The sequence below is a fragment of the Salmo salar genome, chromosome ssa17, assembly GCF_905237065.1.
Source record: "Salmo salar chromosome ssa17, Ssal_v3.1, whole genome shotgun sequence".
NCBI lineage: Eukaryota > Metazoa > Chordata > Actinopteri > Salmoniformes > Salmonidae > Salmo > Salmo salar.
In genome coordinates, this window is record NC_059458.1 from 29,401,914 (window position 1) to 29,978,629 (window position 576,716).

The window sequence follows — 576,716 nt, forward strand, 5'->3', positions numbered from 1 at the left end:
TAAGATAGCTGACGTAGTATCAGGAAACAGAGTTCCATTAAGCCAGCTGACGTAGTATCAGGAGACAGAGTTCCATTAAGCCAGCTGACGTAGTATCAGGAAACAGACAGAGTTCCATTAAGCCAGCTGACGTAGTATCAGGAAACAGACAGTGTTCCATTAAGCCAGCTGACGTAGTATCAGGAGACAGAGTTCCATTAAGCCAGCTGACGTAGTATCAGGAGACAGAGTTCCATTAAGCCAGCTGACTTAGTATCAGGAGACAGAGTTCCATTAAGCCAGCTGACGTAGTATCAGGAAACAGAGTTCCATTAAGTCAGCTGACGTAGTATCAGGAAACAGAGTTCCATTAAGTCAGCTGACGTAGTATCAGGAGACAGAGTTCCATTAAGCCAGCTGACTTAGTATCAGGAGACAGCGTTCCATTAAGCCAGCTGACGTAGTATCAGGAGACAGAGTTCCATTAAGCCAGCTGACGTAGTATCAGGAGACAGAGTTCCATTAAGCCAGCTGACGTAGAATCAGGAGACAGAGTTCCATTAAGCCAGCTGACGTAGTATCAGGAGACAGAGTTCCATTAAGCCAGCTGACGTAGTATCAGGAAACAGACAGAGTTCCATTAAGCCAGCTGACGTAGTATCAGGAAACAGACAGTGTTCCATTAAGCCAGCTGACGTAGTATCAGGAGACAGAGTTCCATTAAGCCAGCTGACGTAGTATCAGGAGACAGAGTTCCGTTAAGCCAGCTGACGTAGTATCAGGAAACAGAGTTCCATTAAGCCAGCTGACATAGTATCAGGAGACAGAGTTCCATTAAGCCAGCTGACATAGTATCAGAGAAACAGAGTTCCATTAAGACAGCTGACGTAGTATCAGGAAACAGACAGAGTTCCATTAAGCCAGCTGACGTAGTATCAGGAGACAGAGTTCCATTAAGCCAGCTGACGTAGTATCAGGAGACAGAGTTCCATTAAGCCAGCTGACGTAGTATCAGGAGACAGACAGAGTTCCATTAAGATAGCTGACGTAGTATCAGGAGACAGAGTTCCATTAAGCCAGCTGACGTAGTATCAGGAGACAGAGTTCCATTAAGCCAGCTGACGTAGTATCAGGAGACAGAGTTCCATTAAGCCAGCTGACGTAGTATCAGGAAACAGACAGAGTTCCATTAAGCCAGCTGACGTAGTATCAGGAAACAGACAGTGTTCCATTAAGCCAGCTGACGTAGTATCAGGAGACAGAGTTCCATTAAGCCAGCTGACGTAGTATCAGGAGACAGAGTTCCATTAAGCCAGCTGACGTAGTATCAGGAGACAGAGTTCCATTAAGCCAGCTGACGTAGTATCAGGAAACAGTGTTCCATTAGGCCAGATGACGTAGTATCAGGAGACAGAGTTCCATTAAACCAGCTGACATAGTATCAGAAGACAGACAGAGTTCCATTAAGATAGCTGACGTAGTATCAGGAAACAGACAGACTTCCATTAAGCCAACTGACGTAGTATCAGGAGACAGAGTTCCATTAAGTCAGCTGACATAGTATCAGTAGACAGACAGAGTTCCATTAAGAAAGCTGACGTAGTATCACGAAACAGTGTTCCATTTAGCCAGCTGACGTAGTATCAGGAGACAGGGTTCCATTAAGCCAGCTGACGTAGTATCAGATCAGAAGACAGAGTTCCATTAAGCCAGCTGACGTAGTATCAGGAAACAGACAGAGTTCCATTAAGCCAGCTGACGTAGTATCAGGAAACAGACAGTGTTCCATTAAGCCAGCTGACGTAGTATCAGGAGACAGACAGAGTTCCATTAAGTCAGCTGACGTAGTATCAGGAGACAGAGTTCCATTAAGCCAGCTGACGTAGTATCAGGAAACAGAGGTTCCATTAAGCCAGCTGACGTAGTATCAGGAAACAGACAGTGTTCCATTAAGCCAGCTGACATAGTATCAGGAGAAGACAGAGTTCCATTAAGCCAGCTGACGTAGTATCAGGAGACAGAGTTCCATTAAGCCAGCTGACGTAGTATCAGGAGACAGAGTTCCATTAAGCCAGCTGACGTAGTATCAGGAAACAGACAGAGTTCCATTAAGCCAGCTGACGTAGTATCAGGAGACAGAGTTCCATTAAGCCAGCTGACGTAGTATCAGGAGACAGAGTTCCATTAAGCCAGCTGACGTAGTATCAGGAGACAGACAGAGTTCCATTAAGCCAGCTGACGTAGTATCAGGAAAAGACAGAGTTCCATTAAGCCAGCTGACGTAGTATCAGGAGACAGAGATTCCATTAAGCCAGCTGACGTAGTATCAGGAGACAGAGTTCCATTAAGCCAGCTGACGTAGTATCAGGAGACAGACAGAGTTCCATTAAGCCAGCTGACGTAGTATCAGGAGACAGTGTTCCATTAAGCCAGCTGACGTAGTATCAGGAGACAGGGTTCCATTAAGCCAGCTGACGTAGTATCAGACAGAAGACAGAGTTCCATTAAGCCAGCTGACGTAGTATCAGGACAGACAGAGTTCCATTAAGTCAGCTGACGTGGTATCAGGAAACAGAGTTCCATTAAGCCAGCTGACGTAGTATCAGGAGACAGAGTTCCATTAAGCCAGCTGACGTAGTATCAGGAAACAGAGTTCCATTAAGCCAGCTGACGTAGTATCAGGAGACAGAGTTCCATTAAGCCAGCTGACGTAGTATCAGGAAACAGACAGAGTTCCATTAAGCCAGCTGACGTAGTATCAGGAAACAGACAGAGTTCCATTAAGCCAGCTGACGTAGTATCAGGAGACAGAGTTCCATTAAGCCAGCTGACGTAGTATCAGGAGACAGAGTTCCATTAAGCCAGCTGACGTAGTATCAGGAGACAGAGTTCCATTAAGCCAGCTGACGTAGTATCAGGAAACAGAGTTCCATTAAGCCAGCTGACGTAGTATCAGGAAACAGATGTTCCATTAAGCCAGCTGACGTAGTATCAGGAGACAGAGTTCCATTAAGCCAGCTGACGTAGTATCAGGAGACAGAGTTCCATTAAGCCAGCTGACGTAGTATCAGGAGACAGAGTTCCATTAAGCCAGCTGACGTAGTATCAGGAAACAGACAGAGTTCCATTAAGCCAGCTGACGTAGTATCAGGAGACAGAGTTCCATTAAGCCAGCTGACGTAGTATCAGGAAGACAGAGTTCCATTAAGCCAGCTGACGTAGTATCAGGAAACAGACAGAGTTCCATTAAGCCAGCTGACGTAGTATCAGGAGACAGAGTTCCATTAAGCCAGCTGACGTAGTATCAGGAGACAGAGTTCCATTAAGCCAGCTGACGTAGTATCAGGAAACAGAGTTCCATTAAGCCAGCTGACGTAGTATCAGGAGACAGAGTTCCATTAAGCCAGCTGACGTAGTATCAGGAGACAGACAGAGTTCCATTAAGTCAGCTGACGTAGTATCAGGAAACAGACAGAGTTCCATTAAGCCAGCTGACGTAGTATCAGGAGACAGAGTTCCATTAAGCCAGCTGACGTAGTATCAGGAAAAGACAGAGTTCCATTAAGCCAGCTGACGAAGTATCAGGAGACAGAGTTCCATTAAGCCAGCTGACGTAGTATCAGGAGACAGAGTTCCATTAAGCCAGCTGACATAGTATCAGGAGACAGACAGTTCCATTAAGACAGCTGACGTAGTATCAGGAGACAGAGTTCCATTAAGCCAGCTGACGTAGTATCAGGAGACAGAGTTCCTTTAAGCCAGCTGACGTGGTATCAGGAAACAGTGTTCCATTAAGCCAGCTGACGTAGTATCAGGAGACAGAGTTCCATTAAGCCAGCTGACATAGTATCAGTAGACAGACAGAGTTCCATTAAGATAGCTGACGTAGTATCAGGAAACAGACAGACTTCCATTAAGCCAGCTGATGTAGTATCAGGAGACAGAGTTCCATTAAGTCAGCTGACGTAGTATCAGTAGACAGACAGAGTTCCATTAAGAAAGCTGACGTAGTATCAGGAGACAGGGTTCCATTAAGCCAGCTGACGTAGTATCAGATCAGAAGACAGAGTTCCATTAAGCCAGCTGACGTAGTATCAGGAAACAGACAGAGTTCCATTAAGCCAGCTGACGTAGTATCAGGAAACAGACAGTGTTCCATTAAGTCAGCTGACGTAGTATCAGGAGACAGACAGAGTTCCATTAAGTCAGCTGACGTAGTATCAGGAGACAGAGTTCCATTAAGCCAGCTGACGTAGTATCAGGAAACAGAAGTTCCATTAAGCCAGCTGACGTAGTATCAGGAGACAGACAGAGTTCCATTAAGCCAGCTGACGTAGTATCAGGAGACAGAGTTCCATTAAGCCAGCTGACGTAGTATCAGGAAACAGAGGTTCCATTAAGCCAGCTGACGTAGTATCAGGAAACAGACAGTGTTCCATTAAGCCAGCTGACGTAGTATCAGGAAACAGAGTTCCATTAAGTCAGCTGACGTAGTATCAGGAAACAGAGTTCCATTAAGCCAGCTGACGTAGTATCAGGAAACAGACAGAGTTCCATTAAGCCAGCTGACGTAGTATCAGGAGACAGAGTTCCATTAAGCCAGCTGACGTAGTATCAGGAGACAGAGTTCCATTAAGCCAGCTGACGTAGTATCAGGAAACAGACAGAGTTCCATTAAGCCAGCTGACGTAGTATCAGGAAACAGACAGAGTTCCATTAAGCCAGCTGACGTAGTATCAGGAGACAGAGTTCCATTAAGCCAGCTGACGTAGTATCAGGAGACAGAGTTCCATTAAGCCAGCTGACGTAGTATCAGGAAACAGAGTTCCATTAAGCCAGCTGACGTAGTATCAGGAGACAGAGTTCCATTAAGCCAGCTGACGTAGTATCAGAGACAGACAGAGTTCCATTAAGCCAGCTGACGTAGTATCAGGAAAAGACAGAGTTCCATTAAGCCAGCTGACGTAGTATCAGGAGACAGAGTTCCATTAAGCCAGCTGACGTAGTATCAGGAGACAGAGTTCCATTAAGCCAGCTGACGTAGTATCAGGAGACAGACAGAGTTCCATTAAGACAGCTGACGTAGTATCAGGAGACAGAGTTCCATTAAGCCAGCTGACGTAGTATCAGGAGACAGAGTTCCATTAAGCCAGCTGACGTAGTATCAGGAGACAGAGTTCCATTAAGACAGCTGACGTAGTATCAGGAACAGACAGAGTTCCATTAAGCCAGCTGACGTAGTATCAGGAGACAGAGTTCCATTAAGCCAGCTGACGTAGTATCAGGAGACAGAGTTCCATTAAGCCAGCTGACGTAGTATCAGGAGACAGAGTTCCATTAAGCCAGCTGACGTAGTATCAGGAGACAGAGTTCCATTAAGCCAGCTGACGTAGTATCAGGAAAAAGAGTTCCATTAAGACAGCTGACGTAGTATCAGGAGACAGAGTTCCATTAAGCCAGCTGACATAGTATCAGGAGACAGAGTTCCATTAAGCCAGCTGACGTAGTATCAGGAAACAGACAGACCCTCATTAAGCCAACTGACGTAGTATCAGGAGACAGAGTTCCATTAAGTCAGCTGACATAGTATCAGTAGACAGACAGAGTTCCATTAAGAAAGCTGACGTAGTATCACGAAACAGTGTTCCATTTAGCCAGCTGACGTAGTATCAGGAGACAGGGTTCCATTAAGCCAGCTGACGTAGTATCAGATCAGAAGACAGAGTTCCATTAAGCCAGCTGACGTAGTATCAGGAAACAGACAGAGTTCCATTAAGCCAGCTGACGTAGTATCAGGAAACAGACAGTGTTCCATTAAGCCAGCTGACATAGTATCAGGAGACAGACAGAGTTCCATTAAGTCAGCTGACGTAGTATCAGGAGACAGAGTTCCATTAAGCCAGCTGACGTAGTATCAGCAAACAGAGTTCCATTAAGATAGCTGACGTAGTATCAGGAAACAGACAGTGTTCCATTAAGCCAGCTGACGTAGTATCAGGAGACAGTGTTCCATTAAGCCAGCTGACATAGTATCAGGAGACAGAGTGCCAATAAGCCAGCTGACGTAGTATCAGGAAACGAGTGTCCATAAGCCAGCTGACGTAGTATCAGGAAACAGTGTTCCATTAAGCCAGCTGACGTAGTATCAGGAGACAGAGATCCATTATGTCAGCTGACGTAGTATCAGGAGACAGTCTTCCATTAAGCCAGCTGACGTAGTATCAGGAGACAGGGTTCCATTAAGCCAGCTGACGTAGTATCAGATCAGAAGACAGAGTTCCATTAAGCCAGCTGACGTAGTATCAGGAAACAGACAGAGTTCCATTAAGCCAGCTGACGTAGTATCAGGAAACAGACAGTGTTCCATTAAGCCAGCTGACATAGTATCAGGAGCCAGACAGAGTTCCATTAAGCCAGCTGACGTAGTATCAGGAAACAGAGTTCCATTAAGCCAGCTGATGTAGTATCAGGAGACAGAGTTCCATTAAGCCAGCTGACGTAGTATCAGGAAACAGAGTTCCATTAAGTCAGCTGACGTAGTATCAGGAAACAGAGTTCCATTAAGCCAGCTGACGTAGTATCAGGAAACAGAGTTCCATTAAGCCAGCTGATGTAGTATCAGGAGACAGAGTTCCATTAAGCCAGCTGACGTAGTATCAGGAAACAGTGGTCCATTAAGCCAGCTGACGTAGTATCAGGAGACAGAGATCCATTAAGTCAGCTGACGTAGTATCAGGAGACAGTCTTCCATTAAGCCAGCTGACGTAGTATCAGGAGACAGAGTTCCATTAAGATAGCTGACGTAGTATCAGGAGGCAGTGTTCCATTTAGCCAGCTGACGTAGTATCAGGAGACAGAGTTCCATTAAGCCAGCTGACGTAGTATCAGGAGACAGAGTTCCATTAAGCCAGCTGACGTAGTATCAGGAGACAGAGACCCATTAAGTCAGCTGACGTAGTATCAGGAGACAGTCTTCCATTAAGCCAGCTGACGTAGTATCAGGAAAAAGAGGTCCATTAAGCCAGCTGACTTAGTATCAGGAGACAGAGTTCCGTTAAGCCAGCTGACGTAGTATCAGGAAACAGAGTTCCATTAAGATAGCTGACGTAGTATCAGGAGGCAGGGTTCCATTAAGCCAGCTGACGTAGTATCAGGAAAAAGAGGTCCATTAAGCCAGCTGACTTAGTATCAGGAGACAGAGTTCCATTAAGATAGCTAACGTAGTATCAGGAAACAGACAGCGTTCCATTAAGCCAGCTGACATAGTATCAGGAGACAGAGTTCCATTAAGCCAGCTGACGTAGTATCAGGAGACAGAGACCCATTAAGTCAGCTGACGTAGTATCAGGAGACAGTCTTCCATTAAGCCAGCTGACGTAGTATCAGGAAAAAGAGGTCCATTAAGCCAGCTGACATAGTATCAGGAGACAGAGTTCCATTAAGCCAGCTGACGTAGTATCAGGAGACAGAGTTCCATTAAGCCAGCTGACGTAGTATCAGGAGACAGAGTTCCATTAAGCCAGCTGACGTAGTATCAGGAGACAGAGTTCCATTAAGCCAGCTGACGTAGTATCAGGAAAAAGAGGTCCATTAAGACAGCTAACGTAGTATCAGGAAACAGACAGCGTTCCATTAAGCCAGCTGACATAGTATCAGGAGACAGAGTTCCATTAAGCCAGCTGACGTAGTATCAGGAGACAGAGTTCCATTAAGCCAGCTGACGTAGTATCAGGAAACAGAGTTCCATTAAGCCAGCTGACGTAGTATCAGGAGACAGAGTTCCATTAAGCCAGCTGACGTAGTATCAGGAGACAGAGTTCCATTAAGCCAGCTGACGTAGTATCAGGAGACAGAGTTCCATTAAGCCAGCTGACGTAGTATCAGGAGACAGAGATCCATTAAGTCAGCTGACGTAGTATCAGGAGACAGTCTTCCATTAAGCCAGCTGACGTAGTATCAGGAAACAGAGTTCCATTAAGCCAGCTGATGAAGTATCAGGAGACAGAGTTCCATTAAGCCAGCTGACGTAGTATCAGGAGACAGAGTTCCATTAAGCCAGCTGACGTAGTATCAGGAGACAGAGTTCCATTAAGCCAGCTGATGTAGTATCAGGAGGCAGAGTTCCATTAAGGTAGCTGATGTAGTATCAGGAAACAGTGTTCCACTCTCTTGTGTATTACAGCGTGTCTTTACCCTCACATCACACAAATCCTGAAGACCAACCAAAGCCAAGCCAAGCGGATCAGCACTGTAAGTCACTCTGCTTCTGGTAGGACAACATGAAGCTAATAGAGGATCAGCTAAATTTACAATATCTTCCCCTCATCCCCCTAAAGCCCATCCACAAGACCTTGACAGGACGTGATAGGTCAGAGGCCATTGGAGCTCAGCCCCCCAGGGCTCCTGGTCTGGAAGTGATGTGAGTTGTGTACCCAGGGGGAACAGTCACTATGACAACCTCTTGACTCCTCCTCGGCCCCTTGGGAAGAGCAGGCTGAGCGATGAGTGTAGGAGTCTGAACTAATGGTGTTCCGCCTGTCTAACTGTCAGCCCCGGAGGGTCTCTGTCACAAACACACACTTATAGACACACACATGCAGAGACACACACACACACATACACATACACAGTCATTCTGTACATACACACTCAGGGGCGTGTGTCTGACAGATGACCTGCTCTGTCTGTGTCACTAAGCCCCAATGCCTGCTGGGAGTCAGCGGCGCCCAAAGTTTTTACATGTGGTGACGGGAGGAGCACTGGAGCAACTTAATACCCTCTATATAGATAACACACAGCTTTTTATTTATATGAATCTCTTTCCTTTCTTCATCCCCCTCTTCATCTCCTCCTCCCCCTCTTCATCTCCCCCTCCCCCTCTTCATCTCCTCATCCACCTCTTCATCTCCTCATCCACCTCTTCATCTCCTCATCCACCTCTTCATCTCCTCCCCCCCTCTTCATCTCCCCCTCTTCATCTCCTCCTCATCTCCTCATCCACCTCTTCATCTCCTTGTCTCTGTCTCTATTCCTGGTAGAATCTGTCTCTGTCTCTATGGCTGGTAGAATCTGTCTCTGTCTCTATGGCTGGTAGAATCTGTCTCCGTCTCTATGGCTGGTAGAATCTGTCTCTGTCTCTATGGCTGGTAGAATCTGTCTCTGTCTCTATGGCTGGTAGAATCTGTCTCTGTCTCTATGGCTGGTAGAATCTGTCTCCGTCTCTATGGCTGGTAGAATCTGTCTCTGTCTCTATGGCTGGGGGAATCTGTCTCTGTCTCTACAGCTGGTAGAATCTGTCTCTGTCTCTATGGCTGGTAGAATCTGTCTCTGTCTCTATGGCTGGTAGAATCTGTCTCTGTCTCTATGGCTGGTAGAATCTGTCTCTGTCTCTATGGCTGGTAGAATCTGTCTCTGTCTCTATGGCTGGTAGAATCTGTCTCTGTCTCTACGGCTGGTAGAATCTGTCTCTGTCTCTATGGCTGGGGGAATCTGTCTCTGTCTCTATGGCTGGTAGAATCTGTCTCTGTCTCTATGGCTGGTAGAATCTGTCTCTGTCTCTATGGCTGGTAGAATCTGTCTCTGTCTCTATGGCTGGTAGAATCTGTCTCTGTCTCTATGGCTGGTAGAATCTGTCTCTGTCTCTATGGCTGGTAGAATCTGTCTCTGTCTCTACGGCTGGTAGAATCTGTCTCTGTCTCTATGGCTGGTAGAATCTGTCTCTGTCTCTATGGCTGGTAGAATCTGTCTCTGTCTCTATGGCTGGTAGAATCTGTCTCTGTCTCTAAGGCTGAGGGAACCTGTCTGTCACGACTTCCGCCGAGGTCAGGTCCTCTCCTTGTTCGGGCGGCGCTCGGCGGTCGGCATCGCCGGTCTTCTAGCCATCATCGATCCATTTTTCATTTTCCATGTGTTATGTCTTGTTTTTCCTCACACCTGGTTTCAATTCCCTCATTCACCGGTTGTGTATTTAACCCTCTGTTCCCCACATGTCTTTGTGTGGGATTGTTCATTGTTTCATGTATGCGCACGTTAGACTGGTTGCGCTGGGTTATGTCAACCCGTATTGTATTTCGTGTTCGTTGTGCCGTGTGTTTTTGGTTCACCTAAATAAAAGGCTCAGTTTGCTACCCAGTATCTGCTCTCCTGCGCCTGACTCCCTTACAGCCATTTACGCATACCTAACACTGTCTCTGTCTCTATGGCTGGTAGAATCTGTCTCTGTCTCTATGGCTGGTAGAATCTGTCTCTGTCTCTATGGCTGGTAGAATCTGTCTCTGTCTCTATGGCTGGTAGAATCTGTCTCTGTCTCTATGGCTGGGGGAATCTGTCTCTGTCTCTATGGCTGGGGGAATCTGTCTCTGTCTCTATGGCTGGGGGAATCTGTCTCTGTCTCTATGGCTGGGGGAATCTGTCTCTGTCTCTATGGCTGGGGGAATCTGTCTCTGTCTCTACAGCTGGTAGAATCTGTCTCTGTCTCTACGGCTGGTAGAATCTGTCTCTGTCTCTATGGCTGGTAGAATCTGTCTCTGTCTCTACGGCTGGTAGAATCTGTCTCTGTCTCTATGGCTGGTAGAATCTGTCTCCGTCTCTATGGCTGGTAGAATCTGTCTCTGTCTCTATGGCTGGTAGAATCTGTCTCCGTCTCTATGGCTGGGAGAATCTGTCTCTGTCTCTATGGCTGGTAGAATCTGTCTCCGTCTCTATGGCTGGTAGAATCTGTCTCTGTCTCTATGGCTGGTAGAATCTGTCTCTGTCTCTATGGCTGGTAGAATCTGTCTCTGTCTCTATGGCTGGTAGAATCTGTCTCTGTCTCTATGGCTGGTAGAATCTGTCTCTGTCTCTATGGCTGGTAGAATCTGTCTCTGTCTCTATGGCTGGTAGAATCTGTCTCCGTCTCTATGGCTGGTAGAATCTGTCTCCGTCTCTATGGCTGGTAGAATCTGTCTCTGTCTCTATGGCTGGTAGAATCTGTCTCTGTCTTTAAGGCTGAGGGAACCTGTCCCTGTTTCTATGGTTGGGAGAAACTGAAGTTCTCCTTCTACGGTTAGAGAGATGGAAAGAGGGTGAGACTACAGTAGAGAGACATGAAAACATGGATGTACATTTTTGTAAATGTGTTATAATTGTCTGTTTCTCCTCCATCCATTGGATCTCACTGTCTCCGAGCCTGTCTGTCTGCCTGTCTCTCTGTCTCCCTGTCTGCTTGTCTGTCTGTTCTCCTGTCTCTCTGTCTGCATGTCTGTCTGTCTGCTTGTCTGTCTGTCCTCCTGTCTCTCTGTCTGCCTGTGTTCCTGTCTCTCTGTCTGTCTGTCTAGCCGTCTGACCATCTGTCTGTCGGTCTGTCCGTGTATACAGTTTGTGTGACCCCAACACTAACCCCTTGATACAGACGGTTGTTCATGCCAGGAAAGGTTGCGGAAAACAAATGAGTCTAAAGGAGTAAAAAAGAGGCCGGGGTATTGATTCTACTCTTTTCATGGTAGAGAGGAGAAGAGAAAATATTAGGCCATAAAACGTAAACTAGGATATAAAGCCATTACCGGCTTGGCTTAATTGATCCCACTTCCCATAACAAATTAATTGAGCGGAAAATGGCAGATGGCTTTGATAAATGACATAAAAAAAAGTGTTGTCAGCAAGCCCTCTGCTCGACCCGGAGCGCTCACCCATTTCAACACACAGACTGTGTCCCAAATCACACCGTATTCCCTAAATAGTGCACTACTTTTGACAAAAGTACAGTACTATATATGTATTAGGGTGCGATTTGGGCCTCAAACACAGATAGCTTCTTTAATCGCGTGTTCACGTTACATCTATTTACTGTAATGATCATTTTGTTAATTACAATGACATGCTAAGCTAATTGCTAATTAACTGTAGCCAATCTCGCTGAATGGGCAGAAATTACATACGATTGATAGCCAACATCCCTGTTGAAATAAAGGATGAATGTAACACTGTGAGTGTGTGTGTGTGTGTGTGTGTGTGTGTGTGTGTGTGTGTGTGTGTGTGTGTGTGTGTGTGTGTGTGTGTGTGTGTGTGTGTGTGTGTGTGTGTGTGTGTGTGTTGTTTATAGAGACTGCTATTCTGGTTTCAGAGCAAATGAATGAATCTGCTATAAATCCAACTGGTCTCTGACTCGTGTGTCTGGTGCACTGGGGACTCACACAATAACCCTGCAGTTGTCTTGAACACATTCAAACACACACGCACGCACGCACACACACACACACACACACACATAAACATACATACACACATAAGTATACACACACACACACAAACATACACACAAACCCTCACACACAAACGGACATATGCACTCATTCACTCAAATGCCTCTACACCAGAGGAGGCTGGTGGGAGGAGCTATAGGAGGACAGTCTCATTGTAATGGCTGGAATGGAATCAATGGAACTGTATCAAACACACCAAACTTATGGAAACCACGTGTAACTCAGTCACATTTATTCCATTCCAGCCATGAGCCTGTCCTCCTATAGCTCCTCCCACCAGCCTCCTCTGGTGTACACACAACCTATTCTCTCTCTCTTACACACACAATACTGACAGACCTGTGGTTTCACGTTGGGGGGGATAAAATTGGTGAGACTGGTATGGACAGAGCGGGTGTGTGTATATGTGTGTGTGTGTGTGTGTGTGTGTATGAATGTGTATGTATGTGTGTGTGTGTATGTGTACCGAGTCATCGTGGCAGCTGTTGAAAAATCATGCGCTCCTCTGCAGCCCCTGTGTTTCCCATCAATCTCCCCTTTGTCTGGCCGTGGTGACTGCAGCTGCATCTTAATCCACAGGGGGTGGACGTGAGGACGGACAGGAAGACTGGCCCCGTCATTAAATAACCCCAACAATCCTCCCTCCCCAAAGTGACATTCCTACAGAGCTGACAGGGTATTGGTTGCATTCCAAATGACACCCTGTTCCCTATATACAGCAGTGCACTGTTTTTGACCAGAACCCATAGTGTTCTATGAAGGGAATAGAATGCCATTTGGATTGCAAAAATAGACATTGGTCTGAGATGTCACAGGACAGGGGCCACTGGAGCTGGAGGTGCTTGGGCGAGCTTGGCGCTGGGGAGTTGGGGGACCTGGGGAGTTGGGGGACCTGGGGGGTTGGGGACAGGGGGGTTGGGGAGCCTGGGGCGTTGGGGAACAGGGAGCCTGGTGTGTTGGGGGGTTGGGAAGCCTGGGGGCTTGGCGGGTTGAGGGACAGGGGAGTTGTGAGGCCTAGGGGGTTGGGGGACAGGGGAGTTGCAGGGCCTAGGGGGTTGGGGGACAGGGGAGTTGCAGGGCCTAGGGGGTTGGGGTACAGGGGAGTTGGGAGACCTGGGGAGTTGGGAGACACGGGGGTTGGGGTGTAGGGGGGTTGGGAGACCTGGGGAGTTGGGAGACAGGGGGGTTGCAGGGCCTAGGGGGTTGGGGGACAGGGGAGTTGGGTGACAGGGGGGTTGGGGTACCGAGGTGGGTGTCAGAGGGTAATCCAGAAGGATAACTTTAGATAGATCTGTGATCAGTGTTGGAACAGTGGGGAAATCATTCAACATTGTCAGTGTTCAAATGAAATGAAAACTTAACGGAGAAGTTTTCTTTCTCCTTGCAGCATTTTACTGTTAGTGATCTAAATTCCTCTCTCAGTATACTTGTGTAGGACTATATGACATTTGACAGTATGTTGGTGTCTTCCTTCAATGTGCATATGTGTGTTCGGCTGGCCAATAGGATGGGGGGGTGGAAGTAGAAAGCAGGCAACTCATCTATCATCAGTCTTCTGGCTGCTGAAAATGGGAGGGAGATACTCTTGGCTAGATGTCAAGAGGCACGGCAGATTAAATCCACATCGATCCCACCGTAATTTATTTATCAATTCAACACAAAAATTAAAGGTTGCTTCCACCCCCTGTAGGTGCACCTTTAAATGAATCTCGGAGGATACATCACCTTGAATACCAAACAAGTAATCATTAGTGTGAACCAGGTTTTCCTCTGTAAAAAACAGTGCACCTCCGTAACATTGTGGCAGGAAGGAGATAAAAGGTAGCAGAGACAGAATTCATCTTCAGCACCATAACAAAACCAATCTCTTTGAAACCTAACAAGTTCAATTAACTCAAACGATTTACTTCTCAGTTAAACCTAACAAGTTCAATTTGACTTAGCTGAACTTGTTAGGTTTAACTGATAAGTAAATCGTTTGATTAAACCTAACAAGTTCAATTAACTCAAACAATTTACTTATCAGTTAAACCTAACAAGTTCAATTAACTCAAACGATTTACTTATCAGTTAAACCTAACAAGTTCAGCTAAGTCAAACCGAGTTCAGTTAATACAAACCAGTTTTTGCCAATCAGACCGTTTATGATGCTACACTTTCCTTAGAATGCTTCCTTTGTTGCCTTATAGCCTGAGTTCCATAGATATTTGTAATGTCCTTTGTCAGGTTAACATGCATGTTATACTTTTTATTTCTCCTTACTTATGACACTTTGTCTAGTATGCTAATGTATTGTAGCTATCTCCTCTTTGTATTCCCTCCAGACCACAACATCCTATCACAACTCACACAACCTATCACGACACATGGCGAGACCCAGATGCAGATACAGGAGGCAGATAGCTTGAGCTCGGGTATATTTATTATAATCCAAGGGATAGACAAAAGGCAGGTCGGGGACAGGCAAGCGTTCATAGCCAGGGCAGAGTCCAAAACGGTACAGGGCAGCAGGCAGGCTCGAGGTCAGGGGCAGGCAGAGTGGTCAGGCAGGTGGGCTCAGAGTCAGGACAGGCAAGGGTCAAAACCAGGAGGATGTGAAAAAGAGAGACTGGGAAAAACAGGAGCTGAGAGAAAACCGCTGGTTGACTTGGCAAACAAGACGAACTGGCACAGACAGACAGAAAACACAGGTATAAATAAGTGGGGAAGATGGGCGACACCTGGGAGGGGGGTGGAGACAAGCACAAGGTCAGGTGAAACAGGTCAGGGTGTGACACAACCTTACCGGTCCTTCGAGACGGATTTGACTGCTGCGATGGTTCCGGAAGACAGTCTAGTTTCCTGTGGCACACACAAGGCACAGGGGCAGGAAGATAATGACTGTTACAGCTCCTCCTAGGCATGATAAGAGACATATAGAGTAACATACAAACAACCCACAAGACACTGCATTGAAATGGTGCCCAACTGCAGAAAAGGGGTGCCATCCTTCAGGAAAATGGTACCCTCCTGGAACAACTAGCGCAGCAGACCCGTTCCAGGACCAGTCCTTGTGCTGTGCTTTATAGCCTCCTTATACAGTCCACCCTGGTCCTTCTCTTTGTGGACTCTCCTTACACACTGGTAGAGACCTCCCCCCACCTCCTGCTCTCCTTACACCCTGGTAGAGACCTCCCCCCACCTCCTGCTCTCCTTACACCCTGGTAGAGACCTCCCCCCACCACCTGCTGCTCTCCTTACACCCTGGTAGAGACCTCCCCCCACCACCTCCTGCTCTCCTTACACCCTGGTAGAGACCTCCCCCCACCTCCTGCTCTCCTTACACCCTGGTAGAGACCTCCCACCACCTCCTGCTCTCCTTACACCCTGGTAGAGACCTCCCACCACCTCCTGCTCTCCTTACACCCTGGTAGAGACCTCCCCCCACCTCCTGCTCTCCTTACACACTGGTAGAGACCTCCCCCCACCTCCTGCTCTCCTTACACCCTGGTAGAGACCTCCCCCCACCACCTCCTGCTCTGCTTACACACTGGTAGAGACCTCCCCCACTTCCTGCTCTCCTTACACCCCTGGTAGAGACCTCCCCCCACCACCTCCTGCTCTCCTTACACCCTGGTAGAGACCTCCCCCCACCACCTCCTGCTCTCCTTACACCCTGGTAGAGACCTCCCCCCACCACCTCCTGCTCTCCTTACACCCTGGTAGAGACCTCCCACTACCTCCTGCTCTCCTTACACCCTGGTAGAGACCTCCCACCACCTCCTGCTCTCCTTATACCCTGGTAAAGATCTCCCCCCACCACCTCCTGCACTCCTTACACCCTGGTAGAGACCTCCCCCCACCACCTCCTGCTCTCCTTACACCCTGGTAGAGACCTCCCCCCAACCAGCTGCTCTCCTTACACCCTGGTAGATGATGTAATAAGGTTATCATACCCCCAGTACTGTATTTGTCCTCTCTCTCTCTCTCTCTCTCTCCTCTGCTTCCTGGAACCTTTTCCTGACCCAGCCTCTAATGAAATTAAAACCACATTACGTCAAATGAATAGCGGGAGATTTAATTAGCTACTGATAAAAGCCACTGAGGATCTGAGACGTGACTCTCTGTCTTTTAACTCCTTCACAATCAGAAAAAGAGCTGTTTAACAAGCAGAAGTGACGATTATTGCATGCAGCTGATACTGTACCGTCAGGCTGGTGTTATAGCCATGGAGAGATCCAGGATACGGTACCGTCAGACTGGTGTTAAAGCCATGGAGAGGTCCAGGATACTGTACCTCCAAGCTGGTGTTATAGCCACGGAGAGGTCCAGGATACTGAACAGTCAGGCTGGTGTTATAGCCATGGAGAGGTCCAGGATAGTGTACTGTCAGGCTGGTGTTATAGCCATGGAGAGGTCCAGAATACTGTACTGTCAGGCTGGTGTTATAGCCATGGAGAGATCCAGGATACTGTACCGTCAGGCTGGTGTTAAAGCCACGGAGAGGTCCAGGATACTGTACTGTCAGGCTGGTGTTATAGCCATGGAGAGGTCCAGAATACTGTACTGTCAGGCTGGTGTTATAGCCATGGAGAGATCCAGGATACGGTACCGTCAGACTGGTGTTAAAGCCATGGAGAGGTCCAGGATACTGTACCTCCAAGCTGGTGTTATAGCCACGGAGAGGTCCAGGATACTGAACAGTCAGGCTGGTGTTATAGCCATGGAGAGGTCCAGGATACTGTACTGTCAGGCTGGTGTTATAGCCATGGAGAGGTCCAGAATACTGTACTGTCAGGCTGGTGTTATAGCCATGGAGAGATCCAGGATACGGTACCGTCAGACTGGTGTTAAAGCCATGGAGAGGTCCAGGATACTGTACCTCCAAGCTGGTGTTATAGCCACGGAGAGGTCCAGGATACTGAACAGTCAGGCTGGTGTTATAGCCATGGAGAGGTCCAGGATACTGTACTGTCAGGCTGGTGTTATAGCCATGGAGAGGTCCAGGATACTGTACTGTCAGGCTGGTGTTATAGCCATGGAGAGATCCAGGATACTGTACCGTCAGGCTGGTGTTAAAGCCACGGAGAGGTCCAGGATACTGTACTGTCAGGCTGGTGTTATAGCCATGGAGAGGTCCAGAATACTGTACTGTCAGGCTGGTGTTATAGCCATGGAGAGGTCCAGGATACTGTACTGTCAGGCTGGTATTATAGCTATGGAGAGGTCCAGGATACTGTACCGTCAGGCTGGTATTATAGCTATAGAGAGGTCCAGGATACGGTACCGTCAGACTGGTGTTAAAGCCACGGAGAGGTCCAGGATACTGAACCGTCAGGCTGGTGTTATAGCCACGGAGAGGTCCAGGATACTGAACCGTCAGGCTGGTGTTATAGCTGTGGAGAGGTCCAGGATACTGTACTGTCAGGCTGGTATTATAGCTATAGAGAGGTCCAGGATACTGTACCGTCAGGCTAGTATTATAGCTATAGAGAGGTCCAGGATACGGTACCGTCAGACTGGTGTTATAGCCACGGAGAGGTCCAGGATACTGAACCGTCAGGCTGGTGTTATAGCTATGGAGAGGTCCAGGATACTGTACCGTCAGGCTGGTATTATAGCTATAGAGAGGTCCAGGATACTGTACCGTCAGGCTGGTATTATAGCTATAGAGAGGTCCAGGATACTGTACCGTCAGGCTGGTGTTATAGCCACGGAGAGGTCCAGGATACTGAACCGTCAGGCTGGTGTTATAGCTATGGAGAGGTCCAGGATACTGTACCTTCAGGCTGGTATTATAGCTATAGAGAGGTCCAGGATACTGTACCGTCAGGCTGGTGTTATAGCCAAGGAGAGGTCCAGGATACTGAACCGTCAGGCTGGTGTTATAGCTATGGAGAGGTCCAGGATACTGTACCGTCAGGCTGGTATTATAGCTATAGAGAGGTCCAGGATACTGAGCCGTCAGGCTGGTGTTATAGCCATGGAGAGGTCCAGGATACTGTACCGTCAGACTGGTTTTATAGCCATGGAGAGGACCAGGATACTGAACTGTCAGGCTGGTGTTATAGCCACGGAGAGTTCCAGGATACTGAACCGTCAGGCTGGTGTTATAGCTATGGAGAGGTCCAGGATACTGTACCGTCAGGCTGGTGTTATAGCTATGGAGAGGTCCAGGATACTGTACTGTCAGGCTGGTGTTATAGCCATGGAGAGGACCAGGATACTGAACCGTCAGGCTAGCCATGGAGAGGTCCAGGATACTGTACCGTCAGGCTGGTGTTATAGCCACGGAGAGGTCCAGGATACTGAGCCGTCAGGCTGGTGTTATAGCTAAGGAGAGGTCCAGGATACTGTACCGTCGGGATGGTGTTATAGCCATGAAGGGATCCAGGATACTTTACCGTCAGGCTGGTGTTATAGCCATGGAGGTGTCCAGGTTACTGTACTGTCAGGCTGGTGTTATAGCCATGGATAGGTCCAGGATACTGTACCGTCAGGCTGTTGTTATAGCTATAGAGGGATCCAGGAAACCGTACCTTCAGGCTGGTGCTATAGCTATGGAGAGGTCCAGGATACTGTACCGTCAGGCTGGTGATATAGCTATGGAGAGGTCCAGGATACTGTACCGTCAGGCTGGTGCTATAGCAATGGAGGGATCCAGGATACTGTGCCATCAGGCTGGTGTTTAAGGTCCAGGACTGTTGTATTGTAGGTATACAGAACCAGTTACATGAATCAACTAATTTACAGTAAGACTACTGGAAGACATGGAGGGAATGGAGCATTTCTCACTCTCCCTACCTCCTTACATACAACACAAACTACTGTCTTCACTCTCCATACCTCCTTACATACAACACAAACTACTGTCTTCACTCTCCATACCTCCTTACATACAACACAAACTACTGTCTTCACTCTCCATACCTCCTTACATACAACACAAACTACTGTCTTCACTCTCCATACCTCCTTACATACAACACAAACTACTGTCTTCACTCTCCATACCTCCTTACATACAACACAAACTACTGTCTTCACTCTCCATACCTCCTTACATAAAACACAAACTACTGTCTTCACTCTCCATACCTCCTTACATACAACACAAACTACTGTCTTCACTCTCCATTCCTCCCTACATACAACACAAACTACTGTCTTCACTCTGCATACCTCCTTACATACAACACAAACTACTGTCTTCACTCTCCATACCTCCTTACATACAACACAAACTACTGTCTTCACTCTCCATTCCTCCCAACATACAACACAAACTACTGTCTTCACTCTCCATACCTCCTTACATACAACACAAACTACTGTCTTCACTCTCCATACCTCCTTACATACAACACAAACTACTGTCTTCACTCTCCATACCTCCTTACATACAACACAAACTACTGTCTTCACTCTCCATACCTCCTTACATACAACACAAACTACTGTCTTCACTCTCCATACCTCCAACACAAACTACTGTCTTCACTCTCCCTACCTCCTTTCATACAACACAAACTACTGTCTTCACTGTCTTCACTCTCCCTACCTCCAATACAAACTACTGTCTTCACTCTCCATACCTCCTTACATACAACACAAACTACTGTCTTCACTCTCCATACCTCCTTACATACAACACAAACTACTGTCTTCACTCTCCATACCTCCTTACATACAACCCAAACTACTGTCTTCACTCTCCATACCTCCAATACAAACTACTGTCTTCACTCTCCATACCTCCTTACATACAACACAAACTACTGTCTTCACTCTCCATACCTCCTTACATACAACACAAACTACTGTCTTCACTCTCCATACCTCCTTACATACAACACAAACTACTGTCTTCACTCTCCATACCTCCAACACAAACTACTGTCTTCACTCTCCATACCTCCTTACATACAACACAAACTACTGTCTTCAATCTCCATACCTCCTTACATACAACACAAACTACTGTCTTCACTCTCCATACCTCCTTACATACAACACAAACTACTGTCTTCACTCTCCATACCTCCTTACATACAACATAAACTACTGTCTTCACTCTCCATACCTCCTTACATACAACACAAACTACTGTCTTCACTCTCCATACCTCCTTACATACAACACAAACTACTGTCTTCACTCTCCATACCTCCAACAAACTACTGTCTTCACTCTGCATACCTCCTTACATACAACACAAACTACTGTCTTCACTCTCCATACCTCCTTACATACAACACAAACTACTGTCTTCACTCTCCATACCTCCTTACATACAACACAAACTACTGTCTTCAATCTCCATACCTCCTTACATACAACACAAACTACTGTCTTCAATCTCCATACCTCCTTACATACAACACAAACTACTGTCTTCACTCTCCATACCTCCAATACAAACTACTGTCTTCCCTCTACATACCTCCTTACATACAACACAAAGTACTGTCTTCACTCTCCGTACTTTCTACACATACTCACGCAAACACACACATACATAACCCAACCCCCCCCTCCCCATAGCCACAAATACAACACTGCCAGTACCCCAGCCCCACTCTGCCCACTCAGCAGAATCTCCAGGTAGCCCGGGGCGGCATTAGAATCCCAGAGTGTGTCTGTCTGCTTTAGTGTTAATGAAGAGAGACAGCCTACTACCAGGGCATGGCCATCCCATAAAGCTCCTATGAGAGCCCCCTTCTCTGGGGAAGAGCACCGGCCCTTACAGGCCTCCTGGAGAGTTGAGACCAGGTCCCGGCCAGCAGTCTGTCTTCCCAGGTAATAAACTAAAATACAGTGTGCCCTTCAGATCCCTTCATGGAGCGGGCCGCTGTCACAATCTAGGAGATGCCCCATTGATTTGGAGACTACAGCATTATTAGCCAATATGGCAAAGGTGATATGAGAAGAGTTTTTAAATCAAACAGCCACTCCACCGCAGGGGATGGAGAGAGAGAAAGCAGAGACAGGAGAGGAGAGAGCGAAAAGGATTTGTTTTTTTTCTCCTGTCATTTCCCCAACAGATCCCAGCACTCTCTTCAAGGTGTGTATTAAGCTGTGGTATGGAGCTAGAGGGGTTTTGAGGTATTAGGTCTCAGTCCTTCTCTGCATCCCAAATGGCTCCCTTCTCCCTATATAGTGCACTACTACCCCATAAGGCTCTGCACATTAGAGGCTGCAGCCCTATATACGTAGACGTGATATCACTGGCCACTTTAATAATTGAACACTAGTCACTTTAATAGTGTTTACATATTTCTCATTACTCATCTCATATGTATATTCTGTATTCTGTCCTATTCTACTGTACCTTAGTCTATGTCGCTCCAACATTGCTCGTCCAAATATTTCTATACTCTTAATTCCATTCCTTAATTTAGATTTGCGTGTATTGTGTGTATTATTGTGAAATTGTTAGATATTACTTGTTAGATATTACTGCACTGTCGGAGATAGAAACACAAGCATTTTGCTATACCCGCAATAACATCTGCTAAACACGTGTATGTGACCAATAAAATATGATCTGATTTGATTTGAAAAGTAGTGCACTATATAGGGAATAAGGTACCATATGGAACACAAACAAGGACTGAGCCCTAATACCTTGCTCCGTACCACAGTCCTTCTCCTGGTTGTGAGTCTCAGCAGGGCCGTGTTCACGGCAGTGCATCTCCCTGGCTGGTTAAATAAGATAAGGGAACTGACCGGTCATTGTATCCATCAACGGACCCGGTCTTATAAAATATTCATAGGCCAAAGCACAACGAAGCATGACTCTTAAGTAAACGGGCCAATTTGTTGCGGAAGACATGAATTAAGATCGGTCGGGCCGATTTGCTGCCACTGGCTCCCCCGAGGCAAGACCCAGGCCAGACAGGCGTGGACTGCAGACAGGGGACGGCTGCCATGGGTTCCCCCTTCCCTCTCTCCTTCCTCCTCTCTCCACCAGTCCTTTATTGTTATCATCAGTCATGGGGGAGACGGGAGGGGGGAGACGGGAGGGGGGAGGGGGGAGCAGCATGTGCATGTCTGATGTTAATGTGAGGGGCTGTGAATGGAGAGTTGCGGGGTAGGAGGTGGGGTGTAGATGGGGGCAGTGGGGAGGGTTAAGATGGGGTGGGGTAGGAGGAGGGGTGTAGATGGGGGGCAGTGGGGAGGGTTAAGATGGGGTGGGGTAGGAGGAGGGGTGTAGATGGGGGCAGTGGGGAGGGTTAAGAGGGGGTGGGGTAGGAGGAGGGGTGTAGATGGGGGCAGTGGGGAGGGTTAAGAGGGAGTGGGGTAGGAGGAGGGGTGTAGATGGGGGGCAGTAGGGAGGGTTAAGAGGGAGTGGGGTAGGAGGAGGGGTGTAGATGGGGGGGCTGTGGGGAGGGTTAAGAGGGAGTGGGGTAGGAGGAGGGGTGTAGATGGGGGGCCGTGGGGAGGGTTAAGAGGGAGTGGGGGACGTCTGGAGAAGCATTTTGATCTGTTCATCAGGTATTCTTGTCATGTGTTGTAAGAGAGAGAGGAGAGAAAGGGATAGAGAGACAAAAGAAAGGGAGTCCATTTACAAGTCAAGTGCAAATGACAAAGAGGGAGAGTGTATACATGAGTGTAGGCAGTGGGACTGTGTTATGACAAAGAGGGAGAGTGTATACGTGAGTGTGTTATGACTGTGTTATGCTGATGGCTGTGGAAGGAATTAGTGCCCTGGACTGTGGGTTAGTGGGCGGAAGGGGAGGTATGATGATGGATAAACACAGGTAGGTTGAAGAGTTATTTGTTATTGATGAATTAAAGGGATTTAACTTCATATAAATAGCTACCCTGCTTGCTTCATTGAAACATATTCTGTTCCCAGCAGGGACATACTGGGACCAGAATGAGACCAAGGCTAACACACTGGCCCATTTATTTTCCTAGATGCCCCCATTATTAGACAAATCATGGTCATTCTGTGCTAAAAGCACACATTTAGACCGGCCCACTGGGCTAAAGATGTACCAGCCCATCTGGCATTTGCCCGACCTGTCCTATGGCCAGTCCATGTGAAGAGCTTCAGCCAATGCATTCCACACAGATATAAAATAGTTCTGCTTCAACCAGCATATCCCATTTGTGCCTAGGGAGAATTGTAGAAAAATGATCTGAGCTCCTTTTTATGTTGCTTTATTGATGCGGTATGTTGGAAAGACATGGCTTTCCACTCTCCAAAACCCCGGAGGTTGGATGACGGCAACGGAGCTGAGAAAGCTGTCGGAGGAAGCCGAGGAAAACGCTAGTAAAATCCCAACGCTCGTAAAAACAGCCAATCGGATCCAAGCTGCAGATCCCTGTGGGGCAGATATCGCTGGCTCACTGGTGGCAGCAGTGGGATCTGCTCTGTGACCACAGTCAGAATGACAGTCAGTTTCCCCTAGATACATACAGATCTAGGATCAGCTTATCCTCCTCCAATCCTAATCTCAACCATTAGTGGAGAAAATGCTAAACTGACCACAGATCAGTGTCTAGGGGGTCACTTCACCCTACACAGACAGGGCTCAAAGACGTTGCGTGGGAGAGCAGTAGGGTAGTTTCAAGTTTGAATGTCACATGCACAAGTACAGTGAAATGCCTTGTGTATGTGACGTTAAAACATTCAACTTGAAACTATCCCTACCACTCTACCATGTCTTTGAGCCCTGTCGGGGATAATAGGTCACTTCCAGAGAGGACTGATGGGTGTTCAGAGAGAAGCCCCTGCTTTTGGTGACCCCTGGCAGCCTGCTTTACAGCTGGCACTGAGGAACTCTGGAGACACGCTCGGAATGTTGAGCGTGACATTCAGCCTTTTCCCTCAGAGGAAACGAGAGAGAGAGAAAAATAACATGTTGAAGGTAAAAAGAGAGAGGGTTGTGTGAAAGCCTTAACAATTAATTAGTTCTACATTCATTTAAGCCGTTTGTCTACATTTGGCACTTATGAAACATTTGAAGGTTTAAATCATAGAAATATAATCCATTCTATTTGTGTTGTATAAATAACATGAAGTTCCTTGTTTTGCTGTGTCTTAAAATATGCCTGGTGGAACACATCAGAACATTCTAATTGTGTTGTAAAAATAAACACATCTGAACATTCTAATCGTGTTGTATAAATAAACACATCTGAACATTCTAATTGTGTTGTATAAATAAACACATCAGAACATTCTAATTGTGTTGTTTAAATAAACACATCAGAACATTCTAATCGTGTTGTATAAATAAACACATCAGAACATTCTAATCGTATTGTATAAATAAACACATCTGAACATTCTAATCGTGTTGTATAAATAAACACATCTGTAATTGTGTTGTATAAATAACATGAAGTGCCTTGTTTTGCTGTGTCTTTAAACATGCCTAGAGGAACACATCTCAAGACACCTTTTCTCTCAGAGCAACAAAAACAGAGTATATTTGTAAATATAAAAACAGAGTATATTTGTAAATATATTACAAATGCACACTGCTCAGTATTTTTAAGGACGCTCCTAAAATTCGGTGCTGTCGGCACCATTTTTGCGGTCACCCTGCACAGATGATCAGATCTCATTGAAACTGAGCCACGTTAGGACTCTGATGGATGAGGAACACCAGAGGTGATGGATGGATGTGTCTGTAATGTGTTCATCATGGGTATGTATGAGGGCATAGTTACTATGGGAGATGAAGTCTAAACATTACAGATGAAGTCTAAACAGTAGAGATGTAGTCTATACAGTAGAGGTGTAGTCTAAACATTAGAGGTGTAGTCTAAACAGTAGAGGTGTAGTCTAAACAGTAGAGGTGTAGTCTAAACAGTAGAGGTGTAGTCTAAACAGTAGAGGTGTAGTCTAGACAGTAGAGGTGTAGTCTAGACATTAGAGATGTAGTCTAGACATTAGAGATGTAGTCTACACAGTAGAGGTGTAGTCTAAACAGTAGAGGTGTAGTCTAAACAGTAGAGATGTAGTCTATGTAGTAGAGGTGTAGTCTATGTAGTAGAGGTGTAGTCTATGTAGTAGAGGTGTAGTCTAAACAGTAGAGGTGTAGTCTAAACAGTAGAGGTGTAGTCTAAACAGTAGAGGTGTAGTCTAAACAGTAGAGATGTAGTCTAAACAGTAGAGATGAAGTCTAAAAAGTAGAGATGTAGTCTAAACAGTAGAGATGTAGTCTATACAGTAGAGATGTAGTCTAAACAGTAGAGATGTAGTCTAAACAGTAGAGATGTAGTCTATACAGTTGTCACGGTTGTCGTTGGAAATTGAGGACCAAAACGCAGCAGGTATGTGAATGCTCATCTTGATTTTTAATTATCTTCAAAAATGAACATACAAAATAACAAAACCGAAAAACGAACAACTAACAAACAGTCTGGCAAAGCAAAGCTCAACACAGAACAATTCCCCAACAACCCCAAAGACAAACACACACACCTATATAGGACTTCCAATCAAAGGCAACTATACACACCTGCCTTCAATTGGAAGTCCCAATCATCAACCCAACATTTAACAAACACAAACCCCCTGCCACATCCTGACCTAGAATAAGCCCTCTGCTGGTCAGGACGTGACAGTACCCCCCCCCTCAAGGTGCAGACTCCAGGATGCACCTAAAAAAGAAAAACAAGAAAATCCCCAATACCCCAACAAAAACCCAACAAACAATAACCCCTAAACCATAAGGGAGGGTGGCTGCCGTCAACGACGGCACTGTGCTACACCCTCCCTCCCCAACCCACCTATCCTGGAGGTGGCTCAGGTGCAGGCCGTTCCAGGCAGTCGGGCCACTCTGGCAGCTCGGGACAGTCTGGGCAGTCTGGCAGCTCGGGACAGTCGGGGCAGTCTGGCAGCTCGGGACAGTCGGGGCAGTCTGGCAGCTGGGGACAGTCGGGGCAGTCTGGCAACTGGGGACAGTCGGGGCAGTCTGGCAACTGGGGACAGTCGGGGCAGTCTGGCAACTGGGGACAGTCGGGGCAGTCTGGTAACTGGGGGCAGTCTGGCCACTCCGGCAGGTCAGGGCAGTCTGGCCACTCCGGCAGGTCAGGGCAGTCTGGCCACTCCGGCAGGTCAGGGCAGTCTGGCCACTCCGGCAGTTCAGGGCAGTCTGGCCACGCCGGCAGGTCAGGGCAGCCTGGCCACGCCGGCAGGTCAGGGCAGCCTGGCCACGCCGGCAGGTCAGGGCAGCCTGGCCACGCCCGGCAGGTCAGGGCAGCCTGGCCACGCGCCCGGCAGGTCAGGGCAGCCTGGCCACGCCGGCAGGTCAGGGCAGCCTGGCCACTCCGGCAGGTCAGGGCAGCCTGGCCACTCCGGCAGGTCAGGGCAGCCTGGCCACTCCGGCAGGTCAGGGCAGCCTGGCCACTCCGGCAGTTCAGCGCAGTCTGGCCACTCCGGCAGTTCAGCACAGTCTGACCTCTCTGGCGACTGTTGACTGGCGGGCAGCTCTGACGACTGTTGACTGGCGGGCAGCTCCGACGACTGTTGACTGGCGGGCAGCTCCGACGACTGTTGACTGGCGGGCAGCTCCGACGACTGTTGACTGGCGGGCAGCTCCGACGACTGTTGACTGGCGGGCAGCTCCGACGACTGTTGACTGGCGGGCAGCTCTGATGACGACTGTTGACTGGCGGGCAGCTCTGATGACGACTGTTGAATGGCGGGCAGCTCTGATGACGACTGTTGACTGGCGGGCAGCTCTGATGACGACTGTTGACTGGCGGGCAGCTCTGATGACGACTGTTGACTGGCGGGCAGCTCTGTCAAACAGCCCTTGTGCCCCCCCTAAAAAATTCTTGGGGGTGCCTCTCGGTCTCCCTTACCTCGCCAGCCTTCTTCCGCTGCTTGGTCCTTTGTTGGTGGGGGAATTCTGTCACGCTTGTCGTTGGAAATTGAGGACCAAAACGCAGCAGGTATGTGAATGCTCATCTTGATTTTTAATTATCTTCAAAAATGAACATACAAAATAACAAAACCGAAAAACGAACAACTAACAAACAGTCTGGCAAAGCAAAGCTCAACACAGAACAATTCCCCAACAACCCCAAAGACAAACACACACACCTATATAGGACTTCCAATCAAAGGCAACTATACACACCTGCCTTCAATTGGAAGTCCCAATCATCAACCCAACATTTAACAAACACAAACCCCCTGCCACATCCTGACCTAGAATAAGCCCTCTGCTGGTCAGGACGTGACAGTACCCCCCCCCCCTCAAGGTGCAGACTCCAGGATGCACCTAAAAAAGAAAAACAAGAAAATCCCCAATACCCCAACAAAAACCCAACAAACAATAACCCCTAAACCATAAGGGGAGGGTGGCTGCCGTCAACGACGGCACTGTGCTACACCCTCCCTCCCCAACCCACCTATCCTGGAGGTGGCTCAGGTGCAGGCCGTTCCAGGCAGTCGGGCCACTCTGGCAGCTCGGGACAGTCTGGGCAGTCTGGCAGCTCGGGACAGTCGGGGCAGTCTGGCAGCTCGGGACAGTCGGGGCAGTCGGGGCAGTCTGGCAGCTGGGGACAGTCGGGGCAGTCTGGCAACTGGGGACAGTCGGGGCAGTCTGGCAACTGGGGACAGTCGGGGCAGTCTGGCAACTGGGGACAGTCGGGGCAGTCGGGGCAGTCTGGTAACTGGGGGCAGTCTGGCCACTCCGGCAGGTCAGGGCAGTCTGGCCACTCCGGCAGGTCAGGGCAGTCTGGCCACTCCGGCAGGTCAGGGCAGTCTGGCCACTCCGGCAGTTCAGGGCAGTCTGGCCACGCCGGCAGGTCAGGGCAGCCTGGCCACGCCGGCAGGTCAGGGCAGCCTGGCCACGCCGGCAGGTCAGGGCAGCCTGGCCACGCCGGCAGGTCAGGGCAGCCTGGCCACGCCGGCAGGTCAGGGCAGCCTGGCCACTCCGGCAGGTCAGGGCAGCCTGGCCACTCCGGCAGGTCAGGGCAGCCTGGCCACTCCGGCAGGTCAGGGCAGCCTGGCCACTCCGGCAGGTCAGGGCAGTCTGGCCACTCCGGCAGTTCAGCGCAGTCTGGCCACTCCGGCAGTTCAGCACAGTCTGACCTCTCTGGCGACTGTTGACTGGCGGGCAGCTCTGACGACTGTTGACTGGCGGGCAGCTCCGACGACTGTTGACTGGCGGGCAGCTCCGACGACTGTTGACTGGCGGGCAGCTCCGACGACTGTTGACTGGCGGGCAGCTCCGACGACTGTTGACTGGCGGGCAGCTCCGACGACTGTTGACTGGCGGGCAGCTCTGATGACGACTGTTGACTGGCGGGCAGCTCTGATGACGACTGTTGAATGGCGGGCAGCTCTGATGACGACTGTTGACTGGCGGGCAGCTCTGATGACGACTGTTGACTGGCGGGCAGCTCTGATGACGACTGTTGACTGGCGGGCAGCTCTGATGACGACTGTTGAATGGCGGGCAGCTCTGATGACGACTGTTGACTGGCGGGCAGCTCTGATGACGACTGTTGACTGGCGGGCAGCTCTGATGACGACTGTTGACTGGCGGGCAGCTCTGTCAAACAGCCCTTGTGCCCCCCCCTAAAAAATTCTTGGGGGTGCCTCTCGGTCTCCCTTACCTCGCCAGCCTTCTTCCGCTGCTTGGTCCTTTGTTGGTGGGGAATTCTGTCACGCTTGTCGTTGGAAATTGAGGACCAAAACGCAGCAGGTATGTGAATGCTCATCTTGATTTTTAATTATCTTCAAAAATGAACATACAAAATAACAAAACCGAAAAACGAACAACTAACAAACAGTCTGGCAAAGCAAAGCTCAACACAGAACAATTCCCCAACAACCCCAAAGACAAACACACACACCTATATAGGACTTCCAATCAAAGGCAACTATACACACCTGCCTTCAATTGGAAGTCCCAATCATCAACCCAACATTTAACAAACACAAACCCCCTGCCACATCCTGACCTAGAATAAGCCCTCTGCTGGTCAGGACGTGACAACAGTAGACATGTAGTCTAAACATTAGAGATGTAGTCTATGTAGTAGAGATGTAGTCTAAACAGTAGAGATGTAGTCTAAACAGTAGAGATGCAGTCTAAACAGTAGAGATGTAGTCTAAACAGTAGAGATGTAGTCTAAACAGTAGAGATGTAGTCTAAACAGTAGAGATGTAGTCTATGTAGTAGAGATGTAGTCTAAACAGTAGAGATGTAGTCTAGACAGTAGAGGTGTAGTCTATGTAGTAGAGATGTAGTCTAAACAGTAGAGATGTAGTCTAAACAGTAGAGATGTAGTCTAAACAGTAGAGATGTAGTCTATGTAGTAGAGATGTAGTCTAAACAGTAGAGATGTAGTCTATGTAGTAGAGATGTAGTCTAAACAGTAGAGATGTAGTCTAAACAGTAGAGATGTAGTCTAAACAGTAGAGATGTAGTCTATGTAGTAGAGATGTAGTCTAAACAGTAGAGATGTAGTCTAAACAGTAGAGATGCAGTCTAAACAGTAGAGATGTAGTCTAGACAGTAGAGGTGTAGTCTAGACAGTAGAGGTGTAGTCTAGACAGTAGAGGTGTAGTCTATACAGTAGATATGTTGTCTATATGTTACAGTGAAGTTGCTATTATTAAAGTGGAATGTTTCAGGTGTCGTCCCAGTGCTGTGTGTTGTTATATCTCAACATCCCTCTCTCTAACTACCCTTCTCCCAGATATGTCTCCATCCCCCTCTCCATGTCTCTCTCTCCAACTACCCTTATCCCTGTTATCTTTCCATCCCCCTCTCCATGTCTCTCTCTGTAACTACCCGTATCCCTGTTATCTTTCCATCCCCCTCTCCATGTCTCTCTCTGTAACTGCCCTTATCCCTGTTATCTTTCCATCCCCCTCTCCATGTCTCTCTCTGTAACTACCCGTATCCCTGTTATCTTTCCATCCCCCTCTCCATGTCTCTCTCTGTAACTGCCCTTATCCCTGTTATCTCTACATCCCTCTCCATGTCTCTCTCTGTAACTACCCTTATCCCTGTTATCTCTACATCCCTCTCCATGTCTCTCTCTCCAACTACCCGTATCCCTGTTATCTTTCCATCCCCCTCTCCATGTCTCTCTCTGTAACTACCCGTATCCCTGTTATCTTTCCATCCCCCTCTCCATGTCTCTCTCTGTAACTGCCCGTATCCCTGTTATCTTTCCATCCCCCTCTCCATGTCTCTCTCTGTAACTGCCCTTATCCCTGTTATCTCTACATCCCTCTCCATGTCTCTCTCTGTAACTGCCCTTATCCCTGTTATCTTTCCATCCCCCTCTCCATGTCTCTCTCTGTAACTGCCCGTATCCCTGTTATCTTTCCATCCCCCTTAAACTACCCTTCTCTCTGTTATCTCTACATCCCTCTCCATGTCTCTCTCTGTAACTGCCCTTATCCCTGTTATCTCTACATCCCTCTCCATGTCTCTCTCTGTAACTACCCGTATCCCTGTTATCTTTCCATCCCCCTTAAACTACCCTTCTCTCTGTTATCTCTACATCCCTCTCTCCATGTCTCTCTCTAACTTCTCTTCTGTCATTCTTTCCCTCTCACCTTATCTCCTCACCTCCCTTTCACTCCTACACAGGACCTTTGTTTATATTAGCATGTACTATATATCGCTACCTTTATCCATGTGCTTCTACTGAGTATGTCAGCTGCTTTACATTAGAGACATATAGATGTGTGGTGGTTGGAGAGATGCTAAAATATGCTAAGCTGAGAAAAGGAATAGACAGCCATACCAACTCTGTCTTAATGAGATACATTCATAAGATGCAACAGAAACTGCAAGATGGAGGAATAGAATATTACAGTTGGGATACATGGATATGTTTTCACCAGGAAGGCTAATTAGTTATAAAGGGTTAGAAAACACACGTCAGGTATATTTGCACATGTCAGCAGTTATGTGAGACGAGCAAATAGAGTGGAATAATTCAGTGGAACACAGCTGTAGCTAACTGTGTAACATAGCTGACTATACACTGATTGACAAAACATTAGGAACACAGGTGCACAGGTGAATCCAAGTGAAAGCTGTGATTCCTTATTGATGTTAAATCTACTTCAATCCGTGTAGATGAAGGGGAGGAGGCAGGTTAAAGAAGGATTTTTAAGCTTTGAGACAACTGAGACATGGATTGTGTGCCATTCAGAGGGGTGAATAGGCAAGACAAAAGATTTAAGTGCCTTTGAATAGGGTATGGTAGTAGGTGCCTGGCGCCCTGGTTTGAGTGTGTCAAGAACTGCAACGCTGCTGGGTTTTTCAAGCTCAACAGTTTACGGTGTGTATCAAGAATGGTCCACCACCCAAAAGACATCCAGCTAACTTGACACAACTGGGGGAAGCATTGGAGTCAACATGGGCCAGCATCCCTGTGGAACCTTCCGGTCCATGCCCTGACGAATTGAGGCTGTTCTGAGGGCAAAAGGGGGTGCAGCTCAATATTAGGAAGGGGTTCCTAATGTTTTGTTCACTCAGTATATATGTTTGTGTTGACTGCAAATATTTGCTGTTGTCCAACAATCCAGTAAGCAAACATGTTCACTTAGACATGGGCATGATAAGAACATGTTGTTCAAAAGGTATTAGGATGTTAATGTTTCAACCTATTCAGGTCGTGCATATGAGGGAGTCTCGTATTTAGTTATGTTAATTCAATGAAGGTTCCACCAGCCACCTGCGAATTCAACATATTGTAAACTATCTCAATAGGACTGGATAAGTCATGATGAATAACATAATGTAAACTATCTCAATGGGACTGGATAAGTCATGATGAATAACATAATGTAAACTATCTCAATGGGACTGGATAAGTCATGATGAATAACATAATGTAAACTATCTCAATGGGACTGGATAAGTCATGATGAATAACATAATGTAAACTATCTCAATGGGACTGGATAAGTCATGGATGAATAACATAATGTAAACTATTTCAATGGGACTGGATAAGTCATGGATGAATAACATAATGTAAACTATTTCAATGGGACTGGATAAGTCATGGATGAATAACATAATGTAAACTATCTCAATGGGACTGAATAAGTCATGATGACATGTTTAACACTTATGGGGAAACAATGACTTGGGACCTCACTGTCCCCATCCCTCCCCACTATCCCCATCCATCCCTCCCCACTGTCCCCATCCATCCCTCCCCACTGTCCCCATCCATCCCTCCCCACTGTCCCCAGCCCTCCCCACTGTCCCCAGCCCTCCCCACTGTCCCCAGCCCTCCCCACTGTCCCCATCCCTTCCCACTGTCCCCATTCATCCCTACTGTCCCCATCCCTCCCCACTGTCCCCAGCCCTCCCCACTATCCCCATCCATCCCTCCCTACTGTCCCCATCCATCCCCACTGTCCCCATCCATCTATCCCTACTGTCCTCATCCCTCCACACTGTCCCCATCCATCCCTCCCCACTGTCCCCATCCATCCATCCCTACTGTCCCCATCCATCCCTCCCCACTGTCCCCATCCCTCCTCACTGTCCCCGGCCCTCCCCACTGTCCCCATCCATCCCTCCCCCACTGTCCCCATCCATCCCTCCCCACTGTCCCCATCCATCCCTCCCCACTGTCCCCAGCCCTCCCCACTGTCCCCAGCCCTCCCCACTGTCCCCAGCCCTCCCCACTGTCCCCATCCCTTCCCACTGTCCCCATTCATCCCTACTGTCCCCATCCCTCCCCACTGTCCCCAGCCCTCCCCACTGTCCCCATCCATCCATCCCTACTGTCCCCATCCATCCCTCCCCACTGTCCCCATCCCTCCCCACTGTCCCCAGCCCTCCCCACTGTCCCCATCCATCCCTCCCCACTGTCCCCATCTCTCCCCACTGTCCCCATCCCTCCCCACTGTCCCCATCCCTCCCTACTGTCCCCATCCCTCCCCACTGTCTCCATCCCTCCCTACTGTCCCCATCCATCCCTACTGTCCCCATCCCTCCCCACTTCCCCATCCCTCCCTACTGTCCCCATCACTCCCTACTGTCCCCATCCCTCCCTACTGTCCCCATCCATCCCTACTGTCCCCATCCCTCCCCACTGTCCCCATCACTCCCTACTGTCCTCATCCCTCCCTACTGTCCCCATCCCTCCCTACTGTCCCCATCCCTCCCTGCTGTCCCCATCCCTCCCCACTGTCCCCATCCCTCCCTACTGTCCCCATTTCTCCCCACTTTCCCCATCTGTCCCCATTTCTCCCCACTTTCCCCATCTGTCCCCATTCCTCCCCACTTTCCCCATCTGTCCCCACTGTCCCCATCCATCCCTACTGTCCCCATCGCTCCCTACTGTCCCCATCCATCCCTACTGTCCCCATCCCTCCCTACTGTCCCCATTCCTCCCCACTGTCCGCATCCCTCCCCACTGTCCCCATTCATCCCTACTGTCCCCATCCCTCCCTACTGTCCCCATCCCTCCCTACTGTCCCCATTCCTCCCCACTGTCCGCATCCCTCCCCACTGTCCCCATCCATCCCTACTGTCCCCATCCCTCCCTACTGTCCCCATTCCTCCCCACTGTCCCCATCCCTCCCCACTGTCCCCAGCCCTCCCCACTGTCCCCATCCCTCCCCACTGTCCCCATCCCTCCCCACTGTCCCCATCCAGCCCTACTGTCCCCATCCCTCCCCACTGTCCCCATCCAGCCCTACTGTCCCCATCCCTCCACACTGTCCCCACCCCTCCCTACTGTCCCCATCCCTCCCTACTGTCCCCATCCCTCCCTACTGTCCCCATCCCTCCCTACTGTCCCCATCCATCCCTACTGTCCCCATCCCTCCCCACTGTCCCCATACCTCCCTACTGTCCCCATCCCTCCCCACTGTCCCCATCCCTCCCTACTGTCCCCATCCCTCCCCACTTTCCCCATCTGTCCCCATTTCTCCCCACTTTCCCCATCTGTCCCCATTCCTCCCCACTTTCCCCATCTGTCCCCACTGTCCCCATCCATCCCTACTGTCCCCATCCCTCCCTACTGTCCCCATCCCTCCCTACTGTCCCCATTCCTCCCCACTGTCCCCATCCCTCCCCACTGTCCCCATTCATCCCTACTGTCCCCATCCCTCCCCACTGTCCCCAGCCCTCCCCACTGTCCCCATCCATCCTTCCCCACTGTCCCCATCCATCCTTCCCCACTGTCCCCATCCCTCCCCACTGTCCCCATCCCTCCCCACTGTCCCCATCCCTCCCCACTGTCCCCATCCAGCCCTACTGTCCCCATCCCTCCACACTGTCCCCACCCCTCCCTACTGTCCCCATCCCTCCCCACTGTCCCCATCCATCCCCACTGTCCCCATCCAGCCCTACTGCCCCCATCCCTCCCCACTGTCCCCATCCAGCCCTACTGTCCCCATCCCTCCACACTGTCCCCACCCTCCCTACTGTCCCCATCCCTCCCCGCTGTCCCCATCCATCCCCCCTGTCCCCATTCATCCCTACTGTCCCCATCCCTCCCCACTGTCCCCATCCATCCCCACTGTTCCCATTCATCCCTACTGTCCCCATCCCTCCCCACTGTCCCCATTCATCCCTACTGTCCCCATCCCTCCGACTGTCCCCATCCGTACCCACTGTCCCCATCCGTCTCCACTGTCCCAATCCGTCCCCTCTGTCCCCATCCCTCCCCACTTTCTCCAGCCCTCCACACTGTCCCCAGCCATCTCCACTGCCCCCCCAACTGTCCCAGCTCTCCCCACTGTTCCCAGCTCTTCCCACTGTCCCCATCCATCTCTACTGTCCCATCCATCCCCACTGTCCCAATCCCTCCCCACTGTTCCTCTCCCTCCCCACTGTCCCCAACCCTCCCCACTGTTCCCCATCCCTCCCTACTGTCCCCATCCATTCCCACTGTCCCAATCCCTCCCCACTGTTCCTCTCCCTCCCCACTGTCCCCATCCCTCCCTACTGTCCCCATCCCTCCCCACTTTCCCCATTTGTCCCCATTCCTCCCCACTTTCCCCATCCGTACCCACTGTCCCCATCCGTCTCCACTGTCCCAATCCGTCCCCTCTGTCCCCATTCCTCCCCACTTTCCCCATCCTACTGTCCTCATCCCTCCCCACTGTCCCCATCCCTCCCTACTGTCCCCATCCCTCCCTGCTGTCCCCATCCCTCCCCACTGTCCCCATCCCTCCCTACTGTCCCCATCCCTCCCCACTTTCCCCATCTGTCCCCATTTCTCCCCACTTTCCCCATCTGTCCCCATTCCTCCCCACTTTCCCCATCTGTCCCCACTGTCCCCATCCATCCCTACTGTCCCCATCCCTCACCACTGTCCCCATCCCTCCCTACTGTCCCCATCCCTCCCTACTGTCCCCATTCCTCCCCACTGTCCCCAGCCCTCCCCACTGTCCCCATCCATCCTTCCCCACTGTCCCCATCCCTCCCACTGTCCCCATCCCTCCCCACTGTCCCCATCCCTCCCCACTGTCCCCATCCCTCCCCACTGTCCCCATCCCTCCCCACTGTCCCCATCCAGCCCTACTGTCCCCATCCAGCCCTACTGTCCCCATCCCTCCACACTGTCCCCACCCCTCCCTACTGTCCCCATCCCTCCCTACTGTCCCCATCCCTCCCTACTGTCCCCATCCCTCCCTACTGTCCCCATCCATCCCTACTGTCCCCATCCCTCCCTACTGTCCCCATCCCTCCCCACTGTCCCCATCCCTCCCTACTGTCCCCATCCCTCCCCACTTTCCCCATCTGTCCCCATTTCTCCCCACTTTCCCCATCTGTCCCCATTCCTCCCCACTTTCCCCATCTGTCCTCACTTTCCCCATCCATCCCTACTGTCCCCATCCCTCCCTACTGTCCCCATCCCTCCCTACTGTCCCCATCCCTCCCTACTGTCCCCAACCCTCCCCACTGTCCCCATTCATCCCTACTGTCCCCAGCCCTCCCCACTGTCCCCAGCCCTCCCCACTGTCCCCATCCATCCTTCCCCACTGTCCCCATCCCTCCCTACTGTCCCCATCCCTCCCTACTGTCCCCATTCCTCCCCACTGTCCCAATCCCTCCCCACTGTCCCCATTCATCCCTACTGTCCCCAGCCCTCCCCACTGTCCCCAGCCCTCCCCACTGTCCCCATCCATCCTTCCCCACTGTCCCCATCCCTCCCACTGTCCCCATCCCTCCCTACTGTCCCCATCCCTCCCCACTGTCCCCATCCCTCTCCACTGTCCCCAGCCCTCCCCACTGTCCCCATCCCTCCCCACTTTCCCCATCTGTCCCCATTCCTCCCTACTTTCCCCATATGTCCCCATTCCTCCCCACTTTCCCCATCTGTCCCCATTCCTCCCCACTTTCCCCATCTGTCCCCACTGTCCCCATCCCTCCCTACTGTCCCCATCCCTCCCCACTTTCCCCATCCGTCACCTCTGTCCCCATCCCTCCCCACTGTCCCCATCCAGCCCTACTGTCCCCATCCCTCCACACTGTCCCCACCCCTCCCTACTGTCCCCATCCCTCCCCACTGTCCCCATCCATCCCCCTGTCCCCATTCATCCCTACTGTCCCCATCCCTCCCCACTGTCCCCATCCATCCCCACTGTTCCCATTCATCCCTACTGTCCCCATCCCTCCCCACTGTCCCCCTTCATCCCTACTGTCCCCATCCCTCCGACTGTCCCCATCCGTACCCACTGTCCCCATCCGTCTCCACTGTCCCAATCCGTCCCCACTTTCTCCAGCCCTCCACACTGTCCCCAGCCATCTCCACTGCCCCCCAACTGTCCCAGCTCTCCCCACTGTTCCCAGCTCTTCCCACTGTCCCCATCCATCCCTACTGTCCCATCCATCCCCACTGTCCCAATCCCTCCCCACTGTTCCTCTCCCTCCCCACTGTCCCCATCCCTCCCTACTGTCCCCATCCCTCCCCACTTTCCCCATTTGTCCCCATTCCTCCCCACTTTTCCCATCCGTACCCACTGTCCCCATCCGTCTCCACTATCCCAATCCGTCCCCTCTGTCCCCATCCCTCCCCACTTTCTCCAGCCCTCCACACTGTCCCCAGCCATCTCCACTGCCCCCCCAACTGTCCCAGCTCTCCCCACTGTTCCCAGCTCTTCCCACTGTCCCCATCCATCTCTACTGTCCCATCCATCCCCACTGTCCCAATCCCTCCCCACTGTCCCCAACCCTCCCCACTGTCCCCATCCCCCCTACTATCCCCATCCCTCCCCACTTTCCCCATTTGTCCCCATTCCTCCCCACTTTCCCCATCTGTCCCCATCCATCCCTACTGTCCCCATCCATCCCTCCTGTCCCCATCCCTCCCCACTGTCCCCATCCCTCCCCACTGTCCCCATCCCTCCCTACTGTCCCCATCCCTCCCATACTTTCCCCATCTGTCCCCATTCCTCCCCACTTTCCCCATCTGTCCCCATTCCTCCCCACTTTCCCCATCTGTCCCCACTGTCCCCATCCCTCCCTACTGTCCCCATCCCTCCCTACTGTCCCCATCCCTCCCTACTGTCCCCATCCCTCCCCACTTTCCCCATCCCTCCCCACTGTCCCCAGCCATCTCCACTGCCCCCCCCACTGTCCCCAGCCATCCCCACTGTCCCCATCCCTCCCCACTGTCCCTGAGCCCTCCCCACTGTCCCCATCCCTCTCCACTGTCCCCAGCCCTCCCCACTGTCCCCATCCATCCCTACTGTCCCCATCCCTCCCTACTGTCCCCATCCCTCCCTACTGTCCCCATCTCTCCCTACTGTCCCCATTCCTCCCCACTGTCCCCAGCCCTCCCCACTGTCCCCATCCATCCTTCCCCACTGTCCCCATCCCTCCCACTGTCCCCATCCCTCCCCACTGTCCCCATCCCTCCCCACTGTCCCCATCCCTCCCCACTGTCCCCATCCCTCCCCACTGTCCCCATCCAGCCCTACTGTCCCCATCCAGCCCTACTGTCCCCATCCCTCCACACTGTCCCCACCCCTCCCTACTGTCCCCATCCCTCCCTACTGTCCCCATCCCTCCCTACTGTCCCCATCCCTCCCTACTGTCCCCATCCATCCCTACTGTCCCCATCCCTCCCCACTGTCCCCATACCTCCCTACTGTCCCCATCCCTCCCCACTGTCCCCATCCCTCCCTACTGTCCCCATCCCTCCCCACTTTCCCCATCTGTCCCCATTTCTCCCCACTTTCCCCATCTGTCCCCATTCCTCCCCACTTTCCCCATCTGTCCTCACTTTCCCCATCCATCCCTACTGTCCCCATCCCTCCCTACTGTCCCCATCCCTCCCTACTGTCCCCATCCCTCCCTACTGTCCCCAACCCTCCCCACTGTCCCCATTCATCCCTACTGTCCCCAGCCCTCCCCACTGTCCCCAGCCCTCCCCACTGTCCCCATCCATCCTTCCCCACTGTCCCCATCCCTCCCTACTGTCCCCATCCCTCCCTACTGTCCCCATTCCTCCCCACTGTCCCAATCCCTCCCCACTGTCCCCATTCATCCCTACTGTCCCCAGCCCTCCCCACTGTCCCCAGCCCTCCCCACTGTCCCCATCCATCCTTCCCCACTGTCCCCATCCCTCCCACTGTCCCCATCCCTCCCTACTGTCCCCATCCCTCCCCACTGTCCCCATCCCTCTCCACTGTCCCCAGCCCTCCCCACTGTCCCCATCCCTCCCCACTTTCCCCATCTGTCCCCATTCCTCCCTACTTTCCCCATATGTCCCCATTCCTCCCCACTTTCCCCATCTGTCCCCATTCCTCCCCACTTTCCCCATCTGTCCCCACTGTCCCCATCCCTCCCTACTGTCCCCATCCCTCCCCACTTTCCCCATCCGTCACCTCTGTCCCCATCCCTCCCCACTGTCCCCATCCAGCCCTACTGTCCCCATCCCTCCACACTGTCCCCACCCTCCCCTACTGTCCCCATCCCTCCCCACTGTCCCCATCCATCCCCCTGTCCCCATTCATCCCTACTGTCCCCATCCCTCCCCACTGTCCCCATCCATCCCCACTGTTCCCATTCATCCCTACTGTCCCCATCCCTCCCCACTGTCCCCCTTCATCCCTACTGTCCCCATCCCTCCGACTGTCCCCATCCGTACCCACTGTCCCCATCCGTCTCCACTGTCCCAATCCGTCCCCACTTTCTCCAGCCCTCCACACTGTCCCCAGCCATCTCCACTGCCCCCCCAACTGTCCCAGCTCTCCCCACTGTTCCCAGCTCTTCCCACTGTCCCCATCCATCCCTACTGTCCCATCCATCCCCACTGTCCCAATCCCTCCCCACTGTTCCTCTCCCTCCCCACTGTCCCCATCCCTCCCTACTGTCCCCATCCCTCCCCACTTTCCCCATTTGTCCCCATTCCTCCCCACTTTTCCCATCCGTACCCACTGTCCCCATCCGTCTCCACTATCCCAATCCGTCCCCTCTGTCCCCATCCCTCCCCACTTTCTCCAGCCCTCCACACTGTCCCCAGCCATCTCCACTGCCCCCCCAACTGTCCCAGCTCTCCCCACTGTTCCCAGCTCTTCCCACTGTCCCCATCCATCTCTACTGTCCCATCCATCCCCACTGTCCCAATCCCTCCCCACTGTCCCCAACCCTCCCCACTGTCCCCATCCCCCCCTACTATCCCCATCCCTCCCCACTTTCCCCATTTGTCCCCATTCCTCCCCACTTTCCCCATCTGTCCCCATCCATCCCTACTGTCCCCATCCATCCCTCCTGTCCCCATCCCTCCCCACTGTCCCCATCCCTCCCCACTGTCCCCATCCCTCCCTACTGTCCCCATCCCTCCCATACTTTCCCCATCTGTCCCCATTCCTCCCCACTTTCCCCATCTGTCCCCATTCCTCCCCACTTTCCCCATCTGTCCCCATTCCTCCCCACTTTCCCCATCTGTCCCCACTGTCCCCATCCCTCCCTACTGTCCCCATCCCTCCCTACTGTCCCCATCCCTCCCTACTGTCCCCATCCCTCCCCACTTTCCCCATCCGTCACCTCTGTCTCCAGCCCTCCCCACTGTCCCCATCCCTCCCCACTGTCCCCAGCCATCTCCACTGCCCCCCCCCCACTGTCCCCAGCCATCCCCACTGTCCCCATCCCTCCCCACTGTCCCCAGCCCTCCCCACTGTCCCCATCCCTCTCCACTGTCCCCAGCCCTCCCCACTGTCCCCATCCCTCTCCACTGTCCCCAGCCCTCCCCACTGTCCCCATCCCTCCCCACTTTCCCCATCTCTCCCCATTCCTCCCTACTTTCCCCATATGTCCCCATTCCTCCCCACTTTCCCCATCTGTCCCCATTCCTCCCCACTTTCCCCATCTGTCCCCACTGTCCCCATCCCTCCCTACTGTCCCCATCCCTCCCCACTTTCCCCATCCGTCACCTCTGTCCCCATCCCTCCCCACTGTCCCCATCCCTCCCCACTGTCCCCAGCCATCTCCACTGCCCCTCCCCCCACTGTCCCCAGCCATCCCCACTGTCCCCATCCCTCCCCACTGTCCCCAGCCCTCCCCACTGTCCCCATCCCTCTCCACTGTCCCCAGCTCTCCCCACTGTCCCCATCCCTCTCCACTGTCCCCAGCCCTCCCTACTGTCCCCATCCCTCTCCACTGTCCCCAGCCCTCCCGACTGTCCCCATCCCTCTCCATTGTCCCCAGCCCTCCCCACTGTCCCCATCCCTCTCCATTGTCCCCAGCCTGCATTAAAACCCTGTCTCTATGACTCATAAGGTGTGTTTACGCATTGCAGACCGATTCTGATCTTTTACCCAATTATTGACAAAAGATCTGATATGACTGGTCAAAGACCAATTAGCGTAAGAATATCCATAATTGGTCTGCCTGTGTAAAGGCAGCCATAGAGGCTCAGGGGGGAAAAGGAGTGATACCCAGCTCGTAGGAGCAACTCCATGCCCGTTTTGCCACTTCATCAATCCAATATATTGGACCCTGGTGGCACACATTGTGACGATCACGAGGGACCAACCTGCACCGACGCCACTCGTCTGGGCTCTAATGAGCTCCCATAGGTTATAGAGTACAGTGAGCCTATCGGGGGGGGGGTGGTGTCTTATAATTAAGTATGGAGAAAGAGAATAGGAGTATCAAACACCTTCCTCAGTTTTGAAAAGTTATTTTATTTCTCACTCACTCCCTCCCTCCTCTCTCTCTCTTATTCTCTTCTTCCTGTCATCTAATTTTATTTTTCTTTCTCTCTGTGTGTGTATCGGATAATCTTTCGATACATCAAGTTTTTCCTCAAAGTTCTGGCACCAACTCCAAACTGTAGCAAAGTTCTGCCACCAACTCCAAACTGTAGCATGAAAACTCCAGTACTATATATAATCTATACTGTAAACAATACTATATATAAACTATACTATATATAAACTATACTGTAAATAATACTATATATAAACTATTCTATATATAAACTATACTGTAAATAATACTATATATAAACTATACTATATATAAACTATACTGTAAATAATACTATATATAAACTATTCTATATATAAACTATACTATATATAAACTATACTATATATAAACTATACTATGTATAAGCTATACTAGATATAAACTATACTGTAAACAATACACTTAAACAACACAATGTAACTCCAAGTCAATCACACTTCTGTGAAATCAAACTGTCCACTTAGGAAGCAACACTGATTGACAATAAATTTCACATGCTGTTGTGCAAATGGAATAGACAACAGGTGGAAATTATAGGCAATTAGCAAGACCACTTCTCAGTTCCTATGCTTCCTGGCTTATGTTTTGGTCACTTTTGAATGCTGGCGGTGCTTTCACTCTAGTGGTCGCATGAGACGGAGTCTACAACCCACACAAGTGGCTCAGGTAGTGCAGCTCAATTCGAGCTGTGGCAAGAAGGTTTGCTGTGTCTGTCAGCGTAGTGTCCAGAGCATGGAGGCGCTACCAGGAGACAGGCCAGTACATCAGGAGACGTGGAGGAGGCCGTAGGAGGGCAACAACCCAGCAGCAGGACCGCTACCTCCGCCTTTGTGCAAGGAGGAGCAGGAGGAGCACTGCCAGAGCCCTGCAAAATGACCTCCAGCAGGCCACAAATGTGCATGTGTCTGCTCAAACGGTCAGAAACAGACTCCATGAGGGTGGTATGAGGGCCCGACGTCCACAGGTGGGGGTTGTGCTTACAGCCCAACACCGTGCAGGACGTTTGGCATTTGCCAGAGAACACCAAGATTGGCAAATTCGCCACTGGCGCCCTGTGCTCTTCACAGATGAAAGCAGGTTCACACTGAGCACGTGACAGATGTGACAGTCGAGTCTCGAGACGCCGTGGAGAACGTTCTGCTGCCTGCAACATCCTCCAGCATGACCGGTTTGGCAGTGGGTCAGTCATGGTGTGGGGTGGCATTTCTTTTTCTCTGATGTTAACTTCTCTAGGGCCAGTGGGACGATTTCGTCCCCCTACGTAACAGCCAGTGGAATCCCGTGGCGCGTTATTCAAATACCTTAGAAATGCTATTACTTCAATTTCTCAAACATATGACTATTTTACAGCATTTTAAAGACAAGACTCTCGTTAATCTAACCACACTGTCCGATTTCAAAAAGGCTTTACAACGAAAACAAAACATTAGATTATGTGAGCAGAGTACCCAGCCAGAAATAATCAGACACCCATTTTTCAAGCTAGCATATAATGTCACATAAACCCAAACCACAGCTAAATGCAGCACTAACCTTTGATGATCTTCATCAGATGACAATCTTAGGACATTATGTTATACAATACATGCATGTCTGTTCAATCAAGTTCATATTTATATCAAAAACCAGCTTTTTACATTAGCAGGTGACTAGCATGTGACTAGCATTCCCACCGAACACTTCCGGTGAATTTACTAAATTACTCACGATAAATGTTCACAAAAAACATAACAATTATTTTAAGAATTATAGATACAGAACTCCTCTATGCACTCGATATGTCCGATTTTAAAATAGCTTTTCGGTGAAAGCACATTTTGCAATATTCTAAGTAGATAGCCCGGCATCACAGGGCTAGCTATTTAGACACCCAGCAAGTTTATCACTCATCAAAGTCAGATTTACTATAAGAAAAATGTTATTACCTTTGTTGTCTTCGTCAGAATGCATTCCCAGGACTTCTACTTCAATAACAAATGTTGGTTTGGTCCCAAATAATCCATAGTTATGTTCAAACAGCAGCGTTTTGTTCGTGCGTTCAAGACACTATCCGAAGGGTAAATAAGGGTTACGAGCATTGCGCATTTCGTGACAAAAAAAATCGAAATATTTCATTACCGTACTTCGAAGCATGTCAACCGCTGTTTAAAATCAATTTTTATGCCACTTTTCTCGTAAAAAAGCGATAATATTCCGACCGGCAAAGCCTGTTTACATTCAACGAGAGAAAAAGTAAAAGCATGCTATTCCCTCATGCACGAGCCTCGTCTAATGGCCGTCTGATAGAGCACTTGCCAAACGAGCAAATGTGTTTCAGCCTGGGCATTGAATTACGTCATTCAGCTTTTTCCCGGGTTCTGAGAGCCTATGGGAGCCGTAGGAAGTGTCACGTTACAGCAAAGATCCTAAATGTTCAATAAACAGAGGCAAGAAGAACAACCACTTGTCAGACAGGCCACTTCCTGGTGAGAATCTTCTCAGGTTTTTGCCTGCCATATGAGTTCTGTTATACTCACAGACACCATTCAAACAGTTTAAGAAACTTCAGGGTATTTTCTATCCAAAGCCAATAATTATATGCATATTCTAGTTACTGGGCAGGAGTAGTAACCAGATTAAATCGGGTACATTTTTTATCCGGCCGTGTAAATACTGCCCCCTATCCCCAACAGGTTTTAAGGACATTACATCAAAGTTGGATCAGCCTGTAGTGTGGTTTTCCACTTTAATTTTGAGTGTGACTCCAAATCCAGACCTCCATGGGTTGATGAATTGGATTTCCATTGATTATTTTTGTGTGATTTTGTTGTCAGCACATTCAACTATGTAAAGAAAAAAGTATTTAATAAGATTATTTCATTCATTCAGATCTAGGATGTGTTATTTTAGTGTTCCCTTTATTTTTTGGAGTAGTGTATAAACTATGATGATTCCCTCTAATTCCCTCTGACCATACCTGTTGATCTTTGGGATGTGGGTCATGATTCCCTCAAACCTGACCTGTTGATCTTTGGGATGTGGGTCATGATTCCCTCTGACCATACCTGTTGATCTTTGGGATGTAGGTCATGATTCCCTCTGACCTGACCTGTTGATCTTTGGGATGTGGGTCATGATTCCCTCTGAGCCTACCTGTTGATCTTTAGGATGTGAGAGGGAGGGATGTGCCAGAGAAAGAACAGAGTGAGAAAAATGAGAAATCAAACTGGGAAGGAGTAAGGGAGTGAATGAGGAGAAAAGAGAGGGAGAAAGAGGGAAGGATGGAGGGGTAGAGAGACAGAATGAGGTAAAGAGATTGAGAGAGGGAGGCAGCATAAACCTGTTGGTCTGGAGGACTCTGTAAGGAATACCATAGAGCAGTGGTTCTCAATCCTGGTCCCGGGGACCCAAAGGAGTGCACATTTTTGTTTTTGCCCTAGCACTACACAGCTGATTCAAATCATCAAAGCCTTTTGATGTGTTGATAATTTTAATCAGCTGTGTAGTGCTAGGGCAAAAATGTGCACCCCTTTGGGTCCCTGGGACCAGGATTGAGAAGCAGTGTCATAGAGGGAGACAGATGGTCTGGAGCCAGGCTGACTGGGTATGTACTGAGTCAAGGACAACACCATAAGATTTATAGGACATGGTGTGAAGGGCCTAGTGTCCTGGATATCCTGACTGTCCCATTGGTCACACACGCACAAACACACACACACACACTTGGCTGTCCCATTGGTCACACACACTGGCCGGAGACTCTCTCTATTACTCTGCTAGAGAAACCCAGCACACCGTCCTCCATCTTCCAGTCCAATAGAACACAAGCAACAACTAACACCAGGACAACGAGAGAGAGAGAGGAGGAAATGCAACTCAAAAGCATTTTGAGGTCTTTTCATTTGCTTTAAAAATTGTTATGTAACCAAATGTAAAACGATTCCACTTCGTCATTGAAACACATTTTGGACAAGTGGATACAAGAGAAGTTTCCATTTTGTAAATGAGTGTCATTATTTTCCCTGTTGTCATTCTATGTGTCACGGTTGTCGTAAGAACGGGACCAAGGTGCAGCGGATGTTGAGTTCCACATATTTATTACAAAGTGAAACTTTAAGCAAAAACAAATAAATCAATAAACGAACAACGAAACGTGATTTCGTGGTGCACATGCACAAACACAAAACAATATCCCACAAACACAGGTGGGAAAAATAACTACTTAAATATGATCCCCAATTAGAGGCAACGATTACCAGCTGCCTCTAATTGGGAACCAAACCAAAACACCAACATAGAAATTTTAAACTAGAACACCCCCTCGTCACGCCCTGACCTACTACACCGTAGAGAAACAAGGGCTCTCTATGGTCAGGGCGTGACACTATGATCCCACTGATTCAGATCAGCCCTCCTTCCTGGCACACTGACTGTATAGCGTGGCTGTGAAAAGGCCTCCACAGCAGGAGAAAAAAAGAGGGCACTATAACAGCAGAATGGAGACAATTAAAGCAAAACCTGGAACGAGAGAGTGAAACAGAGAGCGAGAGGGAGATAGAGCGCGAGAGAGACAGAGAGCAAGAGAGAGACAGAGAGTGAGAAAGAGACAGAGAGAGAGAGAGAGTGAGAGAGAGCGAGAGAGAGCGAGAGAGAGAGAGCGAGCGAGAGAGAGAGAGACAGAGAGTGAACGAGCGAACAAGTGAAAGAGGCAGCCTGGGGCCTTGTGTTAGCTCATGATCCTCTGAGATCAAAGCCTCACCACGACCCAGAGAAAAGTAGTCCCTTAGAACCTATGGGGCCAAGGACATCTCCATGGTTCCCTCTCTTCTTTGTATTAGTGTGTAGTGGTTCTGGGGGGGAACATGGCTATAGTATAACCTACTGTGTCAGAAGGCTCTGGAACGAATGTTGGTGCTGGTTCCTTAATTGGCACCCCCTACCTTTCACACATGCATGAGCATGCACACACGCACACACACACACACACGCACACACACACACACACACGCACACACGTATACACGCTTCCCTTCAGGATAGGGGCTCCATGGGATGAAAGGTGCAGCTCCGAATCCCCCCGCCTCACCCTCCCTCCCATTCCCCCTCCCTCCCATTCCCATCCCTCCCTCCCATTCCCCCTCCCTCCCATTCCCCCTCCCTCCCTCCCATTCCCCTCCCTCCCATTCCCATCCCTCCCTCCCATTCCCCCTCCCTCCCTCCCTCCCTCCCATTCCCCCTCCCTCCCTCCCTCCCTCCCATTCCCCCTCCCTCCCTCCCATTCCCCTCCCTCCCATTCCCATCCCTCCCTCCCATTCCCCCTCCCTCCCATTCCCATCCCTCCCTCCCATTCCCCCTCCCTCCCATTCCCCCTCCCTCCCATTCCCATCCCTCCCTCCCATTCCCCCTCTCCCATTCCCCCTCCCTCCCTCCCATTCCCCTCCCTCCCATTCCCATCCCTCCCTCCCATTCCCCCTCCCTCCCTCCCATTCCCCCTCCCTCCCTCCCTCCCTCCCATTCCCCCTCCTTCCCTCCCTCCCTCCCTCCCTCCCATTCCCCCTCCCTCCCTCCCATTCCCCCTCCCTCCCATACCCCCTCCCTCCCTCCCATTCCCCCTCCCTCCCATACCCCCTCCCTCCCATTCCCCCTCCCTCCCTCCCTCCCTCCCATTCCCCCTCCCTCCCTATTCCCCTCCTACCCTCCGCTGAGATGTCAGACATCAAAAAGAGGAGCGCTAGCTATCTTCACAGACGTGGCTCGACGCAGGCAACCCGGCGCTTGGGGAGAGAGGGGAAGAGAGCGAGAATGGAGCATGGCCGACACGGATGTGAGGGTGGTGTGTTTTTTCATGTTCTCCCCACTGTGGCGCGCCCCTCGCCAGGCTGAGAGAAGGTTAGGCTGATTAGCTGCTATTTTAGAAAGGAGGAGAGGATGTGTGGGGAGGGGAGAGAGAGACAGAGATAGAGTGTGTGTGTGAGAGAGAGAGAGAGAGAGAGAGAGAGAGAGACAGACAGAGAGAACGACAGAGAGCGCGAGACAGAGAGAGAGCGAGACAGAAAAAGAGAGAAAGAGAGCGAGACAGAGAGATACAGAGAGAGAGTGAGAGAGAGACAGAGAGAGACCGAGGGAGAGGAAGTGAGTGAGAAAGCGAAAGAGAGGAAGAGACTGTTGTCCGCCACATCTGTGATTAAGACATTTCCTCTTCTCCTCTCCCCCGCTCATCTTCTCCTCTCTCCTCCTCTCTCCTCTCATCCTCTCCCCTCTCCTCCTCTCCTCCGCTCCTCCTCTCCTCTCTCCTCCCTCCTCCGCTCTCCTCTCGTCTTCTCCCCTCTCCTCCTCTCGTCCTCTCCCCACTCCTCCTCTCCCCCGCTCCTCCTCCCCTCTCCTCCTCTCCTCCTCCCCCGCTCCTCCTCTCCCCGCTCCTTCTCTCTCCTCTCCTCCTCCTCTCTCCTTTCCCCCGCCCCTCCTCTCCTCTCTCCTCCGCTCTCCTCTCGTCCTCTCCCCTCTCCTCCTCTCCTCCTCTCCCTGCTCCTCCTCTCCTCCTCTCTCCTCTCATCCTCCTCTCTCCTTTCCCCCGCTCCTCCTCTCCTCTCTCCTCCGCTCTCCTCTCGTCCTCTCCCCTCTCCCCTCCCCCCGCTCCTCTCCCCTCTCCTCCTCTAATGATCCTAAACCCCTCCTACTCAAAGCCCTCATTAAGGCTGAGGAACTCGTTTCCCTGAACTTTGGATATGAGAGAGAACAAACAAATGGAGACACACACATCAAGGGAGATCTGTATCACATGTCACTTTTATGTTGCTTTTAATCATTGTTTTCTGTCACTGTGAAGTGTATTGACTGGAGCGATATACTGTATTGTTAGTCCATGGTGGGAAGCAGAGATATACACTGAGAGGACAAAACAGCATTGCCATGACATAGCTTTCACCTGGATTCACCTGGTCAGTCTATCATCCCTTATTGATGTCACTTGTTAAATCCACTTCAATCAGTGTAGATGAAAGGGATTTTTAAGCCTTGAGACAATTGACATATGGATTGTGTATGTGTACCATTCAGAGGGTGAATGGTCAAGACTTAGTGCCTTTAAGTGCCTTTGAATTGGTTATGGTAGTAGGTGCCAGGTGCACCGGGTTTAAATGTGTCAAGAACTGCAACGCTGCTGGGTTTCTCATGCTCAACAGTTTCCTGTGTGTATCAAGAATGGTCCACCACCCAAAGACATCCAGCCAACTTGACACAACTGTGGAAAGCATTGGAGTCAACATGGGCCAGCATCCCCATGGAACACTTTGACACCTAATAGAGTCCACGCCACGATGTTCTGAGGGGAAAAGGGGGGGAAACACAATATTTGGAAGGTGTTCCTAATGTTTTGTGCACTCGGTGTAGCTATAGATATCATATAGATATAGTACAGACATAGCATAGATACAGGTATAGTATATATATACTACCGTTCAAAGGATTGGGGTCACTTAGAAATATCCTTGTTTTTGAAGTAAAAGCACATTTTTTGTCCATTAAAATAACATCAAATTGATCAGAAATACAGTGCAGACATTGTTAATGTTGTAAATGACTATTGTAGCTGGAATATCGTATTCGTAATGGAATATCTACATAGGCGTACAGAGGCCCATTATCAGCAACCATCACTCCTGTGTTCCAATGGCACGTTGTGTTAGCTAATCAAAGTTTATCATTTTAAAAGGCTAATTGATCGTTAGAAAACCCTTTTGCAATTATGTTAGCAAAGCTGAAAACTGTTGTCCTGATTAGTACAAACTGGCCCTAACCAGAATAGAAAGAGGAGTGGTAGGCCCCGGTGCACAACTGAGCAAGAGGACAAGTACAAAACACCAGTCTCAACGTCAACAGTGAAGAGGCGACTCCGAGATGCAGGCCTTCTAGGTCAGCATTGCAAAGAAAAAGCCAGATCTCAGACTGGCCAATAAAATGAAAAGATTTTAGATGGGCAAAAAAAACACAGACACTGGACAGAGGAACTCTGCCTAGAAGGCCAGTATACCGGAGTCGCCTCTTCACTGTTGACGTTGAGACTGGAGTTTTGCGTGTACTATTTAATTAAACTGCCAGTTGAGGACTTGTGAGGTGTCTGTTTCTATAGATATAGTTATAGTATAGATATAGAATAGATATAGATATAGAATATATATATATATAGAACAGATATAGATAAGGAATAGATATAGTATAAATATAGATAAAGAATAGATATAGATATAGTATAGATATAGACATAGTATAACTATAGATATAAAATAAAAATAGATATAGAACAGATATAGATAAGGTACAGATATAGATATAGAATAGATATAGATAAAGAATATATATAGATATAGTATTGATATAGTTATAGTATAGATATAGATATAGAATAGATATGGAATAGATATAGTATAGCTATAGTTATGGTATAGACATAGTTATGGTATAGATATAGTTATAGTACAGATATAGTTATAGTATAGATATAGTTATAGTATTGATACGGATATGTAATAGATATAGTAATGATATAGTTATAGTGTAGATATAGATATAGAATAGATACAGATATATAATATATATAGAATCTATATAGATATAGTATAGATATAGCTTTAGTATAGATATAGAATAGATTTAGTATAGATATAGATCTAATATAAATATAGATATAGAATAGATAGTTATTGTATAGTTATAGTATAGATATAGCTTTAGTATAGATATAGATAAAGAATAGCTATAGCTACGGTATAGATATACAGTAGTTATAGTATAGATATAGATATAGAATAGATATAGATCTAATATAAATAGAGATATAGAATAGATATAGTTATAGTATAACTATAGATATAGAATATATATATATAGATATCAAACAGATATAGTTATAGAATAGATATATAGTATAGATATAGCTTTAGTATAGATGTAGATAAAGAATAGATATAGATACAGTATAGATATACAGTCGTTATAGTGTAGATATAGATATAGAATAGATTTAGTATAGATATAGATCTAATATAAATAGAGATATAGAATAGCTATAGCTATAGTATAGACATAGTTATAGTATAACTGTAGATATAGAATATATATTGATATCGAACAGATATAGATATAGAATGGATATAGATATAGTATAGATATAGCTTTAGTATAGATATATAGATATATATTGATATCGAACAGATATAGATATAGAATGGATATAGATATAGTATAGATATAGCTTTAGTATAGATATAGATAAAGAATACATATAGATACAGTATAGATATAGTTGTAGTATAGATATAGAATAGATATAGATCTAATATAGATATAGAATAGATATAGTTATAGTATAGATATAGTTATAGTATATATATAGAATAGATATAGATCTAATATAAATATACATAGAATATACATAGTTATAGTATAGATATAGTATAACTATAGATATAGAATATATATACAGTGAGAGAAAAAAGTATTTGATCCCCTGCTGATTTTGTACGTTTGCCCACTGACAAAGAAATGATCAGTCTATAATTTTAATGGTAGGTTTATTTGAACAGTGAGAGACAGAATAACAACAACAAAAATCCAGAAAAACGCATGTCAAAAATGTTATAAATTGATTTGCATTTTAATGAGGGAAATAAGTATTTGATCACTCTGCAAAACATGACTTAGTACTTGGTGGCAAAACCCTTGTTGGCAATCACAGAGGTCAGACGTTTCTTGTAGTTGGCCACCAGGTTTGCACACATCTCAGCAGGGACTCTTTATCCTCTTTGCAGATCTTCTCCAAGTCATTAAGGTTTTGAGGCTGACGTTTGGCAACTCGAACCTTCAGCTCCCTCCACAGATTTTCTATGGGATTAAGGTCTGGAGACTGGCTAGGCCACTCCAGGACCTTAATGTGCTTCTTCTTGAGCCACTCCTTTGTTGCCTTGGCCGTGTGTTTTGGGTCATTGTCATGCTGGAATACCCATCCACGACCCATTTTCAATGTCCTGGCTGAGGGAAGGAGGTTCTCACCCAAGATTTGATGGTACATGGCCCCGTCCATCGTCCCTTTGATGCAGTGAAGTTGTCCTGTCCCTTTAGCAGAAAAACACCCCCAAAGCATAATGTTTCCACCTCCATGTTTGACGGTGGGGATGGTGTTCTTGGGGTCATAGGCAGCATTCCTCCTCCTCCAAACACGGCGAGTTGAGTTGATACCAAAGAGCTCCATTTTGGTCTCATCTGACCACAACACTTTCACCCAGTTGTCCTCTGAATTATTCAGATGTTCATTGGCAAACTTCAGACGGGCATGTGTATGTGCTTCCTTGAGCAGGAGGACCTTGCGGGAGCTACAGGATTTCAGTCCTTCACGGCGTAGTGTGTTACCAATTGCTTTCTTGGTGACTATGGTCCCAGCTGCCTTGAGATCATTGACAGGATCCTCCCGTGTAGTTCTGGGCTGATTCCTCACCGTTCTCACGATCATTGCAACTCCACGAGGTGAGATCTTGCATGGAGCCCCAGGCCGAGGGAGATTGACAGTTCTTTTGTGTTTCTTCCATATGCGAATAATCGCACCAACTGTTGCCACCTTCTCACCAAGCTGCTTGGCGATGGTTTTGTAGCCCATTCCAGCCTTGTGTAGGTCTACAATCTTGTCCCTGACATCCTTGGAGAGCTCTTTGGTCTTGGCCATGGTGGAGAGTTTGGAATCTGATTGATTGATTGCTTCTGTGGACAGGTGTCTTTTATACAGGTAACAAGCTGCAGTTAGGAGCACTCCCTTTAAGAGTGTGCTCCTAATCTCAGCTCATTACCTGTATAAAAGACACCTGGGAGCCAGAAATCTTTCTGATTGAGAGGGTGTCAAATATTTATTTCCCTCATTAAAATGCAAATCAATTTATAACATTTTTGACATGCGTTTTTCTGGATTTTTGTTGTTGTTATTCTGTCTCTCACTGTTCAAATAAACCTACCATTAAAATATAGACAGTGGGCAAACGTCAGTGGGCAAACGTACAAAATCAGCAGGGGATCAAATACTTTTTTCCCTCACTGTATATAGATATCTGTAACGGCTGTCTTCGTCGTCCTCAGATGAAGGGGAAGAGAAATCAGACCAAAATGCAGCGTGGTAAGTGTCCGTCGTTTTAATGAGAAAACTGAACACTAAAATACGACAAGCAACATAAAAGAACAACCGAACAGTTCCATAAGGCACAGAAGCTATACGGAAAACATCTACCCACAAAACCCAAAGGAAAAACAGGCTGCCTAAGTATGACTCCCAATCAGCGACAACGATGTACAGCTGTCCCTGATTGAGAGTCATACCAGGCCAAAACACAGAAATACAAAAACATAGGAAAACGGACACAGAATGCCCACCCAAATCACACCCTGACCAAACCTAAATAGAGACATAAAAAGGCTCTCTCAGGTCAGGGCGTGACAATATCGAACAGATATAGATATAGAATGTATATGGATATAGACAAAGATTAGATATAGATGTATTATATATATAGATATAGACTATATATAGTTATTGTTAAGATATAGATAAAGAATAGGTATGGATATAGTATAGATATTATATATATAGATATGGTATAGATATAGTATTGTATAGTATAGAAGCATCATCAGCCACAGATGATTGTGAAATCATTTTGATTAGAAACTATGAGATATTTGTCTTTTGTGGTGAATATTTCATTGAATTGCATAGTTGATTCTGCCCACAAACCCTGCCCAGAGGCAAAGCGGCATTGAGTGGGTGTTTTGTGTGTAAGAGTTTCAGAGATCTACAGGACATCATATCAATATACTGAGGTACAGCAATGCTTTCCTCATACATCTACAATGTACTTGGTCCAAACATGAGGCCAAAAGCTTGAAAACATTATGTGTCCCAGAGCATGGTAATAGCATGACCAGAGTTGTCGGTTCGATCCCACTGTCGTAAGTCGCATTGGATAAAAGTGTCTGCTAAATGGCATATATTATTATATTATATATCATTCTCGATAGATCCAAACACACTACACTACTAGGAGATATCCTGCCCTATAAACTCCACTACTACACTCCACCACTACTCCACTCCACTAGACACTCCACTACTCCACTACTACACTCCACTACTCCACTACTACACTCCCCTAGACACTCCACTACTCCACTCCACCACTACTACACTCCCCTAGACACTCCACTACTACACTCCACTACTACACTCCACCACTACTCCACTCCACTAGACACTCCACTACTCCACTACTACACTCCACTACTCCACTCCCCTAGACACTCTACTACTCCACTCCACCACTACTACACTCCCCTAGACACTCCACTACTCCACACCACTACTACACTCCACTACTACACTCCAGACACTCCACTACTCCACTACTCCACACCACTACTCCACTCCACTACTCCACTCCACTACACTACTACACTCCACTCCACTCCTACACTCCACCACTACACTATACTAGACACACCACTACTCCACACCACTACTCCACTCCACCACTACACTATACTAGACACACCACTACTACACTATACTAGACACACCACTACTCCACACCACTACTCCACACCACTACTACACTCCACTACTACACTCCACTACTACACTCCACTCCACTACTCCACTCCACCACTACACTATACTAGACACACCACGCCTACACTATACTAGACACACCACTACTCCACACCACTACTCCACACCACTACTCCACTCCACTACTCCACACCACTACTCCACTCCACTACTACACTCCACCACTACACTATACTAGACACACCACTACTACACTATACTAGACACACCACTACTCCACACCACTACTCCACTCCACTACTCCACTCCACTACTACACTCCACCACTACACTATACTAGACACACCACTACTACACTATACTAGACACACCACTACTCCACACCACTACTCCACTCCACTACTACACTCCACTCCACTACTCCACTCCACTACTACACTCCACCACTACACTATACTAGACACACCACTACTACACTATACTAGACGCACCACTACTCCACACCACTACTACACACCACTACTACACTCCACCACTACACTATACTAGACACACCACTACTACACTATACTAGACACACCACTACTACACTCCACTACTACACACCACCAGACACTCCACTACTACACTCCCCTAGACACTCCACTACTCCACACCACTACTCCACACCACTACTCCACTACTACACTCCCCTAATACACTCCACTACTCCACTCCACTTCCACACTCCACTACTACACTTCCCCACTACTACACTCCACCACTACACTCCACTAGACACTCCACTACTCCACACCACTAATACACTAATACACTCCACTACTCCACCACTAATACATTCCACTACTCCACTCCACTTCCACACTCCACTACTCCACTCCACTACTACACTCCACCACTACACTCCCCTAGACACTCCACTACTCCACTACTCCACTACACTACTCCACTTCCACACTCCACTACTCCACTCCACTACTCCACTTCCACACTCCACTAACACACTCCACTAATACACTCCACTACTACACTCGCCTAATACACTCCACTCCACCACTCCACCACTCCACTAATACACTCCACTAATACACTCCACTACTCCAGTACTCCACTCCGCTCCTACACTCCACTACTCCACTCCACTCCTACACTCCACTCCTACACTCCACTACTACACTCAACTCCACTACTACACTCCACTACTCCACTCCACCACTACTACACTCCCCTAGACACTCCACTACTACACTCCACTACTACACTCCACCACTACTCCACTCCACTAGACACTCCACTACTCCACTACTCCACTCCCCTAGACACTCTACTACTCCACTCCACCACTACTACACTCCCCTAGACACTCCACTACTCCACACCACTACTACACTCCACTACTACACTCCAGACACTCCACTACTCCACTACTCCACACCACTACTCCACTCCACTACACTACTACACTCCACTACTACACTCCACTCCACTACTACACTCCACCACTACACTATATTAGACACACCACTACTCCACACCACTACTCCACACCACTACTCCACTCCACTACTCCACTCCACCACTACACTATACTAGACACACCACTACTACACTATACTAGACACACCACTACTCCACACCACTACTCCACACCACTACTCCACTCCACTACTACACTCCACTACTCCACTCCACTACTACACTCCACCACTACACTATACTAGACACACCACTACTACACTATACTAGACACACCACTACTCCACACCACTACTCCACTCCACTACTACACTCCACTACTACACTCCACCACTACACTATACTAGACACACCACTACTACACTATACTAGACACACCACTACTCCACACCACTACTCCACTCCACTACTCCACTCCACTACTACACTCCACCACTACACTATACTAGACACACCACTACTACACTATACTAGACACACCACTACTCCACACCACTACTACACACCACTACTACACTACACTATACTAGACACACCACTACTACACTATACTAGATACACCACTACTCCACACCACTACTACACACCACTACTACACTCCACTACTACACACCACCAGACACTCCACTACTACACTCCCCTAGACACTCCACTACTCCACACCACTACTCCACACCACTACTCCACTACTACACTCCCCTAATACACTCCACTACTCCACTCCACTTCCACACTCCACTACTCCACTCCACTACTCCACTCCACCACTACACTCCACTAGACACTCCACTACTCCACACCACTAATACACTAATACACTCCACTACTCCACTCCACTACTCCACTAATACACTCCACTACTCCACTCCACTTCCACACTCCACTACTCCACTCCACTACTACACTCCACCACTACACTCCCCTAGACACTCCACTACTCCACTACTCCACTCCACTCCACTAATACACTCCACTAATACACTCCACTACTCCACTACTCCACTCCGCTCCTACACTCCACTACTACACTCAACTCCACTACTACACTCCACTACTACACTCCACCACAACACTATACTAGACACACAACTACTACACTCCACTACTACACACCACTACTACACACCACTACTACACTCCACTACTACACTCCACCACTATACTAGACACACCACTACTACACTCCACTACTACACTCCACCACTATACTAGACACACCACTACTCCACTCCACTACTACACTCCACTACTACACTCCACTACACTTAGATACTCCACTACTACACTCTAATACTACATTCCACTAACAAAACAAAGAAAACCAAACAGGGAAAATCTCTGGTTTGTCATTGTCCCTTCATCTCTGGAGGATGAAAAGAGAAGCACCATTATGTTTGTTGCTGTCCGGGGCTTTTCAAGTAAGAAAATGAAAGAGCGGTAGATTGACATCTCACAAAAGTGCTTTTTGAGACTTGTTTCAAGAGCAGGAAGACGGCTTTCCTTACAAATGTGGCACTTGACAGTGATGGAGGGTCTGTTTGATTTACTAACAGACAGCACATACACCCGAATGCACAGGAGCACACACACACACACACACACAAACAAACAAACACACACACACACACACACACACACACACACACACACACACACACACACACATACAAAACAACAAACACACATTCAGCTGGGAGTGTCTTCAAAGAGTAGCAGCCTGTCTGACAGCATCATTAGTGATTGTTCTCTCTCACACTGTCTATCTCGCTCCCCATCCCCTCCCCTCCCCTCCTCTCTCTCTCTCGTTCTGTCTCTCTTTCAGCATGAGTTAGCAGTAGCCAGGTGGAGGGGAGTGTAGAGACATCAAAACACAGACAGACACTACAGACACTACAGACCAGTGGTTTCGTCTATCAAACACTTCATGCATGTAACATGTAAAAGTACAAAGGTAGTCGGTTTTCCAAATAGCACCCTGTTTTGATCAAAAGAAGTGCACTATATAGGAAATAGGGTGCCATTTGGGATTGAGCCGTACAGTACATATGATACATAGATCCATGCTCAAATTGAGGGGGAATGTGACCCCTTAAGTTGTATTGTAGGATAAAATACAATGTTGAGTTTTTTTTACACCAAATGAATGCAAAGATATCAAAGTGTCCCATCAAAAAATGTATTTAGGATAGATTTCCTTCTTAAATTAATCTATGTTTTGGGGGCTATATGGTGTTCCTCTGAAGGTGTGAATGTGGCAACACTAGACGCAACACCTCCAACGCCTTGCTCTGACGCTGTGTTGAGATCTGTGTTAGATCCTGACAGGCTGCTGCTGGAGAGCTATCTACAACTCCCTATTTCAGCTTGAATTACTTCAGCGTGTGTGTGTACGTGCGTGTGTGTGTGTGTGTGTGTGTGTGTGTGTGTGTGTGTGTGTGTGTGTATGTGGGGGGGGGTGCTTGCGTGCGTGCGTGTGTGCGTGCGTGCGTGTGGTGTACATTGTGTGTGTGTGCAAGGGTGTATGTTGTGTGTTTGAGACAGAAAAAAAACGAGATAGAGGATGAGAGAAATGGAGAGAAGAGAGAGAGAAACATAGACAGAGAGATAGAGCCAGACAGACAGAAACATAGACGTAGACAGAGAGAGAGCCAGACAGACAGACAGAGAGAAACATAGACGTAGACAGAGAGAGAGAGAGAGAAATAGACACAGAAACAGTGACAGACAAAGAGAGAGAGACAGACACAGAAAGAGTGACAGACCCAGGTAGACAGGCAGACAGACAGACACAGAAACAGGGACAGACAGAGACAGAAACAGACAGACAGAGAGAGAGAGAGAGAGAGAGAGAGAGAGAGAGACAGAAACAGGGACAGACAGAGAGACAGATACAGAAACAGAGACAGACAGAGAGAGAGAGGGAGAGAGAGAAAGACACTGTGCAGAAGATCTAGGTGCTGCTGTAGGCCCTCCTTGGTTGGTGACAGAAGCACCAGATCATCAGCAAACAGTAGACATTTGACTTCAGATTCTAGTAGGGTGAGGCCGGGTGTTGCAGACGATTCTAGTGCCCTGACCTATTTGTTGATATATATGTGGGGCTTAAGCTACATCCCTGTCTCACCCCCTTGCCCTGTGGAAAGAAATGTGTGTTTTTTGCCAATTTTTGGTTTGTTTACATGTATTATATAATGTCATATGGTTTTCCCCCAACACAACTTTCCATCAATTTGTATATCAGGCCCTCATGCCAAATTGAGTCGAAAGCTTTTTTGAAATCATAAAAGCATGAGAAAACTTTGCCTTTGTTTTGTTTTGTTTGTTTGTCAATTAGGGTGTGCAGGGTGAATACGTGGTCTGTGTAACGAGTGTGCTGAGAGTCGGGAAGCAAGTTCAGGGAGTGAGTGTTTTAATAAATAAATGCAACTAAATACAAAACAAGAAACACAAGCAACACACAGACATGAAACTGGAACAGAAACCATAATGCCTGGGGAAGGAACCAAAGGGAGTGACAGATATATGGAAGGTAATCTGGGAGGTGATGGAGTCCAGGTGAGTCTGATGATGCGCAGGTGTGCGTAACGATGGTGACAGGTGTGCGCCATAACGAGCAGCCTGGTGACCTAGAGGCCGGAGAGGGAATATACGTGACAGTACCCCCTCTCCGATGCGCGGCTCCATCCACAGGACGGCGACCAAAATTACGATCACGGGGATCAGGAGTGGACTGGTCACCTCTGCTGAGGCGCGGGAAACCTGTCAATCCGGCTGAGATCCAGGAGCATGGCGACCAAGAGCGCCAGAGAGAGAGACGATGGTGACAGGTGTGCGCCATAATGAGCAGCCTGGTGACCTCGAGGCCGGAGAGGGAGCACACCTGACAGTCTGTCTTATGGTCATTTGTTAAAAAGCCAATTTCACATTTGCTCAGTACATTGTTTTCGCTGAAGAAATGTACAAGTCTGCTGTTAATTATAATGCAGAGGATTTTTCCAAGGTTTCTGTTGATGCATATCCCACGGTAGTTATTGGGGTCAAATGTGTCTCCAATTTTGTGGAATGGGGGTGGGATCAGTCCTTGGTTCCAAATATTGGGGAAGATGCCAGAGCTGAGGATGATGTTAAAGAGTTTAAGTTTAGCCAATTGGAATTTGTGGTCTTTATATTTTATCATTTCATTTAGGAAACATCAACCCTACAGGCCTTTTTGGGTTGAAGGGTTTGTATTTTGTCCTGTATTTCATTCAATGTAATTGGAGAATCCAGCGGTTTCTGGTAGTCTTTAATTAATAGTTGATTCTAAGATTTGTATTTGTGTCATGTCCTCTCCTTGTTCGGGCGGCGCTCGGCGGTCGGCGTCGCCGGTCTTCTAGCCATCATTGATCCATTTTTCATTTTCCATGTGTTTTGTCTTGTTTTTCCTCACACCTGGTTTCAATTCCCTCAATTACTTGTTGTGTTTTTAACCCTCTGTTCCCCCCATGTCTTTGTGTGGGATTGTTTATTGTAGTGCTTGTGCACGTTCCCCATGAGCGCACGACGGGTTATTTTTGTGCCCATTTATCTTGTTGTTCTGGATGTCGTTGGTTTTGCTTAATAAATCTCTGGTTATTACCCAGTTCTGCTCTCCTGTGCCTGACTTCTCTGCCGCCAATTACGCACCCCGCTACAATTTGATCATGTATATGTTTTTGTTCTTTGTTATAGAGCCCAAAAGATTGGAGAAGTGGTTTATCCATACATCTCCGTTTTGGATAGAAAACTCTTCATGTTGTTGTTTGTTCAGAGTTTTACAGTTTTTCCAGAAGTGGTTAGATTCTATGGATTCTTCAATTACATTCAGCTGATTTCTGACGTGTTGTTCCTGTCACGCCCTGACCTTAGAGATCCTCATTATTCTCTATGTTTGGTTAGATCAGGGTGTGACTCGGGTGGGAAAGTCTATGTTTTCTATTTCTTTGTGTTTGGCCGAGTGTGGTTTCCAATCAGAGGCAGCTGTCTATCGTTGTCTCTGATTGGGGATCATATATAAGTTGTCATTTTCCTTTGGGTTTTTGTGGGATCTTGTTTTCTGTTTAGTGTCCTTGTCTGACAGAACTGTGCACTTTCGTTTTTTGCCTTTCGGTATTTTGTTTGAGTGTTTTGTAAATTAAAGAATCATGAACACTTTCCACGCTGCGCTTTGGTCTACTCTTCCTACCACCAACGAGAGCCGTTACAGTTCCTTATTTTTCCGTAGTGTATTTCTGTATTGTTTTAGTGATTCACCTTAGTGAAGTCGTAGGCTCAGGTTCTCTCAGTCTCTATGTTTTTGGTTGATAGGTTTCTCAATTTCTTTCTTACGTTTTTGCATTCTTCATCAAACCATTTGTCATTGTTAATCATTTTCTTAGATTGTCTGCTTGATTTGATAGGAAAGCTGAGAGGTCAAATATACTGTTTAGGTTTTTCACTGCCAAGTTTACACCTTCACTATTCCAGTGAAATGTTTTGTCCAGGAAATTGTCTAGAAGGGATTTCATTTGTTGTTGCCTAAATGTTTTTTGGTGGATTTCCACACTACATTCCTTCCATCTATAGCATTTCTTAATATTATTCCGTTCCTTTGGCTTTAATGCTTCATGATTGAGCACAGCTCTGTTCAAGTAGAGTGTGATTTTGCTGTGATCTGATAGGGGTGTCAGGGGACTGACTGTGAACGCTCTAAGAGACTCTGGGTTGAGGTCAGTGATAAAGCAGTCTACAGTACTACTGCCAAGAGATGAGCTATAGGTGCACCTACCCTAGGAGTCCCCTCGAAGCCTGACTATGTACATACCCAAGGTCTGACAGAGCTGCAGGAGTTGTAACCCATTTTTGTTGCTTATGTTGTCATAGTTGTGTCTAGGGGGGCATACGGTAGAGAATGCTGTCACCTCCAGGTAGGTGTTTGTGCCCCTGTGTGCTAAAGGTGTCGGGTTCATGTCCAGTTCTGGCATTTAGGTCGCCACAGACTAGTACATGTCCCTGGTCCTGGAAATGGTTGATCTCCCCCTCTAGGATGGAGAAGCTGTCATCGTTAATAAAGTATGGGGATTCTAGTGGGGGGATATAGGTAGCACACGAGGACATTTTTCTCTGTTGAGATCATTTCCTTATTAATTTCTAGCCAGGTGTAAAATGTTCCTGTTTTTTGACAAATTGAATAGAGTGAGTTAGGTCTGCTCTATACCAAATGATCATACCCCCTGAGTCTCTTCCCTGTTTCACACCTGGTAGTTTGGTGGATGGGACTGGGTTGGGTTCCTGCTCTTTAGGCCAATGGCATATGACCTCAGACCTTGTATATTCCAGGATGAGATAGTACAAGCTTTGTGTTCCATAATGTCTAGTGTTGTTTTTGTGTGGTTTAGGCCCAGACCATCACAGTAGGTGTGAGCAGAGCATGTCGAGCCTCTGATACATACCTCATAGGTCGCTGGATGGGGCTTGGTAGGGTGTAATAGTGGGGGTTGGGCCTGTTGCTCTGCTCGCTGCCTGGGCATACACACCACCAGCCCATCTGTGGCACACATGTCAACTCACAGGAGCACATTCATGAATATTTAACAGGCTTCAGCCTGCATGTGCTCTATTTATGTCACCCCAGCATCTCGAGAGTTGGGAGGAGGGCAGGGGGCTGATGGAAAGGGAAGACATGGTGGGGGTTGTGTGTGTGTGTGTGTGTGTGTGTGTGTGTGTGTGTGTGTGTGTATCATACTGTGACATTTTCTGCATTTTGAAATATCTGTATCTTAAACTTTATTGCTGACATGCAAAAATGTGTGGGTCTGTAACCACAGTGGACTAATGAAACAATGACCAAAAGCTTGTTTTTGAGTGGTATTTTTGTTTAGTAACCTGACACACTCAATCACACAGCAGAGAGAGGGAGGTGTTGGTTTCGCACTTTCCACAAACATAACCCCCCACACACACACACACACACACACACACACACACACACACACACACACACACACACACACACCTCAACCAGAAATCATGGTTTGATGGCAGCATTCGTGCAAAACTGAAAGCACGAACCACTGCTTTTAATCAGGGCAAGGCGCCCGAAACATGACCGAATACAAACAGTGTAGCTATTCCCTCTGCAAGGCAATCAAACAAGCTAAGCGTCAGTATAGAGACAAAGTAGAGTCGCAATTCAACGGCTCAGACACGAGAGGTATGTGGCAGGGTCTACAGTCAATAATGGACTACAAAAAGAAAACCAGCCCCGTTGCAGACACCGATGTCTTGCTCACAGACAAACTAAACAACTTATTTTCTCGCTTTGAGGACAATACAGTGCCACTGACACGGCCCACTACCAAAACCTGCGGGCAATCCTTCACCGCAGCCAATGTGAATAAAACATTTAAACGTGTTAACCCTCGCAAGGCTGCCGGCCCAGACGGCATCCCTAGCCGTGTCCTCAGAGAATGTGCAGACCAGCTGGCTGGTGTGTCTACGGACATATTCAATCAATCCTTATCCCAGTCTGATGTTCCCACATGCTTCAAGAGAGCCACCATTGTTCCTGTTTCCAGGAAAGCTAAGGTAACTGAGCGAAATGACCATCACCCCGTAGCACTCACTTCCATCATCATGAAGTGCTTTGAGAGACTAGTCAAGGATCATATCACCTCCACCCTACCTGACACCCTAGACCCACTCCAATTTGCTTACCGACCCAATAGGTCCACAGACGACACAATCGCCATCACACTGCACACTGCCCTAACCCATCTGGACAAGAGGAATACCTATGTAAGAATGCTGTTCATCGATTACAGCTCAGCATTTAACACCATAGTAACCTCCAAACTCGTCATTAAGCTCGGGTCTCCCTGGGTCTCGACCGCGCCCTGTGCAACTGGGTCCTGGACTTTCTGACGGGCCGCCCCCAGGTGGTGAGGACAGGAAACAACATCTCCAACCCGCTGATCCTCAACACTGGGGCCCCACAAGGGTGTGTTCTCTGCCCTCTCCTGTACTCCCTGTTCACCCATGACTGCGTGGCCATGCACATCTCCAACTTAATCGTCAAGTTTGCAGACAACACTACAGTGGTAGGCTTGATTACCAACAATGACGAGACGGCCTACAGGGAGGAGGTGAGGGCCCTCGGAGTGTGGTATCAGGAAAATAACCTCACACTCAACGTCAACAAAACAAAGGAGATGATCGTGGACTTCGTTGCCTTGACCGTGTGTTTTGGGTCATTGTCATGTTGGAATACCCATTCACGACCCATTTTCAATGCCCTGGCTGAGGGAAGGAGGTTCTCACCTAAGATTTGACGGTACATGGCCCCGTCCATCGTCCCTTTGATGCGGTGAAGTTGTCCTGTCCCCTTAGCAGAAAAACACCCCCAAAGCATAATGTTTCCACCTCCATGTTTGACGGTGGGGATGGTGTTCTTGGGGTCATAGGCAGCATTCCTCCTGCTCCAAACACGGCGAGTTGAGTTGATGTCAAAGAGCTCCATTTTGGTCTCATCTGACCACAACACTTTCACCACTTGTCCTCTGAGTCATTCAGATGTTCATTGGCAAACTTCAGACGTACATGTATATATATTCTTGAGCAGGGGGACCTTGCGGGCGCTGCAGGATTTCAGTCCTTCACGGCGTAGGGTGTTACCAATTGTTTTCTTGGTGACGATGGTCCCAGCTGCCTTGAGATCATTGACATGATCCTCCCGTGTAGTTCTGGGCTGATTCCTCACCGTTCTCATGATCATTGCAACTCCACGTGGTGAGATCTTGCATGGAGCCCCAGGCCGAGGGATATTGACAGTTCTTTTGTGTTTCTTCCATTTGCGAATAATCGCACCAAATGTTGTCACCTTCTCACCAAGCTGCTTGGCGATGGTCTTGTAGCCCATTCCAGCCTTGTGTAGGTCTACAATCTTGTCCCTGACATCCTTGGAGAGCTCTTTGGTCTTGGCCATGGTGGAGAGTTTGGAATCTGATTGATTGATTGCTTCTGTGGACAGGTGTCTTTTTTACAGGTAACAAGCTGCAGTTAGGAGCACTGTGCTCCTAATCTCAGCTCATTACCTGTATAAAAGACACCTGGGAGCCAGAAATCTTTCTGATTGAGAGGGTGTCAAATACTTATTTCCCTAATTAAAATGCAAATGAATTTATAACATTTTTGACATGCGTTTTTCTGGATACTGTTGTTGTTATTCTGTCTCTCACTGTTCAAATAAACCTACCATTAAAATTATAGACTGAACATTTCTTTGTAAGTGGGCAAACGTACAAAATCAGCAGGGGATCAAATACTTTTCCCGCCCACTGTATGTATACTGCTCAAAAAAATAAAGGGAACACTTAAACAACACAATGTAACTCCAAGTCAATCACACTTCTGTGAAATCAAACTGTCCACTTAGGAAGCAACACTGATTGACAATAAATGTCACATGCTGTTGTGCAAATGGAATAGACAACAGGTGGAAATTATAGGCAATTAGCAAGACACCCCCAATAAAGGAGTGGTTCTGCAGGTGGTAACATCCTCCAACATGACCGATTTGGCGGTGGGTCAGTCTTGGTGTGGGGTGGTATTTCTTTGGGGGGCCGCACAGCCCTCCATGTGCTCGCCAGAGGTAGCCTGACTGCCATTAGGTACCGAGATGAGATCCTCAGACCCCTTGTGAGGCCATATGCTGGTGCGGTTGGCCCTGGGTTCCTCCTAATGCAAGACAATGCTAGACCTCATGTGGCTGGAGTGTGTCACCAGTTCCTGAAAGAGGAAGGCATTGATGCTATGGACTGGCCCGCCCGTTCCCCAGACCTGAATCCAATTGATCACATCTGGGACATCATGTCTCGCTCCATCCACCAACGCTACGCTGCACCACAGACTGTCCAGGAGTTGGCGGATGCTTTAGTCCAGGTCTGGGAGGAGATCCCTCAGGAGACCATCCGTCACCTCATCAGGAGAATGCCCAGGCGTTGTAGGGAGGTCATACAGGCACGTGGAGGCCACACACACTACTGAGCCTCATTTTGACTTGTTTTAAGGACATTACATCAAAGTTGGATCAGCCTGTAGTGTGGTTTTCCACTTTAATTTTGAGTGTGACTCCAAATCAAGACCTCCATGGGTTGATAAATTGGATTTCCATTGATTATTTTTGTGTGATTTTGTTGTCAGCACATTCAACTATGTAAAGAAAAAAGTATTTAATAAGATTATTTCATTCATTCAGATCTAGGATGTGTTATTTTAGTGTTCCCTTTATTTTTTTGAGCAGTGTATATACCTTGCCTATGCCGTTCGGCCATCGCTCATCCATATATTTATATGTACATATTCTTAAATCATTCCTTTACACTTGTGTGTATAAGGTAGTTGTTGTGAAATTGTTAGTTTACTTGTTAGATATTACTGCACGGTCGGAACTAGAAGCACAAGCATTTCGCTGCACTCGCATTAACATCTGCTAACCATGTGTATGTGACCAATACAATTTGATTTGATATGATACCGGCAGCTTTTGCCGATGCAGAAAGCCATGTTAGTTCTTCTTTGGATCTACAAGCTTTTGTTCCTATGATGTGTGTGTGTGTGTGTGTGTGTGTGTGTGTGTGTGTGTGTGTGTGTGTGTGTGTGTGTGTGTGTGTGTGTGTGTATGTGTGTATGTGTGTGTCTGTGCATTTCTTCTCCTGTGGGTTTTGGTCTTCTGTGCCAGAGATGTCTGGAAACCAGAGCCCTCAACACAATGCTGTTCAAGACGTGTGCGTTGAAGCGTTCAACATTGTCCCCCTTTGAAAATGCGCCACTTCCTGACACGAAGCGAAATGAGCACGTGACACGTTGTGGAGAAAACCGTGAGGATACACCGTGACTCTCGCAAGCTTATGTTACAGAGCATTCTAGAACTACTTAGCCGCTGAAGAAATTAACTGCTCTGGTGAATGCAGAATGGACAAATCATTCTGGGGCCTGTATGCTTCCATGCACCTATGTAATTGCAATTTTTTTAATGTGCCCCAGCAATAGAGGTGGTGATACACAAACACAGTACAAAGCAACACACACACAGTACAAAGCAACACACACACACACACACACACTTCCCCTATCCCATTCATACCCACAGCCCCTTAGCACTTCAGCGCTAGCTGTGCAGTGAGGCCGCATGGCACACCCCAGCTACACTCATTACTCCATGATTATGCAGAGGAGTGGGGGAAATCAAAGATGTTATTGTAGATGAGTGAGTCCTAAGTGTCCCAGCCTCCCTGTATCTGCCAGGGATGATTAGAAAACGTGTTCCACTATCTCGCAATGATCACATTCTCTCTTTGTTAGCCCGGGTTGGATGTCTCAGAATGAATTTCTTTGATGGACAGCTGTCGAGTCTTATCTCAGGGTTAACAGATCCCTCCCTTCATTATATATGCATTCCGGGGGTGGCGGCCATGTTGGGAAGGGATGAGTAAGAGAGGTAACAGAGTAACATGGTTATAAAGAGATCTGGAGAGGTGAGAAAGAGGAGTGGGTTGATATCCAGTCAGTATATTCAAGGCCAGTCAGAGAAGGAATGGGGGAAAGGTGGATGTCAAATAGAACGGGAAGAATGATCTTCTTTTCTCTTTCACATCCTCTCTGTTTCGGTCTTTCAATCGCAGTGCAACTACCTTGCATCCACCACAAACTTAGAGATAAGTTATAGATGAGTCGGATATGACTCGGATATGAGTCGGAGATACATTTTTTTTTACATTTACATTTTAGTCATTTAGCAGACGCTCTTATCCAGAGCGACTTACAGTAGTGAATGCATACATTTCATACATTTTGTATTTTTTTTCCGTACTGATAAGTCAGAAATAAGTCGGATATGAGTAGGAGATAACTTTTTCAGTGTAATAATAGTGACAGGAACAGGGGCGAAAATCTGATATCAACTTTGGAGGGGACAATTACATGAAATTTTCTCAAGGGCAATTCCTGAGGGGGACACCAAAAGTAGTGCTGTAACACATAGCCTACATTGTAATATGGTAAATGTATATTGAGGAACCAAAGAAATAAGGTGTTTGCCGTACTCGTAACTACCGGTACCCAAAACTACACAACAGCAATACCATTGCGTTTAACAAATCTTAGTTCAGTCACCAGTTTAAGTTGAGAGTGGGGGTATCCATGGCATTTTCCAATTATGTTCCTATTTTACAAGTCAAAAAAATGGAGAACCTTTCATAATGTTGCCAAACAAAGACTCAACAAACTTACTTGAGACTCCCTGTCTCTGCCAGTCTGTCCCTGCATATCTGTCCCCAACTCTGCTGTCTGTGTGCCATCTGTTGCCTGCTCTGCCTAATGACATCATTGTGAAACATTTCCATTAGAATTTCATTTCTTTCTTATGAACATTTTATCAACTAGTCTTTGAGATATTAGGCTACTAGGGTTCTTACTTTGCGTTTTGGTGTACTGAAAAATACTCTGCTGTCCGTCTTTTTAATTTTTCTGCCATTTTTCTACTTGGCTGGCTGGCTACACACACACACACAGTGTGTAGGTTATTTACAGTAGGAGATAGAAGATAAGATGATAGAAGCCTATCATTCTATTTGGGCTTCAATCTAAAAGGTAGCTAGCAAATGTGAAACGGATTGCAGTGACAAGAGTAGACAGCTGTATGAGTTCACCAGTTACACAACATATGCTGCAACCTTTTATAATTTTAATAGTTTGTTTCATATTGGCTGGCTTCCAACAATAGCTGAATTTGCAAAGCTAGCGAGCACCAATTCCGTTTCAATGGTGTTTTCTATCATCTTTGCTACCCAGGTTAAATAAAGGTGAAATAAAATAAATAAATAAAAGTTCCCTTGCGACAATTTAGCTTTTGCAACGAGACCATTAAATATATTTAAGACAATGGTAGAAGAGAGTGTAGTTCTGTTCAGTTTGGACTTCAGTTTATCGCTAACCTTATCACAGGGACTTTGAAGCACTAACTTACATCATCTGCATGCTGATCTTGGAATAAATTGACGATAGCAAAGATTCCATCTTTGACGACGCAACATAAATGGAATAGGTACTAGCTAGCTTAATAGTTAATATTTGCGCACTAGCTCTGCAAATTCAGCTAGTGTGTGTGTGAACCCTGCCAACATAAAACAAAATATTGCATCGGCGCGATTGACTGGATGAACCTCCCGTCAGTTACGTGCATTGAGTGCCTTTCAGACAGTAGACACGACCCCTCTGTTACCTTGCCAACTAAGGAACTGGCAGTGGATCAAACCATTGTGAGGCAAAGGGTGGGGGGGTCGCAATCTTTTGAAACTTAAAAACGCGCTATTAAGTGTCTATAATCAGCATAATTGCTTTCATTGTGTATTATTAATATTATTTAAATTACATAGTTATGTTTACAGTGATATATTGGGGGGGACAAATCATATTTTTCCCAGGATGGGGGGGGGGGGGTCGTGTCCCCCCCTCGTGTCCCCCGGGATTTCCGCCCCTGGACAGGAATAACATTGGGGGTTCAATAAGCAATGCAATTAAAGAGTACTAAGCAACAGAGCCAACAGTCAGAGAGCAAATCCAAAATAACTGAAAACTTTACCAGAACCTCTGGATGAGACTTTGAATGGAAGTCCAAGTGAAGGGAAATATACAATCCAACAGAAAAAAATGTACATTAAAAAATCACAGGTATTAATGCTGTGTTCACAACATCTGGTATTTTCGTAAATAGCAGAATATGTCTGTTGGGAAACTCATCTATCATCCCCGTGCTCCGAGTTTCCCACTTGCTCCACTCTTTGAAAGACCGAAACATAATTTGTCCACAAAAAAAGATAGCATGCATGGCAGCATCTTCAGCAGTTGTTGTTTATGGTAAGAACACAATACAAATTGTTGAAAAAATTGATTCTGTCATCTTCCTTTTGATTTAGAAAGCAGATCTGGATGTACTTTAATGGGCAAAAATTTGCTAAATGATCCCAAGCCTTCTAATGAGCTCCATTTTTGATGGTTAAAAGTTTGAATGCACCAACCTCGTATTTAAGACTTCACAACTGGTAATTACCACCTTCCCACTTGGTTAGGAATGCAGCATATGTCAATGATCCAATAGAAAATCCAAAAGTTTTTATGGAAAGTGACTCAACTATTCAATGTTTGTTTCCACTAAAGCAGTGTGGGATGGTCAAATTCTAGGAGAAAACAGGTCTGAAACTCTAAAGCACTGCTGATAAAAAAAGGGATTTTTAAAATACATTTGATTGATTGATTTCTTGAATACCTTTCAGTAAACAATAGTAGGTTCTCTCCAAAAAAAAAATGGGCCTACAGTCTTAATACTGCATTCATAACCAAGTGGGAATGTGGTATTTACCACATACGACTGGGAAAATCTACTTGAACGCCCCCTCCAACTGGTAATTATTAGTGGGAAACTCATATATTATCCCTGAGCTCCGACTTCTCCCACGTGCTGAACTCTGACATCACCTACTAAGGAAATTACCTAGATAACTTCCTTTTCGGCAGTTAAATGCAACAACAACATATTATTTCTGAAAGCAATCTATTAATATTGTTTTTGAAAACTATAATTTGATTACAAGCATGATAGCTATACTTTTAGTTTATTGTTGACACAGCTTGTTGGCAATTAGCGTTTCTCACCGAGTTCAAAGCGCATGAATGCATGCAACTGGTAATTACCACCTTCCCACTTGGTTATGAACGCAGCATAATTCAAGATGGCGTCTGTGGTTTGGGCACGCCTCTAACCACACCCATACCTGCAACCTTAAAGGGCTACTGCTTCATAGGCAATGATCAACACAATACTGTTTGTTAACATATTTTTGGCCAAGTATACACATTGTTTTCACATTGAGTTCCAAATTTCATAAATGTTTCAGTTTTCCTTTAGGGGAAATGTTATGTTTTATTCCACTTTATCCTTTCATGGTAACACATGTTACAGCTGATTGTGTACACACACACACACACACACACACACACACACACACACACACACACACACACACACACACACACACACACACACACACACACACACACACACACACACAGTAGCTGTCTTCCCTCTAGTTATGGCCTATAGGGCCCTTGTAATATCAGTAGGAAATCCATCTGGAGAGAGGGTGGAGGAGAGGACCAGAAGAAGGAAGAAAAGAGAAGAAAGGAGAAGAAGAAATGAGGAGAGGAGAAGAAGAAGTCACGGAAGAAAGTCTTCCCTCTCTCTGTAACACTATCTCTCTGTAACACTGACCGTCTATATGATTGGAGTTAAGCCTCTACTCTTATCAATGTGCTGCTACCTCCCAGCCTTTCTGCATTGGCAGAACATGAAACACTGTTGTGTGGAAGAGAACCATACATACATTGACGCAGCGACCATCACTATCTAATCCAAACACGATGCCTGGTCCATATATATTTATAAAGAAGTACAAGGTGAGATTTAAAGGTGGGGAAGCTTGTTCCCAGGGGCACACACACACACACAGATCTGCATCAGTAATCCCTCTTAAGTGGCGGCTGCAGGTTAAGTGTCAATTTGTATGCATTTCCCTCCGCCTTATGCTTCCTCTTCCCGCCACACTCGTCCACGGCAACCATACTTTATTGCAGCTGACAGGGGCCTCATCCCTTTAGCCTTTAATCCAGATTTACATTCAGCACATCCACTTTGTATCCCAACAAAGGTATTAACGTCCCCCCAATGCAAATAACATCCACTTTAATGTGCCCTGGGAGGCATAGGGAGACTAGTCCTTTCAGTTGTTGTGGCATTAGCTACATGGGTAAAACCCATAGACAGTCTGAAGGCATTAGCTACATGGGTAAAACCCATAGACAGTCTGAAGGCATTAGCTACATGGGTAAGACCCATAGACAGTCTGAAGGCATTAGCTACATGGGTAAAACCCATAGACAGTCTGAAGGCATTAGCTACATGGGTAAAACCCATAGACAGTCTGAAGGCATTAGCTACATGGGTAAAACCCATAGACAGTCTGAAGGCATTAGCTACATGGGTAAAACCCATAGACAGTCTGAAGGCATTAGCTACATGGGTAAAACCCATAGACAGTCTGAAGGCATTAGCTACATGGGTAAGACCCATAGACAGTCTGAAGGCATTAGCTGCATGGGTAAAACCATAGACAGTCTGAAGGCATTAGCTACATGGGTAAAACCCTTAGACAGTCTGAAGGCATTAGCTACATGGATAAAACCCATAGACAGTCCGAAGGCATTAGCTACATGGGTAAAACCCATAGACAGTCTGAAGGCATTAGCTACATGGGTAAAACCCATAGACAGTCTGAAGGCATTAGCTACATGGGTAAAACCCATAGACAGTCTGAAGGCATTAGCTACATGGGTAAAACCCATAGACAGTCTGAAGGCATTAGCTACATGGGTAAGACCCATAGACAGTCTGAAGGCATTAGCTACATGGGTAAAACCCATAGACAGTCTGAAGGCATTAGCTACATGGGTAAACCCAGTGACAGTCTGGAGGCATTAGCTACATGGGTAAAACCCATAGACAGTCTGAAGGCATTAGCTACATGGGTAAAACCCATAGACAGTCTGAAGGCATTAGCTACATGGGTAAGACCCATAGACAGTCTGAAGGCATTAGCTACATGGGTAAAACCATTAGACAGTCTGTCTGAAGGCATTAGCTACATGGGTAAGACCCATAGACAGTCTGAAGGCATTAGCTACATGGGTAAAACCCATAGACAGTCTGAAGGCATTAGCTACATGGGTAAAACCCATAGACAGTCTGAAGGCATTAGCTACATGGGTAAAATCCAGTGACAGTCTGAAGGCATTAGCTACATGGGTAAAACCCAGTGACAGTCTGAAGGCATTAGCTACATGGGTAAAACCCAGTGATAGTCTGAAGGCATTAGCTACATGGGTAAAACCCAGTGACAGTCTGAAGGCATTAGCTACATGGGTAAAACCCAGTGATAGTCTGAAGGCATTAGCTACATGGGTAAAACCCAGTGACAGTCTGAAGGCATTAGCTACATGGGTAAGGCCCATAAACAGTCTGAAGATGCCGATCAGTGTGTGGAGTCTGTAGACTATAGAGGCTTTAACAAATGCACGGATGGTGCATGAATAATTCTGAGTCCCCTTCCGTATAACAGCATGCCCAGGATATGCAGGGGGTTTGCTGAATCAATATCCACAAGGAGTTTGTCCCCACGCTTTCAAGAAACACCGCCGTCGGCCCACCATCCGCCGTCGCCACCATAAGTTAATGAGCTATTTAGCCCATGCTGTTAGAGCTGGCGCTGAATAAAGCCTGCTGGTCTGTGGATGACTGTTAAAACATACAGCGTATTAAAACACTAATGTGGTGGGTGAGCCTCGGTCATGGGTACATAAAGATAGAGGGACAGAGGGAGAGGGACAGAGAGAGGGTTAGAGGGTTAGAGGGAGAAAGCCTGAGTAGAACAAAGCTATGCATTTATAATGCTAATTATTTATGAATGTCTGAAATGTTAATGACAGGATTAAAACTCTTGAGATTCGCTATCTCTTTGTCCCATCCTTAGTGCAAACTCTAAGCCCATACTATCATACCCAGCCCCATCCACAGCCCCATCTACAATCACATCCCCAGTCCCATCCCCAGCCTCATACACAGCCCCATCCACAGCCCCATCCCCAGTCCCATCCACAGCCCCATCCCCAGTCCCATCCCCAGCCTCATACACAGTCCCATCCCCAGCCCCATCCCCAGTCCTATCCCCAGCCCCATCCACAGTCCCATCCCCAGCCCACATCCCCAGCCTCATACACAACCCCATCCACAGCCCCATCCCCAGTCCCATCCACAGCCCCATCCCCAGCCCCATCCCCAGTCCCATCCCCAGCCCTCATCCCCAGTCCCATCCACAGCCCCATCCACAGCCCCATCCACAGCCCCATCCACAGCCCCATCCACAGCCCAGCCCCATCCACAGCCCCCAGTCCCATCCCCAGCCCCATCCACAGCCCCATCCCCAGCCTCATCCCCAGCCTCATCCCCAGCCTCATCCCCAGCCTCATCCCCAGCCTCATACCCAGTCCCATCCCCAGTCCCACCCCCAGCCCCATCCACAGCCCCATCCACAGCCCCATCCCCAGCCCCATCCCCAGCCTCATACCCAGTCCCATCCACAGCCCCATCCCCAGTCCCATCCACAGCCCCATCCCCAGCCCCATCCACAGCCCCATCCCCATCCACACCCCCAGTCCCTTCCACAGCCCCATACCCAGCCCCATCCACAGCCCCATCCCCAGTCCCATCCCCAGCCCCTTCCCTAGTAACATTCCCAGCCCCATCCCAATCCCCAGCCTCATACCCATCCCCAGCCTCAGCCCCAATGCCTTTAATGTATTCAGAGTTATGGTTCCCCCCTGGACAGTACTCTTCCTCTCCAGAACCAGGCTGGGGCCCCTAATGGTGTCAGGCCTAGGCCAGATCAATACAGGTCTGCTCCCAGCTGCTCCCTGACCAGAGGACCTGGTGTTAACCATCTGTAGTGAAGCAAAGAGAGGGAGAGAACATAAGGGTCAGTGTATTGTTAAGATAGAGAGAACATGAGGGTCAGTGTATTGTTAAGGTAGAGAGAACATGATGGTCAGTGTATTGTTAAGGTAGAGAGAACATGATGGTCAGTGTATTGTTACGGTAGAGAGAACATGAGGGTCAGTGTATTGTTACGGTAGAGAGAACATGAGGGTCAGTGTATTGTTACGGTAGAGAGAACATGAGGGTCAGTGTATTGTTACGGTAGAGAGAACATGAGGGTCAGTGTATTGTCAAGGTAGAGAGAACATGAGGGTCAGTGTATTGTTAAGGTAGAGAGAACATGATGGTCAGTGTATTGTTACGGTAGAGAGAACATGAGGGTCAGTGTATTGTTAAGGTAGAGAGAACATGGGGGTCAGTGTATGGTTAAGGTAGAGAGAACATGAGGGTCAGTGTATTGTTAAGGTAGAGAGAACATGATGGTCAGTGTATTGTTACGGTAGAGAGAACATGAGGGTCAGTGTATTGTTAAGGTAGAGAGAACATGGGGGTCAGTGTATGGTTAAGGTAGAGAGAACATGAGGGTCAGTGTATTGTTAAGGTAGAGAGAACATGAGGGTCAGTGTATTTTTAAGGTAGAGAGAACATGAGGGTCCGTGTATTTTTAAGGTAGAGGGAAGGGACTAGCAAAGAGGACACACTGAGTGAGTTGTATCTTTTAGTGAGAGGAGGAGCATGGGTTGTGTTCAGGATGTCCTACTTGACTTCCCTACAGAGATGTTATCTGCTCTGTTTTACACCTCATCTCTTTATCCCCTGTTCCCCTGTTGGACCTCGCTGGAGTCTCTCTCTCCCAAACCTCTGTGTGATGGATAAATACATGTAATGTGTTTATACTGCCTCAGCATGCACTGTTTGGGCTATCCTTACTTACATTGTTTGTCTGCCTGTCTGTCTGCCGCCACAACACTGGCTGAACTTGAAGCTAAAGCACAAACACTCCTAGAGACCAGGCTATTGCTTGTACCATTGCAAGACTGGAAACCAGTGATTTATATCTGACAGTAGTACATGTACATCCCACCACCAGGGATGATCAGACAGTCATTGATGAAGAGTCTCTGAACCAGGGATCAGCAGGGATGATCAGACAGTCATTGATGAAGAGTCTCTGAACCAGGGATCAGCAGGGATGATCAGACAGTCATTGATGAAGAGTCTCTGAACCAGGGATCAGCAGGGATGATCAGACAGTCATTGATGAAGAGTCTCTGAACCAGGGATCAGCAGGGATGATCAGACAGTCATTGATGAAGAGTCTCTGAACCAGGGATCAGCAGGGATGATCAGACAGTCATTGATGAAGAGTCTCTGAACCAGGGATCACCAGGGATGATCAGACAGTCATTGATGAAGAGTCTCTGAACCAGGGATCACCAGGGATGATCAGACAGTCATTGATGAAGAGTCTCTGCACGACTACGGCAACAGCAGTTGAATTATTGATACCTGTCTGCTGTGTTCGCAAGGCTTTGTCTGTGTTCCAAATGACACCCTACTCTCTTTCTAGGGCCTATAGGACTCTGGTCAAAGTAGTGCACTATGAAGGGAATAGGATGCCATTTGGGACATTACCCTAGTGATCCTCAATCTTCCCATCCTAGCAGAGAAACAGGAAGAAACATGGAGGAGTGCTCACAGCCGTTTGTCATGATACCCCATTGGTCACAGGGCTCTACGATTATCTTCCTGCCCAGCAGTGGGAATGGTACTGTTCCCACTACCTTTTAATCAGGTGATTGTTACGTATTGAAGGAATATCCATTCCAATTTAGAATGAAACATTGTCATGTTTTGGGGGATAATGAGATTGGGATTTTCACATAAAAAGTGGAATTGCACTACATTTCCTCCTTTCATATGACTGTGTGTGTGTGTGTGTGTGTGTGTGTGTGTGTGTGTGTGTGTGTGTGTGTGTGTGTGCCAAAGGCTCATGTATGACCCACAGCAGCAGCAGTAATACTATCAGTGAGCTGTCTCCCACTGAGGGCTGTCTTTATGACTTCACAGACTGACCACTGATGTCTAACACTGACCCACAGACTGCTGTTAACACTGACCCACAGACTGCTGTCAACACTGACCCACAGACTGCAGTTAACACTGACCCACAGACTGCTGTTAACACTGACCCACAGACTGCTGTTAACACTGACCCACAGACTGCTGTTAACACTGACCCACAGACTGCTGTTAACACTGACCCACAGACTGCTGTTAACACTGACCCACAGACTGCTGTTAACACTGACCCACAGACTGCTGTTAACACTGACCCACAGACTGCTGTTAACACTGACCCACAGACTGCTGTTAACACTGACCCATAGACTGCTGTTAACACTGACACACAGACTGCTGTTAACAGAGATCATGATATCTAACACTGACACATAGGCTGGGGCTTACATGCTTGGTGGGTAATGCTGCTTGCTTATTAGCCTTGATGCATAGCTTCAACACACACACAGAGAGGGATGCACACATACACACACACACAAGTGCACACACACACACAAAATCTCTCACATACACACATGCACACACACCCTCCTCCCCAACACACACACAACCCTCCTGTATCCCATGTGGACTGTTGCATGACCAGCGAGAGTCCCTGTTGTTTTGGTGTGAAACAGACCCCTAGGGTCGTGTGTGTGCGTGTATTGAACAGACTGGCTCTGGTTCGTATGGACGACAGACTGCTGTCTATCCAGCCTGCGTCTCCACAGGTGATCTAGTGTTGTTTACATGAGACCAGTGGGACATAGAGACAACACACATGCGTGCACACTCACACACACAGATGCAAGCAGACACACACACACACACACACACACATGGATACACGCCGAAACATACACACACACACAGATAGATGCAAGCAGACACACAAACACACGATGGGTTTTCTCTGACTGGGCAGATCATAGAATCGATGTTGTTGCTTCCTTGTTTATCTGTAACTGCCTGTAGAGGGTATAATAGAATATATATCTCCAGCTTTGAGTTGCCAATAGGAATCAGGTCAGATGTCAGATCAACAGGGGAACTCTGTGGGTTGCTATGGTGACACTGTAGCCTGTGTTGTAAAAAATGTCAGCATTTTATCTGAACGTTGAGACGAAACAACACCTGTTATCTCATCCCTTCCATTCCTCGTTGCCTTATCGTAGCAGCTGGATGCTTATTGTAATTCCATCCCTATAAAACCATTATGAAATTGCTTGTTGAATATCCCCACCACTCATACTGTGGTGAAACCGTTACTACACAGACAGTGTAGGGTGAAGTTGCCCCTAGACGCTGATCTTGGGTCAGTTTTGCATTTCCCCCACTAATGATTGAGGTTAGAATTGGAGGAGGGCAAGCTGATCCTAGATCTGTACCTGGGGGAAACTTCCCCCCGGAACAACATAGACAGAGGGTTGATCATATTACAAAAGCATCTGATCCTTATCAGGAAAGTCATCACAGCACTGCACCATATGGCCAACAACCAAGCACCTATATGAAGGTGTGAGGCTGATGTCTGACTCTGAAGGAGCGATGGCTATCGGGTCGTTGTGAATGATATGTGTGTGTGTGTGTGTGTGTGTGTTTCACCTAGGCCTCAGACACAGATAAACAGGTAAACACAGACAGTTGTCTCTCATCTCCTCTCGGCCGTGCTGCACGACGGTGGGGTGATAACATCTCTCATGTCTGTTAGACGTTTACTTCCAGCCAGGACTAAGCCCCCAGATTGCATTCTGACAAGCTCCCGTCATCTCACTCCATCCCCAGAACACTGCTGAGAGGAGGGATGAGACCACCGGCTGGCTTCTTATTAAACAGAGGGAGAGATGAAGAAGGGGGAAAGAGGGGGGGTAGGGGGAGTGTGTGTGCTCAACTTTGTGTGTGTGTGTGTGTGTGTGTGTGTGTGCTGGCGGCAGTTGGATTGGAAATGGGACAGGACCAGACTTCCAGCATCATCAGACGGAGATGGAAGAAGCTGGGATCGTCGTGGTAACCATGTGTAAAACATGAGCAGATCAGACGAATGACACCCAGCTTGTAAAAAGATGCCGGTGATTAAATTGAGAGCGCTCACAAGAGTGCTTAACAAAACAATGTGTGTATAAACCACCCTGGAAATGGAAGAGGATCAAGGCAGTGTAATGGAGGGAATGGAAGAGGATCAAGGCAATGTAAAGGTGGGAATGGAAGAGAATCAAAGCAATGTGAAAGTGGGAATGGAAGAGGATCAAGGCAATGTGAAAGTGGGAATGGAAGAGAATCAAAGCAATGTAAAGGTGGGAATGGAAGAGAATCAAAGCAATGTGAAAGTGGGAATGGAAGAGGATCAAGGCAGTGTACAGGTAGGAATGGAAGAGGATCAAAGCAATGTGAAAGTGGAAATGGAAGAGGATCAAGGCAGTGTACAGGTAGGAATGGAAGAGGATCAAGGCAGTGGAAATGTAGGAATGGAAGAGGATCAAGACATTGTAATGGTGGGAATGGAAGGGGATCAAGGCAATGTAAAGGTGGGAATGGAAGAGGATCAAGACATTGTAATGGTGGGAATGGAAGAGGATCAAGGCAATGTAAAGGTGGGAATGGAAGAGAATCAAAGCAATGTAAAGGTGGGAATGGAAGAGGATCAAAGCAATGTGAAAGTGGGAATGGAAGAGAATCAAAGCAATGTGAAAGTGGGAATGGAAGAGGATCAAGGCAATGTGAAAGTGGGAATGGAAGAGAATCAAAGCAATGTAAAGGTGGGAATGGAAGAGGATCAAAGCAATGTGAAAGTGGGAATGGAAGAGGATCAAGGCAGTGTACAGGTAGGAATGGAAGAGGATCAAAGCAATGTGAAAGTGGAAATGGAAGAGGATCAAGGCAGTGTACAGGTAGGAATGGAAGAGGATCAAGGCAGTGGAAATGTAGGAATGGAAGAGGATCAAGACATTGTAATGGTGGGAATGGAAGGGGATCAAGGCAATGTAAAGGTGGGAATGGAAGAGGATCAAGACATTGTAATGGTGGGAATGGAAGAGGATCAAGACATTGTCATGGTGGGAATGGAAGCGGATCAAAGCAATGTGAAAGTGGGAATGGAAGAGGATCAAGGCAGTGTACAGGTAGGAATGGAAGACGATCAAGACATTGTAATGGTGGGAATGGAAGGGGATCGAGACATTGTAATGGTGGGAATGGAAGAGGATCAAGACATTGTCATGGTGGGAATGGAAGAGGATCAAGGCAGTGTACAGGTAGGAATGGAAGAGGATCAAAGCAATGTGAGTGGAAATGGAAGAGGATCAAGGCAGTGTACAGGTAGGAATGGAAGAGGATCAAGGCAGTGGAAATGTAGGAATGGAAGAGGATCAAGACATTGTAATGGTGGGAATGGAAGGGGATCAAGGCAATGTAAAGGTGGGAATGGAAGAGGATCAAGACATTGTAATGGTGGGAATGGAAGAGGATCAAGACATTGTCATGGTGGGAATGGAAGCGGATCAAAGCAATGTGAAAGTGGGAATGGAAGAGGATCAAGGCAGTGTACAGGTAGCAATGGAAGACGATCAAGACATTGTAATGGTGGGAATGGAAGGGGATCGAGACATTGTAATGGTGGGAATGGAAGAGGATCAAGACATTGTCATGGTGGGAATGGAAGAGGATCAAAGCAATGTGAAAGTGGGAATGGAAGAGGATCAAGGCAGTGTACAGGTAGGAATGGAAGAGGATCAAGACATTGTAATGGTGGGAATGGAAGAGGATCAAGGCAATGTAAAGGTGGGAATGGAAGAGGATCAAGGCAGTGTAAAGGTGGCAATGGAAGAGGATCAAGGCAGTGTAAAGGTGGGAATGGAAGAGGATCAAGGCAGTGTACAGGTAGGAATGGAAGAGGATCAAGGCTGTGTACAGGTAGGAATGGAAGAGGATCAAGGCAATGTAAAAGTGGGAATGGAAGAGGATCAAGGCTGTGTACCGGTAGGAATGGAAGAGGATCAAGGCAGTGTACAGGTAGGAATGGAAGAGGATCAAGGCAGTGTACAGGTAGGAATGGAAGAGGATCAAGGCAGTGTACAGGTAGGAATGGAAGAGGATCAACAAAGAAAGTGATTATTTTACTGTAATACTGTATTCTCTATTTGCTCGGCAGTGATGCTCCACTCCACTCTCTCAAAGCAATAATCATACTCATGTGTTATGGAGTTGACAGAACTCAAATTATATCATGCACGTTATATACACCCATGGGCAACTATGCCAACTGGGCCAGAGAGTGTCTGAAAGACACCAAATCATCAATTAGAGTTGCTAGGTCAGTGAGAGACACACACACAGACATACACAGAGAGACAGACACAGACACACAGAGAGAGAGTGACACACACACACACACACACACACACACACACACACACAGACTCACAAACACACACACATAGACACACACAGAGAGACACAGACACACACAGACACACAGAGAGAGAGTGACACACACACACAGACTCACAAACACACACAGAGAGACACAGACACACACAGAGAGACACAGACACAGAGAGACACAGACACACACAGACACAGAGAGACACAGACACACACAGATACATTTGTGTAAAGTAACTAAGTAAAAACACCTGGAAGCAGTGAAGTCGTTTTTTGGGGTATCTGCACTTCACTATTTATATTTTTGACAACTTTTACTTTTACTTCACTAGATTCCCAAATAAATGATGTTATTTTTACTCCATACATTTTCTTTGACACCAAAAAGTACCTACATTTCGAATGCTTAGCAGGACAGGGAAATTGTCCAATTCAAGCACTTGTCAAGAGAACATCCCTAGTCATCCTTTCTGCCTCTGATCTGGCAGACTCACTAAACACAAATGCTTTGGTTGTAAATTATGTCTGAGTGTTGGAGTGTGCCTCAGGGTACCGTAAATGAATAAAATATAAGAAATAAAATGGTGCCGTCTGGTTTGCTTAATTTAAGGAATTTGAAATGATTCATACTTTTACTTTTGATACTTAAGTATATTTTAGAAATTAAATTTACTTTTGATACTTACAGTGAGGGAAAAAAGTATTTGATCCCCTGCTGATTTGATCAGTCTATAATTTTAATGGTAGGTTTATTTGAACAGTGGGAGACAGAATAACAACAAAACAATCCAGAAAAACGCATGCCAAAAATGTTATAAATTGATTTGCATTTTAATGAGGGAAATAAGTATTTGACCCCCTCTCAATCAGAAAGATTTCTGTCTCCCAGGTGTCTTTAATACAGGTAACGAGCTGAGATTAGGAGCACACTCTTAAAGGGAGTGCTCCTAATCTCAGCTTGTTACCTGTATAAAAAGACACCTGTCCACAGAAGCAATCAATCAATCAGATTCCAAACTCTCCACCATGGCCAAGACCAAAGAGCTCTCCAAGGATGTCAGTGACAAGATTGTAGACCTACACAAGGCTGGAATGGGCTACAAGACCATCGCCAAGCAGCTTGGTGAGAAGGTGACTACAGTTGGTGCGATTATTCGCAAATGGAAGAAACACAAAATAACTGTCAATCTCCCTCGGGCCTGGGGCTCCATGCAAGATCTCACCTCGTGGAGTTGCAATGATCATGAGAACGGTGAGGAATCAGCCCAGAACTACACGGGAGGATCTTGTCAATGATCTCAAGGCAGCTGGGACCATAGTCACCAAGAAATCAATTGGTAACACTCTACGGCGTGAAGGACTGAAGTCCTGCAGCGCCCGCAAGGTCCCCCTGCTCAAGAAAGCACATATACATGCCCGTCTGAAGTTTGCCAATGAACATCTGAATGATTCAGAGGACAACTGGGTGGAAGTGTTGTGGTCAGATGAGACCAAAATGGAGCTCTTTGGCATCAACTCAACTCGCCGTGTTTGGAGGAGGAGGAATGCTGCCTATGACCCCAAGAACACCATCCCCACCGTCAAACATGGAGGTGGAAACATTATGCTTTGGGGGTGTTTTTCTGCTAAGGGGACAGGACAACTTCACTGCATCAAAGGGATGATGGACGGTCCATGTACCGTCAAATCTTGGGTGAGAACCTCCTTCCCTCAACCAGGGCATTGAAAATGGGTCGTGGATGGGTATTCCAGCATGACAATGACCCAAATCACACGGCCAAGGCAACAAAGGAGTGGCTCAAGAAGAAGCACATTAAGGTCCTGGAGTGGGCTATCCAGTCTCCAGACCTTAATCCCATAGAAAATCTGTGGAGGGAGCTGAAGGTTCGAGTTGCCAAACGTCAGCCTCGAAACCTTAATGACTTGGAGAAGATCTGCAAGGAGGAGTGGGACAAAATCCCTACTGAGATGTGTGCAAACCTGGTGGCCAACTACAAGAAACGTCTGACCTCTGTGATTGCCAACAAGGGTTTTGCCACCAAGTACTAAGTCATGTTTTGCAGAGGGGTCAAATACTTATTTCCTTCATTAAAATGCAAATCAATTTATAAGATTTTTGACATGTGTTTTTCTGGATTTCTTTGTTGTTATTCTGTCTCTCACTGTTCAAATAAACCTACCATTAAAATGATAGACTGATCATTTCTTTGTCAGTGGGCAAACATACAAAATCAGCAAGGGATCAAATACTTTTTTCCCTCACTGTAAGTATATTTAAAACTAAACACTTTTAGACTTTTACTCAAGTAGTATTTTACTGGGTGACTTTCACAAAAGTAATTTTCTAATAAGGTATCTTTACTTTTACTCAAGTATGACAATTGGGTACTTTTTCCACGACTGCACAGAGACACACAAACACACACAAAGACACAGACCCACAAACAAACACACCCTCACACATAAACACACACACAAACACACACACAATTCCCACAGGCAATCTGGAGTCCAGCTGGGCTATCCCCCTCTACCTCTCCCATTGCTTTTCTCTATTCACCTTCTCTTGTATTTATCTTCCATCTCACCCTCCTCATCTAAGACAATAAACCATTGTCTTAATATCATCCGTATAAACCAACTGTAAAGTTGATCACAAACTGTAGACTGACAGTATCGGTGCTGTTTCTATATCTCTGTATCAGTGCTGTTTCTATATCTCTGTATCAGTATCGGTGCTGTTTCTATGTATCTGTATCTGTATCAGTATCGGTGCTGTTTCTATATCTCTGTATCAGTATCGGCGCTGTTTCTATATCTCTGTATCAGTATCAGTGCTGTTTCTATATCTCTGTATCAGTATCAGTGCTGTTTCTATATCTCTGTATCAGTATCAGTGCTGTTTCAATATCTCTGTATCAGTATCGGTGCCGTTTCTATGTATCAGTATCAGTGCTGTTTCTATATCTCTGTATCAGTATCAGTGCTGTTTATATATCTTTGTATCAGTATCGGTGCTGTTTCTATATCTCTGTATCAGTATCAGTGCTGTTTATATATCTTTGTATCAGTATCGGTGCTGTTTCTATATCAGTATCGGTGCTGTTTCTATGTATCTGTATCAGTATTGGTGCTGTTTCTATGTATCTGTATCATTATCAGTGCTGTTTCTATGTCTCTGTATCAGTATCGGTGCTGTTTCTATATCTCTTTATCAGTATCGGTGCTGTTTCTATATCAGTATCAGTGCTGTTTCTATATCTCGGTGTCATTATCAGTCCTGTTTCTATATCTCTGTATCAGTATTTGTGCTGTTTCTATATCTTTGTATCAGTATCGGTGCTGTTTCTATATCAGTATCAGTGCTGTTTCTATAGCTCTGTATCAGTATCGGTGCTGTTTCTATATCAGTATCGGTGCTGTTTCTATGTATCTGTATCAGTATCGGTGCTGTTTCTATGTCTCTGTATCAGTATCGGTGCTGTTTCTATATCAGTATCAGTGCTGTTTCTATATCTCTGTATCAGTATTTGTGGTGTTTCTATATCTTTGTATCAGTATCGGTGCTGTTTCTATATCAGTATCAGTGCTGTTTCTATAGCTCTGTATCAGTATCGGTGCTGTTTCTATATCTCTGTATCAGTATTTGTGCTGTTTCTATATCTTTGTATCAGTATCGGTGCTGTTTCTATATCAGTATCAGTGCTGTTTCTATATCTCTGTGTCATTATCAGTCCTGTTTCTATATCTCTGTATCAGTATTTGTGCTGTTTCTATATCTTTGTATCAGTATCGGTGCTGTTTCTATATCAGTATCAGTGCTGTTTCTATATCTCTGTATCAGTATCGGTGCTGTTTCTATATCTCTGTATCATTATCAGTGCTGTTTCTATGTCTCTGTATCATTATCAGTGCTGTTTCTATGTCTCTGTATCAGTGCTGTTTCTATATCAGTATCAGTGCTGTTTCTTTATCTCTGTATCATTATCAGTGCTGTTTCTATGTCTCTGTATCATTATCAGTGCTGTTTCTATGTCTCTGTATCAGTGCTGTTTCTATATCAGTATCAGTGCTGTTTCTATATCTCTGTATCAGTATCAGTGCTGTTTCTATGTCTCTGTATCAGTGCTGTTTCTATATCTCTGCATCAGTATCAGTGCTGTTTCTACATCTCTGTATCAGTATCAGTGCTGTTTCTATGTCTCTGTATCAGTGCTGTTTCTATATCTCTGCATCAGTATCAGTGCTGTTTCTATATCTCTGTATCAGTATCGGTGCTGTTTCTATATCTCTGTAGCAGTATCGGTGCTGTTTCTATATCTCTGTAGCAGTATCAGTGCTGTTTCTATATCTCTGTATCAGTATCAGTGCTGTTTCTATGTCTCTGTATCAGTGCTGTTTCTATATCTCTGTATCAAACCTAGTGGAATGGCTCACTGCAGTGTGAGCTATAGTCCCTTAGATCAGAATAGTGTCCTATAGACAGCAGAAGACAGTTTCTTCATGACTCCAGCTCTTCCTCTGTTCTCCGACTGTGAGAAGTAATTACCACTGTCTCTTACACACACGCACATGGAAGCACGCACCCACACACAAATGGAAGCACACATTCACACATGTGTGCATACACACACACCACACACACACTATCAGAAATGTCAGGAAGATAACCAGAACCCCAATTACCTCATTGATGGGACATTTCACTGGGGTGGGAGCCATACTAAAAGAATGGGTAGAATTGGCCAAGATTTACCATGGTGGCTGGGCTGGGACATTTCCAACATTTCTCCCCCCAATTTCCACTTTACCAAATGGAAGATGGTGGAGAGATATCCCAAGTAAATTAGATGGGTTTTTCTTTGTATAAAGAGACTGCAATCATATGGAGGTTCTCATTCCAATCAAGAGTTGGTCTGTGTCCCAAATGACACCCCTACTATTAACATAGTGCACTACCTTTGACCAGGGCCCTATGGACCCTTATCAAAAGTAGTGCACTATGTAGAGAATAGGCTGCCGTTTGGGACTGAGGTTGGTTCGGTGTGATAGAGCGGTGATGGAGGAGAAACATTAGCATTGAGAGACAACACAGCTAGAGGAGATTCAAGGTCTTTCTACAAAGTCTCTCTTCTTCACATTCACATGGGAGCCTTGAACAGCATCACTCCACAGCATGTGTCTGGCTCAGCCTTGAACAGCATCACCCCACAGCCTGTGTCTGGCTCAGCCTTGAACAGCATCACCCCACAGCCTGTGCCTGGCTCAGCATCACCCCACAGCCTGTGTCTGGCTCAGCCTTGAACAGCATCACCCCACAGCCTGTGTCTGTCTCAGCCTTGAACAGCATCACCCCACAGCATGTGTCTGGCTCAGCCTTGAACAGCATCACTCCACAGCATGTGTCTGGCTCAGCCTTGAACAGCATCACTCCACAGCATGTGTCTGGCTCAGCCTTGAACAGCATCACTCCACAGCATGTGTCTGGCTCAGCCCTAAACAGCATCACTCCACAGCATCATGTTTGATTAGTATTAATCCACTAACTGTCAATCACTCAATGTGACCATTGTGAAGGTCCATAGTTAAGGCTGGATATCATGTGACCATTGAGACGGTCTATAGTTGAGACTAAATATCATGTAACTATTATGAGGGTTCCTAGTCAACTCAAATTTGATTTGTCACATGCTTCGTAGACAACAGGTGTTGACTAACAGTGAAATGTTTACTTACGGTCTTTTTTCAACAATGCAGAGTTACAAGATAAAAAATAGAAATAGTGACACAAGGAATATATACACAGTGAATAATGAATTTAAAAAACAATAAAAATGAATATGGCTATATACAGAGAGTACCAGTAGAGTCGATGTGCAGGGGTACGAGGTAATTGAGGTAGCTATATACTCTACATATAGGTAAGGTGAATAGGCAACAGGATAGATAATAAACAGTAGCATCAGCATATGTGGTGTATGCGTGTGTGTGTGTTGGGGTGTCAGTGTAAGTATGTGTGAGTGTGTGGGTAGAGTCCTGTGTGTGTGTGTAGTGTGTGTTGGGGTGTCAGTGTAAGTATGTGTGAGTGTGTGGGTAGAGTCCTGTGTGTGTGTGTAGTGTGTGTTGGGGTGTCAGTGTAAGTATGTGTGAGTGTGTGGGTAGAGTCCTGTGTGTGTGTGTTGTGTGTGTTGGGGTGTCAGTGTAAGTATGTGTGAGTGTGTGGGTAGAGTCCTGTGTGTGTGTGTGTGTGTGTGTGTGGTGGTGTCAGTGTAAGTATGTGTGAGTGTGTGGGTAGAGTCCTGTGTGTGTGTGTAGTGTGTGTTGGGGTGTCAGTGTAAATATGTGTGACTGTGTGGGTAGAGTCCAGTGTGTGGGTAGCGTCCAGTATGTGTGTGTGTGTGTGTGTGTGTGTGTGTGTGTGTTGGGGTGTCAGTGTAAGTATGTGTGAGTGTGTGGGTAGAGTCCTGTGTGTGTGTGTGTGTGTGTGTGTGTGTGTGTGTGTGTGTGTGTGTTGGGGTGTCAGTGTAAGTATGTGTGAGTGTGTGGGTAGAGTCCTGTGTGTGTGTGTAGTGTGTGTTGGGGTGTCAGTGTAAATATGTGTGAGTGTGTGGGTAAAGTCCAGTGTGTGGGTAGCGTCCAGTATGTGTGTGTGTGTGTGTGTGTGTGTGTGTGTGTGTGTGTGTGTGTGTGTGTGTGTGTGTGTGTGTGTGTGTGTGTGTGTGTGTGTGTGTGTAGAGTGCAGTGAGTGTGCATTGAGTCAGTGCAAGAGAAAGTTGAGACTAAATCATGTGACCAATGGGAGGGTCCTTCTGTTAGTGTTCCAGCAACTTTATGGATTGATTGAGGTGGTTTAGATGTCTCACTGGAGAAATGTTGGTGTGATGAGTGTGTTTGAAGAGTGTGTGTGTGTAATGTGTGTTGGGGTGTCAGTGTAAGTATGTGTGACTGTGTGGGTAGAGTCCTGTGTGTAGGTAGAGTCCTGTGTGTAGGTAGAGTCCAGTGTGTGTGTGTGTGTGTGTGTGAGAGAGAGAGGAGTTGAGTATGTGGTGGGAGTCTCCAGCTCATGGAAGCCAGCTAATCCATCTCTCTCCCGCCATCTCTCTCTCTCTCCCCATCTCCCCATCTCTCATTCTCTTCTCTCTCTCCCCCCTCTCTCTTTCGATCTCCCTCTCTTTCCCTCTCTCTTTCCCTTTCTCTCTCTCCCAGCTAACTATGTGCAGAATTACCTCCCTAATAGCCTTTCTGCAGCTTCCTGCTAACAGTACCATGGAGAACCATAGACAGACAGACAATCACATTCAGAGGCATTCAAACAGCAGTCCCATAAGATATGAGAGGACATTTTTGTAGTGTCTCACTGTGGAAGAAATCCCCATCTGGATCAATGACTGAAGGTGGATCTAGTAGAGCAGTAAAGAGTAGCTATGCATCGTTTGCAAATGCCGTTTCCTTGATGGTTGGTCGCAGTAAATGAATAGTTGAAAGCAAACAGCTGTTAGTTGGTCTGTGGACAATCAGACTGCTCTAAGAGATCTATTGAAGAAACCACATAGCCCATACCATTCCACTTGTAATGGAACATCCAAAAACCAAACCTGCAGGTTACATGGCACACACACACACTCACCATTAGCATCCTGAGCAGACCCATTACTCTCTATGTGTTGTGTGGGCCGCAGCCATAATGAGTCTAGTCCCAGAGGCCTTTACTCAGGTACAGTACAGTGAAGGGTTCCTCCTGAATGGACAGCACTGGCCTCTTTAAAGGAAAAGAGAAGAATGAGGGTAGGTTATACTACCCAATATAGAGACCAGTGTTTTCTTTTAGCAAGAGCTAGCCTCACTGCCCAATATGGAAACCAGTTTTGTCTTTCAGCCGGAGCTAGCCTCATTACCCAATATGGAGACCAGTGTTGTCTTTCAGCAGGAGCAACCCTCACTGCCCAATATGGAGACCAATGCTATCTTTCAGAAGGTGCTAGCCTTACTGCCCAATATGGAGACCAGTGTTGTCTTTCAGCAGGAGCTAGCCTCACTACCCAATATGGAGACCAGTGTTGTCTTTCAGCAGGAGCTAGACTCAATGCTTCATCCTCACAACCAACAGGACAGTGCAGAAAACATCAAATCATTTGATCAGGTCAGTCAGTAGGAGGATTTAGCTTTGCAATGACATGTTTTTGTCACGTCTTCTCCCGTCCCCCTAACCGGCACACAACGTTGCCAGTTTATTCATTATTACGCACAGCTGCCACCATCGTTACACGCACCTGTGCCTCATGAGACTCCCCTGGACTCCATCACCTTCCTGATGACCTCCCCTATATCTGTCACTCCCTTTGGTACTTTCCCCAGGCTTTATTGACTCTGTTTCTGTTTCATGTCTGTACGCTACTCGTGTTTCTTGTTTTGTTCCCTGTACTTGCGTCCCGATTCTTAGCGTACACGTTACAGAACAACGTCTCACCAAAGGAAAGCAACAGGGATTTACTGGTGACCTTGGGTCCAAGTGCCGCTGCCGAAGCAACCCGGGGATGCCTCAGCTGGCTCATCAGGCTTCCATGCCTCGGCTGGCTCGACAGGTTCCCAAGCCTCGGTTGGCTCGTCAAGCTCCCGCGCCTCATCTGGCTCGTCAGGCTCCCGCGCCCCAGCCGGCTCCACAGGTTCCCGCGCCCCAGCCGGCTCTACAAGTCCCTGCACCTCAGCAGAAGCGACCGGCCCGCTCCTGGTCCTCGGGACCGCCCCTCTGGTCAACGTCCTGCAGCTGGAGTCACGCATCAGGGAGGGGGTACTGTCACTTCTACTCCCGCTCCCACTTTCTGGCGCTCCACGTCGCCAGTTTATTCATTATTACACACACCTGCCACCATCGTTACACACACCTGCACCTCATGAGACTCACCTGGACTCCATCACCTTCCTGATGGCCTCCCCTATATCTGTCACTCCCTTTGGTACTTTCCCCAGGTGTTATTGACTCTGTTTCTGTTTCATGTCTGTACGCTACTCGTGTTTCGTTCCATGTTAAGTTATTTATTAAATTCACTCCATGTACTTGCTTCCCGATTCTTAGCGTACACGTTACAGTTTTGCCTTTATAATCACTTAGCGCCAATTAATGCTAGGAAATGTATGTGTCCTAACCGCGGTTGAGATTGAACTCCAAGAGGTTAAAAATAACTTTATTTCTATATTATTAAATGTAATAACTACACTGCTCAAAAAAATAAAGGGAACACTTAAACAACACATCCTAGATATGAATGAAAGAAATAATCTTATTAAATACTTTTTTCTTTACATAGTTGAATGTGCTGACAACAAAATCACACAAAAAAAATCAATGGAAATCCAATTTATCAACCCATGGAGGTCTGGATTTGGAGTCACACTCAAAATTAAAGTGGAAAACCACACTACAGGCTGATCCAACTTTGATGTAATGTCATTAAAACAAGTCAAAATGAGGCTCAGTAGTGTGTGTGGCCTCTACGTGCCTGTATGACCTCCCTACAACGCCTGGCATGCTCCTGATGAGGTGGCGGATGGTCTCCTGAGGGATCTCCTCCCAGACCTGGACTAAAGCATCCGCCAACTCCTGGACAGTCTGTGGTGCAACGTGGCGTTGGTGGATGGAGCGAGACGATGTCCCAGATGTGCTCAATTGGACTCAGGTCTGGGGAACGGGCGGGCCAGTCCATAGCATCAATGCCTTCCTCTTGCAGGAACTGCTGACACACTCCAGCCACATGAGGTCTAGCATTGTCTTTCATTAGGAGGAACCCAGGGCCAACCGCACCAGCATATGGTCTCACAAGGGGTCTGAGGATCTCATCTCGGTACCTAATGGCAGTCAGGCTACCTCTGGCGAGCACATGGAGGGCTGTGCGGCCCCCCAAAGAAATGCCACCCCACACCATGACTGACCCACCGCCAAACCGGTCATGCTGGAGGATGTTGCAGGCAGCAGAACGTTCTCCACGGCGTCTCCAGAATCTGTCACATCTGTCACGTGCTCAGTGTGAACCTGCTTTCATCTGTGAAGAGCACAGGGCGCCAGTGGCGAATTTGCCAATCTTGGTGTTCTCTGGCAAATGCCAAACGTCCTGCACGGTGTTGGACTGTAAGCACAACCCCCACCTGTGGACGTAGGGCCCTCATACCACCCTCATGGAGTCTGTTTCTGACCGTTTGAGCAGACACATGCACATTTGTGGCCTGCTAGAGGTCATTTTGCAGGGCTCTGGCAGTGCTTCTCCTGCTCCTCCTTGCACAAAGGCGGAGGTAGCAGTCCTGCTGCTGGGTTGTTGCCCTCCTATGGCCTCTTCCACGTCTCCTGATGTACTGGCCTGTCTCCTGGTAGCACCTCCATGCTCTGGACACTACACTGACAGACACAGCAAACCTTCTTGCCACAGCTCGCATTGATGTGCCATCCTGGATGAGCTGCACTACCTGAGCCACTTGTGTGGGTTGTGGACTCCGTCTCATGCTACCACTAGAGTGAAAGCACCGCCAGCATTCAAAAGTGAGCAAAACATCAGCCAGGAAGCATAGGAACTGAGAAGTGGTCTGTGGTCCCCACCTGCAGAACCACTCCTTTATTGGGGGTGTCTTGCTAATTGCCTATAATTTCCACCTGTTGTCTATTCCATTTGCACAACAGCATGTGAAATGTATTGTCAATCAGTGTTGCTTCCTAAGTGGACAGTTTGATTTCACAGAAGTGTGATTGACTTGGAGTTACATTGTGTTGTTTAAGTGTTCCCTTTATTTTTTTGAGCAGTGTATATTGTCGTGCCTCTCCCGACAGTGAATCCCTTCTCCTGAGGGCACAGGATGGAAGGATACGTCTGCCAGCGCCGGCAGTGTCAGTGTCAAGGCTCCGGGCTGCCAGCTGCATCTGATTCATCCTCTCTGGTTGTAATGGGCGTAAGTCATCCTTGATTAACCCCTGCAGAATGAGTCTAATTACTTGAAATTAGCCCAGCTCTCCACCCAGCTCTCCGTGCAGATGCAAAGTGGAGGGGTGGAGGGCACTAGCCTGCCCTGCAGCCTTATACAATACCTACCTCCTCGACAATCCTCTCTCCAAGCCCCCCTCCTCTCCTCTCTCCAAGCCCCCCCTCCTCTCCTCTCTCCAAGCCCCCCCTCCTCTCCAAGCCCCCCCTCCTCTCCTCTCTCCAAGCCCCCCTCCTCTTTCCTCTCTGAGAGGTCAGTCTGAACAGGTCCATTTACACCATAGAGGATGCCATAATTGTTCTAGTTTATCAGCGACCGCGTTTCTATTATTCCAGCCTGATGATGGGTTTGTCCGTCTGCCAGCCCTGGACAACAAGGGCTACGTCCCAAATGGAATCCTATGCCCTACATACTCCACTTATTTTGACCAAAGCCTATAGGGCACTATGTAGGGCATAGGGAGCCATTTGGAATGTAGCCCTTGTTTGCCAGGGATGCAGAAAAGTCATTTTAGGCCCATGCCGGGGGAGCGAGACAGCGTATACAAGCTCGGGGACGACAAATTGAAAAGGGGATTTTGTAATGTGCCGAAAGCGCGACCGAAAATCAAAAATCCCAATAACCGTCTACCTCGCAGCTAGTTACCTCATTATGCAGACAGCGGAAGATGAGGCTGTTATGTAGAATGTACACTGACTACATCCCAAAGTGCACCCTATTCCCTATATAGTGCACTACTTGACCTCTATCTGTTTAGCTACCAGGAATTGTACACACCAGACCAGAATCACTGAGGAAGTAAAGTACATTGTTCCTGAACGTGTCTAAGGAGTGGCGGATTGTTTAAGTTTCAGGCAATTTCATTTCTTGGGTTAATTGATAGAATGATTTTCATGTGACTATACGTACTAGTCTAAAAGTGAGTATAAATGAAGTGATCCAGTTCAGAAGGAGCATGCCAGTGTGATGCCATCAGCTGATCGCGTCAGCGGATATCACACCAACTGGATTCATACTACTCACATGCGGTCTATTTAAGTTGACCAGTTCTACACATGCTTCCTCAATGCTTGCTGCCATTGCGCTACTGCTCTAAATAGCTGTTAGTCGCTATGCTTGCTGTTTTCTGCTATCCCACCACCACCCCAGCCTCCACCCCAGTGTTCTGGGTTTCTTCCTTCAGGGGATTTGGTATAGAATATTGTGCTCATTGCCTGTAGATATTTTATCATCTTTATATGATGCTTGGCTCTGGCAGTGTGCTACCCTGAAGGAGCAGAGCCTAACGCCAAGCCTATGCATTGTAATCTTTCTAATAAATGGTTGAATGTACACGTGGCGTTTCCTTTCTGAACTTGTTTTGAGGGATAACAAGATAAACGTGTCTGTCCACCGTCACTGTGCAATGACTGTTTAAAGAAAGGTGGTAACTTCCACTGTTTAGTTCACTAACAACTATTGTGTCTAAGTCTTTGTCTTGACTGGACATCAGAGATGTTAGTGGAGAAGTTCACTGGTGTGGAGTTGTTAGGAGAGGTTTAATGGTGTGGAGGTGTTAGTGGAGAGTTTTACTGGTGTGGTGGTGTTAGGGGAGAGGTTTACTGGTGTGGTGGTGTTAGGGGAGAGGTTTACTGGTGTGGTGGTGTTAGGGGAGAGGTTTACTGGTGTGGAGATGTTAGTGGAGAGGTTTACTGGTGTGGAGGTGTTAGTGGAGAGGTTTACTGGCGTGGAGGTGTTAGTGGAGAGGTTTACTGGCGTGGAGGTGTTATGGGAGAGGTTTACTGGCGTGGAGGTGTTAGTGGAGAGGTTTACTGGTGTGGAGAGGTTTACTGGTGTGGAGATGTTAGTGGAGAGGTTTACTGTGTGGAGTGGTTAGTGGAGAGGTTTACTGGCATAGAGGTGTTAGTGGAGAGGTTTACTGTGTGGAGTGGTTAGTGGAGAGGTTTACTGGCGTGGAGGTGTTAGTGGAGAGGTTTACTGGCGTGGAGTGGTTAGTGGAGAGGTTTACTGGCGTGGAGTGGTGAGTGGAGAGGTTTACTGGCGTGGAGGTGTTAGTGGAGAGGATTCATGGTGTGGAGGTGTTAGTGGAGAGGTTTACTGGTGTGGAGGGGTTAGTGGAGGGGATTCATGGTGTGGAGGTGTTAGTGGAGAGGTTTCATGGAGTGGAGGTGTTAGTGGAGAGGTTTACTGGTGTGGAGGTGTTAGTGGAGAGGTTTCATGGAGTGGAGGGGTTAGTGGAGAGGTTTCATGGAGTGGAGGGGTTAGTGGAGAGGTTTCATGGTGTGGAGTGGTTAGTGGAGAGGTTTCATGGTGTGGAGTGGTTAGTGGAGAGGTTTCATGGTGTGGAGGTGTTAGTGGAGAGGTTTCATGGTGTGGAGGTGTTAGTGGAGAGGTTTCATGGTGTGGAGGTGTTAGTGGAGAGGTTTCATGGTGTGGAGGTGTTAGTGGAGAGGTTTCATGGTGTGGAGGTGTTAGTGGAGAGGTTTCATGGTGTGGAGGGGTTAGTGGAGAGGTTTCATGGTGTGGAGGGGTTAGTGGAGAGGTTTCATGGTGTGGAGGGGTTAGTGGAGAGGTTTACTGGTGTGGAGGTGTTAGTGGAGAGGTTTACTGGTGTGGAAAAATGTTAGTGGAGAGGTTTACTGGTGTGGAGTGGTTAGTGGAGAGGTTTCATGGTGTGGAGGTGTTAGTGGAGAGGTTTCATGGTGTGGAGCTGTTAGTGGAGAGGTTTCATGGTGTGGAGTGGTTAGTGGAGAGGTTTCATGGTGTGGAGTGGTTAGTGGAGAGGTTTCATGGTGTGGAGGTGTTAGTGGAGAGGTTTCATGGTGTGGAGTGGTTAGTGGAGAGGTTTCATGGTGTGGAGTGGTTAGTGGAGAGGTTTCATGGTGTGGAGGTGTTAGTGGAGAGGTTTCAAGGTGTGGAGGTGTTAGTGGAGAGGTTTCATGGTGTGGAGCTGTTAGTGGAGAGGTTTCATGGTGTGGAGTGGTTAGTGGAGAGGTTTCATGGTGTGGAGTGGTTAGTGGAGAGGTTTCATGGTGTGGAGATGTTAGTGGAGAGGTTTCATGGTGTGGAGTGGTTAGTGGAGAGGTTTCATGGTGTGGAGTGGTTAGTGGAGAGGTTTCATGGTGTGGAGGTGTTAGTGGAGAGGTTTCATGGTGTGGAGTGGTTAGTGGAGAGGTTTCATGGTGTGGAGTGGTTAGTGGAGAGGTTTCATGGTGTGGAGGTGTTAGTGGAGAGGTTTCATGGTGTGGAGGTGTTAGTGGAGAGGTTTCATGGTGTGGAGGTGTTAGTGGAGAGGTTTACTGGTGTGGAGGTGTTAGTGGAGAGGTTTCATGGTGTGGAGAGGTTAGTGGAGAGGTTACTGGTGTGGAGTGGTTAGTGGAGAGGTTTCATGGTGTGGAGGTGTTAGTGGAGAGGTTTACTGGTGTGGAACCTTAATCGAAGGTCACCAGTGGTTTAATCTGAATGGCTGACTTCTGCACGGTAGATTGGAGACATAAGTAAGAAGGGAGTATATGATCGTCACGCGTGGAGAGACTTGATTTACCATCAACCATTTCTTTATCTCACACTGTTAGCAGGTGTCTCTTATGCGTGCACGCGAACACACACATGCACTCTCTATCCTTCTCCCTCTCCCTCTGTTCTGTTTATCCAGATAAGGCTCTTTGAACCTCACAGTGTTAGTGTGTTCTGAGACTCTGCGGTGGCATCTGTTAATGTCAGTGGTAATGACGTACGGCCTGCTGGCTGACTGTTGATGCACCTTGAAAGAGCAGCGGGGAACTGAGGCTCAATCATTCTCACACTCTTCACAGAAATATATAAATGTATTCATGAAAGGGTGAAAAGCAAAGAGCGAGAGAGTAAGAGGGAGAGAGAGACTTTCAGAATCTGAGAATCTGAGAACTGCGAATGCAGACACTTCTTTTCTCGTAAATCATTTTCACACATGCCTTTGAAATGGAAAAGATGAGGGAAGCTCCAATATTATGAACAACAACCTAGAGATGAAAGAAGTTCATCCTTCCCTGTCACCTTTTCACCTAGGTCTATCTACTGATCAGGGATCAGGTGACAGGGTTGATGCCTCCTGCTTCCCCCCCTTTGACTGGGGTCAAAGCAGGTTACCCAGGCAGAATGTGATCGTCAGCCTCGTGGAGAGAGGACCTATGGTGAGCGTCACATCATTACGCCTCTCGCTGATGAAGACGGGGGTTGGAAATGTTTCCTTTCCCATCTCTTCAGCAAAGAAACATTTAGCAGTTCAGATGATGCACGACTAATTACACTATAGAGTTACAAGATCAAAATTCTCACCAGCTACCCTCAGGGCCCAGGTATAGAAAAAATGCAACTATCGGATAGGATTAAATACACCGAAATAGAATGAACAGAACGGACAAATCATTGACTTGAATGGGGACTCCCGTTCTCTTCATTCTATTTCTACGCTTTTAATCCCATCCGATAGGCGAAATCCAGATAGCTAACTTTTGAAAAACTGGGCCCAGATCTCACAAGCTACCCTCCCTCCCTCTCTATGTTATAAAAAAAGTATTTATCCTACTTCTCATTAGGTTTCTGTTAATGTTATGTCCATACTGAACAGATAGGAACTAGTCTAAAGAATACCTTTTGGATTATCTTGAACATGACATACATTAACATTAATTACCATAGGATAAAACACACTTTTCCCCAGAATGATTCCAGCTGCATCTCAGCGGGAGGGCTTTCTCTGTTCTCTGCACAGCAACACTGCTCATTGATGCAGGAGGTGTCCTGTCAATATTGGACCATTCACTACGAGCAGACACATCTCTCCTGACAGAGACAGACGGCCACCTGGGTACCAAATAGGATTAAGAGAGGAAGGTACACACATTAATATACAGATGCAATACGGTCACCTCTCACATGTCTACGCATGCCTCCCAAATGGTATCCTATTCACTATATAGTGCACTACATTTGACCAGGGCCCTATTCACATTATAGTGCACTACATTTGACCAGGGCCCTATTCACATTATAGTGCACTACATTTGACCAGGGCCCATGAAGATTAGGGTGCCATTTGGGACACAAGCTAGGACAATCAGGGGAAATCAAAGAGGATCAAGTTGTTGAAGACACATAGCAACCAGCTAGACTAGACTATCAGACCATACTCCAATGGATCGTTCACAGACACCGACTACGAATGCATTGCAATCACACATGCCCTAACTATCAACGTCGATATATCAATGAAAGTATATCGGCAACAGCACATTTACTTTCAGATCGTAATCAATCCATTCAGATTCAATCAAATTTACAGCCCATAGAAAACGTAATGTATTAATATTGAATCAATGCAGATCTTACTGCAACCATATTGAAAATCACAACAACAAAAAATATGAAACACACAATAATCACAATCCTATTCAAAACTGGGATTGCTATGCTGGTGTACAGTGTACTGCATATGTAGGCCTATGTGCAGATTAGTATATCTGTCCCAGGCAGTTCTCCTGTGTTTTGTGGAGAGGTGTTAGATAGTAATAAATTATAAATGTTTTTTTGCTTTGGGTTGCTCCAGGTCTTCTTTTCTCCCTCTGAGGTCAATACCTGACAGCTGCTGATTGGCTGTGTGCTGTGGAGGTCAATACCTGACAGCTGCTTGGCTGTGTGCTGTTGCCATGGCTCCCCAGTGGATGGCCTAGTTTCTTTGACCTCTTGTCTTCTCTTTTATGCCCACTCACCTCACGGAGAAGCTGCAATCAAATCAAACACACAGCTAGAGAGAGAGAAAGAGTGTGTGAGAGAAAGAGAGAGAAAACTCACACGCAAGCACACATGAACACACACACAAACGCACAGACAGACACACATCAAAATCACCGCTTCATTTTTGACAAGATAATACATGGCGTTCAGCATCTGTGGATGAATACCTTCCAGTCTCTATTCATGCTCCAAAACCAAGCGGCTATTAGAGTTTCCTGTGTCTCATCACACCTTGTCATGTTTGTCACTGAGCAGAAGACAAGTCATGAATGCCATTAGGAAGTCACCCATTGAGAATTCAAAGCTACAGATGTAGGATCTTTTTTTGATCACTCTTTTGTTGCTGAGAATTTTCACTGCACCACAGGAAATGCAGATGAGCTTCGTGATTTACCTAAATTCACTGAAAACCCCCATTAACACACGGTTATATTAATTCTAACCAGCGATCAAGTAACATTATGGACTAAACATTCAAATCCTGTTGCTGCAAGATTATTTTGCTTTGACAATCAAATCAAATTCCAAATCAAATCAAATTTTATTGGTCACATACACATATTTAGCATATGTTATTGGTCACATACACATATTTAGCAGATGTTATTGGTCACATACACACATTTAGCAGATGTTATTGCGGGTGCAGCAAAACACTTGTGTTCCGAGCTCCAACAGTGCAGTAATATCTAACAATTCACAACAATTCACAAATCTAAAAGTAAAAGAATGGAATTAAGAAATCTATGAATATTAGGATGAGCAATGTCGGTGTGGCGTTGACTAAAATATAGTAGAATAGAATACGGTATATACATACAGTATGAGAGGAGTAAAGCAGTATGTAAACATTACTAAAGTGACTAAAGTTCCATTATTAAGGTGGCCAGTGATTCCATGTCTATGTATAAATGGCAGCAGCCTCTAAGGTGCAGGGTTGAGTAACCGGGTGGTAGCCGGCTAGTGATGGCTATTTAACAGTCAATACAGGTCAAATTAAGATCCTACACCTGTATGACAAGCCTGTACCACCAATGGCACAAACGGGCCCTTTCCTACTCCTTTTCATTGCCATTCAGGTTGAGGCTAGATGGACAAACCTGAATGGTACCGTATTCACACTATCATGCCCACACAAAGCATAGTAAGCTGGCTTGTGTATTTTCATGGAGTATCATGGACATAACCTTCAACAGACTGGCAGGCCCAGACAGTGCTATAAAATGTCTGTTTCACACTGTCACTTTCTCATTATACTGTCACAAATCATATTTAATCAATTTAGATAAAACCAATTCACACCCTACTGAAAACTGCTCCTTTTACTGTCACAAATCATATTTAATCAATTTAGATAAAACCAATTCACACCCTACTGAAAACTGCTCCGTTTACTGTCACAATATTTAATCAATGCAGATCTCACTGCAACCAATATCAAAAACCACACATTTACTTTCACAATCATCACAATCCTTTATTCATACCTGGATCGCCATGATGTTGAATTGTTGGTGTACTCCATTGCTTGGATAGGCCTCGGATCGGCTCTGCTAGTGTGAAAAGGACATGGGTGTCTCCAATCATGGCCACACTCAGCACAGAAGGGCCACAGTATCATGGAGATAACCTTCAACAGACTGGCAGGCCCAGACAATGCTAGAAACAGTCCGTTTCACACACTGTCACTCTCTCTTTCTCTCACACTCAATGGGCTTTAATTGGTTCTAAACAGCTGGCCACGGTGGCCTTGTCTATGTTCTATTTCCGCTGCGTGTTCTGGCTTAGGAAGGACCAGCGCAGCACTAAATATCACCCAGCAAAAAGGGCACTTTCTCTGGCTCTGTCTCCCTCCCCCATCCCTGGTTCTCTCTTTCAGCGACTGCGGGGGAGACTGAACCTCCGAAACCCCTAGCATTCATTATCGTTTTTCTGTTTTTCCTCAGTCTGTCACTCCAAATCCCTGCAGTCCCTCCCTCCTCTTTTCCTCCCTCCTGTCTACTTGCTCAGATGAGTAATGGAGGATGGTAGTGAGGAGGTCTGCAGCATCCAGGGCCCAAGCATAGAGTCTTAGAAAATAGTCTGAAGAGGAAAACTGTCCATTAGGGTGCTACAAAAGGCCCTAGACTTCAGCTGTGGTCTTGACTTCCCACTGCAAACTGGTAGTGCATATGTATAGTTATCTATGTACATACACATCTAAACATCCATGGTGTAGGCACTGCATCATGCTGAACCAAAGCCAGTTTCCCGTGCTGATGAACAATCTCTTCCAGTGGTGTAGTGAAGGGTATAGAGCCCCACAGTGGAGGTGTCATAATACCCATAAAACTTAGCGGTCAAACAGGGAAATGGTTCCAATCGTTTTTCCACTATTCATTTTTCCCCATAGGGGATTTAGCTAATTAGCATTTTCGATTCTGAGAGTAAATAGAGACAAATATATTGATAAAAGTCACCTTGTCCGAGAGAGATTTACATGGTTATCAAAACATCACGCCAGGGTAAGCCTACATGAAACACAGCCCTTATTTGAAGTGTTTCTGAAATCCCCTATGGGAAAAATGAATGGTGGAAAAATGAATGGAACCATTTCCCTGTTTGACCGATAGATTTCATGGATATTATGACTCATACTGTGGTACTCTATATGCAGGTATACGCCCATATACACACATTTTTTCAGTGGGCATTGCATATACTCACTTCATAATTCCCTCTGATGTGTATCAAAGTAGTGTAGTGGAGGTATATGCTGTATCAATTAAGGCTGATGGAACAGATCAGAATGTTTATCTTAAAATGTTGATAAAGTATTATTTCTTCACATTTAAGCGCTGCGACGTGCACACGGCGGTTAAGCCTATATGCCAATGTTCCCAAAGGTAATTAGCTGGAAAACACTGTTCTAAAACGTACACCACACATGCAACTGTTTTCTGATGGAACGGCTTCCCCAAAACCTTCTCAGTTAAATGTTAACTAAAGTAGCCTATGTCTACCTGGTCAAATGATATCATGATCCAGAGGCTATTTGTTTTGCCAGCTCCATCTCATGCGGGCTACAGAAACACTGGTAACCAAACAACAGTCATCAAAAGTGGTCTCCTGATGTGATTTAAGCGTCGTTGTGGACTTAGAACATCCAATTTTGTTGTTTTTCTATTAAAAAAGTGTGACTTTGAGAGCGAAAACCTGAAAGAAATGGGAAAACAGGTTTCTGATTTAATTTCTGACTCAAATGACAGACTCATCTATTATAATTGTAGTCCTACTATTAGCCTACTCCACAGCACAGCTTGGGTTGGCCTTACTGTGAAAGACCAATATGGCATTGATCATTTTAGGTCATTCAGAGTACAATTCTCATATGATTTTTCACACAGGGCGCCATTCCTTCGCCGGGCGGTCCGTTTGGGAAATGTTTTAGCAAAATTAGAGTATACCCACTTCTCCAGGCACCACTACACCACTGATCTCTTCAATGAAGCATCTCCATTAAAAACGCTTATTAGTCCAAGAATAGGTAGAACCTGAGTCCCGGAAACTGTCCCAGGAAGTGCAACCACGGTAACACACACAGACATCTAGAACACTAGCTTTCACCATTGAAATGTGCGTTCATATGGATGTTCCACTCCACTGCAGGCTTACCATAATAGACTAGAACCAATGAACACCGAGCATAGAGGTCCCCATTAATCTCATCCTGTTTAAATACCTGAATGACTGAACTCCTGTCAGTGACACACCCAGCCACTGCCTTCTGGGTAAAGGGCATCTGTCATTGTGCTCTCTGCTCCACTAAAGTCCATTGAAATTGTCCTGATCCATCTTCCTCAATAAAAGCCCTGCATTCAGCTGACGGGATTAGCAGCCCTGCTGCCTCATATTCCAATGATGGATCGCAGTCGTTCAATTATTTATACTGTAAAAGCACCATCTCCCAGGTAAAAGCGATGTCAGCATCCCTATGCAACAGTGTGAGCAGACTGGTGGACGGTTTGTTTTTTATCTATGATATGCATGCACACAGGGACTCTCAAAGGTACTGACGGAAGCTTTTATGTTGCAATAGCAGCTTGTGTATGCATGCATTTTACTACAATGCAACATGGGCTGGGATGATACGGTGGTACGCCGTGTGTGTGTGTGTGTGTGTGTGTGTGTGTGTGTGTGTGTGTGTGTGTGTGTGTGTGTGTGTGTGCTACATGTCTTGGTCTGTGTTTTTGCATGAGCTCTATCGTTAGTTTTTCTTTCACCTTATCTGAGCTCTCTCTCTCTGGCTCAACACATAGGGAGAACATCTCATCTGAGCTCTCTCTCTCTGGCTCAACACGTAGGGAGAACATCTTATCTGAGGTCTCTCTCTCTGGCTCACCACGTAGGGAGAACATCTTATCTGAGCTCTCTCTGGCTCAACACGTAGGGAGAACATCTTATCTGAGTTCTCTCTCTGGCTCAACACGTAGGGAGAACATCTTATCTGAGTTCTCTCTCTGGCTCAACACGTAGGGAGAACATCTCATCTGAGCTCTCTGGCTCAACACGTAGGGAGAACATCTTATCTGAGCTCTCTGGCTCAACACGTAGGGAGAACATCTTATCTGAGCTCTCTGGCTCAACACGTAGGGAGAACATCTTATCTGAGCTCTCTGGCTCAACACGTAGGGAGAACATCTTATCTGAGCTCTCTGGCTCAACACGTAGGGAGAACATCTTATCTGAGCTCTCTGGCTCAACACGTAGGGAGAACATCTTATCTGAGCTCTCTGGCTCAACACGTAGGGAGAACATCTTATCTGAGCTCTCTGGCTCAACACGTAGGGAGAACATCTCATCTGAACTCTCTCTGGCTCAACATGTAGGGAAAACATCTCATCTGAGCTCTCTCTCTCCGGCTCAACACGTAGGGAGAACATCTTATCTGAGCTCTCTCTCTGGCTCAACACGTAGGGAGAACATCTCATCTGAGCTCTCTCTCTCAACACGTAGGGAGAACATCTTATCTGAGCTCTCTCTCTCTCTCTCTCTGGCTCAACATGTAGGGAGAACATCTTATCTGAGCTCTCTCTCTCTCTCTCTCTCTGGCTCAACACGTAGGGAGAAATATGGAGAGGGAGCGATGTAGAGAGGAGGTAGAGAGAAAGAGACTGTGTTTACGTGTGTGCATGCGTGTATTTGGCTGTGTCTCTGTGTCTGTGAGAGAGAAAAAGAGAGACAGAGCGAGAGTGAGAGAGTGAGCTGAACAAGTCAAATGGATAAATGTCAGTCAGTGCTTCATCAGCTCGCAGCGTGCTCTCCCTCCCCAAATGCCATGTGTAAGTCACACATCCAGGGCCGTCAGCCAGTCTCCCAGAACACTGTAATAAGATTACGGCTCTGCTGCATGCCACCGTGTTTGTAAGGTAACTCAGTTTAAACTTGACTGACACAAATCCAGGCAAATAAGCTCTGTTACTCACATAAAAACAGATAGGCATCAGAATACTTCTGGTCTACCTGTTTTTAGTCTCCTGAGTCAATATACACTGCTCAAAAAAATAAAGGGAACACTTAAACAAGACAATGTAACTCCAAATCAATCACACTTCTGTGAAATCAAACTGTCCACTTAGGAAGCAACACTGATGGACAATAAATTTCACATGCTGTTGTGCAAATGGAATAGACAACAGGTGGAAATTATAGGCAATTAGCAAGACACCCCCAATAAAGGAGTGGTTCTGCAGGTGGGGACCACAGACCACTTCTCAGTTCCTATGCTTCCTGGCTGATGTTTTGGTCTCTTTTGAATGCTAGCGGTGCTTTCACTCTAGTGGTAGCATGAGATGGAGTCTACAACCCACACAAGTAGCTCAGGTAGTGCAGCTCATCCAGGATGGCACATCAATGCGAGCTGTGGCAAGAAGGTTTCCTGTGTCAGCGAAGTGTCCAGGGCATGGAGGCGCTACCAGGAGACAGGCCAGTACATCAGGAGACGTGGAGGAGGCCGTAGGAGGGCAACAACCCAGCAGCAGGACCGCTACCTCCGCCTTTGTGCAAGGAGGAGCAGGAGAAGCACTGCCAGAGCCCTGCAAAATGACCTCCAGCAGGCCACAAATGTGCATGTGTCTGCTCAAACGGTCAGAAATAGACTCCATGAGGGTGGTATGAGGGCCCGACGTCCACAGGTGGGGGTTGTGCTTACAGCCCAACACCGTGCAGGACGTTTGGCATTTGCCAGAGAACACCAGGATTGGCAAATTCGCCACTGGCGCCCTGTGCTCTTCACAGATGAAAGCAGGTTCACACTGAGCACGTGACAGATGTGACAGAGTCTGGAGACGCCGTGGAGAACGTTCTGCTGCCTGCAACATCCTCCAGCATGACCGGTTTGGCGGTGGGTCAGTCATGGTGTGGGGTGGCATTTCTTTGGGGGGCCGCACAGCCCTCCATGTGCTCGCCAGAGGTAGCCTGACTGCCATTAGGTACCGAGATGAGATCCTCAGACCCCTTGTGAGACCATATGCTGGTGCGGTTGGCCCTGGGTTCCTCCTAATGCAAGACAATGCTAGACCTCATGTGGCTGGAGTGTGTCAGCAGTTCCTGCAAGAGGAAGGCATTGATGCTATGGACTGGCCCGCCCGTTCCCCAGACCTGAATCCAATTGAGCACATCTGGGACATCATGTCTCGCTCCATCCACCAACGCCACGTTGCACCACAGACTGTCCAGGAGTTGGCGGATGCTTTAATCCAGGTCTGGGAGGAGATCCCTCAGGAGACCATCCGCCACCTCACCAGGAGCATGCCCAGGCATTGTAGGGAGGTCATACAGGCACGTGGAGGCCACACACACTACTGAGCCTCATTTTGACTTGTTTTAAGGACATTACATCAAAGTTGGATCAGCCTGTAGTGTGGTTTTCCACTTTAATTTTGAGTGTGACTCCAAATCCAGACCTCCATGGGTTGATAAATTGGATTTCCATTGATTATTTTTGTGTGATTTTGTTGTCAGCACATTCAACTATGTAAAGAAAAAAGTATTTAATAAGATTATTTCATTCATTCAGATCTAGGATGTGTTATTTTAGTGTTCCCTTTATTTTTTTGAGCAGTGTATATTAGGACAGCCTCATATACACTACCGGTCAAAAGTTTTAGAACACCTACTCATTCAAGGGTTTTTCTTCATTTTCACTATTTTCTACATTGTAGAATAGTAGTGAAGACATCAACTATGAAATAACACATATGGAATCACATAGTAACCAAAAAAGGGTTAAACAAATCAAAATATATTTTATATTTGAGATTATTCAAATAGCCACCCTTTGCCTTGATGGCAGCTTTGCACTCTTGGCATTCTCTCAACCAGCTTCATGAGGTAGTCACCCGGAATGCATTTCAATTAACATTTCAATTGTGCCTTCTTAAAAGTTAATTTGTGGAATGTCTTTCCTTCTTAATGTGTTTGAGCCAATCAGTTGTGTTGTGACATGGTAGGGGGGCATACAGAAGATAGCCCTATTTGGTAAAAGACCAAGTCCATATTATGGCAAGAACAGCTCAAATAAGCAAAGAGAAACGGCTGTCCATCATTACTTTCAGAAATGAAGGTCAGTCAATGCAGAACATTTCAAGAACTTTTAAAGTTTCGCAAAAACCATCAAGCGCTATGATGAAACTGGCTCTCATGAGGACCGCCACAGGAAAGGAAGACCCAGAGTTACCTCTGCTGCAGAGGATAAGTTCATTAGAGTTATCAGCCTCAGAAATTACAGCCCAAATCGATGCTTCACAGAGTTCAAGTAAGAGACACATCTCAACATGAACTGTTCAGAGGAGACTGTGTGAATCAGGCCTTCATGGAATTGCTGCAAAGAAACCACTACTAAAGGACACCATTAAGAAGAAACAACTTGATTGGGCCAAGAAACATGAGCAATGGACATTAGACCGGTGGAAATCTGTCCTTTGGTCTGGAGTCCAAATTGTACATTTTTTGGTTCCAACCGCCGTGTCTTTGTGAGACGCAGTGTGGGTGAACGGATGATGTCTGCATGTGTATTTCCCACCGTAAAGCATGGAGGAGGAGGTATGGTGTGGGAGTGTATTGCTGGTGACACTGTCTGTGATTTATTTAGAATTCAAGGCACACTTATCCAGCATGGCTACCACAGCATTCTGCAGCAATACGCCATCCCATCTAGTTTGGGCTTAGTGGGACTATCATTTGTTTTTCAACAGGACAATGACCCAACACACCTCTTGGCTGTGTAAGGGCTATTTTACCAAGAAGGAGAGTGATGGAGTGCTGCATCAGATAGCCTGGCCTCCACAATCACCCGACCTCAACCAAATTGAGATGGTTTGGGATGAGTTGGACCGCAGAGTGAAGGAAAAGCAGCCAACAAGTGTTCAGCACATGTGGGAACTCCTTCAAGACTGTTGGAAAAGCATTCCAGGTGAAACTGGTTGAGAGAATGTCAAGAGTGCAAAGCTGTCATCAAGGCAAAGGGTGGCTAAAATATATCTTGATTTGTTTCACACTTTTTTGGTTACTACATGATTCCATGTGTTATTTCATAGTTTTGATGTCTTCACTATTATTCTACAATGTAGAAAATAGTCAAAATAAAGAACACCCCCTGGATGAGTAGGTGTGTCCAAACTTTTGACTGGTACTGTATGTTTGTATTACGGTGTCCATATTAGGACAGCCTCAGTCTCAGCAGGACTTTTAAATAAGATGCCAACAATCTTGTCTACATAGACTTTAAGAAAATGTAGGTTCTGGGGGTGTAAGGTTGAGTTAATTCTCACATAGGGAGTCTTCCTTCACTTCCTCTTTCAGAAGAGGTCGTAGTGAATGGCACCCCTAACACGCAATGGTAGTCTACTGTCAAACAAGAGTTAAGTTCCATTCACAAACTTTAAGGTGTATTCCAACAACATCATTGCACTGAAGGATACTGTTATATACACTTCCTGTTTACCTCACATAATAAATGGGCCTTGTGTAAATTGGTGACCCCAAATGGGAAAGACACAGGGTATATCCTACATGTACTGCACAATGTTGGTTCCTTCAACAAACTCTCACGTCACAATTAGACTTTCATCATTTTGAAGTTGTTCCAAACGCACAATTTTGAAGTGGTTAAGGTTAGACATTAACTATGAATGATTAAGGTGAGGGTAAAGGTTTGAGATAGGCTTAAAACAAAAATCTCAAAAACAACTTTCTATCATTGGATTCGAACATGCAACCTTTTGCACTAGAGGGAGGTTAGTCATTAACTCCAAATGGTTAACGTAAGGGTTAAGGTTTGGGACAGGCTTAAAACAAAAGTCTAAAAAATTACTTTTATCACTGGATTCAAGGATTCAACTTTCTGCAACAGTAGCAGTTGCTTACACCCCCACTCACCATCCCCAACACCCAAACAAAACGAAACCTACTTGAAAGGTAACAGCGCTCACAATTGCCCCTAGTGGCCTTTTCCCACGTCATTTCCGGACTTCCTCAGAGATGGATGGATGTGGAATACTGACTTGTATCACGGGTGACCTGGTGCCTTCAAAGCAAACTCCGAGGTCTGTGTTTGTCTTTCGTAGGCCTATAACCGAATATAGCCTGGTTTCCCTGTCTATTCGAGGAGCACACGAAAACGACTAGATGTTTGTGCTCTAACTTATTTTAGTAGACAGTCCGCGATGAGCCGCTTACCATGTCTATTTAGCCTCGGATAAATGGCTCACCTTTCAAACTTATATATGGCTTGAGTGACAGGGAGGGAGAGCCTATTGAGGTCCAATGATTTGCATATATCTTCCTCTTTACACACCTTAACCTGTCAAATCGCCCCGTTGGCAGGATCGTCAAAGCAATTTACCTTATATGGCCACGCACGAAGTTGATTGACAGTATGCACACGCCCCTCCACTCGCTACTCTCCTCCCCGTTTGTCTTGCGATGCCTGTAGCCTACTACCATCCTGCCCGAACATTTTCCTACGGAAGCGGAGCGCTGGGGAAAAGCCTAGTGGGGATGAGCAAGGTTACTACCTAGCAATAGCCTACGGATACACATGGAGCCTCCATCATCTCTGCAAGTGTGCGTCTCTCACCAAGTCTAAACTCGTTCATTAGAGTCTCCAGCAAATAGTGAAACTATATATTTCCTTCTTTCGGATCTGTTTGTTTCTTTCTATGCATTATATTTCCTGATAGGACTGGCATGAACGTGGATTTGGACATTTGATTAGGCACAGCCGGATTCCTTTTTTTCGTGGAACAGTCTCCTTTCTGCGCTCCGCACACAGAGCATCATCATGGACGTTTTGGCGAATCACGGTATTTTTCAGGAACTCCAACTCGTGCATGACACCGGCTACTTCTCTGCGATGCCTTCGCTGGAGGAGAATTGGCAGCAGGTGACTATAGAGTTTCAATCGTTAGCTATATCAATCGTTAACTGTAGCTATATTGCTGATGGTGGTTTGGCAAAGTCACCGAAGTGCGCTCGAATCACTGACATAGGTGTCAACTTTCCTCCAATACCTTGCATCACAAGTTCAGAGAGAGAGGTACTATAGCCTAAATGTAAGAGTAACTTGTCAAATAGATGAGTCTATGAAAGGAAACTGCTGCGCTATTGCAATTAAATCTTCATACTAGGCAATTAAATCTGCACCGATGTATTGTTACGCTGTTGTTAAGACTATGACCCTGTGTGATTAACTTGAAGCATGTGGTCTAATATGAACAGTGTCGCAATGTAAACTCGTACCAAGTATGATTGTGTTATGATATTAGATCATACCAGCGGAGTGCTGTTCTGTGTTGAGCCGAGCGCAGGTTGTTATTCGCTGCCGTTAATGTATCCTTCACGGGTGCGCATGGTCTCAGCTGTCAAAAGCAATTAGGGAAAAGCGGTCATAATTTCGACAGGGAAGATGTAGATCTCTGAATAATAAAAACAGTGCTTTGTACATAAATAATGCATCTGCTTCCGTCGGATTACTTGTTTTGAAACCCTCGGCGGCATTAGGCGAGGAGGTTCCCCATTCAAATGCATAATGTATTAACGCAGATGTATAGGGTTGCCGTTCGAGATAAGCAAGTGGTCTTTTTACAAGATGCTGTGGAAATGGAGAATAGGAAGAGGGGGATTATAATGAGAGAATGATATGGTCCAGGAGTCAAGTCTCGGGGTTTCCGAGTCACATTGTGTCATAGTTTTTATTAGCACAGGCTCTCGTGAAATGTCACGCCGGGGGACACATAGTGAAACCAACGTACTGCTCTACTCTCCGTAGACTGGTAACCTTTCAGTTACCTTTCAGTTACTAGTCCAACGCTTTAACCACTAGGCTACCTGCCGCCCCATTTAAAGAACCACGCGGTTGCCATGCGGCATGCCATCCACCTGCACTGATGGAAGCGGTTTGGGATGATCATTTTCGCCACCAGCATCGCTGGGCAGCAGGCAACAGCTTTGCATGGTAATTTGATGCCGGCTACTTGTGCCAGTAGAGTTCTTGTGTGTAAATGAAGGCTAGTGGTCAGTCAGTGGTCCATGACCATGGCTCTACCCTCTCTAGTCACCTTCTTAATTGGCTTCCCGCTGTCTGCCACTCAAACATCCAGACTAACTCAAGATCACTGTCCAGTCACACACCAGATATTACTGCAGTCAGTTGAAAGACTATGTAACCATTGATAAATGTCATATTACTGTATTACTGACATGGCTCTGCCCTGGCCTGGAGAATAAAACCTCATCAATCTGGTAGAATACTAGCCTGGAGAATAAAACCTCATCAATCTGGTAGAATACTAGCCTGGGGGAATAAAACCTCTCATCAATCTGGTAGAATACTAGCCTGGAGAATAAAACCTCTCATCAATCTGGTAGAATACTAGCCTGGGGGAATAAAACCTCTCATCAATCTGGTAGAATACTAGCCTGGGGGGATAAAACCTCTCATCAATCTGGTAGAATACTAGCCTGGGGGAATAAAACCTCTCATCAATCTGGTAGAATACTAGCCTGGGGGAATGAAACCTCTCATCAATCTGGTAGAATACTAGCCTGGAGAATAAAACCTCTCATCAATCTGGTCGAATGCATGGCAAATCCAGGCTGACATAGGCCTAGTGTAGTTTCAAAATGTTGTACTCTAGAGACACAGCCTATTGTACTGACAATGTATATGCTTGCAATATTTCCTAGATGTTTGTGTGAGTGAATGAAAAATGTCTCAAGGTCTCGAGTTGACATCCCCAGACCAGATAAGTCATTATAACAGACCTGTCTACCTGACGGCAGCCACTCAGGGACATGCGACTGGCATTGTCCACCTCCATGGAGAAATATTCCCTGTATAAAACACATAAAACTCTGCCTGACACATGGAACAATGTTGTCTTAATGCTGTGGCCCACAGTAGAGATGTGATGCTTTAAGTGATGCTGTGATAGAACGTTGGTTTTAAAGGGCACTGCATGTTAGTCACCATTGGCATTGTCGTGGTGTTCCCTCCTCCCTGTCTACAGGGCATCAATCAGATGGTTATGGCATCAGCTGCTAGGCCTACACGAGGTGAGACTGCCGACCATAGAACATGAATAGGATGCACAATACAAAACACAGATTCAGCACCCAACCATAACCCGAGTAGGAGCACATTGCCTATTTTGTCACATGACTGACAGACCAGCTGCCTTGATAGAATTTGCAGAGTGTTTTGTTATTCCCTGTATACCCAGTTGGTAGATGTAGAGTTATCACTGGCCACATCGCATGGACCTCATGGCTACACTGTAATACTACAGCCACAACACAAGGGCTGGCTGACATTGACCTACAGACACAGTCTGTCTGTCCTCCAACACACTCACTTTGTCCTTCAGGGTTCACTCACAGTAAGGGATGTCTAGTCAGTACTCAGGCAACATGGCTGAATATCACTCTACCATATCAGAGATGTGGTTGGTTTCTAAATGGAGGGAAAGGGATATAGCATGTCTGTATAGAGGAGCTGCGTGTGTGTGTGCGTGCATGCGTGCGGGCGTGGAGATCTCCAGCAACCTGGCAGGCAGCAGGGTGGTTGATGAGGGAGGGAGGGGAAGAGAGAGAGAGAGAGAGAGAGAGCGCAAGGAGATGAGAAGAAAGCAGAGAGGAGAGGGCAGGAGAGAGGAGAAATGAGAGGACAGGATCGAAGAAGAGGGGAGAGAATAGGAGGAGAGAGTAGAAGAAAGAGGAGCGAGGATAGGAGGAGAGGTCAGGAGAAGAAAGCAGAGAGAGGAGAGGAGAGGAGACAAGAAGAGAGGGAAGGAGAGGAGAGGGGAGAAACGAGAGGAGAAACGAGAACAGAACAGGAGAGGAGGAGAGAGAGTTGAGACAAGAAGAGGATGGGAGAGGAGAGAAGGAAAGGAGAGAAGGAGAGGAGGACAGTGAGATAGAGGAGTGAAGTGCCAAGCATGCACATTTGCTACTGCAGGGTTTCACAGTCCACTGGGCCAAGCCTGCAGGAGCAGATAGATAGAAAGATGTAGAGATAGAGAGAGTCAAAGAAAAGCATGAAGAGACACACATGGAGCTGGACTAACTGACCGGCTTTCCCTTTGACTGACCAGGGAATCTGCCCCGGAGTATCTCGTGTGTGTGTGTGTGTGTGTGTGTGTGTGTGTGTGTGTGTGTGTGTGTGTGTGTGTGTGTGTGTGTGTGTGTGTGTGTGTGTGTGTGTGTGTGTGTGTGTGTGTGTGTGTGTGTAATCCTCAGTAGGGCCCCAGCTGCTTTCTTACACAGCTTGCAGACTGGAGGTGGAGAGCACTTACTCCCTCCCTCGCTCTCTCCTTCCATCTCTACCTCTCTCCTTCCCTTCCTCCTTTTCTCCCTCCTTCCCACCTCCTTAGTTCGTTCATATGAAATGAGGAATGAATTCCAATGGGATTGTCAGACGCAACACTCTGGTTAGTGTGTAAGAGGACGTGTGTATACACACAAACACACACACACAAACACACAAAAACACACACAAACAAACACTAAAACACACACTAAAACACACAAACACACACTAAAACACACAAACACACACTAAAACACACACTAAAACACACACTAAAACACACACTAAAACACACTAAAACACACACTAAAACACACACTAAAACACACACTAAAACACACACTAAAGCACACACTAAAGCACACACTAAAACACACACTAAAACACACAAACACACACAAAAACACACACTAAAACACACACTAAAGCACACACTAAAACACACACTAAAGCACACAAAAACACACGCACACATGAACACACAAACACACACACACACACACACACAAAAAACACACACACACAAAAACACACACAAAAACACACACACACACACTAAAACAACACACACACACTAAAACACAAACACACACACACTAAAACAACACACACACACTAAAACACAAACACACACACTAAAACACAAACACACACACACAAAAACACACACAAACACACAGTAAAGCAAACACACACACACTAAAACAAACACACACACACTAAAACACCACACACACTAAAACACATACACACACACACAAACACACAAAAACACACACACACACACACACACACAAAAACACACAAAAAGTGCTGTGTTTCTGATAAAATGTAAATGTAAAATAAGCTCCAGTGGGTTGTGAGTGCATGTTCTGTATGGGAAGATACAGGATATATCTAGCTTATTCTATTTCTGTCTTCACCACCAAGCCTGCAGTCCTCTCTAGCTTATTCTACGTCTGCCTTCACCACCAAGCCAGCAGTCCTCTCTAGCTTATTCTATATCTGCCTTCACCACCAAGCCTGCAGTCTTCTCTAGCTTATTCTATGTCTGTCTTCACCACCAAGCCTGCAGTCCTCTCTAGCTTATTCTATGTCTGCCTTCACCACCAAGCCAGCAGTCCTCTCTAACTTATTCTATGTCTGTCTTCACCACCAAGCCTGCAGTCCTCTCTAACTTATTCTATGTCTGTCTTCACCACCAAGCCAGCAGTCCTCTCTAACTTATTCTATGTCTGTCTTCACCACCAAGCCAGCAGTCTTCTCTAGCTTATTCTATATCTGCCTTCACCACCAAGCCAGCAGTCCTCTCTAACTTATTCTATGTCTGTCTTCACCACCAAGCCTGCAGTCCTCTCTAACTTATTCTGTCTGTCTTCACCACCAAGCCAGCAGTCCTCTCTAGCTTATTCTATATCTGTCTTCACCACCAAGCCTGCAGTCCTCTCTAGCTTATTCTATTTCTGTCTTCACCACCAAGCCTGCAGTCCTCTCTAGCTTATTCTATATCTGTCTTCACCACCAAGCCTGCAGTCCTCTCTAGCTTATTCTATATCTGTCTTCACCACCAAGCCAGCAGTCCTCTCTAGCTTATTCTATATCTGTCTTCACCACCAAGCCTGCAGTCCTCTCTAGCTTATTCTATATCTGTCTTCACCACCAAGCCTGCAGTCCTCTCTAGATTATTCTATATCTGTCTTCACCACCAAGCCTGCAGTCCTCTCTAGCTTATTCTATATCTGTCTTCACCACCAAGCCTGCAGTCCTCTCTAGCTTATTCTATATCTGTCTTCACCACCAAGCCTGCAGTCCTCTTTAGAAGGGCCATGTTTCCTCGCGGATTCTGTTCTGATGCTGATAGGTTACTGGTATAGGAGCAGTCTTCAATTCAGCCATTCACTTATGGAAGGATTCATTCAATTATAGTATTTTTCCATACATTTTTCGTTCATTTCCCCATTCGTAGTGAGAAAACCCTGAAATATTGTCAGACGTGCAGTAACTTGTATGATAAATCACTATCGTCATCTGATATGATCCAGATCTCTACATTTCAAAGTAATGAAGCAACGTAATACCAATTCTATCAAACCATCTCAAAGGAATCGACAAGAAGAAAAAGTTTGGTGAGCAAAGCTTTGTTCCAATCACAGGAATCCAATAGATAGTCATCATGTGGATGGAGAGAGGATGGAGAGGACAGAGATTGTCCTGAGCTAACTTCACTCATGACACACGGTTTATGAAAGGGAGCTTCATGTGGTTGAGCGCCATTTCTCAGGAGGGCGTTACGCAGTACTCAGGAGCCACTGAGCGGCCATTTCTTAGAAAACAGGAGGACAGAATTCAGATGGACTAATGAAGTTATATTCTATTTTCTGTAGCTAAGTCTAATAAAGTTATATTCTATTCTATTTGCATTATCTAAGTCTAATGAAGTTATATTCTATTTTCTGTAGCTAAGTCTAATACAGTTATATTCTATTATATTTGCTGTAGCTAAGTCTAATGAAGTTATATTCTATTTTCTGTAGCTAAGTCTAATATAGTTATATTCTATTTGCAGTATCTAAGTCTAATGAAGTTATATTCTATTTCCAGTATCTAAGTCTAATAAAGTTATATTCTATTCGCAGTATCTAAGTCTAATACAGTTATATTCTATTCTGTTTGCTGTAGCTAAGTCTAATAAAGTTATATTCTGTTCTATTTGCTGTTTCTAACTCTTGTATCGTCGTCAGACCATACACTGGCATGACAATGAATTGACAGAGAGGAGCTGGCTAAACCTAACACAGACTGGACCACCAGGCTAATCTAATGTATCTAAACCTAACACAGACTGGACCACCAGGCTAATCTAATGTATCTAAACCTAACACAGACTGGACCACCAGGCTAATCTAATGTATCTAAACCTAACACAGACTGGACCACCAGGCTAATCTAATGTATCTAAACCTAACACAGACTGGACCACCAGGCTAATCTAATGTATCTAAACCTAACACAGACTGGACCACCAGGCTAATCTAATGTATCTAAACCTAACACAGACTGGACCACCAGGCTAATCTAATGTATCTAAATCTAACATAGACTGGATCACCAGGCTAATCTAATGTATCTAAATCTAACATAGACTGGATCACCAGTATAATCTAATGTATCTAAATCTAACATACATTAGATTAGCCTGGTGATCCAGTCTAACATAGACTGGAACACCAGGCTAATATAATGTATAGAAACTAACACAGACTGGAACACCAGGCTAATATAATGTATAGAAACTAACACAGACTGGACCACCAGGCTAATATAATGTATAGAAACTAACACAGACTGGACCACCAGGCTAATATAATGTATAGAAACTAACACAGACTGGACCACCAGGCTAATATAATGTATAGAAACTAACACAGACTGGACCACCAGGCTAATATAATGTATAGAAACTCACACAGACTGGACCACCAGGCTAATATAATGTATAGAAACTCACACAGACTGGACCACCAGGCTAATATAATGTATAGAAACTAACACAGACTGGACCACCAGGCCAATATAATGTATAGAAACTAACACAGACTGGACCACCAGGCTAATCTAACGTATCTAACATTGAACAATAGAGTTCAGAGTGCAATTCAGACCAGATACAATGACTGACAGCAAGGAGATTCTTAATGAGATTCCTATTGCACTGTCAGGGAGAAAAATGACATGCATACAAACATTTTAGAAGACTGTTGCTAAAAGCAAGCCCTCATTATTCAACGGGCATTCAAGCACTCCACTGTGAATAATTTCATAATCATCATTTTGTGTGTGTGTGTGTGTGTGTGTGTGTGTGTGTGTGTGTGTGTGTGTGTGTGTGTGTGTGTGTGTGTGTGTGTGTGTGTGTGTGTGTGTGTGTGTGTGTGTGTCACCCTCTGACCTCAGAACACATCTTTTAAGTGATCGGACCACAATGCACTCTGCCTGCTCCTCCAAGAGGTGAGCTCGTCATTCAACAAGCGAGAAGATGATTGCGAGTGATGGGTGGGTGATGCATTGAAAAGGAGGCGATGGAGAGCTGGAGTGTTGATGAAGTAAAGAAGAGGATGGAGGGAGGAGACGATGGATTTATTTGTCTGGCTCGTCTTGTTCGGAGGAGTGACTGTCACGTCAGTAGCACCCGCTTGGAGAGACGATGAGAGGAAAGGGGGGAAGAGGGGATGAGGAAGAGGAGAAAAGGGGAGGGAAAGCACATCTTTATGTATGGGTTCTGTCATCTCCGCGCTGGACGAGCACGTCGAGCATATCTGGCAACCCTGCCCTGGGGGGATTTGATTAACAGTGAGGAGAGGGAGCCAGTCATTTATTCTCACACCAGACTCACACATGGCCAGGCAATGACTTTCACATCATTTGAGTGGAGATGGGAAGCTGTTACAGTGCTTTAGAGTGATCCGACATGCCTCGTCGCAATTCATCCTGGCATTGCAACCAGAGAGAGAGAGAGAGGGCTCAGACATTTCCGACATGTCCTTAAAATTTGGCATTTTGGCAATTCTTCTATCCTCTCTCGGTCTCGGTCTGTCTTCCTGCCTGCCTGTCTTCCTGTCTTCCTGCCTGTTTGTCTGCCTGTCTGACTGCCTGTCTCTGATTCGTTCTCTCTCCATGTCTCTCTCTCACACACTCAGCATCGGTGAGGAACTGGAAGACTGAGAAGGTTCACCGTTGTTGTTATCTAAGACCATGGAGTTTTGTTCCAACTGAACACAGTGTACCAAGGATACATGGTACTTGACTTGTCTGCCCTATTCCTCTATAACCTTTTACCCCAGACAAACGTCAATGGAAGGTGTCCAAGCATGCCAAATCAATGATCAACCGCTGTTGACAACCAAACACAAAATCAACCTCAGATCTCTCCAGTCTAGCAACACCTGTTGCTAAGCAGCCAGCACCGAGCACCAGGCAGGCTTAGGATCATTTGTTTGTTTAGTCTGCAACGATAATCCCACCTACCCATGGAACATCGAGGTCTAGAGAAGGGAGATGTCAAATCTGTTTTCTCCATCCTCGTTTATTCCGTTCCTCACCTTTCTGGTAAAGTGGATTGGAGGAGAGGATCCCAGGACCCTGCCCTCTGACGACCTCCTCCTATGCTCTTTGAGAGAGAGAAGAGGAATGGAGGAAACAAGGACGGAGGAAGCAAGGATTGACATCTAGTAACAGCCAAAGAGTCCTTTACTGGGACATGGAATGAGAGAGTTAAACAGTAGTGCACTTTAGATCAGAAGTAGTGCACAATATATGAAAAAGGATGCCCTTTCAGATGCACCCAGAAACAGAATGGGGAAGCCTTACAGACAGGAACGTAGTGCAGGATAAACGTCTGTGGCTTAGGCATGGTTCAGCCTCTGTCATATTGGTAGTTACCCGTGGATGACGGTGAAGGAGATTGGGATATAGAGTTACCCATGGATGACGGTGAGGGAGATTGGGATATAGAGTTACCCATGGATGACGGTGAGGGAGATTGGGATATAGAGTTACCCATGGATGATGGTGAGGGAGATTGGGATATAGAGTTACCCATGGATGACGGTGAGGGAGATTGGGATATAGAGTTACCCATGGATGACGGTGAGGGAGATTGGGATATAGAGTTACCCATGGATGATGGTGAGGGAGATTGGGATATAGAGTTACCCATGGATGATGGTGAGGGAGATTGGGATATAGTTACCCATGGATGATGGTGAGGGAGATTGGGATATAGAGTTACCCATGGATGATGGTGAGGGAGATTGGGATATAGAGTTACCCATGGATGATGGTGAGGGAGATTGGGATATAGAGTTACCCATGGATGATGGTGAGGGAGATTGGGATATAGAGTTACCCATGGATGATGGTGAGGGAGATTGGGATATAGAGTTACCCATGGATGATGGTGAGGGAGATTGGGATATACAGTGAGGGAAAAAAGTATTTGATCCCCTGATGATTTTGAACGTTTGCCCACTGACAAAGAAATGATCAGTCTATAATTTTAATGGTAGGTTTATTTGAACAGTGAGAGACAGAATAACAACAAAAAAATCCAGAAAAACGCATGTCAAAAATGTTATAAATTGATTTGCATTTTAATGAGGGAAATAAGTATTTGACCCCTCTGCAAAACATGACTTAGTACTTGGTGGCAAAACCCTTGTTGGCAATCAGAGGTCAGACGTTTCTTGTAGTTGGCCACCAGGTTTGCACACATCTCAGTAGGGATTTTGTCCCACTCCTCTTTGCAGATCTTCTCCAAGTCATTAAGGTTTCGAGGCTGACGTTTGGCAACTCGAACCTTCAACTCCCTCCACAGATTTTCTATGGGATTAAGGTCTAGAGACTGGCTAGGCCACTCCAGGACCTTAATGTGCTTCTTCTTGAGCCAATCCTTTGTTGCCTTGGCCGTGTGTTTTGGGTCATTGTCATGCTGGAATACCCATCCACGACCCATTTTCAATGCCCTGGCTGAGGGAAGGAGGTTCTCACCCAAGATTTGACGGTACATGGCCCTGTCCATCGTCCCTTTGATGCGGTGAAGTTGTCCTGTCCCCTTAGCAGAAAAACACCCCCAAAGCATAATGTTTCCACCTCCATGTTTAACGGTGGGGATGGTATTCTTGGGGTCATAGGCAGCATTCCTCCTCCAAACACAGCGAGTTGAGTTGATGCCAAAGAGCTCCATTTTGGTCTCATCTGACCACAACACTTTCACCCAGTTGTCCTCTGAATCATTCAGATGTTCATTGGCAAACTTCAGACGGGCATGTATATGTGCTTTCTTGAGCAGGGGGACCTTGCGGGCGCTGCAGGATTTCAGTCCTTCACGGCATAGTGTGTTACCAATTGTTTTCTTGGTGACTATGGTCCCAGCTGCCTTGAGATCATTGACAAGATCCTCCCGTGTAGTTCTGGGCTGATTCTTCACCGTTCTCATGATCATTGCAACTCCACGAGGTGAGATCTTGCATGGAGCCCCAGGCCGAGGGAGAGTGACAGTTCTTTTGTGTTTCTTCCATTTGCGAATAATCGCACCAACTGTTGTCACCTTCTCACCAAGCTGCTTGGCGATGGTCTTGTAGCCCATTCCAGCCTTGTGTAGGTCTACAATCTTGTCCCTGACATCCTTGGAGAGCTCTTTGGTCTTGGCCATGGTGGAGAGTTTGTAATCTGATTTATTGATTGCTTCTGTGGACAGGTGTCTTTTATACAGGTAACAAGCTGAGATTAGGAGCACTCCCTTTAAGAGTGTGCTCCTAATCTCAGCTCGTTACCTGTATAAAAGACACCTGGGAGCCAGAAATCTTTCTGATTGAGAGGGGGTCAAATACTTATTTCCCTCATTAAAATGCAAATCAATTTATACAATTTTTGACATGCGTTTTTCTGGATTTTTTTGTTGTTATTCTGTCTCTCACTGTTCAAATAAACCTACCATTAAAATTATAGACTGATCATTTCTTTGTCAGTGGGCAAACGTACAAAATCATCAGGGGATCAAATACTTTTTTCCCTCACTGTAGAGTTACCCATGGATGAGGGAGATTGGGATATAGAGTTACCCATGGATGACGGTGAGGGAGATTGGGATATAGAGTTACCCATGGATGACGGTGAGGTAGATTGGGATATAGAGTTACCCATGGATGACGGTGAGGTAGATTGGGATATAGAGTTACCCATGGATGACGGTGAGGTAGATTGGGATATAGAGTTACCCATGGATGACGGTGAGGTAGATTGGGATATAGAGTTACCCATGGATGACGGTGAGGGAGATTGGGATATAGTTACCCATGGATGAGGGAGATTGGGATATAGAGTTACCCGTGGATGATGGTGAGGGAGATTGGGATATAGTTACCCATGGATGATGGTGAGGGAGATTGGGATATAGAGTTACGCATGGATGAGGGAGATTGGGATATAGAGTTACCCATGGATGATGGTGAGGGAGATTGGGATATAGAGTTACCCATGGATGAGGGAGATTGGGATATAGAGTTACCCATGGATGAGGGAGATTGGGATATAGAGTTACCCATGGATGAGGGAGATTGGGATATAGAGTTACCCATGGATGATGGTGAGGGAGATTGAGATGAATGAGAGAGTGAGGGACTGACCACATGAGAGTGCAGTGATGGGAACATGGAGGCATGTGGTTAGATTCAGAATGTAAAGTGACCTTGGCTTCCTTTACTGTGTCTTCATAGATGGAAGGAGACACAGGGAGAGACAAGGACCATTGACCAAGTGTAAACACTGATGGTTGTGTTTGTTAATGTCACTCTCATCAATCACAGGCCTGAAGAGCCCCACGGTGACGACAGCAAGGACACACAGACATACGGCTCCCTAATAGGGACTGTCAGGGATGAAGAACCAACGCATATGGTTGTTTAGAGTAGAATATAACTTTATTGTCTATATGTTACAGTGAACAACAGAAATGTCTTCTGCTCCATTCTCAACCCCCCAACCTAGCATGGGGTGAAGTGGAGAGTTCCATTATGTTCATTAGAGAAGTGTGCCATTACGTTTTAGGGATGTTGTAACCCATCATGTGGTGTTCAGGGTAGTCTTGGCACGGAGAAGAGGTTTGTTGTAGGATGCTGAAGATGTGGTGGTTTTGAGTTGCCCAATAAGAGCTGTGTGTGTGTGTGTGTGTGTGTGTGTGTGTGTGTGTGTGTGTGTGTGTGTGTGTGTGTGTGTGTGTGTGTGTGTGTGTGTGTGTGTGTGTAGGCCTGTGTCTTCAGCTCTGTGGCCCAATATGCAAACCCAGCGGTATTTCCATATGCTCTGAGTAATCATTTCCTCAGTTCCAACACGACCTGGCTGCTCTCCAGTCAGCCAGTGTGTGTCAGGACCTCGATGTAATGTCCCCCCTCCCTCCCTCTGCTGTCTCTCACTCAGAGCAATGCAGGCTGCTGGCTGGACCCGGCTACTGGACCCAGCTATCAGCTGTAGTGCATCAGCGGTGGTTAGGCTACGGTTATACTATAGACAGTAATGCCCAGGCTTTAGCTCAGAGGGCTAAGTTCAGACCTAGATTTGAACCCTGGTCAGTTACATTGTGGTTCACCAAACCACCTATGTTACAATAGCAGCTACAGGCTAACTCTGCTGGGATTGGAGGAGAGGAGGGTGGCTGGTTTTACAGAAACTAATGCTAGGCTGGTCTCTATTTAGTCTCCAGACTATCTTATCCCCCAGTGATTTGATGAATCCTGGGGCAAGTCATTGCTTCTTCTGACATCAGTGGCATGGTTTTGATCAGTACTGTTGGTCTGTCTCAATGCACTACCAGTATAGACCTATAGAAGGCCTATATTTGGCCAAAGAGGAAATCCTTCAAGCAGTTGATCCTATTTACTGTGATCTTGTGATACCAGTTCCTGTCCTGCAGCCATTTTAGAGCATATGTATGTCTATGATGTTCTGTCTCCCAGGCAATATACAATAGACTGTCTCCCCCACCTCTCCCTGGCCCACTACTGTACACTCTTGGCCTAGATAGGCCATAAACATTTTGGTTATAAAAAGGAGGGAATTAATTACCCAGTCAAACAAATGGCTTTGGTGTAACGTTGGACACCTCAGACAGTTCCAACAGGGGAGTTATTTGGGTCGCTAGCTATTTTAGTCCCGGTGATGTTGCCGGGAATACCTTAGGGAACGGACTGTGTTTTATAAGAGAGCCCATCAATCATTTTTGTGTGTGTGTGTGTGTGTGTGTGTGTGTGTGTGTGTGTGTGTGTGTGTGTGTGTGTGTGTGTGTGTGTGTGTGTGTGTGTGTGTGTGTGAGCTATAGCAAGGCAGTGATCTGTGTACATTATTACCTGTATGCTTCTACATGCCCTGCTGTATAATGATGTGTTCTTGTCGTAGCCTGCTGGGACCACTCTCTCTATGAGGTTTAGTGAAGCAGGTCCCAGGTGTCTGCTGGGACCACTCTCTCTATGAGGTTTAGTGAAGCAGGTCCCAGGTGTCTGCTGGGACCACTCTCTCTATGAGGTTCAGTGGTGCAGGTCCCAGGTGTCTGCTGGGACCACTCTCTCTATGAGGTTCAGTGGAGCAGATCCCAGGTGTCTGCTGGAACCACTCTCTCTACGAGGTTCAGTGGAGCAGGTCCCAGGTGTCTGCTGGGACCACTCTCTCTATGAGGTTTAGTGAAGCAGGTCCCAGGTGTCTGCTGGGACCACTCTCTCTATGAGGTTCAGTGGTGCAGGTCCCAGGTGTCTGCTGGAACCACTCTCTCTATGAGGTTCAGTGGTGCAGGTCCCAGGTGTCTGCTGGGACCACTCTCTCTATGAGGTTCAGTGGAGCAGGTCCCAGGTGTCTGCTGGGACCACTCTCTCTATGATGTTCAGTGGTGCAGGTCCCAGGTATCTGCTAGGACCACTCTCTCTATGAGGTTCAGTGGTGCAGGTCCCAGGTGTCTGCTGGGACCACTCTCTCTATGAGGTTCAGTGGAGCAGATCCCAGGTGTCTGCTGGAACCACTCTCTCTACGAGGTTCAGTGGAGCAGGTCCCAGGTGTCTGCTGGGACCACTCTCTCTATGAGGTTTAGTGAAGCAGGTCCCAGGTGTCTGCTGGGACCACTCTCTCTATGAGGTTCAGAGGAGCAGGTCCCAGGTGTCTGCTGGGACCACTCTCTCTATGAGGTTCAGTGGAGCAGGTCCCAGGTGTCTGCTGGGACCACTCTCTCTATGAGGTTCAGTGGAGTAGGTCCCAAGTGCCTGCTGGGACCACTCTCTCTACGAGGTTCAGTGAAGCGGGTCCCAGGTGCCTGCTGGGACCACTCTCTCTATGAGGTTCAGTGGAGCAGGTCCCAGATGTCTGCTGGGACCACTCTCTCTACGAGGTTCAGTGAAGCGGGTCCCAGGTGCCTGCTGGGACCACTCTCTATGAGGTTCAGTGGAGCAGGTCCCAGGTGTCTGCTGGGACCACTCTCTCTAAGAGGTTCAGTGAAGCGGGTCCCATGTGTTCACTTAAATCACAACTAGTCTGAATGATTTAAGCCTGAACTGGTGCAAAACAGCCAAGGGACTGTGGGCTGGTGTTTTCCTTCTAAACAGTCCCCCATAGCTCCAACCAACCAGGCAACATCAAGCACACCTCTGCACACAGTCCATTGTGGGAAGCGTTCGTTCAAACATTCCCTCAAGCACATGTGACTGATCTCTGTGTGCAAAGTGAATGGCGCTCTCTCGGTTAAGAATATATTTGCTAAATAAACTAAAGTAAAAAGTAACACAATAAAATAACAATAACGAGGCTATTTACAGGGGGTTCCAGTACCGAGTCAATGTGCGGAGATACAGGTTAGTCGAGGTCATTTGTACATGTAGGTAAGGGTAAAGTGACTATGCAACCGGTCAGGACGGTGCAGCTGTAGAAAATGATCTTTATAATCTGGGGACCCATGACAAATATATTTTGTCTCCTGACAGGGAAAAGGTTTTGTTGTGCCCTCTTCACGACTGTCTTGGTGTGTTTGGACCATGATAGTTTGTCGGTGATGTGGACACCAAGGAGCTTGAAACTCTCGAACGGCTCCACTACAGCCCTGTCGATGTGAATGGGGGCCTGTTCGGCCCTTCTTTTCCTGTAGTCCACAATCAGCTCCTTTGTCTTGCTCATGTTGAGGGAGAGGTTGTTATCCTGGAACCACACTGCCAGGTCTCTGACCTTTTCCCTATAGGCTGTCTTATCGTTGTCGGCGATCAGGCCTACCACTGTTGGGTCGTCAGCAAACTTAATGATGGTGTTGGAGTCGTGCTTGGCCATGCAGTCATGGTTGAACAGGGAGTACAGGAGGGGACTAAGCACGCACCCCTGAGGGGCCCCTGTGTTGATGATCAGTGTTGCAGATGTGTTGTTGCCCTTATCAGATAAACTCTTCAGTCTCACCTTTCATACTACTATACTGCACTAATTTCCTTTTAAATGGAACCTGCCTGCCAAGCCTGAACCAATCAAATACGAGCTTACAAAACAGGCTTCCAGGCCTGAACCAATCAAATACAGGCTTACAAACAGGTTTCCAGGCCGGAGCCAATCAAACATAGGCTTATAAAATAGGCTTCCAAGCCTGAACCAATCAAATACAGGCTTACAAAACCGAGATCCAGTCTCTTGTTTATTATTATAGTGTCTGACTCGTACTATGCCCTGCGTCCATGTGACAGCTCACATGTGCACACACTAACTCACACACACAACACACACACAGAAGCAAAAATCTGGTTGTAGTGCTTCTATCTTCACTAAGAAGAGGCTCAGTTATTAAGAAGAGGCTCAGTTATTAAGAAGAGGCTCAGTTATTAAGTAGGGGCTCAGTTATTAAGTAGGGGCTCAGTTATCAAGAAGAGGCTCAGTTATCAAGAAGAGGCTCAGTTATCAAGAGGAGGCTCAGTTATCAAGAAGAGGCTCAGTTATCAAGAAGGGGCTGAGTTATTAAGAAGGGGCTGAGTTATTAAGAAGGGGCTGAGTTATTATGAAGGGGCTCAGTTATTAGTAGGGGCTCAGTTATTAAGAAGAGGCTCAGTTAATAAGAAGAGGCTCAGTTATTAAGAAGAGGCTCAGTTATTAAGAAGAGGCTCAGTTATTAAGAAGGGGCTCAGTTATTAAGAAGAGGCTCAGTTATTAAGAAGAGGCTCAGTTAATAAGAAGAGGCTCAGTTAATAAGAAGAGGCTCAGTTATTAAGAAGAGGCTCAGTTATTAAGAAGAGGCTCAGTTATAAAAACAGGTTTAGTTATAGGGAGGATATTGGGATTAAAGTGCTTGCACTCTGTTTCAGCGTTTCACTGAGGAGGCAAACTCTGGGCAGAGAGGGGTGAGCAGGTTCAAGCAGAGTTGCGTGCTTCCTTCCATGGCACAGTCCTCAATCAGCACAGAACACTAAACAGCCTTTTCTTCCATTCTATCTCTTGGAGGAGAGCCCACTGCAGTGGCAACAGAGGTATTTTGTTCAATATTTAAGCAGTTTGGCAAATCTGTGTTCCTGAGGTTTGTTTTAAAAGCGTTCCTGTGTGAATGAAGACAGGGGAGAACGACCCATTGTCTCCTTCTTCTGGCTTATACACCCACCCAGTTAAACCCGCGGGAGGTAAGTTGCGCTCACACACACACGTGTAAACAATTTTGACCTCATGAACTTTAACCTCGTCACCTGAGGTCCTAGCAGGGTGTGGTAACCTGCTTTTGAAAGATCCTGCCTTTTTCACTCTTGAACCTTAATTAACCTCATTGGAGGCATATCTCAATGCTGTAATCAGTGGTTGGTGGAGTTGACCCTCTTGACCCCTAGTTAACCTCAGTGGGGGCATATCTCAATGCTGTAATCAGTGGAGATGACCCTCTTGACCCCCAGTTAACCTCAGTGGGGGCATATCTCAATGCTGTAATCAGTGGTTGGTGGAGTTGACCTTCTTGACCCCTAGTTAACCTCAGTGGGGGCGTATCTCAATGCTGTAATCAGTGGAGTTGACCCTCTTGACCCCCAGTTAACCTCAGTGGGGGCGTATCTCAATGCTGTAATCAGTGGAGTTGACCTTCTTGACCCCTAGTTAACCTCAGTGGGGGCATATCTCAATGCTGTGGTTGGTGGAGTTGACCCTCTTGACCCCCAGTTAACCTCAGTGGGGGCATATCTCAATGCTGTAATCAGTGGAGATGACCCTCTTGACCCCTAGTTAACCTCAGTGGGGGCATATCTCAATGCTGTAATCAGTGGAGATGACCTTCTTGACCCCTAGTTAACCTCAGTGGGGGCATATCTCAATGCTGTAATCAGTGGAGTTGACCCTCTTGACCCCTAGTTGACCTCAGTGGGGGCATATCTCAGTTATAATCAGTGGTTGGTGGAGTTGACCTTCTTGACCCCTAGTTAACCTCAGTGGGGGCATATCTCAATGCTGTAATCAGTGGAGATGACCCTCTTGACCCCTAGTTAACAGTGGGGGCATATCTCAGTTATAATCAGTGGTTGGTGGACTTGTTCCTCTTGACCTCCAGTTAACCTCAGTGGAGGCATATCTCAATGCTGTAATCAGTGGTTGGTGGAGTTGACCTTCTTAACCCCTAGTTAACCTCAGTGGGGGCATATCTCAATGCTGTAATCAGTGGAGATGACCCTCTTGACCCCCAGTTAACCTCAGTGGGGGCATATCTCAATGCTGTAATCAGTGGAGATGACCCTCTTGACCCCTAGTTAACCTCAGTGGTTAGCAATAATCAGTCCCATGACTGGCTGTGAAATAGCCTTTCACAACCCCTTTCTTCAAACACTGCATATCTGTAGACATCACACCTCAGCCCTCACTACCAGACTGTGTTTCAACCATGGCAAATCGTTTACATGTTAGTCCTTTAGCAGACACTCTTATCCAGAGCCACTTACTCCAGGAGCAATCAGGGTTAAGTGCCTTGCTCAAGGGCACATCTACAGATTTTTGACCTAGTCTGCTCGGGATTTGAACCAGTGACCTTTCTGTTACTGTCCCAATGCTCTTAACCGCTAAGTGCCCTGCCGCCCGTAGCACCGTGCAGCAGACAGGACCTGTTAGGTTTTTTTCTATCTGTACAGACCCAGTTTAGCCTGTTCTCCATTCTGGACGACGTGACTTGGGTGCCCATTCTGTATCTGCACCAAGCCTGTATGAAGAGGAAGCTGACTTTTTCCGGTTCGCTGTTCCCTTTATCTCTTCCCTCTCTCTCCTCTGCCTCTGTTATTCCCCCCCCCACTCTTTCTTTCTCTCACAGCTCTTTTGTTTCGCCAAACTCATTTCCAGCCGAGTGCCATTCTCTCTGCTCTGTCATTGTGTGTGGTAATGAAGATTAGCTAGCTTGTGGCTCACAATGGGGTACCCAAATCCACCATACAGACGACTCCAAATCCCCCTGCTAACTGTTAACCCTGGTGTAAAATGCTGGTCTCCCACCCAACCCCTATCCTAACCCACTCCAACCCTTTCTGTGAGCGTGTGCAGTGGGGGCGGGGGGTAATACTCTTCGGCCAGTTGACTGGTTGAATGGGAATGGCTGTTTCCTGATTAGATTAGCGTGGATTTGGCCGCTGAGACGGGACCTCTTGGCGAGTCGCTACACCGATAAACAGCAGCTCAACCAAAGCCAGTTAAAGAGACAAGGATCCTCTCCCCAGTGAGCTCCACTACCGTCACTCTAGTCTCTCCAGTCACTGGGATAATCCACTGGGCTTGGCTCCTCTCCCCACAACTATCTCCTCTACCTCTCCTCTTTTCTCCTCTCCCCCTTTCTCTCTCTCTCTTGTCTCCCTCCTCCTCTCCTCTTTCTCCTATTTCCCTCTTCCTCTCCTGTCTTCTAATCTCTCCTCTTCTCTCATGTCTTCCCCTTCTCATCTCCTCTCATTCACCTTTTCCTCTCGTCTCCTCTCCCCTCAACTCCTGACACTCTTCCCCCTTTCCTCTCTCCTCCTCTCATTTCCACCCTCTGTTCTCACTCCTCTCATCTCCCTGTCCTCTCCATCCTCTCTTCATTGCCAGGACACACAGGCGTTTTCACAGCACGTCACAACCAAATTAGACTGCTGATCAGAAGAATACATTTGGTTTGCTTTCCTGAGGCACTGCATGATTTTGCCACAGCAATTCTCCTAATCTTTAATTACTTTTCTTCTAGAAGGATTTGCATCTCGAAGCAGTCTGTCCATTTACTGTAGAATGTGTTAGAATGTATACCGACAGTTATATACTGACAGTTGTATACCGACAGTTATATACTGACAGTTGTATACTGACACACGGTTGTATACTGACAGTTGTATACTGACAAACGGTTGTATACTGACAGTTATATACTGACAAACCGTTGTATACTGACAGTTATATACTGACACACGGTTGTATACTGACAGTTATATACTGACACACGGTTGTATACTGACAATCGGTTGTATACTGACAGTTATATACTGACAAACGGTTGTATACTGACAGTTATATACTGACAGTTATATACTGACAAACGGTTGTATACTGACAGCTATATACTGACAAACGGTTGTATACTGACAGTTATATACTGACAAACGGTTGTATACTGACAGTTATATACTGACAATCGGTTGTATACTGACAGTTATATACTGACAAACGGTTGTATACTGACAGTTATATACTGACAAACGGTTGTATACTGACAGCTATATTGTAACGGGTGTCGTGTGTGGAGGACCAAGACGCAACAGGGAAGCGTATACTCATCTTTTTAAATATTGAAGAAGGTGAAACAAAATGAAACACATATACAATTACGAAAACGACACTAACAGTTCTGTCAGGTGAAGAACACAAAACAGAATACAACTACCCACAAACCACAATACAAACACACCCCTAATATAGGACCTTCAATCAGAGGCAACGATAGACAGCTGCCTCCAACTGAAGGCCCCAACACCAATTAACTAAACATAGAAATACGAATGACTAGACAGAACATAGAAATAAACTAACATAGAACAATAACCAAAAACCCTGGACTAATAAATTAAATACCCCTCTCTACATGGACACAACACACAACCACCCTGAACCACATAAAACAAATACCCCCCGCCACGTCCTGACCAAACTATAATAACAAATAACACCTTTACTGGTCAGCACGTGACATATATACTGACAATCGGTTGTATACTGACAGTTATATACTGACAATCGGTTGAAGACTGACAGTTATAAACTGACAATCGGTTGTATACTGACAGTTATATACTGACAAATGGTTGTATACTGACAGCTATATACTGACAAGCGGTTGTACACTGACAGTTATAAACTGACAATCGGTTGTATACTGACAGTTATATACTGACAAACGGTTGTATACTGACAGTTGTATACTGACAGTTATATACTGACAATCGGTTGTATACTGACAGTTATATACTGACAATCGGTTGTATACTGACAATCGGTTGTATACTGACAGTTATATACTGACAAACGGTTGTATACTGACAGTTATATACTGACAAACGGTTGTATACTGACAGTTATATACTGACAAACGGTTGTATACTGACAGCTATATACTGACAATCGGTTGTATACTGACAGTTATGTACTGACACACGGTTGTATACTGACAGTTATATACTGACACACGGTTGTATACTGACAGATTTGTATGCTGACAATCGGTTGTATGCTGACAATCGGTTGTATGCTGACAATCGGTTGTATGCTGACAATCGGTTGTATGCTGACAATCGGTTGTATGCTGACAATCGGTTGTATGCTGACAATCGGTTGTATGCTGACAGCATGTATCAAGTGGAAGTGTACAACTCCCTGCTGTTTTTATTGGCATTGAATTATGATCTAAGCCTAACTGTGAGGTGGGGTTGTTGCAGTCAGAGCACACTATCATCCTGTCCCAAATGACACCCTATTTCCTATGTAGTGCTACTACTTTTGACTAGGGCCCTATTCCCTATGCAGTGCACTACTTTTGACCAGGACCCTATTCCCTATGTAGTGCACTACTTTTGACCAGGACTCTCTCTATTCCCTATGTAGTGCACTACTTTTGACCAGGACCCTATTCCCTATGTAGTGCACTACTTTTGACCAGGACTCTCTCTATTCCCTATGTAGTGCACTACTTTTGACCAGGACCCTATTCCCTATGTAGTGCACTACTTTTGACCAGGGCCCTATTCCCTATGTAGTGCGCTACTTTTGACTAGGAACCTATTCCCTATATAGTACACTACTTTTGACCTAGGCCCAAAGAGAATAGGGTGCCATTTGGGACATAACTCAGGTTTGCAGCCAGCTGAAATGAGCTGCCATGCTGGATCATTGGCTGAAGAAAGATGTGTGGGGGTAGTGTCGGTGAGCAGCTAACAGTGTTGCGGCAGAAAAGCAATGGGAAATGTCTTTCCAGTCCGTTTAGAGGTCACCAGGTCTGCAATCTCTCTGCACCCTGTGAGCGGTGGTCTTTCCCTGGAGGAAAGAGGGCTTCCTGAATGGCTTTCTACTTCCCTGTTCCTTCCCTCCATGACTGATTGTCATAGTTTAGAGATGTTTGGCTGGAGTTAGTCTCTGACATCCAAAGTGGCCAGAAAATGTGGGGTCCATCTAGTATAGCAGGAAGCTTGACCTCAGCTCTTTCCTTGATTGAAGCTCCCCTTTCTTTACTCTCAGTGCTGACTGCACTTCACTGTCAACGTTTTGGATTGGCTGCACCAGGAAGAGAAGGCCAGGTCACTCCTGTTAGCTCCACACGTTGGTCCCTGTCTGACTGGTGGTATAACTCCTGTTAGCTCCACACGTTGGTCCCTGTCTGACTGGTGGTGTAACTCCTGTTAGCTCCACACGTTGGTCCCTGTCTGACTGGTGGTATAACTCCTGTTAGCTCCACACGTTGGTCCCTGTCTGACTGGTGGTGTAACTCCTGTTAGCTCCACACGTTGGTCCCTGTCTGACTGGTGGTATAACTCCTGTTAGCTCCACACATTGGTCCTTGTCTGACTGGTGGTATAACTCCTGTCTGTCTGAAATAGATCAGCATGGTTGAGGAGTAGGGAGCATACGTGTGGGATATTATTGGTTCTTGTCTCGTGTGGCTCTCTCTGTGAGCTTCTCTGTGCAGATGTATGATTTCTTGATTAGCACTGAGGTATCTATGGACATTATTCAGACCAACCTGGTAAGCAGGTTTCAGGGAGAGGCCCCAAATCGACTTTTTAATTGCACCAAATGAATGTTCAATGTTGTTTACCGATCCGGGTACACGGGGGGAGCGCTTTGGCTTGAACAGCCAGCTGAAGTGTCTTATCATCAGGAACCATGCTTGCCAAGCCCTTTAAACCTGCCCTGAAGGATCTGGGAGCAAAGCCCTTTAAACTTGCCCTGAAGGATCTTGGAGCAAAGCCATTTATACCTGCCCTGAAGGATCTGGGAGCAAAGGCCTTTATACCTGCCCTGAAGGATCTGGGAGCAAAGGCCTTTATACCTGCCCTGAAGGATCTGGGAGCAAAGGCCTTTATACCTGCCCTGAAGGATCTGGGAGCAAAGGCCTTTATACCTGCCCTGAAGGATCTGGGAGCAAAGGCCTTTAAACCTGCCCTGAAGGATCTGGGAGCAAAGGCCTTTATACCTGCCCTGAAGGATCTGGGAGCAAAGCTCTTTAAACCTGCTCTGAAGGATCTGGTAGCAAAACCCTTTAAAACTGCCCTGAAGTATCTGGGAGCAAAGCCCTTTAATCCTGCCGTGAAGGATATGGGAGCAAAGCCTTTTAAACCTGCCCTGATCTGGGAGATTATGTTGTGAGGGTAATGTCGTCTGATAAGGGCTGTGTGTGTGTAATTATCTCACATCTCTGCTCTGCTTGGCTGCACCGGTCTCTAACGCCTCTTAAGTGGTGGCAGAAGGTGTTAGATCTCGCTGAACCTAACCTCGACCACTCCATGGATCCCGAGTGGCGCAGTGTTCTAAGGCACTGCATCTCAGTGCTAGAGGCATCACTACAGACACCCTTGTTCGAATCCAGGCTGTACCACAACTAGGATTTGCACATTTTGGGGAATATTCAGAGGTGGAAACTTTCCGTGGGAATTAACGGGAATATATGGGAATTAATGGAAATATATGCTAATTAATATTAATACCATTTAAATGTAGATGTTTTTTGGATTGGATATATTTACCATATCATATGGAGACAGAAACATAAACCTTTTACCTTATCATAAGTAGACATAATTGCAAATGATTAAATCCTTCCAATAGAAATATAAAAAACTGTTTAGTTAAGAATTGATCTTTAATTAAATGAGTTGACTCTTCACATGGGATGATTTCACTTAACAAAAGAAAGGGAATATTGAATGATCCCCAATGATCAATCGCATCTCCCAAAAGCATTTTCAACATACATCTGTAAAATGATAGTCTAGAAACTAAAGCTTTGGTTGTCTTCCTCTCAGGCTTCCATGTCTTTTCCCTGGACCTCCTCAATGTCCACCTCTTGAACATCAGACTCTGAGGCCTCATCTTCACTGTCACTTTCCAACCTTGTTGAGGATTGCTCGTTGTCAGGCTCAAAAAGCTTCAAATTTGCCTGGATGTCCACCAATTTTTCAAACCTTGTATTGGTCAGCCTGTTGCGTGCTTTGGTTTGTGTGTTCCTAAACAAGGACCAATTGCACTCTGAGGTGGCTGATGTTGGTGGGATTTGGAGGATGATGGAGGCAACAGGGGAAAGAGTCTCAGATCCACAAAGTCCCTTCCACCAGGTAGCTGATGAGATATGTTGACACGACTGCCATATCGCATATGGCATATCTCCATCCCAAAGCCCTTGCTTGAAAGTGTACTTCGCCAGAATGCCAATAACCTTTCCCTCATCCAGGCCAAGGTGGTGAGATATGGTAGTGATGACACCATAGGCGTTGTTGAGCTCTGCACCAGACAGGATGCTCTTGCCAGCATACTTGGGGTCCAACATGTACGCTGCGGCATTTATGGGCTTCAGGCAGAAGTCTTCACGCTTTTTGATGTATTTCAGAACTGCAGTTTCCTCTGCTTGGAGCAACAGTGAAGTGGGCTGGGCAGTACGGATTTCTTCTCTTACATCTGCAAGCAGAGTCTGAACATCAGACAGGATGGCATTGTCTCCCTCAATCCATGCAATGGCTACTGCTATATGTTTCAGGCTGCTTACCACTCCCTCCCAAAATACATCATCCAGGAGGATCCTCTTGATGGGGCTGTCCATATAGGCAGACTGTGATATGGCCATTTCTTGGAGAGACTCCTTCCCCTCCAGGAGACTGTCAAACATGATGACAATACCACCCCAACGGGTGTTGCTGGGCAGCTTCAATGTGGTGCTCTTATTCTTCTCACTTTTCTTGGTGAGGTAGATTGCTGCTATAACTTGATGACCCTTCACATACCTAACCATTTCCTTGGCTCTCTTGTAGAGTGTATCCATTGTTTTCAGTGCCATGATGTCCTTGAGGAGCAGATTCAATGCATGAGCAGCACAGCCAATGGGTGTGATATGAGGGTAGGACTCCTCCACTTTAGACCAAGCAGCCTTCATTTTCGCAGCATTGTCTGTCACCAGTGCAAATACCTTCTGTGGTCCAAGGTCATTGATGACTGCCTTCAGCTCATCTGCAATGTAGAGACCGGTGTGTCTATTGTCCCTTGTGTCTGTGCTCTTGTAGAATACTGGTTGAGGGGTGGAGAACAGGCACCTGACTTGACAGATGACCCATATCGATGCAGATTTCATGGAGCTAATAGTGATTCCACTATATACTCGGTGGCCAGTTTATTAGGTACACCACCCCATTCACGATAATGGTTCTCTCCCACGGACTCTCTAGAGTTTACCGAAAATGGTGTGAGAAACACAAAACATCCAGTCAGCGGCAGTCCTGTGGGTGAAAACAGCTCGTTGATGAGAGGTCGAAGGAGAATGGCAAGAATCATGCAAGCTAACAGGCTGGCCACTAACTAGCAAATAACGGCACTGAAGCAACAGGATTAAATCTTCACAACATTAATGACCCATATCCACCTTATCTCACTTAAGTGTCTTGTGTTCTGGCCTCAAGTCAGGGGTCTATGAAATCTGTTTGTTTTTATAGGCTAACCTCTGTTTTTACCAGCCTCTCCAGCAGTCAGCCAGGCAGACAACCGTGGGTGGTAGCTTAGCTAGCACTTTGATACTAATGGCGTGCTGTGTGCTGGGCTGAGGGGAGGGATGCTAAAGGGGGCGAGAGGAGGGATAGCGTGTGTTGGCAGGCTTGGTATCTGCAGGGAAGGCACTAGTGGTGGCCATGTGGGTGGGAATGAATATTGGGGGAAGGCTGTGTTGAGATAGATGGGGTAACAGTTGTACTGCAGTGGTAGAGGCTAAGACAGAGGCAGGATACTCTACTATATGTAGAAGTTAGATAGGATATATATATAGGGGAACAACATTGTTATCTGTATAGTTCACCCCAGCCTGACGATTGGCTCTGTGGTGTTTTGTTCTCTATTCTGAGCTGCTCTCACTTCAGCGTGTGACACATGACTCACTCTGTCTGGGTAAGCCACTGACTAGCTTGGTGTGAGAAGGAAAACAAAAACTAGTATTGGAGAGAGCCTCTGTCAAGCGTAAGAATACTAGATAGCTGTTGAGGGGTTTGTTCAACACATTTTGCCATGGGGCAGAGAGAAACATTTGTAGTTTTATCATGCTGTTCTTCACATTTTGTCATGTGACTGAGAGAACATTTAGCCATTTATAAGCATGGCTTATAACATGGTTGTATGCTATCTGGGGGGCCCCGACTGAAAAACAAAATCTTGACGCTTGGAAGTAGAGGGCCCCGGGAAAGTGATGCCTTGTGTGCCCGGTTCATAAATCCCGCCCTGGGAAAGTGTGTACATACGTCCAGGTAAAATTATAGTATGTGTGTATGTGGGAAGTGTGTGTGTGTGCTAGGACTGATAATCTGCTTTGTCTGCATCTGTGGGTCCCCTCCTATCTTTGTTTTGTGAGGTGTGTGTGTGTGTGTGTGTGTGGTGGGTGGGGGGGAGGGGGGGGGGGGGCAGGTCAGTTCTCCAGCCATAAATAATATCCCTGGTGGCTTGGTGACTAACTCACTAACACACAGCTCAGGTCCACCCAAAGGCTTTGTTATCATAGCAGCAAAATGTCATATCACGGACTGTTTGTTTGCCCAACATGCTGACTCAGACAGGGTTAGGGCTGAATGCAACTGTTGGCTGTGGGCATGTCTTCACTGTTAGCACTAAATGGACCGCCAAGTTGGAGTGGAAAGATCCGTATTTGGACGACTTTGCTTGTGCAGCAGGTCATTGGATAACTTCACCTCAGTTCCGCTCCAACTTGGCAGCCCAAAGAGGGTTTCTCTTTTCTTATAAGTCATGCATAGAAAAGGAGTCTGCTTTAAACCTGAAAGACTTAAAGATATCTTTGTGTGGAGATGATCCATGTTGACTTTTTAGATCAGTGTCAGTCAATTACTCTGTCAGGGGTGGCCTGTTAAGTCCTCTTTATCTTTTATTTTACTTAACTTGGCAAGTCAGTTAAGAACAAATTCTTATTTTCAATGACGATCTAGGAACAGTGGGTTAACTGCCTTGTTCAGGGGCAGAACGATAGATTTTTACCTTGTCAGCTCAGGGATTTGATTTTGCAACCTTTCGGTTACTAGTCCAACGCTCTAACCACTAGGCTACCTGCCTCCCCATCTTGCCCTTTTGGAGACATCAGCCTCCGAGGGATGCCAGAGCACTGCTTTTAAACCTGAAAACGAGAGGAAAACCACACACATTGCAGAGAAAGATACACAGACAAGTGAAGAAAATGCTGAATAATTCCTTCTCTTGAACAATATTCCTTTAATGAGAGAGATAGTCTCTCCCAGCCCTCCATCTTCTCTTCATCTTCTACCTTCCAATAAACCCCTCAGACACCCTGTCTGTATCCCAATTCTCTAGCCCTTTGACTAAAGCACTGTTCACTTCCCTTCCTGGGTTTAAAAGGGAAGTTGTAAGAAATATGGTGGAAAGTCCTCCTAGCCCACGCTTATCTTACACCAATCCAATGTTTTTAAACCTCTCCACTGGCATACACTCTCCTCCTCAACACAGGTCACCTGACATCACTGACCTATACTCATATTCAATACATCGAATGTGTTTCATAAAGCCCCTTTTACATCAGCATACCGGGTGGAGAGGAACCAGTCTCAGAGGGGTGGCCAGTCCTCTTCTGGGTAGAGAGGAACCAGTCTCAGAGGGGGTGACCAGTCCTCTTCTGGGTAGAGAGGAACCAGTCTCAGAGGGGAGGGCCAGTCCTCTTCTGGCTGTACTGGGTAGAGAGGAACCAGTCTCAGAGGGGAGGGCCAGTCCTCTTCTGGGTAGAGAGGAACCAGTCTCAGAGGGGGTGGCCAGTCCTCTTCTGGGTAGAGAGGAACCAGTCTGAGGGGAGGGCCAGTCCTCTTCTGGGTAGAGATTAACCAGTCTCAGAGGGGTGTCCAGTCCTCTTCTGGGTAGAGAGGAACCAGTCTCAGATGGGAGGGCCAGTCCTCTTCTGGCTGTACCGGGTAGAGAGGAACCAGTCTCAGAGGGGTGGCCAGTCCTCTTCTGGCTGTACTGGGTAGAGAGGAACCAGGCTCTGAGGGGTGGCCAGTCCTCTTCTGGCTGTACTGGGTAGAGAGGAACCAGTCTCAGAGGGGTGGCCAGCCCTCTTCTGGCTGTACTGGGTAGAGAGGAACCAGGCTCTGAGGGGTGGCCAGCCCTCTTCTGGGTAGAGAGGAACCAGTCTGAGGGGAGGGCCAGTCCTCTTCTGGGTAGAGAGGAACCAGTCTCAGAGGGGAGGGCCAGTCCTCTTCTGGGTAGAGAGGAACCAGTCTCAGAGGGGAGGGCCAGTCCTCTTCTGGCTGTACCAGGTAGAGACCTACATTTACTGCTACGGAACTGCTACAGTGCAGCCTTATCCCACCTTTCCCTGAGGTGTGTATTCAGAGTGCAGTCTCATCTCACCTTTCCCTGGGGTGTGTATTCAGAGTGCAGTCTCATCTCTCCTTTCCCTGAGGTGTGTATTTAGAGTGCAGTCTCATCTCGCCTTTCCCTGAGGTGTGTATTTAGAGTGCAGTCTCATCTCACCTTTCACCGAGGTTTGTATTCAGAGTGCAGTCTCATCTCACCTTTCCCTGAGGTGTGTATTCAGAGTGCAGTCTCATCTCACCTTTCCCTGAGGTGTGTATTCAGAGTGCAGTCTCATCTCTCCTTTCCCTGAGGTGTGTATTCAGAGTGCAGTCTCATCTCACCTTTCCCTGAGGTGTGTATTCAGAGTGCAGTCTCATCTCTCCTTTCCATGAGGTGTGTATTCAGAGTGCAAGGCTCCTGGCCGTGTGTTAGTTAGCCTGCTGTGAGGATACCGTTACGGTGAATGTCACAGGCCCAGGATTGGTTTTACTTCCCACTGTGAGAGCCAAGGCAAGCCCTCGCTCCCTCTCTCGCTCTCGGCCTCCCCTTTTTTCACACCCTCCCTCTTTCGTTCACCCGGTTATTCTCGGTCTTCCTCAGCCCCTCCTTCACTCTCCCTCCATCTGTTTCTCTTCCATACCTCATTTCTGTCCCTCATGTCTCTCTCTCCATCTCTTTTCCCCTTCTCCCTCTCCAGCCATCTCTCTTCCTCGTCCATTTTTACTTCCCCCTCTTTCTTTCTTTACTCGTAACCCCATGGGGAGGGAGGGAGGGAGGGAGGGCAATAGCTTGAAATGAATCATGAAAGCTGAACGTGTCCACATCATGAACTATACACTGCATGAGCATATTGAGCTCACTAGTGTTAGCAGACTCAGACAGTGAGCTCACTAGTGTTAGCAGACTCAGACAGTGAGCTCACTAGTGTTAGCAGACTCAGACAGTGACCTAACTAGTGTTAGCAGACTCAGACAGTGAACAATGGCTGTATCGATGATTGTTCTCCCTTTTGAATTCAGTGAAGATTGTAGCATACCATTTTCTTATCACTTCTTAATGTCGCCAACACTTAAATTGCCTCCCTCGTAAATTCAGTTCATTCCAATTACATTTTACAACGACCACAGCAATCACAGGAACAGTAAAACCCGGAAAAGGTTATTTTTTAAAAGCATCTTAAAATATGTCCCCATTATAACAGGTAAGAAAGATATTTCCGCAGCATTTCTCTATTGACACACTCTTGGGGGTGCTTACAATTTTACGTTAATATGCAAATTAGTTTAACAGTCCCCCCCCAAAACAGTATTACCTAGCAACAGATACAAATAATTAAAAACTGTTGTATTTTTAGAGTGCAGAACACAGAAACAACAGGGGGAGGTAGTTATATTGGTTTCTCATATGATTGCCTCGCCTGGTTCACCAACTACTTCTCTGATAGAGTTCAGTGTGTCAAATCAGAGGGCCTGTTGTCTGGGCCTCTGGCAGTCTCTATGGGGTGCCACAGGGTTCAATTATTGGGCCGACTCTTTTCTCTGTATACATCAATGATGTCGCTCTTGCTGCTGGTGATTCTCTGATCCACCTCTATGGAGACAACACCATTCTGTATACTTCTGGCCCTTCATTGGACACTGTGTTAACTAACCTCCAGACGAGCTTCAATGCCATACAACTCTCCTTCCGTGGCCACCAACTGCTCTTAAACGCAGGTAAAACTAAATGCATGCTCTTCAACCGATCGCTGCCTGCACCTTCCCACCCGTCCAGCATCACTACTCTGGACGGTTCTGACTTAGAATATGTGGACAACTACAAATACCTAGGTGTCTGGTTAGACTGTAAACTCTCCTTCCAGACTCACATCAAACATCTCCAAACCAAAGTTAAATCTAGAATGGGCTCCCTATTTCGCAACAAAGCATCTTTCACTCATGCTGCCAAACATACCCTCGTAAAACTGACCATCCTACCAATCCTCGACTTCGGCGATGTCATTTACCAAATAGCCTCCAATACCCTACTCAATAAATTGGATGCAGTCTATCAAGGTGCCATCCGTTTTGTCACCAAAGCCCCTTTAACTACCCACCACTGCGACCTGTATGCTCTCGTTGGCTGGCCCTCACTTCATACTCGTCGCCAAACCCTCTGGCTCCAGTTCATCTACAAGACCCTGCTTGGTAAAGTTACCCCTTATCTCAGCTCGCTGGTCACCATAGCAGCACCCACATGTAGCACGCGCTCCAGCAGGTATATCGCTCTGGTCACCCCCAAAGCCAATTCCTCCTTCGGCCGCCTCTCCTTCCAGTTCTCTGCTGCCAATGACTGGAACGAACCTCAAAAATCTCTAAAACTGGAAACACTTACCTCCCTCACTAGCTTTAAGCACCAGCTGTCAGAGCAGCTCACAGATTACTGCACCTGTACATAGCCCATCTATAATCTAGCCCAAACAACTACCTCTTCCTCTACTGTATTTATTTATTTATTTATTTTGCTCCTTTGCACCCCATTATTTATATTTCTACTTTGCACTTTCCTCCGCTGCAAATCTACTATTCCAGTGTTTTACTTGCTATATTGTATTTACTTCGCCACCATGGCCTTTTTTTTGCCTTTACCTCCCTTATCTCACCTCATTTGCTCACTTTATATATAGACTTATTTTTCTACTATATTATTGACTGTATGTTTGTTTTACTCCATGTGTAACTCTGTGTTGTTGTATGTGTCAAACTGCTTTGCTTTATCTTGGCCAGGTCGCAATTGTAAATGAGAACTTGTTCTCAACTTGCCTACCTGGTTAAGTAAAGGTGAAATAAATAAATATATGAACTTCATCTGTCAGATGGATGTCGTCTGTACCTCCTCCACCTCCATAATGGAGCTGTCTGTCATTCTCCTCTGGCTCAGTTGAAATGGTTAGTATAAGGGCCCGGCAGCAGTGCTGTTTTCTCCCATTGCCACTGTCAGAGTACTTTAGCCTCTACATGCCAAACACAACTCACAGCTATCAGAGAGTAAGAGAGAGAGAGAGAGAGAGAGAGAGAGAGAGAGAGAGAGAGAGAGAGAGAGAGAGGGGCCCTGCCGTCAAACAAAACGCCTTTATGGTTTTGTGCGGAGAGCGCTGCTGTGCTGAACACCGTCCCTGCAACTCCAACCCAACACGTCCCTCTTGACCAGAGCCAGGCTTTGTCTGATGGAGTTGGTCTACTAGGTATATGCTGGGCGTTTATGATGGAGTATTCCGTTATTTTAGCATACGGCCAAACCAGAAGGAAATCCCTAGACTGATGACTTAATAAATCTGTCCTCTCCCCTATCTGAGGGTTGTAAAACTGCACGCATGGCTTATCTGTGCTCAATAAAGAGAGACCTGTGCTTGTGTGTAAGAGAGAGAGAGAGAAAGGTTAGTCGGTTCAGGGCTCCTCTCCCCACTCCAGCCATTGTAATCAATCTGTGTGTAATGAGCCATCTCTGCTGAGCTGCCAGGCCTGGTAATGTGGGGCTGGTTCTACCATCTACTATCCTCCCTGGGGTTCTAAAAATACTGCAGCAGTCTTTCTCCGCGTATATAAAAAGGTATGATAGGTCCGCACTCAAAAAGATGTTGCATAAAATATATCTATTTTTTCTTATTTTCACTGCATCAGGGACGTTTGGGCTCTGCAGCCTTCTTCAGTGTGTAGGTACAAATCATTTTCATTCAGAACAGCATTTGGAGGGAACACAGGTGAACAACTGACGAGCAGCAGGTGCTTCTAATCAGGGTGGTCACTCATCTGCCAATCAGGGATGTGTCTTCTCTGATCTACCTGTATACATGTTACAGTCAGAAAGACATACAGAATGATAGGGTATGGGAGTGGGCTCCACAGGAGGCTGCTGAGGGGAGGACGGCATCAAATGGAATGGCATCCATGTGTTTGATGTATTTGATACCATTCCCGTCTATTCCGCTCCAGTCATTACCACGAGCCCATCCTCCCCAATTAAGGTGCCACCAACCTCCTGTGGTGGGCACGAAGGGCAATTGAGGGCATCAGGGGTGAAATATTAATCAATCAATTGCCTTAGTTGCCTGCTCACTTGGATCCATTATATCAGTTGATGAGAGAGCTCCACATATCACCCAGCCCTGACTGGCGTAGTAATTATGTGAGTTGTCAGGGTTTTTTAATTGAATGAGGTGATCTAGTGAACAAATCCGAACAGGAAATATCCACCCAGCTTTACAGGGATGTTCACCACCAGCAGCACCGTTTTCCAGTATTCCACTGAAATCTGCACTATAGTCATTCTATGTAGCATGTGCTTCAGCCAAGGTTATGAGTCCAGTCTGGGAATACCAGTACCACTATACAAGTACCTGTATATCAGTGTTAAGACATAGGGTTTATGTGTGAGTGTGTATGTTGACCCCGTCTCCTCTCCCTTCTCCCTTCAGACATGTCTGGAGTTGGAGCGTTATCTACAGACGGAGCCCAAGAGGCTGTCGGACCTCTTTGACGAGGAGCTTGACTGCCTGCTCACCCCGGCCTACCTGAAGGAGGACAGTGAAGAGGACCTACTAGACCCCCTCCTCCCCAGCCTCCCGGACCCCCCCAGCCCTCCTCTACCGCCCCTGCTCTGCCCCTCTCGGAAGCACCTCTCTGGGGCCTTGAAGTCTGCCAAACTTAGAGACGGGGTGGGGTTAGGGTCTGGAGGGGGAGGGGTACACCCAGCCCAGTTGAGCGCCGTCACCTCCCTGACGCCGCCCTCGTCCCCGGAGCTGGGACGCCACCTGGTCAAGCCCGACCCCCACCAGACTCTGACGGCGTCCGCGGACGGCACGCTCACTCTCAAACTGGTGGCGAGGAAGGTGGGGCTGAGCGCCGCCAGGCTGGCGGCGACAAACGCGCCACCCCTGCCCACAAGGCATGACACCACAGGCGGGCACAGCGACGGCGAGCAGGGGGGCACGTGTGTGATGGGCGTGGGGGGTATCTCTGAGAACAAGAAGAGGGTCCACCGCTGCCAGTTTAACGGCTGCAGGAAGGTCTACACCAAGAGCTCCCATCTCAAGGCACACCAGAGGACACACACAGGTGACACTCATCAGCACTACGCTGCAGTCTACAGCACAGTTGAAATAGCATTGGTTTTTATTTCAGATACATTGAGCATCAGATTGAGCCTGCCTTGAATACCAAATGTACGGCACTTTTGGGACTATTCTGTTCCATCCCATTGCACTAGGCAAGCTTAATTATGTTCACTTCTGCCCAGGGAAAGTCACTTAATCTGAAAACATAAGTATCATTTATCAAAGAGGTAGATCATCTGAGTCGTTAACAGGCAGGGCGAGCTCTCAGACAGACTCTACAGACCAACACCATCACAACTACTACGCATCATGCATTACCTTCTTAGACATCCCTCGTCCATCCATGTTTCACGTTCCTTACTTTTAGCTCAGGTTCTCTTCAATCATACCTGGTACTCATCATGGTCTTTTCTGTGAACGGAGCCTCATTTATGAATTACAGAACAGATCCACAGATCTTCTTTATCATCCTCTACCTCCTACTCAGCCTCTTCATCCTCTTCCTCGTCTAACCCTAACCCTGGGTCAGTGCTCACTGGCTCCTCCAATTATAGAATATTGGCCCTAAAATAGAATTACCACCTAAACTTAGAGTCCTGGCACCAGCACCCAAAATGAGTACTTCAGTACTCTTCAGCGCTGCCTGTACCCTCAGTATACTCTGCTATCAGTATTCCTCCTCAAGGTTACCACACTACTTCCTCAGCAGATTTCCGGAGGGGGAAATGGCCATAATTCTCACTCTCCTCAATCTCAATCCCAAACCACTCAGACCTCCGTCAGGAAACTGTCCGCAGAGTGACTAACTGCCCCGTGATTGATGGATTGACCTGGATAAGCCGTGGTTTCCCAGTTTATTTTAGTCTGCCGCCCCGTATCCCTCTACGTACTCTTTCTATAGGATAAGTCTGGCACTTCTCAAACACCTGTATGCTAACCAGGTTTGGGGTCAATTCCATTTAAATTCCAGTCAATTCAAAAAGTAAACCAAACCAATTCAGATTTTTTTGGTTTTTTTGTTCTCTTATTGAAAGGCATTGAGGAGAATTTGAATTAGAATTTTAGTTCACTTCCTGAATTGAAATGGAATAGACCCCGACTCTAACGCTCCATGTCAGTTCTACAGCCTCAACAGGTCTGTTCCAATATCCACACTAGCTTCCCATTTAGAGTCGGGGTCCATTCCAGAGTGAGGGATATAGCTGGAACACATGGAAGAGAGTGAGGGATATAGCTGGAACACATGGAAGAGAGTGAGATATAGCTGGAACACATGGAAGAGAGTGAGGGATAGCTGGAACACATGGAAGAGAGTGTGGGATATAGCTGGAACACATGGAAGAGAGTATAGCTGGAACACATGGAAGAGAGTGAGGGATATAGCTGGAACACATGGAAGAGAGTATAGCTGGAACACATGGAAGAGAGTATAGCTGGAACACATGGAAGAGAGTATAGCTGGAACATATGGAAGAGAGTATAGCTGGAACACATGGAAGAGAGTATAGCTGGAACACATGGAAGAGAGTATAGCTGGAACACATGGAAGAGAGTATAGCTGGAACACATGGAAGAGAGTATAGCTGGAACACATGGAAGAGAGTATAGCTGGAACACATGGAAGAGAGTATAGCTGGAACACATGGAAGAGAGTATAGCTGGAACACATGGAAGAGAGTATAGCTGGAACAGTTGTTTTAGTCACTCAGAGACATAAAGAACCAAGACAGTGACCGAGCACTGAGGAGGAGAGGTAGAAACATCTCAGTCCACCTGTACTGTTCAGTGACATGCTGGCTCTAAAAGAGCAGGGTCAGTGTTATAGCTAGCTGAAATAGTTACTTTAGCCACTGACAGAACCGAGACAGTGACCGAGCACTGAGGAGGAGAGGTAGAAACATCTGTCGGAGACATAGTGCCATGGGCCTCTCGTTCAATCATCAGGGCATGACTCAAACCCCTCCTTTCTTCACGTGTTATTCCCATAAATGACTGACAGAGAAGATATGAACAATAGAGCTGGAATCGAGCAGACTTTGTGGAAATGACACGTCCCTGCAGTGAGTTTTATGAATGGAGGTTTGAACACAGATAAGGAAGTGTGCAATTCGATTTTGAAGAGAGGAAGAGTAAAAACACGTCTCTCTCTGTCCTGCCTCCTCCTCCTCCCCTCCTCTCTCTGTCTCCTCCATCTCTCCCTTTCTCTCACACCAATGCACGCACACCCACACACTCTCCCTCTCTGCTCATATAAAGGAAGCCAGCATTGACGAGTGTAACAGTAAAAGTGTAGGAGTGAGTAGTACTGGTCTGTAAAGTGCTTTCCCAGTGCCCCCATAATGACCTCAGAGATCACGATACCCCGGTCCATCTCCAGCTAATGGAGGAAATGCAGTTAACCACAACTCAGGCACCTGAGAGGCTGGGTCGTGTGTGTATGTGTGTGTGTGTGTGTGTGTGTGTGTGTGTGTGTGTGTGTGTGTGTGTGTGTGTGTGTGTGTGTGTTAGTTGCTAGGCAACCATAGCCTATCAATGCAGGAGTGTGTAGCTGGAGTGGTTATATGCTGTGCTCTAGGCACTGGTCTCAGCCTGTATCGATGCTCTCTCCACTATGCCTCCCCCCTCACAACCACCACACCCCCTACCCCCACCAAGAATGTACAGCGTTACAGTGCAGGTTGCTAGGCAACTGCATTCTTTTCTGCCAGCGTGAGTGGTAATTGGCTAGTGGCACAGCGGCGTGTGCTGCCAATGCCAGATCCAGCCAGCTGCACTAGCTGCCTCCTCCTCGTGTTTCATCCCTTACCCCGTTGCTAGGAGACTGAGTCAGGCATCCATGCCTCCCAGGACTATAATTGGCCGGTGTGAGGGAGGGAGGGAGTGGGCCAGACCTAAATCTGCCCCTCTTGTTTTTAAGGCTAGAGGAGATGAGAGGGGAGGATATGGCTAGAGGAGAGGAAAGGACAGAGGAGAGGAAAGGACAGAGGAGAGGAAAGAACAGACGAGAGGGGAGGATGGGGCTAGAGGAGAGGAAATGACAGAGGAGAGGAGGATGGGCTAGAGGAGAGGAAAGGAGAGAGGAGAGGAGGATGGGGCTAGAGGAGAGAGGAGGATGGGGCTAGAGGAGAGAGGAGGATGGGGCTAGAGGAGAGAGGAGGATGGGGCTAGAGGAGAGAGGAGGATGGGGCTAGAGGAGAGAGGAGGATGGGGCTAGAGGAGAGAGGAGGATGGGGAGAGAGGAGAGGAGGATGGGGCTAGAGGAGAGAGGAGGATGGGGCTAGAGGAGAGAGGAGGATGGGGCTAGAGGAGAGAGGAGGATGGGGCTAGAGGAGAGAGGAGGATGGGGCTAGAGGAGAGAGGAGGATGGGGCTAGAGGAGAGGAAAGGAGAGAGGAGAGGAGGATGGGGCTAGAGGAGAGGGGAGGATGGGGCTAGAGGAGAGGAAAGGACAGAGGAGAGGGGAGGATGGGGCTAGAGGAGAGGAGAGGAGGATGGGGCTAGAGGAGAGGGGAGGATAGGGGAAATGTGAACCTGTGTTGGGGAATGAGTTGGATGTGAGTGATAAGTACTCTGTTACACACCTGGTACCTCTGTTACCCACCACCAAGCTAGCCTCTAAAGATAAGAATGGCCTCTGTTACCTACCACTCAGCTAGCCTCTCAATATAAGAATGGCCTCTGGTATTTTAAGTTGTTGAGTAGTGAATTCCTTATGGACAACATCAGAGTAACACCAAAGAAGGCTGGCCCAAGGAGGAAGAGGGGGCTAGTCCCCTAAAAACATCTTCACCTGCTGACACACGTCATCCCATTTGCTTTATTATGGTAATGTACCTTTTCAGTTCTTCAGCAGCTTGGTTGGGGAGATAGCAGGCAGGTCATTATAAAAGCACTGTAAACCACAAAATGCTTCCTTCCTTTCTTAATTGCATTCTGAAAGCTGATGAAGCAAGTGTTATGTGGATTGGATGGAGCTCTTGAAGAGAGATATAAAACGTGTGACAACTGCTCTTACAAACCGTGCCTCATTAAACCATCCAAGCACACTGGGGAGCTATTATATAGGTGATATTATATAAGTTATATTATAGTGTATATATTATATAGGTGATATTATATAAGTTATATTATAGTGTATATATTATATAGGTGATATTATATAAGTTTATATTATAGTATATAGATTATATTATATGTTATATTATTATAGGTTCTATTATAGTATATATATTATATTATATAGGTTATATTATAGTATTTATATTATATAGGTTATAGTATATAGATGATATTATATAGGTTATATTATATAAGTTATAGTATATAGATGATATTATATAGGTTATATTATAGCATATATATATTATATAGATGATATTATATAGGTTATATTATATAAGTTATAGTATAAAGATGATATTACATAGGTTATATTATAGTATATATATTTTATAGGTTATATTATATCAGTTATTTTATAGTATATAGATGATATTATGTAGATGATATTATAGTATATAGATGATATTATATATAAGTTATAGTATATAGATGATATTATATAGGTTATATATATATTATTTTACATTTACGTCATTTAGCAGACGCTCTTATCCAGAGCGACTTACAGTAGTGAATGCATACATTTCATTTCATACATTTTTTTTCTTTTTTCTCCGTACCGACCCCCCATGGGAATCGAACCCACAACCCTGGCGTTGCAAACACCATGCTCTACCAACTGAGCCACAGGGATAGACAACCTATTATATAGGATATAGGTTATATTATATAAGTTATAGTATATAGATGATATTACATAGGTTATAGTATATATATTATATAGGTTATATTATATCAGTTACATTATAGTATATAGATGATATTATATAGGATATATAATATAAGTTATATTATAGTATATAGATGATATTATATTGTATAGATTATAGTATATATATTATATAGGTTATATTATATGTTATATTATAGTATATAGATGATATTATATAGGTTATAGTATAGTATATATGTTATATTATAAAGGTTATATTATATAAATTCTATTATAGTATATAGATTATATTATATAGGTTATATTATAGTATATATATTATATTATAAAGGTTATATTATATAAATTCTATTATAGTATATAGATTATATTATATAGGTTATATTATAGTATATATATTATATTATAAAGGTTATATTATATTATATAGTCTCTAGTCTCTATGAGACTGTATTTAGTCTGGCGTCTCTATGAGACTGTATTTAGGCTGGCGTCTCTATGAGACTGTATTTAGGCTGGCGTCTCTATGAGACTGTATTTAGGCTGGTGTCTCTATGAGACTGTATTTAGTCTGGCGTCTCTATGAGACTGTATTTAGTCTGGCGTCTCTATGAGACTGTATTTAGTCTGGCGTCTCGACGTAGTCTGGCGTCTCATGAAATGAGACTGTATTTAGTCTGGCGTCTCTATGAGACTGTATTTAGGTGTTAGCTGGGCGTCTCATAGATTTCTGGTAGCTGGCGTCTCTATGAGACTGTATTTAGTCTGGCGTTTCGCTGTATTTATCTCGTTTCTATGAGACTGTATTTAGTCTGGCGTCTCTATGAGACTGTATTTAGTCTGGCGTCTCTATGAGACTGTATTTAGTCTGGCGTCTCTATGAGACTGTATTTAGTCTGGTGTTTCTATGAGACTGTATTTAGTCTGATGTCTGTGTTATGCAGTCTAGTTGGGATGATTGGTGGATGTGTGTGACATCTCCTTAGAGAGGGAGGCAGCTGGCAGATTGTAAATATAGAGTAACTTCCCATTAAGCAACACCACTGGCCTAATTATCACACACATGCACATACACACACCTCCCACCAGTATCTCTGCCCCTCTCCTCTTCCTCTTCTCCTCCTTTTCATTTCTGCCCGTTCAGCAGGATAAGAGACCACTGGGAACCCCTCCGCATCCATGAAAACACACTATACACACACACACACACACACACACACACACACACACACACACACACACACACACACACCTAACATGTCTCTCTCTCACACTCACACACACACACACACACACACACACACACACACACCTAACATGTCTCTCTCTCACACTCCACACACACACACACACACACACACACACACATACACACATACACACACACAGGGGCAGACTGGAACCAGAATCAGCCATGGCGTTTCTAACACAGCGGCTCATGTTTTCCTTAAGACGCCCATTATTTGACAAATTATAATTTTGTGCAAAAAAACCCCAAGTCAGACAGGCCCAATGGGCAAAAAATGGACCAGCCCTTCTGGCATTTGCCCGAAATGCCAGATGACCAGTCTGCTGCTACAGACACACACACCCTCCTAAATGGAAGTCTCCTATCAACTTAGCTGCACGTGAAACACAGTACGATGGGAATATACCCCCCATCTAGTTGACTGAGCCCAATGTTAATGTTTGATTTTATGTAGCCATGCAGCTGTTCTGTACAACGTCGATCCTGTTCATCATAAACTGTAATGGTTATATCAGTTTACCGAGGGGTAATAATCAAGCTCTAATACGTGGGATTGGTGGATGCTTGCTATAACCATCCGTATGATTGGTGCATAAGTGTTAAACATGCGTGTGATTGGTGGATGAGTAATAAACAGGAGTGTTTTTTTCTGTCCTCAGGTGAGAAGCCCTACAAGTGCTCATGGGAGGGCTGTGAGTGGCGGTTCGCCCGGAGCGATGAGCTGACGAGACACTACCGCAAACACACGGGCGCAAAGCCTTTTAAGTGTGACCACTGTGACAGGTATGTCAAAACACAATCGCATCACACACACACACCACACACACACCAAACACACACACACACACACACACACACACACAGGCAGCAACACAAGCCTGTTAAGTGTATCGACTCTGAAGGCGAGGCATGCGTTACTCAAGCTCAGTGTTTGGCAAGGCAGTTACAGTACTTAACAGACTGATGCAGCCAGCCCTAGTAAGCAACACTGTAGAACAGGGCATATAGTAGTCATGTTAGGTCCAGACCATAAAGATCAGAAAGGCACCCGTCATGTTGGGAGCACTTAAACGCCTTAAAAGAGGCCTAAAAAAAGCCAACAAAGATGAACTTTACTGAGAAATTCATTGCAGGGTCCCGTCTAGATTCCTATGTGTTTGCATTCTGCTCCCACCTGTTTGATTGGTTTTTATAAGGATGTATTTTAGCCCACCAAGAGCTAGTCTTCCAGTCCTTAAGAAATGTAAAGACTTACAGAAGTGTAGAAAAACAACAGAAGCGGAGTAAAAACACAAACACAGATCCACTGTCCAACTGTTCAGAACCCTCAGGTTATACTGTTGTCTATAGGAGAGTATATTACCATGACAACTGTTCAGAACCCTCAGGTTATACTGTTGTCTATAGGAGAGTATATTACCATGACAACTGTTCAGAACCCTCAGGTTATACTGTTGTCTATAGGAGCCTATATTACCATGACAACTGTTCAGAAACCTCAGGTTATACTGTTGTCTATAGGAGCCTATATTACCATGACAACTGTTCAGAAACCTCAGGTTATACTGTTGTCCATAAGAGCCTATATTACCATGACAACTGTTCAGAACCCTCAGGTTATACTGTTGTCTATAGGAGCCTATATTACCATGACAACTGTTCAGAACCCTCAGGTTATACTGTTGTCTATAGGAGCCTATATTACCATGACAACTGTTCAGAACCCTCAGGTTATACTGTTGTCTATAGGAGACTATATTACCATGACAACTGTTCAGAACCCTCAGGTTATACTGTTGTCTATAGGAGACTATATTACCATGACAACTGTTCAGAACCCTCAGGTTATACTGTTGTCTATAGGAGCCTATATTACCATGACAACTGTTCAGAACCCTCAGGTTATACTGTTGTCTATAGGAGCCTATATTACCATGACAACTGTTCAGAACCCTCAGGTTATACTGTTGTCTATAGGAGCCTATATTACCATGACAACTGTTCAGAACCCTCAGGTTATACTGTTGTCTATAGGAGACTATATTACCATGACAACTGTTCAGAACCCTCAGGTTATACTGTTGTCTATAGGAGACTATATTACCATGACAACTGTTCAGAACCCTCAGGTTATACTGTTGTCTATAGGAGCCTAAATCACCATGACAACTGTTCAGAACCCTCAGGTTATACTGCTGTCTATAGGAGCCTATATTACCATGACAACTGTTCAGAACCCTCAGGTTATACTGTTGTCTATAGGAGCCTATATTACCATGACAACTGTTCAGAACCCTCAGGTTATACTGTTGTCTATAGGAGCCTATATTACCATGACAACTGTTCAGAACCCTCAGGTTATACTGTTGTCTATAGGAGCCTATATTACCATGACAACTGTTCAGAACCCTCAGGTTATACTGTTGTCTATAGGAGACTATATTACCATGACAACTGTTCAGAACCCTCAGGTTATACTGTTGTCTATAGGAGCCTAAATCACCATGACAACTGTTCAGAACCCTCAGGTTATACTGTTGTCTATAGGAGCCTATATTACCATGACAACTGTTCAGAACCCTCAGGTTATACTTTTTTTTTATAGGAGACTATGTTACTATGACAACGTGAGAGGAGCTTGAGGAGCTGTACAGTAATACAGTATGTTGATGTTCACAACAACACCTCATCCGTGTGTCACCTCACCTCCCTGTCCTGTGTGTGTCCAACATCTCCATTCATCCAGACGTATGAGTCAGACAGGGACCTGTGTGTCCAACATCTCCATTCATCCAGACGTATGAGTCAGACAGGGACCTGTGTGTGTCCAACATCTCCATTCATCCAGACGTATGAGTCAGACAGGGACCTGTGTGTGTCCAACATCTCCATTCATCCAGACGTATGAGTCAGACAGGGACCTGTGTGTCCAACATCTCCATTCATCCAGACGTATGAGTCAGACAGGGACCTGTGTGTGTCCAACATCTCCATTCATCCAGACGTATGAGTCAGACAGGGACCTGTGTGTCCAACATCTCCATTCATCCAGACGTATGAGTCAGACAGGGACCTGTGTGTGTCCAACATCTCCATTCATCCAGACGTATGAGTCAGACAGGGACCTGTGTGTGTCCAACATCTCCATTCATCCAGACGTATGAGTCAGACAGGGACCTGTGTGTCCAACATCTCCATTCATCCAGACGTATGAGTCAGACAGGGACCTGTGTGTCCAACATCTCCATTCATCCAGACGTATGAGTCAGACAGGGACCTGTGTGTCCAACATCTCCATTCATCCAGACGTATGAGTCAGACAGGGACCTGTGTGTCCAACATCTCCATTCATCCAGACGTATGAGTCAGACAGGGACCTGTGTGTGTCCAACATCTCCATTCATCCAGACGTATGAGTCAGACAGGGACCTGTGTGTCCAACATCTCCATTCATCCAGACGTATGAGTCAGACATAAATATGTCGTTATTTGTAGCAATGAGGAAAGTAAAGAAGAAAAAGTTAGGAATATGATCGAATAAAATATTCATATTTGGTACATAATGTGATTTCATGTTTTACTTTGTTGACTTTGGTCTCGAACAAATATATGAGTCCAATTTCAATATGTTCTACTAATTTAGTTCTGATGTTGTTTGTGTGCATTTCTTATACATGCAGACAGCTCAACTAATTGTGCCTTAATGGTAGAACAAACGCTGTTAGTGTTGCTTTTCCACCACTGGTTCAACAGATTCATCTGCAGCTTCCATTCCTATTCATAATGCAGCTGCAGTCATTACCGGCCCTGTTGAACATCTTGATTGAAATGTTGATTATGAATTAGTCATACATGTTTAATTGCATGTGCATTAGAATTGCCTTGACGCACTAGCGACTCGCTAACAGCAGCAGTTAGACTGTTGACTCAACAATAGTTCCTCCTGCCATGGCAACAAGCTAACGACATCATTTCTGTCCGTTCTGCAGATGTTTCTCACGATCGGATCACTTGGCACTACACATGAAAAGGCATATCTGAGGAGGTGGAGGGAGAAGAGAGGGAGAGGAGGAGAGCGAGAAGAGGAGAGGTGAAGATGGAGGTGAACATCACGCCCGTCTCTGTTGTGTTGAAAAGGGTACTGAGGAGAGAGAGTTCAATCAAAAGCTTGGTTGCATCAGATCAAGGATCGGATCAGCCTTGGAAGACATGGGAGAGCAAGACAAAAGGACAGTGTCTGTGGGGCTGCATTGGGCACGTAATCATGGCGTTTGTGTACAGACAGACAGACAAACAGACAGTCTGGTCTAATGTTGTTCCCAAAGCAGCTCTGCCTCACCCGAGTCCTGGAAATCTGATACTGCCAGATTGGGATTCTGCCTGGAGACAGTAACACAATACCGACTGACACTTGTGTCGTATAAAGAGTAAAAGAAATGTCGTCCCATTTTCTGTTGCTCTTTCAAAGGTTATCTTAGAGTTTGGACAACTGCAAATAACCACAGGACAAGACTACTTTGCAAAGCCAACCCAGTCAAACTCCTCTTGTAAGGAGTCAAAGGTCAACCGGAAGACATTGACCCAGTCCCTGGTCAGACAACTGATGATCACATTGAACTATAATATTCATACTCCTATTTTCCAGATGCACTCCTCTCTGTCTCCTCTCTGTCTCCTCTCTGTCTCCTCTCTGCCTCCTCACTGTCTCCTCTCTGTCTCCTCTCTGTCTCCTGCCTGTCTCCTCTTTGTTTCCACTCTGTCTCCTGCCTGTCTCCTGCCTGTCTCCTCTCTGCCTCCTCTCTGTCTCCTCTCTGTTTCCTGCCTGTCTCCTCTCTGTTTCCTCTCTGAGTTCCCCTCCACAGCTGCGCAGTGACACTTTTAAAACTTTTGTAAAAAATGTAATTTGTAAACCCTTCGGTCTTGAACTGGAAAGTCTTGAAACTCACCAAACGTTGGCTTGGACACATACTGTTCTAGTGTGGACTGCCATATGCACAAGCGAAAGACAAGTAGCAAAACAGCTACCGAAGCACAGACTGCAAAGGATATCGTAAATTATGTGTACAGGTTTCTTAATTTATTTTCTAAAATCTCTTCCCTTTCCCTATATGTTTTGCTGAGAACAATTCATTTCGGAGCGCACAGATCCTGTACAGCACCTCGCCATCAAAGTACCAAGCCTCTGAACTCTTCAACATGCTTGAAATGATACATTGGTCTATGGGAGTACTTGGCCAACCCCCTACAGAACTACAGAATGCAACTACCAGACAAAAGACAAAACTAGAGCCAGAGTCAAAAGCATACAGACAGAGACTTTGTCGGCCCCTTGCATTTCTAACAGAATTCTGCTCATGTCTACAGTTCATTTCAATAGGCTGAGATGCTTGTACTCAAGGTGGGATGTGGGAAATGTATTTTATGTTGAGGGAGGATTCTTCTTGTTACCGTTCAAGGTTTTTTGGAGGGTGAGTGAGTTATTGTGAATGTACTGTTGTCTGTCTGTGCATGGCATTAGCACCCAGAAAGGACTTGGTCAGTGGGATTGTTGTGCAGTCATATAGGTGGTACTGGGAAGCACAAGCCAGGCAGTGTGATTCACTTTCATCGGTAGTCTTCTCTTCACCATTATCATCACCGTGGTCTTTCCTCACCCTGAACTGTGTAAGAATTGGCAGGTGCAGAAACGCACACATCACTTGGCGAGAAGACAGACAAACATACATTGCCCCACTGACCAACACGGCCCGATTCCCAGCCCCGGCATTAGTTTGCTAGAAAGTGTCCGCCTCCTGTCCTGCTACTCGCAAATACCAAGGAATACAAACTCCAGGGTCATGTTCAGTAGGGAGGAAATTAATCCGAGTGAAACAAGCTACCACCTGAACGTACCGCATGGACGTTTTAAAACCTTTTGCTACAGTGTTCCTGGATGAACACAACCCAGACCTCCAGGCCCGTCTAGCTTAGCTGTGCACAAACACACGCAGGGAGGTTGAATGCATTGCACACGTCATCTCAATGATTTGTATAAAAGAGACCAAAAGAGGAACCTGGTAATAATGTTCTGTGTATATCAAACCTTTACCACACTCTCCCTTGAGGCTTACTGTCCAATATCCATGTGTCTGATTGGTTCCAATAAACCAGCATGAAAGACCAAAAATGCACAGACAACGGTGGTTGATCAGAATCAAAACCCGTTTTATTGTAGGAAACACAGCAAGAAACAAGCAACATCAAATGTTTTAGAGTAGTTGGGACTGTGATTAATGTTTCCTCCATTGGCAGCTCGCTGTGCTCAGACCTTTCTGTATTCCAGGGTGAAACCGTCAAGACAACAACTTAACTAAATGCTCTTATGTAGGTTTTCTCTGTAAATGCTAGCCACCAGTTGATTACTGAGATGTTGATTGTGATATCATCTTTTTTTTTATCGTACAACAAGATTCACTGTGTACTTGAACAGAGTTCCCTTTTGGGGCGGTTTATACAAAGCGGAGTCAAAATTAAGCTTCATTCTGGCCTGCCGAGTGGCGCTGCAGTCTAAGGCCCTGCATCGCAGTGCTAGAGGCGTTACTACAGACCCGGGTTCATTCCCGGGTTGTGCCACATCCGGCCGTGGCCAGGTGTCCCATAGGACGGCGCACAATTGGCTCAGCATCGTCCGGGTTAGGGGAGGGTTTGGCCGGGGGGGCTTTACCTCATCGCTCTCTAGCGACTCCTTGTGACGGGCCGGGTGCCTGCAGGCTGACCCAGGTCACCCCGCACATTGGTGCGGCTGGCTTCCGGGTTCAGCTGGCGGGTGTTAAGGAGCGCTGTTAGGCGGGTCATGTTTCAGAGGATGCCTGACTCCACCTTTGCCTCCCAAGCCTGTTGGGAAGATGCAGTGATGAGACAAGATCAAAATTGTAGAGAAAAAGGGAGGTAAAATGTACAAAATAATTCATCACCTCATCTCTTCAGTCGGTATAATTCAGCACTACAATTTGTTACAACATTTCAAAGTGACAGAAAGACAGGCATTTTGATTGTTTTACAGTTGTGGATAGTTATACACTGCATCTTGATGTACTGTATGACATGTGTTTGCTGTGCACTCTGTCATCATCTTCAAGCCCACTACCATGTCAGCTGTCTGACCACCACATGAACTTTGGATGTTACGTCCCAAATTCGGCTCCCTGAAACATCATGATGCACACACCAGTGTTGATGTATTTCCTGTTTCCAGTTTCCTGTCAGAGACGCATCATGTTTCCTGTTTGTGATCAGAGACACATCATGTTTCCTGTTTGTGATCAGAGACACATCATGTTTCCTGTTTGTGATCAGAGACACATCATGTTTCCTGTTTGTGATCAGAGACACATCATGTTTCCTGTTTGTGATCAGAGACACATCATGTTTCCTGTTTGTGATCAGAGACACATCATGTTTCCTGTTTGTGATCAGAGACACATCATGTTTCCTGTTTGTGATCAGAGACACATCATGTTTCCTGTTTGTGATCAGAGACACATCATGTTTCCTGTTTGTGATCAGAGACACATCATGTTTCCTGTTTGTGATCAGAGACACATCATGTTTCCTGTTTGTGATCAGAGACACATCAGTAAGTTAGTAAAAACATTCACAAAGAACTACTGAAACAGACAAACACTTCACATTTACTTTATGTCTGCAGTCTACACCTCATGTTTACTTGTCTTTGTGCATCAGAGCTTGGTTATACAACAATGGCTTTCACTGCTTTGTGTGTGACTAAATCACTGCTTTGTGTGGGAGTAAATCACTGCTTTGTGTGGGACTAAATCACTGCTTTGTGTGAGAGTAAATGAAGATGTATTGTACACCATCCTTAGTGAAACAGCACCTCAAAAAACATTCCCTTTTTCTACCAGCGCCCCCCTCCCATATTCCTAACTGTACTCTCTCTCTCTTTCTCTCTCCTTTTTTTTGCTGTACAAAGTGTTTTCAAAATTATTATTTTATGATGTTAGTATGACGACGTTCTTTATTATGGAAAAAGGAAAGATTTATTTTTGTTACTGGTTTGTTTCATAATTCTTTTTTAAATTGGTATTGTAATATCTCTATGCAAGAACTGTTGAGTGAATCATTTGTATTTAAGAATGTAATATGTGTAATAAATAGTAGAATCACACTGGCCAGTGGTCTCTCTTTTCTTGGCTAGTCCCTGTAAATACATTGGGGATTTCTTCTTTCATAGAAGAAAGGTTGCACCCTGTTGGAGTCATGTCTAACCGGGACAGCAGCAGGGATCAGCCAATCGAGAAGAAGAAAATGTACTGTCACAGACGTCATAATGGCACAGATACAAAGATGAGTCTTCTATCTATCTCTATGCTCACACCTTGGCGGCCATTTTGGTTCCTCTTCCTAATCACGTTCTCTCCCTGCTTACAGTGACAGGTTCATTATTTGACCAATCAACCATCAATATGGGAGTAGGCCTACATGCACTCTTTCATCAGTTCATTTAATTTCACATTCAATGTGGAGGCGTTACAGTCCATTGTCTTGTTGAGGCAATGGAAATTAATTTTGTTCTACTTTCAACCCAAGACTCACACTGAGACCCATGATGGATGAATTACAACTGTTAGTAACCAAGGTGATGACATACCTGCCATTTCTTCTCCTTTTGACTGTGACTAAATGATAAAAGGGTACTCAAATAACTAAATGGTTAATTAGGGTGCAATTAACATGCTAGTTAATGAGCCTGTGCAGTGTATTAATTCTGCTTATGTCTGGCAGGGAACTACTCTAAGGTTTTCTCATTTAATGTCCTTAATTGAAATGGGCACCCTCATCAAGCAGCCTCCATGTATCTGTCAGACTTAATGTTCCTCTATGTGTAATTACAGACAATCACCACACACACCCCTCGTACCTACTGCCCATTGTACCTACACTAGATCAATCTATCGGACAGGTTATGAAATTAGAAACGAGAGAGTCATTTTTCATCCACCGTCCCTCATATCCCATGAGTAGTTTTTAATATTCAGGGATACCCCTATCATGTCATAAGATTCCTAGTGATGAAATGGGAATGGGAGTGTGTTTGTTAAAAAAAAGAGGGGAAAAGATACATACAGTCGCTAGTGAAAGTCTACACACCCCTTTCACATTCTGCTGCCTTAAAATTACATCTAAAAGGGGATTAAAATTGATGTTTTTCCTACAGATCTGCACAACCTACTCCACATTTCCAAAGTGAAAGAAACTTATAGAAAATGTTCCTAATTAATGCACATTAAAATAAAATGTATTTTTATTTGACGAGGTAAGTCAGTTAATAACAAATTGTTATTTACAATGATGGCCTACCCCGGCCAAACCCTAATGAAACTGGGCCAATTGTGCACTGCCCTTTGGGTCTCCCAATCACAGCCATTTGTGATACAGCCTGGAATCGAACCAGGGTCTGTAGTGATGCCTCTAGCACTGAGATGCAGTGCCTTAGACCGCTGCACCACTCGTCTCGGATTGCATATGTCTTCATACTCCAGACTTAATACTTGGTGGAAGCACCTTTGGCAGCCATTACAGCTGTGGATCATACTGAATAAGATTCTACCAACCTTGTACAACTCTTATGTCAACACACATGTATCCAATAGGTGTTGAGTGTTCCTGAGTGGTCAGGTCTCAATCCTGACTTAAATTTGCTTGAAAATCTGAGACAAAATTTGAATATTGCTTCCATCAATGACTCCCAACCAAATGTAATGAGCTTGAGCAGTTTTGACAAAAACAATGGCTGTATGTTTCCATAAGAGGTTGGTAGAATCTTATTCAAGCCGGGGGCATGCACTCTGACTTCGGTCGCCAGCGGTGTTTCCTTCGACTGGTGCAGCTGGCTTCTGGGTTAAGCGATCAGTGTGTCAAGAAGCAGTGCGGTTCGGCGGAGTTGTGTTTCGGAGGACGCATGGCTCTTGACCTTAACCTCTCTCAAGTCCGTGCAGGAGTTGCAGCGATGGGACAAGACTAACTACCAATTATATATCCCGAAATTGGGGAGAAAAAGGGGTAAAAAAATAAAAAAAATAAAAATCTGGAGTAGGTTGTGTAGATCTGTAGGAAAAAAATAAAGTCCCCCAAAATGTGAAAACAAGGTGCAAGGGGTGTGTAGACTTTCACTAGGCCCTGTAGATGTGTGAGATGTCCCAAGACGTACCAAACATTTCCCCGGGCTGGACAAGTCAACCCGTGAGATAAAACAGTTTGTTCCAGTTGAGAATGCATCAATGTCATTTTCCCACCAACACACATATTCCATCCCTGCCTCACAGAACGGAACAGTCAGATCCTCAATGACAAACACAGAAGCTGCCAAAGAAGTGTTTTTCACCACCCAGTTTACCCTGCAGTCCTTCTGCAGTTCTCTAATGGTGTCTGGCAGCTTGGGGAAACAAGCTAATGCATTGAGGCATGGAGAGAAACAGAGGTGGATTCCATCTCCAGCTTATTGAATTCGAAGCTGGGGATTCCTAATTGGCAGAAATGCATTATCTATACGTACACTACCGTTCAAAAGTTTGGGGTCACTTAGAAATGTCCTTGTTTTTGAAAGAAAAGCACATTTTTTGTGTCCATTAAAACAACATCAAATTGATCAGAAATACAGTGTAGACATTGTTCATGTAGTAAATTACTATTGTAGCTGGAAACGGCAAATTTGTTTATGGAATATCTACATAGGCGTACAGAGGCCCATTATCAGCAACCATCACTCCTGTGTTCCAATGGCACGTTGTGTTAGTTAATCCAAGTTTATCATTTTAAAAGGCTAATTGATCATTAAAAACCCTTTTGTAATTATGTTAGCACAGCTGAAAACTGTTGTCCTGATTAAAGAAGCAATAAAACTGGCCTTCTTTAGACTAATTGAGTATCTGGAGCATCAGCCTTACAGGCTCAAAATGGCCAGAAACAAAGACATTTCTTCTGAAACTCATGTCTATTCTTGTTCTGAGAAATGAAGGCTATTCCATGCAAAAAATTGCCAAGAAACTGAAGATTTTTTACAACGCTGTGTACTACTCCCTTCACATAACAGCGCAAACTGGCTCTAACCAGAATAGAAAGAGGTGGGAGGCCCCGGTGCACAACTGAGCAAGAGGACAAGTACATTAGAGTGTCTAGTTTGAGAAACAGGTGTTTCACAAGTCCTCAACTGGCAGCTTCATTAAATAGTATCCGCAAAACACCAGTCTCAACGTCAACAATGAAGAGGCGACTCCAGGATGCTGGCCTTCTAGGCATAGTTGCATTGAAAAAGCCATATCTCAGACTGGCCAATAAAAATCAAAAATTAAGATGGGCAAAAGAACACAGACACGGGACAGAGAAAGATTGGAAAAAAGGTCTAAGTTTGAGGTGTTCAGATCACACAAAAGACCATTCGTGAGAGGCAGAAAAAAAAAAAGATGCCGGAGGAGTGCTTGACAACATCTGTCAAGCATGGTGGAGGCAATGGGATGGTCTGGGGGTGCTTTGGTGGGGGTAAAGTGGGAGATTTGTACAGGGTAAAAGGGATCTTGAAGAAGGAAGGCTATCACTCCATTTTGCAACACCATGCCATACCCTGTGGACGGCGTTTAGTTGGAACCAATTTCCTCCTACAGCAGGACAATGACCCAAAGCACAGCTCCAAACTATGCAATAACTATTTAGGGAAGAAGCAGTCAGCTGGTATTCTTTCTATAATGGAGTGGCCAGCACAGTCACCGGATCTCAACCCTATTGAGCTGTTGTGGGAGCAGCTTGATTGTATGGTACGTAAGAAGTGCTCATCAAGCCAATCCAACTTGTGGGAGGTGCTTGATGAAGCATGGGGTGAAATCTCTTCAGATTTCCTCAACAAATTGACAACTAGAATGCCAAAAGGTCTGCAAGGCTGTAAATGCTGCAAATGGAGGATTCTTTGACAAAAGCAAAGTTTGAAGGACACAATTATTATTTCAATTTTAAAAAATCATTATTTATAACATTGTCAACGTCTTGACTATATTTCCTATTCATTTTGCAACTCATTTCATGTATGTTTTCATGGAAAACAAGGACATTTCTAAGTGACCTTAAACTTTTGAACGCTAATATAGCTACATTACTTCGTGTCCCTAATGCTTTGGTGTTCTTGTAAAGAAGATGGCTATAGCATAACATTGTCCAAAGTGAGCAGTCAGTCTGATGTCAGGGCTGTACTTCAGGTAATGCCCACCTTAACCCCAGAACACCAGACCAGGGACGTTATTCAGATTGGTCAATAGGCTACATGACATGAATATTTCCTAGTTTGATTGATGTGATGAGTCGATTGAAGAAGTGTTTAATTGATGAAGAAGTGTTTTTCACATGGACCTAGGTGTGTGTTCTTCCTTTTCACTTGTCTGTCTGCCTGGCTGTATAAAACGTGACAGGGAAAAAAAGCTGGCCAGCTAGTGTTTACATCTCCCAGTCGTTCCTTACCTGCGGGCATTTTGGATCGTGTGTGACTCATCCTCGGTCTAGACCGGACTATTCAACACACCAACACCCCAGGACTGTATTGGAAATGTTGACATCGATTCAAAACAGGCTGCCTAATCACAGTTCTCAGCCACTGAGAAAAGGCAGCTTAAACATCTACGTGACAAATGAAACTATTCCCCAAATAGTGCACTACTTTGGGGGGAAAGGATGCCATTTGGGATGTAGCTATAGAAGTCGGCAATGTGCACTGTGGGAAATTCTGAATGATCAGAATGAGTAGTGTGACCGTGGTAGAGACAAGCTAGAGAAAGAGTAAAATAATACACTACAAATCTACAAATCTACATCCCTGGTAAAAACAAAACAATTGTTAAACTGCCCTGATACAAACCCTATTGGCTGTGCAACAGAACAATCATTGAGCGGTGCCAGGTGTCTGCAGGATGTTGGCAGCGCCAGCGGTTTAGGGGACATTATTGTCACATCTGGCAGTGTTGATCTGCCTACCAAGTGGGAGGTGGAGTTGAGATTTCCCCTCCCTGTTGCTCCTTCCATGTTACAGCTTTATTATGTCCTGACACTGGTGTCTGGTGTTCATAATGCTCTGACACTGGTGTCTGGTGTTCATTATGCTCTGACACTGGTGTCTGGTGTTCATTATGTTCTGTCACTGGTGTCTGGTGTTCATTATGTTCTGACACTGGTGTCTGGTATTCATTATGCTCTGACACTGGTGTCTGGTGTTCATTATTCTCTGACACTGGTGTCTGGTGTTCATTATTCTCTGACACTGGTGTCTGGTGTTCATTATGCTCTGACACTGGTGTCTGGTGTTCATTATTCTCTGACACTGGTGTCTGGTGTTCGTTATGCTCTGACACTGGTGTCTGGTGTTCATTATTCTCTGACACTGGTGTCTGGTGTTCATTATGTTCTGTCACTGGTGTCTGGTGTTCATTATGCTCTGACACTGGTGTCTGGTGTTCATTATGTTTTGACACTGGTGTCTGGTGTTCGTTATGTTCTGACACTGGTGTCTGGTGTTCATTATGCTCTGACACTGGTGTCTGGTGTTCATTATTCTCTGACACTGGTGTCTGGTGTTCATTATGCTCTGACACTGGTGTCTAGTGTTCATTATGCTCTGACACTGGTGCCTGTGTTCATTATGCTCTGACACTGGTGTCTGGTGTTCGTTATGCTCTGACACTGGTGTCTGGTGTTCATTATTCTCTGACACTGGTGTCTGGTGTTCATTATTCTCTGACACTGGTGTCTGGTGTTCATTATGCTCTGACACTGGTGTCTGGTGTTCATTATGTTCTGACACTGGTGTCTGGTGTTCATTATTCTCTGACACTGGTGTCTGGTTTCATTATTCTCTGACACTGGTGTCTGGTGTTCATTATTCTCTGACACTGGTGTCTGGTGTTCATTATGCTCTGACACTGGTGTCTGGTAACGAGATGATTCGCTGGTGAAAAGTACCATTAGGCCTGTAGGGAAAATAAAGATAGCATTATTGAAAAGGATGATGTACATGAATGTGCTGTCTAATAAATGTATTGCATTAAAAACATGCAACAAACATACGTACAAGAATAAACTTCTTGGCATTCGCATTGTATCAGGAGTCTATTCAGTGGTTGCTTTGCTAGAAGGGTGGATTTTGCCTGTCTGTGACCCCCCGCTTAGGAAGTCTGTGAGATGGTCATCCTCCTCACCTCACAGCTTTGGATTTCATCACCGACTCCAATGGATTATTCTGTTCCCCGCTCGGGGCAACGGGAGCCCTTAGATATATCCAGTCATTGGGAATATGTCAGCGTGGCCCTCGGTAATTAAAGCCTAATCATCCCGGTGAATTCTGAGTGTAGTCCTCATCAATGTTTGATTAGTCTCCACCTGGCTCTCCGACGCCCCTCGCCAGCCCTCCTCATTCTGCTGCTTTAAACCTGCAATATGTCACTTTTTGGGCGATCTGACAAAATTCACATAGAAATGTGAGTTCTAGATCTATCATTCTCATTGACAGCAAGTCTAATAAGCGATAGATCTGTTTTATCTGCACTATTTCTATGCTTCCCTTTCATAAGTTTTGTTTTGACTTTTGGTTTTGTACACCAGGTTTAAACAGCTGAAAATACAATATTTTTGGTTATTGAAAAGATATTTCACAGCGGTTTATCAATCAAATGTATTTATAAAGCCCTTTTTACATCAGCCGATGTCACAAAGTCCTGTACAGAAGCCCAGCCTAAAACCCCAAACAGCAAGCAATGCAGATGTAGAAACACGGTGGCTAGGAAAAACTCCCTAGAAAGGCAGGAACCTAGGAAGAAACCTAGAGAGGAACCAAGCTCTGAAGGGTAGCCAGTCCTCTTCTGGATGTTCCGGGTGGATATTATAATAGTACATGGACAAGATGTTCAAACGTTCATAGATGACCAGCAGGGTCAAATAATAATCACAGTAGTTGTAGAGTGTGCAACAGGTCAGCACCTAAGGAGTAAATGTCAGTTGGCTTTTCATAGCCGATGATTCAGACTTAGTGACAGCAGGTGCGGTAGAGAAAGAGAGTCGAAAACAGCAGGTCTGGGACAGGTAGCACGTCCGGTGAACAGGTCAGGGTTCCATAGCCGCAGGCAGAACTGTTGAAACTGGAGCAGCAGCACGACCAGGTGGACTGGGGACAGCAAGGAGTCATCAGGCCAGGTAGTCCTGAGGCATGGTGCTAGGGCTCAGGTCCTCGGGGAGGGAAGGGAGAGAGAGAGAATTAGAGGGAGCATAATTCAATTCGCACAGGACACCAGATAAGACAGGAGAAATACTCCAGATATAACAGACTGACCCTAGCCCCCCGACACAAACTATTGGAGCATAGATACTGGAGGCTGAGACAGGAGGGGTAGGGAGACACTGGATGTGCAGTAGGAGATGGTAGCCACCTGGATGTGCAGTAGGATATGGTAGCCACCTGGCTGTGCAGTAGGAGATGGTAGCCACCTGGCTGTGCAGTAGGAGATGGTAGCCACCTGGATGTGCAGTAGGAGATGGTAGACACCTGGATGTGCAGTAGGAGGTGGTAGCCACCTGGATGTGCACTAGGAGATGGTAGCCACCTGGATGTGCAGTAGGAGGTGGTAGCCACCTGGATGTGCAGTAGGAGGTGGTAGCCAGCTGGATGTGCAGTAGGAGATGGTAGCCACCTGGATGTGCAGTAGGAGATGGTAGCCACCTGGATGTGCAGTAGGAGATGGTAGCCACCTGGATGTGCAGTAGGAGGTGGTAGCCACCTGGATGTGCAATAGGAGATGTTAGCCACCTGGATGTGCAGTAGGAGGTGGTAGCCACATGGATGTGCAGTAGGAGGTGGTAGCCAGCTGGATGTGCAGTAGGAGATGGTAGCCAGCTGGATGTGCAGTAGGAGATGGTAGCCAGCTGGATGTGCAGTAGGAGATGGTAGCCACCTGGATGTGCAGTAGGAGGTGGTAGCCACATGGATGTGCAGTAGGAGGTGGTAGCCAGCTGGATGTGCAGTAGGAGATGGTAGCCAGCTGGATGTGCAGTAGGAGAGCTGGTGGGTTGGTGGATGAAGACACGGCAGTGCTGCTGCACTGTGGGGACGCCTGGCCTTCATGCATTATGTAGGACTCTGTCGCCATCTCACCACCTCTCCCTCTGTCTCTCTGCAGTAAAAATAGATCAGCGACTGTCTTTTTCTCCCACCACCTCTGTCTTGACTCTTTCCCAGGTGTAGCAGGCTATGGCTGTTAGGCCTATCTCAAGAGCTAGGTGGTTGTGGTCATTTCTCCTCTGCATTCTTGTAGCGTTATTAGGTAAAGCATGCACACATGTTTGTGTGTGTGAGTGTGTTCCAAATGAAGCGAATGTGGAAAATTTGACAACAATTTATGGATTTAAGATTTTAAGCATCATCCAAACAATAAAAAGTAAAGTTATTTTTAAGGTAAACGTTTCATTTCCTGTAGGCTCCTCTTTTTACAATGTGTGTACTTTGCACAGTAGGCAAAGTCTCTAACAGCACAGATAAAAAGAGCAGACTGGCTTCATGCTGAAGGATACAGTATTGCTGAGTGTTGGAGTGAAGGCTAGAGGGAGTTCACACGAACACAAACACGCCCTCCTGGAGGAGTTGCACAGTGGGGGGGATCGTCAGAGAAACACTCCAGTCTTCCACTCACTGCCAGCTCAAGGTCAGTCACTGTTTGCTGAATGCGTGTGGGGGTGTATAGACTATATGGTTCAATCTATTAAAAAAAAAAAATGTTTTAAAACTAATAAAGATGATTGTCATAAATTGGTTTGAAGTGTACGTTTCCCTTAGGATTTGCACCAGCTGCCAAAGCTGAGGGTTCATTTCTTTTATAACACAGATAATTTTGTGTCTGCAATAAAGGGGTGTTTTTTTATGGCTTGTGTAAGTTGGAGAGGAATACTAGACAGATAAAGCAAATTAAATGGGCATCTTGAGCATTATAAAATGAACAGAAACTCAATAACCCCAGCACAGCATTTCCCACAATACAAGATCAGGGTTTTCTCTGTTGGAATACCAAAACATGCCTCCTTTCTCCCTCAACGTGATCACTAATCAGAGATTAGATAACTGAAAGTACCTAGCCAATAATTACAATAACACGATATTGGGTATTGCTTTAGTAGAGACCTTAATCAAAACCTATCCCTTTCTTTCTAAAGGGAAGATGGAAGCATGTATTTTTGTATGTATTCCAACAGGACCCAGATTGTAGAGGCTTCCTATTGCTGATTTGCAGCTTGAGGGTGGCAGCAGATCTATACAGCATGCTCACAGACAGTGTTCTACTGCCCCCACCTGGGACTCCCTAAAAACACGCCCCTTCGATACAGCTACGACCGGAAGTGACTTCTCGTAGCAGGTTAGGATGAAAAGTCCTAACCTTAACCTAATTCTCCTAACCTGCTATGTTAATTATCCTAACCTGCTGCGTACGTTCTCTTAACCTGCAATGAAAAAGTAACTTCCGGTTGTAGCTGTATAGCACCCTCATATATGTCATCCTAACCAACCTGCCCTCCAAATACACCTCTGCTGTCTTCAACCAGGATCTCAGCGATCACTGCCTCATTGCCTGCATCCGTAATGGGTCTGCGGTCAAACAACCACGCCTCCTCACTGTCAAACGCTCCCTAAAACACTTCAGTGAGCAGGCCTTTCTAACCGACTTGGCCCAGGTATCCCAGAAGGATATTGACCTCATTCTGTCAGTAGAGGATGCCTGGTTATTCTTTAAAAGTGCTTTCCTCTCCATCTTAAATAAGCATGCCCCATTCAAAAAATGTTGAACCAAGAACAGATATAGCCCTTGGTTCTCTCCAGACTTGACTGCCCTTGACCAGCACAAAAACATCCTGTGGCATACTGAATTAGCATCGAATAGCCACCGCGATATGCAACTTTTCAGGGATGTTAGGAACCAATATACACAGGCAGTTAGGAAAGCAAAGGCTAGCTTTTTCAAACAGAAATGTGCATCCTGTAGCACAAACTCCAAAAAGTTCTGATACACTGTAAAGTCCATGGAGAATAAGAGCACCTCCTCCCAGCTGCCCACTGCACTGAGCCTAGGAAACACTGTCACCACCGATAAATCCACGATAATTGAGAATTTCAATAAGCATTTTTCTATGGCTGGCCATGCTTTCCACCTGGCTACCCTTACCCCGGTCAACAGCCCTGCACCCCCCACGGCAACTTGCCCAAGCCTCCCCCATTTCTCCTTCACCCTAATCCAGATAGTTGATGTTCTGAAAGAGCTGCAAAATCTGGACCCCTACAAATCAGCTGGGCTAGACAATCTGGACCCTCTCTAAAATTATCCGCCAAAATTGTTGCAACCCCAATTACCAGCCTGTTCAACCTCTCTTTCGTATCGTCTGAGGTCCCCAAAGACTGGAAAGCTGCCGCGGTCTTTCCCCTCTTCAAAGGGGAGACACTTCAGACCCAAACTGCTACAGACCTATATCTATCCTACCCTGCCTTTCTAAGGTCTTCGAAAGCCAAGATAACAAACAGATCACCGACCATTTCGAATCCCACCGTACCTTCTCCGCTATGCAATCTTGTTTCCGAGCTGGTCATGGGTGCACATCAGCCACGCTCAAGGTACTAAACGATATCATCACCGCCATCGATAAGAGACAATATGGGCAGCTGTATTCATGGACCTGGCCAAGGCTTTTGACTCTGTCAATCACCACATTCTTATCGGCAGACTCAACAGCCTTGGTTTCTCAAATGACTGCCTCGCCTGGTTCACCAACTACTTCTCAGACAGAGTTCAGTGTGTCAAATCAGAGGGCCTGTTGTCCGGGCCTCTGGCAGTCTCTATGGGGGTGCCACAGGGTTCAATTATTGGGCCGACTCTTCTCTGTATACATCAATGATGTCGCTCTTGCTGCTGGTGATTCTCTGATCCACCTCTACGGAGACAACACCATTCTGTATACTTCTGTCCCTTCTTTGGACACTGTGTTAACCAACCTCCAGACGAGCTTCAATGCCATACAACTCTCCTTCCGTGGCCTCCAACTGCTCTTAAACGCAGGTAAAACTAAATGCATGCTCTTCAACCAATCGATGCCCACACCTGCCCACCCGTCCAGCATCACTACTCTGGACGGTTCTGACTTAGAATATGTGGACTACTACAAATACCTAGGTGTCTGGTTAGACTGTAAACTCTCCTTTCAGACTCACATTAAGCATCTCCAATCCAAAAATAAATCTAGAATCGACTTCCTATTTCGCAACAAAGCATCCTTCACCTGTTGGGGTTCATTCCTTGCTCCTTGTCAATCATTGCCTCATTGGTGAAATTAGCATTCTGACAATATCTTTAATTAAATCATTCAAAAACCTTTATTAATGCAATTGCAGACAGAAGTTGACAACAGGAACATAGCACACATGTTTCCGAGTAAATTCTGCATCAAAGAAAAGGTCCCAAGTAGTTTTTATCATCCTTGTAGTCAACCCCCTGTGATGTAACTGCCTACGTCATTACCTTATACTCATGAGACTAAATCCATGCCTACACAGCTATGTAAGCAAGACTTTTAGTGTTATCTAAAAGCTTAGCAGTAAATGTCCAAGTTGATTTATATTGGAATGTCTGACTAGTCTCTTATCAAATCAAATCAAATGTATTTATATAGCCCTTCTTACATCAGCTGATATCACAAAGTGCTGTACAGAAACCCAGCCTAAAACCCCAAACAGGAAGCAATGCAGGTGTAGAAGCACGGTGGCTAGGAAAAACTCCCTAGAAAGGCCAAAACCTAGGAAGAAACCTAGAGAGGAACCAGGCTATGAGGGGTGGCCAGTCCTCTTCTGGCTGTGCCGGGTGGAGATTATAACAGCACATGGCCTAGATGTTCAAATGTTCATAAATGACCAGCATTGTCAAATAATAATAATCATAGTAGTTGTCGAGGGTGCAACAAGTCAGTAACACAAGAGTAAGTGTCAGTTGGCTTTTTCATAGCCGATCTTATCTCTTACACTCCCATGCAGAGTTCTGTCTTCATAGTCACACATTTCTCAGACAGTTTCTTTATAAGAGGCAGAGATTATAAAAGACTGTGGAACAACATTAAACCTTTATAATGAATATATATATATTGTTAATCTGTAGTCTGGGACCCTATAAATGTAAGGAGGGAGGGGTCTTATAACCCCTCCCCTTCTATTAATACAACATAAGCATAATCAATTATTATAATACATCAAACATTTGGTACAGCCCCTATCATGACCCCTAGGTGAACCCCTGAAACACTCATGCTGCCAAACATACCCTCGTAAAGCTAACTATCCTACCGATCCTTGACTTTGGCGATGTCATTTACAAAATAGCCTCCAACACTCTACTCAGCAAATTAGATGCAGTCTATCACAGTGCCATCCGTTTTGTCACCAAAGCCCCATATACTACCCACCACTGCGACCTGTATGCTCTCGTTGGCTGGCCCTCACTTTATATTCGTCACCAAACCCACTGGCTCCAGATCATCTATAAGTCTTTGCTAGGTAAAGCCCCGCCTTATCTCAGCTCACTGGTCAACATAGCAGCACCCACCCGTAGCATGCGCTCCAGCAGGTATATTAGCAGGTATATTTCACTGGTCACCCCCAAAGCCAATTCCTCCTTTGGCCGCCTTTCCTTCCAGTTCTCTGCTGCCAATGACTGGAACGAACTGCAAAAATCACTGAAGCTGGAGACTCATATCTCCCTCACTAGCTTTAAGCACCAGCTGTCAGAGCAGCTCACAGATCACTGCACCTGTACATAACTCATCTGTAAAAAGCCCTCCAATCTATCTATCCCCATACTGTTATTTATTTTATTTATTTTGCTCCTTTGCACCCCAGTATCTCTACTTGCACATTCATCTTCTGCACATCTATCACTCCAGTGTTTAATTACTATATTGTAATTATTTTGCCACTATGGCCTATTTATTTCCTTACCTCCCTTATCCTACCTCATTTACACACACTGTATATAGACTTTTTCTATTGTATTATTGACTGTATGTTTGTTTATTCCATGTGTAACTCTGTGTTGTTGTTTGTGTCGCACTGCTTTGCTTTATATCGGCCAGGTCCCAGTTGTAAATGAGAACTTGTTCTCAACTAGCCTACCCAGTTAAATAAAGGTGAAATAAAAAATATATATAAAATAAAAAGAAGTGGTAAGTTTTTAGGGAAATCTCACCCCCATCTGGCCTAAGAAGCTGGTTCCCCTTCCTTTGGAATCATATGGCAAAGCACTGTCTTTGGTTCATCATTTCCAACAGCCTCACAAAAATATATCCCTCACAAAAAATCTAAAATATATCTAGCCCATGAGCAAATTGGTTAGGGAACATTTGTAATATACCTCTTGATTTGTCACTGGTGACAAGTATGTACAAAATAGTCTATTTAAGATTTTAGAATCAGTTCTACTGGCAATACAATGCTGTTTTTAGCATACTGCTCATGCTTCCTAATATATAACAAAGATGTTCTAGTTTCTGTTTATAAAACGTCTTTGATTGACAACTGTTCATGTTCTCGGCTGACACAAGTCGCACATGCGCACTTTTATGTAGGCCTACCTTCGTACACTTCCGCCAATGTTCGTACTTGTCGGTATTCTTCGTGTGCATTTCGTCATTTTCCGTTCGAATTCGAGCCCTGTCGATAGAACTGATTTTCGTCGTCTCCCTCGTTCTCCGTGTTGTTGTTCATCTCGGTGACGCGACAGAGGTGTAGCCTGACGCGGTCTCTTACGTGTCGGTCTGAATAAAAGTGGAGCTCGGAGGACCCGGGAGTGACGAAGCGAGTCTGTGTCGGGTAAGCATCCGATGCGGAGAGGGGGATAGAAGAAAGCCTTGGTGTGTTGGAGAAATCGCTCCAAATCTAACAAAGAGATCATGGCGGCGGTGTTGCAGAGCCACACGATGTTGAGTCAGTCTACAAAGCTAGCCAGCCAGCTATGTGAGAATGGTACTGAAAATTGGGAGTGAGGCTTGAGTCCTCGAGTAAAGATTGCAACCACAGTAATTATAGCATCAGCATGTTGGCTAGCAGACCTAGTTTGGCCATCTAGCTACATAGCCAGCTGGCAGTCACAAAAAACATGTAGGTTCGAATGCCTAACTTGCTAAGCTAACTAGCGGTATAGAATGTTAGCCCAGCCCAAGTATATCTGGCTTAGCTACAGACATTAACCTCCCAAAGAACTAGCTAACGTTAGCTTGCAAGATAGTCAGTCTGCAAACACAGCGTGGTTGTCTTGAATAAGCATACTACATTAGCAAACTTAGATAAAGACATCAATTCAAGTGCCATAGCTAGCCAACGTTAAATTAACCAGATAATTGATTAAGCTAATAAATACTCTTGATTTTTACCGCATGGGACACATTTGTATATTTACGCTAGCAGCTATAGCTAGTTAGCCCTGTTGTCGATATTAGCTAGCTACCACAAATCTTTAATATCGAGCAACAATGTGAACATGGATACATTTCGTACCATTTGGTTGAAAATGTTTTTTTTTTCCTTATCTATTAGTATAGCTAGGCAAGTGTCAGCTAGCTACTGTTATCTTTGTAGCTAACAATGCTATATACTTTTGCTAGCTAACTACTTGGAAAAAGGCGGCAATAACAGGGTATCGTGTTAGGAAATGATGTACTGCATATTATACTGTAAATTGAAAATGCACTTTTAAAACTAGTGTTGTCATAAAATCATTACGTTCATGCAATGTTGGAATTTATTAGATAAACATTTAGCAACACACTCAATGAAGAACACATTTTTACCTTAGGAACGTTACTTATGGTTTGGGATAGTATCTCCCATACTATTCAGATAGTCACACGTAATACTGCATGTCTGGTGTAGCCTACAATCACTTAAACAAACCTGGTCTGGTATGAATAGACAGGGGCACAAAAGCCACGACCTGAAACATCACCTAATCAGTGCATAACATCACTTAATCAGGGCTCTCCAACCCTGTTCCTGGAGAGCTACCATCCTGTAGGGTTTCTCACCAACCTTCATCCTGGAGAGCTATTGTCCTGAAGGTTTTAGCTCCAACTGTAATCTAATGCACCTGATTCTAATAGTTAGCTGGTTGATAAACTGAATCAGGTTAGTTACAACTGGGGTTGGAGCGAAAACCTACAGGATGGTATCTCTCCAGGAACAGGGTTGGAGCGAAAACCTACAGGATGGTATCTCTCCAGGAACAGGGTTGGAGAGAGAACCTACAGGATGGTATCTCTCCAGGAACAGGGTTGGAGAGAGGACCTATAGGATGGTATCTCTCCAGGAACAGGGTTGGAGCGAAAACCTACAGGATGGTATCTCTCCAAGAACAGGGTTGGCGTGAACCTACACAACTTTATCTCTCCAGAAACAGGGTTGGAGAGCCCTGAATTAAATCCACACCCATACCAATATTTTACATTTTGTGTAAAAACATACATTCACAGGCTCTCCAGAGTTCTCCACCCACCAATCCAGCCAACTAAATGACCATGGAAGCGGGAGCCGATACACAGCAGGGTGGTGACACAGCTGTTTCTGAGTCTGAGGCCCAGCAGATCACACTGGCCCAGGTACAGTACCCTCATCAACGTTGCCAGACACTTTGAATCAAATGTAACTTTATTGATCCTCTGGTGGAAATTCTTTACGAGGCCCTACTTTTTGCCTACATGTATGAGTCTGTATGGCTGCATTTACACTGGCAGCCCAATTCTGATGTTTTCCCCACCAATTTGTCTTGACCAATCACGTCATATCTTTTTAGAGCTGATATAATTGGTCAAAAGAAAGCTCAGAATCGGGCTGCCTGTGTAAATGCAGCCTATGCGTGTAGTGGGCCTCCATATGTGGGCTGCGTTCAGCAGGGCACAACATTGTAGAATGTTCAGAAATAAATATGTTATGTGGAAGAGCAGAACTGTTCTCTGACATGAAGAATAATCAATCACTTCTATTCATGGTCTTTGATTGTAACCATTATGTGGATTTTGGGCTCCTGAGTGGCGCAGCGGTCTAAGGCACTGCATCTCAGTGCTTGAGGCGTCGCTACAGACCCTGATTCGATTCCAGGCTGTATCACAACCGGACATGATTGAAAGTCCCATAGGGCGGCGCACAATTGGCCCAGCGTCGTTAGGGTTTGGCTGGGGTAGGCCGTCATTGTAAATAAGAATTTGTTCTTAACTGACTTGCCTAGTTAAATAAAGGTAAAAAAGATGGACCGGTTTCCCAAAAGCATCTTAATGCTAAGTCCATCGTTAGAGCCATAGGATCCTATTGTGCTAAAATGAACTTGGCCTTAATATGCTTTTTGGAAACCGGGCCCTGGAACGTGCATGTATAGCCCACATTCATAAGCCGTTTCTAAATCTGCGTCTCTGCTGCAGGTGTCTATGGCAGCAGGACAGGTTTCCTCCAGCGGCCCCACAGTCACCCTGGTGCAGCTACCCAACGGTCAGACGGTTCAGGTCCACGGGGTCATCCAGGCCGCCCAGCCCTCAGTTATCCAGTCGCCTCAAGTGCAGACTGTTCAGGTGAGCCCCATTCCTCCCTCCATAACAGTAGTCTATTGTGATATACATAGGAAGGTACATGCAATAGGCCTTGGTAGTAGGCAGCAACAGGTATATTTGACCTGCACTGTTGTAGTTTTAAGAATTTCACTGTACCCTGCAATTACATGTGACCCTGTGCATGTGACTAATGAACTGATCTAATCTATAGCAGAGAATCTCTCAGATGGCAGCTATTTGAGGGTTGGTGTGGGTCACATATAACAAATCAATGGAACATTATTGGATGTTGTATAGGTATTACTGCATTTCCAATCAACTGTAGGGTGTCCACGTACTTTGGTGATGAAATGTCACTTCATGTTATATCCCTGTAATTTATTGGGTCAAAATAAAGAAGGCACAGTGATGCCACAAAATGAATTACTGGGAGTTATATATATTAGTGTCTGACTCTCTATTTTCATAGCCTATAGTTTATTCGCCATTAGTCAGCACCTCCACACAAAATATTTTTTCCTGGGTGTGTGCCAGCTATGCTTTTTATTAGACTTATGTTATAAAATCCATTTTTATCAAGACAAGTATGATTCTTCATGTTCTGAATCGTTCAGTTGGGTCTTTCGCTAACATATCATTAACATATTTAAAAAGTTGGATTTCAGAATCTAATATATCTGATAATAAGCACCAAGCTCTGTTCACATAGCGGTGCAAGTTTCCTGTAATGACTTTTGAGAATTTTACATTTTGTGGTCAACGTTGTTTCTGTGGGTCGCAAAAAGCTAAATTAGCATGGCACGAGCTGAAATAAATGTAAAAGGCTTTGGTAAAAAACAAATTGGGGTATATGCTTATTGCTCTGACATTTCAGAGGTACACTTGTTTTTGTGAGATATCTTGGGGAAATTACAGGAATTTTGAATGAATATGAAATAGAGTTCGACCGATTAATCGGAATGGCCGATTAATTAGGGCCCGATTTTCAGGTTTTCATAACAATCGAACATCGGTATTTAGATATATATATATATTTTTTTTTACACCTTTATTTAACTAGGCAAGTCAGTTAAGAACACATTGTTATTTTCAATGACGGCCTGGGAACGGTGGGTTAACTGCCTTGTTCAGGGGCAGAACGACATTTTTATCTTGTCAGCTCGGGGATTCAATCTTGCAACCTTACGGTTAACTAGTCCAACGCTCTAACCACCTGCCTTACATTGCACTCCACGAGGAGCCTGCCTGTTACGCGAATGCAGTAAGAAGCCAAGGTAAGTTGCTAGCTAGCATTAAACTTATCTTATAAAAAACAATCAATCAATCATAATCACTAGTTAACTACACATGGTTGATGATATTACTAGTTTATCTAGCGTGTCCTGCGTTGCATTTAATCGATGCGGTGCGCATTCGCGAAAAAGGACTGTCGTTGCTCCAACGTGTTCCTAACCATAAACATCAATGCCTTTCTTAAAATCAATACACAAGTATATATTTTTAAACCTGCATATTTAGTTAATGTTGCCTGTTAACATGAATTTCTTTTAACTAGGAAAATTGTGTCACTTCTCTTGCAACAGAGTCAGGGTATATGCAGCAGTTTGGGCCGCCTGGCTCGTTGCGAACTGTGTGAAGACTATTTCTTCCTAACAAAAACAGCCAATTTCGCCAAACGGGATGATTTAACAAAAGCGCATTTGCGAAAAAAGCACAATCGTTGCACGACTGTACCTAACCATAAACATCAATGCCTTTCTTAAAATCAATACACAGAAGTATATATAAACCTGCATATTTAGCTAAAAGAAATCCAGGTTAGCAGGCAATATTAACCAGGTGAAATTGTGTCACTTCTCTTGGGTTCATTGCACGCAGAGTCAGGGTATATGCAACAGTTTGGGCCGCCTGGCTCGTTGCGAACTAATTTGCCAGAATTTTACGTAGTTATGACATAACATTGAAGGTTGTGCAATGTAACAGGAATATTTAGACTTATGGATGCCACCCGTTAGATAAAATACGGAACGGTTCCGTATTTCACTGAAAGAATAAAAGTTTGGTTTTCGAGATGATAGTTTCCGGATTCGACCATATTAATGACCTAAGGCTCGTATTTGTGTGTTATTATGTTATAATTAAGTCTATGATTTGATAGAGCAGTCTGACTGAGCGATGGTAGGCACCAGCAGGCTCGTAAGCGTTCATTCAAACAGCACTTTCGTGCGTTTTGCCAGCAGCTCTTCACAATGCTTCAAGCATTGCGCTGTTTATGACTTCAAGCCTATCAGCTCCCGAGATTAGGCTGGTGTAACCGATTTTGAAATGGCTAGCTAGTTAGCGGGGTGCGCGCTAATGGCGTTTCAAACGTCACTCGCTCTGAGACTTGGAGTAGTTGTTCCCCTTGCTCTGCATGGATAACGCTGCTTCGAGGGTGGCTGTTGTCGATGTGTTCCTGGTTCGAGCCCAGGTAGGAGCGAGGAGAGGGACGGAAGCTATACTGTTACACTGGCAATACTAAAGTGCCTATAAGAACATCCAATAGTCAAAGGTATATGAAATACAAATCGTATAGAGAGAAATAGTCCTATAATTCCTATAATAACTACAACCTAAAACTTCTTACCTGGGAATATTGAACACTCATGTTAAAAGGAACCACCAGCTTTCATATCTTCTCATGTTCTGAGCAAGGCACTTGAACGTTAGCTTTCTTACATGGCACATATTGCACTTTTCCAACACCTTGTTTTTGCATTATTTAAACCAAATTGAACATGTTTCATTATTTATTTGAGGCTAAATTGATGTATTATATTAAGTTAAAATAAGTGTTCATTCAGTATTGTTGTAATTGTCATTATTACAAATAAAAATCGGTCGATTAATCGGTATCGACTTTTTTGGCCCTCCAATAATTGGTATCGGCGTCGAAAAAAAATCATAATCAGTCGACCACTAATATGAAAAGTGGATATCCATCTTACCTCTATTGTTTCATGTCCTTTGGATTCTAGAAGAAAGACCAGTTCAACAGGAAAGTGATTTTCCAGATTTTTTGCCGCTTTTTTTCTTCTCTGGCCTCGATTGATTTAGTCACCCTAATTCTGACCATCCTACAAGGGTAAAATATTTTGAATGGATTATGATATTATTTTACCCATTGGTCCAAAAAATGGGTTTTTGATTGGACACCTTATAAACTGAAACTCTTGTGTTTGACCCTGTCAGATTTCGACAGTTGCAGAGGATTCCCAGGACTCCCAGGAGTCGGTGGACAGTGTGACAGACTCTCAGAAGAGGAGGGAGATTCTGTCCAGACGTCCTTCCTACAGGTACCGCTCCTCCACAGGGCCACTGTCACAGCGTCAGGGTGGCAGGAAAAGAATCGCAACATGACTGTCATGTTGACTCAGTGTTGCCAAATTGGGATTCTTTTTGTTATGCAGATTGGGTGTCATTTTGGATCTGATTGGGCTGTGAATGAAATCTGATGACACGTTGTTGGCTGAGAGTCCGAGACATTGATTGGGATTGTGTTTGGTATCCCTTGACATTGATTGGGATTGTGTTTGTTATACCTTGCAGGAAGATCCTGAACGACCTGTCGTCTGACGTGTCTGCGGTCCCGCCAATCGAGGAGGAGAAATCGGAGGACGACTCGACCCCCGCCATCACCACCGTTGCCATGCCCACATCATGCCCCATCTATCAGACGGCCAGCGGCCAGTACAGTACGTAACCCCTCCCTATTCAATCCTCAGTTTTATCGCTCGGGGGGGGGGTCCTGTAGGTACAGATCTAGGATCAGCTTCCCCTCCACCAATCCCCTCTACAGGGGAAAATGCTAAACTGACCCAAGATCAGCATCTAGGGGCAACTTCACCCGTACTCCAGTTTCATCATGGACATATGTGAAGACTGCCTGCTTGTTCTGGTTTGGACAAGCTTAGTTGGCTTACTTACTTTATATTTGATGAGTAGTGTATGGTCAATGACTATAGTGGAAATAGGGTCATGTTCAGTAGGGAGAAATGTTGAATGAAACGAAGGTTCTACCTGAACATGTCCAATAATGACAGATGTTAATTTTCTGTTTCAAAACATTTCGCTATGGTTTGCCTTGCTGAACATGACCGAGCAGACCGTTGCAATGTTCCTAACCTGTCCATCATCCATTAACCCCGCCTCCTCCTCTGCAGTCACCATCACCCAGGGCGGCGCCATCCAACTGGCCAATAACGGTACGGATGGCATGCAGGGGATGCAGACCCTGACCATGACCAACGCGGCGGGCGCCCAGCAGGGCACCACCATCCTGCAGTATGCCCAGACCTCCGATGGACAGCAAATCCTGGTGCCCAGCAACCAAGTGGTAATGCAAGGTGAGAAAGTCTTGGACCATGGGAGGCCCCAGCCTCAATCAAGTTTTAGTTCTTACGGGGTCAGTTGTTCTGCTCGTACATTCTAAACAGAACCGCTTTCCTGCATATGCAGTCACACAACACAAACAACTCCTGTATGTCCACAATTTCTTGACGTAAACACCAACACGTAACGCTACGATCCCTTCTGTTTCCCAGCTGCCTCTGGAGAAGTGCAGACCTACCAGATCCGTACGGCCAACACCAGCAGCATGACTCCTGGGATGGTGATGGCCTCCTCTCCCGCCCTGTCCGGCCAGGAAGGCCCAGAGGTTGTAGTCACCCGTAAGAGGGAGGTCAGACTGATGAAGAACAGGTAGGTGGAGTAGAGGGTATAGATACTGTAGCACTGTTAGCTAGGGTTATGTTGATCACTTTAATGAAGGCTGTTGGGTGGAGTGGTAGACCTATAATGTAGGTGTACATTTAGCATGTTGTTGATATGGAACTCCTATTTCTATACCTACATAATAAAGCTGAGGTAATGCTAAGTGAAAAGATGAGTAACATGATGATCGTGTTAAGATTTGCTTTGCTGAGGCGGACATACAGTACTGACTGTCCATACCTGTGTGTGACAGGGAGGCGGCCCGGGAGTGTCGCCGGAAGAAGAAGGAGTACGTCAAGTGTCTGGAGAACCGTGTGGCCGTTCTGGAGAACCAAAACAAAACCCTCATCGAGGAACTGAAGTCACTTAAAGACTTGTACTGCCACAAATCAGAGTAGTGTCCCCCCCCCACCCCCATGTACAGAGACTCACCACAGAGCCATGCATCTGGCAGCACCCTCCCCCCATTTCTATCTTTTTCTTTTTAAAAAGCTCTACCAGTCTATAGGACCTAGGATAACCTCATGAGTACCCCTAAAAAGGATGGCCTCATAGGTACCCCTTAAAAGGATGACATGAGTACCTTCCATCATGAGTACCCTTAAAAGGATGAGGTGGAGCACACACTGTTTCTCCAATAGAATGGAGCCCCTAGTGGAATCTTACAGTGGTAGGTATCGTGTATATCCACGACACCACTGCTGCTAACTAACCAGTAGTCCCCAGTCTCAAGATGTCAGATACCAGGAGAACACCAGCCGTGGAGGACTAGGACCCCTCTGCCCACCATCAACTACCCTATACAACTATTGAGTTTGGACCGTCACCTGGCAACACACGTTGAAAATGATTTTGGAAAAATTGTCATTTTTTTTTAGTGCTACACTATTCAGTATTTAGGCTGATTGCTTTAACTCTTCTGTTACTTACTAACACTTTATGTGGACTGTAGATCCCAACCACTGTCAGATGAAATGTATTATCCTTGAGCTTGAGTTGGGTTATCATGTATTGAATTTTTCTGCTTGCAAGCCTTTTTGTTATTCAGCATTGCTAAGCCGGGAAAACACATCTGGTGGCTGTTTTGGGGTAGGGGTAAGAGATGGATTGTGGGTGGATTGTCTGCATCAACTAACAGGCATTAAAGGTAACCTCAGCGATATGACGTAGATGCAGAATGTAAACAGCGTAGTGGGTCAATTTCCGCAACAACTAAGCGTTAAAGCGAGAAGCTCAACTTCTCTGCTGTTTTGGTGCCGTGGCTACCACTACAACGTGAAGCGATACTGTGTGAGAGCAAAGTGTTGCATTTCGCTCATCTCAATATCTCCGGTGCTGCTTGGGGCAAAGTCATTTCGCTGAGTACCTTTTAAAGAGTTGTGCTAATGTAAACTGAGCTACCACGCAGCTGACAGGAGGAGTTGTGAAATATGACTGAAGGGTAGACTATGGGTGTTGTATAGTGTGCTTTTAGGCATTCATGTAATGTTTACGATGTCTGAGGCAGTGTGTGTTTGTTTCTCCATGGCCTGAACAGGCATAAGGCATAATCATATTGGAGGATATCCTAACTTCCACTTAACTTAATCATCATGCATTGAAGTCAATGGGATTGTAGAGTGAAAGTTAGGATTAGCCCCACAATCACACTTTTTCATCTGTTGTGCCTCAAACACTTCTGATAGGACAAGGGAAGAAGCATTTTCTATAATGTAGTTAAAAGGGATCGTTTGCTTGGATCTGCAGTGATGACGTAGACCTGGATTTTGGGATCCATCGCTGACATTTAGACTGACAACTCAGTCAACAAACGTGGGATTACACCAGGGGCGCGTTCAGCAGCTCACAATGTGGAACAGATAAATATGTTCCGCTAGAACTGTTTTGTAGAACAGACATGCCTTTCTGACATGTAAAATAAGGATTCATGTCAGCTCTATTCACTATATTTCTATCAGCAATGTTCCATAACATTTGCTTACTGAACCCGGTCTTCTGTTTGATTGGATAACGGAATGCCATATTGTATTATTTTGTTTTTACGTAGCCATCTGTCATAAATAACGTATATGCATCTTATTTTTAAAGCACTTGCCATTTCTGTTCATATTTTGTAAACATTGTATTTCTTAATGTCAGCATTCACTTGTATGAAAAAAGCAAAAACAATTATATTACAGATTCTACTATTTGTTTTTGGCAGCTGTTAATAAATGTGTTTCTGGTATTATTTTTCAGATGTCTTAATTTGTTTTCAAATCCATTTAATCAAAAAAGGATGAATGAAATTAAGACATTTACAATCACCCATAGTAGCTGGGTTGTAGCTCCATATTTTCTCCCTACTGGACACAACCCTGCATGAAACAAAACCATCCTCCATGAACCATCTTACTGGCTGTCCATTCATGAGTAGTAGCTCCCTGAACCATCAATGATTGACAGCACATTGATCCATCCACTGTGATTCAAACTCCTCACATCCCCCATCAGTCACTGGTTCCTACAGATCTCTCCTTGCTGGAAGCTTCACAGCCTTGTAGATGTGAATGTCTCTTTCCTTGTCATAGTGCACCTCGTGTACTGTGAAGCGCTGCTTCAGCATGCTCAGGAAGTTAGTGTCTCGCTCGTAGCGGATCTTGCAGGCCAGTAGCACTACACTACTCTCTGAGCTGAGGTGTTCCATCGTTTGCAGTAATGATGGAAATGTGTCTTCCAGGTAAACAATGTCTGCTCCCAGCACTATGTCAAAGCCTCCTGTGGGATAGCGCTCCAATCCCTGGCCCCAGGTCAGTTCTGAGACCTCCACTGCTCCTAGCTGATCCGGGGGAATGTTCTCTTTCACATTGGCTGCAAGGAAGCCCAAGGCAGGCTCACGGTCTGTGATGGTCACTTTTTTGGCACCTTTGGAGAGAAGGCTTGCACGGTTAGCACATGTAAAAATGTGACTAACAGTTGAGCCTGTTGAGCCACACTGTAGGGCCAACCCAAACAGTTCTGGCTCTGATGGTTTATTTTCACATTGTCCTTTCCAGAATGGTTCCAGCAACTATATAGTAATCAGGCCAGCCCACATCAGCTCAACTATATAGTAGTCAGGCCAGCCCACATCAGCTCAACTATATAGTAATCAGGCCAGCCCACATCAGCTCAACTATATAGTAATCAGGCCAGCCCACATCAGCTCAACTATATAGTAATCAGGCCAGCACACATCAGCTCAACTATATAGTAATCAGGCCAGCACACATCAGCTCAACTATATAGTAATCAGGCCAGCACACATCAGCTCAACTATATAGTAATCAGGCCAGCACACATCAGCTCAACTATATAGTAATCAGGCCAGCACACATCAGCTCAACTATATAGTAGTCAGGCCAGCCCACATCAGCTCAACTATATAGTAATCAGGCCAGCCCACATCAGCTCACCTATATAGTAATCAGGCCAGCCCACATCAGCTCACCTATATAGTAATCAGGCCAGCCCACATCAGCTCAACTATATAGTAGTCAGGCCAGCCCACATCAGCTCAGCTATATAGTAGTCAGGCCAGCCCACATCAGCTCAACTATATAGTAGTCAGGCCAGCCCACATCAGCTCAACTATATAGTAGTCAGGCCAGCCCACATCAGCTCAGCTATATAGTAGTCAGGCCAGCCCACATCAGCTCAACTATATAGTAGTCAGGCCAGCCCACATCAGCTCAACTATATAGTAGTCAGGCCAGCCCACATCAGCTCAACTATATAGTAATCAGGCCAGCCCACATCAGCTCAACTATATAGTAATCAGGCCAGCCCACATCAGCTCAACTATATAGTAGTCAGGCCAGCCCACATCAGCTCAACTATATAGTAGTCAGGCCAGCCCACATCAGCTCAACTATATAGTAATCAGGCCAGCACACATCAGCTCAACTATATAGTAGTCAGGCCAGCCCACATCAGCTCAACTATATAGTAATCAGGCCAGCACACATCAGCTCAACTATATAGTAATCAGGCCAGCACACATCAGCTCAACTATATAGTAATCAGGCCAGCACACATCAGCTCAACTATATAGTAATCAGGCCAGCCCACTTCAGCTTGGTTTGGCCCTGTAGTGCAAGTCTCCTACCAGTTTCCCCTGTGAGTTCTTACCTAGAAGAGCTGCCACGATGCCCACCAGTCCAGTGCCTGCCCCCAGCTCGATGGCAACCTTCCCTGTCAGCTCGACCTGCCCCAGCTCCAGGTACATACACATCACTACCGCCTGACAGAGAAAGGAAAACATAGATCTAAGAGGGAACAGTATCAGTAAATTGTGGCAGAATCAATCGTACCATAGTTGACTACATCTTTGTCACACTCAAGAAGACGACCTGTCATTCAACAGATGATTGAATAGTTCATATTGGAATTAAAATTGACATGAATTTTTACAGAATGCGGCAAAGCATGTACACCAACGATGGTCGATCACTCACTGCATCCCACACGACAGCAGCTACTCCGAGTTTATTCCAGTCCTGGGTTAGTCTGACATTGTGGTCAGCGAAATGGAACTCGGCAGACGAATTATGTAGTTTGGAGAGCACGGGCAAATAATTCCCATCATATGGTACAAGCGCCATAGTCAAAAGAAGACCATGGAAATGTAATATAATTGTATAATTTAGTAAACTTGAAATTCATACCGCGTTGAACGATTTCTTATGAGGAAGTGGGAAAAATCTATATTCTCGCGATAATAAAATCGTAGAGCTGACACTTGTCAAATGACAATGTTCACCAATCTCTGTCAAATAACAATTATTAATCTTGATAAACAGCCAATGGTAATTGACGTGCGTCAAAATGGGCCGTTCTTGAGGGCGTTCCTTCCCTAGTTGGCTTTGGCTGGAGTGGGAATCAGCTGTTATCAGGCTAGCTAGTCGTCTCAAATCTGAGCATTATACATTTCTGTGTACGGTAAACGACCATACCTGGAACATTTGCTGATGTGAAGGAATTCGGCATATTATCTGACTGCAATGCATCGCAAGAATAGCTAAATCAAGTGGACCGGCATAAGTAGCCAGTTCGCTGAAGCCTGGATTAGCGTTAGCCGGGTACAGGGCTAGTTAGCAATAGCTTGCCAACTAGTTGCTAGCAAACTACGTCTGGTTTATGAAGACCAGATTAATGTTTTTAACGTTGTATCAGCTGTCTAGCAGCTTCAGCTAGGCTTTTTAAAACCGAGTAACGCGTTGCCATTAACGGTTAAACCGGCGTCCTAGCGTTGCCAGCCTTTAGATTAGTTTAGTCGTCAAGCCTGTATCTGGCCGACGTATCAATGCGCTACTCGCCATGCCTTTGCGCACACGCCCTGAAAATGATAGGGATTCAACTGTTCAGTTTGAATTGTGTGTTGTAGATATGAACCCGGATATGTGGCTGCTACTCATGTATTTAAATTTGAATTTGTCATTTTGAGACCAGACATCACTGACAGAGGTTCTGTCTGATGTTATAGACGAGTGGACGGTTCTTTCAGATTTCTGGGGTGTAGTCAGTGGTAGGACTTAAGCTAATTGTTCAATCATGGGGGCTACAGTGTCATGCTGCATGTCCCCCGGTGGGAGTCCAAAGCTTGCGAGGAGAGCAGTCGAGCTCGACGACTACCCAATAACCACCACTGGCGACGACGTAAGCGAGGACACGGGCACCTATCTGCAGCACATCAGCGATAGAGAGGTCCCGGATGGTAGGTGTACTTTTCGGATAAGCTGGAGTGGTCACACCTCTCTGAACAGCTAAGACATGCATGAAAGGGGAAAGGAAGATATTGCTTGCTGTTAACGCACAATGCATACATCACACATCAGCATATGACCTGTTGCACTATTGATTGTGCAGTCGTCATATTGGTTCAGCTATTCCAAGATATCCTGCAGAGTATCCAGCATTGTATATGCTTCGGCTATAGCCAGGTAGCTTAGTGGTTAGAGCATTGGGCCAGTAACCGAAAGGTTGTTGGATCGAATCACTGAACTGACAAGGTAAAAATCTGTCGTTCTGCCCCTGAGCAAGGCAGTTAACCAACTGTTCCCCGGGCGCCGAAGACATGGATGTCGATTATGGCAGCCCCCCGCACCTCTGATTCAGAGGGGTTGAGTGAAATGCGGAAGACCCATTTCAGTTGAATACATACAGTTGGACAACTGACTAGGTATCCCCCTTTCCCAGAGTATAGTGAGTGTCATAATGTCAAGTCACAAGGTGCACCCCCGGAAGTTCTGATCTGTAATCAGTCAGTATTATACAGTATTTCACTCTGCCGTTTTAAGATATAAATGGTGCATATAGTTGGGATAGGTGTGCATTTCTTGTGGTGTTCGTGATAAAATAGGCTAAGTGTGTATTTCTTGTTTCTTTCAGAATTGGCACAGGAGTCCAACCCATCCGATAATGCCAGAGCCAGCACAATCTTCCTCAACAAGTCGCAGACTGATGGTAAGTGTGTAGCGGTATTGTTAGAGAGGGGTAAATAAAGTACTTTTTGTTCTGGCGCCAGGCAGGCAGGTATTAACCCTGCTGAAAGGTAAAGAGTAGGATAGATGGAGTTCTGCTACCAGAAACACACATCAGCAGGAGAGACTGTCTAGAGTGTAGACTGTTGGCCAGATAGCAAGTGGAAAGGGTAAGACACACCATAAAAAAACACGTCACAGCACAGGGGTAACCCAACCAATAATACCTCCTACAATAATAATGTGCAGAGCAATTTAAAAGGCAAGTTCATAGAAACAATTGACAAGAACCCACTCATAACACTTAGAGAATTAGCAATATTCTGTATTACCTCCCGGGGGGGGGTGTTCATAGGCAAAACAAAGGCCTTAAAATGTCAACTCTTCTCGGCCAAATGTCAATAGTACCAAATCAATACAGTTCAAACAACAATAAACTCTCACGCAACCTCCCTTTAACTAAAATGTCAACCCAAACACGTCTGGCAGGGCAATAGTAGTCTAGCGACACTGAACATCAAAGGGAGTGTATGGGGAGGGAGGGGAAAGAGTGCTGCAGTGTAAAGCACAGAGAGAAAGGGGTCTTAGCTGTTGACTTCAGGCTTGCAGTTGTTTGTCAAAGTTTCGCAACAATGTTGCTACCACTCCATGTGATCAATGACAGGAGCGCTCCCAAGAGATGCACCCACCACCTAGAGAGCAAACACCGGAGTTCCACTTCAACACTTTACTAAGTATGCTGAAAATAAACAAGACTTCTGCAGAGTTGCACACACTGTCAAACTGCCGCGCCAACCGAGAGCTCTCCACAGAGCACCGGAAGAGCTATCTTTATCTCCCCCTTCCTGACTGCTGATGCGCTCTTAAAGTGGCAGTGCACAGTGAAGGCTCCGTGCAGCATGTCGCCACAAGTGGCATGGGGATCTTCTACTTCTCATGGCTGTATCCTCTGCTTATCATGGAACGGCACAGATAGAAATGTCATGAATAGAGTTGACATGCTTTCTTATTCTACATGTCAGAGGGGCACGCTTGTTCTACGTAATATATTTCTTTATCTGAACGTCCCACAACGTTGTGCCATGCAGATCATGTCCCAGGTGTGGTATGGACAACAGGAGAGTCTGTCTAATGGTCAGTCAGATAGTTATTAAACACTTTCAGGGAACTACCTGACCTAAGATTTGTCTGACTTTTTTTCCTCCAGTGCGGGAGAAAAGGAGAAGTAACTACTTAAGTAATCATCATGTGAGTAAATCCATCTTTCCAGTCGTGCGTTACTATGGCTACCCATGGACATCCACTGATACTAATGCAGAGATGTCAGGAAGTGATGCTATGTTTTTCTCTGTTCCTTTGACTAACAACTACTCCCTTTTCCTAGACGTCTCCTGGGTTATCTAAAAAGTACAGCTCCTGCTCCACAATATTCCTTGATGATAGCACGGTCAGCCTGCCCAACCTGAAGAGTACGGTCAAATGGTGAGTCCTCCTTACCTACACACACACACACACACACACACACACACACACACACACACACACACACACACACACACACACAGAGCAGAACAGAGCAGAAAAGAGGCGGTCATTGTAAGAACTCACCGTCTTGTCTCTCTCTGTTCCAGTGTCACGTTGGCTATATACTATCATATAAAAAACAGGTAGGTTCTATCTGTCATTCATTTCATGAGAAAAATGATGTAGAGACGTGAGGTAAATGGAGGAGTTTTGTGTTGATGACATAGTAACATGGTAATGAAGGTGTGGTGACCATAGTAACATGGTAATGAAGGTGTGGTCTTTCTCTGTGTGTGGGCTTGTAGCAGTAGTCTTCTGTCTTTTTTTTCCCCCCTTCATCAGGGATTCAAACCGTTCTCTGGACATTTTCGATGAGAAGATCCACCCATTAACGGTGAGTAGGTGGAAGTAGATACTGTATGTCCGTGTGTGTGCACACCAAGCCTCCTGTCAGACTGACTGGCCAGGCCTCCTCTTCCTCAGAGAGAGAAGGTTCCAGAAGACTACTACAGCGTGGACCCTGAACACAAGCTCATCTACCGCTTCGTCCGCACGCTCTTCAGCTCGGCCCAGCTGACTGCTGAGTGTGCCATCGTCACCCTGGTATGTATGCCACCAGTCAGATACTTGTTCTGCATAATCTATTGTCTCCTGCTGAACACCTGGCCCTGGTAACGGTGTTCCTGTGTGTGTCCAGCAGTGTCAGATGAGTCTCATTTACTGTGTGTCCATCCTTTCCCAAGGTGTACCTGGAGCGTCTGCTGACCTATGCAGAGATGGACATCTGTCCGTGCAACTGGAAGCGTATCGTACTGGGCGCCATCCTGCTGGCGTCCAAGGTGTGGGACGACCAGGCCGTGTGGAACGTAGACTACTGCCAGATCCTCAAGGACATCACCGTGGAGGACATGTCAGTGTGCCTCTGTCCTGTCCACTCACCTGTCCCCATGACTGCTCACCTTTACAAGTCACCCCAACCTTTAGGCATTAGATCTGAGGGTTGGATAGGTGTAAGCAAGAGGGACAACTACCATCATCCTTACAGCTCTCCAATCCTTTCATATCTAAGTGCTTAGGGCAGGGGTATTCAACTCTGACCCTACGAGGTCCCGGAGCCTGCTGATATTCTGTTCTATCTGATCATTAATTGCACCCATCTGGTGTCCCAGGTCTTAATCAGTCCCTGATTTGGAGAGAAGAATACAGTGAGGGGGAAAAAGTATTTGATCCCCTGCTGATTTTGTACGTTTGCCCACTGACAAAGAAATGATCAGTCTATAATTTTAATGGTAGGTTTATTTGAACAGTGAGAGACAGAATAACAACAAAAAAATCCAGAAAAACATGTCAAAAATGTTATATTGATTTGCATTTTAATGAGGGAAATAAGTATTTGACCCCTCTGCAAAACATGACTTAGTACTTGTCGGCAAAACCCTTGTTGGCAATCATAGAGGTCAGACATTTCTTGTAGTTGGCCACCAGGTTTGCACACATTTCAGGAGGGATTTTGTCCCACTCCTCTTTGCAGATCTTCTCCAAGTCATTAAGGTTTCGAGGCTGACGTTTGGCAACTCGAACTTTCAGCTCCCTCCACAGATTTTCTATGGGATTAAGGTCTGGAGACTGGCTAGGCCACTCCAGGACCTTAATGTGCTTCTTCTTGAGCCACTCCTTTGTTGCCTTGGCCGTGTGTTTTGGGTCATTGTCATGCTGGAATACCCATTCACGACCCATTTTCAATGCCCTGGCTGAGGGAAGGAGGTTCTCACCCAAGATTTGACGGTACATGGCCCCGTCCATCGTCCCTTTGATGCGGTGAAGTTGTCCTGTCCCCTTAGCAGAAAAACACCCCCAAAGCATAATGTTTCCACCTCCATGTTTGACGGTGGGGATGGTATTCTTGGGGTCATAGGCAGCATTCCTCCTACTCCAAACACAGCGAGTTGAGTTGATGCCAAAAAACTCAATTTTGGTCTCATCTGATCACAACACTTTCACCCAGTTGTCCTCTGAAACATTCAGATGTTCATTGGCAAACTTCAGACGGGCATGTATATGTGCTTTCTTGAGCAGGGGGACATTGCGGGCGCTGCAGGATTTCAGTCCTTCACGGCGTAGTGTGTTACCAGTTGTTTTCTTGGTGACTATGGTCCCAGCTGCCTTGAGATCATTGACAAGATCCTCCCTTGTAGTTCTGGGCTGATTCCTCACCGTTCTCATGATCCAGCCTTGTGTAGGTCTACAATCTTGTCCCTGACATCCTTGGAGAGCTCTTTGGTCTTGGCCATGGTGGAGAGTTTGGAATCTGATTGATTGATTGCTTCTGGGGACAGGTATCTTTTATACAGGTAACAAGCTGAGATTAGGAGCACTCCCTTTAAGAGTGTGCTCCTAATTTCAGCTCGTTACCTGTATAAAAGACACCTGGGAGCCAGAAATCTTTGAGAGGGGGTCAAATACTTATTTCCCTCATTAAAATGCAAATCAATTTATAAAATTTTTGACATGCGTTTTTCTGGATTGTTTTGTTGTTATTCTGTCTCTCACTGTTCAAATAAACCTACCATTAAAATTATAGACTGATCATTTCTTTGTCAGTGGGCAAATGTACAAAGTCAGCTACAGGGCTCTTTGTGGCAGATACTTGTTCATAGGACTATATTACCGTAATTTCCGGACTATTGAGCGCACTTGAATATAAGCCGCACCCACTGAATTTAAAATTATTTATTTATTTTCAACATAAATAAGCCGCACGTCTATATAGATGTACTATTGTAAAGTGAATGTTCCACTGGATATCATAAGGTGAATGCACCAATTTGTAAGTCGCTCTGGATAAGAGCGTCTGCTAGGCTTTAACGAAACACGGCTTGTAATAAAAAATTAGCAGTTAGCTTTAGTTGTCTTTTTGCACTGAGTCAATTCCTCACACTGCTGTTTCCAACGTCTTATCATCGACTCATTAAGACCAAGCTCCCGTGCAGCAGCTCTATTTCCTTTTCCAACAGCCAGATCAATCGCCTTCAACTTGAAAGCTGCATCATATGCATTTCTCCATGTCTTTGCCATGATGAGGGTGACAAAATGACTACCGTAATCAGAATGATGGGAAGTTTGAGAGCGCTCGATTTAATCTAAACAGTAAATAAAAAAAGTTGTTTGACCTTAACCCGTTCGGCAATTTCATTGGTCTAATGAAAGCTTCATGCCGCCAAAAAACTGAGCACGTCACAGAATGTTTTTTTTTGAGAAAACCGGGAAAAATCCATATATTAGCCGCGTCATTGTTTAAGCCGCGAGGTTCAAAGCGTGGGGAAAAAATTGCGGCTTATAGTCCGGAAATTACGGTAATACAATTTAATAGATTGATGCCGCTGACAAAGGTCTCCATAGAAGTGTGCAGGAATTTGTTTTGGCTCACCCAAGACTGAACTGTGAACATCCTCATATAAATCAATATTATGAGGAGCATCGTTAAATTGGAACGTTCCCATGTGGGTCAAAACTCAGTCTTATGTAATCAATAAAGTTAGATTTAGCCTCTTCCCTCTGTTTTGAAAAGGAGGCTGGGAGAGTATGGAGGGTAAGTCTGCTGTGATTCACGCTCTACCCCTCTCTCTACCTGTACCTCTACCTCTCACAGGAACGAGATGGAGAGGCACTTCCTGGAGCTGCTTCAGTTCAACATCAACGTGCCGGCCAGCGTCTACGCCAAGTACTACTTTGACCTGCGCTCCCTGGCCGACGACAACAACCTCAACTTCCCCCTGGAGCCACTTGACAACCAGCGAGCCACTAAACTGGAGGTGAGAGCTTCTAGTACAGCAGGAATGAAAACACTGCTACTTGGCAAGAGGAGAGTTTAATGGTAGTCCTGTTCAGAAACAACCCCAGCCCCTACTCCCCTACTATCATGTAGATACTAAACAATTGCATAGGTGTTAGAAATTAGGTAGTAGATCCACTCTGCCTTCTGAATGGCTAGGGGGAATGTACACCTATCTGCACAAGTGCCTAGGTGGGAGGGGCCAATGTCTTGTCTATGTTATGATTTAACTGTTGAGTGACCTTGGGGTTACATACGTGTTGTTCCCAGGCTATATTAAGTGTTGTGGCGTTCCCAGGCTATCTCCAGACTGTGTGAGGACAGATACAAGGATCTGGGCAAGGTGACCATAAGGAGGTCCCTCAGCGCAGACAATCTGGTGGGTGTCCGAACCACCCACGCTGTGCTGTCGTAAAGCTGGACCTGCTACACACACAGGACAGGCGGAGGATGAGGATGCACTGAAGGCCTTCCTAAACTAGACTCACTGGCACCATCGACACACAGCGGGTCCCAAATCACCCCCACCCCCAGATCTGTATGGTGGCAGCTCCACCACTGATACCTACTCATACACCCCAGATCTGTATGGTGGCAGCTCCACCACTGATACCTACTCATACACCCCAGATCTGTATGGTGGCAGCTCCACCACTGATACCTACTCATACACTCCAGATCTGTATGGTGGCAGCTCCACCACTGATACCTACTCATACACTCCAGATCTGTATGGTGGCAGCTCCACCACTGACACCTACTCATACACTCCAGATCTGTATGGTGGCAGCTCCACCACTGATACCTACTCATACACTCCAGATCTGTATGGTGGCAGCTGCACCACTGATACCTACTCATACACTCCAGATCTGTATGGTGGCAGCTCCACCACTGATACCTACTCATACACCCCAGATCTGTATGGTGGCAGCTCCACCACTGATACCTACTCATACACCCCAGATCTGTATGGTGGCAGCTCCACCACTGATACCTACTCATACACTCCAGATCTGTATGGTGGCAGCTCCACCACTGATACCTACTCATACACTCCAGATCTGTATGGTGGCAGCTCCACCACTGACACCTACTCATACACTCCAGATCTGTATGGTGGCAGCTCCACCACTGATACCTACTCATACACTCCAGATCTGTATGGTGGCAGCTGCACCACTGATACCTACTCATACACTCCAGATCTGTATGGTGGCAGCTCCACCACTGATACCTACTCATACACTCCAGATCTGTATGGTGGCAGCTGCACCACTGATACCTACTCATACACTCCAGATCTGTATGGTGGCAGCTGCACCACTGATACCTACTCATACACTCCAGATCTGTATGGTGGCAGCTGCACCACTGATACCTACTCATACACTCCAGATCTGTAAAAATCAAAGGGTTAGAGTGACTGACACCACACACTGACCATGGTGACGAAGCCCCTAACTACCCTGTGGTGTAGTTTGGCACACGGACGGACAGATAGTGACGTAGAAGGACGGTTTTCTTTGCTTACTGTGTAGGCCCTTTAGCTGTGAAATGTATCGGTTTTTAATTGAACATATTTTCAGTTGCTGTTTATTTCAAATAAACCGTAATAAACTATCAAATCTGTGTATGGTGTCCCATTTCTAGATAAGATTCATGGTGTCAGTCCTGGGTTTACTTTAGCCTGCCTGGAGTGCCAGATGGGCGGTGTTGGCAGTTTTGCAGCTATTCTATTGGTTTCATGTGCCAGGTTAAGCTCAATCAAGCCCTGTATTTGAAATTATTTCAAATAAATTGGGCTGGTTTTCTTTTCCCATTGGTTTTTCATAGATCTGACAGGACTAGGCTGGAGAAGTGTACGCTCCATAAGCATTGATGGTTTTTAGAATCAGACCAACCCACGGCACGACATGTTCCAACAGGCTTTTATTCTCTACCTGGGTTACAGGCTACGTAGTTTAACATGCCAGAATTAGACAAGGTCATTTTTTTGAAGGAGAACCGCATGTAGACTGATCCATTAGGTATAAGACTTTAAAGGCCACTTGATAAATGGGACGATAATACAACCGTTGAAGTAGTGGAGAAAATGAAATCCCAGTGTAGTTTTACGAAGAGGTAGATTATGGTTAACACATTTGCAGAGAGAAACAAGATTGTGCTGCTGTAATTACTAGAACCCACCACATGGAGGCAGAAGAGGCTACAACTGGTCTCAAAAGTGGGAAGTTGCACCTTTTAGAGGAACTCCAGTCTCCTTTCACCTGATTTAAAGGCATGTCTCAATAGGTGGTCCAGGTAAGTAATGACATGGCACAAGTGTGGGGGATCTGTATTGCTCCTCAAGCAAGGGGGAGAACGATGACATTATGGATTCCAATCAGACCAACTCCTTGAATGCCTTAAAGTTAAAACACTATTTTCCTCATTTTCACCCCTTGTGTATGCTTGGGATATCAATTTAACAGGAAGAGTGAAACAAAGACATTAAGTGGTGACATTTCTCTCAATTCATCCGATACAGATTAAGACAATCTGTTGTTTTTTTTAAACAGACTTCATGTTAAATTCTGCACATACGCATAAACGGGTAGTGAAATTTCTTCATCCTAACAAGGCATTACTGTGTCCATAAACATTTCCGGAGTGAAATGTCCTTTTAGGATGGCTACTTTAAATAAAATGACAAATAGTAATTCTCCATCTTTATTACGTATAGAAGAATACCATGCCACTCAGTTATCTCCAGGTTAATGACATAACTGTTGATTGGATTCCTGACCATTTCGTTTCTGGTTAAGGACATACTAGCAAAACATGTCATTTAAAAATCCTAGAGACATTGAAGTGTACTTTTTTCCCCCTCCAGATAATTAAAAACTTCAGGGAAAATCCCCTGCAATGAGTCTAGAATGAGAACTAGGAAATATAATACAAAATACTTTTTTCTATACTTCCACAATTTGTTTAAACATGTCCTTATGTGAAGACAATAGTTTACATAATTTACAATCCGTTCAATAAGTTAAATTAGCATCCATTTAGTTTCTTCTGACAGCCACTATGTGGAGCACCATGAGTCTGACAAGAGTCCAGCCAGTCTGGTCACACAGATGGGTGCGACAGGGACTTGTGCTCAGACTGCGAGGGGAGCAGCCCGGTGCGTGTCGTAAGGGATGTGCTGGCCTCGCTGTACACTGACGCGCTGGACGGTTTGTGGCCCCAGCAGGGACATGAACAACAGCACCTCCCCAGGAACCTCCTCCACGACTCCAGAGTCTTCCCAGACCACACCCACATCCCTGAGGTGATCCCCACCACCAGGCTCATAAAGTACTTCAGCATGAAGATGGCGTGGTCTGGCCCTAGGCCTAGCCTCTCTCTCTCAGCCTGGCAGGAGCAGGAAAGGCCCCTGTCCCACTGGGGCCTGAGGTGCTGCTCGTACACCAGACAGGCCACCACCACCGCGGCAGGGACCGTGTAGAGGACAGTAAAGAGGCCCAGCCTTAACATCAGCTTCTCCAGCTTGTCCGTCTTGGTCCCCCCCTGCTTGATGACGCTGCGGATGCGGAACAACGATACAAACCCCGCTAGGAGGAAGAGGGAGCCTGTGAAGAGGTAGACCACCAGGGGCGCAAGCACAAAGCCCCGCAGGCTCTCCACACTCTGGTTGCCCACGTAGCATATCCCTGCCACAGGGTCTCCGTCTGCAGCGCTCAGGGCCAGCACAGCGATGGTCTTGATGCTGGGCACCAGCCAGGCGGCCAGGTGGAAGTACTGCGAGTACCCGGCGATGGCCTCATTGCCCCACTTCATGCCCGCTGCCAGGAACCAGGTGAGCGAGAGCACCACCCACCAGATTGCGCCGGCCATGCCAAAGAAGTAGACCAGCAGGAACACCAAGGTGCACAGGCCGGCAGGGCCCGAAGCGTCGTACAGCACGTGCCCGCCGTCCTCGGAGCACGCCACACGCTCATGGCCCGCCGCCAGCCGCACCATGTATCCCAGGGAGATGAAGAGGTAGCAGGCAGCCAGGTAGACGATAGGCATCTCGGGGTAGGAGAAGCGGTCGCGGTCAATCAGGAACGTGACCACCGTAGTTAAGGTCGAGACGAAGCAGAGGACCGACCACAGGCCGATCCAGAGGGAGGTGAAGGCGTGTTCGTCCGGGGTGAAGAAGGGCTGACGGCAGGGCTGGGCGCAGTTCTCCACGGGGCCTGTGTGGATGCCGCGGCCGTACGGTGACCGGGCTTCAGTCTTGACGGACACCAGGGGGTGACGACAGCGGCAGCCGCGTTGTTCACAGTCCTGGTGGTGGTGACTGTGGTAGGGTTTGGGCGGGAGAGGCGGCCTGCGGCGGGCTGGGTTGCGGTGGGGGGCCTTGGAGGTAGGCTTTGGGGGGAAGGCCGGGCCTGGGGACAGAGTTGTGGCGTCACTGCTGTTCCGATCCATACAGAGGCGGTCAGCATCACCCAGCTCTGGCAGCCCCTCGCAGCTCATCCTCTCGGGCCATTCAAAACCATACTGGCTCATCAGGGGGGAGCAGCCGCGCTTGGCCCGGTCGCACACGGAGCGGCACGGGGGCAGAGGCTTGCGATAGTCCGGGATGCAGATAGGGGTGTACATGCTGCAGAGGAAGAAGAGCAGGTCAGGGGAACAGTGGATGCGCACCAGTGGCCAGAACTGGTGCACCTCCAGCCCCACCTCGTCCTGAGTGTCGTGGTTAAACTGGTTGGGAGTGTAGGTGAGGTTGTAGCCGATGCCCTTGCACATGGGGACCGTGATGGGTTCACACACGATGGCCTTGGAGGCAGCGCGCACCGGTTGTGCGCGCATCAAGAGGAGCAGGCACAGAACGCTGATGTAAAGAGGGCAGTTGTGCGTCATGGTCGCCATGGAAGCTCCTCCAACGCTGTGGATTTCCACACAAAGAAAATGGAGGTTATTGGATAGGAACTGCGCTCTGAACGTTTGAAACATTGTATTACTGTTTCTATGTTCTATCAATAATACATCCAATGCACATTGGGTATGCGCTTAGTCACTCACACGTAAAGGCTAAGAAATACAGTGATGAAACAAGTTGATAAAATTGATAACTCACCAAGTAGATCACACGGGAAATGTTAGCTACCTCATCAATATCCAATGCCAATCAATGATAGAAGCGCCATCTGATAATCTTGCCACCACTGAAATTCACTCCCAGTGTACCTTTAGGAAACGCGCCTCCGGAGCAATCAAATAAAGTCCATTTCGACTCGATAATACAGACGGAATTTTCAGGCAGCAACGCGTAATCCTTGCGCCACACTTTTTCTTTCAACAATATTTAGTGAAACAGCCTCCTATTTTCTGAAAAAAATATACACACCACGACTGTCTTCCCTTGTGCGTCTTCTCGTTCCGGCTCCTAACCATACTGACTAACTACACCTTGACCGCTTACTCTGGACAGCCACGCCCACAGGGCTGCGTCCTCTCCAATAGGAATCTGCTTACACCCTGAACGACTCAATCACTACATTCCTTACCCATAACCTACTTATCACATAAAGTAATTTCATTCCTTATTTTTATGGGCCTACAATCTATGTAACATCACCAGTAAAGTTAGACAATGTTTAAAATAGTGTTGTGACCAACTCAATCCATGAATTCCTAACCTGTTTTTTTATTCATTCCATATGACCTCACACCTACGTTTTATCAAAAATAGTGTTTGATTACTAGTTAATGTGAATTTCAATTTAGATAAACACCTTCCTAGTATTGAGTTGAAACACCCACCCGCTTTTGCCCTCAGAACAGCCTCAATTATTCAGGGAATGGACTCTACAAGGTGTCGAAAGAGTTCCACATGGATGCCATGTTGACTCCAATGCTTCTCACAGTTGACTGGAAGTCCTTTGGCACACAGGAAATTGTTGAGCGTGAAAAATCCAGCACCATTGCAGTTCTTGACACAAGCCTGGCACCTACTACCATACCCTGTTCAAAGGCACTTAAATGTTTTGTATACTCGGTGTATGTGGACTGCACTGTGCCAGTTCAACTCTGCACCTAATCAGACATATATCTTTGTCCTAAACTACAGACAGAATATCAAACAGGTAGGTCTACTTGAACACTTGTCCTGTGTGGGATATACTCCTATAATTAACCTGTGTGTTTGTCCTGTGTGGGATATACTCCTATAATTAACCTGTGTGTTTGTCCTGTGTGTGATATACTCCTATAATTAACCTGTGTGTTTGTCCTGTGTGTGATATACTCCTATAATTAACCTGTGTGTTTGTCCTGTGTGGGCTATACTCCTATAATTAACCTGTGTGTTTGTCCTGTGTGGGATATACTCCTATAATTAACCTGTGTGTTTGTCCTGTGTGTGATATACTCCTATAATTAACCTGTGTGTTTGTCCTGTGTGGGCTATACTCCTATAATTAACCTGTGTGTTTGTCCTGTGTGTGATATACTCCTATAATTAACCTGTGTGTTTGTCCTGTGTGGGATATACTCCTATAATTAACCAGTGTGTTTGTCCTGTGTGTGATATACTCCTATAATTAACCTGTGTGTTTGTCCTGTGTGTGATATACTCCTATAATTAACCTGTGTGTTTGTCCTGTGTGTGATATACTCCTATAATTAATCTGTGTGTTTGTCCTGTGTGGGTTATACTCCTATAATTAACCTGTGTGTTTGTCCTGTGTGGGATATACTCCTATAATTAACCTGTGTGTTTGTCCTGTGTGTGATATACTCCTATAATTAATCTGTGTGTTTGTCCTGTGTGTGATATACTCCTATAATTAATCTGTGTGTTTGTCCTGTGTGTGATATACTCCTATAATTAACCTGTGTGTTTGTCCTGTGTGGGTTATACTCCTATAATTAACCTGTGTGTTTGTCCTGTGTGGGATATACTCCTATAATTAACCTGTGTGTTTGTCCTGTGTGTGATATACTCCTATAATTAATCTGTGTGTTTGTCCTGTGTGTGATATACTCCTATAATTAATCTGTGTGTTTGTCCTGTGTGTGATATACTCCTATAATTAACCTGTGTGTTTGTCCTGTGTGGGATATACTCCTATAATTAACCTGTGTGTATGTCCTGTGTGTGATATACTCCTATAATTAACCTGTGTGTTTGTCCTGTGTGTGATATACTCCTATAATTAACCTGTGTGTTTGTCCTGTGTGGGATATACTCCTATAATTAACCTGTGTGTTTGTCCTGTGTGTGATATACTCCTATAATTAACCTGTGTGTTTGTCCTGTGTGGGATATACTCCTATAATTAACCTGTGTGTTTGTCCTGTGTGTGATATACTCCTATAATTAACCTGTGTGTTTGTCCTGTGTGTGATATACTCCTATAATTAACCTGTGTGTTTGTCCTGTGTGGGTTATACTCCTATAATTAACCTGTGTGTTTGTCCTGTGTGGGCTATACTCCTATAATTAACCTGTGTGTTTGTGGGAGGAATGGTTGGTGCCACTATAGGTGCTTGGACCTGTCCTGGCATGATTCTTCCTTTCATAGATTTGGCCTCATTGCCTAGTTACCTAGATTTCCAAACTAAATATACTGGTGTTCTGAGGTTCTTCTGATCAGAACTGAAGATAAAGTCCTGTACAAATAAAATGACAAATCAATAAGAAATGAAAAACTGTTGGTTACATGTCCTATCTCAGGTTGAGTTACACTGTGTTGAGTTAAGAGTTATTGTTGGGAGCAGAAGACTGCTGTCTGGAGCCCAGTGAGGGATGGATAGAATCTACTCTGTTACGTGCATGTGAATGTAGGTGTGTGTACATGCTTGCTTGTACATGCGTTCGTATGCACCAGAGGAGGCGGGTGGGAGGAAGTAAAGGAGGACAGGCTCATTGCAATGGCTGGAATGGAGTGAATGGAACCGAGTTAAACATATGAAACACCTGGAAACCACCTGTTTGACTCCGTTCCATCAATTCCAATCCAGCCCGTCCTCCTATAGCTCCTCCCACCAGCCTCCTCTGGTGTACACGTATGTGTGTCTATCTGTGAAAGGACGACCCTATGGGCTGCGCTGGTTCGTCGCTGTCTCTCTGTGTCCCCTGCTGCCCTCATTGTCCAAGGCTCTTTTGTTTTCTGTTTCTGATGGCATCTCTCAGGCCTCTTGTCATTAGGAGACTAGATGAGCGCCTGATTGCTCTGCGGGCCACTGGACAATCACAAAGAGGGCTTTGCAGCTCGCAACAGTTGAGCCATTGTGGACACGGCCCCTGGACTAATTGGCATTGACAATTAAGCATGTTGGAATACAAGGTCTGTTTTCTCAGCAGAGGAAGGAGGGAAAATGGGCTGAGTCAGACAGTTCAGTACATGCAGCACAGTATACACACAAGAAGACACAAAACACACACACATTCAATACACACACACACACAGGCAAAACACACACACAGGCAAAACACAGACACACACACACACACACACACACACACACACACACACACACACACACACACACACACACACACACACACACACACACACACACACACACACACACACACACACACACACACACAGAGGCAAAACACACACACAGGCAAAACACACACACACATTCAAAACACACACATGCACACACACATATACACACACACACACACACACTCAGAGGCAAAACACACACACACACATTCAAAACACACACACACATTCAAAACACACACATGCACACACGCATACACACGCATACACACACACACACACACACACACACACACACACACACACACACACACACACACACACACACACACACACACACACACACACACACACACACACACACACACACACACACACACACACACGCAAAACACACACACAGAGGCATTGTGGAAAACGGAAATAGGTCAAATCAATGTACTGTTCACTGAGGGGAAACTCAGAGCACACCCATATTATACAGGACAGTATGCACACACACACACACACACACACACACACACACACACACACACACACACACACACACACACACACACACACACACACACACACACACACACACACACACACACACACACACACACACACACACACACACACACACACACACACACACACACACACACACACACACACATATCATACAGGACAGTATGCACACACACACACACACACACACACACACACACATACACACACACACACACACCCACACACACACACACACACATACACACACTCACACACACATTTTCATTGTTGAAAAATCTATGTACTGTTCAGTGAGGTGAAATCCCACAACAGGCGACAGTGAAGACTGGAGTGCTGTGAGCATAGGTAAAACCAGTATTTATCTCAACCTGCAGTAAGGTAGACCTGTATGATCAAAGTGTGGTAGCTGTCTGACATCATGACGTGACAGCTGTAGGTGATTGAGGGACAGTGTCAGTGTTCACATGGAACAGAACTACAGTAAACATGAGTATGGATTCAGTTAAAACATTCACACACAGCCATCCATTGTGTTCAAGTCTGCTTGGAACATGGTGATATCATTTAGCAAAGAGGTTCAAAGGTGGAACTTGAGGTCTAACAAGCGAGCAACAATGCCTTCATGCCATTCTGACTGATTTATGGGTACTGTACAGTGTATAGCCCATGGTGGCAACCCAAATGATTCCCTATATAGTGCACTAGTTTTGACCAGGGCCCATAGGGCTCTGGTCAAAAGTAGTTCACTGTGTAGGGAGTAGGGTGCTATTTGGGATGCAGACAAGTCTACTCTGCAGCCAATGCCAGCGTTGGTGTGATTAGTGGACTATTTATTTATGTCTCTAGGGTGTGTCTGACGCAAGTACTGTATGCTATTACTCATTCAACAAATCCACATCCTGGACATCAGCTGATAGAATAGAATAGAATAGGACTTTATTAGTCTTCTACTTCTTGTCTCCAGACCACAGAGGCAGGAGACGGTACCTCAGAAAGCTCCAGGGCACAGCGGCAGGAGACGGTACCTCAGAAAGCTCCAGGGCACAGCGACAGGAGACGGTACCTCAGAAAGCTCCAGGGAGGCGGTACCTCAGAAAGCTCCAGGGCAGGAGACGGTACCTCAGAAAGCCCCAGGGCAGGAGACGGTACCTCAGAAAGCCCCAGGGCACAGCGGCAGGAGACGGTACCTCAGAAAGCTCCAGGGAGGCGGTACCTCAGAAAGCTCCAGACCACAGCGGCAGGAGACGGTACCTCAGAAAGCTCCAGGGCAGGAGACGGTACCTCAGAAAGCTCCAGAGCACAGCGGCAGGAGATGGTACCTCAGAAAGCTCCAGACCACAGTGGCAGGAGATGGTACCTCAGAAAGCTCCAGGGCAGGAGACGGTACCTCAGAAAGCTCCAGGGCACATGGGCAGGAGGCGGTACCTCAGAAAGCTCCAGACCACAGCTGCAGGAGACGGTACCTCAGAAAGCTCCAGGGCAGGAGACGGTACCTCAGAAAGCTCTAGAGCACAGCGGCAGGAGATGGTACCTCAGAAAGCTCCAGACCACAGTGGCAGGAGATGGTACCTCAGAAAGCTCCAGGGCAGGAGACGGTACCTCAGAAAGCTCCAGGGCACAGTGGCAGGAGATGGTACCTCAGAAAGCTCCAGACCACAGCGGCAGGAGATGGTACCTCAGAAAGCTCCAGGGCAGGAGGCGGTACCTCAAAAAGCTCCAGACCACAGCGGCAGGAGACGGTACCTCAGAAAGCTCCAGGGCAGGAGACGGTACCTCAGAAAGCTCCAGAGCACAGCGGCAGGAGATGGTACCTCAGAAAGCTCCAGACCACAGTGGCAGGAGATGGTACCTCAGAAAGCTCCAGGGCAGGAGACGGTACCTCAGCAAGCTCCAGGGCACAGCGGCAGGAGGCGGTACCTCAGAAAGCTCCAGGGCACAGCGGCAGGAGGCGGTACCTCAGAAAGCTCCAGAGCACAGCGGCAGGAGGCGGAACCTCAGAAAGCTCCAGACCACAGCGGCAGGAGACGGTACCTCAGAAAGCTCCAGGGCACAGCGGCAAAAGACGGTACCTAAGAAAGCTCCAGACCACAGCGGCAGGAGACGGTACCTCAGAAAGCTCCAGGAGACAGCGGCAGGAGACGGTACCTCAGAAAGCTCCAGGGCAGGAGCCGGTACCTCAGAAAGCTCCAGGGCAGGAGACGGTACCTCAGAAAGCTCCAGGGCACAGCGGCAGGAGACGGTACCTCAGAAAGCTCCAGGGCAGGAGACGGTACCTCAGAAAGCTCCAGGGCACAGCGGCAAAAGACGGTACCTCAGAAAGCTCCAGACCACAGCGGCAGGAGACGGTACCTAAGAAAGCTCCAGGGCACAGCGGCAGGAGACGGAACCTCAGAAAGCTGAGCGGGCACAGCGACAGGAGACAGTACCTCAGAAAGCTCCAGGGCAGGAGACGGTACCTCAGAAAGCTCCAGGGCACAGCGGCAGGAGACGGTACCTCAGAAAGCTCCAGGGCACAGCGGCAGGAGACGGTACCTCAGAAAGCTCCGGGGCACAGCGGCAGGAGACGGTACCTCAGAAAGCTCCAGGGCACAGCGGCAGGAGATGGTACCTCAGAAAGCTCCAGACCACAGCGGCAGGAGATGGTACCTCAGAAAGCTCCAGGGCAGGAGACGGTACCTCAGAAAGCTCCAGGGCACAGCGGCAGGAGGCGGTACCTCAGAAAGCTCCAGGGCACAGCGGCAGGAGGCGGTACCTCAGAAAGCTCCAGACCACAGCGGCAGGAGACGGTACCTCAGAAAGCTCCAGGGCACAGCGGCAGGAGATGGTACCTCAGAAAGCTCCAGACCACAGCGGCAGGAGATGGTACCTCAGAAAGCTCCAGGGCAGGAGACGGTACCTCAGAAAGCTCCAGGGCACAGCGGCAGGAGGCGGTACCTCAGAAAGCTCCAGGGCACAGCGGCAGGAGGCGGTACCTCAGAAAGCTCCAGGGCACAGCGGCAGGAGACGGTTCCTCAGAAAGCTCCAGAGCACAGCGGCAGGAGGCGGTACCTCAGAAAGCTCCAGGGTACAGCGGCAGGAGGCGGTACCTCAGAAAGCTCCAGGGCAGGAGACGGTACCTCAGAAAGCTCCAGGGCACAGCGGCAGGAGACGGTACCTCAGAAAGCCCCAGGGCACAGCGGCAGGAGAGGGTACCTCAGAAAGCTCCAGGGCACAGCGGCAGGAGAGGGTACCTCACAAAGCTCCAGGGCAGGAGACGGTACCTCAGAAAGCACCAGGACACAGCGGCAGGAGACGGTACCTCAGAAAGCTGAGCGGGCACAGCGACAGGAGACGGTACCTCAGAAAGCTCCAGGGCAGGAGACGGTACCTCAGAAAGCTCCAGGGCACAGCGGCAGGAGACGGTACCTCAGAAAGCTCCAGGGCACAGCGGCAGGAGACGGTACCTCAGAAAGCTCCAGGGCACAGCGGCAGGAGACGGAACCTCAGAAAGCTCCAGGGCACAGCGGCAGGAGACGGTACCTCAGAAAGCTCCAGGGCACAGCGGCAGGAGACGGTACCTCAGAAAGCTCCAGGGCACAGCGGCAGGAGGCGGTACCTCAGAAAGCTCCAGAGCACAGCGGCAGGAGGCGGTACCTCAGAAAGCTCCAGACCACAGCGGCAGGAGACGGTACCTCAGAAAGCTACAGGGCAGGAGACGGTACCTCAGAAAGCTCCAGGGCACAGTGGCAGGAGATGGTACCTCAGAAAGCTCCAGAGCACAGCGGCAGGAGATGGTTCCTCAGAAAGCTCCAGACCACAGTGGCAGGAGATGGTACCTCAGAAAGCTCCAGGGCAGGAGACGGTACCTCAGAAAGCTCCAGGGCACAGTGGCAGGAGATGGTACCTCAGAAAGCTCCAGACCACAGCGGCAGGAGATGGTACCTCAGAAAGCTCCAGGGCAGGAAGCGGTACCTCAGAAAGCTCCAGACCACAGCGGCAGGAGACGGTACCTCAGAAAGCTCCAGGGCACAGCGGCAGGAGATGGTACCTCAGAAAGCTCCAGGGCAGGAGACGGTACCTCAGAAAGCTCCAGGGCACAGCGGCAGGAGGCGGTACCTCAGAAAGCTCCAGGGCACAGCGGCAGGACGCGGTACCTCAGAAAGCTCCAGGGCACAGCGGCAGGAGACGGTACCTCAGAAAGCTCCAGAGCACAGCGGCAGGAGGCGGTACCTCAGAAAGCTCCAGGGCACAGCGGCAAGAGGCGGTACCTCAGAAAGCTCCAGGGCAGGAGACGGTACCTCAGAAAGCTCCAGGGAGGCGGTACCTCAGAAAGCTCCAGACCACAGCGGCAGGAGACGGTACCTCAGAAAGCTCCAGGGCAGGAGACGGTACCTCAGAAAGCTCCAGAGCACAGCGGCAGGAGATGGTACCTCAGAAAGCTCCAGACCACAGTGGCAGGAGATGGTACCTCAGAAAGCTCCAGGGCAGGAGACGGTACCTCAGAAAGCTCCAGGGCACAGCGGCAGGAGGCGGTACCTCAGAAAGCTCCAGGGCACAGCGGCAGGAGGCGGTACCTCAGAAAGCTCCAGAGCACAGCGGCAGGAGGCGGTACCTCAGAAAGCTCCAGACCACAGCGGCAGGAGACGGTACCTCAGAAAGCTCCAGACCACAGCGGCAGGAGATTGTACCTCAGAAAGCTCCAGGGCAGGAGACGGTACCTCAGAAAGCTCCAGGGCACAGTGGCAGGAGACGGAACCTCAGAAAGCTCCAGGGCACAGCGGCAGGAGGCGGTACCTCAGAAAGCTCCAGGGCACAGCGGCAGGAGACGGTACCTCAGAAAGCTCCAGAGCACAGCGGCAGGAGGCGGTACCTCAGAAAGCTCCAGGGCACAGCGGCAGGAGGCGGTACCTCAGAAAGCTCCAGGGCAGGAGATGGTACCTCAGAAAGCTCCAGTGCACAGCGGCAGGAGACTGTACCTCAGAAAGCTCCAGGGCACAGCGGCAGGAGATGGTACCTCAGAAAGCTCCAGGGCAGGAGACGGTACCTCAGAAAGCTCCAGGGCACAGCGGCAGGAGGCGGTACCTCAGAAAGCTCCAGACCACAGCGGCAGGAGACGGTACCTCAGAAAGCTCCAGGGCACAGCGTCAAAAGACGGTACCTCAGAAAGCTCCAGACCACAGCGGCAGGAGATGGTACCTCAGAAAGCTCCAGGGCAGGAGACGGTACCTCAGAAAGCTCCAGGGCACAGCGGCAGGAGGCGGTACCTCAGAAAGCTCCAGACCACAGCGGCAGGAGATGGTACCTCAGAAAGCTCCAGGGCAGGAGACGGTACCTCAGAAAGCTCCAGGGCACAGTGGCAGGAGATGGTACCTCAGAAAGCTCCAGACCACAGCGGCAGGAGATGGTACCTCAGAAAGCTCCAGGGCAGGAGGCGGTACCTCAGAAAGCTCCAGACCACAGCGGCAGGAGACGGTACCTCAGAAAGCTCCAGGGCACAGCGGCAGGAGATGGTACCTCAGAAAGCTCCAGACCACAGCGGCAGGAGATGGTACCTCAGAAAGCTCCAGGGCAGGAGACGGTACCTCAGAAAGCTCCAGGGCACAGCGGCAGGAGGCGGTACCTCAGAAAGCTCCAGGGCACAGCGGCAGGAGGCGGTACCTCAGAAAGCTCCAGACCACAGCGGCAGGAGACGGTACCTCAGAAAGCTCCAGGGCAGGAGACGGTACCTCAGAAAGCTCCAGGGCACAGCGGCAAAAGACGGTACCTCAGAAAGCTCCAGGGCACAGCGGCAGGAGGTGGTACCTCAGAAAGCTCCAGGGCAGGAGACGGTACCTCAGAAAGCTCCAGGGCACAGCGGCAGGAGGCGGTACCTCAGAAAGCTCCAGACCACAGCGGCAAAAGACGGTACCTCAGAAAGCTCCAGGGCACAGCGGCAGGAGGTGGTACCTCAGAAAGCTCCAGGGCAGGAGACGGTACCTCAGAAAGCTCCAGGGCACAGCGGCAGGAGACGGTACCTCAGAAAGCTCCAGGGCAGGAGACGGTACCTCAGAAAGCTCCAGGGCAGGAGACAGTACCTCAGAAAGCTCCAGGGCAGGAGACGGTACCTCAGAAAGCTCCAGAGCACAGCGGCAGGAGACGGTACCTCAGAAAACAGCAACCTTCTGGTTGACATTTTACCTATAACTTGTTATTGCACGGTCCAGGACTCTCTGAAAAGGTCCTTGCACTCCCTTCCCATGGAACTTACTGTGTAAGATGCAGCTCTTTCTCTCTCTCTCTCCCTCGCTATCTCTCTCTTTCCACACACACACACACACACACACACACACACACACACACACACACACACACACACACACACACACACACACACACATACACAGTATTTGTGTAGACAAAAGGACAGACCACTTCCTCCATCCCCATTCCCCTCCAATCCTGTTCCATACCTTACCTTCAGTTCCACTTCCTCCATTCCCATTCCCCTCCAATCCTGTTCCATACCTTACCTTCAGTACCACTTCCTCCATTCCCATTCCCCTCCAATCATGTTCCATACCTTACCTTCAGTACCACTTCCTCCATTCCCATTCCCCTCCAATCATGTTCCATACCTTACCTTCAGTACCACTTCCTCCATCCCCATTCCCCTCCAATCCTGTTCCATACCTTACCTTCAGTACCACTTCCTCCATCCCCATTCCCCTCCAATCCTGTTCCATACCTTACCTTCAGTACCACTTCCTCCATCCATATTCCCCTCCAATCCTGTTCCATACCTTACCTTCAGTACCACTTCCTCCATCCCCATTCCCCTCCAATCCTGTTCCATACATTACCTTCAGTTCCACTTCCTCCATCCCCATTCCCCTCCAATCCAACCTTAGTCTAAGCATTGTTTGTTGGAGGGCTGGGCCCCTTCAAGTGGTTTCTCCTTTCTTCTCTCTTCTCTTTTATCAAGCCTCCATGAATAAGAACCCTTTGAATTCATCTTTGATGAGGCCTTAAAATCCGGCATCCCATTATTTATGTAAAAGGTTCCACATCACATGCATGTTTGTATGTGTACAGGGACATCCATTAGACGCCAAGGCATCAGGAACATTAAACAATAGTGTTGTACAAATGGTTTGATCAGCTGCATAGATTCACCACTGAAATGTTTGCTATTGATAACATCTGAAAAGGCTTATATTTCTTTGAACTTGAACATACATGCACACTCATACAAACAGACACACACACACATACAAAACGCTGTGTTTTTGGTGTTGCAAATGTGTGTTTCTAATTTGTTCTCCCAATGCTTCTAATGATGTGATTAGATGTTGACAGAGAGGCGAACGGTCACCAGTTTCCCAAAGCTTCAGCTTGAGTAGAGAACAGCAACAACCCCTACAGCCTCTCTCCCCTCAGTAAGGGGACTCACCTGGCCTGCCTGATGCTGGGATCAGAGGAGGAGAGGAGGACAGGAGGAGGACAGGGGGAGGAGGACAGGGGGAGTAGGTGAGGAGGAGAGGAGGAAGCCAGGGGGAGGAGGAGAGGAGGAGGGGAGGAGGAGAGGAAGAGGAGAGGAGGGGGACAGGGAGAGGAGGAGAGGAGGAGGAGAGGAGGAGGAGAGGACAGGGGGAGGAGGAGAGGAGGAGAGGAGGAGGACAGGGGGATGAGGAGGAGGAGGAGGATAGGGGAGGAGGAGAGGAGGAGGACAGGGAAAGGCCCTCTTTGTTTTGTTGTTGTTGTACTAATTTGACATTTTACAAATTCCTGTGTCATCAAGTTCCTCAAGTGTGGTAATTAAGAGCAGCAGGTCACTCCTGAATGAGTCCTAAATGCAAACATGGTCACTGCCAATCAGCTGCAAGCAGGGGCTGGAGGGGCTGGGTGGGGGCTGTGGTAGACACACAGGATTCTCCCTCTTTCTCCCTCTCTCGTTCCCTGGGGAATTGTTATCGAGAGAGAGAGAGAGAGAGAGAGAGAGAGAGAGAGAGAGAGAGAGAGAGAGAGAGAGAGAGAGAGAGAAAGAGATGATATGACAGGACAGGATGAGAGAGAGAGAGAGAGAGAGAGAGAGAGAGAGAGAGAGAGAGAGAGAGAGAGAGAGAGAGAGAGAGAGAGAGAGAGAGAGAGAGAGAGAGAAAGAGATGATATGACAGGACAGGATGAGAGAGAGAAAGAGAGAGAGAGAGAGAGAGAGAGAGAGAGAGAGAAAGAAAGAAAGAGATGATATGACAGGACAGGATGAGAGAGAGAGAGGACATGAGAGAGAGAGAGGACATGAGAGAGAGAGAGGCTAGCATTTTTCAACAGTGAATGTTTTTTCTGTGGTCTCACTGACCACCAAGAGAAACATTAGACCCCCCTGGTTTCTGCTTGAGAAGACAAACACACAACTAAACAGTAGCAATACAATAACCATCTCCCCCCCTCCCCTCCCCCTCCCCGCCCCTCCCCCGCCCCTCCCCCGCCACTCTCATTGTCTTGGTGTGTTTAAGAAAAGCTGTCTCTAATGAGGGGCTAATAGGTGGGATTCGGCCCCAATTCAGTTCCTCTCCGGGGGTATTGTTGGTATTGTAACGGCTGCCTGGGCTCCAGCTGTAGAGCCTGTAGAGGACATGCATGTGAATGGGTATGACATGCAGATCTATTGGGCTGAAACAAGGTTCTTTTGTATTGACAGTCAATGACAATCAAGAGGTTGAGAGGGATGTTGGTGGGTTGGGTAGTGTACACTGAGGTTGCTTAGGAAGGTAAATGTGTTGTTAAAAGAAGTAACGGGATGAAGTGGGACACTGGGACATATAATAAGATGGGAAATTGGACACTGTGTTCCCTACCTTAGTCCCCTACCTTTTACTAACCTTATTATCATTTCTTACTCCCTCTTCCCAGGCCTTCTTCTCTCTCTCCCTCTCTGTCTCTCTCTCTCTGTCTCTCTCGCTCTGCTACCCCTAGTCTTTCATTCTGCCCATCTCCGCTGTCTACATTAGTGTTGTTTGTAGGCTGGCTAGTCTTTCATTCTGCCCATCTCCACTGTCTACATTAGTGTTGTTTGTAGGCTGGCTAGTCTTTCATTCTGCCCATCTCCACTGTCTACATTAGTGTTGTTTGTAGGCTGGCTAGTCTTTCATTCTGCCCATCTCCACTGTCTACATTAGTGTTGTTTGTAGGCTGGCTAGTCTTTCATTCTGCCCATCTCCACTGTCTACATTAGTGTTGTTTGTAGGCTGGCTAGTCTTTCATTCTGCCCATCTCCACTGTCTACATTAGTGTTGTTTTTAGGCTGGCTAGTCTTTCATTCTGCCCATCTCCACTATCTACATTAGTGTTGTTTGTAGGCTGGCTAGTCTTTCATCTGTCCAGTGTTTTTATGTTCTGTGCTCTTCAGCACAAAGGCTCCTCTACCTCACCTCTGGGTTGGTTTTGATAAGTACACCAATTGTAAAGGGGTCTCCATAGAAACAGGTGCAGGAGCCTCCTCTGTTCCTGACTGAAGGCACACACACACACACACACACACACACACACACACACACACACACACACACACACACACACACACACACACACACACACACACACACACACACACACACACACACACACACACACACACACACACACACACACACACACACACACACACACACACACATGCATGAGTTACAAGACAATGCAAGCAAACCATAAACACACACACACACAGTCATACACACACGAGTTACAAGACAATGCAAGCCAACCGCATACACACACACATGCACACGCACACGCACACACACAGTCACACACACGAGTAACAGACAATACAAGCCAACCACACACACCTGAGTAACAGACAATACAAGCCAACCACACACACATGAGTAACAGACAATACAAGCCAACCACACACATGAGTAACAGACAATACAAGCCAACCAAACACACACACATGAGTAACAGACAATACAAGCCAACCACACACACATGAGTAACAGACAATACAAGCCAACCACACACACATGAGTAACAGACAATACAAGCCAACCACACACACATGAGTAACAGACAATACAAGCCAACCACACACACATGAGTAACAGACAATACAAGCCAACCACACACTCCTTGGGATTTGTAAGGATGTGCTGGATGTTTATTGTATCAGTGTAACACATCTGTTCATATGTTGAAAGAGTATAAGTTATCTACTAGTAAGTCAATTAACACACAGACATATTTCAGAGGGCCAGTTTGCAGTTACATTGTATTTTGCATAACTAAATACTGTAATAGTTACATATATACACATATTGTCACGTATTGTCTCATGTAGTCCTTTCTCTTGCTTTTTAAATCGTCTGTGTTTCCATTTCTTGATGCGGGGCAGACTTCCACAACAGACCTTATCTTATCACGTCTAGTTTCCGCTGTCAATGCCCTGTGACGGCTATGGATCTGACTATGAACAAACAGCTCCACTGTGTGGTATTACGGTGCACACGCAGCACACTGGTCAATAATCTACCAGTCCAAAACTGTCAGTTGTTGGCTATTTAGAATGATCAGAAAGAACTGCTCCCAGAGGCGGCCCTGTAGTCAGCTGCTCCTCTTGTTCCAACCCAGTTAGAATTCATCATATTCAACTAATCAACTTTAAACACTTGTTCTGTTGAATCATATCTGTTAGTGCACTTCACTTTTGTATGAAGAAAGACTAGTGTTAGTGTGTTAACTAGTGTTAGTTGAATTCGTTGTCTATCAGGTTTTATACAGCTCGTTTCATCAAACTGTGAATCACTGAGTCACCTCCTCAATGAATATTCCCTCGCGTTTTGTGTCCTCTCTCCTCGCACCCTTCTCAAAACGCATCGGAGAAGGTCTGGAGGGAGGGAACCCCTCCCCCTATACGCTCAAGCAGGAGGCGGGGAGCTGGAATGCGAGGAATTGAGGTAAAATGAGTTGAGTCATTTGACTATGCTGTCCATTTACAGTTTTATTCTGCCGCCAGTTGAATAATTGATGTATAGTTTATCTTCACCACTAGATGGCAGGCTTACCGTTCTCCTTATTCCCCATCAGTTGTCGACACCTCCAGTAGCAGACAGACAGACAGTTAGACAGACACAGACAGACAGTTAGACAGACACAGTCTTAGATTTATTTTATAGCAAATGATCTACAAAATATACATTTTAAACATGCTACTATTAACTAGCATGATCTGATATAAGTAAAGTGTAACAAATATAGTACACTGCAACAACAATAAGGGTTCTTTGCAGTTCTTTATAGAACCTTTTTGAGAGCCATACATGAAGCGGGATATTGAACCCTTCCGCTTTATACAGGCGTTTGGAACAATTCATTCTATCAGGAAATACACAGCACATGGACTCGATCTGGACTCTATGTAGATGTAAATAGAGCCAGTGCTTGATAAAGTGCTATCGAGACCTATGGTCTTTCAAACAACAGTCACTAGAGGGCGCTCCACTCCATCTAATAAATAATAAGATGACGAAATGCAGACATCACACGCTGTGAACATTCAGTTGTCTGGAAATGATTTATGCTCGTGGAAAAACAATCGGATAAGCCTTCAAAGCCTTTCATTGTATATGATTGTATATGGATTGACTGTAATTTGCTCTGGAAAGAAAAGTGAATCGACTTTCTCCAAAGTCACATATGTTTTGATGGAGAACTGCACTACCCATTGGTCTTATCCTCATACCTGAGAAAGAGGACATGATATGAGAGGACAGGACAAGAGAGAGAGAGAGAGAGAGAGAGAGAGAGAGAGAGAGAGAGAGAGAGAGAGAGAGAGAGAGAGAGAGAGAGAGAGAGAGAGAGAGAAAAAAGCCTCCCTAGGCTAGGTATGTAACATTGAGGAGCAGAGCGCAGCAGAGCGCAGCAGAGCGTAGCAGAGCGCAGCAGAGCGCAGCAGCACTTACACTGCGATGCGCACGTTGCAGCCGTTAACATTCCTCGTGTGTTCCAGTTCACAAATGTTGTCAAAGCATTGCCTACCATTCATCTTCTGGCAACCACCCACAACAATCGGATTTTACTTTCCTTCTTCTCTTTGTTTTCGACCATTTGAGTGGTCAACCCCACGGTCTAAAAGTGGAGCCCCGAGGATCTCGTATCGGCGCGCTCCTACAGGGGCTCGGAGGCGCGCCCGGGGCTTCCAGATTTTTGCCCGGTTTCGTCGCAGCGGAGACCGATGCCTCGAATCGCAGAGACCGGAGAGGGTCTCAACGGTCTAGGACGCCAGCGACGAGGGGTCGCCTGGCGCCACAGAACACCTTCCTAGACACAATTGCAAACCGTTTTGATGGGACCCGTAAGTAACCACTCCACGTGCGCCTTTTTAGCCAGGTGACGCGCATACCCACAAAACGCTATGCGCGTAAAGTCTAGGAAATGTTTTCAATCACATTTTATTGTAAAAAAAATTAAATAAGAATATGCAACCCTTATGTAGCATTATATTATAAGAACGTGTCTCAAGGACCTGAGGTGTTCTGATGCGTTGATGTTTATCTAGGACAGGGCTCTCCTTAATTCACATATTTAGACGTTTTTCGATGTTCATGTGCAGCCGGGAGGCTGTGTGTGTGTTTGTGTTTGTCTTAAAGAGATACAACAGAATAAGAGAGGGAGAGAGTGAGTGTGAGAGAGTAAGACAGAGAGACTCAGAGACCTGTCAGTGTGGTCCTAGGACAACAATCTGTCCCTCAACATCTGTAAGACCAAGGAGCTGATCGTAGACTACAAGAGAAAGAGGGGAGAGCACACCCCCATCCACATTGACAAAGCCTGGAGCGGGTCGAGAGCTTCAAGTTCCTTGGCGTACACATCACTAAGAACGTAACATGGTCCACTCACACCCGCACAGTCGTGAAGAGGGCACGACAGCTCCTCATCCTCCTCAGGAGGATGAAAAGATTTGGCATGGGCTCTCAGATCCTCAAAAAGTTCTACAGCTGCACCTTCAAGAGCATCTTGACTGGCTGCATCACCGCTTGGTATGGCAAATCCACCGCCCTCAGCCGCAAAGTGCTACAGTGGGTGGTGTGGACAGCCCAGTACATCCCTGGGGCCGAGCTCCCTGCCATCCAGGACCTCTATATATTCTTTATGTCATCTCCCTCTCTCGCTCTCATGCTTCCAACTCCTGGATGATGCAGCATTGTAATATCAAGCATAATGATCTCTTCCGTTGACATCAAATCAGAATGGCTGTCTATAAGCACAGCACAGTCTCTTCCTCTCCTCTCTTCCTGTGATACCTTACTGTTGGTGGCTCCTGGATTGACAGATCTCTAGGTGTTGGTGTTCAAGTCCAAGGTAAATGAGATGGATACCACAGAAATAATCTGTGATAATCCATTCATGTGCAGAGATAGGAATGGATTATAGCAGATTATCTTGTAGCACCCTGTCCATCTCATTGAGTATGGACATGTCTAGGATCACCTGTTGTCATGGTTACTGAGGTGGGGTAGTCATTGAGTATGGATGAGATGAGATGGGAACCACAGCTGTGCAGCAACTTTAGATATTACCAGGCTCACCTCTTGTCATTGTAGCTGAGGTGGGGTAGTCATTGTTTTTATCCCCATCAGGGATTAAAAGCATTACATTTTTGGCCATTTCCCTCCCTCCCTCCCTCCCTCCCTCCCTCCCTCCCTCCCTCCCTCCCTCCATTATACACATTCTTCACAGTAAGTACCCCAGTCCTACAGATCCTATTTCTGTAAAGGACTCAATCATCTCCTGCAGAGTGAATTGTTCTCCTGTAGAGCCCATAAAGCCTTCTAATCAAACAACTAAATTACCCATAGAAATATTCAAGAGGGCGTATCTCCATCAAGCGCAAGGCAGAGCCACTCAAATCCCCCTACCACCCTTGACTCAAACAGAAACTGCATTTATATGTAATTGATGTCTTGACTTCATTCATGCATGAATTAACACAGTTCTGTTTGTTGCCTTTGGCCCCTGATGCCCTTAATTTAAGCCAAGCTATGTGATTTGTTAGGTTTGCTCTTTCGTTCCCCCTGTCATACTCAGCCAGAGACCTGGCTTGGGGCAGAAACACACCCTCATCGCCCTTACCATCACAAAGACTCAGTCAAAGTCTTGCAAGTAATCCAGAGAAAAATATCATTCAACTTTTATGCAAAGTACAAAGGAGGTCTCTTTGATGATCTTTATCCCAAATAGCATTTGAAACTCGTCCCGTCTCTCTCTCTCTCTCTCTCTCTCTCTCTCTCTCTCTCTCTCTCTCTCTCTCTCTCTCTCAGACAGTAACTTTGTCCTGGGTAACGCCCAGGTGCAGTCACTCTACCCCATCGTCTACTGCTCGGACGGCTTTTGCGAGCTGACCGGCTTCGCCCGCGGTGAGCTGATGCAAAAGAGCTGCAGGTGTCACTTCCTGTACGGCTCGGACACCAGCGAGAGCCTAACCACTCAGATCCAAAAGGCTCTGGACGAGCGGCAGGAATTTAAGACTGAGTGCATCCTGTACAAGAAGGGGGGTAAGGAAGGGAACCATCTTGGTTCTAGTTGACAGAGATTAGTCAGTGGTCTGGTAAGGCTTCCTCCACAGGTCCCTCAAGGGGTTTCTATGGCTCTTTCTCAAATGCATCTCTTCCCCTTCATCATAATCTTTAGTCTAGTTTTCACTTGGTCAGTTCTTTCAGATAATTGCAGATGAAGGAGAGGACAGATGATCAAGGCCATTGAGACAGAGCCTATATGTTTTCCTTATCTCTGACCTGTGGTTGTCTGTGTGTCTGTCTGTATCTCAGGAGACCAGTTCTGGTGTCTGCTGGACATAGTGCCCATCAAGAATGAGAAGGGAGAGGTGGTGCTGTTCCTGGTCTCCCACAAGGACATCACAGAGACCAAGAAGGACCAGCAGAACCAGGGGGACCATGGACAAGACTCAGAAACTGGTGAGGGAGGGAGGGAGGGAGGGGGATGACTGATTACCTGATGAACAACCTGATGAACAATGAATAAACTAGTTACAGTACATCAAAAGGATCTTGTCTCCCTCCACCCCCACCCCTTGGCCTGACTGTCCCCAGACGAGGAGACAGGTCTGGAGGTGCACAAGATCACCCGTCCACCAGGCTTTGACAACAACCGCCGGCGTAGCCGGGCCGTACTCTACCAGTTGTCTGGCCACTTGCAGAAACAGGACAAGAGCAAGCTCAAGATCAACAACGTGAGTACACTGTAACACATGGATGGACATTAACAGAAAAAATCTTTGCAGTTAGCTACTGAAATTATATATTACATTATAGGACTGTAAAGAGTGATGCATTATGGGGGTTCTGTTAGAGCTCTGCGTTGCACGACACGCCCCATATCACCCAGTTAGCAACATGTTTGCCCAATACATCTCACGTCATCCTATCAACACTCTTATATTCTCCAATACAGCCCATATCTCATCCTATCATCACTCTTATATTGTCCAATACAGCCCATATCTCATCCTATCATCACTCTTATATTGTCCAATACATCCCATATCTCATCCTATCATCACGCTTATATTCTCCAATACAGCCCATATCTCATCCTATCAACACTCTGATATTGTCCAATACAGCTGATATTCTGTAAGGGGTGCGTACTGGCGGCAGAGAAGTCAGATGCAGGAGAGCAAAAACTGTGTTTCCAACGGTGCAGTTTAATAATAAAAACCCACCGGAAAACAGAACAATCAATAAATGGGTAGAAAACCGGACGTACACCAGACATAACGTGCACAAGCACTTACAAAAAACAGTACCGGACAAGGACATGGGGGGAACAGAGGGTTAAATACACAACATGTAATTGATGGAATTGAAACCAGGTGTGTGGGAAGACAAGACAAAACAAATGGAAAATGAAAGGTGGATCGGCGATGGCTAGAAGACCGGTGACGTCGACCGTCGAGATTTACCAGGAGATTTATCGCGCAATCGCCCCGTCGATGGGGTGGTAATTGAGTCGCCTTCTTTTTGGAGAAGGCGAGAGCCAAATCGTCATATTCAGGGGGAATGTGCACGGTGGAGACCTGGTCTGGACTTTCCACCGTAGTAGCACCGACGGAAACCCCTAAACACCTCCCTGAGCACTGTCGCGACCACCCCGTGGGAGCCCTCTGTGGCCAAGAAACAGTGGGGTTATGACAAGCTAACCAGGGTAGGCCTAGCACCACGGGAAACGCAGGAGAGTCAATCAGGAAGAGACTAATTCTCTCCTTGTGACCCCCCCTGCGTCACCATGGCCAGAGGAGCGGTGGCCTCCCTGATCAACCCTGACCCTAATGGTCGACTATCTAAGGCGTGAACGGGGAAAGGCACAGCCACGGGAACAATGGGGATCCCTAAACTAAGGGCGAACAATCTATATATAAAATTCCCAACCGCGCCGGAATCGACGAGTGCCTTATGCTGGGAATGTGGGGAAAACTCAGAAAAAGTGACATACACAAACATATGTGCGACAGGGGGCTCTGGGTGAGAATGGTGCCGGCTCACCTGGGGTGACGCCAGTGCGCCCTGCCTGCTGCCTTGATACCCAGAGGAACCAACCTGGCACCGACTGGCAGTGTGACCTCTGCGGCCACAGATGGTGCACGAGCTGGAACCCCCTCCGGTCTCCCTGTGCACTGCCCCTCCCAGCTCCATGGGTATCGGAGAGGGGGTGCGAGGGGATGGAACTAACAGACCCCGATCTGAACGTCCGCGGGCAGCCAGCAGGTTATCCAGCCGGATGGACAGGTCCACCAGCTGGTCGAACGTGAGGGTGGTGTCTCTGCAGGCCAACTCCTGACGGACATCCTCGCGCAGACTGCAGCGATAATGGTCGATCAGGGCCCTGTCGTTCCATCCCGCGCCGGCAGCCAGGGTCCGAAACTCCAGGGCAAACTCCTGGGCGCTCCTCGTCCCCTGCCTCAGATGGAATAGGCGTTCACCCGCTGCTCTACCCTCTGGCGGGTGGTCGAAGACAGCCCGGAAGCGGCGGGTGAACTCCTCAAACTGGTCCAACGCCGCATCTCCCTCTATCCACACGGCGTTGGCCCACTCCAGGGCTTTCCCGGTAAGGCACGAGACGAGGGCGAACACCCTCTCCCGGCCCGAAAGAGCCAAGTGGATGGTTGCCAGGTACAAGTCCAGCTGCAAGAGGAACCCCTGGCAGTTCGCAGCCGTCCCATTGTATTCCTGGGGAAGGGAGAGACAAATCCCACTGGGACCAGGAGAAGGAGGGGCGCTTAGTGGAGACCCCAGCTGTGCTGGTGGAGGCGCTGGGAGAACTCCCTGTCTCTCCCAGCGGTCCATTGTCTGGACAACGCGGTCCATGGCGGTGCCAAGATGGTGGAGCATTGCTGTGTGCTCCCGGACGTAGTCGTCCACCCCTATACCCGGGGTACCTGCTCCTGCTGACTCCATAAGTTTGGTCCGGTATTCTGTAAGGGGTGCGTACTGGCGGCAGAGAAATCAGACGCAGGAGAGCAAAAACTGTGTTTCCAACGACGCAGTTTAATAATAAAAACCCACCAGAAAACAGAACAATCAATAAATGGGTAGAAAACCTGACGTACACCAGACATAACGTGCACAAGCACTTACAAAAAACAATACCGGACAAGGACATGGGGGAACAGAGGGTTAAATACACAACATGTAATTGATGGAATTGAAACCAGGTGTGTGGGAAGACAAGACAAAACAAATGGAAAATGAAAGGTGGATCGGCGATGGCTAGAAGACCGGTGATGTTGACCGCCGAGAGTCGCCCGAACAACTAGAGGGACCAACCTCGGAGGAAGTCGTGACAATCTCATCCTATCAACACTCTTATATTGTCCAATACAGCCCATATCTCAACCTATCAACACTCTTATATTCTCCAATACAGCCCATATCTCAACCTATCAACACTCTTATATTGTCCAATACAGCCCATATCGCATCCTATCAACACTCTTATATTCTCCAATACAGCCCATATCTCATCCTATCAACACTCTTATATTGTCCAATACAGCCCATATCTCAACCTATCAACACACCTATATTCTCCAATACAGCCCATATAAGCACCTATAAACATCAAACCAACACTCCTATGGCTAATCACTTCCTCAACATTTCAATAGCGAAGGTGCATAAAGATGTAGGAATTCAGACAATGACGTCATTGTTTTTAGCACTACCCACAGAGTTTTTAAACTACGGCGCCCCATATGGTTCAATATGCCAGTAAATCAGCACAATTGACTTTTTCGTTTTTTTCCAAACTGCCATCGTCTTGGAGCTAGAATGGGGATCATAATAACCCTTTTGTTAGTAGCCGTGGTTCACGATCTGTTTGTGCTGTATTGCACAAGACAGCATCAATGGCTCTGGGATCAGGCTTGTTCATAAGGATAAACCCTTTATCAGTTATGGACCTACTTAATTACATAGGCCCATCCCTCCGTTGGGAGCCGAGGTCATCAGGGCTTCTTTCCATCTCACTCTGTTCTGGGCCGTCTTCTCCAGATCCTTCCATCCTATACCGGTTCTTTTTGTTCTGGGCCGTCTTCTCCAGATCCTTCCATCCTATACCGGTTCTTTCTGTTCATGGCAGTCTTCTCCAGATCCTTCCATCCTATAACGGTTCTTTTTGTTCTGGGCCGTCTTCTCCAGATCCTTCCATCCTATACCGGTTCTTTCTGTTCTGGGCCGTCTTCTCCAGATCCTTCCATCCTATACCGGTTATTTTTGTTCTGGGCAGTCTTCTCCAGCTCCTTCCATCCTATCCCGGTTATTTTTGTTCTGGGCCGTCTTCTCCGGATCCTTCCATCCCTTATCGGTTCTTTCTGTTCTTGGCAGTCTTCTCCAGATCCTTCCATCCTATACCGGTTCTTTTTGTATCTGTCTCAAAATCCCACATGGACTTTATTCATTCAGTATATCATTTTTATTTACCTCTATGATAATGTCTTGGTGTTTGCCTTCATGTTGTTAAGATGTGTCATTTCTTTCTCCAGAGTATGTTTGGGGCGACCACCAACCCTATCCCTGAGTACAAGGTGGCTGCCACCCCAAAGTCTCGCTTCATCCTGCTACACTACGGGACCTTCAAGGCGGGCTGGGATTGGCTGATCCTCCTGGCCACTTTCTATGTGGCCATCACCGTGCCCTATAATGTTTGCTTCACCGTGGTGGAGGGGCGGGACGAGGGGGGCGGCTCCGGGGCTCGCAACCCCCCCAGTTACAGCGACATCTTGGTGGAGATTCTGTTCATTATTGGTAAGAGTGAAAAACCCCTCTCACCCCCACCCCAGAATGTTACCCCACCCCATCCCAGAATGTTCCCCCCCACCCACCCCACCCCAGAATGTTACCCCACCCACACCCCAGAATGTTACCCCACCCACACCCCAGAATGTTACCCCACCCCATCCCAGAATGTTCCCCCCACCCACCCCACCCCAGAATGTTACCCCACCCACACCCCAGAATGTTACCCCACCCACACCCCAGAATGTTACCCCACCCCATCCCAGAATGTTCCCCCCCACCCACCCCACCCCAGAATGTTACCCCACCCACACCCCAGAATGTTACCCCACCCACACCCCAGAATGTTACCCCACCCACACCCCAGAATGTTCCCCCCCACCCACCCCACCCCAGAATGTTACCCCACCCACACCCCAGAATGTTACCCCTCCCCTACCCCACCCCAGAATGTTACCCCACCCCTCCCACACCCCAGAATGTTACCCCTCCCACACCCCAGAATGTTACCCCACCTGTAACGGAGCAATGATTAGCCTGAAGACTTCCGTTAGCTCCCAGAGCTAACGCCTGGAAGCTAACGTGGCCCTGGAGACATGGGTTCATCCCCTCAGTCGGTCACACACCCGTTGATTTAATAAACAATTGCATCATTCACGTTGCGATCATCATAACAGCCAATATTAATCCACATCCCAGGCACTTCCTCATCTATTTAACACCCAGCCAATCGTTTGAGGAGATCAATGAGCACTTCTGTATTTGATTAAACAGACTGATTACATTTCCACCTCTTGTTTAAAGACTGTTAACTGTGAGGGATTATGGTTATAATAACTAAGATAAATACCAAAAGGCTTCCTCTGTTACCCAGCAGGCACAACTGGTTGCAATGTCACATCATGGTTAAATTGTATACTGATTGTTTACATTCTTTTTGATGTCCTGTTTAGGGTTGCAAAATTCAGTAAAATTTCCCAAAATTCCCAGATCTTCCAGTAGTCCTGGTTGAAGGATTCCGGATTTCCTGCTTATTCCTTTCCCTGTCCAGGAATCTTCCAGCCGGGATTTCTGGAAAGCTGTGAATTTTGGGAGTTACCAGAATTTTGCAACCCTAGTCCCTTTAAAAAACAGTAAAGTAGGTTTTCAACAGTGGAGGCTGCTGAGGGGAGAACGGCTCATAATAATGGCTGGAATGGAGTCAGTGGAATGGTATCAACTACATAGAAACCACGTCTTTGATATGTTTGATACCATTCCATTAACTCTGTTCCAGCCATTATTATGAGCCGTCCTCCCCTCAGCAGCCTCCACTGGTTTTCTAATGGTTGTAATCTCATTTATCTGACAAGATAACAGCCATAATTCTACGTCTTTCCCAGACATATTGATGTTGAGATGAAAATAAATGTCTTAACCTGGTTGTAATCTGACATCTCTACAACCGATTTATGAACAGGAACAACGTCATTATGACGTCCCATGCCAAATGTTGCTTGCTGGGTTGAATGATGATTGAGCGATCCTTTTTAACTGCTGTCTGTGTGTCCTCTGTTGTGGTTTTATTGGGTATTTATTGGTGTTCTATGTGTTGGCTGGTCCAATCAAATGTCCCCTTTGTCCTATTCTATCTCACCATGTGTTTTCTGTGACAGACATTGCACTTAACTTCCGCACCACCTATGTGAGTACAACGGGTCAGGTGGTTTATGAAGCCCGCTCTATCTTTGTACACTACGCCACCTCCTGGCTGTTTGTTGACCTGATCGCCGCCCTGCCCTTTGACCTGCTCTACGCCTTCAATATCAGCGTGGTGGGTGTGCAGCACGTTCACACAACGCAGGCATGCACAGACATATGTGAAGACACATACATACACAAGCACACATACTTTACACACACACATACATACAGTACCAGTCAAAAGTTTGGACACACCTACTTATTCAAGGGTTTTTCTTTATTTTAACTATTTTCTACATTATAGAATAATAGTGAAGACATCAAAACTATGAAATAACACATATGACATCATGTAGTAACCAAAAAAGTGTTAAACACATTAAAATATTTGTTGAGATTATTCAAAGTAGCCACCCTTTTGACTTGATGACAGCTTTGCACACTCTGCATTTTCTCAACCAGCTTCATGAGGAATGCTTTTCCAACAGTCTTGAAGGAGTTCCCACATATGCTGAGCACTTGTTGGCTGCTTTTCCTTCACTCTGTGGTCCAACTCATCCCAAACCATCTCAATTGGGTTGAGATTGGGTGATTGTGGAGGCCAGGTCATCTGATGCAGCATCAAATAGCCCTTACACAGCCTGAAGGTGTGTTTTGGGTCATTCTCCTGTTGAAAAACAAATGATAGTCCGACTAAGCGCAAACCAGATGGGATGGCATATTGCTGCAGAATGCTGTGGTAGCCATGCTGGTTAAGTGTGCCTTGAATTCTAAATAAATCACAGACAGTGTCACCAGCAAAGCACCCCCACACCATCACACCTCCTCGTCCAAGCTTCACAGTGGGAAATGCACATGCGGAGATCATCCATTCACCTACACTGCGTCTCAAAAAGACACGGCGGATTGAACCAAAATTCTCAAATTTGGACTCATGAGACCAAAGGACAGATTTCCATTGGTCTAATGTTCATTGCTCGTGTTTCTTGGCCCAAGCAAGTCTCTTCTTATTATTGGTGTCCTTTAGTAGTGGTTTCTTTGCAGCAATTTGACCATGAAGGCCCGATTCACGCAGTCTCCTCTGAACAGTTGATGTTGAGATGTGTCTGTTACTTGAACTCTGTGAAGAATTTATTTGGGCTACAATCTGAGGTGCTAATGAAACTTATCCTCTGCAGCAGAGGGAACTCTGGGTCTTCCTTTCCTGTGGCGGTCCTCATGAGAGCTAGTTTCATCATAGCGCTTGATGGTTTTTGCAACATCACTTGAAGAAACTTTAAAAGTTTTTGACATTTTCCGCATTGACTGACCTTCATGTCTTAAAGTAATGACAGACTGTCATTTCACTTTGCTTATTTGAGCTGTTCTTGCCATAATATGGACTTGGTCTTTTACCCAATAGGGCTATCTTCTGTATACCCCCCTACCTTGTCACAAAACAACTGATTTGCTCAAACGCATTAAGAAGGAAAGAAATTCCACAAATGAACTTTTAAGAAGACACACCAATTAATAGAAATGCATTCCAGGTGACTACCTCATGAAGCTGGTTGAGAGAATGCAAAGCTGTCATCAAGGCAAAGGGTGGCTATTTGAAGAATCTCAAATCTAAAATATATTTTGATTTGTTTTACCCTTTTTGGTTACTACATGATTCCATATGTGCTATTTCATAGTTTTGATGTCTTCACTATTATTCTACAATGTAGAAAATTGTAAAAATAAAGAAAAACACTTGAATGAGTAGGTATGTCCAAACTTTTGACTGGTACTGTACTTAGAAACACACACACAGAATGGTGACTGATCACTTTGTTCTTTGGCCAAAGGGCTTCATAGAGACATGGGGGTGCAGCCAGCCAGGGACTGGGGTGTGTCTGTCTGTGTGTGAGTATAGGTCATGTTTGTGTGAGACGTATTGAGCCGTCAGTCATACCGAGTCTCCCCAGGCTTTAATGGTGTCCAGTGATGTATCAATACCAGCCTCCTGCTGTCTCATCGATCCCCGAACCAAGAACATTTCTCAGAACAACACCTCAAAGGCATCACTCAACTGTCAAACTTTCCAACTTTCAAGAACACACACACACCTATGCACACACACACACATCACACACACTCTGTCAATACCAATGACCATTGACCTCTGCTTTCATGTCCCCTCCCTCCCCTCCTCTTCCCCTGTGCAGTACTTTGGGGTCCACCTGCTGAAGACAGTGCGGTTACTCCGTCTCCTGAGGCTGCTCCAGAAGCTGGAGCGTTACTCTGAGTACAGCGCCGTGGTTCTCACCCTGCTCATGTCTACTTTCGCCCTGCTGGCCCACTGGATGGCCTGCGTCTGGTACTTCATCGGACGCAAGGAGATCGAGAGCAACAGCCTGAGCTCCTGGGATAATGGTGAGTAAACCTGGCATCAAAATAAACACACACACACATGCACGCACACACTAAATCCCTATTAAATGCTATTTTATTTAGTTATGAGTTCAATGATAATGAAGAGCTATTGGGACATTGGATAGTTAGTAACTTCCCACACATGTAAAGACACAGTGACTCCTTGATGGTAACTCCACACATGTAAAGACACAGTGACTCCTTGATGGTAACTCCACACATGTAAAGACACAGTGACTCCTTGATGGTAACTCCACAAATGTAAAGACACCGTGACTCCTTGATGGTAACTCCACACATGTAAAGACACAGTGACTCCTTGATGGTAACTCCACACATGTAAAGACACAGTGACTCCTTGATGGTAACTCCACACATGTAAAGACACAGTGACTCCTTGATGGTAACTCCACACATGTAAAGACACCGTGACTCCTTGATGGTAACTCCACACATGTAAAGACACAGTGACTCCTTGATGGTAACTCCACACATGTAAAGACACCGTGACTCCTTGATGGTAACTCCACACATGTAAAGACACAGTGACTCCTTGATGGTAACTCCACACATGTAAAGACACAGTGACTCCTTGATGGTAACTCCACACATGTAAAGACACCGTGACTCCTTGATGGTAACTCCACACATGTAAAGACACAGTGACTCCTTGATGGTAACTTCCCACACATGTAAAGACACAGTGACTCCTTGATGGTAACTACAGCAGTGTTGAGCTGTTTCTCCAGCCCTGATTCCAGAATGACAATATCCAACCACAAGACTTTGGATAGCTGTTTTCTATTTTCTACAGTTATATATTAGCATCACGTAGCCAGCAACATGACCTTGTAACAAACAATGATCAGTTTGTGCTCTTCCATACATATCACTCCATCCTACTCTCCCTTTCTATTCTCTTGTCCTTGGAACTGTTTCTCTCTCATTCAATATTGACTTGTCCTCTGTCTGTCAGTTAGCTGGTCCTCTGTCTGTCAGTTAGCTGGTCCTCTGTCTCTCCGTTAGCTGGTCCTCTGTCTGTCAGTTAGCTGGTCCTCTGTCTGTCAGTTAGCTGGTCCTCTGTCTGTAAGTTAGCTGGTCCTCTGTCTCTCCATTAGCTGGTCCTCTGTCTGTCAGTTAGCTGGTCCTCTGTCTGTCAGTTAGCTGGTCCTCTGTCTGTCAGTTAGCTGGTCCTCTGTCTGTAAGTTAGCTGGTCCTCTGTCTCTCCATTAGCTGGTCCTCTGTCTGTCAGTTAGCTGGTCCTCTGTCTGTCAGTTAGCTGGTCCTCTGTCTGTAAGTTAGCTGGTCCTCTGTCTCTCCGTTAGCTGGTCCTCTGTCTGTCAGTTAGCTGGTCCTCTGTCTGTCAGTTAGCTGGTCCTCTGTCTGTCAGTTAGCTGGTCCTCTGTCTGTAAGTTAGCTGGTCCTCTGTCTCTCCATTAGCTGGTCCTCTGTCTGTCAGTTAGCTGGTCCTCTGTCTGTCAGTTAGCTGGTCCTCTGTCTCTCCATTAGCTGGTCCTCTGTCTCTCCATTAGCTAGTCCTCTGTCTGTCAGTTAGCTGGTCCTCTGTCTGTCAGTTAGCTGGTCCTCTGTCTGTCAGTTAGCTGGTCCTCTGTCTGTCAGTTAGCTGGTCCTCTGTCTGTCAGTTAGCTGGTCCTCTGTCTCTCCATTAGCTGGTCCTCTGTTTCTCCATTAGCTGGTCCTCTGTCTGTCAGTTAGCTGGTCCTCTGTCTGTCAGTTAGCTGGTCCTCTGTCTGTCAGTTAGCTGGTCCTCTGTCTGTCAGTTAGCTGGTCCTCTGTCTGTCAGTTAGCTGGTCCTCTGTCTGTCAGTTAGCTGGTCCTCTGTCTGTCAGTTAGCTGGTTCTCTGTCTGTCAGTCTGCTGGTCCTCTGTCTCTCCATTAGCTGGTCCTCTGTCTGTCAGTTAGCTGGTCCTCTGTCTGTCAGTTAGCTGGTCCTCTGTCTGTCAGTTAGCTGGTCCTCTGTCTGTCAGTTAGCTGGTCCTCTGTCTGTCAGTTAGCTGGTTCTCTGTCTGTCAGTCTGCTGGTCCTCTGTCTCTCCATTAGCTGGTCCTCTGTCTGTCAGTTAGCTGGTCCTCTGTCTGTCAGTTAGCTGGTCCTCTGTCTGTCAGTTAGCTGGTCCTCTGTCTGTCAGTTAGCTGGTCCTCTGTCTGTCAGTTAGCTGGTCCTCTGTCTGTCAGTTAGCTGGTCCTCTGTCTGTCAGTTAGCTGGTCCTCTGTCTGTCAGTTAGCTGGTCCTCTGTCTGTCAGTTAGCTGGTCCTCTGTCTGTCAGTTAGCTGGTCCTCTGTCTGTCAGTTAGCTGGTCCTCTGTCTGTCAGTTAGCTGGTTCTCTGTCTGTCAGTCTGCTGGTCCTCTGTCTCTCCATTAGCTGGTCCTCTGTCTGTCAGCTAGCTGGTCCTCTGTCTGTCAGTTAGCTGGTCCTCTGTCTGTCAGTTAGCTGGTCCTCTGTCTGTCAGTCTGCTGGTCCTCTGTCTCTCCATTAGCTGGTCCTCTGTCTTTCAGTTAGCTGGTCCTCTGTCTGTCAGTTAGCTGGTCCTCTGTCTGTCAGTTAGCTGGTCCTCTGTCTCTCCATTAGCTGGTCCTCTGTCTGTCAGTTAGCTGGTCCTCTGTCTGTCAGTTAGCTGGTCCTCTGTCTGTCAGTTAGCTGGTCCTCTGTCTGTCAGTTAGCTGGTCCTCTGTCTGTCAGTTAGCTGGTCCTCTGTCTGTCAGTTAGCTGGTCCTCTGTCTGTCAGTTAGCTCATCCTCTGTCTCTCAGTTAGCAGCCAACCTCTGTATTCTCTGTGTGTGTGTGTGTGTGTGTGTGTGTGTGTGTGTGTGTGTGTCTGCAATACTGTCCTCAATGACCCCGAGGCTACATGTACCTTAATATCACCTCAGACTCACAGACACCAGGATATCAGACGTGGGTTCAAATAGTATTTGAAATCGTTCAATTACTTTGAGCATTTACTTTAGCCTGGCTGGAGTGTCGGATGAATGGGGTTTGCACTTTTGTGACTATTCTATTGGTTCCATTGCACCTGGCAAGCTCAATCAAGCACAGCCAAAGTATTTTAAATAATTTTAAATAGTATTTGAAACCAAGGAACAGTGCACACTAGTCAAAGGGCTAGAGAATTGAGATACAGACAGGGTGTCTGAGGGGTTTATTGGAAGGTAGATTACATGGGAGAGAAGATGGAGGGCTGGGAGAGACAGCAGACCATGTCCTCCCTCTCTCTCTCTCTCTCTCTCTCTCTCTCTCTCTCTCTCTCTCTCTCTCTCTCTCTCTCTCTCTCTCTCTCACTCTCTCTCTCTCTGTGTGTGTGTCTGTCTCTGTCTCTGTCTGTTTCTACATGATAATCACAGCTCTGTGAGATTCAGGTACCATAGAGAGCATGGGGTTCAGCACCACAGACAGGGTCTGCATACAGAACATACTTCAACACCATGGACAGGGTCTGCATACAGAACATACTGCAGCACCATGGACAGGGTCTGCATACAGAACATACTGCAGCACCATGGACAGGGTCTTCATACAGCACATACTGCAGCACCATGGACAGGGTCTGCATACAGAACATACTTCAACACCATGGACAGGGTCTGCATACAGAACATACTGCAGCACCATGGACAGGGTCTGCATACAGAACATACTGCAGCACCATGGACAGGGTCTGCATACAGAACATACTGCAGCACCATGGACAGGGTCTGCATACAGAACATACTGCAGCACCATGGACAGGGTCTGCATACAGCACATACTGCAGCATCATGGACAGGGTCTGCATACAGAACATACTGCAGCACCATGGACAGGGTCTGCATACAGAACATACTGCAGCACCATGGACAGGGTCTGCATACAGAACATACTGCAGCACCATGGACAGGGTCTGCATACAGAACATACTTCAGCACCATGGACAGGGTCTGCATACAGAACATACTGCAGACCATGGACAGGGTCTGCATACAGAACATACTTCAGCACCATGGACAGGGTCTGCATACAGAACATACTGCAGCACCATGGACAGGGTCTGCATACAGAACATACTTCAGCACCATGGACAGGGTCTGTATACAGAACATACTTCAGCACCATGGACAGGGTCTGCATACAGAACATACTGCAGCACCATGGACAGGGTCTGTATACATAACATACTGCAGCACCATGGACAGGGTCTGTATACAGAACATACTGCAGCACCATGGACAGTGTCTGCATACAGAACATACTGCAGCACCATGGACAGGGTCTGCATACAGAACATACTGCAGCACCATGGACAGGGTCTGCATACAGAACATACTTCAGCCCCATGGACAGGGTCTGCTTACAGAACATACTGCAGCACCATGGACAGGGTCTGCATACAGAACACACTGCAGCACCATGGACAGGGTCTGCATACAGAACATACTGCAGCACCATGGACAGGGTCTGCATACAGAACATACTTCAGCACCATGGACAGGGTCTGCATACAGAACATACTGCAGCACCATGGACAGGGTCTGCATACAGAACACACTTCAGCACCATGGACAGGGTCTGCATACAGAACATACTTCAACACCATGGACAGGGTCTGCATACAGAACATACTGCAGCACCATATTCAACTCCAGGGACTAGAGAGACAGTGCTGTCTGGCTCTGCAGACGGATGTGCGCACACACACACACACACACACACACACACACACACACACACACACACACACACACACACACACACACACACAAATAATCACTGTGTCCTTTGGGTCCGTGGTGTCTGGTCCACATGTTAACGCAGCAATCTACTTAAAGGTCATTAAGTAACTGCAGGAGAATTTGCATTACTGTGACATTTCTACTAAGTGATATAAATATTTACACTGTTCCCTATTCTCCCAGGCTGGCTTCATGAACTGGCAAAACGTCTCGACACCCCTTACTTCCTGTCACCTTTAACCTCATTCCTCGGAGTCACTGATTCGCTGCACACTTCTAGAATGAATGGGTTGGCAGCCAATTACAATCACTGGAACACATCAGGGTCAGAGCCGATTGGACAGGATTTCTCCTCCTCCTTCAGCTCCGGCCAATGGAACGTCAGCGGGTCGGTGCGGAGCCAGGTGAATGGCTCAGGGGTCTCGGGGGCGGCGCTAGGGGGCGGGCCGTCAGTGAGGAGTTCCTACGTGACGTCGCTGTACTTCGCTCTGAGCAGTCTGACCAGCGTGGGCTTTGGAAACGTCTCGGCCAACACCGACTCTGAGAAGATCTTCTCCATCTGCACCATGCTCATTGGAGGTGAGACACACTGACTCACTGTTAGGAGGTCAGACACACTGACTCACTGTTAGGAGGTCAGACACACTGACTCACTGTTAGGAGATGAGACACACTGACTCACTGTTAGGAGGTCAGACAGGAGGTCAGACACACTGACTCACTGTTAGGAGGTCAGACACACTGACTCACTGTTAGGAGTGAGACACACTGACTCACTAGGTGAGACACTGACCTGAATGAGACACACTGACTCAGTGTTAGGAGGTGAGACACACTGACTCACTGTTAGGAGGTCAGACACACTGACTCACTGTTAGGAGGTGAGACACTCAGTAGGAGGTGAGACACACTGACTCACTTTAGGAGGTGACGTTAGGAGTGACCTGACATACTTGACACCTCACTGTTAGGAGGTGAGACACACTGACTCACTGTTAGGAGGTGAGACACACTGACTCACTGTTAGGAGGTGAGACACACTGACTCGCTGTTAGGAGGTGAGACACACTGACTCACTGTTAGGAGGTGAGACACACTGACTCACTGTTAGGAAGTCAGACACACTGACTCACTGTTAGGAGGTGAGACACACTGACTCACTGTTAGGAGGTGAGACCTTAAGGTGAGACACACTGACTCACTGTTAGGAGGTGAGACACACTGACTCACTGTTAGGAGGTGAGACACACTGACTCACTGTTAGGAGGTGAGACACACTGACTCACTGTTAGGAGGTGAGACACACTGACTCACTGTTAGGAGGTGAGACACACTGACTCACTGTTAGGAGGTCAGACACACTGACTCACTGTTAGGAGGTGAGACACACTGACTCACTGTTAGGAGGTGAGACACACTGACTCACTGTTAGGAGGTGAGACACACTGACTCACTGTTAGGAGGTGAGACACACTGACTCACTGTTAGGAGGTGAGACACACTGACTCACTGTTAGGAGGTGAGACACACTGACTCACTGTTAGGAGGTGAGACACACTGACTCACTGTTAGGAGGTGAGACACACTGACTCACTGTTAGGAGGTGAGACACACTGACTCACTGTTAGGAGGTGAGACACGCTGACTCACTGTTAGGAGGTGAGACACACTGACTCACTGTTAGGAGGTGAGACACACTGACTCACTGTTAGGAGGTGAGACACACTGACTCACTGTTAGGAGGTCAGACACACTGACTCACTGTTAGGAGGTGAGACACACTGACTCACTGTTAGGAGGTGAGACACACTGACTCACTGTTAGGAGGTGAGACACACTGACTCACTGTTAGGAGGTGAGACACACTGACTCACTGTTAGGAGGTGAGACACACTGACTCACTGTTAGGAGGTGAGACACACTGACTCACTGTTAGGAGGTGAGACACACTGACTCACTGTTAGGAGGTGAGACACACTGACTCACTGTTAGGAGGTGAGACACACTGACTCACTGTTAGGAGGTGAGACACACTGACTCACTGTTAGGAGGTGAGACACACTGACTCACTGTTAGGAGGTCAGACACACTGACTCACTGTTAGGAGGTGAGACACACTGACTCACTGTTAGGAGGTGAGACACACTGACTCACTGTTAGGAGGTGAGACACACTGACTCACTGTTAGGAGGTGAGACACACTGACTCACTGTTAGGAGGTGAGACACACTGACTCACTGTTAGGAGGTGAGACACACTGACTCACTGTTAGGAGGTCAGACACACTGACTCACTGTTAGGAGGTGAGACACACTGACTCACTGTTAGGAGGTGAGACACACTGACTCACTGTTAGGGGGTCAGACACACTGACTCACTGTTAGGGGGTCAGACACACTGACTCACTGTTAGGAGGTGAGACACACTGACTCACTGTTAGGAGGTGAGACACACTGACTCACTGTTAGGAGGTGAGACACACTGACTCACTGTTAGGAGGTGAGACACACTGACTCACAGTTAGGAGGTGAGACACACTGACTCACTGTTAGGAGGTGAGACACACTGACTCACTGTTAGGAGGTGAGACACACTGACTCACTGTTAGGAGGTGAGACACACTGACTCACTGTTAGGAGGTCAGACACACTGACTCACTGTTAGGAGGTCAGACACACTGACTCACTGTTAGGAGGTGAGACACACTGACTCACTGTTAGGAGGTGAGACACACTGACTCACTGTTAGGAGGTGAGACACACTGACTCACTGTTAGGAGGTGAGACACACTGACTCACTGTTAGGAGGTGAGACACACTGACTCACTGTTAGGAGGTGAGACACACTGACTCACTGTTAGGAGGTGAGACACACTGACTCATTGTTAGGAGGTGAGACACACTGACTCACTGTTAGGAGGTCAGACACACTGACTCACTGTTAGGAGGTCAGAGACACTGACTCACTGTTAGGAGGTGAGACACACTGACTCACTGTTAGGAGGTGAGACACACTGACTCACTGTTAGGAGGTCAGACACACTGACTCACTGTTAGGAGGTCAGACAGACTGACTCACTGTTAGGAGGTGAGACACACTGACTCACTGTTAGGAGGTGAGACACACTGACTCACTGTTAGGAGGTCAGACACACTGACTCACTGTTAGGAGGTGAGACACGCTGACTCACTGTTAGGAGGTCAGACACGCTGACTCACTGTTAGGAGGTGAGACACGCTGACTCACTGTTATGAGGTGAGACACACTGACTCACTGTTAGGTCAGACACACTGACTCACTGTTAGGAGGTCAGACACACTCACTCACTGTTAGGAGGTCAGACCCACTGACTCACTGTTAGGAGGTCAGACCCATTGACTCACTGTTAGGAGGTGAGACACACTGACTCACTGTTAGGAGGTGAGACACACTGACTCACTGTTAGGAGGTGAGACACACTGACTCCCTGTTAGGAGGTGAGACACACTGACTCATTGTTAGGAGGTGAGACACACTGACTCACTGTTAGGAGGTCAGACCCACTGACTCACTGTTAGGAGGTGTGACACTGACTCACTGTTAGGAGGTGAGACACACTGACTCACTGTTAGGAGGTGAGACACACTGACTCACTGTTAGGAGTGTCAGACACACTGACACACTGTTAGGGGGGTCAGACACACTGACTCACTGTTAGGAGGTGAGACACACTGACTCACTGTTAGGAGGTGAGACACACTGACTCACTGTTAGGAGGTGAGACACACTGACTCACTGTTAGGAGGTGAGACACACTGACTCACTGTTAGGAGGTGAGACACACTGACTCACTGTTAGGAGGTGAGACACACTGACTCACTGTTAGGAGGTCAGACACACTGACTCACTGTTAGGAGGTCAGACACACTGACTCACTGTTAGGAGGTCAGACACACTGACTCACTGTTAGGAGGTGAGCACACTGACTCACTGTTAGGAGGTGAGACACACTGACTCACTGTTAGGAGGTGAGACACACTGACTCACTGTTAGGAGGTGAGACACACTGACTCACTGTTAGGAGGTGAGACACACTGACTCACTGTTAGGAGGTGAGACACACTGACTCACTGTTAGGAGGTCAGACACACTGACTCACTGTTAGGAGGTGAGACACACTGACTCACTGTTAGGAGGTGAGACACACTGACTCACTGTTAGGAGGTGAGACACACTGACTCACTGTTAGGAGGTGAGACACACTGACTCACTGTTAGGAGGTGAGACACACTGACTCACTGTTAGGAGGTGAGACACACTGACTCACTGTTAGGAGGTGAGACACACTGACTCACTGTTAGGAGGTGAGACACACTGACTCACTGTTAGGAGGTGAGACACACTGACTCACTGTTAGGAGGTGAGACACACTGACTCACTGTTAGGAGGTGAGACACACTGACTCACTGTTAGGAGGTGAGACACACTGACTCACTGTTAGGAGGTCAGACACACTGACTCACTGTTAGGAGGTGAGACACACTGACTCACTGTTAGGAGGTGAGACACACTGACTCACTGTTAGGAGGTGAGACACACTGACTCACTGTTAGGAGGTGAGACACACTGACTCACTGTTAGGAGGTGAGACACACTGACTCACTGTTAGGAGGTGAGACACACTGACTCACTGTTAGGAGGTGAGACACACTGACTCACTGTTAGGAGGTCAGACACACTGACTCACTGTTAGGAGGTCAGACACACTGACTCACTGTTAGGAGGTGAGACACACTGACTCACTGTTAGGAGGTGAGACACACTGACTCACTGTTAGGAGGTGAGACACACTGACTCACTGTTAGGAGGTGAGACACACTGACTCACTGTTAGGAGGTGAGACACACTGACTCACTGTTAGGAGGTGAGACACACTGACTCACTGTTAGGAGGTGAGACACACTGACTCACTGTTAGGAGGTGAGACACACTGACTCACTGTTAGGAGGTCAGACACACTGACTCACTGTTAGGAGGTGAGACACACTGACTCACTGTTAGGAGGTGAGACACACTGACTCACTGTTAGGAGGTGAGACACACTGACTCACTGTTAGGAGGTCAGACACACTGACTCACTGTTAGGAGGTGAGACACACTGACTCACTGTTAGGAGGTGAGACACACTGACTCACTGTTAGGAGGTGAGACACACTGACTCACTGTTAGGAGGTCAGACACACTGACTCACTGTTAGGAGGTCAGACACACTGACTCACTGTTAGGAGGTGAGACACACTGACTCACTGTTAGGAGGTGAGACACACTGACTCACTGTTAGGAGGTGAGACACACTGACTCACTGTTAGGAGGTCAGACACACTGACTCACTGTTAGGAGGTCAGACACACTGACTCACTGTTAGGAGGTGAGACACACTGACTCACTGTTAGGAGGTGAGACACACTGACTCACTGTTAGGAGGTGAGACACACTGACTCACTGTTAGGAGGTGAGACACACTGACTCCCTGTTAGGAGGTGAGACACACTGACTCACTGTTAGGAGGTGAGACACACTGACTCACTGTTAGGAGGTCAGACACACTGACTCACTGTTAGGAGGTCAGACACACTGACTCACTGTTAGGAGGTGAGACACACTGACTCACTGTTAGGAGGTGAGACACACTGACTCACTGTTAGGAGGTGAGACACACTGACTCACTGTTAGGAGGTCAGACAGACTGACTCACTGTTAGGAGGTCAGACACACTGACTCACTGTTAGGAGGTGAGACACACTGACTCACTGTTAGGAGGTCAGACACACTGACTCACTGTTAGGAGGTGAGACACGCTGACTCACTGTTAGGAGGTGAGACACGCTGACTCACTGTTAGGAGGTGAGACACGCTGACTCACTGTTAGGAGGTGAGACACACTGACTCACTGTTAGGTCAGACACACTGACTCACTGTTAGGAGGTCAGACACACTCACTCACTGTTAGGAGGTCAGACCCACTGACTCACTGTTAGGAGGTCAGACACACTGACTCACTGTTAGGAGGTGAGACACACTGACTCACTGTTAGGAGGTGAGACACACTGACTCACTGTTAGGAGGTGAGACACACTGACTCCCTGTTAGGAGGTGAGACACACTGACTCACTGTTAGGAGGTGAGACACACTGACTCACTGTTAGGAGGTCAGACCCACTGACTCACTGTTAGGAGGTGTGACACTGACTCACTGTTAGGAGGTGAGACACACTGACTCACTGTTAGGAGGTGAGACACACTGACTCACTGTTAGGGGGTCAGACACACTGACTCACTGTTAGGAGGTCAGACACACTGACTCACTGTTAGGAGGTGAGACACACTGACTCACTGTTAGGAGGTGAGACACACTGACTCACTGTTAGGAGGTGAGACACACTGACTCACTGTTAGGAGGTGAGACACACTGACTCACTGTTAGGAGGTGAGACACACTGACTCACTGTTAGGAGGTGAGACACACTGACTCACTGTTAGGAGGTGAGACACACTGACTCACTGTTAGGTCAGACACACTGACTCACTGTTAGGAGGTGAGACACGCTGACTCACTGTTAGGAGGTGAGACACACTGACTCACTGTTAGGAGGTCAGACACACTGACTCACTGTTAGGAGGTCAGACACACTGACTCACTGTTAGGAGGTCAGACACACTGACTCACTGTTAGGAGGTCAGACACATTGACTCACTGTTAGGAGGTGAGACACACTGACTCACTGTTAGGAGGTGAGACACACTGACTCACTGTTAGGAGGTGAGACACACTGACTCACTGTTAGGAGGTGAGACACACTGACTCACTGTTAGGAGGTGAGACACACTGACTCACTGTTAGGAGGTCAGACCCACTGACTCACTGTTAGGAGGTGAGACACACTGACTCACTGTTAGGAGGTGAGACACACTGACTCACTGTTAGGAGGTGAGACACACTGACTCACTGTTAGGAGGTCAGACAGACTGACTCACTGTTAGGAGGTCAGACACACTGACTCACTGTTAGGAGGTGAGACACACTGACTCACTGTTAGGAGGTGAGACACACTGACTCACTGTTAGGAGGTGAGACACACTGACTCACTGTTAGGAGGTGAGACACACTGACTCACTGTTAGGAGGTGAGACACGCTGACTCACTGTTAGGAGGTGAGACACACTGACTCACTGTTAGGTCAGACACACTGACTCACTGTTAGGAGGTCAGACACACTGACTCACTGTTAGGGGGTCAGACACACTGACTCACTGTTAGGAGGTGAGACACACTGACTCACTGTTAGGAGGTGAGACACACTGACTCACTGTTAGGAGGTGAGACACACTGACTCACTGTTAGGAGGTGAGACACACTGACTCACTGTTAGGAGGTGAGACACACTGACTCATTGTTAGGAGGTGAGACACACTGACTCACTGTTAGGAGGTGAGACACACTGACTCACTGTTAGGAGGTGAGACACACTGACTCACTGTTAGGAGGTGAGACACACTGACTCACTGTTAGGAGGTGAGACACACTGACTCACTGTTAGGAGGTCAGACACACTGACTCACTGTTAGGAGGTCAGACACACTGACTCACTGTTAGGAGGTGAGACACACTGACTCACTGTTAGGAGGTGAGACACACTGACTCACTGTTAGGAGGTGAGACACACTGACTCACTGTTAGGAGGTGAGACACACTGACTCACTGTTAGGAGGTGAGACACACTGACTCACTGTTAGGAGGTGAGACACACTGACTCACTGTTAGGAGGTGAGACACACTGACTCACTGTTAGGAGGTCAGACACACTGACTCACTGTTAGGAGGTGAGACACACTGACTCACTGTTAGGAGGTGAGACACACTGACTCACTGTTAGGAGGTGAGACACACTGACTCACTGTTAGGAGGTGAGACACACTGACTCACTGTTAGGAGGTGAGACACACTGACTCACTGTTAGGAGGTGAGACACACTGACTCACTGTTAGGAGGTGAGACACACTGACTCACTGTTAGGAGGTGAGACACACTGACTCACTGTTAGGAGGTGAGACACACTGACTCACTGTTAGGAGGTGAGACACACTGACTCACTGTTAGGAGGTGAGACACACTGACTCACTGTTAGGAGGTGAGACACACTGACTCACTGTTAGGAGGTGAGACACACTGACTCACTGTTAGGAGGTGAGACACACTGACTCACTGTTAGGAGGTGAGACACACTGACTCACTGTTAGGAGGTGAGACACACTGACTCACTGTTAGGAGGTGAGACACGCTGACTCACTGTTAGGAGGTGAGACACGCTGACTCACTGTTAGGAGGTGAGACACACTGACTCACTGTTAGGAGGTCAGACACACTGACTCACTGTTAGGAGGTCAGACACACTGACTCACTGTTAGGAGGTGAGACACACTGACTCACTGTTAGGAGGTGAGACACACTGACTCACTGTTAGGAGGTGAGACACACTGACTCACTGTTAGGAGGTGAGACACACTGACTCACTGTTAGGAGGTGAGACACACTGACTCACTGTTAGGAGGTGAGACACACTGACTCACTGTTAGGAGGTGAGACACACTGACTCACTGTTAGGAGGTCAGACACGCTGACTCACTGTTAGGAGGTGAGACACACTGACTCACTGTTAGGAGGTGAGACACACTGACTCACTGTTAGGAGGTGAGACACACTGACTCACTGTTAGGAGGGTCAGACACACTGACTCACTGTTAGGAGGTCAGACACACTGACTCACTGTTAGGAGGTGAGACACACTGACTCACTGTTAGGAGGTGAGACACACTGACTCACTGTTAGGAGGTGAGACACACTGACTCACTGTTAGGAGGTGAGACACGCTGACTCACTGTTAGGAGGTGAGACACGCTGACTCACTGTTATGAGGTGAGACACACTGACTCACTGTTAGGTCAGACACACTGACTCACTGTTAGGAGGTCAGACACACTGACTCACTGTTAGGAGGTCAGACCCACTGACTCACTGTTAGGAGGTCAGACCCATTGACTCACTGTTAGGAGGTGAGACACACTGACTCACTGTTAGGAGGTGAGACACACTGACTCACTGTTAGGAGGTGAGACACACTGACTCACTGTTAGGAGGTGAGACACACTGACTCACTGTTAGGAGGTGAGACACACTGACTCACTGTTAGGAGGTCAGACACACTGACTCACTGTTAGGAGGTGAGACACTGACTCACTGTTAGGAGGTGAGACACACTGACTCACTGTTAGGAGGTGAGACACACTGACTCACTGTTAGGAGGTGAGACACACTGACTCACTGTTAGGAGGTCAGACACACTGACTCACTGTTAGGAGGTCAGACACACTGACTCACTGTTAGGAGGTGAGACACACTGACTCACTGTTAGGAGGTGAGACACACTGACTCACTGTTAGGAGGGTCAGACACACTGACTCACTGTTAGGAGGTGAGACACGCTGACTCACTGTTAGGAGGTCAGACACACTGACTCACTGTTAGGAGGTGAGACACGCTGACTCACTGTTAGGAGGTGAGACACACTGACTCACTGTTAGGAGGTCAGACACACTGACTCACTGTTAGGAGGTCAGACACACTGACTCACTGTTAGGAGGTGAGACACACTGACTCACTGTTAGGAGGTCAGACACACTGACTCACTGTTAGGAGGTGAGACACACTGACTCACTGTTAGGAGGTGAGACACACTGACTCACTGTTAGGAGGTGAGACACACTGACTCACTGTTAGGAGGTGAGACACACTGACTCACTGTTAGGAGGTGAGACACACTGACTCACTGTTAGGAGGTCAGACCCACTGACTCACTGTTAGGAGGTGTGACACTGACTCACTGTTAGGAGGTGAGACACACTGACTCACTGTTAGGAGGTGAGACACACTGACTCACTGTTAGGGTGTCAGACACACTGACTCACTGTTAGGGGGTCAGACACACTGACTCACTGTTAGGAGGTGAGACACACTGACTCACTGTTAGGAGGTGAGACACACTGACTCACTGTTAGGAGGTGAGACACACTGACTCACTGTTAGGAGGTGAGAAACACTGACTCACAGTTAGGAGGTGAGACACACTGACTCACTGTTAGGAGGTGAGACACACTGACTCACTGTTAGGAGGTGAGACACACTGACTCACTGTTAGGTCAGACACACTGACTCACTGTTAGGAGGTCAGACACACTCACTCACTGTTAGGAGGTCAGACCCACTGACTCACTGTTAGGAGGTGTGACACTGACTCACTGTTAGGAGGTGAGACACACTGACTCACTGTTAGGAGGTGAGACACACTGACTCACTGTTAGGAGGTGAGACACACTGACTCACTGTTAGGAGGTGAGACACACTGACTCACTGTTAGGAGGTGAGACACACTGACTCATTGTTAGGAGGTGAGACACACTGACTCACTGTTAGGGGGTCAGACACACTGACTCACTGTTAGGGGGTCAGACACACTGACTCACTGTTAGGAGGTGAGACACACTGACTCACTGTTAGGAGGTGAGACACACTGACTCACTGTTAGGAGGTGAGACACACTGACTCACTGTTAGGAGGTCAGACAGACTGACTCACTGTTAGGAGGTCAGACACACTGACTCACTGTTAGGAGGTGAGACACACTGACTCACTGTTAGGAGGTCAGACACACTGACTCACTGTTAGGAGGTGAGACACGCTGACTCACTGTTAGGAGGTCAGACACGCTGACTCACTGTTAGGAGGTCAGACACGCTGACTCACTGTTAGGAGGTGAGACACGCTGACTCACTGTTATGAGGTGAGACACACTGACTCACTGTTAGGTCAGACACACTGACTCACTGTTAGGAGGTCAGACACACTCACTCACTGTTAGGAGGTCAGACCCACTGACTCACTGTTAGGAGGTCAGACCCATTGACTCACTGTTAGGAGGTGAGACACACTGACTCACTGTTAGGAGGTGAGACACACTGACTCACTGTTAGGAGGTGAGACACACTGACTCCCTGTTAGGAGGTGAGACACACTGACTCATTGTTAGGAGGTGAGACACACTGACTCACTGTTAGGAGGTCAGACCCACTGACTCACTGTTAGGAGGTGTGACACTGACTCACTGTTAGGAGGTGAGACACACTGACTCACTGTTAGGAGGTGAGACACACTGACTCACTGTTAGGGTGTCAGACACACTGACACACTGTTAGGGGGGTCAGACACACTGACTCACTGTTAGGAGGTGAGACACACTGACTCACTGTTAGGAGGTGAGACACACTGACTCACTGTTAGGAGGTGAGACACACTGACTCGCTGTTAGGAGGTGAGACACACTGACTCACTGTTAGGAGGTGAGACACACTGACTCACTGTTAGGAGGTGAGACACACTGACTCACTGTTAGAGGTCAGACACACTGACTCACTGTTAGGAGGTCAGACACACTGACTCACTGTTAGGAGGTCAGACACACTGACTCACTGTTAGGAGGTGTGACACTGACTCACTGTTAGGAGGTGAGACACACTGACTCACTGTTAGGAGGTGAGACACACTGACTCACTGTTAGGAGGTGAGACACACTGACTCACTGTTAGGAGGTGAGACACACTGACTCACTGTTAGGAGGTGAGACACACTGACTCCCTGTTAGGAGGTGAGACACACTGACTCAGTGTTAGGAGGTGAGACACACTGACTCACTGTTAGGGGGTCAGACACACTGACTCACTGTTAGGGGGGTCAGACACACTGACTCACTGTTAGGAGGTGAGACACACTGACTCACTGTTAGGAGGTGAGACACACTGACTCACTGTTAGGAGGTGAGACAGACTGACTCACTGTTAGGAGGTCAGACAGACTGACTCACTGTTAGGAGGTCAGACACACTGACTCACTGTTAGGAGGTCAGACACACTGACTCACTGTTAGGAGGTGAGACACACTGACTCACTGTTAGGAGGTCAGACACACTGACTCACTGTTAGGAGGTGAGACACGCTGACTCACTGTTAGGAGGTCAGACACGCTGACTCACTGTTAGGAGGTGAGACACGCTGACTCACTGTTAGGAGGTGAGACACACTGACTCACTGTTGAGGTCAGACACACTGACTCACTGTTAGGAGGTCAGACACACTCACTCACTGTTAGGAGGTGAGACCCACTGACTCACTGTTAGGAGGTCAGACCCATTGACTCACTGTTAGGAGGTGAGACACACTGACTCACTGTTAGGAGGTGAGACACACTGACTCACTGTTAGGAGGTGAGACACACTGACTCACTGTTAGGAGGTGAGACACACTGACTCACTGTTAGGAGGTGAGACACACTGACTCACTGTTAGGAGGTCAGACACACTGACTCACTGTTAGGAGGTGAGACACACTGACTCACTGTTAGGAGGTGAGACACACTGACTCACTGTTAGGAGGTGAGACACACTGACTCACTGTTAGGAGGTGAGACACACTGACTCACTGTTAGGAGGTGAGACACACTGACTCACTGTTAGGAGGTGAGACACACTGACTCACTGTTAGGAGGTGAGACACACTGACTCACTGTTAGGAGGTGAGACACACTGACTCACTGTTAGGAGGTGAGACACACTGACTCACTGTTAGGAGGTGAGACACACTGACTCACTGTTAGGAGGTGAGACACACTGACTCACTGTTAGGAGGTGAGACACACTGACTCATTGTTAGGAGGTGAGACACACTGACTCACTGTTAGGAGGTCAGACACACTGACTCACTGTTAGGAGGTGAGACACACTGACTCACTGTTAGGAGGTGAGACACACTGACTCACTGTTAGGAGGTGAGACACACTGACTCACTGTTAGGAGGTCAGACACACTGACTCACTGTTAGGAGGTCAGACACACTGACTCACTGTTAGGAGGTGAGACACACTGACTCACTGTTAGGAGGTGAGACACACTGACTCACTGTTAGGAGGTGAGACACACTGACTCACTGTTAGGAGGTGAGACACACTGACTCACTGTTAGGAGGTGAGACACACTGACTCACTGTTAGGAGGTGAGACACACTGACTCACTGTTAGGAGGTGAGACACACTGACTCACTGTTAGGAGGTCAGACACACTGACTCACTGTTAGGAGGTCAGACACACTCACTCACTGTTAGGAGGTGAGACACACTGACTCACTGTTAGGAGGTGAGACACACTGACTCACTGTTAGGAGGTGAGACACACTGACTCACTGTTAGGAGGTGAGACACACTGACTCACTGTTAGGAGGTGAGACACACTGACTCACTGTTAGGAGGTGAGACACACTGACTCCCTGTTAGGAGGTCAGACACACTGACTCACTGTTAGGAGGTGAGACACACTGACTCACTGTTAGGAGGTCAGACACACTGACTCACTGTTAGGAGGTGAGACACGCTGACTCACTGTTAGGAGGTGAGACACGCTGACTCACTGTTAGGAGGTGAGACACGCTGACTCACTGTTAGGAGGTGAGACACACTGACTCACTGTTAGGTCAGACACACTGACTCACTGTTAGGTCAGACACACTGACTCACTGTTAGGAGGTCAGACCCACTGACTCACTGTTAGGAGGTCAGACCCATTGACTCACTGTTAGGAGGTGAGACACACTGACTCACTGTTAGGAGGTGAGACACACTGACTCACTGTTAGGAGGTGAGACACACTGACTCACTGTTAGGAGGTGAGACACACTGACTCATTGTTAGGAGGTGAGACACACTGACTCACTGTTAGGAGGTCAGACCCACTGACTCACTGTTAGGAGGTGTGACACTGACTCACTGTTAGGAGGTGAGACACACTGACTCACTGTTAGGAGGTGAGACACACTGACTCACTGTTAGGGTGTCAGACACACTGACTCACTGTTAGGGGGTCAGACACACTGACTCACTGTTAGGAGGTGAGACACACTGACTCACTGTTAGGAGGTGAGACACACTGACTCACTGTTAGGAGGTGAGACACACTGACTCACTGTTAGGAGGTGAGACACACTGACTCACTGTTAGGAGGTGAGACACACTGACTCACTGTTAGGAGGTGAGACACACTGACTCACTGTTAGGTCAGACACACTGACTCACTGTTAGGAGGTCAGACACACTCACTCACTGTTAGGAGGTCAGACCCACTGACTCACTGTTAGGAGGTGTGACACTGACTCACTGTTAGGAGGTGAGACACACTGACTCACTGTTAGGAGGTGAGACACACTGACTCACTGTTAGGAGGTGAGACACACTGACTCACTGTTAGGAGGTGAGACACACTGACTCCCTGTTAGGAGGTGAGACACACTGACTCATTGTTAGGAGGTGAGACACACTGACTCACTGTTAGGGGGTCAGACACACTGACTCACTGTTAGGGGGTCAGACACACTGACTCACTGTTAGGAGGTGAGACACACTGACTCACTGTTAGGAGGTGAGACACACTGACTCACTGTTAGGAGGTGAGACAGACTGACTCACTGTTAGGAGGTCAGACAGACTGACTCACTGTTAGGAGGTCAGACACACTGACTCACTGTTAGGAGGTGAGACACACTGACTCACTGTTAGGAGGTCAGACACACTGACTCACTGTTAGGAGGTGAGACACACTGACTCACTGTTAGGAGGTCAGACACGCTGACTCACTGTTAGGAGGTGAGACACGCTGACTCACTGTTAGGAGGTGAGACACACTGACTCACTGTTAGGTCAGACACACTGACTCACTGTTAGGAGGTCAGACACACTCACTCACTGTTAGGAGGTCAGACCCACTGACTCACTGTTAGGAGGTCAGACCCATTGACTCACTGTTAGGAGGTGAGACACACTGACTCACTGTTAGGAGGTGAGACACACTGACTCACTGTTAGGAGGTGAGACACACTGACTCCCTGTTAGGAGGTGAGACACACTGACTCACTGTTAGGAGGTGAGACACACTGACTCACTGTTAGGAGGTCAGACACACTGACTCACTGTTAGGAGGTGAGACACTGACTCACTGTTAGGAGGTGAGACACACTGACTCACTGTTAGGAGGTGAGACACACTGACTCACTGTTAGGAGGTCAGACACACTGACTCACTGTTAGGAGGTGAGACACACTGACTCACTGTTAGGAGGTGAGACACGCTGACTCACTGTTAGGAGGTGAGACACACTGACTCACTGTTAGGAGGTGAGACACACTGACTCACTGTTAGGAGGTGAGACACACTGACTCACTGTTAGGAGGTCAGACACACTGACTCACTGTTAGGAGGTCAGACACACTGACTCACTGTTAGGAGGTGAGACACACTGACTCACTGTTAGGAGGTCAGACACACTGACTCACTGTTAGGAGGTGAGACACACTGACTCACTGTTAGGAGGTCAGACACGCTGACTCACTGTTAGGAGGTGAGACACACTGACTCACTGTTAGGAGGTGAGACACACTGACTCACTGTTAGGAGGTCAGACACACTGACTCACTGTTAGGAGGTCAGACACACTGACTCACTGTTAGGAGGTGAGACACACTGACTCACTGTTAGGAGGTCAGACACACTGACTCACTGTTAGGAGGTGAGACACACTGACTCACTGTTAGGAGGTGAGACACACTGACTCACTGTTAGGAGGTGAGACACACTGACTCCCTGTTAGGAGGTGAGACACACTGACTCACTGTTAGGAGGTCAGACACACTGACTCACTGTTAGGAGGTGAGACACACTGACTCACTGTTAGGAGGTGAGACACACTGACTCACTGTTAGGAGGTGAGACACACTGACTCACTGTTAGGAGGTCAGACACACTGACTCACTGTTAGGGGGTCAGACACACTGACTCACTGTTAGGAGGTCAGACACACTGACTCACTGTTAGGAGGTGAGACACACTGACTCACTGTTAGGAGGTGAGACACACTGACTCACTGTTAGGAGGTGAGACACACTGACTCACTGTTAGGAGGTGAGACACACTGACTCACTGTTAGGAGGTGAGACACACTGACTCATTGTTAGGAGGTGAGACACACTGACTCACTGTTAGGGGGTGAGACACACTGACTCACTGTTAGGAGGTCAGACACACTGACTCACTGTTAGGAGGTGAGACACACTGACTCACTGTTAGGAGGTGAGACACACTGACTCACTGTTAGGAGGTGAGACACACTGACTCACTGTTAGGAGGTCAGACACACTGACTCACTGTTAGGAGGTCAGACACACTGACTCACTGTTAGGAGGTGAGACACACTGACTCACTGTTAGGAGGTCAGACACACTGACTCACTGTTAGGAGGTGAGACACGCTGACTCACTGTTAGGAGGTGAGACACACTGACTCACTGTTAGGAGGTGAGACACACTGACTCACTGTTAGGAGGTGAGACACACTGACTCACTGTTAGGAGGTCAGACACACTGACTCACTGTTAGGAGGTCAGACACATTGACTCACTGTTAGGAGGTGAGACACACTGACTCACTGTTAGGAGGTGAGACACACTGACTCACTGTTAGGAGGTGAGACACACTGACTCACTGTTAGGAGGTGAGACACACTGACTCATTGTTAGGAGGTGAGACACACTGACTCACTGTTAGGAGGTCAGACCCACTGACTCACTGTTAGGAGGTGTGACACTGACTCACTGTTAGGAGGTGAGACACACTGACTCACTGTTAGGAGGTGAGACACACTGACTCACTGTTAGGGTGTCAGACACACTGACACACTGTTAGGGGGGTCAGACACACTGACTCACTGTTAGGAGGTGAGACACACTGACTCACTGTTAGGAGGTGAGACACACTGACTCACTGTTAGGAGGTGAGACACACTGACTCGCTGTTAGGAGGTGAGACACACTGACTCACTGTTAGGAGGTGAGACACACTGACTCACTGTTAGGAGGTGAGACACACTGACTCACTGTTAGGTCAGACACACTGACTCACTGTTAGGAGGTCAGACACACTCACTCACTGTTAGGAGGTCAGACCCACTGACTCACTGTTAGGAGGTGAGACACTGACTCACTGTTAGGAGGTGAGACACACTGACTCACTGTTAGGAGGTGAGACACACTGACTCACTGTTAGGAGGTGAGACACACTGACTCACTGTTAGGAGGTGAGACACACTGACTCCCTGTTAGGAGGTGAGACACACTGACTCACTGTTAGGAGGTGAGACACACTGACTCACTGTTAGGGGGTCAGACACACTGACTCACTGTTAGGGGGTCAGACACACTGACTCACTGTTAGGAGGTGAGACACACTGACTCACTGTTAGGAGGTGAGACACACTGACTCACTGTTAGGAGGTGAGACAGACTGACTCACTGTTAGGAGGTCAGACAGACTGACTCACTGTTAGGAGGTCAGACACACTGACTCACTGTTAGGAGGTGAGACACACTGACTCACTGTTAGGAGGTCAGACACACTGACTCACTGTTAGGAGGTGAGACACACTGACTCACTGTTAGGAGGTCAGACACGCTGACTCACTGTTAGGAGGTGAGACACGCTGACTCACTGTTAGGAGGTGAGACACACTGACTCACTGTTAGGTCAGACACACTGACTCACTGTTAGGAGGTCAGACACACTGACTCACTGTTAGGAGGTCAGACCCACTGACTCACTGTTAGGAGGTCAGACCCATTGACTCACTGTTAGGAGGTGAGACACACTGACTCACTGTTAGGAGGTGAGACACACTGACTCACTGTTAGGAGGTGAGACACACTGACTCACTGTTAGGAGGTGAGACACACTGACTCATTGTTAGGAGGTGAGACACACTGACTCACTGTTAGGAGGTCAGACACACTGACTCACTGTTAGGAGGTGAGACACTGACTCACTGTTAGGAGGTGAGACACACTGACTCACTGTTAGGAGGTGAGACACACTGACTCACTGTTAGGAGGTCAGACACACTGACTCACTGTTAGGAGGTGAGACACACTGACTCACTGTTAGGAGGTCAGACACGCTGACTCACTGTTAGGAGGTGAGACACACTGACTCACTGTTAGGAGGTGAGACACACTGACTCACTGTTAGGAGGTGAGACACACTGACTCACTGTTAGGAGGTCAGACAGACTGACTCACTGTTAGGAGGTCAGACACACTGACTCACTGTTAGGAGGTGAGACACACTGACTCACTGTTAGGAGGTCAGACACACTGACTCACTGTTAGGAGGTGAGACACGCTGACTCACTGTTAGGAGGTCAGACACGCTGACTCACTGTTAGGAGGTGAGACACGCTGACTCACTGTTAGGAGGTGAGACACACTGACTCACTGTTAGGAGGTCAGACACACTGACTCACTGTTAGGAGGTCAGACACACTCACTCACTGTTAGGAGGTCAGACACACTGACTCACTGTTAGGAGGTCAGACACATTGACTCACTGTTAGGAGGTGAGACACACTGACTCACTGTTAGGAGGTGAGACACACTGACTCACTGTTAGGAGGTGAGACACACTGACTCACTGTTAGGAGGTGAGACACACTGACTCACTGTTAGGAGGTCAGACACACTGACTCACTGTTAGGAGGTGAGACACACTGACTCACTGTTAGGAGGTGAGACACACTGACTCACTGTTAGGAGGTGAGACACACTGACTCACTGTTAGGAGGTGAGACACACTGACTCACTGTTAGGGGGTCAGACACACTGACTCACTGTTAGGGGGTCAGACACACTGACTCACTGTTAGGAGGTCAGACACACTGACTCACTGTTAGGAGGTGAGACACACTGACTCACTGTTAGGAGGTGAGACACACTGACTCACTGTTAGGAGGTGAGACACACTGACTCACTGTTAGGAGGTGAGACACACTGACTCACTGTTAGGAGGTGAGACACACTGACTCATTGTTAGGAGGTGAGACACACTGACTCACTGTTAGGGGGTCAGACACACTGACTCACTGTTAGGGGGTGAGACACACTGACTCACTGTTAGGAGGTGAGACACACTGACTCACTGTTAGGAGGTGAGACACACTGACTCACTGTTAGGAGGTGAGACACACTGACTCACTGTTAGGTCAGACACACTGACTCACTGTTAGGAGGTCAGACACACTCACTCACTGTTAGGAGGTCAGACCCACTGACTCACTGTTAGGAGGTCAGACCCATTGACTCACTGTTAGGAGGTGAGACACACTGACTCACTGTTAGGAGGTGAGACACACTGACTCACTGTTAGGAGGTGAGACACACTGACTCCCTGTTAGGAGGTGAGACACACTGACTCATTGTTAGGAGGTGAGACACACTGACTCACTGTTAGGAGGTCAGACCCACTGACTCACTGTTAGGAGGTGAGACACTGACTCACTGTTAGGAGGTGAGACACACTGACTCACTGTTAGGAGGTGAGACACACTGACTCACTGTTAGGGTGTCAGACACACTGACACACTGTTAGGGGGGTCAGACACACTGACTCACTGTTAGGAGGTGAGACACACTGACTCACTGTTAGGAGGTGAGACACACTGACTCACTGTTAGGAGGTGAGACACACTGACTCGCTGTTAGGAGGTGAGACACACTGACTCACTGTTAGGAGGTGAGACACACTGACTCACTGTTAGGAGGTGAGACACACTGACTCACTGTTAGGAGGTCAGACACACTGACTCACTGTTAGGAGGTCAGACACACTCACTCACTGTTAGGAGGTCAGACCCACTGACTCACTGTTAGGAGGTGTGACACTGACTCACTGTTAGGAGGTGAGACACACTGACTCACTGTTAGGAGGTGAGACACACTGACTCACTGTTAGGAGGTGAGACACACTGACTCACTGTTAGGAGGTGAGACACACTGACTCCCTGTTAGGAGGTGAGACACACTGACTCATTGTTAGGAGGTGAGACACACTGACTCACTGTTAGGGGGTCAGACACACTGACTCACTGTTAGGGGGTCAGACACACTGACTCACTGTTAGGAGGTGAGACACACTGACTCACTGTTAGGAGGTGAGACACACTGACTCACTGTTAGGAGGTGAGACAGACTGACTCACTGTTAGGAGGTCAGACAGACTGACTCACTGTTAGGAGGTCAGACACACTGACTCACTGTTAGGAGGTGAGACACACTGACTCACTGTTAGGAGGTCAGACACACTGACTCACTGTTAGGAGGTGAGACACGCTGACTCACTGTTAGGAGGTCAGACACGCTGACTCACTGTTAGGAGGTGAGACACGCTGACTCACTGTTAGGAGGTGAGACACACTGACTCACTGTTAGGTCAGACACCCTGACTCACTGTTAGGAGGTCAGACACACTCACTCACTGTTATGAGGTCAGACCCACTGACTCACTGTTAGGAGGTCAGACCCACTGACTCACTGTTAGGAGGTGAGACACACTGACTCACTGTTAGGAGGTGAGACACACTGACTCACTGTTAGGAGGTGAGACACACTGACTCACTGTTAGGAGGTGAGACACACTGACTCATTGTTAGGAGGTGAGACACACTGACTCACTGTTAGGAGGTCAGACCCACTGACTCACTGTTAGGAGGTGTGACACTGACTCACTGTTAGGAGGTGAGACACACTGACTCACTGTTAGGAGGTGAGACACACTGACTCACTGTTAGGAGGTCAGACACACTGACTCACTGTTAGGAGGTGAGACACACTGACTCACTGTTAGGAGGTCAGACACGCTGACTCACTGTTAGGAGGTGAGACACACTGACTCACTGTTAGGAGGTGAGACACACTGACTCACTGTTAGGAGGTGAGACACACTGACTCACTGTTAGGAGGTGAGACACACTGACTCACTGTTAGGAGGTCAGACACACTGACTCACTGTTAGGAGGTGAGACACACTGACTCACTGTTAGGAGGTCAGACACACTGACTCACTGTTAGGAGGTGAGACACGCTGACTCACTGTTAGGAGGTCAGACACGCTGACTCACTGTTAGGAGGTGAGACACGCTGACTCACTGTTATGAGGTGAGACACACTGACTCACTGTTAGGAGGTCAGACACACTGACTCACTGTTAGGAGGTCAGACACACTGACTCACTGTTAGGAGGTCAGACCCACTGACTCACTGTTAGGGGGTCAGACACACTGACTCACTGTTAGGAGGTGAGACACACTGACTCACTGTTAGGAGGTGAGACACACTGACTCACTGTTAGGAGGTGAGACACACTGACTCACTGTTAGGAGGTGAGACACACTGACTCACTGTTAGGAGGTCAGACCCACTGACTCACTGTTAGGAGGTGTGACACTGACTCACTGTTAGGAGGTGAGACACACTGACTCACTGTTAGGAGGTGAGACACACTGACTCACTGTTAGGGGGTCAGACACACTGACTCACTGTTAGGGGGGTCAGACACACTGACTCACTGTTAGGAGGTGAGACACACTGACTCACTGTTAGGAGGTGAGACACACTGACTCACTGTTAGGAGGTGAGACACACTGACTCGCTGTTAGGAGGTGAGACACACTGACTCACTGTTAGGAGGTGAGACACACTGACTCACTGTTAGGAGGTGAGACACACTGACTCACTGTTAGGAGGTCAGACACACTGACTCACTGTTAGGAGGTGAGACACACTGACTCACTGTTAGGAGGTGAGACACACTGACTCACTGTTAGGAGGTCAGACACACTGACTCACTGTTAGGAGGTCAGACACACTGACTCACTGTTAGGAGGTCAGACACACTGACTCACTGTTAGGAGGTCAGACACATTGACTCACTGTTAGGAGGTGAGACACACTGACTCACTGTTAGGAGGTGAGACACACTGACTCACTGTTAGGAGGTGAGACACACTGACTCACTGTTAGGAGGTGAGACACACTGACTCATTGTTAGGAGGTGAGACACACTGACTCACTGTTAGGAGGTCAGACACACTGACTCACTGTTAGGAGGTGAGACACACTGACTCACTGTTAGGAGGTGAGACACACTGACTCACTGTTAGGAGGTGAGACACACTGACTCACTGTTAGGAGGTCAGACACACTGACTCACTGTTAGGAGGTGAGACACACTGACTCACTGTTAGGAGGTCAGACACGCTGACTCACTGTTAGGAGGTGAGACACACTGACTCACTGTTAGGAGGTGAGACACGCTGACTCACTGTTAGGAGGTGAGACACGCTGACTCACTGTTAGGAGGTGAGACACACTGACTCACTGTTAGGAGGTCAGACACACTCACTCACTGTTAGGAGGTCAGACACACTGACTCACTGTTAGGAGGTCAGACCCACTGACTCACTGTTAGGAGGTGAGACACACTGACTCACTGTTAGGAGGTGAGACACACTGACTCACTGTTAGGAGGTGAGACACACTGACTCACTGTTAGGAGGTGAGACACACTGACTCATTGTTAGGAGGTGAGACACACTGACTCACTGTTAGGAGGTCAGACCCACTGACTCACTGTTAGGAGGTGAGACACTGACTCACTGTTAGGAGGTGAGACACACTGACTCACTGTTAGGAGGTGAGACACACTGACTCACTGTTAGGAGGTGCAGACACACTGACTCACTGTTAGGAGGTCAGACACACTGACTCACTGTTAGGAGGTGAGACACACTGACTCACTGTTAGGAGGTGAGACACACTGACTCACTGTTAGGAGGTGAGACACACTGACTCACTGTTAGGAGGTGAGACACACTGACTCACTGTTAGGAGGTGAGACACACTGACTCACTGTTAGGAGGTCAGACAGACTGACTCACTGTTAGGAGGTCAGACACACTGACTCACTGTTAGGAGGTGAGACACACTGACTCACTGTTAGGAGGTCAGACACACTGACTCACTGTTAGGAGGTGAGACACATTGACTCACTGTTAGGAGGTGAGACACACTGACTCACTGTTAGGAGGTGAGACACACTGACTCACTGTTAGGAGGTGAGACACACTGACTCACTGTTAGGAGGTGAGACACACTGACTCATTGTTAGGAGGTGAGACACACTGACTCACTGTTAGGAGGTGAGACACACTGACTCACTGTTAGGAGGTGAGACACACTGACTCACTGTTAGGAGGTGAGACACACTGACTCACTGTTAGGAGGTGAGACACACTGACTCACTGTTAGGAGGTGTCAGACACACTGACTCACTGTTAGGGGGTGAGACACACTGACTCACTGTTAGGAGGTGAGACACACTGACTCACTGTTAGGAGGTGAGACACACTGACTCACTGTTAGGAGGTGAGACACACTGACTCACTGTTAGGAGGTGAGACACACTGACTCACTGTTAGGAGGTGAGACAGACTGACTCACTGTTAGGAGGTCAGACACACTGACTCACTGTTAGGAGGTCAGACACACTGACTCACTGTTAGGAGGTGAGACACACTGACTCACTGTTAGGAGGTCAGACACACTGACTCACTGTTAGGAGGTGAGACACACTGACTCACTGTTAGGAGGTCAGACACGCTGACTCACTGTTAGGAGGTGAGACACGCTGACTCACTGTTAGGAGGTGAGACACACTGACTCACTGTTAGGTCAGACACCCTGACTCACTGTTAGGAGGTCAGACACACTCACTCACTGTTAGGAGGTCAGACCCACTGACTCACTGTTAGGAGGTGAGACACACTGACTCACTGTTAGGAGGTGAGACACACTGACTCACTGTTAGGAGGTGAGACACACTGACTCACTGTTAGGAGGTGAGACACACTGACTCACTGTTAGGAGGTGAGACACACTGACTCACTGTTAGGAGGTGAGACACACTGACTCACTGTTAGGAGGTCAGACACACTGACTCACTGTTAGGAGGTGAGCACACTGACTCACTGTTAGGAGGTGAGACACACTGACTCACTGTTAGGAGGTGAGACACACTGACTCACTGTTAGGAGGTGAGACACACTGACTCACTGTTAGGAGGTGAGACACACTGACTCACTGTTAGGAGGTGAGACACGCTGACTCACTGTTAGGAGGTGAGACACACTGACTCACTGTTAGGAGGTGAGACACACTGACTCACTGTTAGGAGGTGAGACACACTGACTCACTGTTAGGAGGTCAGACAGACTGACTCACTGTTAGGAGGTCAGACACACTGACTCACTGTTAGGAGGTGAGACACACTGACTCACTGTTAGGAGGTCAGACACACTGACTCACTGTTAGGAGGTGAGACACGCTGACTCACTGTTAGGAGGTCAGACACGCTGACTCACTGTTAGGAGGTGAGACACGCTGACTCACTGTTAGGAGGTGAGACACACTGACTCACTGTTAGGTCAGACACACTGACTCACTGTTAGGAGGTCAGACACACTGACTCACTGTTAGGAGGTCAGACACACTGACTCACTGTTAGGAGGTCAGACACACTGACTCACTGTTAGGAGGTGAGACACACTGACTCACTGTTAGGAGGTGAGACACACTGACTCACTGTTAGGAGGTGAGACACACTGACTCACTGTTAGGAGGTGAGACACACTGACTCACTGTTAGGAGGTGAGACACACTGACTCACTGTTAGGAGGTGAGACACTGACTCACTGTTAGGAGGTGAGACACACTGACTCACTGTTAGGAGGTGAGACACACTGACTCACTGTTAGGAGGTGTCAGACACACTGACTCACTGTTAGGGGGTCAGACACACTGACTCACTGTTAGGAGGTGAGACACACTGACTCACTGTTAGGAGGTGAGACACACTGACTCACTGTTAGGAGGTGAGACACACTGACTCACTGTTAGGAGGTGAGACACACTGACTCACTGTTAGGAGGTGAGACACACTGACTCACTGTTAGGAGGTGAGACACACTGACTCACTGTTAGGTCAGACACACTGACTCACTGTTAGGAGGTGAGACACGCTGACTCACTGTTAGGAGGTGAGACACACTGACTCACTGTTAGGTCAGACACACTGACTCACTGTTAGGAGGTCAGACACACTCACTCACTGTTAGGAGGTCAGACACACTGACTCACTGTTAGGAGGTGAGACACATTGACTCACTGTTAGGAGGTGAGACACACTGACTCACTGTTAGGAGGTGAGACACACTGACTCACTGTTAGGAGGTGAGACACACTGACTCACTGTTAGGAGGTGAGACACACTGACTCATTGTTAGGAGGTGAGACACACTGACTCACTGTTAGGAGGTCAGACACACTGACTCACTGTTAGGAGGTGAGACACTGACTCACTGTTAGGAGGTGAGACACACTGACTCACTGTTAGGAGGTGAGACACACTGACTCACTGTTAGGAGGTCAGACACACTGACTCACTGTTAGGAGGTGAGACACACTGACTCACTGTTAGGAGGTCAGACACGCTGACTCACTGTTAGGAGGTGAGACACACTGACTCACTGTTAGGAGGTCAGACACGCTGACTCACTGTTAGGAGGTGAGACACGCTGACTCACTGTTAGGAGGTGAGACACACTGACTCACTGTTAGGAGGTCAGACACACTGACTCACTGTTAGGAGGTCAGACACACTGACTCACTGTTAGGAGGTCAGACCCATTGACTCACTGTTAGGAGGTGAGACACACTGACTCACTGTTAGGAGGTGAGACACACTGACTCACTGTTAGGAGGTGAGACACACTGACTCCCTGTTAGGAGGTGAGACACACTGACTCACTGTTAGGAGGTGAGACACACTGACTCACTGTTAGGAGGTCAGACCCACTGACTCACTGTTAGGAGGTGTGACACTGACTCACTGTTAGGAGGTGAGACACACTGACTCACTGTTAGGAGGTGAGACACACTGACTCACTGTTAGGGTGTCAGACACACTGACTCACTGTTAGGGGGTCAGACACACTGACTCACTGTTAGGGGGTGAGACACACTGACTCACTGTTAGGAGGTGAGACACACTGACTCACTGTTAGGAGGTGAGACACACTGACTCACTGTTAGGAGGTGAGACACACTGACTCACTGTTAGGAGGTGAGACACACTGACTCACTGTTAGGAGGTCAGACACACTGACTCACTGTTAGGAGGTCAGACACACTCACTCACTGTTAGGAGGTCAGACCCACTGACTCACTGTTAGGAGGTGAGACACTGACTCACTGTTAGGAGGTGAGACACACTGACTCACTGTTAGGAGGTGAGACACACTGACTCACTGTCAGGAGGTGAGACACACTGACTCACTGTTAGGAGGTGAGACACACTGACTCACTGTTAGGAGGTGAGACACACTGACTCATTGTTAGGAGGTGAGACACACTGACTCACTGTTAGGGGGTCAGACACACTGACTCACTGTTAGGGGGTCAGACACACTGACTCACTGTTAGGAGGTGAGACACACTGACTCACTGTTAGGAGGTGAGACACACTGACTCACTGTTAGGAGGTGAGACACACTGACTCACTGTTAGGAGGTCAGACACACTGACTCACTGTTAGGAGGTCAGACACACTGACTCACTGTTAGGAGGTCGAGACACGCTGACTCACTGTTAGGAGGTCAGACACGCTGACTCACTGTTAGGAGGTGAGACACACTGACTCACTGTTAGGAGGTGAGACACACTGACTCACTGTTGGAGGTCAGACACACTGACTCACTGTTAGGAGGTCAGACACACTGACTCACTGTTAGGAGGTCAGACACACTGACTCACTGTTAGGAGGTGAGACCCATTGACTCACTGTTAGGAGGTGAGACACACTGACTCACTGTTAGGAGGTGAGACACACTGACTCACTGTTAGGAGGTGAGACACACTGACTCACTGTTAGGAGGTGAGACACACTGACTCATTGTTAGGAGGTGAGACACACTGACTCACTGTTAGGAGGTCAGACCCACTGACTCACTGTTAGGAGGTGAGACACTGACTCACTGTTAGGAGGTGAGACACACTGACTCACTGTTAGGAGGTGAGACACACTGACTCACTGTTAGGGGTGTCAGACACACTGACTCAATGTTAGGGGGTCAGACACACTGACTCACTGTTAGGAGGTGAGACACACTGACTCACTGTTAGGAGGTGAGACACACTGACTCACTGTTAGGAGGTGAGACACACTGACTCACTGTTAGGAGGTGAGACACACTGACTCACTGTTAGGAGGTCAGACACACTCACTCACTGTTAGGAGGTCAGACACACTGACTCACTGTTAGGAGGTGTGACACTGACTCACTGTTAGGAGGTGAGACACACTGACTCACTGTTAGGAGGTGAGACACACTGACTCACTGTTAGGAGGTGAGACACACTGACTCACTGTTAGGAGGTGAGACACACTGACTCACTGTTAGGAGGTGAGACAGACTGACTCATTGTTAGGAGGTGAGACACACTGACTCACTGTTAGGGGGTCAGACACACTGACTCACTGTTAGGGGGTCAGACACACTGACTCACTGTTAGGAGGTGAGACACACTGACTCACTGTTAGGAGGTGAGACACACTGACTCACTGTTAGGAGGTCAGACACACTGACTCACTGTTAGGAGGTCAGACACACTGACTCACTGTTAGGAGGTGAGACACACTGACTCACTGTTAGGAGGTGAGACACGCTGACTCACTGTTAGGAGGTGAGACACACTGACTCACTGTTAGGAGGTGAGACACACTGACTCACTGTTAGGAGGTGAGACACACTGACTCACTGTTAGGAGGTCAGACACGCTGACTCACTGTTAGGAGGTGAGACACACTGACTCACTGTTAGGAGGTGAGACACACTGACTCACTGTTAGGAGGTGAGACACACTGACTCACTGTTAGGAGGTCAGACAGACTGACTCACTGTTAGGAGGTCAGACACACTGACTCACTGTTAGGAGGTGAGACACACTGACTCACTGTTAGGAGGTCAGACACACTGACTCACTGTTAGGAGGTGAGACACGCTGACTCACTGTTAGGAGGTCAGACACGCTGACTCACTGTTAGGAGGTGAGACACGCTGACTCACTGTTATGAGGTGAGACACACTGACTCACTGTTGAGGTCAGACACACTGACTCACTGTTAGGAGGTCAGACACACTGACTCACTGTTAGGAGGTCAGACCCACTGACTCACTGTTAGGAGGTCAGACCCACTGACTCACTGTTAGGAGGTGAGACACACTGACTCACTGTTAGGAGGTGAGACACACTGACTCACTGTTAGGAGGTGAGACACACTGACTCACTGTTAGGAGGTGAGACACACTGACTCACTGTTAGGAGGTGAGACACACTGACTCACTGTTAGGAGGTGAGACACACTGACTCACTGTTAGGAGGTGAGACACACTGACTCACTGTTAGGAGGTGAGACACACTGACTCACTGTTAGGGTGTCAGACACACTGACTCACTGTTAGGGGGTCAGACACACTGACTCACTGTTAGGAGGTGAGACACACTGACTCACTGTTAGGAGGTGAGACACACTGACTCACTGTTAGGAGGTGAGACACACTGACTCGCTGTTAGGAGGTGAGACACACTGACTCACTGTTAGGAGGTGAGACACACTGACTCACTGTTAGGAGGTGAGACACACTGACTCACTGTTAGGTCAGACACACTGACTCACTGTTAGGAGGTGAGACACGCTGACTCACTGTTAGGAGGTGAGACACACTGACTCACTGTTAGGAGGTCAGACACACTGACTCACTGTTAGGAGGTCAGACACACTCACTCACTGTTAGGAGGTCAGACCCACTGACTCACTGTTAGGAGGTCAGACCCATTGACTCACTGTTAGGAGGTGAGACACACTGACTCACTGTTAGGAGGTGAGACACACTGACTCACTGTTAGGAGGTGAGACACACTGACTCACTGTTAGGAGGTGAGACACACTGACTCATTGTTAGGAGGTGAGACACACTGACTCACTGTTAGGAGGTCAGACCCACTGACTCACTGTTAGGAGGTGTGACACTGACTCACTGTTAGGAGGTGAGACACACTGACTCACTGTTAGGAGGTGCGACACACTGACTCACTGTTAGGAGTTCAGACACACTGACTCACTGTTAGGAGGTGAGACACACTGACTCACTGTTAGGAGGTCAGACACGCTGACTCACTGTTAGGAGGTGAGACACACTGACTCACTGTTAGGAGGTCAGACACGCTGACTCACTGTTAGGAGGTGAGACACGCTGACTCACTGTTAGGAGGTGAGACACACTGACTCACTGTTAGGAGGTCAGACACACTCACTCACTGTTAGGAGGTCAGACCCACTGACTCACTGTTAGGAGGTCAGACCCATTGACTCACTGTTAGGAGGTGAGACACACTGACTCACTGTTAGGAGGTGAGACACACTGACTCACTGTTAGGAGGTGAGACACACTGACTCCCTGTTAGGAGGTGAGACACACTGACTCACTGTTAGGAGGTGAGACACACTGACTCACTGTTAGGAGGTCAGACCCACTGACTCACTGTTAGGAGGTGTGACACTGACTCACTGTTAGGAGGTGAGACACACTGACTCACTGTTAGGAGGTGAGACACACTGACTCACTGTTAGGAGGGTCAGACACACTGACTCACTGTTAGGGGGTCAGACACACTGACTCACTGTTAGGAGGTGAGACACACTGACTCACTGTTAGGAGGTGAGACACACTGACTCACTGTTAGGAGGTGAGACACACTGACTCACTGTTAGGAGGTGAGACACACTGACTCACTGTTAGGAGGTGAGACACACTGACTCACTGTTAGGAGGTCAGACACACTGACTCACTGTTAGGAGGTCAGACACACTGACTCACTGTTAGGAGGTCAGACACACTGACTCACTGTTAGGAGGTGTGCACACTGACTCACTGTTAGGAGGTGAGACACACTGACTCACTGTTAGGAGGTGAGACACACTGACTCACTGTTAGGAGGTGAGACACACTGACTCACTGTTAGGAGGTGAGACACACTGACTCACTGTTAGGAGGTGAGACACACTGACTCATTGTTAGGAGGTGAGACACACTGACTCACTGTTAGGGGGTCAGACACACTGACTCACTGTTAGGGGGTCAGACACACTGACTCACTGTTAGGAGGTGAGACACACTGACTCACTGTTAGGAGGTGAGACACACTGACTCACTGTTAGGAGGTGAGACAGACTGACTCACTGTTAGGAGGTCAGACAGACTGACTCACTGTTAGGAGGTCAGACACACTGACTCACTGTTAGGAGGTCAGACACGCTGACTCACTGTTAGGAGGTCAGACACGCTGACTCACTGTTAGGAGGTGAGACACGCTGACTCACTGTTAGGAGGTGAGACACACTGACTCACTGTTAGGAGGTCAGACACACTGACTCACTGTTAGGAGGTGAGACACACTCACTCACTGTTAGGAGGTGAGACACACTGACTCACTGTTAGGAGGTCAGACACATTGACTCACTGTTAGGAGGTGAGACACACTGACTCACTGTTAGGAGGTGAGACACACTGACTCACTGTTAGGAGGTGAGACACACTGACTCACTGTTAGGAGGTGAGACACACTGACTCATTGTTAGGAGGTGAGACACACTGACTCACTGTTAGGAGGTCAGACACACTGACTCACTGTTAGGAGGTGAGACACTGACTCACTGTTAGGAGGTGAGACACACTGACTCACTGTTAGGAGGTGAGACACACTGACTCACTGTTAGGAGTGTCAGACACACTGACTCACTGTTAGGAGGTCAGACACACTGACTCACTGTTAGGAGGTGAGACACACTGACTCCCTGTTAGGAGGTGAGACACACTGACTCACTGTTAGGAGGTGAGACACACTGACTCACTGTTAGGAGGTCAGACACACTGACTCACTGTTAGGAGGTCAGACACACTCACTCACTGTTAGGAGGTCAGACACACTGACTCACTGTTAGGAGGTGAGACACTGACTCACTGTTAGGAGGTGAGACACACTGACTCACTGTTAGGAGGTGAGACACACTGACTCACTGTTAGGAGGTGAGACACACTGACTCACTGTTAGGAGGTGAGACACACTGACTCACTGTTAGGAGGTGAGACACACTGACTCATTGTTAGGAGGTGAGACACACTGACTCACTGTTAGGAGGTCAGACACACTCACTCACTGTTAGGAGGTCAGACACACTGACTCACTGTTAGGAGGTGAGACACACTGACTCACTGTTAGGAGGTGAGACACACTGACTCACTGTTAGGAGGTCAGACAGACTGACTCACTGTTAGGAGGTCAGACACACTGACTCACTGTTAGGAGGTGAGACACACTGACTCACTGTTAGGAGGTGAGACACACTGACTCACTGTTAGGAGGTGAGACACACTGACTCACTGTTAGGAGGTCAGACACGCTGACTCACTGTTAGGAGGTGAGACACGCTGACTCACTGTTAGGAGGTGAGACACGCTGACTCACTGTTAGGAGGTGAGACACACTGACTCACTGTTAGGAGGTCAGACACACTGACTCACTGTTAGGAGGTCAGACACACTGACTCACTGTTAGGAGGTCAGACCCATTGACTCACTGTTAGGAGGTGAGACACACTGACTCACTGTTAGGAGGTGAGACACACTGACTCACTGTTAGGAGGTGAGACACACTGACTCACTGTTAGGAGGTGAGACACACTGACTCACTGTTAGGAGGTGAGACACACTGACTCACTGTTAGGAGGTCAGACACACTGACTCACTGTTAGGAGGTGTGACACTGACTCACTGTTAGGAGGTGAGACACACTGACTCACTGTTAGGAGGTGAGACACACTGACTCACTGTTAGGGTGTCAGACACACTGACTCACTGTTAGGCGGTCAGACACACTGACTCACTGTTAGGAGGTGAGACACACTGACTCACTGTTAGGAGGTGAGACACACTGACTCACTGTTAGGAGGTGAGACACACTGACTCACTGTTAGGAGGTGAGAAACACTGACTCACAGTTAGGAGGTGAGACACACTGACTCACTGTTAGGAGGTGAGACACACTGACTCACTGTTAGGAGGTGAGACACACTGACTCACTGTTAGGAGGTGAGACACACTGACTCACTGTTAGGAGGTCAGACACACTGACTCACTGTTAGGAGGTGAGACACACTGACTCACTGTTAGGAGGTGAGACACACTGACTCCCTGTTAGGAGGTGAGACACACTGACTCATTGTTAGGAGGTGAGACACACTGACTCACTGTTAGGAGGTCAGACACACTGACTCACTGTTAGGAGGTGAGACACACTGACTCACTGTTAGGAGGTGAGACACACTGACTCACTGTTAGGAGGTGAGACACACTGACTCACTGTTAGGGGGTCAGACACACTGACTCACTGTTAGGAGGTGAGACACACTGACTCACTGTTAGGAGGTGAGACACACTGACTCACTGTTAGGAGGTGAGACACACTGACTCACTGTTAGGAGGTGAGAAACACTGACTCACAGTTAGGAGGTGAGACACACTGACTCACTGTTAGGAGGTGAGACACACTGACTCACTGTTAGGAGGTGAGACACACTGACTCACTGTTAGGAGGTGAGACACACTGACTCACTGTTAGGAGGTGAGACACACTGACTCACTGTTAGGAGGTCAGACACACTGACTCACTGTTAGGAGGTCAGACACACTGACTCACTGTTAGGAGGTCAGACCCACTGACTCACTGTTAGGAGGTGTGACACTGACTCACTGTTAGGAGGTGAGACACACTGACTCACTGTTAGGAGGTGAGACACACTGACTCACTGTTAGGAGGTGAGACACACTGACTCACTGTTAGGAGGTGAGACACACTGACTCACTGTTAGGAGGTGAGACACACTGACTCATTGTTAGGAGGTGAGACACACTGACTCACTGTTAGGAGGTCAGACACACTGACTCACTGTTAGGGGGGTCAGACACACTGACTCACTGTTAGGAGGTGAGACACACTGACTCACTGTTAGGAGGTGAGACACACTGACTCACTGTTAGGAGGTGAGACACACTGACTCACTGTTAGGAGGTCAGACAGACTGACTCACTGTTAGGAGGTCAGACACACTGACTCACTGTTAGGAGGTCAGACACACTGACTCACTGTTAGGAGGTGAGACACACTGACTCACTGTTAGGAGGTCAGACACACTGACTCACTGTTAGGAGGTGAGACACGCTGACTCACTGTTAGGAGGTCAGACACGCTGACTCACTGTTAGGAGGTGAGACACGCTGACTCACTGTTAGGAGGTGAGACACACTGACTCACTGTTAGGTCAGACACACTGACTCACTGTTAGGAGGTCAGACACACTCACTCACTGTTAGGAGGTCAGACCCACTGACTCACTGTTAGGAGGTCAGACCCATTGACTCACTGTTAGGAGGTGAGACACACTGACTCACTGTTAGGAGGTGAGACACACTGACTCACTGTTAGGAGGTGAGACACACTGACTCCCTGTTAGGAGGTGAGACACACTGACTCATTGTTAGGAGGTGAGACACACTGACTCACTGTTAGGAGGTCAGACCCACTGACTCACTGTTAGGAGGTGAGACACACTGACTCACTGTTAGGAGGTGAGACACACTGACTCACTGTTAGGGTGTCAGACACACTGACACACTGTTAGGGGGTCAGACACACTGACTCACTGTTAGGAGGTGAGACACACTGACTCACTGTTAGGAGGTGAGACACACTGACTCACTGTTAGGAGGTGAGACACACTGACTCACTGTTAGGAGGTGAGACACACTGACTCACTGTTAGGAGGTGAGACACACTGACTCACTGTTAGGAGGTGAGACACACTGACTCACTGTTAGGAGGTCAGACACACTGACTCACTGTTAGGAGGTCAGACACACTGACTCACTGTTAGGAGGTCAGACACACTGACTCACTGTTAGGAGGTGAGACACTGACTCACTGTTAGGAGGTGAGACACACTGACTCACTGTTAGGAGGTGAGACACACTGACTCACTGTTAGGAGGTGAGACACACTGACTCACTGTTAGGAGGTGAGACACACTGACTCCCTGTTAGGAGGTGAGACACACTGACTCACTGTTAGGAGGTGAGACACACTGACTCACTGTTAGGGAGGTCAGACACACTGACTCACTGTTAGAGGGTCAGACACACTGACTCACTGTTAGGAGGTGAGACACACTGACTCACTGTTAGGAGGTGAGACACACTGACTCACTGTTAGGAGGTGAGACACACTGACTCACTGTTAGGAGGTGAGACACACTGACTCACTGTTAGGAGGTGAGAAACACTGACTCACAGTTAGGAGGTGAGAAACACTGACTCACAGTTAGGAGGTGAGACACACTGACTCACTGTTAGGAGGTGAGACACACTGACTCACTGTTAGGAGGTGAGAAACACTGACTCACAGTTAGGAGGTGAGACACACTGACTCACTGTTAGGAGGTGAGACACACTGACTCACTGTTAGGAGGTGAGACACACTGACTCACTGTTAGGTCAGACACACTGACTCACTGTTAGGAGGTCAGACACACTGACTCACTGTTAGGAGGTCAGACCCACTGACTCACTGTTAGGAGGTGTGACACTGACTCACTGTTAGGAGGTGAGACACACTGACTCACTGTTAGGAGGTGAGACACACTGACTCACTGTTAGGAGGTGAGACACACTGACTCACTGTTAGGAGGTGAGACACACTGACTCCCTGTTAGGAGGTGAGACACACTGACTCATTGTTAGGAGGTGAGACACACTGACTCACTGTTAGGGGGTCAGACACACTGACTCACTGTTAGGGGGTCAGACACACTGACTCACTGTTAGGAGGTGAGACACACTGACTCACTGTTAGGAGGTGAGACACACTGACTCACTGTTAGGAGGTGAGACACACTGACTCACTGTTAGGAGGTCAGACAGACTGACTCACTGTTAGGAGGTCAGACACACTGACTCACTGTTAGGAGGTGAGACACACTGACTCACTGTTAGGAGGTGAGACACACTGACTCACTGTTAGGAGGTCAGACACACTGACTCACTGTTAGGAGGTGAGACACGCTGACTCACTGTTAGGAGGTCAGACACGCTGACTCACTGTTAGGAGGTGAGACACGCTGACTCACTGTTATGAGGTGAGACACACTGACTCACTGTTAGGTCAGACACACTGACTCACTGTTAGGAGGTCAGACACACTCACTCACTGTTAGGAGGTCAGACCCACTGACTCACTGTTAGGAGGTCAGACCCATTGACTCACTGTTAGGAGGTGAGACACACTGACTCACTGTTAGGAGGTGAGACACACTGACTCACTGTTAGGAGGTGAGACACACTGACTCCCTGTTAGGAGGTGAGACACACTGACTCATTGTTAGGAGGTGAGACACACTGACTCACTGTTAGGAGGTCAGACCCACTGACTCACTGTTAGGAGGTGTGACACTGACTCACTGTTAGGAGGTGAGACACACTGACTCACTGTTAGGAGGTGAGACACACTGACTCACTGTTAGGGTGTCAGACACACTGACACACTGTTAGGGGGTCAGACACACTGACTCACTGTTAGGAGGTGAGACACACTGACTCACTGTTAGGAGGTGAGACACACTGACTCACTGTTAGGAGGTGAGACACACTGACTCGCTGTTAGGAGGTGAGACACACTGACTCACTGTTAGGAGGTGAGACACACTGACTCACTGTTAGGAGGTGAGACACACTGACTCACTGTTAGGTCAGACACACTGACTCACTGTTAGGAGGTCAGACACACTCACTCACTGTTAGGAGGTCAGACCCACTGACTCACTGTTAGGAGGTGTGACACTGACTCACTGTTAGGAGGTGAGACACACTGACTCACTGTTAGGAGGTGAGACACACTGACTCACTGTTAGGAGGTGAGACACACTGACTCACTGTTAGGAGGTGAGACACACTGACTCACTGTTAGGAGGTGAGACACACTGACTCACTGTTAGGAGGTGAGACACACTGACTCACTGTTAGGGGGTCAGACACACTGACTCACTGTTAGGGGGGTCAGACACACTGACTCACTGTTAGGAGGTGAGACACACTGACTCACTGTTAGGAGGTGAGACACACTGACTCACTGTTAGGAGGTGAGACAGACTGACTCACTGTTAGGAGGTCAGACAGACTGACTCACTGTTAGGAGGTCAGACACACTGACTCACTGTTAGGAGGTGAGACACACTGACTCACTGTTAGGAGGTCAGACACACTGACTCACTGTTAGGAGGTGAGACACACTGACTCACTGTTAGGAGGTCAGACACGCTGACTCACTGTTAGGAGGTGAGACACGCTGACTCACTGTTAGGAGGTGAGACACACTGACTCACTGTTGAGGTCAGACACACTGACTCACTGTTAGGAGGTCAGACACACTCACTCACTGTTAGGAGGTCAGACCCACTGACTCACTGTTAGGAGGTCAGACCCACTGACTCACTGTTAGGAGGTGAGACACACTGACTCACTGTTAGGAGGTGAGACACACTGACTCACTGTTAGGAGGTGAGACACACTGACTCACTGTTAGGAGGTGAGACACACTGACTCACTGTTAGGAGGTGAGACACACTGACTCATTGTTAGGAGGTGAGACACACTGACTCACTGTTAGGAGGTGAGACACACTGACTCACTGTTAGGAGGTGAGACACACTGACTCACTGTTAGGAGGTGAGACACACTGACTCACTGTTAGGAGGTGTCAGACACACTGACTCACTGTTAGGGGGTCAGACACACTGACTCACTGTTAGGAGGTGAGACACACTGACTCACTGTTAGGAGGTGAGACACACTGACTCACTGTTAGGAGGTGAGACACACTGACTCGCTGTTAGGAGGTGAGACACACTGACTCACTGTTAGGAGGTGAGACACACTGACTCACTGTTAGGAGGTGAGACACACTGACTCACTGTTAGGAGGTCAGACACACTGACTCACTGTTAGGAGGTCAGACACACTGACTCACTGTTAGGAGGTCAGACACACTGACTCACTGTTAGGAGGTGAGCACACTGACTCACTGTTAGGAGGTGAGACACACTGACTCACTGTTAGGAGGTGAGACACACTGACTCACTGTTAGGAGGTGAGACACACTGACTCACTGTTAGGAGGTGAGACACACTGACTCACTGTTAGGAGGTGAGACACACTGACTCACTGTTAGGAGGTGAGACACACTGACTCACTGTTAGGGAGGTCAGACACACTGACTCACTGTTAGGAGGTCAGACACACTGACTCACTGTTAGGAGGTGAGACACACTGACTCACTGTTAGGAGGTGAGACACACTGACTCACTGTTAGGAGGTGAGACACACTGACTCACTGTTAGGAGGTGAGACACACTGACTCACTGTTAGGAGGTGAGACACACTGACTCACTGTTAGGAGGTGAGACACACTGACTCACTGTTAGGAGGTGAGACACACTGACTCACTGTTAGGAGGTGAGACACACTGACTCACTGTTAGGAGGTGAGACACACTGACTCACAGTTAGGAGGTGAGACACACTGACTCACTGTTAGGAGGTGAGACACACTGACTCACTGTTAGGAGGTGAGACACACTGACTCACTGTTAGAGGTCAGACACACTGACTCACTGTTAGGAGGTGAGACACACTCACTCACTGTTAGGAGGTCAGACACACTGACTCACTGTTAGGAGGTGAGACACTGACTCACTGTTAGGAGGTGAGACACACTGACTCACTGTTAGGAGGTGAGACACACTGACTCACTGTTAGGAGGTGAGACACACTGACTCACTGTTAGGAGGTGAGACACACTGACTCACTGTTAGGAGGTGAGACACACTGACTCATTGTTAGGAGGTGAGACACACTGACTCACTGTTAGGGGGTCAGACACACTGACTCACTGTTAGGGGGTCAGACACACTGACTCACTGTTAGGAGGTGAGACACACTGACTCACTGTTAGGAGGTGAGACACACTGACTCACTGTTAGGAGGTGAGACACACTGACTCACTGTTAGGAGGTCAGACAGACTGACTCACTGTTAGGAGGTCAGACACACTGACTCACTGTTAGGAGGTCAGACACACTGACTCACTGTTAGGAGGTGAGACACACTGACTCACTGTTAGGAGGTCAGACACACTGACTCACTGTTAGGAGGTGAGACACGCTGACTCACTGTTAGGAGGTCAGACACGCTGACTCACTGTTAGGAGGTGAGACACGCTGACTCACTGTTATGAGGTGAGACACACTGACTCACTGTTAGGTCAGACACACTGACTCACTGTTAGGAGGTCAGACACACTCACTCACTGTTAGGAGGTCAGACCCACTGACTCACTGTTAGGAGGTCAGACCCATTGACTCACTGTTAGGAGGTGAGACACACTGACTCACTGTTAGGAGGTGAGACACACTGACTCACTGTTAGGAGGTGAGACACACTGACTCCCTGTTAGGAGGTGAGACACACTGACTCATTGTTAGGAGGTGAGACACACTGACTCACTGTTAGGAGGTCAGACCCACTGACTCACTGTTAGGAGGTGTGACACTGACTCACTGTTAGGAGGTGAGACACACTGACTCACTGTTAGGAGGTGAGACACACTGACTCACTGTTAGGGTGTCAGACACACTGACTCACTGTTAGGGGGTCAGACACACTGACTCACTGTTAGGAGGTGAGACACACTGACTCACTGTTAGGAGGTGAGACACACTGACTCACTGTTAGGAGGTGAGACACACTGACTCGCTGTTAGGAGGTGAGACACACTGACTCACTGTTAGGAGGTGAGACACACTGACTCACTGTTAGGAGGTGAGACACACTGACTCACTGTTAGGTCAGACACACTGACTCACTGTTAGGAGGTCAGACACACTGACTCACTGTTAGGAGGTCAGACCCACTGACTCACTGTTAGGAGGTGTGACACTGACTCACTGTTAGGAGGTGAGACACACTGACTCACTGTTAGGAGGTGAGACACACTGACTCACTGTTAGGAGGTGAGACACACTGACTCACTGTTAGGAGGTGAGACACACTGACTCCCTGTTAGGAGGTGAGACACACTGACTCATTGTTAGGAGGTGAGACACACTGACTCACTGTTAGGGGGTCAGACACACTGACTCACTGTTAGGGGGTCAGACACACTGACTCACTGTTAGGAGGTGAGACACACTGACTCACTGTTAGGAGGTGAGACACACTGACTCACTGTTAGGAGGTGAGACAGACTGACTCACTGTTAGGAGGTCAGACAGACTGACTCACTGTTAGGAGGTCAGACACACTGACTCACTGTTAGGAGGTGAGACACACTGACTCACTGTTAGGAGGTCAGACACACTGACTCACTGTTAGGAGGTGAGACACACTGACTCACTGTTAGGAGGTCAGACACGCTGACTCACTGTTAGGAGGTGAGACACGCTGACTCACTGTTAGGAGGTGAGACACACTGACTCACTGTTAGGTCAGACACACTGACTCACTGTTAGGAGGTCAGACACACTCACTCACTGTTAGGAGGTCAGACCCACTGACTCACTGTTAGGAGGTCAGACCCATTGACTCACTGTTAGGAGGTGAGACACACTGACTCACTGTTAGGAGGTGAGACACACTGACTCACTGTTAGGAGGTGAGACACACTGACTCCCTGTTAGGAGGTGAGACACACTGACTCATTGTTAGGAGGTGAGACACACTGACTCACTGTTAGGAGGTCAGACCCACTGACTCACTGTTAGGAGGTGTGACACTGACTCACTGTTAGGAGGTGAGACACACTGACTCACTGTTAGGAGGTGAGACACACTGACTCACTGTTAGGAGGTCAGACACACTGACTCACTGTTAGGAGGTGAGACACACTGACTCACTGTTAGGAGGTCAGACACGCTGACTCACTGTTAGGAGGTGAGACACACTGACTCACTGTTAGGAGGTCAGACACGCTGACTCACTGTTAGGAGGTGAGACACGCTGACTCACTGTTAGGAGGTGAGACACACTGACTCACTGTTAGGTCAGACACACTGACTCACTGTTAGGAGGTCAGACACACTCACTCACTGTTAGGAGGTCAGACCCACTGACTCACTGTTAGGAGGTCAGACCCATTGACTCACTGTTAGGAGGTGAGACACACTGACTCACTGTTAGGAGGTGAGACACACTGACTCACTGTTAGGAGGTGAGACACACTGACTCACTGTTAGGAGGTGAGACACACTGACTCATTGTTAGGAGGTGAGACACACTGACTCACTGTTAGGAGGTCAGACCCACTGACTCACTGTTAGGAGGTGAGACACTGACTCACTGTTAGGAGGTGAGACACACTGACTCACTGTTAGGAGGTGAGACACACTGACTCACTGTTAGGGTGTCAGACACACTGACTCACTGTTAGGGGGTCAGACACACTGACTCACTGTTAGGGGGGTGAGACACACTGACTCACTGTTAGGAGGTGAGACACACTGACTCACTGTTAGGAGGTGAGACACACTGACTCACTGTTAGGAGGTGAGACACACTGACTCACTGTTAGGAGGTGAGACACACTGACTCACTGTTAGGAGGTCAGACACACTGACTCACTGTTAGGAGGTCAGACACACTCACTCACTGTTAGGAGGTCAGACACACTGACTCACTGTTAGGAGGTGTGACACTGACTCACTGTTAGGAGGTGAGACACACTGACTCACTGTCAGGAGGTGAGACACACTGACTCACTGTTAGGAGGTGAGACACACTGACTCACTGTTAGGAGGTGAGACACACTGACTCACTGTTAGGAGGTGAGACACACTGACTCACTGTTAGGAGGTGAGACACACTGACTCACTGTTAGGAGGTCAGACACACTGACTCACTGTTAGGGGGTCAGACACACTGACTCACTGTTAGGAGGTGAGACACACTGACTCACTGTTAGGAGGTGAGACACACTGACTCACTGTTAGGAGGTCAGACAGACTGACTCACTGTTAGGAGGTCAGACACACTGACTCACTGTTAGGAGGTGAGACACACTGACTCACTGTTAGGAGGTCAGACACACTGACTCACTGTTAGGAGGTGAGACACACTGACTCACTGTTAGGAGGTCAGACACGCTGACTCACTGTTAGGAGGTGAGACACGCTGACTCACTGTTAGGAGGTGAGACACACTGACTCACTGTTAGGAGGTCAGACACACTGACTCACTGTTAGGAGGTGAGACACACTGACTCACTGTTAGGAGGTCAGACAGACTGACTCACTGTTAGGAGGTCAGACACACTGACTCACTGTTAGGAGGTGAGACACACTGACTCACTGTTAGGAGGTCAGAAACACTGACTCACTGTTAGGAGGTGAGACACACTGACTCACTGTTAGGAGGTCAGACACGCTGACTCACTGTTAGGAGGTGAGACACGCTGACTCACTGTTAGGAGGTGAGACACACTGACTCACTGTTGAGGTCAGACACACTGACTCACTGTTAGGAGGTCAGACACACTGACTCACTGTTAGGAGGTCAGACCCACTGACTCACTGTTAGGAGGTCAGACCCATTGACTCACTGTTAGGAGGTGAGACACACTGACTCACTGTTAGGAGGTGAGACACACTGACTCACTGTTAGGAGGTGAGACACACTGACTCCCTGTTAGGAGGTGAGACACACTGACTCAGTGTTAGGAGGTGAGACACACTGACTCACTGTTAGGGGGTCAGACACACTGACTCACTGTTAGGAGGTCAGACACACTGACTCACTGTTAGGAGGTGAGACACACTGACTCACTGTTAGGAGGTGAGACACACTGACTCACTGTTAGGAGGTGAGACACACTGACTCACTGTTAGGAGGTCAGACACACTGACTCACTGTTAGGAGGTGAGACACACTCACTCACTGTTAGGAGGTGAGACACACTGACTCACTGTTAGGAGGTGAGCACACTGACTCACTGTTAGGAGGTGAGACACACTGACTCACTGTTAGGAGGTGAGACACACTGACTCACTGTTAGGAGGTGAGACACACTGACTCACTGTTAGGAGGTGAGACACACTGACTCACTGTTAGGAGGTGAGACACACTGACTCACTGTTAGGGGGTCAGACACACTGACTCACTGTTAGGAGGTCAGACACACTGACTCACTGTTAGGAGGTCAGACACACTCACTCACTGTTAGGAGGTGAGACACACTGACTCACTGTTAGGAGGTCAGACACACTGACTCACTGTTAGGAGGTGAGACACACTGACTCACTGTTAGGAGGTGAGACACACTGACTCACTGTTAGGAGGTGAGACACACTGACTCACTGTTAGGAGGTGAGACACACTGACTCATTGTTAGGAGGTGAGACACACTGACTCACTGTTAGGAGGTCAGACACACTGACTCACTGTTAGGAGGTGAGACACACTGACTCACTGTTAGGAGGTGAGACACACTGACTCACTGTTAGGAGGTGAGACACACTGACTCACTGTTAGGAGGTCAGACACACTGACTCACTGTTAGGAGGTGAGACACACTGACTCACTGTTAGGAGGTCAGACACGCTGACTCACTGTTAGGAGGTGAGACACACTGACTCACTGTTAGGAGGTGAGACACACTGACTCACTGTTAGAGGTCAGACACACTGACTCACTGTTAGGAGGTCAGACACACTCACTCACTGTTAGGAGGTCAGACCCACTGACTCACTGTTAGGAGGTCAGACACATTGACTCACTGTTAGGAGGTGAGACACACTGACTCACTGTTAGGAGGTGAGACACACTGACTCACTGTTAGGAGGTGAGACACACTGACTCACTGTTAGGAGGTGAGACACACTGACTCACTGTTAGGAGGTGAGACACACTGACTCACTGTTAGGAGGTCAGACACACTGACTCACTGTTAGGAGGTGTGACACTGACTCACTGTTAGGAGGTGAGACACACTGACTCACTGTTAGGAGGTGAGACACACTGACTCACTGTTAGGAGTTCAGACACACTGACTCACTGTTAGGAGGTGAGACACACTGACTCACTGTTAGGAGGTCAGACACGCTGACTCACTGTTAGGAGGTGAGACACACTGACTCACTGTTAGGAGGTCAGACACGCTGACTCACTGTTAGGAGGTGAGACACGCTGACTCACTGTTAGGAGGTGAGACACACTGACTCACTGTTAGGTCAGACACACTGACTCACTGTTAGGAGGTCAGACACACTGACTCACTGTTAGGAGGTCAGACCCACTGACTCACTGTTAGGAGGTCAGACCCATTGACTCACTGTTAGGAGGTGAGACACACTGACTCACTGTTAGGAGGTGAGACACACTGACTCACTGTTAGGAGGTGAGACACACTGACTCCCTGTTAGGAGGTGAGACACACTGACTCACTGTTAGGAGGTGAGACACACTGACTCACTGTTAGGAGGTCAGACCCACTGACTCACTGTTAGGAGGTGTGACACTGACTCACTGTTAGGAGGTGAGACACACTGACTCACTGTTAGGAGGTGAGACACACTGACTCACTGTTAGGGTGTCAGACACACTGACTCACTGTTAGGGGGTCAGACACACTGACTCACTGTTAGGGGGTGAGACACACTGACTCACTGTTAGGAGGTGAGACACACTGACTCACTGTTAGGAGGTGAGACACACTGACTCACTGTTAGGAGGTGAGACACACTGACTCACTGTTAGGAGGTGAGACACACTGACTCACTGTTAGGTCAGACACACTGACTCACTGTTAGGAGGTCAGACACACTCACTCACTGTTAGGAGGTCAGACCCACTGACTCACTGTTAGGAGGTGTGACACTGACTCACTGTTAGGAGGTGAGACACACTGACTCACTGTCAGGAGGTGAGACACACTGACTCACTGTCAGGAGGTGAGACACACTGACTCACTGTTAGGAGGTGAGACACACTGACTCCCTGTTAGGAGGTGAGACACACTGACTCACTGTTAGGAGGTGAGACACACTGACTCACTGTTAGGGGGTCAGACACACTGACTCACTGTTAGGGGGTCAGACACACTGACTCACTGTTAGGAGGTGAGACACACTGACTCACTGTTAGGAGGTGAGACACACTGACTCACTGTTAGGAGGTCAGACAGACTGACTCACTGTTAGGAGGTCAGACACACTGACTCACTGTTAGGAGGTGAGACACACTGACTCACTGTTAGGAGGTCAGAAACACTGACTCACTGTTAGGAGGTGAGACACACTGACTCACTGTTAGGAGGTCAGACACGCTGACTCACTGTTAGGAGGTGAGACACGCTGACTCACTGTTAGGAGGTGAGACACACTGACTCACTGTTGAGGTCAGACACACTGACTCACTGTTAGGAGGTCAGACACACTCACTCACTGTTAGGAGGTCAGACCCACTGACTCACTGTTAGGAGGTCAGACCCATTGACTCACTGTTAGGAGGTGAGACACACTGACTCACTGTTAGGAGGTGAGACACACTGACTCACTGTTAGGAGGTGAGACACACTGACTCCCTGTTAGGAGGTGAGACACACTGACTCACTGTTAGGAGGTGAGACACACTGACTCAGTGTTAGGAGGTCAGACCCACTGACTCACTGTTAGGAGGTGTGACACTGACTCACTGTTAGGAGGTGAGACACACTGACTCACTGTTAGGAGGTGAGACACACTGACTCACTGTTAGGGTGTCAGACACACTGACTCAATGTTAGGGGGTCAGACACACTGACTCACTGTTAGGAGGTGAGACACACTGACTCACTGTTAGGAGGTGAGACACACTGACTCACTGTTAGGAGGTGAGACACACTGACTCACTGTTAGGAGGTGAGACACACTGACTCACAGTTAGGAGGTGAGACACACTGACTCACTGTTAGGAGGTGAGACACACTGACTCACTGTTAGGAGGTCAGACACACTGACTCACTGTTAGGAGGTCAGACACACTGACTCACTGTTAGGAGGTCAGACCCACTGACTCACTGTTAGGAGGTCAGACACATTGACTCACTGTTAGGAGGTGAGACACACTGACTCACTGTTAGGAGGTGTCAGACACACTGACTCACTGTTAGGGGGTCAGACACACTGACTCACTGTTAGGAGGTGAGACACACTGACTCACTGTTAGGAGGTGAGACACACTGACTCACTGTTAGGAGGTGAGACACACTGACTCACTGTTAGGAGGTGAGACACACTGACTCACTGTTAGGAGGTGAGACACACTGACTCACTGTTAGGAGGTCAGACACACTGACTCACTGTTAGGAGGTGAGACACACTGACTCACTGTTAGGAGGTCAGACACACTGACTCACTGTTAGGAGGTGAGACACGCTGACTCACTGTTAGGAGGTGAGACACACTGACTCACTGTTAGGTCAGACACACTGACTCACTGTTAGGAGGTCAGACACACTCACTCACTGTTAGGAGGTCAGACCCACTGACTCACTGTTAGGAGGTCAGACCCATTGACTCACTGTTAGGAGGTGAGACACACTGACTCACTGTTAGGAGGTGAGACACACTGACTCACTGTTAGGAGGTGAGACACACTGACTCACTGTTAGGAGGTGAGACACACTGACTCACTGTTAGGAGGTGAGACACACTGACTCACTGTTAGGAGGTCAGACCCACTGACTCACTGTTAGGAGGTGAGACACACTGACTCACTGTTAGGAGGTGAGACACACTGACTCACTGTTAGGAGGTGAGACACACTGACTCACTGTTAGGGTGTCAGACACACTGACTCAATGTTAGGGGGTCAGACACACTGACTCACTGTTAGGAGGTGAGACACACTGACTCACTGTTAGGAGGTGAGACACACTGACTCACTGTTAGGAGGTGAGACACACTGACTCACTGTTAGGAGGTGAGACACACTGACTCACTGTTAGGAGGTGAGACACACTGACTCACTGTTAGGAGGTGAGACACACTGACTCACTGTTAGGTCAGACACACTGACTCACTGTTAGGAGGTCAGACACACTGACTCACTGTTAGGAGGTGTGACACTGACTCACTGTTAGGAGGTGAGACACACTGACTCACTGTTAGTAGGTGAGACACACTGACTCTCTGTTAGGAGGTGAGACACACTGACTCACTGTTAGGAGGTGAGACACACTGACTCCCTGTTATGATGTGAGACACACTGACTCCCTGTTAGGAGCTGAGACACACTGACTCATTGTTAGGAGGTGAGACACACTGACTCACTGTTAAGGGCTCAGACACACTGACTCACTGTTAGGGGTCAGACACACTGACTCACTGTTAGGAGGTGAGACACACTGACTCACTGTTAGGAGGTGAGACACACTGACTCACTGTTAGGAGGTGAGACACACTGACTCACTGTTAGGAGGTGAGACACACTGACTCACTGTTAGGAGGTGAGACACACTGACTCACTGTTAGGGGGTCAGACACACTGACTCACTGTTAGGAGGTGAGACACACTGACTCACTGTTAGGAGGTGAGACACACTGACTCACTGTTAGGAGGTGAGACACACTGACTCACTGTTAGGAGGTGAGACACACTGACTCACTGTTAGGAGGTGAGACACACTGACTCACTGTTAGGAGGTGAGACACACTGACTCACTGTTAGGAGGTCAGACCCACTGACTCACTGTTAGGAGGTCAGACCCATTGACTCACTGTTAGGAGGTGAGACACACTGACTCACTGTTAGGAGGTGAGACACACTGATTCACTGTTAGGAGGTGAGACACACTGACTCACTGTTAGGAGGTGAGACACACTGATTCATTGTTAGGAGGTGAGACACACTCACTCACTGTTAGGAGGTCAGACACACTGACTCACTGTTAGGAGGTGAGACACACTGACTCACTGTTAGGAGGTGAGACACACTGACTCACTGTTAGGGGGTCAGACACATTGACTCACTGTTAGGGCGTCAGACACACTGACTCACTGTTAGGAGGTGAGACACACTGACTCACTGTTAGGAGGTGAGACACACTGACTCACTGTTAGGAGGTGAGACACACTGACTCACTGTTAGGAGGTGAGACACACTGACTCACTGTTAGGAGGTGAGACACACTGACTCACTGTTAGGGGGTCAGACACACTGACTCACTGTTAGGAGGTCAGACACACTGACTCACTGTTAGGAGGTGAGACACACTGACTCACTGTTAGGAGGTGAGACACACTGACTCATTGTTAGGAGGTGAGACACACTGACTCACTGTTAGGAGGTGAGACACACTGACTCACTGTTAGGAGGTGAGACACACTGACTCACTGTTAGGAGGTCAGACACACTGACTCACTGTTAGGAGGTCAGACACACTGACTCACTGTTAGGAGGTCAGACACACTGACTCACTGTTAGGAGGTGAGACACACTGACACACTGTTAGGAGGTCAGACACACTGACTCAATGTTAGGAGGTCAGACACATTGACTCACTGTTAGGAGGTGAGACACACTGACTCACTGTTAGGAGGTGAGACACACTGACTCACTGTTAGGAGGTGAGACACACTGACTCACTGTTAGGAGGTGAGACACACTGACTCACTGTTTGGAGGTCAGACACACTGACTCACTGTTAGGGGGTCAGACACACTGACTCACTGTTAGGAGGTCAGACACACTGACTCACTGTTAGGAGGTGAGACACACTGACACACTGTTAGGAGGTCAGACACACTGACTCACTGTTAGGAGGTCAGACACATTGACTCACTGTTAGGAGGTGAGACACACTGACTCACTGTTAGGAGGTGAGACACACTGACTCACTGTTAGGAGGTCAGACACGCTGACTCACTGTTAGGAGGTGAGACACGCTGACTCACTGTTATGAGGTGAGACACACTGACTCACTGTTAGGGGGTCAGACACACTGACTCACTGTTAGGAGGTGAGACACACTGACTCACTGTTAGGAGGTGAGACACACTGACTCACTGTTAGGAGGTGAGACACACTGACTCACTGTTAGGAGGTGAGACACACTGACTCACTGTTAGGAGGTGAGACACACTGACTCACTGTTAGGAGGTCAGACAGACTGACTCACTGTTAGGAGGTCAGACACACTGACTCACTGTTAGGAGGTGAGACACACTGACTCACTGTTAGGAGGTGAGACACACTGACTCATTGTTAGGAGGTGAGACACACTGACTCACTGTTAGGAGGTGAGACACACTGACTCACTGTTAGGAGGTGAGACACACTGACTCACTGTTTGGAGGTCAGACACACTGACTCACTGTTAGGGGGTCAGACACACTGACTCACTGTTAGGAGGTCAGACACACTGACTCACTGTTAGGAGGTGAGACACACTGACACACTGTTAGGAGGTCAGACACACTGACTCAATGTTAGGAGGTGAGACACACTGACTCACTGTTAGGAGGTGAGACACACTGACTCACTGTTAGGAGGTGAGACACACTGACTCACTGTTAGGAGGTGAGACACACTGACTCACTGTTAGGAGGTGAGACACACTGACTCACTGTTAGGAGGTCAGACACACTGACTCACTGTTAGGAGGTCAGACACACTGACTCACTGTTAGGAGGTCAGACACACTGACTCACTGTTAGGAGGTGAGACACACTGACACACTGTTAGGAGGTCAGACACACTGACTCACTGTTAGGAGGTCAGACACACTGACTCACTGTTAGGAGGTGAGACACACTGACTCACTTTTAGGAGGTGAGACACACTGACTCACTGTTAGGAGGTCAGACACACTGACTCACTGTTAGGAGGTGAGACACACTGACTCACTGTTAGGAGGTCAGACACACTGACTCACTGTTAGGAGGTGAGACACACTGACTCACTGTTAGGAGGTCAGACACACTGACTCACTGTTAGGAGGTGAGACACACTGACTCACTGTTAGGAGGTGAGACACACTGACTCACTGTTAGGAGGTGAGACACACTGACTCACTGTTAGGAGGTGAGACACACTGACTCACTGTTAGGAGGTGAGACACACTGACTCACTGTTAGGAGGTGAGACACACTGACTCACTGTTAGGAGGTGAGACACACTGACTCACTGTTAGGAGGTGAGACACACTGACTCACTGTTAGGAGGTGAGACACACTGACTCACTGTTAGGAGGTGAGACACACTGACTCACTGTTAGGAGGTGAGACACACTGACTCACTGTTAGGAGGTGAGACACACTGACTCACTGTTAGGAGGTCAGACACACTGACTCACTGTTAGGAGGTGAGACACACTGACTCACTGTTAGGAGGTGAGACACACTGACTCACTGTTAGGAGGTGAGACACACTGACTCACTGTTAGGAGGTGAGACACACTGACTCACTGTTAGGAGGTGAGACACACTGACTCACTGTTAGGAGGTGAGACACACTGACTCACTGTTAGGAGGTGAGACACACTGACTCACTGTTAGGAGGTGAGACACACTGACTCACTGTTAGGAGGTGAGACACACTGACTCACTGTTAGGAGGTGAGACACACTGACTCACTGTTAGGAGGTGAGACACACTGACTCACTGTTAGGAGGTGAGACACACTGACTCACTGTTAGGAGGTGAGACACACTGACTCACTGTTAGGGGGTCAGACACACTGACTCACTGTTAGGGGGTCAGACACACTGACTCACTGTTAGGAGGTGAGACACACTGACTCACTGTTAGGAGGTGAGACACACTGACTCACTGTTAGGAGGTGAGACACACTGACTCACTGTTAGGAGGTGAGACACACTGACTCACTGTTAGGAGGTGAGACACACTGACTCACTGTTAGGGGGTCAGACACACTGACTCACTGTTAGGAGGTCAGACACACTGACTCACTGTTAGGAGGTGAGACACACTGACTCACTGTTAGGAGGTGAGACACACTGACTCATTGTTAGGAGGTGAGACACACTGACTCAATGTTAGGAGGTGAGACACACTGACTCACTGTTAGGAGGTGAGACACACTGACTCACTGTTAGGAGGTGAGACACACTGACTCACTGTTAGGAGGTGAGACACACTGACTCACTGTTAGGAGGTGAGACACACTGACTCACTGTTAGGAGGTGAGACACACTGACTCACTGTTAGGAGGTCAGACAGACTGACTCACTGTTAGGAGGTGAGACACACTGACTCACTGTTAGGAGGTGAGACACACTGACTCACTGTTAGGAGGTGAGACACACTGACTCACTGTTAGGAGGTCAGACACGCTGACTCACTGTTAGGAGGTGAGACACACTGACTCACTGTTAGGAGGTGAGACACACTGACTCACTGTTAGGTCAGACACACTGACTCACTGTTAGGAGGTCAGACACACTGACTCACTGTTAGGAGGTCAGACCCACTGACTCACTGTTAGGAGGTCAGACCCATTGACTCACTGTTAGGAGGTGAGACACACTGACTCACTGTTAGGAGGTGAGACACACTGACTCACTGTTAGGAGGTGAGACACACTGACTCACTGTTAGGAGGTGAGACACACTGACTCACTGTTAGGAGGTGAGACACACTGACTCACTGTTAGGAGGTCAGACACACTGACTCACTGTTAGGAGGTGAGACACACTGACTCACTGTTAGGGGGTCAGACACACTGACTCACTGTTAGGGCGTCAGACACACTGACTCACTGTTAGGAGGTGAGACACACTGACTCACTGTTAGGAGGTGAGACACACTGACTCACTGTTAGGAGGTGAGACACACTGACTCACTGTTAGGAGGTGAGACACACTGACTCACTGTTAGGAGGTGAGACACACTGACTCACTGTTAGGAGGTGAGACACACTGACTCATTGTTAGGAGGTGAGACACACTGACTCACTGTTAGGAGGTGAGACACACTGACTCACTGTTACGAGGTGAGACACACTGACTCACTGTTAGGAGGTGAGACACACTGACTCACTGTTAGGAGGTGAGACACACTGACTCACTGTTAGGAGTTGAGACACACTGACTCACTGTTAGGAGGTGAGACACACTGACTCACTGTTAGGAGGTGAGACACACTGACTCACTGTTAGGAGGTGAGACACACTGACTCACTGTTAGGAGGTGAGACACACTGACTCACTGTTAGGAGGTGAGACACACTGACTCACTGTTAGGGGCTCAGACACACTGACTCACTGTTAGGAGGTGAGACACACTGACTCACTGTTAGGAGGTGAGACACACTGACTCACTGTTTGGAGGTCAGACACACTGACTCACTGTTAGGGGGTCAGACACACTGACTCACTGTTAGGAGGTCAGACACACTGACTCACTGTTAGGAGGTGAGACACACTGACTCACTGTTAGGAGGTGAGACACACTGACTCACTGTTAGGAGGTGAGACACACTGACTCACTGTTAGGAGGTGAGACACACTGACTCACTGTTAGGAGGTGAGACACACTGACTCACTGTTAGGAGGTGAGACACACTGACTCACTGTTAGGGGTCAGACACACTGACTCACTGTTAGGAGGTGAGACACACTGACTCACTGTTAGGAGGTGAGACACACTGACTCACTGTTAGGAGGTGAGACACACTGACTCACTGTTAGGAGGTGAGACACACTGACTCACTGTTAGGAGGTGAGACACACTGACTCACTGTTAGGGGGTCAGACACACTGACTCACTGTTAGGAGGTCAGACACACTGACTCACTGTTAGGAGGTGAGACACACTGACTCACTGTTAGGAGGTGAGACACACTGACTCACTGTTAGGAGGTGAGACACACTGACTCAATGTTAGGAGGTGAGACACACTGACTCACTGTTAGGAGGTGAGACACACTGACTCACTGTTAGGAGGTGAGACACACTGACTCACTGTTAGGAGGTGAGACACACTGACTCACTGTTAGGAGGTGAGACACACTGACTCACTGTTAGGAGGTGAGACACACTGACTCACTGTTAGGAGGTGAGACACACTGACTCACTGTTAGGAGGTCAGACAGACTGACTCACTGTTAGGAGGTGAGACACACTGACTCACTGTTAGGAGGTGAGACACACTGACTCACTGTTAGGAGGTGAGACACACTGACTCACTGTTAGGAGGTCAGACACGCTGACTCACTGTTAGGAGGTGAGACACGCTGACTCACTGTTAGGAGGTGAGACACACTGACTCACTGTTAGGTCAGACACACTGACTCACTGTTAGGAGGTCAGACACACTCACTCACTGTTAGGAGGTCAGACCCACTGACTCACTGTTAGGAGGTCAGACCCATTGACTCACTGTTAGGAGGTGAGACACACTGACTCACTGTTAGGAGGTGAGACACACTGACTCACTGTTAGGAGGTGAGACACACTGACTCACTGTTAGGAGGTGAGACACACTGACTCATTGTTAGGAGGTGAGACACACTCACTCACTGTTAGGAGGTCAGACACACTGACTCACTGTTAGGAGGTGAGACACACTGACTCACTGTTAGGGGGTCAGACACACTGACTCACTGTTAGGGGGTCAGACACACTGACTCACTGTTAGGAGGTGAGACACACTGACTCACTGTTAGGAGGTGAGACACACTGACTCACTGTTAGGAGGTGAGACACACTGAATCACTGTTAGGAGGTGAGACACACTGACTCACTGTTAGGAGGTGAGACACACTGACTCACTGTTAGGAGGTGAGACACACTGACTCACTGTTAGGAGGTGAGACACACTGACTCACTGTTAGGAGGTGAGACACACTGACTCACTGTTAGGAGGTCAGACACACTGACTCACTGTTAGGAGGTGAGACACACTGACTCACTGTTAGGAGGTGAGACACACTGACTCACTGTTAGGAGGTGAGACACACTGACTCACTGTTAGGAGGTGAGACACACTGACTCACTGTTAGGAGGTGAGACACACTGACTCACTGTTAGGAGGTGAGACACACTGACTCACTGTTAGGAGGTGAGACACACTGACTCACTGTTAGGAGGTGAGACACACTGACTCACTGTTAGGAGGTGAGACACACTGACTCACTGTTAGGAGGTGAGACACACTGACTCACTGTTAGGAGGTGAGACACACTGACTCACTGTTTGGAGGTCAGACACACTGACTCACTGTTAGGGGGTCAGACACACTGACTCACTGTTAGGAGGTCAGACACACTGACTCACTGTTAGGAGGTGAGACACACTGACTCACTGTTAGGAGGTGAGACACACTGACTCACTTTTAGGAGGTGAGACACACTGACTCACTGTTAGGAGGTCAGACACACTGACTCACTGTTAGGAGGTGAGACACACTGACTCACTGTTAGGAGGTCAGACACACTGACTCACTGTTAGGGGGTCAGACACACTGACTCACTGTTAGGAGGTGAGACACACTGACTCACTGTTAGGAGGTGAGACACACTGACTCACTGTTAGGAGGTGAGACACACTGACTCACTGTTAGGAGGTGAGACACACTGACTCACTGTTAGGAGGTGAGACACACTGACTCACTGTTAGGAGGTCAGACACACTGACTCACTGTTAGGAGGTCAGACACACTGACTCACTGTTAGGAGGTGAGACACACTGACTCACTGTTAGGAGGTGAGACACACTGACTCATTGTTAGGAGGTGAGACACACTGACTCACTGTTAGGAGGTGAGACACACTGACTCACTGTTAGGAGGTGAGACACACTGACTCACTGTTAGGAGGTGAGACACACTGACTCACTGTTAGGGGGTCAGACACACTGACTCACTGTTAGGAGGTCAGACACACTGACTCACTGTTAGGAGGTGAGACACACTCACACACTGTTAGGAGGTCAGACCCACTGACTCAATGTTAGGAGGTCAGACCCATTGACTCACTGTTAGGAGGTGAGACACACTGACTCACTGTTAGGAGGTGAGACACACTGACTCACTGTTAGGAGGTGAGACACACTGACTCACTGTTAGGAGGTGAGACACACTGACTCACTGTTAGGAGGTGAGACACACTGACTCACTGTTAGGGGGTCAGACACACTGACTCACTGTTAGGAGGTCAGACACACTGACTCACTGTTAGGAGGTGAGACACACTGACACACTGTTAGGAGGTCAGACACACTGACTCAATGTTAGGAGGTCAGACACACTGACTCACTGTTAGGAGGTGAGACACACTGACTCACTGTTAGGAGGTGAGACACACTGACTCACTCTTAGGAGGTGAGACACACTGACTCACTGTTAGGAGGTGAGACACACTGACTCACTGTTAGGAGGTCAGACACACTGACTCACTGTTAGGAGGTGAGACACACTGACTCACTGTTAGGAGGTCAGACACACTGACTCACTGTTAGGAGGTGAGACACACTGACTCACTGTTAGGAGGTGAGACACACTGACTCACTGTTAGGAGGTGAGACACACTGACTCACTGTTAGGAGGTGAGACACACTGACTCACTGTTAGGAGGTGAGACACACTGACTCACTGTTAGGAGGTGAGACACACTGACTCACTGTCAGGAGGTGAGACACACTGACTCACTGTTAGGAGGTGAGACACACTGACTCACTGTTAGGAGGTGAGACACACTGACTCACTGTTAGGAGGTGAGACACACTGACTCACTGTTAGGAGGTGAGACACACTGACTCACTGTTAGGAGGTGAGACACACTGACTCACTGTTAGGAGGTCAGACACACTGACTCACTGTTAGGAGGTGAGACACACTGACTCACTGTTAGGAGGTGAGACACACTGACTCACTGTTAGGAGGTGAGACACACTGACTCACTGTTAGGAGGTGAGACACACTGACTCACTGTTAGGAGGTGAGACACACTGACTCACTGTTAGGAGGTGAGACACACTGACTCACTGTTAGGAGGTGAGACACACTGACTCACTGTTAGGAGTTGAGACACACTGACTCACTGTTAGGAGGTGAGACACACTGACTCACTGTTAGGAGGTGAGACACACTGACTCACTGTTAGGAGGTGAGACACACTGACTCCCTGTTAGGAGGTGAGACACACTGACTCACTGTTAGGAGGTGAGACACACTGACTCACTGTTAGGGGGTCAGACACACTGACTCACTGTTAGGGGGTCAGACACACTGACTCACTGTTAGGAGGTGAGACACACTGACTCACTGTTAGGAGGTGAGACACACTGACTCACTGTTAGGAGGTGAGACACACTGACTCACTGTTAGGAGGTGAGACACACTGACTCACTGTTAGGAGGTGAGACACACTGACTCACTGTTAGGGGGTCAGACACACTGACTCACTGTTAGGAGGTCAGACACACTGACTCACTGTTAGGAGGTGAGACACACTGACTCACTGTTAGGAGGTGAGACACACTGACTCACTGTTAGGAGGTGAGACACACTGACTCAATGTTAGGAGGTGAGACACACTGACTCACTGTTAGGAGGTGAGACACACTGACTCACTGTTAGGAGGTGAGACACACTGACTCACTGTTAGGAGGTGAGACACACTGACTCACTGTTAGGAGGTGAGACACACTGACTCACTGTTAGGAGGTGAGACACACTGACTCACTGTTAGGAGGTGAGACACACTGACTCACTGTTAGGAGGTCAGACAGACTGACTCACTGTTAGGAGGTGAGACACACTGACTCACTGTTAGGAGGTGAGACACACTGACTCACTGTTAGGAGGTGAGACACACTGACTCACTGTTAGGAGGTCAGACACGCTGACTCACTGTTAGGAGGTGAGACACGCTGACTCACTGTTAGGAGGTGAGACACACTGACTCACTGTTAGGTCAGACACACTGACTCACTGTTAGGAGGTCAGACACACTGACTCACTGTTAGGAGGTCAGACCCACTGACTCACTGTTAGGAGGTCAGACCCATTGACTCACTGTTAGGAGGTGAGACACACTGACTCACTGTTAGGAGGTGAGACACACTGACTCACTGTTAGGAGGTGAGACACACTGACTCACTGTTAGGAGGTGAGACACACTGACTCATTGTTAGGAGGTGAGACACACTGACTCACTGTTAGGAGGTCAGACACACTGACTCACTGTTAGGAGGTGAGACACACTGACTCACTGTTAGGGGTGAGACACACTGACTCACTGTTAGGGCGTCAGACACACTGACTCACTGTTAGGAGGTGAGACACACTGACTCACTGTTAGGAGGTGAGACACACTGACTCACTGTTAGGAGGTGAGACACACTGACTCACTGTTAGGAGGTGAGACACACTGACTCACTGTTAGGAGGTGAGACACACTGACTCACTGTTAGGAGGTGAGACACACTGACTCACTGTTAGGAGGTGAGACACACTGACTCACTGTTAGGAGGTGAGACACACTGACTCACTGTTAGGAGGTGAGACACACTGACTCACTGTTAGGAGGTGAGACACACTGACTCACTGTTAGGAGGTGAGACACACTGACTCACTGTTAGGAGTTGAGACACACTGACTCACTGTTAGGAGGTGAGACACACTGACTCACTGTTAGGAGGTGAGACACACTGACTCACTGTTAGGAGGTGAGACACACTGACTCACTGTTAGGAGCTGAGACACACTGACTCATTGTTAGGAGGTGAGACACACTGACTCACTGTTAGGGGCTCAGACACACTGACTCACTGTTAGGGGGTCAGACACACTGACTCACTGTTAGGAGGTGAGACACACTGACTCACTGTTAGGAGGTGAGACACACTGACTCACTGTTAGGAGGTGAGACACACTGACTCACTGTTAGGAGGTGAGACACACTGACTCACTGTTAGGAGGTGAGACACACTGACTCACTGTTAGGGGGTCAGACACACTGACTCACTGTTAGGAGGTCAGACACACTGACTCACTGTTAGGAGGTGAGACACACTGACTCACTGTTAGGAGGTGAGACACACTGACTCACTGTTAGGAGGTGAGACACACTGACTCAATGTTAGGAGGTGAGACACACTGACTCACTGTTAGGAGGTGAGACACACTGACTCACTGTTAGGAGGTGAGACACACTGACTCACTGTTAGGAGGTGAGACACACTGACTCACTGTTAGGAGGTGAGACACACTGACTCACTGTTAGGAGGTGAGACACACTGACTCACTGTTAGGAGGTGAGACACACTGACTCACTGTTAGGAGGTCAGACACACTGACTCACTGTTAGGAGGTGAGACACACTGACTCACTGTTAGGAGGTGAGACACACTGACTCACTGTTAGGAGGTGAGACACACTGACTCACTGTTAGGAGGTCAGACAGACTGACTCACTGTTAGGAGGTCAGACACACTGACTCACTGTTAGGAGGTGAGACACACTGACTCACTGTTAGGAGGTCAGAAACACTGACTCACTGTTAGGAGGTGAGACACACTGACTCATTGTTAGGAGGTGAGACACACTGACTCACTGTTAGGAGGTGAGACACACTGACTCACTGTTAGGAGGTGAGACACACTGACTCACTGTTAGGAGGTGAGACACACTGACTCACTGTTAGGAGGTGAGACACACTGACTCACTGTTAGGAGGTGAGACACACTGACTCACTGTTAGGAGGTGAGACACACTGACTCACTGTTAGGAGGTGAGACACACTGACTCACTGTTAGGAGGTGAGACACACTGACTCACTGTTAGGAGGTGAGACACACTGACTCACTGTTAGGAGGTGAGACACACTGACTCCCTGTTAGGAGCTGAGACACACTGACTCACTGTTAGGAGGTGAGACACACTGACTCACTGTTAGGAGGTCAGACACACTGACTCACTGTTAGGAGGTCAGACACACTGACTCACTGTTAGGAGGTGAGACACACTGACTCACTGTTAGGAGGTGAGACACACTGACTCACTGTTAGGAGGTGAGACACACTGACTCACTGTTTGGAGGTGAGACACACTGACTCACTGTTAGGAGGTGAGACACACTGACTCACTGTTAGGGGGTCAGACACACTGACTCACTGTTAGGAGGTCAGACACACTGACTCACTGTTAGGAGGTGAGACACACTGACTCACTGTTAGGAGGTGAGACACACTGACTCATTGTTAGGAGGTGAGACACACTGACTCAATGTTAGGAGGTGAGACACACTGACTCACTCTTAGGAGGTGAGACACACTGACTCACTGTTAGGAGGTGAGACACACTGACTCACTGTTAGGAGGTGAGACACACTGACTCACTGTTAGGAGGTGAGACACACTGACTCACTGTTAAGAGGTGAGACACACTGACTCACTGTTAGGAGGTGAGACACACTGACTCACTGTTAGGAGGTCAGACAGACTGACTCACTGTTAGGAGGTGAGACACACTGACTCACTGTTAGGAGGTGAGACACACTGACTCACTGTTAGGAGGTGAGACACACTGACTCACTGTTAGGAGGTCAGACAGACTACTCACTGTTAGGAGGTCAGACACACTGACTCACTGTTAGGAGGTGAGACACACTGACTCACTGTTAGGAGGTCAGAAACACTGACTCACTGTTAGGAGGTGAGACACACTGACTCACTGTTAGGAGGTCAGACACGCTGACTCACTGTTAGGAGGTGAGACACGCTGACTCACTGTTAGGAGGTGAGACACACTGACTCACTGTTAGGTCAGACACACTGACTCACTGTTAGGAGGTCAGACCCATTGACTCACTGTTAGGAGGTGAGACACACTGACTCACTGTTAGGGTGTCAGACACACTGACTCACTGTTAGGGGGTGAGACACACTGACTCACTGTTAGGAGGTGAGACACACTGACTCACTGTTAGGAGGTGAGACACACTGACTCACTGTTAGGAGGTGAGACACACTGACTCACTGTTAGGAGGTGAGACACACTGACTCACTGTTAGGAGGTGAGACACACTGACTCACTGTTAGGAGGTCAGACACACTGACTCACTGTTAGGAGGTGAGACACACTGACTCACTGTTAGGAGGTCAGACACGCTGACTCACTGTTAGGAGGTGAGACACGCTGACTCACTGTTAGGAGGTGAGACACACTGACTCACTGTTAGGTCAGACACACTGACTCACTGTTAGGAGGTCAGACACACTCACTCACTGTTAGGAGGTCAGACCCACTGACTCACTGTTAGGAGGTCAGACCCATTGACTCACAGTTAGGAGGTGAGACACACTGACTCACTGTTAGGAGGTGAGACACACTGACTCACTGTTAGGAGGTGAGACACACTGACTCCCTGTTAGGAGGTGAGACACACTGACTCATTGTTAGGAGGTGAGACACACTGACTCACTGTTAGGAGGTCAGACCCACTGACTCACTGTTAGGAGGTGAGACACACTGACTCACTGTTAGGAGGTGAGACACACTGACTCACTGTTAGGAGGTGAGACACACTGACTCACTGTTAGGGTGTCAGACACACTGACTCAATGTTAGGGGGTCAGACACACTGACTCACTGTTAGGAGGTGAGACACACTGACTCACTGTTAGGAGGTGAGACACACTGACTCACTGTTAGGAGGTGAGACACACTGACTCACTGTTAGGAGGTGAGAAACACTGACTCACAGTTAGGAGGTGAGACACACTGACTCACTGTTAGGAGGTGAGACACACTGACTCACTGTTAGGTCAGACACACTGACTCACTGTTAGGAGGTCAGACACACTGACTCACTGTTAGGAGGTGTGACACTGACTCACTGTTAGGAGGTGAGACACACTGACTCACTGTTAGGAGGTGAGACACACTGACTCACTGTTAGGAGGTGAGACACACTGACTCACTGTTAGGAGGTGAGACACACTGACTCACTGTTAGGAGGTGAGACACACTGACTCCCTGTTAGGAGCTGAGACACACTGACTCATTGTTAGGAGGTGAGACACACTGACTCACTGTTAAGGGCTCAGACACACTGACTCACTGTTAGGGGGTCAGACACACTGACTCACTGTTAGGAGGTGAGACACACTGACTCACTGTTAGGAGGTGAGACACACTGACTCACTGTTAGGAGGTGAGACACACTGACTCACTGTTAGGAGGTGAGACACACTGACTCACTGTTAGGAGGTGAGACACACTGACTCACTGTTAGGAGGTCAGACACACTGACTCACTGTTAGGAGGTGAGACACACTGACTCACTGTTAGGAGGTGAGACACGCTGACTCACTGTTAGGAGGTGAGACACACTGACTCACTGTTAGGAGGTGAGACACACTGACTCACTGTTAGGAGGTGAGACACACTGACTCACTGTTAGGAGGTGAGACACACTCACTCACTGTTAGGAGGTCAGACCCACTGACTCACTGTTAGGAGGTCAGACCCATTGACTCACTGTTAGGAGGTGAGACACACTGACTCACTGTTAGGAGGTGAGACACACTGACTCACTGTTAGGAGGTGAGACACACTGACTCACTGTTAGGAGGTGAGACACACTGATTCATTGTTAGGAGGTGAGACACACTCACTCACTGTTAGGAGGTCAGACACACTGACTCACTGTTAGGAGGTGAGACACACTGACTCACTCTTAGGAGGTGAGACACACTGACTCACTGTTAGGGGGTCAGACACATTGACTCACTGTTAGGGCGTCAGACACACTGACTCACTGTTAGGAGGTGAGACACACTGACTCACTGTTAGGAGGTGAGACACACTGACTCACTGTTAGGAGGTGAGACACACTGACTCACTGTTAGGAGGTGAGACACACTGACTAACTGTTAGGAGGTGAGACACACTGACTCACTGTTAGGGGGTCAGACACACTGACTCACTGTTAGGAGGTCAGACACACTGACTCACTGTTAGGAGGTGAGACACACTGACTCACTGTTAGGAGGTGAGACACACTGACTCATTGTTAGGAGGTGAGACACACTGACTCACTGTTAGGAGGTGAGACACACTGACTCACTGTTAGGAGGTGAGACACACTGACTCACTGTTTGGAGGTCAGACACACTGACTCACTGTTAGGGGGTCAGACACACTGACTCACTGTTAGGAGGTCAGACACACTGACTCACTGTTAGGAGGTGAGACACACTCACACACTGTTAGGAGGTCAGACCCACTGACTCAATGTTAGGAGGTCAGACCCATTGACTCACTGTTAGGAGGTGAGACACACTGACTCACTGTTAGGAGGTGAGACACACTGACTCACTGTTAGGAGGTGAGACACACTGACTCACTGTTAGGAGGTGAGACACACTGACTCACTGTTTGGAGGTCAGACACACTGACTCACTGTTAGGGGGTCAGACACACTGACTCACTGTTAGGAGGTCAGACACACTGACTCACTGTTAGGAGGTGAGACACACTGACACACTGTTAGGAGGTCAGACACACTGACTCAATGTTAGGAGGTCAGACACACTGACTCACTGTTAGGAGGTGAGACACACTGACTCACTTTTAGGAGGTGAGACACACTGACTCACTGTTAGGAGGTGAGACACACTGACTCACTGTTAGGAGGTGAGACACACTGACTCACTGTTAGGAGGTCAGACACACTGACTCACTGTTAGGAGGTCAGACACACTGACTCACTGTTAGGAGGTGAGACACACTGACTCACTGTTAGGAGGTGAGACACACTGACTCACTGTTAGGAGGTGAGACACACTGACTCACTGTTAGGAGGTGAGACACACTGACTCACTGTTAGGAGGTGAGACACACTGACTCACTGTTAGGAGGTGAGACACACTGACTCACTGTTAGGAGGTCAGACACACTGACTCACTGTTAGGAGGTGAGACACACTGACTCACTGTTAGGAGGTGAGACACACTGACTCACTGTTAGGAGGTGAGACACACTGACTCACTGTTAGGAGGTGAGACACACTGACTCACTGTTAGGAGGTGAGACACACTGACTCACTGTTAGGAGGTCAGACACACTGACTCACTGTTAGGAGGTCAGACACACTGACTCACTGTTAGGAGGTCAGACACACTGACTCACTGTTAGGAGGTGAGACACACTGACACACTGTTAGGAGGTCAGACACACTGACTCACTGTTAGGAGGTCAGACCCACTGACTCACTGTTAGGAGGTGAGACACACTGACTCACTGTTAGGAGGTGAGACACACTGACTCACTGTTAGGAGGTGAGACACACTGACTCACTGTTAGGAGGTGAGACACACTGACTCACTGTTTGGAGGTCAGACACACTGACTCACTGTTAGGGGTCAGACACACTGACTCACTGTTAGGAGGTCAGACACACTGACTCACTGTTAGGAGGTGAGACACACTGACACACTGTTAGGAGGTCAGACACACTGACTCAATGTTAGGAGGTGAGACACATTGACTCACTGTTAGGAGGTGAGACACACTGACTCACTTTTAGGAGGTGAGACACACTGACTCACTGTTAGGAGGTCAGACACACTGACTCACTGTTAGGAGGTGAGACACACTGACTCACTGTTAGGGGGTCAGACACACTGACTCACTGTTAGGAGGTGAGACACACTGACTCACTGTTAGGGGGTCAGACACACTGACTCACTGTTAGGAGGTGAGACACACTGACTCACTGTTAGGAGGTGAGACACACTGACTCACTGTTAGGAGGTGAGACACACTGACTCACTGTTAGGAGGTGAGACACACTGACTCACTGTTAGGAGGTGAGACACACTGACTCACTGTTAGGAGGTGAGACACACTGACTCACTGTCAGGAGGTGAGACACACTGACTCACTGTTAGGAGGTGAGACACACTGACTCACTGTTAGGAGGTGAGACACACTGACTCACTGTTAGGAGGTGAGACACACTGACTCACTGTTAGGAGGTGAGACACACTGACTCACTGTTAGGAGGTGAGACACACTGACTCACTGTTAGGAGGTCAGACACACTGACTCACTGTTAGGAGGTGAGACACACTGACTCACTGTTAGGAGGTGAGACACACTGACTCACTGTTAGGAGGTGAGACACACTGACTCACTGTTAGGAGGTGAGACACACTGACTCACTGTTAGGAGGTGAGACACACTGACTCACTGTTAGGAGGTGAGACACACTGACTCACTGTTAGGAGGTGAGACACACTGACTCACTGTTAGGAGTTGAGACACACTGACTCACTGTTAGGAGGTGAGACACACTGACTCACTGTTAGGAGGTGAGACACACTGACTCACTGTTAGGAGGTGAGACACACTGACTCCCTGTTAGGAGCTGAGACACACTGACTCATTGTTAGGAGGTGAGACACACTGACTCACTGTTAGGAGCTCAGACACACTGACTCACTGTTAGGGGGTCAGACACACTGACTCACTGTTAGGAGGTGAGACACACTGACTCACTGTTAGGAGGTGAGACACACTGACTCACTGTTAGGAGGTGAGACACACTGACTCACTGTTAGGAGGTGAGACACACTGACTCACTGTTAGGAGGTGAGACACACTGACTCACTGTTAGGGGGTCAGACACACTGACTCACTGTTAGGAGGTCAGACACACTGACTCACTGTTAGGAGGTGAGACACACTGACTCACTGTTAGGAGGTGAGACACACTGACTCACTGTTAGGAGGTGAGACACACTGACTCAATGTTAGGGGGTGAGACACACTGACTCACTGTTAGGAGGTGAGACACACTGACTCACTGTTAGGAGGTGAGACACACTGACTCACTGTTAGGAGGTGAGACACACTGACTCACTGTTAGGAGGTGAGACACACTGACTCACTGTTAGGAGGTGAGACACACTGACTCACTGTTAGGAGGTGAGACACACTGACTCACTGTTAGGAGGTCAGACAGACGACTCACTGTTAGGAGGTGAGACACACTGACTCACTGTTAGGAGGTGAGACACACTGACTCACTGTTAGGAGGTGAGACACACTGACTCACTGTTAGGAGGTCAGACACGCTGACTCACTGTTAGGAGGTGAGACACACTGACTCACTGTTAGGAGGTGAGACACACTGACTCACTGTTAGGTCAGACACACTGACTCACTGTTAGGAGGTCAGACACACTCACTCACTGTTAGGAGGTCAGACCCACTGACTCACTGTTAGGAGGTCAGACCCATTGACTCACTGTTAGGAGGTGAGACACACTGACTCACTGTTAGGAGGTGAGACACACTGACTCACTGTTAGGAGGTGAGACACACTGACTCACTGTTAGGAGGTGAGACACACTGACTCATTGTTAGGAGGTGAGACACACTCACTCACTGTTAGGAGGTCAGACACACTGACTCACTGTTAGGAGGTGAGACACACTGACTCACTGTTAGGGGGTCAGACACACTGACTCACTGTTAGGGCGTCAGACACACTGACTCACTGTTAGGAGGTGAGACACACTGACTCACTGTTAGGAGGTGAGACACACTGACTCACTGTTAGGAGGTGAGACACACTGACTCACTGTTAGGAGGTGAGACACACTGACTCACTGTTAGGAGGTGAGACACACTGACTCACTGTTAGGAGGTGAGACACACTGACTCACTGTTAGGAGGTGAGACACACTGACTCACTGTTAGGAGGTGAGACACACTGACTCACTGTTACGAGGTGAGACACACTGACTCACTGTTAGGAGGTGAGACACACTGACTCACTGTTAGGAGGTGAGACACACTGACTCACTGTTAGGAGTTGAGACACACTGACTCACTGTTAGGAGGTGAGACACACTGACTCACTGTTAGGAGGTGAGACACACTGACTCACTGTTAGGAGGTGAGACACACTGACTCACTGTTAGGAGGTGAGACACACTGACTCACTGTTAGGAGGTGAGACACACTGACTCACTGTTAGGGGCTCAGACACACTGACTCACTGTTAGGGGGTCAGACACACTGACTCACTGTTAGGAGGTGAGACACACTGACTCACTGTTAGGAGGTGAGACACACTGACTCACTGTTAGGAGGTGAGACACACTGACTCACTGTTAGGAGGTGAGACACACTGACTCACTGTTAGGGGGTCAGACACACTGACTCACTGTTAGGAGGTCAGACACACTGACTCACTGTTAGGAGGTGAGACACACTCACACACTGTTAGGAGGTCAGACCCACTGACTCAATGTTAGGAGGTCAGACCCACTGACTCAATGTTAGGAGGTCAGACCCATTGACTCACTGTTAGGAGGTGAGACACACTGACTCACTGTTAGGGGGTCAGACACACTGACTCACTGTTAGGAGGTCAGACACACTGACTCACTGTTAGGAGGTGAGACACACTGACTCACTGTTAGGAGGTGAGACACACTGACTCACTGTTAGGAGGTGAGACACACTGACTCACTGTTAGGAGGTGAGACACACTGACTCACTGTTAGGAGGTGAGACACACTGACTCACTGTTTGGAGGTCAGACACACTGACTCACTGTTAGGGGGTCAGACACACTGACTCACTGTTAGGAGGTCAGACACACTGACTCACTGTTAGGAGGTGAGACACACTCACACACTGTTAGGAGGTCAGACCCACTGACTCAATGTTAGGAGGTCAGACCCATTGACTCACTGTTAGGAGGTGAGACACACTGACTCACTGTTAGGAGGTGAGACACACTGACTCACTGTTAGGAGGTGAGACACACTGACTCACTGTTAGGAGGTGAGACACACTGACTCACTGTTTGGAGGTCAGACACACTGACTCACTGTTAGGGGGTCAGACACACTGACTCACTGTTAGGAGGTCAGACACACTGACTCACTGTTAGGAGGTGAGACACACTCACACATTGTTAGGAGGTCAGACCCACTGACTCAATGTTAGGAGGTCAGACCCATTGACTCACTGTTAGGAGGTGAGACACACTGACTCACTTTTAGGAGGTGAGACACACTGACTCACTCTTAGGAGGTCAGACACACTGACTCACTGTTAGGAGGTGAGACACACTGACTCACTGTTAGGGGGTCAGACACACTGACTCACTGTTAGGAGGTGAGACACACTGACTCACTGTTAGGGGGTCAGACACACTGACTCACTGTTAGGAGGTGAGACACACTGACTCACTGTTAGGAGGTGAGACACACTGACTCACTGTTAGGAGGTGAGACACACTGACTCACTGTTAGGAGGTGAGACACACTGACTCACTGTTAGGAGGTGAGACACACTGACTCACTGTTAGGAGGTGAGACACACTGACTCACTGTCAGGAGGTGAGACACACTGACTCACTGTTAGGAGGTGAGACACACTGACTCACTGTTAGGAGGTGAGACACACTGACTCACTGTTAGGAGGTGAGACACACTGACTCACTGTTAGGAGGTGAGACACACTGACTCACTGTTAGGAGGTGAGACACACTGACTCACTGTTAGGAGGTCAGACACACTGACTCACTGTTAGGAGGTGAGACACACTGACTCACTGTTAGGAGGTGAGACACACTGACTCACTGTTAGGAGGTGAGACACACTGACTCACTGTTAGGAGGTGAGACACACTGACTCACTGTTAGGAGGTGAGACACACTGACTCACTGTTAGGAGGTGAGACACACTGACTCACTGTTAGGAGGTGAGACACACTGACTCACTGTTAGGAGTTGAGACACACTGACTCACTGTTAGGAGGTGAGACACACTGACTCACTGTTAGGAGGTGAGACACACTGACTCACTGTTAGGAGCTGAGACACACTGACTCACTGTTAGGAGGTGAGACACACTGACTCACTGTTAGGAGGTGAGACACACTGACTCACTGTTAGGGGGTCAGACACACTGACTCACTGTTAGGGGGTCAGACACACTGACTCACTGTTAGGAGGTGAGACACACTGACTCACTGTTAGGAGGTGAGACACACTGACTCACTGTTAGGAGGTGAGACACACTGACTCACTGTTAGGAGGTGAGACACACTGACTCACTGTTAGGAGGTGAGACACACTGACTCACTGTTAGGGGGTCAGACACACTGACTCACTGTTAGGAGGTCAGACACACTGACTCACTGTTAGGAGGTGAGACACACTGACTCACTGTTAGGAGGTGAGACACACTGACTCATTGTTAGGAGGTGAGACACACTGACTCAATGTTAGGAGGTGAGACACACTGACTCACTGTTAGGAGGTGAGACACACTGACTCACTGTTAGGAGGTGAGACACACTGACTCACTGTTAGGAGGTGAGACACACTGACTCACTGTTAGGAGGTGAGACACACTGACTCACTGTGAGGAGGTGAGACACACTGACTCACTGTTAGGAGGTGAGACACACTGACTCACTGTTAGGAGGTCAGACAGACTGACTCACTGTTAGGAGGTGAGACACACTGACTCACTGTTAGGAGGTGAGACACACTGACTCACTGTTAGGAGGTGAGACACACTGACTCACTGTTAGGAGGTCAGACACGCTGACTCACTGTTAGGAGGTGAGACACGCTGACTCACTGTTAGGAGGTGAGACACACTGACTCACTGTTAGGTCAGACACACTGACTCACTGTTAGGAGGTCAGACACACTCACTCACTGTTAGGAGGTCAGACCCACTGACTCACTGTTAGGAGGTCAGACCCATTGACTCACTGTTAGGAGATGAGACACACTGACTCACTGTTAGGAGATGAGACACACTGACTCACTGTTAGGAGGTGAGACACACTGACTCAATGTTAGGAGGTGAGACACACTGACTCATTGTTAGGAGGTGAGACACACTCACTCACTGTTAGGAGGTCAGACACACTGACTCACTGTTAGGAGGTGAGACACACTGACTCACTGTTAGGGGGTCAGACACATTGACTCACTGTTAGGGCGTCAGACACACTGACTCACTGTTAGGAGGTGAGACACACTGACTCACTGTTAGGAGGTGAGACACACTGACTCACTGTTAGGAGGTGAGACACACTGACTCACTGTTAGGAGGTGAGACACACTGACTCACTGTTAGGAGGTGAGACACACTGACTCACTGTTAGGAGGTGAGACACACTGACTCATTGTTAGGAGGTGAGACACACTGACTCACTGTTAGGAGGTGAGACACACTGACTCACTGTTAGGAGGTGAGACACACTGACTCACTGTTAGGAGGTGAGACACACTGACTCACTGTTAGGAGGTGAGACACACTGACTCACTGTTAGGAGTTGAGACACACTGACTCACTGTTAGGAGGTGAGACACACTGACTCACTGTTAGGAGGTGAGACACACTGACTCACTGTTAGGAGGTGAGACACACTGACTCCCTGTTAGGAGCTGAGACACACTGACTCATTGTTAGGAGGTGAGACACACTGACTCACTGTTAGGGGCTCAGACACACTGACTCACTGTTAGGGGGTCAGACACACTGACTCACTGTTAGGAGGTGAGACACACTGACTCACTGTTAGGAGGTGAGACACACTGACTCACTGTTAGGAGGTGAGACACACTGACTCACTGTTTGGAGGTGAGACACACTGACTCACTGTTAGGAGGTGAGACACACTGACTCACTGTTAGGGGGTCAGACACACTGACTCACTGTTAGGAGGTCAGACACACTGACTCACTGTTAGGAGGTGAGACACACTGACTCACTGTTAGGAGGTGAGACACACTGACTCACTGTTAGGAGGTGAGACACACTGACTCAATGTTAGGAGGTGAGACACACTGACTCACTGTTAGGAGGTGAGACACACTGACTCACTGTTAGGAGGTGAGACACACTGACTCACTGTTAGGAGGTGAGACACACTGACTCACTGTTAGGAGGTGAGACACACTGACTCACTGTTAGGAGGTGAGACACACTGACTCACTGTTAGGAGGTGAGACACACTGACTCACTGTTAGGAGGTCAGACAGACTGACTCACTGTTAGGAGGTGAGACACACTGACTCACTGTTAGGAGGTGAGACACACTGACTCACTGTTAGGAGGTGAGACACACTGACTCACTGTTAGGAGGTCAGACACGCTGACTCACTGTTAGGAGGTGAGACACGCTGACTCACTGTTAGGAGGTGAGACACACTGACTCACTGTTAGGTCAGACACACTGACTCACTGTTAGGAGGTCAGACACACTCACTCACTGTTAGGAGGTCAGACCCACTGACTCACTGTTAGGAGGTCAGACCCATTGACTCACTGTTAGGAGGTGAGACACACTGACTCACTGTTAGGAGGTGAGACACACTGACTCACTGTTAGGAGGTGAGACACACTGACTCACTGTTAGGAGGTGAGACACACTGACTCATTGTTAGGAGGTGAGACACACTGACTCACTGTTAGGAGGTCAGACACACTGACTCACTGTTAGGAGGTGAGACACACTGACTCACTGTTAGGAGGTGAGACACACTGACTCACTGTTAGGGGGTCAGACACACTGACTCACTGTTAGGGCGTCAGACACACTGACTCACTGTTAGGAGGTGAGACACACTGACTCACTGTTAGGAGGTGAGACACACTGACTCACTGTTAGGAGGTGAGACACACTGACTCACTGTTAGGAGGTGAGACACACTGACTCACTGTTAGGAGGTGAGACACACTGACTCACTGTTAGGAGGTGAGACACACTGACTCACTGTTAGGTCAGACACACTGACTCACTGTTAGGAGGTCAGACACACTCACTCACTGTTAGGAGGTGAGACACACTCACACACTGTTAGGAGGTCAGACCCACTGACTCACTGTTAGGAGGTGAGACACACTGACTCACTGTTAGGAGGTGAGACACACTGACTCACTGTTAGGAGGTGAGACACACTGACTCACTGTTAGGAGGTGAGACACACTGACTCACTGTTAGGAGGTGAGACACACTGACTCACTGTTTGGAGGTCAGACACACTGACTCACTGTTAGGGGGTCAGACACACTGACTCACTGTTAGGAGGTCAGACACACTGACTCACTGTTAGGAGGTGAGACACACTCACACACTGTTAGGAGGTCAGACCCACTGACTCAATGTTAGGAGGTCAGACCCATTGACTCACTGTTAGGAGGTGAGACACACTGACTCACTGTTAGGAGGTGAGACACACTGACTCACTGTTAGGAGGTGAGACACACTGACTCACTGTTAGGAGGTCAGACACACTGACTCACTGTTAGGGGGTCAGACACACTGACTCACTGTTAGGAGGTGAGACACACTGACTCACTGTTAGGAGGTCAGACACACTGACTCACTGTTAGGAGGTGAGACACACTGACTCACTGTTAGGAGGTGAGACACACTGACTCACTGTTAGGAGGTGAGACACACTGACTCACTGTTAGGAGGTGAGACACACTGACTCACTGTCAGGAGGTGAGACACACTGACTCACTGTTAGGAGGTGAGACACACTGACTCACTGTTAGGAGGTGAGACACACTGACTCACTGTTAGGAGGTGAGACACACTGACTCACTGTTAGGAGGTGAGACACACTGACTCACTGTTAGGAGGTGAGACACACTGACTCACTGTTAGGAGGTGAGACACACTGACTCACTGTTAGGAGGTGAGACACACTGACTCATTGTTAGGAGGTGAGACACACTGACTCACTGTTAGGAGGTGAGACACACTGACTCACTGTTAGGAGGTGAGACACACTGACTCACTGTTAGGAGGTGAGACACACTGACTCACTGTTAGGAGGTGAGACACACTGACTCACTGTTAGGAGGTGAGACACACTGACTCACTGTTAGGAGGTGAGACACACTGACTCACTGTTAGGAGGTGAGACACACTGACTCACTGTTAGGAGGTGAGACACACTGACTCACTGTTAGGAGGTGAGACACACTGACTCACTGTTAGGAGCTGAGACACACTGACTCATTGTTAGGAGGTGAGACACACTGACTCACTGTTAGGGGCTCAGACACACTGACTCACTGTTAGGGGGGTCAGACACACTGACTCACTGTTAGGAGGTGAGACACACTGACTCACTGTTAGGAGGTGAGACACACTGACTCACTGTTAGGAGGTGAGACACACTGACTCACTGTTAGGAGGTGAGACACACTGACTCACTGTTAGGAGGTGAGACACACTGACTCACTGTTAGGAGGTGAGACACACTGACTCACTGTTAGGAGGTGAGACACACTGACTCACTGTTAGGAGGTGAGACACACTGACTCACTGTTAGGAGGTGAGACACACTGACTCACTGTTAGGAGGTGAGACACACTGACTCACTGTTAGGAGGTGAGACACACTGACTCACTGTTAGGAGGTCAGACAGACTGACTCACTGTTAGGAGGTGAGACACACTGACTCACTGTTAGGAGGTGAGACACACTGACTCACTGTTAGGAGGTGAGACACACTGACTCACTGTTAGGAGGTCAGACACGCTGACTCACTGTTAGGAGGTGAGACACACTGACTCACTGTTAGGAGGTGAGACACACTGACTCACTGTTAGGTCAGACACACTGACTCACTGTTAGGAGGTCAGACACACTCACTCACTGTTAGGAGGTCAGACCCACTGACTCACTGTTAGGAGGTCAGACCCATTGACTCACTGTTAGGAGGTGAGACACACTGACTCACTGTTAGGAGGTGAGACACACTGACTCACTGTTAGGAGGTGAGACACACTGACTCACTGTTAGGAGGTGAGACACACTGACTCACTGTTAGGAGGTGAGACACACTGACTCACTGTTAGGAGGTCAGACACACTGACTCACTGTTAGGAGGTGAGACACACTGACTCACTGTTAGGAGGTGAGACACACTGACTCACTGTTAGGGGTCAGACACACTGACTCACTGTTAGGGCGTCAGACACACTGACTCACTGTTAGGAGGTGAGACACACTGACTCACTGTTAGGAGGTGAGACACACTGACTCACTGTTAGGAGGTGAGACACACTGACTCACTGTTAGGAGGTGAGACACACTGACTCACTGTTAGGAGGTGAGACACACTGACTCACTGTTGAGGTCAGACACACTGACTCACTGTTAGGAGGTCAGACACACTGACTCACTGTTAGGAGGTGAGACACACTGACTCACTGTTAGGAGGTCAGACACACTGACTCACTGTTAGGAGGTGAGACACACTGACTCACTGTTAGGAGGTGAGACACACTGACTCACTGTTAGGAGGTGAGACACACTGACTCACTGTTAGGAGGTGAGACACACTGACTCACTGTTTGGAGGTCAGACACACTGACTCACTGTTAGGGGGTCAGACACACTGACTAACTGTTAGGAGGTCAGACACACTGACTCACTGTTAGGAGGTGAGACACACTCACACACTGTTAGGAGGTCAGACCCACTGACTCAATGTTAGGAGGTGAGACACACTGACTCACTGTTAGGAGGTGAGACACACTGACTCACTGTTAGGAGGTGAGACACACTGACTCACTGTTAGGAGTTGAGACACACTGACTCACTGTTAGGAGGTGAGACACACTGACTCACTGTTAGGAGGTGAGACACACTGACTCACTGTTAGGAGGTGAGACACACTGACTCACTGTTAGGAGGTGAGACACACTGACTCACTGTTAGGAGGTGAGACACACTGACTCACTGTTAGGGGGTCAGACACACTGACTCACTGTTAGGAGGTGAGACACACTGACTCACTGTTAGGAGGTGAGACACACTGACTCACTGTTAGGAGGTGAGACACACTGACTCACTGTTAGGAGGTGAGACACACTGACTCACTGTTAGGAGGTGAGACACACTGACTCACTGTTAGGAGGTGAGACACACTGACTCACTGTTAGGAGGTGAGACACACTGACTCACTGTTAGGAGGTGAGACACACTGACTCCCTGTTAGGAGCTGAGACACACTGACTCATTGTTAGGAGGTGAGACACACTGACTCACTGTTAGGGGGTCAGACACACTGACTCACTGTTAGGGGGTCAGACACACTGACTCACTGTTAGGAGGTGAGACACACTGACTCACTGTTAGGAGGTGAGACACACTGACTCACTGTTAGGAGGTGAGACACACTGACTCACTGTTAGGAGGTGAGACACACTGACTCACTGTTAGGAGGTGAGACACACTGACTCACTGTTAGGGGGTCAGACACACTGACTCACTGTTAGGAGGTCAGACACACTGACTCACTGTTAGGAGGTGAGACACACTGACTCACTGTTAGGAGGTGAGACACACTGACTCACTGTTAGGAGGTGAGACACACTGACTCAATGTTAGGAGGTGAGACACACTGACTCACTCTTAGGAGGTGAGACACACTGACTCACTGTTAGGAGGTGAGACACACTGACTCACTGTTAGGAGGTGAGACACACTGACTCACTGTTAGGAGGTGAGACACACTGACTCACTGTTAGGAGGTGAGACACACTGACTCACTGTTAGGAGGTGAGACACACTGACTCACTGTTAGGAGGTCAGACAGACTGACTCACTGTTAGGAGGTGAGACACACTGACTCACTGTTAGGAGGTGAGACACACTGACTCACTGTTAGGAGGTGAGACACACTGACTCACTGTTAGGAGGTGAGACACACTGACTCACTGTTAGGAGGTGAGACACACTGACTCACTGTTAGGAGGTGAGACACACTGACTCACTGTTAGGTCAGACACACTGACTCACTGTTAGGAGGTCAGACACACTCACTCACTGTTAGGAGGTCAGACCCACTGACTCACTGTTAGGAGGTCAGACCCATTGACTCACTGTTAGGAGGTGAGACACACTGACTCACTGTTAGGAGGTGAGACACACTGACTCACTGTTAGGAGGTGAGACACACTGACTCACTGTTAGGAGGTGAGACACACTGACTCACTGTTAGGAGGTGAGACACACTGACTCACTGTTAGGAGGTGAGACACACTGACTCACTGTTAGGAGGTGAGACACACTGACTCACTGTTAGGGGTCAGACACACTGACTCACTGTTAGGACGTCAGACACACTGACTCACTGTTAGGAGGTGAGACACACTGACTCACTGTTAGGAGGTGAGACACACTGACTCACTGTTAGGAGGTGAGACACACTGACTCACTGTTAGGAGGTGAGACACACTGACTCACTGTTAGGAGGTGAGACACACTGACTCACTGTTAGGAGGTGAGACACACTGACTCACTGTTAGGAGGTGAGACACACTGACTCACTGTTAGGAGGTGAGACACACTGACTCACTGTTAGGAGGTGAGACACACTGACTCACTGTTAGGAGGTGAGACACACTGACTCACTGTTAGGAGGTGAGACACACTGACTCACTGTTAGGAGGTGAGACACACTGACTCACTGTTAGGAGGTGAGACACACTGACTCACTGTTAGGAGGTGAGACACACTGACTCACTGTTAGGAGGTGAGACACACTGACTCACTGTTAGGAGGTGAGACACACTGACTCATTGTTAGGAGGTGAGACACACTGACTCACTGTTAGGGGCTCAGACACACTGACTCACTGTTAGGGGGTCAGACACACTGACTCACTGTTAGGAGGTGAGACACACTGACTCACTGTTAGGAGGTGAGACACACTGACTCACTGTTAGGAGGTGAGACACACTGACTCACTGTTTGGAGGTGAGACACACTGACTCACTGTTAGGAGGTGAGACACACTGACTCACTGTTAGGGGGTCAGACACACTGACTCACTGTTAGGAGGTCAGACACACTGACTCACTGTTAGGAGGTGAGACACACTGACTCACTGTTAGGAGGTGAGACACACTGACTCATTGTTAGGAGGTGAGACACACTGACTCAATGTTAGGAGGTGAGACACACTGACTCACTCTTAGGAGGTGAGACACACTGACTCACTGTTAGGAGGTGAGACACACTGACTCACTGTTAGGAGGTGAGACACACTGACTCACTGTTAGGAGGTGAGACACACTGACTCACTGTTAGGAGGTGAGACACACTGACTCACTGTTAGGAGGTGAGACACACTGACTCACTGTTAGGAGGTCAGACAGACTGACTCACTGTTAGGAGGTGAGACACACTGACTCACTGTTAGGAGGTGAGACACACTGACTCACTGTTAGGAGGTGAGACACACTGACTCACTGTTAGGAGGTCAGACACGCTGACTCACTGTTAGGAGGTGAGACACACTGACTCACTGTTAGGAGGTGAGACACACTGACTCACTGTTAGGTCAGACACACTGACTCACTGTTAGGAGGTCAGACACACTCACTCACTGTTAGGAGGTCAGACCCACTGACTCACTGTTAGGAGGTCAGACCCATTGACTCACTGTTAGGAGATGAGACACACTGACTCACTGTTAGGAGGTGAGACACACTGACTCACTGTTAGGAGGTGAGACACACTGACTCACTGTTAGGAGGTGAGACACACTGACTCATTGTTAGGAGGTGAGACACACTCACTCACTGTTAGGAGGTCAGACACACTGACTCACTGTTAGGAGGTGAGACACACTGACTCACTGTTAGGAGGTGAGACACACTGACTCACTGTTAGGGGGTCAGACACATTGACTCACTGTTAGGGCGTCAGACACACTGACTCACTGTTAGGAGGTGAGACACACTGACTCACTGTTAGGAGGTGAGACACACTGACTCACTGTTAGGAGGTGAGACACACTGACTCACTGTTAGGAGGTGAGACACACTGACTCACTGTTAGGAGGTGAGACACACTGACTCACTGTTAGGAGGTGAGACACACTGACTCACTGTTAGGTCAGACACACTGACTCACTGTTAGGAGGTCAGACACACTCACTCACTGTTAGGAGGTGAGACACACTCACACACTGTTAGGAGGTCAGACCCACTGACTCACTGTTAGGAGGTGAGACACACTGACTCACTGTTAGGAGGTGAGACACACTGACTCACTGTTAGGAGGTGAGACACACTGACTCACTGTTAGGAGGTGAGACACACTGACTCACTGTTAGGAGGTGAGACACACTGACTCACTGTTAGGAGGTCAGACACACTGACTCACTGTTAGGAGGTCGAGACACACTGACTCACTGTTAGGAGGTCAGACACACTGACTCACTGTTAGGAGGTGAGACACACTGACACACTGTTAGGAGGTCAGACACACTGACTCAATGTTAGGAGGTCAGACACACTGACTCACTGTTAGGAGGTGAGACACACTGACTCACTCTTAGGAGGTCAGACACACTGACTCACTGTTAGGAGGTGAGACACACTGACTCACTGTTAGGAGGTCAGACACACTGACTCACTGTTAGGAGGTCAGACACACTGACTCACTGTTAGGAGGTGAGACACACTGACTCACTGTTAGGGGGTCAGACACACTGACTCACTGTTAGGAGGTGAGACACACTGACTCACTGTTAGGAGGTGAGACACACTGACTCACTGTTAGGAGGTGAGACACACTGACTCACTGTTAGGAGGTGAGACACACTGACTCACTGTCAGGAGGTGAGACACACTGACTCACTGTTAGGAGGTGAGACACACTGACTCACTGTTAGGAGGTGAGACACACTGACTCACTGTTAGGAGGTGAGACACACTGACTCACTGTTAGGAGGTGAGACACACTGACTCACTGTTAGGAGGTGAGACACACTGACTCACTGTTAGGAGGTGAGACACACTGACTCACTGTTAGGAGGTGAGACACACTGACTCACTGTTAGGAGGTGAGACACACTGACTCACTGTTAGGAGGTGAGACACACTGACTCACTGTTAGGAGGTGAGACACACTGACTCACTGTTAGGAGGTGAGACACACTGACTCACTGTTAGGAGGTGAGACACACTGACTCACTGTTAGGAGGTGAGACACACTGACTCACTGTTAGGAGGTGAGACACACTGACTCACTGTTAGGAGGTGAGACACACTGACTCACTGTTAGGAGGTGAGACACACTGACTCACTGTTAGGAGGTGAGACACACTGACTCACTGTTAGGAGGTGAGACACACTGACTCACTGTTAGGAGGTGAGACACACTGACTCACTGTTAGGAGGTGAGACACACTGACTCACTGTTAGGAGGTGAGACACACTGACTCACTGTTAGGAGGTGAGACACACTGACTCACTGTTAGGAGGTGAGACACACTGACTCACTGTTAGGAGGTGAGACAGACTGACTCACTGTTAGGAGGTGAGACACACTGACTCACTGTTAGGAGGTGAGACACACTGACTCACTGTTAGGAGGTGAGACACACTGACTCACTGTTAGGAGGTGAGACACACTGACTCACTGTTAGGAGGTGAGACACACTGACTCACTGTTAGGAGGTGAGACACACTGACTCACTGTTAGGAGGTCAGACACACTGACTCACTGTTAGGAGGTCAGACACACTGACTCACTGTTAGGAGGTCAGACACACTGACTCACTGTTAGGAGGTCAGACACACTGACTCACTGTTAGGAGGTGAGACACACTGACTCACTGTTAGGAGGTGAGACACACTGACTCACTGTTAGGAGGTGAGACACACTGACTCACTGTTAGGAGGTGAGACACACTGACTCACTGTTAGGAGGTGAGACACACTGACTCACTGTTAGGAGGTCAGACACACTGACTCACTGTTAGGAGGTGAGACACACTGACTCACTGTTAGGAGGTGAGACACACTGACTCACTGTTAGGAGGTGAGACACACTGACTCACTGTTAGGAGGTGAGACACACTGACTCACTGTTAGGAGGTGAGACACACTGACTCACTGTTAGGAGGTGAGACACACTGACTCACTGTTAGGAGGTCAGACACGCTGACTCACTGTTAGGAGGTGAGACACACTGACTCACTGTTAGGAGGTGAGACACACTGACTCACTGTTAGGAGGTCAGACACACTGACTCACTGTTAGGAGGTCAGACACACTGACTCACTGTTAGGAGGTCAGACACACTGACTCACTGTTAGGAGGTCAGACACATTGACTCACTGTTAGGAGGTGAGACACACTGACTCACTGTTAGGAGGTGAGACACACTGACTCACTGTTAGGAGGTGAGACACACTGACTCACTGTTAGGAGGTGAGACACACTGACTCACTGTTAGGAGGTGAGACACACTGACTCACTGTTAGGGGGTCAGACACATTGACTCAGTGTTAGGAGGTCAGACACACTGACTCACTGTTAGGAGGTGAGACACACTGACTCACTGTTAGGAGGTGAGACACACTGACTCACTGTTAGGAGGTGAGACACACTGACTCACTGTTAGGAGGTGAGACACACTGACTCACTGTTAGGAGGTGAGACACACTGACTCACTGTTAGGTCAGACACACTGACTCACTGTTAGGAGGTCAGACACACTCACTCACTGTTAGGAGGTCAGACCCACTGACTCACTGTTAGGAGGTCAGACCCATTGACTCACTGTTAGGAGGTGAGACACACTGACTCACTGTTAGGAGGTGAGACACACTGACTCACTGTTAGGAGGTGAGACACACTGACTCACTGTTAGGAGGTGAGACACACTGACTCACTGTTTGGAGGTCAGACACACTGACTCACTGTTAGGGGGTCAGACACACTGACTCACTGTTAGGAGGTCAGACACACTGACTCACTGTTAGGAGGTGAGACACACTCACACACTGTTAGGAGGTCAGACCCACTGACTCAATGTTAGGAGGTCAGACCCATTGACTCACTGTTAGGAGGTGAGACACACTGACTCACTTTTAGGAGGTGAGACACACTGACTCACTCTTAGGAGGTCAGACACACTGACTCACTGTTAGGAGGTGAGACACACTGACTCACTGTTAGGAGGTCAGACACACTGACTCACTGTTAGGGGGTCAGACACACTGACTCACTGTTAGGAGGTGAGACACACTGACTCACTGTTAGGGGGTCAGACACACTGACTCACTGTTAGGAGGTGAGACACACTGACTCACTGTTAGGAGGTGAGACACACTGACTCACTGTTAGGAGGTGAGACACACTGACTCACTGTTAGGAGGTGAGACACACTGACTCACTGTCAGGAGGTGAGACACACTGACTCACTGTTAGGAGGTGAGACACACTGACTCACTGTTAGGAGGTGAGACACACTGACTCACTGTTAGGAGGTGAGACACACTGACTCACTGTTAGGAGGTGAGACACACTGACTCACTGTTAGGAGGTCAGACACACTGACTCACTGTTAGGAGGTGAGACACACTGACTCACTGTTAGGAGGTGAGACACACTGACTCATTGTTAGGAGGTGAGACACACTGACTCACTGTTAGGAGGTGAGACACACTGACTCACTGTTAGGAGGTGAGACACACTGACTCACTGTTAGGAGGTGAGACACACTGACTCACTGTTAGGAGGTGAGACACACTGACTCACTGTTAGGAGGTGAGACACACTGACTCACTGTTAGGAGTTGAGACACACTGACTCACTGTTAGGAGGTGAGACACACTGACTCACTGTTAGGAGGTGAGACACACTGACTCACTGTTAGGAGGTGAGACACACTGACTCACTGTTAGGAGGTGAGACACACTGACTCACTGTTAGGAGGTGAGACACACTGACTCACTGTTAGGGGGTCAGACACACTGACTCACTGTTAGGGGTCAGACACACTGACTCACTGTTAGGAGGTGAGACACACTGACTCACTGTTAGGAGGTGAGACACACTGACTCACTGTTAGGAGGTGAGACACACTGACTCACTGTTAGGAGGTGAGACACACTGACTCACTGTTAGGAGGTGAGACACACTGACTCACTGTTAGGAGGTGAGACACACTGACTCACTGTTAGGAGGTGAGACACACTGACTCACTGTTAGGAGGTGAGACACACTGACTCACTGTTAGGAGGTGAGACACACTGACTCACTGTTAGGAGGTGAGACACACTGACTCACTGTTAGGAGGTGAGACACACTGACTCACTGTTAGGAGGTCAGACAGACTGACTCACTGTTAGGAGGTGAGACACACTGACTCACTGTTAGGAGGTGAGACACACTGACTCACTGTTAGGAGGTGAGACACACTGACTCACTGTTAGGAGGTGAGACACGCTGACTCACTGTTAGGAGGTGAGACACACTGACTCACTGTTAGGAGGTGAGACACACTGACTCACTGTTAGGTCAGACACACTGACTCACTGTTAGGAGGTCAGACACACTCACTCACTGTTAGGAGGTCAGACCCACTGACTCACTGTTAGGAGGTCAGACCCATTGACTCACTGTTAGGAGGTGAGACACACTGACTCACTGTTAGGAGGTGAGACACACTGACTCACTGTTAGGAGGTGAGACACACTGACTCACTGTTAGGAGGTGAGACACACTGACTCATTGTTAGGAGGTGAGACACACTCACTCACTGTTAGGAGGTCAGACACACTGACTCACTGTTAGGAGGTGAGACACACTGACTCACTGTTAGGAGGTGAGACACACTGACTCACTGTTAGGGGGTCAGACACATTGACTCACTGTTAGGGCGTCAGACACACTGACTCACTGTTAGGAGGTGAGACACACTGACTCACTGTTAGGAGGTGAGACACACTGACTCACTGTTAGGAGGTGAGACACACTGACTCACTGTTAGGAGGTGAGACACACTGACTCACTGTTAGGAGGTGAGACACACTGACTCACTGTTGAGGTCAGACACACTGACTCACTGTTAGGAGGTCAGACACACTCACTCACTGTTAGGAGGTCAGACCCACTGACTCACTGTTAGGAGGTCAGACCCATTGACTCACTGTTAGGAGGTGAGACACACTGACTCACTGTTAGGAGGTGAGACACACTGACTCACTGTTAGGAGGTGAGACACACTGACTCACTGTTAGGAGGTGAGACACACTGACTCACTGTTTGGAGGTCAGACACACTGACTCACTGTTAGGGGGTCAGACACACTGACTCACTGTTAGGAGGTCAGACACACTGACTCACTGTTAGGAGGTGAGACACACTGACACACTGTTAGGAGGTCAGACCCACTGACTCAATGTTAGGAGGTCAGACCCATTGACTCACTGTTAGGAGGTGAGACACACTGACTCACTTTTAGGAGGTGAGACACACTGACTCACTCTTAGGAGGTCAGACACACTGACTCACTGTTAGGAGGTGAGACACACTGACTCACTGTTAGGAGGTCAGACACACTGACTCACTGTTAGGGGGTCAGACACACTGACTCACTGTTAGGAGGTGAGACACACTGACTCACTGTTAGGGGGGTCAGACACACTGACTCACTGTTAGGAGGTGAGACACACTGACTCACTGTTAGGAGGTGAGACACACTGACTCACTGTTAGGAGGTGAGACACACTGACTCACTGTTAGGAGGTGAGACACACTGACTCACTGTCAGGAGGTGAGACACACTGACTCACTGTTAGGAGGTGAGACACACTGACTCACTGTTAGGAGGTGAGACACACTGACTCACTGTTAGGAGGTGAGACACACTGACTCACTGTTAGGAGGTGAGACACACTGACTCACTGTTAGGAGGTGAGACACACTGACTCACTGTTAGGAGGTGAGACACACTGACTCACTGTTAGGAGGTGAGACACACTGACTCACTGTTAGGAGGTGAGACACACTGACTCACTGTTAGGAGGTGAGACACACTGACTCACTGTTAGGAGGTGAGACACACTGACTCACTGTTAGGAGGTCAGACACACTCACTCACTGTTAGGAGGTCAGACCCACTGACTCACTGTTAGGAGGTCAGACCCATTGACTCACTGTTAGGAGGTGAGACACACTGACTCACTGTTAGGAGGTGAGACACACTGACTCACTGTTAGGAGGTCAGACACACTGACTCACTGTTAGGAGGTGAGACACACTGACTCACTGTCAGGAGGTGAGACACACTGACTCACTGTTAGGAGGTGAGACACACTGACTCACTGTTAGGAGGTGAGACACACTGACTCACTGTTAGGAGGTGAGACACACTGACTCACTGTTAGGAGGTGAGACACACTGACTCACTGTTAGGAGGTGAGACACACTGACTCACTGTTAGGAGGTGAGACACACTGACTCACTTTTAGGAGTTGAGACACACTGACTCACTGTTAGGAGGTGAGACACACTGACTCACTGTTAGGAGGTGAGACACACTGACTCACTGTTAGGAGGTGAGACACACTGACTCACTGTTAGGAGGTGAGACACACTGACTCACTGTTAGGAGGTGAGACACACTGACTCACTGTTAGGAGGTGAGACACACTGACTCACTGTTAGGGGGTCAGACACACTGACTCACTGTTAGGGGGTCAGACACACTGACTCACTGTTAGGAGGTGAGACACACTGACTCACTGTTAGGAGGTGAGACACACTGACTCACTGTTAGGAGGTGAGACACACTGACTCACTGTTAGGAGGTGAGACACACTGACTCTTTGTTAGGAGGTGAGACACACTGACTCACTGTTAGGGGGTCAGACACACTGACTCACTGTTAGGAGGTCAGACACACTGACTCACTGTTAGGAGGTGAGACACACTGACTCACTGTTAGGAGGTGAGACACACTGACTCATTGTTAGGAGGTGAGACACACTGACTCAATGTTAGGAGGTGAGACACACTGACTCACTCTTAGGAGGTGAGACACACTGACTCTCTGTTAGGAGGTGAGACACACTGACTCACTGTTAGGAGGTGAGACACACTGACTCACTGTTAGGAGGTGAGACACACTGACTCACTGTTAGGAGGTCAGACAGACTGACTCACTGTTAGGAGGTGAGACACACTGACTCACTGTTAGGAGGTGAGACACACTGACTCACTGTTAGGAGGTGAGACACACTGACTCACTGTTAGGAGGTGAGACATGCTGACTCACTGTTAGGAGGTGAGACACACTGACTCACTGTTAGGAGGTGAGACACACTGACTCACTGTTAGGTCAGACACACTGACTCACTGTTAGGAGGTCAGACACACTCACTCACTGTTAGGAGGTCAGACCCACTGACTCACTGTTAGGAGGTCAGACCCATTGACTCACTGTTAGGAGGTGAGACACACTGACTCACTGTTAGGAGGTGAGACACACTGACTCACTGTTAGGAGGTGAGACACACTGACTCACTGTTAGGAGGTGAGACACACTGACTCACTGTTAGGAGGTGAGACACACTCACTCACTGTTAGGAGGTCAGACACACTGACTCACTGTTAGGAGGTGAGACACACTGACTCACTGTTAGGAGGTGAGACACACTGACTCACTGTTAGGGGGTCGAGACACACTGACTCACTGTTAGGAGGTCAGACACACTGACTCACTGTTAGGAGGTGAGACACACTGACTCACTGTTAGGAGGTGAGACACACTGACTCACTGTTAGGAGGTGAGACACACTGACTCACTGTTAGGAGGTGAGACACACTGACTCACTGTTAGGAGGTGAGACACACTGACTCACTGTTAGGAGGTGAGACACACTGACTCACTGTTAGGTCAGACACACTGACTCACTGTTAGGAGGTCAGACACACTCACTCACTGTTAGGAGGTCAGACACACTGACTCACTGTTAGGAGGTGAGACACACTGACTCACTGTTAGGAGGTGAGACACACTGACTCACTGTTAGGAGGTGAGACACACTGACTCACTGTTAGGAGGTGAGACACACTGACTCACTGTTAGGAGGTGAGACACACTGACTCACTGTTAGGAGGTGAGAGACACTGACTCTTTGTTAGGAGGTGAGACACACTGACTCACTGTTAGGGGGTCAGACACACTGACTCACTGTTAGGAGGTCAGACACACTGACTCACTGTTAGGAGGTGAGACACACTGACTCACTGTTAGGAGGTGAGACACACTGACTCATTGTTAGGAGGTGAGACACACTGACTCAATGTTAGGAGGTGAGACACACTGACTCACTCTTAGGAGGTGAGACACACTGACTCTCTGTTAGGAGGTGAGACACACTGACTCACTGTTAGGAGGTGAGACACACTGACTCACTGTTAGGAGGTGAGACACACTGACTCACTGTTAGGAGGTCAGACAGACTGACTCACTGTTAGGAGGTGAGACACACTGACTCACTGTTAGGAGGTGAGACACACTGACTCACTGTTAGGAGGTGAGACACACTGACTCACTGTTAGGAGGTCAGACACGCTGACTCACTGTTAGGAGGTGAGACACACTGACTCACTGTTAGGAGGTGAGACACACTGACTCACTGTTAGGTCAGACACACTGACTCACTGTTAGGAGGTCAGACACACTCACTCACTGTTAGGAGGTCAGACCCACTGACTCACTGTTAGGAGGTCAGACCCATTGACTCACTGTTAGGAGGTGAGACACACTGACTCACTGTTAGGAGGTGAGACACACTGACTCACTGTTAGGAGGTGAGACACACTGACTCACTGTTAGGAGGTGAGACACACTGACTCATTGTTAGGAGGTGAGACACACTCACTCACTGTTAGGAGGTCAGACACACTGACTCACTGTTAGGAGGTGAGACACACTGACTCACTGTTAGGAGGTGAGACACACTGACTCACTGTTAGGGGGTCAGACACATTGACTCACTGTTAGGGCGTCAGACACACTGACTCACTGTTAGGAGGTGAGACACACTGACTCACTGTTAGGAGGTGAGACACACTGACTCACTGTTAGGAGGTGAGACACACTGACTCACTGTTAGGAGGTGAGACACACTGACTCACTGTTAGGAGGTGAGACACACTGACTCACTGTTAGGAGGTGAGACACACTGACTCACTGTTAGGTCAGACACACTGACTCACTGTTAGGAGGTCAGACACACTCACTCACTGTTAGGAGGTCAGACCCACTGACTCACTGTTAGGAGGTGAGACACACTGACTCACTGTTAGGAGGTGAGACACACTGACTCACTGTCAGGAGGTGAGACACACTGACTCACTCTTAGGAGGTCAGACACACTGACTCACTGTTAGGAGGTGAGACACACTGACTCACTGTTAGGAGGTGAGACACACTGACTCACTGTTAGGAGGTGAGACACACTGACTCACTGTTAGGAGGTCAGACACACTGACTCACTGTTAGGAGGTGAGACACACTTGCTCCCTGTTAGGAGGTGAGACACACTGACTCACTGTTAGGACGTGAGACACACTGACTCACTGTTAGGAGGTCAGACACACTGACTCACTGTTAGGAGGTCAGACACACTGACTCACTGTTAGGAGGTGAGACACATTGACTCTCTGTTAGGAGGTGAGACACACTGACTCACTGTTAGGAGGTGAGACACACTGACTCACTGTTAGGAGGTGAGACACACTGACTCACTGTTAGGGGGTGAGACACACTGACTCACTGTTAGGAGGTCAGACACACTCACTCACTGTTAGGAGGTCAGACACACTCACTCACTGTTAGGAGGCCAAACCCACTGACTCACTGTTAGGTCAGACACACTGACTCACTGTTAGGGCGTCAGACACACTGACTCACTGTTAGGAGGTGAGACACACTGACTCACTGTTAGGAGGTGAGACACACTGACTCACTGTTAGGAGGTGAGACACACTGACTCACTGTTAGGAGGTGAGACACACTGACTCACTGTTAGGAGGTGAGACACACTGACTCACTGTTAGGAGGTGAGACACACTGACTCACTGTTAGGTCAGACACACTGACTCACTGTTAGGAGGTCAGACACACTCACTCACTGTTAGGAGGTCAGACCCACTGACTCACTGTTAGGAGGTGAGACACACTGACTCACTGTTAGGAGGTGAGACACACTGACTCACTGTCAGGAGGTGAGACACACTGACTCACTGTTAGGAGGTCAGACACACTGACTCACTGTTAGGAGGTGAGACACACTGACTCACTGTTAGGAGGTGAGACACATTGACTCTCTGTTAGGAGGTGAGACACACTGACTCACTGTTAGGAGGTCAGACACACTGACTCACTGTTAGGAGGTGAGACACACTGACTCACTGTTAGGAGGTGAGACACACTGACTCACTGTTAGGAGGTGAGACACACTGACTCACTGTTAGGAGGTCAGACACACTGACTCACTGTTAGGAGGTCAGACACACTGACTCACTGTTAGGAGGTGAGACACATTGACTCACTGTTAGGAGGTGAGACACACTGACTCACTGTTAGGAGGTGAGACACACTGACTCACTGTTAGGAGGTGAGACACACTGACTCACTGTTAGGTGGTGAGACACACTGACTCACTGTTAGGAGGTCAGACACACTCACTCACTGTTAGGAGGTCAGACACACTCACTCACTGTTAGGAGGCCAAACACACTGACTCATTGTTAGGTCAGACACACTGACTCACTGTTAGGAGGTGAGACACACTGACTCACTGTTAGGAGGTGAGACACACTGACTCACTGTTAGGAGGTGAGACACACTGACTCACTGTTAGGAGGTGAGACACACTGACTCACTGTTAGGAGGTCAGACACACTGACTCACTGTTAGGAGGTCAGACACACTGACTCACTGTTAGGAGGTGAGACACACTGACTCATTGTTAGGAGGTGAGACACACTGACTCACTGTTAGGAGGTGAGACACACTGACTCACTGTTAGGAGGTGAGACACACTGACTCACTGTTAGGAGGTGAGACACACTGACTCACTGTTAGGAGGTGAGACACACTGACTCACTGTTAGGAGGTCAGACACACTGACTCACTGTTAGGGGGTCAGACACACTGACTCACTGTTAGGGGGTCAGACACACTGACTCACTGTTAGGAGGTGAGACACACTGACTCACTGTTAGGGGGTCAGACACACTGACTCACTGTTAGGAGGTGAGACACACTGACACACTGTTAGGAGGTGAGACACACTGACTCACTGTTAGGAGGTGAGACACACTGACTCACTGTTAGGAGGTGAGACACACTGACTCACTGTCAGGAGGTGAGACACACTGACTCACTCTTAGGAGGTCAGACACACTGACTCACTGTTAGGAGGTGAGACACACTGACTCACTGTTAGGAGGTGAGACACACTGACTCACTGTTAGGAGGTGAGACACACTGACTCACTGTTAGGAGGTCAGACACACTGACTCACTGTTAGGAGGTGAGACACACTGACTCCCTGTTAGGAGGTGAGACACACTGACTCACTGTTAGGAGGTGAGACACACTGACTCACTGTTAGGAGGTCAGACACACTGACTCACTGTTAGGAGGTCAGACACACTGACTCACTGTTAGGAGGTGAGACACACTGACTCACTGTTAGGAGGTGAGACACACTGACTCACTGTTAGGAGGTGAGACACACTGACTCACTGTTAGGAGGTGAGACACACTGACTCATTGTTTCGGTGGCTAGCATGAGGCATTATAGTGACTGTCCCCCCCACAATGAAAGTTATCACATCTCTGCCTTACTGCCTTGTGGTTCTGTCCACACTATCAGCACACTGGGTCGAACACAAGTATGAACCCTAAAACATGGCCCCCAGCCCTGGCGCCATGGCAACCCCATCCCATAAATACTGTGTTTTCAGATTGCCCATCCAAGACAGGGATGGTCACAGAGATGAGTGAGACGTTCTATAAACCTTAACCTTACGATCTAATTCTAACCCAGATTTCAATCACACAATCATCAGCAAGAATGTTTAGCAGGTTTGGTTCAACCAAACTCAATCATCTATCAACACACATCTGATGTTGACGTGATGTTGAGGTGATGTTGATGTGATGTTGAGGTGATGTTGAGGTGATGTTGAGGTGGTGTTGAGGTGGTGTTGAGGTGGTGTTGAGGTGATGTTGAGGTGATGTTGAGGTGATGTTGAGGTGATGTTGATGTGATTTTGAGGTGATGTTGTGGTGATGTTGATGTGATGTTGAGGTGATGGTGAGATGATGGTGAGGTGATGGTGAGGTGATGTCGAGGTGATGTCGAGGTGATGTCGAAGTGATGTCGAGGTGATGTCGATGTGATGTCGATGTGATGTCGATGTGATGTCGAGGTGATGTCGATGTGGTGTCGAGGTGATGTCGAGGTGATGTCGAGGTGATGTCGAGGTGATGTCGAGGTGATGTCGAGGTGGTGTCGAGGTGATGTCGAGGTGAGGTCGAGGTGAGGTCGAGGTGATGTCGAGGTGATGTCGAGGTGATGTCGAGGTGATGTCGAGGTGAGGTCGAGGTGATGTCGAGGTGATGTCGAGGTGGTGTCGAGGTGATGTCGAGATGAGGTCGAGGTGATGTCGAGGTGATGTCGAGGTGGTGTCGAGGTGATGTCGAGGTGGTGTTGAGGTGATGTTGAGGTGGTGTTGATGTGATGTTGAGGTGATGGTGAGATGATGTTGAGGTGATGTTGATGTGATCTTGACTTCAGGTCTGTAGCTAGTAGGAGGCCAGTGGTCCACACACAGACGACAGATAGGAAGAGGTCTGACAGCAAAATAAATATGTTGAGAGTTAGAAGCCTCTCTCATGCTCGGCTTGCTCTCTGATTAACTGAGGATTGCCTCCCAAAACAGTCTAGTGTCAGGGACACAACGTGACATGTCGCTATGGCAACGGATGCGGCTGGCCAGAGCAGGATGCCAGTTAGGAAGCACTTTGAAGCCAAGATTGTGCCAGTCTGAGCCCTGGAAAGGGTTGCCAACTCAGACCACATCCTTAGAGATTACTGTAGAAAACAAGAATGGATAGCTGGATGGATGGATGGATGGAGGGAGGGAGGGAGGGATGGATGGAGGGATGGGATGGGGTGGATGGGGAGGCTGGCTGGCTGGGTGGAGGGAGGGATGGAGGGAGGGATGGGGTGGATGGCTGGGAGGGTGGAGGGAGGGAGGGAGGGAGGGAGGGAGGGAGGGAGGGAGGGAGGGAGGGGGGGAAGGAGGGTGGGTGAGACAGATGGAAGGTGGGAGGGAGGGTGGGAAGGAGGGATGGATGGATGGATGGATGGATGGGAGGGGGGGAGGGCTGGAGGGAGGGAGGGAGGATGGGGAGGGAGGGAGGGATGGGATGGATGGATGGATGGAGGGAGGGGGATGGGGTGGATGGTGGAGGGAGGGAGGGAGGGAGGGAGGGAGGGAGGGAGGGAGCAGATGGAATGGGAGGGAGGGAGGGAGGGAGGGAGGGATGGAGGAGGGAGGGAGGGAGGGAGGGAGGGAGGGAGGGAGGGAGGGAGGGAGGGAGGGAGGTGGGAGGGAGGGTAGGATGGGGAGGGAGGGAGGGAGGGAGGGAGGGTGGGTGGGAGGGAGGGTGGGAAGGAGGGAGGGAGGGAGGGAGAGTGGGATGGAGGGTGGGTGAGACAGATGGAAGGTGGGAGGGTGGGAAGGAGGGATGGATGGATGGAGGGAGGGAGGGTGGGAAGGAGGGAGGGAGAGTGGGATGGAGGGTGGGTGAGACAGATGGAAGGTGGGAGGGAGGGAGGGAGGGAGGGAGGGAGGGAGGGAGGGAGGGAGGGAGGGAGGGAGGGAGGGTGGGAAGAAGGGATGGATGGGTGAATGGCTGTATGCATGAATCCACTAACTGTACACATATCAATTGTCCAATAATTGATCAACAACAATTCCATCAAATTAGCACTGTGCTGAACCAGTGAAGACAATCAACCACTCTTCTACCTCTCCCTCTCAACCCCTCCCCCCCTTCCCCTCTCCCTCTCATCTCCTCCAACTCTCCACCTCTCCCCTTCCACCTCTCCACCACTCCCTCTCCACCTCTCCACCCCTCCAACTCTCCCTCTCCACCCCTCCACCTCTACCCCTCCACCCCTCCATCTCTCCCTCTCTATCTCTCCACCCCTCCACCCATCCCTCTCCACCCCTCCACCTCTCCTTCTCCACCCTTCCACCTCTCCCCCCAGCCCTGATGCATGCTGTGGTGTTCGGTAACGTGACAGCCATCATCCAGAGGATGTACTCTCGGCGCTCCCTCTACCACACCCGTACCAAGGACCTGAAGGACTTTATCCGGGTCCACGGGCTGCCCAAGGCCCTGGAGCAACGCATGATGGAGTGCTTCCAGACCACCTGGTCCGTCAACAACGGCATCGACGTCAGTGAGGTGAGCTACCAGGTTTTATGATCTGACCTCATGCTGTGAACAGGTCAAAGGTTACAATCTGTCTCTGTCATTTTAGGTTACTGCCATACAGAGTTTGTATCCAAAATAGATTTCCTATGGGCCGTTCTGGATCGCACAAGGCTAACTGACTTACTTAAAGTGAATTTAGCCAATGGTTATTCTATGAGGTTAATACATAAAAAAATTAAAAATAAGTTTACATTTGTTAAACTTTGATGGATAGAATAGTAGACAGATGTGGAATGTGTTCTTTATTCTCCTCTCCTTTTCTCTCCTGTCCTCTCCTCCCCTCTCTCCTTCATCTCTCCTCTCCTCCGCTCTCACTCTTCTCTCCTGTCTCGCTCCTCTCCTCTCTCTCTCCTCCCCTCTTTTCTCTAACTGTCTCCTCTCCTCCCCTCTTTCCTCTCCTCTCTCCTCTCTTCTCCTCCTCTCTCCTCCCCTCTTCTCTCTAATTTTCTCTCCTCTCCTCCCGTCTCTCTCCTCCCGTCTCTCTCCTCTCCTCTCGTCTCTCTCCTCTCCTCTCCTCTCCTCTCCTCTCCTCTCCTCTCCTCTCCTCTCCTCTCCTCTCCTCTCCTCTCCTCCCCTGTCTCTCTCCTCTCCTCTCCTCTCCTCTCCTCTCCTCTCCTCTCCTCTCCTCTCCTCTCCTCTCTCTCTCTCCTCTCCTCTCCTCTCTCTCTCTCTCCTCTCCCCTCTCCTCTCTCCTCTCCTCTCCTCTCCTCTCCTCTCCTCTCTCCTCTCCTCTCCCTCTCCTCTCCCTCTCCTCTCCTCTCCTCTCCTCTCCTCTCCTCTCCTCTCTCCTCTCCCTCTCCTCTCCTCTCCTCTCCTCTCCTCTCCTCTCCTCTCCTCTCCTCTCCTCTCCTCTCTCTCCTCTCCTGTCTCTCTCCTCCCCTCTCCTCTCCTCTCTCCTCTCTCCTCCCCTCTCCTCTCCTCTCTCCTACCGTAGCTGTTGAAAGACTTCCCAGATGAGTTGAGGGCGGACATCGCCATGCACCTGAACAAGGAGCTCCTGCAGCTGTCTCTGTTTGAGTCGGCCAGTAGGGGGTGTCTGCGTTCCCTGTCCCTCATCATCAAGACATCGTTCTGCGCCCCGGGAGAGTATCTCATCCGCCAGGGAGACGCCCTGCAGGCCATCTACTTTGTCTGCTCTGGGTCCATGGAGGTGCTGAAGGACAACACTGTGCTGGCTATACTGGGTAGGGGACTGGCAGTGTGTGTGGGGTGGGGGGGGGGCGTCTGTGTGTGTGTCTCATTTGTCATGGTGTTGGAGGTGGTGGTAGAACTATAAACCTTCTAAAACATCTGTGCAGCCTTCACTGCCAGTCTTTACCATTTAGCTATCATTGTGTGTGTGTGTGTGTGTGTGTGTGTGTGTGTGTGTGTGTGTAGACTTCACTGTCTTCACAGGAACATGTCTCTCTGTGATTCATTATGAAGGAGGCCTGTATTATAGATGATGTGTTGGTTATTAATATGGAGGGTTCAGTACAGGAACATGTTAACCTTGAGGAGGCCAGTACACAGCACACGATTGGTTGAGACAAGTACACACGTTACATAAGGAGCTAAAATTAGCATGTATCTGTGTGGGGTGGGTGTCTTTATGTCTGTGTGTTGCATCACTTCATGGTGACCTGATTGGCTCTGACTCCCTGTGTGTGTTTCCTATGTATCCCCAGGTCGCGGAGACCTGATTGGCTCTGACTCCCTGTGTGTGTTTCCTATGTATCCCCAGGTCATAGAGACCTGATTGGCTCTGACTCCCTGTGTGTGTTTCCTATGTATCCCCAGGTCATGGAGACCTGATTGGCTCTGACTCCCTGTGTGTGTTTCCTATGTATCCCCAGGTCGTGGAGACCTGATTGGCTCTGACTCCCTGTGTGTGTTTCCTATGTATCCCCAGGTCGTGGAGACCTGATTGGCTCTGACTCCCTGTGTGTGTTTCCTATGTATCCCCAGGTCGTGGAGACCTGATTGGCTCTGACTCCCTGTGTGTGTTTCCTATGTATCCCCAGGTCGTGGAGACCTGATTGGCTCTGACTCCCTGTGTGTGTTTCCTATGTATCCCCAGGTCGTGGAGACCTGATTGGCTCTGACTCCCTGTGTGTGTTTCCTATGTATCCCCAGGTCGTCGGGACCTGATCGGCTCTGACTCCCTGTGTGTGTTTCCTATGTATCCCCAGGTCGTGGAGACCTGATTGGCTCTGACTCCCTGTGTGTGTTTCCTATGTATCCCCAGGTCGTGGGGACCTGATCGGCTCTGACTTCCTGACCAAGGAGCAGGTGATCAAGACCAATGCCAATGTGAAGGCCCTGACCTACTGTGACCTGCAGTACATCAGTCTGAAGGGGCTCAGGGAGGTGCTCTGGCTCTACCCAGAGTACGCCCAGAAGTTCATCACTGAGATACAGCATGATCTGACTTACAATCTGAGAGAGGGGCATACGGCTGAGGTGAGTACTAGACACACAGAACAGAACGCATTCACTGGGACATACTGGCACTGTGGTGTTCTATCTCTCTCTCTCTGACTGTGGATTAGAAATAGCAGCAGTTTCTCAGAGTGTGTCGCGGCAGCTAAAAATAGCATGCGAGGGAGGGGGTGGTTGTCCCTGCCTGTGCCCCCTCTGCCTACAGCACAAAGCCGCCTGATTAATATAGATCCAAAACAAGCAGATGGGTAGGTATAGATGTTTAGAAGTAGATCAGTAGTGAAGGGTGTAGAGGGGAGATCTCCTGATGACTTCAGGGCTGCAGTAGATCAGTAGTGAAGGGTGTAGAGGAGAGATCTCCTGATGACTTCAGGGCTGCAGTAGATCAGTAGTGAAGGGTGTAGAGGAGAGATCTCCTGATGACTTCAGGGCTGCAGTAGATCAGTAGTGAAGGGTGTGGAGGGGAGATCTCCTGATGACTTCAGGGCTGCGGTAGATCAGTAGTGAAGGGTGTAGAGGAGAGATCTCCTGATGACTTCAGGGCTGCAGTAGATCAGTAGTGAAGGGTGTGGAGGGGAGATCTCCTGATGACTTCAGGGCTGCAGTAGATCAGTAGTGAAGGGTGTGGAGGGGAGATCTCCTGATGACTTCAGGGCTGCGGTAGATCAGTAGTGAAGGGTGTAGAGGAGAGATCTCCTGATGACTTCAGGGCTGCGGTAGATCAGTAGTGAAGGGTGTAGAGGAGAGATCTCCTGATGACTTCAGGGCTGCAGTAGATCAGTAGTGAAGGGTGTGGAGGGGAGATCTCCTGATGACTTCAGGGCTGCGGTAGATCAGTAGTGAAGGGTGTAGAGGAGAGATCTCCTGATGACTTCAGGGCTGCAGTAGATCAGTAGTGAAGGGTGTAGAGGAGAGATCTCCTGATGACTTCAGGGCTGCGGTAGATCAGTAGTGAAGGGTGTAGAGGAGAGATCTCCTGATGACTTCAGGGCTGCAGTAGATCAGTAGTGAAGGGTGTGGAGGGGAGATCTCCTGATGACTTCAGGGCTGCAGTAGATCAGTAGTGAAGGGTGTGGAGGGGAGATCTCCTGATGACTTCAGGGCTGCAGCCCAGCTGGAATTCTCTGGATCTGTAAGGATATCTCACACACACATGATATCCTGAGGGTCACACACACACACACACACACACACACACACACACACACACACACACACACACACACACACACACACACACACACACACACACACACGCAAAGGCGCACACACACATTCGAAGATACACATACGCACACACACATGCAAACACACACACAAGATCTCCTGAGGGTCACACATACACTGTGTTCTTTTTTGTGTTGCAGTCTGAGAGTGCGCTTTCCCTTTCTGTGGCATGCTGCACATTAATGGTGGCACATGCACACACACACACACACACACACACACACACACACACACACACACACACACACACACACACACACACACACACACACACACACACACACACACACTCTGAGTCAGAGAACAGTCAGAACAGAACATTCCCTCCTCAGTGCTGTTCTCCCCAGGCATCCCACTGATCTAAATATAGGTCTCTACTATGGGGACGTTGGGCTGGTATAGAGAGAAGAGAAGGAGAGACACTCTGATCTAAATATAGGTCTCTACTATGGGGACGTTGGGCTGGTATAGAGAGAAGAGAAGGAGAGACACTCTGATCTAAATATAGGTCTCTACTATGGGGACGTTGGGCTGGTATAGAGAGAAGAGGAGGAGAGACCCTCTGATCTAAATATAGGTCTCTACTATGGGGACGTTGGACTGGTATAGAGAGAAGAGGAGGAGAGACCCTCTGATCTAAATATAGGTCTCTACTATGGGGACGTTGGGCTGGTATAGAGAGAAGAGGAGGAGAGGAGAGACCCTCTGATCTAAATATAGGTCTCTACTATGGGGACGTTGGGCTGGTATAGAGAGAAGAGGAGGAGAGACCCTCTGATCTAAATATAGGTCTCTACTATGGGGACGTTGGGCTGGTATAGAGAGAAGAGGAGGAGAGGAGAGACCCTCTGATCTAAATATAGGTCTCTACTATGAGGACGTTGGGCTGGTATAGAGAGAAGAGGAGGAGAGACACTCTGATCTAAATATAGGTCTCTACTATGGGGACGTTGGGCTGGTATAGAGAGAAGAGGAGGAGAGACCCTCTGATCTAAATATAGGTCTCTACTATGGGGACGTTGGGCTGGTATCGAGAGAAGAGGAGGAGAGACCCTCTGATCTAAATATAGGTCTCTACTATGGGGACGTTGGGCTGGTATAGAGAGAAGAGGAGGAGAGACCCTCTGATCTAAATATAGGTCTCTACTATGGGGACGTTGGGCTGGTATAGAGAGAAGAGGAGGAGAGACCCTCTGATCTAAATATAGGTCTCTACTATGGGGACGTTGGGCTGGTATAGAGAGAAGAGGAGGAGAGACCCTCTGATCTAAATATAGGTCTCTACTATGGGGACGTTGGGCTGGTATAGAGAGAAGAGGAGGAGAGGAGAGACCCTCTGATCTAAATATAGGTCTCTACTATGGGGACGTTGGGCTGGTATAGAGAGAAGAGAAGGAGAGACCCTCTGATCTAAATATAGGTCTCTACTATGGGAACGTTGGGCTGGTATAGAGAGAAGAGGAGGAGAGACCCTCTGATCTAAATATAGGTCTCTACTATGGGGACGTTGGGCTGGTATAGAGAGAAGAGGAGGAGAGACCCTCTGATCTAAATATAGGTCTCTACTATGGGGACGTTGGGCTGGTATAGAGAGAAGAGGAGGAGAGGAGAGACCCTCTGATCTAAATATAGGTCTCTACTATGGGGACGTTGGGCTGGTATAGAGAGAAGAGGAGGAGAGGAGAGACCCTCTGATCTAAATATAGGTCTCTACTATGGGGACGTTGGGCTGGTATAGAGAGAAGAGGAGGAGAGACCCTCTGATCTAAATATAGGTCTCTACCGGGGCGTTGGGCGGTATAGAGAGAAGAGGAGGAGAGACCCTCTGATCTAAATATAGGTCTCTACTATGGGGACGTTGGGCTGGTATAGAGAGAAGAGGAGGAGAGACCCTCTGATCTAAATATAGGTCTCTACTATGGGGACGTTGGGCTGGTATAGAGAGAAGAGGAGGAGAGGAGAGACCCTCTGATCTAAATATAGGTCTCTACTATGGGGACGTTGGGCTGGTATAGAGAGAAGAGGAGGAGAGGAGAGACCCTCTGATCTAAATATAGGTCTCTACTATGGGGACGTTGGGCTGGTATAGAGAGAAGAGGAGGAGAGACCCTCTGATCTAAATATAGGTCTCTACCGGGGGCGTTGGGCCGGTATAGAGAGAAGAGGAGGAGAGACCCTCTGATCTAAATATAGGTCTCTACTATGGGGACGTTGGGCTGGTATAGAGAGAAGAGGAGGAGAGACCCTCTGATCTAAATATAGGTCTCTACTATGGGGACGTTGGGCTGGTATAGAGAGAGGAGGAGGAGAGACCCTCTGATCTAAATATAGGTCTCTACTATGGGGACGTTGGGCTGGTATAGAGAGAAGAGGAGGAGAGGAGAGACCCTCTGGTCTAAATATAGGTCTCTACTATGGGGACGTTGGGCTGGTATAGAGAGAAGAGGAGGAGAGACCCTCTGATCTAAATATAGGTCTCTACTATGGGGACGTTGGGCTGGTATAGAGAGAAGAGGAGGAGAGACCCTCTGATCTAAATATAGGTCTCTACTATGGGGACGTTGGGCTGGTATAGAGAGAAGAGGAGGAGAGACCCTCTGATCTAAATATAGGTCTCTACTATGGGGACGTTGGGCTGGTATAGAGAGAAGAGGAGGAGAGACCCTCTGATCTAAATATAGGTCTCTACTATGGGGACGTTGGGCTGGTATAGAGAGAAGAGGAGGAGAGACCCTCTGATCTAAATATAGGTCTCTACTATGGGGACGTTGGGCTGGTATAGAGAGAAGAGGAGGAGAGACCCTCTGATCTAAATATAGGTCTCTACTATGGGGACGTTGGGCTGGTATAGAGAGAAGAGGAGGAGAGACCCTCTGATCTAAATATAGGTCTCTACTATGGGGACGTTGGGCTGGTATAGAGAGAAGAGGAGGAGAGACCCTCTGATCTAAATATAGGTCTCTACTATGGGGACGTTGGGCTGGTATCGAGAGAAGAGGAGGAGAGACCCTCTGATCTAAATATAGGTCTCTACTATGGGGACATTGGGCTGGTATAGAGAGAAGAGGAGGAGAGACCCTCTGATCTAAATATAGGTCTCTACTATGGGGACATTGGGCTGGTATAGAGAGAAGAGGAGGAGAGACCCTCTGATCTAAATATAGATCTCTACTATGGGGACGTTGGGCTGGTTTAGAGAGAAGAGGAGGAGAGACCCTCTGATCTAAATATAGGTCTCTACTATGGGGACGTTGGGCTGGTATAGAGAGAAGAGGAGGAGAGACCCTCTGATCTAAATATAGGTCTCTACTATGGGGACGTTGGGCTGGTATAGAGAGAAGAGGAGGAGAGACCCTCTGATCTAAATATAGGTCTCTACTATGGGGACGTTGGGCTGGTATAGAGAGAAGAGGAGGAGAGACCCTCTGATCTAAATATAGGTCTCTACTATGGGGACGTTGGGCTGGTATAGAGAGAAGAGGAGGAGAGGAGAGACCCTCTGGTCTAAACATAGGTCTCTACTATGGGGACGTTAGGCTGGTATAGAGAGAAGAGGAGGAGAGACCCTCTGATCTAAATATAGGTCTCTACTATGGGGACGTTGGGCTGGTATAGAGAGAAGAGGAGGAGAGACCCTCTGATCTAAATATAGGTCTCTACTATGGGGACGTTGGGCTGGTATAGAGAGAAGAGGAGGAGAGACACTCTGATCTAAATATAGGTCTCTACTATGGGGACGTTGGGCTGGTATAGAGAGAAGAGGTTGAGAGACCCTCTGATCTAAATATAGGTCTCTACTATGGGGACGTTGGGCTGGTATAGAGAGAAGAGGAGGAGAGACCCTCTGATCTAAATATAGGTCTCTACTATGGGGACGTTGGGCTGGTATAGAGAGAAGAGGAGGAGAGACCCTCTGATCTAAATATAGGTCTCTACTATGGGGACGTTGGGCTGGTATAGAGAGAAGAGGAGGAGAGACCCTCTGATCTAAATATAGGTCTCTACTATGGGGACGTTGGGCTGGTATAGAGAGAAGAGGAGGAGAGACCCTCTGATCTAAATATAGGTCTCTACTATGGGGACGTTGGGCTGGTATAGAGAGAAGAGGAGGAGAGACCCTCTGATCTAAATATAGGTCTCTACTATGGGGACGTTGGGCTGGTATAGAGAGAGGAGGAGGAGAGACCCTCTGATCTAAATATAGGTCTCTACTATGGGGACGTTGGGCTGGTATAGAGAGAAGAGGAGGAGAGACTGTAAGTGTTGTTACATAGATGCTGTGTTCACTATGCATGATTAATACATAATTCAAGGTTTATTTGATGTAGTAAATAAATACATGATTTATTGATGTATAGATAAGAATTTAAATGTGATGTAACAGGTAAATTAACGTTAGGCCATTAATTGTGTTTTTATGTTCCATCCCGGAACTAACGTTCTCTGTTGTGTTACTGCTACGGAATTTGTTCATTGACTGTGTGCAATCTAACTTAAGCAGATCTTAGTCTGAGTCATAATTGTTGGTGGCAGAGGCTAAGAAAGACAGTAAAGGGACTTTCAAGGGACTTTAAGAATTCAAGAACCTCTTTTCAGGACAAGCAGCCAACGAGGTATTTTGTTCAACCTATAGAACTTTGTTTATAGTCGCGCCAAGTTCCATTTGTATTGTCGCGCCAAGCGCCATTTGTATTGTTGCGCCGAGCGCCATTTGTATTTCTTTGTTTCAGTACTATAATTTATCAACGTTACTGTGTTCATTCAAACATATAGTTCTCACGGCGTGACGTGGATGCATCGGAGAAAAATACGTGCAATGCAATAAACGCCCGTTTCAAAGAACCAACCTGTGTCTGTTGTCGTGAAGAGAGCTACAGTGAGAACTCGCCTGCTCAACACGGGTAGGAGAGACAACAAGATCGCCGCGGGTAACGACGCAACGAAGATCCAGCAGATCAGATAAGCAAAGCCCATGACATTGTCGGCTTAGCGACAGCAAGCAACGGTGATTGGACTGTGTTGAAAGCGCAACTTTTCAGGCCAAAAGCACTCTACCACAACATTCAAGTTAAGTTGGTATGAGAAGTGGTTCTACTTTGAAATTGCAACTAAGGACTCAGCTCTATGAATCGTACATACTGTGCTTAGCCTACATGTTTTGGGGATAAATCGAATGTGCTGGTGTTTGTGGTTGTTACGTGTTACGAGATTTAAAGGGAAACTTAACTCCATAAGCAAGTGAACACGTTTTGAGTAAAGATAAAAGATAATCATACATTGAAATTAAGATTAATGTTTTATGAAAAGTGGTGTTAGCCAAGCTTAAAGAGCAATTTAAGCAAAGTTTAACCTCTATGGGCTAGGTGGGACGCAAGCGTCCCACCCGTGGTGCACTCCATCAACAGCAGGTGCATTTCAAGAGCGGCAAATTTGAATCCAAATAAATGTCAAAATTCAAATTTTTCAAACATACAACTATTTTACACCCTTTGAAAGATAAACATCTCCTTAATCTAACCACGTTTTACGATTTCAAAAAGGTTTTACGGCGAAAGCATAAATTTAGAGTATGTTAGGACAGTACATTTACAAGAGTTGTGTGTAATGTTGTGCCAATTCAAAGACAGGCGTCACCAAAACCATAAATCAGCTAAAATGATGCACTAACCTTTTACAATCTCCAACAGATGACACTCCTAGGACATTGTGTTAGACAATGCATGCATTTTTAGTTCTATCAAGTTCATATTTATATCCAAAAACAGCGTTTTACTGTGGCGTTGATGTTCAGGAAATCGTTTCCCTCCAATAACCGGCATTCAAGTCAGCACCACAAATTAAATAATTAAAATTAGAAAACATTGGTAAAATATTATATTGTCATTTAAAGAATTATAGATTTACATCTCTTGAACGCAATCACACTTTGCAATAATCTGAGCACTGCGCCCAGAAAAATACGCGTTGCGATACAGACTAGCCGTCATGTTGGGGAGATCTAAAATCGAAAATACTATGTAAATAATCCATTACCTTTGATTCTCTTCATCAGATGTCACTTCCAGGTATCACAGGTCCATAACGAATGTAGTTTTGTTCAAAAAAGCTCATCATTTATGTCCAAAAATCTCCGTCTTGTTAGCACATGATCTAAGCCCGCCGGACTTCAATTCATGAACGAGGGGAAAAAATATATTTACGTTCGTTCAAACATGTCAAACGTTGTATAGCATAAATCATTAGGGCCTTTTTTAACCAGAACATGAATAATATTCAAGGTGGACGAATGCATACTCTTTTATAACGTATTGGAACGAGGGTACCCAACATGAACTCGCGCGCCAGGTGTCTAATGGGCCATCATCGTTCCATGGCTCTTGTTCGGTCAGATCTCCCTCCAGAAGACTCAAAACACTTTGTAAAGGCTGGTGACATCTAGTGGAAGCAATAGGAAGTGCCAAAATATTCCTCAGCCCCTGTGTTTTTCAATGGCATAGGTTTAAAGGTAATACAACACATCAGGTATCCACTTCCTGTCAGAAAATGTCTCAGGGTTTTGCCTGCCAAATGAGTTCTGTTATACTCACAGACACCATTCAAACAGTTTTAGAAACTTTAGGGTGTTTTCTATCCATGTATATGCATATTCTAGTTACTGGGTAGGATTAGTAACCAGATTAAATCGGGTACATTTTTTTATCCAGCCGTGCAAATACTGCCCCCTAGCCCCAACAGGTTTTAAAAGGTACCTCCACTGATGTGAAATTATTTTATTATGTGAAGTGATATGTGATTTAATGCATTATATGCATATGATTAAGGTTTATACTAAGTTTATTTGTACCAAAGTAATTTTCAATCTTATTTTGAAATTGAAGTCAACTTGAAGTCTAGCTAAGTTTAAATGCTGATAGTTATCTTGATGCAATACTGAAGTTTATATTTAGAAGTTAGGCTACCCACCTAGTCTTCACACAGTTAAGGAATTCATACAGTTATTAACCTTCCTGGCTAATCACATTTAGGCCTACTGTAGCCTACATTCACCCATAGCCTAATATAAATCTAATTCAAGCTCAATAGTTGAGACACACATACCACATCCATCTCAAAATGTCAGACACAAACACTGAGACATGCCGTGAAATTACCGAATCACCTGCTCAAACCGACGCAACAGACACAGAGTCTGCAGAAGAAGTGGAAAGGCTACGAAGAAGTGAAAGAACCCGATCCCTAACAGAGAAAGGAAAAGAACTTCAAGAAGAAAGGCTGAAGAGTGTACAACGTCGGTACAGGATCATCCATGAGAAGTGGAAGTATCATGCAAGAATAGGCAAGGAAATATTGACTGATTCAGCCTCCGAGGACGAATTAAATGAGCTGATTGAGAACATGAAAAGCACCTGTTCTGATGTACAGGTCATTTATGAAGAGTTACGTAGAATGCAAACTCCTGAACCAAACCTGCGACGCAGAATTGACACGTGCATTTCGCTTTCAGGATTTATCATTCAAAAGGCAGAAAGGCAACTTAAAGGGCATACATCAGATGAGGAGGAAGAACCTTGGCCCGATGTTGGCTCGATCCTAGACTCAACAGGTTCTCTATCAAGGCCACCGTCTCGTCGATCAAAATGTGTTTCTATCCACTCTAGCATCCACTCAGTTAAAAGAAATGAGGCTGCAGCTGAAGCTGCCGCATCCAAGGAGATTTTGGCAGTGTTGGATGAACAAGAAAGGGAAGTGAAAGAACTTCAAAGGCTAGAGGCTGAAGGAAAACAGCGGCTGACACAATTTGAATCTGAGAACCTAGCCAGACAACAGGCAATGCAAGACAAGCGTAGAAAACTTGAACGTCTAGAGGAAGTGAAGAAGTTGAACGCTGCAAGAGCTTGAGTAAAGGTCTACGATCAAGTCGAAGACAATTTTGAGACCACTGACTTTCTGCATGATGTTGAACCAGCAGGAGAACTTCAAGTTCTTAACCTCACAGTTCCTCCAGACCGCCCTCAATCTCTACCAGTCACAACGCAAGCCCTATATGCCTCAAGTCCCTCATTCATTCCTCAATCTCTACCAGTCACAACTCAAGCCCTATATGCCTCAAGTCCCTCATTCATTCCTCAATCTCTACCAGTCACAACGCAAGCCCTATATGCCTCAAGTCCCTCTGTCATTCCTCAACCTCTACCAGTTACAAGTCAAGCTCTTAGTTCCCAAAGTCCACAATTGGTACCTCAAGCTCCACCAACTTCAGTGTCCATGCATCAAGTGCAGAACAGCTTTGATCTGGTCAACATGCTAGCAGAAGCTATAAGTGCCAATCATCTCCCAACACCAGAGCCTGCATTATTCACTGGAGATCCTTTGAAATTCAAAGACTGGCAGCTATCTTTCGAAACATTGATAGATAGGAAAAACATTCCAAAGAATGAAAAACTGTATTACCTAAGGAAGTACTTAGGTGGTGCCGCAAAGAAAGCTGTTGAAGGATTTTTCCTACTAGGCACTGAAGCAGCATACGACCCAGCCTGGCAGCTGTTGCAAAAACGTTTCGGAGACCCATTCATAATTGGGAAGTCCTTCAGAGACAAGCTGCATGGATGGCCAAAGATAAGCTCTAAGGATGGTTGTGAACTAAGAGACTTTGCAGACTTCCTCAAGAGCTGTGAGGCTGCAATGCCCCACATTAAGACATTGGAAGTTCTCAATGACTGCAATGAGAGTCAAAGGATTCTGCTGAAGTTGCCAGATTGGCTGGTATCCAGTTGGAACCGCAAAACGATGGAAGTCAGACAAGCAAACGCTGGGTACCCACCATTTAAGGTGTTTGTAGACTTTCTATCAAAGGAAGCAGATCTCGCTTGCAATCCTATATCCTCAATACAAGCGCTCAAGAGTGTGGAAAGCGAGAAACCAAAGCATCCACGAAGTCAAACCATTCAAGCAAAGACACTGTCCACAAACACAACACAGAGCAACATCCCATCATGCATTTTTTGCAAAAGAACAGGACATGTCCTCGTCAAGTGCAGAAAGTTCAGTGAACAGACGGTTCAAGATCGTGTCAAGTTTGTGCAAGCAGAAAAGCTTTGCTTTGGATGTTTGAAGACCGGTCATCACTCAAGAACGTGTGATAACAAGAGTACGTGTGAAAGATGTCAGAAGAGACACCCGACATGTTTGCATGATGACAAGTTCAAGGAACATCAAAGGTCGACACCTCCAAAGGTAGACGACTACTCAAAGCACAGGGCAGACACCAAGGAAATAGCTGCAGCAGCAATAACCAACAGAGTCATACAAGAAGGCCTAAGCACACAAACATCCTCAATCATACCAGTCTGGGTCTCGTCCACAAAACAGCCAGATCAAGAAGTTCTCGTCTACGCTCTCTTAGACACACAAAGCGATACGACTTTCATCCTAGATGAAGTAGCCCAAGACCTCAACACAAACAAAGAGAATGTCAGTTTGCGGCTGTCCACAATGTCTACAAGGTCAACAGTCATACCCTGCCAGAAACTGACAAGTCTACAAGTGAGAGGGTACAACTTAAAGAAAAGGATCCCATTGCCACCACTTTTCACACGAGAATTCATTCCAGCAGACAGGTCGCACATTCCAACTGCTGAAACAGCTCTAAAATGGCCTCATCTGGAACAATTGGCAGACAAGATTCCACCACCACTGGATTGTGAAGTAGGCCTTCTGATCGGCTATAACTGTCAACAAGCCCTTCTTCCAAGGGAGATCCTGTCCGGTGAAGAAAATCATCCATATGCACAGCGAACTGATCTCGGCTGGAGCATTGTTGGCTGCTCAACTCAAGCAAGTGACTACGGTGATGCAATAGGAACCAGTCACAGAATCATAGTGCGACAAGTGACACCTGCCGTGCAGCCATCAGTTGAGCTGAAGAGAGAAGTACACTTTGTGTGCAAAACTCAAGTCAAAGAGATCAATCCAACAGACATAATCAAGGTCCTCGAATCTGATTTCGCAGATCACACTGCAGATGACAACCCAGTTTCTCAGGAAGACCTTCTCTTCTTGTTTAAAGTGAAAGAAAGTATAAGGCAGAAGGAAAACGGCCACTATGAACTCCCACTTCCTTTCAAGACGGACAAACCTAATCTCCCAGACAATAAACGAAGTGAAGTTCAGCTGAAAGAGTCTAACTGGCTGAAAGGACCCAACTTTCTTTGGCAGCGGAGTCTTCCACGTGAAGAGGAAATGGTGGGAGAAGTAGAAACAACCGACCCTGAGCTTCGCAAGGCCCATGTCCACGCAGTCAAGATGAAAGAAGTGAATTCAATAGTGAATCGCTTCATTAAGTTTTCTGACTGGTCCAGAGCAGTGAGAGCCATCGCCAGGCTCCAGAAATTTGTCAGGGAATTCAAAGGACTCACCAAGAAACTAGTGGAAGCTTGCCAGGGTTGTAGAAGCTCATCCTACTGCAGACGGCATGGTGCGAAAGCTGAAGCTACTAGTCAGTGACACTACACTTGGTAAAGGAAAACCATACACTAGATCAGTCCACCTTGAAAGGCCTATTCACAAGGTAGTTACCTTACTAGAGGCTAACTAAATCACATGCGTTCATTCAGACTTAAAACATTTTATTAATTATTTTCATAATTTTGTTTAAAAGAAAATCCCACATTCCAAGTTAATGAGTGATTTGGTGGGAGTGTAAGTGTTGTTACATAGATGCTGTGTTCACTATGCATGATTAATACATAATTCAAGGTTTATTTGATGTAGTAAATAAATAAATGATTTATTGATGTATAGATAAGAATTTAAATGTGATGTAACAGGTAAATTAACGTTAGGCCATTAATTGTGTTTTTATGTTCCATCCTGGGACTAACGTTCTCTGTTGTGTTACTGCTACGGAATTTGTTAATTGACTGTGTGCAATCTAACTTAAGCAGATCTTAGTCTGAGTCATAATTGTTGATGGCAGAGGCTAAGAAACACAGTAAAGGGACTTTCAAGGGACTTTAAGAATTCAAGAACCTCTTTTCAGGACAAGCAGCCAACGAGGTATTTTGTTCAACCTATAGAACTTTGTTTATAGTCGCGCCAAGTTCCATTTGTATTGTCGCGCCAAGCGCCATTTGTATTGTTGCGCCGAGCGCCATTTGTATTTCTTTGTTTCAGTACTATAATTTATCAACGTTACTGTGTTCATTCAAACATATAGTTCTCACGGCGTGACGTGGATGCATCGGAGAAAAATACGTGCAATGCAATAAACGCCCGTTTCAAAGAACCAACCTGTGTCTGTTGTCGTGAAGAGAGCTACAGTGAGAACTCGCCTGCTCAACACGGGTAGGAGAGACAACAAGATCGCCGCGGGTAACGACGCAACGAAGATCCAGCAGATCAGATAAGCAAAGCCCATGACATTGTCGGCTTAGCGACAGCAAGCAACGGTGATTGGACTGTGTTGAAAGCGCAACTTTTCAGGCCAAAAGCACTCTACCACAACATTCAAGTTAAGTTGGTATGAGAAGTGGTTCTACTTTGAAATTGCAACTAAGGACTCAGCTCTATGAATCGTACATACTGTGCTTAGCCTACATGTTTTGGGGATAAATCGAATGTGCTGGTGTTTGTGGTTGTTACGTGTTACGAGATTTAAAGGGAAACTTAACTCCATAAGCAAGTGAACACGTTTTGAGTAAAGATAAAAGATAATCATACATTGAAATTAAGATTAATGTTTTATGAAAAGTGGTGTTAGCCAAGCTTAAAGAGCAATTTAAGCAAAGTTTAATCTCTATGGGCTAGGTGGGACGCCATTTGTATTTCTTTGTTTCAGTACTATAATTTATCAACGTTACTGTGTTCATTCAAACATATAGTTCTCACGGCGTGACGTGGATGCATCGGAGAAAAATACGTGCAATGCAATAAACGCCCGTTTCAAAGAACCAACCTGTGTCTGTTGTCGTGAAGAGAGCTACAGAGACCCTCTGATCTAAATATAGGTCTCTACTATGGGGACGTTGGGCTGGTATAGAGAGAAGAGGAGGAGAGACCCTCTGATCTAAATATAGATCTCTACTATGGGGACGTTGGGCTGGTATAGAGAGAAGAGGAGGAGAGACCCTCTGATCTAAATATGGGTCTCTACTATGGGGACGTTGGGCTGGTATAGAGGCAAGAGGAGGAGAGGAAAGTAAACAAGAGGTGGAGGAGGGGGTGAACACGGGGGAGAGAGAGAGAGGTTCAGATGAAAGGAAAATGGGAGAGAGGGGGTTGGAGGGAGAGGGAGACAGATGCGTTCACACTTACCCGATGAACAATTAATAAGCTAATTATAGTACATCAAAAGGATCTTGTCTTCCTCCGATGAAGGATTTATTTTTTATTAAAGATAGAGGTGGGGGGGCAGAATAAATAAGGAAATGAAACACAGAGAGCAGAACAGTCCTGGTTTTGCACGACTAGGATTCCTATTATAAAGGATTTTAGGCTTCTTATAGTAGTGTCATTGTGAATAGTGTTTGTCTTCATATGTCAGTATTGTGAATGTTAATTTGTCTTATATAACGTGTATTATCCTCATGTAAAATATAATTCTGAAATATCATTGTGCAGCAGTCATTTAGCACTATTGTGTCTTCATGTTGTGAATGGTAGTGTATTTATCTTGATATCCTAGTATTGTGAATGGTAGTGTATTTATCTTGATATCCTAGTATTGTGAATGGTAGTGTATTTATCTTGATATCCTAGTATTTTGAATGGAAGTGTATTTATCTTGATAGTATTGTGAATGGTAGTGTATTTATCTTGATATCCTAGTATTGTGAATGGTAGTGTATTTATCTTGATAGTATTGTGAATGGAAGTGTATTTATCTTGATATCCTAGTATTGTGAATGGTAGTGTATTTATCTTGATATCCTAGTATTGTGAATGGTAGTGTATTTATCTTGATATCCTAGTATTGTGAATGGAAGTGTATTTATCTTGATAGTATTGTGAATGGTAGTGTATTTGTCTTGATATCCTAGTATTGTGAATGGAAGTGTATTTATCTTGATATCCTAGTATTGTGAATGGAAGTGTATTTATCTTGATATCCTAGTATTGTGAATGGAAGTGTATTTATCTTGATATCCTAGTATTGTGAATGGTAGTGTATTTATCTTTATATCCTAGTATTGTGAATGGCAGTGTATTTATCTTGATATCCTAGTATTGTGAATGGAAGTGTATTTATCTTGATAGTATTGTGAATGGAAGTGTATTTATGATGATACCTGGAATGCAGCAGTGTTGTCAATGCTAGTCTTTATGTTACATCAATGAGTCCTCTGCTGATCAAACTTAAACATCAACACTCAATCCTTCCACTTTTCTCTCCCTCTCCTACCCCCTCCCCATTCTCTCTCTCTCTCTCTCTCTCTCTCACAAACACAGATGGACTGGGTGACTAACGGTGGTATTGTGAAGAAGCTTTCCTCCATCAAAGAGGACGAGGAGGGGTCTGAGGAGGCTCAACACTCGCCCCTCCCCAAAACGCCCCGTTCCCCTCTGGGTCTGGGATGGGGGCTGCGCTCGCCCCTGCGTAGCCCCTCCCGCCCCACCACGCTCCAGATTCCTGTGGTGAGCTTCAGTTGCGCCCCTCTGGACCTCAATCCCAGGTAGGAACCCTCCGTCAGTCAATCTGTGATGGTTTTGATGACATCAGCATCCAGTGCAACTTTTATTATGACAATTGAAATTGACTACGGTTCTCGTACCACAGGCTACTGAATGAGCTATGAAGACATACTATAGGATCAAAGAAAGGAAATATAGGATTATAGGCAATTATTCCACAACCTTATTCTAGGCTATTCCAGATCGTCTCTACCAGTCAGAGTGGGGGAGTGTTTCAGAATGATGCCAGGTCACAGAGGGACAATGGCCACTTTGTTTACTACCTCATCATCTGGCTGATAGTGCTTAGAGCCTATTTCACAGTTTAGCACAGCGCACGTTGTGCAGATCCATTCATTTATGTTGTGTTCAGATCACTGTTTATATCAGGATCAACAGTTCATTGGTGTTCTTCTGCCATCTGGTGGCCACAATACAAACTGATATACATGTCTGTTTCTCTCAATCTCTCTCTCTCTCTCTCTCTTTCTCTCGCTCTCTCTCTCTCTTTCTCTCTCTCTTTCACCCCATCTCTCTCTCTCTCTCTCTCTCTCTTTCTCTCTCTTTCACCCCATCTCTCTCTCTCTCTCTCTCTCGCTCTCTCTTTCACCCCATATCTCTCTCGTTCTCTCTCTCTTTCACCCCATCTCTCTCTCTCTCTCCCTCTCTCCCTCTCTCTCTCTCTCTCTCTTTCACCCCATATCTCTCTCTCTCTCTTTCACCCCATCTCTCTCTCTCTTTCTCTCCCTCTTTCACCCCATCTCTCTCCCTCTCTCTCTCTGTATCTCTAGGTTTGTAGATGGCACTGAGACAGACAGTGTTAGTAGTTTGGGCCAGAAGTTTGACTTCAGCCCCAGTGTGACCCAGAACATCCCACCCAGCTCTAGTCCAGGTAGGCCACATTCATAACCTCCTAAACACAATACTGTACAGCATTGCTATGCATAGTGATATCCTTTAATCTAGATGAGCACACACAACTGTTCTGGGATATTTCAATGTGCTGCTAAGTGTGTTTTATAACTCTTTAGAACTTATTTGCTCTCTTTCCTGCATGAGCTCTCTCTCTCCCACCGCCGATGTCGATTAAGGCAGCCCCCCGCACCTCTCTGATTCAGAAGGGTTAAATGTGGAAGACACATTTCAGTTGAATGCATTCAGTTGTGCAACTAACTAGGTTTCCCCCTTTCCTGTTTTCTCTCTCTCTCTCTCTCTCTCTCTCTCTCTCTCTCTCTCTCTCTCTCTCTCTCTCTCTCTCTCTCTCTCTCTCTCTCTGTCAACAGGAATGCAGGAGGATGCAGAGACCGTACAGACCATTACTAAACTGACAGAAGAGGTGAGTGACATATGGCAGCACCACTGAGGAATAACTGCCATTCCTAGACTGGATTTTAATGGCAATTCTTAACTTTGCCCTATTTGTTCCTCCCTCTCCCCTTCTCCCTGCCCTATGCCCTACTCTCTCCCTGCCCATGTCCTGCCCCCCTCCCAGATGACTAGCCTATCCCTGCAAGTGTCACAGGTCAGCCAGCACCTCCAGGAAATGACACGGCTGCTCAAGCCCCTCCTCCAGCCCCTCCTCCTCCAAGGCTCTTCCCAGTCCGTCCTCTCCTCCCTTATGGCTGCCCTGACTCCGCCCACCAGTGAGACTCTCAGTAGCTCCGCCCCTCCACCTCCCAAAACTCCTTCCAACACCAACTTACTGCTGTTGGAAGATACAGAGATAGGGGAGGTAGGGAGGGAGAGGAGACACCCGGATCGCCACTTCCAGACACCTTCCGGGGGTCTGACACCCATCCCCCTGCCCCATCCTCACCCGGCTTCTATTGGGGCAGAGATGACCCCGACTAGCCCTGTTCAGCTCAGCTTCATCGATGAGGAGAGGCCCACTGTCTGAGAGAAAGGATTCACCAACACAGGACTGGCATGACGAGACTGTCATCCTGGCATGGCTGGCATGACACCCCTCATATCACTGCATGAGGCACATGCCCACGGCTGCCCTGGGTTACTGTTTATTTAATACTAAGATAACATGAAGTAAGTTATTATTACCACATGTATTTTTCCTAATATGAAATGTTATGAACTGACCAGTTATTGTTATACCATATCTATCACTGGCTATGATTAAATGAAACACATCAAAAATATAAACGTCTTGTTTTACAGTTTAGGCTCTAGTTGGTTTGACGCAGAGTGACTGCAGAGAGGATCTTGTCCATTGGTTGTTGGCTGTATTAGACATTGTCAGACACCAAACACACAATAAAAACACAACTGGTCAGCTGCTTGCCAGCCAGGGTTTTATTTTAGCTGGTGGCCGTGGCTCAGTGTTAGGCCCATCTCTTGGGTGCCCATTGGTTGGTGTTGAGAATGGTAGGAGATGACTTGATCGAGCATTGGGCAGGAGGGATCGGATTGGTTGGGCGAGAGGGGGACAACTCTAGACCCTGGTTACTCAGTGAGGCGTCTGAAGGACTGGACGTTGGGACACACCGCGCCCCAGTCCGTGGGCTTGCGGTACTCGCCCTTCTCCAGGAGATACTGACGGCCCTTGTAGTTGGGGTGCTCGTAGAAGACCCACCAGCCGCCCAGCACCTTGCAGGAGTGCACCTCGCGCCAGTGGAACTTCTCCAGCACGGAGGGGCAGTCCTCGGTGGCCTCGAACGCCTGGCCTGCCAAGTCTCCCTTCCCATACAGCTGCAGCTTGTAGGGGATACCGCTAGCCTGGAGGAGGGGGGTAAGGTGGGGGCATCAGTACAGAGGGGAGGGCAGGATAGGTAAAACGGAAGGAAGCAGGGATATAGAAAGACATCAGACATATTCTGGATCTCATTCTCAGATCTCTACAATTCAAGATGATCAACAGGATTTAAATACTGAATGTTACACCAGCTGCATGCTGGGTAAGTCTAGTCTATATTATTGCTACATTAATACAGAATGTTACACCAGCTGTATGCTGGGTAAGTCTAGTCTATCTTACTGCTACAATAATACTGAATGTTACACCAGTTGAATGCTGGGTAAGTCTAGTCTATATTACTGCTACATTAATGCAGAATGTTACACCCGCTGCATGCTGGGTAAGTCGAGTCTGTTACTGCTACATTAATACAGAATGTTACACCAGTTGCATGCTGGGTAAGTCTAGTCTGTGTTACTGCTACATTAATACTGAATGTTACACCAGCTGCATGCTGGGTAAGTCTAGTCTATGTTACTGCTACATTAATACTGAATGTTACACCGGCTGCATGCTGGGTAAGTCTAGTCTATGTTACTGCTACATTAATACTGAATGTTACACCGGCTGCATGCTGGGTAAGTCTAGTCTATGTTACTGCTACATTAATACTGAATGTTACACCAGCTGCATGCTGGGTACGTCTAATCTAAGTTCCTGCTACATTACACTGATATTTCATAAGTCCTTGTAATTATCTCTGATTAAGACAAAAACAACTGGAAAATACATACTGTATATTTGTGTATTTCTAGAACAGATACACAGTATTCATGTAACTCTATCTATATAACAATATATATATAACATTATCTAAATAAGAATATCTACAATTCCCCTAGAGTCAAAAAACACATCTACAAGTTTGATGCACACTGACTCAGGTGCGAATGGAACTCTATTCGCTGTTTAGTGCACTACTTTAGACCAGGGCCCATTGGGCACTACTTTAGACCAGGGCCCATTGGGCACTACTTTAGACTAGGGCCCATTGGGCACTACTTTAGACTAGGGGGCACAGAAAATACCTTTCTCTCTTCTACACAACTACACCACCTCTTTACCATAATGGCTCATCCACTTACAAAGTGAACCATCTTGCAGGAGCAGACGTGGTTGTTGAGACCCATCCAGCACTGGTAGTCAGGGTACTCTCCCCTGGTCAGTACATACTGGTAGCCGGTGTAGTTGGGCCTCTCGTACACCACCCAGGCACCACTCTCCACCCTGATGGAGTTACAGCGGCTCAGGTAGGAATGGAAGTCTGTGCAGTCGCTGTCACACTCATAGCGTCGGCCCTGGTAGTTCTTGTCCTCGTAGAACACGATCTGGAGAGACAGAATACAATAGACTGTATTCTGATAACAGATTGACCTCTGTTGTTGTCCCCTTGAACTAAATCTAATGTCCATTTGGAACCATTAAAAGACTGTTATCCTAACTGGGTACTACTAGTGTTTACTACTGATCATATTGGTCACGTAGACATGTTTTGCAGTTGTTATCACAGGTGTAGAGAAATGCTTATGTTCCTGAATCCAACAGTGCAGCAATTCCTAGCAATACAAAACAATACATGCAAATCCCCAAAATACAAATAAATAATACAAATGTAAAAATATTAGAACGAGCAATATCAGAGTCCGGAATATATTGTAAATATATACATTATGGTGTGTATAGACTATATGAATAGAAAATATGTGTACGGCAGTAGTTGACTAGAATACAGTATATACATATAAAGTGGGAAAAACAGTATGTGAACATTATTAAAGTGACCAGTGTTCCATTATTAAAGTGACCAATGTTTAATTATTAAAGTGACCAGTGTTCCATGTCTATGTACATAGGGCAGTAGTCTCTAAGGTGCAGGGTTGAGTATCGGGTGGTAGCCGGCTAGTAACAGTAACTAAGTTCAGGGCAGGGTACAGAGCGGAGGCTGACTAGTGGTGACTGTTTAACAATCTGATGGCTTGGAGATAGAAGCTGTTAATCAGTCTCTCAGTCCCAGCTTTGATGTACCTGTACTGTCTCCTCCTTCTGGATGGTAGCGGGGTGAACAGGCCGTGGCTCGGGTGGCTGAGGTCCTTGATGATGTTCTTGGGCTTCCTGTAACACCGGGTGCTGTAGATGTCCTGAAGGGCAGGCAGTGTGGCCCCGGTGATGTGTTGGGCTGACCGCACCACCCTCTGGAGAGCCTTTCGGTTGTGGACAGTGCAGTTGCCGTACCAGGCAGTGATACAGCCCGACAGGATGCTCTCAATTGTACATCTGTAAAAGTTTGTGAGGGTGTTAGGTGACAAGCCAAATTTCTTCAGCCTCCTGAGGTTGAAGAGGCGCTGTTGCTCCTTCTTCACCACACTGTCTGTGTGGATGGACTATTTCAGTTGTCAGTGATGTGTATGCAGAAAAACTTGAAGATTTTTACCTTCTCAACTGCGGCCCGTCGATGTGGATACGGGGCTGCTCCCTCTGCTATTTCCTGAAGTCCATGATCAGCTCCTTCGTTTTGTTGACGTTGAGGGAGAGGTTGTTTTTCTGGCACCACTCAGCCAGGGCCCTCACCTCCTCCCTGTAGGCTGTCTCATCATTGTTTGTAATCAGGTCTGCCACTGTTGTGTCATCTGCAAACTTGGTGATTGAGTTGGAGACGTGCATGGCCACGCAGTCATGGGTGAACAAGGAGTACAGGAGGGGGCTGAGCATTCACCCCTGTGGGGCCCCAGTGTTGAGGATCAGCATAGTGGAGGTGTTGTTGCCTACCTTCACCACCTGGGGATGGCCAGTCAGGAAGTCCAGGACCCAGTTGGACAGGGCGGGGTTCGGACCCAAGGCCCTGAGCTTTGTGATGCGCTTGGAGGGTACTATGGTGTTAAATGCTGAGCTGTAGTCAGTGAACAGCATTCTTACATAGGTATTACTCTTGTCCAGATGGGATAGAGCAGTGTGCAGTGCGATGGCGATTGCATCATCTGTGGATCTGTTGGGGTGCTATGCAAATTGTAGTGGATCTAGGGTGTTGGGTAAGGTGGAGGTGATATGATCCTTAACTAGTCTCTCAAAGCACTTCATGATGACAGAAGTGAGTGCTACGGGGCGATAGTCATTTAGTTCCAGTTACCTTCACTTTCTTGGGTACAGGAACAATGGTGGACATCTTGAAGCAAGTGGGGACAGCAAACTGGGATAGGGAGAGATTGAATATGTCCGTAAACGGACGCATGACTCAACCTTCGCCTCCCGAGCACATTGGGGAGTTGCAGCGATGAGACAAGATCAAAATTGGGGAGAAAAATTGGGTAAAATACAAAAAATGCCAATAATAATAATCTATGATTGTCTGGAGTCCCTGTCACATACGTCTCGTGTCTGAGTTGGTGAATTGTGACTCCACTTTGTCTCGCCTGTTTGATTGCTTTACAGCGGGCATAGCTGGTCTGTTTGTACTCGTCCATGTTCCCAGTCACCTTGCCGTGGTTAAATGTGGTGGTTCACGCTTTCAGTTTTGCATGAATGCTGCCATCTATCCACAGTTTCTGGTTTGGATAAGTTGTAATTGTCACCGTGGGAACAACATCCTCTATACACTTCCTGATGAAACCAGTCACCGTGGGAACAACATCCTCTATGCACCTCCTGATGAACCCAGTCACCGTGGGAACAACATCCTCTATGTACCTCCTGATGAACCCAGTTACAGTGGGAACATCATCCTCAATGTACCTCCTGGTGAACCCAGTCACAGTGGGAACATCATCCTCTATGTACCTCCTGATGAACTCAGTCACAGTGGGAACAACATCCTATATGTACCTCCTGGTGAACTCAGTCACAGTGGGAACAACATCCTCTATGTACCTCCTGATGAACTCAGTCACAGTGGGAACAACGTCCTCTATGTACCTCCTGGTGAACTCAGTCACAGTGGGAACAACGTCCTCTATGCACCTCCTGGTGAACTCAGTCACAGTGGGAACAACATCCTCTATGTACCTCCTGATGAACCCAGTCACAGTGGGAACAACGTCCTCTATGTACCTCCTGGTGAACTCAGTCACAGTGGGAACAACATCCTCTATGTACCTCCTGGTGAACCCAGTCACAGTGGGAACAACATCCTCTATGTACCTCCTGATGAACTCAGTCACAGTGGGAACATCATCCTCTATGCACCTCCTGATGAACTCAGTCACAGTGGGAACATCATCCTCTATGTACCTCCTGGTGAACCCAGTCACAGTGGGAACATCATCCTATATGTACCTCCTGGTGAACTCAGTCACAGTGGGAACAACATCCTCTATGTACCTCCTGATGAACTCAGTCACAGTGGGAACAACGTCCTCTATGTACCTCCTGGTAAACTCAGTCACAGTGGGAACAACATCCTCTATGTACCTCCTGGTGAACCCAGTCACAGTGGGAACATCATCCTCTATGTACCTCCTGGTGAACCCAGTCACAGTGGGAACATCATCCTCTATGTACCTCCTGATGAACTCAGTCACAGTGGGAACAACATCCTATATGTACCTCCTGGTGAACTCAGTCACAGTGGGAACAACATCCTCTATGTACCTCCTGATGAACTCAGTCACAGTGGGAACAACATCCTCTATGTACCTCCTGATGAACTCAGTCACAGTGGGAACAACATCCTCTATGTACCTCCTGGTGAACCCAGTCACAGTGGGAACATCATCCTCTATACACTTCCTGATGAACTCAGTCACAGTGGGAACAACATCCTCTATGTACCTCCTGATGAACTCAGTCACAGTGGGAACAACATCCTCTATGTACCTCCTGATGAACTCAGTCACAGTGGGAACAACATCCTCTATGTACCTCCTGGTGAACTCAGTCACAGTGGGAACATCATCCTCTATGTACCTCCTGGTGAACTCAGTCACAGTGGGAACAACATCCTCTATGTACCTCCTGATGAACTCAGTCACAGTGGGAACAACATCCTCTATGTACCTCCTGGTGAACTCAGTCACAGTGGGAACATCATACTCTATGTACCTCCTGATGAACCCAGTCACAGTGGGAACAACATCCTCTATGCACCTCCTGGTAAACTCAGTCACAGTGGGAACATCATCCTCTATGTATCCCCTGATGAACCCAGTCACAGTGGGAACAACATCCTCTATGTACCTCCTGGTGAACTCAGTCACAGTGGGAACAACATCCTCTATGTACCTCCTGATGAACTCAGTCACAGTGGGAACAACATCCTCTATGTACCTCCTGGTGAACTCAGTCACAGTGGGAACATCATACTCTAAGTACCTCCTGATGAACCCAGTCACAGTGGGAACATCATCCTCTATGTACCTCCTGATGAACTCAGTCACAGTGGGAACATCATCCTCTATGTACCTCCTGATGAACTCAGTCACAGTGGGAACATCATCCTCTATGCACCTCCTGGTGAACTCAGTCACAGTGGGAACATCATCCTCTATGTACCTCCTGATGAACTCAGTCACAGTGGGAACATCATCCTCTATGCACCTCCTGGTGAACTCAGTCACAGTGGGAACATCATCCTCTATGTACCTCCTGATGAACTCAGTCACAGTGGGAACATCATCCTCTATGCACCTCCTGGTGAACTCAGTCACAGTGGGAACATCATCCTCTATGCACCTCCTGATGAACTCAGTCACAGTGGGAACATCATCCTCTATGTACCTCCTGATGAACTCAGTCACAGTGGGAACATCATCCTCTATGCACCTCCTGGTGAACTCAGTCACAGAGTCCGTGTATACGCCAATGTTATTCTCAGAGGCAACCCAGAATATATCCCAGTCCGCATGATCGAAAATAATCTTGAAGCATGGATTCCGATTGGTCAGACCAATGTTGAACCGTCCTTAGCTATAGTAGTTCTGGTGTTTGTATCAACAGTATCAAACAATGCTACGATCAATGACATTATCGAAGCTAACATACGGCATAGCATGAGAATAAACTCCCTGCCTACTGCCTGAAGACTATCGTCAATTCAAGAAGATTCATTTCAAATGAGCATTGACTAAGTTGACACATACTCAATGAATTAGTTATAGCAGACAGAATGCAGCAACCGCTCCCCACACTATCTGACAACATCAAAACATAGACTACTGCATCCGTCCTTCAGTTTAAAAGTCACCCTTTGAAGCAACCAAATCATAGAATCCCCTTGCAGGTATTAAGTATGTTTTAGACAATGTTTATTTTTTGCGTTCCCCTCCAAACACCGGTGTGTGTGTGTGTATGTGTGTGTGACGCCATTGTGCTCCTTCAGCTAAAGCTGTTATCCTGTCCTCCGGTCGTTCCATACTCACCCTTCCCATCTTTGACATGGTTTTAGTACTGCCCAAGTCTCCCTGTGTGAGGTGGTGATGGTTCCCATACCCACTCCCCCACTCCCTTTTATAGCCGCCGGGCTGGGCCTTTGTTTTATCAAACCGCTACAAATGCTTTGTCATGAAAATGAGATCCAAAAATTGAGTCAGTGATTCGAATGCTGTTCATGTCATTTCCAGAAAAGACAAGTGGGGATTATATGGCATAAAGGACTGAACTGACTGAACACGCGGGGGGGGCACTGTGAACAGCCCCCCCCATGAACAGCCCCCCCCCAACTAAGGTAAACACACAAACAGATACACACACATACCAATATGATAAAGATCAAGACACTCACTAACCGACAGACACACACACACCAAATCACTTTTCACACAGCTGGTTTTTAATAAACACTCACCACAGGAGGTTGGTGGCACCATAATTGGGGAGGACGGGTTCGTGATAATGACTGGAGCGGCATCAGTGGAATGGTATCAAATACATCAACACATGGTTTCCATGTGTTGATTCCATTCCATTGACTCCATTCCGGCCATTATTATGAGCCGTCCTCCCCTCAGCAGCCTCCTGTGACACACACATTAATAACAATATCAGTGCCACAGCCAAGACCTCTGCCAAAATGTGAGATCTCAGATGAGTTGGATTATTGCGTTCCAGGGCATTGAGAGAACAGAACTGCTGAGTCAACTCCCTCTGTTCTCTATCAAAATACCAACATAATCAATAGCTGCACCGTTTCATCCAATGATCAAGCTGGAAAGCAGCTGTCATTCAAGTCAATGACCAATCATTACAGCATTAGGCTACTGCTAGGTTGTGACAGAGCCGTGGTACCCGCCCAATGAGGGGAGGGTTCACATGGCCTCTATGGGCCTGTTTGCTTGTGTGTGGAATGGATGCAATACAACACTACAATACAACACTACAATACAACATTACAATACAATAAGACATATCAATACAATACTACAATACAATAATATAATGCTACAATACAATACTACAATACAATAAGACAATATAATATAATACGATAATACAATACAATAATACAACACAATAACACAAGACAATAATACAAGACAATAATACAATCAATGAATACATCAATACATCAATGATATAGTACAATAATACAATCAAATAATACAATAATACAACACAATAATACAAAACAATAATACAATACAAAAATACAATACAATTCAATAATACAATACAAAAATACAATTCAATGGTACAACAATACAACACAATACAATAATACAACACATTACAATAATGCAATACTATACAATACACTACATGACAATAATACAAGACAATAATACAATGAAATAGTACAATACTACAATACAATACTACAAGACAACAATACAAAAATACAATACAATAATACAAGAATGCAATATTACACAATAATACAATAAAGTAATATAATACAGTAATACAATAAAATAATACAATAATACAATAATATAAGTAAGGTGGGATAATCAACGAGTGGTTATGCATAATGCAAAATAATACAACTCTGTGGAAGGTCAGTTCCACTCAGCTAGCGCGTCACACACCGTAATGTATTCATTCCTTTCCGGAGAATGCATGGAGCCCCGAGTTGATTATCCCTTTCATACCTTGAATATAATTTATCACATTTTCCGCTAGAAATGTGTTCATTTTCCGCTAGAAATGTGTTCATTTGTTGGTAGAAATGTGTTCAGTATCCACTAAAGTAGCTAGCAAGTTTACTAGAGTGCTACAATAGTTGCCGTGGTAACCAAACAAACAGACTAGTTCAGCTAACCAAACCATCAGTCCTAGCTTGCCATTATGAAAAACGAATTCAACAATGCCAATAATGCTTTCAATTCGACTTTTGCTTTCAAAAGCACCTCAAACATAGAACATGTAAGAATGAACTAAAGCCATTGAATTATACCATGCAAATATACCATGCCTTATAGGGAAATAATGCACACTCTAGAATGCCCTTCAAGCCAATCAGAAACAAGTATTCAACAATGCCATGGTATAATTCTTTGTATTTGCCAGAGAGTTGAGAAGCACCAGAGAGCTGATACTGTAACTACTGCATGGACACCTCTCTATCAGTCTGGTGAATTCTGGTTCTAAACTGATTGACTTCCTGTCTCTGACCTGGTGAGACTGACAGAGGCACATTCATCTAGCTATTGAAATAGGCAGTAGTCTTGCAGTAAACACATTTTTGTGGCTGGTGTGTATATGGGTAGCCTCACTGTTCAATGTTGGAATCTTTGTCCAATTCTCTACTTTAAATAAACTGTCTTGCCACTGTCTATCAGCGACACCTGTCGGTCACCCTGCACCTCCAGCAGCTGCCACAAGGGGGCAGCATCTCCACAGTATAAAGCCTCCTATCATGTGTTTACATTTACATTTACATTTAAGTCATTTAGCAGACGCTCTTATCCAGAGCGACTTCACTAAATGTATCAGTTGAAAAGGAAATTAGGTAATTTTTCCATTCTGGTCTCCATGGTTTCTGTTGGTTGATAGAGTCCACATCAGTCATGGTCTCCATGGCGATGAGGTGGCAAGCCAGCACACTTTGCTAACAAACTTACTTAACCCCTGGGAGAGTGGCTGACATTGCTATTGTCTTTCTAAGTTCACAAATAAGTTGGTCTCCAATAACCACCATTTATTTGTATTATTCTATGGCCTAATGAATTGGTTTGGCATTGGCAGTACTAAGTATGGTGTTGGATAGTGGAGACAGAGGTGTTGTGAAACAGACCCAGAGGAGTGTCTTGTTTGGGTTTATTCAGTCAGTTTCATGCAATTGCACTACATTTTCATGCAATTAGTTCAGTTTCAAATGTAAAAATGTCAATATTTACAGTTACAGGCAAGGAGAGAAAGATTGTTTGCCTTGAGTTCTGGTGGAAGCCATCTTTGAGGGGGCCCTAAATCACCCCACCCCATACACACACACAAACACACGCAAACTTGTGCACGTATATACACACAGACTTGTCTCTCCTGGATCAGGGTTAATAACTGTGTGGTTAGCTGTCAGAGGCACTTAGTGTGAAGCTGGGCAGGCAGAGAGGGCTAACACACACACACACACACACACACACACACACACACACACACACACACACACACACACACACACACACACACACACACACACACACACACACACACACACACACACACACACACACAGGCTCTCTGGCTGTTAAGGAGCCCTGGCTCTGCACAGAGAGGAGGATGGGATGAATGAAAGAGAGAAAGGAAGGCAGGCAGGATAAAGGGTAGATGTTCCAACAGTAAGAGAGGTTAAGTGTGACGTTGTCCCTTACAGGTGAGATCTGCTGAGACATAATGAGACTGGACAACTTCCTTCATCCACAAGTTCACACACACTGTCTGGAAAGAGGGCGCTCCCCCACAACCAACTCTATCAGATATATGGACTCAACTACCTCCATAACATGCTGCCATAGCCGCAGGAAGTCTTTTTTGGGGAGGGAGGGGGGAGAGGGGTCTGCTACTTTTGTGAAAAAAAATTCAACTAAATGTATTTGAGTGTTAACCAGCATTTGTAACTTGAGTCTGACAATTATCTGTACAAAACAGTTAGTAATACTTGTGGAATATAAAAATACTTGCTTGACATACAGTATGTTTTCTAGTTTCTTGAAAAACAACCTATTTCTGTGTGTAAACTGAAATGGTCTATTCATTCCCTTCACATTTTAGTAAACTCTCTAATCCAGAGCAATTTACAGTAGGGAATGCATACATGTTCATACTGGTCCCCCATGGGAATTGAACCCACAACCCTAGCATCGCAAGCACTATCCTGTACCAACTGAGCCACACCATCACACACTGTCATCACAAACCAATTGAACTCTCAATGTACTCAATTACTGTATTGGACCATTGTTGCTCATCATGGTAATAGAAAGTCTGCAGGTATTAACCTAGATGACCAGCGTATGTACAGTACAGTCATGTACATACATTACGTGGTTTGGAAGGATGGTCAATTAATACTGCACAAAAAGTGGTTGTTTTCCATGTTGTTTGATCAAGAAAAATATTTAATTTGATGTGTGTTTTGTGTCTTTGTCCATAACGTTGCACCTTTTGATGTAACTGTTTGAGTACAGGGTTTAGTTATTTCTGGATTTCATTAGAATGACATCACAGAGAAAGGGACAGGGCAACAATTCCAACTATTGAATCTTGCAAGATACTGTTCTTAATTATACAACTACCTTTATTGCCAAAGTGGAGATGCTGTAAAAAACATTTGCCCACGGTACAGACGTCTATATCGGGCCGCTAATACTGGTAAGGGCCCAGTATACTACTTTTGTGGACAAATATTTTTTTAAATATATACTGCTCAAAAAAATAAAGGGAACACTTAAACAACACAATGTAACTCCAATTCAATCACACTTCTGTGAAATCAAACTGTCCACTTAGGAAGCAACACTGATGGACAATAAATTTCACATGCTGTTGTGCAAATGGAATAGACAACAGGTGGAAATTATAGGCAATTAGCAAGACACCCCCAATAAAGGAGTGGTTCTGCAGGTGGGGACCACAGACCACTTCTCAGTTCCTATGCTTCCTGGCTGATGTTTTGGTCTCTTTTGAATGCTGGCGGTGCTTTCACTCTAGTGGTAGCATGAGACGGAGTCTACAACCCACACAAGTGGCTCAGGTAGTGCAGCTCATCCAGGATGGCACATCAATGCGAGCTGTGGCAAGAAGGTTTCCTGTGTCTGTCAGCGTAGTGTCCAGAGCATGGAGGCGCTACCAGGAGACAGGCCAGTACATCAGGAGATGTGGAGGAGGCCGTAGGAGGGCAACAACCCAGCAGCAGGACCGCTACCTCCGCCTTTGTGCAAGGAGGAGCAGGAGAAGCACTGCCAGAGCCCTGCAAAATGACCTCCAGCAGGCCACAAATGTGCATGTGTCTGCTCAAATGGTCAGAAACAGACTCCATGAGGGTGGTATGACGGCCCGACGTCCACAGGTGGGGGTTGTGCTTACAGCCCAACACCGTGCAGGACGTTTGGCATTTGCCAGAGAACACCAGGATTGGCAAATTCGCCACTGGCGCCCTGTGCTCTTCACAGATGAAAGCAGGTTCACACTGAGCACATGTGACAGACGTGACAGAGTCTGGAGACGCCGTGGAGAACGTTCTGCTGCCTGCAACATCCTCCAGCATGACCGGTTTGGCGGTGGGTCAGTCATGGTGTGGGGTGGCATTTCTTTGGGGGGCCGCACAGCCCTCCATGTGCTCGCCAGAGGTAGCCTGACTGCCATTAGGTACCGAGATGAGATCCTCAGACCCCTTGTGAGACCATATGCTGGTGCGGTTGGCCCTGGGTTCCTCCTAATGCAAGACAATGCTAGACCTCATGTGGCTGGAGTGTGTCAGCATTTCCTGCAAGAGGAAGGCATTGATGCTATGGACTGGCCCGCCCGTTCCCCAGACCTGAATCCAATTGAGCACATCTGGGACATCATGTCTCGCTCCATCCACCAACGTCACGTTGCACCACAGACTGTCCAGGAGTTGGCGGATGCTTTAGTCCAGGTCTGGGAGGAGATCCCTCAGGAGACCACCCGCCACCTCATCAGGAGCATGCCCAGGCATTGTAGGGAGGTCATACAGGCACATGGAGGCCACACACACTACTGAGCCTCATTTTCACTTGTTTTAAGGACATTACATCAAAGTTGGATCAGCCTGTAGTGTGGTTTTCCACTTTAATTTTGAGTGTGACTCCAAATCCAGACCTCCATGGGTTGATAAATTGGATTTCCATTGATTATTTTTGTGTGATTTTGTTGTCAGCACATTCAACTATGTAAAGAAAAAAGTATTTAATAAGATTATTTCATTCATTCAGATCTAGGATGTGTTATTTTAGTGTTCCCTTTATTTTTTTGAGCAGTGTATATACACAACCATTCAAAAGTTTGGGGTCACTTAGAAATGTCATTGTTTTTTAAAGAAAAGCACATTTTCTGTCCATTAAAATAACATCAAATTGATCAGAAATACAGTGTAGACATTGTTAATGTTGTAAATGACTATTGTAGCGGGAAACGGCAGATGTTTTATGGAATATCTACATAGGTGTACAGAGGCCCATTATCAGCAACCATCACTCCTGTGTTCCAATAGCACGTTGTGTTAGCTAATCCAAGTTTATAATTTTAAAAGGTTATTGATCATTAGAAAACCTTTTGCAATTATGTTAGCACAGCTGAAAACTGTTGCTCTGATTAAAGAAGCAATAAAACTGGCCTTCTTTAGACTAGTTGAGTATCTGGAGCATCAGCATTTGTGGGTTTGATTACAGGCTCAAAATGGCCAGAAACAATGAATGAGAAATGAAGGCTATTCCATGAGAGAAATTGCCAAGAAACTGAAGATCTCATACAACGCTGTGTACTACTCCCTTCACAGAACAGCGCAAACTGGCTCTAACCAGAATAGAAAGAGGAGTGGGAGGCCCCGATGCACAACTGAGCAAGAGGACAAGTACATTAGAGTGTCTAGTTTGAGAAACAGACGCCTCAGAAGTCCTCAACTGGCAGCATCATTAAATAGTACCCGCAAAACACCAGTCTCAACATCAACAGTGAAGAGGCGACTCCGGGATGCTGGTCTTCTAGGCCATATCTCAGACTGGCCAATAAAAATGTAAGATTAAGATGGGCAAAAGAACACAGACACTGGACAGAGGAACTCTGCCTAGAAGGCTAGTATCCCAGATATTCCATAAAAAATCTGCCATTTGCAGCTACAATAGTCATTTACAGCATTAGCAATGTCTACACTGTATTTCTGATCAATTTGATGTTATTTCAATGGACAAAAAATGTTATTTTCTTTCAAAAACAAGGACATTTCTAAGTGAGTCCTAACTTTTGAACGGTATTGTATGTATATATATATACAGTACCAGTCAAAAGTTTGGACACACCTAATCATTCAAGGGTTTTTCTTTATTTTTACTATTTTCTACATTGTAGAATAATAGTGGAGACATCAAAACTATGAAATAACACACATGGAATCATGTAGTAACCAAAAAAGTGTTAAACATTCTTCAAAGTAGCCACACTTTTCCTTAATGACAGCTTTGCACACTCTCGGCATTCTCTCAACCAGCTTCCCCTGGAATGCTTTCCCAACAGTCTTGAAGGAATTCCCACATATGCTGAGCACTTGTTGGCTGCTTTTCCTTCACTCTGTGATCCAACTCATCCCAAACCATCTCAATTGGGTTAAAGTCAGGTGATTGTGGAGGCCAGGTCATGTGATGCAGCACTCCATCACTCTCCTTCTGGTCAAATAGCCCTTACACAGCCTGGACGTGTGTTGGGTCATTATCCTGTTGAAAAACAAATTATAGTCCCACTAAGCGCAAACCAGATGGGATGGCGTATCGCTGCAGAATGCTGTGGTAGCCATGCTGGTTAAGTGTGCCTTGAATTCTAAATAAATCACAACAGTGTCACCAGCAAACCACCCCCACACCGTCACACCTCCTCCTCCATGCTTCACAGTGGGGACCACACATGTAGAGATCATCCGTTCACCTACTCTCACAAAGACATGGCAGTTGGAACCAAAAATCTCAAATTTGGACTCATCAGACCAAAGGACAGATTTCCACCGGTCTAATGTCCATTGCTCGTGTTTCTTGGTCCAAGCAAGTCTATTCTTCTTCTTGGGGTCCTTTAGTAGTGGTTTCATTGCAGCAATTCGACCATGAAGGCCTGATTCACACAGTCTCCTCTGAACAGTTGATGTTGAGATGTATCTGTTACTTGAACTCTGTGATATATTTGGGCTGCAATTTCTCAGGCTGGTAACTCTAATGAACTTATCCTCTGCACCAGAGGAAACTGTGGCAGTCCTCATTAGAGCCAGTTTCATCATTGCACTTGATGGTTTTTGCGACTGCACCTGAAATAAAACGTTCAAAGTTCTTGAAATGTTCCAGATTGACTGACATTCATGTCTTAAAGTAATGATGGACTGTCATTTCTCTTTGCTTATTTGAGCTGTTCTTGCTATAATATAGACTTGTTTTTTTACCAATTAGGGCTATCATCTGGATACCACCCCTACCTTGTCACAAGACAACTGATTGGCTCAAACGCATTAAGAAGGAAATAAATTCCACAAATTAACTTTTAATGAGGCACACCTGTTTATTGAAATGCATTCCAGGTGACTACCTCATGAAGCTGGTTGAGAGAATGCCAAGAACGTGCAAAGCTGTCATCAAGGCAAAGGGTGGCTACTTTGAAGAATCTAAAACATAAAATATATTTGGATTTGTTTTACACTTTTTTGGTTACTACATAATTCCATATGTGTTATTTCCTAGTTTTGATGTTTTCACTATTATTCTACAAAGAAGAAAATAGTAAAAATAAAGAAAAACCCTTGAATGAGTAGGTGGGTCCAAACTTCTGACTGGTACTGTATACTTCCCGCGGCTATGCATGTGTCCATTGGGGTCAATATGGTGGGGCTCCATATGTTGGGGCTCCATATGGTGGGGCTCCATATGTTTGGGCTCCATAATGTGGCACTCCATATGCTGGTGCTCCATATCGTTGGGCTCTATATGGTTGGGCTCCATAATGTGGCGCTCCATATGCTGGAGCTCCATATTGTGGGGCTCCATATGTTGGGGCTCCATATGGTTGGGCTCCATATGCTGGCGCTCCATATGCTGTTGCACCTTCTAGTTGTCTGCAGTGCAGAGCAGAAATCCTGGTAGTGAGTCTCCAAACAAACGTGAGGTTTGGGATCAAAGTCCAGCTCATCCCTGGAGCACAGATAAGATGAATGTGACTGTAGCCCAGCTATGTTTACCATGCCGTAACTAACATGATTATAGCTCTGGATCAAACGCTACAATTCACAGTCTGATTGTTTTCACATTGGCCTAGCCTCTTATTCACAGACATCGAACGGGACCATCCCATTCAAATAATTTATCTCTAAGTATTTTTAATTTCCGACAGACAGACAGGTAGCAGACAGACATACAGTCAGGTGACAGACAGACAGGCAGGCAGACAGACAGAGACAGGATGGAAGATACAGTATATTGTAGACAGACAGACAGACAGACAGACAGACAGACAGACAGACAGACAGACAGACAGACAGACAGACAGACAGACAGACAGACAAGACAGACAGACAGACAGACAGACAGACAGACAGACAGACAGACAGACAGACAGACAGGATGGTAGATACAGTATATTGTAGACAGACAGACAGGATGGTAGATACAGTATATTGTAGACAGACAGACAGACAGGATGGTAGATACAGTATATTGTAGACAGACAGACAGACAGACAGACAGACAGACAGACAGACAGACAGACAGACAGACAGACAGACAGACAGACAGACAGACAGACAGACAGACAGACAGACAGACAGACAGACAGACAGGATGGTAGATACAGTATATTGCAGACAGACAGACAGACAGACAGACAGACAGACAGACAGACAGACAGACAGACAGACAGACAGACAGACAGACAGACAGACAGGATGGTAGATACAGGATATTGTAGACAGACAGACAGACAGGATGGTAGATACAGTATATTGTAGACAGACAGACAGACATGATGGTAGATACAGTATATTGTAGACAGACAGACAGACAGACAGACAGACAGACAGACAGACAGACAGACAGACAGACAGACAGACAGACAGACAGACAGACAGACAGACAGACAGACAGACAGACAGACAGGATGGTAGATACAGGATATTGTAGACAGACAGACAGACAGGATGGTAGATACAGTATATTGTAGACAGACAGACAGACATGATGGTAGATACAGTATATTGTAGACAGACAGACAGACAGACAGACAGACAGACAGACAGACAGACAGACAGACAGACAGACAGACAGACAGACAGACAGACAGACAGACAGACAGACAGACAGACAGACAGACAGACAGGATGGTAGATACAGGATATTGTAGACAGACAGACAGACAGGATGGTAGATACAGTATATTGTAGACAGACAGACAGACATGATGGTAGATACAGAATATTGTAGACAGATGATAAAAGCCACTCCATGAGCCTCTCAGTCAGACCTTTATGCCACAAAATAACCACCATCAGCTGTTTCCCTATTATTTAGACATTTGGTCATGTGTAAAGCTACCAGTGGCAGTCATGGAATACGTTACAGTAATGTGACCATGTGATAAATGAAATGAAGACAAAGGGGAGGGGAAAGAGAAGCTGTAGTGAGTTTTGGTCTTGGAGTCTGTAGATGACATTATTTTAGTGCCTAAGAAATGAAAACTGGCCTCAGTTACTGCCTATGTTGACTTAACCATCGAGACCCTTCAGATCAAGTGGCAAAGCAAGGTCTTTAGCCCAATTAGCGTCTGTCTGACCCGTGTGCTGCCTTCAATGTGTTTTGCATTAGCTAAGAGGCTACATGAGCTCCCCTCCCTTTGACCCAACAGTAGAGGACCTATGTGGTAATGTTATGACTCTTCAAGGTCCCCAGAAGGTGTGTCATGCCAGACAGGCACATCATACATGCTATCACAACAAGTCATTTAACCTACTACTCTGGTTATCTCCTTGTATTATCTGATTGTTACATGATTTACTATTTACCAGGTAGATCAATCAACCGAAATGTTAGTCTTTTAATTACTATTTAATGTGTGTGTGTGTGTGTGTGTGTGTGTGTGTGTGTGTGTGGTGTGTGTGTGTGTGTGTGTGTGTGTGTGTGTGTGTGTGTGTGTGTGTGTGTGTGTGTGTGTGTGTGTGTGTGTGTGTGTGTGTGTGAGCGAGCATACTTTCCCTTCGAAACTGTATGTGTATTGCCCAATGTCTTGAGGCTTAGGGTTGTGCCTGCAGAAATGTAATATGTTGGAACAAAATTCCTGTGGTGAAAATAACTCTTCGGATTCCTCACCTTTTTCCTTGTCTGATGAGGAGCCTTTGAAACCCCATGGCACGTGATCTTATCATTGCAATTGTCTCGTATCACCACGAAAATGCATGAAATATAATGTGATGAATGTGGTGGTTTTTCAGATTTTTCATTTATGCCTTTGTAGCAGATTCGGTCAAATCCTGAAACAATTTCATAATTTATTCCTATGAATGTTTGTCGACTATAATCCCCATTTTTTAAAATAATTGCATTCAATTTCGTTCTGCGACTATGCAATTAAAATGATGCCAATGTATTCAAATCGAACACCAAGTAATTGTGTAGCATATAATTCCAACTTTAATTTCCCTGACGGCCTTTGAACAATATTTTATTCGTCTGGAAAAACAATTGCTGTTGTTTTATGTTAGGTTTCATCTTCCTTTTCTTCTTCATAGTATCAGGATAGCCATTATTCTTATTCCTCCGATTGCTGGTGTTGCTAATAGCCTAACATACAATTGCAGTTATTGCAGTAAAGTCGTTCAGTAAGTACAGACAATAATGTGCCCTCTGACATTATGTGCTAGTCTGGGTACCAGTCTTCTGAGCTAACATTCCACTCCCTGCCACAAGACAAATGACAGGAGAGAGAGGCAAGGAGTGGAATGTAATAAATAGCTGAACAGAGACAGCAAACAGGCTAATTATGTACCAACGGTCATTGTTAACTCACATTCATTGGAAAGATGCCGTTTTCCAGAGTTAAATATATATATATATATATATATATATATATATATATATATATATATATATATATATATATATATATTTAAATATCTTAACAATGAAATAACGAAATAGGCCTGACAAATAGGCAAAAATAAAATCGGAATTAAAATAACAAATGCTGTCGGCTCATGCGTCAAGATGCGACTAATTATAAATAAAGAATAGTTTTGGTTATATCACTAACCTACAGTTGTGAATATAGTTTAGACTAATGTTTTAAGTCAATAAAATAATTTACATTTGGTTATTAGATTACTTTAGACTATTTGTCTAATAAATCACACCATTCCCTTATTGGCAATTGTGTGAAAATGTATATTTGTCCTATTGAGACATTCTGGAATCGAAAAAGTATCAGTAACAACGCTACAATTAACGAAATGTAAGCTACACATTAGTTATAGTCTACGGAATGTCCTTCATTCCGTAGACTATAACTAATGTGTAGCTTACATTTCCAACTATAGAAATCAAGATACCAGTTAGTTTAAACTACACAGAAATCAAACGAGGCGAAATTATGTAAATTAATTACTTTATAGTTGATTGTTGAAGGTAAGAGAATAGTTCTGAATAATGATGGTTTGTGAAGACCTGTAAAAAGCAAAGTTGAGGCTTTTTGTTGACTGTATAAAATGTCCGTAGGGTTGCGCTGTTTTCATGTCATATGAATGGCACTCACAAATGCTACCACTATTTCGGGGCCCACTGTCTCTCTTGAATATTCATTCTACTAATACAAGTGTCAACATAGCCAATAAAAAGCATCGTCAACTAGGTTGGTTGGTGGCCGACTTACTTGTGGCGATGGACTGTCAAATTTCAGTCTGCAAGTTGTAATTATCTAACTCAGGTGAGAAACAAAGCTCCATTTTGTAATTCTTTAAACATTGTATTACATACAATTTCGACGACCTGGTGCAGCTTGTCTAAAAACCTGTTGCACGTACTGTAGACCTATAACTACTGAACGGCTAGACTGTAACTTATTGCTGCATGTTTGGTATTTTGACTGACATGTTAACTTGGGTGTTTTATTGATATGCAATTTTGTTGACTACAAAACGTGTTATGCCCTTGACAAAAAGTTGAATATTTCATAACAACGTGAACAACATTATAATGAAATATTATTTAAACGTATAAATCAAATGAAAATAATGTATATCATGTACTCACAGGAAATATAGTCCAGTAGGCCTAGTTACAGCAAGCCTGTGGCCACGACCAATTTACTACAGTCATTTAACATGCCGCCAACACAGTGGGAATGTTCGTTTGTACAGACGTTATGTACGCCGATGCCTAACACCTTATATATAGACTATCTAGGTATCAGTTGTAAGCCTATAAACGTGTTGGCAATCAGAACGCTGTTTTTATAGTCGAGAAACAAAATATTTTTAACACATGGCGTTTATGTAGGCCCTGGGTCTGTCTTGTGAAAATGTTATACTATTTTATCAGGCTATACAGCATAGAATATGCCAATACCCTGTACATGTGAATTAAGTATATCATAATTGTGTGTGTGTGTGTGTGTGTGTGTGTGTGTGTGTGTGTGTGTGTGTGTGTGTGTGTGTGTGTGTGTGTGTGTGTGTGTGTGTGTGTGTGTGTGTGTGTCTGTGTCTGTGTGTGTGTGTGTGTGTGTGTCTGTGTGTGTGTGTGTGTGTGTGTGTGTGTGTGGTGAGAATCCATGAGATACATTCTCTCGGTTACACTAATTTACTAGTTGCTCGCGCATCTTTTTTCCTCAACAAGAGTAGAAAAACATTTCTTCTGACTCGGGTTAGTTAATAGGAAGTAAGTGAAACCAACCTTACATTTACGACACTCAACTGATTGCTATAGTCTTGATATAGGAGTTGATTTGAATTGTTAGTCATTTAATCATAAATATTGCATGAGTTTTAGGCATATGTATTGCACGTCGAGGAGGACATTATAACGCGGTTACGCACAAGGCAAACGTTATCAATCTTTGTTCTGTTTAAATAGCAGAACATCCAGGTTAAGCGTTTAACTGTAGTCTACATTATGTGTCAGAATGATCTCTTGAAGGTTCACAATTGAGAGGAGACAGATTGCACCCCGATATTGTGATCGATAGGCCAGTGTCAATTGTTGACGTTCCAGATATTTTGTGATCACCTGCTCAAAAGTGAGGAGCTCCATTTTGATTAGCATGAAAGCCATGTGCAATGTCACAAAGGCCAATGACTGATGTTGAATGGATATACAGTACAATAGCTTCTGATACCTCCTCCTTTATATCGTAATAGCATCTGATACCCCCTCTCTCGCTCCCTGTCAAACGAAGTCTCCGTTTACTCCCTTTCTCGTATCATCTATAGCATAACCACCGGTCCGATATTTGGTTACCTTGCTGCTTCCGCTATTCGTTTAGCCCATCTATGGCTCCGGTAGTAAAGACAAAGTAACATTCTAACTTCATATCTTCAGGAAAGCAATGAATAAATGAACAAACGTGGAATCATGAGTTGTGCTGCCTGTCGTCCATCCCCTCGAGCGCATTATAGGCGGTTCAATCTAGGAGCTCCGACAGTGAGGTCTCTCTCTCTCTCTCCACCCCCTTCACACACAAACAAACACGCAAGCAAGCACACAGAGCGTATTTCCTCTATCTGCCTTATCTATCGTCCTCTCGCTCGCGCTCTGTCAAGCTGCTTTGCTATCACACTCAAGTAGAGCGCGGAGAAAAACCATCGAGCTCCGAGTGACGGATATCCGACTTCTGCTCCCCGAAACATCCCCAAGTCCAGCCCTGGATTCAATACTTATCATCAATGGACAGAGCTTTCTATCCAACCAGGCGAGGTACAGGCACCACGTAAACAGTGAGTAAAACTTGTTCACCTACTCTTTTTATTATGAGCTTTACCTTTTCAGTCAGCTTTAGCCTACTTTACCAACATTACAAATACAAATAAAAGTATTAGGTGTCCGTTTATAACAATGATAATGACAACAATGGTTCAAGGCGTAATTCTAATAGTAATAGTAATATTTTAAAGGATAAAAATGCTATTAATTAATGATCGTTAATATTAGGCCCAAGACAATATACATTTAATCAATGTATCAACAATGTTCTGGTCGTGCGTCTAGCCTGAATAATTGGCTATTAAAAACAATAGCCTAAATGGGTGAAGAATACAAATTATAAGCAAGGCGTCAATGTTTTGGCGATAATTTAGGTAAATAATGCTCTATCATTAGGCTACCATATAATAACTATTATTAGCTATGATAATAATATTTGGTTTGGATTTTATTATCTCATATTTAGATTTTTCATGTAGCCTAACACTTTTAGATTTCAGATAAAAATAAATGTAGATTATACATTCCACATTAACAATAAAGTTTATCAACAGCTTTACTACTGACAATTATTATAATTATAATAATTATTATACTTTTTTAATTCTACTTGAGGAGTGTGTACGTTCTGATTTAAATCATTACGCAAAACAAAGACAAACTCACTGTGTTGACTGCAAAATACATTTAGCACGGCTTAGTATCAGGTCGAGCCTATATCAATTTGCAATTTTCCATGCTAATTCATTTAGGACAATTTATCACATTGCGTACCTAGCTATCCAACATGCATTATCTTAGTGAAATTAGTTTCGTTGTGGAGTTTGAAATGGAGTGCTACTGACTTATTACTCTACTTTTAGAGTTTTATTTCAACTTTTAATTTATACAAGTAAAAGGCGTAGTGTCCCGAGTCAAACCATTGGCTATAGGTCTGCCTATAGACCTACTTTGTGATTGAGACGTTGACGTATCAATACTTTTCCATGTGTATATTCTCAACTGCATTTAAATGTTTTATCGGAAACACGTCACGGGTCAAATTCAGGAATTTTAGCGCGTTTGAATGTTCATATGTTGAAGACAAACGAATGAGCAACCGGACTGAGCAAGCTGTCTTGCACCATAAGGTGAATACATAATCACTCTACCCTGCATAAATGTCTACAACCTTTCATTAAAAAAGTCATCTAAAATGTTACATTTATAAGCTGGCCTAATGAGTGGACAGGGCACATTTATTGCTCCAACGTTTTTACAGCGAGAGAAAGAGCAGCGTTGCTCTCAGCCAGACGAAGCCTATTGTCCCCAAAAACGTCAACAGCAGTAATTTAGTGGTTCCACTAAAATGCCGGTTTCATTTGGATAAACTTGGTTTCACTGCGGTATGCCAAGTGGAGAGAAAAAAGTTGTTCCTCCAGCTTTCTCTTCATTTCTCTCCCCCAAAATAAAAACTTCAGGGCTTGACAATTTTTTTGTAAATGACTGAATGAAATGCCCCCTTACCATTTTGCTATTCTAACGTTATTTGATTCTATGTAAAACAGTACATGCAAAAGCTAGGCCTCTTACCATGGGTGTGTCTCCCTCATTAAGCATACAGTTAAATGGTTAATTCAAATAAAATCCTATTTTTATTCATCACATGCTTCATTAACAATAGGTGTAGACTAACAGTGAAATGTTTACTTAAGGCCCTTCCTAACAATGCAGAGAACAAGAAAATAGACAAATAATAGAAAAGTAAAATATGTAATAAGACTGTAAGTAATAATACATTCACAATGAGTAATGATAACTTGGCTACAGTGCATTCGGAAAGTATTCAGACCCCTTGACTTTTTCCACATTTTGTTACGTTACAGCCATATTCTAAAATGGATTAAATAGTTTTTTCCCCTCATCAATCTACACACAATACCACATGATGACAAAACAAAAACAGGTTTTTGGACATTTTTGCAAATGTACAAAAACCCCCCCCGGAAATATGATATTTATATAAATATTCAGACCATTTACTCAGTACTTTGTTGAAGCACCTTTGGCAGCAATTACAGCCTTAAGTTGTCTTGGATATGATGCTACAAGCTTGGCACAGCTATTTTCAGGTATCTCCAGAGATGTTCGATCAGGTTCAAGTCCGGGCTCTGGATGGGCCACTCAAGAACATCAGGGACTCCTGCGTTGTCACTCCTGCGTTGTCTTGGCTGTGTGCTTAGAGTTTTTGTCTGGTTGGAAGGAGAACCTTCTTCCCATTCTGAGGTCCTGAGCCCATTCTGAGGTCCTGAGGTTTTCATCAAAGATCTCTCTGTACTTTGCTCCGTTCATCTTTGCCTCGATCCTGACAAGTCTCACAGTCCCTGCCGCTGAAAGACATCCCCACAGCATGATGCTGCCACCACCATGCTTCACCGTAGTGATGGTGCCAGGTTTCCTCCAGAATTGACACTTGGCATTCAGGCCAAATAGTTTAATCTTGGTTTCATCAGTCCAGAGAATCTTGTTTCTCATGGTCTGAGAGTCCTTTAGGTGCCTTTTGGCAAACTCCAAGCGGGCTGTTATGTACCTTTTACTGAGGAGTGGCTTCCGTCTGGCCACTCTAACATAAAGGCCTGATTGGTGGAGTGCTGCAGAGATGGTTGTCCTTCTGGAAGGTTCTCCCATCTCCACAGAGGAACTCTGGAGCTCTGTCAGAGTGACCATCGGGTTCTTGATCACCTCCCTGACCAAGGACCTTCTCCCCCGATGTCTCAGTTTGGTGGGGCTGCCAGCTCTAGGAAGGGTCTTGGTGGTTCCAAACTTCTTCCATTTAAGAATGATGGAGGCCACGTGTTCTTGGGGAACTTCAATGTTGCAGACATTTTTTGGTACCCTTCCCCACATATGTGCCTTGACATAATCATGTCTTGGAGCTCAACGGCCAATTCCTTCCACCTCATGGCTTGGTTTTTGCTCTGACATGCACTGTCAACTCTGGGACCTTATATAGACAGGTGTGTGCCTTTCCAAATAATGTCCAATCAATTGAATTTACCACAGGTGGACTCCAATCAAGTTGTAGAAACATCTCAAGGATGATCAATGGAAACAGGATGCACCTGAGCTCAATTTCAAGTCTCATGGCAAAGGGTCTGAATACTTCTGTAAATAAGGTATTTCTGGTTTCAATAAATTAGCAAAAATGAGCAAAAACCTGTTTTCACTTTGTGATTATGGGGTATTGCGTGTAGATTGATGAGAAAAATGTTTTATTTAATCAATTTTAGAATAAGGCTGTTACGTAACAAAATGTGGAAAAAGGGAATGGGTCTGAATACTTTCTGAATGCACAGTATACACAAGGGGTATCAGTGCCAAGTCGGTGTGCAGGGATACAAGGTCATTTAGTTAGATATGTACATATACCTAGGATTAAGTGACTGATAATAAACAGTAGCAGCAGCATACCGTATGTGATCAGACAAAAATGTTAGTGGAAAAAGCTTCAATGCAGATAGTCCAGGTTGCTATTTGGTTAACTATTTAACAAACTATATATTTAGCTGTCTTGTTTAGCAGTCTCATGGCTAGGGGGTAGAAGCTGTTCAGGGACCTATTGGTAACAGACTTGGTGCATCGGTACCGCTTGCTATGCGGTAGCAGAGAGAACAGTATATGACTTGGGTGGCAGGAGTCCTTGACAATTTTTAGGGCCTTCCTCTGACACCACCTGGTATAGAGGTCCTGGATAGCAGGGAGCTCGGTCATAGTAATGTACTGGGCCATACGCACAATCCTCTGTAGCGCCTTGTGGTCAGATGCCAAGCAGTTACCACACCAAGCGGGTGATGCAGCCAGTCAAGATACTGTCAATGGTGCAGCTGTAGAACTGAGGATCTGAGGGCCCATGACAAATCTTTTCAGCCTCCTGAGGGGAAGAGGCATTGTTGTACCATCTTCACGCCTGTGTTGGGGTGTTTGGACCATGATAGATCCTTGGTGATGTGGACACCGAGGAACTTGAAGCTCTCGACCCGCTCCACTATAGCCCTGTTGATGTGAATGGGGGCGTACTAGGCCCTCCGTTTCTGTAGTCCACGATCATCTCCTTTGTCTTGCTGATGTTGAGGGAGAGGGTGTTGTTCTGGCACCACACTGCCAGGTCTCTGTCCTCCCCCCTATAGGCTGTCTCATCGTCGTTGGTAATCAGGCCTACCACTGTCGTGTTGTCGGCAAACTTAATGATGGTGTTGGAGTCATGGATGGCCACGTAGTCATGGGTGAACAGAGTAAATGAGGAGACTAAGCACCCACCCCTGAGGGGCCCCTGTGTTGAGGGCCAGTGTGGCGGATGTGCTGTTGCCTACCCTCCCCGCCTGTGGGCGGCTCGTCAGGAAGTCCAGTTTCAGAAGGAGGTGTTCTGTGCCAGGGTCCTTAGCTTTGTGATGAGCTTGGAGGGCACTATGGTGTTGAACGCTGAGCTGTAGTCAACAACAGCATTCTTACATGGGTGTTCCTCTTGTCCAGATGGGAAATAGTAGTGTAAGAGTGCGATAGAGATTGCATCATCTGGGGCCTCCCAAGTGGGGCTGCGGTCTAAGGCACTGCTAGAGGTGTCACTACAGACCTGGGTTCGATCCAAGGCCTTGATCGGGATTCCCATAGTGCGGTGCACAATTGGCCCAGCATCATCTGGGTTTGGCCAGGGGGGCTTTACTTAACTCATTGCGCTCTAGCCACTTTTTGTGGCGGGCCGGGCGCCTGCAGGCTGAACTTGGTCGTCGGTTGAATGGTGTTTCCTCCGACACATTGGTGCGGCTGCTTTTAGGGTTAAGCGAGCGGGGGTTAAGAAGCGCGGTTTGGTGGGACATGTTTCGGAGGACACTCGACCTTCGCCTCCCGAGCCTGTTGTGGAGTTGCAGAGATGAGACAAGATCAAAATTGGGGTGAAAAAAGGGCACAAAAATGACATTGCGTCATCTGTGGATCTGTTGGGGCAGTATGTGAAGTGGAATGGGTCCCGGGTGAGTGGGATTAAGGTGTTGATGTGAGCCATGACCAACCTTTCAAAGCATTTCATGGATACAGATGTGAGTGCTTTGGGGCGATAGTAATTTAGACAGGTTACCTTGGCGTTCTTGGGCACAGGGACTATGGTGGGCTGCTTGAAACATGTAGGTATTACAGACTGTGAAGTCAGTGAGGACACTTGCCAGCTGGTCAGTGCACGCTCGGAGTACACGTCTTGGTAATCCGTCTGGCCCTGCGGCCTTGTGAATGTTAACCTGTTTAAAGGTCTTGCTCACATCGGTTATGGAGAGCGTTATCACACAGTCATCCTGAACAGCTGGTGCTCTAATGCATGGTTCAGTGTTGCTTGCCTCGAAGCGAACATAGAAGGCATATAGCTCGTCTGGTATGCTCGTGTCACTGGGCAGCTCACAGCTGGGTTTCCCTTTGTAATCTGGGATAGTTTGCTAGCCCTGCCACATCCAACGAGCGCCAGAGCTGGCGTAGTACTGTAGGATTCGATCTTAGTCCTGTATTGACACTTTGCCAGTGTGATGGTTCGTCGGAGGTCATAGCGGGATTTCGTATAAGAGTCCCGATTAGTGTCCCACTCCTTGAAAGCGGTGCTCTAGCCTTTAGCTCAGTGCGGATGTTGGCTGTAATCCATGTCTTCTGGTTGGGATAAACTTATTAATAAAGCCGAAGACTGGTGTGGTAAAATCCTGAATGTTATCGGATGAATCCCAGAACATATTCCAGTCTGTACAAGTGAAACAGTCCTGTAGTTTAGCATCCGCTTTATCGGACCACTTCGCACTGGTACTTCCTGTTTGAGTTTTTACTTGTAAGCATGAAACAGTAGGATAGAGTTATGGTCAGATTTGCCAGATGGAGAAAGAGGGAGAGCCTTGTATGCATTTCTGTGTTTTGAGTAAAGGTGATCTAGAATTTTGTCAACCCTTGTTGTACAGGTGACATGCTGGTAAAAATGTGGTAAAATGGATTTCAGTTTCCCTGCATTAAAATGACTGGCCACTAGGAGCACCGCCTCTGAATGTGCATTTTCTTGTTTGCTTATGGCGCTATACAGCTCGTTGAGTGTGGTCTTAGTGCCAGCATCGGTTTGTGGTGGTAAATAGACAGCTATGAAAAACATAGATGAAAACTCTCATGGGAAATAGTATGGTTTGCAGCTTATCCTGAGGTATTCTAACTCAGGCGAGAAAAAACTCAAGATTTCCTTAACATTAGAGATTGCGCACCATCTGTTGTTAACAAAGAGACACGGGTAGAAGGTTTCAGTTTTCAGAATGAATGGGCATGGGCGGGCACTAGGCCTAGTTAATAAAAACATGCTTTGGTGTGGTAGGTTTGATTAAATTCCATCAATTGGCTCCATGTTTGAATTAAAGTTTGAGTTGAAACAAGTTATCAAACTAGCATTGAAAGGTATTTTGAAGAGAAAATAATTGAATGGTACTTTAATAAAATATGGCTTATGCAGTACTGGGTTTTCACAGTGAATGGTATGAATGTGTGATACTATGTTGACCCTGTGTTGTCTAGTACATTTGGCATCCACACTCCATGAGTGTGAGTGTAGTATACTGTAGTGAGTGTAGTATGCTCTGGTGAGTGTAGTATACTTTAGTGAGTGTAGTATACTCTAGTGAGTGTAGTATACTGTAATGAGTGTAGTATACTGTAATGAGTGTAGTATACTGCAGTGAGTGTAGTATGCTCTAGTGAATGTAGTATACTGTAGTGAGTGTAGTGTGCTCTAGTGAGTGTAGTATACTGTAGTGCGTGAAGTATACTGTAGTGAGTGTAGTATTCTCTAGTGAGTGTAGTATACTGTAGTGAGTGTAGTATACTGTAGTGAGTGTAGTATGCTCTAGTGAGTGTAGTATACTGTAGTGAGTGTAGTATGCTCAAGTGAGTGTAGTATACTGTAGTGAGGGTAGTATGCTCTAGTGAGTGTAGTATGCTCTAGTGAGTGTAGTATACTGTAGTGAGTGTAGTATACTGTAGTGAGTGTAGTATGCTCTAGTGAGTGTAGTATACTGTAGTGAGTGTAGTATACTGTAGTGAGTGTAGTATGCTCTAGTGAGTGTAGTATACTGTAGTGAGTGTAGTATGCTCTAGTGAGTGTAGTATGCTCTAGTGAGTGTAGTATACTGTAGTGAGTGTAGTATGCTCTAGCGAGTGTAGTATACTGTAGTGAGTGTAGTATACTGTAGTGAGTGTAGTATACTGTAGTGAGTGTAGTATGCTCTAGTGAGTGTAGTATACTGTAGTGAGTGTAGTATACTGTAGTGAGTGTAGTATGCTCTAGTGAGTGTAGTATACTGTAGTGAGTGTAGTTGCTCCAGTGTGTGGTCTCTATGTGTCTGTACAGTCTCCCAGTGTTGTACACTTGAAGTGGTTTCTGTGTGTCTGTATGTGTATGTTTATATTGAGAATGCATGGCATTCATGAGGACAGGGTCCGAGTAGGAGTCTGTGTAAAGGTTCAAACCGGAACCATTTTGTGATGGGAGCAGTTCATGTTTTTTACAGTTTTAATAAGATATTGATGAGGTGGCATCAGATTAGAGGCATGGCTTATTTGAGGCGTAGCTTCCACATTTTTTGGTCACTTGTTAGCATAAATGTAATTCCTGTTATGATGTTCCTTGAATATTTATGCATGTTACATATTATAATATAATAATAACATTAACATTGCTGATTACATACAGTAATAAAGTAGTAACTATTCCAACTTGGGATTTGCATAGGCTCTTGAGAAAGTCATACACCTCGTTTAGCCTCATTGAAGCTACAAAACGGTCAGTGTTCAACCTTAACATGTGACGGCAAAACAACAGAACAGATGAACAACAATGACATTTACTCTGACAGGGACCATAAAAGATCTATCCTAAAGCCACGCCCCTACTAAGCCACACCTCCACTACATAGTGTCATTAAAGGTTCCTCCAAGAACCCCTCAACTAACCGAAGGTGCAAATATGAAGCATTGACTAGAAATGGTTCTTTGAGGATCTCCAACGATCCTCAAGTCACTAATTCTGAGAGCATACAGCATAATCTTTATTATTATTATTATTATTGTTATTATTATTATTATTGTTATTATTATTGTTATTGTTATTATTGTCATAATTATTGTTGTTATTATTATTATTATTATTGTTATTATTATTAATAAAAGTATTAGTATTGTTAGTATTATTATTATTATTGTTATTATTCTTATTATTGTTATTGTTATTATTGTCATTATTATTGTTATTATCATTATTGTTATTATTATTGTTATTATTATTGTTGTTATTGTTATTATCTTTATTGTTATTATTGTTATTATTATTATTATTGTTATTATTATTATTACTGTTGTTATTATCATTGTTGTTATTATTATTGTTATTATCATTATTATCTTTAATAACAACAAGAAGAGGAAGGAACAACACCTAATAGACACTTGAAAATAAGAAATAGAAACATATATCATGTTAAATCTGAGTCTTTTAAAACCCCTTTTCTATGTGGTCCTTTTCATCACCAGACCATAAACATCACGTAGTGATGCATTGTTCACTTCTTATCAGTTACATCAGTCATATATTTCAACAGTCTCAATGACCGAGTAGCTGTAAACAGCCCAAGAGAGCATGTTGACGGCGTTGATATATGAAGAGATCGACTGTCCACTCCGTCAAGCCTAATGCATAGTGAACGTTCCATCATCCTCCGAGCTCTTGGAATATTCACACATAATACTCTCAATGAGGGGTTTGTATACAGCAACTCTTTTGTACAGGACTTTTTTGTTTGGTTACTCAGCCCCTGGATGCATTCCAAATTGCACACTATACCCTATAGTGTACTAGGTTTGACCAGAGCCTATATAGGGAATAGAGTGCCATTTGTGACACAGCCCTTGTTCTGATCTAGTCGTGTGGATCAAAGCTGGAGGGCACTGCTGTGTGATGTCATCAGATGTTATCAGGAGGAGATCTAATGTACTGATAGACATCCATCCATTCAATCAGTCTGACAACTGGCCACTGGACAAACTCACAGGATAGGACTGGTGTGATGAGAAGCGAAGTCAAGAGCTGTGAACACTAAAGTGTGTGTGTGTGTGTGTGTGTGTGTGTGTGTGTGTGTGTGTGTGTGTGTGTGTGTGTGTGTGTGTGTGTCACAGAGAGAGAGAGAGAGAGAGAGAGAGAGAGAGAGAGAGAGGCCTATGTTGTCAGGGGTAGACACTCCCAAAACATATCCTTCCCCTTCATACATGTCTGGTAATCATTTCTCCCTGTTAATGACTCTGGGTGCAGAGATGATGGGGGGCGGAGGGGAGGTGTTTAATCCTGCGTCTGTCTTTCCCAAATCCCATGTAGACGTGTTTATCAGAAGCAGATCTGCAATGCTTGGGGGGAATAGAGTGTTAGTCAATAGCTGTTAAGATTTATAAGCTTTTAATTACACAATGCTCTCCAATCAGGCCTAGCTCTCCCATAGTAGGCTAGCTCCCAGGGATCTGGTCCCATAGCATGATGTGTGGTGGCTGGACCAGAGAGGTAGAGACCAGGGATCTGGTCAGATAGCATGATGTGTGGTGGCTGGACCAGAGAGGTAGAGACCAGGGATCTGGTCAGATAGCATGATGTGTGGTGGCTGGACCAGAGAGGTAGAGACCAGGGATCTGGTCAGATAGCATGATGTGTGGTGGCTGGACCAGAGAGGTAGAGACCAGGGATCTGGTCAGATAGCATGATGTGTGGTGGCTGGACCAGAGAGGTAGAGACCAGGGATCTGGTCAGATAGCATGATGTGTGGTGGCTGGACCAGAGAGGTAGAGACCAGGGATCTGGTCAGATAGCATGATGTGTGGTGGCTGGACCAGAGAGGTAGAGACCAGGGATCTGGTCCCATAGCATGATGTTTGGTGGCTGGACCAGAGAGGGAGATACCAGGGATCTGGTCAGATAGCATGATGTGTGGTGGCTGGACCAGAGAGGTAGAGACCAGGGATCTGGTCCCATAGCATGATGTGTGGTGGCTGGACCAGAGAGGTAGAGACCAGGGATCTGGTCAGATAGCATGATGTGTGGTGGCTGGACCAGAGAGGTAGAGACCAGGGATCTGGTCCCATAGCATGATGTGTGGTGGCTGGACCAGAGAGGTAGAGACCAGGGATCTGGTCCCATAGCATGATGTGTGGTGGCTGGACCAGAGAGGGAGAGACCAGGGATCTGGTCAGATAGCATGATGTGTGGTGGCTGGACCAGAGAGGTAGAGACCAGGGATCTGGTCCCATAGCATGATGTGTGGTGGCTGGACCAGAGAGGGAGAGACCAGGGATCTGGTCAGATAGCATGATGTTTGGTGGCTGGACCAGAGAGGGAGATACCAGGGATCTGATCAGATAGCATGATGTGTGGTGGCTGGACCAGAGAGGTAGAGACCAGGGATCTGGTCAGATAGCATGATGTGTGGTGGCTGGACCAGAGAGGTAGAGACCAGGGATCTGGTCAGATAGCATGATGTGTGGTGGCTGGACCAGAGAGGTAGAGACCAGGGATCTGGTCAGATAACATGATGTGTGGTGGCTGGACCAGAGAGGTAGAGACCAGGGATCTGGTCAGATAGCATGATGTGTGGTGGCTGGACCAGAGAGGTAGAGATCAGGGATCTGGTCAGATAGCATGATGTGTGGTGGCTGGACCAGAGAGGTAGAGATCAGGGATCTGGTCCCATGGCATGATGTGTGGTGGCTGGACCAGAGAGGTAGAGATCAGGGATCTGGTCAGATAGCATGATGTGTGGTGGCTGGACCAGAGAGGTAGAGATCAGGGATCTGGTCCCATGGCATGATGTGTGGTGGCTGGACCAGAGAGGTAGAGACCAGGGATCTGGTCCCATGGCATGATGTGTGGTGGCTGGACCAGAGAGGGAGAGACCCGGGGTGGGGAAATAAATGATCTGAGCCAGCACTGTACAGTTCAGGTCAACATGATAGTGTGAAAATGGTATTAGACTGCTGCCTCAGATCACCCAGGTCCCTATGATATGTTATGGCTGGATCCCCACACTGTCAGGCCTAAGATGCCTCAGCTATGCAGTCCTATGGGAAATAAAGAAAGTGACTGGTCTTTCCAGTTAAACAGAGAGGCAGCTCGGGTTCTTCCGTATTACAATATTCTGAGTTTGTGTTGGAAGGCTCTTTTTAAAGGCTGTTATTAATTTGGCATGTGCTTTTTATTGTCATCATGTGCTGCTTTCAGGCCAGAATGGGTTAATTATCATGCCAGGGGAAACCACAGATTGTGAAACAAACACATCAGATTGCATGACAGATAGCCCCTTTACGTCTAGAGGGTGGTGGCAGACTGCAGTTCGAACCCATGTCTCCTGCACACCACGAGACTGTGTTAGCCCGCTGAGCTGAAGCCAGATAGGCAGCAGACTGCTCCTGCTTCTATAATAGTTGTGTAACAGTCTGGGGGTTCAAACCCGATTGTCCTGCCGGCCACAAGACTGTGTTAGCCCGGTGAGCTAAAGTCAGACAGCCAATGGAAGTGGTCAGATCTCAGACACGGTTACTCGAGGTTCCAAACCCCCTCCGTCTGCCCGAGGCACCAGTTACTTTAGCTCAGAACTTCTTGCTTTGGAGCGAAGACGGTTGCTCATGAATTGGGAACCTTTATGTCTTTAAAGTAGTGCGTCAAGTTATAGCCTGTTGTTATAAATAACTTTGCCTGAAAAGCCAACTATCACCCCCTAGATTAGTGGCATAGCCTTTTGGTCAAACAGTAGACCTGGCTTTACATACTGTATCATCTCTGGCCACAGACAGGGCGGCAGGTAGCCTCGTGGTTAGAGCGATGGGCCAGTAACTGAAAAGTTGTTGGTTCAAATCCCAGAGGTGAAGAAATAATCTGTTGATGTGCCCCTGAGCAAGGCACTGAATCCTGATTTCTCCTGTAAGTCACTCTGGATAAGAGTGTCTGCTAAATGACTGAACTGTAAATTGACAGGCCTGCCTAGCATGAGATTTGGTTATGTATGGATGACTATAGAGTCTGATAGCAGTCAGTGATATTATTTACAGTGAAGAGCCTGGCGATTTCCACCAGATGCTGGGTTTCTGTTTGTTTATTGTGGTCTGCTTTTTCTGCTCTCGTCATCTGTAAATAAAAAGTAATGTCTTCAGTATGGGAGGGTTGATGGGTACAGGGAGGAAATGACCACAGCCCTCACGCCTCCAACACAACATGAATGGATACAGCGCTCATCTCAGTGGGAGTTTGATACAACTGAAGGGTTTCATTTCAAAACGCTATTCATCCTTTTTCAGAAATGTTGAGAAATTAGCTTTTATTGTTTTTAAGAAATGATGAAACAGATTGGTGTTTTTTCACTATCTCATATTGGCATGGTGTTGTTCAACAACAGACAGGAATTTGTTTAAAATCTATCACTTGATGGTTTCATTTCAGAGAGACAAATAATGAAATAGTTTTGCTAAATGCTACAATATCCACCTGACTCTCAGAGTAAGTAGTACTGCTAGGTTTTACTGTGACATTTACACTTTTCTTTTACATTTGTGACATCAATATATTTTTTTACAATAATAATTAAACACAGTCATATGAGATCTGTATGTAAAACATTTACATTTGACATTTTAGTCATTTAGCATATGCTCTTATCCAGAGTGACTTACAGTAGGTGCATTCATCTTAAGATAGCTAGGTGAGACAACCACATACAGTATCACAGTCAAATGAACAGGATACAAACATTCCATTCCAGCTAAACAACAGATATATATAGCACAATGGACCCAATGGAATCATCCCAAAAGTGCAAATCAATTGACCCAATGCCTCTGGCTCTTTTCAAACACTCAACATATCTGAAAGAAAACAGATACTATTTAAACCCTGATCTGATTTGAAGGAGTCTCCACAATGTCAACACCAGTAAGATGTAGATACTTGCCTGTAGACTCCTAGATAAACTAAGTTTAGGGGAGGGTACACTGATCCAAGTTCAGTGTCTATGTTCAAGGGTAACTTTGTCCTAAAGAACAAATACCTCCTCTATTTTCTCTTCCTCATTCTCTTCCCCTCTCTCTCTCTCTCTCTCTCTCTCTCTCTCTCTCTCTCTCTCTCTCACTCTCTCTCTCCCTCTCTCTCTCTCTCTCTCTCTCTCTCTCTCTCTCTCTCTCTCTCTCTCTCTCTCTCTTCCCTGTCTGCAGGTCCGTATGCTCTGTTGGGAGTCCCTCCTGGAGGTTGGAGGGGGATGGAGCGTGGTGGTCCTGAGAGCCCCTGTCTGCGGGACAGTCCCGAGCAGAGAGGGGACAGCCCGGACACCTGCGCCCCCCCGCCGGGCAAGATGAGCCGTCTAGAGGTCAACGGGAGCCCCACGGGTCCACGCACGCGCCTCAACGGCACCCCGTTACGGCCCCTTGGAGGTAGGGGAACACACAGAGGAACACATACACAAGCAGACACACACACACACACACACACACACACACACACACACACACACACACACACACACACACACACACACACACACACACACACACACACACACACACACACACACACACACACACAGTCTTGCGCAGCTAACTTTGTGGGGACATACAATTCAGTACCATTCAAAGTCCTATTTTCCCTAACCCTTAACCCTAACCCTAACCTTAACCCTAGCCATAAACCTAATTCTAACCCTAACACTAATTCTAACCTTAACCCTAAACCCCCCAGAAATAGCATTTTACCTTGTGGGGACCAACAAAATGTCCCCAGTTGGTCAAATGTTTGTTCATTTACTAGTTTAACACGTCCACTCACACACACGGACACACGGATAGACAGACAGACAGACAGGCAGACAGACAGAGAGACACATATTTCCCTCAGATTACACAGATCCAAAAAGAATTCCAAAACAAACCCGATTTTGATAAACTCCCATATCTACTGGGTGAAATTCCGCAGTGTACAATCACAGCAGCAAGATTTGTGACCTGTTGCCACAAGAAAAGGTCAACCAGCGAAGAACAAACACCATTGTAAATACAACCCATATTTATGTTTATTTATTTTCCATTTTGTACTTTAACTATTTGTACATCGTTACAACACTGTATATATACACATAATATGACATTTGTAATGTCTTTATTCTTTTGAAACTTCTGTGAGTGTAATGTTAACTGTTGTCGTAAGGAGAAGCGGACCAAAGTGCAGCGTGTGTGTCGTTCCACATTTTATTTACACTGTGAAACTATGCAATACATAAACATAAACTAAAGAACAAAACAACAAACCGTGATGCAGAGGTGAAACATACACTACTCAAAAACACAATCTCCCACCAACCTAGGTGGGAAAAAAAACCTACTTAAGTATGATCTCCAATTAGAGACAACGAGGACCAGCTGCCTCTAATTGGAGATCATCCCAAACAAAACCCCAACATAGAAATACAAAACTAGACCCTGACAACATAGAAATTGAAAACATAGGAAAAGAAACCTGTCACACCCTGACCTACTCTACCATAGAAAATAACATCTTTCTATGGTCAGGACGTGACAACTGTTAATTTTTATTGTTTATTTCACTTTTGTATATTATCTACCTCACTTGCTTTGGCAATGTTAACAAATGTTTCCCATGCCAATAAAGCCCCTTGAATTGAATTGAGAGAGACAGAGAGTGAGAGAGAGAGAGAGAGAGAGAGAGAGACAGAGAGAGAGAGACAGAGATAGAGACCAAAATAAGAGTGAGACAGACAGACAGACAGACAGACAGACAGACAGACAGACAGACAGACAGACAGACAGACAGACAGACAGACAGACAGACAGACAGACAGACAGACAGAAGAGAAGAGAGAAGGATTCCTCCTCATAGCCATGGCTTTCTGCTAGTGTTAATGAGGGAGCTGTCTTTGAACTGGGGGAAATCAGCCTCTCTGTTTAAACCACAGTATGGCGGTGTGGAATGGGCCACACACATGCTATCCTAACACTATAGTCCAGAGAGCAGTTTATGTACAGTGTATGTTCACTTGTAGGGACATATACACACACTTCCACAAATGCGTGCGCGCGCACACACACACACACACACACACACACACACACACACACACACACACACACACACACACACACACACACACACACTAGCTGAGTTATTGGGATATAGCGTGCCTGGTGAGACTTGGTTTCCTGGAGTTAATTTGCGTTGTGTTGTCAGTAGCTTGATTGATTCCTCCAAATTACTACTCCTTGAGGATTAGCTGAGTACGATGGAGGGTTTCAGGCTTGGAAAAGTCACAGTTTCATGACTAAAGCAAATTATCAAATTATTCACTGGTCTCTTATTTAATCCGTGAAAGAATCAGAATGATGTCCTTAATTTGTTATGAGTGGTTCAGAAAATGACTTTGTGCAAGACATTGATATGTGCTGTGTGTGAGTGCTTAGCAGTTAAGAGTGTTGGGACAATAACTGAAAGGTCACTGGTTCAAATCCCAGAGTAGACTAAGTGATGAATCTGTCGATGTGCCCTTCAGCAAGGCACTTTGCCCTAATTGCTCTGGATAAGTGTCTGCTAAATGATGATGTGTAATAACTGAGCTAATCTTCTAGCCCTCCCTCTGTGTTCATATCAAGCCCAGGTTGTATTGGATTCATCATTTCTTTCTTACTGTAATGGAGAAGGTTGTTTATTGTCACTCAGTCCTCTCTCTCTCTCTTTCTCTCCCCTCCTCTCTCTCTCCCTCCCCTCCTGTCTCCCTGTATCTATCTCGCTCTCTCTCGCTCTCCCCCCTCCTCCTCTCTCTCTCTCTCTCTCTCCCTGTCTCCCTGTCTCTCCCTGTCTCTCTCTCTCCCCCTCCTCCTGTCTCCCTGTCTCCTGTCTCTATCTCTCTCTCTCTCTCTCCATCCTCCACCTGTCTCTCTCTCTCTCTCTCTCTCTCTCCATCCTCCACCTGTCTCTCTCTCTCTCTCTCTCTAGGTCTGATGATCCCTGTGTACTGTGTAGTGGAGCAGGCAGATGGGGTCGTGTCTGGGGGTGTGGTCTCTGACGGGGATGGGCGTGGTGACAGACATGCTGAGTTTGTATTGGTTCGTAAGGACATCCTCTTTACCCAGCTGGTGGAGACAGCCCTCGTGGCCCTGGGCTACTCCCACAACTCAGCCGTGCAGGCGAGAGGTGAGTCAGATAGGACAGGAGTGTGTGTGCGAGGGTGTGTGTGTGTGTGTGTGTGTTTGTTGGGGGGGGAGGGTAGGTGTGTGCCTGTCAGAGGGTCAGAAAATTATCCTTTCTGAAAGAGCTGATCACAAACCACCTTTTAAATGTTTGCCGTCATGTATTTATCACTTAATCTGCTACTGGCAATATTACAAAACACACTTCATTTTGTAATTCAGTTATGAAAAACACACTGTGATTCTTGTTCGTGTAAGCTGGTACAAGTTACAAAAGGAACGCAATTTACGTGCGACCTAAAGCGATAAAGGTCACACCAAGGCTGCTTCCAACCCTCCACAACAGTAAAACAGTCACACCAAGGCTTCTTCCAACCCTCCACAACAGTAAAACAGTCACACCAAGGCTTCTTCCAACCCTCCACAACAGTAAAACAGTCACACCAAGGCTGTTTCCAACCCTCCACAATAGTAAAACAGTCACACCAAGGCTGTTTCCAACCCTCCACAACAGTAAAACAGTCACACCAAGGCTGCTTCCAACCCTCCACAACAGTAAAACAGTCACACCAAGGCTTCTTCCAACCCTCCACAACAGTAAAACAGTCACACCAAGGCTGCTTCCAACCCTCCACAATAGTAAAACAGTCACACCAAGGCTTCTTCCAACCCTCCACAACAGTAAAACAGTCACACCAAGGCTGTTTCCAACCCTCCACAACAGTAAAACAGTCACACCACGTAAAGCCAAACATTGCTACAGGACAGAATAAATACAGACCAATGACTGAAATAAATACCTTGCCAGTCAACCCCAAAGACGACTACAGACCAAACAACAGAGACACACAAAGAAAGGCAACAAAACCGTTCCACATTCCAACCCCGTAAACGCAGGCCCTAAATCTGGCAACGTGAAACCAGTTACTAAACCTGGCAATGGTTGGTCGTCCTTTTTTAACATGTGACATTGAGCTGGTCGGCAGGTCATTTCAACATGTGACACTGAGCTGGTCGGCAGGTCATTTCAACATGTGACATTGAGCTGGTCGGCAGGTCATTTCAACATGTGACATTGAGCTGGTCGGCAGGTCATTTCAACATGTGACATTGAGCTGGTCGGCAGGTCATTTCAACATGTGACACTGAGCTGGTCGGCAGGTCATTTCAACATGTGACACTGAGCTGGTCGGCAGGTCATTTCAACATGTGACACTGAGCTGGTCGGCAGGTCATTTCAACATGTGACACTGAGCAGGTCAGGACAAAACAATCAGAACTAACATTATGAGGAATGCTACTTTTGATCCATTTTTACCAAATGCCACTGTGTCCATTGTGTGTCACACACACACACACACACACACACACACACACACACACACACACACACACACACACACACACACACACACACACACACACACACACACACACACTATTACAGATGGAGGCTGGCAGGCCGGGGCTATCTGTGTTTGATTGCCCTGATCCTAATGTGATTAGCCTTGTTTAGTTTAGCTGTTCCAGCCCTGGTCTTGAGGAAGGACAGGGGAATGTGTCTGTGTACACATCCCAGGATGCATTTCAGATGCAGAGGGAGAGAGAGGGTGGGGCGGGGGATGCAGTGTCTATATAGGGGCAGACTTCTTATCTTGCTTTTCTGTTGAACCAGCACTGTGTAGGCAAGCAGACATGGGTCTTACTTAAATCACTGTCATTTCATACTTTGTAACGCCATTACTCTATCTCTGTTTGGATGTGGTTCAATTTCTAGAGTTCTATGCTCAGCCACAAGAACGTTCAATGAATAATGGAAACACTCTAGATCAGGAGCGATAAGCGACCAATTCAAAATGAAAGTCTATGTCCTGATGCCCATTTCTAGTCATCCCCTATTTCCTTAATACTCACCTGTCTTTAGATCCAGAGATATCTCTCAGAGCGCTCTATATGATGTATATCTATTAACTCACCTGTCTTTAGATCCAGAGATATCTCTCAGAGCGCTCTATATGATGTATATCTATTAACTCACCTGTCTTTAGATCCAGAGATATCTCTCAGAGCGCTCTATATGATGTATATCTATTAACTCACCTGTCTTTAGATCTGGAGATATCTCTCAGAGCTCTCTATATGATGTATATCTATTAACTCACCTGTCTTTAGATCCAGAGATATCTCTCAGAGCTCTCTATATGATGTATATCTATTAACTCACCTGTCTTTAGATTCAGAGATATCTCTCAGAGCTCTCTATATGATGTATATCTATTAACTCACCTGTCTTTAGATCCAGAGATATCTCTCAGAGCTCTCTATATGATGTATATCTATTAACTCACCTGTCTTTAGATCCGGAGATATCTCTCAGAGCTCTCTATATGATGTATATCTATTAACTCACCTGTCTTTAGATCCGGAGATATCTCTCAGAGCTCTCTATATGATGTATATCTATTAACTCACCTGTCTTTAGATCCAGAGATATCTCTCAGAGCTCTCTATATGATGTATATCTATTAACTCACCTGTCTTTAGATCCGGAGATATCTCTCAGAGCTCTCTATATGATGTATATCTATTAACTCACCTGTCTTTAGATCCGGAGATATCTCTCAGAGCACTCTATATGATGTATATCTATTAACTCACCTGTCTTTAGATCTGGAGATATCTCTCAGAGCTCTCTATATGATGTATATCTATTAACTCACCTGTCTTTAGATCCAGAGATATCTATTTGGGTTAATTAAACAATCATTCATTTGAATGGGGCGGTATTAATTGGCATGTGACGCAATCTCCAGCCTTGACCTGTCCTGTCCATCAGTGATGTTGTCTCTTGCACGTATATCCCTGCTATAAAAGGCTTTGCTGGGTCTCTGTGTTTCTTCCCCAGGCTGATAAGGGTTAGGGTTGATAGATGTGGGGAATCAGGTCGGTGACTCTTCCCCAGGCTGATAATACATTAATAGATAACACTCTTTATCTCTTTATCTCACTCTTTATCTCTCATTGTTAAACCGTGAGTTTTACAGCCGCTGATGAAAATATAGAGACATTATATCTAGGTTTTCACATGTACAGGCACACACACATACAGACTTTGTCGTCTTCAGCAACCTTAAGAGATGAACCCCCAGGTGAATGTATAGAAACTGAAAATGGCAGCATGTTGATGACATCATTGTTCTGCCTCACCTCCAGGCATCATCAAAGTGGGCCGCTGGAACCCCATGCCCATCCATTTCCTGACTGATGCCCCCGAGGCCACCGTCGCCGACATGCTGCTGGACGTCTATCACATGGTTACCCTCCACATCCTACTGCAGAGGTCAGTGGGGACAGAGGGGAGTGTGTGTGTGTGTGTGTGTGTGTGTGTGTGTGTGTGTGTGTGTGTGTGTGTGTGTGTGTGTGTGTGTGTGTGAGAGAGAGAGAGAGAGAGAGAGAGGAGAGGGGGGTTGGGAGAGAGCAGGTTTATTGATATGAAAAGCAGGTTTATTGGGATGAGTCTTGTCCTGGAGGCAGAACTGAGCCGTTTCCGCTCAAAATTGGAAATATTGTAAAAATGTATGAAAACAAAAATGCAGCTTTTTGATCTTAATTTAAGGTTAGGTTCAGGCGTTAGGGTTAGCAGTGTGGTTAAGGTTAGGGATAAGGTTAGGTTCAGGCATTAGGGTTAGCAGTGTGGTGAAGGTTAGGGATAAGGTTAGGTTCAGGCATTAGGGTTAGCAGTGTGGTTAAGGTTAGAGATAATGTTAGGTTTAAAATCAGATTTTATGACTTTATTGCTTCCAGCTAGTGAGCACTCTGCAGTGCTGCCTCCAGAACAACATTCATGACGAAAAACACTAACCTGCACTTACAGTGAGTCACTTATCGACAGTGGGTAATGGTAACCGTCAATAATGTTTGTTTAATAGTGTTACCATGGTAGTACCACAGCACACTATAACAATCCACCCTGGTTATGACTTCGTTGATAGGAGTAGATAGTCTCGCTATCATTATGGCCACTGTTTGATATCAGGTTAGCTGGCACCAGGATGACAACACATACACTAAATAGGTGCCGTGAAATGTGTTGTTTTACAGGGTCAGCCATAGTAGTACGGCGCCCCTGGAGCAAATTAGGGTTAAGTTTGTTCCTCAAGGGCATATCGACAGATTTTCACCTTGTCGGCTCGGGTATTCAAACCAGAGACCTTTCGGTTACTGGCCCAACGCTCTAACCACGAGGCTACCTGCCACCCCATTGGGTGATCGTCATGAAACCAGTTTTAAACATGTCTAAAGCAAAAATCATAGATCATTCTGAGGACTAAGATGTGTACTTTTTGGCCAAAGTGCATGTGGTAATGAATCCAACCCTGGTTCCAGCTTTTCCAGGCTGGAGGATCTACCATCAGAGCAGTGGAACCACGCTACGGTGAGGAACGCCCTCAAAGAGCTACTGAAGGAGATGAACCAGAGTTCCCTGGCCAAGGAGTGCCCTCTCTCTCAGGTAGCAGCTTATGTCATGTCATGTCATGCAACTTAGTCTCTGGCTTAGGTTGTACTGCATTGTATTAGCCTTATAGTGGTGGGGAATCATGTGCCAAGGAGGGCCCTCTCTCTCTGGTAGCATCTTATGTCATCTTATGTTATGTCATGTCATGTCATGTTATGTATCTTAGTCTCTGGCTTAGATTGTTTTTCATTAGCTGCAGGAAGTGGTGTGCTTTTCTTACATGGCGTTCAAATGACACATGACTTCCTGTATACAGATTCCAAAACAACAACGCAGATCTGTTGTCTTCCGTATGTGACTGTGTTGTGGTGTTCCAGTCCATACAGTATGTGACTGTGTTGTGGTGTTCCAGTCCATACAGTATGTGACTGTGTTGTGGCGTTCCAGTCCATACAGTATGTGACTGTGTTGTGGTGTTCCAGTCCATACAGTATGTGACTCTGATGTGGTGTTCCAGTCCATACAGTATGTGACTGTGTTGTGGTGTTCCAGTCCATACAGTATGTGACTCTGATGTGGTGTTCCAGTCCATACAGTATGTGACTCTGATGTGGTGTTCCAGTCCATACAGTATGTGACTCTGATGTGGTGTTCCAGTCCATACAGTATGTGACTGTGTTGTGGTGTTCCAGTCCATACAGTATGTGACTGTGTTGTGGTGTTCCAGCCCATACAGTATGTGACTGTGTTGTGGTGTTCCAGTCCATACAGTATGTGACTGTGTTGTGGTGTTCCAGTCCATACAGTATGTGACTGTGTTGTGGTGTTCCAGTCCATACAGTATGTGACTGTGTTGTGGTGTTCCAGTCCATACAGTATGTGACTGTGTTGTGGTGTTCCAGTCCATACAGTATGTGACTGTGTTGTGGTGTTCCAGTCCATACAGTATGTGACTCTGATGTGGTGTTCCAGTCCATACTGTATGTGACTCTGATGTGGTGTTCCAGTCCATACAGTATGTGACTCTGATGTGGTGTTCCAGTCCATACAGTATGTGACTGTGTTGTGGTGTTCCAGTCCATACAGTATGTGACTGTGTTGTGGTGTTCCAGCCCATACAGTATGTGACTCTGATGTGGTGTTCCAGTCCATACAGTATGTGACTCTGATGTGGTGTTCCAGCCCATACAGTATGTGACTCTGATGTGGTGTTCCAGTCCATACAGTATGTGACTCTGATGTGGTGTTCCAGTCCATACAGTATGTGACTGTGTTGTGGTGTTCCAGTCCATACAGTATGTGACTGTGTTGTGGTGTTCCAGTCCATACAGTATGTGACTGTATTGTGGTGTTCCAGTCCATACAGTATGTGACTGTGTTGTGGTGTTCCAGTCCATACAGTATGTGACTGTATTGTGGTGTTCCAGTCCAAACAGTATGTGACTGTGTTGTGGTGTTCCAGTCCATACAGTATGTGACTGTGTTGTGGTGTTCCAGTCCATACAGTATGTGACTGTGTTGTGGTGTTCCAGTCCATACAGTATGTGACTGTGTTGTGGTGTTCCAGTCCATACAGTATGTGACTGTGTTGTGGTGTTCCAGTCCATACAGTATGTGACTGTATTGTGGTGTTCCAGTCCATACAGTATGTGACTGTGTTGTGGTGTTCCAGTCCATACAGTATGTGACTGTATTGTGGTGTTCCAGTCCAAACAGTATGTGACTGTGTTGTGGTGTTCCAGTCCATACAGTATGTGACTGTGTTGTGGTGTTCCAGTCCATACAGTATGTGACTGTGTTGTGGTGTTCCAGTCCATACAGTATGTGACTGTGTTGTGGTGTTCCAGTCCATACAGTATGTGACTGTATTGTGGTGTTCCAGTCCATACAGTATGTGACTGTGTTGTGGTGTTCCAGTCCATACAGTATGTGACTGTGTTGTGGTGTTCCAGTCCATACAGTATGTGACTGTGTTGTGGTGTTCCAGTCCATACAGTATGTGACTGTGTTGTGGTGTTCCAGTCCATACAGTATGTGACTCTGATGTGGTGTTCCAGTCCATACAGTATGTGACTGTGTTGTGGTGTTCCAGTCCATACAGTATGTGACTGTGTTGTGGTGTTCCAGTCCATACAGGATGTGACTGTGTTGTGGTGTTCCAGTCCATACAGTATGTGACTGTGTTGTGGTGTTCCAGTCCATACAGTATGTGACTGTGTTGTGGTGTTCCAGTCCATACAGTATGTGACTGTGTTGTGGTGTTCCAGTCCATACAGTATGTGACTGTGTTGTGGTGTTCCAGTCCATACAGTATGTGACTGTGTTGTGGTGTTCCAGTCCATACAGTATGTGACTGTGTTGTGGTGTTCCAGTCCATACAGTATGTGACTGTGTTGTGGTGTTCCAGTCCATACAGTATGTGACTGTGTTGTGGTGTTCCAGTCCATACAGTATGTGACTGTGTTGTGGTGTTCCAGTCCATACAGTATGTGACTCTGATGTGGTGTTCCAGTCCATACAGTATGTGACTGTGTTGTGGTGTTCCAGTCCATACAGTATGTGACTGTGTTGTGGTGTTCCAGTCCATACAGTATGTGACTGTGTTGTGGTGTTCCAATCCATACAGGATATGACTATGTTGTGGTGTTCCAGTCCATACAGTATGTGACTGTGTTGTGGTGTTCCAGTCCATACAGTATGTGACTGTATTGTGGTGTTCCAGTCCATACAGTATGTGACTGTGTTGTGGTGTTCCAGTCCATACAGTATGTGACTGTGTTGTGGTGTTCCAGTCCATACAGTATGTGACTGTGTTGTGGTGTTCCAGTCCATACAGTATGTGACTGTGTTGTGGTGTTCCAGTCCATACAGTATGTGACTCTGATGTGGTGTTCCAGTCCATACAGTATGTGACTGTGTTGTGGTGTTCCAGTCCATACAGTATGTGACTGTGTTGTGGTGTTCCAGTCCATACAGGATGTGACTGTGTTGTGGTGTTCCAGTCCATACAGTATGTGACTGTGTTGTGGTGTTCCAGTCCATACAGTATGTGACTGTGTTGTGGTGTTCCAGTCCATACAGTATGTGACTGTGTTGTGGTGTTCCAGTCCATACAGTATGTGACTGTGTTGTGGTGTTCCAGTCCATACAGTATGTGACTGTGTTGTGGTGTTCCAGTCCATACAGTATGTGACTGTGTTGTGGTGTTCCAGTCCATACAGTATGTGACTGTGTTGTGGTGTTCCAGTCCATACAGTATGTGACTGTGTTGTGGTGTTCCAGTCCATACAGTATGTGACTGTGTTGTGGTGTTCCAGTCCATACAGTATGTGACTCTGATGTGGTGTTCCAGTCCATACAGTATGTGACTGTGTTGTGGTGTTCCAGTCCATACAGTATGTGACTGTGTTGTGGTGTTCCAGTCCATACAGTATGTGACTGTGTTGTGGTGTTCCAGTCCATACAGTATGTGACTGTGTTGTGGTGTTCCAGTCCATACAGTATGTGACTGTGTTGTGGTGTTCCAGTCCATACAGTATGTGACTGTGTTGTGGTGTTCCAGTCCATACAGTATGTGACTGTGTTGTGGTGTTCCAGTCCATACAGTATGTGACTGTGTTGTGGTGTTCCAGTCCATACAGTATGTGACTGTGTTGTGGTGTTCCAGTCCATACAGTATGTGACTGTGTTGTGGTGTTCCAGTCCATACAGTATGTGACTGTGTTGTGGTGTTCCAGTCCATACAGTATGTGACTGTGTTGTGGTGTTCCAGTCCATACAGTATGTGACTATGTTGTGGTGTTCCAGTCCATACAGTATGTGACTGTGTTGTGGTGTTCCAGTCCATACAGTATGTGACTGTGTTGTGGTGTTCCAGTCCATACAGTATGTGACTGTGTTGTGGTGTTCCAGTCCATACAGTATGTGACTGTGTTGTGGTGTTCCAGTCCATACAGTATGTGACTGTGTTGTGGTGTTCCAGTCCATACAGTATGTGACTGTGTTGTGGTGTTCCAGTCCATACAGTATGTGACTGTGTTGTGGTGTTCCAGTCCATACAGTATGTGACTGTGTTGTGGTGTTCCAGTCCATACAGTATGTGACTCTGATGTGGTGTTCCAGTCCATACAGTATGTGACTGTGTTGTGGTGTTCCAGTCCATACAGTATGTGACTGTGTTGTGGTGTTCCAGTCCATACAGTATGTGACTGTGTTGTGGTGTTCCAGTCCATACAGGATATGACTATGTTGTGGTGTTCCAGTCCATACAGTATGTGACTGTGTTGTGGTGTTCCAGTCCATACAGTATGTGACTGTGTTGTGGTGCTCCAGGTCCTTATAGGTCTAGTATTACACAGTACACACTCACTAAAACATACACTATATTCACCTCTCTCTCTCTCTCTCTCTCTCTCTCTCTCTCTCTCTCTCTCTCTCTCTCTCTCTCTCTCTCTCTCTCTCGCTCTCTCTCTCTCTCTCTCGCTCTCTCTCTCTCTCTCGCCCTCTCTCTCTCTCTCTCTCTCGCCCTCTCTCTCTCTCTCTCGCCCTCTCTCTCTCTCTCTCTCTCTCTCTCTCTCATCAGAGTATGATCTCTGCCATAGTCAACAGCTCGTACTATGCCAACGTGTCCACCTCCAAGTGCCAGGAGTTTGGCCGCTGGTACAAGAAGTACAAAAGGATTCAAGGTGAGGTGTGTCCCCTCTTGGCTCCCGTAACCTTACACACTCAACATGGACAATAAGATGTCATTAGCACCTTCCTCTATGCCTCTCCTCTATAACATTGCCTGTCATTGGCTGGGATCCTAACTTTAAGTCCTTAGGCTGACCCAAGTGTTGGGCCCTTCTTTCAGCAGACAGTTATCATTGGCTCTGGAGTAGTGTCGGCTCAAGCTTTTGGGGGCCTAAAGCAAGACTTGATTGTGGGGGGCCATCTCCCGCCTTGTAGCTCAAAAAGCTATATTTTGGTATTTGTTTTTATTGGCCACTGTTGATACAGTCCCAAAACGTTTTGCATGTCAGCAGTCAAGCTTTCAAGATATTGGACTTTCAAGAAGCAAACTGTCATCGGCCACATCATGATGATGATGCGTTTTGCAAGTCACAGTTTGGTTCTTAAAAGTCCAATATCTTGAAAACTTGACTGCTGACATGCAAAACGTTTTGGGACTGTATCATCAGTGGACTAATGATTTTCCTATAAGTCCATACACACAGTCTGCTTATAGGAGATACAGCAGTACTAAGAGACTAGATAACCCACCATGATCCATGGTATTAGAGACAGCTCTATAGAGACTAGATACCCCACCATGATGCATGGTATTAGAGACAGCTCTATAGAGACCCCACCATGATGCATGGTATTAGAGACAGCTCTATAGAGACTAGATACCCCACCATGATGCATGGTATTAGAGACAGCTCTATAGAGACCCCACCATGATATATGGTATTAGAGACAGCTCTATAGAGACTAGAGGCCCCACCATGATGCATGGTATTAGAGACAGCTCTATAGAGACTAGATACCCCACCATGATGCATGGTATTAGAGACAGCTCTATAGAGACCCCACCATGATGCATGGTATTAGAGACAGCTCTATAGAGACTAGAGGCCCCACCATGATGCATGGTATTAGAGACAGCTCTATAGAGACTAGATACCCCACCATGATGCATGGTATTAGAGACAGCTCTATAGAGACCCCACCATGATGCATGGTATTAGAGACAGCTCTATAGAGACTAGAGGCCCCACCATGATGCATGGTATTAGAGACAGCTCTATAAAGACTAGATACCCCACCATGATGCATGCTATTAGAGACAGCTCTATAGAGACTAGATACCCCACCATGATGCATGGTATTAGAGACAGCTCTATAGAGACTAGATACCCCACCATGATGCATGGTATTAGAGACAGCTCTATAGAGACTAGAGACCCCACCATGATCCATGGTATTAGAGACAGCTCTATAGAGACTAGATACCCCACCATGATGCATGGTATTAGAGACAGCTCTATAGAGACCCCACCATGATGCATGGTATTAGAGACAGCTCTATAGAGACTAGATACCCCACCATGATGCATGGTATTAGAGACAGCTCTATAGAGACTAGATACCCCACCATGATGCATGGTATTAGAGACAGCTCTATAGAGACTAGATACCCCACCATGATGCATGGTATTAGAGACAGCTCTATAGAGACTAGATACCCCACCATGATGCATGGTATTAGAGACAGCTCTATAGAGACTAGATACCCCACCATGATGCATGGTATTAGAGACAGCTCTATAGAGACTAGATGCCCCACCATGATGCATGGTATTAGAGACAGCTCTATAGAGACTAGAGACCCCACCATGATGCATGGTATTAGAGACAGCTCTATAGAGACTAGATACCCCACCATGATGCATGGTATTAGAGACAGCTCTATAGAGACTAGAGACCCCACCATGATGCATGGTATTAGAGACAGCTCTATAGAGACTAGATACCCCACCATGATGCATGGTATTAGAGACAGCTCTATAGAGACCCCACCATGATGCATGGTATTAGAGACAGCTCTATAGAGACCCCACCATGATGGATGGTATTAGAGACAGCTCTATAGAGACCCCACCATGATGCATGGTATTAGAGACAGCTCTATAGAGACTAGAGACCCCACCATGATGGATGGTATTAGAGACAGCTCTATAGAGACCCCACCATGATGCATGGTATTAGAGACAGCTCTATAGAGACCCCACCATGATGCATGGTATTAGAGACAGCTCTATAGAGACTAGATACCCCATCATGATGCCTGGTATTAGAGACAGCTCTATAGAGACCCCACCATGATGCATGGTATTAGAGACAGCTCTATAGAGACTAGATACCCCACCATGATGCATGGTATTAGAGACAGCTCTATAGAGACTAGATACCCCACCATGATGCATGGTATTAGAGACAGCTCTATAGAGACTAGATACCCCACCATGATGCATGGTATTAGAGACAGCTCTATAGAGACTAGATACCCCACCATGATGCATGGTATTAGAGACAGCTCTATAGAGACTAGATACCCCACCATGATGCATGGTATTAGAGACAGCTCTATAGAGACCCCACCATGATGCATGGTATTAGAGACAGCTCTATAGAGACTAGATACCCCACCATGATGCATGGTATTAGAGACAGCTCTATAGAGACCCCACCATGATGCATGGTATTAGAGACAGCTCTATAGAGACTAGATACCCCACCATGATGCATGGTATTAGAGACAGCTCTATAGAGACTAGAGACCCCACCTTGATGCATGGTATTAGAGACAGCTCTATAGAGACCCCACCATGATCCATGGTATTAGAGACAGCTCTATAGAGACTAGAGACCCCACCATGATGCATGGTATTAGAGACAGCTCTATAGAGACCCCACCATGATCTGTGGTTTACATAATCTTTTAATGTCACCCTTAATATAGCAGAGAAAACCTAACACTGTCAGCCTCTAATCAGAAGCAGCCGCCAGCCACTCCACACAGGGAGATCCCCTTACACACACACTCAGGGAAACGTCACACACACACACACACACACACACACACACACACACACACACACACACACACACACACACACACACACACACACACACACACACACACACACACACACACACACACACAGGGGCATGGGCATGGGCACACACACACACACAGGGGCAAGGGCACACACACACACACACACACACACACACACACACACACACACACACACACACACACACACACACACACACACACACACACACACACACACACACACACACACAGGGGCAACACATACAGAATGTATGCACACTTGGACCTCATAGCAGACCATTTACCCCCTCCTCCCTGTTTAACGGTGTCATTCCAACATGGAGGCAGATCAAAGTTGACACCAGACCACAAACACAGGGAGAAGTGGGAGAGGAGATAAATGGTGCCTGTGGTCTGACAGGGGAGAGGGAGGAGTAGTGGATCAGGTTCCCTACAGACCATAGTATTCGTTCTGTTCTGCTCTGCGGCCCCAAAAGACAAACACACCAGTCCTCCAGATGTTGTAAAATGGGGAATGGGACGTTCCCATTGGATTAGCGTAGTTACCTCAGAATCTGATTGGAGGATCTACTTGTCAGTCTTAGGACCTTCTGTTGATGTCAATTGCATGGCTGGATGGATGGATAAATACATGGATAAAAGATGGATGTAGTTCAATGCTGTGTAACCTACCTACTGTGTCGTACTGTACCGTATAAGTGTATCGTTTTGTTAACCAGTCTGATATATAGCATATGACTTCACTACAGGTGAATACCTGGAGAAGATGTGGTCAGGACGGGATAAACCTGATATTAAAGGTGAGTTGGAAGGAACACCCATTACCTGAATATATATTTACTATCTGAACAGTATATAGATGGTATTGAGATCTCTTCAGATCTTCTGTCACCACCGTGTCATCTCCTGTAAATAGATGGTATTGAGATCTCTTCAGACCTCCTGTCACCACTGTGTCATCTCCTGTATATAGATGGTATTGAGATCTCTTCAGACCTCCTGTCACCACTGTGTCATCTCCTGTATATAGATGGTATTGAGAGCTCTTCAGATCTCCTGTCACCACCATGTCTGTTTGTATCTGCAGTGGAGAGGGACAGCATGTCAGACGTATGTGGCCTGGGACAGCGCCCCCCCTCTCACCTGACCCCACCAACCCAGCTTGGAGGGTTACCCCTCAAGGTTGGACTAGGGGATCCCCTAACCCCCAGCCAGCAACAGGCCCTCCCCCACCCGTCTCAGCAGCACTCACCCCACGGCCAGCACCACCACAGCCCACCGCCCAGAGGCCAGGCGCCCCCTCCCGGTCCTCCGGCCTCCCTCCAACCCTTACTGGGCCCGGGCGGTCTCCTCTCCCCCCAGCTCAGCCCTCAGATGGTCAGGCAACAACTGGCCATGGCCCACCTCATCAATCAGCAGCTAGCTGTTAGCCGTCTGCTAGCCCACCAGCACGGTCCACAGGCCCTCCACCAGCAGCAGCACCAACAGTTCCTCAACCACCCACCCATCCCGCGCTCCTGCAAAGCCCCAGGAGGCCTCACTGATCCTGGGATGAATCCGTCGGCCGTGGAGGTCTGTCCGGACATCTACCATCAGGTCAGAGAGGAGCTGAAGAGGGCCAGCGTCTCTCAGGCTGTGTTCGCCAGGGTGGCCTTCAACCGCACACAGGTGAGACATCTACCTCCACTTCCACTTCTACTTCCATTTCTATGCACTGAAACCTCCACTTAAGTCGAATTTTCACTTAATCTCCCATTGACATCAATACATCAATGAAGTTAGGCTTCGCCCCTATAACTGTAAGGAGTGGCTGCGGGTCAGATTTTTTCAGGATCTTTGGTCCACAGCACTAAAAGATCCGGAGCCCCCGAAGCTTCTGCACATGTTTATACTACTTTACACACAGAGAACAGGCTACTCAGAGAACAGGCTACTCCGAGAACAGGCTACTCCGAGAACAGGCTACTCCGAGAACAGGCTACTCAGAGAACAGGCTACTCCGAGAACAGGCTACTCTGAGAACAGGCTACTCTGAGAACAGGCTACTCTGAGAACAGGCTACTCTGAGAACAGGCTACTCCGAGAACAGGCTACTCAGAGAACAGGCTACTCCGAGAACAGGCTACTCCGAGAACAGGCTACTCAGAGAACAGGCTACTCCGAGAACAGGCTACTCAGAGAACAGGCTACTCCGAGAACAGGCTACTCTGAGAACAGGCTACTCAGAGAACAGGCTACTCCGAGAACAGGCTACACAGAGAACAGGCTACTCCGAGAACAGGCTACTCAGAGAACAGGCTACTCCGAGAACAGGTTACTCAGAGAACAGGTTACTCAGAGAACAGGCTACTCAGAGAACAGGCTACTCAGAGAACAGGCTACTCAGAGAACAGGCTACTCCGAGAACAGGTTACTCAGAGAACAGGTTACTCAGAGAACAGGCTACTCAGGCCAATGGTTCTGGTGTTGTTTAATAAAGTTAGATCAAAGCAGAATCAATGTCTGCCAGGTCACATAATGATCACAGTGTTCTACATAACACAACCCAATATAATAGCCTAGTATAACTTTACTGGAAGACAAAAAAACAACAGCAAATTGTTTTCTCATGTGGCCAAAACTCAACAATGGGCAAAATATACAGGTAGGCTAGGCTGCAGTTTGTTAGCACCATCTGCTCTAAGATTCGTTCACTCAGTCATTCAACACAACAGTGTAGGCTACTTCTAAACAACACTGTAAGCTGCTTCTAAACAACACTGTAGGCTACTTCTAAACAACACTGTAGGCTCCTTCTAAACAACACTGTAGGCTACTTCTACCCAACTCTGTAGGCTACTTCTAAACAACACTGTAGGCTACTTCAAAACAACACTGTAGACTACTTCTAAACAACACTGTAGACTACTTCTAAACAACTCTGTAGGCTACTTTTAAACAACACTGTAGGCTACTTTTAAACAACACTGTGGGCTACTTCTAAACAACACTGTAGACTACTTCTAAACAACACTGTAGGCTACTTCTAAACAACACTGTAGGCTACTTTTAAACAACTCTGTAGGCTACTTCTAAACAACACTGTAGGCTACTTCTAAACAACACTGTAGGCTACTTTTAAACAACTCTGTAGCCTACTTTTAAACAACTCTGCATCACTCAAGAAGATCTAAATGCATATCTCCATGAAGCTTGAAACTGACTGAGATCAAATGGTTACTATGCAGAATGATGCTGCATGGATGTTTCACCGGTAAAACTTTAAGAATTATCATGCACTATTAAATGCAGTGTTGTTTTTGTCTTCCAGTAACGTTACACTAGGCTATTATATTGAGTTCTGTCATGTAGAATACTGTGATCGTTATGGGATCTTGCCGACATGGATTCAGCTTTGATCTAACTTTATTAAACAACAACGTTCGCCAGAGTAGCTGATACACACGTGTGGTCTGCACATGCGCAGAAGCTTCGGGGAGCTCTGGATCTTTGAGTGCAACGGACTACATATCCAGAAGAAGTGGGATCCACGGCCAGAACTGTGACCACCGTAGTTTTGAAGGGTCTCAGAGTTGGTTTGTCATCAGTAGAGAACTGTCTAAAACCCTAGCATGTCATATGAGAGTTCTGAAAGCTGAATATAATTCCACTGCACTGATACTGACTGTTGAGAAAGCCCAATACACTGACATAGGGACATTCCTACCTAAAGAGAGTAGAGTAGAGTAGAGTAGAGTAGAGTAGAGTAGAGTAGAGTAGAGTAGAGTGAGAGAGAGAGCGAGAGAGATGTAATGAGAGAATTAGAGTATGAAAGGGTACTTGGAGGGTCCTTGCTAAGAGACCTGACATTTGGGCGCATGTTTGTGTCTCAGGGCCTGCTGTCTGAGATCCTTCGTAAAGAGGAGGACCCTCGCCAGGCCTCCCAGTCACTCCTGGTCAACCTCAAAGCTATGCAGAACTTCCTGAACCTCCACGAGAGCGAACGCGACCACATTTACCAGGAGGAGCGTGAACGCAGCATGAACCCCAACCTCAACCTAGGCAACCTGACCCCAACCAATCAGAACTCCAGCTCCACTGGCCAGCGACTCACACAGGTACACATACATACCCAGGTGTCCTCATGTACGTTGAATAGGAACACTAGGGAATAGCCACAACAGACACATCTACAACCACACCTGGGTTTAAATAGTATTTATATTTTCTCTCTAATACTTTGAGCATTTGATTGAGCCTACATGAAGTGCCAGGGTGGGTGGGGTTTGCACTTTTGGGATTGTTGCATTGGTTCCATTGAGTCTGGAAATCTCAGTGAAGTGAAGTTTAAGTATTTGAAAGAAAATAAATACTATTCGAGCCCAGGTCTGGCTACAACCCACATCACACACAGACACACCCCTGCCAGTACACAAACAGGTAAACACTGTAGTCACATCACACACAGACACACCCCTGCCAGTACACTAACAGGTAAACACTGTAGTCACATCACACACAGACACACCCCTGCCAGTACACTAACAGGTAAACACTGTAGTCACATCACACACAGACACACCCCTGCCAGTACACAAACAGGTAAACACTGTAGTCACATCACAACCAAACACACCCCTGCCAGTACACTAACAGGTAAACACTGTAGTCACATCACACACAGACACACCCCTGCAAGTACACTAACAGGTAAACACTGTAGTCACATCACACACAGACACACCCTGCCAGTACACTAACAGGTAAACACTGTAGTCACATCACACACAGTCACACCCCTGCCAGTACACTAACAGGTAAACACTGTAGTCACATCACACACAGTCACACCCCTGCCAGTACACTAACAGGTAAACACTGTAGTCACATCACACACAGACACACCCCTGCCAGTACACTAACAGGTAAACACTGTAGTCACATCACACACAGACACACCCCTGCCAGTACACTAACAGGTAAACACTATAGTCACATCACACACAGTCACACCCCTGCCAGTACACTAACAGGTAAACACTGTAGTCACATCACACACAGTCACACCCCTGCCAGTACACTAACAGGTAAACACTGTAGTCACATCACACACAGACACACCCCTGCCAGTACACTAACAGGTAAACACTGTAGTCACATCACACACAGACACACCCCTGCCAGTACACTAACAGGTAAACACTGTAGTCACATCACACACAGACACACCCCTGCCAGTACACTAACAGGGAAACACTGTAGTCACATCACACACAGACACACCCCTGCCAGTACACAAACAGGTAAACACTGTAGTCACATCACAACCAAACACACCCCTGCCAGTACACTAACAGGTAAACACTGTAGTCACATCACACACAGACACACCCCTGCCAGTACACTAACAGGTAAACACTGTAGTCACATCACACACAGACACACCCCTGCCAGTACACTAACAGGTAAACACTGTAGTCACATCACACACAGACACACCCCTGCCAGTACACTAACAGGTAAACACTGTAGTCACATCACACACAGACACACCCTTGCCAGTACACTAACAGGGAAACACTGTAGTCACATCACACACAGACACACCCCTGCCAGTACACAAACAGGTAAACACTGTAGTCACATCACAACCAAACACACCCCTGCCAGTACACTAACAGGTAAACACTGTAGTCACATAACACACAGACACACCCCTGCCAGTACACTAACAGGTAAACACTATAGTCACATCACACACAGTCACACCCCTGCCAGTACACTAACAGGTAAACACTGTAGTCACATCACACACAGACACACCCCTGCCAGTACACTAACAGGTAAACACTGTAGTCACATCACACACAGTCACACCCCTGCCAGTACACTAACAGGTAAACACTGTAGTCACATCACACACAGTCACACCCCTGCCAGTACACTAACAGGTAAACACTGTAGTCACATCACACACAGACACACCCCTGCCAGTACACTAACAGGTAAACACTGTAGTCACATCACACACAGACACACCCCTGCCAGTACACTAACAGGTAAACACTGTAGTCACATCACACACAGTCACACCCCTGCCAGTACACTAACAGGTAAACACTGTAGTCACATCACACACAGACACACCCCTGCCAGTACACTAACAGGTAAACACTGTAGTCACATCACACACAGACACACCCCTGCCAGTACACTAACAGGTAAACACTGTAGTCACATCACACACAGTCACACCCCTGCCAGTACACAAACAGGTAAACACTGTAGTCACATCACACACAGACACACCCCTGCCAGTACACTAACAGGTAAACACTGTAGTCACATCACACACAGACACACCCCTGCCAGTACACTAACAGGGAAACACTGTAGTCACATCACACACAGACACACCCCTGCCAGTACACTAACAGGGAAACACTGTATACCAGGGGTGACCAACAAGAGCCAGGTCAGTCCACACTGTAGTCACATCACACAGACACACCCCTGCCAGTACACTAACAGGTAAACACTGTAGTCACATCACACACAGACACACCCCTGCCAGTACACTAACAGGTAAACACTGTAGTCACATCACACACAGACACACCCTTGCCAGTACACTAACAGGGAAACACTGTAGTCACATCACACACAGACACACCCCTGCCAGTACACAAACAGGTAAACACTGTAGTCACATCACAACCAAACACACCCCTGCCAGTACACTAACAGCTAAACACTGTAGTCACATAACACACAGACACACCCCTGCCAGTACACTAACAGGTAAACACTATAGTCACATCACACACAGTCACACCCCTGCCAGTACACTAACAGGTAAACACTGTAGTCACATCACACACAGACACACCCCTGCCAGTACACTAACAGGTAAACACTGTAGTCACATCACACACAGACACACCCCTGCCAGTACACTAACAGGTAAACACTGTAGTCACATCACACACAGTCACACCCCTGCCAGTACACTAACAGGTAGATCACTGTAGTCACATCACACACAGACACACCCCTGCCAGTACACTAACAGGTAAACACTGTAGTCACATCACACACAGACACACCCCTGCCAGTACACAAACAGGTAAACACTGTAGTCACATCACAAACGAACACACCCCTGCCAGTACACTAACAGGTAAACACTGTAGTCACATCACACACAGACACACCCCTGCCAGTACACTAACAGGGAAACACTGTATACCAGGGGTGACCAACAAGAGCCAGGTCAGTCCACACTGTAGTCACATCACACAGACACACCCCTGCCAGTACACTAACAGGTAAACACTGTAGTCACATCACACACAGACACACCCCTGCCAGTACACTAACAGGTAAACACTGTAGTCACATCACACACAGACACACCCCTGCCAGTACACTAACAGGTAAACACTGTAGTCACATCACACACAGTCACACCCCTGCCAGTACACTAACAGGTAAACACTGTAGTCACATCACACACAGTCACACCCCTGCCAGTACACTAACAGGTAAACACTGTAGTCACATCACACACAGACACACCCCTGCCAGTACACTAACAGGTAAACACTGTAGTCACATCACACACAGTCACACCCCTGCCAGTACACAAACAGGTAAACACTGTAGTCACATCACACACAGACACACCCCTGCCAGTACACTAACAGGTAAACAAATGCAGGCAATCTCTTTAGGGACTCAGTAACCTAGACGATTAGCCAGTCTTGCTCACTAAAACCTCCCCCCCCCCCCGCCCTCTTCTCCTCCCTGCAGTCCAAGCCCCCCCTGACCCAGGTCAGTGCTGAGCTGCCCCTGAAGATGGAGTCCCTGGTCAACGTCAACATTACGTCTGGGATCTATGATGAGATCCAGCAGGAGATGAAGAGAGCCAAGGTGTCCCAGGCCCTGTTCGCCAAGGTGGCAGCCAACAAGAGCCAGGTCAGTCCACACATATACAGTATACCAAGGGTCACCAACAAGAGCCAGGTCAGTCCACACATATACAGTATACCAAGGGTCACCAACAAGAGCCAGGTCAGTCCACACTCATACAGTATACCAGGGGTCACCAACAAGAGCCAGGTCAGTCCACACATATACAGTATACCAGGGGTCACCAACAAGAGCCAGGTCAGTCCACACATATACAGTATACCAGGGGTCACCAACAAGAGCCAGGTCAGTCCACACATATACAGTATACTGTATATAAGTATATCACAACAATACCATACTCTAGTGAGTGGTGCTTAGTGGTTTCTGTTTGAAGCTGCCTAGCTAAAGGTGAATTGCTGACCTCCAGTGATCAGGATGCTTAGTAAAATGTGTAAATATCTGTAAACAACCATAACACACACACACACACACACACACACACACACACACACACACACACACACACACAGACACACACACACACACACACACACCCACACACACACACACACACACACACACACACACACACACACACACACACACACACACACACACACACACACACACACACACACACACACACACACACACACACACACACACACACACACACACACACATACATACACACACACACACACACACACACACACACACACACACACTCATGCGCATGCCTACACATGCATGTAATGCACACAATCTCCCACACAATGGAGAATGTTATTTCTACTGGATTGATGAACTGTGGTGGATTTGATGGGAGGTAAGATCACATATCGGGGTATGTGGGCGGGGATGTCAAGCATGCGCTGGTTGTTTGGTACCACAGGCTGTGGTATCTGATTGTCAGCGCCCGAGGTGAGGCGTACCATCATGTCTCCGTGGGCAGATAAACAATGTGGGCGTCCAGGGCCGGGTAGAGATAAAATAAACGTCTGTCACGCCAGCCAAAGGATATGGCATACGTGTGTGTGTGTGTGTGTGTGTGTGTGTGTGTGTGTGTGTGTGTGTGTGTGTGTGTGTGTGTGTGTGTGTGTGTGTGTGTGCTTACTGTATGAATGTGTGTGTCCTGGGTTACGGCTGTGGGTTCTTCAACAAATACATTGGTGTTTGTGTGTGTGTGTGTGTGTGTGTGTGTGTGTGTGTGTGTGTGTGTGTGTGTGTGTGTGTGTGTGTGTGTGTGTGTGTGTGTGTGTGTGTGTGTGTGTGTGTGTGTGTGTGTGTGTGTGTGTTTGTGTGTTTATGTGTGTCTGTGAGCATGTGTGTGCTGGGTTACACTGTGGGACCTCATCAAAGACACTCCAAATGCCTGCCCTCCTGAGTCCTCCGCGTCTGTTTATGTTAGAGGGACAGAGCATGCGGTATGTGGTGGTACATGAAGGAGAGGGATCCACTGGAGATGGCCATCTAGGAGAGGGATCCACTGGAGATAGCCATCTAGGAGAGGGATCCACTGGAGATAGCCATCTAGGAGAGGGAGTCACTGGAGATAGCCATCTAGGAGAGGGAGACACTGGAGATAGCCATCTAGGAGAAGGAGACACTGGAGATAGCCATCTACGAGAGGGAGACACTGGAGATAGCCATCTAGGAGAGGGATCCACTGGAGATGGCCATCTAGGAGAGGGATCCACTGGAGATAGCCATCTAGGAGAGGGAGTCACTGGAGATAGCCATCTAGGAGAGGGAGACACTGGAGATAGCCATCTAGGAGAAGGAGACACTGGAGATAGCCATCTACGAGAGGGAGACACTGGAGATAGCCGTCTAGGAGAGGGATCCACTGGAGATAGCCATCTAGGAGAAGGAGCCACTATAGATAGCCATCTAGGAGAGGGAGTCACTGGAGATAGCAATCTAGGAGAGGGATCCACTGGAGATAGCCATCTAGGAGAGGGATCCACTGGAGATAGCCATCTAGGAGAGGGAAACACTGGAGATAGCCATCTAGGAGAAGGAGCCACTGGAGATAGCCATCTAGGAGAGGGATCCACTGGAGATAGCCATCTAGGAGAAGGATCCACTGGAGATAGCAATCTAGGAGAGGGAGTCACTGGAGATAGCAATCTAGGAGAGGGATCCACTGGAGATAGCAATCTAGGAGAGGGAGTCACTGGAGATAGCCATCTAGGAGAGGGATCCACTGGAGATAGCCATCTAGGAGAGGGATCCACTGGAGATAGCCATCTAGGAGAGGGATCCACTGGAGATAGCCATCTAGGAGAGGGATCCACTGGAGATAGCCATCTAGGAGAGGGATCCACTGGAGATAGCCATCTAGGAGAGGGATCCACTGGAGATAGCCATCTAGGAGAGGGAGACACTGGAGATAGCCATCTAGGAGAGGGAGACACTGGAGATAGCCATTTAGGAGAGGGAGACACTGGAGATAGCCATCTAGGAGAGGGATCCACTGGAGATAGCCATCTAGGAGAGGGATCCACTGGAGATAGCCATCTAGGAGAGGGATCCACTGGAGATAGCCATCTAGGAGAGGGATCCACTGGAGATAGCCATCTAGGAGAGGGATCCACTGGAGATAGCCATCTAGGAGAGGGATCCACTGGAGATAGCCATCTAGGAGAGGGATCCACTGGAGATAGCCATCTAGGAGAGGGAGACACTGGAGATAGCCATCTAGGAGAGGGAGACACTGGAGATAGCCATCTAGGAGAGGGATCCACTGGAGATAGCCATGTAGGAGAGGGATCCACTGGAGACGACCTCTGAGGGTTTAGAGCTTGAGGTAGTCACTTCATACAAGTACTTGGGAGTATGGCTAGACGGTACACTGTCCTTCTCTCAGCACATATCAAAGCTGCAGGCCAAAGTTACATCTAGACTTGGTTTCCTCTATCGTAATCGCTCCTCTTTCACCCCAGCTGCCAAACTAACCCTGACTCAGATGACCATCCTACCCATGCTTGATTACGGAGACATAATTTATAGATCAGCAGGTAAGGGTGCTCTCAAGCAGCTAGATGTTCTTTACCATTCGGCCATCAGATTTGCCACCAATGCTCCTTATAGGACACATCACTGCACTCTATACTCCTCTGTAAACTGGTCGTCTCTGTATACCCGTCGCAAGACCCACTGGTTGATGCTTATTTTTAAAATCCTCTTAGGCCTCACTCTCCCCTATGTGAGATATCTACTGCAGCCCTCATCCTCCACATACAACACCCGTTCTGCCAGTCACATTCTGTTAAAGGTCCCCAAAGCACACACATCCCTGGGTCGCTCCTCTTTTCAGTTTGCTGCAGCTAGCAACTGGAACGAGCTGCAACAAACACTCAAACTGGACAGTTTTATCTCCATCTCTTCATTCAAAGACTCAATCATGGACACTCTTACTGACAGTTGTGGCTGCTTTGCGTGATGTATTGTTTTCTCTACCTTCTTGCCCTTTGTGCTGTTGTCTGTGCACAATAATGCTTGTACCATGTTTTGTGCTGCTACCATGCTGTTTTGCTAACATGTTGTTGCCATGTTGTGTTGCTACCATGTTGTTGTTGTGTTGCTACTATGCTGTGTTGTCATGTGTTGCTGCCTTGCTATGTTGTTGTCTTAGGTCTCTCTTTATGTAGTGTTGTGTTGTCTCTCTTATCGTGATGTGTGTTTTCACCCATATTTATATGTTATTTTTTATTTTTAATCCCAGCCCCCGTCCCCAAAGGAGGTCATTTGCCTTTTTGTAGGCCATCATTGTAAATAAGAATTTGTTCTTAACTGACTTGCCTAGTTAAATAAAGTTAATAAAAAAAATAAAAAAATACTAATATAAAGATAGCCATCTAGAAGCCACTGGAAATGGCCACCTAGGAGAGGGGTGCTTGGGATATGTTATGATGTCTGTGTACAGCTCATCAGAACCCATCCTCTCGGTTTGGGTCAGAGACAGAGACAGATGGGGATTCATATTTGGTTCGCTGTCTTTGTATGACTGGTTTTTGATGAGAGAGAATGGTTTGACCTGTGAAGTCTTTTGGTCTGAGGGTTGTACAGAGAGATCACATGATCACGGCTGGTCTGAGGGTTGTACAGAGAGATCACATGATCACGGCTGGTCTGAGGGTTGTACAGAGAGATCACATGATCACGGCTGGTCTGAGGGTTGTACAGAGAGATCACATGATCACGGCTGGTCTGAGGGTTGTCACAGAGAGATTACATGATCACGGCTGGTCTGAGGGTTGTACTGAGAGATCACATGAGCACGGCTGGTCTGAGGGTTGTACAGAGAGATCACATTATCACGGCTGGTCTGAGGGTTGTACAGAGAGATCACATGATCACGGCTGGTCTGAGGGTTGTACAGAGAGATCACATGATCACGGCTGGTCTGAGGGTTGTACAGAGAGATCACATGATCACGGCTGGTCTGAGGGTTGTACTGAGAGATCACATGATCACGGCTGGTCTGAGGGTTGTACAGAGAGATCACATGATTAAGGCAGGAATAAGTCACGTGAGGATTCTTGAGGAAGACATAAATAGACTGCTGTTGTTCTGGGTGGTTTTAGATTGGACCATCTAAGAAGTGTGTTATAGAATAGAAATAAATGGGTTGTGTGTGTTTTCGCGCACGCTAGTGTGGTGTGTGTAAACACGTGTGAGATAGATGTTTGTGTGTCTGTATGTGCGCCACTGCTGGTCTTGGGGGTAGGGTCTCCTACAGGCCTGGCTCTCAGTGAGGGGTCATGGCTCAGTGACCCCATCTGGCTGCATCTGGCCATGGCCCTCTCCGGAGAGATGGAGGGAGGGAGGTAGAGAAGGAGTCCTGATCAGGTTATGAACACTCGGTGCTGGAGGAGGCTGTGAACAAACAACAGCTGGTGTCAGTGCCTGGGCCAGTCTAGCGGAGATAATCACATCTCTCTCTCTCTTACAGCTCCAAATCATTTTCATCTGGAACTTGTCTTTCGCTCGTTTTGCCCCAACCTGTTCTTTCATGTCTCTACCCCTCTACATCTCCTTGTCCTTTCTCTCTTTCTCCATTTCCTCTATCACTCTGGTGCTGTATGTTAAGATGACCCGTCATCCCTCCCTCTCTGTCAGGGCTGGCTGTGTGAGCTGCTGCGTTGGAAGGAGAACCCCAACCCAGACAACCGGACTCTGTGGGAGAACCTGTGTACCATTAGAAGGTTTCTGACCCTGTCCCAGGCTGAGAGGGACATGGTGTATGAAGAGGAGTCCAAGCACCACTACAGTGAGAGGCTTCACACTGTCCTCCACATGTCTCCAGAACCACAGGTGAGAGACTCCACTGTCCTCCACATGTCTCCAGAACCACAGGTGAGAGACTCCACTGTCCTCCACATGTCTCCAGAACCACAGGTGAGAGACTCCACTGTCCTCCACATGTCTCCAGAACCACAGGTGAGAGGCCCGAGGGGAGAGGGGTCACCCCTGACAAATACCTCACCGGTATACGGCTTGGACCCCCCCATGAATTACATACTGGACACAATTGCAGCTGAAACTACAAACATAGAGTGTGCCCACAAAAAGCAAAGACTCTTCGCCTCAGTCCCTCAAAACAATTGTAGACAGATGTGAAGGACTTACAGTTTACCAGAAGTAAAAGTGTATGTAGTGTGCCGTTCAGTTTAACCATAAGGTTGTTGTATGTTAGAAGGACACTTGCGTGAAAGGGCCTAAACCAGTCCATCTTTCTATTCTCTCTCTCTTTCTTCTTTTAATAAATAAGCATCTTGGGAAGGATGTTGTGGTCACACCATGAACACATTCCTTCACTGCTCTCCTAGAATGTCTGGGACCAAAGCAGGGACATAAATCTGCTAAAAATACAAGCCTCATCTTCACTAATGGCGCCTAGCGAGGAGAGAGGGAGGGGAAGCAGGAAAGGGGAAGGAGAGAGGGAGAGGGAGGGGAGCAGGAAAGGGGAAGGAGAGAGGGAGTGGATGGTAGGAGAAGTAGATCCATAAGGTAATGGCGAGAGAGAACAAGGGAGAGAGAGAAACAGGGAGAGAGAGAGATAGACAGAGAGACAGACAGAGAGACCAAGATGAGAGTGACAGATAGATAGACAGACAGACAGACAGACAGACAGACAGACAGACAGACAGACAGACAGACAGACAGACAGACAGACAGACAGACAGACAGACAGACAGACAGACAGACAGACAGACAGACAGACAGACAGACAGACAGACAGACAGACAGACAGACAGACAGACAGACAGACAGAGAGAGAGAGTGAGAGTGAGAGACAGAGAGTGTGTGTGTGAGAGAGAGAGAGACAGACAGACAGACAGACAGACAGACAGAGTTAGACAGTTGATGAATGGATAAGAGAGAGAATGGTGATGTTGATCTGTCTGTAGGCACCATAAAGATCCTGTAAAATGGTAGATATTATTCTTTGGTACACACTGGTAGCTCCAGGCAGACTGGGTGGTCCTGTAGATGTGTCTATCTCAGCACTACATGGGGCTGCTTGCTGCTGCTGCTGTCATTCTGGATGCTTTGCTCTTATCCCCATGGGCCCTCCCTCCCTCTGCCCCGGACCCCCACCATGTCTGTACTGTACCCTTCCACACACCCCCAGGCTCCACCACGCACCACACATGTGTCCCAGCTGTGCCACACACACACACACACACACACACACACACACACACACACACACACACACACACACACACACACACACACACACACACACACACACACACACACACACACACACACACACACACTCTCACTCGCAAACATACAGACAATTAATAACTCATAACAGCCCTCTCTGGTTTTAAAGTGGAGGTGAAGTCATGCAGAAAGCTGACTTCTAATCATGACATATTAATTAGTATGTTATCAGGGTCTCAGAGAGCCTGTACCCCGAGGAGGACCCTCCCTAACCAGGACAGCTACATTATTCAGGGTTTGTCTGTACCCCGAGGAGGACCCTCCCTAACCAGGACAGCTACATTATTCAGGGTCTGTCTGTACCCCGAGGAGGACCCTCCCTAACCAGGACAGATACATTATTCAGGGTCTGTCTGTACCCCGAGGAGGACCCTCCCTAACCAGGACAGCTACATTATTCAGGGTCTGTCTGTACCCCGAGGAAGACCCTCCCTAACCAGGACAGCTACATTATTCAGGGTCTGTCTGTACCCCGAGGAGGACCCTCCCTAACCAGGACAGCTACATTATTCAGGGTCTGTCTGTACCCTGAGGAGGACCCTCCCTAACCAGGACAGCTACATTATTCAGGGTCTGTCTGTACCCCGAGGAGGACCCTCCCTAACCAGGACAGCTACATTATTCAGGGTCTGTCTGTACCCCGAGGAGGACCCTCCCTAACCAGGACAGATACATTATTCAGGGTCTGTCTGTACCCTGAGGAGGACCCTCCCTAACCAGGACAGATACATTATTCAGGGTCTGTCTGTACCCCGAGGAGGACCCTCCCTAACCAGGACAGATACATTATTAATTTACATTACATTTAAGTCATTTAGCAGACGCTCTTATCCAGAGCGACTTACAAATTGGTGGATTCACCTTATGATATCCAGTGGAACAAACACTTTACAATAGTGCATCTAAATCTTTGGAGGGGGGGGGGGTTAGAAGGATTACTTTATCCTATCCTAGGTATTCCTTAAAGAGGTGGGGTTTCAGGTGTCTCCGGAAGGTGGTGATTGACTCCGCTGTCCTGGCGTCGTGAGGGAGCTTGTTCCACCATTGGGGTGCCAGAGCAGCGAACAGTTTTGACTGGGCTGAGCGGGAACTGTGCTTCCTCAGAGGTAGGGAGGCGAGCAGGCCAGAGGTGGATGAACGCAGTGCCCTTGTCTGGGTGTAGGGCCTGATCAGAGCCTGAAGGTACGGAGGTGCCGTTCCCTTCACAGCTCCATAGGCAAGCACCATGGTCTTGTAGCGGATGCGAGCTTCAACAGGAAGCCAGTGGAGAGAGCGGAGGAGCGGGGTGACGTGAGAGAACTTGGGAAGGTTGAACACCAGACGGGCTGCGGCGTTCTGGATGAGTTGTAGGGGTTTAATGGCACAGGCAGGGAGCCCAGCCAACAGCGAGTTGCAGTAATCCAGACGGGAGATGACAAGTGCCTGGATTAGGACCTGCGCCGCTTCCTGTGTGAGGCAGGGTCGTACTCTGCGAATGTTGTAGAGCATGAACCTACAGGATCGGGTCACTGCCTTGATGTTAGTAGAGAACGACAGGGTGTTGTCCAGGGTCACTCCAAGGTTCTTAGCACTCTGGGAGGAGGACACAATGGAGTTGTCAACCGTGATGGCGAGATCATGGAACGGGCAGTCCTTCCCCGGGAGGAAGAGCAGCTCCGTCTTGCCGAGGTTCAGCTTGAGGTGGTGATCCGTCATCCACACTGATATGTCTGCCAGACATGCAGAGATGCGATTCGCCGCCTGGTTATCAGAAGGGGGAAAGGAGAAGATTAATTGTTTGTCGTCTGCATAGCAATGGTAGGAGAGACCATGTGAGGATATGACAGAGCCAAGTGACTTGGTGTATAGCGAGAATAGGAGAGGGCCTAGAACAGAGCCCTGGGGGACACCAGTGGTGAGAGCACGTGGTGCGGAGACAGATTCTCGACCACGCCACCTGGTAGGAGCGACCTGTCAGGTAGGACGCAATCCAAGCGTGGGCCGCGCCGGGGATGCCCAACTCGGAGAGGGTGGAGAGGAGGATCGAGTGGTTCTCCATATCAAAACAAGCAGATAGGTCTAGGAGGATGAGAGCATAGGAGAGAGAGTTAGCTTTAGCAGTGCGGAGAGCCTCCGTGACACAGAGAAGAGCAGTCTCAGTTGAATGACCAGTCTTGAAACCTGACTGATTTGGATCGAGAAGGTCATTCTGAGAGAGATAGCAGGAGAGCTGGCCAAGGACGGCACGTTCAAGAGTTTTGGAGAGAAAAGAAAGAAGGGATACTGGTCTGTAGTTGTTGACATCGGAGGGATCGAGTGTAGGTTTTTTCAGAAGGGGTGCAACTCTCGCTCTCTTGAAGACAGGAGGGATGTAGCCAGCGGTCAAGGATGAGTTGATGAGCGAGGTGAGGTAAGGGAGAAGGTCTCCGGAAATGGTCTGGAGAAGAGAGGAGGGGATAGGGTCAAGCGGACAGGTTGTTGGGCGGCCGGCCGTCACAAGACGCGAGATTTCATCTGGAGAGAGAGGGGAGAAAGAGGTCAAAGCACAGGGTAGGGCAGTGTGAGCAGGACCAGCGGTGTCGTTTGACTTAGCAAACGAGGCTCGGATGTCGTCGACCTTCTTTTCAAAATGGTTGACGAAGTCATCCGCAGAGAGGGAGGAGGGGGGGGAGGGGGAGGAGGATTCAGGAGGGAGGAGAAGGTGGCAAAGAGCTTCCTAGGGTTAGAGGCAGATGCTTGGAATTTAGAGTGGTAGAAAGTGGCTTTAGCAGCAGAGACAGAAGAGGAAAATGTAGAGAGGAGGGAGTGAAAGGATGCCAGGTCCGCAGGGAGGCGAGTTTTCCTCCATTTCCGCTCGGCTGCCCGGAGCCCTGTTCTGTGAGCTCGCAATGAGTCGTCGAGCCATGGAGCAGGAGGGGAGGATCGAGCCAGCCTGGAGGATAGGGGACATAGAGAATCAAAGGATGCAGAAAGGGAGGAGAGGAGGGTCTGTCTGTACCCCGAGGAGGACCCTCCCTAACCAGGACAGATACATTATTCGGGGTCTGTCTGTACCCCGAGGAGGACCCTCCCTAACCAGGACAGATACATTATTCAGGGTCTGTCTGTACCCCGAGGAGGTCCCTCCCTAACCAGGACAGCTACATTATTCAGGGTCTGTCTGTACCCCGAGTAGGACCCTCCCTAACCAGGACAGCTACATTATTCAGGGTCTGTCTGTACCCCGAGGAGGACCCTCCCTAACCAGGAGAGATACATTATTCAGGGTCTGTCTGTACCCCGAGGAGGACCCTCCCTAACCAGGACAGATACATTATTCAGGGTCTGTCTGTACCCCGAGGAGGACCCTCCCTAACCAGGACAGCTACATTATTCAGGGTCTGTCTGTACCCCGAGGAGGACCCTCCCTAACCAGGACAGATACATTATTCAGGGTCTGTCTGTACCCCGAGGAGGACCCTCCCTAACCAGGACAGCTACATTATTCAGGGTCTGTCTGTACCCCGAGGAGGACCCTCCATAACCAGGACAGCTACATTATTCAGGGTCTGTCTGTACCCCGAGGAGAACCCTCCCTAACCAGGACAGATACATTATTCAGGGTCTGTACCCCGAGGAGGACCCTCCCTAACCAGGACAGCTACATTATTCAGGGTCTGTCTGTACCCCGAGGAGGACCCTCCCTAACCAGGACAGATACATTATTCAGGGTCTGTCTGTACCCCGAGGAGGACCCTCCCTAACCAGGACAGCTACATTATTCAGGGTCTGTCTGTACCCCGAGGAGGACCCTCCCTAACCAGGACAGCTACATTATTCAGGGTCTGTCTGTACGCCGAGGAGGACCCTCCCTAACCAGGACAGATACATTATTCAGGGTCTGTCTGAAACCCGAGGAGGACCCTCCCTAACCAGGACAGCTACATTATTCAGGGTCTGTCTGTACCCCGAGGAGGACCCTCCCTAACCAGGACAGATACATTATTCAGGGTCTGTCTGTACCCCGAGGAAGACCCTCCCTAACAAGGACAGATACATTATTCAGGGTCTGTCTGTACCCCGAGGAGGACCCTCCCTAACCAGGACAGCTACATTATTCAGGGTCTGTCTGTACCCCGAGGAGGACCCTCCCTAACCAGGACAGCTACATTATTCATGGTCTGTCTGTACCCCGAGGAGGACCCTCCCTAACCAGGACAGATACATTATTCAGGGTCTCTATCATTCTTTCATCCTCTCCTCACAGATGATTTACTTTTCTTGATGAGACTCATTTCCTCCAGAGTGTTGCATCCATAATGACAACAGAGAACGAAAGAACCAGAGATATTTTAGTGATGTTGTGTGTTCTGTTGTTGGGTTGGATTTAGAGTTATGATATTTTAGTGATGTTGTGTGTTCTCTTAAATGGGTTGGATTTAGAGTTATAGAAGGAATGACTGGATTGATTGTTAAAGGGTTTCAAGGACAGTGGTGGGATGCCTGGGAAGTTTTATTTGGGGGTAAAAAAACTACAATTCTCTCTCTCTATCCCACCACCTGTTCCTTACACGAAGTCATCCACTTCCAGTCAGTCTCCTTTAAAGGGGCAATCTGCAGTTGCTACATACATTTTTAAAAACTTTTAAATCAATGATATTTACCCACTGATTCTTGAAGAATATAACTTAGAAATGCCTCATGAGCTCAGTTCAACTGTTGTACCCCATCAGAACCCAGAATATAAGCTTGTTTTACTCCAATGTTTTTAAACAATGGAATTGTAAACAAACATTGTATCGCCTCAAAACATGGTTAAAACTATAATTTTGATATCATGGATGGTCCATAGTTCTCTCTCTATGAATTTCAGAGTGGTAACATTTCTACAGCCCCATCCCTCAGCTTGTTACCGAAACTTCAGATTGCCCCTTTATGACATCAGAAATAGACATGGAGGCATAAAACAACTAGCCCAGACATTTCCTGAAGACCAAAAGGCCTTCTCTCACCAACCCACCAAAGAGCATTTAGAAATACTCCATGGTCTGGCCTAACCTCAATATTATTTGAAACATACCATGTTACTATTGAAGGGGGAAAAAAATAATTACTATTATCTTTATTTAGGTCCTTTAATTTCCCCGGACCACAGATTTATGGGCGCAGCATTCCAGTGTTTGGGCGTTCAGGCACCCCGCCCTTCTAATAGCCCCAGGAGAGGGGAGTGTGATGGGCCTGGGACTGGGACCTCTCTGTCTGGTCAATGGGATCTCAGCTCCAGTACCACACGTTCCAACTAACCCCCTAGGATGTTAATGAGCTGCCACTAAAAGGGGGGAGTCTATCCTATTCCTTAGGGAACTACTCTCTGCTGCTGCTGTTGTTTATGAGCTTCTAGGGAACTCTCTGTTACAGTACAACTAACCCCCTAGAAAGTCAATGAAATAAGTTACCACTAAGGGGGAAGTGTATCCTATGTTTAAGTGAACTTCTTCTACTGTCTCTGTTGTTGTTGAGTTTTTCAGTTTATTATATGAATGTGCATATATGTGTTGTCAGACTTAGAGTTAGAGAATGGACTGATTATTACCTAGAGAATGGACTGATTATTACTTAGAGTATGGACTGATTATTACTTAGAGAATGAACTGATTATTACTTAGAGAATGGACTGATTATTACTTAGAGAATAGACTGATTATTACTTAGAGAATCGACTGATTATTACTTAGAGAATAGACTGATTATTACTTAGAGTATGGACTGATTATTACTTAGAGAATGGACTGATTATTACTTAGAGAATGGACTGATTATTACTTAGAGAATGGACTGATTATTACTTAGAGAATGGACTGATTATTACTTAGAGTATGAACTGATTATTACTTAGAGAATGGACTGATTATTACTTAGAGAATGTACTGATTATTACTTAGAGTATGGACTGATTATTACTTAGAGAATGGACTGATTATTACTTAGAGAATGGACTGATTATTACTTAGAGAATAGACTGATTATTGCTTAGAGTATGGACTGATTATTACTTAGAGAATGGACTGATTATTACTTAGAGAATGGACTGATTATTACTTAGAGAATGGACTGATTATTACTTAGAGAATGGACTGATTATTACTTAGAGTATGGACTGATTATTACTTAGAGAATAGACTGATTATTGCTTAGTGTATGGACTGATTATTACTTAGAGGATGGACTGATTATTACTTAGAGAATGGACTGATTATTACTTAGAGTATGAACTGATTATTACTTAGAGAATGGACTGATTATTACTTAGAGAATGGACTGATTATTACTTAGAGTATGGACTGATTATTACTTAGAGAATAGACTGATTATTGCTTAGAGTATGGACTGATTATTACTTAGAGAATGGACTGATTATTACTTAGAGAATGGACTGATTATTACTTAGAGAATGGACTGATTATTACTTAGAGAATGGACTGATTATTACTTAGAGTATGGACTGATTATTACTTAGAGAATAGACTGATTATTGCTTAGTGTATGGACTGATTATTACTTAGAGGATGGACTGATTATTACTTAGAGAATGGACTGATTATTACTTAGAGTATGAACTGATTATTACTTAGAGAATGTGGACTGATTATTACTTAAAGTATGTGGACTGATTATTACTTAGAGAATGGACTGATTATTACTTAGAGGATGGACTGATTATTACTTAGAGAATGGACTGATTATTACTTAGAGAATGGACTGATTATTACTTAGAGTATGAACTGATTATTACTTAGAGTATGGACTGATTATTACTTAGAGAATGGACTGATTATTACTTAGAGAATGGATTGATTATTACTTAGAGTATGGACTGATTATTACTTAGAGAATGGACTGATTATTACTTAGAGAATGGACTGATTATTACTTAGAGTATGAACTGATTATTACCTAGAGAATGGACTGATTATTACTTAGAGAGTAGACTGATTATTACTTAGAGTATGGACTGATTATTACTTAGAGAATGGACTGATTATTACTTAGAGAAAGGACTGATTATTACTTAGAGTATGAACTGATTATTACTTAGAGAATGGACTGATTATTACTTAGAGTATGGACTGATTATTACTTAGAGAATAGACTGATTATTGCTTAGAGTATGGACTGATTATTACTTAGAGAATAGATTGATTTTTGCTTAGAGTATGGACTGATTATTACTTAGAGGATGGACTGATTATTACTTAGAGAATGGACTGATTATTACTTAGAGGATGGACTGATTATTACTTAGAGAATGGACTGATTATTACTTAGAGAATGGACTGATTATTACTTAGAGTATGAACTGATTATTACTTAGAGTATGGACTGATTATTACTTAGAGAATGGACTGATTATTACTTAGAGAATGGACTGATTATTACTTAGAGAATGGACTGATTATTACTTAGAGTATGGACTGATTATTACTTAGAGAATGGACTGATTATTACTTAAAGTATGTGGACTGATTATTACTTAGAGAATGGACTGATTATTACTTAAAGTATGAACTGATTATTACTTAGATTATGAACTAATTATTACCTAGAGAATGGACTGATTATTACTTAGAGAATAGACTGATTATTACTTAGAGAATGGACTGATTATTACCTAGAGAACGGACTGATTATTACTTAGAGAATAGACTGATTATTACTTAGAGTATGAACTGATTATTACCTAGAGAATGGACTGATTATTACTTAAAGTATGTGGACTGATTATTACTTAGAGAATGGACTGATTATTACTTAGAGTATGAACTGATTATTACTTAGAGTATGAACTGATTATTACCTAGAGAATGGACTGATTATTACTTAGAGAATGGACTGATTATTACCTAGAGAATGGACTGATTATTACTTAGAGAATAGACTGATTATTACTTAGAGTATGAACTGATTATTACCTAGAGAATGGACTGATTATTACTTAGAGAATAGACTGATTATTACTTAGAGTATGAACTGATTATTACCTAGAGAATGGACTGATTATTACTTAGAGAGTAGACTGATTATTACTTAGAGTATGGACTGATTATTACTTAGAGAATGGACTGATTATTACTTAGAGAATGGACTGATTATTACTTAGACTATGAACTGATTATTACCTAGAGAATGGACTGATTATTACTTAGAGTATGAACTGATTATTACTTAGAGAATGGACTGATTATTACTTAGAGAATGGACTGATTATTACTTAGAGAATAGACTGATTATTACTTAGAGTATGAACTGATTATTACCTAGAGTATGGACTGATTATTACTTAGAGAATGGACTGATTATTACTTAGAGAATGGACTGATTATTACTTAGAGTATGGACTGATTATTACTTAGAGAATGGACTGATTATTACTTAAAGTATGTGGACTGATTATTACTTAGAGAATGGACTGATTATTACTTAGAGTATGAACTGATTATTACTTAGATTATGAACTAATTATTACCTAAAGAATGGACTGATTATTACTTAGAGAATAGACTGATTATTACTTAGAGAATGGACTGATTATTACCTAGAGAACGGACTGATTATTACTTAGAGAATAGACTGATTATTACTTAGAGTATGAACTGATTATTACCTAGAGAATGGACTGATTATTACTTAAAGTATGTGGACTGATTATTACTTAGAGAATGGACTGATTATTACTTAGAGTATGAACTGATTATTACTTAGAGTATGAACTGATTATTACCTAGAGAATGGACTGATTATTACTTAGAGAATGGACTGATTATTACCTAGAGAATGGACTGATTATTACTTAGAGAATAGACTGATTATTACTTAGAGTATGAACTGATTATTACCTAGAGAATGGACTGATTATTACTTAGAGAATAGACTGATTATTACTTAGAGTATGAACTGATTATTACCTAGAGAATGGACTGATTATTACTTAGAGAATAGACTGATTATTACTTAGAGAATGGACTGATTATTACTTAGAGAATGGACTGATTATTACTTAGAGAATGGACTGATTATTACTTAGAGTATGAACTGATTATTACCTAGAGAATGGACTGATTATTACTTAGAGTATGAACTGATTATTACTTAGAGAATGGACTGATTATTACTTAGAGAATGGACTGATTATTACTTAGAGAATAGACTGATTATTACTTAGAGTATGAACTGATTATTACCTAGAGTATGGACTGATTATTACTTAGAGAATGGACTGATTATTACTTAGAGTATGGACTGATTATTACTTAGAGGATGGACTGATTATTACTTAGAGAATGGACTGATTATTACTTAGAGAATGGACTGATTATTACTTAGAGTATGGACTGATTATTACTTAGAGAATGGACTGATTATTACTTAGAGAATGTGGACTGATTATTACCTAGAGAATGTGGACTGATTATTACTTAGAGTATGGACTGATTATTACTTAGAGAATGTGGACTGATTATTACCTAGAGAATGTGGACTGATTATTACTTAGAGTATGGACTGATTATTACTTAGAGAATGTGGACTGATTATTACCTGGAGAATGTGGACTGATTATTACTTAGAGTATGGACTGATTATTACTTAGAGTATGTGGACTGATTATTACTTAGAGAATTTGGACTGATTTCCTATGTTAATAGTCTGCTCTGATGGGATTCAACATGACACCTCCTCTTTTTCTCCACAGGCACTGCACAGGCAGCCCTTACCTCCAAGGAAGGCCCCATCCCCATCTCCCATGCGGGACCCATCCCCTCTCCCCACTCCCACGCCTGGCCCCAGGGGCCACAACTCGGATGGGACTCGAGGCAAGGACAACAGCAGCGTGAGTGGCAGCTCCAGTGGTGGGTCCAAAAAGCTGCGGTCGCGTACCCGGATCTCCCTGGAGGCTCTGGCCATCCTGCAGAGCTTCATCGGTGACGTGGGCCTCTACCCTGACCAGGAGGCTATCCACACCCTGTCAGCCCAGCTGGACCTTCCCAAGCACACCCTGGTCAAGTTCTTCCAGAACCAGCGCTACCACGTCAAGCACCACAACAGCACCACCCAGATGAGCAATGCAGGGGAGGGGGAGGCGGGGGAGGAGAGGGACAGCGATGGGGTGGAAGGGACTGAGTACCACAACGGGGAGCTTATCTATGAGTCTGAGGGATCAGACGTCGCCGAGTCCAGCGAGGACGGGCGGGGTGGTTCCGAGGAGACTGACAGAACAGAGGGAAGAGGAGGAGGAGAAAGAGGAGTAGGAGTGGAGGGAGAGGAAGAGCAGGACAATGGCAAGGCCTCAGGCCCCCGGCCCACCTCCCTACCCCCCTATACGTCCCCAAAGGGTCCCAATGACTCTGGAGAGCTCCATAGATAACCCCCTCGGGCCATGGAGGAGGGAACGACAGACAGACAAGCCCAGGACAGAGGGATGGAGAGATGACGAAACAGATAGAACAGAGGGGAGAAAGTATGGAGGGATGAGGAAAGAATGTGTCTGGTACTGAAGACCATGAGGATGGCTTTAAGTAGAGGAGAGTCCTACCACACCACAGTGGATGTGGGTACAGGTCAGGACCTATGGAGGCAGACAGGCAGGGATGGTGAAAAGACAACAGAGTACCTCAGAATTAGAGAAGAGATGCACTCTGGGTAATGGAGTCATAGACAGTGACAGGCTGCTGTAAGAACATGATTCATTGTTTAGAAAATGAAAATGGTTTCATTTATTAAATGGGCATATCCACAAGGATGGTTAAAACCAAGGCCCCAGTTATGTGTTTCATCACAGAGTCTGTCGTCGTATTCTTAGAGCAGCGCCCTGAGATACTGTACAGTACGTGAACAGTTTGTTCTGATTGGTTATCCTATGAACGTTCCCATAATGTCTGGGAAATCCTTGCATTGGCTGTGTGTAATGCAATCACTCACCCTTAACGTCGACAAATCTTTCCCATTTCACCATCCTACCAGCACTTAAATCAAAATCATATTTATTGTTCTTGTAATAGTCTAAGTTTATTGTCCTCATTATGGCTGTTATTCTTATTTTCTATTTGATATTGGTGAACATGTGTTGCTTTCTGTGTGTGAGATACAGTACATTCACAAAGTGTCTCATAGTAGGAGTGCTGTTCTCGGATCAGTTGAGCCTTTTTCATCATAATGAATAAGATTACATGGGCAGGGGGGACCTGATCCTAGATCAGCACTCTGAGACGTTTTATGAATACGGGCCATTGTGAGGGAGAAGAACACTTTCAAATGAAGTTGTTACTGAACTGAGTGTACGTCTCCAGATGTACTGTATGTTGATCAGTGATCTGCTTACTGTTTCCAAAACAAACAGAGACAGAAAAAATCAAACCAATAAATGTACTTCTGAAAACAATTGTTGCCAGGTGAAACCTAATGTTGAATGTCCTTTTTAAAACGGGCTAAAATCAGCATCTGAATGGTTAATGAGTAAGTGTGGGTGAGGGCTAGATTCATGATATTGCCCTCTTTGAGGTCAGGAATGACAAACTGAAATGACATTCTCACATATTAGATGGAAATTAGTTGCAATCTCAACATAATAAATATACTATTGACTTATCTCTGTTGGTAATTTAAGTTGGCCTTGTTTCCTGTTATTTGACTTATCTGTGTTGGTAATTTAAGTTGGCCTTATTTCCAGATATTTGAATTAAATTGTCTTGTTTTATAACCACAAGCTGTTCTATTTCAGCTGTTTGTTAAGGTTACCCAAACACAGCAAACGTTGAATATTTCTCTGGTCTTCTTTGTACATGAAAAGGCCAAAATTCTTATACTAAGAACTTGGAAATCAATCAATCCGCCATCATTAACGCAATGGAAAAATCAAATAATTTATTATTGAAATATTGATAAAGCATTGGCAACTGAGAAAAACAAAGCCAAGTGGCAAGCCATAGGGATGGGGGTGTGGTCAGGGATGGGGGTGTGGTCAAGGATGGGGGTGTGGTCAGGGATGGGGGTGTGAGCAGTGGTGGAAAAAGTACCCAAATGTCATGCTTGAGTAAAAGTAAAGATACCTTAATAGAAAATGACTCAAGTAAAAGTCACCCAGTAAAATTCTACTTGAGTAAGTCTAAAAGTATTTGGTTTAAAATAAACTTAAGTATCAAAAGTAAAAGTATGTATCATTTGAAATTCCTTATATTAAGCAAACCAGATGGCAATTTACGGAAAGCCACAGGCACATTCCAACATTAGACATAATTTACAATGCAGCAAGTGTTTAGTGAGTCCGCCAGATCAGAGGCAGTAGGGACAACCAGGGATGTTCTCTGTTTAGTGAGTCCACCAGATCAGAGGCAGTAGGGATGACCAGGGATGTTCTCTGTTTAGTGAGTCCGCCAGATCAGAGGCACTAGGGATGACCAGGGATGTTCTCTGTTTAGTGAGTCCACCAGATCAGATGCAGTAGGGATGACCAGGGATGTTCTCTGTTTAGTGAGTCCGCCAGATCAGAGGCAGTAGGGATGACCAGGGATGTTCTCTGTTTAGTGAGTCCTCCAGATCAGAGGCAGTAGGGATGACCAGGGATGTTCGGTTGATAAGTGCATGAAGTGGACTATTTTCCTGTCCTACTAAGCATTCAAAATGTATCAAGTACTTTTGGATGTCAAAGAAAATGTATGGTGTAAAAAGTACAATATTTTCTTAAGGAATATAGTGAAGTAAAAGTAAAAGTAGTCCAAAATATAAATAGTAAAGTACAGGTACCCCAAAAAACTACTTAAGTAGTACTTTAAAGTATTTTTACTTAAGTACTTTACACCATTGGGTGTGAGCATGTAGGTCTGGTCCGAGGAGATGTAGTCAATGTTTGTGTTTGTCTGTAAGTTGTTGTTGGTATGTATTAGTTTGTATCTCGGAGGAGAAAAAGAGACATATCAGTGTGGTTAGATAGACAAAACCTCACTCAGAGAGCTGTACATGTCAGTGGTGTTAGACAGACAGAACCTCACCCAGAGAGCTGTGCATGTCAGTGGTGTTAGACAGACAGAACCTCACTCAGAGAGCTGTGCATGTCAGTGTGTTAGACAGACAGAACCTCACCCAGAGAGCTGTACATGTCAGTGGTGTTAGACAGACAGGACCTCACCCAGAGAGCTGTACATGTCAGTGGTGTTAGACAGACAGGACCTCACCCAGAGAGCTGTACATGTCAGTGGTGCTAGACAGACAGGACCTCACCCAGAGAGCTGTACATATCAGTGATGCTAGACAGACAGAACCTCACCCAGAGAGCTGTACATGTCAGTGGTGTTAGACAGACAGAACCTCACCCAGAGACCTGTACATGTCAGTGGTGCTAGACAGACAGACAGAACCTCACCCAGAGAGCTGTACATGTCAGTGGTATTAGACAGACAGAACCTCACTCAGAGAGCTGTACATGTCAGTGGTGTTAGACAGACAGAACTTTAGACCAGATCATAGAAATAGAACAGAATGCCATGCTAGTTCTGGGACAGCTGAAGTTGGACCAAAGATGTTGATGCTTCTTGTGCTCTACACATAACTTATTTCCATTTGCTAGGTAAAGAGTAGGCATACTGTCTTCGTAAGCAAATCCTATTTACAGCAGAAAATGTTTTGTCTTTGTAAAACAAACACAGACATCATTTTTTGTTGTTGATTAATGTATTTAATCAGGCCATGTTTGGGCAATGTCCACATGTAGCCTGCATCTGTAGGGATGTTAGTACTGGGATTTGTCCCCCGGGAAAGATCTAACAGTGGACATAAGGAGAGACAAGACCAGACAAAACTAGCCAGTTATAGAAAATTGTATTGACAGCTGAGCTGACTGAAGACCGGGCATTCAACTTGCAGTTGTTGATATCGTTTCCACTGTAACATGTCTTTACATGTGATAAAACTTGCAAGCTACTTTTGTAGCAAGGTGTTGTAGAAAAAGAGTTTCATGAAATACATTCCAGACACTGGTACTTCTTGCTACAGTATCTTGCCATAACTGTGATTTGACAGAGAAATATCAGCTAGCTAGAAAGGCTACCCAGCTGTAGCTATCCCCAAGCTACGCTAGCTAGCTATTTCAATTGGATTAACAATCAGGTAAACTAAGGCCATTTGTTTGATCCAATTTATTAGCAATCCCCATTAGCTGTTGTCAAGACAGCAGCTACTCTTCCTGGTGTCCAAACACATTAAGGCACTTACATCAAATCAAATTGTATTGGTCACATACACATGGTTAGCAGATGTTAATGCGAGTGCAGCGAAATGCTTGTGCTTCTAGTTCCGACAGTGCAGTAAACTAACAATTCCCCAACAACTACCTAATACACACAAATCTAAAGGGGCGAATGAGAATATGTATATATAAATATATGGTTGAGCGATGGCCAAGCGGCATAGGCAAGGTGCAATAGATAGTATAAAATACAGTATATAAATATGATATGAGTAATGTAAGATATGTATCCATTATTAAAGGGGCATAATTTACAGTGCATTGTTTAAAGTGACTAGTGATCCATTTATTAAAGTGGCCAGTGATTGGGTCTCAATGTAGGCAGCAGCCTCTCTGAGTTAGTGATTGCTGTTTAGCAGTCTGATGGCCTTGAGATAGAAGCTGTTTTTCAGTCTCTCGGTCCCAGCTTTGATGCACCTGTACTGACCTCGCCTTCTGGATGATAACGGGGTGAACAGGCAGTGGCTCGGGTGGTTATTGTCCTTGATGATCATTTTGGCCTTCCTGTGACATCGGGTGCTGTAGGTGTCCTGGAGGGCAGGTAGTTTGCTCCCGGTGATGCGTTGTGCAGACCTCACTACCCTCTGGAGAGCCTTGCGGTTGAGGGCGGTGCAGTTGCCGTACCAGGCTGTGATACAGCCCGACAGGATGCTCTCGATTGTGCATCTGTAAAAGTTTGTCAGGGTTTTGGGTGACAAGCCGAATTTCTTCAGCCTCCTGAGGTTGAAGAGGCGCTGTTGTGCCTGCTTCACCACACTGTCTGTGTGAGTGGACCATTTTAGTTTGTCTGTGATGTGTACACCGAGGAACTTAGAACTTACTACCCTCTCCACTACTGTCCCGTCGATGTATATAGGGGGCTGCTCCCTCTGCTGTTTCCTGAAGTCCACCATCATCTCCTTTGTTTTGTTGACGTTGAGGGAGAGGTTGTTTTCCAGGCACCACACTCCCACATATAAAACATATAAAACAAAAGATAAAACAGTACATCATATAACATTATTACACCACTACATATCTACAATACAACATGTTTAATACCACCATGCAACAATATTACAATGTGCATGTGTGTAGAGTGCGTGTGTTAGCGCTTGTGTGTGTATGCGTGTGTCTGTACCTGTGTGTGTGTCTCTTCACAGTCTCCGCTGTTCCATAAGGTACATTTTTTATCTGTTTTTTAAATCTGATTCTACTGCTTTTGGAATAAAGTTCCATGTAGTCATGGCTGTATGTAGTACTGTGCGCCTCCCACAGCCTGTTCTAGACTTGGGGACTGTGAAGAGACCTCTGGTGGCAGGTCTTGTAGGGTGTCCGAGCTTTACCTCCCTGCTCTTCTACATTTGCACTCACTGTACATCGATTTTTCTATTGTGTTATTGACTGTACGTTTGTTTATGTGTAACTCTGTGTTGTTGTTTTTGTCGCACTACTTTGCTTTATCTTGGCCAGGTCGCAGTTTTAAATGAGAACTTGTTCTCAACTGGCCTACCTGGTTAAATAAAGGTGGAATAAATACATGAATACAAATTGTGCTAGTAGTTTAAACAGGCAGCGCAGTACATTCAGCATGTCAAAACTACTTACAAAAACAAGTAGTGATGAAGTCAATCTCTCCTCCACTTTGAGCCATGAGAGATTGACATGCATATCATTAATGTTAGCTCCCCGTGTACTTTTAAGGGCCAGCCGTGCTGCCAATTGTAATTTTCCTAGGTCCCTCTTTGTGGTACTTGACCGCACTACTGAACAGTAGTCTAGGTGTGACAAAACTAGAGCCTGTAGGACCTGCCTTGTTGATAGTGTTGTTAAGAAGGCAGAGCATCGCTTTATTATGGACAGACTTCTCCGCCACCTTAGCTACTGTTGTATCAATATGTTTTGACCATGACAGTTTACAATCCAGGGTTACTCCAAGCAGTTTAGTCACCTCAACCTGCTTAATTTAAACATCATTCATTTCGAGATATAGTTGAGGTTTAGGGATTAGTGAATGATTTGTCCCAAATACAATGCTTTTAGTTTTAGAAACATTTAGGACTAACTTATTCCTTGCCACCCATTCTGAAACTAACTGCAGCTCTTTGTTAAGTGTTGCAGTCATTTCATCGCTGTAGTAGCTGATGTGTATAGTGTTGAGTCATCCGCATACATAACATCTAATTGTATTCGTCACATGCTTTGTAAACAACAGATGTGGACTAGCAGTGAAACGCTTACGGGCCCTTCCCAACAACTCATAGCGAAATAGAGATATAACATAAAAGTAAAACACAAAATAATAAAAGTAATAATACATGCATAATGAGTAATGATAACTTGACTATATACAAGGAGTACCAGTACCAAGTCAATGATAACTTGACTATATACAAGGAGTACCAGTACTGAGTCAATGATTACTTGACAATTTACAAGGGGTATCAGTACTGAGTCAATGATAACTTGACTATATACAAGGGGTACCAGTACCAAGTCAATGATAACTTGACTATATACAAGGAGTATCAGTACTGAGTCAATGATAACTTGACAATTTACAAGGGGTATCATTACTGAGTCAATGATAACTTGACAATTTACAAGGAGTACCAGTACCAAGTCAATGATAACTTGACTATATACAAGGAGTATCAGTACCAAGTCAATGATAACTTGACTATATACAAGGAGTATCAGTACCAAGTCAATGATAACTTGACTATATACAAGGAGTATCAGTACTGAGTCAATGATAACTTGACTATATACAAGGAGTATCAGTACTGAGTCAATGATAACTTGACAATTTACAAGGGGTATCAGTACTGAGTCAATGATAACTTGACTATATACAAGGAGTATCAGTACTGAGTCAATGATAACTTGACTATATACAAGGGGTACCAGTACCAAGTCAATGATAACTTGACTATATACAAGGGGTATCAGTACTGAGTCAATGATAACATGTGGACTACAGGAAAAGGAGGACCGAGCACTCCCCCATTAACATCAACGGGGCTGTAGTGGAGCAGGTTGAGAGCTTCAAGTTCCTTGGCGTCCACATCACCAACAAACTAACATGGTTCAAACACACCAAGACAGTCGTGAAGAGGGCACGACAAAACCTATTCCCCCTCAGGAGACTGAAAAGATTTGGCATGGGTCCTCAGATCCTCAAAAGGTTTTACAGCTGCACCATCGAGAGCATCCTGACTGGTTGCGTCACTGCCTTGTATGGCAACTGGTCGGCCTCCGACCACAAGGCACTACAGAGGGTAGTGCGTACGGCCTTGTACATCACCGGAGCCAAGCTTCCTGCCATCCATGATCTCTATACCAGGTGGTGTCAGAGGAAGGCCCTAAAAATTGTCAAAGACTCCAGCCACCCTAGTTAAGACTATATACAGGTCCTGGATGGCAGGAAACTCAGTCCAGTACGCACTACCCTCTGTAGCGCATTGCAGTCAGATGCCAAGCAGTTGCATACCAAGCGGTGATGCAGCCAGTCAAGATGCTCTCAATGGAGCAGCTGTAGACATTTTTGAGGATCAGAGGTCCCATGCCAAATCCTTTCAGTCTCCTGAGGGGGAAGAGGCGTTACCTGGATCAACATAACACTATTTTGTTTGTGTCATTTTAAATGAGTACAGTCTAACACCACTTAGCCTCTAGTCATTCTCTCTCTCTCTCTCTCTCTCTCTCTCTCTCTCTCTCTCTCTCTCTCTCTCTCTCTCTCGGGTGGGGTACAGTGGGGGATGCTCAGCAGGCTCATTAAGTGCTGATTTATTTATGCTCTAACTTTCTGCAATTTACTGTCCTGCTCGCCTGCCAGGGCACCTGATAACAATTTGAAAGTACAGTATTTATTATCCTCCATGTGGCATGGTGTGCAGAAAGTAGGCTCCACCCCAGTTATCTGTGAGTTTGGCTCATTATCACCTCTGACCTCTCTGACCTCTGGCGTAAGCCCCTGATACACCCTCCCCTTCCCTCTCCCCTCTCTCCCCTTCCCCCTCCTTCTCCCTCTCCCCTTCCATGTCCCTCTCCCCTCTCTCCCCTTCCCCCTTCCCCTCCTTCTCCCTCTCCCCTTCCCTTCCCTCTCCCCTCTCTCCCCTTCCCCTCCTTCTCCCTCTCCCCCTCCCCTTCCCTCTCCCCTCTCTCCCCTTCCCCTCCTTCTCCCTCTCCCCTTCCCTTCCCTCTCCCCTCTCTCCCCTTCCCTCCTTCTCCCTCTCCCCTCCCCTTCCCTCTCCCCTCTCTCCCCTTCCCCCTCCCCTCCTTCTCCCTCTCCCCTTCCCTTCCCTCTCCCCTCTCTCCCCTTCCCCTCCTTCTCCCTCTCCCCCTCCCCTTCCCTCTCCCCTCTCTCCCCTTCCCCTCCTTCTCCCTCTCCCCTTCCCTTCCCTCTCCCCTCTCTCCCCTTCCCCTCCTTCTCCCTCTCCCCCTCCCCTTCCCTCTCCCCTCTCTCCCCTTCCCCTCCTTCTCCCTCTCCCCTTCCACGTCCCTCTCCCCTCTCTCCCCTTCCCCTCCTTCTCCCTCTCCCCTCCCCTTCCCTCTCCCCTCTCTCCCCTTCCCCTCCTTCTCCCTCTCCCCTTCCCTTCCCTCTCCCCTCTCTCCCCTTCCCCTCCTTCTCCCTCTCCCCCTCCCCTTCCCTCTCCCCTCTCTCCCCTTCCCCTCCTTTTCCCTCTCCCCTTCCACGTCCCTCTCCCCTCTCTCCCCTTCCCCCTCCTTCTCCCTCTCCCCCTCCCTCTCCCTCTCCCCTCCCCTTCCCTCTCCCCTCTCTCCCCTTCCCCTTCCCTCTCCCCTCTCTCCCCCTCCCCTTCCCTCTCCCCTCTCTCCCCTTCCCCCTCCTTCTCCCTCTCCCCTTCCACGTCCCTCTCCCCTCTCTCCCCTTCCCCCTCCTTCTCCCTCTCCCCTTCTCCTTCCCTCTCCCTCTCCCCCTCCCTTCCCTCTCCCCTCTCTCCCCTTCCCTCTCCCCTCTCTCCCCCTCCCTTCCCTCTCCCCTCTCTCCCCTCCCCCTCCTTCTCTCTCTCCTTCCCCTTCCCTCTCCCCTCTCCCCCCTCTCCTTCCCTCTCCCTCTCTCCCCTTCCCCCTCCTTCTCCCTCTCCCCCTCCCCTTCCCTCTCCCCTCTCTCCCCTTCCCCCTCCCCTCTCTCCCCTTCCCCCTCCTTCTCCCTCTCCCTTCCCCTTCCCTCTCCCCTCTCTCCCCTTCCCTCTCCCCTCTCCCTCTCCCCTTCCCCCTCCCTCTTCCCTTCCCGGGACAGAGAGCAGCTTGCTGGATCTTCTGCTCCTAATTCTGCCCTGAGCCCCTTGGATCAACTAATTGAACTCATTATTCGCTCAATTGGCTGAGCATTAACCCCTTTAAATCCCCTCTCAGCCCCCCGCGCCCCTCTCAGCCCCCCGAGGTCTGAGACTGGCATTGATACAGAGAGAGAGGCTCAACCAGGAACAACACTAGAGAGGTGGGTCATAACCCAGACTCCTGTTTGCTATTGGATTAGAGTTGGCCACAATGTTGACTGGCAGGCTGACAGGCCTATCGGAGAAGGGGAGAATAAGGCTGCGATTTGCATTGCACTGTCCCAATTCTCCACCCCTGCACTCTCCCTGTCATTTTAAAAGCATAGGAATGTTCTAAGTATTGGCAAGAAGGAGTTTCCACCATTGCTAAATCCATACAAGAAAGTGTGCAAGGCAAGTGCACACTTTGGGAAATGGTGGAGAATCTGAACGCAGCATTTGTGCCCAGTCTGCCATGTCTCCATCATCACAGCAGGGGTAAGGGTTCCTCTGGTTCCTCAGGGGTAAGGGTTCCTCTGGTTAGGGGTGGGGGTTCCTCTGGTTCCTCAGGGGTAAAAGTTCCTCTGGTTCCTCAGGGGTGGGGTGGGGGTTCCTCTCCAAAAGAGATCTGTTCAGAATTAGCCCGCCACAATACAAACACATCCCAGCTAACTGTAGTGGTGAATGTGGGCCTCATATGGCCATAGTTACACAGACACAATAAAAGGCATCATTGTGTATTTGGTGACTACTATTAGTTTGAGGGAGATGATGGGAGTGTGGGGGGGCTGTCATCACGCTGCAGTGTGTGTGTGAGTGACAGAAAGACAGAGCTCCATTTATCCATCTGTGTGGCACTGTCTGTCTGTGTGGTGGACTGTCTACCCTAATGCTAACTATTTCAAAATACCTTGTTTCCAATGTTTTCATGGAGTCAGTTGGACAGTACAGTATGTGCTTATTAAGATTGCGTGTGTGTGTGTGTGTGTGTGTGTGTGTGTGTGTGTGTGTGTGTGTGTGTGTGTGTGTGTGTGTGTGTGTGTGTGTGTGTATATATATGTGTGTGTGTGTGTGTGTGTATATATGTGTGTGTGTGTATATGTGTGTGTGTGTATATGTGTGTGTGTGTGTGTGTGTGTGTGTGTGTGTGTGTGTGTGTGTGTGTATATTGTGGGGCTGAGTAACCACAGCTGGGCATTATAGAAACCATATTACTGCCTGATAAGCTTTTATTAGAGGTGTGTGTGGGGTGAGTGGGAGAGGGACGCAGGTGCTCTGTGGGCTGATATTACCCAGGATGCATAGGGACGTGGGGGTTGGGCAGTGGGGGCTCTCTCTGCGGAGCGCAGAAACACACCTGTGATCCCCTTGCTAGCACGCTCACACACTTCCCCACTCCGGCAGATGAATCCACACTCTGATAAACACGCTGATACTGGGGAGCAGGGAGCACACACCATGGAGCACACCACGGGCACCAAGCCAGCAACACGTGGCACTAGGCTCTGCAGTACCACAGTCTGGACAAGAAACTACAACCTACCCACATAAAACAGGATGATAGAAAACTACAACCTAGCTAGATAAGACAGGATGATAGAAAACTACAACCTAGCTAGATAAGACAGGATGATAAAAAACTACAACCTAGCCAGAAAGACAGGATGATAAAAAATGACAACCTAGCTAGAAAGACAGGGTAATAGAAAACTACAGCCTAGCTAGACAAGACAGGATGATAAAAAACTACAACCTAGCTAGAAAGACAGGGTAATAGAAAACTACAGCCTAGCTAGACAAGACAGGATGATAAAAAACTACAACCTAGCTAGAAAGACAGGGTAATAGAAAACTACAGCCTAGCTAGACAAGACAGGATGATAAAAAACTACAACCTAGCTAGAAAGACAGGGTAATAGAAAACTACAGCCTAGCTAGACAAGACAGGATGATAAAAAACTACAACCTAGCTAGAAAGACAGGGTAATAGAAAACTACAGCCTAGCTAGACAAGACAGGATGATAAAAAACTACAGCCTAGCTAGACAAGACAGGATGATACGCTGCTGTGGCACTCACGACTGTGATACCCAGTTGATTATTGATACTTGTTGAGCTGTCAACTTCAACTTCAACTTCCGAAATAAGTTATTTTGATAGAGACAATAAATAGGACACTTTTGTGTAGTTTTTTTTATTTTTTGTTACTCAACACTCCTTACAATAACCCTTTATACTGAACCACCATGCCAACCTGAAACATGCTGGAATATTGCTTGGAAATCTCCCAGGCGCTGGCTGTCGAGAGAGACTAGATACAAAGACATAGCGAGAAGAGAGAAAGGGAAGACGTGACAGAGGGACAGAGTGACAGAGTGACAGTGACAGAGTGACAGAGGGACAGAGGGACAGAGCACACACAAACTGCTGTGCAGTGACACACTTAATTCCAAACCTACAGCTTTGTGTAACAGTCAGGGAGCTAATTCTTAATAGATCATTGGCTCTCACACTGTAGCCAATCACGTTAACCATCAGGCAGGGCTATAAGGGGTCAAATGTCAGGACTACTCAATCTCCTGGATGCTTCTATGCATAATGATACTCCCAAATACTGTCTTCTCATTCCTTTTCTCAGTGCAGTGGTCAACATTTAAAAGTTCCAGTTTGGCTCCCGAGTTGCAAATTAATTGCTTAATACACACTGTCTCCACATAACGTTGGTTAACGAGCTGTCTTCCATAGGGCCAGATGAAACTATATCAGGGTCAACTCCCAGAGGTGTGTGTGCGTGTGCGTGCGTGTGCGTGCGTGTGTATGTCTACCAGGGTGCAAATGAGTAACCCGCTCCTCTTATCAAGATAAGCCAAATAGAGGAGAATGGCTGATGGGTTGGAGGCATCATGTGACCATGTTGATGACTGCTGCTGTTAATACCTGAAGGGTGCCTACACTAATCCACCAGGGTCAATCATTCATCTGGAAGATGCCTGACTGGGCAGTGTCTGGATGGATGACAGAGAGAGAGTGGAGGAATTCCCAGAATGTGCATGAGAGAAGGGCTACTCTGACTGTGATTCTGTATGTAGTCGTCTCACCTGGCTGCCTTAAGATGAATGCCCTTACTGTAAGTCGCACTAGGTCAGTGGGGCTCCCGAGTGGCGCTGCGGTCTAAGGCACTGCATCTCAGTGCTAGAGGTGTCACTACAGACCCTGGTTTGATTCGTGATTGAGAGTCCCATAGGGCGGCTCACAATTGGCCCAGTGTCGTCCGGGTTTGGCCGGGGTAGGCCGTAATTGTAAATAAGAATTTGTTCTTAACTGACTTGCCTAGTTAAATAAAGGTTCAATAAAAACGATCCAATAAAAAGTGTGTCTGGTGAATGACTAAAATGTAAAGGTATGGACTGAAAGCACTATGAATAGAGGAATAAGAGTATTGTGGTGAGATGTTTAGCCAAGAACTGTGGACATTAGTAGCTGAAACATGATTCCCAAACTGCCATTTCACAAATCAAACCCCTTTCAACATAAATGAAACAGTCTGAAATAAACTGGGCATGTCAAAGTGACTTTTATAGAACGACCAGGATCCTTTTACTTCAACTCCCTACTTATGAGTCGGCATGTCTTTGTGGTTTACAACGAACGGAACTTTTACTGTGTGAAATATCGACACATAAAATTATCGGATTCCAGACTTCTAACGGTTGGAGCCTTATTAGTCTTTAATTGTTTGTGTTTTTACCCTCCGGAATGCACTTCAGATGTGTTTTTAAGGACATAAAATCCATCACGCTTTGATCGAATGCTATTTAGAGGTGGACTTGAAAGCTGGGGCTCGTCCACTGTTAATTTAGGCGAGCCGGCGTAATTAAACGGTTGTTTTTGGAGGCTGTGATGTGATGTGGTCCGTCTCTGACTGAGTTTCATCTCGGCGTGGTGTAGCCTAGCAGTAGAGGAGTTCGGTTTCAACATCTGTCTGTTTCTTACTGAGACGTGTTATCTAGTGCATTAGTAGTGATGTTATGTACTTCCCATTATATCCCCACCACCCTCGAGGTATATATTATCTTGTTATGTAGTGATGTTATGTACTTCCCATTATATCCCCCACCACCCTCGAGGTATATATTATCTTGTTATGTAGTGATGTTATGTACTTCCCATTATATCCTCCACCACCCTCGAGGTATATATTCTCTTGTTATGTAGTGATGTTATGTACTTCCCATTATATCCCCCACCACCCTCGAGGTATATATTCTCTTGTTATGTAGTGATGTTATGTACTTCCCATTATATCCTCGACCACCCTCGAGGTATATATTCTCTTGTTATGTAGTGATGTTATGTACTTCCATTATATCCCCCACCACCCTTGAGGTATATATTCTCTTGTTATGTAGTGATGTTATATACTTCCCATTATATCCCGCACCACCCTCGAGGTATATATTCTCTTGTTATGTACTTCCAATTATATCCTCCACCACCCTCGAGGTATATATTCTCTTGTTATGTAGTGATGTTATGTACTTCCCATTATATCCCCCACCACCCTCAGGATATTTATTATCTTGTTATGTAGTGATGTTATGTACTTCCCATTATATCCTCCACCACCCTCAGGATATTTATTATCTTGTTATGTAGTGATGTTATGTACTTCCCATTATATCCCCCACCACCCTCAGGATATTTATTATCTTGTTATGTAGTGATGTTATGTACTTCCCATTATATCCTCCACCACCCTCGAGGTATATATTCTCTTGTTATGTAGTGATGTTATGTACTTCCCATTATTTCCCCCACCACCCTCAGGATATTTATTATCTTGTTATGTAGTGATGTTATGTACTTCCCATTATATCCTCCACCACCCATAGGATATTTATTATCTTGTTATGTAGTGATGTTATGTACTTCCCATTATATCCCCCACAACCCTCTAGGTATATATTCTCTTGTTATGTAGTGATGTTATGTATTTCCCATTATATCCCCCACCACCCTCAGGATATTTATTATCTTGTTATGTAGTGATGTTATGTACTTCCCATTATATCCTCCACCACCCTCGAGGTATATATTCTCTTGTTATGTAGTGATGTTATGTACTTCCCATTATATCCTCTACCACCCTCGAGGTATATATTCTCTTGTTATGTAGTGATGTTATCTACTTCCCATTATATCCCCCACCAACCTCGAGGTTTATATTATCTTGTTATGTAGTGATGTTATGTACTTCCCATTATATCCCCCACCACCCTCGAGGTATATATTCTCTTGTTATGTAGTGTTGTTATGTACTTCCCATTATATCCCCCACCACCCTCAGGATATTTATTATCTTGTTATGTAGTGATGTTATGTACTTCCCATTATATCCTCAACCACCCTCAGGATATTTATTATCTTGTTATGTAGTGATGTTATGTACTGCCCATTATATCCTCCACCACCCTCAGGATATTTATTGTCTTATTATATAGTGATGTTATGTACTTCCCATTATACCTCCCACCACCCTCGAGGTATATATTCTCTTGTTATGTAGTGATGTTATGTACTTCCCATTATATCCCCCAACACCCTAAGGATATTTACTATCTTGTTATGTAGTGATGTTATGTACTTCCCATTATATCCCCCACCACCCTTGAGGTATATATTCTCTTGTTATGTAGTGATGTTATCTACTTCCCATTATATCCCCCACCACTCTCGAGGTATATATTATCTTGTTTTGTAGTGATGTTATACACTTCCCATTATATCCTCTACCACCCTCAATGTATATATTCTCTTGTTATGTAGTGATGTTATGTACTTCCCATTATATCCCCCACCACCCTCGAGGTATATATTATCTTGTTATGTAGTGATGTTATGTACTTCCCATTATATCCTCCACCACCCTCAGGATATTTATTATCTTGTTATGTAGTGATGTTATGTACTTCCCATTATATCCCCCACCACCCTCGAGGTATATATTCTCTTGTTATGTAGTGATGTTATGTACTTCTCATTATATCCTCTACCACCCTCGAGGTATATATTCTCTTGTTATGTAGTGATGTTATGTACTTCCCATTATTTCCCCCACCACCCTCGAGGTATATATTCTCTTGTTATGTAGTGATGTTATGTACTTCCCATTATATCCCCCACCACCCTCAGGATATTTATTATCTTGTTATGTAGTGATGTTATGTACTTCCCATTATATCCTCCACCACCCACAGGATATTTATTTTCTTGTTATGTAGTGATGTTATGTACTTCCCATTATATCCCCCACCACCCTCGAGGTATATATTCTCTTGTTATGTAGTGATGTTATGTACTTCCCATTATATCCCCCACCACCCTCAGGATATTTATTATCTTGTTATGTAGTGATGTTATGTACTTCCCATTATATCCCCCACCACCCTCGAGGTATATATTCTCTTGTCATGTAGTGATGTTATGTACTTCCCATTATATCCTCCACCACCCTCGAGGTATATATTCTCTTGTTATGTAGTGATGTTATGTACTTCCCATTATATCCTCTACCTCCCTCGAGGTATATATTCTCTTGTTATGTAGTGATGTTATCTACTTCCCATTATATCCCCCACCACCCTCGAGGTTTATATTATCTTGTTATGTAGTGATGTTATGTACTTCCCATTATATCCCCCACCACCCTCGAGGTATTTATTATCTTGTTATGTGGTGATGTTATCTACTTCCCATTATATCCCCCACCACCCTCGAGGTATATATTATCTTGTTTTGTAGTGATGTTATACACTTCCCATTATATCCTCTACCACCCTCAATGTATATATTCTCTTTTTATGTAGTGATGTTATGTACTTCCCATTATATCCCCCACCACCCTCGAGGTATATATTATCTTGTTATGTAGTGATGTTATGTACTTCCCATTATATCCTCCACCACCCTCAGGATATTTATTATCTTGTTATGTAGTGATGTTATGTACTTCCCATTATATCCCCCACCACCCTCGAGGTATATATTCTCTTGTTATGTAGAGATGTTATGTACTTCCCATTATATTCCCCACCACCCTCGAGGAATATATTATCTTGTTATGTAGTGATGTTATGTACTTTCCATTATATCCTCCACCACCCTCAGGATATTAATTATCTTGTTATGTAGTGATGTTATGTACTTCCCATTATATCCCCCACAACCCTCGAGGTATATATTCTCTTGTTATGTAGTGATGTTATGTACTTCCCATTATATCCTCCACCACCCTCAGGATATTTATTATATTGTTATGTAGTGACGTTATGTGCTTCCCATTATATCCTCTACCACCCTCGAGGTTTATATTACCTTGTTATGTAGTGATGTTATGTACTTCCCATTATATCCCCCACCACCCTCAGGATATTTATTATCTTGTTATGTAGTGATGTTATGTACTTACCATTATATCCCCCACCACCCTCAGGATATTTATTATCTTGTTATGTAGTGAAGTTATGTACTTCCCATTATATCCTCAACCACCCTCAGGATATTTATTATCTTGTTATGTAGTGATGTTATGTACTGCCCATTATATCCTCCACCACCCTCAGGATATTTATTATCTTATTATGTAGTGATGTTATGTACTTCCCATTATATCCCCCACCACCCTCAGGATATTTATTATCTTGTTATGTAGTGATGTTATATACTTCCCATTATATCCCCCACCACCCTCGAGGTATATATTCTCTTGTTAAGTAGTGATGTTATGTACTTCCCATTATATCCCCCAACACCCTAAAGGAAATTTACTATCTTGTTATGTAGTGATGTTATGTACTTCCCATTATATCCCCCACCACCCTCGAGGTATATATTCTCTTGTTATGTAGTGATGTTATGTACTTCCCATTATATCCTCCACCACCCTCGAGGTATATATTCTCTTGTTATGTAGTGATGTTATGTACTTCCCATTATATCCTCTACCACCCTCGAGGTATATATTCTCTTGTTATGTAGTTATGTTATATACTTCCCATTATATCCCCCACCACCCTTGAGGTATATATTCTCTTGTTATGTAGTGATGTTATATACTTCCCATTATATCCTGCACCACCCTCGAGGTATATATTCTCTTGTTATGTAGTGATGTTATGTACTTCCCATTATATCCCCCACCACCCTCAGGATATTTATTATCTTGTTATGTAGTGATGTTATGTACTTCCCATTATATCCTCCAGCACCCTCAGGATATTTATTATCTTGTTATGTAGTGATGTTATGTACTTCCCATTATATCCCCCACCACCCTCAGGATATTTATTATCTTGTTACATAGTGTTGTTATGTACTTCCCATTATATCCCCCACCACCCTCGAGGTATATATGCTCTTGTTATGTAGTGATGTTATGTACTTCCCATTATATCCTCCACCACCCTCGAGGTATATATTCTCTTGTTATGTAGTGATGTTATGTACTTCCCATTATATCCCCCACCACCCTCGAGGTATATATTCTCTTGTTATGTAGAGATGTTATGTACTTCCCATTAATTTCCCCACCACCCTCGAGGTATATATTATCTTGCTATGTAGTGATGTTATGTACTTCCCATTATATCCTCCACCACCCTCAGGATATTAATTATCTTGTTATGTACTGATGTTATGTACTTCCCATTATATCCCCCACAACCCTCCAGGTATATATTCTCTTGTTATGTAGTGATGTTATGTACTTCCCATTATATCCCCCACCACCCTCAAGGTATATATTCTCTTGTTATGTAGTGATGTTATGTACTTCCCATTATATCCCCCAACACCCTAAGGATATTTATTATCTTGTTATGTAGTGATGTTATGTACTTCCCATTATATCCCCCACCACCCTCGAGGTATATATTCTCTTGTTATGTAGTGATGTTATGTACTTCCCATTATATCCCCCACCACCCTCAGGATATTTATTATCTTGTTATGTAGTGATGTTATGTACTTCCCATTATATCCCCCACCACCCTCGAGGTATATATTCTCTTGTTATGTAGTGATGTTATGTACTTCCCATTATATCCTCTACCACCCTCGAGGTATATATTCTCTTGTTATGTAGTGATGTTATCTACTTCCCATTATATCCCCCACCACCCTCAAGGTTTATATTATCTTGTTATGTAGTGATGTTATGTACTTCCCATTATATCCCCCACCACCCTCGAGGTATATATTATCTTGTTATGTAGTGATGTTATCTACTTCCCATTATATCCCCCACCACCCTCGAGGTATATATTATCTTGTTTTGTAGTGATGTTATACACTTCCCATTATATCCTCTACCACCCTCAATGTATATATTCTCTTTTTATGTAGTGATGTTATGTACTTCCCATTATATCCCCCACCACCCTCGAGGTATATATTATCTTGTTATGTAGTGATGTTATGTACTTCCCATTATATCCTCCACCACCCTCAGGATATTTATTATCTTGTTATGTAGTGATGTTATGTACTTCCCATTATATCCCCCACCACCCTCGAGGTATATATTCTCTTGTTATGTAGAGATGTTATGTACTTCCCATTATATTCCCCACCACCCTCGAGGTATATATTATCTTGTTATGTAGTGATGTTATGTACTTTCCATTATATCCTCCACCACCCTCAGGATATTAATTATCTTGTTATGTAGTGATGTTATGTACTTCCCATTATATCCCCCACAACCCTCGAGGTATATATTCTCTTGTTATGTAGTGATGTTATGTACTTCCCATTATATCCTCCACCACCCTCAGGATATTTATTATATTGTTATGTAGTGACGTTATGTGCTTCCCATTATATCCTCTACCACCCTCGAGGTTTATATTACCTTTTTATGTAGTGATGTTATGTACTTCCCATTATATCCCCCACCACCCTCAGGATATTTATTATCTTGTTATGTAGTGATGTTATGTACTTACCATTATATCCCCCACCACCCTCAGGATATTTATTATCTTGTTATGTAGTGATGTTATGTACTTCCCATTATATCCTCAACCACCCTCAGGATATTTATTATCTTGTTATGTAGTGATGTTATGTACTGCCCATTATATCCTCCACCACCCTCAGGATATTTATTATCTTATTATGTAGTGATGTTATGTACTTCCCATTATATCCCCCACCACCCTCAGGATATTTATTATCTTGTTATGTAGTGATGTTATATACTTCCCATTATATCCCCCACCACCCTCGAGGTATATATTCTCTTGTTAAGTAGTGATGTTATGTACTTCCCATTATATCCCCCAACACCCTAAAGGAAATTTACTATCTTGTTATGTAGTGATGTTATGTACTTCCCATTATATCCCGCAACACCCTCGAGGTATATATTCTCTTGTTATGTAGTGATGTTATGTACTTCCCATTATATCCCCCAACTCCCTCAGGATATTTATTATCTTGTTATGTAGTGATGTTATGTACTTCCCATTTTATCCCCCACCACCCTCGAGGTATATATTCTCTTGTTATGTAGTGATGTTATGTACTTCCCATTATATCCTCCACCACCCTCGAGGTATATATTCTCTTGTTATGTAGTGATGTTATGTACTTCCCATTATATCCTCTACCACCCTCGAGGTATATATTCTCTTGTTATGTAGTGATGTTATATAATTCCCATTATATCCCCCACCACCCTTGAGGTATATATTCTCTTGTTATGTAGTGATGTTATATACTTCCCATTATATCCTGCACCACCCTCGAGGTATATATTCTCTTGTTATGTACTTCCAATTATATCCTCCACCACCCTCGAGGTATATATTCTCTTGTTATGTAGTGATGTTATGTACTTCCCATTATATCCCCCACCACCCTCAGGATATTTATTATCTTGTTATGTAGTGATGTTATGTACTTCCCATTATATCCTCCAGCACCCTCAGGATATTTATTATCTTGTTATGTAGTGATGTTATGTACTTCCCATTATATCCCCCACCACCCTCAGGATATTTATTATCTTGTTACATAGTGTTGTTATGTACTTCCCATTATATCCCCCACCACCCTCGAGGTATATATTCTCTTGTTATGTAGTGATGTTATGTACTTCCCATTATATCCTCCACCACCCTCGAGGTATATATTCTCTTGTTATGTAGTGATGTTATGTACTTCCCATTATATCCCCCACCACCCTCGAGGTATATATTCTCTTGTTATGTAGAGATGTTATGTACTTCCCATTAATTTCCCCACCACCCTCGAGGTATATATTATCTTGTTATGTAGTGATGTTATGTACTTCCCATTATATCCTCCACCACCCTCAGGATATTAATTATCTTGTTATGTACTGATGTTATGTACTTCCCATTATATCCCCCACAACCCTCGAGGTATATATTCTCTTGTTATGTAGTGATGTTATGTACTTCCCATTATATCCCCCACCACCCTCAGGATATTTATTATATTGTTATGTAGTGACGTTATGTGCTTCCCATTATATCCTCTACCACCCTCGAGGTTTATATTACCTTGTTATGTAGTGATGTTATGTACTTCCCATTATATCCCCAACCACCCTCAGGATATTTATTATCTTGTTATGTAGTGATGTTATGTACTTCCCATTATATCCCCCACCACCCTCGAGGTATATATTCTCTTGTTATGTAGTGTTGTTATGTACTTACCATTATATCCCCCACCACCCTCAGGATATTTATTATCTTGTTATGTAGTGATGTTATGTACTTCCCATTATATCCTCAACCACCCTCAGGATATGTATTATCTTGTTATGTAGTGATGTTATGTACTGCCCATTATATCCTCCACCACCCTCAGGATATTTATTATCTTATTATGTAGTGATGTTATGTACTTCCCATTATATCCCCCACCACCCTCAGGATATTTATTATATTGTTATGTAGTGACGTTATGTGCTTCCCATTATATCCTCTACCACCCTCGAGGTTTATATTACCTTGTTATGTAGTGATGTTATGTACTTCCCATTATATCCCCAACCACCCTCAGGATATTTATTATCTTGTTATGTAGTGATGTTATGTACTTCCCATTATATCCCCCACCACCCTCGAGGTATATATTCTCTTGTTATGTAGTGATGTTATGTACTTCCCATTATATCCTCAACCACCCTCAGGATATTTATTATCTTGTTATGTAGTGATGTTATGTACTGCCCATTATATCCTCCACCACCCTCAGGATATTTATTATCTTATTATGTAGTGATGTTATGTACTTCCCATTATATCCCCCACCACCCTCAGGATATTTATTCTCTTGTTATGTAGTGATGTTATGTACTTCCCATTATATCCCCCACCACCCTCGAGGTATATTTTCTCTTGTTATGTAGTGATGTTATGTACTTCCCATTATATACTCCACCACCCTCAGGATATTTATTATCTTGTTATGTATTGATTTTATGTGCTTCCCATTATATCCCCCACCACCCTCGAGGTTTATATTATCTTGTTATGTAGTGATGTTATGTACTTCGCATTATATCCCCCACCACCCTCAGGATATTTACTATCTTGTTATGTGGTGATGTTATGTACTTCCCATTATATCCCCCACCACCCTCAGGATATTTAGTATCTTGTTACGTAGTTATGTTATGTACTTCCCATTATATCCCCCACCACCCTCGAGGTATATATTCTCTTGTTATGTAGTGATGTTATGTACTTCCCATTATATCCCCCACCACCCTCAGGATATTTATTATCTTGTTATGTAGTGATGTTATGTACTTCCCATTATATCCACCACCACCCTCGAGGTATATATTCTCTTGTTATGTAGTGATGTTATGTACTTCCCATTATATCCTCCACCACCCTCGAGGTATATATTCTCTTGTTATGTAGTGATGTTATGTACTTCCCATTATATCCTCTACCACCCTCGAGGTATATATTCTCTTGTTATGTAGTGATGTTATATACTTCCCAATATATCCCCCACCACCCTTGAGGTATATATTCTCTTGTTATGTAGTGATGTTATATACTTCCCATTATATCCTGCACCACCCTCGAGGTATATATTCTCTTGTTATGTACTTCCAATTATATCCTCCACCACCCTCGAGGTATATATTCTCTTGTTATGTAGTGATGTTATGTACTTCCCATTATATCCCCCACCACCCTCAGGATATTTATTATCTTGTTATGTAGTGATGTTATGTACTTCCCATTATATCCTCCAGCACCCTCAGGATATTTATTATCTTGTTATGTAGTGATGTTATGTACTTCCCATTATATCCCCCACCACCCTCAGGATATTTATTATCTTGTTACATAGTGTTGTTATGTACTTCCCATTATATCCCCCACCACCCTCGAGGTATATATTATCTTGTTATGTAGTGATGTTATGTACTTCCCATTATATCCTCCACCACCCTCAGGATATTAATTATCTTGTTATGTACTGATGTTATGTACTTCCCATTATATCCCCCACAACCCTCGAGGTATATATTCTCTTGTTATGTAGTGATGTTATGTACTTCCCATTATATCCCCCACCACCCTCAGGATATTTATTATATTGTTATGTAGTGACGTTATGTGCTTCCCATTATATCCTCTACCACCCTCGAGGTTTATATTACCTTGTTATGTAGTGATGTTATGTACTTCCCATTATATCCCCAACCACCCTCAGGATATTTATTATCTTGTTATGTAGTGATGTTATGTACTTCCCATTATATCCCCCACCACCCTCGAGGTATATATTCTCTTGTTATGTAGTGTTGTTATGTACTTACCATTATATCCCCCCACCACCCTCAGGATATTTATTATCTTGTTATGTAGTGATGTTATGTACTTCCCATTATATCCTCAACCACCCTCAGGATATTTATTATCTTGTTATGTAGTGATGTTATGTACTGCCCATTATATCCTCCACCACCCTCAGGATATTTATTATCTTATTATGTAGTGATGTTATGTACTTCCCATTATATCCCCCACCACCCTCAGGATATTTATTATATTGTTATGTAGTGACGTTATGTGCTTCCCATTATATCCTCTACCACCCTCGAGGTTTATATTACCTTGTTATGTAGTGATGTTATGTACTTCCCATTATATCCCCAACCACCCTCAGGATATTTATTATCTTGTTATGTAGTGATGTTATGTACTTCCCATTATATCCCCCACCACCCTCGAGGTATATATTCTCTTGTTATGTAGTGTTGTTATGTACTTACCATTATATCCCCCACCACCCTCAGGATATTTATTATCTTGTTATGTAGTGATGTTATGTACTTCCCATTATATCCTCAACCACCCTCAGGATATTTATTATCTTGTTATGTAGTGATGTTATGTACAGCCCATTATATCCTCCACCACCCTCAGGATATTTATTATCTTATTATGTAGTGATGTTATGTACTTCCCATTATATCCCCCACCACCCTCAGGATATTTATTATGTTGTTATGTAGTGATGTGATGTACTTCCCATTATATCCCCCCACCACCCTCGAGGTATATTTTCTCTTGTTATGTAGTGATGTTATGTACTTCCCATTATATACTCCACCACCCTCAGGATATTTATTATCTTGTTATGTATTGATTTTATGTGCTTCCCATTATATCCCCCACCACCCTCGAGGTTTATATTATCTTGTTATGTAGTGATGTTATGTACTTCGCATTATATCCCCCACCACCCTCAGGATATTTACTATCTTGTTATGTGGTGATGTTATGTACTTCCCGTTATATCCCCCACCACACTCAGGATATTTATTATATTGTTATGTAGTGACTTTATGTGCTTCCCATTATATCCTCTACCACCCTCGAGGTTTATATTACCTTGTTATGTAGTGATGTTATGTACTTCCCATTATATCCCCAACCACCCTCAGGATATTTATTATCTTGTTATGTAGTGATGTTATGTACTTCCCATTATATCCCCCCACCACCCTCAGGATATTTATTATCTTGTTATGTAGTGATGTTATGTACTTCCCATTATATCCCCAACCACCCTCAGGATATTTATTATCTTGTTATGTAGTGATGTTATGTACTTCCCATTATATCCTCCACCACCCTCAGGATATTTATTATCTTGTTATGTAGTGATGTTATGTACTTCCCATTATATCCCCCACCACCCTCGAGGTATATATTCTCTTGTTATGTAGTGTTGTTATGTACTTACCATTATATCCCCCACCACCCTCAGGATATTTATTATCTTGTTATGTAGTGATGTTATGTACTTCCCATTATATCCTCAACCACCCTCAGGATATTTATTATCTTGTTATGTAGTGATGTTATGTACTGCCCATTATATCCTCTACCACCCTCAGGATATTTATTATCTTATTATGTAGTGATGTTATGTACTTCCCATTATATCCCCCACCACCCTCAGGATATTTATTATCTTGTTATGTAGTGATGTTATGTACTTCCCATTATATCCCCCACCACCCTCGAGGTATATTTTCTCTTGTTATGTAGTGATGTTATGTACTTCCCATTATATCCTCCACCACCCTCAGGATATTTATAATCTTGTTATGTATTGATTTTATGTGCTTCCCATTATATCCCCCACCACCCTCGAGGTTTATATTATCTTGTTATGTAGTGATGTTATGTACTTCCCATTATATCCCCCCACCACCCTCAGGATATTTACTATCTTGTTATGTGGTGATGTTATGTACTTCCCATTATATCCCCCACCACTCTCAGGATATTTATTATCTTGTTACATAGTGATGCTATGTACTTCCCATTATATCCCCCACCACCCTCGAGGTATAAATTCTCTTGTTATGTAGTGATGTTATGTACTTCCCATTATATCCTCCACCACCCTCAGGATATTTATTATCTTGTTATGTAGTGATGTTATGTACTTCCCATTATATCCCCCACCACCCTCAGGATATTTATTATTTTGTTACGTAGTTATGTTATGTACTTCCCATTATATCCCCCACCACCCTCGAGGTATAAATTCTCTTGTTATGTAGTGATGTTATGTACTTCCCATTATATCGCCCACCACCCTCAGGATATTTATTATCTTGTTATGTAGTGATGTTATGTACTTCCCATTATATCCCCCACCACCCTCAGGATATTTATTATCTTGTTATGTATTGATTTTATGTGCTTCCCATTATATCCCCCACCACCCTCGAGGTTTATATTACCTTGTTATGTAGTGTTGTTATGTACTTACCATTATATCCCCCACAACCCTCAGGATATTTATTATCTTGTTATGTAGTGATGTTATGTACTTCCCATTATATCCTCAACCACCCTCAGGATATTTATTATCTTGTTATGTAATGATGTTATGTACTGCCCATTATATCCCCCACCACCCTCGAGGTTTATATTATCTTGTTATGTAGTGATGTTATGTACTTCGCATTATATCCCCCACCACCCTCAGGATATTTACTATCTTGTTATGTGGTGATGTTATGTACTTCCCATTATATCCCCCACCACCCTCAGGATATTTAGTATCTTGTTACGTAGTTATGTTATGTACTTCCCATTATATCCCCCACCACCCTCGAGGTATATATTCTCTTGTTATGTAGTGATGTTATGTACTTCCCATTATATCCCCCACCACCCTCAGGATATTTATTATCTTGTTATGTAGTGATGTTATGTACTTCCCATTATATACACCACCACCCTCGAGGTATATATTCTCTTGTTATGTAGTGATGTTATGTACTTCCCATTATATCCTCCACCACCCTCGAGGTATATATTCTCTTGTTATGTAGTGATGTTATGTACTTCCCATTATATCCTCTACCACCCTCGAGGTATATATTCTCTTGTTATGTAGTGATGTTATATACTTCCCAATATATCCCCCACCACCCTTGAGGTATATATTCTCTTGTTATGTAGTGATGTTATATACTTCCCATTATATCCTGCACCACCCTCGAGGTATATATTCTCTTGTTATGTACTTCCAATTATATCCTCCACCACCCTCGAGGTATATATTCTCTTGTTATGTAGTGATGTTATGTACTTCCCATTATATCCCCCACCACCCTCAGGATATTTATTATCTTGTTATGTAGTGATGTTATGTACTTCCCATTATATCCTCCAGCACCCTCAGGATATTTATTATCTTGTTATGTAGTGATGTTATGTACTTCCCATTATATCCCCCACCACCCTCAGGATATTTATTATCTTGTTACATAGTGTTGTTATGTACTTCCCATTATATCCCCCCACCACCCTCGAGGTATATATTATCTTGTTATGTAGTGATGTTATGTACTTCCCATTATATCCTCCACCACCCTCAGGATATTAATTATCTTGTTATGTACTGATGTTATGTACTTCCCATTATATCCCCCACAACCCTCGAGGTATATATTCTCTTGTTATGTAGTGATGTTATGTACTTCCCATTATATCCCCCACCACCCTCAGGATATTTATTATATTGTTATGTAGTGACGTTATGTGCTTCCCATTATATCCTCTACCACCCTCGAGGTTTATATTACCTTGTTATGTAGTGATGTTATGTACTTCCCATTATATCCCCAACCACCCTCAGGATATTTATTATCTTGTTATGTAGTGATGTTATGTACTTCCCATTATATCCCCCACCACCCTCGAGGTATATATTCTCTTGTTATGTAGTGTTGTTATGTACTTACCATTATATCCCCCACCACCCTCAGGATATTTATTATCTTGTTATGTAGTGATGTTATGTACTTCCCATTATATCCTCAACCACCCTCAGGATATTTATTATCTTGTTATGTAGTGATGTTATGTACTGCCCATTATATCCTCCACCACCCTCAGGATATTTATTATCTTATTATGTAGTGATGTTATGTACTTCCCATTATATCCCCCACCACCCTCAGGATATTTATTATATTGTTATGTAGTGACGTTATGTGCTTCCCATTATATCCTCTACCACCCTCGAGGTTTATATTACCTTGTTATGTAGTGATGTTATGTACTTCCCATTATATCCCCAACCACCCTCAGGATATTTATTATCTTGTTATGTAGTGATGTTATGTACTTCCCATTATATCCCCCACCACCCTCGAGGTATATATTCTCTTGTTATGTAGTGTTGTTATGTACTTACCATTATATCCCCCACCACCCTCAGGATATTTATTATCTTGTTATGTAGTGATGTTATGTACTTCCCATTATATCCTCAACCACCCTCAGGATATTTATTATCTTGTTATGTAGTGATGTTATGTACTGCCCATTATATCCTCCACCACCCTCAGGATATTTATTATCTTATTATGTAGTGATGTTATGTACTTCCCATTATATCCCCCACCACCCTCAGGATATTTATTATGTTGTTATGTAGTGATGTTATGTACTTCCCATTATATCCCCCACCACCCTCGAGGTATATTTTCTCTTGTTATGTAGTGATGTTATGTACTTCCCATTATATACTCCACCACCCTCAGGATATTTATTATCTTGTTATGTATTGATTTTATGTGCTTCCCATTATATCCCCCACCACCCTCGAGGTTTATATTATCTTGTTATGTAGTGATGTTATGTACTTCGCATTATATCCCCCACCACCCTCAGGATATTTACTATCTTGTTATGTGGTGATGTTATGTACTTCCCGTTATATCCCCCACCACACTCAGGATATTTATTATATTGTTATGTAGTGACTTTATGTGCTTCCCATTATATCCTCTACCACCCTCGAGGTTTATATTACCTTGTTATGTAGTGATGTTATGTACTTCCCATTATATCCCCAACCACCCTCAGGATATTTATTATCTTGTTATGTAGTGATGTTATGTACTGCCCATTATATCCTCTACCACCCTCAGGATATTTATTATCTTATTATGTAGTGATGTTATGTACTTCCCATTATATCCCCCACCACCCTCAGGATATTTATTATCTTGTTATGTAGTGATGTTATGTACTTCCCATTATATCCCCCACCACCCTCGAGGTATATTTTCTCTTGTTATGTAGTGATGTTATGTACTTCCCATTATATCCTCCACCACCCTCAGGATATTTATAATCTTGTTATGTATTGATTTTATGTGCTTCCCATTATATCCCCCACCACCCTCGAGGTTTATATTATCTTGTTATGTAGTGATGTTATGTACTTCCCATTATATCCCCCACCACCCTCAGGATATTTACTATCTTGTTATGTGGTGATGTTATGTACTTCCCATTATATCCCCCACCACTCTCAGGATATTTATTATCTTGTTACATAGTGATGCTATGTACTTCCCATTATATCCCCCACCACCCTCGAGGTATAAATTCTCTTGTTATGTAGTGATGTTATGTACTTCCCATTATATCCTCCACCACCCTCAGGATATTTATTATCTTGTTATGTAGTGATGTTATGTACTTCCCATTATATCCCCCACCACCCTCAGGATATTTATTATTTTGTTACGTAGTTATGTTATGTACTTCCCATTATATCCCCCACCACCCTCGAGGTATAAATTCTCTTGTTATGTAGTGATGTTATGTACTTCCCATTATATCGCCCACCACCCTCAGGATATTTATTATCTTGTTATGTAGTGATGTTATGTACTTCCCATTATATCCCCCACCACCCTCAGGATATTTATTATCTTGTTATGTATTGATTTTATGTGCTTCCCATTATATCCCCCACCACCCTCGAGGTTTATATTACCTTGTTATGTAGTGTTGTTATGTACTTACCATTATATCCCCCACAACCCTCAGGATATTTATTATCTTGTTATGTAGTGATGTTATGTACTTCCCATTATATCCTCAACCACCCTCAGGATATTTATTATCTTGTTATGTAATGATGTTATGTACTGCCCATTATATCCCCCCACCACCCTCGAGGTTTATATTATCTTGTTATGTAGTGATGTTATGTACTTCGCATTATATCCCCCACCACCCTCAGGATATTTACTATCTTGTTATGTGGTGATGTTATGTACTTCCCATTATATCCCCCACCACCCTCAGGATATTTAGTATCTTGTTACGTAGTTATGTTATGTACTTCCCATTATATCCCCCACCACCCTCGAGGTATATATTCTCTTGTTATGTAGTGATGTTATGTACTTCCCATTATATCCCCCACCACCCTCAGGATATTTATTATCTTGTTATGTAGTGATGTTATGTACTTCCCATTATATACACCACCACCCTCGAGGTATATATTCTCTTGTTATGTAGTGATGTTATGTACTTCCCATTATATCCTCCACCACCCTCGAGGTATATATTCTCTTGTTATGTAGTGATGTTATGTACTTCCCATTATATCCTCTACCACCCTCGAGGTATATATTCTCTTGTTATGTAGTGATGTTATATACTTCCCAATATATCCCCCACCACCCTTGAGGTATATATTCTCTTGTTATGTAGTGATGTTATATACTTCCCATTATATCCTGCACCACCCTCGAGGTATATATTCTCTTGTTATGTACTTCCAATTATATCCTCCACCACCCTCGAGGTATATATTCTCTTGTTATGTAGTGATGTTATGTACTTCCCATTATATCCCCCACCACCCTCAGGATATTTATTATCTTGTTATGTAGTGATGTTATGTACTTCCCATTATATCCTCCAGCACCCTCAGGATATTTATTATCTTGTTATGTAGTGATGTTATGTACTTCCCATTATATCCCCCACCACCCTCAGGATATTTATTATCTTGTTACATAGTGTTGTTATGTACTTCCCATTATATCCCCCACCACCCTCGAGGTATATATTATCTTGTTATGTAGTGATGTTATGTACTTCCCATTATATCCTCCACCACCCTCAGGATATTAATTATCTTGTTATGTACTGATGTTATGTACTTCCCATTATATCCCCCACAACCCTCGAGGTATATATTCTCTTGTTATGTAGTGATGTTATGTACTTCCCATTATATCCCCCACCACCCTCAGGATATTTATTATATTGTTATGTAGTGACGTTATGTGCTTCCCATTATATCCTCTACCACCCTCGAGGTTTATATTACCTTGTTATGTAGTGATGTTATGTACTTCCCATTATATCCCCAACCACCCTCAGGATATTTATTATCTTGTTATGTAGTGATGTTATGTACTTCCCATTATATCCCCCACCACCCTCGAGGTATATATTCTCTTGTTATGTAGTGTTGTTATGTACTTACCATTATATCCCCCACCACCCTCAGGATATTTATTATCTTGTTATGTAGTGATGTTATGTACTTCCCATTATATCCTCAACCACCCTCAGGATATTTATTATCTTGTTATGTAGTGATGTTATGTACTGCCCATTATATCCTCCACCACCCTCAGGATATTTATTATCTTATTATGTAGTGATGTTATGTACTTCCCATTATATCCCCCACCACCCTCAGGATATTTATTATATTGTTATGTAGTGACGTTATGTGCTTCCCATTATATCCTCTACCACCCTCGAGGTTTATATTACCTTGTTATGTAGTGATGTTATGTACTTCCCATTATATCCCCAACCACCCTCAGGATATTTATTATCTTGTTATGTAGTGATGTTATGTACTTCCCATTATATCCCCCACCACCCTCGAGGTATATATTCTCTTGTTATGTAGTGTTGTTATGTACTTACCATTATATCCCCCACCACCCTCAGGATATTTATTATCTTGTTATGTAGTGATGTTATGTACTTCCCATTATATCCTCAACCACCCTCAGGATATTTATTATCTTGTTATGTAGTGATGTTATGTACTGCCCATTATATCCTCCACCACCCTCAGGATATTTATTATCTTATTATGTAGTGATGTTATGTACTTCCCATTATATCCCCCACCACCCTCAGGATATTTATTATGTTGTTATGTAGTGATGTTATGTACTTCCCATTATATCCCCCACCACCCTCGAGGTATATTTTCTCTTGTTATGTAGTGATGTTATGTACTTCCCATTATATACTCCACCACCCTCAGGATATTTATTATCTTGTTATGTATTGATTTTATGTGCTTCCCATTATATCCCCCACCACCCTCGAGGTTTATATTATCTTGTTATGTAGTGATGTTATGTACTTCGCATTATATCCCCCACCACCCTCAGGATATTTACTATCTTGTTATGTGGTGATGTTATGTACTTCCCGTTATATCCCCCACCACACTCAGGATATTTATTATATTGTTATGTAGTGACTTTATGTGCTTCCCATTATATCCTCTACCACCCTCGAGGTTTATATTACCTTGTTATGTAGTGATGTTATGTACTTCCCATTATATCCCCAACCACCCTCAGGATATTTATTATCTTGTTATGTAGTGATGTTATGTACTTCCCATTATATCCCCCACCACCCTCAGGATATTTATTATCTTGTTATGTAGTGATGTTATGTACTTCCCATTATATCCCCAACCACCCTCAGGATATTTATTATCTTGTTATGTAGTGATGTTATGTACTTCCCATTATATCCTCCACCACCCTCAGGATATTTATTATCTTGTTATGTAGTGATGTTATGTACTTCCCATTATATCCCCCACCACCCTCGAGGTATATATTCTCTTGTTATGTAGTGTTGTTATGTACTTACCATTATATCCCCCACCACCCTCAGGATATTTATTATCTTGTTATGTAGTGATGTTATGTACTTCCCATTATATCCTCAACCACCCTCAGGATATTTATTATCTTGTTATGTAGTGATGTTATGTACTGCCCATTATATCCTCTACCACCCTCAGGATATTTATTATCTTATTATGTAGTGATGTTATGTACTTCCCATTATATCCCCCACCACCCTCAGGATATTTATTATCTTGTTATGTAGTGATGTTATGTACTTCCCATTATATCCCCCCACCACCCTCGAGGTATATTTTCTCTTGTTATGTAGTGATGTTATGTACTTCCCATTATATCCTCCACCACCCTCAGGATATTTATAATCTTGTTATGTATTGATTTTATGTGCTTCCCATTATATCCCCCACCACCCTCGAGGTTTATATTATCTTGTTATGTAGTGATGTTATGTACTTCCCATTATATCCCCCACCACCCTCAGGATATTTACTATCTTGTTATGTGGTGATGTTATGTACTTCCCATTATATCCCCCACCACTCTCAGGATATTTATTATCTTGTTACATAGTGATGCTATGTACTTCCCATTATATCCCCCACCACCCTCGAGGTATAAATTCTCTTGTTATGTAGTGATGTTATGTACTTCCCATTATATCCTCCACCACCCTCAGGATATTTATTATCTTGTTATGTAGTGATGTTATGTACTTCCCATTATATCCCCCACCACCCTCAGGATATTTATTATTTTGTTACATAGTTATGTTATGTACTTCCCATTATATCCCCCACCACCCTCGAGGTATAAATTCTCTTGTTATGTAGTGATGTTATGTACTTCCCATTATATCGCCCACCACCCTCAGGATATTTATTATCTTGTTATGTAGTGATGTTATGTACTTCCCATTATATCCCCCACCACCCTCAGGATATTTATTATCTTGTTATGTATTGATTTTATGTGCTTCCCATTATATCCCCCACCACCCTCGAGGTTTATATTACCTTGTTATGTAGTGTTGTTATGTACTTACCATTATATCCCCCACAACCCTCAGGATATTTATTATCTTGTTATGTAGTGATGTTATGTACTTCCCATTATATCCTCAACCACCCTCAGGATATTTATTATCTTGTTATGTAATGATGTTATGTACTGCCCATTATATCCTCCACCACCCTCAGGATATTTATTATCTTATTATGTAGTGATGTTATGTACTTCCCATTATATCCCCCACCACCCTCAGGATATTTATTATCTTGTTATGTAGTGATGTTATATACTTCCCAATATATCCCCCACCACCCTCGAGGTATATTTTCTCTTGTTATGTAGTGATGTTATGTACTTCCCATTATATCCTCCACCACCCTCAGGATATTTATTATCTTGTTATGTATTGATTTTATGTGCTTCCCATTATATCCCCCACCACCCTCGAGGTTTATATTATCTTGTTATGTAGTGATGTTATGTACTTCCCATTATATCCCCACCACCCTCAGGATATTTACTATCTTGTTATGTAGTGATGTTATGTACTTCCCATTATATCCCCCACCACTCTCAGGATATTTATTATCTTGTTACGTAGTTATGTTATGTACTTCCCATTATATCCCCCACCACCCTCGAGGTATAAATTCTCTTGTTATGTAGTGATGTTATGTACTTCCCATTATATCGCCCACCACCCTCAGGATATTTATTATCTTGTTATGTAGTGATGTAATGTTCTTCCAATTATATCCCCCACCACCCTCAGGATATTTAGTATCTTGTTACGTAGTTATGTTATGTACTTCCCATTATATCCCCCACCACCCTCGAGGTATATATTCTCTTGTTATGTAGTGATGTTATGTACTTCCCATTATATCCTCCACCACCCTCGAGGTATTTATTCTCTTATTATGTAGTGATGTTATGTACTTCCCTTATATCCCACACCACCCTCGAGGTATATATTCTCTTGTTATGTAGTGATGTTATGTACTTCCCATTATATCCTCCACAACCCTCGAGGTATATATTCTCTTGTTATGTAGTGATGTTATGTACTTCCTATTACATCCCCCACCACCCTCGAGGTATATATTCTCTTGTTATGTAGTGATGTTATATACTTCACATTATATCCTCTACCACCCTCGAGGTATATATTCTCTTGTTATGTAGTGATGTTATGTACTTCCCATTATTTCCCCCACCACCCTCGAGGTATTTATTATCTTGTTATGTAGTGATGTTATGTACTTCCCATTATATCCTCCACCACCCTCAGGATATTTATTATCTTGTTATGTATTGATGTTATGTACTTCCCATTATATCCCCCACCACCCTCGAGGTATATTTTCTCTTGTTATGTAGTGATGTTATGTACTTCCCATTATATCCTCCAACACCCGCAGGATATTTATTATCTTGTTATGTATTGATTTTATGTGCTTCCCATTATATCCCCCACCACCATCGAGGTTTATATTATCTTGTTATGTATTGATGTTATGTACTTCCCATTATATCCCCCACCACCCTCAGGATATTTATTATATTGTTATGTAGTGACGTTATGTGCTTCCCATTATATCCTCTACCACCCTCGAGGTATATATTCTCTTGTTATGTAGAGATGTTATGTACTTCCCATTATATCCCCCACCACCCTCGAGGTATATATTCTCTTGTTATGTAGTGATGTTATGTATTTCCCATTATATCCCCACCACCCTCGAGGTATATATTCTCTTGTTATGTAGTGATGTTATGTACTTCCCATTATATCCTCCACCACCCTCAGGATATTTATTATCTTGTTATGTATTGATGTTATGCGCTTCCCATTATATCCCCCACCACCCTCGAGGTTTATATTATCTTGTTATGTAGTGATGTTATGTACTTCCCATTATATCCCCCACCACCCTCAGGATATTTACTATCTTGTCATGTAGTGATGTTATGTACTTCCCATTATATCCCCCACCACCCTCAGGATATTTATTATCTTGTTACGTAGTGATGTTATGTACTTCCCAATATATCCCCCACCACCCTCGAGGTATATATTCTCTTTTTATGTAGTGATGTTATGTACTTCCCATTATATCCTCCACCTCCCTCGAGGGATATATTCTATTGTTATGTAGTGATGTTATGTACTTCCCATTATATCGCCCACCACCCTCAGGATATTTATTATCTTGTTATGTAGTGATGTTATGTACTTCCCATTATATCCCCCACCACCCTCGAGGTATATAGTCTCTTGTTATGTAGTGATGTTATATACTTCCCATTATATCCTCCACCACCCTCGAGGTATATATTCCCTTGTTTTGTAGTGACGTTATGTACTTCCCATTATATCCCCCACCACCCCCGAGGTATATATTCTCTTGTTATGTAGTGATGTTATGTACTTCCCATTATATCCTCCACCACCCTCGAGGTATATATTCTCTTGTTATGTAGTGATGTTATGTACTTCCCATTATATCCCCCACCACCCTCAGGATATTTATTATCTTGTTACATAGTGTTGTTATGTACTTCCCATTATATCCCCCACCACCCTCGAGGTATATATTCTCTTGTTATGTAGTGATGTTATGTACTTCCCATTATATCCTCCACCACCCTCGAGGTATATATTCTCTTGTTATGTAGTGATGTTATGTACTTCCCATTATATCCCCCACCACCCTCGAGGTATATATTCTCTTGTTATGTAGAGATGTTATGTACTTCCCATTAATTTCCCCATCACCCTCGAGGTATATATTATCTTGTTATGTAGTGATGTTATGTACTTCCCATTATATCCTCCACCACCCTCAGGATATTAATTATCTTGTTATGTAGTGATGTTATGTACTTCCCATTATATCCCCCACAACCCTCGAGGTATATATTCTCTTGTTATATAGTGATGTTATGTACTTCCCATTATATCCCCCACCACCCTCAGGATATTTATTATATTGTTATGTAGTGACGTTATGTGCTTCCCATTATATCCTCTACCACCCTCGAGGTTTATATTACCTTGTTATGTAGTGATGTTATGTACTTCCCATTATATCCCCAACCACCCTCAGGATATTTATTATCTTGTAATGTAGTGATGTTATGTACTTCCCATTATATCCCCCACCACCCTCGAGGTATATATTCTCTTGTTATGTAGTGTTGTTATGTACTTACCATTATATCCCCCACCACCCTCAGGATATTTATTATCTTGTTATGTAGTGATGTTATGTACTTCCCATTATATCCTCAACCACCCTCAGTATATTTATTATCTTGTTATGTAGTGATGTTATGTACTGCCCATTATATCCTCCACCACCCTCAGGATATTTATTATCTTATTATGTAGTGATGTTATGTACTTCCCATTATATCCCCCACCACCCTCAGGATATTTATTATCTTGTTATGTAGTGATGTTATGTACTTCCCATTATATCCCCCACCACCCTCGAGGTATATTTTCTCTTGTTATGTAGTGATGTTATGTACTTCCCATTATATCCTCCACCACCCTCAGGATATTTATTATCTTGTTATGTATTGATTTTATGTGCCTCCCATTATATCCCCCACCACCCTCGAGGTTTATATTATCTTGTTATGTAGTGATGTTATGTACTTCCCATTATATCCCCCACCACCCTCAGGATATTTACTATCTTGTTATGTGGTGATGTTATGTACTTCCCATTATATCCCCCACCACTCTCAGGATATTTATTATCTTGTTACATAGTGATGCTATGTACTTCCCATTATATCCCCCACCACCCTCGAGGTATAAATTCTCTTGTTATGTAGTGATGTTATGTACTTCCCATTATATCCTCCACCACCCTCAGGATATTTATTATCTTGTTATGTAGTGATGTTATGTACTTCCCATTATATCCCCCACCACCCTCAGGATATTTATTATTTTGTTACGTAGTTATGTTATGTACTTCCCATTATATCCCCCACCACCCTCGAGGTATAAATTCTCTTGTTATGTAGTGATGTTATGTACTTCCCATTATATCGCCCACCACCCTCAGGATATTTATTATCTTGTTATGTAGTGATGTTATGTACTTCCCATTATATCCCCAACCACCCTCAGGATATTTATTATCTTGTTACGTAGTTATGTTATGTACTTCACATTATATCCCCCACCACCCTCGAGGTATATATTCTCTTGTTATGTAGTGATGTTATGTACTTCCCATTATATCCTCCACCACCCTCGAGGTATATATTCTCTTGTTATGTAGTGATGTTATGTACTTCCCTTATATCCCACACAACCCTCGAGGTATATATTCTCTTGTTATGTAGTGATGTTATGTACTTCCCATTATATCCCCCACCACCCTCGAGGTATATATTCTCTTGTTATGTAGTGATGTTATGTACTTCCTATTACATCCCCCACCACACTCGAGGTATATATTCTCTTGTTATGTAGTGATGTTATATACTTCACATTATATCCTCTACCACCCTCGAGGTATATATTCTCTTGTTATGTAGTGATGTTATGTACTTCCCATTATTTCCCCCACCACCCTCTAGGTATTTATTATCTTGTTATGTAGTGATGTTATGTACTTCCCATTATATCCTCCACCACCCTCAGGATATTTATTATCTTGTTATGTATTGATGTTATGTACTTCCCATTATATCCCCCACCACCCTCGAGGTATATTTTCTCTTGTTATGTAGTGATGTTATGTACTTCCCATTATATCCTCCAACACCCTCAGGATATTTATTATCTTGTTATGTATTGATTTTATGTGCTTCCCATTATATCCCCCACCACCCTCGAGGTTTATATTACCTTGTTATGTAGTGTTGTTATGTACTTACCATTATATCCCCCACCACCCTCAGGATATTTATTATCTTGTTATGTAGTGATGTTATGTACTTCCCATTATATCCTCAACCACCCTCAGGATATTTATTATCTTGTTATGTAGTGATGTTATGTACTGCCCATTATATCCTCCACCACCCTCAGGATATTTATTATCTTGTTATGTAGTGATGTTATGTACTTCCCATTATATCCCCCACCACCCTCGAGGTATAAATTCTCTTGTTATGTAGTGATGTTATGTACTTCCCATTATATCGCCCACCACCCTCAGGATATTTATTATCTTGTTATGTAGTGATGTTATGTACTTCCCATTATATCCCCCACCACCCTCAGGATATTTATTATCTTGTTACGTAGTTATGTTATGTACTTCACATTATATCCCCCACCACCCTCGAGGTATATATTCTCTTGTTATGTAGTGATGTTATGTACTTCCCATTATATCCTCCACCACCCTCGAGGTATATATTCTCTTGTTATGTAGTGATGTTATGTACTTCCCTTATATCCCACACCACCCTCGAGGTATATATTCTCTTGTTATGTAGTGATGTTATGTACTTCCCATTATATCCCCCACCACCCTCGAGGTATATATTCTCTTGTTATGTAGTGATGTTATGTACTTCCTATTACATCCCCCACCACACTCGAGGTATATATTCTCTTGTTATGTAGTGATGTTATATACTTCACATTATATCCTCTACCACCCTCGAGGTATATATTCTCTTGTTATGTAGTGATGTTATGTACTTCCCATTATATCCCCCACCACCCTCGAGGTATATTTTCTCTTGTTATGTAGTGATGTTATGTACTTCCCATTATATCCTCCAACACCCTCAGGATATTTATTATCTTGTTATGTATTGATTTTATGTGCTTCCCATTATATCCCCCACCACCCTCGAGGTTTATATTACCTTGTTATGTAGTGTTGTTATGTACTTACCATTATATCCCCCAGCACCCTCAGGATATTTATTATCTTGTTATGTAGTGATGTTATGTACTTCCCATTATATCCTCAACCACCCTCAGGATATTTATTATCTTGTTATGTAGTGATGTTATGTACTGCCCATTATATCCTCCACCACCCTCAGGATATTTATTATCTTATTATGTAGTGATGTTATGTACTTCCCATTATATCCCCCACCACCCTCAGGATATTTATTATCTTGTTATGTAGTGATGTTATATACTTCCCATTATATCCCCCACCACCCTCGAGGTATATTTTCTCTTGTTATGTAGTGATGTTATGTACTTCCCATTATATCCTCCACCACCCTCAGGATATTTATTATCTTGTTATGTATTGATTTTATGTGCTTCCCATTATATCCCCCACCACCCTCGAGGTTTATATTATCTTGTTATGTAGTGATGTTATGTACTTCCCATTATATCCCCACCACCCTCAGGATATTTACTATCTTGTTATGTAGTGATGTTATGTACTTCCCATTATATCCCCCACCACTCTCAGGATATTTATTATCTTGTTACGTAGTTATGTTATGTACTTCCCATTATATCCCCCCACCACCCTCGAGGTATAAATTCTCTTGTTATGTAGTGATGTTATGTACTTCCCATTATATCGCCCACCACCCTCAGGATATTTATTATCTTGTTATGTAGTGATGTTATGTTCTTCCCATTATATCCCCCACCACCCTCAGGATATTTAGTATCTTGTTACGTAGTTATGTTATGTACTTCCCATTATATCCCCCACCACCCTCGAGGTATATATTCTCTTGTTATGTAGTGATGTTATGTACTTCCCATTATATCCTCCACCACCCTCGAGGTATTTATTCTCTTGTTATGTAGTGATGTTATGTACTTCCCTTATATCCCACACCACCCTCGAGGTATATATTCTCTTGTTATGTAGTGATGTTATGTACTTCCCATTATATCCTCCACAACCCTCGAGGTATATATTCTCTTGTTATGTAGTGATGTTATGTACTTCCTATTACATCCCCCACCACCCTCGAGGTATATATTCTCTTGTTATGTAGTGATGTTATATACTTCACATTATATCCTCTACCACCCTCGAGGTATATATTCTCTTGTTATGTAGTGATGTTATGTACTTCCCATTATTTCCCCCACCACCCTCGAGGTATTTATTATCTTGTTATGTAGTGATGTTATGTACTTCCCATTATATCCTCCACCACCCTCAGGATATTTATTATCTTGTTATGTATTGATGTTATGTACTTCCCATTATATCCCCCACCACCCTCGAGGTATATTTTCTCTTGTTATGTAGTGATGTTATGTACTTCCCATTATATCCTCCAAAACCCGCAGAATATTTATTATCTTGTTATGTATTGATTTTATGTGCTTCCCATTATATCCCCCACCACCATCGAGGTTTATATTATCTTGTTATGTAGTGATGTTATGTACTTCCCATTATATCCCCCACCACCCTCAGGATATTTATTATATTGTTATGTAGTGACGTTATGTGCTTCCCATTATATCCTCTACCACCCTCGAGGTATATATTCTCTTGTTATGTAGAGATGTTATGTACTTCCCATTATATCCCCCACCACCCTCGAGGTATATATTCTCTTGTTATGTAGTGATGTTATGTATTTCCCATTATATCCCCCACCACCCTCGAGGTATATATTCTCTTGTTATGTAGTGATGTTATGTACTTCCCATTATATCCTCCACCACCCTCAGGATATTTATTATCTTGTTACGTAGTGATGTTATGTACTTCCCATTATATCCCCCACCACCCTCAGGATATTTATTATCTTGTTACGTAGTGATGTTATGTACTTCCCATTATATCCCCCACCACCCTCGAGTTATATATTCTCTTTTTATGTAGTGATGTTATGTACTTCCCATTATATCCTCCACCTCCCTCGAGGGATATATTCTATTGTTATGTAGTGATGTTATGTACTTCCCATTATATCGCCCACCACCCTCAGGATATTTATTATCTTGTTATGTAGTGATGTTATGTACTTCCCATTATATCCCCCACCACCCTCGAGGTATATAGTCTCTTGTTATGTAGTGATGTTATATACTTCCCATTATATCCTCCACCACCCTCGAGGTATATATTCCCTTGTTATGTAGTGACGTTATGTACTTCCCATTATATCCCCCACCACCCCCGAGGTATATATTCTCTTGTTATGTAGTGATGTTATGTACTTCCCATTATATCCTCCACCACCCTCGAGGTATATATTCTCTTGTTATGTAGTGATGTTATGTACTTCCCTTATATCCCACACTACCCTCGAGGTATATATTCTCTTGTTATGTAGTAATGTTATGTACTTCCCATTATATCCTCCACCACCCTCGAGGTATATATTCTCTTGTTATGTAGTGATGTTATGTACTTCCTATTACATCCCCCACCACCCTCGAGGTATATATTCTCTTGTTATGTAGTGATGTTATGTACTTCCCATTATATCCCCCACCACCCTCAGGATATTTATTATATTGTTATGTTGTGACGTTATGTGCTTCCCATTATATCCTCTACCACCCTCGAGGTTTATATTACCTTGTTATGTAGTGATGTTATGTACTTCCCATTATATCCCCAACCACCCTCAGGATATTTATTATCTTGTTATGTAGTGATGTTATGTACTTCCCATTATATCCCCCACCACCCTCGAGGTATATATTCTCTTGTTATGTAGTGTTGTTATGTACTTACCATTATATCCTCCAACACCCTCTGGATATTTATTATCTTGTTATGTGGTGATGTTATGTGCTTCCCATTATATCCCCCACCACCCTCGAGGTTTATATTATCTTGTTATGTAGTGATGTTATGTACTTCCCATTATATCCCCCACCACCCTCAGGATATTTATTATCTTGTTACATAGTGTTGTTATGTACTTCCCATTATATCCCCCACCACCCTCGAGGTATATATTCTCTTGTTATGTAGTGATGTTATGTACTTCCCATTATATCCTCCACCACCCTCGAGGTATATATTCTCTTGTTATGTAGTGATGTTATGTACTTCCCATTATATCCCCCACCACCCTCGAGGTATATATTCTCTTGTTATGTAGAGATGTTATGTACTTCCCATTATATTCCCCACCACCCTCGAGGTATATATTATCTTGTTATGTAGTGATGTTATGTACTTCCCATTATATCCTCCACCACCCTCAGGATATTAATTATCTTGTTATGTAGTGATGTTATGTACTTCCCATTATATCCCCCACAACCCTCGAGGTATATATTCTCTTGTTATGTAGTGATGTTATGTACTTCCCATTATATCCCCCACCACCCTCAGGATATTTATTATATTGTTATGTAGTGACGTTATGTGCTTCCCATTATATCCTCTACCACCCTCGAGGTTTATATTACCTTGTTATGTAGTGATGTTATGTACTTCCCATTATATCCCCAACCACCCTCAGGATATTTATTATCTTGTTATGTAGTGATGTTATGTACTTCCCATTGTATCCCCCACCACCCTCGAGGTATATATTCTCTTGTTATGTAGTGTTGTTATGTACTTACCATTATATCCTCCAACACCCTCTGGATATTTATTATCTTGTTATGTGGTGATGTTATGTGCTTCCCATTATATCCCCCACCACCCTCGAGGTTTATATTATCTTGTTATGTAGTGATGTTATGTACTTCCCATTATATCCCCCACCACCCTCAGGATATTTACTATCTTGTTATGTAGTGATGTTATGTACTTCCCATTATATCCCCCACCACCCTCAGGATATTTATTATCTTGTTACATAGTGTTGTTATGTACTTCCCATTATATCCCCCACCACCCTCGAGGTATATATTCTCTTGTTATGTAGTGATGTTATGTACTTCCCATTATATCCTCCACCACCCTCGAGGTATATATTCTCTTGTTATGTAGTGATGTTATGTACTTCCCATTATATCCCCCACCACCCTCGAGGTATATATTCTCTTGTTATGTAGAGATGTTATGTACTTCCCATTATATCCTCCACCACCCTCGAGGTATATATTATCTTGTTATGTAGTGATGTTATGTACTTCCCATTATATCCTCCACAACCCTCAGGATATATTCTCTTGTTATGTAGTGATGTTATGTACTTCCCATTATATCCCCCACCACCCTCGAGGTATATATTATCTTGTTATGTAGTGATGTTATGTACTTCCCATTATATCCTCCACCACCCTCAGGATATTAATTATCTTGTTATGTAGTGATGTTATGTACTTCCCATTATATCCCCCACAACCCTCGAGGTATATATTCTCTTGTTATTTAGTGATGTTATGTACTTCCCATTATATCCCCCACCACCCTCAGGATATTTATTATATTGTTATGTAGTGACGTTATGTGCTTCAAATTATATCCTCTACCACCCTCGAGGTTTATATTACCTTGTTATGTAGTGATGTTATGTACTTCCCATTATATCCCCAACCACCCTCAGGATATTTATTATCTTGTTATGTAGTGATGTTATGTACTTCCCATTGTATCCCCCACCACCCTCGAGGTATATATTCTCTTGTTATGTAGTGTTGTTATGTACTTACCATTATATCCCCCACCACCCTCAGGATATTTATTATCTTGTTATGTAGTGATGTTATGTACTTCCCATTATATCCTCAACCACTCTCAGGATATTTATTATCTTGTTATGTAGTGATGTTATCTACTGCCCATTATATCCTCCACCACCCTCAGGATATTTATTATCTTATTATGTAGTGATGTTATGTACTTCCCATTATATCCCACACCACCCTCAGGATATTTATTATCTTGTTATGTAGTGATGTTATGTACTTCCCATTATATCCCCCACCACCCTCGAGGTATATTTTCTCTTGTTATGTAGTGATGTTATGTACTTCCCATTATATCCTCCACCACCCTCAGGATATTTATTATCTTGTTATGTATTGATTTTATGTTTTTCCCATTATATCCCCCACCACCCTCGAGGTTTATATTATCTTGTTATGTAGTGATGTTATGTACTTCCCATTATATCCCCCACCACCCTCAGGATATTTACTATCTTGTTATGTGGTGATGTTATGTACTTCCCATTATATCCCCCACCACCCTCGAGGTTTATATTATCTTGTTACATAGTGATGCTATGTACTTCCATTTTATGTTTTCCATTATATCCCCCACCACCCTCGAGGTATATATTCTCTTGTTATGTAGTGATGTTATGTACTTCCCATTATATCCCCCACCACCCTCAGGATATTTACTATCTTGTTATGTGGTGATGTTATGTACTTCCCATTATATCCCCCACCACCCTCAGGATATTTATTATTTTGTTACGTAGTTATGTTATGTACTTCCCATTATATCCCCCACCACCCTCGAGGTATATATTCTCTTGTTATGTAGTGATGTTATGTACTTCCCATTATATCGCCCACCACCCTCAGGATATTTATTATCTTGTTATGTGGTGATGTTATGTACTTCCCATTATATCCCCCACCACCCTCAGGATATTCATTATCTTGTTACGTAGTTATGTTATGTACTTCCCATTATATCCCCCACCACCCTCGAGGTATATATTCTCTTGTTATGTAGTGATGTTATGTACTTCCCATTATATCCTCCACCACCCTCGAGGTATATATTCTCTTGTTATGTAGTGATGTTATGTACTTCCCTTATATCCCACACCACCCTCGAGGTATATATTCTCTTGTTATGTAGTGATGTTATGTACTTCCCATTATATCCCCCACCACCCTCGAGGTATATATTCTCTTGTTATGTAGTGATGTTATGTACTTCCTATTACATCCCCCACCACCCTCGAGGTATATATTCTCTTGTTATGTAGTGATGTTATATACTTCACATTATATCCTCTACCACCCTCGAGGTATATATTCTCTTGTTATGTAGTGATGTTATGTACTTCCCATTATTTCCCCCCACCACCCTCGAGGTATTTATTATCTTGTTATGTAGTGATGTTATGTACTTCCCATTATATCCTCCACCACCCTCAGGATATTTATTATCTTGTTATGTATTGATGTTATGTACTTCCCATTATATCCCCCACCACCCTCGAGGTATATTTTCTCTTGTTATGTAGTGATGTTATGTACTTCCCATTATATCCTCCAACACCCTCAGGATATTTATTATCTTGTTATGTATTGATTTTATGTGCTTCCCATTATATCCCCCACCACCCTCGAGGTTTATATTACCTTGTTATGTAGTGATGTTATGTACTTCCCATTATATCCCCAACCACCCTCAGGATATTTATTATCTTGTTATGTAGTGATGTTATATACTTCCCATTATATCCCCCACCACCCTCGAGGTATATATTCTCTTGTTATGTAGTGTTGTTATGTACTTACCATTATATCCCCCACCACCCTCAGGATATTTATTATCTTGTTATGTAGTGATGTTATGTACTTCCCATTATATCCTCAACCACCCTCAGGATATTTATTATCTTGTTATGTAGTGATGTTATGTACTGCCCATTATATCCTCCACCACCCTCAGGATATTTATTATCTTATTATGTAGTGATGTTATGTACTTCCCATTATATCCCCCACCACCCTCAGGATATTTATTATCTTGTTATGTAGTGATGTTATGTACTTCCCATTATATCCCCCACCACCCTCAGGATATTTACTATCTTGTTATGTAGTGATGTTATGTACTTCCCATTATATCCCCCACCACTCTCAGGATATTTATTATCTTGTTATGTAGTGATGTTATATACTTCCCATTATATCCCCCACCACCCTCGAGGTATATATTCTCTTGTTATGTAGTGTTGTTATGTACTTACCATTATATCCCCCACCACCCTCAGGATATTTATTATCTTGTTATGTAGTGATGTTATGTACTTCCCATTATATCCCCCACCACCCTCGAGGTATATTTTCTCTTGTTATGTAGTGATGTTATGTACTTCCCATTATATCCCCCACCACCCTCGAGGTATATATTCTCTTGTTATGTAGTGATGTTATGTACTTCCTATTACATCCCCCACCACCCTCGAGGTATATATTCTCTTGTTATGTAGTGATGTTATATACTTCACATTATATCCTCTACCACCCTCGAGGTATATATTCTCTTGTTATGTAGTGATGTTATGTACTTCCCATTATTTCCCCCACCACCCTCGAGGTATTTATTATCTTGTTATGTAGTGATGTTATGTACTTCCCATTATATCCTCCACCACCCTCAGGATATTTATTATCTTGTTATGTATTGATGTTATGTACTTCCCATTATATCCCCCACCACCCTCGAGGTATATTTTCTCTTGTTATGTAGTGATGTTATGTACTTCCCATTATATCCTCCAACACCCTCAGGATATTTATTATCTTGTTATGTATTGATTTTATGTGCTTCCCATTATATCCCCCACCACCCTCGAGGTTTATATTACCTTGTTATGTAGTGATGTTATGTACTTCCCATTATATCCCCAACCACCCTCAGGATATTTATTATCTTGTTATGTAGTGATGTTATATACTTCCCATTATATCCCCCACCACCCTCGAGGTATATATTCTCTTGTTATGTAGTGTTGTTATGTACTTACCATTATATCCCCCACCACCCTCAGGATATTTATTATCTTGTTATGTAGTGATGTTATGTACTTCCCATTATATCCTCAACCACCCTCAGGATATTTATTATCTTGTTATGTAGTGATGTTATGTACTGCCCATTATATCCTCCACCACCCTCAGGATATTTATTATCTTATTATGTAGTGATGTTATGTACTTCCCATTATATCCCCCACCACCCTCAGGATATTTATTATCTTGTTATGTAGTGATGTTATGTACTTCCCATTATATCCCCCACCACCCTCAGGATATTTACTATCTTGTTATGTAGTGATGTTATGTACTTCCCATTATATCCCCCACCACTCTCAGGATATTTATTATCTTGTTATGTAGTGATGTTATATACTTCCCATTATATCCCCCACCACCCTCGAGGTATATATTCTCTTGTTATGTAGTGTTGTTATGTACTTACCATTATATCCCCCACCACCCTCAGGATATTTATTATCTTGTTATGTAGTGATGTTATGTACTTCCCATTATATCCCCCACCACCCTCGAGGTATATTTTCTCTTGTTATGTAGTGATGTTATGTACTTCCCATTATATCCTCCACCACCCTCAGGATATTTATTATCTTGTTATGTATTGATTTTATGTGCTTCCCATTATATCCCCCACCACCCTCGAGGTTTATATTATCTTGTTATGTAGTGATGTTATGTACTTCCCATTATATCCCCCACCACCCTCAGGATATTTACTATCTTGTTATGTAGTGATGTTATGTACTTCCCATTATATCCCCCACCACTCTCAGGATATTTATTATCTTGTTACGTAGTTATGTTATGTACTTCCCATTATATCCCCCACCACCCTCGAGGTATAAATTCTCTTGTTATGTAGTGATGTTATGTACTTCCCTTATATCCCACACCACCCTCGAGGTATATATTCTCTTGTTATGTAGTGATGTTATGTACTTCCCATTATATCCCCCACCACCCTCGAGGTATATATTCTCTTGTTATGTAGTGATGTTATGTACTTCCTATTACATCCCCCACCACCCTCGAGGTATATATTCTCTTGTTATGTAGTGATGTTATATACTTCACATTATATCCTCTACCACCCTCGAGGTATATATTCTCTTGTTATGTAGTGATGTTATGTACTTCCCATTATTTCCCCCACCACCCTCGAGGTATTTATTATCTTGTTATGTAGTGATGTTATGTACTTCCCATTATATCCTCCACCACCCTCAGGATATTTATTATCTTGTTATGTATTGATGTTATGTACTTCCCATTATATCCCCCACCACCCTCGAGGTATATTTTCTCTTGTTATGTAGTGATGTTATGTACTTCCCATTATATCCTCCAACACCCTCAGGATATTTATTATCTTGTTATGTATTGATTTTATGTGCTTCCCATTATATCCCCCACCACCCTCGAGGTTTATATTACCTTGTTATGTAGTGATGTTATGTACTTCCCATTATATCCCCAACCACCCTCAGGATATTTATTATCTTGTTATGTAGTGATGTTATATACTTCCCATTATATCCCCCACCACCCTCGAGGTATATATTCTCTTGTTATGTAGTGTTGTTATGTACTTACCATTATATCCCCCACCACCCTCAGGATATTTATTATCTTGTTATGTAGTGATGTTATGTACTTCCCATTATATCCTCAACCACCCTCAGGATATTTATTATCTTGTTATGTAGTGATGTTATGTACTGCCCATTATATCCTCCACCACCCTCAGGATATTTATTATCTTATTATGTAGTGATGTTATGTACTTCCCATTATATCCCCCACCACCCTCAGGATATTTATTATCTTGTTATGTAGTGATGTTATGTACTTCCCATTATATCCCCCACCACCCTCAGGATATTTACTATCTTGTTATGTAGTGATGTTATGTACTTCCCATTATATCCCCCACCACTCTCAGGATATTTATTATCTTGTTATGTAGTGATGTTATATACTTCCCATTATATCCCCCACCACCCTCGAGGTATATATTCTCTTGTTATGTAGTGTTGTTATGTACTTACCATTATATCCCCCACCACCCTCAGGATATTTATTATCTTGTTATGTAGTGATGTTATGTACTTCCCATTATATCCCCCACCACCCTCGAGGTATATTTTCTCTTGTTATGTAGTGATGTTATGTACTTCCCATTATATCCTCCACCACCCTCAGGATATTTATTATCTTGTTATGTATTGATTTTATGTGCTTCCCATTATATCCCCCACCACCCTCGAGGTTTATATTATCTTGTTATGTAGTGATGTTATGTACTTCCCATTATATCCCCCACCACCCTCAGGATATTTACTATCTTGTTATGTAGTGATGTTATGTACTTCCCATTATATCCCCCACCACCCTCGAGGTATAAATTCTCTTGTTATGTAGTGATGTTATGTACTTCCCATTATATCGCCCACCACCCTCAGGATATTTATTATCTTGTTATGTAGTTATGTTATGTTCTTCCCATTATATCCCCCACCACCCTCAGGATATTTATTATCTTGTTACGTAGTTATGTTATGTACTTCCCATTATATCCCCCACCACCCTCGAGGTATATATTCTCTTGTTATGTAGTGATGTTATGTACTTCCCATTATATCCTCCACCACCCTCAGGATATTTACTATCTTGTTATGTGGTGATGTTATGTACTTCCCATTATATCCCCCACCACCCTCGAGGTTTATATTATCTTGTTACATAGTGATGCTATGTACTTCCCATTATATCCCCCACCACCCTCGAGGTATAAATTCTCTTGTTATGTAGTGATGTTATGTACTTCCCATTATATCCTCCACCACACTCAGGATATTTATTATCTTGTTATGTAGTGATGTTATGTACTTCCCATTATATCCCCCACCACCCTCAGGATATTTATTATTTTGTTACGTAGTTATGTTATGTACTTCCCATTATATCCCCCCACCACCCTCGAGGTATACATTCTCTTGTTATGTAGTGATGTTATGTACTTCCCATTATATCGCCCACCACCCTCAGGATATTTATTATCTTGTTATGTAGTGATGTTATGTACTTCCCATTATATCCCCCACCACCCTCAGGATATTTACTATCTTGTTATGTAGTGATGTTATGTACTTCCCATTATATCCCCCACCACTCTCAGGATATTTATTATCTTGTTATGTAGTGATGTTATATACTTCCCATTATATCCCCCACCACCCTCGAGGTATATATTCTCTTGTTATGTAGTGTTGTTATGTACTTACCATTATATCCCCCACCACCCTCAGGATATTTATTATCTTGTTATGTAGTGATGTTATGTATTCCCATTATATCCCCCACCACCCTCGAGGTATATTTTCTCTTGTTATGTAGTGATGTTATGTACTTCCCATTATATCCTCCACCACCCTCAGGATATTTATTATCTTGTTATGTATTGATTTTATGTGCTTCCCATTATATCCCCCACCACCCTCGAGGTTTATATTATCTTGTTATGTAGTGATGTTATGTACTTCCCATTATATCCCCCACCACCCTCAGGATATTTACTATCTTGTTATGTAGTGATGTTATGTACTTCCCATTATATCCCCCACCACTCTCAGGATATTTATTATCTTGTTACGTAGTTATGTTATGTACTTCCCATTATATCCCCCACCACCCTCGAGGTATAAATTCTCTTGTTATGTAGTGATGTTATGTACTTCCCATTATATCGCCCACCACCCTCAGGATATTTATTATCTTGTTATGTAGTTATGTTATGTTCTTCCCATTATATCCCCCACCACCCTCAGGATATTTATTATCTTGTTACGTAGTTATGTTATGTACTTCCCATTATATCCCCCACCACCCTCGAGGTATATATTCTCTTGTTATGTAGTGATGTTATGTACTTCCCATTATATCCTCCACCACCCTCAGGATATTTACTATCTTGTTATGTGGTGATGTTATGTACTTCCCATTATATCCCCCACCACCCTCGAGGTTTATATTATCTTGTTACATAGTGATGCTATGTACTTCCCATTATATCCCCCACCACCCTCGAGGTATAAATTCTCTTGTTATGTAGTGATGTTATGTACTTCCCATTATATCCTCCACCACCCTCAGGATATTTATTATCTTGTTATGTAGTGATGTTATGTACTTCCCATTATATCCCCCACCACCCTCAGGATATTTATTATTTTGTTACGTAGTTATGTTATGTACTTTCCATTATATCCCCCACCACCCTCGAGGTATACATTCTCTTGTTATGTAGTGATGTTATGTACTTCCCATTATATCGCCCACCACCCTCAGGATATTTATTATCTTGTTATGTAGTGATGTTATGTACTTCCCATTATATCCCCCACCACCCTCAGGATATTTATTATCTTGTTACGTAGTTATGTTATGTACTTCCCATTATATCCCCCACCACCCTCGAGGTATATATTCTCTTGTTATGTAGTGATGTTATGTACTTCCCATTATATCCTCCACCACCCTCGAGGTATATATTCTCTTGTTATGTAGTGATGTTATGTACTTCCCTTATATCCCACACCACCCTCGAGGTATATATTCTCTTGTTATGTAGTGATGTTATGTACTTCCCATTATATCCCCCACCACCCTCGAGGTATATATTCTCTTGTTATGTAGTGATGTTATGTACTTCCTATTACATCCCCCACCACCCTCGAGGTATATATTCTCTTGTTATGTAGTGATGTTATATACTTCACATTATATCCTCTACCACCCTCGAGGTATATATTCTCTTGTTATGTAGTGATGTTATGTACTTCCCATTATTTCCCCCACCACCCTCGAGGTATTTATTCTCTTGTTATGTAGTGTTGTTATGTACTTACCATTATATCCCCCACCACCCTCAGGATATTTATTATCTTGTTATGTAGTGATGTTATGTACTTCCCATTATATCCCCCACCACCCTCGAGGTATATTTTCTCTTGTTATGTAGTGATGTTATGTACTTCCCATTATATCCTCCACCACCCTCAGGATATTTATTATCTTGTTATGTATTGATTTTATGTGCTTCCCATTATATCCCCCACCACCCTCGAGGTTTATATTATCTTGTTATGTAGTGATGTTATGTACTTCCCATTATATCCTCCACCACCCTCAGGATATTTACTATCTTGTTATGTAGTGATGTTATGTACTTCCCATTATATCCCCCACCACTCTCAGGATATTTATTATCTTGTTACGTAGTTATGTTATGTACTTCCCATTATATCCCCCACCACCCTCGAGGTATAAATTCTCTTGTTATGTAGTGATGTTATGTACTTCCCATTATATCGCCCACCACCCTCAGGATATTTATTATCTTGTTACGTAGTTATGTTATGTACTTCCCATTATATCCCCCACCACCCTCGAGGTATATATTCTCTTGTTATGTAGTGATGTTATGTACTTCCCATTATATCCTCCACCACCCTCAGGATATTTACTATCTTGTTATGTGGTGATGTTATGTACTTCCCATTATATCCCCCACCACCCTCGAGGTTTATATTATCTTGTTACATAGTGATGCTATGTACTTCCCATTATATCCCCCCACCACCCTCGAGGTATAAATTCTCTTGTTATGTAGTGATGTTATGTACTTTCATTATATCCTCCACCACCCTCAGGATATTTATTATCTTGTTATGTAGTGATGTTATGTACTTCCCATTATATCCCCCACCACCCTCAGGATATTTATTATTTTGTTACGTAGTTATGTTATGTACTTCCCATTATATCCCCCACCACCCTCGAGGTATACATTCTCTTGTTATGTAGTGATGTTATGTACTTCCCATTATATCGCCCACCACCCTCGAGGTATAAATTCTCTTGTTATGTAGTGATGTTATGTACTTCCCATTATATCCCCCACCACCCTCGAGGTTTATATTATCTTGTTACGTAGTTATGTTATGTACTTCCCATTATATCCCCCACCACCCTCGAGGTATAAATTCTCTTGTTATGTAGTGATGTTATGTACTTCCCATTATATCGCCCACCACCCTCAGGATATTTATTATCTTGTTACGTAGTTATGTTATGTACTTCCCATTATATCCCCCACCACCCTCGAGGTATATATTCTCTTGTTATGTAGTGATGTTATGTACTTCCCATTATATCCTCCACCACCCTCAGGATATTTACTATCTTGTTATGTGGTGATGTTATGTACTTCCCATTATATCCCCCACCACCCTCGAGGTTTATATTATCTTGTTACATAGTGATGCTATGTACTTCCCATTATATCCCCCACCACCCTCGAGGTATAAATTCTCTTGTTATGTAGTGATGTTATGTACTTTCATTATATCCTCCACCACCCTCAGGATATTTATTATCTTGTTATGTAGTGATGTTATGTACTTCCCATTATATCCCCCACCACCCTCAGGATATTTATTATTTTGTTACGTAGTTATGTTATGTACTTCCCATTATATCCCCCACCACCCTCGAGGTATACATTCTCTTGTTATGTAGTGATGTTATGTACTTCCCATTATATCGCCCACCACCCTCAGGATATTTATTATCTTGTTATGTAGTGATGTTATGTACTTCCCATTATATCCCCCACCACCCTCAGGATATTTACTATCTTGTTATGTAGTGATGTTATGTACTTCCCATTATATCCCCCACCACTCTCAGGATATGTATTATCTTGTTATGTAGTGATGTTATATACTTCCCATTATATCCCCCACCACCCTCGAGGTATATATTCTCTTGTTATGTAGTGTTGTTATGTACTTACCATTATATCCCCCACCACCCTCAGGATATTTACTATCTTGTTATGTGGTGATGTTATGTACTTCCCATTATATCCCCCACCACCCTTGAGGTTTATATTATCTTGTTACATAGTGATGCTATGTACTTCCCATTATATCCCCCACCACCCTCGAGGTATAAATTCTCTTGTTATGTAGTGATGTTATGTACTTTCATTATATCCTCCACCACCCTCAGGATATTTATTATCTTGTTATGTAGTGATGTTATGTACTTCCCATTATATCCCCCACCACCCTCAGGATATTTATTATTTTGTTACGTAGTTATGTTATGTACTTCCCATTATATCCCCCACCACCCTCGAGGTATACATTCTCTTGTTATGTAGTGATGTTATGTACTTCCCATTATATCGCCCACCACCCTCAGGATATTTATTATCTTGTTATGTAGTGATGTTATGTACTTCCCATTATATCCCCCACCACCCTCAGGATATTTACTATCTTGTTATGTAGTGATGTTATGTACTTCCCATTATATCCCCCACCACTCTCAGGATATGTATTATCTTGTTATGTAGTGATGTTATATACTTCCCATTATATCCCCCACCACCCTCGAGGTATATATTCTCTTGTTATGTAGTGTTGTTATGTACTTACCATTATATCCCCCACCACCCTCAGGATATTTATTATCTTGTTATGTAGTGATGTTATGTACTTCCCATTATATCCCCCACCACCCTCGAGGTTTATATTATCTTGTTACATAGTGATGCTATGTACTTCCCATTATATCCCCCACCACCCTCGAGGTATAAATTCTCTTGTTATGTAGTGATGTTATGTACTTCCCATTATATCCTCCACCACCCTCAGGATATTTATTATCTTGTTATGTAGTGATGTTATGTACTTCCCATTATATCCCCCACCACCCTCAGGATATTTATTATTTTGTTACGTAGTTATGTTATGTACTTCCCATTATATCCCCCACCACCCTCGAGGTATACATTCTCTTGTTATGTAGTGATGTTATGTACTTCCCATTATATCGCCCACCACCCTCAGGATATTTATTATCTTGTTATGTAGTGATGTTATGTACTTCCCATTATATCCCCCACCACCCTCAGGATATTTATTATCTTGTTACGTAGTTATGTTATGTACTTCCCATTATATCCCCCACCACCCTCGAGGTATATATTCTCTTGTTATGTAGTGATGTTATGTACTTCCCATTATATCCTCCACCACCCTCGAGGTATATATTCTCTTGTTATGTAGTGATGTTATGTACTTCCCTTATATCCCACACCACCCTCGAGGTATATATTCTCTTGTTATGTAGTGATGTTATGTACTTCCCATTATATCCCCCACCACCCTCGAGGTATATATTCTCTTGTTATGTAGTGATGTTATGTACTTCCTATTACATCCCCCACCACCCTCGAGGTATATATTCTCTTGTTATGTAGTGATGTTATATACTTCACATTATATCCTCTACCACCCTCGAGGTATATATTCTCTTGTTATGTAGTGATGTTATGTACTTCCCATTATTTCCCCCACCACCCTCGAGGTATTTATTATCTTGTTATGTAGTGATGTTATGTGCTTCCCATTATATCCCCCACCACCCTCGAGGTTTATATTACCTTGTTATGTAGTGATGTTATGTACTTCCCATTATATCCCCAACCACCCTCAGGATATTTATTATCTTGTTATGTAGTGATGTTATGTACTTCCCATTATATCCCCCACCACCCTCGAGGTATATATTCTCTTGTTATGTAGTGTTGTTATGTACTTACCATTATATCCCCCACCACCCTCAGGATATTTATTATCTTGTTATGTAGTGATGTTATGTACTTCCCATTATATCCTCAACCACCCTCAGGATATTTATTATCTTGTTATGTAGTGATGTTATGTACTGCCCATTATATCCTCCACCACCCTCAGGATATTTATTATCTTATTATGTAGTGATGTTATGTACTTCCCATTATATCCCCCCACCACCCTCAGGATATTTATTATCTTGTTATGTAGTGATGTTATGTACTTCCCATTATATCCCCCACCACCCTCGAGGTATATTTTCTCTTGTTATGTAGTGATGTTATGTACTTCCCATTATATCCTCCACCACCCTCAGGATATTTATTATCTTGTTATGTATTGATTTTATGTGCTTCCCATTATGTCCCCCAACACTCTCGAGGTTTATATTATCTTGTTATGTAGTGATGTTATGTACTTCCCATTATATCCCCCACCACCCTCAGGATATTTACTATCTTGTTATGTAGTGATGTTATGTACTTCCCATTATATCCCCCACCACTCTCAGGATATTTATTATCTTGTTACGTAGTTATGTTATGTACTTCCCATTATATCCCCCACCACCCTCGAGGTATAAATTCTCTTGTTATGTAGTGATGTTATGTACTTCCCATTATATCGCCCACCACCCTCAGGATATTTATTATCTTGTTATGTTGTGATGTTATGTTTTTCCCATTATATCCCCCACCACCCTCAGGATATTTATTATCTTGTTACGTAGTTATGTTATGTACTTCCCATTATATCCCCCACCACCCTCGAGGTATATATTCTCTTGTTATGTAGTGATGTTATGTACTTCCCATTATATCCTCCACCACCCTCGACGTATATATTCTCTTGTTATGTAGTGATGTTATGTACTTCCCTTATATCCCACACCACCCTCGAGGTATATATTCTCTTGTTATGTAGTGATGTTATGTACTTCCCATTATATCCTCCACAACCCTCGAGGTATATATTCCCTTGTTATGTAGTGATGTTATGTACTTCCTATTACATCCCCCACCACCCTCGAGGTATATATTCTCTTGTTATGTAGTGATGTTATATACTTCACATTATATCCTCTACCACCCTCGAGGTATATATTCTCTTGTTATGTAGTGATGTTATGTACTTCCCATTATTTCCCCCACCACCCTCGAGGTATTTATTATCTTGTTATGTAGTGATGTTATGTACTTCCCATTATATCCTCCACCACCCTCAGGATATTTATTATCTTGTTATGTATTGATGTTATGTACTTCCCATTATATCCCCCATCACCCTCGAGGTATATTTTCTCTTGTTATGTAGTGATGTTATGTACTTCCCATTATATCCTCCAACACCCGCAGGATATTTATTATCTTGTTATGTATTGATTTTATGTGCTTCCCATTATATCCCCCACCACCATCGAGGTTTATATTATCTTGTTATGTAGTGATGTTATGTACTTCCCATTATATCCCCCACCACCCTCAGGATATTTCTTATATTGTTATGTAGTGACGTTATGTGCTTCCCATTATATCCTCTACCACCCTCGAGGTTTATATTACCTTGTTATGTAGTGATGTTATGTACTTCCCATTATATCCCCAACCACCCTCAGGATATTTATTATCTTGTTATGTAGTGATGTTATGTACTTCCCATTATATCCCCCACCACCCTCGAGGTATATATTCTCTTGTTATGTAGTGTTGTTATGTACTTACCATTATATCCCCCACCACCCTCAGGATATTTATTATCTTGTTATGTAGTGATGTTATGTACTTCCCATTATATCCTCAACCACCCTCAGGATATTTATTATCTTGTTATGTAGTGATGTTATGTACTGCCCATTATATCCTCCACCACCCTCAGGATATTTATTATCTTATTATGTAGTGATGTTATGTACTTCCCATTATATCCCCCACCACCCTCAGGATATTTATTATCTTGTTATGTAGTGATGTTATGTACTTCCCATTATATCCCCCACCACCCTCAAGGTATATTTTCTCTTGTTATGTAGTGATGTTATGTACTTCCCATTATATCCTCCACCACCCTCAGGATATTTATTATCTTGTTATGTATTGATTTTATGTGCTTCCCATTATATCCCCCACCACCCTCGAGGTTTATATTATCTTGTTATGTAGTGATGTTATGTACTTCCCATTATATCCCCCACAACCCTCAGGATATTTACTATCTTGTTATGTAGTGATGTTATGTACTTCCCATTATATCCCCCACCACTCTCAGGATATTTATTATCTTGTTACATAGTGATGCTATGTACTTCCCATTATATCCCCCACCACCCTCGAGGTATAAATTCTCTTGTTATGTAGTGATGTTATGTACTTCCCATTATATCCTCCACCACCCTCAGGATATTTATTATCTTGTTATGTAGTGATGTTATGTACTTCCCATTATATCCCCCACCACCCTCAGGATATTTATTATCTTGTTACATAGTTATGTTATGTACTTCCCATTATATCCCCCACCACCCTCGAGGTATAAATTCTCTTGTTATGTAGTGATGTTATGTACTTCCCATTATATCGCCCACCACCCTCAGGATATTTATTATCTTGTTATGTAGTGATGTTATGTACTTCCCATTATATCCCCCACCACCCTCAGGATATTTATTATCTTGTTACGTAGTTATGTTATGTACTTCCCATTATATCCCCCACCACCCTCGAGGTATATATTCTCTTGTTATGTAGTGATGTTATGTACTTCCCATTATATCCTCCACCACCCTCAGGATATTTACTATCTTGTTATGTGGTGATGTTATGTACTTCCCATTATATCCCCCACCACCCTCGAGGTTTATATTATCTTGTTACATAGTGATGCTATGTACTTCCCATTATATCCCCCACCACCCTCGAGGTATAAATTCTCTTGTTATGTAGTGATGTTATGTACTTCCCATTATATCCTCCACCACCCTCAGGATATTTATTATCTTGTTATGTAGTGATGTTATGTACTTGCCCTTATATCCCCCACCACCCTCAGGATATTTATTATCTTGTTACGTAGTTATGTTATGTACTTCAAATTATATCCCCCACCACCCTCGAGGTATATATTCTCTTGTTATGTAGTGATGTTATGTACTTCCCATTATATCCTCCACCACCCTCGAGGTATATATTCTCTTGTTATGTAGTGATGTTATGTACTTCCCTTATATCCCACACCACCCTCGAGGTATATATTCTCTTATTATGTAGTGATGTTATGTACTTCCCATTATATCCCCCACCACCCTTGAGGTATATATTCTCTTGTTATGTAGTGATGTTATGTACTTCCTATTACATCCCCCACCACCCTCGAGGTATATATTCTCTTGTTATGTAGTGATGTTATATACTTCACATTATATCCTCTACCACCCTCGAGGTATATATTCTCTTGTTATGTAGTGATGTTATGTACTTCCCATTAATTCCCCCACCACCCTCGAGGTATTTATTATCTTGTTATGTAGTGATGTTATGTACTTCCCATTATATCCTCCACCACCCTCAGGATATTTATTATCTTGTTATGTATTGATGTTATGTACTTCCCATTAGATCCCCCACCACCCTCGAGGTATATTTTCTCTTGTTATGTAGTGATGTTATGTACTTCCCATTATATCCTCCAACACCCTCAGGATATTTATTATCTTGTTATGTATTGATATTATGTACTTCCCATTATATCCCCCACCACCCTCGAGGTTTATATTACCTTGTTATGTAGTGATGTTATGTACTTACCATTATATCCCCCACCACCCTCAGGATATTTATTATCTTGTTATGTAGTGATGTTATGTACTTCCCATTATATCCTCAACCACCCTCAGGATATTTATTATCTTGTTATGTAGGGATGTTATGTACTGCCCATTATATCCTCCACCACCCTCAGGATATTTATTATCTTATTATGTAGTGATGTTATGTACTTCCCATTATATCCCCCACCACCCTCAGGATATTTATTATCTTGTTATGTAGTGATGTTATGTACTTCCCATTATATCCCCCACCACCCTCGAGGTATATTTTCTCTTGTTATGTAGTGATGTTATGTACTTCCCATTATATCCTCCACCACCCTCAGGATATTTATTATCTTGTTATGTATTGATTTTATGTGCTTCCCATTATATCCCCCAACACTCTCGAGGTTTATATTATCTTGTTATGTAGTGATGTTATGTACTTCCCATTATATCCCCCACCACCCTCAGGATATTTATTATCTTGTTATGTAGTGATGTTATGTACTTCCCATTATATCCCCCACCACCCTCAGGATATTTATTATCTTGTTACGTAGTTATGTTATGTACTTCCCATTATATCCCCCACCACCCTCGAGGTATATATTCTCTTGTTATGTAGTGTTGTTATGTACTTCCCATTATATCCTCCACCACCCTCGAGGTATATATTCTCTTGTTATGTAGTGATGTTATGTACTTCCCTTATATCCCACACCACCCTCGAGGTATATATTCTCTTATTATGTAGTGATGTTATGTACTTCCCATTATATCCCCCACCACCCTCGAGGTATATATTCTCTTGTTATGTAGTGATGTTATGTACTTCCTATTACATCCCCCACCACCCTCGAGGTATATATTCTCTTGTTATGTAGTGATGTTATATACTTCACATTATATCCTCTACCACCCTTGAGGTATATATTCTCTTGTTATGTAGTGATGTTATGTACTTCCCATTATTTCCCCCACCACCCTCGAGGTATTTATTATCTTGTTATGTAGTGATGTTATGTACTTCCCATTATATCCTCCACCACCCTCAGGATATTTATTATCTTGTTATGTATTGATGTTATGTACTTCCCATTAGATCCCCCACCACCCTCGAGGTATATTTTCTCTTGTTATGTAGTGATGTTATGTACTTCCCATTATATCCTCCAACACCCTCAGGATATTTATTATCTTGTTATGTATTGATTTTATGTGCTTCCCATTATATCCTCCACCACCCTCGAGGTTTATATTACCTTGTTATGTAGTGATGTTATGTACTTCCCATTATATCCCCAACCACCCTCAGGATATTTATTATCTTGTTATGTAGTGATGTTATGTACTTCCCATTATATCCCCCACCACCCTCGAGGTATATATTCTCTTGTTATGTAGTGTTGTTATGTACTTACCATTATATCCCCCACCACCCTCAGGATATTTATTATCTTGTTATGTAGTGATGTTATGTACTTCCCATTATATCCTCAACCACCCTCAGGATATTTATTATCTTGTTATGTAGTGATGTTATGTACTGCCCATTATATCCTCCACCACCCTCAGGATATTTATTATCTTATTATGTAGTGATGTTATGTACTTCCCATTATATCCCCCACCACCCTCAGGATATTTATTATCTTGTTATGTAGTGATGTTATGTACTTCCCATTATATCCCCCACCACCCTCGAGGTATATTTTCTCTTGTTATGTAGTGATGTTATGTACTTCCCATTATATCCTCCACCACCCTCAGGATATTTATTATCTTGTTATGTATTGATTTTATGTGCTTCCCATTATATCCCCCAACACTCTCGAGGTTTATATTATCTTGTTATGTAGTGATGTTATGTACTTCCCATTATATCCCCCACCACCCTCAGGATATTTACTATCTTGTTATGTAGTGATGTTATGTACTTCCCATTATATCCCCCACCACTCTCAGGATATTTCTTATCTTGTTACGTAGTTATGTTATGTACTTCCCATTATATCCCCCACCACCCTCGAGGTATAAATTCTCTTGTTATGTAGTGATGTTATGTACTTCCCATTATATCGCCCACCACCCTCAGGATATTTATTATCTTGTTATGTTGTGATGTTATGTTCTTCCCATTATATCCCCCACCACCCTCAGGATATTTATTATCTTGTTACGAAGTTATGTTATGTACTTCCCATTACATCCCCCACCACCCTCAGGATATTTATTATCTTGTTACGTAGTTATGTTATGTACTTCCCATTATATCCCCCACCACCCTCGAGGTATATATTCTCTTGTTATGTAGTGATGTTATGTACTTCCCATTATATCCTCCACCACCCTCGAGGTATATATTCCCTTGTTATGTAGTGATGTTATGTACTTCCCTTATATCCCACACCACCCTCGAGGTATATATTCTCTTATTATGTAGTGATGTTATGTACTTCCTATTACATCCCCCACCAGCCTCGAGGTATATATTCTCTTGTTATGTAGTGATGTTATATACTTCACATTATATCCTCTACCACCCTTGAGGTATATATTCTCTTGTTATGTAGTGATGTTATGTACTTCCCATTATTTCCCCCACCACCCTCGAGGTATTTATTATCTTGTTATGTAGTGATGTTATGTACTTCCCATTATATCCTCCACCACCCTCAGGATATTTATTATCTTGTTATGTATTGATGTTATGTACTTCCCATTAGATCCCCCACCACCCTCGAGGTATATTTTCTCTTGTTATGTAGTGATGTTATGTACTTCCCATTATATCCTCCAACACCCTCAGGATATTTATTATCTTGTTATGTATTGATTTTATGTGCTTCCCATTATATCCCCCACCACCCTCGAGGTTTATATTCTCTTGTTATGTAGTGATGTTATGTACTTCCCATTAAATCCTCCACCACCCTCGAGGTATATATTCTCTTGTTATGTAGTGATGTTATGTACTTCCCTTATATCCCACACCACCCTCGAGGTATATATTCTCTTGTTATGTAGTGATGTTATGTACTTCCCATTAAATCCTCCACAACCCTCGAGGTATATATTCTCTTGTTATGTAGTGATGTTATGTACTTCCTATTACATCCCCCACCACCCTCGAGGTATATATTCTCTTGTTATGTAGTGATGTTATATACTTCACATTATATCCTCTACCACCCTCGAGGTATATATTCTCTTGTTATGTAGTGATGTTATGTACTTCCCATTATTTCCCCCACCACCCTCGAGGTATTTATTATCTTGTTATGTAGTGATGTTATGTACTTCCCATTATATCCTCCAACACCCGCAGGATATTTATTATCTTGTTATGTATTGATTTTATGTGCTTCCCATTATATCCCCCACCACCATCGAGGTTTATATTATCTTGTTATGTAGTGATGTTATGTACTTCCCATTATATCCCCCACCACCCTCAGGATATTTATTATATTGTTATGTAGTGACGTTATGTGCTTCCCATTATATCCTCTACCACCCTCGAGGTTTATATTACCTTGTTATGTAGTGATGTTATGTACTTCCCATCATATCCCCAACCACCCTCAGGATATTTATTATCTTGTTATGTAGTGATGTTATGTACTTCCCATTATATCCCCCACCACCCTCGAGGTATATATTCTCTTGTTATGTAGTGTTGTTATGTACTTACCATTATATCCCCCACCACCCTCAGGATATTTATTATCTTGTTATGTAGTGATGTTATGTACTTCCCATTATATCCTCAACCACCCTCAGGATATTTATTATCTTGTTATGTAGTGATGTTATGTACTGCCCATTATATCCTCCACCACCCTCAGGATATTTATTATCTTATTATGTAGTGATGTTATGTACTTCCCATTATATCCCCCACCACCTTCAGGATATTTATTATCTTGTTATGTAGTGATGTTATGTACTTCCCATTATATCCCCCACCACCCTCAAGGTATATTTTCTCTTGTTATGTAGTGATGTTATGTACTTCCCATTATATCCTCCACCACCCTCAGGATATTTATTATCTTGTTATGTATTGATTTTATGTGCTTCCCATTATATCCCCCCACCACCCTCGAGGTTTATATTATCTTGTTATGTAGTGATGTTATGTACTTCCCATTATATCCCCCACAACCCTCAGGATATTTACTATCTTGTTATGTAGTGATGTTATGTACTTCCCATTATATCCCCCCACCACTCTCAGGATATTTATTATCTTGTTACATAGTGATGCTATGTACTTCCCATTATATCCCCCCACCACCCTCGAGGTATAAATTCTCTTGTTATGTAGTGATGTTATGTACTTCCCATTATATCCTCCACCACCCTCAGGATATTTATTATCTTGTTATGTAGTGATGTTATGTACTTCCCATTACATCCCCCACCACCCTCAGGATATTTATTATCTTGTTACATAGTTATGTTATGTACTTCCCATTATATCCCCCACCACCCTCGAGGTATAAATTCTCTTGTTATGTAGTGATGTTATGTACTTCCCATTATATCGCCCACCACCCTCAGGATATTTATTATCTTGTTATGTAGTGATGTTATGTACTTCCCATTATATCCCCCACCACCCTCAGGATATTTATTATCTTGTTACGTAGTTATGTTATGTACTTCCCATTATATCCCCCACCACCCTCGAGGTATATATTCTCTTGTTATGTAGTGATGTTATGTACTTCCCTTATATCCCACACCACCCTCGAGGTATATATTCTCTTGTTATGTAGTGATGTTATGTACTTCCCTTATATCCCACACCACCCTCGAGGTATATATTCTCTTATTATGTAGTGATGTTATGTACTTCCTATTACATCCCCCACCAGCCTCGAGGTATATATTCTCTTGTTATGTAGTGATGTTATATACTTCACATTATATCCTCTACCACCCTTGAGGTATATATTCTCTTGTTATGTAGTGATGTTATGTACTTCCCATTATTTCCCCCACCACCCTCGAGGTATTTATTATCTTGTTATGTAGTGATGTTATGTACTTCCCATTATATCCTCCACCACCCTCAGGATATTTATTATCTTGTTATGTATTGATGTTATGTACTTCCCATTAGATCCCCCACCACCCTCGAGGTATATTTTCTCTTGTTATGTAGTGATGTTATGTACTTCCCATTATATCCTCCAACACCCTCAGGATATTTATTATCTTGTTATGTATTGATTTTATGTGCTTCCCATTATATCCCCCACCACCCTCGAGGTTTATATTCTCTTGTTATGTAGTGATGTTATGTACTTCCCATTAAATCCTCCACCACCCTCGAGGTATATATTCTCTTGTTATGTAGTGATGTTATGTACTTCCCTTATATCCCACACCACCCTCGAGGTATATATTCTCTTGTTATGTAGTGATGTTATGTACTTCCCATTAAATCCTCCACAACCCTCGAGGTATATATTCTCTTGTTATGTAGTGATGTTATGTACTTCCTATTACATCCCCCACCACCCTCGAGGTATATATTCTCTTGTTATGTAGTGATGTTATATACTTCACATTATATCCTCTACCACCCTCGAGGTATATATTCTCTTGTTATGTAGTGATGTTATGTACTTCCCATTATTTCCCCCACCACCCTCGAGGTATTTATTATCTTGTTATGTAGTGATGTTATGTACTTCCCATTATATCCTCCAACACCCGCAGGATATTTATTATCTTGTTATGTATTGATTTTATGTGCTTCCCATTATATCCCCCACCACCATCGAGGTTTATATTATCTTGTTATGTAGTGATGTTATGTACTTCCCATTATATCCCCCACCACCCTCAGGATATTTATTATATTGTTATGTAGTGACGTTATGTGCTTCCCATTATATCCTCTACCACCCTCGAGGTTTATATTACCTTGTTATGTAGTGATGTTATGTACTTCCCATCATATCCCCAACCACCCTCAGGATATTTATTATCTTGTTATGTAGTGATGTTATGTACTTCCCATTATATCCCCCACCACCCTCGAGGTATATATTCTCTTGTTATGTAGTGTTGTTATGTACTTACCATTATATCCCCCACCACCCTCAGGATATTTATTATCTTGTTATGTAGTGATGTTATGTACTTCCCATTATATCCTCAACCACCCTCAGGATATTTATTATCTTGTTATGTAGTGATGTTATGTACTGCCCATTATATCCTCCACCACCCTCAGGATATTTATTATCTTATTATGTAGTGATGTTATGTACTTCCCATTATATCCCCCACCACCTTCAGGATATTTATTATCTTGTTATGTAGTGATGTTATGTACTTCCCATTATATCCCCCACCACCCTCAAGGTATATTTTCTCTTGTTATGTAGTGATGTTATGTACTTCCCATTATATCCTCCACCACCCTCAGGATATTTATTATCTTGTTATGTATTGATTTTATGTGCTTCCCATTATATCCCCCACCACCCTCGAGGTTTATATTATCTTGTTATGTAGTGATGTTATGTACTTCCCATTATATCCCCCACAACCCTCAGGATATTTACTATCTTGTTATGTAGTGATGTTATGTACTTCCCATTATATCCCCCACCACTCTCAGGATATTTATTATCTTGTTACATAGTGATGCTATGTACTTCCCATTATATCCCCCACCACCCTCGAGGTATAAATTCTCTTGTTATGTAGTGATGTTATGTACTTCCCATTATATCCTCCACCACCCTCAGGATATTTATTATCTTGTTATGTAGTGATGTTATGTACTTCCCATTACATCCCCCACCACCCTCAGGATATTTATTATCTTGTTACATAGTTATGTTATGTACTTCCCATTATATCCCCCACCACCCTCGAGGTATAAATTCTCTTGTTATGTAGTGATGTTATGTACTTCCCATTATATCGCCCACCACCCTCAGGATATTTATTATCTTGTTATGTAGTGATGTTATGTACTTCCCATTATATCCCCCACCACCCTCAGGATATTTATTATCTTGTTACGTAGTTATGTTATGTACTTCCCATTATATCCCCCACCACCCTCGAGGTATATATTCTCTTGTTATGTAGTGATGTTATGTACTTCCCTTATATCCCACACCACCCTCGAGGTATATATTCTCTTGTTATGTAGTGATGTTATATACTTCACATTATATCCTCTACCACCCTCGAGGTATATATTCTCTTGTTATGTAGTGATGTTATGTACTTCCCATTATTTCCCCCACCACCCTCGAGGTATTTATTATCTTGTTATGTAGTTATGTTATGTACTTCCCATTATATCCTCCACCACCCTCAGGATATTTATTATCTTGTTATGTATTGATGTTATGTACTTCCCATTATATCCCCCACCACCCTCGAGGTATATTTTCTCTTGTTATGTAGTGATGTTATGTACTTCCCATTATATCCTCCAACACCCTCAGGATATTTATTATCTTGTTATGTATTGATTTTATGTGCTTCCCATTATATCCCCCACCACCCTCGAGGTTTATATTACCTTGTTATGTAGTGATGTTATGTACTTCCCTTATATCCCACACCACCCTCGAGGTATATATTCTCTTGTTATGTAGTGATGTTATATACTTCACATTATATCCTCTACCACCCTCGAGGTATATATTCTCTTGTTATGTAGTGATGTTATGTACTTCCCATTATTTCCCCCACCACCCTCGAGGTATTTATTATCTTGTTATGTAGTGATGTTATGTACTTCCCATTATATCCTCCACCACCCTCAGGATATTTATTATCTTGTTATGTATTGATGTTATGTACTTCCCATTATATCCCCCACCACCCTCGAGGTATATTTTCTCTTGTTATGTAGTGATGTTATGTACTTCCCATTATATCCTCCAACACCCTCAGGATATTTATTATCTTGTTATGTATTGATTTTATGTGCTTCCCATTATATCCCCCACCACCCTCGAGGTTTATATTATCTTGTTATGTAGTGATGTTATGTACTTCCCATTATATCCCCCACCACCCTCAGGATATTTACTATCTTGTTATGTAGTGATGTTATGTACTTCCCATTATATCCCCCACCACCCTCAGGATATTTATTATCTTGTTACATAGTGTTGTTATGTACTTCCCATTATATCCCCCACCACCCTCGAGGTATATATTCTCTTGTTATGTAGTGATGTTATGTACTTCCCATTATATCCTCCACCACCCTCGAGGTATATATTCTCTTGTTATGTAGTGTTGTTATGTACTTCCCATTATATCCCCCACCACCCTCGAGGTATATATTCTCTTGTTATGTAGTGATGTTATGTACTTCCCATTATATCCCCCACCACCCTCGAGGTATATATTCTCTTGTTATGTGGTGATGTTATGTACTTCCCATTATATCCCCCACCACCCTCGAGGTATATATTCTCTTGTTATGTAGTGATGTTATGTACTTCCCATTATATCCTCCACCACCCTCAGGATATTTATTATCTTGTTATGTATTGATGTTTTGCACTTCCCATTATATCCCCCACCACCCTCGAGGTTTATATTATCTTGTTATGTAGTGATGTTATGTACTTCCAATTATATCCCCCACCACCCTCAGGATATTTACTATCTTGTTATGTAGTGATGTTATGTACTTCCCATTATATCGCCCACCACCCTCAGGATATTTATTATCTTGTTATGTAGAGATGTTATGTACTTCCTATTATATCCCCCACCACCCTCGAGGTATATATTCTCTTGTTATGTAGTGATGTTATATACTTCACATTATATCCTCTACCACCCTCGAGGTACATATTCTCTTGTTATGTAGTGATGTTATGTACTTCCCATTATATCCTCCACCACCCTCGAGGTATATATTCTCTTGTTATGTAGTGATGTTATGTACTTCCCATTATATCGCCCACCACCCTCAGGATATTTATTATCTTGTTATGTAGTGATGTTATGTACTTCCTATTATATCCCCCACCACCCTCGAGGTATATATTCTCTTGTTATGTAGTGATGTTATATACTTCACATTATATCCTCTACCACCCTCGAGGTATATATTCTCTGTTTATGTAGTGATGTTATGTACTTCCCATTATATCCCCCACCACCCTCGAGGTATATATTCTCTTGTTATGTAGTGATGTTATGTACTTCCCATTATATCCCCCACCACCCTCGAGGTATATATTCTCTTGTTATGTAGTGATGGTATGTACTTCCCATTATATCCTCCACCACCCTCGAGGTATATATTCTCTTGTTATGTAGTGATGTTATGTACTTCCCATTATATCGCCCACCACCCTCAGGATATTTATTATCTTGTTATGTAGTGATGTTATGCACTTCCCATTATATCCCCCACCACCCTCGAGGTATATATTCTCTTGTTATTGTCACGTCCTGGCCAGTATATAAGGTTAATTGTTTTGTAGTTTGGTCAGGGCGTGGCAGGGGGTATTTGTTTTATGTGGTTCGGGGTGGTGTGTTTGTGTAAAGGGTGTTTGATTTAGTAATTCCGGGTTTTGGTTTATGTTTAGTTAATTCTATGGTTAGTCTAGGTTGTGTGTTTCTATGTTTGGTTGATTGGGGTTGGGACTCTCAGTTGAAGGCAGGTGTTGTCTCTCTGCCTTTGATTGAGAGTCCCATATATTAGGGTGTGTTTGTATATGTGATTTGTGGGTGATTATTCTGTGTATAGCCTTGTGCCTTACCAGACTGTTTATTTGTCGAGTGTTCGTTTTTTGTGTTTTGTTATTTTGTATGTTCATTTTTTAGATTAATTAAAAATCAAGATGAGCATTCACGTACCTGCTGCGTTTTGGTCCACATTTTCTGATGACGATTTCGCATTATCGTCAGAAGACGAAAACAACTGTGACAGAATCACCCACCACCAAAGGACCAAGCAGCAGAGGAAGGAGCAGACGGAGTTCGAGTTGGACTGGCGGGAGAAGTGGACTTGGGAGGAAGTTCTGGACGGGGCCGGACCCTGGCATCAGGCTGGGGATTATCGACGCCCGCAGTGGGAAATTGAGGCAGCCAAGGCAGAGAGGCGGTGGTACGAGGCCAAGTACGCGCTGAAGGAGAAGCACGAGAGGCACCCCCAAGAAAATTTTTGGGGGGGGCACACGGGTAGTTTGGCTAGGCGTAAGAAGAGCCGGAAGCCAGCTACTCGTGGTTATATGGAGGAGCGTATGGGGTGGAGAGCGCTATGTTTCGCTGAGGAGCGCACTATCTCACCCATACACACGCACAGTCCGGTGCGCGTTATTCCAGCCCCTCGCAGGTGCCGTGCTAGAGCGGGCATCCAGCCTGGTAGGAGGATGCCTGCGCAGCGCATCTGGTCGCCGGTACGCCTCCGAGGACCAGGCTACCCAACTCCCGCTCTACGCACGGCTACCATCAGGCCCCTGCACAGCCCAGTATGCCCTGTACGAGCACCCCGCTCGTACAGGGCTACTAGTTCCATCCAGCCAAGGCGGGTTGTGCAGGAGGTAAGATCTAGACCGGCTGTGCGCCTCCATAGCCCTGGGTTTCCAGCTCCTGTCTCTCGTGCGGACCCGGAAGTGCGTCAACCCAGTCCGACTCGTCCTGTTCCCGCTCCCCGCACTAGCCTGGAGGTGCGTGTACATAATCTGGTAAGCCCAGTACCAGCACCACGCACCAGGCTACAAGTGCGTCAACCCAGCCTCGCCAGTCAACAGTCTTCATCAGATCTGCCCGCCAGTCAACAGTCATCGTCAGAGCTGCCCGCCAGTCAACAGTCATCGTCAGAGCTGCCCGCCAGTCAACAGTCATCGTCAGAGCTGCCCGCCAGTCAACAGTCATCGTCAGAGCTGCCCGCCAGTCAACAGTCATCGTCAGAGCTGCCCGCCAGTCAACCGTCGTCAGAGCTGCCCACCAGTCAACAGTCGCCAGAGAGGTCAGACTGCGCTGAACTGCCGGAGTGGTCAGACTGCGCTGAACTGCCGGAGTGGCCAGACTGCGCTGAACTGCCGGAGTGGCCAGACTGCGCTGAACTGCCGGAGTGGCCAGACTGCGCTGAACTGCCGGAGTGGCCAGACTGCGCTGAACTGCCGGAGTGGTCAGACTGCGCTGAACTGCCGGAGTGGTCAGACTGCGCTGAACTGCCGGAGTGGCCAGACTGCGCTGAACTGCCGGAGTGGCCAGACTGCCCTGAACTGCCGGAGTGGCCAGACTGCCCTGAACTGCCGGAGTGGCCAGACTGCCCTGAACTGCCGGAGTGGCCAGACTGCCCTGAACTGCCGGAGTGGCCAGACTGCCCTGAACTGCCGGAGTGGCCAGACTGCCCTGAACTGCCGGAGTGGCCAGACTGCCCTGAACTGCCGGAGTGGCCAGACTGCCCTGAACTGCCGGAGTGGCCAGAGTGGCCAGACTGCCCAGACTGTCCCGAATTGCCAGACTGCCCAGACTGTCCCGAATTGCCAGACTGCCCAGACTGTCCCGAATTGCCAGACTGCCCAGACTGTCCCGAATTGCCAGACTGCCCAGACTGTCCCGAATTGCCAGACTGCCCAGACTCTCCCGAATTGCCAGACTGCCCAGACTGCCCCCCGGCGATGCCAGACTGGCCCGACTGCCCCTCGGCGATGCCAGAGTGGCCCGACAGCCTGGAACGGCCGGAACCAGAGCCACCTCCAGAAATAGGTGGGTTGGGGAGGGGGGTGTAGCACAGTGCCGTCGTTGACGGCAGCCACCCTCCCTTCCCTCCCTTTAGAAAAGGGGACTTTTTGTTGGTGTTGCTTGGGGTTATTTTTTTGTTAAGGTGCTTCTGGGGTAGCACCTTTAAGGGGGGGTACTGTCACGTCCTGGCCAGTATATAAGGTTAATTGTTTTGTAGTTTGGTAAGGGCGTGGCAGGGGGTATTTGTTTTATGTGGTTCGGGGTGGTGTGTTTGTGTAAAGGGTGTTTGATTTAGTAATTCCGGGTTTTGGTTTATGTTTAGTTAATTCTATGGTTAGTCTAGGTTGTGTGTTTCTATGTTTGGTTGATTGGGGTTGGGACTCTCAGTTGAAGGCAGGTGTTGTCTATCTGCCTTTGATTGAGAGTCCCATATATTAGGGTGTGTTTGTATGTGTGATTTGTGGGTGATTATTCTGTGTATAGCCTTGTGCCTTACCAGACTGTTTATTTGTCGAGTGTTCGTTTTTTGTGTTTTGTTATTTTGTATGTTCATTTTTTAGATTAATTAAAAATCAAGATGAGCATTCACGTACCTGCTGCGTTTTGGTCCACATTTTCTGATGACGATTTCGCATTATCGTCAGAAGACGAAGACAAATGTGACAGTTATGTAGTGATGTTATGTACTTCCCATTATATCCCCCACCACCCTCAGGATATTTATTATCTTGTTATGTAGTGATGTTATGTACTTCCCATTACATCCTCCACCACCCTCGAGGTATATATTCTCTTGTTATCTAGTGATGTTATGTACATCTCATTATATCCCCCACCACCCTCGAGGTATATATTCTCTTGTTATGTAGTGATGTTATGTACTTCCCATTATATCCCCCACCACCCTCGAGGTATATATTCTCTTGTTATGTAGTGATGTTATGTACTTCCCATTATATCGCCCACCACCCTCAGGATATTTATTATCTTGTTATGTAGAGATGTTATGTACTTCCTATTATATCCCCCACCACCCTCGAGGTATATATTCTCTTGTTATGTAGTGATGTTATATACTTCACATTATATCCTCTACCACCCTCGAGGTATATATTCTCTTGTTATGTAGTGATGTTATGTACTTCCCATTATATCCCCCACCACCCTCGAGGTATATATTCTCTTGTTATGTAGTGATGTTATGTACTTCCCATTATATCCTCCACCAACCTCGAGGTATATAATCTTTTGTTATGTAGTGATGTTATGTACTTCCCATTATATCCCCCACCAACCTCGAGGATATATATTCTCTTGTTATGTAGTGATGTTATGTACTTCCCATTATATCCTCCACCAACCTCGAGGTATATAATCTTTTGTTATGTAGTGATGTTATGTACTTCCCATTATATCGCCCACCACCCTCAGGATATTTATTATCTTGTTATGTAGTGATGTTATGTACTTCCTATTATATCCCCCACCACCCTCGAGGTATATATTCTCTTGTTATGTAGTGATGTTATATACTTCACATTATATCCTCTACCACCCTCGAGGTATATATTCTCTTGTTATGTAGTGATGTTATGTACTTCCCATTATATCCCCCACCACCCTCGAGGTATATATTCTCTTGTTATGTAGTGATGTTATGTACTTCCCATTATATCCCCCACCACCCTCGAGGATATATATTATCTTGTTATGTAGTGATGTTATGTACTTCCCATTATATCCTCCACCACCCTCGAGGTATATATTCTCTTGTTATGTAGTGATGTTATGTACTTCCCATTATATCCCCCACCACCCTCGAGGATATATATTATCTTGTTATGTAGTGATGTTATGTACTTCCCATTACATCCCCCACCACCCTCGAGGTATATATTCTCTTGTTATGTAGTGATGTTATGTACATCCCATTATATCCCCCACCACCCTCGAGGATATATATTATCTTGTTATGTAGTGATGTTATGTACTTCCCATTACATCCTCCACCACCCTCGAGGTATATATTCTCTTGTTATCTAGTGATGTTATGTACATCTCATTATATCCCCCACCACCCTCGAGGTATATATTCTCTTGTTATGTAGTGATGTTATGTACTTCCTATTATATCCCCCACCACCCTCAGGATATTTATTATCTTGTTATGTAGTGATGTTATATACTTCACATTATATCCTCTACCACCCTCGAGGTATATATTCTCTTGTTATGTAGTGATGTTATGTACTTCCCATTATTTCCCCCACCACCCTCGAGGTATTTATTATCTTGTTATTTAGTGATGTTATGTACTTCCCATTATATCCTCCACCACCCTCAGGATATTTATTATCTTGTTATGTATTGATGTTATGTACTTCCCATTATATCCCCCACCACCCTCGAGGTATATTTTCTCTTGTTATGTAGTGATGTTATGTACTTCCCATTATATCCTCCAACACCCTCAGGATATATATTATCTTGTTATGTATTGATTTTATGTACTTCCCATTATATCCCCCCACCACCCTCGAGGTTTATATTCTCTTGTTATGTAGTGATGTTATGTACTTCCCATTATATCCCCCACCACCCTCAGGATATTTATTATCTTGTTATGTAGTGATGTTATGTACTTCCCATTATATCCCCCACCACCCTCAGGATATTTATTATCTTGTTATGTAGTGATGTTATGTACTTCCCATTATATCCCCCACCACCCTCGAGGTATATATTCTCTTGTTATGTAGTGATGTTATGTACTTCCCATTATATCCTCCACCACCCTCGAGGATATTTATTATCTTGTTATGTAGTGATGTTATGTACTTCCCATTATATCCCCCACCACCCTCGAGGTATATATTCTCTTGTTATGTAGTGATGTTATGTACTTCCCATTATATCCCCCACCACCCTCAGGATATTTATTATCTTGTTATGTAGTGATGTTATGTACTTCCCATTACATCCCCCCACCACCCTCGAGGTATATATTCTCTTGTTATGTAGTGATGTTATGTACTTCACATTATATCCCCCACCACCCTCGAGGTATATATTCTCTTGTTATGTAGTGATGTTATGTACTTCCCATTATATCCCCCACCACCCTCGAGGTATATATTCTCTTGTTATGTAGTGATGTTATGTACTTCCCATTATATCCCCCACCACCCTCAGGATATATATTATCTTGTTATGTAGTGATGTTATGTACTTCCCATTATATCCCCCACCACCCTCGAGGTATATATTCTCTTGTTATGTAGTGATGTTATGTACTTCCCATTATATCGCCCACCACCCTCAGGATATTTATTATCTTGTTATGTAGTGATGTTATGTACTTCCCATTATATCCCCCACCACCCTCGAGGTATATATTCTCTTGTTATGTAGTGATGTTATGTACTTCCCATTATATCCCCCACCACCCTCAGTATATTTATTATCTTGTTATGTAGTGATGTTATGTACTTCCCATTACATCCTCCACCACCCTCGAGGTATATATTCTCTTGTTATCTAGTGATGTTATGTACATCTCATTATATCCCCCACCACCCTCGAGGTATATATTCTCTTGTTATGTAGTGATGTTATGTACTTCCCATTATATCCCCCACCACCCTCGAGGTATATATTCTCTTGTTATGTAGTGATGTTATGTACTTCCCATTATATCGCCCACCACCCTCAGGATATTTATTATCTTGTTATGTAGTGATGTTATGTACTTCCCATTACATCCTCCACCACCCTCGAGGTATATATTCTCTTGTTATCTAGTGATGTTATGTACATCTCATTATATCCCCCACCACCCTTGAGGTATATATTCTCTTGTTATGTAGTGATGTTATGTTCATCCCATTATATCCCCCACCACCCTCGAGGTATATATTCTCTTGTTATGTAGTGATGTTATGTACTTCCCATTATATCCTCCAAAACCCTCAGGATATTTATTATCTTGTTATGTATTGATTTTATGTGCTTCCCATTATATCCCCCACCACCCTCGAGGTTTATATTATCTTGTTATGTAGTGATGTTATGTACTTCCCATTATATCCCCCACCACCCTCAGGATATTTACTATCTTGTTATGTAGTGATGTTATGTACTTCCCATTATATCCCCCACCACCCTCAGGATATTTATTATCTTGTTACATAGTGTTGTTATGTACTTCCCATTATATCCCCCACCACCCTCGAGGTATAAATTCTCTTGTTATGTAGTGATGTTATGTACTTCCCATTATATCCTCCACCACCCTCAGGATATTTATTATCTTGTTATGTAGTGATGTTATGTACTTCCCATTACATCCCCCACCACCCTCGAGGTATATATTCTCTTGTTATGTAGTGATGTTATGTACATCTCATTATATCCCCCACCACCCTTGAGGTATATATTCTCTTGTTATGTAGTGATGTTATGTACTTCCCATTATATCCCCCACCACCCTCGAGGTTTATATTATCTTGTTATGTAGTGATGTTATGTACTTCCCATTATATCCCCCACCACCCTCAGGATATTTACTATCTTGTTATGTAGTGATGTTATGTACTTCCCATTATATCCCCCACCACCCTCAGGATATTTATTATCTTGTTATATAGTGTTGTTATGTACTTCCCATTATATCCCCCACCACCCTCGAGGTATAAATTCTCTTGTTATGTAGTGATGTTATGTACTTCCCATTATATCCTCCACCACCCTCAGGATATTTATTATCTTGTTATGTAGTGATGTTATGTACTTCCCATTATATCCCCCACCACCCTCGAGGTATATATTCTCTTGTTATGTAGTGATGTTATGTACTTTCCATTATATCCCCCACCACCCTCAGGATATTTATTATCTTGTTATGTAGTGATGTTATGTACTTCCCATTACATCCTCCACCACCCTCGAGGCATATATTCTCTTGTTATGTAGTGATGTTATGTACTTCTCAATATATCCCCCACCACCCTCGAGGTATATATTCTCTTGTTATGTAGTGATGTTATGTACTTCCCATTATATCCCCCACCACCCTAAAGGTATATATTCTCTTGTTATGTAGTGATGTTATGTACTTCCCATTATATCCCCCACCACCCTCAGGATATTTACTATCTTGTTATGTAGTGATGTTATGTACTTCCCATTATATCCCCCACCACCCTCGAGGTATATATTCTCTTGTTATGTAGTGATGTTATGTACTTCCCATTATATCGCCCACCACCCTCAGGATATTTATTATCTTGTTATGTAGTGATGTTATGTACTTCCCATTATATCCCCCACCACCCTCGAGGTATATATTCTCTTGTTATGTAGTGATGTTATGTACTTCCCATTATATCGCCCACCACCCTCAGGATATTTATTATCTTGTTATGTAGAGATGTTATGTACTTCCTATTATATCCCCCACCACCCTCGAGGTATATATTCTCTTGTTATGTAGTGATGTTATATACTTCACATTATATCCTCTACCACCCTCGAGGTATATATTCTCTTGTTTTGTAGTGATGTTATGTACTTCCCATTATATCCTCCACCACCCTCGAGGTATATATTCTCTTGTTATGTAGTGATGTTATGTACTTCCCATTATATCGCCCACCACCGTCAGGATATTTATTATCTTGTTATGTAGTGATGTTATGTACTTCCTATTATATCCCCCACCACCCTCGAGGTATATATTCTCTTGTTATGTAGTGATGTTATATACTTCACATTATATCCTCTACCACCCTCGAGGTATATATTCTCTTGGTATGTAGTGATGTTATGTACTTCCCATTATATCCCCCACCACCCTCGAGGTATATATTCTCTTGTTATGTAGTGATGTTATGTACTTCCCATTATATCCCCCACCACCCTCGAGGTATATATTCTCTTGTTATGTAGTGATGTTATGTACTTCCCATTATATCCTCCACCACCCTCGAGGATATTTATTCTCTTGTTATGTATTGATGTTATGCACTTCCCATTATATCCCCCACCACCCTCGAGGTTTATATTATCTTGTTATGTAGTGATGTTATGTACTTCCCATTATATCGCCCACCACCCTCAGGATATTTATTATCTTGTTATGTAGTGATGTTATGTACTTCCCATTATATCCCCCACCACCCTCGATGTATATATTCTCTTGTTATGTAGTGATGTTATGTACTTCCCATTATATCCCCCACCACCCTCAGGATATTTATTATCTTGTTATGTAGTGATGTTATGTACTTCCCATTACATCCTCCACCACCCTCGAGGTATATATTCTCTTGTTATGTAGTGATGTTATGTACTTCTCATTATATCCCCCACCACCCTCGAGGTATATATTCTCTTGTTATGTAGTGATGTTATGTACTTCCCATTATATCCCCCACCACCCTCGAGGTATATATTCTCTTGTTATGTAGTGATGTTATGTACTTCCCATTATATCCCCCACCACCCTCGAGGATATTTATTATCTTGTTATGTAGTGATGTTATGTACTTCCCATTATATCCCCCACCACCCTCAGGATATTTATTATCTTGTTATGTAGTGATGTTATGTACTTCCCATTATATCCCCCACCACCCTCGAGGTATATATTCTCTTGTTATGTAGTGATGTTATGTACTTCCCATTATATCCTCCACCACCATCGAGGTATATATTCTCTTGTTATGTAGTGATGTTATGTACTTCCCATTATATCGCCCACCACCCTCAGGATATTTATTATCTTGTTATGTAGTGATGTTATGTACTTCCCATTATATCCCCCACCACTCTCGAGGTATATATTATCTTGTTATGTAGTGATGTTATGTACTTCCCATTATATCCCCCACCACCCTCGAGCTATATATTCTCTTGTTATGTAGTGATGTTATGTACTTCCCATTATATCCCCCACCACCCTTGAGGTATATATTCTCTTGTTATGTAGTGATGTTATGTACTTCCCATTATATCCCCCCACCACCCTCGAGGTATATAGTCTCTTGTTATGTAGTGATGTTATGTACTTCCCATTATATCCTCCACCACCCTCGAGGTATATATTATCTTGTTATGTAGTGATGTTATGTACTTCCCATTATATCGCCCACCACCCTCAGGATATTTATTATCTTGTTATGTAGTGATTTTATGTACTTCCCATTATATCCCCCACCACCCTCGAGGTATATATTCTCTTGTTATGTAGTGATGTTATGTACTTCCCATTATATCCCCCACCACCCTCAGGATATTTATTATCTTGTTATGTAGTGATGTTATGTACTTCCCATTACATCCTCCACCACCCTCGAGGTATATATTCTCTTGTTATGTAGTGATGTTATGTACTTCCCATTATATCCCCCCACCACACTCGAGGTATATATTATTTTGTTATGTAGTGATGTTATGTACTTCCCATTATATCCCCCACCACCCTCAGGATATTTATTATCTTGTTATGTAGTGATGTTATGTACTTCCCATTATATCCCCCACCACCCTCGAGGTATATATTCTCTTGTTATGTAGTGATGTTATGTACTTCCCATTATATCCTCCACCACCCTTGAGGTATATATTCTCTTGTTATGTATTGATGTTATGTACTTCCCATTATATCCTCCACCACCCTCGAGGTATATATTCTCTTGTTATGTAGTGATGTTATGTACTTCCCATTATATCCCCCACCACCCTCGAGGTAAATATTCTCTTGTTATGTAGTGATGTTATGTACTTCCCATTATATCCTCCACCACCCTCGAGGTATATATTTTCTTGTTATGTAGTCATGTTATGTACTTCCCATTATATCGCCCACCACCCTCAGGATATTTATTATCTTGTTATGTAGTGATGTTATGTACTTCCTATTATATCCCCCACCACCCTCGAGGTATATATTCTCTTGTTATGTAGTGATGTTATGTACTTCACATTATATCCTCTACCACCCTCGAGGTATATATTCTCTTGTTATGTAGTGATGTTATGTACTTCCCATTATATCCCCCACCACCCTCGAGGTATATATTCTCTTGTTATGTAGTGATGTTATGTACTTCCCATTATATCCCCCACCACTCTCGAGGTATATATTCTCTTGTTATGTAGTGATGTTATGTACTTCCCATTATATCCCCCACCACCCTCGAGGTATATATTCTCTTGTTATGTAGTGATGTTATGTACTTCCCATTATATCCTCCACCACCCTCAGGATATTTATTATCTTGTTATGTATTGATGTTATGCACTTCCCATTATATCCCCCACCACCCTCGAGGTTTATATTATCTTGTTATGTAGTGATGTTATGTACTTCCCATTATATCCCCCACCACCCTCAGGATATTTACTATCTTGTTATGTAGTGATGTTATGTACTTCCCTATATATCCCCACCACCCTCAGGATATTTATTATCTTGTTATGTAGTGATGTTATGCGCTTCCCATTATATCCCCCACCACCCTCGAGGTTTATATTATCTTGTTATGTAGTGATGTTATGTACTTCCCATTATATCCCCCACCACCCTCAGGATATTTACTATCTTGTTATGTAGTGATGTTATGTACTTCCCATTATATCCCCCACCACCCTCAGGATATTTATTATCTTGTTATGTAGTGATGTTATGTACTTCCCATTATATCCCCCACCACCCTCGAGGTATATATTCTCTTGTTATGTAGTGATGTTATGTACTTCCCATTATATCCTCCACCACCCTCGAGGTATATATTCTCTTGTTATGTAGTGATGTTATGTACTTCCCATTATATCGCCCACCACCCTCAGGATATTTATTATCTTGTTATGTAGTGATGTTATGTACTTCCCATTATATCCCCCACCACTCTCGAGGTATATATTATCTTGTTATGTAGTGATGTTATGTACTTCCCATTATATCCCCCACCACCCTCGAGGTATATATTCTCTTGTTATGTAGTGATGTTATGTACTTCCCATTATATCCCCCACCACCCTTGAGGTATATATTCTCTTGTTATGTAGTGATGTTATGTACTTCCCATTATATCCCCCACCACCCTCGAGGTATATAGTCTCTTGTTATGTAGTGATGTTATGTACTTCCCATTATATCCTCCACCACCCTCGAGGTATATATTATCTTGTTATGTAGTGATGTTATGTACTTCCCATTATATCGCCCACCACCCTCAGGATATTTATTATCTTGTTATGTAGTGATGTTATGTACTTCCCATTATATCCCCCCACCACCCTCGAGGTATATATTCTCTTGTTATGTAGTGATGTTATGTACTTCCCATTATATCCCCCACCACCCTCAGGATATTTATTATCTTGTTATGTAGTGATGTTATGTACTTCCCATTACATCCTCCACCACCCTCGAGGTATATATTCTCTTGTTATGTAGTGATGTTATGTACTTCTCATTATATCCCCCACCACCCTCGAGGTATATATTCTTTTGTTATGTAGTGTTGTTATGTACTTCCCATTATATCCCCCACCACCCTCAGGATATTTATTATCTTGTTACGTAGTGATGTTATGTACTTCCCATTATATCCCCCACCACCCTCGAGGTATATATTCTCTTGTTATGTAGTGATGTTATGTACTTCCCATTATATCCCCCACCACCCTCGAGGTATATAGTCTCTTGTTATGTAGTGATGTTATGTACTTCCCATTATATCCTCCACCACCCTCGAGGTATATATTATCTTGTTATGTAGTGATGTTATGTACTTCCCATTATATCGCCCACCACCCTCAGGATATTTATTATCTTGTTATGTAGTGATGTTATGTACTTCCCATTATATCCCCCACCACCCTCGAGGTATATATTCTCTTGTTATGTAGTGATGTTATGTACTTCCCATTATATCCCCCACCACCCTCAGGATATTTATTATCTTGTTATGTAGTGATGTTATGTACTTCCCATTACATCCTCCACCACCCTCGAGGTATATATTCTCTTGTTATGTAGTGATGTTATGTACTTCTCATTATATCCCCCACCACCCTCGAGTTATATATTCTTTTGTTATGTAGTGTTGTTATGTACTTCCCATTATATCCCCCACCACCCTCAGGATATTTATTATCTTGTTACGTAGTGATGTTATGTACTTCCCATTATATCCCCCACCACCCTCGAGGTATATATTCTCTTGTTATGTAGTGATGTTATGTACTTCCCATTATATCCTCCACCACCCTCGAGGTATATATTCTCTTGTTATGTATTGATGTTATGTACTTCCCATTATATCCTCCACCACCCTCGAGGTATATATTCTCTTGTTATGTAGTGATGTTATGTACTTCCCATTATATCCCCCACCACCCTCGAGGTAAATATTCTCTTGTTTTGTAGTGATGTTATGTACTTCCCATTATATCCTCCACCACCCTCGAGGTATATATTTTCTTGTTATGTAGTAATGTTATGTACTTCCCATTATATCGCCGACCACCCTCAGGATATTTATTATCTTGTTATGTAGTGATGTTATGTACTTCCCATTATATCCCCCACCACTCTCGAGGTATATATTCTCTTGTTATGTAGTGATGTTATGTACTTCCCATTATATCCCCCACCACCCTCGAGGTATATATTCTCTTGTTATGTAGTGATGTTATGTACTTCCCATTATATCCTCCACCACCCTCAGGATATTTATTATCTTGTTATGTATTGATGTTATGCGCTTCCCATTATATCCCCCACCACCCTCGAGGTTTATATTATCTTGTTATGTAGTGATGTTATGTTCTTCCCATTATATCCCCCACCACCCTCAGGATATTTACTATCTTGTTATGTAGTGATGTTATGTACTTCCCATTATATCGCCCACCACCCTCAGGATATTTATTATCTTGTTATGTAGTGATGTTATGTACTTCCCATTATATCCCCCACCACCCTCGAGGTATATATTCTCTTGTTATGTAGTGATGTTATGTACTTCCCATTATATCCCCCACCACCCTCAGGATATTTATTATCTTGTTATGTAGTGATGTTATGTACTTCCCATTACATCCTCCACCACCCTCGAGGTATATATTCTCTTGTTATGTAGTGATGTTATGTACTTCTCATTATATCCCCCACCACCCTCGAGTTATATATTCTTTTGTTATGTAGTGTTGTTATGTACTTCCCATTATATCCCCCACCACCCTCAGGATATTTATTATCTTGTTACGTAGTGATGTTATGTACTTCCCATTATATCCCAACCACCCTCGAGGTATATATTCTCTTGTTATGTAGTGATGTTATGTACTTCCCATTATATCCTCCACCACCCTCGAGGTATATATTCTCTTGTTATGTAGTGATGTTATGTACTTCCCATTATATCGCCCACCACCCTCAGGATATTTATTATCTTGTTATGTAGTGATGTTATGTACTTCCCATTATATCCCCCACCACTCTCGAGGTATATATTATCTGATTATGTAGTGATGTTATGTACTTCCCATTATATCCCCCACCACCCTCGAGCTATATATTCTCTTGTTATGTAGTGATGTTATGTACTTCCCATTATATCCCCCACCACCCTTGAGGTATATATTCTCTTGTTATGTAGTGATGTTATGTACTTCCCATTATATCCCCCACCACCCTCGAGGTATATAGTCTCTTGTTATGTAGTGATGTTATGTACTTCCCATTATATCCTCCACCACCCTCGAGGTATATATTATCTTGTTATGTAGTGATGTTATGTACTTCCCATTATATCGCCCACCACCCTCAGGATATTTATTATCTTGTTATGTAGTGATGTTATGTACTTCCCATTATATCCCCCACCACCCTCGAGGTATATATTCTCTTGTTATGTAGTGATGTTATGTACTTCCCATTATATCCCCCACCACCCTCAGGATATTTATTATCTTGTTATGTAGTGATGTTATGTACTTCCCATTACATCCTCCACCACCCTCGAGGTATATATTCTCTTGTTATGTAGTGATGTTATGTACTTCTCATTATATCCCCCCACCACCCTCGAGTTATATATTCTTTTGTTATGTAGTGTTGTTATGTACTTCCCATTATATCCCCCACCACCCTCAGGATATTTATTATCTTGTTACGTAGTGATGTTATGTACTTCCCATTATATCCTCCACCACCCTCGAGGTATATATTCTCTTGTTATGTAGTGATGTTATGTACTTCCCATTATATCCTCCACCACCCTTGAGGTATATATTCTCTTGTTATGTATTGATGTTATGTACTTCCCATTATATCCTCCACCACCCTCGAGGTATATATTCTCTTGTTATGTAGTGATGTTATGTACTTCCCATTATATCCCCCACCACCCTCGAGGTAAATATTCTCTTGTTTTGTAGTGATGTTATGTACTTCCCATTATATCCTCCACCACCCTCGAGGTATATATTTTCTTGTTATGTAGTGATGTTATGTACTTCCCATTATATCGCCCACCACCCTCAGGATATTTATTATCTTGTTATGTAGTGATGTTATGTACTTCCTATTATATCCCCCACCACCCTCGAGGTATATATTCTCTTGTTATGTAGTGATGTTATATACTTCACATTATATCCTCTACCACCCTCGAGGTATATATTCTCTTGTTATGTAGTGATGTTATGTACTTCCCATTATATCCCCCCACCACCCTCGAGGTATATATTCTCTTGTTATGTAGTGATGTTATGTACTTCCCATTATATCCCCCACCACTCTCGAGGTTTATATTCTCTTGTTATGTAGTGATGTTATGTACTTCCCATTATATCCCCCACCACCCTCAGGATATTTACTATCTTGTTATGTAGTGATGTTATGTACTTCCCATTATATCCTCCACCACCCTCGAGGTATATTTCTCTTGTTATGTAGTGATGTTATGTACTTCCCATTATATCTTCCACCACCCTTGAGGTATATATTCTCTTGTTATGTATTGATGTTATGTACTTCCCATTATATCCTCCACCACCCTCGAGGTATATATTCTCTTGTTATGTAGTGATGTTATGTACTTCCCATTATATCCCCCACCACCCTCGAGGTAAATATTCTCTTGTTTTGTAGTGATGTTATGTACTTCCCATTATATCCTCCACCACCCTCGAGGTATATATTTTCTTGTTATGTAGTGATGTTATGTACTTCCCATTATATCGCCCACCACCCTCAGGATATTTATTATCTTGTTATGTAGTGATGTTATGTACTTCCTATTATATCCCCCACCACCCTCGAGGTATATATTCTCTTGTTATGTAGTGATGTTATGTACTTCACATTATATCCTCTACCACCCTCGAGGTATATATTCTCTTGTTATGTAGTGATGTTATGTACTTCCCATTATATCCCCCCACCACCCTCGAGGTATATATTATCTTGTTATGTAGTGATGTTATGTACTTCCCATTATATCCCCCACCACTCTCGAGGTTTATATTATCTTGTTATGTAGTGATGTTATGTACTTCCCATTATATCCCCCACCACCCTCAGGATATTTACTATCTTGTTATGTAGTGATGTTATGTACTTCCCATTATATCCCCCACCACCCTCAGGATATTTATTATCTTGTTATGTAGTGATGTTATGCGCTTTCCATTATATCCCCCACCACCCTCGAGGTTTATATTCTCTTGTTATGTAGTGATGTTATGTACTTCCCATTATATCCCCCACCACCCTCAGGATATTTACTATCTTGTTATGTAGTGATGTTATGTACTTCCCATTATATCCCCCACCACCGTCAGGATATTTATTATCTTGTTATGTAGTGATGTTATGTACTTCCCATTATATCCCCCACCACCCTCGAGGTATATATTCTCTTGTTATGTAGTGATGTTATGTACTTCCCATTATATCCTCCACCACCCTTGAGGTATATATTCTCTTGTTATGTATTGATGTTATGTACTTCCCATTATATCCTCCACCACCCTCGAGGTATATATTCTCTTGTTATGTAGTGATGTTATGTACTTCCCATTATATCCCCCACCACCCTCGAGGTAAATATTCTCTTGTTTTGTAGTGATGTTATGTACTTCCCATTATATCCTCCACCACCCTCGAGGTATATATTTTCTTGTTATGTAGTAATGTTATGTACTTCCCATTATATCGCCCACCACCCTCAGGATATTTATTATCTTGTTATGTAGTGATGTTATGTACTTCCTATTATATCCCCCACCACCCTCGAGGTATATATTCTCTTGTTATGTAGTGATGTTATATACTTCACATTATATCCTCTACCACCCTCGAGGTATATATTCTCTTGTTATGTAGTGATGTTATGTACTTCCCATTATATCCCCCACCACCCTCGAGGTATATATTCTCTTGTTATGTAGTGATGTTATGTACTTCCCATTATATCCCCCACCACCCTCGGGATATATATTCTCTTGTTATGTAGTGATGTTATGTACTTCCCATTATATCCCCCACCACCCTCGAGGTATATATTCTCTTGTTATGTAGTGATGTTATGTACTTCTCATTATATCCCCCACCACCCTCGAGTTATATATTCTTTTGTTATGTAGTGTTGTTATGTACTTCCCATTATATCCCCCACCACCCTCAGGATATTTATTATCTTGTTACGTAGTGATGTTATGTACTTCCCATTATATCCCAACCACCCTCGAGGTATATATTCTCTTGTTATGTAGTGATGTTATGTACTTCCCATTATATCCTCCACCACCCTCGAGGTATATATTCTCTTGTTATGTAGTGATGTTATGTACTTCCCATTATATCGCCCACCACCCTCAGGATATTTATTATCTTGTTATGTAGTGATGTTATGTACTTCCCATTATATCCCCCACCACTCTCGAGGTATATATTATCTGATTATGTAGTGATGTTATGTACTTCCCATTATATCCCCCACCACCCTCGAGCTATATATTCTCTTGTTATGTAGTGATGTTATGTACTTCCCATTATATCCCCCACCACCCTTGAGGTATATATTCTCTTGTTATGTAGTGATGTTATGTACTTCCCATTATATCCCCCACCACCCTCGAGGTATATAGTCTCTTGTTATGTAGTGATGTTATGTACTTCCCATTATATCCTCCACCACCCTCGAGGTATATATTATCTTGTTATGTAGTGATGTTATGTACTTCCCATTATATCGCCCACCACCCTCAGGATACTTATTATCTTGTTATGTAGTGATGTTATGTACTTCCCATTATATCCCCCACCACCCTCGAGGTATATATTCTCTTGTTATGTAGTGATGTTATGTACTTCCCATTATATCCCCCACCACCCTCAGGATATTTATTATCTTGTTATGTAGTGATGTTATGTACTTCCCATTACATCCTCCACCACCCTCGAGGTATATATTCTCTTGTTATGTAGTGATGTTATGTACTTCTCATTATATCCCCCACCACCCTCGAGTTATATATTCTTTTGTTATGTAGTGTTGTTATGTACTTCCCATTATATCCCCCACCACCCTCAGGATATTTATTATCTTGTTACGTAGTGATGTTATGTACTTCCCATTATATCCTCCACCACCCTCGAGGTATATTTTCTCTTGTTATGTAGTGATGTTATGTACTTCCCATTATATCCTCCACCACCCTTGAGGTATATATTCTCTTGTTATGTATTGATGTTATGTACTTCCCATTATATCCTCCACCACCCTCGAGGTATATATTCTCTTGTTATGTAGTGATGTTATGTACTTCCCATTATATCCCCCACCACCCTCGAGGTAAATATTCTCTTGTTTTGTAGTGATGTTATGTACTTCCCATTATATCCTCCACCACCCTCGAGGTATATATTTTCTTGTTATGTAGTAATGTTATGTACTTCCCATTATATCGCCCACCACCCTCAGGATATTTATTATCTTGTTATGTAGTGATGTTATGTACTTCCTATTATATCCCCCACCACCCTCGAGGTATATATTCTCTTGTTATGTAGTGATGTTATATACTTCACATTATATCCTCTACCACCCTCGAGGTATATATTCTCTTGTTATGTAGTGATGTTATGTACTTCCCATTATATCCCCCACCACCCTCGAGGTATATATTCTCTTGTTATGTAGTGATGTTATGTACTTCCCATTATATCCCCCACCACTCTCGAGGTTTATATTATCTTGTTATGTAGTGATGTTATGTACTTCCCATTATATCCCCCACCACCCTCAGGATATTTACTATCTTGTTATGTAGTGATGTTATGTACTTCCCATTATATCCTCCACCACCCTCGAGGTATATTTTCTCTTGTTATGTAGTGATGTTATGTACTTCCCATTATATCTTCCACCACCCTTGAGGTATATATTCTCTTGTTATGTATTGATGTTATGTACTTCCCATTATATCCTCCACCACCCTCGAGGTATATATTCTCTTGTTATGTAGTGATGTTATGTACTTCCCATTATATCCCCCACCACCCTCGAGGTAAATATTCTCTTGTTTTGTAGTGATGTTATGTACTTCCCATTATATCCTCCACCACCCTCGAGGTATATATTTTCTTGTTATGTAGTAATGTTATGTACTTCCCATTATATCGCCCACCACCCTCAGGATATTTATTATCTTGTTATGTAGTGATGTTATGTACTTCCTATTATATCCCCCACCACCCTCGAGGTATATATTCTCTTGTTATGTAGTGATGTTATATACTTCACATTATATCCTCTACCACCCTCGAGGTATATATTCTCTTGTTATGTAGTGATGTTATGTACTTCCCATTATATCCCCCACCACCCTCGAGGTATATATTCTCTTGTTATGTAGTGATGTTATGTACTTCCCATTATATCCCCCCACCACTCTCGAGGTTTATATTATCTTGTTATGTAGTGATGTTATGTACTTCCCATTATATCCCCCACCACCCTCAGGATATTTACTATCTTGTTATGTAGTGATGTTATGTACTTCCCATTATATCCCCCACCACCCTCAGGATATTTATTATCTTGTTATGTAGTGATGTTATGCGCTTTCCATTATATCCCCCACCACCCTCGAGGTTTATATTCTCTTGTTATGTAGTGATGTTATGTACTTCCCATTATATCCCCCACCACCCTCAGGATATTTACTATCTTGTTATGTAGTGATGTTATGTACTTCCCATTATATCCCCCACCACCGTCAGGATATTTATTATCTTGTTATGTAGTGATGTTATGTACTTCCCATTATATCCCCCACCACCCTCGAGGTATATATTCTCTTGTTATGTAGTGATGTTATGTACTTCCCATTATATCCTCCACCACCCTTGAGGTATATATTCTCTTGTTATGTATTGATGTTATGTACTTCCCATTATATCCTCCACCACCCTCGAGGTATATATTCTCTTGTTATGTAGTGATGTTATGTACTTCCCATTATATCCCCCACCACCCTCGAGGTAAATATTCTCTTGTTTTGTAGTGATGTTATGTACTTCCCATTATATCCTCCACCACCCTCGAGGTATATATTTTCTTGTTATGTAGTAATGTTATGTACTTCCCATTATATCGCCCACCACCCTCAGGATATTTATTATCTTGTTATGTAGTGATGTTATGTACTTCCTATTATATCCCCCACCACCCTCGAGGTATATATTCTCTTGTTATGTAGTGATGTTATATACTTCACATTATATCCTCTACCACCCTCGAGGTATATATTCTCTTTTTATGTAGTGATGTTATGTACTTCCCATTATATCCCCCACCACCCTCGAGGTATATATTCTCTTGTTATGTAGTGATGTTATGTACTTCCCATTATATCCCCTCCACCCTCGAGGTATATATTCTCTTGTTATGTAGTGATGTTATGTACTTCCCATTATATCCCCCACCACCCTCGAGGTATATATTCTCTTGTTATGTAGTGATGTTATGTACTTCCCATTATATCCTCCACCACCCTCAGGATATTTATTATCTTGTTATGTATTGATGTTATGCGCTTCCCATTATATCCCCCACCACCCTCGAGGTTTATATTATCTTGTTATGTAGTGATGTTATGTACTTCCCATTATATCCCCCACCACCCTCAGGATATTTACTATCTTGTTATGTAGTGATGTTATGTACTTCCCATTATATCCCCCACCACCCTCAGGATATTTATTATCTTGTTATGTAGTGATGTTATGCGCTTTCCATTATATCCCCCACCACCCTCGAGGTTTATATTATCTTGTTATGTAGTGATGTTATGTACTTCCCATTATATCCCCCACCACCCTCAGGATATTTACTATCTTGTTATGTAGTGATGTTATGTACTTCCCATTATATCCCCCACCACCGTCAGGATATTTATTATCTTGTTATGTAGTGATGTTATGTACTTCCCATTATATCCCCCACCACCCTCGAGGTATATATTCTCTTGTTATGTAGTGATGTTATGTACTTCCCATTATATCCTCCACCACCCTCGAGGTATATATTCTCTTGTTATGTAGTGATGTTATGTACTTCCCATTACAGTGGGGGAAAAAAGTATTTAGTCAGCCACCAATTGTGCAAGTTCTCCCACTTAAAAAGATGAGAGAGGCCTGTAATTTTCATCATAGGTACACGTCAACAATGACAGACAAAATGAGAAAAAAAAATCCAGAAAATCACATTGTAGGATTTTTTATAAATTTATTTGCAAATTATGGTGGAAAATAAGTATTTGGTCAATAACAAAAGTTTATCTCAATACTTTGTTATATACCCTTTGTTGGCAATGACACAGGTCAAACGTTTTCTGTAAATCTTCACAAGGTTTTCACACACTGTTGCTGGTATTTTGGCCCATTCCTCCATGCAGATCTCCTCTAGAGCAGTGATGTTTTGGGGCTGTCGCTGGGCAACACGGACTTTCAACTCCCTCCATGGGGTTGAGATCTGGAGACTGGCTAGGCCACTCCAGGACCTTGAAATGCTTCTTACGAAGCCAGTCCTTCGTTGCCCGGGCGGTGTGTTTGGGATCATTGTCATGCTGAAAGACCCAGCCACGTTTCATCTTCAATGCCCTTGCTGTTGGAAGGAGGTTTTCACTCAAAATCTCACGATACATGGCCCCATTCATTCTTTCCTTTACACGGATCAGTCGTCCTGGTCCCTTTGCAGAAAAACAGCCCCAAAGCATGATGTTTCCACCCCCATGCTTCACAGTAGGTATGGTGTTCTTTTGATGCAACTCAGCATTCTTTGTCCTCCAAACACGACGAGTTGAGTTTTTACCAAAAAGTTCTATTTTGGTTTCATCTGACCATATGACATTCTCCCAATCCTCTTCTGGAGCATCCAAATGCTCTCTAGCAAACTTCAGACGGGCCTGGAAATGTACTGGCTTAAGCAGGGGGACACGTCTGGCACTGCAGGATTTGAGTCCCTGGCGGCGTAGTGTGTTACTGATGGTAGGCTTTGTTACTTTGGTCCCAGCTCTCTGCAGGTCATTCACTAGGTCCCCCCGTGTGGTTCTGGGATTTTTGCTCACCGTTCTTGTGATCATTTTGACCCCACAGGGTGAGATCTTGCGTGGAGCCCCAGATCGAGGGAGATTATCCGTGGTCTTGTATGTCTTCCATTTCCTAATAATTGCTCCCACAGTTGATTTCTTCAAACCAAGCTGCTTACCTATTGCAGATTCAGTCTTCCCAGCCTGGTGCAGGTCTACAATTTTGTTTCTGGTGTCCTTTGACAGCTCTTTGGTCTTGGCCATAGTGGAGTTTAGAGTGTGACTGTTTGAGGTTGTGGACAGGTGTCTTTTATACTGATAACAAGTTCAAACAGGTGCCATTAATACAGGTAACGAGTGGAGGACAGAGGAGCCTCTTAAAGAAGAAGTTACAGGTCTGTGAGAGCCAGAAATCTTGCTTGTTTGTAGGTGACCAAATACTTATTTTCCACCATAATTTGCAAATAAATTCATAAAAAATCCTGGAATGTAATTTTCAGGATTTTTTTCTTCATTTTGTCTGTCATTGTTTACGTGTACCTATGATGAAAATTACAGGCCTCTCTCATCTTTTTAAGTGGGAGAACTTGCACAATTGGTGGCTGACTAAATACTTTTTTCCCCCACTGTATATCCTCCACCACCCTCGAGGTATATATTATCTTGTTATGTAGTGATGTTATGTACTTCCCATTATATCGCCCACCACCCTCAGGATATTTATTATCTTGTTATGTAGTGATGTTATGTACTTCCCATTATATCCCCCACCACCCTCGAGGTATATATTCTCTTGTTATGTAGTGATGTTATGTACTTCCCATTATATCCCCCACCACCCTCAGGATATTTATTATCTTGTTATGTAGTGATGTTATGTACTTCCCATTACATCCTCCACCACACTCGAGGTATATATTCTCTTGTTATGTAGTGATGTTATGTACTTCTCATTATATCCCCCACCACCCTCGAGGTATATATTCTTTTGTTATGTAGTGTTGTTATGTACTTCCCATTATATCCCCCACCACCCTCAGGATATTTATTATCTTGTTACGTAGTGATGTTATGTACTTCCCATTATATCCCCCACCACCCTCGAGGTATATATTCTCTTGTTATGTAGTGATGTTATGTACTTCCCATTATATCCTCCAACACCCTCGAGGTATATATTCTCTTGTTATGTATTGATGTTATGTACTTCCCATTATATCCTCCACCACCCTCGAGGTATATATTCTCTTGTTATGTAGTGATGTTATGTACTTCCCATTATATCCCCCACCACCCTCGAGGTAAATATTCTCTTGTTTTGTAGTGATGTTATGTACTTCACCAATATATCCTCCACCATCCTCAAGGTATATATTTTCTTGTTATGTAGTAATGTTATGTACTTCCCATTATATCGCCCACCACCCTCAGGATATTTATTATCTTGTTATGTAGTGATGTTATGTACTTCCTATTATATCCCCCACCACCCTCGAGGTATATATTCTCTTGTTATGTAGTGATGTTATATACTTCACATTATATCCTCTACCACCCTCGAGGTATATATTCTCTTGTTATGTAGTGGTGTTATGTACTTCCCATTATATCCCCCACCACCCTCGAGGTATATATTCTCTTGTTATGTAGTGATGTTATGTACTTCCCATTATATCCCCCACCACCCTCAGGATATTTACTATCTTGTTATGTAGTGATGTTATGTACTTCCCATTATATCCCCCACCACCCTCAGGATATTTATTATCTTGTTACGTAGTGATGTTATGTACTTCCCATTATATCCCCCACCACCCTCGAGGTATATATTCTCTTGTTCTGTAGTGATGTTATGTACTTCCCATTATATCCTCCACCACCCTCGAGGTATATATTCTCTTGTTATGTAGTGATGTTATATACTTCACATTATATCCTCTACCACCCTCGAGGTATATATTCTCTTGTTATGTAGTGATGTTATGTACTTCCCATTATATCCCCCCACCACCCTCGAGGTATATATTCTCTTGTTATGTAGTGATGTTATGTACTTCCCATTATATCCCCCCACCACCCTCGAGGTATATATTCTCTTGTTATGTAGTGATGTTATGTACTTCCCATTATATCCTCCACCACCCTCAGGATATTTATTATCTTGTTATGTATTGATGTTTTGCGCTTCCCATTATATCCCCCACCACCCTCAAGGTTTATATTATCTTGTTATGTAGTGATGTTATGTACTTCCCATTATATCCCCCACCACCCTCAGGATATTTATTATCTTGTTACGTAGTGATGTTATGTACTTCCCATTATATCCCCCACCACCCTCGAGGTATATATTCTCTTGTTATGTAGTGATGTTATGTACTTCCCATTATATCCTCCACCACCCTCGAGGTATATATTCTCTTGTTATGTAGTGATGTTATGTACTTCCCATTATATCGCCCACCACCCTCAGGATATTTATTATCTTGTTATGTAGTGATGTTATGTACTTCCCATTATATCCCCCACCACCCTCGAGGTATATATTCTCTTGTTATGTAGTGATGTTATGTAATTCCCATTATATCCCCCACCACCCTCAGGATATTTATTATCTTGTTATGTAGTGATGTTATGTACTTCCCATTACATCCTCCACCACCCTCGAGGTATATATTCTCTTGTTATGTAGTGATGTTATGTACTTCTCATTATATCCCCCCACCACCCTCGAGGTATATATTCTCTTGTTATGTAGTGATGTTATGTACTTCCCATTATATCCCCCACCACCCTCGAGGTATATATTCTCTTGTTATGTAGTGATGTTATGTACTTCCCATTATATCGCCCACCACCCTCAGGATATTTATTATCTTGTTATGTAGTGATGTTATGTACTTCCTATTATATCCCCCACCACCCTCGAGGTATATATTCTCTTGTTATGTAGTGATGTTATATACTTCACATTATATCCTCTACCACCCTCGATGTATATATTCTCTTGTTATGTAGTGATGTTATGTACTTCCCATTATATCCCCCACCACCCTCGAGGTATATATTCTCTTGTTATGTAGTGATGTTATGTACTTCCCATTATATCCCCCATCACCCTCGAGGTATATATTCTCTTGTTATGTAGTGATGTTATGTACTTCCCATTATATCCTCCACCACCCTCAGGATATTTATTGTCTTGTTATGTATTGATGTTATGCGCTTCCCATTATATCCCCCACCACCCTCGAGGTTTATATTATCTTGTTATGTAGTGATGTTATGTACTTCCCATTATATCCCCCACCACCCTCAGGATATTTACTATCTTGTTATGTAGTGATGTTATGTACTTCCCATTATATCCCCCACCACCCTCAGGATATTTATTATCTTGTTACGTAGTGATGTTATGTACTTCCCATTATATCCCCCACCACCCTCGAGGTATATATTCTCTTGTTCTGTAGTGATGTTATGTACTTCCCATTATATCCTCCACCACCCTCGAGGTATATATTCTCTTGTTATGTAGTGATGTTATATACTTCACATTATATCCTCTACCCCCCTCGAGGTATATATTCTCTTGTTATGTAGTGATGTTATGTACTTCCCATTATATCCCCCACCACCCTCGGGGTATATATTCTCTTGTTATGTAGTGATGTTATGTACTTCCCATTATATCCCCCACCACCCTCGAGGTATATATTCTCTTGTTATGTAGTGATGTTATGTACTTCCCATTATATCCTCCACCACCCTCAGGATATTTATTATCTTGTTATGTATTGATGTTTTGCGCTTCCCATTATATCCCCCACCACCCTCAAGGTTTATATTATCTTGTTATGTAGTGATGTTATGTACTTCCCATTATATCCCCCACCACCCTCAGGATATTTATTATCTTGTTACGTAGTGATGTTATGTACTTCCCATTATATCCCCCACCACCCTCGAGGTATATATTCTCTTGTTATGTAGTGATGTTATGTACTTCCCATTATATCCTCCACCACCCTCGAGGTATATATTCTCTTGTTATGTAGTGATGTTATGTACTTCCCATTATATCGCCCACCACCCTCAGGATATTTATTATCTTGTTATGTAGTGATGTTATGTACTTCCCATTATATCCCCCACCACCCTCGAGGTATATATTCTCTTGTTATGTAGTGATGTTATGTAATTCCCATTATATCCCCCCACCACCCTCAGGATATTTATTATCTTGTTATGTAGTGATGTTATGTACTTCCCATTACATCCTCCACCACCCTCGAGGTATATATTCTCTTGTTATGTAGTGATGTTATGTACTTCTCATTATATCCCCCCACCACCCTCGAGGTATATATTCTCTTGTTATGTAGTGATGTTATGTACTTCCCATTATATCCCCCACCACCCTCGAGGTATATATTCTCTTGTTATGTAGTGATGTTATGTACTTCCCATTATATCGCCCACCACCCTCAGGATATTTATTATCTTGTTATGTAGTGATGTTATGTACTTCCTATTATATCCCCCACCACCCTCGAGGTATATATTCTCTTGTTATGTAGTGATGTTATATACTTCACATTATATCCTCTACCACCCTCGATGTATATATTCTCTTGTTATGTAGTGATGTTATGTACTTCCCATTATATCCCCCACCACCCTCGAGGTATATATTCTCTTGTTATGTAGTGATGTTATGTACTTCCCATTATATCCCCCGCCACCCTCGAGGTATATATTCTTTTGTTATGTAGTGTTGTTATGTACTTCCCATTATATCCCCCACCACCCTCAGGATATTTATTATCTTGTTACGTAGTGATGTTATGTACTTCCCATTATATCCCCCACCACCCTCGAGGTATATATTCTCTTGTTATGTAGTGATGTTATGTACTTCCCATTATATCCCCCACCACCCTCGAGGTAAATATTCTCTTGTTTTGTAGTGATGTTATGTACTTCCCAATATATCCTCCACCACCCTCGAGGTATATATTTTCTTGTTATGTAGTAATGTTATGTACTTCCCATTATATCGCCCACCACCCTCAGGATATTTATTATCTTGTTATGTAGTGATGTTATGTACTTCCTATTATATCCCCCACCACCCTCGAGGTATATATTCTCTTGTTATGTAGTGATGTTATATACTTCACATTATATCCTCTACCACCCTCGAGGTATATATTCTCTTGTTATGTAGTGATGTTAAGTACTTCCCATTATATCCCCCACCACCCTCGAGGTATATATTCTCTTGTTATGTAGTGATGTTATGTACTTCCCATTATATCCCCCACCACCCTTGAGGTATATATTCTCTTGTTATGTAGTGATGTTATGTACTTCCCATTATATCCCCCACCACCCTCAGGATATTTACTATCTTGTTATGTAGTGATGTTATGTACTTCCCATTATATCCCCCACCACCCTCAGGATATTTATTATCTTGTTACGTAGTGATGTTATGTACTTCCCATTATATCCCCCACCACCCTCGAGGTATATATTCTCTTGTTCTGTAGTGATGTTATGTACTTCCCATTATATCCTCCACCACCCTCGAGGTATATATTCTCTTGTTATGTAGTGATGTTATATACTTCACATTATATCCTCTACCACCCTCGAGGTATATATTCTCTTGTTATGTAGTGATGTTATGTACTTCCCATTATATCCCCCACCACCCTCGAGGTATATATTCTCTTGTTATGTAGTGATGTTATGTACTTCCCATTATATCCCCCACCACCCTCGAGGTATATATTCTCTTGTTATGTAGTGATGTTATGTACTTCCCATTATATCCTCCACCACCCTCAGGATATTTATTATCTTGTTATGTATTGATGTTTTGCGCTTCCCATTATATCCCCCACCACCCTCAAGGTTTATATTATCTTGTTATGTAGTGATGTTATGTACTTCCCATTATATCCCCCACCACCCTCAGGATATTTATTATCTTGTTACGTAGTGATGTTATGTACTTCCCATTATATCCCCCACCACCCTCGAGGTATATATTCTCTTGTTATGTAGTGATGTTATGTACTTCCCATTATATCCTCCACCACCCTCGAGGTATATATTCTCTTGTTATGTAGTGATGTTATGTACTTCCCATTATATCGCCCACCACCCTCAGGATATTTATTATCTTGTTATGTAGTGATGTTATGTACTTCCCATTATATCCCCCACCACCCTCGAGGTATATATTCTCTTGTTATGTAGTGATGTTATGTAATTCCCATTATATCCCCCACCACCCTCAGGATATTTATTATCTTGTTATGTAGTGATGTTATGTACTTCCCATTACATCCTCCACCACCCTCGAGGTATATATTCTCTTGTTATGTAGTGATGTTATGTACTTCTCATTATATCCCCCACCACCCTCGAGGTATATATTCTCTTGTTATGTAGTGATGTTATGTACTTCCCATTATATCGCCCACCACCCTCAGGATATTTATTATCTTGTTATGTAGTGATGTTATGTACTTCCCATTATATCCCCCACCACCCTCGAGGTATATATTCTCTTGTTATGTAGTGATGTTATGTAATTCCCATTATATCCCCCACCACCCTCAGGATATTTATTATCTTGTTATGTAGTGATGTTATGTACTTCCCATTACATCCTCCACCACCCTCGAGGTATATATTCTCTTGTTATGTAGTGATGTTATGTACTTCTCATTATATCCCCCACCACCCTCGAGGTATATATTCTCTTGTTATGTAGTGATGTTATGTACTTCCCATTATATCCCCCACCACCCTCGAGGTATATATTCTCTTGTTATGTAGTGATGTTATGTACTTCCCATTATATCGCCCACCACCCTCAGGATATTTATTATCTTGTTATGTAGTGATGTTATGTACTTCCTATTATATCCCCCACCACCCTCGAGGTATATATTCTCTTGTTATGTAGTGATGTTATATACTTCACATTATATCCTCTACCACCCTCGAGGTATATATTCTCTTGTTATGTAGTGATGTTATGTACTTCCCATTATATCCCCCACCACCCTCGAGGTATATATTCTCTTGTTATGTAGTGATGTTATGTACTTCCCATTATATCCCCCACCACCCTCGAGCTATATATTCTCTTGTTATGTAGTGATGTTATGTACTTCCCATTATATCCCCCACCACCCTTGAGGTATATATTCTCTTGTTATGTAGTGATGTTATGTACTTCCCATTATATCCCCCACCACCCTCGAGGTATATAGTCTCTTGTTATGTAGTGATGTTATGTACTTCCCATTACAGTGGGGGAAAAAAGTATTTAGTCAGCCACCAATTGTGCAAGTTCTCCCACTTAAAAAGATGAGAGAGGCCTGTAATTTTCATCATAGGTACACGTCAACAATGACAGACAAAATGAGAAAAAAAATCCAGAAAATCACATTGTAGGATTTTTTATAAATTTATTTGCAAATTATGGTGGAAAATAAGTATTTGGTCAATAACAAAAGTTTATCTCAATACTTTGTTATATACCCTTTGTTGGCAATGACACAGGTCAAACGTTTTCTGTAAATCTTCACAAGGTTTTCACACACTGTTGCTGGTATTTTGGCCCATTCCTCCATGCAGATCTCCTCTAGAGCAGTGATGTTTTGGTGCTGTCGCTGGGCAACACGGACTTTCAACTCCCTCCATGGGGTTGAGATCTGGAGACTGGCTAGGCCACTCCAGGACCTTGAAATGCTTCTTACGAAGCCAGTCCTTCGTTGCCCGGGCGGTGTGTTTGGGATCATTGTCATGCTGAAAGACCCAGCCACGTTTCATCTTCAATGCCCTTGCTGTTGGAAGGAGGTTTTCACTCAAAATCTCACGATACATGGCCCCATTCATTCTTTCCTTTACACGGATCAGTCGTCCTGGTCCCTTTGCAGAAAAACAGCCCCAAAGCATGATGTTTCCACCCCCATGCTTCACAGTAGGTATGGTGTTCTTTTGATGCAACTCAGCATTCTTTGTCCTCCAAACACGACGAGTTGAGTTTTTACCAAAAAGTTCTATTTTGGTTTCATCTGACCATATGACATTCTCCCAATCCTCTTCTGGAGCATCCAAATGCTCTCTAGCAAACTTCAGACGGGCCTGGAAATGTACTGGCTTAAGCAGGGGGACACGTCTGGCACTGCAGGATTTGAGTCCCTGGCGGCGTAGTGTGTTACTGATGGTAGGCTTTGTTACTTTGGTCCCAGCTCTCTGCAGGTCATTCACTAGGTCCCCCCGTGTGGTTCTGGGATTTTTGCTCACCGTTCTTGTGATCATTTTGACCCCACAGGGTGAGATCTTGCGTGGAGCCCCAGATCGAGGGAGATTATCAGTGGTCTTGTATGTCTTCCATTTCCTAATAATTGCTCCCACAGTTGATTTCTTCAAACCAAGCTGCTTACCTATTGCAGATTCAGTCTTCCCAGCCTGGTGCAGGTCTACAATTTTGTTTCTGGTGTCCTTTGACAGCTCTTTGGTCTTGGCCATAGTGGAGTTTAGAGTGTGACTGTTTGAGGTTATGGACAGGTGTCTTTTATATTGATAACAAGTTCAAACAGGTGCCATTAATACAGGTAACGAGTGGAGGACAGAGGAGCCTCTTAAAGAAGAAGTTACAGGTCTGTGAGAGCCAGAAATCTTGCTTGTTTGTAGGGGACCAAATACTTATTTTCCACCATAATTTGCAAATAAATTCATAAAAAATCCTGGAATGTAATTTTCACGTGTACCATTGTTTACGTGTACCTATGATGAAAATTACAGGCCTCACTCATCTTTTTAAGTGGGAGAACTTGCACAATTGGTGGCTGACTAAATACTTTTTTTCCCCACTGTATATCCTCCACCACCCTCGAGGTATATATTATCTTGTTATGTAGTGATGTTATGTACTTCCTATTATATCGCCCACCACCCTCAGGATATTTATTATCTTGTTATGTAGTGATGTTATGTACTTCCCATTATATCCCCCACCACCCTCGAGGTATATATTCTCTTGTTATGTAGTGATGTTATGTACTTCCCATTATATCCCCCACCACCCTCAGGATATTTATTATCTTGTTATGTATGGTTGTTATGTACTTCCCATTACATCCTCCACCACCCTCGAGGTATATATTCTCTTGTTATGTAGTGATGTTATGTACTTCTCATTATATCCCCCACCACCCTCGAGGTATATATTCTTTTGTTATGTAGTGTTGTTATGTACTTCCCATTATATCCCCCACCACCCTCAGGATATTTATTATCTTGTTACGTAGTGATGTTATGTACTTCCCATTATATCCCCCACCACCCTCGAGGTATATATTCTCTTGTTATGTAGTGATGTTATGTACTTCCCATTATATCCTCCACCACCCTCGAGGTATATATTCTCTTGTTATGTATTGATGTTATGTACTTCCCATTATATCCTCCACCACCCTCGAGGTATATATTCTCTTGTTATGTAGTGATGTTATGTACTTCCCATTATATCCCCCACCACCCTCGAGGTAAATATTCTCTTGTTTTGTAGTGATGTTATGTACTTCCCATTATATCCTCCACCACCCTCGAGGTATATATTTTCTTGTTATGTAGTAATGTTATGTACTTCCCATTATATCCCCCAACACCCTCAGGATATTTATTATCTTGTTATGTAGTGATGTTATGTACTTCCCATTATATCCCCCACCACCCTCGAGGTATATATTCTCTTGTTATGTAGTGATGTTATGTACTTCCCATTATATCCCCCACCACCCTCAGGATATTTATTATCTTGTTATGTAGTGATGTTATGTACTTCCCATTATATCCCCCACCACCCTCGAAGTATATATTCTCTTGTTATGTAGTGATGTTATGTACTTCCCATTATATCCTCCACCACCCTCGAGGTATATATTCTCTTGTTATGTATTGATGTTATGTACTTCCCATTATATCCTCCAACACCCTCGAGGTATATATTCTCTTGTTATGTAGTGATGTTATGTACTTCCCATTATATCCCCCACCACCCTCGAGGTAAATATTCTCTTGTTTTGTAGTGATGTTATGTACTTCCCATTATATCCTCCACCACCCTCGAGGTATATATTTTCTTGTTATGTAGTAATGTTATGTACTTCCCATTATATCGCCCACCACCCTCAGGATATTTATTATCTTGTTATGTAGTGATGTTATGTACTTCCTATTATATCCCCCACCACCCTCGAGGTATATATTCTCTTGTTATGTAGTGATGTTATATACTTCACATTATATCCTCTACCACCCTCGAGGTATATATTCTCTTGTTATGTAGTGATGTTATGTACTTCCCATTATATCCCCCACCACCCTCGAGGTATATATTCTCTTGTTATGTAGTGATGTTATGTACTTCCCATTATATCCCCCACCACCCTCGAGGTATATATTCTCTTGTTATGTAGTGATGTTGTGTACTTCCCATTATATCCCCCACCACCCTCGAGGTATATATTCTCTTGTTATGTAGTGATGTTATGTACTTCCCATTATATCCCCCACCACCCTCGAGGTATATATTCTCTTGTTATGTAGTGATGTTATGTACTTCCCATTATATCCCCCACCACCCTCGAGGTATATATTCTCTTGTTATGTAGTGATGTTATGTACTTCCCATTATATCCTCCACCACCCTCAGGATATTTATTATCTTGTTATGTATTGATGTTATGCGCTTCCCATTATATCCCCCACCACCCTCGAGGTTTATATTATCTTGTTATGTAGTGATGTTATGTACTTCCCATTATATCCCCCACCACCCTCAGGATATTTACTATCTTGTTATGTAGTGATGTTATGTACTTCCCATTATATCCCCCACCACCCTCAGGATATTTATTATCTTGTTATGTAGTGATGTTATGTACTTCCCATTATATCCCCCACCACCCTCGAGGTATATATTCTCTTGTTATGTAGTGATGTTATGTACTTCCCATTATATCCTCCACCACCCTCGAGGTATATATTCTCTTGTTATGTAGTGATGTTATGTACTTCCCATTATATCCCCCACCACCCTCAGGATATTTATTATCTTGTTACGTAGTGATGTTATGTACTTCCCATTATATCCCCCACCACCCTCGAGGTATATATTCTCTTGTTATGTAGTGATGTTATGTACTTCCCATTATATCCTCCACCACCCTCGAGGTATATATTCTCTTGTTATGTATTGATGTTATGTACTTCCCATTATATCCTCCACCACCCTCGAGGTATATATTCTCTTGTTATGTAGTGATGTTATGTACTTCCCATTATATCCCCCCACCACCCTCGAGGTAAATATTCTCTTGTTTTGTAGTGATGTTATGTACTTCCCATTATATCCTCCACCACCCTCGAGGTATATATTTTCTTGTTATGTAGTAATGTTATGTACTTCCCATTATATCGCCCACCACCCTCAGGATATTTATTATCTTGTTATGTAGTGATGTTATGTACTTCCCATTATATCCCCCACCACCCTCGAGGTATATATTCTCTTGTTATGTAGTGATGTTATGTACTTCCCATTATATCCCCCACCACCCTCAGGATATTTATTATCTTGTTATGTAGTGATGTTATGTACTTCCCATTACATCCTCCACCACCCTCGAGGTATATATTCTCTTGTTATGTAGTGATGTTATGTACTTCTCATTATATCCCCCACCACCCTCGAGGTATATATTCTCTTGTTATGTAGTGATGTTATCCTCTTGGGGCTAGGTGGGACGCTAGCGTGCCACCCGTGGTGCACTCCATCAACAGCAGGTGCATTTCAAGAGCGGCAAATTTGAATCCAAATAAATGTCAAAATTCAAATTTTTCAAAAATACAACTATGTTACACCATTTGAAAGATAAACATCTCCTTAATCTAACCACGTTTTACGATTTCAAAAAGGTTTTACGGCGAAAGCATAAATTTAGAGTATGTTAGGACAGTACATTTACAAGAGTTGTGTGTAATGTTTTGTCAAGTCAAAGACAGGGTCACCAAAACCATAAAACCAGCTAAAATGATACACTAACCTTTTACAATCTCCATCAGATGACACTCCTAGGACATTATGTTAGACAATGCATGCATTTTTAGTTCTATCAAGTTGATATTTATATCCAAAAACAGCGTTTTACTATGGCATTGATGTTGAGGAAATCGTTTCCCTCCAATAACCGGCAGTCAAGTCAGCGTCACAAATTAAATAATTAAAATTAGAAAACATTGGTAAAATATTATATTGTCATTTAAAGAATTATAGATTTACATCTTTTGAACGCAATCAACTTGCCAGATTTAAAAATAACCTTACTGGGAAATCACACTTTGCAATAATCTGAGCACTGTGCCCAGAAAAATACGCGTTGCGATACAGACTAGACGTCATGTTGGGGAGATCTAAAATCGAAAATACTATGTAAATAATCCATTACCTTTGATTCTCTTCATCAGATGTCACTTCCAGGTATCACAGGTCCATAACGAATGTAGTTTTGTTCAAAAAAGCTCATCATTTATGTCCAAAAATCTCCGTCTCGTTAGCACATGATGTAAGCCAGCCGGACTTCTCGTCATGAACGAGGGGAAAAAATATATTTCCGTTCGTTCAAACATGTCAAACGTTGTATAGCATAAATCATTAGGGCCTTTTTTAACCAGAACATGAATAATATTCAAGGTGGACGAATGCATAGTCTTTTATAACGTATTGGAACGAGGGTACCCAACATGAAGTAGCGCGCCAGGTGTCTAATGGGACATCACCGTTCCATGGCTCTTGTTCGGTCAGATCTCCCTCCAGAAGACTCAAAACACTTTGTAAAGGCTGGTGACATCTAGTGGAAGCAATAGGAAGTGCCAAAATATTCCTAAACCCCTGTGTTTTTCAATGGGATAGGTTTAAAGTCAATACAACACATCAGGTATCCACTTCCTGTCAGAAAATGTCTCAGGGTTTTGCCTGCCAAATGAGTTCTGTTATACTCACAGACACCATTCAAACAGTTTTGGAAACTTTAGAGTGTTTTCTATCCATATATAATAAGTATATGCATATTCTAGTTACTGGGTAGGATTAGTAACCAGATTAAATCGGGTACATTTTTTTTATCCAGACGTGCAAATGCTGCCCCCTAGACCCAACAGGTTAAGTACTTCCCATTATATCCCCCACCACCCTCAGGATATTTATTATCTTGTTATGTAGTGATGTTATGTACTTCCCATTACATCCTCCACCACCCTCGAGGTATATATTCTCTTGTTATGTAGTGATGTTATGTACTTCTCATTATATCCCCCACCACCCTCGAGGTATATATTCTTTTGTTATGTAGTGTTGTTATGTACTTCCCATTATATCGCCCACCACCCTCAGGATATTTATTATCTTGTTATGTAGTGATGTTATGTACTTCCCATTATATCCCCCACCACCCTCGAGGTATATATTCTCTTGTTATGTAGTGATGTTATGTACTTCCCATTATATCCCCCACCACCCTCAGGATATTTATTATCTTGTTATGTAGTGATGTTATGTACTTCCCATTATATCCCCCACCACCCTCGAGGTATATATTCTCTTGTTATGTAGTGATGTTATGTACTTCCCATTATATCCTCCACCACCCTCGAGGTATATATTCTCTTGTTATGTAGTGATGTTATGTACTTCCCATTATATCCCCCACCACCCTCGAGGTATATATTCTCTTGTTATGTAGTGATGTTATGTACTTCCCATTATATCCCCCACCACCCTCGAGCTATATATTCTCTTGTTATGTAGTGATGTTATGTACTTCCCATTATATCCCCCACCACCCTTGAGGTATATATTCTCTTGTTATGTAGTGATGTTATGTACTTCCCATTATATCCCCCACCACCCTCGAGGTATATAGTCTCTTGTTATGTAGTGATGTTATGTACTTCCCATTACAGTGGGGGAAAAAAGTATTTAGTCAGCCACCAATTGTGCAAGTTCTCCCACTTAAAAAGATGAGAGAGGCCTGTAATTTTCATCATAGGTACACGTCAACAATGACAGACAAAATGAGAAAAAAAATCCAGAAAATCACATTGTAGGATTTTTTATAAATTTATTTGCAAATTATGGTGGAAAATAAGTATTTGGTCAATAACAAAAGTTTATCTCAATACTTTGTTATATACCCTTTGTTGGCAATGACACAGGTCAAACGTTTTCTGTAAATCTTCACAAGGTTTTCACACACTGTTGCTGGTATTTTGGCCCATTCCTCCATGCAGATCTCCTCTAGAGCAGAGATGTTTTGGGGCTGTCGCTGGGCAACACGGACTTTCAACTCCCTCCATGGGGTTGAGATCTGGAGACTGGCTAGGCCACTCCAGGACCTTGAAATGCTTCTTACGAAGCCAGTCCTTCGTTGCCCGGGCAGTGTGTTTGGGATCATTGTCATGCTGAAAGACCCAGCCACGTTTCATCTTCAATGCCCTTGCTGTTGGAAGGAGGTTTTCACTCAAAATCTCACGATACATGGCCCCATTCATTCTTTCCTTTACACGGATCAGTCGTCCTGGTCCCTTTGCAGAAAAACAGCCCCAAAGCATGATGTTTCCACCCCCATGCTTCACAGTAGGTATGGTGTTCTTTTGATGCAACTCAGCATTCTTTGTCCTCCAAACACGACGAGTTGAGTTTTTACCAAAAAGTTCTATTTTGGTTTCATATGACCATATGACATTCTCCCAATCCTCTTCTGGAGCATCCAAATGCTCTCTAGCAAACTTCAGACGGGCCTGGAAATGTACTGGCTTAAGCAGGGGGACACGTCTGGCACTGCAGGATTTGAGTCCCTGGCGGCGTAGTGTGTTACTGATGGTAGGCTTTGTTACTTTGGTCCCAGCTCTCTGCAGGTCATTCACTAGGTCCCCCCCGTGTGGTTCTGGGATTTTTGCTCACCGTTCTTGTGATCATTTTGACCCCACAGGGTGAGATCTTGCGTGGAGCCCCAGATCGAGGGAGATTATCAGTGGTCTTGTATGTCTTCCATTTCCTAATAATTGCTCCCACAGTTGATTTCTTCAAACCAAGCTGCTTACCTATTGCAGATTCAGTCTTCCCAGCCTGGTGCAGGTCTACAATTTTGTTTCTGGTGTCCTTTGACAGCTCTTTGGTCTTGGCCATAGTGGAGTTTAGAGTGTGACTGTTTGAGGTTGTGGACAGGTGTCTTTTATACTGATAACAAGTTCAAACAGGTGCCATTAATACAGGTAACGAGTGGAGGACAGAGGAGCCTCTTAAAGAAGAAGTTACAGGTCTGTGAGAGCCAGAAATCTTGCTTGTTTGTAGGGGACCAAATACTTATTTTCCACCATAATTTGCAAATAAATTCATAAAAAATCCTGGAATGTAATTTTCAGGATTTTTTTCTTCATTTTGTCTGTCATTGTTTACGTGTACCTATGATGAAAATTACAGGCCTCTCTCATCTTTTTAAGTGGGAGAACTTGCACAATTGGTGGCTGACTAAATACTTTTTTCCCCCACTGTATATCCTCCACCACCCTCGAGGTATATATTATCTTGTTATGTAGTGATGTTATGTACTTCCCATTATATCGCCCACCACCCTCAGGATATTTATTATCTTGTTATGTAGTGATGTTATGTACTTCCCATTATATCCCCCACCACCCTCGAGGTATATATTCTCTTGCTATGTAGTGATGTTATGTACTTCCCATTATATCCCCCACCACCCTCAGGAGATTTATTATGTTGTTATGTATGGTTGTTATGTACTTCCCATTACATCCTCCACCACCCTCGAGGTATATATTCTCTTGTTATGTAGTGATGTTATGTACTTCTCATTATATCCCCCACCACCCTCGAGGTATATATTCTTTTGTTATGTAGTGTTGTTATGTACTTCCCATTATATCCCCCACCACCCTCAGGATATTTATTATCTTGTTACGTAGTGATGTTATGTACTTCCCATTATATCCCCCACCACCCTCGAGGTATATATTCTCTTGTTATGTAGTGATGTTATGTACTTCCCATTATATCCTCCACCACCCTCGAGGTATATATTCTCTTGTTATGTATTGATGTTATGTACTTCCCATTATATCCTCCACCACCCTCGAGGTATATATTCTCTTGTTATGTAGTGATGTTATGTACTTCCCATTATATCCCCCACCACCCTCGAGGTAAATATTCTCTTGTTTTGTAGTGATGTTATGTACTTCCCATTATATCCTCCACCACCCTCGAGGTATATATTTTCTTGTTATGTAGTAATGTTATGTACTTCCCATTATATCGCCCACCACCCTCAGGATATATATTATCTTGTTATGTAGTGATGTTATGTACTTCCCATTATATCCCCCACCACCCTCGAGGTATATATTCTCTTGTTATGTAGTGATGTTATGTACTTCCCATTATATCCCCCACCACCCTCAGGATATTTATTATCTTGTTATGTAGTGATGTTATGTACTTCCCATTACATCCTCCACCACCCTCGAGGTATATATTCTCTTGTTATGTAGTGATGTTATGTACTTCTCATTATATCCCCCACCACCCTCGAGGTATATATTCTTTTGTTATGTAGTGTTGTTATGTACTTCCCATTATATCCTCCACCACCCTCAGGATATTTATTATCTTGTTACGTAGTGATGTTATGTACTTCCCTTTATATCCCCCAACACCCTCGAAGTATATATTCTCTTGTTATGTAGTGATGTTATGTACTTCCCATTATATCCTCCACCACCCTCGAGGTATATATTCTCTTGTTATGTATTGATGTTATGTACTTCCCATTATATCCTCCACCACCCTCGAGGTATATATTCTCTTGTTATGTAGTGATGTTATGTACTTCCCATTATATCCCCCACCACCCTCGAGGTAAATATTCTCTTGTTTTGTAGTGATGTTATGTACTTCCCATTATATCCTCCACCACCCTCGAGGTATATATTTTCTTGTTATGTAGTAATGTTATGTACTTCCCATTATATCGCCCACCACCCTCAGGATATTTATTATCTTGTTATGTAGTGATGTTATGTACTTCCTATTATATCCCCCACCACCCTCGAGGTATATATTCTCTTGTTATGTAGTGATGTTATATACTTCACATTATATCCTCTACCACCCTCGAGGTATATATTCTCTTGTTATGTAGTGATGTTATGTACTTCCCATTATATCCCCCACCACCCTCGAGGTATATATTCTCTTGTTATGTAGTGATGTTATGTACTTCCCATTATATCCCCCACCACCTTCGAGGTATATATTCTCTTGTTATGTAGTGATGTTATGTACTTCCCATTATATCCCCCACCACCCTCGAGGTATATATTCTCTTGTTATGTAGTGATGTTATGTACTTCCCATTATATCCTCCACCACCCTCAGGATATTTATTATCTTGTTATGTATTGATGTTATGCGCTTCCCATTATATCCCCCACCACCCTCGAGGTTTATATTATCTTGTTATGTAGTGATGTTATGTACTTCCCATTATATCCCCCACCACCCTCAGGATATTTACTATCTTGTTATGTAGTGATGTTATGTACTTCCCATTATATCCCCCACCACCCTCAGGATATTTATTATCTTGTTATGTAGTGATGTTATGTACTTCCCATTATATCCCCCACCACCCTCGAGGTATATATTCTCTTGTTATGTAGTGATGTTATGTACTTCCCATTATATCCCCCACCACCTTCGAGGTATATATTCTCTTGTTATGTAGTGATGTTATGTACTTCCCATTATATCCCCCACCACCCTCGAGGTATATATTCTCTTGTTATGTAGTGATGTTATGTACTTCCCATTATATCCTCCACCACCCTCAGGATATTTATTATCTTGTTATGTATTGATGTTATGCGCTTCCCATTATATCCCCCACCACCCTCGAGGTTTATTTTATCTTGTTATGTAGTGATGTTATGTACTTCCCATTATATCCCCCACCACCCTCAGGATATTTACTATCTTGTTATGTAGTGATGTTATGTACTTCCCATTATATCCCCCACCACCCTCAGGATATTTATTATCTTGTTATGTAGTGATGTTATGTACTTCCCATTATATCCCCCACCACCCTCGAGGTATATATTCTCTTGTTATGTAGTGATGTTATGTACTTCCCATTATGTCCTCCACCACCCTCGAGGTATATATTCTCTTGTTATGTAGTGATGTTATGTACTTCCCATTATATCCCCCACCACCCTCGAGGTATATATTCTCTTGTTATGTAGTGATGTTATGTACTTCCCATTATATCCCCCACCACCTTCGAGGTATATATTCTCTTGTTATGTAGTGATGTTATGTACTTCCCATTATATCCCCCACCACCCTCGAGGTATATATTCTCTTGTTATGTAGTGATGTTATGTACTTCCCATTATATCCTCCACCACCCTCAGGATATTTATTATCTTGTTATGTATTGATGTTATGCGCTTCCCATTATATCCCCCACCACCCTCGAGGTTTATATTATCTTGTTATGTAGTGATGTTATGTACTTCCCATTATATCCCCACCACCCTCAGGATATTTACTATCTTGTTATGTAGTGATGTTATGTACTTCCCATTATATCCCCCACCACCCTCAGGATATTTATTATCTTGTTATGTAGTGATGTTATGTACTTCCCATTATATCCCCCACCACCCTCGAGGTATATATTCTCTTGTTATGTAGTGATGTTATGTACTTCCCATTATGTCCTCCACCACCCTCGAGGTATATATTCTCTTGTTATGTAGTGATGTTATGTACTTCCCATTATATCCCCCACCACCCTCGAGGTATATATTATCTTGTTATGTAGTGATGTTATGTACTTCCCATTATATCCCCCACCACCCTCGAGCTATATATTCTCTTGTTATGTAGTGATGATATGTACTTCCCATTATATCCCCCACCACCCTTGAGGTATATATTCTCTTGTTATGTAGTGATGTTATGTACTTCCCATTATATCCCCCACCACCCTCGAGGTATATAGTCTCTTGTTATGTAGTGATGTTATGTACTTCCCATTACAGTGGGGGAAAAAAGTATTTAGTCAGCCACCAATTGTGCAAGTTCTCCCACTTAAAAAGATGAGAGAGGCCTGTAATTTTCATCATAGGTACACGTCAACAATGACAGACAAAATGAGAAAAAAAATTCCAGAAAATCACATTGTAGGATTTTTTATAAATTTATTTGCAAATTATGGTGGAAAATAAGTATTTGGTCAATAACAAAAGTTTATCTCAATACTTTGTTATATACCCTTTGTTGGCAATGACACAGGTCAAACGTTTTCTGTAAATCTTCACAAGGTTTTCACACACTGTTGCTGGTATTTTGGCCCATTCCTCCATGCAGATCTCCTCTAGAGCAGTGATGTTTTGGGGCTGTCGCTGGGAAACACGGACTTTCAACTCCCTCCATGGGGTTGAGATCTGGAGACTGGCTAGGCCACTCCAGGACCTTGAAATGCTTCTTACGAAGCCAGTCCTTCGTTGCCCGGGCGGTGTGTTTGGGATCATTGTCATGCTGAAAGACCCAGCCACGTTTCGTCTTCAATGCCCTTGCTGTTGGAAGGAGGTTTTCACTCAAAATCTCACGATACATGGCCCCATTCATTCTTTCCTTTACACGGATCAGTCGTCCTGGTCCCTTTGCAGAAAAACAGCCCCAAAGCATGATGTTTCCACCCCCATGCTTCACAGTAGGTATGGTGTTCTTTTGATGCAACTCAGCATTCTTTGTCCTCCAAACACGACGAGTTGAGTTTTTACCAAAAAGTTCTATTTTGGTTTCATCTGACCATATGACATTCTCCCAATCCTCTTCTGGAGCATCCAAATGCTCTCTAGCAAACTTCAGACGGGCCTGGAAATGTACTGGCTTAAGCAGGGGGACACGTCTGGCACTGCAGGATTTGAGTCCCTGGCGGCGTAGTGTGTTACTGATGGTAGGCTTTGTTACTTTGGTCCCAGCTCTCTGCAGGTCATTCACTAGGTCCCCCCGTGTGGTTCTGGGATTTTTGCTCACCGTTCTTGTGATCATTTTGACCCCACAGGGTGAGATCTTGCGTGGAGCCCCAGATCGAGGGAGATTATCAGTGGTTTGTATGTCTTCCATTTCCTAATAATTGCTCCCACAGTTGATTTCTTCAAACCAAGCTGCTTACCTATTGCAGATTCAGTCTTCCCAGCCTGGTGCAGGTCTACAATTTTGTTTCTGGTGTCCTTTGACAGCTCTTTGGTCTTGGCCATAGTGGAGTTTAGAGTGTGACTGTTTGAGGTTGTGGACAGGTGTCTTTTATACTGATAACAAGTTCAAACAGGTGCCATTAATACAGGTAACGAGTGGAGGACAGAGGAGCCTCTTAACCTCTATGGGCTAGGTGGGACGCTAGCGTGCCACCCGTGGTGCACTCCATCAACAGCAGGTGCATTTCAAGAGCGGCAAATTTGAATCCAAATAAATGTCAAAATTCAAATTTTTCAAAAATACAACTATTTTACACCATTTGAAAGATAAACATCTCCTTAATCTAACCACGTTTTACGATTTCAAAAAGGTTTTACGGCGAAAGCATAAATTTAGAGTATGTTAGGACAGTACATTTACAAGAGTTGTGTGTAATGTTTTGTCAAGTCAAAGACAGGGTCACCAAAACCATAAAACCAGCTAAAATGATGCACTAACCTTTTACAATCTCCATCAGATGACACTCCTAGGACATTATGTTAGACAATGCATGCATTTTTAGTTCTATCAAGTTCATATTTATATCCAAAAACAGCGTTTTACTATGGCATTGATGTTGAGGAAATCGTTTCCCTCCAATAACCGGCAGTCAAGTCAGCGTCACAAATTAAATAATTAAAATTAGAAAACATTGGTAAAATATTATATTGTCATTTAAAGAATTATAGATTTACATCTCTTGAACGCAATCAACTTGCCAGATTTAAAAATAACCTTACTGGGAAATCACACTTTGCAATAATCTGAGCACTGCGCCCAGAAAAATACGCGTTGCGATACAGACTAGCCGTCATGTTGGGGAGATCTAAAATCGAAAATACTATGTAAATAATCCATTACCTTTGATTCTCTTCATCAGATGTCACTTCCAGGTATCACAGGTCCATAACGAATGTAGTTTTGTTCAAAAAAGCTCATCATTTATGTCCAAAAATCTCCGTCTTGTTAGCACATGATCTAAGCCAGCCGGACTTCTCGTCATGAACGAGGGGAAAAAATATATTTCCGTTCGTTCAAACATGTCAAACGTTGTATAGCATAAATCATTAGGGCCTTTTTTAACCAGAACATGAATAATATTCAAGGTGGACGAATGCATACTCTTTTATAACGTATTGGAACGAGGGTACCCAACATGAACTCGCGCCAGGTGTCTAATGGGACATCATCGTTCCATGGCTCTTGTTCGGTCAGATCTCCCTCCAGAAGACTCAAAACACTTTGTAAAGGCTGGTGACATCTAGTGGAAGCAATAGGAAGTGCCAAAATATTCCTCAGCCCCTGTGTTTTTCAATGGGATAGGTTTAAAGTCAATACAACACATCAGGTATCCACTTCCTGTCAGAAAATGTCTCAGGGTTTTGCCTGCCAAATGAGTTCTGTTATACTCACAGACACCATTCAAACAGTTTTAGAAACTTTAGAGTGTTTTCTATCCATATATAATAAGTATATGCATATTCTAGTTACTGGGTAGGATTATTAACCAGATTAAATCGGGTACATTTTTTTTATCCAGACGTGCAAATGCTGCCCCCTAGCCCTAACAGGTTAAAGAAGAAGTTACAGGTCTGTGAGAGCCAGAAATCTTGCTTGTTTGTAGGTGACCAAATACTTATTTTCCACCATAATTTGCAAATAAATTCATAAAAAATCCTGGAATGTAATTTTCAGGATTTTTTTCTTCATTTTGTCTGTCATTGTTTACGTGTACCTATGATGAAAATTACAGGCCTCTCTCATCTTTTTAAGTGGGAGAACTTGCACAATTGGTGGCTGACTAAATATTTTTTTTCCCCACTGTATATCCTCCACCACCCTCGAGGTATATATTATCTTGTTATGTAGTGATGTTATGTACTTCCCATTATATCGCCCACCACCCTCAGGATATTTATTATCTTGTTATGTAGTGATGTTATGTACTTCCCATTATATCCCCCACCACCCTCGAGGTATATATTCTCTTGTTATGTAGTGATGTTATGTACTTCCCATTATATCCCCCACCACCCTCAGGATATTTATTATCTTGTTATGTAGTGATGTTATGTACTTCCCATTATATCCTCCACCACCCTCGAGGTATATATTATCTTGTTATGTAGTGATGTTATGTACTTCTCATTATATCCCCCACCACCCTCAGGATGTATATATTATCTTGTTACGTAGTGATGTTATGTACTTCCCATTATATCCCCCACCACCCTCAGGATATATATTCTCTTGTTACGTAGTGATGTTATGTACTTCCCATTATATCCCCACCACCCTCGAGGTATATATTCTCTTGTTATGTAGTGATGTTATGTACTTCCCATTATATCGCCCACCACCCTCGAGGATATATATTATCTTGTTATGTAGTGATGTTATGTACTTCCCATTATATCCCCCACCACCCTCGAGGTATATATTCTCTTGTTATGTAGTGATGTTATGTACTTCACATTATATCCTCTACCACCCTCGAGGTATATATTCTCTTGTTATGTAGTGATGTTATGTACTTCCCATTATATCCCCCACCACCCTCGAGGTATATATTCTCTTGTTATGTAGTGATGTTATGTACTTCCCATTATATCCCCCACCACCCTCGAGGTATATATTCTCTTGTTATGTAGTGATGTTATGTACTTCCCATTATATCCCCCACCACCCTCGAGGTATATATTATCTTGTTATGTAGTGATGTTATGTACTTCCCATTATATCCCCCACCACCCTCGAGGATATATATTATCTTGTTATGTAGTGATGTTATGTACTTCCCATTATATCCCCCACCACCCTCGAGGTATATATTCTCTTGTTATGTAGTGATGTTATGTACTTCCCATTATATACCCCACCACCCTCGAGGTATATATTCTCTTGTTATGTAGTGATGTTATGTACTTCACATTATATCCTCTACCACCCTCGAGGTATATATTCTCTTGTTATGTAGTGATGTTATGTACTTCCCATTATATCCCCCACCACCCTCGAGGTATATATTCTCTTGTTATGTAGTGATGTTATGTACTTCCCATTATATCCTCCACCACCCTCGAGGTATATATTCTTTTGTTATGTAGTGATGTTATGTACTTCCCATTATATCGCCCACCACCCTCAGGATATTTATTATCTTGTTATGTAGTGATGTTATGTACTTCCTATTATATCCCCCACCACCCTCGAGGTATATATTCTCTTGTTATGTAGTGATGTTATATACTTCACATTATATCCTCTACCACCCTCGAGGTATATATTCTCTTGTTATGTAGTGATGTTATGTACTTCCCATTATATCCCCCACCACCCTCGAGGTATATATTCTCTTGTTATGTAGTGATGTTATGTACTTCCCATTATATCCCCCACCACCCTCGAGGTATATATTCTCTTGTTATGTAGTGATGTTATGTACTTCCCATTATATCCTCCACCACCCTCGAGGATATATATTATCTTGTTATGTATTGATGTTATGCGCTTCCCATTATATCCCCCACCACCCTCGAGGTTTATATTATCTTGTTATGTAGTGATGTTATGTACTTCCCATTATATCCCCCACCACCCTCAGGATATTTATTATCTTGTTATGTAGTGATGTTATGTACTTCCCATTATATCCCCCACCACCCTCGAGGTATTTATTAACTTGTTATGTAGTGATGTTATGTACTTCCCATTATATCCCCCACCACCCTCGAGGTATATATTCTCTTGTTATGTAGTGATGTTATGTACTTCCCATTATATCCTCCACCACACTCGAGGTATATATTCTCTTGTTATGTAGTGATGTTATGTACTTCCCATTATATCCTCCACCACCCTCGAGGTATATATTCTCTTGTTATGTAGTGATGTTATGTACTTCCCATTATATCCCCCACCACCCTCGAGGTAAATATTCTCTTGTTATGTAGTGATGTTATGTACTTCCCATTATATCCTCCACCACCCTCGAGGTATATATTTTCTTGTTATGTAGTAATGTTATGTACTTCCCATTATATCGCCCACCACCCTCAGGATATTTATTATCTTGTTATGTAGTGATGTTATGTACTTCCTATTATATCCCCCAACACCCTCGAGGTATATATTCTCTTGTTATGTAGTGATGTTATATACTTCACATTATATCCTCTACCACCCTCGAGGTATATATTCTCTTGTTATGTAGTGATGTTATGTACTTCCCATTATATCCCCCACCACCCTCGAGTTATATATTCTCTTGTTATGTAGTGATGTTATGTACTTCCCATTATATCCCCCACCACCCTCGAGGTATATATTCTCTTGTTATGTAGTGATGTTATGTACTTCCCATTATATCCTCCACCACCCTCAGGATATTTATTATCTTGTTATGTATTGATGTTATGCGCTTCCCATTATATCCCCCACCACCCTCGAGGTTTATATTATCTTGTTATGTAGTGATGTTATGTACTTCCCATTATATCCCCCACCACCCTCAGGATATTTACTATCTTGTTATGTAGTGATGTTATGTACTTCCCATTCTATCCCCCACCACCCTCGAGGTATTTATTCTCTTGTTATGTAGTGATGTTATGTACTTCCCATTATATCCCCCACCACCCTCAGGATATTTATTATCTTGTTATGTAGTGATGTTATGTACTTCACATTATATCCCCCACCACCCTCGAGGTATATATTCTCTTGTTATGTAGTGATGTTATGTACTTCCCATTATATCCTCCACCACCCTCGAGGTATATATTCTCTTGTTATGTAGTGATGTTATGTACTTCCCATTATATCCTCTACCACCCTCGAGGATATATATTCTCTTGTTATGTAGTGATGTTATGTACTTCCCATTATATCCCCCACCACCCTCGAGGTATATATTCTCTTGTTATGTAGTGATGTTATGTACTTCCCATTATATCCTCCACCACCCTCGAGGTATATATTTTCTTGTTATGTAGTGATGTTATGTACTTCCCATTATATCGCCCACCACCCTCAGGATATTTATTATCTTGTTATGTAGTGATGTTATGTACTTCCTATTATATCCCCCACCACCCTCGAGGTATATATTCTCTTGTTATGTAGTGATGTTATATACTTCACATTATATCCTCTACCACCCTCGAGGTATATATTCTCTTGTTATGTAGTGATGTTATGTACTTCCCATTATATCCCCCACCACCCTCGAGGTATATATTCTCTTGTTATGTAGTGATGTTATGTACTTCCCATTATATCCCCCACCACCCTCGAGGTATATATTCTCTTGTTATGTAGTGATGTTATGTACTTCCCATTATATCCTCCACCACCCTCAGGATATTTATTATCTTGTTATGTATTGATGTTTTGGTCTTCCCATTATATCCCCCACCACCCTCGAGGTTTATATTATCTTGTTATGTAGTGATGTTATGTACTTCCCATTATATCCCCCACCACCCTCAGTATATTTATTATCTTGTTACGTAGTGATGTTATGTACTTCCCATTATATCCCCCACCACCCTCAGGATATTTATTATCTTGTTATGTAGTGATGTTATGTACTTCCCATTATATCCCCCACCACCCTCGAGGTATATATTCTCTTGTTATGTAGTGATGTTATGTACTTCACATTATATCCTCCACCACCCTCGAGGTATATATTCTCTTGTTATGTAGTGATGTTATATACTTCACATTATATCCTCTACCACCCTCGAGGTATATATTCTCTTGTTATGTAGTGATGTTATGTACTTCCCATTATATCCCCCACCACCCTCGAGGTATATATTCTCTTGTTATGTAGTGATGTTATGTACTTCCCATTATATCCCCCACCACCCTCGAGGTATATATTCTCTTGTTATGTAGTGATGTTATGTACTTCCCATTATATCCTCCACCACCCTCGAGGATATTTATTATCTTGTTATGTATTGATGTTTTGCACTTCCCATTATATCCCCCACCACCCTCGAGGTTTATATTATCTTGTTATGTAGTGATGTTATGTACTTCCCATTATATCCCCCCACCACCCTCAGGATATTTATTATCTTGTTACGTAGTGATGTTATGTACTTCCCATTATATCCCCCACCACCCTCGAGGTATATATTCTCTTGTTATGTAGTGATGTTATGTACTTCCCATTATATCCTCCACCACCCTCGAGGTATATATTCTCTTGTTATGTAGTGATGTTATGTACTTCCCATTATATCGCCCACCACCCTCGAGGTATATATTATCTTGTTATGTAGTGATGTTATGTACTTCCCATTATATCCCCCACCACCCTCGAGGTATATATTCTCTTGTTATGTAGTGATGTTATGTAATACCCATTATATCCCCCCACCACCCTCAGGATATATATTCTCTTGTTATGTAGTGATGTTATGTACTTCCCATTACATCCTCCACCATCCTCAGGTATATATTATCTTGTTATGTAGTGATGTTATGTACTTCCCATTATATCCCCCACCACCCTCGAGGTATATATTCTCTTGTTATGTAGTGATGTTATGTACTTCACATTATATCCTCTACCACCCTCGATGTATATATTCTCTTGTTATGTAGTGATGTTATGTACTTCCCATTATATCTCCCACCACCCTCGAGGATATATATTCTCTTGTTATGTAGTGATGTTATGTACTTCCCATTATATCCCCCACCACCCTCGAGGATATATATTATCTTGTTATGTAGTGATGTTATGTACTTCCCATTATATCCCCCACCACCCTCAGGATATATATTATCTTGTTATGTATTGATGTTATGCGCTTCCCATTATATCCCCCACCACCCTCGAGGTATATATTCTCTTGTTATGTAGTGATGTTATGTACTTCCCATTATATCCCCCACCACCCTCAGGATATTTACTACCTTGTTATGTAGTGATGTTATGTACTTCCCATTATATCCCCCACCACCCTCGAGGTATATATTCTCTTGTTATGGAGTGATGTTATGTACTTCCCATTATATCCCCCACCACCCTCAGGATATTTATTATCTTGTTATGTAGTGATGTTATGTACTTCCCATTACATCCTCCACCACCCTCGAGGTATATATTCTCTTGTTATGTAGTGATGTTATGTACTTCTCATTATATCCCCCACCACCCTCGAGGTATATATTCTCTTGTTATGTAGTGATGTTATGTACTTCCCATTATATCCCCCACCACCCTCGAGGTATATATTCTCTTGTTATGTAGTGATGTTATGTACTTCCCATTATATCGCCCACCACCCTCAGGATATTTATTATCTTGTTATGTAGTGATGTTATGTACTTTCCATTATATCCCCCACCACCCTCGAGGTATATATTCTCTTGTTATGTAGTGATGTTATGTACTTCCCATTATATACTCCACCACCCTCGAGGTATATATTCTCTTGTTATGTAGTGATGTTATATACTTCACATTATATCCTCTACCACCCTCGAGGTATATATTCTCTTGTTATGTAGTGATGTTATGTACTTCCCATTATATCCCCCACCACCCTCGAGGTATATATTCTCTTGTTATGTAGTGATGTTATGTACTTCCCATTATATCCTCCACCACCCTCGAGGTATATATTTTCTTGTTATGTATTAATGTTATGTACTTCCCATTATATCGCCCACCACCCTCAGGATATTTATTATCTTGTTATGTAGTGATGTTATGTACTTCCTATTATATCCCCCACCACCCTCGAGGTATATATTCTCTTGTTATGTAGTGATGTTATATACTTCACATTATATCCTCTACCACCCTCGAGGTATATATTCTCTTGTTATGTAGTGATGTTATGTACTTCCCATTATATCCCCCACCACCCTCGAGTTATATATTGTCTTGTTATGTAGTGATGTTATGTACTTCCCATTATATCCCCCACCACCCTCGAGGTATATATTCTCTTGTTATGTAGTGATGTTATGTACTTCCCATTATATCCTCCACCACCCTCAGGATATTTATTATCTTGTTATGTATTGATGTTATGCGCTTCCCATTATATCCCCCACCACCCTCGAGGTTTATATTATCTTGTTATGTAGTGATGTTATGTACTTCCCATTATATCCCCCACCACCCTCAGGATATTTACTATCTTGTTATGTTGTGATGTTATGTACTTCCCATTATATCCCCCACCACCCTCAGGATATTTATTATCTTGTTATGTAGTGATGTTATGTACTTCCCATTATATCCCCCACCACCCTCGAGGTATATATTCTCTTGTTATGTAGTGATGTTATGTACTTCCCATTATATCCTCCACCACACTCGAGGTATATATTCTCTTGTTATGTAGTGATGTTATATACTTCACATTATATCCTCTACCACCCTCGAGGTATATATTCTCTTGTTATGTAGTGATGTTATGTACTTCCCATTATATCCCCCACCACCCTCGAGGTATATATTCTCTTGTTATGTAGTGATGTTATGTACTTCCCATTATATCCTCCACCACCCTCGAGGTATATATTTTCTTGTTATGTAGTAATGTTATGTACTTCCCATTATATCGCCCACCACCCTCAGGATATTTATTATCTTGTTATGTAGTGATGTTATGTACTTCCTATTATATCCCCCAACACCCTCGAGGTATATATTCTCTTGTTATGTAGTGATGTTATATACTTCACATTATATCCTCTACCACCCTCGAGGTATATATTCTCTTGTTATGTAGTGATGTTATGTACTTCCCATTATATCCCCCACCACCCTCGAGTTATATATTCTCTTGTTATGTAGTGATGTTATGTACTTCCCATTATATCCCCCACCACCCTCGAGGTATATATTCTCTTGTTATGTAGTGATGTTATGTACTTCCCATTATATCCTCCACCACCCTCAGGATATTTATTATCTTGTTATGTATTGATGTTATGCGCTTCCCATTATATCCCCCACCACCCTCGAGGTTTATATTATCTTGTTATGTAGTGATGTTATGTACTTCCCATTATATCCCCCACCACCCTCAGGATATTTACTATCTTGTTATGTTGTGATGTTATGTACTTCCCATTATATCCCCCACCACCCTCAGGATATTTATTGTCTTGTTATGTAGTGATGTTATGTACTTCCCATTATATCCCCCACCACCCTCAGGATATTTATTATCTTGTTACGTAGTGATGTTATGTACTTCCCATTATATCCCCCACCACCCTCGAGGTATATATTCTCTTGTTATGTAGTGATGTTATGTACTTCCCATTATATCCTCCACCACCCTCGAGGTATATATTCTCTTGTTATGTAGTGATGTTATATACTTCACATTATATCCTCTACCACCCTCGAGGTATATATTCTCTTGTTATGTAGTGATGTTATGTACTTCCCATTATATCCCCCACCACCCTCGAGGTATATATTCTCTTGTTATGTAGTGATGTTATGTACTTCCCATTATATCCTCCACCACCCTCGAGGTATATATTTTCTTGTTATGTAGTAATGTTATGTACTTCCCATTATATCGCCCACCACCCTCAGGATATTTATTATCTTGTTATGTAGTGATGTTATGTACTTCCTATTATATCCCCCACCACCCTCGAGGTATATATTCTCTTGTTATGTAGTGATGTTATATACTTCACATTATATCCTCTACCACCCTCGAGGTATATATTCTCTTGTTATGTAGTGATGTTATGTACTTCCCATTATATCCCCCACCACCCTCGAGTTATATATTCTCTTGTTATGTAGTGATGTTATGTACTTCCCATTATATCCCCCACCACCCTCGAGGTATATATTCTCTTGTTATGTAGTGATGTTATGTACTTCCCATTATATCCTCCACCACCCTCAGGATATTTATTATCTTGTTATGTATTGATGTTATGCGCTTCCCATTATATCCCCCACCACCCTCGAGGTTTATATTATCTTGTTATGTAGTGATGTTATGTACTTCCCATTATATCCCCCACCACCCTCAGGATATTTACTATCTTGTTATGTTGTGATGTTATGTACTTCCCATTATATCCCCCACCACCCTCAGGATATTTATTATCTTGTTATGTAGTGATGTTATGTACTTCCCATTATATCCCCCACCACCCTCGAGGTATATATTCTCTTGTTATGTAGTGATGTTATGTACTTCCCATTATATCCTCCACCACCCTCGAGGTATATATTCTCTTGTTATGTAGTGATGTTATATACTTCACATTATATCCTCTACCACCCTCGAGGTATATATTCTCTTGTTATGTAGTGATGTTATGTACTTCCCATTATATCCCCCCACCACCCTCGAGGTATATATTCTCTTGTTATGTAGTGATGTTATGTACTTCCCATTATATCCCCCACCACCCTCGAGGTATATATTCTCTTGTTATGTAGTGATGTTATGTACTTCCCATTATATCCTCCACCACCCTCAGGATATTTATTATCTTGTTATGTATTGATGTTTTGCACTTCCCATTATATCCCCCACCACCCTCGAGGTTTATATTATCTTGTTATGTAGTGATGTTATGTACTTCCCATTATATCCCCCACCACCCTCAGGATATTTATTATCTTGTTACGTAGTGATGTTATGTACTTCCCATTATATCCCCCACCACCCTCGAGGTATATATTCTCTTGTTATGTAGTGATGTTATGTACTTCCCATTATATCCTCCACCACCCTCGAGGTATATATTCTCTTGTTATGTAGTGATGTTATGTACTTCCCATTATATCGCCCACCACCCTCAGGATATTTATTATCTTGTTATGTAGTGATGTTATGTACTTCCCATTATATCCCCCACCACCCTCGAGGTATATATTCTCTTGTTATGTAGTGATGTTATGTAAATACCCATTATATCCCCCACCACCCTCAGGATATTTATTATCTTGTTATGTAGTGATGTTATGTACTTCCCATTACATCCTCCACCATCCTCGAGGTATATATTCTCTTGTTATGTAGTGATGTTATGTACTTCTCATTATATCCCCCACCACCCTCGAGGTATATATTCTCTTGTTATGTAGTGATGTTATATACTTCACATTATATCCTCTACCACCCTCGATGTATATATTCTCTTGTTATGTAGTGATGTTATGTACTTCCCATTATATCTCCCACCACCCTCGAGGTATATATTCTCTTGTTATTTAGTGATGTTATGTACTTCCCATTATATCCCCCACCACCCTCGAGGTATATATTCTCTTGTTATGTAGTGATGTTATGTACTTCCCATTATATCCCCCACCACCCTCAGGATATTTATTATCTTGTTATGTATTGATGTTATGCGCTTCCCATTATATCCCCAACCACCCTCGAGGTTTATATTATCTTGTTATGTAGTGATGTTATGTACTTCCCATTATATCCCCCACCACCCTCAGGATATTTACTACCTTGTTATGTAGTGATGTTATGTACTTCCCATTATATCCCCCACCACCCTCGAGGTATATATTCTCTTGTTATGTAGTGATGTTATGTACTTCCCATTATATCCCCCACCACCCTCAGGGTATTTATTATCTTGTTATGTATTGATGTTATGCGCTTCCCATTATATCCCCCACCACCCTCGAGGTTTATATTATCTTGTTATGTAGTGATGTTATGTACTTCCCATTATATCCCCCACCACCCTCAGGATATTTACTATCTTGTTATGTAGTGATGTTATGTACTTCCCATTATATCCCCCACCACCCTCGTGGTTTATATTATCTTGTTATGTAGTGATGTTATGTACTTCCCATTATATCCCCCACCACCCTCAGGATATTTATTATCTTGTTATGTAGTGATGTTATGTACTTCCCATTATATCCCCCACCACCCTCGAGGTATATATTCTCTTGTTATGTAGTGATTTTATGTACTTCCCATTATATCCTCCACCACCCTCGAGGTATATATTCTCTTGTTATGTAGTGATGTTATATACTTCACATTATATCCTCTACCACCCTCGAGGTATATATTCTCTTGTTATGTAGTGATGTTATGTACTTCCCATTATATCCCCCACCACCCTCGAGGTAAATATTCTCTTGTTATGTAGTGATGTTATGTACTTCCCATTATATCCTCCACCACCCTCGAGGTATATATTTTCTTGTTATGTAGTAATGTTATGTACTTCCCATTATATCGCCCACCACCCTCAGGATATTTATTATCTTGTTATGTAGTGATGTTATTTACTTCCTATTATATCCCCCACCACCCTCGAGGTATATATTCTCTTGTTATGTAGTGATGTTATATACTTCACATTATATCCTCTACCACCCTCGAGGTATATATTCTCTTGTTATGTAGTGATGTTATGTACTTCCCATTATATCCCCCACCACCCTCGAGGTATATATTGTCTTGTTATGTAGTGATGTTATGTACTTCCCATTATATCCCCCACCACCCTCGAGGTATATATTCTCTTGTTATGTAGTGATGTTATGTACTTCCCATTATATCCTCCACCACCCTCAGGATATTTATTATCTTGTTATGTATTGATGTTATGCGCTTCCCATTATATCCCCCACCACCCTCGAGGTTTATATTATCTTGTTATGTAGTGATGTTATGTACTTCCCATTATATCCCCCACCACGCTCAGGATATTTACTATCTTGTTATGTAGTGATGTTATGTACTTCCCATTATATCCCCCACCACCCTCAGGATATTTATTATCTTGTTATGTAGTGATGTTATGTACTTCCCATTATATCCCCCACCACCCTCGAGGTATATATTCTCTTGTTATGTAGTGATGTTATGTACTTCCCATTATATCCTCCACCACCCTCGAGGTATATATTCTCTTGTTATGTAGTGATGTTATATACTTCACATTATATCCTCTACCACCCTCGAGGTATATATTCTCTTGTTATGTAGTGATGTTATGTACTTCCCATTATATCCCCCACCACCCTCGAGGTATATATTTTCTGGTTATGTAGTGATGTTATGTACTTTCCATTATATCCCCCACCACCCTCGAGGTATATATTCTCTGGTTATGTAGTGATGTTATGTACTTCCCATTATATCCCCCACCACCCTCGAGGTTTATATTATCTTGTTATGTAGTGATTTTATGTACTTCCCATTATATCCCCCACCACCCTCAGGATATTTATTATCTTGTTATGTAGTGATGTTATGTACTTCCCATTATATCCCCCACCACCCTCGAGGTATATATTCTCTTGTTATGTAGTGATGTTATGTACTTCCCATTATATCCTCCACCACCCTCGAGGTATATATTCTCTTGTTATGTAGTGATGTTATGTACTTCCCATTATATCGCCCACCACCCTCAGGATATTTATTATCTTGTTATGTAGTGATGTTATGTACTTCCCATTATATCCCCCACCACCCTCGAGGTATATATTCTCTTGTTATGTAGTGATGTTATGTACTTCCCATTATATCCCCCACCACCCTCAGGATATTTATTATCTTGTTATGTAGTGATGTTATGTACTTCCCATTACATCTTCCACCACCCTCGAGGTATATATTCTCTTGTTATGTAGTGATGTTATGTACTTCTCATTATATCCCCCACCACCCTCGAGGTATATATTCTCTTGTTATGTAGTGATGTTATGTACTTCCCATTATATCCCCCACCACCCTCGAGGTATATATTCTCTTGTTATGTAGTGATGTTATGTACTTCCCATTATATCGCCCACCACCCTCAGGATATTTATTATCTTGTTATGTGGTGATGTTATGTACTTCCTATTATATCCCCCACCACCCTCGAGGTATATATTCTCTTGTTATGTAGTGATGTTATGTACTTCCCATTATATCCTCCACCACCCTCGAGGTATATATTCTCTTGTTATGTAGTGATGTTATATACTTCACATTATATCCTCTACCACCCTCGAGGTATATATTCTCTTGTTATGTAGTGATGTTATGTACTTCCCATTATATCCCCCACCACCCTCGAGGTATATATTCTCTTGTTATGTAGTGATGTTATGTACTTCCCATTATATCCCCCACCAACCTCGAGGTATATATTCTCTTGTTATGTAGTGATGTTATGTACTTCCCATTATATCCTCCACCACCCTCAGGATATTTATTATCTTGTTATGTATTGATGTTTTGCACTTCCCATTATATCCCCCACCACCCTCGAGGTTTATATTATCTTGTTATGTAGTGATGTTATGTACTTCCCATTATATCCCCCACCACCCTCAGGATATTTATTATCTTGTTACGTAGTGATGTTATGTACTTCCCATTATATCCCCCACCACCCTCGAGGTATATATTCTCTTGTTATGTAGTGATGTTATGTACTTCCCATTATATCCTCCACCACCCTCGAGGTATATATTCTCTTGTTATGTAGTGATGTTATGTACTTCCCATTATATCGCCCACCACCCTCAGGATATTTATTATCTTGTTATGTAGTGATGTTATGTACTTCCCATTATATCCCCCACCACCCTCGAGGTATATATTCTCTTGTTATGTAGTGATGTTATGTACTTCCCATTATATCCCCCACCACCCTCAGGATATTTATTATCTTGTTATGTAGTGATGTTATGTACTTCCCATTACATCCTCCACCACCCTCGAGGTATATATTCTCTTGTTATGTAGTGATGTTATGTACTTCTCATTATATCCCCCACCACCCTCGAGGTATATATTCTCCTGTTATGTAGTGATGTTATATACTTCACATTATATCCTCTACCACCCTCGATGTATATATTCTCTTGTTATGTAGTGATGTTATGTACTTCCCATTATATCTCCCACCACCCTCGAGGTATATATTCTCTTGTTATTTAGTGATGTTATGTACTTCCCATTATATCCCCCACCACCCTCGAGGTATATATTCTCTTGTTATGTAGTGATGTTATGTACTTCCCATTATATCCCCCACCACCCTCAGGATATTTATTATCTTGTTATGTATTGATGTTATGCGCTTCCCATTATATCCCCAACCACCCTCGAGGTTTATATTATCTTGTTATGTAGTGATGTTATGTACTTCCCATTATATCCCCCACCACCCTCAGGATATTTACTACCTTGTTATGTAGTGATGTTATGTACTTCCCATTATATCCCCCACCACCCTCAGGATATTTATTATCTTGTTATGTAGTGATGTTATGTACTTCCCATTATATCCCCCCACCACCCTCGAGGTATATATTCTCTTGTTATGTAGTGATGTTATGTACTTCCCATTATATCCCCCCACCACCCTCAGGATATTTATTATCTTGTTATGTATTGATGTTATGCGCTTCCCATTATATCCCCCACCACCCTCGAGGTTTATATTATCTTGTTATGTAGTGATGTTATGTACTTCCCATTATATCCCCCACCACCCTCAGGATATTTACTATCTTGTTATGTAGTGATGTTATGTACTTCCCATTATATCCCCCACCACCCTCAGGATATTTATTATCTTGTTATGTAGTGATGTTATGTACTTCCCATTATATCCCCCACCACCCTCGAGGTTTATATTATCTTGTTATGTAGTGATGTTATGTACTTCCCATTATATCCCCCACCACCCTCAGGATATTTATTATCTTGTTACGTAGTGATGTTATGTACTTCCCATTATATCCCCCACCACCCTCGAGGTATATATTCTCTTGTTATGTAGTGATTTTATGTACTTCCCATTATATCCTCCACCACCCTCGAGGTATATATTCTCTTGTTATGTAGTGATGTTATATACTTCACATTATATCCTCTACCACCCTCGAGGTATATATTCTCTTGTTATGTAGTGATGTTATGTACTTCCCATTATATCCCCCACCACCCTTGAGGTATATATTCTCTTGTTATGTAGTGATGTTATGTACTTCCCATTATATCCTCCACCACCCTCGAGGTATATATTTTCTTGTTATGTAGTAATGTTATGTACTTCCCATTATATCGCCCACCACCCTCAGGATATTTATTATCTTGTTATGTAGTGATGTTATGTACTTCCTATTATATCCCCCACCACCCTCGAGGTATATATTCTCTTGTTATGTAGTGATGTTATATACTTCACATTATATCCTCTACCACCCTCGAGGTATATATTCTCTTGTTATGTAGTGATGTTATGTACTTCCCATTATATCCCTCACCACCCTCGAGGTATATATTCTCTTGTTATGTAGTGATGTTATGTACTTCCCATTATATCCCCCACCACCCTCGAGGTATATATTCTCTTGTTATGTAGTGATGTTATGTACTTTCCATTATATCCTCCACCACCCTCAGGATATTTAATATCTTGTTATGTATTGATGTTATGCGCTTCCCATTATATCCCCCACCACCCTCGAGGTTTATATTATCTTGTTATGTAGTGATGTTATGTACTTCCCATTATATCCCCCACCACCCTCAGGATATTTACTATCTTGTTATGTAGTGATGTTATGTACTTCCCATTATATCCCCCACCACCCTCAGGATATTTATTATCTTGTTATGTAGTGATGTTATGTACTTCCCATTATATCCCCCACCACCCTCGAGGTATATATTCTCTTGTTATGTAGTGATGTTATGTACTTCCCATTATATCCTCCACCACCCTCGAGGTATATATTCTCTTGTTATGTAGTGATGTTATATACTTCACATTATATCCTCTACCACCCTCGAGGTATATATTCTCTTGTTATGTAGTGATGTTATGTACTTCCCATTATATCCCCCACCACCCTCGAGGTATATATTCTCTGGTTATGTAGTGATGTTATGTACTTCCCATTATATCCCCCACCACCCTCGAGGTATATATTCTCTTGTTATGTAGTGATGTTATGTACTTCCCATTATATCCTCCACCACCCTCAGGATATTTATTATCTTGTTATGCATTGATGTTTTGCGCTTCCCATTATATCCCCCACCACCCTCGAGGTTTATATTATCTTGTTATGTAGTGATGTTATGTACTTCCCATTATATCCCCCACCACCCTCAGGATATTTATTATCTTGTTACGTAGTGATGTTATGTACTTCCCATTATATCCCCCACCACCCTCGAGGTATATATTCTCTTGTTATGTAGTGATGTTATGTACTTCCCATTATATCCTCCACCACCCTCGAGGTATATATTCTCTTGTTATGTAGTGATGTTATGTACTTCCCATTATATCGCCCACCACCCTCAGGATATTTATTATCTTGTTATGTAGTGATGTTATGTACTTCCCATTATATCCCCCACCACCCTCGAGGTATATATTCTCTTGTTATGTAGTGATGTTATGTACTTCCCATTATATCCCCCACCACCCTCAGGATATTTATTATCTTGTTATGTAGTGATGTTATGTACTTCCCATTACATCTTCCACCACCCTCGAGGTATATATTCTCTTGTTATGTAGTGATGTTATGTACTTCTCATTATATCCCCCACCACCCTCGAGGTATATATTCTCTTGTTATGTAGTGATGTTATGTACTTCCCATTATATCCCCCACCACCCTCGAGGTATATATTCTCTTGTTATGTAGTGATGTTATGTACTTCCCATTATATCGCCCACCACCCTCAGGATATTTATTATCTTGTTATGTGGTGATGTTATGTACTTCCTATTATATCCCCCACCACCCTCGAGGTATATATTCTCTTGTTATGTAGTGATGTTATATACTTCACATTATATCCTCTACCACCCTCGATGTATATATTCTCTTGTTATGTAGTGATGTTATGTACTTCCCATTATATCCTCCACCACCCTCAGGATATTTATTATCTTGTTATGTAGTGATGTTATGTACTTCCCATTATATCCCCCACCACCCTCAGGATATTTACTATCTTGTTATGTAGTGATGTTATGTACTTCCCATTATATCCCCCACCACCCTCAGGATATTTATTATCTTGTTATGTAGTGATGTTATGTACTTCCCATTATATCCCCCACCACCCTCGAGGTATATATTCTCTTGTTATGTAGTGATGTTATGTACTTCCCATTATATCCTCCACCACCCTCGAGGTATATATTCTCTTGTTATGTAGTGATGTTATATACTTCACATTATATCCTCTACCACCCTCGAGGTATATATTCTCTTGTTATGTAGTGATGTTATGTACTTCCCATTATATCCCCCACCACCCTCGAGGTATATATTCTCTTGTTATGTAGTGATGTTATGTACTTCCCATTATATCCCCCACCACCCTCAGGATATTTATTATCTTGTTATGTAGTGATGTTATGTACTTCCCATTACATCTTCCACCACCCTCGAGGTATATATTCTCTTGTTATGTAGTGATGTTATGTACTTCTCATTATATCCCCCACCACCCTCGAGGTATATATTCTCTTGTTATGTAGTGATGTTATGTACTTCCCATTATATCCCCCACCACCCTCGAGGTATATATTCTCTTGTTATGTAGTGATGTTATGTACTTCCCATTATATCGCCCACCACCCTCAGGATATTTATTATCTTGTTATGTGGTGATGTTATGTACTTCCTATTATATCCCCCCACCACCCTCGAGGTATATATTCTCTTGTTATGTAGTGATGTTATATACTTCACATTATATCCTCTACCACCCTCGATGTATATATTCTCTTGTTATGTAGTGATGTTATGTACTTCCCATTATATCCTCCACCACCCTCAGGATATTTATTATCTTGTTATGTAGTGATGTTATGTACTTCCCATTATATCCCCCACCACCCTCAGGATATTTACTATCTTGTTATGTAGTGATGTTATGTACTTCCCATTATATCCCCCACCACCCTCAGGATATTTATTATCTTGTTATGTAGTGATGTTATGTACTTCCCATTATATCCCCCACCACCCTCGAGGTATATATTCTCTTGTTATGTAGTGATGTTATGTACTTCCCATTATATCCTCCACCACCCTCGAGGTATATATTCTCTTGTTATGTAGTGATGTTATATACTTCACATTATATCCTCTACCACCCTCGAGGTATATATTCTCTTGTTATGTAGTGATGTTATGTACTTCCCATTATATCCCCCACCACCCTCGAGGTATGTATTCTCTGGTTATGTAGTGATGTTATGTACTTCCCATTATATCCCCCACCACCCTCGAGGTATATATTCTCTTGTTATGTAGTGATGTTATGTACTTCCCATTATATCCTCCACCACCCTCAGGATATTTATTATCTTGTTATGTATTGATGTTTTGCGCTTCCCATTATATCCCCCACCACCCTCGAGGTTTATATTATCTTCTTATGTAGTGATGTTATGTACTTCCCATTATATCCCCCACCACCCTCAGGATATTTATTATCTTGTTACGTAGTGATGTTATGTACTTCCCCTTATATCCCCCACCACCCTCGAGGTATATATTCTCTTGTTATGTAGTGATGTTATGTACTTCCCATTATATCCTCCACCACCCTCAGGATATTTATTATCTTGTTATGTATTGATGTTTTGCGCTTCCCATTATATCCCCCACCACCCTCGAGGTTTATATTATCTTGTTATGTAGTGATGTTATGTACTTCCCATTATATCCCCCACCACCCTCAGGATATTTATTATCTTGTTACGTAGTGATGTTATGTACTTCCCATTATATCCCCCACCACCCTCGCGGTATATATTCTCTTGTTATGTAGTGATGTTATGTACTTCCCATTATATCCTCCACCACCCTCGAGGTATATATTCTCTTGTTATGTAGTGATGTTATGTACTTCCCATTATATCGCCCACCACCCTCAGGATATTTATTATCTTGTTATGTAGTGATGTTATGTACTTCCCATTATATCCCCCACCACCCTCGAGGTATATATTCTCTTGTTATGTAGTGATGTTATGTACTTCCCATTATATCCCCCACCACCCTCAGGATATTTATTATCTTGTTATGTAGTGATGTTATGTACTTCCCATTACATCTTCCACCAACCTCGAGGTATATATTCTCTTGTTATGTAGTGATGTTATGTACTTCTCATTATATCCCCCACCACCCTCGAGGTATATATTCTCTTGTTATGTAGTGATGTTATGTACTTCCCATTATATCCCCCACCACCCTCGAGGTATATATTCTCTTGTTATGTAGTGATGTTATGTACTTCCCATTATATCGCCCACCACCCTCAGGATATTTATTATCTTGTTATGTGGTGATGTTATGTACTTCCTATTATATCCCCCACCACCCTCGAGGTATATATTCTCTTGTTATGTAGTGATGTTATATACTTCACATTATATCCTCTACCACCCTCGATGTATATATTCTCTTGTTATGTAGTGATGTTATGTACTTCCCATTATATCCTCCACCACCCTCAGGATATTTATTATCTTGTTATGTATTGATGTTATGCGCTTCCCATTATATCCCCCACCACCCTCGAGGTTTATATTATCTTGTTTTGTAGTGATGTTATGTACTTCCCATTATATCCCCCCACCACCCTCAGGATATTTACTATCTTGTTATGTAGTGATGTTATGTACTTCCCATTATATCCCCCCACCACCCTCAGGATATTTATTATCTTGTTATGTAGTGATGTTATGTACTTCCCATTATATCCCCCACCACCCTCGAGGTATATATTCTCTTGTTATGTAGTGATGTTATGTACTTCCCATTATATCCTCCACAACCCTCGAGGTATATATTCTCTTGTTATGTAGTGATGTTATGTATTTCCCATTATATCCCCCCACCACCCTCGAGGTATATATTCTCTTGTTATGTAGTGATGTTATGTACTTCCCATTATATCCTCCACCACCCTCAGGATATTTATTATCTTGTTATGTAGTGATGTTATGTACTTCCTATTATATCCCCCACCACCCTCGAGGTATATATTCTCTTGTTATGTAGTGATGTTATGTACTTCTCATTATATCCCCCACCACCCTCGAGGTATATATTCTCTTGTTATGTAGTGATGTTATGTACTTCCCATTATATCCCCCACCACCCTCGAGGTATATATTCTCTTGTTATGTAGTGATGTTATGTACTTCCCATTATATCGCCCACCACCCTCGAGGTATATATTCTCTTGTTATGTAGTGATGTTATATACTTCACATTATATCCTCTACCACCCTCGATGTATATATTCTCTTGTTATGTAGTGATGTTATGAACTTCCCATTATATCCCCCACCACCCTCGAGGTATATATTATCTTGTTATGTAGTGATGTTATGTACTTCCCATTATATCCTCCACCACCCTCAGGATATTTATTATCTTGTTATGTATTGATGTTTTGCGCTTCCCATTATATCCCCCACCACCCTCGAGGTTTATATTATCTTGTTATGTAGTGATGTTATGTACTTCCCATTATATCCCCCACCACCCTCGAGGTATATATTCTCTTGTTATGTAGTGATGTTATGTACTTCCCATTATATCCCCCACCACCCTCGAGGATATATATTATCTTGTTATGTAGTGATGTTATGTACTTCCCATTATATCCCCCACCACCCTCAAAGTATATATTCTCTTGTTATGTAGTGATGTTATGTACTTCCCATTATATCCCCCCACCACCCTCAGGATATTTATTATCTTGTTATGTAGTGATGTTATGTACTTCCCATTACATCCTCCACCACCCTCGAGGGTATATATTCTCTTGTTATGTAGTGATGTTATGTACTTCTCATTATATCCCCCACCACCCTCGAGGTATATATTCTCTTGTTATGTAGTGATGTTATGTACTTCCCATTATATCCCCCACCACCCTCGAGGTATATATTCTCTTGTTATGTAGTGATGTTATGTACTTCCCATTATATCCTCCACCACCCTCAGGATATTTATTATCTTGTTATGTAGTGATGTTATGTACTTCCTATTATATCCCCCACCATCCTCGAGGTATATATTCTCTTGTTATGTAGTGATGTTATATACTTCACATTATATCCTCTACCACCCTCGATGTATATATTCTCTTGTTATGTAGTGATGTTATGTACTTCCCATTATATCCTCCACCACCCTCAGGATATTTATTATCTTGTTATGTATTGATGTTATGCGCTTCCCATTATATCCCCCACCACCCTCGAGGTTTATATTATCTTGTTTTGTAGTGATGTTATGTACTTCCCATTATATCCCCCACCACCCTCAGGATATTTACTATCTTGTTATGTAGTGATGTTATGTACTTCCCATTATATCCCCCACCACCCTCAGGATATTTATTATCTTGTTATGTAGTGATGTTATGTACTTCCCATTATATCCCCCACCACCCTCGAGGTATATATTCTCTTGTTATGTAGTGATGTTATGTACTTCCCATTATATCCTCCACAACCCTCGAGGTATATATTCTCTTGTTATGTAGTGATGTTATGTATTTCCCATTATATCCCCCACCACCCTCGAGGTATATATTCTCTTGTTATGTAGTGATGTTATGTACTTCCCATTATATCCTCCACCACCCTCAGGATATTTATTATCTTGTTATGTAGTGATGTTATGTACTTCCTATTATATCCCCCACCACCCTCGAGGTATATATTCTCTTGTTATGTAGTGATGTTATGTACTTCTCATTATATCCCCCACCACCCTCGAGGTATATATTCTCTTGTTATGTAGTGATGTTATGTACTTCCCATTATATCCCCCACCACCCTCGAGGTATATATTCTCTTGTTATGTAGTGATGTTATGTACTTCCCATTATATCGCCCACCACCCTCGAGGTATATATTCTCTTGTTATGTAGTGATGTTATATACTTCACATTATATCCTCTACCACCCTCGATGTATATATTCTCTTGTTATGTAGTGATGTTATGTACTTCCCATTATATCCCCCACCACCCTCGAGGTATATATTCTCTTGTTATGTAGTGATGTTATATACTTCCCATTATATCCTCCACCACCCTCAGGATATTTATTATCTTGTTATGTATTGATGTTTTGCGCTTCCCATTATATCCCCCACCACCCTCGAGGTTTATATTATCTTGTTATGTAGTGATGTTATGTACTTCCCATTATATCCCCCACCACCCTCGAGGTATATATTCTCTTGTTATGTAGTGATGTTATGTACTTCCCATTATATCCCCCACCACCCTCGAGGTATATATTCTCTTGTTATGTAGTGATGTTATGTACTTCCCATTATATCCTCCACCTCCCTCAGGATATTTATTATCTTGTTATGTATTGATGTTTTGCGCTTCCCATTATATCCCCCACCACCCTCGAGGTTTATATTATCTTGTTATGTAGTGATGTTATGTACTTCCCATTATATCCCCCACCACCCTCAGGATATTTATTATCTTGTTAAGTAGTGATGTTATGTACTTCCCATTATGTCCCCCACCACCCTCGAGGTATATATTCTCTTGTTATGTAGTGATGTTATGTACTTCCCATTATATCCTCCACCACCCTCGAGGTATATATTCTCTTGTTATGTAGTGATGTTATGTACTTCCCATTATATCGCCCACCACCCTCAGGATATTTATTATCTTGTTATGTAGTGATGTTATGTACTTCCCATTATATCCCCCACCACCCTCAAAGTATATATTCTCTTGTTATGTAGTGATGTTATGTACTTCCCATTATATCCCCCACCACCCTCAGGATATTTATTATCTTGTTATGTAGTGATGTTATGTACTTCCCATTACATCCTCCACCACCCTCGAGGTATATATTCTCTTGTTATGTAGTGATGTTATGTACTTCTCATTATATCCCCCACCACCCTCGAGGTATATATTCTCTTGTTATGTAGTGATGTTATGTACTTCCCATTATATCCCCCACCACCCTCGAGGTATATATTCTCTTGTTATGTAGTGATGTTATGTACTTCCCATTATATCCTCCACCACCCTCAGGATATTTATTATCTTGTTATGTAGTGATGTTATGTACTTCCTATTATATCCCCCACCATCCTCGAGGTATATATTCTCTTGTTATGTAGTGATGTTATATACTTCACATTATATCCTCTACCACCCTCGATGTATATATTCTCTTGTTATGTAGTGATGTTATGTACTTCCCATTATATCCCCCACCACCCTCGATGTATATATTCTCTTGTTATGTAGTGATGTTATGTACTTCCCATTATATCCCCCACCACCCTCGAGGTATATATTCTCTTGTTATGTAGTGATGTTATGTACTTCCCATTATATCCCCCACCACCCTCAGGATATTTATTATCTTGTTAAGTAGTGATGTTATGTACTTCCCATTATGTCCCCCACCACCCTCGAGGTATATATTCTCTTGTTATGTAGTGATGTTATGTACTTCCCATTATATCCTCCACCACCCTCGAGGTATATATTCTCTTGTTATGTAGTGATGTTATGTACTTCCCATTATATCGCCCACCACCCTCAGGATATTTATTATCTTGTTATGTAGTGATGTTATGTACTTCCCATTATATCCCCCACCACCCTCAAAGTATATATTCTCTTGTTATGTAGTGATGTTATGTACTTCCCATTATATCCCCCACCACCCTCAGGATATTTATTATCTTGTTATGTAGTGATGTTATGTACTTCCCATTACATCCTCCACCACCCTCGAGGTATATATTCTCTTGTTATGTAGTGATGTTATGTACTTCTCATTATATCCCCCACCACCCTCGAGGTATATATTCTCTTGTTATGTAGTGATGTTATGTACTTCCCATTATATCCCCCACCACCCTCGAGGTATATATTCTCTTGTTATGTAGTGATGTTATGTACTTCCCATTATATCCTCCACCACCCTCAGGATATTTATTATCTTGTTATGTAGTGATGTTATGTACTTCCTATTATATCCCCCACCATCCTCGAGGTATATATTCTCTTGTTATGTAGTGATGTTATATACTTCACATTATATCCTCTACCACCCTCGATGTATATATTCTCTTGTTATGTAGTGATGTTATGTACTTCCCATTATATCCCCCACCACCCTCGATGTATATATTCTCTTGTTATGTAGTGATGTTATGTACTTCCCATTATATCCCCCACCACCCTCGAGGTATATATTCTCTTGTTATGTAGTGATGTTATGTACTTCCCATTATATCCTCCACCACCCTCAGGATATTTATTATCTTGTTATGTATTGATGTTTTGCGCTTCCCATTATATCCTCCACCACCCTCGAGGTTTATATTATCATGTTATGTAGTGATGTTATGTACTTCCCATTATATCCCCCACCACCCTCAGGATATTTACTATCTTGTTATGTAGTGATGTTATGTACTTCCCATTATATCCCCCACCACCCTCGAGGTATATATTCTCTTGTTATGTATTGATGTTATGTACTTCCCATTATATCCCCCACCACCCTCGAGGTATATATTCTCTTGTTATGTAGTGATGTTATGTACTTCCCATTATATCCTCCACCACCCTCAGGATATTTATTATCTTGTTATGTAGTGATGTTATGTACTTCCTATTATATCCCCCACCACCCTCGAGGTATATATTCTCTTGTTATGTAGTGATGTTATATACTTCACATTATATCCTCTACCACCCTCGATGTATATATTCTCTTGTTATGTAGTGATGTTATGTACTTCCCATTATATCCCCCACCACCCTCGAGGTATATATTCTCTTGTTATGTAGTGATGTTATGTACTTCCCATTATATCCCCCACCACCCTCGAGGTATATATTCTCTTGTTATGTAGTGATGTTATTTACTTCCCATTATATCCTCCACCACCGTCAGGATATTTATTATCTTGTTATGTATTGATGTTATGCGCTTCCCATTATATCCCCCACCACCCTCGAGGTTTATATTATCTTGTTATGTAGTGATGTTATGTACTTTCCATTATATCCCCCACCACCCTCGAGGTGTATATTCTCTTGTTATGTAGTGATGTTATGTACTTCTCATTATATCCCCCACCACCCTCGAGGTATATATTCTCTTGTTATGTAGTGATGTTATGTACTTTCCATTATATCCCCCACCACCCTCAGGATATTTACTATCTTGTTATGTAGTGATGTTATGTACTTCCCATTATATCCCCCACCACCCTCGAGGTATATATTCTCTTGTTATGTATTGATGTTATGTACTTCCCATTATATCCCCCACCACCCTCGAGGTATATATTGTCTTGTTATGTAGTGATGTTATGTACTTCCCATTATATCCTCCACCACCCTCAGGATATTTATTATCTTGTTATGTAGTGATGTTATGTACTTCCTATTATATCCCCCACCACCCTCGAGGTATATATTCTCTTGTTATGTAGTGATGTTATATACTTCACATTATATCCTCTACCACCCTCGATGTATATATTCTCTTGTTATGTAGTGATGTTATGTACTTCCCATTATATCCCCCACCACCCTCGAGGTATATATTCTCTTGTTATGTAGTGATGTTATGTACTTCCCATTATATCCCCCACCACCCTCGAGGTATATATTCTCTTGTTATGTAGTGATGTTATGTACTTCCCATTATATCCTCCACCACCGTCAGGATATTTATTATCTTGTTATGTATTGATGTTATGCGCTTCCCATTATATCCCCCACCACCCTCGAGGTTTATATTATCTTGTTATGTAGTGATGTTATGTACTTCCCATTATATCCCCCACCACCCTCGAGGTATATATTCTCTTGTTATGTAGTGATGTTATGTACTTCCCATTATATCCTCCACCACCCTCGAGGTATATATTCTCTTGTTATGTAGTGATGTTATGTACTTCCCATTATATCGCCCACCACCCTCAGGATATTTATTATCTTGTTATGTAGTGATGTTATGTACTTCCCATTATATCACTCACCACCCTCGAGGTATATATTCTCTTGTTATGTAGTGATGTTATGTACTTCCCATTATATCCCCCACCACCCTCAGGATATTTATTATCTTGTTATGTAGTGATGTTATGTACTTCCCATTACATCCTCCACCACCCTCGAGGTATATATTCTCTTGTTATGTAGTGATGTTATGTACTTCTCATTATATCCCCCACCACCCTCGAGGTATATATTCTCTTGTTATGTAGTGATGTTATGTACTTCCCATTATATCCCCCACCACCCTCGAGGTATATATTCTCTTGTTATGTAGTGATGTTATGTACTTCCCATTATATCGCCCACCACCCTCAGGATATTTATTATCTTGTTATGTAGTGATGTTATGTACTTCCTATTATATCCCCCACCACCCTCGAGGTATATATTCTCTTGTTATGTAGTGATGTTATATACTTCACATTATATCCTCTACCACCCTCGATGTATATATTCTCTTGTTATGTAGTGATGTTATGTACTTCCCATTATATCCCCCACCACCCTCGAGGTATATATTCTCTTGTTATGTAGTGATGTTATATACTTCCCATTATATCCTCCACCACCCTCAGGATATTTATTATCTTGTTATGTATTGATGTTTTGCGCTTCCCATTATATCCCCCACCATCCTCGAGGTATATATTCTCTTGTTATGTAGTGATGTTATATACTTCACATTATATCCTCTACCACCCTCGATGTATATATTCTCTTGTTATGTAGTGATGTTATGTACTTCCCATTATATCCCCCACCACCCTCGATGTATATATTCTCTTGTTATGTAGTGATGTTATGTACTTCCCATTATATCCCCCACCACCCTCGAGGTATATATTCTCTTGTTATGTAGTGATGTTATGTACTTCCCATTATATCCCCCACCACCCTCAGGATATTTATTATCTTGTTAAGTAGTGATGTTATGTACTTCCCATTATGTCCCCCACCACCCTCGAGGTATATATTCTCTTGTTATGTAGTGATGTTATGTACTTCCCATTATATCCTCCACCACCCTCGAGGTATATATTCTCTTGTTATGTAGTGATGTTATGTACTTCCCATTATATCGCCCACCACCCTCAGGATATTTATTATCTTGTTATGTAGTGATGTTATGTACTTCCCATTATATCCCCCACCACCCTCAAAGTATATATTCTCTTGTTATGTAGTGATGTTATGTACTTCCCATTATATCCCCCACCACCCTCAGGATATTTATTATCTTGTTATGTAGTGATGTTATGTACTTCCCATTACATCCTCCACCACCCTCGAGGTATATATTCTCTTGTTATGTAGTGATGTTATGTACTTCTCATTATATCCCCCACCACCCTCGAGGTATATATTCTCTTGTTATGTAGTGATGTTATGTACTTCCCATTATATCCCCCACCACCCTCGAGGTATATATTCTCTTGTTATGTAGTGATGTTATGTACTTCCCATTATATCCTCCACCACCCTCAGGATATTTATTATCTTGTTATGTAGTGATGTTATGTACTTCCTATTATATCCCCCACCATCCTCGAGGTATATATTCTCTTGTTATGTAGTGATGTTATATACTTCACATTATATCCTCTACCACCCTCGATGTATATATTCTCTTGTTATGTAGTGATGTTATGTACTTCCCATTATATCCCCCACCACCCTCGATGTATATATTCTCTTGTTATGTAGTGATGTTATGTACTTCCCATTATATCCCCCACCACCCTCGAGGTATATATTCTCTTGTTATGTAGTGATGTTATGTACTTCCCATTATATCCTCCACCACCCTCAGGATATTTATTATCTTGTTATGTATTGATGTTTTGCGCTTCCCATTATATCCTCCACCACCCTCGAGGTTTATATTATCTTGTTATGTAGTGATGTTATGTACTTCCCATTATATCCCCCACCACCCTCAGGATATTTACTATCTTGTTATGTAGTGATGTTATGTACTTCCCATTATATCCCCCACCACCCTCGAGGTATATATTCTCTTGTTATGTATTGATGTTATGTACTTCCCATTATATCCCCCACCACCCTCGAGGTATATATTCTCTTGTTATGTAGTGATGTTATGTACTTCCCATTATATCCTCCACCACCCTCAGGATATTTATTATCTTGTTATGTAGTGATGTTATGTACTTCCTATTATATCCCCCACCACCCTCGAGGTATATATTCTCTTGTTATGTAGTGATGTTATATACTTCACATTATATCCTCTACCACCCTCGATGTATATATTCTCTTGTTATGTAGTGACGTTATGTACTTCCCATTATATCCCCCACCACCCTCGAGGTATATATTCTCTTGTTATGTAGTGATGTTATGTACTTCCCATTATATCCCCCACCACCCTCGAGGTATATATTCTCTTGTTATGTAGTGATGTTATGTACTTCCCATTATATCCTCCACCACCGTCAGGATATTTATTATCTTGTTATGTATTGATGTTATGCGCTTCCCATTATATCCCCCACCACCCTCGAGGTTTATATTATCTTGTTATGTAGTGATGTTATGTACTTCCCATTATATCCCCCACCACCCTCGAGGTATATATTCTCTTGTTATGTAGTGATGTTATGTACTTCTCATTATATCCCCCACCACCCTCGAGGTATATATTCTCTTGTTATGTAGTGATGTTATGTACTTCCCATTATATCCCCCACCACCCTCAGGATATTTACTATCTTGTTATGTAGTGATGTTATGTACTTCCCATTATATCCCCCACCACCCTCGAGGTATATATTCTCTTGTTATGTATTGATGTTATGTACTTCCCATTATATCCCCCCACCACCCTCGAGGTATATATTCTCTTGTTATGTAGTGATGTTATGTACTTCCCATTATATCCTCCACCACCCTCAGGATATTTATTATCTTGTTATGTAGTGATGTTATGTACTTCCTATTATATCCCCCACCACCCTCGAGGTATATATTCTCTTGTTATGTAGTGATGTTATATACTTCACATTATATCCTCTACCACCCTCGATGTATATATTATCTTGTTATGTAGTGATGTTATGTACTTCCCATTATATCCCCCACCACCCTCGAGGTATATATTCTCTTGTTATGTAGTGATGTTATGTACTTCCCATTATATCCCCCACCACCCTCGAGGTATATATTCTCTTGTTATGTAGTGATGTTATGTACTTCCCATTATATCCTCCACCACCCTCAGGATATTTATTATCTTGTTATGTAGTGATGTTATGTACTTCCTATTATATCCCCCACCATCCTCGAGGTATATATTCTCTTGTTATGTAGTGATGTTATATACTTCACATTATATCCTCTACCACCCTCGATGTATATATTCTCTTGTTATGTAGTGATGTTATGTACTTCCCATTATATCCCCCACCACCCTCGATGTATATATTCTCTTGTTATGTAGTGATGTTATGTACTTCCCATTATATCCCCCCACCACCCTCGAGGTATATATTCTCTTGTTATGTAGTGATGTTATGTACTTCCCATTATATCCTCCACCACCCTCAGGATATTTATTATCTTGTTATGTATTGATGTTTTGCGCTTCCCATTATATCCTCCACCACCCTCGAGGTTTATATTATCTTGTTATGTAGTGATGTTATGTACTTCCCATTATATCCCCCACCACCCTCAGGATATTTACTATCTTGTTATGTAGTGATGTTATGTACTTCCCATTATATCCCCCACCACCCTCGAGGTATATATTCTCTTGTTATGTATTGATGTTATGTACTTCCCATTATATCCCCCACCACCCTCGAGGTATATATTCTCTTGTTATGTAGTGATGTTATGTACTTCCCATTATATCCTCCACCACCCTCAGGATATTTATTATCTTGTTATGTAGTGATGTTATGTACTTCCTATTATATCCCCCACCACCCTCGAGGTATATATTCTCTTGTTATGTAGTGATGTTATATACTTCACATTATATCCTCTACCACCCTCGATGTATATATTCTCTTGTTATGTAGTGACGTTATGTACTTCCCATTATATCCCCCACCACCCTCGAGGTATATATTCTCTTGTTATGTAGTGATGTTATGTACTTCCCATTATATCCCCCACCACCCTCGAGGTATATATTCTCTTGTTATGTAGTGATGTTATGTACTTCCCATTATATCCTCCACCACCGTCAGGATATTTATTATCTTGTTATGTATTGATGTTATGCGCTTCCCATTATATCCCCCACCACCCTCGAGGTTTATATTATCTTGTTATGTAGTGATGTTATGTACTTCCCATTATATCCCCCACCACCCTCGAGGTATATATTCTCTTGTTATGTAGTGATGTTATGTACTTCTCATTATATCCCCCACCACCCTCGAGGTATATATTCTCTTGTTATGTAGTGATGTTATGTACTTCCCATTATATCCCCCACCACCCTCAGGATATTTACTATCTTGTTATGTAGTGATGTTATGTACTTCCCATTATATCCCCCCACCACCCTCGAGGTATATATTCTCTTGTTATGTATTGATGTTATGTACTTCCCATTATATCCCCCACCACCCTCGAGGTATATATTCTCTTGTTATGTAGTGATGTTATGTACTTCCCATTATATCCTCCACCACCCTCAGGATATTTATTATCTTGTTATGTAGTGATGTTATGTACTTCCTATTATATCCCCCACCACCCTCGAGGTATATATTCTCTTGTTATGTAGTGATGTTATATACTTCACATTATATCCTCTACCACCCTCGATGTATATATTATCTTGTTATGTAGTGATGTTATGTACTTCCCATTATATCCCCCACCACCCTCGAGGTATATATTCTCTTGTTATGTAGTGATGTTATGTACTTCTCATTATATCCCCCACCACCCTCGAGGTATATATTCTCTTGTTATGTAGTGATGTTATGTACTTCCCATTATATCCCCCACCACCCTCAGGATATTTACTATCTTGTTATGTAGTGATGTTATGTACTTCCCATTATATCCCCCACCACCCTCGAGGTATATATTCTCTTGTTATGTATTGATGTTATGTACTTCCCATTATATCCCCCACCACCCTCGAGGTATATATTCTCTTGTTATGTAGTGATGTTATGTACTTCCCATTATATCCTCCACCACCCTCAGGATATTTATTATCTTGTTATGTAGTGATGTTATGTACTTCCTATTATATCCCCCACCACCCTCGAGGTATATATTCTCTTGTTATGTAGTGATGTTATATACTTCACATTATATCCTCTACCACCCTCGATGTATATATTCTCTTGTTATGTAGTGATGTTATGTACTTCCCATTATATCCCCCACCACCCTCGAGGTATATATTCTCTTGTTATGTAGTGATGTTATGTACTTCCCATTATATCCCCCACCACCCTCGAGGTATATATTCTCTTGTTATGTAGTGATGTTATGTACTTCCCATTATATCCTCCACCACCGTCAGGATATTTATTATCTTGTTATGTATTGATGTTATGCGCTTCCCATTATATCCCCCACCACCCTCGAGGTTTATATTATCTTGTTATGTAGTGATGTTATGTACTTCCCATTATATCCCCCACCACCCTCGAGGTATATATTCTCTTGTTATGTAGTGATGTTATGTACTTCCCATTATATCCTCCACCACCCTCGAGGTATATATTCTCTTGTTATGTAGTGATGTTATGTACTTCCCATTATATCGCCCACCACCCTCAGGATATTTATTATCTTGTTATGTAGTGATGTTATGTACTTCCCATTATATCCCCCACCACCCTCGAGGTATATATTCTCTTGTTATGTAGTGATGTTATGTACTTCCCATTATATCCCCCACCACCCTCAGGATATTTATTATCTTGTTATGTAGTGATGTTATGTACTTCCCATTACATCCTCCACCACCCTCGAGGTATATATTCTCTTGTTATGTAGTGATGTTATGTACTTCTCATTATATCCCCCACCACCCTCGAGGTATATATTCTCTTGTTATGTAGTGATGTTATGTACTTCCCATTATATCCCCCACCACCCTCGAGGTATATATTCTCTTGTTATGTAGTGATGTTATGTACTTCCCATTATATCGCCCACCACCCTCAGGATATTTATTATCTTGTTATGTAGTGATGTTATGTACTTCCTATTATATCTCCCACCACCCTCGAGGTATATATTCTCTTGTTATGTAGTGATGTTATATACTTCACATTATATCCTCTACCACCCTCGATGTATATATTCTCTTGTTATGTAGTGATGTTATGTACTTCCCATTATATCCCCCACCACCCTCGAGGTATATATTCTCTTGTTATGTAGTGATGTTATATACTTCCCATTATATCCTCCACCACCCTCAGGATATTTATTATCTTGTTATGTATTGATGTTTTGCGCTTCCCATTATATCCCCCACCACCCTCGAGGTTTATATTATCTTGTTATGTAGTGATGTTATGTACTTCCCATTATATCCCCCACCACCCTCGAGGTATATATTCTCTTGTTATGTAGTGATGTTATGTACTTCCCATTATATCCCCCACCACCCTCGAGGTATATATTCTCTTGTTATGTAGTGATGTTATGTACTTCCCATTATATCCTCCACCACCCTCAGGATATTTATTATCTTGTTATGTATTGATGTTTTGCGCTTCCCATTATATCCCCCACCACCCTCGAGGTTTATATTATCTTGTTATGTAGTGATGTTATGTACTTCCCATTATATCCCCCACCACCCTCAGGATATTTATTATCTTGTTAAGTAGTGATGTTATGTACTTCCCATTATGTCCCCCACCACCCTCGAGGTATATATTCTCTTGTTATGTAGTGATGTTATGTACTTCCCATTATATCCTCCACCACCCTCGAGGTATATATTCTCTTGTTATGTAGTGATGTTATGTACTTCCCATTATATCGCCCACCACCCTCAGGATATTTATTATCTTGTTATGTAGTGATGTTATGTACTTCCCATTATATCCCCCACCACCCTCAAAGTATATATTCTCTTGTTATGTAGTGATGTTATGTACTTCCCATTATATCCCCCACCACCCTCAGGATATTTATTATCTTGTTATGTAGTGATGTTATGTACTTCCCATTACATCCTCCACCACCCTCGAGGTATATATTCTCTTGTTATGTAGTGATGTTATGTACTTCTCATTATATCCCCCACCACCCTCGAGGTATATATTCTCTTGTTATGTAGTGATGTTATGTACTTCCCATTATATCCCACACCACCCTCGAGGTATATATTCTCTTGTTATGTAGTGATGTTATGTACTTCCCATTATATCCTCCACCACCCTCAGGATATTTATTATCTTGTTATGTAGTGATGTTATGTACTTCCTATTATATCCCCCACCATCCTCGAGGTATATATTCTCTTGTTATGTAGTGATGTTATATACTTCACATTATATCCTCTACCACCCTCGATGTATATATTCTCTTGTTATGTAGTGATGTTATGTACTTCCCATTATATCCCCCACCACCCTCGATGTATATATTCTCTTGTTATGTAGTGATGTTATGTACTTCCCATTATATCCCCCACCACCCTCGAGGTATATATTCTCTTGTTATGTAGTGATGTTATGTACTTCCCATTATATCCTCCACCACCCTCAGGATATTTATTATCTTGTTATGTATTGATGTTTTGCGCTTCCCATTATATCCTCCACCACCCTCGAGGTTTATATTATCTTGTTATGTAGTGATGTTATGTACTTCCCATTATATCCCCCACCACCCTCAGGATATTTACTATCTTGTTATGTAGTGATGTTATGTACTTCCCATTATATCCCCCACCACCCTCGAGGTATATATTCTCTTGTTATGTAGTGATGTTATGTACTTCCCATTATATCCTCCACCACCCTCGAGGTATATATTCTCTTGTTATGTAGTGATGTTATATACTTCACATTATATCCTCTACCACCCTCGAGGTATATATTCTCTTGTTATGTAGTGATGTTATGTACTTCCCATTATATCCCCCACCACTCTCGAGGTATATATTCTCTTGTTATGTAGTGATGTTATGTACTTCCCATTATATCCCCCACCACCCTCGAGGTATATATTCTCTTGTTATGTAGTGATGTTATGTACTTCCCATTATATCCTCCACCACCCTCAGGATATTTATTATCTTGTTATGTATTGATGTTTTGCGCTTCCCATTATATCCCCCACCACCCTCGAGGTTTATATTATCTTGTTATGTAGTGATTTTATGTACTTCCCATTATATCCCCCACCACCCTCAGGATATTTATTATCTTGTTACGTAGTGATGTTATGTACTTCCCATTATATCCCCCACCACCCTCGAGGTATATATTCTCTTGTTATGTAGTGATGTTATATACTTCCCATTATATCCTCCACCACCCTCAGGATATTTATTATCTTGTTATGTATTGATGTTTTGCGCTTCCCATTATATCCCCCCACCACCCTCGAGGTTTATATTATCTTGTTATGTAGTGATGTTATGTACTTCCCATTATATCCCCCACCACCCTCGAGGTATATATTCTCTTGTTATGTAGTGATGTTATGTACTTCCCATTATATCCCCCACCACCCTCGAGGTATATATTCTCTTGTTATGTAGTGATGTTATGTACTTCCCATTATATCCTCCACCACCCTCAGGATATTTATTATCTTGTTATGTATTGATGTTTTGCGCTTCCCATTATATCCCCCACCACCCTCGAGGTTTATATTATCTTGTTATGTAGTGATGTTATGTACTTCCCATTATATCCCCCCACCACCCTCAGGATATTTATTATCTTGTTAAGTAGTGATGTTATGTACTTCCCATTATGTCCCCCACCACCCTCGAGGTATATATTCTCTTGTTATGTAGTGATGTTATGTACTTCCCATTATATCCTCCACCACCCTCGAGGTATATATTCTCTTGTTATGTAGTGATGTTATGTACTTCCCATTATATCGCCCACCACCCTCAGGATATTTATTATCTTGTTATGTAGTGATGTTATGTACTTCCCATTATATCCCCCACCACCCTCAAAGTATATATTCTCTTGTTATGTAGTGATGTTATGTACTTCCCATTATATCCCCCACCACCCTCAGGATATTTATTATCTTGTTATGTAGTGATGTTATGTACTTCCCATTACATCCTCCACCACCCTCGAGGTATATATTCTCTTGTTATGTAGTGATGTTATGTACTTCTCATTATATCCCCCACCACCCTCGAGGTATATATTCTCTTGTTATGTAGTGATGTTATGTACTTCCCATTATATCCCACACCACCCTCGAGGTATATATTCTCTTGTTATGTAGTGATGTTATGTACTTCCCATTATATCCTCCACCACCCTCAGGATATTTATTATCTTGTTATGTAGTGATGTTATGTACTTCCTATTATATCCCCCCACCATCCTCGAGGTATATATTCTCTTGTTATGTAGTGATGTTATATACTTCACATTATATCCTCTACCACCCTCGATGTATATATTCTCTTGTTATGTAGTGATGTTATGTACTTCCCATTATATCCCCCACCACCCTCGATGTATATATTCTCTTGTTATGTAGTGATGTTATGTACTTCCCATTATATCCCCCACCACCCTCGAGGTATATATTCTCTTGTTATGTAGTGATGTTATGTACTTCCCATTATATCCTCCACCACCCTCAGGATATTTATTATCTTGTTATGTATTGATGTTTTGCGCTTCCCATTATATCCTCCACCACCCTCGAGGTTTATATTATCTTGTTATGTAGTGATGTTATGTACTTCCCATTATATCCCCCACCACCCTCAGGATATTTACTATCTTGTTATGTAGTGATGTTATGTACTTCCCATTATATCCCCCACCACCCTCGAGGTATATATTCTCTTGTTATGTAGTGATGTTATGTACTTCCCATTATATCCTCCACCACCCTCGAGGTATATATTCTCTTGTTATGTAGTGATGTTATATATTTCACATTATATCCTCTACCACCCTCGAGGTATATATTCTCTTGTTATGTAGTGATGTTATGTACTTCCCATTATATCCCCCACCACCCTCGAGGTATATATTCTCTTGTTATGTAGTGATGTTATGTACTTCCCATTATATCCCCCACCACCCTCGAGGTATATATTCTCTTGTTATGTAGTGATGTTATGTACTTCCCATTATATCCTCCACCACCCTCAGGATATTTATTATCTTGTTATGTATTGATGTTTTGCGCTTCCCATGATATCCCCCACCACCCTCGAGGTTTATATTATCTTGTTATGTAGTGATGTTATGTACTTCCCATTATATCCCCCACCACCCTCAGGATATTTATTATCTTGTTACGTAGTGATGTTATGTACTTCCCATTATATCCCCCACCACCCTCGAGGTATATATTCTCTTGTTATGTAGTGATGTTATGTACTTCCCATTATATCCTCCACCACCCTCGAGGTATATATTCTCTTGTTATGTAGTGATGTTATGTACTTCCCATTATATCGCCCACCACCCTCAGGATATTTATTATCTTGTTATGTAGTGATGTTATGTACTTCCCATTACATCCCCCACCACCCTCGAGGTATATATTCTCTTGTTATGTAGTGATGTTATGTACTTCCCATTATATCCCCCACCACCCTCAGGATATTTATTATCTTGTTATGTAGTGATGTTATGTACTTCCCATTACATCCTCCACCACCCTCGAGGTATATATTTTCTTGTTATGTAGTGATGTTATGTACTTCTCATTATATCCCCCACCACCCTCGAGGTATATATTCTCTTGTTATGTAGTGATGTTATGTACTTCCCATTATATCCCCCACCACCCTCGAGGTATATATTCTCTTGTTATGTAGTGATGTTATGTACTTCCCATTATATCCTCCACCACCCTCAGGATATTTATTATCTTGTTATGTAGTGATGTTATGTACTTCCTATTATATCCCCCACCACCCTCGAGGTATATATTCTCTTGTTATGTAGTGATGTTATATACTTCACATTATATCCTCTACCACCCTCGATGTATATATTCTCTTGTTATGTAGTGATGTTATGTACTTCCCATTATATCCCCCACCACCCTCGAGGTATATATTCTCTTGTTATGTAGTGATGTTATGTACTTCCCATTATATCCCCTACCACCCTCGAGGTATATATTCTCTTGTTATGTAGTGATGTTATGTACTTCCCATTATATCCTCCACCACCGTCAGGATATTTATTATCTTGTTATGTATCGATGTTATGCGCTTCCCATTATATCCCCCACCACCCTCGAGGTTTATATTATCTTGTTATGTAGTGATGTTATGTACTTCCCATTATATCCCCCACCACCCTCAGGATATTTACTATCTTGTTATGTAGTGATGTTATGTACTTCCCATTATATCCTCCACCACCCTCAGGATATTTATTATCTTGTTATGTAGTGATGTTATGTACTTCCCATTATATCCCCCACCACCCTCGAGGTATATATTCTCTTGTTATGTAGTGATGTTATGTACTTCCCATTATATCCTCCACCACCCTCGAGGTATATATTCTCTTGTTATGTAATGATGTTATGTACTTCCCATTATATCGCCCACCACCCTCAGGATATTTATTATCTTGTTATGTAGTGATGTTATGTACTTCCCATTATATCCCCCCCACCCTCGAGGTATATATTATCTTGTTATGTAGTGATGTTATGTACTTCCCATTATATCCCCCACCACCCTCGAGGTATATATTCTCTTGTTATGTAGTGATGTTATGTACTTCCCATTATATCCTCCACCACCCTCGAGGTATATATTCTCTTGTTATGTAGTGATGTTATATACTTCACATTATATCCTCTACCACCCTCGAGGTATATATTCTCTTGTTATGTAGTGATGTTATGTACTTCCCATTATATCCCCCACCACCCTCGAGGTATATATTCTTTTGTTATGTAGTGATGTTATGTACTTCCCATTATATCCCCCACCACCCTCGAGGTATATATTCTCTTGTTATGTAGTGATGTTATGTACTTCCCATTATATCCTCCACCACCCTCAGGATATTTATTATCTTGTTATGTATTGATGTTTTGCGCTTCCCATTATATCCCCCACCACCCTCGAGGTTTATATTATCTTGTTATGTAGTGATGTTATGTACTTCCCATTATATCCCCCACCACCCTCAGGATATTTATTATCTTGTTACGTAGTGATGTTATGTACTTCCCATTATATCCCCCACCACCCTCGAGGTATATATTCTCTTGTTATGTAGTGATGTTATGTACTTCCCATTATATCCTCTACCACCCTCGAGGTATATATTCTCTTGTTATGTAGTGATGTTATGTACTTCCCATTATATCGCCCACCACCCTCAGGATATTTATTATCTTGTTATGTAGTGATGTTATGTACTTCCCATTATATCCCCCACCACCCTCGAGGTATATATTCTCTTGTTATGTAGTGATGTTATGTACTTCCCATTATATCCTCCACAACCCTCGAGGTATATATTCTCTTGTTATGTAGTGATGTTATGTATTTCCCATTATATCCCCCACCACCCTCGAGGTATATATTCTCTTGTTATGTAGTGATGTTATGTACTTCCCATTATATCCTCCACCACCCTCAGGATATTTATTATCTTGTTATGTAGTGATGTTATGTACTTCCTATTATATCCCCCACCACCCTCGAGGTATATATTCTCTTGTTATGTAGTGATGTTATATACTTCACATTATATCCTCTACCACCCTCGATGTATATATTCTCTTGTTATGTAGTGATGTTATGTACTTCCCATTATATCCCCCACCACCCTCGAGGTATATATTCTCTTGTTATGTAGTGATGTTATGTACTTCCCATTATATCCCCCCACCACCCTCGAGGTATATATTCTCTTGTTATGTAGTGATGTTATGTACTTCCCATTATATCCTCCACCACCGTCAGGATATTTATTATCTTGTTATGTATTGATGTTATGCGCTTCCCATTATATCCCCCACCACCCTCGAGGTTTATATTATCTTGTTATGTAGTGATGTTATGTACTTCCCATTATATCCCCCACCACCCTCAGGATATTTACTATCTTGTTATGTAGTGATGTTATGTACTTCCCATTATATCCCCCACCACCCTCAGGATATTTATTATCTTGTTATGTAGTGATGTTATGTACTTCCCATTATATCCCCCACCACCCTCTAGGTATATATTCTCTTGTTATGTAGTGATGTTATGTACTTCCCATTATATCCTCCACCACCCTCGAGGTATATATTCTCTTGTTATGTAGTGATGTTATGTACTTCCCATTATAACGCCCACCACCCTCAGGATATTTATTATCTTGTTATGTAGTGATGTTATGTACTTCCCATTATATCCCCCACCACCCTCGAGGTATATATTATCTTGTTATGTAGTGATGTTATGTACTTCCCATTATATCCCCCACCACCCTCGAGCTATATATTCTCTTGTTATGTAGTGATGTTATGTACTTACCATTATATCCCCCACCACCCTTGAGGTATATATTCTCTTGTTATGTAGTGATGTTATGTACTTCCCATTATATCCCCCACCACCCTCGAGGTATATAGTCTCTTGTTATGTAGTGATGTTATGTACTTCCCATTATATCCTCCACCACCCTCGAGGTATATATTCTCTTGTTATGTAGTGATGTTATGTACTTCCCATTATATCGCCCACCACCCTCAGGATATTTATTATCTTGTTATGTACTGATGTTATGTACTTCCCATTATATCCCCCACCACCCTCGAGGTATATATTATCTTGTTATGTAGTGATGTTATGTACTTCCCATTATATCCCCGACCACCCTCGAGCTATATATTCTCTTGTTATGTAGTGATGTTATGTACTTACCATTATATCCCCCACCACCCTTGAGGTATATATTCTCTTGTTATGTAGTGATGTTATGTACTTCCCATTATATCCCCCACCACCCTCGAGGTATATAGTCTCTTGTTATGTAGTGATGTTATGTACTTCCCATTATATCCTCCACCACCCTCGAGGTATATATTCTCTTGTTATGTAGTGATGTTATGTACTTCCCATTATATCGCCCACCACCCTCAGGATATTTATTATCTTGTTATGTAATGATGTTATGTACTTCCCATTATATCCACCACCACCCTCGAGGTATATATTCTCTTGTTATGTAGTGATGTTATGTACTTCCCATTATATCCCCCACCACCCTCAGGATATTTATTATCTTGTTATGTAGTGATGTTATGTACTTCCCATTACATCCTCCACCACCCTCGAGGTATATATTCTCTTGTTATGTAGTGATGTTATGTACTTCTCATTATATCCCCCACCACCCTCGAGGTATATATTCTTTTGTTATGTAGTGTTGTTATGTATTTCCCATTATATCCCCCACCACCCTCAGGATATTTATTATCTTGTTACGTAGTGATGTTATGTACTTCCCATTATATCCCCCACCACCCTCGAGGTATATATTCTCTTGTTATGTAGTGATGTTATGTACTTCCCATTATATCCTCCACCACCCTCGAGGTATATATTCTCTTGTTATGTACTGATGTTATGTACTTCCCATTATATCCTCCACCACCCTCGAGGTATATATTCTCTTGTTATGTAGTGATGTTATGTACTTCCCATTATATCCCCCACCACCCTCGAGGTATATATTCTCTTGTTATGTAGTGATGTTATGTACTTCCCATTATATCCCCCACCACCCTCAGGATATTTACTATCTTGTTATGTAGTGATGTTATGTACTTCCCATTATATCCTCTACCACCCTCGAGGTATATAATCTTTTGTTATGTAGTGATGTTATGTACTTCCCATTATATCCGCCACCACACTCAGGATATTTACTATCTTGTTATGTAGTGATGTTATGTACTTCCCATTATATCCCCCAACACCCTCAGGATATTTATTATCTTGTTACGTAGTGATGTTATGTACTTCCCATTATATCCCCCACCACCCTCGAGGTAAATATTCTCTTGTTTTGTAGTGATGTTATGTACATCCCATTATATCCTCCACCACCCTCGAGGTATATATTTTCTTGTTACGTAGTAATGTTATGTACTTCCCATTATATCGCCCACCACCCTCAGGATATTTATTATCTTGTTATGTAGTTATGTTATGTACTTCCTATTATATCCCCCACCGCCCTCGAGGTATATATTCTCTTGTTATGTAGTGATGTTATATACTTCACATTATATCCTCCACCACCCTCGAGGTATATATTCTCTTGTTATGTAGTGATGTTATGTACTTCACATTATATCCCCCACCACCCTCGAGGTATATATTCTCTTGTTATGTAGTGATGTTATGTACTTCCCATTATATCCTCCACCACCCTCAGGATATTTATTATCTAGTTATGTAGTGATGTTATGTACTTCCTATTATATCCCCCACCACCCTCGAGGTATATATTCTCTTGTTATGTAGTGATGTTATATACTTCACATTATATCCTCTACCACCTTCGATGTATATATTCTCTTGTTATGTAGTGATGTTATGTACTTCCCATTATATCCCCCACCACCCTCGAGATATATATTCTCTTGTTATGTAGTGATGTTATGTACTTCCCATTATATCCCCCACCACCCTCGAGGTATATATTCTCTTGTTATGTAGTGATGTTATGTACTTCCCATTATATCCTCCACCACCCTCAGGATATTTATTATCTTGTTATGTATTGATGTTATGCGCTTCCCATTATATCCCCCCACCACCCTCGAGGTTTATATTATCTTGTTATGTAGTGATGTTATGTACTTCCCATTATATCCCCCACCACCCTCAGGATATTTACTATCTTGTTATGTAGTGATGTTATGTACTTCCCATTATATCCCCCACCACCCTCAGGATATTTATTATCTTGTTATGTAGTGATGTTATGTACTTCCCATTATATCCTCCACCACCCTCGAGGTATATATTCTCTTGTTATGTAGTGATGTTATGTACTTCCCATTATATCGCCCACCACCCTCAGGATATTTATTATCTTGTTATGTAGTGATGTTATGTACTTCCCATTATATCCCCCACCACCCTCGAGGTATATATTATCTTGTTATGTAGTGATGTTATGTACTTCCCATTATATCCCCCACCACCCTCGAGCTATATATTCTCTTGTTATGTAGTGATGTTATGTACTTACCATTATATCCCCCACCACCCTTGAGGTATATATTCTCTTGTTATGTAGTGATGTTATGTACTTCCCATTATATCCCCCCACCACCCTCGAGGTATATATTCTCTTGTTATGTAGTGATGTTATGTACTTCCCATTATATCCTCCACCACCCTCGAGGTATATATTCTCTTGTTATGTAGTGATGTTATGTACTTCCCATTATATCGCCCACCACCCTCGAGGTAAATATTCTCTTGTTATGTAGTGATGTTATGTACTTCCCATTATATCCCCCACCACCCTCAGGATATTTATTATCTTGTTATGTAGTGATGTTATGTACTTCCCATTACATCCTCCACCACCCTCGAGGTATATAATCTCTTGTTATGTAGTGATGTTATGTACTTCTCATTATATCCCCCACCACCCTCGAGGTATATATTCTTTTGTTATGTAGTGATGTTATGTACTTCCCATTATATCCTCCACCACCCTCGAGGTATATATTCTCTTGTTATGTAGTGATGTTATGTACTTACCATTATATCCCCCACCACCCTTGAGGTATATATTCTCTTGTTATGTAGTGATGTTATGTACTTCCCATTATATCCCCCACCACCCTCGAGGTATATAGTCTCTTGTTATGTAGTGATGTTATGTACTTCCCATTATATCCTCCACCACCCTCGAGGTATATATTCTCTTGTTATGTAGTGATGTTATGTACTTCCCATTATATCGCCCACCACCCTCAGGATATTTATTATCTTGTTATGTAGTGATGTTATGTACTTCCCATTATATCCCCCACCACCCTGGAGGTATATATTCTCTTGTTATGTAGTGATGTTATGTACTTCCCATTATATCGCCCACCACCCTCAGGATATTTATTATCTTGTTATGTAATGATGTTATGTACTTCCCATTATATCCACCACCACCCTCGAGGTATATATTCTCTTGTTATGTAGTGATGTTATGTACTTCCCATTATATCCCCCACCACCCTCAGGATATTTATTATCTTGTTATGTAGTGATGTTATGTACTTCCCATTACATCCTCCACCACCCTCGAGGTATATATTCTCTTGTTATGTAGTGATGTTATGTACTTCTCATTATATCCCCCACCACCCTCGAGGTATATATTATTTTGTTATGTAGTGTTGTTATGTATTTCCCATTATATCCCGCACCACCCTCAGGATATTTATTATCTTGTTACGTAGTGATGTTATGTACTTCCCATTATATCCCCCACCACCCTCGAGGTATATATTCTCTTGTTATGTAGTGATGTTATGTACTTCCCATTATATCCTCCACCACCCTCGAGGTATATATTCTCTTGTTATGTACTGATGTTATGTACTTCCCATTATATCCCCCACCACCCTCGAGGTATATAGTCTCTTGTTATGTAGTGATGTTATGTACTTCCCATTATATCCTCCACCACCCTCGAGGTATATATTCTCTTGTTATGTAGTGATGTTATGTACTTCCCATTATATCGCCCACCACCCTCAGGATATTTATTATCTTGTTATGTAATGATGTTATGTACTTCCCATTATATCCACCAACACCCTCGAGGTATATATTCTCTTGTTATGTAGTGATGTTATGTACTTCCCATTATATCCCCCACCACCCTCAGGATATTTATTATCTTGTTATGTAGTGATGTTATGTACTTCCCATTACATCCTCCACCACCCTCGAGGTATATATTCTCTTGTTATGTAGTGATGTTATGTACTTCTCATTATATCCCCCACCACCCTCGAGGTATATATTCTTTTGTTATGTAGTGTTGTTATGTATTTCCCATTATATCCCCCCACCACCCTCAGGATATTTATTATCTTGTTACGTAGTGATGTTATGTACTTCCCATTATATCCCCCACCACCCTCGAGGTATATATTCTCTTGTTATGTAGTGATGTTATGTACTTCCCATTATATCCTCCACCACCCTCGAGGTATATATTCTCTTGTTATGTACTGATGTTATGTACTTCCCATTATATCCTCCACCACCCTCGAGGTATATATTCTCTTGTTATGTAGTGATGTTATGTACTTCCCATTATATCCCCCACCACCCTCGAGGTATATATTCTCTTGTTATGTAGTGATGTTATGTACTTCCCATTATATCCCCCACCACCCTCAGGATATTTACTATCTTGTTATGTAGTGATGTTATGTACTTCCCATTATATCCTCTACCACCCTCGAGGTATATCATCTTTTGTTATGTAGTGATGTTATGTACTTCCCATTATATCCGCCACCACACTCAGGATATTTACTATCTTGTTATGTAGTGATGTTATGTACTTCCCATTATATCCGCCACCACACTCAGGATATTTACTATCTTGTTATGTAGTGATGTTATGTACTTCCCATTATATCCCCCAACACCCTCAGGATATTTATTATCTTGTTACGTAGTGATGTTATGTACTTCCCATTATATCCCCCACCACCCTCGAGGTAAATATTCTCTTGTTTTGTAGTGATGTTATGTACATCCCATTATATCCTCCACCACCCTCGAGGTATATATTTTCTTGTTATGTAGTAATGTTATGTACTTCCCATTATATCGCCCACCACCCTCAGGATATTTATTATCTTGTTATGTAGTTATGTTATGTACTTCCTATTATATCCCCGACCGCCCTCGAGGTATATATTCTCTTGTTATGTAGTGATGTTATATACTTCACATTATATCGCCCACCACCCTCAGGATATTTATTATCTTGTTATGTAATGATGTTATGTACTTCCCATTATATCCACCACCACCCTCGAGGTATATATTCTCTTGTTATGTAGTGATGTTATGTACTTCCCATTATATCCCCCACCACCCTCAGGATATTTATTATCTTGTTATGTAGTGATGTTATGTACTTCCCATTACATCCTCCACCACCCTCGAGGTATATATTCTCTTGTTATGTAGTGATGTTATGTACTTCTCATTATATCCCCCACCACCCTCGAGGTATATATTATTTTGTTATGTAGTGTTGTTATGTATTTCCCATTATATCCCCCACCACCCTCAGGATATTTATTATCTTGTTACGTAGTGATGTTATGTACTTCCCATTATATCCCCCACCACCCTCGAGGTATATATTCTCTTGTTATGTAGTGATGTTATGTACTTCCCATTATATCCTCCACCACCCTCGAGGTATATATTCTCTTGTTATGTACTGATGTTATGTACTTCCCATTATATCCCCCACCACCCTCGAGGTATATAGTCTCTTGTTATGTAGTGATGTTATGTACTTCCCATTATATCCTCCACCACCCTCGAGGTATATATTCTCTTGTTATGTAGTGATGTTATGTACTTCCCATTATATCGCCCACCACCCTCAGGATATTTATTATCTTGTTATGTAATGATGTTATGTACTTCCCATTATATCCACCAACACCCTCGAGGTATATATTCTCTTGTTATGTAGTGATGTTATGTACTTCCCATTATATCCCCCACCACCCTCAGGATATTTATTATCTTGTTATGTAGTGATGTTATGTACTTCCCATTACATCCTCCACCACCCTCGAGGTATATATTCTCTTGTTATGTAGTGATGTTATGTACTTCTCATTATATCCCCCACCACCCTCGAGGTATATATTCTTTTGTTATGTAGTGTTGTTATGTATTTCCCATTATATCCCCCACCACCCTCAGGATATTTATTATCTTGTTACGTAGTGATGTTATGTACTTCCCATTATATCCCCCACCACCCTCGAGGTATATATTCTCTTGTTATGTAGTGATGTTATGTACTTCCCATTATATCCTCCACCACCCTCGAGGTATATATTCTCTTGTTATGTACTGATGTTATGTACTTCCCATTATATCCTCCACCACCCTCGAGGTATATATTCTCTTGTTATGTAGTGATGTTATGTACTTCCCATTATATCCCCCACCACCCTCGAGGTATATATTCTCTTGTTATGTAGTGATGTTATGTACTTCCCATTATATCCCCCACCACCCTCAGGATATTTACTATCTTGTTATGTAGTGATGTTATGTACTTCCCATTATATCCTCTACCACCCTCGAGGTATATCATCTTTTGTTATGTAGTGATGTTATGTACTTCCCATTATATCCGCCACCACACTCAGGATATTTACTATCTTGTTATGTAGTGATGTTATGTACTTCCCATTATATCCGCCACCACACTCAGGATATTTACTATCTTGTTATGTAGTGATGTTATGTACTTCCCATTATATCCCCCAACACCCTCAGGATATTTATTATCTTGTTACGTAGTGATGTTATGTACTTCCCATTATATCCCCCACCACCCTCGAGGTAAATATTCTCTTGTTTTGTAGTGATGTTATGTACATCCCATTATATCCTCCACCACCCTCGAGGTATATATTTTCTTGTTATGTAGTAATGTTATGTACTTCCCATTATATCGCCCACCACCCTCAGGATATTTATTATCTTGTTATGTAGTTATGTTATGTACTTCCTATTATATCCCCGACCGCCCTCGAGGTATATATTCTCTTGTTATGTAGTGATGTTATATACTTCACATTTTATCCTCCACCACCCTCGAGGTATATATTCTCTTGTTATGTAGTGATGTTATGTACTTCCCATTATATCCCCCACCACCCTCGAGGTATATATTCTCTTGTTATGTAGTGATGTTATGTACTTCCCATTATATCCTCCACCACCCTCAGGATATTTATTATCTTGTTATGTAGTGATGTTATGTACTTCCTATTATATCCCCCACCACCCTCGAGGTATATATTCTCTTGTTATGTAGTGATGTTATATACTTCACATTATATCCTCTACCACCTTCGATGTATATATTCTCTTGTTATGTAGTGATGTTATGTACTTCCCATTATATCCCCCACCACCCTCGAGATATATATTCTCTTGTTATGTAGTGATGTTATGTACTTCCCATTATATCCCCCACCACCCTCGAGGTATATATTCTCTTGTTATGTAGTGATGTTATGTACTTCCCATTATATCCTCCACCACCCTCAGGATATTTATTATCTTGTTATGTATTGATGTTATGCGCTTCCCATTATATCCCCCACCACCCTCGAGGTTTATATTATCTTGTTATGTAGTGATGTTATGTACTTCCCATTATATCCCCCACCACCCTCAGGATATTTACTATCTTGTTATGTAGTGATGTTATGTACTTCCCATTATATCCCCCACCACCCTCAGGATATTTATTATCTTGTTATGTAGTGATGTTATGTACTTCCCATTATATCCCCCACCACCCTCGAGGTATATATTCTCTTGTTATGTAGTGATGTTATGTACTTCCCATTATATCCTCCACCACCCTCGAGGTATATATTCTCTTGTTATGTAGTGATGTTATGTACTTCCCATTATATCGCCCACCACCCTCAGGATATTTATTATCTTGTTATGTAGTGATGTTATGTACTTCCCATTATATCCCCCACCACCCTCGAGGTATATATTATCTTGTTATGTAGTGATGTTATGTACTTCCCATTATATCCCCCACCACCCTCGAGCTATATATTCTCTTGTTATGTAGTGATGTTATGTACTTACCATTATATCCCCCACCACCCTTGAGGTATATATTCTCTTGTTATGTAGTGATGTTATGTACTTCCCATTATATCCCCCACCACCCTCGAGGTATATATTCTCTTGTTATGTAGTGATGATATGTACTTCCCATTATATCCTCCAACACCCTCGAGGTATATATTCTCTTGTTATGTAGTGATGTTATGTACTTCCCATTATATCGCCCACCACCCTCGAGGTATATATTCTCTTGTTATGTAGTGATGTTATGTACTTCCCATTATATCCCCCACCACCCTCAGGATATTTATTATCTTGTTATGTAGTGATGTTATGTACTTCCCATTACATCCTCCACCACCCTCGAGGTATATAATCTCTTGTTATGTAGTGATGTTATGTACTTCTCATTATATCCCCCACCACCCTCGAGGTATATATTCTTTTGTTATGTAGTGTTGTTATGTATTTCCCATTATATCCTCCACCACCCTCAGGATATTTATTATCTTATTACGTAGTGATGTTATGTACTTCCCATTATATCCCCCACCACCCTCGAGGTATATATTCTCTTGTTATGTAGTGATGTTACGTACTTCCCATTATATCCTCCACCACCCTCGAGGTATATATTCTCTTGTTATGTATTGATGTTATGTACTTCCCATTATATCCTCCACCACCCTCGAGGTATATATTCTCTTGTTATGTAGTGATGTTATGTACTTCCCATTATATCCCCCACCTTCCTCGAGGTATATATTCTCTTGTTATGTAGTGATGTTATGTACTTCCCATTATATCGCCCACCACCCTCAGGATATTTATTATCTTGTTATGTAGTGATGTTATGTACTTCCCATTATATCCGCCACCACACTCAGGATATTTACTCTCTTGTTTTGTAGTGATGTTATGTACTTCCCATTATATCCCCCACCACCCTCAGGATATTTATTATCTTGTTACGTAGTGATGTTATGTACTTCCTATTATATCCCCCACCACCCTCGAGGTATATATTATCTTGTTATGTAGTGATGTTATATACTTCACATTATATCCTCTACCACCCTCGAGGTATATATTCTCTTGTTATGTAGTGATGTTATGTACTTCCCATTATATCCCCCACCACCCTCGAGGTATATATTCTCTTGTTATGTAGTGATGTTATGTACTTCCCATTATATCCCCCACCACCCTCAAGGTATATATTCTCTTGTTATGTAGTGATGTTATGTTCTTACCATTATATCCTCCACCACCCTCAGGATATTTATTATCTTGTTATGTATTGATGTTTTGCGCTTCCCATTATGTCCCCCACCACCATCGAGGTTTATATTATCTTGTTATGTAGTGATGTTATGTACTTCCCATTATATCCCCCACCACCCTCAGGATATTTACTATCTTGTTATGTAGTGATGTTATGTACTTCCCATTATATCCCCCACCACCCTCAGGATATTTATTATCTTGTTACGTAGTGATGTTATGTACTTCCCATTATATCCCCCACCACCCTCGAGGTATATATTCTCTTGTTATGTAGTGATGTTATGTACTTCCCATTATATCCTCCACCACCCTCGAGGTATATATTCTCTTGTTATGTAGTGATGTTATGTACTTCCCATTATATCGCCCACCACCCTCAGGATATTTATTATCTTGTTATGTAGTGATGTTATGTACTTCCCATTATATCCCCCACCACCCTCGAGGTATATATTCTCTTGTTATGTAGTGATGTTATGTACTTCCCATTATATCCCCCACCACCCTCAGGATATTTATTATCTTGTTATGTAGTGATGTTATGTACTTCCCATTATATCCTCCACCACCCTCGAGGTATATATTCTCTTGTTATGTAGTGATGTTATGTACTTCTCATTATATCCCCCACCACCCTCGAGGTATATATTCTCTTGTTATGTAGTGATGTTATGTACTTCCCATTATATCCCCAACTACCCTCGAGGTATATATTCTCTTGTTATGTAGTGATGTTATGTACTTCCCATTATATCGCCCAACACCCTCAGGATATTTATTATCTTGTTATGTAGTGATGTTATGTACTTACTATTATATCCCCCACCACCCTCGAGGTATATATTCTCTTGTTATGTAGTGATGTTATATACTTCACATTATATCCTCTACCACCCTCGAGGTATATATTCTCTTGTTATGTAGTGATGTTATGTACTTCCCATTATATCCCCCACCACCCTCGAGGTATATATTCTCTTGTTATGTAATGATGTTATGTACTTCCCATTATATCCCCCACCACCCTCGAGGTATATATTCTCTTATTATGTAGTGATGTTATGTACTTCCCATTACATCCTCCACCACCCTCGAGGTATATATTCTCTTGTTATGTAGTGATGTTATGTACTTCTCATTATATCCCCCACCACCCTCGAGGTATATATTCTTTTGTTATGTAGTGTTGTTATGTATTTCCCATTATATCCCCCACCACCCTCAGGATATTTATTATCTTGTTACGTAGTGATGTTATGTACTTCCCATTATATCCCCCACCACCCTCGAGGTATATATTCTCTTGTTATGTAGTGATATTATGTACTTCCCATTATATCCTCCACCACCCTCGAGGTATATATTCTCTTGTTATGTATTGATGTTATGTACTTCCCATTATATCCCCCACCACCCTCGAGGTATATATTCTCTTGTTATGTAGTGATGTTATGTACTTCCCATTATATCACCCACCACCCTCAGGATATTTACTATCTTGTTATGTAGTGATGTTATGTACTTCCCATTATATCCTCCACCACCCTCGAGGTATATAATCTTTTGTTATGTAGTGATGTTATGTACTTCCCATTATATCCGCCACCACACTCAGGATATTTACTATCTTGTTATGTAGTGATGTTATGTACTTCCCATTATATCCCCCACCACCCTCGAGGTAAATATTCTCTTGTTTTGTAGTGATGTTATGTACTTCCCATTATATCCTCCACCACCCTCGAGGTATATATTTTCTTGTTATGTAGTAATGTTATGTACTTCCCATTATATTGCCCACCACCCTCAGGATATTTATTATCTTGTTATGTAGTGATGTTATGTGCTTCCTATTATATCCCCCACCACCCTCGAGGTATATATTCTCTTGTTATGTAGTGATGTTATATACTTCACATTATATCCTCTACCACCCTCGAGGTATATATTCTCTTGTTTTGTAGTGATGTTATGTACTTCCCATTATATCCCCCACCACCCTCGAGGTAAATATTCTCTTGTTTTGTAGTGATGTTATGTACTTCCCATTATATCCTCCACCACCCTCGAGGTATATATTTTCTTGTTATGTAGTAATGTTATGTACTTCCCATTATATCCTCCACCACCCTCAGGATATTTATTATCTTGTTATGTAGTGATGTTATGTACTTCCTATTATATCCCCCACCACCCTCGAGGTATATATTCTCTTGTTATGTAGTGATGTTATATACTTCACATTATATCCTCTACCACCTTCGATGTATATATTCTCTTGTTATGTAGTGATGTTATGTACTTCCCATTATATCCCCCACCACCCTCGAGATATATATTCTCTTGTTATGTAGTGATGTTATGTACTTCCCATTATATCCCCCACCACCCTCGAGGTATATATTCTCTTGATATGTAGTGATGTTATGTACTTCCCATTATATCCTCCACCACCCTCAGGATATTTATTATCTTGTTATGTATTGATGTTATGCGCTTCCCATTATATCCCCCACCACCCTCGAGGTTTATATTATCTTGTTATGTAGTGATGTTATGTACTTCCCATTATATCCCCATCCACCCTCAGGATATTTACTATCTTGTTATGTAGTGATGTTATGTACTTCCCATTATATCCCCCACCACCCTCAGGATATTTATTATCTTGTTATGTAGTGATGTTATGTACTTCCCATTATATCCCCCACCACCCTCGAGGTATATATTCTCTTGTTATGTAGTGATGTTATGTACTTCCCATTATATCCTCCACCACCCTCGAGGTATATATTCTCTTGTTATGTAGTGATGTTATGTACTTCCCATTATATCGCCCACCAGCCTCAGGATATTTATTATCTTGTTATGTAGTGATGTTATGTACTTCCCATTATATCCCCCACCACCCTCGAGGTATATATTATCTTGTTATGTAGTGATGTTATGTACTTCCCATTATATCCCCCACCACCCTCGAGGTATATATTCTCTTGTTATGTAGTGATGTTATGTACTTCCCATTATATCCCCCACCACCCTCGAGGTATATATTCTCTTGTTATGTAGTGATGTTATGTACTTCCCATTATATCCCCCACCACCCTCGAGGTATATATTATCTTGTTATGTAGTGATGTTATGTACTTCCCATTATATCCTCCACCACCCTCGAGGTATATATTCTCTTGTTATGTAGTGATGTTATGTACTTCCCATTATATCGCCCACCACCCTCGAGGTATATATTCTCTTGTTATGTAGTGATGTTATGTACTTCCCATTATATCCCCCACCACCCTCAGGATATATATTATCTTGTTATGTAGTGATGTTATGTACTTACCATTATATCCTCCACCACCCTCGAGGTATATAATCTCTTGTTATGTAGTGATGTTATGTACTTCTCATTATATCCCCCACCACCCTCGAGGTATATATTCTTTTGTTATGTAGTGTTGTTATGTATTTCCCATTATATCCCCCACCACCCTCAGGATATTTATTATCTTATTACGTAGTGATGTTATGTACTTCCCATTATATCCCCCACCACCCTCGAGGTATATATTCTCTTGTTATGTAGTGATGTTACGTACTTCCCATTATATCCTCCACCACCCTCGAGGTAAATATTCTCTTGTTATGTATTGATGTTATGTACTTCCCATTATATCCTCCACCACCCTCGAGGTATATATTCTCTTGTTATGTAGTGATGTTATGTACTTCCCATTATATCCCCCACCTTCCTCGAGGTATATATTCTCTTGTTATGTAGTGATGTTATGTACTTCCCATTATATCGCCCACCACCCTCAGGATATTTATTATCTTTTTATGTAGTGATGTTATGTACTTCTCATTATATCCGCCACCACACTCAGGATATTTACTCTCTTGTTTTGTAGTGATGTTATGTACTTCCCATTATATCCCCCACCACCCTCAGGATATTTATTATCTTGTTACGTAGTGATGTTATGTACTTCCTATTATATCCCCCACCACCCTCGAGGTATATATTATCTTGTTATGTAGTGATGTTATATACTTCACATTATATCCTCTACCACCCTCGAGGTATATATTCTCTTGTTATGTAGTGATGTTATGTACTTCCCATTATATCCCCCACCACCCTCGAGGTATATATTCTCTTGTTATGTAGTGATGTTATGTACTTCCCATTATATCCCCCACCACCCTCGAGGTATATATTCTCTTGTTATGTAGTGATGTTATGTTCTTACCATTATATCCTCCACCACCCTCAGGATATTTATTATCTTGTTATGTATTGATGTTTTGCGCTTCCCATTATATCCCCCACCACCATCGAGGTTTATATTATCTTGTTATGTAGTGATGTTATGTACTTCCCATTATATCCCACACCACCCTCAGGATATTTACTATCTTGTTATGTAGTGATGTTATGTACTTCCCATTATATCCCCCACCACCCTCAGGATATTTATTATCTTGTTACGTAGTGATGTTATGTACTTCCCATTATATCCCCCACCACCCTCGAGGTATATATTCTCTTGTTATGTAGTGATGTTATGTACTTCCCATTATATCCTCCACCACCCTCGAGGTATATATTCTCTTGTTATGTAGTGATGTTATGTACTTCCCATTATATCGCCCACCACCCTCAGGATATTTATTATCTTGTTATGTAGTGATGTTATGTACTTCCCATTATATCCCCCACCACCCTCGAGGTATATATTATCTTGTTATGTAGTGATGTTATGTACTTCCCATTATATCCCCTACCACCCTCGAGCTATATATTCTCTTGTTATGTAGTGATGTTATGTACTTACCATTATATCCCCCCACCACCCTTGAGGTATATATTCTCTTGTTATGTAGTGATGTTATGTACTTCCCATTATATCCCCCACCACCCTCGAGGTATATATTCTCTTGTTATGTAGTGATGTTATGTACTTCCCATTATATCCTCCACCACCCTCGAGGTATATATTCTCTTGTTATGTAGTGATGTTATGTACTTCCCATTATATCGCCCACCACCCTCGAGGTATATATTCTCTTGTTATGTAGTGATGTTATGTACTTCCCATTATATCCCCCACCACCCTCAGGATATTTATTATCTTGTTATGTAGTGATGTTATGTACTTCCCATTACATCCTCCACCACCCTCGAGGTATATAATCTCTTGTTATGTAGTGATGTTATGTACTT

The 576,716-nt window shown here is 44.6% G+C and overlaps 8 protein-coding genes across 12 annotated transcripts; 5 read left to right on the forward strand and 3 right to left on the reverse strand.

Moving 5' to 3' along the window:
• The first annotated feature begins 106,983 nt into the window (after positions 1 to 106,983).
• LOC106574839 (Krueppel-like factor 7) lies at positions 106,984 to 154,933 on the forward strand. Its single transcript, XM_045699357.1, has 4 exons — positions 106,984 to 107,632; positions 140,082 to 140,721; positions 147,423 to 147,546; positions 150,753 to 154,933. Exons 1-4 carry the CDS (start codon positions 107,531 to 107,533, stop codon positions 150,802 to 150,804), a joined length of 918 nt encoding a protein of 305 aa, XP_045555313.1. The 5' UTR covers positions 106,984 to 107,530; the 3' UTR covers positions 150,805 to 154,933.
• Positions 154,934 to 168,445: 13,512 nt separating this feature from the next.
• Positions 168,446 to 178,378, forward strand: LOC106575835 (cyclic AMP-responsive element-binding protein 1). Of its 3 annotated transcripts, none has more exons than XM_014152526.2 (8): positions 168,446 to 168,676; positions 170,332 to 170,457; positions 171,274 to 171,420; positions 174,631 to 174,734; positions 174,988 to 175,133; positions 175,602 to 175,784; positions 175,983 to 176,139; positions 176,405 to 178,378. In XM_014152526.2, the coding sequence occupies exons 2-8, from the start codon at positions 170,371 to 170,373 to the stop codon at positions 176,547 to 176,549; spliced, it is 969 nt and encodes a 322-aa protein (XP_014008001.1). In that variant the 5' UTR covers positions 168,446 to 168,676; positions 170,332 to 170,370; the 3' UTR covers positions 176,550 to 178,378. The 3 variants fall into 3 exon arrangements, with proteins under 3 accessions (XP_014008001.1, XP_045555311.1, XP_045555312.1); XM_045699355.1 differs by having other exon boundaries at positions 168,516 to 168,829; XM_045699356.1 differs by having other exon boundaries at positions 168,516 to 168,820.
• A 20-nt stretch (positions 178,379 to 178,398) lies between these two features.
• mettl21a (methyltransferase 21A, HSPA lysine) lies at positions 178,399 to 183,424 on the reverse strand. 2 transcript variants are annotated; one of them, XM_045699358.1, is made up of 3 exons: positions 182,984 to 183,424; positions 180,301 to 180,412; positions 178,399 to 179,055 (listed from the first exon to the last, which is right to left on the reverse strand). In XM_045699358.1, exons 1-3 carry the CDS (start codon positions 183,002 to 183,004, stop codon positions 178,655 to 178,657), a joined length of 534 nt encoding a protein of 177 aa, XP_045555314.1. In that variant the 5' UTR covers positions 183,005 to 183,424; the 3' UTR covers positions 178,399 to 178,654. The 2 variants fall into 2 exon arrangements, with proteins under 2 accessions (XP_045555314.1, XP_014008002.1); XM_014152527.2 differs by lacking the exon at positions 182,984 to 183,424 and adding an exon at positions 180,627 to 181,013.
• Positions 181,033 to 189,635, forward strand: LOC106575834 (cyclin-Y-like protein 1). Its single transcript, XM_045699354.1, has 10 exons — positions 181,033 to 181,885; positions 182,560 to 182,634; positions 183,859 to 183,899; positions 184,036 to 184,133; positions 184,283 to 184,318; positions 184,518 to 184,569; positions 184,659 to 184,778; positions 184,919 to 185,085; positions 187,825 to 187,987; positions 188,306 to 189,635. Exons 1-10 carry the CDS (start codon positions 181,723 to 181,725, stop codon positions 188,420 to 188,422), a joined length of 1,032 nt encoding a protein of 343 aa, XP_045555310.1. The 5' UTR covers positions 181,033 to 181,722; the 3' UTR covers positions 188,423 to 189,635.
• Positions 189,636 to 189,922: 287 nt separating this feature from the next.
• Positions 189,923 to 193,449, reverse strand: LOC123728184 (frizzled-5). The gene is made up of 2 exons (XM_045699353.1): positions 193,118 to 193,449; positions 189,923 to 192,925 (listed from the first exon to the last, which is right to left on the reverse strand). Exon 2 carries the CDS (start codon positions 192,907 to 192,909, stop codon positions 191,119 to 191,121), a length of 1,791 nt encoding a protein of 596 aa, XP_045555309.1. The 5' UTR covers positions 192,910 to 192,925; positions 193,118 to 193,449; the 3' UTR covers positions 189,923 to 191,118.
• A 15,519-nt stretch (positions 193,450 to 208,968) lies between these two features.
• On the forward strand, positions 208,969 to 335,189 carry LOC106593457 (potassium voltage-gated channel subfamily H member 3). Its single transcript, XM_045699350.1, has 15 exons — positions 208,969 to 209,325; positions 211,292 to 211,525; positions 211,799 to 211,945; positions 212,081 to 212,220; positions 216,031 to 216,292; positions 217,939 to 218,096; positions 220,156 to 220,363; positions 225,275 to 225,670; positions 315,487 to 315,686; positions 316,651 to 316,900; positions 317,944 to 318,158; positions 332,811 to 333,034; positions 333,824 to 333,924; positions 334,316 to 334,368; positions 334,525 to 335,189. Exons 2-15 carry the CDS (start codon positions 211,396 to 211,398, stop codon positions 334,927 to 334,929), a joined length of 2,889 nt encoding a protein of 962 aa, XP_045555306.1. The 5' UTR covers positions 208,969 to 209,325; positions 211,292 to 211,395; the 3' UTR covers positions 334,930 to 335,189.
• A 132-nt stretch (positions 335,190 to 335,321) lies between these two features.
• On the reverse strand, positions 335,322 to 342,202 carry LOC106575813 (gamma-crystallin S). The gene is made up of 3 exons (XM_014152506.2): positions 342,129 to 342,202; positions 336,867 to 337,109; positions 335,322 to 335,762 (listed from the first exon to the last, which is right to left on the reverse strand). The coding sequence occupies exons 1-3, from the start codon at positions 342,144 to 342,146 to the stop codon at positions 335,490 to 335,492; spliced, it is 534 nt and encodes a 177-aa protein (XP_014007981.1). The 5' UTR covers positions 342,147 to 342,202; the 3' UTR covers positions 335,322 to 335,489.
• A 14,181-nt stretch (positions 342,203 to 356,383) lies between these two features.
• On the forward strand, positions 356,384 to 411,382 carry LOC106575825 (DNA-binding protein SATB2). 2 transcript variants are annotated; one of them, XM_045699351.1, is made up of 12 exons: positions 356,399 to 356,824; positions 370,086 to 370,301; positions 372,871 to 373,068; positions 376,278 to 376,404; positions 377,451 to 377,574; positions 382,103 to 382,205; positions 385,897 to 385,947; positions 386,235 to 386,815; positions 389,020 to 389,244; positions 392,939 to 393,103; positions 398,168 to 398,362; positions 409,491 to 411,382. In XM_045699351.1, the coding sequence occupies exons 2-12, from the start codon at positions 370,130 to 370,132 to the stop codon at positions 410,160 to 410,162; spliced, it is 2,613 nt and encodes an 870-aa protein (XP_045555307.1). In that variant the 5' UTR covers positions 356,399 to 356,824; positions 370,086 to 370,129; the 3' UTR covers positions 410,163 to 411,382. The 2 variants fall into 2 exon arrangements, with proteins under 2 accessions (XP_045555308.1, XP_045555307.1); XM_045699352.1 differs by lacking the exon at positions 389,020 to 389,244 and having other exon boundaries at positions 356,384 to 356,824.
• The last annotated feature ends 165,334 nt before the right edge of the window (positions 411,383 to 576,716 follow it).

What these genes read in the sequence shown, in the direction of transcription:
- LOC106574839 (XM_045699357.1), top strand. Translation starts at nt 107,531, where the DNA reads ATGGACGTTTTGGCGAATCACGGTATTTTTCAGGAACTCCAACTCGTG. An exon ending in ACACCAGAGGACACACACAG is followed by an intron (nt 140,722 to 147,422) that starts GTGACACTCATC and finishes TTCTGTCCTCAG; the next exon opens with GTGAGAAGCCCTACAAGTGC. An exon ending in AAGTGTGACCACTGTGACAG is followed by an intron (nt 147,547 to 150,752) that starts GTATGTCAAAAC and finishes TCCGTTCTGCAG; the next exon opens with ATGTTTCTCACGATCGGATC.
- LOC106575835 (XM_014152526.2), top strand. Translation starts at nt 170,371, where the DNA reads ATGACCATGGAAGCGGGAGCCGATACACAGCAGGGTGGTGACACAGCT. An exon ending in CTCAAGTGCAGACTGTTCAG is followed by an intron (nt 171,421 to 174,630) that starts GTGAGCCCCATT and finishes TGACCCTGTCAG; the next exon opens with ATTTCGACAGTTGCAGAGGA. An exon ending in TCCAGACGTCCTTCCTACAG is followed by an intron (nt 174,735 to 174,987) that starts GTACCGCTCCTC and finishes TATACCTTGCAG; the next exon opens with GAAGATCCTGAACGACCTGT.
- mettl21a (XM_014152527.2), bottom strand. Translation starts at nt 180,773, where the DNA reads ATGGCGCTTGTACCATATGATGGGAATTATTTGCCCGTGCTCTCCAAA. An exon ending in CTGCTGTCGTGTGGGATGCA is followed by an intron (nt 180,413 to 180,626) that starts GTGAGTGATCGA and finishes TTTCTCTGTCAG; the next exon opens with GCGGTAGTGATGTGTATGTA. An exon ending in CATCGTGGCAGCTCTTCTAG is followed by an intron (nt 179,056 to 180,300) that starts GTAAGAACTCAC and finishes TTCTCTCCAAAG; the next exon opens with GTGCCAAAAAAGTGACCATC.
- LOC106575834 (XM_045699354.1), top strand. Translation starts at nt 181,723, where the DNA reads ATGGGGGCTACAGTGTCATGCTGCATGTCCCCCGGTGGGAGTCCAAAG. An exon ending in ACTACTTAAGTAATCATCAT is followed by an intron (nt 183,900 to 184,035) that starts GTGAGTAAATCC and finishes CCCTTTTCCTAG; the next exon opens with ACGTCTCCTGGGTTATCTAA. An exon ending in AGCGAGCCACTAAACTGGAG is followed by an intron (nt 187,988 to 188,305) that starts GTGAGAGCTTCT and finishes TGGCGTTCCCAG; the next exon opens with GCTATCTCCAGACTGTGTGA.
- LOC123728184 (XM_045699353.1), bottom strand. Translation starts at nt 192,909, where the DNA reads ATGGCGACCATGACGCACAACTGCCCTCTTTACATCAGCGTTCTGTGC.
- LOC106593457 (XM_045699350.1), top strand. Translation starts at nt 211,396, where the DNA reads ATGCAAAAGAGCTGCAGGTGTCACTTCCTGTACGGCTCGGACACCAGC. An exon ending in CATCCTGTACAAGAAGGGGG is followed by an intron (nt 211,526 to 211,798) that starts GTAAGGAAGGGA and finishes TCTGTATCTCAG; the next exon opens with GAGACCAGTTCTGGTGTCTG. An exon ending in ACGGCATCGACGTCAGTGAG is followed by an intron (nt 315,687 to 316,650) that starts GTGAGCTACCAG and finishes CTCCTACCGTAG; the next exon opens with CTGTTGAAAGACTTCCCAGA.
- LOC106575813 (XM_014152506.2), bottom strand. An exon ending in CCTGCAAGATGGTTCACTTT is followed by an intron (nt 335,763 to 336,866) that starts GTAAGTGGATGA and finishes CCCCTCCTCCAG; the next exon opens with GCTAGCGGTATCCCCTACAA.
- LOC106575825 (XM_045699351.1), top strand. Translation starts at nt 370,130, where the DNA reads ATGGAGCGTGGTGGTCCTGAGAGCCCCTGTCTGCGGGACAGTCCCGAG. An exon ending in TGGCAGCCAACAAGAGCCAG is followed by an intron (nt 393,104 to 398,167) that starts GTCAGTCCACAC and finishes CCTCTCTGTCAG; the next exon opens with GGCTGGCTGTGTGAGCTGCT. An exon ending in ACATGTCTCCAGAACCACAG is followed by an intron (nt 398,363 to 409,490) that starts GTGAGAGACTCC and finishes TTTTCTCCACAG; the next exon opens with GCACTGCACAGGCAGCCCTT.